This window comes from Myotis myotis, unplaced genomic scaffold, assembly GCF_014108235.1.
Source record: "Myotis myotis isolate mMyoMyo1 unplaced genomic scaffold, mMyoMyo1.p scaffold_m19_p_8, whole genome shotgun sequence".
Lineage (NCBI taxonomy): Eukaryota > Metazoa > Chordata > Mammalia > Chiroptera > Vespertilionidae > Myotis > Myotis myotis.
In genome coordinates, this window is record NW_023416390.1 from 29,469,149 (window position 1) to 30,026,679 (window position 557,531).

At 41.3% G+C, this 557,531-nt stretch overlaps 5 protein-coding genes, 1 non-coding gene and 1 pseudogene across 39 annotated transcripts; 3 read left to right on the forward strand and 4 right to left on the reverse strand.

Moving 5' to 3' along the window:
* Positions 1–37,140: 37,140 nt before the first annotated feature.
* On the reverse strand, positions 37,141–280,117 carry DNER (delta/notch like EGF repeat containing). The gene is made up of 13 exons (XM_036320749.1): positions 279,659–280,117; positions 180,737–181,036; positions 178,336–178,430; positions 175,767–175,933; positions 151,043–151,188; positions 113,529–113,682; positions 100,305–100,418; positions 89,967–90,191; positions 70,556–70,678; positions 59,230–59,343; positions 52,607–52,738; positions 44,850–45,096; positions 37,141–38,156 (listed from the first exon to the last, which is right to left on the reverse strand). The coding sequence occupies exons 1-13, from the start codon at positions 279,941–279,943 to the stop codon at positions 38,045–38,047; spliced, it is 2,214 nt and encodes a 737-aa protein (XP_036176642.1). The 5' UTR covers positions 279,944–280,117; the 3' UTR covers positions 37,141–38,044.
* A 9,953-nt stretch (positions 280,118–290,070) lies between these two features.
* LOC118661505 (pre-mRNA-splicing factor ATP-dependent RNA helicase DHX16-like) lies at positions 290,071–296,281 on the forward strand. Its single transcript, XM_036319603.1, is given in 8 exon segments — positions 290,071–290,169; positions 293,281–293,701; positions 293,704–294,416; positions 294,418–294,983; positions 294,985–295,154; positions 295,157–295,609; positions 295,612–296,211; positions 296,214–296,281. Coding segments are annotated over 8 exon segments (3,090 nt in total).
* An 11,800-nt stretch (positions 296,282–308,081) lies between these two features.
* Positions 308,082–310,819, reverse strand: LOC118661160 (annotated as a pseudogene).
* A 3,217-nt stretch (positions 310,820–314,036) lies between these two features.
* On the reverse strand, positions 314,037–442,885 carry TRIP12 (thyroid hormone receptor interactor 12). 31 transcript variants are annotated; one of them, XM_036318831.1, is made up of 43 exons: positions 441,761–441,888; positions 409,525–409,671; positions 397,209–397,331; positions 396,180–396,406; positions 395,607–395,666; positions 381,031–381,136; positions 373,649–373,785; positions 370,812–370,895; positions 369,200–369,295; positions 361,029–361,177; positions 358,359–358,394; positions 358,162–358,257; positions 357,300–357,392; positions 356,802–356,963; positions 355,175–355,243; positions 354,917–355,082; positions 351,655–351,781; positions 351,381–351,540; positions 349,453–349,606; positions 348,172–348,400; positions 347,737–347,855; positions 345,651–345,858; positions 343,343–343,443; positions 342,474–342,645; positions 340,564–340,705; positions 339,309–339,500; positions 337,505–337,656; positions 335,838–336,010; positions 335,389–335,462; positions 335,108–335,328; positions 334,373–334,500; positions 332,964–333,115; positions 332,179–332,321; positions 330,959–331,115; positions 329,013–329,111; positions 324,312–324,426; positions 323,861–324,015; positions 322,548–322,712; positions 319,732–319,896; positions 318,437–318,550; positions 316,607–316,701; positions 316,129–316,232; positions 314,037–315,419 (listed from the first exon to the last, which is right to left on the reverse strand). In XM_036318831.1, exons 2-43 carry the CDS (start codon positions 409,620–409,622, stop codon positions 315,223–315,225), a joined length of 5,715 nt encoding a protein of 1,904 aa, XP_036174724.1. In that variant the 5' UTR covers positions 409,623–409,671; positions 441,761–441,888; the 3' UTR covers positions 314,037–315,222. The 31 variants fall into 31 exon arrangements, with proteins under 31 accessions (XP_036174724.1, XP_036174714.1, XP_036174699.1 ...); XM_036318821.1 differs by having other exon boundaries at positions 395,754–396,406; XM_036318806.1 differs by lacking the exon at positions 441,761–441,888 and adding an exon at positions 442,768–442,885 and having other exon boundaries at positions 395,607–396,406.
* Positions 442,072–504,695, forward strand: FBXO36 (F-box protein 36). 3 transcript variants are annotated; one of them, XM_036318838.1, is made up of 4 exons: positions 442,173–442,492; positions 489,759–489,867; positions 498,758–498,930; positions 503,259–504,695. In XM_036318838.1, exons 1-4 carry the CDS (start codon positions 442,397–442,399, stop codon positions 503,424–503,426), a joined length of 546 nt encoding a protein of 181 aa, XP_036174731.1. In that variant the 5' UTR covers positions 442,173–442,396; the 3' UTR covers positions 503,427–504,695. The 3 variants fall into 3 exon arrangements, with proteins under 3 accessions (XP_036174733.1, XP_036174731.1, XP_036174732.1); XM_036318839.1 differs by lacking the exon at positions 503,259–504,695 and adding an exon at positions 503,059–503,236; XM_036318840.1 differs by lacking the exons at positions 498,758–498,930; positions 503,259–504,695 and adding an exon at positions 494,260–495,172 and having other exon boundaries at positions 442,072–442,492.
* LOC118662397 lies at positions 449,567–449,673 on the forward strand. Its single transcript, XR_004969751.1, has one exon. It is a non-coding gene; the product is annotated as a U6 spliceosomal RNA (small nuclear RNA).
* A 6,119-nt stretch (positions 504,696–510,814) lies between the features above and the next one.
* Positions 510,815–540,834, reverse strand: SLC16A14 (solute carrier family 16 member 14). Of its 2 annotated transcripts, XM_036318836.1 has the most exons (6): positions 540,455–540,834; positions 533,635–533,713; positions 531,613–531,884; positions 525,904–526,047; positions 520,905–521,882; positions 510,815–513,521 (listed from the first exon to the last, which is right to left on the reverse strand). In XM_036318836.1, exons 2-6 carry the CDS (start codon positions 533,664–533,666, stop codon positions 513,370–513,372), a joined length of 1,578 nt encoding a protein of 525 aa, XP_036174729.1. In that variant the 5' UTR covers positions 533,667–533,713; positions 540,455–540,834; the 3' UTR covers positions 510,815–513,369. The 2 variants fall into 2 exon arrangements, with proteins under 2 accessions (XP_036174729.1, XP_036174730.1); XM_036318837.1 differs by lacking the exon at positions 533,635–533,713.
* Between the last annotated feature and the right edge of the window lie 16,697 nt (positions 540,835–557,531).

The window sequence follows — 557,531 nt, forward strand, 5'->3', positions numbered from 1 at the left end:
TTTAGCAGAGCAAGCATGGGAATGTCCTTATGGTATCATTCACTTTATTTCAAAATCACCAAAACAGCTGTAGATGAGCACTATAGAAAAACTTGTGACTGCAATAAACCATTTACAGCTTTCTATAGTGATAGAGCCACTGGCTCTTGTCCATCCCAAGTGATAGGTGTTTATGAGGGTGCTGACATAACCCTTTTCCTCCCTTAAAAGGAAATCTTCACAGTTCACCTGCAAACTTGGTTAAAGGCAAAGAGCACAAGACTGGTTAACGCCCAGGATGCACGTTGCAGTTCTTCTATTTTAAACTTCCTTATACCTTCACCCACCTTGGAAACGTGGTAGGTTAATTTCCAAGATGGCCACAAACATCCCCCTCCCCCAGAAGTCCTGCCCTTGCCTATTTCTCTCATCATGAGGTGAAATTTATCTGCACCCTTTGAATCTGTGCGGACCTTGGTTTGTAAATGGGCTCCCCATACACAGTGGTCACAGAGAGGAGGAAGAAACAGGCTGACCACTCCAGATTGGTAGGTGGCAGGTGTAACAAACATGGGAACTTAACTGCCAAGACAAGTAGATCTCTGCACCCACCTGCCAGAACCTTCAAAGTTTATATAGAGGCCTTACTGGGGTTCAGTCACACACTCAGACCAGACAGTCTCAACAACACACTGCTCTCTGAAGGCTGCATCCTTGAAAACACTCCCTCCGTGGGGGCAGTGTACATTCCATGGCATGTTAGGTAGTGGTAGATACCTGATCCATTCAACATCACTAAGTATTAGTCTTTCCTGCTAAACTTCATATCCTTTTCAATATTCCCAAACGACTAATGTATCAGAGTCGGCACTAAATGAAGCCTCACAGGTGAGCCTAAAGACATAGTTCTCTTTTTGTTTGTTTTACCCTTGCTTCCCACTTCCCTCCTGCCCACCTCTGTCCTCGTCTCAGATTGTGGACCATGCTTCCCACTCATGCCGGCTACGTTTTCTAGTAAGTCCTTCTGAAAGGAAGATGGGCACTGGATAGTGCTTCAGGTATATAATGATCGAGGTGGCTGTCTCTCTAGCACAATCAGCAGTGAGCGGGAAGGTACTTCCTCTGTCACAGCCCTTCTCATTCTCTCTGGGGCACTGTGTGAACGGCATTCTGCCATCCTTCCGCAGGGATGAATGCAGCTCCATTCCAGCGAGAGCCTGGAGAAGTGAGACCAGATACAGGGTGATGATGGGATCTGCCTTCCCCACATTTAGTAGAGACAGGGGCAACAATGTTCTTGGCAAACTGGTTTCTAAGGGTCCTTATCACCCTCTATCATGGCCCTGACTATATGGTTAGCAACATGAGCCCAAATGCATTTTCACTGGGGCCTTACAGTCTCTTCCCACCCACCTCCTCATTTCTCCATTTGAGCTGATTGCACACAAAACCTTCTCTCTGGGCACTGCCTTGCCCAAGGTTATGCTCCCTCCCTGGATGTGGCCCACTTTCAATGCCTGGTCAATGTGAGCTGCAAAGACTTCAGTGGGGGACAGATGTTGGCCATTCTAGCTCCAGGCCTCCTCCTGAACCAGCTGAAGCCTTGGTGGCAGCCACCTCACAGTTCACCTTTCTGTTCTTGCCCAAACCTGTGTCTCTTACTTCCTTTCAGATGCTCAAGTTGGGATCTGGGAGCCGTACCACCCACTCACTAGATGACAGTAGATAGAGTACTGATCATCTCTGGAACCCCATAGCAGGGTGATTGTTAACACTTTTACTGGCGATGAACTGAAATGGATACACATGGAGGGGGATGCGCTGATGGGTGCAGTGTCTAAGGCATTAGCCAGGTTTAGGGGAAATAGTAATTATAAGGATTACGGAATCGATGGCTACTGCTGAGTGCTGGGAGTGCACTGGAGGAAGACAAAGAAATTCAGTTGCAACTACAGCACAGAAAGAGACACATCTCCTGCAGTAAAATGGTGGAGAAAGCCGAGGGTCAGGACTCAGAATTAGTTCTATGGGGAGTGGAGCCAGAGAAGATTGAAATCTCTACTCCAGAAAGTGCTGCGCCAAGTTCAGGACCCTGAGGGGAAGGAGTGGGACCCCAAGGACTAGGCTGGGAACACAGATCGATGTACTTGGAAACTTTGAATTCCCAGACTCTGTGACCCTTCTGTACCAGGAGAATTGCCGCTCTCTTTGCTCAGGAAAGATGTATTGAACTCTGCTTGGCAAAATAACTAATGCAATTGATTTCTACAGAGCACTGCATGCAATACAAGCAGATTCACATTCTCTTTTAAGTGCACATGACTATTCACCCATATAAACCATACGTTGTTCCACACCACAGGTCTTTATATCTTTAAAAGAATTGAAATCATATAGAATATAGTCTCCGACCACAACAGAATTAACTCACACATCAACCACAGAGAAATGCCTAGAAAATTTGGAAATTAAATAACAAATTGTTAAATAATCTGTGGTCAAAGAAGAAATCATCAAGGAAATTTTTTCATATCTTAGCTAAATAATAATAAACATCAGCATATCAAAATTGTTGCAGATAGCTAAAGCAATCTTTAGAGAGGAATTTACCATTTTAAATGCTTATATTTAGAAAAGGAGTCTGGAGTCAAATATCTAAGCCTTAAGGATGTAGGGGAAAAAGTGTGGGATAACTGGTTCTCTCCAACATTGCTGCTTGGGATATACAATGGCACAACCATTTCAGAAAACACTTTGGCAGTTTATTTTCTTGTAAAGTTTCTGATTTGAAAAACTAATACATGCAGAATCCTTAAAAGTTAGAAAATGCAGAATATTATCAGGAAGAACATAACTACTTTACTAATCCAGTCAAGCAAAGAAACCCATTTTAAAAATATTTTGGTGTATTTTTTCAGGCATTTGGATAGTTAGATAGAAACATGATTCCTATCAATATTTACATAGTTTAGCTTATACTATGTATGCAATTTTGAACCCTGCCCTTTTCCCTTTATGCTATAGGCTAGGCTTGTGTAAATACTTTCAGCTGAAGCACCCCAGAGGGTGAGTGGGCACAGGTCAAATGAACAGCCCCTCTGCTTACACAACTCACCCTGGAGGGCCGAGTTTACCCCTGGACCTCCTGGACCATGGACAAGCCCAGTGCCAGAATTTTAACTTAGGATAATATTTTCCCAATATTATTCTTCCTGTCTTTTCTAAAATGTTTCTGTGTTTATTTCTCATAGCTGAAACAAAAGCCACACTCAATGTGGAAAAGAGTGAAAAACAACACTGAGCCCCCCATAAGGTCTCCATTGGTCTGAAATGGAGCCTGGTGCTGGCTGCTGGGTTAGGGGGGTGGGGGTATAATCAGGGCTTGTTTCCCGCCCGATTGTTCAGAAAAGACACATGAAATGAGGGAGTCACTTCCACAAAGCCTCCTTCCATCTGACCACTTCAGTTTCTCTACTTCTCTTAACTCAGAGGTTTCAACTCATTTTTCATTGGTTGTGAAATCAGTTTAATGAGTCATGGTCAGCATTGTGTGTGTGTGTGTGTGTGTGTGTGTGTGTGTGTGTGTGTGTGTGTGCACGTGTTAGCATGCTTGTGGGTGTGTAAATAACACATGATGAAAACTGTATTCTCACTGTGTGACAGGAAATATCTCCAACACCTTTCCCTCATTCTCTGCACAACTGCTGAAAGGCATCACTTTCAAAAATGTGTCCTGTCTGTCAAAGATTCCATGTTGTTCACCAGGTCCCATACTTCTGACCCCCTGACAACACACACACACACACACACACACACACACACACACACACACACTTATCTCTATTCCCCAGCTTCATTCCTACCTATGATTTTTTAAAATTACATAGAAATAGGGATAACCAAAAAACAAACAAAGATAACCAAAAAACAAACAAAAAAAAAAAACAAGCAAATCTTTAAGGCAAGAGAAAAAAATAACATAAGAAGGAAATCTACCAAATGGTTGATCCATGGTTATCTCTAGATGATGGTTCTGCAGGGAATTTTTTTTTATCCTCACCCAAGAATATTTTTTCATTGATTCTTTCAGAGAGTGGAAGGAAGGGAGAGGGAAGAGGGAAGAGGGGAGAGGAGAAAGGGGAGAAGGAGTGGGAGGGAGGGAGGGAGGGAGGGAGAGAGAGACAGACAGACAGACAGACAGACATTGGTGTCAGACAAATGGTTGCCTCCCACACCAAGGCTGGGGATTGAACCTGCAACCAAGGTATGTGCTTTTGAACCTGACACCATTTGGTCTACAGGCTGACACTCTAAGCACTGAGAAAAACAACCAGGGCCAAGCAATTTTCAATCACATTTTTCACTTGTTCTATACTTTTCTCAACTTTCTCTTGCAAGTAAGAACTCGGGCGCCAAAATCAGAGTCCTGGGTTCAACTATGATTCCAAGAACGCATCAGAAACTAAAATCATAACATGATTCCCACTGCATCTATAGCTAAATACTAATCAATGCTAATAAACACAATGTTCCATAACTTTTATAAATTTGAATATGTTTATTTAAGGTCATATTCTCTCCCACGGCTAATACATAAACTTTGAGCACTCCATGTATGTTCCCACTGGGAGTGTGGCAGGCAACAGAGAGCCACTCTCACTTCCCTCAGGCAACCTACAGTGAGTCAACTTCTTCATCTTCCCTTCTCTGATGTCTAATTTCCAATTCAGCTGAAAGTCAGATTTTAGAACACTGTGTTGAATTAAGGGATATAGTGGCAGTGTTTCTATGGTTTGAGTCTCTGGTGAGTTATTGAGTTTTTCAATATTAAGTTTCAGGGCTGATATATTTTGCCACAATTTTGATATGTTTTTCCCAGAAAAAAAAACTCATCAATAATGGCAAAAGTATATAACAAGAAAGCCCTTGCTTTTTTTCTACAATATATTTCACATGAATTCATAAGTTCATAAACATCTCTTGTTCCCCAGATCATCAGAACACAGTGATGTCATCATGAAACATAGTAAAGCTTAATCAAGGTCTTCAGACATCCATGAGGTCACCAATGTGTGTAGAGCCCAGTACTGGACACTAACCCCAGCCCTGCCACTGTGTGACTTTGAGAAAGTTACTTCACTTCTCCTAGTCTCATTTCTCTCATCTGTAAAATAAATGATGTGGGTTAGTTTACCAAAGCTTTGTTCCAGATTTAAAATTTTATTATTCTGTTATTTGGCTAATGATCCCATTAAATGTGTATAATGTAGGACATCAATAACACTAATGGAATTCTTTAAGACCCATTGGTGCCTGTTTCAAATTTTGTCACCATCATTCAAATCTTTTTTAAGAGCAGGAATAGCTTTGTGATTTGTCCTTTGGGATCCCTAACACCAAATAAGATGGTTAAGGTTGAAACGGGGTGGGGAAGAGTAAGAGGAGTGAGGTTAGAAGTTATTTTATATTCTAATATGTTGGTCCAAGGCAGATGAGACATTACTAGAAAAACAGGAAACTTCATCCCATGAACAATGACTCCTCCATGTTTGCTAAGAGCATGGTGGTGGTGGTATTCATTCCAACAGGTTCCCCAGAACTAGCTAATTCCAAACACATGAGCCCATGTATTTCCCACTGGAATATATATGGAGAGAGCAAGAAAGAGAAATATTACATATGTATATTTCAAGCCATCCTCATATTGAAAAATTAACTGTTGGGTAAGCACAACAGAATTATTATCTATGCTTTAGTTCTAGCCCAGTGGGTTTCAAGGTGAAATATAAAGAAATGTGAAAATAATTCCCATAGTGATAGGGGAAGACTATTATGGAGAAATTCTTTCCTGATGAGGAGAGAAGGAAAATGAGAATTAATATACTAAGGAAAAAATGTTAAAGTAATGCTTACATTGGATTTACTAAAAATAGTGTGTGGAAGTTTCCAAATCTCCCACTTCTAACCTTCTTATATTAACTTTTCTTTCCTCACTCTGAGACTTCTAAATCAGACCTTGCAAAAAGAATTTGTGGAGACAGAAAACAGGTGAGAAGGCAGAGGTAGAAAGAAACCTCCAGAACATTTGTGCATAGCTCCTCACTGAATCTTCCCAACTACACTTGGAGGTAGATATTACTAGCTCTGTGTTCAAAGAAATTCGTGTTACTCAGACCAGATGTGTAAATGGCTAAAGTAGACCTAGGTACTTGAGTTCTGGCTAGGAAAAGAATTCAGAGCCATGACTCAAACTTGAGGGAGAAGATTTATTAAGCAAGCCAAGAAAAAGTACACTCGAAAAGAAATTTCAAGCAGGTGGCTCCAGGAGCTACCCTCTGGTGTGGGCTAGAGCTCCTTTAACCCTTGGAGGGGAATTAACTGCTTTCTTCTTAGAGCTGACCTATTGGGGCCTGTCCAGTCATCTTCTGTCCTTGTATGGAAGTGAGTATCTTTCCTTCAGCCCCCTTGTTCTCCTCTAAGGGTGGGGGTCCACCACATGACTGGATACATGCCAGGGGAGAGAAGGTCAGGGGGAAAATCTGACCTGTATGACCAGAGACAATCTTAGGGTGAGGTCCTCATGAACAATGTTTATCCCTAAAACTTGCTCGACCAGTTTTTCACATTGCTAGGTGTATGGGACCTTCTGTCCTGGTGACCTTCTGTAGCTGGCCCATTGTTCTTGCTCTGCTCATGTCTGTCTAACTGACTACCAGAGATGGACTGGAAAGACTGGATTGTAGCTTTTTAAGGAGCATGTGCAGAAATGCGTGTGGATGCAAAGGAAGGAAGGAAGGACGCATTCCTTCAATCACAGCTGAGTGGGGTAGCTTTACAGCACCTCTGGGAAGAATTCCTCTGCTTACTTTCCATGAGCCGATGAAGCTGGCTGACCTCAACTTTCCTAAATTGCACTCAACAATTATTTTGAAAAATGAACTTCCCATCCCAAGTGAAAAAGCCAAGTAAGAAGAGAAGATGTAAGGCCTCCTCGAGCCAAATCTCCCATCCATGTCACAAGACTTGGCTGACTTGTGACTGCGCCACAGAACCTGGGGTATCACAAAGATGAACTGAGAAGAGCATCTCTTTATTTCACAGGCTGGGTTCGGCATGTGACATTGTTATGCATGTTCTCTCTTTTCAAAAAAAAAGCTACATTCAAATTGAGTTAATTAAAATAAATGAATAAATAATAAATGGATGGATGTCACATTTTTATCTTATTTCACTTACTTCAGCTTTATCTAAATCTTGGTTTCACTCCTCAGGCCTTGAATTTCTTTCAATGAAGATGGAAACAAATAACTTAAAAAGACTTAAGATTTTTCACATTCTCTACTTCATTGTCCGAAAGGTCAGTATTTTAAAAGTGTTGTTCTTTCCCTTCAAACACCATAGCATGTCCACGGCATCCCATTATCTAGAATTAGCAGCCATTTACCTGCGATCTGTCTTATTGAAATGCAGGCTGGCTGTGCCTTTTCCTTTGATGCAAATAACAGCAATTTGTTTCCTTTAAGAAGCATAATATTTTCTTTCATTACCTTGGAGAAAATACGGGTGAAAAGAATGTTTAAAAGTGGTTTGCGGCTGCTCTGCCCAGGCTGATGTCTCAGCAAATAGGCTCTGTGGTTTCAGAAGGAAGAAGTGGGGATCACAGAGAGCCAGAGCGGCAAGGAGATGACAATGACTTGTGAGAAAGTGAGATGGGAACAAGCACACCAACGTGTTCAAACAAAGCCTTGGTGATGATTCTTTAAAGGACATCCAGCCAGGTTTCCGGCAAACACTTCATGGGCTTCCTTTTGTTGTCACCTCCACTACATCACCTCAGTTCCGTGTAATTAGGTATCCTTTAATCCATGTCCTATTGTGCCAGAAACAAAGGGTTTGCATTTCCTTAGATTCACTGAAAAAGGCAGAATGCAGGGATAGAATTTGGAGAACATATATTCTCATCCCGAGCAAAACAGCTGAGGAGCTACATTTTCAGCCAGCTCAGTAAAGGATTTGCGGCATCCAGGGGTATGAAACATGTGGTGGGTGAGAGAGATGCTGGAATAGGGCCTTGGGGCCAACTGAACACTCTGACCCCAATTTCCCCATCAATAAAAGTGAGGGGAGTGGATGAATGGCTTTCCAGTCATTATTTCCAAAGGTCATTTTTATCTGCACGTCTCTTGAGGAATATTTAATTAAAAATATTTCTACACCCCCCAAAAAATGGCTTACAAAATAACAGCTCATTTGTCTTTTCATTTATTTATTCAAAGACATATACAACTATTAATCAGAGCTTCTAATCAGCAAGAGATGAACAGGGTTAGCACGTCAGACTGCTAAAATATTTGCCAAAAGCAAATAAGCTTAGCTCAGTTATCCTGTATGATCTGATCATGAGAAAATGTATGGTTTCTGCTAACTTCTCAGAAAAACTGGAATAAGCTTATGGACTCCCTTTATCATCAAGGCAGACTGCGAAGTCGCGTGACTTTGGGACAGCTGATTATCCTGTTTCTGCTCCAGCAGGAACTTCTGCAGTTCTGTGATTCTCCCCTTCTTGCCAAATTGGGCAAGACAAAAACATGTAAAAAAATATATTACATTATTGTTATGGTCACAATAATGATCTTTATTATCAATTGGCAACCAATCATTTTTTTGCATAAAGTTCAATGTTAAAAAGAATAACTTCCCTCAGTTTTGATAAGCCTTGTTGCAACCATTTCTTTTACAAAGCAAAGGGCAGCTCAGAGAGAAGCTTGAGCTTCTAAATATTCCTTGGGCTCACCCTTGACTGATCTTTGACATTATAACCAATCATCAAAAATAATGTGTCAAGAAAAAAATGTATTCATGCAAGATACAGTACTGAGTAACATTGAGCTTTACCATGTAAGTCTTACCTGCTGGAGGTTTATGAACCAAGACAAATGGAATGAACTTTTTTGATCAAAAAACTTTCATGCTGTTGATTCACCCCATCACATACATATTCACCCCAACAATTAAGACGAAATCCAAACTTGATCTGTCAATGAATCTAACTTCAATCTACATCTTCAATCATATCTCCTTCTCTACACAATTCAACTGAACAAATAATCATTGGTACCTTCTTTGTGCCAGACCACGTAATGGACAATAGAGATATCAAGATAAATAAAGCACAGTCCTGCCTGCGAGATGCTCACAGCCCCTTATCTGAAGAGGGAGGCTATTGACACAGATTTAACAGAAAGAACACTAGTGTCTTGTTGGATTGTTATTAGGATTAAATGAGATAATACATATAAAGCGCTTAGCACGGTACTGGGCACAGAGTGACAGCTAGCTAAATGGTGTGATTAGTTGTGGTAAGTCTCTCTTGAGTGGCTTTGTTTTCCCCTATTATCCCCAACCCATACTCTCTCACACTTGTACACATACAACCACCACCACTACTACCACCACCACCGCCACCACCACCACCACCACCACCACCACCACCATGAGACCAATAGCCCATTGCCCCATCTTCCAAACAGTACATTGGCAAGTCATTTGGATTCTACTGAATATTTCACAAAGAGATGGGGAAGAGAATTAGCAACAAAATATGACAATTCTGTGCTTCTTCTAAACATGTCCTCTCCAAGACCTGCCACTCCATCTCTCTACCCACCCCGCTCACCACTACCCCCAGACAGAACCCAGTCTATTGATCTGAGCTCCAGCCCTCCCCACTCATGGAGGGAAAACAGCCTTATAGTTTAGAGGCTCAGCACCTTAGAAATCACTAGAACTTCTTTGTGTTACAGAAACATGTTCCTATGCTGTTGTTTTTAGGGGAAGTAGTGCTGGGTTGGGTTTCTCTCCCTTATTAAAATTTTCACCCAACAAGAAGCAGATCTGTTGCAGGCAAGGGGGACTGATATTGCTCTTCTAAGAAAATAAGATTTCCTCTTCACTTTTGGGCTCAAAAACAAGAAGTACCAAATTTGCTTAAAACTGAAAATCTCACCAGACATTCTCTGTAATTGACTGTCAATTGAGTCTGGGAGAGCAGAGAAAGGGTCGGGCAATAGGCAATTTTCTCTGCTGAATTTCCACCCCTGAACATTATCTTCCAGAAACAAAAGCCCAGTCTTTCCAGCTTGCCCAGGACTCTCTGAGCAGTCCTGACCCCTCAGACACACCCTGGATGCAACTCCACTATGCCAGGACTTCACTCCCCTTCCACAGTCTGCTGATGCAGCCAAGCAGAGCCATATTGCTCAGAGAAGAAAAGAGCATACATAGTCTTCTCAGAGGCACTCTGTGATTTCTCCTGCAGCTGCATGCTCTCTATCCTCTCTCATTCCATCTCATGGAACCAGGAAGTTACAGCAGTGCTACTCAAATCAAATGTCGCATACAACATAGTTTTATGACAAACCTCCAAATTTCTACAAGCAAAAGCACAAAAGAAAACTTACAGATTGACAAATAATTATAATTGTGGTGATATGTGCATCATTTGGGCTTTGTTACTTCTTTTGATAAATCAGAAACAGTCTCCTAGAAGGTGGGCCAGGGGCAGGGTTTGGGGGGGTTATTAGTAACTGGGCCCCCTGACCTTCAACCAAACTCAGACATTTCCCACTACCATTTGCCTCTGTGCCCTGTATATATGACCCATAACTTAATGCTAGAAAAGGCTGAATCAAATATGCCCAAGACATCTTTTTTAAATTTTTTTCTTTATTGATCCAAGACATCTTTTGATTAGTGTTTACTCCTTATCTAGAATCATCAAGTACACAGTAATTTGTTTTTCTATGTTTTTAATTTGATTTGGCTGCTGTGAGACTTACATGTCTTTTCTTAGGTACAGAAAGTTCATGGATTGCATTTTAATGCTGAAATTGCTGTTGCACTAACAGATCCTCCTAGGGGTGTTGGAGAATGCTGGTGAAGAGAGACAGATATCAAGTCATTTCTTTTTCTTGTGTCATCTTAAACTTTTGGAAGAGCAAAGTGAGAATTATTGCTATGGATGTAGTTTCTTCATCTTCATTACAGTAGCATCATACATCTGGTGCCTCTATGTGGTTATTCTATTAAATGTGTTTTTACTAAAACTAATAAATTGATACTTTGAGAACTTCTGATCAATGACTATTGGAGTATACAACAATGAAGTCAGAAAATTAAACATGATGATTATTGATCAATTTGGTGAGGGCAAGAGGAAGCATAGGAAATAAGCAAAATAATATGTACCTGGAAAAGACACTAGGTGAGTCATCTATCCATTAAAATGATTCCCAATTTTTATTACTTTTCCCACATTAATACATGTTGGTTGCACCCAGCAAAGTAAAGATGGGTTTTGTCAGAGTCTTTGTTGCTGAAAAAAATTAGAAAGCAATTTCTTTAACCACAAAAATTTGCAAAACTTGAAAATATTTTTGTGACCTTTACCCCTACGGATCATGACAGCAGCAGAGTTGTGAATGCCAATTAGGGAAGTGAACTGGAGAGCTGGCTTTTTCACCCCACCAAAAAGAGAAATGACCAGATTACTCATATGTGCAGGTTCTCCGTTTCTTTTCCAAATGTCTTGGTCATTCCAGAAGCCAGCCTGTTCATTGATCACAATGAGTGGCTCACAGCAGTTCTCGGCAAAGGATATAGTAGAATTCTGAACTAATATTGGGACTGCAAATAAGGTAGGCCAAGCACTTTATAGGCTAAGCAAAGTACAGAGACAAGTTCACATATTTCTGTTACTAGCATGTGTTTTGAGCAGTCCCTATCAATGCTAGCTCATATCTCCATTCGGTCATGACATATCACTGAGCCCACTCAAGGTAACAGACTGGGATGATAGTGGTGTAAATATAGAAAAATAAAAAGCATAGTCCCTGACCTCAAAAAAAAAGGGGGATGTAGGAAGGAACAGAAGGTCTGAGAGAGGAAGGAAATCTAAGTGGGATACAAAAAGGAAAGGGAGAAGGGGGAAGAAACACAGATATACAGATGGATCTATAAGGAGTTTCCTCCATCAAAAACGGAATTTATGAACCTTCCATTTCTTCCTCTAATGACATTTCCTTGCCACATATATAAATGGCAGTGAGCACACAATTGTGCACCCTTCTCTCATCTAACCCTTTACCCCTTTCTAACTACTGCCCTGTTATTCACTCTCCCTTATTCAAGTGTGAAGGTGAACCTCGCCATCTCCAGTTCTCCAAACCTCTTCCCTCACACCCTTTGACAATTAGTCTTTTCCTCCAGCCTTCCCCAGAAGGAGCATTTGCCAATGTTATTGCTAGCTTTTGCTGAATCCAAATGAAATCTTTTAAGTCTTTAATCCTGTTAGCATTATTGATTAACTCCTCTTGGAACTATCCACATCTTGGCCTTCTGTATTACTAACTTTCTTGGATTAACCCCCCATCATTCTGGCTGTTCTCTGCTTCATTACTTTTGTAGGCTCTCTTTAACCACAACTTCCTTGGTTTCTCTCAGACTTCTGTTCTTAGCTCTCTTCTTCCTTACATAATAGTCACATTTTTGGCTTCAACTTCAACCTAGCTGATTGCTTTCATGCCTTGTACCAACGTCTATATTTCCAGCCAGTCTATGTGAGGAAAGAGCTTGAGGTACATTCAAACCTTGTATCAAACTTAGAAATTATGTACTGCAAGCAAAAGCCCTTACAAAACTCAAGATAAAGAATAATTTTGAAGCAAGGCCAGTGCAGGGGATTCGCTGAGTTCCATCTTGTCAATAATCATGAAGATCCAAATGGGCAAGTGTTGAGAAGATGATTCAAGGACACAGCCAAAGGGGCACTGGAGATCAGGGCCATAGACTATGGAATAACAGGGAGGAACTCTGTTATTGTGAACATTGTGTATAGGAAAGGATTGCAGTCATAACTCCAGAGCTAGTCCAACAGCATGAGTGAAAATACTGATAAAATACTTCCTATATTTCCACCTAAGACCAGGGAAACTCAAGGGCATGCCAGTGGAGCAAAAGATCAGAGACATATGATTTATTAGTCAGAGTTAGAGCCTGAGGGGTTAGAAGTTTAGGCAGATCATTAATAGTCTATATCCATGAATTTTTAAGTATATAATTTCGCATGTATCCTTGTTAAATTTTATCTTACTGGTTTCTTCCTAGAGTTCTAGATGTCAAAATAATCTTGAATTTCAATTCCTGCATCTGTCAAATTAGCTCTTTTGGTTGTGTGCCTTTGTATCATCTACAAATTTTATGTGGCCTTTTATGTCCTTTCCAAGCAATTGATGAAATGTTGAAATCTGCCCAGCCATGTGACATTTCTCTCAGCATTTCCTCCAGTTGACATCAACACCTTTTGGGAAGTCATTGTTCACCTAGCTATAATTCACCTGACTATCCCAACATCCAGCTAATAGTTCATTGTTGTGTTTACTAAACTATCATGAGAGTCTTTGGCAAATGCCCTTTTGAAACGAAAGCAGACTTTTCTGAAGGTTTCCCCAATGTTTCCTGTTTCACCAATCTAGGAGTATAATTAAAAAAGAGGGTGATTATTAGTTTGGCACGACTTTGCCTAATGAGTCACTGCTTCCTCTTCTCTGTGCTCACAAGCCATCTGTTTAATATTCTATTTTAGAAGCTTTCTCTGGAATAAAAATCATATTTGCCAATGTGTAGTTTGCAGAATTCCTCATATTCAAAATTGGAAGAGCATTTGTTCATTACTAGTCTTCTGGCCTTGTTTTCATTCTTGATCAGATGGTTCAAAGATGCCTGATAGTGACTCTGAGCTCATAGAATCCTTATAAAATAAAATCTTCCAAAATTCCTAAATTCTCTTAATACTTTCCCACTTATCTTCAATTTTCTTTTCCAGCTTTTAATGAGATTTTAGATAAAACCAGTTTTGTTTCCAGTCTTATTGGAGAAGCTAGCAACAAAAGTGGCCTTCCCTTTTCTTTGTTATTAGTTGGAATCTCACCATCTGTCCCAAGCAATTGGGTTTCATCCATCCTATTTGTTCTGAACATACCTTGTATCTTTATTCATTTACTCTGGCCTCCGCTAATTCTGAGCTTTAGTCTCCTGACAGTATTCTCACCATGTTCTGGTTGCTCCATCTACTTCTGAAACAAGACCTTTTTAAGTATGATTGCATTCCAAGGCTTTCTGTGTAGCCACACCAATCCATACTCCTCAACTATTCTGAATGCCACAAATCCTTCCTTAGAGATCTCTTGCTCCCTAAAATAACATAACAGCAGGTGTCTAATAGCCATGATCTGTTGAAATATAGATAGATAGATGATAGATAGATAGATAGATAGATAGATAGATAGATAGATAGATAGATAGATTTCAGAGAGGAAGGGCGGGAGAGGGAGAGAAAAAAACATTATTGCTGAGAGAGAATCATGGATTGGCTGCCTCCTGCACGCCCCACATTGAGGATCGGGCCCACAACCCGGACATGTTCCCCGACCGGGAATCAAACCTGGGGCCTCCTGGTTCATAGGTGGACACTCAACCACTGAGCCACGCCAGGGGTCTGTTGAATCCTCTTGGGTCTTCTTCCATCGAACGAGAGTGCCAGACAAACCAGGAATGCACTGGACCCATGGTGCTCGTGAGTGACAAGGTAAATAGCAGTCAGGTGCCATGCCTAACATGCTCTCCATACTCTCTTCTCAGACCCTTCCCATTTCACCTCAATCTTGTCTCCAAAATGAAAACATACAGATTGTTGCATCCTTCCTTCCAACTTTGTAATTCATCTGCAGGTGGCTCTGCTCATAATAAATCATTAGCCTGAGGAAGGACCTCCATTCGTGTTTTCCAATTGGGAGCTCTGACCACTTGTTCTGACTCAAACTAAATTCCTGGCTCACTTGTATGCTGTGCTCTTAAGAACATGGAATCTTAACTGTACTAACATTCTGTTTCTACTAACTCAATCTACAGAATAGTCTCACGTTTATATAAACATTTTTTTAAATATATTTTATTGATTTTTTACAGAGAGGAAGGGAGAGAGATAGAGAGTTAGAAACATCAATGAGAGAGAAACATCGATCAGCTGCCTCCTGCACATCTCCCACTGGGGATGTGCCCGCAACCCAGGTACATGTCCTTGACCGGAATCAAACCTGGGACCTTTCAGTCCTCAGGCCGACGCTCTATCCACTGAGCCAAACCGGTTTCGGCAAAGTTTATATAAACATTTTAATTTAGCTTTACAGAGCTCCAACCAAATACATTTTATATAAATAATTTAATGCATTATTCTCTGCCTGTTTGGTAGACTTTTCTTCTGTCCATACTATCCCTCGTATCAACTTTGAGCCAGATTGGGACATCTAAGAGAATATATTTTGTAGAATGTTCTTTTTTGAAAACAGATCATTTATTGTGAAAAAGACTTATATCTATTTGATTATAAGTAATTGCTTTTGCATTTATTTCCTACAAGCCACCATATTGAATGTGGGAAAATGAGAGCATTTTATCTGACTTATCAACTGGGTTTCAGCCATATCCTCCTGGCCTGCCCTACAGATCTACAGATTATGGACTTGCCAGACCCTTCATTATATTTACACACACACACACACACACACACACACACACACACGCACAATGTCCTATTGGTTCTGGTTCTCGGGAGAACCCTGACTGATACCAATTTTGGTATACAGCCATAACTCTAGATCTGCGGTGAAAAGATTTTTCTGTCAGTGAAATGATCAATTCCTGAAGAAGATGGCCCAATGCTACACACAAGCACTGATGCAAGGCTGCTTGGAAATCCAGAGCTGAGAAAGGGAGAGAAGAGTAGTCACCAGCAGAGAAAGGTCAGGAGTCCATGAAAAACCCACTTTGAGCTGGATTGGCATCTATCTGGGGAGATAGCCGTGGGAGTGGTGAGACTTCTTTGACGTGTCCTAGTAAAGTCTGGGAAATCCATGTAAGTCAGACTCAAAACCATCAGAGTTGGGGCCACTCATGAGCAAGCCTCACAGGGATGATTTGAAGAGGGCAGTTCATGGCTGTGTTCAGAGCTGAAGCAGAATACTCAGAGGCATGGAGAAGTGACTTCAAACCTGGCCGGTGTGGCTCAGTGGATAAAGTGTCAGCTCACACACTGAAGGGTTGCCAGTTTGATTCCCAGTCAAGGGCATGTACCTGGATTGCAGGTTTGATCCCCAGCCCCAGATTCCCTTTTAATCTTTCTTAAATATAGTCATGTCTAATGTACAGCTTAAAGTTCAGGAGGCAACTAATTAATGTGACTTTCTCACATGGATATTTCTCTCTCTTTCTTTCTCTCTCTCTCTCTCTCTCTCTCTCTCTCTCTCTCTCTCTCTCCCTCTCCCTTCCACTCTCTCTAAAAATCAATGGAAAAGATATCCTTAGGTGAGGATTAACAAAAACAAAAAAAGATGCAACTTCAGGGTGGACTGGCCTCCACTCAGGGGACAGGTAGGAAACTGAGAGCACAGAGCCAGTGTGGGCATCATAACCCAGTACAGAAGACTATATCTAAATTACAGACACTATCCCTAACTCCTACTCTACTACCTCAGCCTTAATAAAGGAGACACTAATACAGACCAAGCCAGATTCTCCGTGGGTCAAACTGTGCAGGCTGTGCCTGCTGAAAGCAGGTCATAACTCTAACCAGGGGAGCTGAAGCAGGAACTGAGAAAGCTAGTGGATGTTTGATGCTGCACATTTAGCCCAAATTTCCAATTTGTACAGGAACAAAACTAGCTGAGATTGCACAATTTTAGAAATGTCTTCACATTCAAAATTATAATAAAATTTAAAATCGTGATTTCTTTTTTTGACTTGGTATAAACTCATGTCAATGTTTTTCTTCACTGAATTATCATGTTGATAATTCTATTTACTCAACATTTTCCATTTTTATTTGAGAACTATACAAACATACTTAACATTTTTTATTCTATTTTCTTCTGCAGATTTTTAAGCAAAAATAACAAATATTCTTGTCTCTCCCTGGATTAACAGTTGAGCTATTTCTCACTCAAGTATTTATTTACTTGTACAGACATTTGTGAACTCTCCACTGGTCCATGACACTGCATCTGGTGTTGAGACTGACTCTTACAAAATTGCAAACATTGTCCCTCCCTAACAGATCAAATGTCCCCTATTTATCATTCCCTAATTGTCTTATTAAAATGTATTTTTAAAGCCATTGCTCTTTAATCCTTAGGAAATGTGGATAACAGATGTCTTTGAATCAGATTATCCCTGATGTTATAAAAATAAACTTTTAAAAATCTTCAACAAGATGCCACATGTCCAGTTGGCATTATACAGGTTTAGCTCTATTAAAACTGACCACCTTCAGAGACTTTCCATTCTCCCCTTTCTTTCATCTCTTTTATCATTTGAGTTTGTACTCAACTTTTTATGGGTCTTTCTAATGCCTTGATGTCTTCCAACATTTTTTACCATTTTCTTCTGCAAATTATTCTGTGTTGAATTATATTGAATATGACACTCCATCACTCTTGAATATGAAGCTGTACAGTGGAACCGTGGTTCTCAAACTTAATTCGTTCCTAGAAGGCTGATCGAGAAGTGATTTGTTTAAAAATCATTTTTCCCATTAGAAATAATGTAAGTTGAATTAATTCATTCCAGACCCCAAAATGATTCCCTGTTTTAATCTGTCTTATATACAGTCATGCCTTAACCTATAAACACTGCTTTTCTTAAATTTATCAAACCACGCCCTCCTAGCCTTAAACGAATCACTTTTTAGGGGTGTCTTTCAGGAGGTCAGGATGCAACCTCTATGCTTTTTCACTTATCACTACCTCTGAAATGCTGTCCCTGGCTAACTGCTTTTTGTTTATTCAAATCAACAACAATTGGGTTTTTTACCTCTTGGATTGCCATTGTTTCTTTCACATCTTTCTCAACACTAGCACTCTTGATGGCCTCTTTATGTTTTGAAATTGTGCGAATAGTTGATTTCACCAGCAACAAAAGCATTCAATCTTTTGTTGTTGCCTGAGAGATGCCTTTTGTCATGCTGAGGTACCTGCATGAAAGAAGTGGCGGGATGAAAAACAAAGTTTGGTTCAACAACCTCCTAAACTTGGTTAAGAATTGAAATGTTCAAGATGGGAGATGTTGGAGAAACAAGGTTTGACTGGAATTCACTTTGGTCAGTGTTCAGTATACCTCATGCCTCCTGCTCGTGATTATACTGGAATTTATGGGAGACGTGGCCTTTCCATGATATGACCCCCATTGCCTTTCTTAAACCCCTAAGTCAGACTCACCAACACAGATGTAAGCTCATTCACCTTACCTGTGGCCCCCTAGGTGCCTGCCACTGGGAAGGGCCTTCACCTTCCAGCTGGATGAGGACACAGGACAACCCAACCCCTGAGTGGAACTACCCCCGGCCCCGCCCCCGCCGCCCCCCTCCACCCCCACTGTCTTAAGAAGGTTCCCCACCAGCCCGGCTTGCCTGCTCATTTGTTGCCTCACTGGGCCTTGTGTTTCATTCCACAAGCTACCCTTCCTGGTTTGATGGTAATAAATGCCTGCAAATATTTTTATAGTACAAATCCCCAGTAGTTAAGGAGCCTGTAGTATTTTCCTAAATTAAATGGGCACTGCTTATTTTATTATAGACTTTGTCATTTCCCCCTTTTCCTAAATTTCATCAAAACCCTCTTCCTTTCAACAAAGGAAGCCGTCCCAGCGCCTGGCAGTAAGCCCGCCTGGTCCAGAAACAAGCAGTCTTCAGTAGCTTTCAACCACCCAGGGGCTGACTTCCCACTAAACCCACCATTTCTTCTTAGGGACCCAGCAACTCCCCATGCCTTTCTGGGTCCCATTTTCTGAGGAATTTCACCAGTTTTGTTTCTCATTTTAATTTTGAGGTGATCATGATGTCCAAATTTTGTTCTCACTTGTTTTAACCAAGTTTTTTTGCTTTCTTGGCACATTCTGTGTATGGACAGGTAAAAATTCAGGGAGTGACCACAGGGAAAATATATGCCAGAGTGCTCCTGGGACATAGATTGGCTCACGCTTTGGTTATTGATATCATCAGATGGTGGAATTCCGGGAAGGAACCTTAAAGATCATCTACATTGTGAGCCTTTTAGTTTTAATGTAAGATATACATTGTTTAATTTATCTTCAATTACAACCTGAGATTTCAATACTGCTCCCTCAATAACTGAAAGAATAAGCAATCAGAAAACCAGTATGCACAATCTTATCAGGCGACTTGACCTGACATCTATAGAACATTCCTTCCTGTGACAGTGAATACACATTCTTTTCCACAGCCTAAGGAAAATTTACCAATATAGACCATGTGCTGACCCATTAAGTAATTCCAAAGAAATTTAAAAGGAATGAAATCATATTATGTGACCACAAAGGACTTAAGTTAGAAATCAATACCAAAGGTTTTCTAAAATGTATCTCAAATTTTTATGAAAATTAAACAGTATCAGGGCCAAAGAAGAAATAAATTAATTTAGAAAAAATTTTGAGTTAAGTAAAAGTGGAAACAAATCATATCAAATATTATGCAATATAGTTAAAGCAGTGCTTAGAATGAAATTTACAGCTTTGAGTGTTTATAGTTAATGGGACAGAGGCCTAAAATCAATGAGCTTAGCTTATATCTTAAGAAAATACAAAAAGATGAGCAAATTAAGCACAAAGAGAAAGAAAAAATAATCAAGATTAAAGAAGCCAATGAACTAGAAAATGGATAAAAGATAGGGAAATTCAATTAAACAAAGAAAAATTTTAAGATGAGTGCAACTGATGAGCTTCTACCTAAAGCAGTGGCTCTGTAAACCTTAGTGTATGAGAATGGCCAGGAATGCCTGTCAAAGCACAGATTGCTGGACTCCAACCCTAGAGTTCCTAACTCAGTATGTCTGGAGTGGGAGCCAAGAATATTCGTTTCTAATACGTTTATAGGTGATCTAATGTTTCTGAGGATTGCATTTCAAGAAGCAGAGTGTATAAAAATGTAATTCCAGTTTGGTCCTGGGAGGAGGTGAGTGTAGCTGCCACCTAATCTTGGATGTCCACATGGGGTTTTTATTGCCACTCTCAATTCTGACCAGTGGTTTGGTTCTTCATTTTCAGTGTCCATCTCCATACCATTGTTTTAAACATGATCGCAGCTTTTGTGAAGTATTTGGAGTAAAAGAATGAGTTCCATATCTGGGGCAGAGTGGAGCAGAGGAAAAGAAAAGCTGTAGAAATTGAGACACATCATCTTGTGAGTCTGACATTTGTCAGATTCTCAGAGTCAGAGGGAACTTTGAGCCCGTAAAACTGGAAATCGACAGACATTTGGGAGAGGGCATTAGCTGCCCCCTAGTCATGAACTGTCGGCTGGAGTCCATTTTATTTTCATTTCAAAGGACCGCTATATTTTACTGACCATTTGAGCTATGAAATCACTTTGTTTCTAAAGCTCTTGTACCCTGTACAGAGGCCTGTGGTTACATCTACTGCACTGAGTATGCTGGGCATGTTAGAGACAGTCCCTGGACCAGACAGTGAACTTGGGGCTTAATTAATCTTTATTTCTCCAGCACTTTGCATGGGACTTGGCATCAATGAGTCATTCAATAAATGGATGTTGAAATAACCTTTTGCTTCTTATTACAACTAAGACTTCCCCTCATTGATCATATCATAACCCTATTTAACTGTCATCAGTACCCAGATCAGGGTTTGTTTTGATGCTTCCTCCTCCTGGCTTCCTTATTTCTTTGCACTTACAGATGGTTCTGTGGTTTCACTTCCTGTGTGATTTCTGAACTCTGAGCATGAGACTTGAAGACATGGAGTCCTATCACTTCAGCTTTTGTAATCTTTTTTGGAATGATGAGGTCAATGCTGGCACTGACAATTGCTGTGTGGGCACTTAGCAAGTTCTCCCCCTGGAGCCTTGCTGAGAGCCACTAACCCGCTGAATGGCTCTGGCACATGAGAGAGGAGAGAGGACAATGATCTGGGTTGGCAGTGCATTGTGCTTGCTATGGCCCTGTCTCTTATCTGCTGTGAGACTTTGGGCAAATCATCTGGTCTCCCCCTTCCTCCATCTGCTGGTGGACTTTTTGCTGTATCTCTTGAGTAGCTCAGAGGCCACCAGAGATCCCAGGCTCTTCTTCAGGGTCTCAGTATTGTGCATTATTGAAGGCTGAGACCTAAGTCTGGCTAAATTTGATTCAGAATTTTTTTTAATGTGGCATTATTGTACCTGAGTACTAAGAAGAATGCCACACCTTTTACACCTGAGGCCATGAGAATTGTGGCCTCACTCCTCAACTAGATGGTCCCTGTGCAGGTGGTATCCCCTTCCTGTCCTCTTCATGGGCATGATCTAGGCTTCTGGGCTTCCTTAGTGGGAGTCTTCTCCCAGCACCTAAAGCACGTCTGTCATCTGGACATTGACGTGGAATGCACAGGCAATGCTCACCTGCCCCACTGGTCATCACCACCTTTTCCAGCACCTCCATTGTGCCTGCCTTTCTGTCATTGCCTTCACCAACACAAGATTTGCAGGAGAACTCAAGTGTGGCTTCAACATAGGATTGTATCCAGTTGTATTTTTATTAAAAGCTTAGTTCTCTAACAGCTGGGATTCCAAAGAGGCCTCATTTGCCCTCTCTGTTCAGTCTTTTTAAAAGGCAAATTCAATCAGAGAGGAATGTTTTTGCCTATATTTAGGATGGGAAATCTCAATACGCATAACCTGAGAGGTGGTCATAGAGGAGACTAAATGTTTGTCGGGCTTATGGTTTTTGTTGGTGGTGATTGGTTTGTTATTATTTTTAAATGAGTCAGATTCATTTCAAGAAATAAATGGAGAATGGCTTCCATGTTGTTGCAGGCACTGTGCCAAATATATCAGACATTTATGAATGTCATTAGATAGTGTTCATATTTACTGTCACTACTACTCATTAATTTCTCGTGCCGGGAAAGGAGCCCTTCAGAGCAACATTGCTGCAGGCTGCAGCATCTCTATTCCCAGTGTGAACCAACCCCATGTAATTTGCATCTCTGCATTGGGAGTGGGACAACCCATAACCTTCTTCAACAGCATCCTCTGTAGCCCCCCAAAGTTCATCACATTTCTGCCTTCCCACTAAGCAATGGAGGGTCTCATTCAATTCATTAATAAAGTTCAACCAACTTTATTAAGATCCTTCTGTGTACCAAATACTGTGCTCATGAGAGGAAGCCAGATAAGACATATTCCCTCTCCTCGAAGGAGTTCACAGTTCGGTGGCGCAGATAGAAAGATAAGCAAACACTGTAGATTCTGGGTGGTGTGTGTAGTAGTAGAAAGATATACAGATGTCGTTCAGGAAGAGGAAGAAGGGGCTTTCTCTGCAGGACTAATAAAGGTCACAGAGAAGGCAATGGCTGGGCTTACAGGATGAACAGAAGTTTCAGATGCAGGCGTATCAGAGAAAAAGCACTGCTACCTGAAGATCCATCACCTCTCTTCTTCCTCATCCCCACCTTTGCTTTAGTAGGAGACCAGGGGATTGAGGAGGCGGGAAATGTGAAGACAGAATGGCTGAGGGATTTTATTTGAAAAGGGAGGACACTGCTAGCTGTTAGAAAGAACAGATTGAGAAATAGAAAGACTAGAAAGAATAATAATAAACCCATACCTAGCACTTACCTTGTGCCAGGCATAGCTCTAAGTACTTTTCATATATTAATTCATTGAAATTTTGTCCCCATTTTATAGATGTAGAAAAAAGACTAAGTAACTAAGGAATACATAGTTTCAAATTAAAAAGTAGAGACTGGAACCCAGGCAGGCTGGCTCCCAATCTGAGAACTGTGAAACTACAAAGTCAGGGGTTATCAGGCCAAGTTTGGGGAATGTTTACACTGGGAGCTGAGATTGAGAGAAAAGAGATGAAATTCAAGTGAAAGATACTGAGAGACTGTCAAACTGCAGCGGGAAAGCCGGGGGGGGGGGGGAGGTAGGGGGGCAGAAGTGGGGGTAAGAGATCGACGGAAGGACTTATATGCATGCATATAAGCATAACCAATGGACATAAGACACTGGGGGTTAGGGGAGGCCGGGGGATTGTCAAGGGTGGGAGAAAAAAGGAGACATATGTAATACCCTTTGTAATACTTTAAGCAATAAAAAAAAGAAAGAAAGATACTGAGAGAGATAAATGTACCAAGAGGGGATTTTAAAGAAACATTATATTTTTTGCTCCCACCCACACCCCCATCAAACTCAGCTTTAGGTTTTTGTTTGTTTGTTTGTTGTTTTGTTTTATTAATCCTCACCCAAGGATATTTTTCCATTGATTTTTAGAGAGAGTGGAAGGGAGAGGGAAGAGGAGAGAGAGAGAAACATCGATGTGAGAGAGACACATCTATTGGTTGCCTCCCGCACACAACCTGCACATGCCTTTGACTGGGATGCCAACTTGTTACCCTTTGGTGCTCAAGCCAATGCTCTAACCACTGACTCATGCTGGCCAGGGCTAGGTATTTTCTTAATAGTCTCTAACAAAGATTAAAATTGCCTCTCATGATTTTGTTTTCTGCGGGGATACTTTTCCTTTAAATGTGACTCTGTATTGAGATCAGGACTTGAGGATAACACAAACTTGTCAGACAGAGGTGGCCAGATTGGGGAGAAAGTGACAAAGAAGGAGGAGCAGGGTATTCCAGGGATGAGGGGACGGCTTGTGTGTGGACATGGAAACAGCCTCTAAGAGGGAACGCATCTGTAACAGACTATGACAGAATTCCTTTCATTTTCAGTCTCTTCCAGATATCCCAACAAAACCCTATCAGGTACTCATGTGGATCTTGAAGATGTCCCCAGTGACACCTTCTTCATTTTGGTGTCTCTTTTCTCTGCACAAACCCTTGATTCACACAATGGTTGAGCTGAACTGCATTAATTTTCTTAGGAAAACATGGCTCATTCCCAGGCAATACACCAGACGACAACAGACATTTACTTTGTTAGGGATTGGGGAAAGGAAACACGACTTTTTGATATTAAAAGAGCATTTGGGACTTAAATGAGAACATTTAGATCAGAAACCATGGAGAGAAAACAAAAACTGCAGAGTCAGGGACAGTGGTGGCTGTCGATGTGGGAGTCCATTCAGTTTTCCCAGTGTCAACAGACTGGCCATTCTGAGGATCTGTGTTTCCTCTGTGGTCCTGTTTACACATTGGTTTCTGGCAAGGGTGAAGTTGTTGCATACAACCTTCAGGAAAATGCAGACATCACCTCATTCGGTCTCATCAAAAGCAGAACTTGTCCTCCCATTCATCTTTGTCAGACCAGCAGGAGCAGCCAGGCTAGGTCATCCAGACTACCATTTCTCTCCCAGTGGAGCCAAAGATTTTATCCTTCATTCTTCCAATTAGACTTGGGCACATTTTAACCCCTGAGATAGTAACGTTCCATTAAACCCCAGCTTCTCTCTTTGGATCCTTTCTCACTAGGACCAGGAAATCACACGTGCCATTAGGGTAAGTCTGGGGTTGGCTTTTGGGGAAGAAGGGAGGCTTAAAGGATACAGCCCCAGCACACTTTTGTAACCATCCCTTATTCCATTTGGAGACCCTCTTCTCTTTTTAAAAGTGAGGTCCCTGCCAAAGATTCAGGCTTACAGATTTGCTGCTCCCATTGTGGCCCCATCTCCAGCATTCTTGACTCTCTACTATCTTTCAGAGGAAGATGATGAAATGCTTTGGGAGAGAGTTCAGTGGGGCTGCTACCAGTCTGCAAGGCAGAGGAGAACTGTTTATCCTATTAGCAAAACCAGCAGAACCTTGCTTCGTTCTCCACTGAAAATTTCCCCAAGGCGCTGAGCAGGCTGTGGCAGACTGTTTTGGAAACTACTACAAGAAGGGATCTGTTCAATGTTATTTACAGTTCAAGAAACCATAGCATGTCCCTGCCAGTTTCCAGACCAGACCAAACTCTACAAAACAGTCTACCACTCAGCAAATGCGGTCAGCTCACGGAAGAGCTGTCTCCAGCCCAGCAGCTCAGCCATAGTACATGGCCACCACGGCCCCAAGTGACATGTTCACATCTGCAGTCACACTCAGTCCCGATTCTGTGGGGACAGGTAGAAGGGACATGCAGACATAGGATGGTGTGAGAACTGGGATCAACAGGGGTCAGAGAAACTGCTGGACCCAGAGTGTGAGAGGCTGACTCAGTCAGGTACAACCTACTCTCCGGCTCTCTGCAGAGTAATAGCACAGGTGATAGAAACTTGCTTGGACTAAAATAACAGTTATGGACGTTACATAGATAATTAACCTTACAAACACAGTTTCAAAAGTTTTTAAAAATTTCATTCATATATTGCAAAAGGAACAGGTGGTATTTTTACATGTTGATCAACCCAGAGGGTCTAAAGCAGTGCTTCTCAGAATTGACTGTGTATGTGAATTATCCAAGGATCTTGTTAAATAACAGATTCCAACTGGGAGGTCTGGGGTGAAGCCTGAGATTCTGCATTTCAAACCAGCACCCAGGTCATGCGGACAGTGCCACAACGAGTCTAGTAAATTTTGATCTAAGAAATGTAACCGTCTCTCTCCCCCAATGCAGGCAAGCCCATCTCATTATATTTCAGGCTATATTATTCTACAATCTGCTTTCCTCACTAACTATAGAGAATAAGCATACTTCCAGGTCAACGCCAAAAAAATATAACACCTTCTTTTTACTACTTACACAGAATTCCATCGCTGAAATGACACGATTTATTTGCCTTGCCTCTTATAGATGAAGAGTCGGCGTGTTTCTAAGTGCAGCCATTTAAAGCCCGCTGCTACTCACCCAATCTGTTACTGAGACAGAAGGAGGAGCCTTAGCTGATCAGCAAGCTCACCTGGGCCTAACGCTAAGCTCTTATTTCTCCAGGTGAGGAAAGGCAATGAGCTGTGCCTGCGAATGAAATCATTGAGCCAAGCTCCACAGCACATGGGAGCGTGGCTTCTGTGGTTCCTCAGCCATCACATGCTTCCTGTAAGACAGCAGTTCTCAACCTGTGGGTGGAGACCCCTTTGGGGATCGAATGACCCTTTCACAGGGGTTGCCTAAGACCATCGGAAAACACATAGATAATTACATATTGTTTTTGTGATTAATCACTATGCTTTAATGATGTTCAATTTGTAACAATGAAAATACATCCTGCATATCAGATATTTACATTGCGATTCATAACAGTAGCAAAATTAGTTATGAAGTAGCAATGAAAATAATTTTATGGTTGGGGGTCACCACAACATGAGGAACTGTATTAAAGGGTTGCGGCATTAGGAAGGTTGAGAACCACGGCAAGAGATCTCACAGGTGAACCAGGGGCCCATGACTTGGTGGGTAAAGAGTTTGTCTTTTTTTGTTGTCAACTTTATGTGAACATTGTACAGAAAGAAACAATTCCTCGTTTTTCTATTAAGACACATACGTGTGTTATAAGAGGAGAACACAATATTCACAGGGATATTTAAGATTCAATCATGAGAGCTCAAAAAGGTTTCCTTGCTTGTGACTGGCTGCTTTGGACCCTTTTGGATAGAGCATGCACTTAAGGGCAATTTCATGGATAATGTTGAAGATCAGCCATTAACCTGGTTCCATACCCTCATCTACAGTTGAGAAAACAGGCTCAAGTGGCTGACTAGCCTATGGTGTCAGATTAACAAAAGCAAGTCATTAAAGGACTCTAGATCACTAAGATGAAAAAGCACGTAGTGGTGAAGCTTTGCAAAGCTGAGGACAATTTAGAAGTCACTGTTTTAGCCCAGTGGCTGTGAAACTTTCATGCATATTCAAATCAGAAGAGAAGCTGTTAAAATCTCCAGTGTTCAGGCCCAATCAAAACCAACGAGCAGATTTTCTTGGGCTGGAACCCAGATATCAGTACTTTCTGAAACTCCCAGGTGATTTCTATATTGAGCCTTCAGTGGCAAATCTAGCAAATAAAATGACTGCAGACCCAGTCAGATTTGAATTTCAGGTAACTAATCATTTTTAGTATGCTTCCAAACATTGCATACGACATACTTATACTAAAGATATATTCATTCTTTGTCAAAACTCAAATTTGACTAGGAATCCTATATTTCACCTGGCCACCTCAAGCCAAGTTTGAGAGCCAAGCTTTAGGGAAAGTCTTTGACTGCAAGGGCTGCCTTCAAGATCAAGGAGTCAGCTCTCTTTACTGATTGGTAGTCCTCAACCCCAGAAAGGGTCAGTCTCAGACAGGATTCAGGGGTCAGGTGGGTGGCATCTCATGGAACATCAGGGCCCTGGCCTGACACTTGTGACTTTTCTCCAAAGAGAGAAACAAGATGTTATTTAATGCCAACTGAGTGCAGCAGGTGGTAGATATTAATGGTTTGTGATTCTCTGCTGTGTGTAGCTTACAATTTTCCAGGCAACCTTTCATGTGGTTCCGCACACAGACACAGAGTAAAAAGCTGAGCCCGGACCAGACCCTGACAAAGGCTTAAATGCTCCCAGCAGGAACGAGTTCCTTCCCATAAACATCGATTTCCTTCACTCGGGGCTAAGAGCAGCTCGGCAGCTTCTGAAAGTGGTATACAGGCTCTTGCTGCAACCCGCCTTCTTCCTACCAGCTTCTTTTCTCCCAAACCTGGTGAACAGTGAACTGAGATACGCTGTCTACTTTTGCAAAAGTCCCTCAGGATTTAAAATGTATCCAAAATAGCAAAAAACAAAATACCTGTACCTCAGTTAGAATAGTTAACACTGAACTGATGAAGAGAGAAAGGCCAGCCGCGAGGCCCAGCTACTTTCTTCCTGGGGCAGGGAGGTCTGTGTGCCAGGTGAAATACTGACCCATGGTGTGGGGAGCTAAATGGGCCAGAGCCTCCAGCTGATGGCTTGATTTCAGCCACGGCCTTGCAGGAGTGGTCCAAGGAAGTGATCCCATAGGCCTGACCTCCCAGACCTCCCAGAGCTCAAGAACTTTCAGAATCACCCGGGATTTGCAAACTATAAACTTACTACAAAGAATGAATCCTGTGAGCTACCAGTTTGTAGAAGTGCTAAGGTCCTTATGTACTGATCCCACAGTTTCGCAGCAAATGGTTCTTCCCAACACACATTCTTCTATTTTGCTACCAGTTTCTAACCCATAAATGCTACCCATGGAAAATAAAGGGCTTGGTTCTGCATCGTTCAAACCAAGACCAAGTTTCATTCAAACACATCCCAAATCCAAGACAAGCAATGTGTGGGCGAGGGGAGAGAAAAGTGATGACTGGGACTTTCAAAAGAGCACATGGGAAGGAAGTGGGAAGGAACTCTGGCTTTCTTCTTCATGGTGTCCCAGGCTCCCAGCCCAGGGGATGGACCACTGCCTTGCCAGCCCGGGTCTCCAGCCAATGTTCAGAGATTTCAGCCTCCCACCACATACACACACAACCTATTAGCCCTTGTCTTGCCTCCCTCCACGAGCCCCAGATGGTCTCTGCCAGGATGTTCCTGCGGTCTTGCTCCAAACATGATCAATTACAGCCCAAAACACTCTTGAAGACATTTGTCGCCCCTGAGGTTAAGGGTATGAAATCTCTTTTCTTCACTAAGGTCCCCTCTGATCCTTGAAATCCACAAAATGCTTCCTGGGGCAAAAAGCCCATTTCATTAGGCTGCCTGAGCTCCCTGGAGGTTCTCTGCAGCCACAATGACTCATTTGGCAGCCATCCACCCACAGGCCTCCATGGGCGAGGAGACCATCTGGACATCAGGTATCACATGCATGGTGCCAGGCCTCCTTGGCCCTGGTGCTCCTAGAGGGCCTATGAGACAGGCACCAAATCCTATGGGTTACAAAGTCTCCTCTGGTTCCACTTGCTACTTAGCTGGTTCATTCACCAAACATTTTCTCAAGCTCCTGAGATATTCTGGACCCTATGCTAAATGAATACAACAGAGTCTCTAAGAGAGAACTCCACTGCAGGAAACTCCATACACTGACCCACAGGCCACATCTGGTGACCTGGCTGAAGGAAATCCTTAAGGAAACAGAGGAAGGTGTTTTTTTTTTTGAGGTGGTCATTGGAGTTTTACTGACAAAGTGAAAATCTCAAAATCTCTTGTCCAATGAAAAATATATGATTAGAATTCTCAAAAGTAACTATTTGATCATTTATTATGTAGCATTTTTTCATTCATTTATTCATTCAATAAATAATCACTGAGCACCCACACTCTGCCTGTCTGAAGTCCAGGCCCTGAGGAGACAGGTGTGAGCAAAGGAGAGGAGGCCCTGGCCATCCCACAGCTTATAGTTTAGGGGATGTTCATGTTTGTGTGTGTATTTGTAAATTTGGTGATAGTTAGTGTTAGTATAAAACAAAGTAGAGAAAGTGGACAGAGAGTAACAGGGGCTTCTCTTTAGTATGGATGATGGCTGGTCTCCCTGGGAAATAAATATTTGAACACAGAATTTACTGATTATGTTTAATGAAGGGAAAATGCTTCTGAAATAATGTTAAATTTAAAAATTGGTTAAAAAGCAGTAATCAATAGGATTCCAGTTTTGTGTTTTATAAAATACTAGAGGCCCTGTGCATGAAATTTGTGCATGGGTAGGGTCCCTAGGCCTGGCCAGAGATCAGGGCCAATTGGGGTCTTCTGGCTGCTGGCCAGTGCCTTCCTATATTCTGCACTGCCCCCTGGAGGTCAGTGCACATCATAGTGAGAAAACAAACTCCCAGTCTCCTAGCTGAACTCCAGAGAGGACAATTGCATATCATATATATATATATATATATATATATATATATATATATATATATATATATATAGAGAGAGAGAGAGAGAGAGAGAGAGAGAGAGAGAGAGAGAGAGAGACTAGAGGCCCGGTGCACAAATTTCGTGAACCGGGGCGGGGGGGGGGGGGTGGCAGGGGGTTTTGTCCCTCAGCCCAGCCTGCATCCTCTCCAATCTGGGACCCCTCGACTGGACATCCCTCTCACAATCCAGGACTGCTGGCTCCCAACCACTCACCTGCCCACCTGCCTGATTGCCCCTAACTGCTTCTGCCTGCCAGCCTAATCACCCCCTAACCACTCTCCTGTCAGCCTGATCGACACCTAACTGCTCCCCTTCTGGCCCAATTGCCCCTAACTGCCCTCCCCTGCTGGCCTGGTCATCCCTAACTGCCCTCCCTTGCCAGCCTGGTCTCCCCTAGCTGCCCTCCTCTATAGGCCTGGTCGCTCCTAACTGTCTTCCCTCGCAGGCCTAGTCGCCCCCAACTGCCCTCACTTCCCTAACTTCCCTCCCTTGCCAGCGTGGTTGCCTCTAACTGCCGTCCCCTGCAGGCCTAGTCCCCCCCCCAACTGCCCTCCCCTGCAGGCCTGGTTCCCCCCAACTGCCCTCCCCTGCAGGCCTGATTGCCCCCAACTGCCCTCCCTTTCAAGCCTGATCACCACAACTGCCCTCCCCTGCCTGCCATCTTGTGGCAGCCATCTTGTGTCCACATGGGGGCGGCCATCTTTGACCACATGGCAGCAGCCATCAGGTGTGTTGGAGTGATGGTCAATTTGCATATTACATCTTTATTATATAGGATATATATATACACTACACATGTACACACACTGAATCGAAACCTGGGAGAGCAATGGAATTACCTTGGCACACCCACCCTTTTCATCCCCCTGACCCTATACACCTTCCCAGCCACCAAGTCCACCCTTTGGTCTCCCGGCAGGCATCAGACCCTCCAGGAGGCTTGTTTCCCCCCTCCCCTCGCAATTCTCTTCACACCTGGTTCAAGTTTGACTCTTGCCCTCAGTGAACTGTGAGTCCTTGCAGGGCAGTCCACACCCCTCATGGCAGAGTGCTTCCTAGAATGACTATCTTCTTTTGGGGCCCACAGGGGAGCCTAAGGCCCTCTTCTTACCATCATTCTTTAATTTAGTTAATCAATGCTTTCTGCTCAATCTTTGGACACATGCCAACTAAATCTAAATTTACAGGAAGTTTCCCAAAGCTTCTCTTCCCCTCTCTTGCTCCTCCACCCTCCATCTCACTGAGGCATTTCTGGGGTAGATTTCAAGGAAGCAACTGCTGTCCCCCAGGCACAGCTCCTGCAATGTCACCTTGGAACTTTGTACTTTGCTATTTTTATAAGAGAAAGTTGGCATTTCATTATTTTACTTTTACTTAGTATTTCCTTACAGGTGAATTGATATCTTCAAGGGTGAATCCACTATTTGTGGATGACATATTGAATATAGAAATTTTTTTGCATTTGTATTTCTTGTGTAAATTGTCAATGTTTTTTCCCCACTATTCTATTGAATGTTAGGACTTTACATACTGACTTTTCTAAACTTTTATATAATAAAACTATGATCACTGCTCTAACAACATTCTGATAGGTTAGGCAATGGAAGAAGTCACAAAAGGAAAAATAAAGTATTTGTGTAAAATTTAACATCTGCAACTTAGAGAAAAACCACCTAACAGTTAAAATGCAAATAAATTTAGGAAATATATTTGTTGGAAGTAATGTTTTAAGTACTTATGTATCAGCTGATGATGGGAAGGGAATTTCTAGACATTTGGACAATAAACAGAAAACACATCCCAAAACTCAAGGTCCCAAAGTGCTACCCCTTTTTACAAAGGAGGAATCTGAGAACCAAGGAGCTGATGAGCCCTACATTCAACCACACAGCTGGGGAGTGACTCCAGGAAGTGACAGTACAGGACAATCACCATGATGAATCACCTCTCCTTGATGAATAAAATGAAATGTCCAAAAGAAGGGGAAGTGGCCCAGTAGTAGCTTCTGCATTCCACACGGTCTATGAAACCACAAAACAGGATGCTATGAAAATGCAAAATTGTCCAGTGACTTAAAATGCCTGCATTGTTGCTGGAGTGGAAATCCACATGGAGAAAAGCCTTGCAATTTTAGAGAAGCCAAGCAGAGTGGACTTTTATTGATGAATAGCTGGTAAAGACCCTTATTGGAAACAGATGAACTGTCTAGCAGGCAGATAGTGGGTAGACACAAAGGATAAGTGCAGGACAGATCCCTCATCAAGGTCCCTTTGACAAATTTCAAGCTCTGGTCAAGGGTCTGTATGTATGACTTTGGAAAAGGAGGTCCTTTGTAAGTATACTAGTGTATCTTAAAAATATGACGCTAAAAACAGAAGGTCAGTTTCCTGAAGAACAAGGTCATTTGAACAAATGTCATGGGAATAAAATAGAACTTTCTGGCTAATAAGAAGAAAATGGGCCCCTCTTTGGAGGGATTCTCGGGGGACTTGCTGGATGCTTGGGAATCTACCTGCATGCACACACCATGCCCACTTTTTATTCCCATCCAGGAAGGAGGAAACTTTCTCCTAGAAGTAAGAGCAAAGAGATGCTTTACTTTGTGGAGCAAAGGCAAGATGGAAGAGCAATAGTTTCTAGAACTTTTATTTAGTGAGTAACTGAAAAACAAACCCACTTCCAGGGCAAGGCTCAGAGAAGACAAGTGGAGTCAAGTCCAAAGGCACATCTGGTTCCAGATTCCCCCACTCTATCTCATGTCCCCAGTTTAATCAGCCAGCCCCCAATCACCTTAAAGGAACCCCCAAACTCTGAGGCAAACCCAAAATAAGGACCCTAGCTTCTGCCAATTTCACTTGGTCTACTTCCTTGCATTTGTCAAAAATTAATTATTTCTGTCTGAGAGCAACATAAACAGAAAATATATATATATTTTTAATACAAATAAATTCAATATAGAATTTATAGATTAAAATTCTGGGATTTTTGAAAAAAAGAGATCAGGGTTATTTTCTGTCACAATTAGATTTACATGTGCAACTGAGTTGAAAAAATTCTCCACTTTGTTGAGCCTAGTCTTTGGCACTTGCAAACTCACTGCAAGTGAGATGAGACCTTTAAAATGCCCTGAGGGCCCCAGTCCCTGAAGGTGAATTGCTCAGTATTAATTTCTGTGTCAATAATTGGGCAATATCCAACTTGATGAGTAGGGTTTAAAAAGGACAGACAAGGCTGGAACAGAAATAATCGGCAATCATTTGTTTTATTACCTTCTCCCTCAAGATAGAAGCCTACCTACTTGGAGCTGACCTGAAGGCCCTGCTTATGGAGCAGGCCCAGCCTTGAGCCCACAAAAAGTGGTTTCTGGATTTTCTACTTTCTATACCCTCTGCCCACTTCCTACTCAAAGCTTTCTACACATCCCCTCCCCAACTGCAGTTTCTTGAAGACATATTATCAATATGCTCACCATAAGCTATTAGGACATGGCCCAAAGTTTAGCCCAAAGCAGGCCCAGAATAGATTTTTGTTGAATCCCTCTCCACTGAAGAAGGTCACAGAGCCTATTATTTTTACAAGCATGCCAGGGATTCCCATAGTGAAGCAAGCTTGGGAAGATCTGATTTTATGCAAACACATTATTTTGGAATAATGAAAATACAGGAATTGGGTAAGGGAGTGTTGGGCTGGGAAGAGCTCACTGACACTTTTCAACCACCCAGATTATATGGGGTAGGAGAGGCATAGAAGAGAGTCTCCTAGGATAACAAATAATGGATACTTTCCATAAGTGGGACAAGCATAAACGGTGGAGTTTCCGCCCAGAAGGACCATACCATCTAATCAAGTAAGCATCTCCAGTGGTTCTCAACCTTCCGGCCCTTTAAATACAGTTCCTCATGTTGTGACCCAACCATAAAATTATTTTCGTTGCTACTTCATAACTGTAATGTTGCTACTGTTATGAATCGTAATGTAAATATCTGATGTGCAGGATGGTCTTAGGCGACCCCTGTGAGAGGGTCGTTCGACCGCCAAAGGGTTCGCGACCCACAGATTGAGAACTGCTGATAAACAAATCAGCAGGGGCTAAAGGAAAAGCTGTTTGGTGCCTTGCAAGCAATGGATCTAGGAGTGAGTCATTCTTGGAAGAAAATATCTGGGAATCAGTCCTGTCTGTGTTAAGTGGTGATTGTCTTCAAGGAAAGTACAATGAGGAATGGTGTAGAGATCACCGCTTCCTTATGGAGATGATCCATATAGTTGCAGCTTTTCAAGAAAGGTTGATTCTGCTGAACCCTGAAAATAAGGACTGGGAAAGCACTCAACCCACTTGTACAGCAACAATGAACTTAACCTTAGTGCTTTAGATTTACCCACTACTTCTAAAAAAGACAATTAGACATTTAAAACTATTTGAACTGTAATTCTTATTCTATTATGTAATTCTTTCTCATCACTAGCACCTGAGATTATCTGAGAATTAAGGTAAATTCATTTGTGACACACCCTAAAATTCATGTGAAGAACATGAGTCATGTCCCTAGCTGCCTGATATTTTCCACTTGAATATTAGCCTGTGCTGAAAGTGGTTTGCACTTAATCCCCTGAGTTCAGAGCTGAAGCACTTACAAGTCTTCTGGAAGATGAGTTGTGCTAACATGTTCATGTGGCAAACCAGTGAAGTTCCGTAAAGTGATCTCTCCTCATCTCTGTGCAAAACACCTGTCTTCTGGGCACTCAGCTGGCCTCAGGATGGTCCATGGAGACAAGGACCCATTAGGTATAAGGAGTTACTGTTTATTGAGTACAATGTGCCAGGAGATGTGCTGCCCTTCCTTCCAGCTACATGAAGCCATCTTCTGCTTCTCAATAGTACTGGTGTCCCTCTGACTTTGGGAAAATCATCTTCTAGTCTTCCTGTGCTCTATTTGGCTCATCTGTAGAGTGAGGGTGAAGCAGAATATTTTCCAAACACCCTTCACTTCTCAACCACAGGAAACCTACATCAGTATGAAAAGCTTGACTGTCTCTCTGAAAGTACCCTCTTCATATCCACTGCCCAGGGGCAGGGGGGCAGGGGTGAGGAGCCAGGAGCAATCCAGTAGGGAAATTGAGAAGACAACAGCAAAGGCCCAACATCCCCCTTTCCCTGGGGTAGCCTCACTGCCAAGCACAAAGCTCAGAGCCAACTCTTGTTCTTTGTCTTCTGAATTGACACTCAGAAGGGAGCTCCCCTATAGCCACAACTGTTAGGAGATGTAGACACAACATCCTTGATGAAGCTTATGATATCCAGGAGTGTGAGCAATTCCTGCTGTCATGGCCCTCCTCCCCAATAAGGGAAGGGTTTACTGGTCCATTATAGGCATTTAATAAATACTTGCTGAATGAATTAATTAATGAAGATCTAATGAATTAATGATGGTTAGGTAGATGGATGGATGGGTGAATGGGTGGATGGGATGAATGGATGGGTAGATGGGTAGATGGGTGGATGGATAAATAAGGACTATGAGCAGAAGCTCTGATTCCATGTTTTAAAACTGTCTCTATGTCTAAAAAACGGTGGGACCTTGAAAAGCTATTTAAAATATCTGGGACTTAGTTTCTTCCTAAGAATGTCAGTCATTAAAGTCTCTACTCTCATTGGGTTACTGTGAGGATTAAAGCAGATAATCTTCATAAATTGATCAGCAGTTTGGCCAGCACACAATCAGCATTAATAAACATAAGCTATTTTTATTAAAATATTGAGTGCAAGTCATCTTATTACAAAGAAAACCTTTAATCAGTCTAAATCATGAAAAAGCAAGTCTAGACAAAATTGAAACATATAGAATTAGCAGCACATTTTTGGCTCTCCACCCCTAGACTCATCATGAAGCACCCATGGGTCACGAGGAGGCTTTTGAGAACACTACTTGTACAATACACAACACAGCTCCTGTGGATTTGTAATATGAACAGATGGAATAAACTGCATGAGTGAGAGAATAGGTGAACAGATGGGAAAAAATAAAAAGGAATGAGAGATTTTCTAGTTCAGTGGTTCTCAACCAGGGATGATTTTGCACCCCAGGGGATATTTGATAATATCTTGGGATATTTCCGGTTGCCACATACTGGGAAGTACTATTGGCCTCTAGTGGGTAGAGGCCAGGGATGCCCCAACAACACACAGGACAGTCCACTACAAAGAATAATCCAGACCAAAATACCAGTAGTACAGAGCTTGAGAAGCCCTGGTCTAGTGAATTGAATTTAAACTCAGCTCCTCTATAGTATGTCTGTGTCTCTCTGTGTGTATATGTGTGCGTGTGTGTGTGTGTGTGTGTGTGTGTGTGTGTGTGTGTGTGTGTGTGTGTTTGGGTAGATCTGCCTAAAATTCAGCTGATCTAAGGACCGCTTTGTATGTCCTTATGGATTTATATCCATCTCACTGTAAGAAGGATCCTGCTCTCATGAGTCAAATTGAAATTCCCCATGGGAGTCACATTTCTGAAAGACTGTAAAAGTTGCTTGTTTTCCAATATAAGGAAACCACAGTATCAGAATTTCAAATTGTTAAGGGGCCTTTTGACTTGGGAAAGCATGAAATCACCTTATTAAAATGTAATTTGGACATGGAGTATTTTCCACATGGACTAGTTTAATAATAAAAATATTTCAATTTTGTGGACATTTTCTTTAGCAATTTGGAGATTTTCAAATAAGCCAGCAGAAAGATGACAATGCTTGGCTATCTATTGGTCTCTACTGCCACACAGCAGTCTGGGAATGTGTCTGTGGGTTAAATTTTAATCTGCGAATTAGAAAATTTTAAGAGCTAGCATGAAATTCATTCTTGCAAAACCTCCATTATAAAATTATGGGGTTGCTGATTCAATCCAGAAACTGAGGTCTATAATGCACTAACTGAATTTCATTTCTGCTTGAATTTCTGCAGCATGGTCATCCTGCCCCACTAACACGAAACGTTGCCTTTCTTCCTGTCCTTGCCACAAGAACCCATTAGGTACAAGGAGTTACTGTTTATTGAGTACAATGTGCCAGAAGATGTGCTGCCCTCCCCCCCCACACACACACACACCACTATTATAACTATTGACATGGATAGTTTACATTGACATTATTTTGGAGAACTGCCATTGTTGTGTTTTTATTTGTACTGAATACTATCTGGCTCACAATTATGACATTGTTTTTTCTGAGAGTTTGAGCCCCAGAAATAATGTTTTATGTCATTTTAAAAGAACAAGAGACAAGTGTTTCCTTGACTCGGTAATATTTATTCAATATTCCTTGAAATTAGCAAGAATCAGAAGAAGCACATATCAATCAAATACAGCCACAAAAAAAGTCCTCATATAAATAAAGATGCACTATGAGAGATACTCGCTACGGAAGGGGCTGGTACCCTCTTACATTTACTATCTCTTAGCAACAGACAGCTCCAACGTAAATGTAACTTGCTCACAATTAAAAAGACCTTGACTTTTGAAAGAAAATATAGATTCAATTCGATTGTAATTGCCTCACTAGGCCCTTCCTTTAAGTACGTTTTCAAGGCCTAGCTTGACGACTGTTACAAAAACGACCAAAAACAAACTCAAAAGAATGTTCCACAAGGTTCAACAAAACAGTGCAGAAATAAGTTACTTACCCATGCACAGAATAAGGCAAAGGCTAATTTCATTCGGGTTAGGAATAGTAAAGGTAACTACTTTCTTTTTCACAAAACAGACATTTCAGACTTCTTTTTAAGTCACAGGGATACTGTACTACGCGTCATTCTCTATGTGTTTCCTAACTCTACTCAGAAAGCCACACTCACACATTAACTAGAAACTTCTCCTTGATTAGACTATTTCTGTCACAGCCACGGAAATTAATCTGGGTGTCATGATAGGGTCTATCGTGAAAAGACCACACACTAGTCGAAGCTTAGGGTTTAGAGGGATGAAAGTACATTAAGACGTAGTCTATGGACTTCTCAAATTCCATGTTTAAAATATGTGTTTCAAACTAAAAGCTGCAGAAAATTAGTTCTTAGATATTCTACCGAAAACTCTTGAGCAGCTAACATTTTAAATTTCTTAAGCTTTTTATTTTCTTAAAAATATTTCAATGAGTGTAGTATCCCATCTTTTTGAAAAATAATCCAAAAAATGACTACAAATCTTTTGTTTTAATCAGTGTGACCAAAGGTTTGTCATCGGGGCTGTAGTCCTCATAGGCGATGGGGGTCACGTCGTACATCGCAGGCCGGGATTTCTTTCCAAACCTAAAATCACAGGAGAGAGGACTTTAGTTAGGTACATGTTGGATCTCAAGTCCAATGAAAGGCAAATGGTAAAAATAACATATTCAAGAATCAACTGGAAGTATAAAAATACCCTAACAAATATATTCTCTAGCAAGTACAGAAATTTAAGACTTCCTCCTAGTAACACTGAATGAGTAAAAATATTAATCTTTGGTGCAAGAGGCAAGAAATGGATTCCACAAAACACAGAGTCCAAATTAATGTTGAAGCTTGTAGGTTAAATCTTGGCAAAGCAGTCAGGCGTGACGGCTCTACAATAGGATTTAAAAGAACATATACTGATTTATCTTTTTCTTCTGAGACCTGTAAGGACATGGAGAGGCAAGTTTATTTTACATTCATTCTGGAGCCTGGAATGCACAGTGACAGGGTGGTCTACCCCAGACCATGGACAGACAGCCCCTCCTGTGAGACTTACCGGAGGGCTGTGAAGGCTCAGTGGTCTTCTGAGGCCCCAAGACAAGGAGAAGGGACCAGGGAGGAAATGACTTCAAATAGGTATTTGGCCACAAAATGTGCCATCCAGTCCCACCTACCTATTACTTCCTGACACCCATGTACACACATGCCATTGTTTCTTCCCTGAGCACAAAGCCATTGTCCCAACAGATTGGTATATTTCAAAATCTCCTTGACAGCAGGACTGACAAACAGAAGCCCTGGGCGCCAAAATCCAATTTCAGGACTTCCTGAAAAGTCAGTATCAAGATGGTGATGATTACAATACAGCCAATTCAGCTCCTGGGTGGTCTCTTCCCATTCAAGACCTCACCTTCCACTGCAGCCCCTGCAGTGCAGTGGGATTTAAAGGATCTTCCACACGAACCCACCCCCCACCTGCCTTTTATAGAAAACAGGTTTTAACTATTTCAAGTCCACTAGGGCCCATTAGAAATGAAATTTTAAAAGAAGCTAAAATTTTTAAAAGGTGGCGAGGATGAGCACCCTAAGACATCAAGGGGGTACTTTATGGTGGCTTACATGTCATCTCCCCCCTTTCCTATTTCTTCCTTTGAAAAGTCTGTCTTACGTACAGAGATGGAAAGGAGAATCGAATGGGAAAGGAGAAACATAGCATTTTCATGTGATATTTTCTTTGTAAATGTTTTTCTATCGTGTATTCCCATTCATTCAAGATTTACTGGCCTCCAGGAGCACCCGGTGGGTGCCAGGCACATGCAGAGACAAAGAGGTAAAGCATGCTGCCACTGAGAAATCACAGCTATTACTGCAACACTGAAGTCATCAATAAACTCGTGTCTACAATGCGAAGCCTCACTAAAGGTCCGGGATTCTGTGTGCATAAATGTGTACAGCCGACTGCGGTCTGTGTATCTCAGTCGAGTGAGGCCTGCATAATCTGAGACTCAGAAAAGGGGCACCAGTGTAAAAGCCAGCAGGGTCTTAACACTTTCTCCTAAGTCTGAAAATGTCAGAGAGTACCTAAGGTACAAATATTTGGACAATGTATTTCTCATAAAATAGCCAGCTACACTGGTAATAAGATACCACCAATAATATGATTTTAATTAATTTTAATTGCATATTTTGAAGCTACAGGAAAGTATTATGTGAACCAGGGGTTAGCACACTACAGCCTGCAAGCCGGTTGCAGCCTGTTGCCTGTTTTTCAAATAAAGTTTTATTGGAGCACAGTTGTGTCCATCTGTAGTGCCTTTGCGGCTACAAAGGCAGAATTGAGGAGGCACAGAGACCTAAGGATTGTATGGCCCACAAAGTGTAGCATTTTACAGCCCTAGATGAAGGCCACAGTCCCTCTCTCCAAAGGATTTAGTGTAGTACTGGCCATGTTAACCATCGTGGAAGCACTAACAGAGTCATGGCAACAGTAGTATCTGTGTGACAGGCATCTAACCATCATATTTGGTGACAAGTCTTATGTACCTTATTTCACTAAAAAAAATACCACAACTAGTTAAAAGGCAGATCACAGAGTTCATATTCTTCTAGTTCATATTCCTCTGAAAGTCAACAGCTAAAACAATGCCACAAAGAATGTCAAATGGGTCTGACTTTGAAAAAGGCCCACATCAGGAGATGCTATTTGAGAGAAAGTGACTGTTTCCTCTCATAGCTCGCCTTTCTTTTTGTTTTCTGGGATCAGGCACTTACAGCTGGTGGAGCAGCAAGCAATCAGATATGACCAGAACTTGGAGAGTCATGTCCTCGCTCCTGCCAGCCAGTCAGTCAGTTATAAACTCTCTCAACCTGAAGGTAAGCAAAGCAGCTACAGAGCTGATGACTCATGGGATAAGAGAGAGGGGCTCCTTCTCCACCCAGCACCAGCACCAATCGATTGCTGACATCACAGTCACCACACACTTCCTCAGTCACTCCTGAATGTCACAGGTGACCCACTCAGTTTCGTCCTGTGTGGTTGCTGAACTATAGTCATTCTTATCCAATGTCACCTCCAGACTAGCGACAGGAAGACAGGCCATGTAACGAACATTAGGCACAGGCTAATGCTGAAGACTAGGAGGAGGGTAATATCACAAGCATTGTGTTTTGTCAGTGCTTTCTAGGGTTTCCAAGAAAAGGGAGCAAAAAGGGCCTACCAGCCAGAGACCCAGCCTGGGCCTCCAGAGGGCCATGCTGTAGAAACCACAGGTTGTAACTACAAACACCTTTCGATGGGAAAGTTCCCAGATATGTGGAAGGTACTGTTTTGACTTTGCAGTTTTATTTGCAGTCACTGGTGCATGTAGGAGCTTGTTGGTTAGGAATTCTGCAGTAAATATTTTTGATAAAAATCGGCACCAAATAAGAACCAGGTTTGTAAATGCTTTCAAGTTTATCCTTTCCTTCCAAGAATATTTGGTAAATATCTTCCCAATGGGCTCTATAATCAGGAAGCCCAGAAGGATCTATTTTAAACTATTCTGAGGCCAAAATAAAATATTCTTCCTCTTGATTGCAAAAGCATCTTACTTAGCTAGGGATCCTCTCGCAGTGGAAGAATCCAGTTTCTTGGGTCTCCCAGTACACCCCAGTATAAAGTGGTGACATCTGCTCCTTCCTGGTGAACTGAACCCCGCTGGGAACTCTTGAACAACTGAACTTATCTATTCTCTCCTTTTCATATCTTCTGTGTGTCATTCAATGATTGCGGGACACTGCAAAGACTCCTGCAGGCTGGTTCCACTCACCAAGCTAGTGTCTGAAATGAATCTCTCTCTTAGGCAGATGAAGGCATCTTCCATTAACCACTAACCAAGATCATCCATCCATTTCAGACCAAAGTTTAGTAAGACCTCAAATTTTAGTAAGGTCTACTATGTACCAGGACCCACTGGAGATGAAGTAATTAAAAAAATAAATAAATAAACCTCTTGATGCACAAGCTAGTGGAAAAATTAGTCAAATAAACAATTGAAATGAGATTTGCAGGGATCGATCTAAGGCAGTGGTTCTCAACCTTCCTAATGCCGCGACCCTTTAATACAGTTCCTCATGTTGTAGTGACCCCCAATTTCATTGTTACAAATTGAACATAATTAAAGAATAGTGATTAATCACAAAAACAATATGTAATTATATATGTGTTTTCTGATGGTCTTAGGCGACCCCTGTGAAAGGGTCGTTCGACCCCCAAAGGTGTCTCCACCCACAGGTTGAGAACTGCTGATCTAAGGGCTTCCTGGAAGCTGTGTTGTCCAGTTGACTCTTAATGGAAGGAGCAAATGACAGGCATCTGTGTAGGGCTTGATATGGGGAGGGATAAACCCTTTTTCCTCATAGTTGTAGAAGTCAGGCTCAGGCTCGTGCAAGTCCCACTAAGAAGCTGTCCTTACCCCAAGGCAAGGGGGCAGACACTGTCTCCTAACTCCTCTCTTCCACTGGCTCCTCTGCCTGGAAGCTGGGGACTGGCTTCTGCTTCCATTGATGTGGCAAAATTTCTGTAAGATCTAAGTGTTGGGTTTGGGGGTTTCCTTTTGAAGAAAGCAAACTTTCCGAACTTCTGAGCTTCTTTGCCATTCAGACAGAATTTGGATCTGTTTGTATCAAAACCACTATCAATATACAATGACCCAATCAATGCAGCTAAGAGTAACCTTGAGCCCCAATCTTAAGACACCAAGCTCAGCCCACTTGTTACTCTAGCACTCTGACTTTCTGAATTGTATGCTTTAGCTTGTTTTACCAATTAAAAGAACAGGCGATATTCTTTAACACACAATATCATTATTTTTGTAATAAATATTTTTTGCAAAAGTCAACATGTTAGATTAGCGATTTTTTAGAGACGTTATAATTTATTTAGAGACGTTAATATGGTGTTATCTGTTTACACAATCCTTTATTATTTGTAAGTTAATTTGATTGCCATAACTGTCTTGGAAGGAAGGGTTATTCCTTTCTACAGTTGAGGGAACTGTATTATGGAAGGTAAAATCATCTAAAATCCAGAGTCAGGTAATAGAATAATTGGGCTCAATGAAGTATCTCAGACACCTGGACTCACATTCTTTCTGTGATAGCACACCAAGTCCTTGTCCCTTTCTGAGTCTTCCCTCCAGTAAAGGACACTGTTTTATATAATACAAATTCCATTTTTAAAAATAATTTCTTATTTTTCAATTACATTTGACACACGGTATTATATTAGTTCCAGGTGTACAACCCAGTGACTAAATCCTATATAATAAAAGGGTAATATGCAAATTGACCCTAATGGCAGAATGACTGGGAATGACTGGTTGCAATGACACACACTGACCACCAGGGAGCAGATGCTCAATGCAGGAGCTCATCCCTAGTGATCAGTGCACTTCCACAGGGCGAGCGACGTTCAGCCAGAAGCCAGCTCATGGCTGGCCAGTGCAGCGGTGGTGGTGGGAGCCTCTCCTGCCTCCCCAACAGCACTAAGGATGTCCAACTAACGGCGTGGGGAGCGGGCCTAAGCCGTTAGTCAGATGTGACATCCCCTGAGGGCTCCTGGGCTGCCAGAGGGATGTCTGACTGCCAGCTTAGGCCCAATTCACCGGGAGCAGGGCCTAAGCCAGCAGGTGGACATCCCCAAAGGGTCCCAGACTCGAGAGGGCACAGGCCGGACTGAGGGACCCCGCCCCCGCCAAGTGCACAAATTTTTGTGCACTGGGCCTCTAGTATTATATAATTTTTTTTTTTTTTATTGCTTAAAGTATTACAAAGGGTATTACATATGTGTCCATTTTATCCCCCCGCCCTAGACAGTCCCCTAGCCTCCCCTATCCCCCAATGTCTTATGTCCACTGGTTATGCTTCTATGCATGCATACAAGTCCATTAGTTGATCTCTTACCCCCCTACCTCCTGCCCCGCAACCCTCCCCGGCCTTCCTGCTGCAGTTTGACAATCTGTTTGAGGCAGCTCTGCCTCTGTATCTATTATTGTTCAAAAGTTTATAATGGTCTCTATTGTCCATGAATGAGTGAGATCATGTGGTATTTTTCCTTCATTGACTGGCTTAAATTTATTAAGTGATCATTCTGGTAAGTCTAGTACCCATCAGACACCATATATAATTATTATAATATTATTGACTATATTCCTTGTGCTGTACTTTATATCCCTGTGACTATTCTGTAACTACCAATTTGTACTTCTTTTTCCCTTCACTTTTTTTCACCCATCCCCCATCTCCTTCCCCATCTTGCAATTGTCAAAATGTTCTCTGTATCTATGAGTCTGTTTCTGTTATGCTTGTTTATTTATTTTGTTTTTTAGATTCAATTGTTGATAGATATGTTTTTATTGCCATTTTGTTATTCATATTTTTTATCTTTTTTTCCTTCTTCTTTTTAAAAGAAACCCTTTAACATTTTATGTATATGTGTTTGGTGGTGAACTTTTTTAGCTTTATGTTGTCTGAGAAGCTCTTTATCTGCCTTCAATTCTAAATGATAGATTTGCTGGGTACAGTTATCTTGGTAGTAGGTCCTTACTTTTCATCACTTTGAATAGTTCTTGCCAATCCCATATGGCCTGCAACTCTCTGTTGAGAAATCAGCTGACAGTCTCATGGGAGTTCCCTTTTAGGTAACTAACTGCTTTTCTCTTGCTGCTTTTAATATTCTCTTTTTTTCTTTAACCTTTAGCATTTAAATTTGATGTATTTTGGATTTGGCCTCTTTGGGTTCATCTTGTTTGTGACCCTCTGTGCTTCCTGGCCTTGTATGCCTAGTTCCTTCAGCAGGTAAGGGAAGTTTTCCATCATTATTTTTTCACATAGGTTTCTGTGTGATAGCTGTTAGCCATTTTTAGAGTTATAAAATGGAATAATTTATATCTACACTGACTGTTTGGAGAGTAATACAGCTAAAGACATTCCAAAAATAAATCATCTAAAATTTTTCATACTCAGTGATTAAGAATCAGATATTTATTGCACAGATAAACACAAATTGAAGGAATGTACCAAATAAAATCAGGAAGCCAGCAACCACTGAAAAGGGGTTTGTTATAAAGCAGTCTCATTATCAACCCCAACAACATTCAATAGGTTCAACAGCACCTTAAACCTAGGTTTATTCTGTGAAACCCTCTTTGTGGGTGTAAATTCCTATTTACAACATAACCCTGGTCTCAAGAGTGCACATGTGAAAGCAGCCTGTCCCTTTCCCCTCCTGCTGCCCCTGCAACAGCCCACCTGGCGTGCCGTATGGAGGCGATGGCGTTGCTGAACTCGCTGTCAATGCTGCGGCAGTTATAGAACTCCTCATAGGCCGGCCTGGAAGAGCCCTGGTACTCGATGCGGCTGATGCGGCAAATCCCCACAATCAGGATGATCAGCATCAGGATGAAGGCGACACACAGGGCCCCGATGATGATGTAGAGGGAGTGCCGGGGCATGTTGGTGAGACTCTCCGCCATGTGCCCGGACTTCCACTGGAGGTCTGAAGGCAAAAACAAGCAAATGGCTGGAAATAAGTGTAGCCTTTAGCATGGGAAGGTCTTTCCTATCCTTGCATGGGTAACTTAAAATGTAAGGCTCATCCTCACTGGGAAGGTTTATTTTCTAAGGATTTTCCAGATCCAGGGCTAATAATATAAAGACCTCTTAACAATCATTAAGAAAAACCATGAACATGTCATAGAAAAATGGGCAAAGGATGTAAAAGGAATTCACCAAAGAAATGCAGATAGAAAATTATTTAGCTTCACAATTATTTTTTAATTCTATTTTTATTGATTTCGGAGAGGGAGGGAGAGGGAGAGAGAGAGAGAGAAATATCAATGATGATAGAGAACCATTGATCAGCTGCCTCCTGCATGCCCCTGCTGGGGATCAAGCCCACAACCTGGGCATGTGCCCTGACCATGAATCGAACCTTAACCTCCTGGTTCATAGGTCATTCCTCAACCACTGAGTCACATCAGCCAGGCCATAATTATTTTTTAAATGCAATTCCTCTCAGTTCCCAAACATAATTTAAATTTTTGATAACCACAATTGATAACAGTACAGAAATGGGGGCTGTGTAAATTGATATACAACACTTGTATGGTCTTAGGGTTGTGAGTGCAACAGAGAGAAGAGTCCAGAGAATTTATGCTGGGGAATTGGTCCCATAGGATACAAAGCCCTGTGTACAAGGATGTTCATCTCAGCATCATAATGTTTAAATGTTAAATTATCAACTATTACACAGTTAGAAAAACATTCAGAAAATAGGCCCAGAAAACCAAAGTTAATAAATGTTCATATTTTTCATTTTTACTTTAGTGTTTTTTTCCAAGGTTTTTTTTAAATAAAATGTTACAGATATAGTTAGAATCCCCACTTCCATTCTCTCTCTTCATCCCACAGTAGACAACACAATTTATTAAAGCAAAAACATGGGATGCCCTAGCTGATGTGGCTCAGTTGGTTGGAACATCGTTCCATACACCAAAAGCCAGCAGGTTCAATTCCAGATCAGGGCAAATTCCCAGATTGTAGATCAATCCCTAGTCTGGGCTCATGCAGGATGCAACTGATCGATGTTGCTTTCTCACATTGATGTTTCTCTCTCTCTCTCTCTCTCTCTCTCTCTCTCTCTCTCTCTCTCTCTCTCTCTCTCTCATCTGTCTCTTTCTTCCTTTCTCTAAAAAATCAATTAAAAATGTAAAACGGTGGGAAACAACCTAAATATTCAACTCTTAGTGAAATGAAGAGATGTTCATCAAATAGCTAAAGAATTAAAGAAGGTTATCAAGCAGGACTGGTTGTATAGTACAAGCATATGTAAGCTTAAAATGTCTGTCTACATACTAAAAAGCTTAGAAGAATAGAGTGATAATGGGGATGAACACTTGTTGTTTTCTTACTATGGACTAAGCTCTTTGAAAACATCTCATTTAATCATTATAACCACCAGAAGATGTATTACTTTCTCTCCCCATTTTATAGATGTGGCCTAAGAAACTGATGTCACTTCCTGGGTGTGTTGTTACAAGTCTTGATATAAGTTCTTGGCCTCTGCCTCGATGTGCTAACAACAGTGATCTCTAGAAGGCAGTGATTTTTATTTCCTTCTTTATACATCTCAGGCATTTATTTCCCAGCTTTTTAAAAATAATGTATTCCTTTTATAATAATTTTAAAGGAAGCGATACATTATTTAAAGAAATTACCCATGTATTATCTTCCAATGTAACTAGTGGAAAGAATGTGGGCGCTGGGATCATACCAACCTTGCTTTCAATCATGGCTTCAACATTTACTTGACTTCCCTGAGCCTTGGTTTCCTAATTTATGAGAGGAAAATAGCAACATATACCCCATGGGCTTGCTGTGAGCATAAGTTAGAAAACATGTTTCTAAAAAGTAAGAATGTTCACTGCCAGGCATGTGGTGGTTGGTCCCTATAGAGGAGCACCTGGGTGGTGGAAGAAGAAAGGATAAAGTGGCTGGTGCCTCTGAGGCACATGCACTGAGCTCAGGATTACTGAGCATTGTCCTATGCCCTTCCAAAAAGCACCAACCTGTATGCACAGGGAAAAAGTGAAGGATGGAATGTAATCTCAGTGTCTGGCAGAAGTCCTGTTTACAGACCTGCACACAAATGGAATGCTCTGGATAACAGGAGCAGGGTTTGAAAGAAAGCTGTAAAAATTTAAAAGGATGATGCAAGACCAAAGAGAAGTTAACTCATGTGAAAAGAAGATGCCTTCTCTGCTCACACCATCACCACTGCCTCTCGGCCATCACTTCCAGATTAGGATCTGGGTACCTGAAAATAGGATTCAGAGATGGGTGGGAATGGGCCTGTCTTCCCAGGAAATCCTCAGGACTCTTCTCACTGTTGCCCTCATAGCCTCATCTTAATGACATGGAATCCAAGCGTCAGCTATTCTTTACCTGGAAAAGTTAGTTTGCAGAAGAGCACAAGGACCCCTTTCCCAGAAGCCTAATGGAAAAATGACCCATGCCCCAAGCCTGGAGGGTTCCTGAAAGTTTGAGAAGAACTGGACAACAGAAGAGACAGCTCTTTGCATCCAGATCTTCTGACTCTTGAGCTTTTCACCAACACTCATGCTTGAAGTCTCGCGTTGCCATTGGAGCCTGCCTGCCTGAGCTCACAAAGCCCAGGGAGCCATAGGACTAACCATTAGTGCATTCACAGCACCTTCTGTGCCAAATCACACACAGGCGGATGGACCAGCAGAAATCACTGCAAACAAATGCTCATAATGGAAGAGAGAAGGTGTTTTGTGAAATTTGAACCAAGACTCAATCCTGAAATCGGCAGTCATTGCATTTGGCATTACCTGGTGCACACTGAGAGAGACAACTCATTTTTTTGGCTGAAAGAGAAGTGTGACTCACTTGATTTCCAAGTATTTTGACATTCTCTGAAAAAATTCAGTTGTAGGATGGAGTCCAACACTCACAGAGTCTGCTCTAACACCCATTTAGCATCAACACAAAGGCAGCCAGTACTGCTTTCTGCTCCAACTTGGTGGAGGGCTCAGATCTGATTGCTGCAGCAGGGCCACACGGGTTGTGAAGTCTTATGGTTGATGCATAACCACATAAATAGTTTACACATCATATTAACTGTGTACACATAGGGAGTGCACAACCAGAAGGCCAGGACAGTGGAAAGACAACTGTACCGCATTATGTGCTCGGCACGTTGTCCCAGGCCTGATGAGCTGCCTAAACTGCTTGTATTTCTGACCATCGGCTCTGTTTCCCAAAACTCTGAATTCCAAGTTGATTGGACTTTTAGGAAAACTCAAAATTTCTCCTAAAACCTCTGCTTCCCTCTGCCTCGCCCTTTGCTTTTCCCAACTTTACCTTCATCTAAAGCTTCTCTGATAAGTGAATATGGCTGCTTTGCACACTAATCAAGTTTGGAGCCAAGGTGGATCTGAATAAATCCAACGCTTGGTCTGAGAGGCAGCAAATCTATCTGCACCAGGTGGCTGCAGCTGCTGACTCCTGGTCCGGGAGTGCTCCTCATAAGTCATGGCTCTGCTGCATCCTGGGAGTCCCACTGCATGAATCACTTACTATAATGGCTACAGCGTGGCTGGGGAAGAATTGCACACCAGCACATGCTGAATGGGATGGTCTCAGCAGCCCCAGCAGGTGCATGACCAGGAATGTATGCACACGAACTGTTCAGGAAAAATGTCACACGTATGGGTCTGAGGGATAATTTGTGTTTTGGTTTAAATTCAATTTGTTTGACATTTTGTATTTTCCAAAGTGCTTTCACATTTAACATTTTCACTGATTAAATGCATAAACCCAAGATAGCCTCGTCTCCTATTTCTCACCTGCAGAATATCAGTAATCCAATAGTTTGACCACAGATTCAACTGTTCAGTGTCTATCGTTCAACTGTCGGTCAGCAAGGTTGACTGTAATTCTAACTGTATGAACCTTATAGCTTCTATACAGATGATACAAAACACCACTAAGTAAAAATTTATAGGAATTTTGATTTTTTAGACCTTGATTCTAGAAATGCAAACATTTTATAAAAATACACATACACACCCCAAAAATTATGATCGGTTCCAAGGTTGTAAGAATAAGTTGCAATAACATTTTACCAGGGTTGTTTGTTAATTTCAAGAATTTAGGGTTTGCATTTGCCTCAGAATATATACAGAACACCAGAGTTATTTGAATGATCCTTTTTGGGTAATTCTGGATCAACTTTGTTGATCATTTTGATAAATCTGTATGGTCTGCTTGATTATTACTTCTTATTACTGATCGGGGGCCAGAGAGTATATCTACTGGGGCAAATTTCTAAGAAACATTATTAGGGTGAACACTGGCACAGAAGGTTGACATGAAAATGGAACCACTAAAATGGTATTAATTTGCATGTAAATCCTATTGAGGTATCAGGATCTCTAGTGATGGCTGCTGGAAGGGCTGATTCCATTTCATGTGTAGTGCCCTTCACTGTGAGGTCTCAGATTTCAGGATGTGATGAACTCAAGCTGAGATCTGTCTGCTGAGAAGAAGATACTTGTGCTAACATCTAAGGAAAGAGAGGTCCAGGCATAAGGAACAGCACAGGCCAAGACCCTGAAGACAGGAATAAACCTGATCTGTTCAAGGAAGAGAAAGCAGGACCATGTGGCTGAAGCAGAGTGAGTAAGAAAGGGAAGTGGGTGATGTGACCTCCAGAGGCAGATGTCAGGCCAATGGAGGCTCATTTACTGCCTTCAACAACTCAGTAGCTTTCCAGACCACATAGCTGTGTGGGTTTCAGATCTCTCTGTTCTGTGTGTATCTGCGCTTTCCTGTTGAGATCTACTGACCTGAACTTGTACCATCCAGACACCCTCTTCGTGGTTTCTGGTCACTTCAGAAGCTCACAGATGCTCAGGGTTAGAAAGAGACCTCTGTGGGTCCATAGTTCACACAGGACTGGAGGCCTCTTAGACTTTCCCTGTCCACTGACAAGCCAGATTCTGCTTGCACACCTGGTCCTTGGATTCCTTCCATTTGATTCAGATCCAATTCTCTAGACCAGGAGTGGGCAATGTCCGGCCGTTGGCCTTATTAGGTCCACAGAATCATTTTGTCTGGCCCTGGCAAGGCATTAGGGGTGAGTTAATTAAATGTTTAACCAAATATAACAGGCTAATTTTTAAGTTGATAATTTTGTATGCCCCGTGAATGATATAACTATCCAAATGGCCCTTGGCAGGAAAAAAGTTCTCCACCCCTGCTCTAAACACTGTACACCAGTTTCAGCTATATGTGATCACAACCCTTCCATGCATGTTCTCCACTGTTACACTCAGGCCAAGGGTGAAGTACCTAACACTGGAACCCACAGAGTCTAATCTATGATAACATTTATTTTAACATGTTGGCTTAATGGGGAGATGCAAATGAGATCAAGTGGAAAGTGCTCTCCTAGGCAAACAAAGAACCCAAGTGTGGACCCATATGTGTGATGTGCCCCAACACCTTCGGCTGTTCATGGTGGCCCATGCCCTGCAGGTGCATTGGCTAAAAAGACAATTGCAAAGGTTCATCTTCCCAGGAATAGCTCATAGCATAAAGCTAAATAGTGTAGAATTAAAGAGAAACTAGCATTTATTTACTGCCTACTGCATAGCAGAAATATGCACATATTTGCCTCCTTTAGTCTTCACAGCAACCTTACTATAACCATCTTACAAGTGAGAGAAACGAGGCTCCATGAGATAAATGTGTTTGTATGGGTCACATAGCTAGAATATGAAGCCAACTTTTGTCCAACTTTTGTTATTATTTGTGCATGTTTTACTAATATCATCATCACTGGGAGGAAGTAAAATTTAGATTTTTTGTAATTATAGGATTGTACTTCAAAACTTCTTGAGGGTATCCTATGTGTTCCTGACTTCTTATTCATACTGTGCTATGTATTAATCTTTACAATTAAAATTTTAAAGTTATAAATAGATGTAATTCTGAGAAATGTGTCATTTCAAACAACTATCAAATTTCAGAACAAAAAGTGGTCCCATTTTATGGATGAGTACACTGAGGCTCAGCACAACTAAGTAAAGCCGCACAATGAGTACCATGGTCAGGGTGAGAAGCAAGGTCCTACTGACCCAGGTCTGCAATCCCTTCCACCAAAGATCCCAGCAGAGTGGACTTAACATCCTACACCAATAATAGTTTTAACATCCTACCCAAAACATAGTGCTCAGCATTTTTACTATTGGAATCTCTTTCTGTCTCTTTCTTCAATAAGAGAGTATTTCTCATCTTCAACAAGGACAGTTGGTCTTAAAACCATCCTGTTTTGGAGCATTTGAGAAAGTTGAAGGAGAGGCCTAAAAATAACTACCTTCTTTCCCTCTCAAGCTCTGAGCCAAGAGCAAAGACAAAGAGTGAGCAGATAAGAGCCCAAAGGGTACCTTCACTATTGGTCAAGTTGATGGAGAATGTTGTCCACACTTGTGAATAACAAGGCTTCCTAACACTGACCACCCCTCACCTTAGACACATTCTAAGAATTAGTCATCCAGTCACAGGCCATGTGGACCACCAGTGAGGGGGCTATTCTTAAAGCAGTTACAGCATGGATGACTACAGGCAGCAGAAAGGCCTGCTCAGGAGGGAGACAGACAGACAAGGACAGACAGACAGACAGGGCTCCGTGTAAGTATTTGCCTCCTTCCAAACTCACACAGCAGGTAAGCTGTCTTTACCTGATGATGATTAGGCCAGGGGGTGAGAGGCCCCAGGAGGGAGCTTTTATGAAAGGTTCAATTGCCTTGACCCATTTAAATAAGAAGAAAGGCAGCTTTCAAAGTTGAATTTTTAGCAGTTTACAAACCAATGGAAACCCCAATGACTTGTCAGTTCTCATTTTCACCTCAATCCTAGTAGACATGGTATTTGAATGTATAAAATCTTGATTGTGACATTTTCAAACTTCTGTTAGTTCGTCTTTAGAGAACACTTAGCTCTAAGCAGCTCAAAATGTTTTTCAGATTTTCTTTTCCACTCATCCTCACTGGATTTTTTTTTTCTCCAGGCAATTGATGGAACTTAATATGTTTGAAGACACTTGAAGACATAAATGCAAAGTGAATTTACATTTGGTGTGTGTTTTTACATTTTCAACACAGAGCCTCTGTTTTGTGCTGTGATTCTAACGCGTCTCTGTTGAGCGCATTTTTGGCTGTAGCAGCAGCAGTGAACTCTGGATGACATCTGCACATTCTCATCCCATGGAAGGGCTGCCTTCAGACTCAGGAAGAAGTGGGAGCAGCAGAATGCGGGGGTGGGGGTGGGGGCAAAAGTGTGACACTGAGATGCGGAAGGCATGGCGACTCAGGCAGCACTGCCTCTGAGAGTGACCAGGCTGGGCACGGTCAGCATCCCTTTCTTGGTGAAAGAAAACTGGAGGTTAAATATAATAGCTGAGAGGAAGAAAAACTTACGGATTTCACAGTTTGCTCCCACCCAGCCATGTGGGCAGTGGCAGGTATAACCATTGGGCTGGTCCAGGCAGGTGCCGGCATGATGGCAGGGGTTACTGTCACATTCATTTATGTCGATGTCACACTCTTCGCCTAAGGAGATAAAGAGAAGTAGCTGTGAGACGATCAGCTGCATCACCCATCGCTTCTCTAGCAAGGTAAAGCTCCAGATCTGAGTCCGGATTTCATGATCTCCAGCAATGGAGTCCAATTGCTGTTTGTATAAAATGCATAACTTTCCCAAATTCTAGACAGGGGATCTTTTACTCAAATAAAACTTCTTAAAAAAGAAAAAAATAGCCTTGGTAAAAAGACTTTTCTTTAATCTAATGAACTAGTTAACTAAAGCTGATTCCGTGTCTGAACAAATTTTCCAAAGTTTATTGGGAAAGCAAATTTGGGTTCCTGATTTCATTAAAGAACTCTATTTTGTATTTAGTCAGCCGAATCTTATTTTTCTGAAACTCCAGATAGTTGAGAACTCAAAGTTTATGATTGTTTTGTAGCCAAGTGTTTGAGCGTGAGTCAGGACATCTAGTTTCTGGATACTTGTAGAGCACAGCTGTGTGCCTCGATTGAGTCAATTATGAAAATTTACTCCAATTTCCAAATTCCTGGATATGTTCCTGGGGTGGACCGAAATGCTCAGGGAGGGCATTAGCCACAAGGGGCGACAGTTGGGAAGTCTGGGTTGACCTAAGTTGGACATAATCTTCCCTGAGCAACGATGGCCCAAAGGAAATTCACATCCGCTCCAGTCTGTCCTTTCTCCATAATGAAAACTGTGCCCTGGAGTCCCAACCCCACCTGTACCCAACATTCGCCCCCCTCAGGGAGTGCCTGGTTTAAACTTATAAACCAGAACATGGGAAGATGGCACTGTGATTCAAACACCAATTTACAGGAAATAGCTTGTTATTAGCAGTTACAGGAACAAAGCCATCTTCCTGTGAATTAAAGGCATAGGATGTCAGTACCAATTGGGTGTGCTTATAAAATTTAAAGGTATCTCATCAAAGCTGAATAAAAGAGGGTAACTTAAATTGAGGCACTCTCTCTTAAAAGTTTGAAAATGAGAAAAAAAATTGTTTTGATATACTCCTCCATTTGTTTAGATAAATGTAAAAAAGCTCTTCCTAGCATTGTGATAGTCATAGACTAAAGAAAATGAGCAAAATCAATATTTTGTCCATTTTCAAAAGGCAATATTTCAGTGTACACTTGGGTAATTACTTCCAGGCTGACTTAATTAGCAACGAAGTGCTTTTCTGTCTGCTATTGGTTTACCTCTCATTTACAAAACCACCATATGTCACCCACAGCCACTTTAGAGGAGGAATCTCACACTAAAATATTTCACATCTGTTTCATTTCACACTCTTTTCATACCTAGCATCTGACTCTTTCATTTTTAAGTGGAATCTGTCCAACAAAACATTTACTACTTCTAGATCCTACTAAGTTGACTATAATTCAGTAGTGTCTAAGTTGAGTTTGTTTCCTGCAGTAAATATAGTCATTTACATCAATAGAAAAGACATAAAATTGATTTCCTCTTACTAACCTATTTCAAGGGTTTTCTTTTTATTAATGGGGCAATTGCTCTAAGTGAGAAGGGTACAGACTAAACAGTTAAAACAGCATTACAAAGTAGACTAGTAAAAGAAGCATAAATAAGGATGTACTAGGAAATATTAAAAGGATGAAATCAAAGGCCTTGACAAATATATGCATCCGTATTACTTTCCAACCATTTAGGAAGACAAGATTAATTGAAGTATCTACTCAACAACAGCTTTCTTTAGCTGGCAATGGGAATACTACATATTCTGAAATAAGATGTCCCATGGTCTTTGCAACAATAGCAGCAGAAACTACCTAACTTCTCCCTACTAATTCCTTAAACTACGGGTAGTCCCAGGGCTGTATGTCCAATCCATCCAGTCCTGCTCTGGTCCCGAGCTTCTCCAGGGAGGTAAATGCCAAATTCAGGATCCAGAGCCACCTTAATGTGTGTATTGGTTCTGAGATCTCTACTGGTCTCTAACAAAGTCAGGGGGAATCCAAAACCCCTAGATTTGTCTATTCTTGGCACTCAGTAGATTGGATTTGGGAGGTATAGAGAGCAGCAGGAGAAAATAGGATGAACTCTTTCTACAGACACTTAACAAATATCTAAAACCGAGACAGAGATCCAAACCTATTCCAGTCTGACTTTTATCACCACAGTGTTCTTAGAGCTCTACTGGGGATTAGATGACATTAGTTAATGATTTAAACTCCATGCCAGGCAGGGGCCCAAAGAGCTAGTAGCTATTTCCACAGCCCGTGTGCTCTGGGAGAACCCTGGAGCGATGCACAGTGCTCAGAAACCTGCAGATTTACTCCGCAGGCCTATTTCACAGTCTAACACTCCTAAGCTTCTGGTTGAGTCAGTTATCCCCCAGCTGGCCCTCCGACGCCTTCACTGTGTCACATGCTGGTGGTAGGGATATGGAATGATTCTGATGATGGAGCCAGTCAAGAAAAATGTCAACCAGAAGACTCCCAAAGAGGACTGCTCTTCTCTGCCTTACCGAGCTCATGTTTACTGCCCATCAGTCTTATGCGAGGTATTTGAAGAATTATTGTGAATGATGACGAGCAAGTTTGAGTTCATTTGCATTTTCCCATATTGAGACTATTATATGTTTTTATGCATTTCAACACCCCACCATTCTAACTCCAAGCAATGTGTATACTAGTTTATTTTACTAGAAAAGTTCTTAGTATATTATATCATCTTTTTTTTACTCATATTTGACTTAATAAATCTTTATGCTTTTACAGGCTTGAGCCAATGACTTTTTCATTGACTTGCTTACTTTTTTAAAAAAAAAAAATCTGAGTTGGAGAAAAATCAATTACTTTTAAATTGCTGTTGTGCACGAATAACGTTTGTAAAGAGAATACAAAATGAAGTTTCTACTTCACTAAGGCTGGAAATCAGAGTCTGAACTTTAAATCTTTTCCATTGATTTTCAATATACTACTTTCTAAGAGGCAATATGTAGAGTAGGTATCAAATTTGGTAGTATTTATGCAAGTTTACAAGTGTACTGTTTAATTTTCTATGCTTTCCTCAGATAAATTAAAATTTTAAAAAGATTTAAAAAATCAAAACTCACTGCTATTAGTAAATCCTTGGGCTAACAAAGCCCACATTGAATAATATCAATGAAAATGATTATAATTGTAATACATATTATTAAATATATAACTACTATATGCCATTCACTGGACTGGGGGCTTTAACTATGCCTTCATACTTGACAAACATTTTATTCCAGATGAAATGGATCTAAAAAAAAAGTATTTGGAACTTCTACCATGATGGAAAAACTGGAACCTGTCTTGACCTCCCACCATAAAAAATTAGACAAGTGGATGAAATATGTATTTTTAAAAAACACTTTTAAGACATTGGACAACAGGCAGAGCATGACCGGGACTGCTGAGAGAAGGGAAACGTAACAGCTGAGTGCCGCCAGCATCCTGGCTTTCTGCCTGGACCCAGTTTAGAACACAATGGCTTCACTGAGCTGCGGAGAACTGGATTTGGTGGAGGCCAAGATAGCTGTAATTTGCAGAACAGACTAACACAGAAGATAAAGCCACTCAGAAAATGAGCATCAGAAATATGCCATGTCCCTTGAGTTTGTTACTGGATGTTGCATATGAGCAAATGGAACTCCACTGGCCTACAAACAAGAGGAAGGATGAACAAATCCCAGAGCTCACAGAGGACTAGGAGGGATTCAAACTTTCACAAGTCAGAGTGCAGGTATTTTATTGACCAGCCAGTGCATTTGCCTTAGCTGTAGGGTAGGACTATCCCCTGAGTAAAAGCTCATTCTCCTAAATATAAAAATCATCCTTGAAAGGATCGGTCAGATTGCCAAGTAACTTACCTACCTGCCACCAAAAAAGGCAGCTCTCTGAAAAGAAAGACAATAAATCCAATCACTCAACAACTTAACTAACAATAGCCAGCATTCAACAAAAATTATTAGACATGCAAAGAAGCAGACATATGGAACCCATAACCAGAAGAAAAATCAGTTCGAAATGTGGAGATCCAGAAGTAACAGATGATGTTGAGCAAACAAGGAATTTGCTCAAAATTTAAAGGAAAACATGAAAGAAATAAGGGTAAAAATGGAAGATATAAAAAAACTGAATGGAATTTATAAAAAATATTTTTTTATATTATATTTATAAAAAATATTTTTATATTTTATTTTTTATATTATATTTATAAAAAAATTTATATTATATTTATTAAAAATATAATATCAAATTAAAAACAAAATAATATAGAGTGAGAGTAATAGATTAGATGCTGCAGAGTAGAAGATTTGTAAACTTGAAAACAGAGCAATAGAAGCTAGAGAAGCTAAATCTCAGGGATAGAAACTCAGTGACTGGTGTGCAAATTTTAGTAGTCTAACACAGATGTAATAAGAGTTCAAGGACAGAAGGAAGAGGCATAAAATAATATTTGGTGGAATAGTGGCTACATATTTTCCAAATTTGAAGAAAACTATAAAACCAGATCCAAGAAGTGCAACAAATCCTAAGCAGGATAAATATGAACAAAATCACATCAAGGCACATCATAATCAATTTGCTAAAAGCCAGCAGCAAAGGAAAAATTCTAAAAACAGCTAGAGTGATGGAAAAAAGATGGAATGTTGCTCCCCAAAAGATGGAATATTTTCCCTATTCCTCCCACTAAGTACAAGCAAAAGCCCTGGGCATTATATATAAAATAAATATGAGAAGAATCTGAGAGGTCAAGAGGAGACAGACTGGCTAGGATTCTCGGGACCCAAGAATGGTGATGGTGAGCATCCTGCATTTTCTCTTTGCCTCAGATATTCCAGACTAGGTGCTAGAGAAGCCAGCAACCTAGAAATGCCAAAAGGTGCAAGGTGGGGTCGGGGGCCAACTATATAACACACTTAGAGATAATCTATGGAACAAAGAGAAAAATCTAAAGGAACTTAAGAACAAACTAACAAAAACATTGAACTGAATTAAATGAAAATACAACATAAAATTTGTGGGACACAGCCATAGAGGTATTGAGGGGATAACTTAGAGCACAAAAAATATATACATTAGAAATAAGGAAAATTGGTCACGTAAGGTCCCATCTAAAGATCCTGGAATGTAGAGGGCAGGGCAAGTCTCCTAGCAGCACAGTTTTAATAGTGGGGGTTTTTTTCTCTAACACAGTATTTTCTAATTTGTCTTCCTTGCTTTTTACTATTTGTGGGATAAAAATACCTGGAAAAAATAGGATGCTTCCCCAATATTATTTTTGCACCCATTGATGAGTATAACCATCTGTGTGTGTTTGTAAGCCAGTCTGCAAAACAAAAACATCTATGAGTGATTTTCTGAAGTGGCCCTACTCCTCAGTTCCAGGAAAACACAGCGTGTGACACAGACAAATATGAAGATATCAGAAGTTGCTTCTCCCACATCTTGACTGTTGACATCTTCCCTAGAAGCACACATGAGACTCCCCAGGGATGGACCCGGGACCCGGATGCTGAGAAATTCTCCAGGGGAGAGGTGAGCATTCAGGGTGCTCTCCAGCCAATGACAACATGGTTTCCTGCATCTTAAAAACCCATTCCCTTCTACAGGCTCCTTCCAGGTCACCCTTTTCCAATTTGCAAACCAGAGTGATTCCTATTGAGCAAAGCTCTGAAAACATAGACTTGCCCTGCCCTCTACATTCCAGGACTCCTGGGCTCTGCTGGCAAAGCAAAGGATGGAATCTTTTCTACCCCAGAAGTTCATGGTTCCTTTTGAGAATATGATGAAGATTTGAGAGCCTCCCTTCAGCAGTTGCATACATTCAACATTTCATAACTGTTTCAGGTTCACAAACTCCCAGAAGCCCATAAGGAGTTATTTAGAAGGAGCCCAGGTTAGGGTGGATCCCCTAGTCTAGAAACAACTCTCTCTACTCATAGCTCAGTGGCCACTGTGGCTCCTTTGGAACCTGCCCTTGTCCTCCCCACCTGCTTTTCCCTGGGGCCACCTTCTCTCCTCACTCTCCCCACACCCATAGCACCCCTATCTTCACTAACAGTCAATCTGGAACCTGGAGTGTCCCAGTACTTCCCACCATCACCACCATCTCTTTTCATTTTTCAAAACCCACTCCTCTATCTTTCAATAAAAATACAAGTTGTGGCTGAATGCAACTGCTACAGAGAACATATGTGATCCTTCCTTCCCTTCTTCCACTAACACAAACCTTTCAGATGTTGGCATAATGGCTCATGTCTTGTGTTTCACAGCAACAGCTCTGAATTGTATAGCACTGTTAGTCTCAGCAAGACTACATGCAAATACTGATTTCAGAAGAGCCTCGTTTAATGACAAACAGTGGATTATTTTTAAACAGACCTTCATCTAAATGCAATGCCCACTTACATTTTGTAGCAAGGCTCCTGGGTTTTATAACAATGGTAATCTCAGGAATTTTGTGGTAAATTTGAAAACCCAGTTCCTGGGTCACTTGCCTGTAAATCCTGGTGTGCAGACACAAGTGCCATTTAGGCCTTCACTGTCACAGGTGCCTCCATTCAGACAGCTGACGTTAGCGCAGGGGTCCTTGTAGGATTCACAGTGAACTCCTGTGGAGACAGAGACAAAAAAGGGGTGACTGATTAAGGAATCTTCAGCTCCCATGGCCTTTGAAAGCAAAGTGTTCGAACATCCTGGAATGGTATGTAGGCAGGTTCCTAGTGGGGTGTGTGTGTGTGTGTGTGTGTGTGTGTGTGTGTGTGTGTGAGAGAGAGAGAGAGAGAGAGAGAGAGAGAGAGAGCGAGAGAGAGAGAGAGAGCACACATGCCCAGTCTTGACTTTAGGTTATTGTAAAGACATATTTTATGAGAAAATAACAAATGCAATCCCTTCTCAAAGGTCCTACCATAAGTCTTTCATCTGGATTTTCTCTGAGCACATGTCCCCAAGCCTGGGGACCAGAAAGTTAAAGGCCTGAAAGATCAAATTTATCAGGGACCAGTGCCTTCTGCGTCTTCAAAAGAAACAGAAAATAGCCAGGCAGCCTTCATGAGATATCAAGGTAATTGATGACCAGCATCCTGAAGGGAAGAGTTGGATTCAGATATGTAAGTGAGCCTCAGCTCTACTTTGGGAAACTGTGGAAGAGAGAGGGAGCCCCCTGGTACTCAGTCGACAAAGACCTCATTAATTCCCCATGTACTAAAGTTAACATCGATGCACATACTACATTCCAGGCCTTGCACTGTGCTTTCCACCAAATTTGATCCTCACAACAACACTATGAGACAAATGCCCTCATTCCGTCCTTCTAGGTGAGGGAACAGAGGAAAGAATTCAGTTCCTGAGGCTGCAGGGGAAGGAGCTGGAACCTGAAACCACAGGCAGTCTGCATCTGAGTCTGTGCTTGCAAAGTAGTTCTCTTAGAGTGAACACAGACTGGCATGCAAACACAGAATTCTATGTAACTCAGCGCCCATTTAACAAGAGAGAAGTATTTAAAAAATCATAGTGAAAACAGTAAGTTTCCCATTGATATTTTAAAAGGTCTATGTGTGTGTGTGCATACAAATACCCGAGGTGGGACTGAGAGGGAAATGAATTACTTTGATTTTCAAGTTATGTGTTTCTTTAGTGTTGGAATAACTTTACAATGAGTACCTATCCTATATAATACAGAGCTAATATGCTAATTAGACTGGATGGTGGAACGACCTTCCAGAACGACCTTCCAGAACAACCAGTGGGCAGGGCTGAAGGGCCATGGGACCGTGGGACAGCCAGGCTGTGAGGGCTGGGGCAGCTGGGGCTGCAAGGGCCGAGCCTCTTGCACAAAATTTTATGCATCGAACCTCTAGTTGTTTTATAATTTTATAAAAAACTAAACATGTGGCTTTTCCTAAGGCAGGATTTCTGCAGTTGTTTCAGTGGAGTGCCAACATGCAGGCCTGGATTAAGCTCCCTCTCTCCCACTCCTCACTCTCTGGAGAGGAAGATAAATTACATTATACTCTGTATAAGAGTCTATATAATGATATGCTCTTCCTTCCCGGCAGCATCACGAAGAACAAACATAAAGCAAATAGTGACTGAATGGTATTTACTTAATTTGCTATCTACTCATTACTTAGCTCACATTATAAAAAGGCTGCCACACCCCATGACTCATCATTTAGTCACTGAAATTACTCTTGTTGGGATTTTTCTCTCATTTCTTTTTCAATGCCCTAAGAAGTAGGGCTCAAGAAAGAGAAAAATACATAAGAGAAAACAGAATGAGAACTGCCTCTCTGTATTCACATTAATGACTTACTTGAGTATGGAAAAGCATTTTAAAATGGATGGCTTTTCATTTCTTTTTATCCGTTGCCCCTCATATCCAACCCATGAACAATAGTCTGCCAGATGTTTTCCTAAAGTGCCTTTCAGATCTTTGCTTTATTTTGCTCCCTGCAACCACCACCCTGATCCCATGGCCCTGTGCTCAGTGGGATATGGACCCTCTGAGCCCTGTCCTAGTTCCCTGCCCAACTCCAGTGACTTGTGGGAGCCTCAGACTACTAGCATCCTTAACAAACCCAGGAGATGCATGTTAATATACAAGCTCAGAGTAATTTAAAGATGAAATTACTTCTTAGCATAAAGCTAGTGATTCTTTGAGAGAGAGGGGTGAGGGGAGAGAGAGAGAGAGAGAGAGAGAGAGAGAGAGAGAGAGAGAGAGAGAGAGAGAGAGAGAGACACTACTTCGCCCATCTGAAACTCTCTATTTCTATTTCTCACTGATTCCCAAGTAACGCAAAATCAACTGAAAGATCAAAATACAAAAGGGCCCATTCTGTTTCCAAGTGTTTATCAAAAAACAATGATTCACATATTTACAGCCTCAGTGTTCCCCTGAGGCTGGTCAATGGGGAACTGGCTGAAAAATAAGACTTTCAATAATAATGGGAAATGCAGCCAGGACTAAGGTTCAGAGATATCTGAAGCCTAGAAAAATTTCCATGAGCAATCAAGGATGATCTTCACTGGGTTTCTAATGATAGTCAGCTAATCTCACCTGCATGATATTAACATAAATAATACATTAACATACAAATTACCACATTTTCCAAATAAGGCTGAAGAGCAAAATCTAAGCTAAATATTTAAACATCTTAGCCTTAAAAGCCTTCAATATTACAGATCTGATTAAAACATGCAAGATAATAAGCACTTTCAATGTTTTGTGTGTTTCTGGCAATAATTCTATCCCTTGTCATGTCTCTTTTTCAAGAGATAAAATATTTGGTCACTTGTGACCCAGTGAGAGTTTCCTGGCAGCAAGATGGAACAAAAGCCAATCTTCAAAGAAACACGATGACTACGAAGCAAGATGGTCTTCAAGTCCCCAGTGAGCACTCTGGTTACTCACATTTCTATACTCTGAGCCTTGCTAATCCCTATATAAAAATATTTGTCATATTGCTCAGCTTGGCGATTAAAGCTATGAGCTCGAAATCTTAAGAAGAGAGATAAACAGTCATGAGCACTGCTGAGCTGAGGTGGCCCCCACTCCTGCCCTCCTCCTGGGGGCCCAGGTCTTGCTTTCCTGAGCTCATCATTCCCCAGGGGTCCCAGGTGCTTGTGCAACACGGAGTGTTGGGCATCCTACGTCCTCTGACAAGAACGCCCTCCTTCATCTTTTTTTCCCACGCTTGTCATCACCTGCCACATCCTCACTGTCTAAGGCCAGCTCAAACCCCCTTTGTCCGGAAAGCTGAGCCTGACTCTCCCAAGACAGAGCTCCATTCTTCCACCATCATGCATTGAGAGTGTGCTAAGTTCACGCCGTTACAGAGTTTATTGTGTTAAACCATGGCTTATCTGTTCTTCTGTCTTATCCCGCCCTTTCCCGCCCCCGCCCCCCAAATCTCTGAGGTCCTTTAAAGCAGGGGCCATATCTTAATGCATGGAAGAAATTAAGGGTATACCACCAGAACCCTGTCCTTTCAGGAGGGGCGACGGGCCATGTACTTTGGCTGACACACAGGTAGGATTGCCAGAGGAGTGAGAAGCGATTCCAAATCCGCCTCAAAAACACCCTATTTTGTCAGGAAAAACCAGGTCCACACTTCAAACCGAGTCTGTGGAATGACACATGCATCAGCCATTGGCAAGGGATGCAGCACGCACTATTACAAAACTTATGTTTAGTCTCAAGTAAAAATAAACTGTAATCCAGTCAAAACTAATAAAAATTCATACTTTTCATATTAAGGAATAGAGAGGCAATGTTTCTGAAAAGATCTCTACTCCAACAGGGTTCTTCATAGAAGTTAATTTTAGAATTAAAATGAACAAAAATTCAGAGAGTCGTGCACCAATTATAAATCTTTGTTGTCATCATTAGTCATGATTAAGATTTTGAAAACAAAAATCGTTATTTTTATCTCCAGGAACAAAAGCAGGCCAGGTAAAGAGAATTAGATTGAAGTGTTCTTGGAACTTATTATTCTCTTTAAACCATTATTTTATGTTAAAACTTATTTCCTCCATGAAAACTTTTCTATTATTTCTACCCTCACAGAACTCAACTTTTTCCAAATTATTTCAGAAATTACAATTGACTTCTCAGCCTTAACCTCATTATTCCATGTGTGTTTCAGCCTCAGTTTGCTCTTCTGATTAAATAAGAGCCTGAAACAGGAAAAAATCTTGACATCTATTTCTGCATCTATCTCACTACATGAGAGGAGTTAGGTAGACAAAACATCCAGAAATTCTGGTTCCTGGTTACACAGAGGAAGTACTTTTAGCCAACAACAAAAATTCTCATCTTTTCAATTATAAATTCTGTGGACTTTAAAAATACACAACAATATGGTAATCACCAGAGGGAAGGGGAGTCAGGGAAGTAGGAGAGGATAAAAGGGGATAAATAGTGATGGAAAGAGACTTGACTTGTGGTGGTAAACACACAAAACAATATACAGATGATGTATTGTAGAATTGTATACCTGAAACCTGTATAATTTTATTTACCAATGTCACCCCAATCAATTCAATAATCCCATATAATAAAAGCCTAATATGCAAATCAACCAAATGGCGGAAAGACTGGTGGAACGACCGGTCACTATGACACGCACTGACCACCAAGGGGCAGATGCTCAATGCAGGGGCTGCCCCTAGCCCACAGGCCCCAAGCCAGCCAAGGTGGGTGCAGGGGTGGGGGATGAAGGGGGTTCTCCACCCTCCTGATTGCTCTGCCCATCATCCTGCAGAGGGAGGCAACCGGCAGTGGTGGTGGGGTGATGGGGGGGCAGGGCAGACCAGTGAGCCGGCGGCATCGCCCCCTGTTGCCTCCCACAGAGGGAGGTGACCAGCAGCAGTGGCAGGGGGCAGGGGGTGGGGCTGGCGAGCAGGGGACAGGGCTGGCGAGCAGATGGCGCCAGGCTAGCCAAGGCAGGTGCCAGCGGGAGCACCGCCCCCAATCACCCGCTGGTAGCCCCACAAGTATGAACAGAAAATTGTAGGTGTACTCAATTATAACTATAAAATGTGGATATTAGAAAAGGATGAAACAATACAGATGACTATTCCTCTTGTATTCTGTTATAAAGTAATGAGGTATTTTGAAATTTCTTTTTTTCTAAATTTTTTATTGTTGTTATATTATTTTCACAATTAAAAAACACAGGGTTTTTTTTCTTTCTAACTTTTGTCACCAAAAATTCCAAATGAGTATATTGTTGATCATTTAGTTTGTTTTGCTAGAAATAAAAATAAACAAATGGAGCGGTCACTTGACTTTTTGAGAATATGAAATTAGGAGTCCCTCATGAACTAGTTGTGAAATGGTTTTCCAGGAAGTGTCAGCATTCTGGTATCTCCGAAAGGAGGTTACTCTGAGTCCCTCTGTGCAGTTTGTTTCTAAAAATTTCATGATCCACAGTGGAAATTTACTGGGAAAATGTTCGAGATGGTTTCCCCTAATTAGTATGTCAAGCAGCAATTTCAATTCAAGTCAAGATAGCTACTTAGCATTTGCTTTGTGCAAGCCACCATATCGAACGCTGCCGAGAATTAAAAAACAACAACAAACAAACGAAACAAAAAAACCTATGTAGGCACTGCCTTTCACTAAATTCTGATTTGGTGTAAAGGAGAAGAAAGTCTGCAGCCAGAAAGAATCGCCTACAAAGCTGGCCGTAACTGTCATAACAGATACAGAGAAAATGAAGGGAGAGTCCACGCAGGGAATCTGCTCGGGGATCAACATTTCAGACAGTGGATACAGTCAAAGAATTGAATGAGAGCAAAGAGAAGGAACGAGAAAGGGGTCCAGCAGAGAACCCTGGGGACCAACTGCATTTGTGGTGTCTCGAGGACGAGGACGAGGACTCAGTGGGGGCTGGGAGTGCAAAGTCCAGGGGGCAGGACTGCAGCTGTGGAAGCTGAAGCAGGGACCCAAGCGACCAATGGAGCAAAGGGGCAGGAACACAGTCGGAGTTAGAGGCAGAAAAGGCTTCATGGATTCACTGAAAAGACTCCGGTTAAGTCACCACTAAACCCATGTTAGAAGGATGGTATGGACAAGCTCCAACTGGGGAGGGTTAAAAAAAAAAGATAAAACTTAAGGAAATATCGAGGTGCTTCTATACCGACTCTAAGGAAATTTCATTGAAAAGAGAGACAAAGGGGGGATTACTATATTTAGAGTCAAGTTGTGATTTTTAAATCCATATGAAATTTATTTAGAAGTGTGAGAACATTTATTTTTTTCTGTTTAGCAGCCCAATTTTTCTAGCACCATTTTTTTTAAAATGTCCATTCATAGCAAGTCCTCTTCAAGAGTCACACATTTTTATATGTCTATTATTATCGACAAGGGTTTCTGGACCATTCCTCAATTTGGGTCAGCTGTCCAATCTTTCACCTGTAACATGGGAATCTATAATAATAAAAGGGTAATATACTAATTAGACCAGATGTCCTTCTGGACAAGGCCAGAGGGAAGCCCAGGTCCCGGGTGCCGACTGGCGGCCTGAGGGAAGCAGTCCAGGTCCCGGGTGCCAGGGGGAAGCCAGTGCCAGCAGTCAGGGGAAGGAAGACCTACTCTTGCACAAATTTAGTGCATCGGGCCTCTAGTGTAATAATAATTGGAGCATTTAAATGGGTTTTAACATCTGGCAGAAGTTCCACTCATTGATTTCCTTTTGCAAAATGTTCTTAGCTATAGTTGCCTTACTTCCTATTAATGCCATTCTTTTTAGACAGTTATCATATTCATTTAATTTTTAAGAGTAAAACTCATCACTTAAAAATGCATATGGAAAATAAGAAGTTAAAGTCCCAACCCACCCCACCAACACACCACCTATGCAAGTTCTAACTAGTTAGGAACTGAAGCCCACCCATCTGATAGTTTCCTAAGTTTATACATACATCTTACATGTAAGTATATATCAGGTGAAATGCTTCCAAAAAGGGAGAGAATGTACATTCTTCAAGGCGAGAAAGGCACAGGATCTTGTGACCTCTGTCCTACCCTCACTCATTCTTCCTCTGAATTGGAGAGCCTGATTTAGCCCTTTCTGCTTCTCATTTAAACCCTTGTACACCACCCCCACCACCTCCCTATCACTCTTACTTTAGATGTCCTATTTATTGCTATTTTTCTAGGGTTTACCTTCCTGTTTCCAGCAGTCTTATTTAAACCTGAACCTAAATGTCTCTATAAATGCACCAAAGTTAAATAATCAATTTACCTGCCCACTGGGATGACATCTTTAACACACGTGTATGTCTTCCAATATTTCCTACCCCCATTCCCTTTAACACATAGATTTGGTTAAAATTACATGAAACTTTAGTGTGGTCACTTCAATTTTTCCTTAATAAGAGGTATGGTAGACACACTTTAGAGTAATCCCTAATGAGTCATGCCTTTGTGTACTCCCTTCCTCTTGAGCATGAGCTTCTAGCCAAAAGCATATTGCAAAAGTTAAGAAATTTTGAAGATGCAGTTAAGGTCCTAATCAATTGACTTTAAGTTAATCATAGGTGGGCCTGGCCTAATCAGGTGAGACATTAAGAGGGTGTGGGCCTCTCCTAAAGTTAGATACATGAAGCAGCAGAGACTCTCTCTCATAACTGCTGACTTTCAGGAAGCAAGCAGTCATCAATTTGACAGCCACAAGGATATGAATTTGGCCAACAATGCAAGGGGACATGAAAGTTGATCCTTCTTTATTCAAGCCTCAGATGCCAACGCAGCCCAGTCAACCTGTGAGACCCTGAGCAGGGAGTCCATTAAGCCAGGCTTAGATGAACAAAACTGCTAAATAATAAAAGGGTGCTGTTTCAAACCATGACCTTGTACTAACTCATTATGCAGCAATACTAATCAGTATAAAGGTAAACCTATTTTTTCAAAAGACTTTTCTTCACCATTGAATTATCATTCACAATCACATCAATATCATCTCTTTAAGTTTTTCTCTGCATTTAAAGCAGTCTTCTCAACTCTATTCCTCTTGTTCTCTACCTTCCTCCATCTGGCTATCTTTGTTCTGATTTAGTTATTGAGAATACTTTTAAAATAATTTTCTTAGAGAGGGTGTTATATTTTCTGTATCCTGAAGTGTACAAAATGTCTTTCTTTTGCCCTCAAATATCAATGACCTTTTAACTACCAGTCCTTTCCATTGAAAAGTCTGAAACACTTTTTCACTATTATTTAGTTTCACTACAGAGAAGATCAAAGATGGTTTGATTCTCTTTCTTTTGTATGTAACCTGTATTCTCTGTGAATACTCTTATAAAAACAATCCTCTTTATCCTTGGATTTAAAAATTCCATCAGGAAATCTCAAATTGTGCATCTTCTCCTCCATTAGTCCTCTGGCACTGAGGAAGCCCATACTATGTGAAAACATCAACGTTCTTCTGCTCATAGACTTCTCCTTCTAGTAATGGGTCCAATCTGGTTTCATATCCTTGTTTCCTTCCTCCTTCTTCTGGAGCGTCCATCACTCAGACAGAAGCAGAGCTCTTGAATCTTTTCTCCACATTTCCTATCTTTCAACTCATGGTTTCTATTTCCTCTTGCTTTTACTTCTATCATGAATTAGTTCCTCCTTTTGCTTTCCCAGATCTAAATTTAATGTTGAGTAGCATACATCAGTCTTTTCACTTCCTCTCTTGAGTGTTTAGTGTTGTTTTATTCCAATTTTGTTTATTTTGTTTATTATTTCCTAGATTTTTCCCCTCTTTGGGTTGCTGGTCCAGGCTCCCTGTACTGGCCAGACTGGAAGTTGGCAATGCCAGACAGAGACAGATGACACGGGGGATTCTCCTCCAGTCCTGGACAGGCCAGCCAACAGGGTCCTAAGGGTTGGGGTGGAGGCTTCCCTGTTTGGGTTCTCCAGGTGTGAACAGGAGACCATTCCCTCCTAGCCACACAAAAAAGAAAGGGCCAGTTCAGCCCCACTGTGCAATCCTCCTTGAGAACAGCCAGTATCTACTCAGCCAGAGCCTTCTGCCTCATAGAGTAACGTGTGGCACATTCACAGCATGTATGGCCTCTTCACAGGCTGAGGGGTCCTTTGGGCTCAGCTGGTCATTGAATCCTCCATTCTCCTCAGAACCCTGTCCCCTAACCCTGCTGTATGCAAAGGCGCCCGGCACCTGCATCCTTTTCTTAAGAACCCAAACCTTCAGATGTGTTTGATATCCCCTTCAGGGTCATCCACCTCCTTGAAGCATCCCTAGCAGAGTCGGTAATTGAGAGAAGAGGTCACAGAAAGGTAGAAGAGAAAGGATTTAGAACATACATGGAAGGCTAATCTTGAGCAGGATGAGGAGCCATGATCATCTAACGTGGAAGAGAATAAGGTTTTAGTGGCTGTGACTGCAGAGAAGTTTGCAGGGCAGGGGCTCTCAGTGGGTGGTGCATGGGCCAGCACAGCAACATCACCTGAGAACTTACCAGAAACTCAAATTCTTGGGCCCCACCCTGGGTACACCACATCAGAAACTCTAGGGGTGAGGCACAGCAATCTATTTTAACAAGCCCACCAGCAGACTCAGATGTAAACCTAAGTTTGAGAACCACTACCATAGAATGTGGAAAATTAGATACATTTAAAAATGTTTACAAATGATAACCTTTCTTTTATGCCATGAAGATGGAAGTAGGTGATTTACTGTGGGTGAGTGATTTACTACAGAGCTTGGTGTAAATGGAAGAAGTTGGGAATACCCATTGAGAACAATGAAAGGAGGAGGTGAACAAGTCACAGTCTATAAATCTATAGAGACACTGGTCAGACACTGTGCAATTGTATTTTTTGCTTCTTAGTCACAATGACATGACCAATACCTCAAAGATGGGAATGTTAGGGGCATATTCAGAATATACCCTAGTAATGACTTTGTCATCTATAATGATTAAATTTGCTTCACAAAATTTTATCATACACTCTATCATAAACTAAAGAATTTTGGAATTTTAAATTTTTGAAGTACATCCACCACTACCTATTTGGTCATTAAAGAATCTCAGGATATCTGTAAACATCCCTGTCCTTACTTTATCGGCAGTAATTTTAAGGGATTTATCCAGGTTCATACGGAAGTCAGTGGCACGATTGGGATGAGCCCCTTAGGTCTCCGGATTCATTGCTCATTTATTCCTCTTCCCAGCACTCATATTTCCCAATGCTCTGACAAACCTAGAACTCAGAAGCCATGTGGATAACCCAGCACATCAGCCCTGTGGAAGTCCGTGGAGTCTAGCTCTAAATGGGCATCTCAGGCCAAGAAGCATCAGATCTGCCAAACACAGTGCATAGACTTGGCCCAGCTTCAGCCCTTCTATCCAGGGGTTGGATCAAGTTCATCGCTGTGGCCCATCCACAGAGAAGCAACAGGGGCTGCCACGCAAGGTTGCCAGGCAGATGGATGGTATCAATCAAGTGGAGGGAGCAAGAGGTTACGTGAAATGGTTATAAATAGAGCCCACAAAAGCATTACAAAAATCTAAACCCACCCCTGAAGTTGTGGCTTAGAGAAATGTGGGCAGCCGCTGATAAACAGACTTTCCTGGCACAGTGCCGTCTGAGGGTGTCTGGGCTCCAATGAAACCACACCATCCACCAACTGTGACCCGGGGCCCCTGGGGAAGGCAGATGCAAGGGCTTCAGGGACCATGCTGGCCAGGCTCATGAGGGATACCATTATCTACCACCTCACAGGGTGAGTGAGGATTTATGAGTTAATGCACAGAAGGACTTAGAATAGAGTCTACACATTAAAAACACTCGGATGGTGTCAAATGCTTTTCCAGAGTGACTTTGACAGGCATACACTCAAATGAACTAACATTTCCCTCCCAACTGAATCATTTCATAAGAATTCACTTATATGCCAATACGTGAGATCCCACCTGTCTCCTCCACCCAAAAGCACAGTACCCTAACTCTGCCCAGCAAGCACTGAGCTAGCTGCTCCCCTCTCCCACCGTTTCCACAGCTGGGTCCTCAGATCTATGCCTGATGGCCCACTTACTAGCATTCTTTATCCTTGGCTTTTCGCATATTCAACAAAGAGGTGAGGATGTAGAAGCAAAGAACAGGAGAGAGATTTTTCAGTTTATTAACAGAAAACCTGAGACTTGCCAATTGGTCTCCTTGGCCCCATAAATCATCCTACCACCACCACTACTTGATTTTTATTTGAAACAATTTGTGCTCCCATGAGAGGTTTATCCATTTAAGTTGAGAAATCTGTGAGGTCATGTACAGCTATTCTGGCACAAGAAGGCCCAAGGGCCACTCACCTTTGTATTCGGCCAGGCACACGCACTCATAGCCATTTACGAGGTCCCTGCAGGTGGCCGCGTTCAGGCACGGGGCAGAGAGGCACTCATTGTACTCTTCCTCACAGTAGAGACCATGGTAACCTGAGGGACAGAGAGAAAGGACTGCTGTCAAATGTGTCCCATTTCCACCCACTCCGGACCAGCCTGCCAGGGAGGCACCTGAGGATTCACGGGAAAGTGAGGCACAGACAGAGGGGATGTAGGAGCGGGTCTCTTGGGGTATAACTGAAATGAAGATTTCTGGGAAGGCTATGAAGAATCTGTTCTCAGCAACCTCCTTCATGATCCCCAGATTAAAAGAGGTTATCGCTGACGCTCCAGATACATACATCAGAACTCACAAGCAGTGGGAAGCGTGTTTTTCTTTTGAAAGTGTATCCTGCTGAGCTCTGATTGTTGCATGTTTGATCATGAGGAATTGCTTTGTTTGATGAATGAGTGAATTCAAACCAGAGGACAAAATTCCCCTAATAGTCTTTTCACAGAGACATAGTCTTGACTCTGCTCGTTTCTCTTGAGAGGAGAATATTCGTCTGTAAGTGAAATTATTATTTTCAGCCCAGCCGGCGTGGCTCAGTGGTTGAGCATCGACCCATGAACCAGGAGGGCATGGTTGGATTCCTGGTCAGGGCACATGACCTGGGTTGTGAACTCGATCCCAGTAGGGGGGCATGCAGGAGGCAGTTGACTGATGATTCTCTCTTATCATTGATGTTTCTCTCTCTTTCTCTCCCTCTCCCTTACTCTCTAAAATAAAAATAAAAAAGAACCTGATCTCTTGACTGCAACTCTATATTCTTTAAAAAAAATAAAAGAAAAGAAGTTATCCATTTATCCGCCAGATGGTCTCCTTATTACATCGTGTTCAGGGGCACTGATGGTTGCTGAATATATGTGTTGTGGCCACAGGGCACTGATAGCAGCAGGACTTCCATCTCCTCTCAAGGATGTAGACCACATTTTTCCTCCAATCAATTCAAAAAATATATCTATCTAAAGAGAATTATATTAAAATAGAAAAGGATCAATGTATTTGCTTTGCATTTCAAGTCAGGAAACAAACTCAGCTAAGCAGGCTTAACTGAAATTCCAGAGGAAATGTGGGCTATCTTTTTTGTTGTTGTTTATTTAAAGTTATGATTATCCACATTCTAATATTTTTAATTGTGCTCAAATTTTTAATTCTTAAAAATATAATCTTCACAATGAAAAAAAAGAGACCTGACAATTTCTTAATCAAAGATGGTTCCTACTCTCCTAGTTTCAAAACAGGTGTTTATTCCAAAGGACAAGAAGACAACATTCTTTGAGATTCACTCATGAGTGTTATCCTGTTTTTTACTTTCAAAAACATGTGTTACTGCCAATTTGCAATGAAACTGGATCATTTTTGTCTGGCCCTGTCCAAACAATGAGAAACATGTGAGTGCTCTCAAAAATCACCCTGCCTGTGTCGGTTCTGAGTCCAGATAAGCAGAAAAAATAAACCCTTGCTCAAGTGGGAACTAGAACCTCTAGCTTATTTTCAGCTTTCCAACTCCTAGCCAACCTTCAAACTCAGAAAGTCCCCTTAGGCCCTGCTGAAGTGTTGAACTGTTTTGCTTCTTGTGCCCATCGCAGTAGATTAAGCTCATATTGGCATTGTTAACTGAGCATTTTTCAAGCACTGACCATTTCAGTTGCTTTTTGAACTGCTTTCCAAACTTAGGTGGTGATAAAGACTCCTTTGAGGAGACCTTGACCTACTTAAGACAAATAGACCATGGTTCTCAATTCTTCTACCTCACCCTTTTTGTAGTTTTAGGGAAATATTTTGCATGCCTCTTTTTTTTTCAAAGGTTGGATTTGTTGTTGTTGTTGTTAACCCTCACCTGAGGATATTTTCCCATTAATTTTTAGACAGTGGAAGGGAGGGGGAAGAGACCAAGAGCGAGAAACACCTATGTGAGGGAGACAGACACATTTATTGGTTGCCTCCGGCATGCACCCCAATCATGCCTGGGGATTGAGCCTTCAACCGAGGTACATGCGCTTGGCCAGAATTGAACCTGGAACCCTTCAGTCCATGGGCTGACACTCTATCCACTGAGCAAAACTGGCTGGGGGCCATTACTCTTCATCAGACTGTTTTCTTCATCTAGATCAGAGTTACTCAATTAATAGCAATTTTGTCCCCCAGAATACTTTGGCAGTTTTTGGATATATTTTTGATTGCCACAAGTAGGAGGGCCATTATAAGTGTGTGTGTGTGTGTGTGTGTGTGTGTGTGTGTGTGTGTGTGTAATCATGTGTTGGTGAGGATGTGGAGAAACTGGAACCCTGTGCACTGTTGGTGAGAATGTAAAATAGTGCAGCTGCTTTGGAAAACAGTATGTAGAGTCCTCAAAATATTAAAAATAGAACTACCATATAATCTACAATCCCACTTCTGGGTACTTATCCAAAAGACTTGAAAACAGTCTCAAAGATATATTTGCATTCCCGTGTTCACTGCATTGTCATTCACAATAGCCAAGAGGCAGAAACAACCTAAATATCCATCAACAGGCATGTAAATAGAGAGAAAGGGTATGTTCATACAATGGACTATCATTCAGTCTTTGAAAAGAAGGAAATCCTGCCATGCTATAACATGGATGAACCTTGAGGCCATATGCTAAGTGAAATAAGCCAGTCACAGAAGGACAAATACTTCATGATTCTAAAGTAACTGAACTCATAAAAGCAGAGAAAAATGGTGATTGCCAAGGGCTGGGGAAAGGGAAATTGGGAGTGGATGCTCAATGGGTATAGAGTTTAATTTATGCAAAATGAAAATGTCCTAGAGCTATGTTGTACAACAACGTGCATACAGTTAACAATACTGTACTGTAAATTTAAAATATGTCCACATGAACTCACGCACAGGGTAGAGTTCATGTTATAGGATTTTATTATGTGTGTTTTCTGGCTTCTCCGTGTGAAGAAATAATCACAAGCAGCATCTTTTCCATTGTATATGCTCCCCTAGAAGATGTTTTAAAAATCAACTGGGAAGGAGCACATATAACCCTATATGCATTTTGGCCTCTGAATTGAGGTGCTATTTACAGAGACAAAAATCAAAAGAAAATTTCATGAAATCATCTATAAGCATTTTTTGTTTTCATAAAACAGTATCACTATCTTTTCCTACTAGCAACATGCTAAGCAAATGAGGAAGTTATTTTACAGAGATAATTAAGCTGGTGATGTTTTTATTCCTTGGAGGGGGGAAAAAGATAAAGATTTCATATGCTAAAACTGTTTCTTCAGAGACAGTAACATTTAAATGTCTTTATGGAAATGTCAAGGCACCCTTTAAACTTTGTGCCAAAGGACCTAAATTGGACTGTTTGAATGAAAAAGGCCATCCTTCCAAAAGAGAAGGATTCTGAAAAAAAAGGAGGCTGCCGCCCCTGCTGGTAATTAATTTGGAAACACAAATTAGCTCAGGGTAATAGGCCCAGGGTCTAGAAAAATTAATCTAGCCCAAAGAACTTTTTAAAAATAAAATAAAAGATCAGAACATGGAATCAGAGTGGCTCTTCCCAGGGCACTGACTTTCATCACCACCACTCTGCTTTGTGCATGACTTCTCCTGAATATTCAGCTCCAATCACTTCCTTTCAATTGACAAAACATAGCAAGTGACAGGAGGTGGGAGTGAGACAGAGCGGTCCAGATGGCTGCCATGCTTAGGTTGAGTGAGTGAATGATGCTACCATTAACCACAAATAGATATGTCCAAAGAAATAACAGGTGTTCGAGTAAGTTGACCAGTTGGACATGCTTAACTTGGGGCCCACTTATGGAGGTCTAGGTGCAGTTGGAAACAAATGGACTCCAATAGCATGGAAGCAGCACTTTGAGAGTTTAGTTGCCTAGAAGTGGTGAAGTTTTCCTAAAAAAAAACAAAAAAAAAAAAACAAAAAAACAAAAAAAAACAAACAAAAAAAAAAAAACCATGGAGAGGAAAGAAGAAGGTCAGAGCTACATGGATGGGCAGGTAAAGAACAAGAAGCCAGATCAGGAGAACTGGGCAGGGATGGAGCCAAGGAGAGGAGGAAGACCAAGGAGGGCAATGCCATGGAAGCCAGCAGAGGAAAGGAAACCAAGGAGGCCTAGTTAACAGTGTCAAAGGTTCCAGAGAGTGAAAATAACAACTAGATGACAAGGCTGAGAGGCCACTGGGACCTTTAAAACTATGGCTCTCAATGGGGGCTGTGCTGCCCTTTTGAAGGTACTTTAGAGATTGGGGGGCTGGTTATTATAGTAATTGAAGGGTTCTACTGGAATTTAGTTGGTTTGGGCCAGAGATATTAAACATTACGTATTGTCAAGATTCCCCTCCACAATAGAAAACGCTCTGGCATCCTCACAACTGTGGACAGTCCCATTGGACATCCACATAGGTGAAAACCTTGTGGACCACATTTCAGGTCAAAAACCCAACTGCTTCACATATACACCACGGTTTGTAAGATATACTGAGTTTTCCTAGAATAGAACCACTGGGTATATCAAGAGGAGATTGTACCAAAACGTGTTCACCATTAGGAAAAATCTCTTCATAAGAGCAACAGAGGAATTTAAGTCACCAAAAAAGCACACCTGTGTCAATCAGTAAACAAAATAAAACTCAGATCTTCAGATAATTTTCTGACAATAACATCCAAAGTAGCTTCTCCCACCAGTTACTCATCACCACACTCAATTAACTTCCTTCATAGCACTTATAACTGCCTGAAATCATATTTCTAGCTTAGTACTTTAATTGCTTATTATTTCTTTTCTTCAGCTAGAAAATAAGCTTAAAGGCAGAGGCCATAATTGTGGTGTTCACAGCTGTACCCACAGTATCCGGTACAGAAAAGACACTCAAATAATAGTCGCTCAGCACCCAAAACGTCATTGATTAAATCAACACACATTTAAGATGTGCCTGTGATGTGCCTGGAACGTCCAGGTACCATGGGTACAAAACTAAATGGCAGAGTCTTTACCTTCAAGGACTTCGAGCAAGTTAGCAGCATCTGCTTCTATCAGGCCTTTTGTGTGTGTTAACTTATTTAATCCCCATGACAAAATGATAGCCATGACTAACCCAATTTATACAAGAGGAATTAAGAGTCACAGTGGTAAAGAAATGTGCTCAAGGCCACACAGTTGATCCTGTGTGTTCTTCCTATTGTCCTAGGTCAGTGATGGCGAACCTATGACACGCGTGTCAGAGGTGACACGCGAACTCATTTTTTTGGTTGATTTTTCTTTGTTAAATGGCATTTAAATATATAAAATAAATATCAAAAATATAAGTCTTTGTTTTACTATGGTTGCAAATATCAAAACATTTCTATATGTGACACGGCACCAGAGTTAAGTTAGGGTTTTTCAAAATGCTGACACGCCGAGCTCAAAAGGTTCGCCATCACTGTCCTAGGTTGTCCCCCAGATGCATTACCTAGAGTATTAGTCTGGTAGGACCACCATGACCAAATAGTACAGACTGCTGCCTCCAGCTTTCAAGAGGCCCTTGATTTCTATTCTCTCAACACTGTCCCAAGACAACATCATTGAAACATTCATACCAATATAAGACAGGCTCTGCCCCACACTGGGTTGACTCCAGAGCTCTTCCTCCCCTCGTCCATCACATCCCACTCTGAAAAATCCAAACCCCATGACTCTGGCTCTAACCAGATGGCTTGCACACTCTGTGTAACAAATTGGGACAAGTCATCTTTGTATCACCCTAGGGGCCTCCCTGCACTTCCCACTGCCTCAGGAAAAGCAAGCTAGAAGGACCTTCCAAAAACACTGGTGTGTGTCCAGATCACGCTGCTCACTCCCCCAGCACAGACCTAATTCAAGGTGAGAGTGAATATGAAGCATATTCACTTGGGGAGTTTTGTTTGGTGGGAATTTTTTTGCTGTTTCACTTTAAGATCTGATGAGTGGAGAAAGGGGGAGCATTTTCTTAAAGGCTGTGTTGCAAATCCACAGATGGTTCCCTCATTTCAGGTTGAATGCATAAATGTGAGAACCCAAGACTCCCTACTTCAAGTCTAGGCCAGTTCCCAGGAACTCAAGTCTTCCAAACACCTCACCGATAGTAGTTAAAGTGGACAAAGAGAAAATAGTGCTATTATAATACTATGATTGTCTGTGAGCTTCCAAATTCTGGCTAAACTCACTGATCGCCACGGAGCCCTTCAGCACTGCAGTGTCCCAGGCAGCACATTTATTTTACTGAACAGAAAGTTTTGCTGCAGAGGAAACTGTGTGTGTGTGTGTGTGTGTGTGTGTGTGTGTGTGTGTGTGTGTCCATCGCATTCTCTCTCTTTGCTGGTGTGTTCACAATAGGAATCTTTTTAAGAACAGAGAAAAAATGTATCAGGAATGCCTGCTCAATTTAATCCTATGAAGCATACAGATGCTCTGCTCTAAATTGACCTGTGTACTGAGTGAGATCTTACAGACTTCTGTGGGATAACTACACTCTCCTGTTACACACACACACACACACACACATACACACAGACCACCTATGGACATGAGGGAGCTGTGCAAGTGAACACAGAGCATTAGTTGGTATGTGGGGGATGGTGACTGCTGATATTCCTTTTTTTTTGCTTCCTAATTTCTTATCCTTTCATTGTGAGGGACATTGTGGCCAGAAAGGAAATATATGTGAAATGACCCAAATCAGTCAATATTTCCATTGTTGTGGGTCTCATAAACATTAAGTTGAAAGGAGAGTAAAATAGAGGCAAAAATAAAGTTTTAGGCTCTCCAACTGAGCCATCTACAAATTTCATCTACCTCCCTGAACTGCTGAAAGGTTGGATAATGGAGAACTGACTCTAAGTCCTATCCCAAGTGTTCAGGCGATGGTTCTCTATCGCTGCAAAAACTGCTGCCTTCACTAGTCACAAGGGAAGGCTGGCAAACCCCTGGGTCTGCTGTTTTCCTGATCCATTGATTCTTTCTTTAATTCAGCAAATAGTTGTTAAACACCCACAATGTGCCAGGCACTGTACTTATCACTGGGGCTTTAAGGCTGTGCAAAAACAGACATAATGCCTCTACTGGGACCATTTAAAGGAGAAAGATGCCAAACAATCATCCAATTAATGTAAAATCCCGACTGGATTTGCCTCCAGAACAAGGTTGAGCCACAGGAAAAAAATCAATCTCCTCATACGATTTTTTAGCCGTGTCTTATAAATGTCCTTTTTTTCATGATTCTTTTGGCCACTAGAGGGTGGATTCTACCTATGATCTATACCGGCTAAAAGAAAGGGAAAGAAAAGGTTACTCAAGAGTTTGACACAAGATAGATGTATTTAAATATAAAGATTTGTTTTACAAAAGGGAACTATAGGGCATCGGGATGCAAATACGTAAAGAAGAAATGTCATTTGCTTTAATAATAAAACTTAACATTCATATATTTGTTTATGGCTTACAAACAAATTCACTTCTAAGCATATCACAGCTGCAGTTAAAATTTTCCATTATAACGAGGTCTATTTTTCTTACTAACTCTATAAAAATTACTTTTAAAAATGCAAATGCTTGCAACACCATAACAAAAGCACCCCGATTCAAGATTAAGTATAATGACAAGATAATATTTTACAAGTTGATTTTAAAGATTATAGTGGTATGTGTGTTTACTTATAAACAACAAGTAAGATGCTTTAATGAAATAATCCCATATACTCAATTGATTAACATGTTTATATATACATGGGAAACTGCCTTGGTTTATAGTCAAGGTAAGAAGGATGATGAGCATATTTGGAAAAGAAAACATAAGTTAAAGCCCTCACATTCTGGGTATTTTCAGTATAAAATGCATCAACATGGACACAGAGCCCACCACAGGCAACAGAAGAGTATTGGGGCAAAATCAAAGTTTAAGATTCTATTACAGCACTTTGGAGAGAGAGAAAAAAAGAGTTCTAAAATATTTCATTCCTTTAATTTATTTTACAAACTGTTGGTTAAACTTGATTTTAATTACCCCTTATCCAGTTATCACAATATGTTCTTTTGAGGTGTTTGCCCTCCAAAGGGCTTGTGTCTGTGTCCATCCCACTAGACCAATGGGTCTCACAGTGTGACCTGTGGACAGGTAGCAACAGCATCACCAGGGAACTTGTTAGAAATGCAAGTTCCCAGGCCCTACCCAAGACCTACTGAATCAAAAACTGTGGGCGGGGCCTAAAATTCTGAGATTTAATAACCCTCTACTTGATTATGATGCACACTTAAGTTTGAGTTATATATTAGCAAAGAATGCAACATCTCCCACAACTTCTGATGCAGGGAAATGGTAGCAGTTACCTATGGCAAGTGCTAGATATGGAACAGTAATGTTTGGGTTTTTGTTTTTATAAGAGAGAGAGGAAGAGGGCAGAGAGAGAGAGAGAGAGATTTGTTATTCCACTTATTTATGCATTCATTGGCTGATTCTTCTATGTGCCTTGACCAGGGATTGAAACTACATCCTTGGTGTATGGGGATGACACTCTAACCATCTGAGCTACCCAGGGCTGGCATGGGAATGTTTTTAATAGCCATGGCTTCCCCCAGCATATCAATAAACCAACAGTAAAGCAAGCAGTCAGAACATGTACCCATCACAGGCATAGAAACAAACCAACGGTGAAGCCCACAAAGGGCCTGCCAGCCAAAGACACATGGACTAAACGAAACTACACTCCTCTTGGGTGGGGTTTGATTAAGGGGAAAAAGAAATGCAAAGAAATCTCAAGATGACAGCAAATGCCAAATAGGAAAAGAAAGGCCAAAATGAGGAACTGTAAGTGTATGGAAGTGACATTTATAATCCTCCCTGTATGACTGCAAGTCATATATTCCTACTCAGAATGAGGAGAAATAAGCTTAAATTCAGATTGGTGAGCACAGTTTTCTTCACTTCCATGACCCAGCTTCCTTGACCCACAGGAAGAGCATTCAGTTGAAAGGAACACAATCAGAAAGTGGCAGACAGAACTCATAGAAACAGAATAGAATGGTGGTGACGCGAGGCTGCCAGTGGGGGGAATGCGGAAAGGTTGGTCAAAGAGTACAAACTTCCAGTTTTAATAGAGTAAGTTCTGGGGGTCTAATGTACAGAATGGTGATTATAACTAATAATATTGTATTACATACTAGAAGACTGCTAAGATTGTAATCTTAAGTGTTCTCACCACAGAAAACAAATGGTAACTAAGAAAATGTTAATTAATACTTTGGTGGTAATCATTTTGCAATATATAAAAGTATATCAAATCAACATATTATACACCTTAACAATGTTACATGTCAATTATAACTCAATAAAGCTGGAAAATTTTTAATTTTTGAAATAATAGACAATCTACAATAATAATTTTACAAACCAACAACTGAGAAATGTGATCTAACAAAGTTGTGCTGTTTTCTAGTGACAAAAGGCATCCTCATGGATACATAGTTTGGTACCAAAGGACTTGTGTGATGGAAGACAAAACATTGTGATTGGGTTTTTTCCAGAAAATTTTGGTGCATGGAATATGCAATGCAGACCATAGATCCCTCCCTCCCCTAGGGGAGGGAGGGTGGGTATTTTCACCCTCATATCACTGCAACATTCAAAGGCACAATGCAAAAGTGCAATCCTCTAACTCCCTATTAGTCACTGCCATTCTCAAGGAAATATGCTGAATCCTAAAGATTGTTAAACACCAAGCAAAGTTCTCATAGTCACTCAGGAACATTTTTAGAAGCACCTATCTCCCACTTGGCAACCATCCCTAAGGGCTGCAAACTCATAAGGGCTGAAGCTGACTCTTAGGACTTCAGCTAAAGCTAAAATTAACTACCGGAATTGCACCTTGAGGCAACTGCACAGCAAAGAAAATTTCAAAGTGCAAATAAATTGGAGTCAGAACTCAAGTATTCAAGTAAATCCCGGATTCTCATCCTATTGCTTCTACTGAATAAATATTAAAGATGTCTAAAAATAAGACATATATTCATTTAAGAGGTCATAATGCAGTAGAAGATCAAAAGTGTGTGTTTTGTTTGTTGATTTAAGATCCTAGTATAGCATTGCATTAATAATCTAAAGTGGAAAATAAAACTTCCTTGAAATAAGCAGGGATGAGGTTCAATCTACACAGAATTTTATGAAGTGAGAAAAGCTGTTGACTCACAGACATTCCTTATCACTTGAGTAGCAAGTACAGTGGGGCCTCACTTCTTTTCTCTCAAGCAATTGATGCCTACACACTTTTTGTATTTCAACTTTGCTTCTTCTCGATCTCTCATATTTGTATGTATGTATATGTGTGTGCGTTGTATATGCATATGCACGTGTGTGTATATATAAACTTATTTACATTCTTTACGTATTTAAGTTTTAAATTGTGGTAAACTGAAAAAAAATGGCCACAAATTCTTTGTAGCTCTTCCCTTCAAGAAATGGAGCCTATAGGCTTGCCCTGTGACTTGCTTATGACAATGAGATAGTAGCAAACATAAAAGAAGAAACATCTTTAAAAAGAGTATGTACTGGGCCCCAACCGGCGTGGCTCAGTGGTTGAGTGTCGAGCTATGAACCAGGAGGTCATGGTTCTATTCCGGTCAGGGCATATGCTTAGGTTGTAGGCTTGATCCCCAGTGTGGGGCCTGCAGGAGGCAGCAGATCAATGATTCTCTCTCATCATTGATGTTTCTATCTTTCTCCCTCTTCCTTCCTCTCTGAAATCAATAAAAAAATATTTTTTAAAAGTGTGTGTATTGGGTCTTGTCCTTTCTTGCTGCTTTTGGAACCCAGCTTCCATGTGAAGAAGTCCAGACTGGTCTGCTGGATGATGAGAGATGTGTGGCCCAGTTTCCCCATCACTCCAGCCAACTACCAGGCACACGAGTAAGACCATCCAGGATCAGCCAGTATCTAGCTGACTACAAAAGTGTAAGTGAATATGCCCAACACCACATGGAGGAGAGAAGAGATAGTCCAGTTAAGCCCTGACTAATTATCAACCATAGAATTATAAGCAATAAATGGTCATATCAAGCCACTAAGTTTTGAAGTGGTTTGTTATAGCAAGAACTAACTGATATATGAAGGTTTAATTACAAGAGACAATGCCTAACCTAAAGGAATAAAGCCAAAGACATAAACTTGCAGGCATCAGAGAACTAGAAGGAAAGGTATTCTTAGGGGGATGGTGAATAAAGGAGAGTCATCCCAAAATCATACAGCCAGGCACTATACATTCCTTGCTTTCAGTTGGCTTACCCAACCTAAAATAAACACTTTTACCAATGACTTGGGACCTTCACTCTGATCTATATCATTAGAAACCATCTGATAGAGTAAAAAAATGAAACATGACCCTGGTAATTATCAACATATAACTAAGACTTCAGTCTAAACAGCTAAGGATCTGCCTAGGCAAACCCTATAAAATAAAATGGCGTTTTAAGTGGAACAGTGTGACATTGTATAAGGAGGCCCTTCATTACACATAAAAGGACATGCTGTTCTACAAAATCAATAAGTGCTTTGAAGTGACAATGTCCTGGAACTAAAAAAGAGGTTGCCTATCAATCCACTCAGGCAAACCTAAGAGCTCTGAATCTTCATTAAAACTGAGGCAATTTTGTAAAACCACTCAGTATATGAAGCAACTTTCATCATGTACTTTCAAATTGAAAATTAATGGCTGTGATTTTAGAAATGGAAGTAATGCAGGGCACTGTCCCCAGGTTTTTATACAAATCTGAATCAAAGAGGACTCAAAGCACATTGAAGGCTAGGAGGTCAGAAAAAAGTAGAACATGCAAACAAATCTCATTATTGGTTGTCTAACTGGGACTCAGGGTGCATGTCACCCCCCCCCACCCCACCCCCTACCCCCCGCCTAGTCACAATACAGCTCAAATATCACCTGGAACAGCACATTGTCATAGGGTTTCCATCCCCAGGGTTCTAAGGCCCATTGACACTGAGCCAGTCCTATGCGAAGGTGTCATGTTGAAAGGGGAGGACATCAGAGTTATCTCAAGGAAGTGAACTAAAAAAAATTACAAAAGTTAAATATGAAGAGGAAAGAATATTTCAGGGATGTCACCAGTGCCAGGTAAAAAGAAACAGTACCAAAGGAGTCCATCAATACAATACAATAATCAACATGGGAGGCTTTCAGAGACGCAGGTGGTAATAAAATAATTTTTAAAAAAGGTCAAATTGCTACTAGGCATTAGGGACTCCAGAGTGGAAAGCATCCATCAAAAAAGACTGCCAACCTGGCCAATGTTTCTCAGTGGTTAGAGTATCTGCCCACACACTGAATGGTCACAGGTTCGATTCCCAGTCAAGATTCAAAGTCCATCGTCAGCCTGCGGACTGAAGGGTCCCAGGTTCGATTCCAGCCAAGGGCACATGCCTGGGTTGCGGGCTCGATCCCCAGTGGGGGGCGTGCAGAAGGCAGCCGATCAATGATTCTTTCTCATCATTGATGTTTCTATCTCTCTCTCCTTCTCCCTTCCTCTCTGAAACCAATAAAGAAATATATTTTTTCAAAGTCCACCTGGGTCCAGGGTGTGTGCAGCAGGCAACCAATCAATATGTCTCTCTCAGGTCAATGTCTCTCTCTCTCTTCCCTTCACCCCATTCCCTCCCTCTCTTCTATTCTCTCTAAAAATCAATGGGAAAAATATCAGGTGAGGATTAACAAAAAAAGACGGGAGAGGGAGAGGGAGGGGGAGGGGGAGGGGGAGGGGGAGAGGGGGAGGGGGAGGGGGAGAGAGGCTGCCTAAGCTGATTTGTCATGTGGCTGTGTCTGTATTTGAGTCATAGGAACAGAAGTTTCTTTAATTGGGTGCATACAGCAGACACCAAGTCAAATGAAATCATAAGTCTCAGTCACAGGTTGCCCTCAGCATCTATTTTGAAGCAGTTGAATCTGCAATGAAACAAAAGCAAAAGAGGGCCCCCTACTGCCAGGCAGTTCAATTTCCTTGGAAGTCAGCATTGCTTCTCTGTGCTGGGAAGTAAGAAACTATTGGTTAAGAGCCACTCTTCGGATCACAACCAAGGCCACTTTTCAAACCTGCCTTTGAGGTGTCCACTTAGACACCCATCTCAGGAGCTGTGCTAAGATAAAAGGAGTCTAGAAGCTTCTTCCTGTGATTGGCTCAAGCATAAATAAGCGGCCAGGATCACACATAGCTTGGGGGCCACAACTAGGCTCCTGCTAAGTCTAGCCTATTGGTCAAGAGCTTTATTATCACGCAGACCCAGGTTACATTGGGGTTTCTATCACCTCCACCTCCTGCAATAGAAATACTATAATCTGGGTTAGGTAAAAGAAAATGTTTGTCAAGGACTTAGCACAGTCTCCATGTAGGAAGTTCTCATAGTTGGAAGCTGCTCAGGGCGAAGCCAGCATGGATAAAGTGCACTACCTGGGTCAACAGAGCTAAATCAAAGTTTTGATGAGTCTCAATTTAATGTAGTCATTTGAGGTGGCTATTCAGACAACTACCACTTAGAAATCTGGTGAAATGGTTCATTTTTCAGTCAGCTATTCACTACTGGTGAGTCAGGGTCAGAGTTTGACCCCATTTCCTGTTCACTCTAAGATGACAGAAGCTCCAGATCCCAGCCCAGCTTCATCCTTAACTAGCTCTGGAGTCATGGGTGGAGAAATCCAAATACCTTTTATCCCACTTCACAAGAATTCTAGGGATTTGAGAGCCATCCAGTTAAAGAGCTCTGCCCGGCCTCTGGCACTGAAATATTTATCAGTCACAGGGCCAAGGCAGAGAACAATCCTTTAATCCCATAAGTAGGACCTGGACCCATTATTCAAGAATGCCCACTATGGCCAATTTTCATGGCCATGGAAATTGATCCCACCTTTAGTTCAACTCCAACCTTGAACCTCACAAGAGAAGAATCAGAGCACATATTTAATAATTTCTCAATAGTCTTCCCCAGGAAAAGGGGAGTATCTGACATTGGCATCATCCTCTTAGAGATTCTGCAGGGCATCATCTCATTTAGCTTCATTACATTTATCCCCATTAAAAAAAACAAAACAAAACAAAACAAAACAACACACACACACAAGAAAAACCAAGGCTAACAGAGGCCAATTGCATGGCTGTTCAGTGATAAAGCTGGGACTTAAGTTCAGCTCTTCTTAACTCTAAGCCCAGGCCCCTTTCCATCACACCTGGGGAGAAGGCAAGGCATGCCAAATTTCAGGTCTCAATTCCAGATGTGTGAAAAATGTTAGCCACGGGATCATAATTTTCAACCACAAAACAAAATAAGAGGCAATGGCTTAGTCACAAAATAGTTCTAAATAAATCCCCACATGACCTCCATGGCCATGGCTTAATGAGACTTTCCCAAAGTTAGGCACTGCCTAGTGCTTCAAACAGAGCCATCCTCAGAAATGTTCTGGTTAGTGACAACAGCTGTCATTTCTGACCTTCCTTCCAGGTAAGATGATGTGAAACGATTTGCTCACAGACTATGCTATATCCTGCCGCCAGCAGGTAAGTCTCATACCTTTACAACAACTGTTCAGTCAAGAATGTGTTTCAAACTATTTGAATTTTAAGGGGAAGCCGGGAGCAGTGGGAGCAGAGGGAACAGAAATCCCTTCTAATTAAAGGCAAGTTCATTAACACTTTCATACATATGGATTAGCCATTTAAAGCAAGGTTAAATGAGTGGCCTTGTGAAAAGATTTTTAATGTCAGGAATCTCATAAAAATTCTGTATGCTACACCAGCCAATGCCCTTGACTCATTACCAGTGTCCTTTGTCTCCTCGGATTAATCCCTCAGGTCACTAGCCTAAACAAGGTGAATATCAGGTCCCCCGTGAGTGCCCCCCCATAATTAGATTCTAAACATAATGGAGAGGAAGAATGGTCATGGAAGAGGTCTGAACACCATCAGGATGTAGCATTTCTATGCTTAGGTATCTCAAGTCTTATCTATAGAGAGGGCAGGCAGAGCAATGCTGAAGCTGTAATTGGTGAAGATGCAGCTGGCCTTCAATTTATTTATCGGAGAAGGAGATGTTTAGTATTTTATTTTTATCTGTACTTAGACAAAATTATGAAATGGTCTTGTTTGTCTCACTTGATCATGGCCTATGAGTGACCATGCCTGATGTCAATGTTCTATGTGATTGCTTATACCCTTATGTCCAACAGGAGACACAATGCCAGGCTCTGAGCACATAACCAACAACCCCAAGGCCTACCTGTGAGTGTCCAACAAGCTCCCAGATATCAGGGGCTACACTTTAACAATGTGAAGATTTAAACTTTTTCTTAGGGAAAGTACAGATTATGAAGGGTTATGACAGCTGTGGTAGGTAGACAGGCTTCTACTTGGGATCCCGATGGTGGGCAGATATATTTTGGAATATAACAAAGGAAAGGCCTGGTAACAAGATTAGGATGTGGGGAAAGGAGACAATATATTCCGTAAGAGCTATAACTCTCAAGAAGAATGTGATATGCAGATCAGGCCCCTCCTAGAGCATGTTAAGTGCAAGAATTGTCTCCATTCTAATAAACCTGGTAAAGTTTTCTGGTTAATAAAAGATGACAGTTGCCCACTGTACTTACCCAAGAATCTAAATGCAATTGGCATTCATTAGGTTGCTAGATGTCTTCATATCTTTGCAGTTGTACTTTTTTCTTTATAGCTGTTGAATGGCTATTAAAATCCTGACCATTGAAGTCTTACCTTAGATTCTGTTCTCAGCAGACATTATCAAAGTGCTGATAGTATCAAGTCTACATTAAACAGAAGGCAGCAATGCCAGCTGTGTCTTTAGCCCACACATCCCAGTAATGCAGCCCACATGTAGAGCATAGGCAAAAAAATTAGTAAAAAAAAACAAAACAGTACTTGAAATCGTGCAGTTTCCTTTTTAAAAAATTTCATTTGGAAAAAGTCTAACCTTTCTTTCTTGTATAGTCTGGAAGACCTATTGAGTCCCCAGCCTGTGGTGGAGAAGAATCCGCATGGATTCACAATGGGCAACTTGTCCAAAGTCTAGTCTGTAACAATTTGTAAGTATCTAAGGTTATTCATAAAAATAAAAACTGCTATTTATATTTCCATGTAAAAATCCTCTAATGCCTATACTTCAAATTCCTTCAATAGTAACTTAAGGCACATTCCATACTGGCAGGATTAATTCAACTCAATTAATAAGGTTAGAATAATTCAAGTGTATTAGGCAGGGACGAGGACCAGTGAACTCAGGCAAACCATCTCCCTCTTCACCCGGGATTCCTTCTGGTATTGGTCATCATCCAAATGGCATCTCCAAATGCCACCATTGTACTGAGAACCCATGAAACACATGGCTGTCACCTATACAGGTGATGTCATGCCGGCGGGTGACTCCCTACACTGTGGCACTGCCTCCTATGTTTGCAGGGCTCCATATTCTCAGTATTTCCAGCCTTTGAGAGATTTCAATTTGCTATATTTTTAGAGTACAGGTGGCCTGTCACTTAGCAGTGTCACTGAAAGATAACATCTCAGTGATTACACAGTGCTGACGTTTTATTATTTGATATTAAAATCCCACCCGAAGTCTCAAGCCTGATAAGCTAAAAATGAGGTTTGAAAATAAAGCACCTGGCAGATCTGATTGCAGTCACTCAAATGGCATTTTGTTAGCTGGCAACTCATTATCAAGCTGGCACGGTTTCAACCCGCTGCCTTTCTAGGAATGGGATCCGTGTGCTCTCTATGAAGGTGATCAGGCTGGCCACGCTTCAGCTAGACACCCCATTTCACCTGTCCTTACGAGGGTCTTCTGTTATGCAAACTAGTGGGAAAGCAATTACATGCTCCAAAAGATTAAGACTAGAAATTTCACATTCAGAGAACTGTCATTTTCACCTCCTAAAATGTAAATTCTTACCAGATATTAAGATATATTTTTTCACATAATGTCACCTAATGATTGGAGAAAGCAACACCTCAGAAAGGAATGCTATCTCCCAAGTTCAATGAGAGTTCAGATTCCAAAGCTACGGGAGACTGCCTAATAGATGAAGGTATCATGGGATGGAATATATGCTTCTTCAGCTTTTCAAGGCCAGTTGGAGGCTGGACACTGGCTAGTACCAAGCTAAATGCTCTGAATGGACATGAATGAAGTTTGAGCAAAGAGCAGCAGGACAGAAAAATGGAACTTAAACAAGAAATACACACACACACACACACACACACACACACACACACACACCATGGCTTGAGGAGAAATCTCCATGAATGGAAATAAAGGGGAACAACTCGTACTACTCCATGCCAGAAAATGTGCTCCATGCTCTCACACAACAGAAGAACATGGTCACAACTTGTCCCAGATCTAATCTGGGACCCCAACTGTAATTGAATGGACCAGCAACTAAGATGTTATTCATGAAAATGAAAAATGAAGCACCAAGATGTCCTGGTAATTTCCTATGGTGACAGTCAATAAGTAGGGATCTCAGAGGGAGGTCCCTCTACCTCTTCGGCCTCTTCTCCTAGTGTAGAGAGAAAAACCCTAGCAGAATAGTCTCCATTTAGGACCATGTCAGCCTACTCACACAAGCTGAAACCCCTCTTTATGTATTATTGTTAGGCAAGATCTTAATAATATTGAAGCATATTAAGTAGCATTTTATATTTAAACTAGAGGCCCAGTGCATGAAATTTGTGCACTGGTAGGGTCCCTAGCAGCTGCCGGCTGCCAGCTGCCAGCCAGGAAATCCCTCCCTTCCCCTGGCCAGGCCCACCCCCTGGTTGAACTCTCAGAAGACCTCCCGGTCGAGGGGACAATTTGATTACTATGCTCTTATTATATGGGATAACTACATTGAAAGGATTAAAAATAAACCAACTAAAATATAAGGGAAATTTTCCCATGGTTAAGAAAGGAAGTCAGAGAAGAAGGAAAGGAGAAAATGAAACAGCCTTTTGGTCTTGTCAAGAGGGCGCAGGCCAGGCTGAGGGACCCCCACCCCCACTGCACAAATGTCATGCACCGGGTCTCTAGTTGTTATATAAAAGTTACTAATAAAACACACTTCCTGTAGACTGGCATGGCTCAGTGGTTGAGCATCAACCTATGAACCAGCAGGTCATGGTTTGATTCCCAGTCAGGGCACATGCCCAGGTTGCCGGCTTGATCCTCAGTGGGGGATCGTGCAGGAGGCAGCTGATCAATGATTCTCTCTCATCATTGATGTTTCTATCTCTCTCCCTCTCTGAAATCAATAAAAATATATTTAAATAAATAAGTTAATTAATTAATTTTTTTTAAAACCACGTCTTCTTACCCCCAGGGGGAGAAAGACACATACAAAGATAAGAAATATGATGTTTTAAAGATAAGACAAGTGATACTGGGTGATAGCTGGAACATGAGGGAAGGAAAGCTGATTCAGCCCCAGCAGAAGTTTGCAGGTGACATGGGAGAGAAAGGACAGGCATTCATGGGAGAATACTGCATGAGCAGAACCAGGAATCAAGCAAAACCGGGGAATTGGCCACCCGTGCTGGTGGGTCAGGGACGTTTGTGGGGAATCATGCTGGGAGTATTCTAAAGAGCAAGCTAGTGCAAGGATTGAGACCCAGGCAGAAAGGAAGTGGAGGAAAGAAAGTGGGCGGGCACTGTTTTCAGACCACACCAGGAGGGGGAGCAAAGACTGACTAGTAACCACTATGACTCTGAGTATCAAAACTCACACAACAACAACAACAACAAAAACAGGACAATGCAGAACACATTTGGAAAATAAGTGATAGAACTTTTGAACATTCACGCAGGGAGCTGCAGTTCCTATAACATACTGTGCATGGAGTAAGAATTTTACTAGAGGATAAAATTCTGAACAGAGAGTATTCTGTTTTATGTGCATTAAAACAGAAAAACATATCCCATTAACCTAAGGACCCAGTATTAAAAGATGTGCAATACAGCCAAAGCTGTAGAATGACCTTTAATAAAGTGTTTAAAAAATAATTAAGCTGCTATAAGATTAAGCCTGTTTTTAATTTTCTTTATTTTGCTTACTTGTATTTTTTTTATTTTTCTATGATGGTGAACTGCTCATAAAAAGGGGAAAGGGTATTTTTTAAACCCTGCCAAGAGTAAGTCTACAAAAAAAGTGTGTCATACATGAGTGGAGGTCAATTACATTGACAAGTCAACACATTCAGCAGGCCAGCATTTGCTCGGATGCGAGAGAGAGTCGGAAGCCTGAGACTGGGGAGTGAAGGGCCCGCAGTGATGGCCGGTACCCACCTGGGTCACACAGGCACTTGTAGCTGGTGCCCACGCTGCGGCAGGTGCCGTGAGCACAGGGGCTGAGCGCACAGAAGTCCACCAGCTGCGCACAGGTGGGGCCCGTGAAGCCAGCGCTGCAGCTGCAGCCGAAGCGCACCCCGTCGGCGTAGCAGGTCCCGTTGTTCTGGCACGGCGATGAGGCGCACGGGTCCACCTTCTCTTCGCAGGCAGAGCCGAAGTACCCTGCCAGGAAACGCAGACCCAGAGGATGGGTTAAAATTTTTTAAACTGCATTTACACATAACAACTTGTAAACTGAGTACAGAAATCTCTTCCTCGTTGTGAATTGATTAGCCAATTAATACATTAATAGTCTGCAGGTATAAACAAAGGCAGGTATGGCAGGTTTTCTTAGTGTGGGTAATTGGGGGTTAAATTATTACTAAGTCCTGTGCTTTCAGTTTTCTTGCAATACAAAATATGACTGCTCAGATGTATAGACATGCAGGGACATGAATACATTTATATACGCATACATATGTGTGTCTATATATACTATGCAGGGGTGGGGAACCTTTTTCCTATCAATGACCTTTTGGATATTTATAACATCACTCGCTTAATATAATTTACTTACTATAAAAGTATGTTGCTATGAAAACAAGCTCCTAGATTTATTGAATTTCAAGTCCTGCCTGTGGTTGCCTTGGCAGGGCCAGACCAAATGATTTTACAAGCCTTATGTGGCCTGTGGGCCAGACTTTACCCACCCCTGACTAGAGAGATGTCAAAAATATATTAACAGTGATTACCTTCAGGAAAGTGGGATTGGGGTCAGTGCAGGGCTTTCACCTCTTATTTTATACACATTGCTGGGGAAAGATATTCCTCACTTTGCTTTAACAGGTAAAGATATAATCCTGAATTTTAAAAATTAAACCCATGTAAAATAACACACAATAAAAAAACCTTTCTCCCATCTTTACTCCTTTGTCCCACATTCCCTTCTCTAGAAGCAATCACTTTTGGCAGTACCTGGATATATATAAGTTGATTATTGTACTAGATACACTGTGGTATATCCATACAGTAGGAAATTATTCAGCAATGGAAAGGAACTAAGTTATGACTCATGACATGACATAAATCAACTTCAAAAAATTATGGCTGGTGAAAGAAGCCAGCTACACAACACATAATGCATAACTTCATTTATAAGAAATGCCCAGAAAAAGCAAGTCTAAAGATATAGAAAGTAAATCAGTGGTTGCCTGGGGCTGGGGTGGGAAGAAGAGTTGACTTCAAATGGCCATGATGAGTCTTTCAGGGTTGATATAAATCCTATCTAATAAAGACAGAATATGCAAATTGACTGTCATTTCACAACAAAGATGGCAGCACCCACAGCCAATTAGGAGGGAATATGCAAATTAATGTGACAAAGATAGCGGTGGCCTGCCCGGAGCAAAGGCGGGAGGCGGCGGCCAGAGCAAAGGCCCAGGCCCTGGGTGGTGGAGAGAAACCGGGGCTGGCAGCCAGGGGAAGGAAGGCCTATTCTTGCACAAATCTTTGTGCATCAGGCCTCTGGTGTTTTAATATTAGATTGTGGTGATGGTTGCACAACTCCATATATTTATTAAAATGCATTGAACTGTACTCTTAAAATGAATGAAACCTATGATATGTAAATTATACTTCAATAAAGGTTCTAAATTGCATTCATTTTAAATGTGTTTAATTGTATAGATGATTTTTTATTTTGTGTGTGTGTGTTTCAGTATTTCTCATTTTTAAAATGTTACATATTTATGTGTATGGGTCTGTAGGCTTGTGTGTCCATGTAGGTGTTTAACAATGCTTTGGGTAAAATCTATTTTTCTTTTAATATTTTAAGAGAAGTTTGAAAATTAAATGAAGATTATTCAAATTTTAGAAACAAGAGTTTAAAAATTTTACTCATATACAATTTTTATTCCAATATTCTATTTCATGGTTTTTATCTCCTTTAAATTTATATTTACCCATCTGTACTCAGAACTAGAAATGCTGGTAGTTTCTGTTGCTATTGTTAAGGACATAAGGAATATACAAAACAAAAGTTGTTCCCAGACTTAACCATCTGAAGCATCATCCAAAAATTGGCATAATCAACATGGTATTCTTCTGTCCGAAACAGAAAATTCAAAAATTATCTAATGCTATCCAACATTTTATAATGTTTTGGGTAGTTTTTAATTTTAGAAATAATCCTAGGAATGTATCACACAATCAGTTTTAATAACACTTGAATTCTCCCAAGAGTCCCCTTGCAGCCTAGAGTGGAATACAGTTCTATCCTTCATGAAATGTTTTCCATTTCATTCTGATTGCAAAGGAGACACTTAAACACGCCGTTATTACCATAGGACAAATTGAGAAACCAGGGCAAGTCCTGACCCTTCTAATCTACTACTGGCCTGTCCCAGCAACAAGGCGAAATTACTTTCTCCATAAAGTTATTGTGGATTCTAAAAAGATATACATCAAAATTCTTAGAACAGCTCCCAGGCCAATGCTGAATGACTGAATAAAAATGGTAATAAGAATAGAAACAGCTGACATCCTCTGGGGGCTCCACATTCATAAACACATTTGAACTCCAAAACACAAAGAGCTCAATATAGGAGAACAAATGGAATACTGCTTTGTGGAATTTATAATAATAAATGCGTAATATGTAAATCAACCAAATGGCCAAACAGCAGAACGACTGTCCAGACGACCACACTATGACACCCACTGGCAACAGGCCAGCCAAGGCGGGTGCGATGTGATTGGTCGGGCGGCCCCACCATTGCCCCATGATCGCCCTGCAGAGGGAGGCCCAGGCGGGGCGAACGATGAGGGGGCTCAGTGATCGATTGTCCTAAAGAAAGAGGCCCAGGCTAACCAGCTGGCAGCGCTGCGGTGGGTGGGTGGGGCCTCCTTCTGAGGGGTGATCGATCGTGGGGCTCCCAGTCTGAGAGAGGGTGCAGGCAGGGCTGAGGGATCCCCCCCTCACCACCCCCCAACTGGATGATTTTTGTGCACCAAGCCTCTAGTATTGTAATATAAGTAAAAAAAATAACAATAGCAGTGTTTCTAAAATGACTAAAAGATAGATAAATTAGCCATATTGGAGGAATAATGTGTAGTCCTAATTGGAAGCTAACATATTTGAATTAATAATCCCACTTGAAGGTAGAAAATGAAAAACTATTTGATATGTTAACCAAAAGATGCATTGAGAATAACGAAGATAGTGATATTTCTTGTTTGGAATAGTTTATTTCAAGTCATACAAAACTCATATGATGGACATCAGGAAGTATTAAAATGAAAATACCAGAGCTCCAGAGAGAAACTCAAACACATGGGAGAAATACCAGCAGTGGAGAGCTTTAAAAACAACTCACTGTAATAAGGGGAAGTTTAGAAAAGGATGAAAGATTAAAGGATTAAAATGGAGAATAAACAAAACAGAACTACAAAGGAAATCTCTAAGGAATGCAGGGATAATGCAAAAAAAAAAAAAAACCCACACTATAATTTACTTAGTTGACTGTTACTTCAAGTTTTGTATTTGAACCAGTATTTATATATGCCAGATGACCATTTATTCTGTAAATAAAAAAGAAATCAGCACCCCTGAGATATACACATTACGGAATTCACATATTTAAGACCCAAAGAAAGCACTTCTGGGAGACTTTAAATTACAAAACAATGGAGTCACTCTATGGAGAAAGCTATCTAGATGTCAGAAGTTTCTGCAAGATTGATAAAGGGGAGTATGGAATAAAGTAGCACTGGCATTTTTGCTGACCCTGTAAAGATCATTTATATAGAAGAAACGATATGTGTGGGCACTTAAAACCGAACACGTGATTTCACTGTCTTGGCAAATGGGTCCAGTCAGAAATTTAGAAAGTATACCTGATTGCTTCTTGTCCCTTAACCCCCACAGCTAACCAATCAGTGGATAGTAACAGGCTCTATTTCCAAAATAGTTTGTGAATCCGAATGTTTTATATCATCTCACCGCCACTGTTCTAGTCAATTATCTTTCCCCTCGTCTATTTTAAGTTTCCTCCTGTGAGCATCCCTGTTCTATTTTACCCCTATAACCAATTTCCCAAACAGCAATGAAAATGATTTTCTTCGAACGGAAATACCATCATCACTTCTCCCTTCCATGGGCAACAAGTCCTACAGGCCTTGACTCAGCTGACCACTCTGAGCCCTCTCTTTCCAGGACCTGGCCATGCTGCCTTCCATGCAGTTCCCAGAAATGACAAGCCATCCCCCACCTGGAGCCTTGAAACATTCCAGTGCCTGGAAGTTCCTGCTCCAACCTGCTCACACAGAGGGCTCCTTTTAATTCTCAGCCTCAGTGCTGGACAGACAGGCTTTCCCTGATCACCCCATTCCAGGTACATATATTTCTTGCTTGTTCTGTATCACAGCACTTTCCTGACTTTGTGAGATGTAGTTGTATGTTGGTTTACCAGAAAATAACCAGCTCTCATCCCCAAGATCTAAGGCCTCCTAGAGGAGTCACGTGGGTTCCTCTCACCCTAGAAGCTCAGCACCCAACAGAGTGGCCACGCAGTCAAAATTTGTGGAATAACTGAGCAGATGAAAAAATGGACGAGTGACAGAGGACATTTTCTAATAGATTTATTCCACAATTTAAAAAATAAAAAGTAGATTGAGAAGTATGGATTAGGTTTGGGGAGTTACAATAAAGGAATATGAAAAGGGTGAATATTAGTCACTATCTACTCTGATTACAGATAATATAAACAATCAGTGAATCAAGACAGCAGTAGAAAATTTGGTGCCTTGATGAGTTGCAAAGGGAAACAAAAAGAAGGTCTGTAGAATCTTGACTCTCAAAGAATTTAGTCTTCAACAGTGAAGACCAGAAGGACATATTTGCGATGACGGGAGAACAATGTGAGGCCATTTTTTCTTTCTGCAAACACGGGATGATTCCAGCATGAAGTGATGTTGGAGGGACAGGGCCGGCTGTCAGCAGGGGATCGGTGTGTGGCACAGGCTCTGAGAGCAGCAGTGATTGAAAAGAAGGAAGGATTGTTAGGGGTGTGCAAGCCAGGAAAACCTCACGGAGAGCTGGAGTTTGCACTGGGCCTAAAAGAAAGCCCTGGATTTGGTTGGGGAGACAAGGACGAGAAATGATATTGGGATCAGAGAAGAGGTTTTGGCTGATGTTTATGGAAAACGTAATTGGGACCACATTTGTTCCAGTTCTAAGAAAGTAGACAGCTATGCATGATAAAGAGGAGAAGGGGGAATATCCAGGAAAAGCAATTACAAAACCATCAGATGTAAAAGACCCAAGACAATCACATTTAAAATGTGACTTTTAATTTTTAAGAAAATCCATGTGAGAGAGTCAAAACCACTTTAAGGACTTCTTAGCAGAACAAAAGGATGAATTTAGATTTAAGACAGGAAAATGAAAAATAACTAGGAAATAGAGGAATATTAAGTTAACTTCTCCCCAGTTTAGACTAAATATATAAAAGTCAGAAGAAATGAAACTTTAAGTAGATGAATTATATGAACAAAAATAATTGGTTATTAACAGTGGAAATTTAGAGGTTTAGTGAGAAAGTTCTGCTATTTCCTTTGGGCATTCATTTATCTAACAAATTTATATATAACATATAATTGTTGAGGCCAGGCACTGCTTCAAGACCTTGCATGTTATTGAGAAACTAACTTGTAAAATCACTGACCAATCTGTTCCAAAGTCTTTACCCATATTGCTACAAATCGTCCCTCTTCCCTTCTCACCTCAATTACACTAGTAAACACCTGATTTCCTACTTCCAGTCTCTAATTCACTTTCTATACTGCTTGCAATTAGGGATAGCAAAACAACCAAATAGATGATATCCAGTAGCCTCAGAATGAAATGCAGACTTAGTGTGGCTTATAAGACCGTTCATGATGGGGCCTCTGAGTAGTCCCCTCATTTATGTTCACTTTCCATACTCGTCTTGGCCTTACCGAAATATTGGCTCTCCCCCAAATCATGAACTCTCCGCATCTCCTTGCATTTTTAACCCATCTTTCTTTCTACTTAGAATATTCTATGTGGATTATGAATCTTTGTAACTGAGTATATCAACATGAATCTAGAGTGATTGCCTCTCTAACTTTCGACTATCACGTGCCAGCCCTAAACTGAGCATCAGAATGGTTCCCAAAGCGAAGAGCTCAAGGTGAGGGGTAGGACCCAGGCATTCACTAGAAGTGAGTGCTGCTGGCCCCCACTGCTAATGGGAGAAGCAGGCAAACAAAATTCCTTCCAGTGTTTTTATTTAAACAATCTCAGAGAAACTGTGCTGTGGGAAAAGAAAAGGGGGAAGAAACAAAAAAGAAATAAGGGCTCAGTTGTATATCATAAATTAATGAGCATGTACCAAACATAGAAATAAAATTTTACACACAGTAAGTCTTCATATCCTATTTTGTTTCCAAAAGGTGAAACCACATAGCACTGGGAACTCCAAGGATCTCAGCTGCTAAAATTCCTAAATGAAGTGGTGATTTAGGGATAAAGCCAAATTTTAAAAGAATAAGAACAGTATTTCATTCAGGCATGGTAATTTTATGAGGACATGTTGCATGTTTCTTACGTAAATACATGCAGTTTTATATGGTCCTAAGAGGGGGCTTTCACCAAACTCATACATGTCAGGATTCTGGGGGAAAACAAACAAATCCTAGAACTGGATAACTCATAAATCCTTATTGGAGAGCATGCCCACTTCCTAAGCAATACACATTAATCTCAGAGATAATTTCTATGACAAGTGTGACTATTGCCTGTAAATCCCTTTAAGATGGGAAGCATCACCACTGACATGAGCTGAACAAAAGGATTTACGTAGCTAAATTACTCAAGGCTATAAAATGTAGAAAAACAAAAAATAGTTTTGGATAAAACTTTGGAGCATGTTGCAATGGGATTCAACCTTCAGGGCCTTTGGCTCAACATTGAGTTTCAGACCCAGACCTTCCTTAGAGTCGCTTAGAGGTTTTAAAACTTTTCTCTATAAACATTACTTGAATAAACAAATGGATTTAATATCTCAGTAAGGGGCTCTCAAGCAGATATATATAAATTGAAGACTTTTAGGAATGGGGCTCCTTAAAGGTAATAGTCAACTCTCATCATTTTATAAGGAAACAATGTCTGGAAAAGATAAAAATTGTATGATTCACCCAAGTGATATGATTAATTCTCCATAATCATCAGTATCATCATCAACATCATCATCAGCATCATCATCATCATCATCATCACTAATATTTATTCAGCACTTACTATTTGCCAAGCACAGGACTAAGTCCTGTTCTTCACAGCTACTTACAAAGAGTATACTAGTATCACCCCCATTTTCTAAAATGAGGAAAAGGAGCCTCAGAGAAGCAAAGAGCTGTAAGAGGTACATCCGGATATCAAACCCATAGTGTGACCCTAAAGACACATTTGTAACCACTCCACGCTCCTGCTGCATCATCAGAACCAGAATCAGGTCTACTGGCGCCCAGGCCAGAGAAAGACACCAGCTCTCACTTCGGCAATGGAGTTTCCAAGTTATAAGATCTGTAATGTCTGACAGTAAAATCCAATGTGGCATTCTAACAGTTACAGGTCTGAAAGAAAGGAGTCCCTAACGGCATGCAATACATGTCTTCATGGCTGCCGTATAAGAGCAGTTACTATAAATGGTATGTGTCTATAATCCTCTCAGGAGGTTAGCACTAGAAAATGTCTTTACATTCATGCTTTCAAACAGCGGTTGGCAACCTTCCAGACCTCACGGACCACCAGTGGTCCGCGGACCACCAGTTGGCGACCGCTGCTTTAAAACACATTGGAGAAATGTCACAGGAAGCTTCCTATTCTCACTTTGGTCTTTGATTACCACATGCCTTCTATGGCAGGTAGATTTCAGGAGGATTATTAGATATGAGAGGTGCCCTGTGTGATGAGAATGATCACAGGTGCAGAACTGACAATGTTTTCATTTCTATTGCTTTATTTTTATTCCTCATTAATTTATGTGATATTCTACTTCTTCAAATCACCAGGTCTGGGGAGGGAGGATAAAAATTGAGATGCTGAAGCAAAGATGATGGCTAGACAGTAATATTCAGATTTTACTTATATACAGATTTAAATATATTCATGTATGTAAATACAATGGACAGTAATGATAAGTATAAACAATTAGATATCTGCAGAATTAAAACTCACTTAGTTCTCTAACATATATGAGCTTTTCTCCTTCTCAAACCCTATCCTTCCACATCTCTTTCCTGCACTTCTACAACAGCTCCCAAACTTTTCTCCTTATTCCCATTCTTGTTTCCCTCCAATCTATAATGTTCCAGGATGAAATTTTCAAATTCCCATTAAAATTCATTAATGACTTGGCAGTTAATATTGATAAAGCAGCTAATGTTTATTGAGCTACTTTCTGGTAGCAAGCAAAGCAATAACAACAAAGCATTCTGGGGTTTTAAAGTTCTTGCACAAAAACCCCTTGTGATTCCAGAATGGCCCTGGGAAGGAAGCGGCATCATCACCTCCCACATCTACTACTAAAAGAAAAGAACTGGGTCGGAGAGGGGGATTAATGATTTTTCAGCAGTCAGTTAGCCAGTGACCCTGAATCCCACCCCCGGCTATGGGATAGCCTGCAACCAGAGTGGATGGCAACTGTGGAGCGCAGGGTGAGGCACACTGTGAAGAACTCGGAAGTGTTCTACGGGAAAGTGATGATGGGTGCTGCTGCACGGCCATCAGCCCTCCCAGTGTTTCTAAGTTTTCCCATTTGTTTCAGAGACTCAGTAGAGGGTGAGGAGTGGGGCTCGTCCAGCACATTTAACTCCATCATCATGGTGACCACAGTCATCACAAGCACATCCAGCTACAAAGGAACACACCAAGGCCCGCTGCGACCACCCAGCTCCTGCACCCACTCAGGTGAGCAGGAGCCAGGAGACAGGATTCATCTTTAGCTGATGCTCAGGGCTTCATATCAATGAATATGAGACACTGCTGATATGAAACGCTGCCAATCGCAGGTGCAGCTACCGGCAGCCCCGAGCCCTCGGGTTACTGGGTGGTCAGTGGCCTTTTATCAACACTCACGCAGTACCACTGCCTTCCTGCTGCCTCACAGTCAGAGGCAGCTTAGGGTCATTTTGTGCACAGATATGTTTCCTTCCACACTCACACTCTACATGCACCCTCCACAGAGGATGGCATGCTACTCTGTGTGGTTGTCAATGTCACTTCAGTGGATCAGGAGTTTACAAGCTGGTTTTAAGAAGTAAAACCTCTAAAACATGCTATTTTTGCAACATCCAAGATGTAAAGTAATTCCTCCCATAACATTCCTCCAAGCAGAAACAGAAACAAAACTTCCTCTAAGTACAAAATCATTCCTTGAACACCCGCTTGATAGCTGTGATTACCCGCCTGCTTCTTCACAATGTAAAACTATTTTTACCAATAAAAGTAGGACTGAAGAAGCATTTGAGATCTTACTTCTCAGTAGCTGTCATCAGTTTGGTTAAAATAAACTCTTACAAAACAATTTTTTTAAAACTATCTCTAAAGCCTTGGCTAGTATGGCTCAGTTGGATGGAACATTGTCCAGTGCACCAAAAGGTTGCCGGTTTGATTCCTAGTTGGGGCACATACCCAGGTTGCGGGTTTGATTCCCGGTTGGAGTGCATATGGGAGGCAACTGATTGACGTTTCTCTCTTACATTGATATTTTTTTCTCTCTCTCCCTCTCCCTTCCTCTCTCTCTAAAATCAATAAAAAGAGATTTTTAAAACAATAGCTCTAAAGATGTGGCTTTCCAGGTGACTCGAAATTTCTGAGATGTTATAAAGTTGATTTAAAATCAAAAGCAGGTGAACTTTACCCTGAATATTTTTCATGTGAACTGGTATCAAAAACCAATAATTTAACAAACTATGAATCTTAAGTGAAATTCACCATTAGAAAGAAATTTCATTTTATTATAGTTATTCATTTTCAATGTATACATAAAAATCACAGGAATTCCTAGATTGTCTCTAATAGTCAAACATAATGTTCAAGCCATTCTAGCATAGAACTAAAAAAATATACGAGTATATAATTCTTTTAAAATAAACAGAACAAAATAGGAAGTTCCCTTGTATAGTGTTTTTCAAAAATTCAAAGTACAAAGCTCATCATATAAGTTCATGATTTAAAATGGAAAACAAAGGTGCTGCTGGGGCAATAACATTTACCTTCTGGACACTGGCAGGTGAATCCACTGAGATTAGAAATGCACGTTGCTCCGTTTCTGCATGGGTCTAGGATACAATAATCAATCTTGGATTGGCAAAGCTCTCCAGTATAACCTGAACAGAATAAGAAAGGTATTTTACATAATATGTTATGCCAAAGCCACCATGAACCATCCCATGAACTGATGGAGTCCGCTGGTACCCACCCAACGAAGGCAGCACCCTGAGCGCACATCTCCCACCAACAGCCCTGTCCAGGTTTCATTCCTCAGGTGAGTGGTTCTCCACGGGTGACTCTTTCCCCGCAGAACATCTGGCAATGTCTAGAGACATTTATTGTAACAGCAATGGGGGTGCTATTAACATCTAGTGGGCAGAGGCCAGGAATGCTGCTAAACATCCTACAATTCACAGGACAGTCGCCAGCAACAGAGCTATCCAGCCCAAAATGTCCCTAATGTGGAGTTAAACATGCTGGTTTAGGTCAATGAAACATTGATCTTTCTGAACAAAAACACTCATTTTGTCCCAGTGCCTCTCATCTTTCATTAAACAGAAGCTGGTGCTTTACAAAGCAGGGAAATAGCTCCTTCAGAACATTTTTCAGAATCCTTAGGAATATTTACAACCTCTAGAAAGTTAAAGATCATTTTACAATAAATTATTTGACGACAAAACTTTAATTACTGAGGAACTTATAACTGTGATATTCAATGAATAAGTAAAATAATTAGGTCAAAAACAGGTGACCATTGGAAGCACTGATGTCTCCTTGTAGGGAATTAATCACAAAGGTCTATAGCAGGGGTGGGCAAACTTTTTGACTCGAGGGCCACAATGGGTTCTTAAACTGGACCGGAGGGCCGGAACAAAAGCATGGATGGAGTGTTTGTGTGAACTAATATAAATTCAAAGTAAACATCATTACATAAAAGGGTACGGTCTTTTTTTTCAATAGTTTTATTCATTTCAAACGGGCCGGATCTGGCCCGCGGGCCATAGTTTGCCCACAGCTGGTGAAGAACATTCTAGCAAATAGAAAGGATATAAGAAAAGTTGTGATATACAGTAAGAATGTCTTTCAAGGACATATGGGATGAATGGAGAAGCTCTAAACTGAGGCTTGGTGCTTTTAGCAACTGACCCTGAGAAATGACATTAGATAAAATCAAGTTTGTATGCTAGTACACCATCAAGGAAATGCATTGAGCTATAAACTTATTCAGTAAGCTCACTACCAGATTACATCTGGTGTGAGGTAGACTTAGAGTATTTAATTCTATACTAGTTTGTATTTAAGTATAAAAATATAAATTTTAAATTTATCAGTGTTTGGAGAAAGGAAAATAGCTAAGTTCCCTGTGAATATCAGAATGACTTCGAAGAAAACTACATCCTGGTGATCAGTCTTTTGACTGTTTTCAACATAACAAAAAACCCACCCCACTCCCACCAGCACCCCCATGTCAGTATCTATATTGCCTGTACTCTTCCAATGAAGGAAAACCTGGAGTTTAATGGCAAATTGCAGGGGCATCCTCGAAGTTGGCCAAGTGGTCAGATTATTAAAAAACAAGGCAATCGAACAGTGGTTTTCCTAAACTTCTTCCCTGCACAACTGTTGTTGTGTATTATGTTTTCTTCACGATCTGCTACTGAAATAAAAATAGGCCTCTGCCGTTGCCTTCACTCTGGAGGCAGAATGTAGCAGTTTCTTCAGAAGCTTCCAGGGTGAGAATTGTGGTGAGAGCTATTTTTAATATTTCTATCTTTTAATAGCCTGGCCTGGGCAGTGAGGCAGGCTGCTGGGTTTGTCCTGAGAGCCTGAAGCCCCTGGAGAGCCCACCAGCCCCAGGCCTTGCCCTGGGGCGATCTGAGCAGCCAGGGCTGGGGCTCAGCCACTGCTGCTGAGACGGATGCCTAATATTAGCAACTGAAGTAAGAAATAAATAGCAGGGCTCCGCGTGCCATCAACACGGTCCATCTCAGAGGCATCCAATATCAAAGTCAGAAGGCAGGAATTATTTAACAGGAAAAAAATGAGTAAGATGCTGGCAGGGGAAAAAACAAAGACATCTGAACAAATGGAAGCATGATTTAAAAACCAAAGGCAAAGAAAAAAAAGAGCTAAGAGGCCCACCTGTGAGAGGAAATTAATAAAGTATAAAATGGGACGATGGAATAGGAAAGCATGAGAGAAAGCTGACAGCACAATTAGGAAAGTTAATCTCAAGTTTAGAAAAAAAGTAACACATCCAACAAGTACATAGGCAAAAGGCACAGTGGGAAGGACAGAGGTTGGGAAACGAAATGTCCGGGATGATGATGCACCAATCAGCTGAGTGAGCAGGGCAAAACCTTGGCCTTTGCCCTTCATTTCCCTCTGGGTGAAACAGGGGTAATAATACCTGCTCCCTCCAGGGTGGTTGTAACGATTAAATGAGAGCAACTCCAAGGAGCAGGAGCCGTTCCTATCAAGGGCAGCCTTGAGTCCACAGTAGCTTGCACCACGCCTGGCTCAATATTTTTGAATGAATGAATAATTTATGGATTTTAACACTGCCACCAATGTGCCAATATTGTTTGATCTCTGCTTTGAACAGGCAGCTTAGAGCAACGGTTCTCACAGTGTGGTCCCCAACCAGCAGGAGCAGCCTCCCTGGGAACTGGCTACCAACGCAGAGTCCCCAGCAGCACCCAGACCTGGAGAATCAGAAACTCTAGGGGTGGGGCCCAACAATTTGAGTGTAAGACACCCTCCGGGTGATTATGACACAAAGTACATGCTAAAGTTTGAGTATATGTACATGCTAAAGTTTCTGATCTGGAAAACTAGCAGAAAACAGTTTTTAATAGCAAATATGAATATTAGTCATTAAAGAATTACACATACAATGCAGATAACAAAGGAAAAAGATCAGAGAGTGAAGGTCAAATAAAATGTATCATGTCAGAAAGCCCTTACGGACTGCGCTGTCCACACATGCTGTTTCTTTTCATGAGTAGGAACCTCTAAGGCTCAGTTAGTTGCTGTGCCTGCCATCGCACTGTTGGCGGGTATGCTTCCCTATTCTTTAAGAGCAGGTGTTAGCGATTTTTGTCCCCAGCTCCCAGCACAGAGCCAGGGACACCACAGGTACCCATTATACAGTCATTAACAACTGCCTAAGCACCGTGCTTTGCTATTTTTTAGATAATCCCTTTCATTCTACTTTCCTTAAACCTAAGTAAGAAACTGTGATATTGATATAGGCCAGATATCTTATGACACCTGAGTCTTCTAATCTGGTGGTTACAAAGGGGAAGAGGTTTCAATAAAGTTCTTTTCATTGAGTAGGTCCTGATGATTCCCCTGAGAAACTTAAATCAAAGAGGAAGGAAACCTGAAGTTAATTAAGAAATATGCTGTGGGACAAACAAGCTAAGGGATTGACTTAAAAATATTCATCAGTTGAATTCTAAGTCTGTATTATAAACCAAACTACAGAGGGGGCAGTCAGTCATTCTTTCAGAAAGAAGGTTTGTGAGTGAAAATTCGGGGGGTCTAAAGGAAGTCTGGAAAAAGTTCCTGCCTGCAGAGAGCTTGCCCTCCGGTGAGGAGAGAACCACGTTCACATGAAAGAACACATGGTGTGAGCAAAGCAGGGGAATGGCACCGAGTCAGGCACATTCAGGGACAAGGCTGGGCTGGGTGCAGGCCCTGACAGGCCTCAAGGGCACGTGCTGAGGCGCTGGGGTTACCACACGTGGCAGTGTCTGTGAAGGTTTCTGAACAGCGTGTGGATGTGAGAAGGCATGCTGCAGATTGGTCATCCCTTGTCTCATTCACTTCAATTTTAGGGGGGGGAGCTTCAGTCTCCCCTCCCTTCTCCGTGGGAACAGGAGCTCTGGTATAGACCAAATGAGGGAACTCCCGAGGGGCCATCATAAAAACGGGATGTGGGATACTGGGCAGAGCCTCAAGGAGAGAAGGAAGAGAAGAAAATTCTAATCTTTCTCCTCCGTCAAGAGGCTACGAATAGGTGCCCTTCACAGATCACCTATTCAATGCCAGTTGGGCATGTGTGTGTGTATGTACAGATGTGCATTTGTGAGTTCATATGTGTGTGTGCATGTGTTTGTGTACATGCTTGTGTATGCATGTGCATGTGTACATGCTTGTGTATATATGTTATATTACACGTTTGTGTGTGGGTGTGTATGTGCATGTGTTGTGTGCATGCTTGTGTGTGCAGGTGTGTATATTTGTGGGTTCTCTCGAACTCTTACAAGGTCAATACCATTATTCTATTTCACAGAGAAGTAAACGGTGGCTCAAAGGAGCAAGGTACAGCTGGTGAGCGACTCCACCTGGACTGAAACCCAGCACTGCAGACTCCAAACCCCACACTCTTTACTCCTCCCTGTGTCTTTTCTTTCCTCTCAAGCTTGTTTGAAAAGACTGTGAGAGCCAGCAAGGCCAGCCCTGAGGCAGGGAGAGGAGGCAGGGAGTGGTCTGGTAGGCCTGGATCTCCAGGACCAGCAGAGGAGAGAAGGACGTGCTGAGGTCCGATGTGGTCCAGTGTGGCTCACCAGTCAGGGAGACCACAGAGCTGAGGGCAGATCTCTGGCCAGAGGAAGTAGCATGGAGCTCAGTGCAGGCAGCCAGCTATGGCCTGACAGTGACAATGACAGCAGCTGACACCTGCTGAGCGCTCGCTGTGAGCCAGGTACCTCTGTGGGCACTCCACACCCATCAGTTTATTTAACCTTCACAACAGCCACCAGATTGTGATGCTTGGAATTCTGTCACCTATTGCAATTTGCCCAGTGAGAGTAAGTAATTTCCCCGAAGTCATGCAAAAAACGGGCAGTGAGTGCAGGCTTGGCACTGGCAGCCCACTGGGCTCTCCCAGTTCCGGGCTCCGGGTAAGCAAGGCAGCATGGATGGCAGAAAGGGTGGGCAGGCTTCGCACAATCATTCCAGCAGCAGATGACAATGACTCAAATCAGGGCATTGGCCAAAGAAGAGAAAACAAATGGGGATCATCATAAATAAAGCAAACCTGGTGGCTATCCAAAGACAGATGAGCTGAGGGCCTCCATCTGTGAAGACTGAGCTTCCAAACTGGGTGACGAGGGTGGTGATGGCACTGATAGAAACTGGAGCCCATCAGAAAAGCCAGGCTGGCAGCGTGTGTGGGAGGCGGAGGGGGGAACACAGTGGTCAGGAGATGAGTCTAACCAGGGTTGAGGTGGTAGCAGACGCCCCGTCCAGTAGGAGTGCTGGAGTGGAGGTGACTCGGGCTGGAGGGAGGGTCTGGAAGACACCCACTTAGAGGTGACAGCTCAAAGTGAGTGACTGCTGCTATGGAGAGCAGTTGGAGAGGAATGGTAAGGCCTAAGCTCTGACAATAGAGGGGAAAGGAAGGAGGGGAGGAGCTGGGGAGATCTCAGGAGACAGGACACAGGGCAGTGTCTGTAAGCCAGGTGAGAAATGCTTCCACAGAGATGACAGTCATGGGCAAGATGAGGACACTGCCCATGACCTTGGAGAAGCAGTTTCATGATATAAAGAGAAAGGAAGTGCAAGGTGTGGGTGGAAAACTGCACATTGGGTGTAGACCACTTTGTGGTGGAGATGAAGAGGATGAGAGAGGAGGAGGAAGAGGTGGACACAGGGGAACAGCAGCAAGGACTCACTACATTCTTGCTTGTTTGAGGGGCTGGTATCCAGATGAAAGCTGTGAATCCTGTGGACAAGAGGCCAGGGAAGGGATGGGGAGGGAGATGGAAGACAGCAGGGAGAGGAAGACAGAAAAGGTTGGAAGCGTAAGATCCTGGAGGAGGAGAGAAGGGAGAGCATGTGGAGGGTGGGGCTCATAGCAGCACTATTCACAACCGCCAGCAGGTGGAAACAACCCAAATGCCCATCACTGGATGGATGGGTTAATGAACCTGGTGTATCCATACAATGGAATATTATTCAGGCATAAAAAGGAGCAAATTTCTGACACACGCCGCATCATGTGGTTACACATTTTCTTTTGTTCCCTGCCCCAAACATTGGTGAAGGCATTGTAAGCAACACATTCACAGCCAAAGAATTCCATGCCTCCTGCTCCCTTCATCCCTCACAGGAAATTCACTAACCTTGAATACGTTTGTAAAACATACTCTGACCCAAAGATGGGCAGAGAAGGAAGTGACCAGAATTCCCGTTTCTCTGTGAGCTTTGTGACCTTGGGCAAGTCCTTCAGCCTCAGAGTCACCATTGATTCCCACACTCCACATAGAGAGGCAAGTCCAGAGATTCCTTCCATTCTGAAACTCTGACCTAACCTGCTTTTTAAAAACCACACTCATGACCAGCTAAGGTGCTCCCTTCCTGAGCCAAGTGAGCCTGGGTGTGAGCACGCCCCACAAATCTGCTCAGGATTTACCTCTAGGAGGAGGCGACCCCTTTCTAACTCACAACGCCAAGGCACCGCGAGGCCATCTGAGCAACACTCGGTGTTTAAACAAGTAAAGCTGGGCAGGAACAATCACTCGTTCCCCTTGCGTCCAAAATAAGGAGGTTTTAAAAATAGGCTGAAATCACCAATTAGCTGAACGATGAGGTGCTCTGAAGTTGAAAAATGCTTTGCATGGTGCTGAAAATATTTTGGCAGTGGTAACTCTGAACCTGTATCATAGCTATCCTTTTCAGAAAAAGAAATAGTTCCTTTGAGGAAAAATCATATTCTTCAAATTAGAAGACTTTTATGAAAATAAATCCTGATTTAAAAATCTAACTTTCAAGTTAATCATTCATTGTGTGTCTGTAACATGCAAGGCACAGGGCTTGGCACTGGCAGGGAGTGGAGAAATAAAGAGTAATGCCATATGACGTTGCTGCCCTCAGGATAGCCATGACCTGATGTGGGTGGGAGGCAAAAAACATGTGTGCCATAGGGAGGAGCCCGGGGAGAGTGGGCAGAGGGAGGAGAGGCAAGGGAATCAAGCCTCTACAGCATGACTTGCATTGAATTTCATCTCATTCTAGTCATTCATTCATTCAGGAAATCTTTATTGAGCAACTCTATGTGCCAGGCTAGGTACTGGAGGTACATGTCCACAGAACAGACCACAAGCTTACGTTCTCATTTAATACTCATAACCAGCCATGGCAAGGGTTGTTGTAATCTCCTTGCAGAGTGGAAGAAGCAGGCCCAGAGAGGTTAGGTAACTTGCCTGAGGAGCCCAGCTAGAAATGGTAGGGATGGAAGCAGGATTTAGTATGCTGGCTCCAGAGGCTGTGGTCAGTGGGACATGCAAGGGTCAGGGCTCCAGGGCAGGTGGTATCGGGTCTCCTGCCTCTGGTGCTTAGTGCTCTTGTAACTTCAGGCAACAAGCAGGGAGGGTCTCCAGGACGCTCATCCTTGTAGTGATGGGAAATAAACCACATTTAAGGTCCAATTGTGTGGGATTTATGATTGTCATCTGGGCATCTGGCTCTAGAGCCTGTCCTCTTAAACAATATGCCATAATTTTAAAAAAATTAAAGAAAGCCCTGACTGGTTTGGCTCAGAGGATAGAGAGTTGGCCTGCGGACTCAAGGGTCCCGGGTTCGATTCCAGTCAAGGGCATGTACCTTGGTTGCAGGCACATCCCCAGTGGGGGGTATGCAGGAGGCAGCTGATCGATGTTTCTAACTCTCTATCCCTCTCCCTTCCTGTCTGTAAAAAATCAATAAAATATATTTTTTTAAAAAATCAAAGAGACCTTTCTGATTCTGCTCCTCACATTAATGTTGCCACTAATCTTGCCTTTACAACAGTCTGCAGCTGCTGCTCATTCATTCTCGCATCCTGCCCATGTCCTCTGTACCTCATCCCTGCCAACCACTGTCACTTGAGAAAACTCTTAGGTCAATGGAAACTGAGCGGCAGTGACTATCGCCAAATATGCTGCTGCCCTTCAGAGTGTTTGATAAATTCTAGCTACCCTCCCTTGCTTTGTTCCTGTATGTAGTCTTAGAGAGACCTCAGAGCTCAGGTAGCCTTTATCACATCCCTGCAAACAGGAGGCTGCCAAGGCTTGGACAAAACCAGTAACCTCCTGTTGGCAAAGCCAATAACCTCCTCTTAGATTTTCCTACAGTATTAATGCTGTTGACAATCCCCCTCTTTTTGAAAGTATTGCAAGAAAGTTTTAAAAAAATCAATTACACCTGCTAAAAACTTCCTCCTCAAAATAGAAATTTTACCGACCATATTGTATTATTAATTTTATATTGCATGTACATGTATATGGCATTAATTAACGTTTTACTATCGATCAATGTTTTACTATTTTCTGCTTTCCAATAAATTGTATTGAAAATGAAAACTATAACAGTTTGTTACTTAACCAACTCAACATTCAATGCACCATATTCATTCACAGATTACCCATGACTCAAAAACTTCTATCTGTACTGGCATTTGATGTAGAAATTAAATACCAAAATATTAGCAAATTTGAAGCTGAAGCTTCTTGGCTGAAAATAATATTTTCACTTGCCAAGAAATGTTCTCCTCTCAAGAGAAATGAGCACTTAGTCAAGGCTACGTCTCTGTGAAAATACTTTATTGGGGACTTTTGTTCTCTGATTTGAAATCATTCATTCATCAAACAAGGTAATTTCCATGATCAAATGTGCAACAATCAGAGCACAGCAAGATACATTTTTAAAAAAGAAAACATGCTTGTAGATCTGATGTATATCTGGAGCATCAGAGATCAATGAGTTGATATTAATTAACCTGTACATAGTTCTTCCACAAAGGAAATGTACTTTTCCTATGGAAAATAAGTTTTTCAATACACTCAGAACTAAATCCTATCTAATAAAAGAGAAACATGGTAATTAGCCATATCTCTGCTACCCTTCCCATTGGCTAATCAGGGTGATATGCAAATTAACTGCCAGCCAAGATGGCGGCCGGCAGCCAGACAGCTTGAAGCGAACATGAGGCTTGCTTGCTCCAGTGACGGAGGACTCCAATGTTCCCCGCCTGCCGCTGCCGGCCTCTGAGCTTGCAGTTTGAAACACTGTTACAAATATAGAAGCTAAACAAAACCCCAGAAACCTGCTTTCAGCCAGCCGGGATCTCAGAGCTGGAGTTGAAAGTGTTTCGATTATAGAACACAAACAAACCAGATACCTGCTTTCAGCAGCCTCAGAGCTAAAGCTGGCCCAGAATTAAAAAAAGAAAAAAAGAAAGAAAGGAGCGGTTGGGAGCTTCAGTAACCCGCCAGCCTGAAAAAAAGCCCTCAGCCCCTCACCCAGACTGGCCAGGCACCCCAGTGGGGACCCCCACCCTGAAGGGTGTGTGACCAGCTGCAAACAGCCATCATCCCCTCATCCAGGCTGGCCAGGCACCCAAGTGGGACCCCCACCCTGATCCAGGACACCCTTCAGGGCAAACCAGCCGGCCCCCACCCGTGCACCAGGCCTCTATCCTATATAGTAAAAGGGTAATACGCCTCCCAGCACCGGGATCAGCAGAGCCACGAGGCCTCCTGGCACCGAGATCAGCATGACAGGGGCAGCGCCCAAACCCCCTGATCGCCCTGCAGCTCTGTGTGTGACAGGGGGCAGGGCAACAACCTTCCTATCCACCCTGCTCTGTTCATGACAGGGGAAGGAGCCCCAACCCCCTGATCAGCCCTGCTCTGTGCCTGATAGGGGGGAGCTCCCCAACCCTCTGATTGCCCTGCGGCTCTGTGTGTGACAGGTACGGCGCCCCAACCCCCTGATCGGCCCTGCTCTGTTCGTGACAGGGGGCAGCGCCCCAACCCCCTGATTAGCCCTGCTCTGTGCCTGATAGTGGGGAGCTCCCCAACCCCCTGATTGCCCTGCGGCTCTGTGTGTGACAGGGTGCAGCACCCCAACCTCCCCCCCACCATGGGGCCTGCTCTGTGTGTGATGGGGTAGAGCCATAACCTCCCCATCGGCCCTGCCCTGAGTGTGACAGTAGCAGAGCCCCAACCCCCTGATGGGCCCTGCTCTGTGGGTGATAGAGGGCGGCACCCCAACCGCCCCCCACGGGCCCTGCTCTGTGTGTGACGGGGTAGAGCCATAACCTCCCATTCAGCCCTGCTCTGAGTGTTACAGGGTGCGGCGCCCCAACCCCCTGATCCGCCCTGCTCTGTGTGTGACAGAGGGCGGTGCCCCAACTCCCCTATCGGCCCTACTCTGTGAGTGACAGGGGGGATCTCCTCAACCCCCTGATGGGCCCTGCTCTGTGTGTGACAGGGGGGAGCTCCCCAACCCCCTGATCAACCCTGCTCTGTGCGTGACAGGGTATGGAGCCCCAACCCCCCTGATGGGCCCTGCTCTGCGACAGGGGGGCAGCGCCCCAACCCCCTGATTGGCCCTGATTTGTGCGGGACAGGGGGTGGCGCCGCAACCTCCCCATGGACCCTGCCTTGAGTGTGACAGGGGGCGGTGCCCCAACCCCCCAATCGGCCCTACCCTGAGCGTGATTGAGGGTGGCATCGCAACCTCCTGATCCGCCCTGCTCTGTGCATGACAGGTGGCGGCGCCCCAACTCCCCAATCAGCCCTGCTCTGAGCCCGACCAGGGGCTGCACCTAGGGATTGGGCCTGCCCTCTGCCACCCAGGAGCAGGCCTAAGCCAGCAGGTCGTTATCTCCCGAAGGGTCCTAGACTGCGAGAGGGCACAGGCTGGGCTGAGGGACCCCCCCTTAGCCCCCCCGAGTGCAGAAATTTTTGTGCACCGGGCCTCTAGTTTAGTATAAAACTCCTCATTTTGAGCTACCAGTTCCTTTTTGGATAAAATTGCCTAATATTTCTTCTTTTAAGAAGAGACCTGTTTGAGATAAGGAAGTTGAAAGGCATGGGCTTGAATCACATAGTTGTACCATGAAAGGACTTAGCACACAGTGTGGCTGCGTACTCAGAGTATAATAAGATGGTTGAGAATATGGGTTTTGGAGACGGGCAGGAAGATCTGGGTTCAAATCCCAGCCCCAGCAGTTATTGGTGAGGCCATGAGAATGTTTACCTCTTCCTAGGCAAAGCTCTAGGGACTCAGAGACCAAATTCTGGCTAATGACATGTGGCAGAAGTAATAAAAGACACCTCTAGGCACTGCTCTCAGAACATCACAGGAGACCCTCCAGATCCCTGAGTGACCACCTGGAGGCAAGTGCCTTCATCAGACTACGACACAGCAGAACTTAACCTTTTCTTAGAAGCCACTGAGATATGGGGATTGGCGTGTTAATGCAGCATAGTCCAGCATTGTCCTGACTAATATTCTTGGCCAAGTTACAAAATTCCCTTGCCTCAGTTTTCTCAATTGTGAAATTGGTTTAATTAAGGCTTTTAACTCAGAGATTGCTCTACAAACACCCTAAGAAAGTACTTAGCACAGCCCTGCCATGTGTTAAACACTCAGTGAACATTACGGGTGTGTGTGTGTGTGTGTGTGTGTGTGTGTGTGTGTGTGTGTGTGTTACAATGAAAAGCTTATTGGGAGGTACAGTTAGGAAGGAGAGAAGAGGTTTTTTCTACAGGATATAGAAACTAATGAAGTAGAAACGTGCTTAAGAGACTCGCAGGAATAAGTCAGTCGATGATGAGCAGAGAGAGTTTGGGTCCCAGGGTAACATTTCCTAAAAATCTTCTACCTCTGATTAGGATTAGTTCTGGAGCATGAGGAAGAATAGGAGCTATGTGGGAGAGGTCAATAATCTGTTAAATAAATGGTTTAAAGGGCCTCCACCCTGGAGATACAGTACAAAGTTAGGAGACACACCACAAAATTGTTAAAATGAATGAGATGGCTCCATATGTACTAATATGGAAGGATAGCAGTGATCTACCAGAAAAAAAAACGCAACTTATAGAACAATGTGTATGCTATAATCACTTGCTAAATACATATAGAAAAATACTCATCCAATCTGCAAGGGAAATACACACACACACACACACACACAGGTCTGGAAAGAATATACCAAATTATTATCCTACCCCTATGAGATGATAAAGTTTGTGTTAATAGATAAGTAAAGGGCTTTCACTTTTTCATTCATAAACTTCTCCATTGGTAGATCTTGTTGCTTACAATGAGCATTGACTCTCCCAAGGCTTATTTCACTTGACCCCTCTCTTTACCCCCAACCCCTAGCTCAGCCTGAATCCCCACCCAGTAGCAGAAGTTGGCAAAAGAATGAGATAGAAGAGGAAAGATGATGTCAGTTTTGAAGGATAATGTCATGTTATTTGATAATAAAAAAGGAGTAATTTGGTGCTTGCTTTTAAGCTGCATCAAAACAGTTGTATCAACATATTCACTGGTAAATGCCATTCCTGATCCTTGAAGGTCTAGAATAGCCGTGGGCAAACTACGGCCCGCATTTGAAATGAATAAAACTATTGAAAAAAAAGACCGTACCCTTTTATGTAATGATGTTTACTTTGAATTTATATTAGTTCACACAAACACTCCATCCATGCTTTTGTTCCGGCCCTCCGGCCGGTCCAGTTTAGGAACCCATTGTGGCCCTCGAGTCAAAAAGTTTGCCCACCCCTGGTCTAGAATCAGTCGACTAAGCTGAAAGTCAGTTAAGATGATTGACAGAGCACAGAAGTCTGTGGGCACGTTGTCTACCGCGATCTCCTAAGAATCACTCATTGTGCTCCAAGGATTTGAAAGTCTCATGTAGTATCCATGAATCCCTTGTACTAATTAAGGAATCCCTTGCCTCATTGTGGAGAAGAGTGTACCAAGAATTTGGTCTAATGAATGTACATGAACAAAAGGGTATTAACATAAGCAGAAAGATTAGGTGGCTTTACGTAACAACCTGGGTAGTTGATACTGGATTTTTCTTATTATTTAGCATAATCAACCAGCACAACGCCAGCCCACACTCAGTGCCTATTTTGCAGAATTGTTTTTGAAACATCCAGGCCTCTATTTGATCAATATCCTCAGCCCAAAACAAAAATGGTGGAATGCTACCATGGAAATGTCAGAAATCCAGCCGAGAGGCAGAATGTGTATCCTTATGGGAACTTCCTTCTCCTGTTCCCCGATTATATAAAGCACAGACTGATAGAATCAAATGGGACCTTGAAGTCCCCTTGTCCAACAGCCGGACCAAGTATTGTTTAACAACCACTAACTAATAAGGGCGTATGTTCTACAGAGTGATATATAATAATGGTGAGCTCCGGAAACCATACCAGCAAGGCAGACGCAGGTGAAATTGCTGCCGTCTTGCTTTTCCTTTGCGTCAACACAGCTCGCGTTGTTCTGGCAGGGTGTCCTCTGGCAGGCATCAAATTCTTCACAGAAAGTCCCCACGTATTGCTCATCACAGTCACAGGAAAAAGTCGCCTAAAACACAAATGTACAGTGTATGTTACTGGAGTCCTCTAAAGCGTAGGCTTTGGCTGTGAAACTCAAAGTTGAAAAGCACCACTTCTTTTTATAATTATACCAACACTGAGTATTTTCACTCATATCACTTATATCATGATCTGATTAAAACTATAGCTTTAAAAGGGATGATATATGGCCCAGCTGGTGTTGCTCAATGGTTGAGTGCCGCCCTATGAACCAGGAGGCAGCCCATCAATGATTCTCTCTCATCATTGATGTTTCTCTCTCTCCCTCTCCCTTCCTCTGAAAGCAATAAAAACATATTTTTTAAAAAGAAATGATATGTATCTCTATAGTTTAATTTCAAACATTTTTAATGATTCTTTTTTTAAAAAAATATATTTTATTGATTTTTTACAGAGAGGAAGGGAGAGAGATAGAGAGTTATAAACATCGATGAGAGAGAAACATCGATCAGCTGCCTCCTGCGCATCCCTATTGGGGATGTGCCCGCAGCCCAGGTACATGCCCTTGACCGGAATCGAACCTGGGACCTTTCAGTCCGCAAGCCGACGCTTTATCCACTGAGCCAAACCGGTTTCGGCTTTAATGATTCTTTACTCATATTTATTTCAACCATTTTCAATCTTCCTAAAATAGAAGTGGAAAGGATAACTTTATTTTAAGGAGAAAAAAATTCAGTTTTGTTGACTTCACATGAAAATAGCAATTTTGCTAGAGCAGATATATTGTATTACAGTCCTTAAATTAGATGTTACTCCAAGCAAATAAAATCCTGCAGCATAGGCAGCTCTTGTGACAAAACATCATCAAATGTCCTCCTCAGACCACCTTCCAGAGCAAGGAATTTACTGAATCAGCCTGTAGATTAGCTTCGATCTATAGCCATGCGGATGAGCTGAGTGCAGGGGAAAATACAAAGACTGCAATTCAAGTCACCTGTTGCCTTTGGGGTTTATGATATTCACTTTCTCTTAGCAAAAGACTGTAACTCAGACCCAGAGGACTGAATCTAATGAGAAGGTTCATTTCTGAGACAGGTGTAAAATCCAAATAAAACAGAGCTTTCCTTCTCTCTCCTTCTTACCACCCTCAGGCGGGTGCAAGTCTACAGGAAATGTAACTCTGGTTCCAAAGCCTGTGTGAGCAGTGCAGGTGGTTACTGCAGCTTTGCATGAAGAGGGGAGGAAAGAAGCACAGGAGAGTTGCATAAGCAAATCTTGCTGCTGAAAAAATCAAAATAAAACAGACAAAAGCACCTGTCCAGCTCTTCCAAGCCCCACACAGCAGGCAGGTGTTCAAATCTCTGTTCCACAGCCCTGCCCGCAGCCCCTCCTGGGCCCGTCCTCTGTCTCCAGGTCCCCAGCCTGCTGCCCTTAAACTTGGAGACTCTGCCCTCTTGTGTAGGTATGTTCACCCAGATCCCCACCCGGTACTTCCCAGCCAAGCACAACAGAATGCCTTCCTTCCTCCTGAAAGAGAAAACAGCCTTGTTCATTCTTTCATATTTTTTGTCTCTCAGTCAAGTTTTAGAGTTCTTGTCCAGTTCTTGATAAATCTATTGCTGTATGTTTAGACTTCTTTGTGGCTCTTGTTAACGAGATATTTTCTCACCCCTTCCTTGTAATATCCATCACACTAGGTAGTGATTATTAATGACATGGAAAATACTAGAGTTCTGTTACCAGACATCACCCTGCACTCTAACTACAGGTCAGAGAGTTTTTAGTGGACTTACTTATGTTTTCTAGATAAAACAACTCCACTCCCACCCCAAAGTGCATACCAATTACAAACAACGATCACATCGCTTTCCCTTCTCCAGTCATCATGGTTACATTGGTGGCTCTTCCAGAATGATTCTGATTTCAAAGAAATGTTTGTAGAATTTACCACTAAGTAGAATGCTAGAATGATTATTAAGTTTTATCAAATGCTATTTTAACTTATATAAAAAATAAGATGATTTTTAGATAGCTTCCTAATTTAAAAATTATCTTTTTTTCTTTTTAACCTACATATATGTGCATATTTGCATTTCTATGTAGTGACTCAAACCTGCACTCCTGGAAGGAACACCCACAGAGGTCATTATGCAAAATCACTTTATGTCTTCATCATTCTATTGTAGCCGTACTGCTAAAGACTCCCACCTAACTTGTCCTGTCCCCAAAGGTTCCTTTTCTAAGAAAAACTGTCCCCTGCACAGTGAGGTCACATTTTACCCCATAAGAGGATGGTCCTTGTCACCGTGACTAAACCAGGAGTGGATGCACCACTGACCTCAGCAACCAACCAAGAGGCCAGTCAAACATGACATTCAGCTCGCCCCAAGCTGCCGGATTTTATATGTGTGTTTCCTTTGTTAACTGAATATGTTTTAGTTAAAGGAGTATGCCAAATACTTGCAATCTGCATAGTCAAGTCTCCGTTAGTTTAAGACTATATTCTTCAATTATATTTTAGAAATCTGAGCAATTGGAATAAAAGCAATGGCTGTTTCTTCTTACGTTAGAGCCAAATGTTCTGCCTCCTATTTCTGTCATCTCTCACACCTCTCTGTGGCCAGTGGAGGTTCCCTCTGCATTCCAGCAATAGTTGGCTTCCTCTCTGGTTTTTTCATGAAATCCTGAGTGTTTTCCTTTTATATGCATTTGCATGGACTTTGTGGTTGAAAGCTGGGAGAAGCTACATCAAGGACTATTAGAAAGGCCACCTTTTAAATAGGAAACTGCTTTTCTAGGACTTTCAAGGAACATCTTGTCCTTGTGCACATGTACAACAGAGTACACCATTGCTATTTACAGGGGATGTGTCTGGAACCCTTTGTGTATCTGGAGATTTGTGACCACCTTTGATATGTAAACACGGGCATGCCCAATGCATACAATTCCAAAGTGGGTCTCAGTATCTTAATCAATTACTAGGGGTCATTATTTTCAGCAGATGTCCTATAAAATTTACTTGGTTGGTAGTCAGATGTTCCATACTGCAGATAAATTTATTTGGTTATTTGTGGATTACATTTTACATATAATTTATCTGGTGAATTCCATGTAAACTATGTTGCTTATGAAAGTAAATTATTAAAAGCCACAAATCAAATATCTTTGATTTCATTTTGATTGATTTAAAGATAAAACAAAAGCCATACATTTTGTTTTATTTTGTTTTAAGCAGGAACCTCGAAAAACAATTTTTAATATATTTTTATTGATTTCAGAGAGAAAGGGAGAGGGAGAGAGAGATAGAAACATCAATGATGATAGAGAATCACTGATCGGCTGCCCCCTGCACGCCCCCTACTGGGGATCGAGCCTGCAACCCAGGCATATGCCCTTGACCAGAATCGAACCCACAACCCTTCAGTCTACAGGCCGATGCCCTATCCACTGAGCCAAGCCAGCCAGAGCATTAAGAAATTTTTAAGAGACTGTTGAAACAATTGCTATCACCGAATTGATTCTTAAACTTTTAACTGGATGAGAAAGATGAAGAAAAATGTTTACAGACCCTTGAACATAAAATTTTAGTTAAAATTTTGTGTATTCTGTATCATGTCATTCATAAAGTTAAACTTCTTCCTAGTCTATTTTCTAACAATAAGGAGCTTTCCCATAAATATTAAAAGGTTTCTTTTTATAGTTCCTAGGCTGTTGACTTATAAGAAGCCATGAATATACATTAAGAAAGTATGTTTTTAGCATATTTGTTGTGGAAAACTGTTTGTCACTGAAAGTTATAAACTGTTATACCAAGCTGGAGATATTTAACCCACTGATGGTAATGGCATCGCTGACCTAGTTCAGATTAACTTAACCAGCACAAGAGACAAAACAAACTAACTTCAAATTAGTAGCTTAGCAAAATTACAGAACAGTACTTCCCTGAAAAATTATTGTATATTCATATATAAAAGTCTATCTCAAGTAAAATGTAAAGTGACTCTCAGAGATTAATTTAAAAACCCAATGCAGAATCTCAATTTTCCTCAAGAGCTTGGGGTCAAACATTCCATTTGTATATTAATTAAATGTTTTCAGATCATGGTTAAAAAGATTACTTTGAAAAGTTCTAGGTGAAAAAAGTGTTAGTCCTCCCTGCATTCATTTATTCACTCACTCAACAAAGTGAGCACTTAACTGTACACCAGGCACTGCTCTAGGAGCTAGAGACACAAATGTGGACAAGACTCTTCCATGCGGCGTGTACTCCACTGGGAGTGACTGACCACACACAAAATGAACAAGTACTAGGGCAGTAAATTAGGTGATAGTGCTATGGGGAAAAGTAAAGTCGGGGCAGGGAAGAGAAACGGCGAAGGTTGTGGAGGGCATGCTGAGAAGGTGGTAATGGGGCAAAGACCTGACAGAGGTGAAGGGATGCACCATGGAGGAGTCCCAGGAAAGATATTCTAGGTAAAGGGGATGGTCACTGAAAAGACACCAAGGGGGAGCCTAGCCCAGCCAAAAAGAGCCAGGAAGCCAGTGTGGCTGGAATAAAGCAAAGGGCGGGGACAGTTGTGGGACATGAGAGAAGAGGGTAATTGGGGTGAGGCTCAGATTGGCTCAGGGCAGTGCTTCTCAATGGGGGACCACCTCACCCTCCAGACATTTGGTGATGGATGTCTGGAGACATTTTTTGTTGTCACACTGGGGGCTTGCTACAGGCGTCTAGTAACTAGAGATAAGGATGCTGCTAAATATCCCACAATGCACAGAACAGACCTCAGAACAAGGAATTTTCTGGCACAAATGTAATAGTGCTCAGGTTGAAGACCCTGATAGAGAGCTTTGTAAGCCACAGTAAGGATTCCAGCCTGGTGTAAAATGTTGGAAACCATGGTTCATGTGCCCCCAAAGACCCAATATTATATTGTACACATTAATGTTGCTTTATATTACATGACCTTGTTTCATTACTATAGTTGATTTTATTCTTCTAACACCCTAATCCTGACTGAAAGTAATCCCACAGCAGTGAGATAAATGGCAGAAGTTGATAGCCATTTATTCAGGCAAACTTTACTTCTTCAATTATCATATTATGTTAGCGCTACCATCTGAGATGATCTTCCAAGTATTTATTCAGCATTATAGCATAACTGGCTCTTACCAGATAATTTAACAGAAGCTGGAGGTCCAATTTTTATTCTTTAATCCTACTCACAAACAGTTTTTGCACCCTACCATATGCCAAGCAGTACTGTGAGTATTAGGGGTGTGGGGAAGGACTGAAGGAGACAGTCTCTGTTCTCATAGAGCTCATGTTCTAGCTTATATCCTAAGAAATGCATAATACCCTGTCACATAGGGGTAAGTGCTATGAAGAAATGTAAACTGATATAATGAATAGAGATGGTGGAATATAAGTTGACTTTTATCTCAATCTAAGTCTAGTGGGAAGGACCGATGTTTTTGAAGAATTGTACCTACATAGAACTCAACTCTTCCTCCACATTTTCCAGGTTTTGCTAGTAAACCCAACCATCAGAAAACTGAATCCTGTGCCACAGTCTCTGCTCCCTCTTGCTCCTTCACTGAGTTGAAAGTGAGTTGTTTCCACTGGGTTGCTATTTCACCTTATGCTCTCAACTAAATAGCAAAGGGTCCTGTCCAAAACATCCCTACTAAACCTACCATTGCACTTACTCTGAGGCCATTGATGAGAAAATTATATACCTACATTTTTTGTGCCCCATTTATTATAAAGCTCTATCCAAGAAAATGCACTCATTTCAGAGCCAGTAACAATTTTGCTAGTCATGAGAACCGATGCTTGGTTCTCATGAACAGTGCAGGTCATGTGACTGTCCTTTTTTTTCCTATTTGATTTGGCTGAAGTGAGCTTTCAGTCTGCTCAAGATTCAACTTTAGCAGCTGCCTAGGGCTCTGTGACCTATCAATTTCCCTTTTCCAACTCAGAAACTGCTTTCTAACTTATATCTTCTGACACAGACTTTTGTTCTATATTTTTATATTTCAATACTCTATAAAAAACACAGCCAAATGTATAAATAAATAATCAAAACTCTTTCTCAAAGCACACAGGGCCCTTGATAATCTGGCCCCAACTTACTTTTCTGTCTCATTCTCTATAATTTTCACCTCTCAGTAAAGCCTAATTATTTTGAACAAATAATCCCAGAGAGATAAGTTTTCTGAGGAGCTTTATTTCTATCTTTAAGAATAAGAATTTATTTTGCTTTGTCCCTTAAACAAACTACAGAAAATACAGTTATATTTTTCTGCTATCCCAGTGACATCAGTATCAACATAAAATCCCAGCTGACCAGACACTGAATCTCATTGTTCACAGGGCTTACTTACATTCAATTACCTCATTAATCTTCACCACATCTGTCAGGTGGGTATTGTCAGATCCTTTTTAAGAGTTGAGAACAGACTTGACAGAAGTCAGATAAATTATTGAAGGTGTCCCAGTAGGCAAGTATAAGGTCAAGCCTTAAAGCCATTACCATCTGATTGTAAGTCCTTTCCCACTCTCAGCTGCATGCCGTCCCATCATCCCTGTGATGGTCTCTGCATACCATAAAGGCACGTGGGGGTGCTCTTCACCCTAACTCTAAAATTACCCCCCCACAACTGTAGTATTTTAGATCCTGCTCCAAATATAAGTCATTTTTCTACCTCCACTCTGCTGTCTGGCTGCCTTCCTTGCCAGCATGATTGCCTGTCCTTAGAGTTCACTGATTCAAATTTCCTGTAGCTTTAAGAACAATACCAAATTTATTCAAATAAGGTGTCAAAATGGAATAAAAATATCCTTCCTGAGGATTGAAAGCTTAATCACTCATGCACAGATTTGGAAACTTCACCAGAATTGGAGATCCTTCACATCTAGGACTTTAGTTACTCATGCATAATAGACGTCATGTTTGTTGAATGAGGCTGTCTCTTTAATAGGATGCCTACAGGTAGACTTTCAGGGGTGTCCTGTGCAGGTACAGCATCCTCTTCTCCGACTCCCTTGCTATCTCTAAAGATCTTGTGTTTTGTTAAGATAGCATCATAACCCTTATACATTCTTCAACTACATGTTAATTTTAAAGGCGATACTAGAACAAGGATTAGGAGGACAATCCCAAGCAAAAAGGTGACTAATGAGGCCCAAATACCTCTGAAAATGGGGGAAATTTTTCTTTAAACCACTCCTGGCTAACAGACTTTGTAGGCCAATTTCAATTTCCATTATGGGCCAGTATGGTCCAAACAACATCTGGGCTATTCATAATTAAATGTCTGAACATCTGCAAGGTCAAAACTCTGGCTAATGAGTTGATAATTGTTGAAGCTAAGTGATGCAGGCATGGTGGTTTGCCAAATTAATTTTATATATGTTTAAAGTTTTCTATAATAAAACAATTTGTTGCTTTTATTTTAAGAATCTGGCTAAGTCCCATGAAAGGAAAGATAAAACTTGGAAGCATTAGAATTCCATTTCAGTGTCCTGTGTCCAGCTCCTCCCTACGGAATCTGCTAGTGCATTCACCGCAGAGATGCTGCAGAGAGCATTGTGTGCACATCGCCCAGTTCCCCTATGTGAAGTCCCACTCCAGAAACTTATTTCATATCGAAGTGCCAGGAAAAGTGCTGCTCATCCTAAGGGACCCAGGAGTTTGCTCCTGTGGGCAACACAAATCACATAACTGAGCACATTTCCCTCGGAACAACCGAATCTTCTTAAAGATTCCTACGCAAGGGGAGGCTTAGCTGCCTCTCAGCTTCCCCAGCATTCCGGGGTCACAAGTAAGGCACAGCCAGTGCAGACCTCGATGGGGACAGCAATTCCTGCTTATGCTCTAGAGCAGCCGTGGGCAAACTACAGCCCGCGGGCCGGATCTGGCCCGTTTGAAATGAATAAAACTATTGAATAAAAAGACTGTACCCTTTTATGTAATGATGTTTACTTTGAATTTATATTAGTTCACACAAACACTCCATCCATGCTTTTGTTCCGGCCCTCCGGTCCAGTTTAAGAACCCATTGTGGCCCTCGAGTCAAAAAGTTTGCCCACCCCTGCTCTAGAGCCTATGGGTAAAAGTGCAGAAGACATCTCGAAACTAGCTCACCATACACTGGCAAGGTCAAGAAGTAGAGTCTGTAAAGCTGAGAAGTAGAACTTTTCCTAACTTAGGAAAGCTCTGGAATGTTTTTGCTCCTGGTTAATGGATGAGCTCCAGGTGCAATTGTCCAGGAAGAAAGTGTCCCAAGTAGGGGCTTTCTGTGGCCCCCTTCACCTAGAGCTTATATTGTTCTATGCAGACTTTGGGAAAGGAAGGCAGTGAGGCCCGACCAACTCATATAACAATGCAGCATCAGTCACATTGTAGCTCCAGTTGTCCCATCACCCCAAATGCATTAACCCTGAACCAGTGGAGACAGAGGCCACAAATGCATCATTCCAGTATCCTTAGCCAGAGACCTATTACCACAACTCCTAGACCGGACATGGGAACCAGACTGGGTAGTCATTCAGGTCTGAAATTACCAAGTTGAAGAACACTAAAATCTAGATAAAAAGCAGTAAGCATAGCATACTCTTTCATTTGATTCCGCATAGGTGAGCTATAACTAAAGGATCAAATCAATCTAGCATGCTCTTTTATGCCTTTTGCTAAACCCAGATTACGTATTTCAAGAAACAAAAAGAATTAGATGCAAAATTTAAGACATTATATGAAAATTCTATTTATGATGTGAAAGTTATGAAAACCTTTCCCTGAGGCCGGGCCACACTGCCACACCTAGACTCCAGCCACAAAGAAAAATCGTTACCTCCTGTTGGGACCCGGTGAGCCATCTCAAAGGAAACTGGGTATAAATTACATTTTTCAAATTCTTGCCTATTAACTGGGTCTTTTTCTATTCATTACACATGTAATTTAAACAACATACTTTCATTGCTTATAACCTTATTTTCCCATTAGACAGTAGACATACCATTGCTCTTCTACTTGGGTTCATTAATTGCAAATGTAGCAGCTTATTTTTTTTAAAAAAAAAAAAAGGCTTAGAAACACGCAGATCATCTAAACATTAAATTCAAGACTTGACATTCATGAATTCGTAGAATTCATTTCTCTGGCTTAAATGTTAAATTCTCAATAATAGAAACAATAATGAGATAGGATCTGAAAGATGGCGGCGGTATAGGCAGACGTGTCCCAGGTCGTGTCCCTGAGCAAATGGAGTGAGCAGCTGAAACTAGTAACATCCACCCCGAATTGGCGAAATTCCTCAGCTGGCAAGACGGTTTGCAGCCGGGAAGAGCAGAACTCCCCTGGAAAGGTAAAAAAACCAGGGATTTGGACAGGAAAGTTTGCCAGACCTCTGAGCCCAGAGAGTCGGAGGGAGACCACGTGGCAGACAGCCGCGTCCCTTGGGACAGGCACAGCCCCTGACGGGGGAAAGGAGAACCGCGGGATTCCTGGCGCTGCCGGGGGAATTGAGAGCTCGGTCTGTGATCACAGAGGACTGAGCCTAAAGGGGGCAGCCTGAAGAGCTGACCAGACCATGCAGTCCCGGTAAGAGAAGAAGCTTACAGAAACCAAGCCTTCCCCGTTTCCGCGGCCGGCGTTGGTTTGTTTGTTTTCACTGAACCCTGTTCATGGGACATTTCGGATACAGACACTCACCTGTGCTGAAGAGAGGGAGAGTGTGCGGAGGAGTGGAATCTGGGGAGAGACTGAGGAGAGAGGGGGCGCCGGGAGAGGTGGCAGCGAGTTGAGTGCTGAGACACCCCTGAGCCCAGGGCTGAGGCAGCCATTCTCTCCGGAGAGTGAGACTCCTCCCCCCAGCCCCCAGGCAAGGAGCACAGCCACACCCAGATTCCACCCTGTAGGAGATCAAGGATTAAAATAACCTGATCAGTCCCTGGGAGTTAACAGGGTCTGGCCTATAGAGGGATTTTCAATCCCAGCAACAACACAGCACTGGTAACTCTTACGCAGCCAGCTCTGGGCAGTGAACTTCCACTGGACAGAGAGGCCCTATAGCCTCAGAGGCCAACCCCAGAACACTGCCACCCAGAGGCTGACCCACAAACTGACTCTTTGCTAAACACAAAATAAGGCAGTCTGGGAAACAAATGCGGCTTGCTTTAAAATAAGGACTGTGGTTTACAACACAGAGGAACAGTGTATCGCAGGGAAACTCAACACTCTCCTGAATACCTGGCAGGTCTAAGGCGAGCCACACTGAAGAATAGAAGAACCGAAGGACCTTCACTACTGCAATATTTTTTTTTTTCTTTTTTCACCTTTTAACTAAGAAACCAATTTTTTTTTCTTTTTTTTTCTTTTTTTTTCTTTTCCTCTTCTTCTTTTTTTTTCTTTTTTTCTTCTTTTTTCTATCACCTGATTTTACCCTTTTAATTACTACCTTCTTATTTTTAACCAGTATTATTACTGCTACCATTTTACCATTTTTTTTTAAAGTGCCATTTTATTTTCTCTTTATTTTATTTTGGGATTAGTGTTCTCCATTCTATTTTCATCGTTATATTATTGGTTGTTTCTAGTTTGCATTCATCTCCAGGGAGCTGTTGCTGGAATTTGTTGGGATTAATGGCTGTTCTATAGGAGTATTCTCCTCATATAAAAAAGTCTCTTCCCCTCTTCCACTTCATTCTCTCTTTTCGCTCTTTTTTTTTCTTTTCCTTTCTTTTCTCGCTTTTACTTTCCCCCCTCCTTTTTCCCAATTTCATTTTTGCACTCCTTTTTTTGGTCCCTAATTTTCTTTTCTTTTTTCTCTTTTCTCTTTTTCTCTTCCTTCTTCCTTATCCCCTAATTCTCTTAATTCAGGTGGTCACCTTTATTTGGGGTTATTAATATCGTGAATATATTTGTGTATAGTGCCTGGTACGTGGTGCCTTGTTGTGTTGTATTTTGTGCCTTTAAATCAACACAGCAGATCCAAGCAACAGCAACCTCCTGAGCACCACACCCTCTGCTGAGGAACAGCAGCTGTACGTGAAACCTCGCCCCACCAGCCAGAAGAGCCACCACAGCTGTGAACAGCACCCACCAGAGGAGTTGCTGCCAACTGAAGAGCAGCTGCTACCGCAACTGCCCGAAGAGCAACCGCAGACCAAGGAGTCACTGCCACCAAGGGAGCAGCCACTGAACGACTCAACGTCTAGGTATGTCAGTGAGATCAAACATGGGTAGACAAAGAAACCCCCAAAGGAAAGAGAAGGAGGACTCTCCAGAAAAGCAGCTAAGTAATACAGAGGCATGCAACATGACAGAAAAAGAATTCAGAATAAGGGTCCTAGAGTGCATAAACCGGATGGAGGAAAAAATCGACAACCTCAGCAAGAAGCTAGAAGAAACAGATGAAAAAATCAACAACTTAAGTAAGACCCAAGTAGAAATGAAGAGTGATATAGCTGCAATGAAAAACTCCATTGAAAGTATCAACAGTAGACTAGGAGAAGCGGAGGACCGAATTAGTGATTTAGAAGACAAGGAAGCAAAACACACCCAAAACGTACTGCAATTGGAGAAAAAAATGAAAAGACAGGAGGAGAGCCTAAGGGAGCTTTGGGACAACATGAAACGAAACAACATACGAATAATAGGGGTACCAGAACAACAGAAGGATGAACAAGGATTAGAAAACCTATTAGAAGAAATAATATCAGAAAACTTCCCTGAGGTGGGGAAGAAAAAAGTCACACAAGCCCAGAGAGTCCCAAACAAGGTGAACCCAAAAAGACCCACACCAAGACACATCATAATTACCATGGCAAATGTTCAGGACAAAGAGAGAATCTTACAGGCTGCAAGAGAGAGACGGAAAGTTACATACAAGGGATCTCCCATTAGATTGTCAAATGATTTCTCAACAGAAACACATCAGGCCAGAAAAGAATGGACGGAAATTTAAAAAGTGATGTCAAGCAAAGGACTGAATCCAAGAATACTCTATCCAGCAAGGCTATCATTCAAACTTGAAGGGGAAATAAGAAGCTTCACAGACAAAAAAAGGCTAAGGGAGTTTATCTCCACCAAGCCAGCAATGCAAGGAATGCTAAAGGGACTGGTATAAAAATAAGAAATAAAAAGCTCAGAAAGAAAACAGCCACACAAAAACAGAAATGCCTACAAACAAGTACCTTTCAATAATAACTTTAAACGTAAACGGACTAAATGCTCCAAACAAAAGACATTGAGTGGCTGAATGGATAAAAAAACATGACCCATACATCTGCTGTCTACAAGAAACCCACCTCATTAGAAGGGACTCACACAGACTGAAAGTGAAAGGATGGAAAAATATCTTTCAGGCAAATGGAAAGGAAAAGAAAGCTGGGGTAGCAATACTTATATCGGACAAAATAGACCTCAAAGTGAAGGCCATAACAAGAGATAAGGAAGGCCACTTCATAATACTAAAGGGATCAATACAACAAGAAGATATAATCCTGGTAAACATATATGCACCCAATGCAGGAGCACCCAAATTCATAAAAAAACTCCTGGAAGATATCAAAGGAGACATCGACAACAATACAATCATAGTAGGGGACTTTAATACACCACTGACAGCACTGGATAAGTCCTCTAGACAAATAATCAGCAAAGATACAGCAATCCTAAATGACTCACTAGATCAGATGGACTTAATAGACATCTTCAGAACACTTCACCCGAAAGCCAGGGAATATACATTCTACTCAAATGCTCATAGGACATATTCAAAAATAGACCATATATTGGGTCACAAGCAAAGTATCCCCAAATTCAAGAAAATTGAAATCATAAAAAGCGTCTTCGCAGACCACGATGGCATAATATTAGAAATAAACTACAATAAAAACAACCCAAAATACTCAAACACCTGGAAGCTGAATAGCATGCTATTAAATATTGATTGGGTTACCAATGAAATCAAAGAAGAAATTCGAAACATCCTGGAAACTAATGACAATGAAAACACAACAATCCAAAACCTATGGGACACAATGAAAGCAGTCCTGAGAGGGAAGTTTATAGCTCTACAGGCCTATCTCAACAAACAAGAAAAAATGGTAGTAAATCATCTAACTCTACAACTCAAAGAATTAGAAAGAGAGCAACAAGAAAACCCCAGAGTGAGCAGAAGGAAGGAGATAATAAAGATTAGAGCAGAAATAAATGACATAGAGACCAAAAAAACAATACAGAAAATCAATGAAACCAAGAGCTGGTTCTTTGAAAGGATAAACAAGATTGACAAACCTCTAGCCAGACTCACCAAGAAGCAAAGAGAGAGGACCCAAATAAACAAAATCAGAAACGATAGAGGCGAAATAACAACAGACCCCACAGAAATACAAATGATTGTTAAAAAATACTATGGACAGCTCTACTCCAACAAACTAGACAACCTGGAGGAAATGGACAAATTCCTAGAAAAATACAACATTCCAAAACTCAATCAGGAAGAATCTAAAAATCTCAACAGGCCAATAACTATGGAAGAAATTGAAGCAGTCATCAAAAAGCTTCCAGCAAACAAAAGCCCAGGACCAGACGGCTTCACAGGGGAGTTTTACCAAACATTCAAGGAAGAACTGAAACCTATCCTCCTCAGACTACTACAAAAAATTCAAGAGGAAGGAACACTTCCAAGCTCATTCTATGAAGCCAGCATCACCCTAATACCAAAACCAGGTAAAGACAACACAATGAAAGAGAATTACAGGCCAAGATCCCTCATGAACATAGATGCCAAAATCCTCAACAAAATCTTAGCAAATCGGATCCAGCAGTACATCAGAAAGATCATACACCATGACCAAGTAGGATTTATCCCAGGGATGCAAGGATGGTACAATATCCGCAAATCAATAAACGTGATACATCACATAAACAAATTGAAAGAAAAAAACCACATGGTCATATCAATTGATGCAGAAAAAGCATTTGACAAAATTCAACACCCATTTTTGATAAAAGCTCTCAGCAAGGTGGGAGTAGAAGGATCATACCTCAACATAATAAAAGCCATATATGACAGGCCCACAGCCAACATCATACTCAATGGACAAAAACTAACACCATTTCCCCTAAGAACAGGAACAAGACAGGGATGCCCCCTCTCACCACTCCTGTTCAACATAGTACTGGAAGTGTTAGCCATTGCAATTCGGCAAGAAGAAGAAATAAAAGGCATCCAAATTGGAAAAGAGGAAGTAAAACTGTCCTTATTTGCAGACGACATGATATTATACATACAAAACCCTAGAGACTCCATCAAAAAGCTACTGGACTTAATACATGAATTTGGCAATGTAGCAGGATACAAAATTAACCCCAAGAAATCCGAGGCATTTCTATACACCAATAGTGAACTTTCAGAAAGAGAGATTATAAAAACAATCCCGTTTACCATCGCACCAAAAAAATTAAGCTACCTAGGAATAAACTTAACTAAAGAGGTAAAAGACCTCTACTCAGAAAACTACAGGACGTTGAAAAAAGATATAGAGGAAGACATAAACAGATGGAAGAACATACCGTGTTCATGGATTGGTAGAATCAACATCATTAAAATGTCCATACTACCCAAAGCAATCTATAAATTCAATGCACTTCCCATTAAAATACCAACGGCATACTTCAGAGATCTAGAACGAACTCTCCAAAAATTCATCTGGAATAAAAAAAGACCTCGAATAGCTGCAGCAATCCTGAAAAAGACCAAAGTAGGTGGGATCTCAATACCAGATATCAAGATGTATTACAAAGCCACTGTTCTCAAAACTGCCTGGTACTGGCACAAGAATAGGCATATAGATCAATGGAATAGAATAGAGAGCCCAGAAATCGGCCCGAACCAATATGCTCAATTAATATTTGACAAAGGAGGCAAGAACATACAATGGAGCCAAGATAGTCTCTTCAATAAATGGTGCTGGGAAAATTGGACAGATATATGCAAGAAAATGAAACTAGACCACCAACTTACACCATACACAAAAATAAACTCAAAATGGATAAAGGACTTAAATGTATGACAGGAAACCATAAAAATTCTAGAAGAATCCAAAGGCAACAAAATCTCAGACATATGCCGAAGCAATTTCTTCACTGATACAGCTCCTAGGGCACTTGAAACTAAAGAGAAAATGAACAAATGGGACTACATCAAAATAAAAAGCTTCTGCACAGCAAAAGAAACCATCAACAAAACAACTAGAAAACCCACTGTGTGGGAAAACATATTTGCCAATGTCATATCCGATAAGGGCCTAATCTCCAAAATTTATAGGGAACTCATACAACTTAACAAAAGGAAGATAAACAATCCAATCAAAAAATGGGCAAAGGACCTAAATAGACACCTTTCAAAAGAGGACATTCAGAAAGCCAAGAGACATATGAAAACATGCTCAAAGTCACTAATCATCCGAGAGATGCAAATCAAAACAACAATGAGGTACCATCTCACACCTGTCAGACTGGCTATCATCAACAAATCAACAAACGACAAGTGCTGGAGAGGATGTGGAGAAAAAGGAACACTTGTGCACTGCTGGTGGGAATGCAGACTGGTGCAGCCACTATGGAAGACAGTATGGAGTTTCCTTAAAAAACTGAAAATGGAACTCCCATTTGACCCTGTGATCCCACTTCTAGGAATATATCCCAAGAAACCAGAAACACCAATCAGAAAGGATATATGCACCCCTATGTTCATAGCAGCACAATTCACCATAGCTAAGATCTGGAAACAGCCTAAGTGCCCATCAGTAGATGAATGGATTAGAAAACTGTGGTACATCTACACGATGGAATACTATGCTCCTCTAAAAAGGAAAGAACTCTTACCATTTGCAACGTCATGGATGGAACTGGAGAGCATTATGCTAAGTGAAATAAGCCAGTCAATGAAGGAAAAATACCACATGATCTCACTCATTCATGGATAATAGAGACCATTATAAACTTTTGAACAATAATAGATACAGAGGCAGAGCTGCCTCGAACAGATTGTCAAACTGCAGCAGGAAGGCCGGGGAGGGTTGCGGGGCAGGAGGTAGGGGGGTAAGAGATAAAAAAAAAAAAAAAAAAAAAAGAAACAATAATGAATGACAGTCCCACTCTCTACTTTCAAAGGACATTGAAGTTCACTTTGTTACTCGGGGGAGAAAAAAGTAAATGTCTTTCAGGAAATGTTGTAAAGGCCTTTCTTCCTAAAAATTGGATGTATGCATGGGAAAAATGGAGATGTTCAAACGCCATTTCCAACCACATTCTGCCAACTTATGTGTTCTCAGCACTCTGAGCATGGCCATAATTAGGCATAAGATTTCCATGCAGTCAGCCTCCCTCTTCAAGTCACGGCCATCTGTGTTTGTTGCAACATTCCAATCCATTCACAAAAGTCTAGTTTCAACTTTGAAAAAATGAATGTCACTGCAAACTCATCTTTTATTGAATTTCCCTGAAAATAGCCTGATCCCACAAGTAGATGACATATCATTCTACTTTCTCACTTTAAAATTCCATTATTATACCAAAAGAAAATGGTAAGAAAAAGGCTTTAATAAAATGGGCATTTTGATGCATAAGTTATTGATGAGAAGGACTCATTGAAGAATAGAGATCCTTCCCAGCATCTTCCTCAGGTGAACTCAGGTGGAAAACTCATTCTGAATTACATTTTTAAATGTAAAGCCGAGATGAACAACCAGTGGTAACTTTCTCTACAAGTAGAAATCCAATGGGGATACGGCAGGGTACAAAACCATCATTTATTGAAGAAAACCCCGCCATATGCCAAGCACCACACAAGGATTCACTTAATCCTCCCAACAGTCTTGCAAAATCAATATTATTTTTCTCTTTCTCTACTGATAGACCAGAGAATTTTGATAGCTTGATCAAGGTCATACAGAGGCAGAGGGAAGCAGATTTGGTCTCATTGTAAAGACATTCTTACAATTTAAGATATTCAGAAATTCAAAGAATTTAGTTACAAAGTATGAGAAGCAGAGCTCAAAGGACATTCTGAGAAAGGGGATGTGGGGAGCATTCATACACTGAACAGGGATTTGAAGGGATTGATCTCCAAAGGTCTCTTCAACACCTAGGTTTAATGGACCTAAGTTTCAGTCCCATGTGAACCACAAATCCCCAGTGTCATGATCCTGCTTCAAGTGATTCCATGCCATTCTGAAATGCTAATCAACACTGGTGGGCTTCTTTCCTACTCTACCTGTATTCATCTGCTGAAGCTACCACACAAAGCACCACAGACTGAGTGGCTTAAATGACAGAAAGTTATTTTTTTCACAATTCTGAAGGCTAATAACTCCAAAATTAAGGTGCTGGCAGGGTTGGTTTCTTTGACGGCCTCTCACCCTGACTTATAGATGGCTGTCTGCTCACTCCGTGCATGTCTATGTCCTAATCTCTTCTTTTTGAAAGGAACCAGTCATATTGGATGAGAGCCCACCCATAGGACCTCATTTTACCCTTAATCTCCTCTTTAAAGCCCAGTCTCCATATACAATCACATTCTGAGGTACTGTAGGTTAGGACTTCAGCATATGAATTTTATAGGAATACAATTTAGCCCATAACATCCATCCAGTCCTTCTCTAGGTGTTCCTCCAACTATTTTCAGAGCAGTCTTCCTTAAACGTTGTTTTCAGAACTCCACAAATATTTATTTGATGCTTACTATATTCAACTGATTATCCTGGAGGACAAACAATATTCACTGAATAATGGCTGTGTGAACAGGTTGGCATTGCACATACAGAGGCATATAGCTATAGTTCATGTGCTCTAGGAAACGACAAACTAGTTAGAGAACTAAGTCTGTTACTGTCATCATCACTATCGTCTTCATCATGAACAATTTATTGAGCATTCAATAAATGCCAGGCCCCATTCTAAGGGCTCTGCAAAATGCAGTTATCCTCATTGCTATTGTTATTCCTACTTTATATTTGAGGAAAATTAGATACAGAGAGGGTGATTACATTGACCAAGTTGGGCCAGCTAATTAACTAAAGAGTTGAAAATTGAGCACAGATCATTTGATTTCAGGACTCGACCTGTACACACATACATACATACATACATACACACACACACACACACACAAACACACACACAAAATATCAAAAGTGAACCACAGACAACCGTGTAGACCAACCACGTCAAACTCGTGGACCACAACTACATGTGGTCCACTACAACTATTATTGTGGCCCAGCCAATATAACAGTATGTACGAAATGTCTTAATAAAAATTTTGTAACTTAACTTTTACAATATGCTGTTATATATAATTATGAATAACAAACTACAACGTTCACTAATGACTGATTATTATAATTTTGTCGTATTCATTTCCCTTACGCGCCTTATGTGCAGGCACACCATTTCTCTCCACTAATACTAGCAGCCAATATTTTAGCAGCCAATTGCCATGTCATTAGTCTTGGACTGACTTGTTTGGTGTGCACAACAGGAAATATTTCGCTTTCAGAGAACAAGAAAAATAAGTTTATTTGTGCTAAGCTTATTAATTTGTGTAGTTATTCAGTGTCTGGTAAGTTAATGTTCAAGAAAAAAATATTAATTTCTATTAAAATGTTCTATTATTTTATGTTAACAATTACTCATTTATTTCAGCCTTTTGTATTCAGCATGTCTATCGAAATAAACCTACATTTCTATGAAAATTGGAGCTTTTATTTTTTTGCTCCCACATAAACTTAAACCTTATTTGGCCCATGTTAGCCTTTGAGTTTGACATGCTTGGTGTAGACAGCAAGAGGAAACCCTGTATTGCTGGCTCAGATGCTATTCCTGGTTCGTCTACCTCCCTGACTTTGGGCAAGTAGTTTATAATTTTTATAACTTTGTTTCCTGTTCAACCTCCCTTCAATAATAGGCAAAAAATAAAAGGAGATGTGCTATGACTGAAAGATTCTATTATTTATGTTGTGAATTTTAAAATTTAACTGTTGAAAGATCTAAAATGATACAACAGATATGCGACAACACTTATCCCATAGGATTCCTGTCTTCAGCTGGTATTCAGGTCTTCCTCTGGTCATTCATAACTTGAACCTAGATTTACTTTCCTATTGGATCAATACTTCTCCTTTGCCTTAGTCTTCACATCTATTTTCCTCTAAGTAGATCATTTTATAGTTTACATACCTTTCTGAATAGTCTGAAGTCCAATCCAAAGAGAGAGATTGTAAATAAACAACAAAGTAAAACAGAGAGCTGATATAAGGGATCAATTCAACCTTCTTTATGGAGAGTCAATGCAATTATTCAACCCCTTGTTTTCCTACTGAAATGAGACTATACATATAAACCTAGAATACTGGTATCATAGCCTAAATTCCAAGAGGTTTGTTTTGCTTGACTATACAATCCCTGATACTATGGACTTTGATTAAAGACATTTCTTCAGCATTTGGAAGAGGGAAAAAAATGATATCTTTATTTTACCATGAAAGATTTTTATTTATATTATAGAGTCCCTGCTCTGGTCAATGCATTTCTTACTTTATTGAATTTATACTCACACAAATGGAAATAACACCAGCAAAGGAGGGAAGGTCCTATCATTCATTTTAATTAAATCTTATCTCAATAAAGGTTTGTTGCTTTCATCATTTTAATATTGAACAATTGGCAGGTTATATCTAATAAATGTGTTTCTACAGGAGATTTAGAATCATTATAATTTCCAGACTAAATTCATCCAAATATCTAACTCAGGGGTGGCAAAAGGTAAGTTCACAGGCAAGGCAAATCTTGCTTGCTTTCAAACTTTTTATTAATCTATAATATTCACATGAAACAATTTCATTTGGGTGATAATTCAGTCCTCCAACTCTGAATAATAGAGGAAATCTGCATACAAATTTTGAATGTAAGAATAATAACACTGCTTATATACCCCTTTCAAAATTCCCTTAATGTATCGCATTTTAACCATTTTGATGCTTGTAGTGTCTTTTCTAACTCATGTATGACTCTTGGAATAGGATACTTATATACAGGTTCTGTGACATAATTGAAAAAAAAAATATTGGGTCTGTGCCACAGATCCCTGGCACAGAGTTGTTAAGACGCTTGTAATTTCCTAAATGATAAAAGCACTAAGAACACCTTTTGCTCTACTATTTGGTCTTTGAGCCCAGTTCCTAAAAACAAGCTCCTTAGTCCCTTACAATTTCCTGGGTGACAGGAGTGACTTATGTTCTAATGAAATGACTCTGGGTGGGCTCCTGGATGGCTGCTGGGTGGGGGCTGGTCACCAGAAAGACCAAGCCATGATCAGAAGCTTGGAATTTTCGGCTCCACCCCAATCCTCCAGAGTGGGGAGATAGACTGGAAATGGAGTTAATAACTGATCATGCCTACATGATGAAACCTGCACAAAAACCTCAACTGTACAGTGGTCAGTGAGCTTCCAGTCTGACACACACAAGGAGGGTGATGTACCCCAACTTCACAGGGACAAAAATTCCTTGACTCGGGACCCTTCCAGACTTCACCCCATGAATTTCCTCATTTGGTTTTTCATCTCTATCCTTTATCATATTCTTTAATAAACAGGTAAATGTAAGAAGTTTGTCACTGAGTTCTGTGAGCTCCTCTAATAAATTAATCAAACCCAAGAAGAGGTCATGGGAACCTCCAATCTATAACCAATCAGAAGCTCGAATGAGATAGCCTGGGCTTGCGACTGTCATCTGAAGGGGTAGGGGCAGTCTTGTGGGACAGAGCCCTTAACCTGTGGGATTTGATGCTTTGTCTAGGTAGATACAGTTAGAATTTTGTAAATTGTTGGATACCCAGCAGGTGTCTGAGAATTGCTGGTTGGTGTGGGGAAAACCTCTATAGATTTGATGATCACAAGTGTCAGAAGTGAAGTGCTCCCTACAAAGGCAAAGAAACCCACAGGAGAAAGAAACACACAGTAAGGAAGAACTGGGTTTTCTCTGCACAGAAAGGTGGAAAGCTAAGTTTTTCTTTTAGAAGTTCTTTATTCGGAAAGAAAGGAAAGGCATGTTGAATTCCCTAGAGCTCGGTATCCTCATCAATAGATGGGATAATGAAAATGTCCATGTCACGGGGCTGTGGGGTGTGGACGTCCTTGAGCCAGCACAGATCTATCTAAGTGCTAGGGAAAAAACAGTGAGCTCACTTCCTCTTTCATGTGCTCAGGTGCGAACAAAGGCTGATACACCTAGCAGCGTGGCTGCCATGCACAGCAGTCCTTGGTGCAAAGCCAATCTTGAATACATAAATTTTTGCAATTATAATTTTTAGATGCACATGTTGGAAGGAAATAAAGCTCCTATGAGCTGGCCCAAATTCCTGTTTTCTCTGGGGGCTGCATAAATGGGCTTCTGCTATGGAATGGGCTCAAGGTCATTTTGTTGCCAGATAAACACTTCTCCTAGAGCTTCTCAGGCTCCGCTAAAATAAAAGTAGTTTTGTTTATTTGGTACAACAGCTGTCTGAGAATGGCTCAAATGCCACCTGCCTCCCCTGTCGCTAAACGAGGGAGACATGAAAACCAAACCAAGGCTCAGATTTGCTGCCAAATTTGATAAATCTCACCTCTCCCAACCCTGGTCCCTGTTCTCATACCCAACACCTCCAGGAGGCACCTGCCTTCTAGAATTATCTACTATTCTCTTTCCTACTGAAATCAACCCCTGACTGAACTAAGTTATTCTAGTCTTAATGACAGATAACACCTTAATGGGACACCATTTTAGGTCCATTTGCATTTAAATAGGAAATCATGCTGTAATTACATAGGAATGAAGCTCAAATAGCAGGACTGCAGGCATCCTGCCATGCGGATGTGTCAAGGAAATTTGGGATGAAGGAACCTCCCTAAATATCCTTGAATCTTACACCAAGTAGGCACCCCCCAACCCACTGCCTTCTGTCCAAAAGGATGGGCAACTTAATTGTACCAATGTCAAGTCACTTTTATTTTTTCGAAGTATTTTTAAAAGATTTTTTAGTTCTGAAATAAAGACTTTCAAAATAAAACATTTTTAAAAAATTATCTCCTAGTACTACTGCTGGTTGGTAACTATGGTTTTGTCATTTTTTAGAAGACCCTTTTATTAGTATCCTTCTTAGAGAACAATTATACATTCATGAGTATTACTGGCTACAATTTATATTTGTCAACAATTTTATTTAACTACAAAATTAAAAATACATTTAGCTGAGGAATGCTTCAAAACAATGGGTAAGAAGACAAGGCAGTTGATTGCCCATTTCTTTTGTGGTTTTTTAAATATATTTTATTGCTTTCAGAGAGGAAGGGAGAGGGAAAGAAATATAAAAATATCAATGATGAGAGAGAATCCCTGATCCACTAATTGCCTCCTGCATGAGCTCCACTGGGGATTGAGCCCACAACCTGGGCAAGTGCCCTGACTGGGAATTGAACCATGACCTCCTGAGCCAAACCAGCTGGTCCTAATTGCCCATTTCTGTGGCCAACAGCCCCAACACTTGTCACAGGACAGATTTTAAAAGCAAAACAACAACAAACAAAATGTTAGCATATAGAGTATATGCTATTGAGTTTGATTCAGAAATTCAAGTATCAACTTTCTCCCAACAACTGTCTTTCAAAATTAGAACTCTGAGAAGGAAATTAAACATGAGTCTAACCCCCAAATGATTTCCACTGAAATCAGTTAAGTTCAGTCATGTAGGCCAGAAGCATTCTTGGGTAGCTCAAAAGAAGATGAGTGGAAGCACTTCCAAGGACAACAGAGCTGGAATGCCAAGGGCAACAGGGCCATTGGAAGGTGGCTCTTGATGGAGGCAACAGAAGCCATTTCCATTGGTTTGTACATCTCAAGTGCCACCTATAATTTGTAAAGTTCTTTACAAAATGCTTCTGTGGTAGGCAGTTAGACAGACATGAGCAGAACAAGGAGATGGGCCAGGTACAGAAGGTCACCAGGGTGGAAAGCCTGGGTGCCTAGCAACAGGTAAAACTGGGAAAACAAGGACCTTGCCCCAGGGTCACCTTTCCCCTAGCATATCGCTGGTCATGCGGTTCAGATCCTCCCCTGACATGTCATTTACTATGCAGTAGACCCTCTTGGAGGAGGAACAAGGGGTCAAAGAGTGGCCTCATTCAACTCCCTTGCATGCCCTTGCACCAATCACTTCCTTAACCATTAACTCTTAAGTGTAACATCTAGGCCTCAGTTGAGTTTTAGCTTCAGGCCCAAAAAAAGCAGCAAAACCAGACAAGTGATGCCATGGCTGACCTCAGAACTGTACTGACTAGTGACCCCCTGTCCAGGTCTGACCTATCAGTAGAGACCACAACATTTAGAAAGGACACATTTGGAAAACTGATGAATATTCTATTGAGATCCTCCCCTGAAACCTCCAGATAAATACCCTCAAGACAGAGGACACAGTATGAGTTCCCATAGGGAGCACACCTTTTCGCACCCTTTTCCCCAATAGAGATTTCCTTGCCTATCTTTTCCTGCTAAGTTCCAAGGGCCCTTCATTTGTCTCTGTGACTTGTTTCCTGAGCCCACACCAAATTGGCTCACTTTTCCTACCTCTGTGACTTTCTAAATAAACTTTTATAGTTTGAGTCTTGGCTCTGAATTCTTTCTTAGCCAGAACTCAAGAACTGAGGTTGCTGAACCAAGGTCCAATCACCAGTGACATTCTGGTGCCGTCTCGCTGCCAACACTTCCATATATATAAGCTCATTTCAAATTCCATTATGACTTTCCAGCACCTATGTGGGTCTGTGCTATACTGCCGGGGTCCTGCCCCAGCAGGTCCAGGGGTCCCCAAAGGCGTAGACGGAGTCGGCGAAGAAGGAAGGACACGGAGACAGCGTTCAGTTGATCAGCAGCCTAGCCAGGATCTCTAGCCAGGATCTCCAGCCAAGTTCTGGTCTGGATCTCCAGCAAAGTTCTGCTTAGGATCTCCTGCCGGGGTCTGTAGCCATGTTCCCTCACTAGGTTCTCCAGCCAGGTTCAGTCACCAGGTTCTAGTCAGGTTCTCTTGCCAATTTCTGTAGTCAGGTTCAGTCCAGGATCTTTTGCCATGTTCTCTCCAGCGAAGTTCTTCTGTCTCTAGGTTCTGTGTAGGTTCTGTCTTCTTAGTTCTGTGTTCTAAGTTCTGTGCCTCTTGGTTCTGTTTTCTAAGTTCTGTGTGTAGGTTCTGTCTTCTGAGTTCTGTGTTCTGCTGTCTTGTTACATCTGTATTTATACCAGTTGATTCAATCCTATCAATCTCTATTACAAAGGTTAGGGCGTTTCTTATCTCCATTCCAGGGAGTAAAGATTATGTAGCTTAAGCATGATTGTTCATAGTTAAAGTGATTAATTACCTGCCTGGCACTTAGTTAAGAGGTTTTATTCCCTCCCTAACTTCAGGGGAAAATCCCTACCTGGGGAAACAACCTTTCTCAGAGACCTTGGTTAAAACACATAGTGCCAAGAAGGTGAGCAAACATATTAAGAACAGTATGCCATATATGCCAGGTCCCTTGAAACAGCAAGCATGGACCGGCTCCCGGCACTATACCTCCACCTTGCACAAGTCACAGCTCTGTGACATGGACATGCTCATCATTCCCATCATCAGACGGAGACACTGATGGAATTACATGATGCAATTTCAGTAGTAGGAGAGTCATATCTTGACCCGTACTCTACCCTATGTCTACTGGCCTCCACTGGGCCACAAAGCCTCAGACTTCATCAGAATGATCTGTACAAATGTGGAAGCCACGTTGACATTGTCTGGACCAAGTACCAGAACAGCTATCTTTAAACACAGAGATATTTGTTATAGACTTGACTTCTCTCTCCAACAAGATGACAAAAATAATAAGGGCTTCATATGCTTCCTAACTGATCTACACAAAACTAAAAGTTAGTACCTTTGGAAGTACTATCAAATTTCAAAATTTCAACGCTTATTAAAATCATGACACTTAATGCCTGAGAGCCTCAATATCCCCATCCAATAACAGGAGTGAAGAAAATGTCCCTGTCACAGGACCCTACTGAGGAGAATATTCTTTCTACCAGGATGCATCAATGAAACTGTTGTCTCATATCATCCTGGAAATTTAAACCAAGCAGAATTTTATGGGGTATATTCTATTAGATTGCACAATGAATTATTCTTATGGTAGAAGATGGAAGTATAATATGATAATAACCTAAATATGGAAGCCCATACTTCTTCCATTTTTATTTATTTTAGCAACCTAAAGAAGCCCTAAGACAAAAGTCAACTTTAGCTGCTGCTTCTGATTTTAGATAGCACAACATATTATCTTTTTTATCCCCAAAATCTTCCATGTGTTCAGAGAAACTAAAAATAGAGGAGCAGGCTGTGATTGAAAAAATCAATGAAAGTAATTCAAGCTTAAAGAAAAGTGACCAGATTCCAGTACAAGTTCCCACAGTCTGTGACCAGGGGCTATGGGACAGTCACACCCTTAATCTAATCAAACTTCCAACTAGCCATGGCCTTTGCCATTTGTCTTGCTGAAGGTTCTTTTTCCATTCCAGACCCTACAAAACTTCCTGAGCAGATTGCTTCATCATCAGTTCAACTGATGCTTTCCTGATATGTAGCTCATTCTTTTAATATTTTAATGTGCACTGACCATTAATGCCTCTTGCATCAATGTTTAATTTGCCTGATTTATATAATTTTATTCAACTGTCTGTTACTGACACCATCTGATGGCAACTACCTATTATACTTTGCTTATCAGCACTTAAATATATACTAAATCAAACCGAGACCAGAGAATACAAAGAAAAAGGCTAAAGCTAAAATGCAATGAAGAAAGCATGTAGAGAAATAGAAATGGTTAGGAGAAAAGAAAAATAAAAACATGGTAGTGAAGTTAGGAAAGCACTTACTTATTAAATTATAATGTGGAAAGAGAATAAAAAGCGAAAAAATGAATTTTCTAAGTTTTTTCTAGATGTAGACACTAATACCCATGCATAATTATTTGTGGAATGTATAAATGCTACTGTATAAGCTGCCACCAGTATTTCTTCTATTCATGTGCTTCATTTTCCCCTAGTCTCCTGCCAAAATATTGTGACTGTGCTAAAAACAGATGTGTGACAGTTCTGATGTCCTCCATAATTAATGACCTTTGATTCTGGACAGCTCTGAAACATTCCACATTTGCTGGCCTCTGCTGACTCCTAGAAGGAGTCAGCCCTTGTCCTTTGTGCCCTTCTTTCCACACTCAAGCGTTACATGATATCCCACTGCACATGTCACACAGTCACCTCTGTCTGAGGTTGAGACACAGCTCGAATTTCCTGCCCGGAATCTGGGTGGAAACCAAGTACAGTCATAGAGAGAGGGTGGATTGTGTTCAGGGCAGCAGTCCAAGGGCCTGTGGTAACCTTGCTCCATTTATCCATCACTGCACAGCTGTTGTATTCCAGGGAGAGCTTGCTCGTTCCTTTCTGGAGCCAGATTCTTTTTCCCTTATTGGTTTGGAAATATCCTGCTCAACTGAAGAATTATCATTAAATTACAAAATATCCTCCAGTGTGAAGTTGGAAAGGATTAATGCTCGTGGCTCATAAATGCTTATCTTAGCCTCAAAATGCCCCTTATGTCAAAGGAAGTGGAGTACAGAATGAGGTCCTTCTTGCTGATGATTAACAGACATGGAGGTTGGGCCAAGTTTCTTGGGATTATTCTTGGAATACAAGAAGAAGGCAATCTGAAGGAAGAAACTCTTACAAGGACTCAGGTCAGTCTGACGGGTGTGGGGTGATGATGGTCCTACCCTTTCCTCACAGAGGTGGTGGGTTCCTGGCCAGTTTCCAGTTGAGGCAATATTTGAGTAGCATCTTCTCTGAATCTGCCTTATCTCACATTCCATAGAAATAAACCAAACTTTTAAATGGATGTCAGGCCAAGAATAACCTGGGATTGAGCAGATATCCCAGTGCTCACTTAGCCTGGACCAGTATCAGGTGGCTCAGGTGAACAGAATCACCTGCCTCCATTCAGAGGCAGAGCCATCTCCAATCCCCAGGAGCTGGACTATGTTATGTCTGCAATGATTTCTTTCCCTATAACCAAGATTGCACAAAGGTGATATGACTTCAGTTTTGATGGGAAAATTAAAAGTGTTTTTTTCCTAAGACAAAAGCACAGAGTATGAGTTTTTAGAAAACAAAATAAAAAATAACAAAAATCTTTCTCTGATCAACATTATTAGTCATTAGGAAAATGTAACTCAAAACTACAACCAGATAACACTGCACTCACACTAGGGTGGTAAAAGTCGGAAGGGAAGGGAAGGGAAGGGAAGGGGAGGGAAGGGGAGGGGAGGGGAGGGAAGGGGAGGGAAGGGAAGGAAAGGAGAAAGGAAAGGAGAAAGGAAAGGAGAAAGGAAAGGAGAAAGGAAAGGAGAAAAGGAAACAAAAGAAAATAAAAGAAAAATAGCAAGTGGTGAATATATGGAGAAGTTTGAATTCCCATGTATCACTGGTAGGAATGTAAAATGGTTCTTTGACAACTGTGAGAAACAATTAACATTTCCTCAAAAAGCTAACATAGAATTGCCATATGATCCAGCAATTCCACTCCTTAGGTATACACCCAAAAGGACTGAAAACAGATATTCCAACTAATACTTGTACTCACATGTTCACAGCAGCACTAGTCACAACAGCAAGAGCTAGAAACAATTCAAATGTCCATCAATCATAAATGGATAGACAAATTATTGTCCATCCACACAATGGAATATTACTCAACCATAAAGAGGAATGAAGTACTGACACACGCTACAACATGAATGAGCTTCGAAACACTGTGTTAAGGAAAGGAAGCCAGATGCAAACTGTCACATATATCATTTATGTGAAACATCAAGAATAGTAAATCCTGCCGAAACCGGTTTGGCTCAGTGGATAGAGCGTCAGCCTGCGGACTGAAAGGTCCCAGGTTCGATTCCGGTCAAGGGCATGTACCTGGGTTGCGGGCACATCCCCAGTAGGAGGTGTGCAGGAGGCGGCTGATCGATGTTTCTCTCTCATCGATGTTTCTGACTCTCTATCTCTCTCCCTTCCTCTCTGTAAAAAAATCAATAAAATATATTTAAAAAAAAAAAAAGAATAGTAAATCCATAGGGACAGAATGCCAAAGGATGTTGCCAGGGGCTGGGGAGGGGATGGGGAGTGACTGCTGAATGGGTACAGCACTTCTTTTGGGGAGATGAGAACTAGATAGATGTGGTGGTCACTTCTGATTGTACTGAATGCCATTGAATTGTTCACCTTAAAATGGGTTAAATTTGTATTAGATGAATTTCACCTCAATTCTTTAAATTGTTTTAATACTCTGTTAAGACTGGTGCCTGACATCCCTTGCCTCAAAGAAGGGAGTTTTGTTTCCTTTTCTGCAGATCTCTGCACCTTCTCTCCCACAACTCCTTTTGATTCCATCTTCTCTGGAATCTTCCTCCATTGACTACATCCCTCCCCCCACCTGTCACATCTGCCAGTTTCTTTCCTTCTGTTTATTTCAATGTGGCACATCTTCTGCTCTAGAAATAAAAACCCTCCTTTTGACCAAGTTGCCCACTCTCTCCCTCCACTCCGTGCCAAACTTATCAAAAGGGCAAGGCATGTTGGTGACCCAAGTCCCTCCTTGCCCCTATGATCTGGCTTCTTGCCCACTACCATCGCTGCCCTCCCAACAGCAAGATCCTGGTTGGATTCTCCCACCTCCTGCCCAGGGAAGCAGCCAATTTTCTGAAAGGCAATCCCTTCATTTCCTTGCTCCTCTTTACTATCTAAAGAGCTTGCAACAATAACCACCAAAAAGGTTGCAGAAGGAAAAATGCCAATTTCACTTGGAATGTCCTTGAAGCAGTAAAATTAAAATTTGATGAAATCTCAAGCCTTACACATCTTTTTAACATTCTGGTAACAAAACGGCGGGGCGGGGGTGGGGAGGAGAACATAAAGCATTCCTGCTGCTCCCCAAAGCCCAGGGGTTGTCTCAGTAAACACATGCAGTTCTTTGAGTAAGGACCTAACGATCCCATTTTTCATGGAACACCTTTTCTCCTTGAAACAAGGACTCACAGGCAAACTAGGCTTCTTCGGAATTGGCCATTCAGCAGATACTTTCTCTCAAATGAACCGAGGAAGATTGCCACTTCAAGGAAAACAACCAGTAGTTATTGTTGTCAGAGATAACATTTGAGCTTTAAAAGCCTTAAAGGAGAAATTAGCATTTTGGAAAACTTTTATCTTTCATTATGAGCTTGACAAACCCCCAATACCTAAAGACAATTTTGATGAGATTGGTGGTGATATTAATCACGATGTGATTTTTAGGATTATTATATAATGAAAGGTATCAACATTTGGAAGCCCTGTATAAGTCCATTACTTTCCAAATGACCAATCTGTGTTGTTATAAAAACCACTCATCAGTAGGAAATCCAAAATGCAGAACAGACCAATGGATTTTAATGTACCAGAGTACAAGAGATCATTGATATGGTTTCAGATTCTACATTCAATTAAACTTTATGAATCTGCCACTTGTCCAGTTCTCAAGTATTTTCAAGATACTCCATTATCTACAAAGGCTATTAAAACACTTCTCCTCTTTCCAACTGAGAATCTGTACGAGGCTCAATTTTCTTCCTATACTTCAATCAAAATAACGCTTCACAATAGATCACATATAAAAGCAAAGGTAAAAACCCAGCTCTCTTCCTTGGAGCCAGATATTAAAGAGATTTGTAAAAATGAAAACGGTGTCTTGCTTCTCACTAAATTCTTTTTTGCTTTGGAAAATATAGTTACTTTTGATAAAGGTGTCATTTTTGATAATATGTGATGGGTTTATTAATTAAAAGCAATAATAAATATTTAATACCTTAGTTTTAATTTAATGTAATAAATATCAGTAGATGGAGCCCAATAACCAAGAGTTCTTTGGGGACCTCAATGATTTTGTAAAATGCAAGGGAGTTCTGAGACCAAAAAATCAGAAAAGCACTGGGCTAAGTGAAGTCAAACATATTTGTAAATAAAAGTGCAAACACCACATCCACTGGAGGAGTCTTCACATGAGTCTGTAGCTATCAGCAGAGAATGGGGGCCAAGGTCTAGAGACTGAGGCACAAGGATGGCCAGCAGGGAGCAATTCTGAAAGGGAGGGGAGATCTCTCTAATACCAGGAAGGAACCTGGACTCTGTCTGTCATTAAGACACATTCTGTCCAGTTGGGGGGAAGTTATGCTGGACAATCCCCTAACACACCACAGGTCATTCTGAATTACCTAACACTCCCTCACTGGAAGGATAAGCTGCAAAGGCAGGCTGATTCTTAGAAGCTCAGAGGATGTCACGAAGGAAAAGACAAATAAAAGCTCCAAACTGTCAGACTTCAGGAAGACAGATGAGTCCATTTGTACTTTTTGTTATTACTATTTGCACTTTAAAGTCATATTTGAGGTAACTGTCAAAAACAGCAGTCCATGATAGGGAACATTTAAATGATTTCTTTCCCCCTACTAATATGAAAGAAATACCTCAAATGGGCACTGACTAGATATTTAATTAGAGGAAGGCTGCAGAAGTTGATGTTTCAGAGGAGATTTGGGCATCAGGTGAAGGTCAAGTTCAATGATTCCCGATGCCAGTGTTTTGACCTTCAACGTCTGGAGAGCAGGGAGTCAGGTGATTTTCCTCCCTTGTGTTTTGTTGGGTGAAGCTCCATGCCTAACACATAGAGGTGCTCACAGAATGCTGGGTGAGAGAGTGGAAATGTGCAGAAATAAATGACTATCCTAGATGAGGAGTGGCATAAATTCCTTTGGTGTGTGTGAGCAAAGCACTGTGATGCTTTCCAGATCCCTAAAGGGGATGCCCTCCTCAGGCAAAGCCCTTCAGCTTCATTATTCCCAGCAGCTCATGCTAAGTTCACTGAATTATGGACTGAAAAATAGGGCAAAAGGGTAAGTATTTTATGGAAAGACAAGGAAAACAGGCCTGCCAAGTTCCACGTGATGGTTTATCTTCTCTCAGACATCATTTAATCAGTGCCTTATTTCCATGTTCTAAAAATTATTCATTGCAATCTCAGAATGATAGTTATCTGTCTTTGATGCAGCCTCATGAGTATGTCTCCTCTTTGTAAAGTCTGATGGATATAATGAACTGGACAGAACTGTGAGAAAAGGGCTCCACACCTGAGTGCCTAGGATACAGTGAGGCCCTTCTTTGATTTTTCGAGGGGCTTCCTCTGCTACCCTCCCACCCCATTTCTTTCTCACAGTGTTACCAGGTCACAGTCTTTTTTCAAGGTCTCTTGAGGGCCCTTATGTTTGCGCTAATGACAATCAAAAGATGAGCTCTGAGAGAAGTGATGGGTGAGAGAATGCGACATCCATTCCTGCCCTCCGGCGCGCTGCTACTGCCTGAGAGAGGTTCGCAGAGGATTCAAACCAACAGAAGGATGGTATCAACGATTCCATTGGTTCCGATTATTCTGACCTATTTCCTCTGGAAACAACAGGGAAGGGATTGGCAGCGTTGCTTAAGAAGGTCCTCAGTGGTGACTACAGGTCACACTGTCTGTGAGAACCTCAGAACAGAGACTATTTTCCATCCGTGACTTTATCAAATGAAATTCACCATGCCCTTCCCGTATTTAACTACCAGATAACTCAAATTACATATCAAATTATATATCTAACTCAACACTTGGAGAACTGGTTTCCCATCATATTTTTGTTCTTTTGTTTGTTTTGTTCATTCGGTTCATAGGCACTTTTTCAGCATCATCCATGCGGACAGCACATGCTATTTGTTACAATGGATGCCGAAAAAAGCAGGCACAGATCACAGGATCAAGGAACTCACCTGCTGAGACTCCCCTGGGAAGCCCAGTGATCCCACATCTGAGTCAGGCCTGTCTCAGGGCTCACAGAACACACCTGCAACCCCTTCCCACAGCCCAGCCTGCATCACCAGCACCCTGCCCCCACAAACTTCCAACTCTGTCTCAAAGGCCATGTCATCTCTGACCAAATGTGTATCTCCTGAGCCTTGGCCAGTACCAGGCACATGACAGACAATAACTCTGCAGTGCGTTGAGTACAAATAATAATGGATGTAAAGAAATACAAGCATGCATCAATACTCATGTGTCTCATAAGAAAAATAAAATGCAACAGGGTTTTAGAGGAGGGAGTCTGCACTGGGGATTAGGGACAGCTTCCAGAAGCAAAAAGAGTTTGAGCTGAGACTGAAGTATAGTTAGGAAGGTGGGAGGGCAGGGGCAGAGAGTGGGGGTATGGTGGTGTGGCAACTAAGGATTCCAGATGGAGGGAACAGCATATGGAAAACTATGGAAATCTGAGGGAGGAATGAGATGGGGGTGGGGAGGAGGGAGGGAACGCCCCTACAGGGATTGTGAGAGGAGCTCAGGTTGGAAGCTGGAAAGGGTGCTCTTGCACACAGCTGAGGCATGCTCCTCTCTCTGCTCTGGGAATGAAATAGAAAATAAACAAACCTCAGAAATGAGAATTTACTTCGAGCCCTAACAAAGAAGCACATGCTTTTGAAACAGGAAAAAGGATTAAGTAGAGGGGAAGGATAGTATCGCCTGCCCAGGCCACATGGGCTGGAGAACAAGGACAGCAGATGTTAACAAGTGATGAATAAAAAACAACTTCAGGGCAGTGATTTATTTCCTATAAACCAAACCCAAGCAGAAGAACTCAGCCATAGGAAGTCTAGGACTTTCTAGAACTTGAGCCTTTGACTTCTAAGAGCAAGGAAGGAGGTAATAGAAGGTCAGGAATCTTCAAGAGCCCAACATGCTAGTGCTTTTCTCATGTGCAGGCCAACCCCTGGAGACAAAATTAAGATACAGGCTCTAAGGGGAATTATCAATGGCTCCCAGCCATGATGTCAGTTCAATTCTCTCTCAAAACACAATCTGAATAGTTAGCTCTAATATCTGATCCAAATAGCCTAACAATGATGGATTCCTAAGCTAGAGCTAGAGAGATTTCTAAGGAACCTTTTAAGAATGAGGGCCTGACCCCACTTATCTATCAATATAAATCAGAGCCAACAAATAAGACAGTTTGGGGATATGTATTAAACCATTATATCATTTGTCAGCAGTTATCTTTTTTTATCAATTCCACGTGACCTTGAATTTATTAACAGTGAAATCCCTGAATAAAACGATGTTGCATATTTGTGTTATGAAATCAGCAAGAATGGGAAGAGTATAAGCACTATTTCTGAGACCTCTATTTCCAGAATTATGGTCCACAACCTACTTTTGCATCAGAATCACCATCTGTCTAACAAAAGGCATCATAATCTGAGTGAGTGGCCTGGAATATGACTTTTTGCCAAGGGTCTCAGGCAAATCTTAGGCAAAGTAAATTTTAAAACTACTCCTTTAATTCTGTGGGCAAGGAATGCAATTGAGTAGAAAGGGTACAACAATGAATTGGAGAGAAAGTTTTGTGATTGTTAATTTTATATGTCAACTTGGCTGGGCCATGGTGCCTAGATATTTGGTCAAACATTATTCTGGATATTTCTATCAGTGTGTTTTTGAATGGTATTTACATTTAAAGCAGTGAACTTTGAGTAAAGTAGATTGAACTACATAATGAGGGTGGGCCTCTTCCAATCAGTTGAAGGCCTGAATAGAACAAAAGGCTGATCTCCCCCAAAGCAAGAGGGGATTCTCCCAGCAGTCTTTGGACTTCATCTGTAACATCAGCTCTTCCTTGTCCACCAGTAGACTGACTTTGGGCTTGAATTGAAACTCTTTCCTGAGTCTTCAGCCCACTAGCCTCTCCCCAATCAAATTTTGAACTCACTGAGATTCCACAATGAGTGGATCCAGAACGAGCCAATTCCTTAAAATAAATCATAAGTATGTCTCCTATTGCTTCTGTTTCTCTGCAAAACCTTGACTAATACACATCTCTTGCTCTTAGGAGACAGGGTCCATGGAACCTAACTGAATCTAAAGAAGACTTAAGGCCCACACCAGCAAAGAGGTCTTTGTGACTCTCTGACACACCTTTCAGATAATTAAGGAATCATCAAATAGGCAACAGCCAACCTTGGTGACAAGATACAAAGAGAACCAGTGGCCAACAGTCCAAATATTTCATAAAGAAAAGAAAACATCAGTCAACTGTTATAACAAAAGGAGTTTTTTAAAAGGTAGCTCCCTACCGTGCTATAGTAAAAATTTAAAAAGACCTTCCCAGGATGGGGCCATATCTAAGAACAGCAAGCTTAAACTTTTATCACAAGTCACCCATCAACTCAGAACTGTGAAGTATCCTCTAGACAAAGTATACCTGACAGAAAAGAAATGATCCCCATTACCAAATGAGAGTACTGTGGAAATAATAGAATTGCTTTTATTTTTATGGATGACCCAATAAAAAGTTACAAAAATGATTAGCAACAGTAAAGAGTTAAACTGCCATAGAGTTCTTTCTATTTTGCATTGAGTTTGAGGTTAGACCGTATAACTTCTAATTTTTGGAAAGAGTAAAAAGAAACAAACTTGATGATAACAGTCTTGTTAGTCAATGACTAGTAAATTATGACAACAATCACAAGAAGTCACTGAATTCAAGTAGACACAAAAAAGGTGAGCCTCCTTTGCATCCCCACTCCTGCCAATGGTAGTTCAAATCCCCCCATCTTTTTATGAACTATATAGGACTGGCTTCCAGATTGTTCTCTCCAAGAGAACAAAGTGGGTCTACGAATGGACATGGTAATTTCAGCCTAATCATTTGCTTACAGTCACCAGGGATGATTATAGTGGCTTAGATTAGATGACTGCCACAATTTCCTTAAATCCACTGAAGGTACATGTGGGCTTTGACTGAATCAACAACAGCAGAGGATCCATACTCTAGAAGCCACGTGGTGGACGTGGGAGGTGGCAGCAGAGGGAAGAGGTGTCATCTCAGGGAGAGGTAAACAGCTATTCAAAGGAGCTGGTGCCCGTAATGAACGTGTTTCCTCTACAGTGATCTGCTAAAATTAGCATGGATTCCTCACTCAGGCTTTTGAGTCATTTTTTTCAGTTTTCCAAGTTACCTGCCAGGTGCTAACCACTTCCACAACCTTTTCAATGAGTCAGTTCTAAAGCACCAGGCACAGCCTCTGAGCTAGAGCTTTCATGCCAATGAGACCCAGGTGGGGCCACGTGCAGCCAACATGATGCCTCAGGATAACACGGTGAGTACTTTATAAATGAAAAGTTTCCCCAGAAGTATCATCCATTGTAAGAGAAAGCTCACAAGGAATCTGAACCACATTGTCAGTCCTAAATTCTGAGAACAGCCCCTCTGTTCCTGTTTAAGACATTTCTCTTTTGCCAATATGATCGTTTGAGGGCTAATCAGGCCCCAGAATCATTCACTGGGAATGATAAGAATGAATCTGGGGAAGACGCGTGTGTACCCCCTTTTCAGCCTCACTGGGGAGCTCTGACATTCTGCCATGGTTTCCATATCTTTTCTCAAGTTATTGTACTCTAGCCTTGACTGTCGCAGAACATTAGTGTCCTTCCCTTTTCCCCATAAAATAAGTTGATAAATGAAGCTTCCTCTCAAGAAAGAGAAGCATTGGGTCCAAGTTGGCTGAGACAGACAGAAATGGACCCACAGGGAAGGTTCGGTTCAGTAAAGGAAACCTCATGCTCCACCTCCTGGCTTTACCCCAAGCTCTCTACCCTTCCCCAGGGATTTCATTTGTGACTTTGGTTTACATCTGTGTTCCTCTTCTAAGATTAAGCAGAAATTATTATTCCACTGCTTTCTTGGGTTCTGACAGCATTCTGTCCCCTCCAGGGGATATCTTACAGGAAAAAAAAAATGGTATATTTGAGCCATTGCATTACACCTAAAATACATCAAAATCACGGGTTTTTTAAGACGGCATGAGCATTATCTTCCAACATCTCTTTTTTCAGTTACCCCATTCCTTCCACTTATCCAAGTTCCCACCACTGTTACTGAGGGTGCTGGCATTACCACAAGGAGGTGTCACCACATAAAATTGACCAGTGCTACCCTTAAAATTGGACTAAAACAGCGGTTCTCAACCTGTAGGTCAAAATCCCTTTGGGGGTTGAACGACCCTTTCACAGGGGGTCGCCTAAGACCACCGGAAAACACATATATAATTACATATTGTTTTTGTGATTAATCACTATGCTTTAATTATGTTCAATTTGTAACAATGAAAATACATCCTGCATATCAGATATTTACATTGCGATTCATAACAGTAGCAAAATTATAGTTATGAAGTAGCAACAAAAATAATTTTATGGTTGGGGGTCACCACAACATGAGGAACTGTATTAAAGGGTCCCGGCATTAGGAAGATTGAGAACCACTGGTCTAAAACAACTCACACTCTTTTTCTATTGAGGGGCCCACTTTACTTAACATGAACTCCAGTGTAAATAGGTGTAGAACTGGGGAGCGGGAAATGGAGGCAAGCATGCCGGACACAGAAACAGTGAGTGCTAAGAGTAGTGGATGTGTCCTTGTGGAACAGACTCCCTTGTAAGGGTTAGGATTAGGGTCTCTCGCTCCTGGCATTCAGATGGCACCTGGGGTCCATCTGCCATTGCCTTAAGGGATCCCTAGACCGATGGCAATTGGCTTCAGTGGCTGCTCTGGTCCTTTTCTGGTCTGACTCCTTTACCCCATCACTAACCAGAAAATGAGGAGAAACTGTCTTCAGCCCCTGACGCCTGCCCCGTGACCCCTGCCCCTGGGACCTGAACTACGGGGAACAAGACTCAGGTCCCCGACAATATTGACAATGCTGGTCCACGAAGGTCAAAAGTAATGTCAGCCTTCTGGTCCCTGCCTCTTCTCCATTCCTTCTCTTATTTTCACTTCTGTAACTGTTATTAGCACGAGGAAATGCAAAGTCTAAGGAGGGAATTCGGTAGTAACTGGGAAATAAATGACTCGGTGCTTACCTTTCCTTCCTTCCACTTCTCTTGATTCTGCTACCAGATATGTTGACGACTTCTCACAAAAACCCTGGTTCTACCAAAGCAAGAAGGGCTAGCACTGCACAAACTCATTGTGATTACTTTAGAAATCATATGGAGATTTATATATCTGTGTGTTGCATACTGGCATATAATTGAAACCAGAAATGTGGGAGGCTTCTTAAAATACATTTATATCAATATATGTTTTCCAGGCTACCGGCATCCCCTTACCTCTGCTGGCTTCGTGGTGCAGGCCCCTTTTCCTGAGCACTCCAAGTCACGCGCATGGCTCTCCGCTGGAGCACAGGTGCTGGTCTTCACCACCAGGGTCAAGCGCAAAGCCGCGATGGATTTAGTAACAGAATCATTCACAAAACCTAAAAGGAAATGGGACAAGAGGCAATGTGAATTTTACCAACATTCTTTTTACAAGACTCTGAATTTTGCGCTAACCGGTTTTGCTCAGTGGATAGAGCGTCAGCCTTCGGACTCAAGGGTCCCAGGTTCTATTCCAGTCAAGGGCATGTACCTTGGTTGCAGACACATCCCCAGTAGGGAGTGTGCAGGAGGCAGCTGATCGATGTTTCTCTCTCATCGATGTTTCTAACTCTCTATCCCTCTCCCTTCCTCTCTGTATGAAATCAATAAAACATATTTAAAAAAAAAAAAAAAAGACTCTGAATTTAGTTTAGGCCAGCAGTCTGGCCAAGAAGATGCAATGCGTTAAGTTAGGCAAAAGAATAAAGCACACACAGTAGCCTCAAGCCTTTCAGACAGCCACTCCTCCGTGAGAAATACCCAAGGCCAACGAAAAGGAGCGGCTGCCACTTTGGTCATCCCTTAGACCCGTTGCTCTGCTCCTGCCCTCGCCCTTGGGGGCCGCTCTTTCTCTCAAGTCCATCCTGCTCTAGCATGTTAGAATTCAACTTCCCTGATTTAAACCCATTTCTCCCAGGAAGCCACCTGCCTACATTTCCCAACTCTCCTGCCTCCTGGTTACCTGGGGTAGTCATAGCACTAAATATACCTCCATTACCAGCCTTCCTGGGCAGACTCTGTGCCTTCACAGGCAGACATGCAATACAGGTTGGTATTCTATGTTGGGTTTATCAGTGAATAGCTTACTTGATCACCAATCTGGCTACACAATATCAATTTAACTTATATGGCTTTAATCAACTAATACAGGACCAATGGTAGTTGAATATTGATTGCAGTATCATTAATGCATCATATTTATCATTCCATGATCTTTGTCTAGTATGGCTATTTATAGATAGTAAGTAGAAATAAATAGGAAGTAAATATAGTCTCCAATTGGAATAAAGAAATAAATCCTGTAAGTATTTTGTATCAATGATATAATTATTTTACTAGGAGAGTGTCTTTTTTTCTAATAAGAATATTCACTTATTTATATATAATTTTAAATTTCAAAATAAATCACTTATAATTAACACCTCCATCATCCAGGAGAAGACTCCTGTGTTACCCGTAAATAGTGCTCAAGACCAGGTGGTGAAAATGATTCTAGACCAGTGGTTCTCAACCTTCTGGCCCTTTAAATACAGTTCCTCATGTTGTGACCCAACCATAAAATTATTTTCGTTGCTACTTCATAATTGTAATGTTGCTACTGTTATGAATCATAATGTAAATATCTGATATGCAGGATGATCTTAGGCGACCCCAGTGAAAGGGTCGTTCGACCGCCAAAGGGGTCGCGACCCACAGGTTGAGAACCACTCTTCTAGGCAGTCATGCCTCTCTGAGCCCCAAAGTTCTCATGTGTTAAGTAAGGATAATAGCCCAAAGTAGGGTGACTACAGAATTTATGATCAAAACTGGGGCTCTTCTCGGATCAAAACAGGGTGCTTTTGTGACTACAACTGGACACAGGCATGAAGTGAGAGGACAGTCTCCTGTCCTGAGGAACATCCAGAGACCAGGAACCTGCAAAGTGCAGTCTTACATTAATGCAAGAGATCATTTTAACAGGCAGAAGATGGGTGCAAAACAGAGCAGAAGACTGAATCCAACTCACAAGTGTCAAGGTTATGATGGAAAACGAATGCAAGTCAGAGTGGAGTGGAGACACGCCTCAACTCCTAGTTTGGAATTAGGAGGCCAGTGTCTCTTGGTGTGTCGGTAAAGACTGGTGCTGCAGGCCTGACTCAGGGTGGCATTTTACATCCACAGAGACTAGTTGCTTTCTTCCTAAGATTTCCTATTGAGGACTTTATGGTAAACTGGCTTTAGGACAGAAGAAACAGGATGGTTTAGGCAAAGGCACCTCCTCTGTAGTTTTCTACTTCCTCGATCAGGGCCCCGCACTAGATAGATACCTCACACCTCCTCCCAGCCACCTTCACACTGCCTGCTTGCCTCTATTCTTTAAACACTTCCATGAAGCCCCCTTTGTCTGGCCTACTTGTCTTTCTTCCATCTCCTAGCTCAGATCTCACCTTATTCATGAGCTTCTCCTCAATATCCCAGCCCCCTCTGAGCCCAACCCATCCATCTCAAGTACAAACTATCACGTACATGTCCCTGATTAGTTTATGTTTTGGGTGGTTTCTTGTTATACCACCTTTACCAAATCTTCCTGATGGCTAGGGACAAGTAAGAGAGGTGGCAAGCAGGAAGTCAGGATACGGGTGTATACAGGGTGTCCCAAACATGTATGCACACTTTAAAAGTTCAACTGATATTTCTTTTCAGCCAGAGTAAGCTCTGAACAAAAGAAATTCATCCTAAAATGCTATTGGATTTTAGGGAGGACACAGGGTATCCCCAAAATTTTATATACACTTTAACAGCTGATAACATTTAATTTTCGCTCCTTTTCAGGTTTAACTTCTTTGAAATAATAGGTGAAGCCATACTAAGTTTGAACTAAGGAAATTTATTCATTAGACTTTTTATGGGGATACATGAAAGATAAAATTTATGGTACAAAACCGGCAACAGTTGACTAACTGAGGGCGCACAAATACCGAACAAAGTGATTCTTGACGTTTGCAATTTCATTGCTTCAGTCCAGTGCCTGACCATAACAGTCATCAGTTTGAAAACAGGCATTGATAAAAATAAAAAAAATATATTCATTTCTATAGATTCTTTTAAATTTTGAAAATGAACTGTATGTTAATAAACACTGACTATATAATCATTCCAAGTGTGTATACATTATTGGGGGACACCCTATATATGAGTGAGTGGCAAAGGCAATTCCTGAAGAGGAGTTTCCAGAATGTCTTGTCATCTAACATGAAGAACAACAATTATTTGAATGCATAGATCTCGGTTTCCTAAGGAAATACTTGCTTATTAATTTGTGATTAGCCTTGATAGGGACACAGAGCCTGGAACAATGTTGGGATGCTACCAGAGTTCTTACTCGAAAAGATATTTTACATATAAAATAATAGAGGTCAATCAGATATCGGTAATTATAAAGGTTTTTTTCATACCTTTGCTATTATGATTGAAATCTACATCATCTGTCTACTTTCTAAGCATTTAGACCACATAATGCTTTGTAATTCTGTTGAAGAGACCTCCCTCCAAAGGTTATTTTTTAAATTCTATTCAGCTATTAAATGTACTTAGCTGGTAGAAATTCAAATGCAAACACAGTTAAAAATATACATGGTGTAGTTTTCTACATAATTTGCTTCCATTATCTCAATGACCATTTACTGAACTCCCATCTACAAACCAGGGGCCATATTAAATGCTAAGGTTACAAAGATGAGTCACCCCTAGTTTCTGCCACACCAAGGTTCAGTGCAGAGTAGTGGGCCTTTGATTGTTTTGAAAGCAGAAGCTACATAATTTTGCAGGGGCTTTTTCCAAGTACATATTTCTGGGCTCCAACACAAATGATTCAGAATCAATAGTCTAGGATGGGCCCCTGGCAGGCATGTTTTCTGAAAAAGACTTCCTAAATAGTTCTGACACATGCTTCCAGTTAAGAACCACTGGTCTGGCAGAAAAGCTAATCTAAATCATGCAAGTAATATTATTATTAAGGTAACAACCACCCTGAATCAGAGGCATGTAGGTGAGCCTATGAAAGCACATTTTATTCATCTATTTTTGAAAGTTCTGCCAACTCTGATTATTTAGACAGAATTGATATTCCCTCTTCTTCACAGGTCTCAGAAGTTCTTGGACACAACTCTGATAAAGGTTCCTATATAAGCTTTATTTGCTTAATAAAACTGTGAGTATTTTGGCCCTAAAGTCTCTTAGGGCCAAAATTGATTAAAGAAATCAATCTTTGCAATAGTGTGTCACACACTCCTATGTAATTCCTAATTATGTCACCTCATCTCCCAAAGGGAGTCAACAGAATAAGCATGCTATTTTTGGCAATATAGTGCTCACACGATGAGATCAGCGCCTGGTGGCTCCTTCCAGGTCAGAGTATAATTTCAGTAAGTTGTTCGCACCTCTCTTTGACCATGTCTAAGGGAAAAGGCTTGGACTTCCTCATCATGAAAAGTAATACTGTCCAATTTAACTTTCATCAACCTGCAGCTAGGGTAGGGAGTCAAGTAGCCCCTGGGAAATGCCTCATGCCAAAATCAGGAGCTGTGTCCTTTACAAAGGGACAGTGGAAAAAATCAGAGTGAAAAAGAATTCATCTTTTACAAAAGAAGTTCTTTGAGGCTGGATTCATGGTCATTTGAGAGTTGTTGAAAGTCAGTGTGGTTTTTTTGTTTGTTTTTTTGGACACAGTACTCATACCGATGGACACTTCTAACACACTTATAAGAAATGCAAAGCAAATGGTCATGATTTCTTTCTTCTTTAATGGTGTGATATCAATATGCACAACATAATTCCTGATCCAGGACTGGATAGAAACGCTTCCTCACCCTCCACTGGAGTCTCTGAGATGACACTCTGGTTCTGTCTGCAGAGACATTTTAGAGTGGGCTTTGCCAACACCTACATTCTCTATAGTCTTTTCAAAATCCGAGGCACTGACATTAAACAGGCTATGAATTTGCTCCAACTAAGACTTGATTTAAGTTAAAAGCAAGAAGGGGAAATAAAAGAAGGAGATTTATAAAAGAAAGGAGAGAAAAGAGGAAAGAGAGAAGGGGGGAAGGAAGACTAGGCCGAGAAAAGGAAAAAGAAAACCAAATCACAGGTTAGAAACAGCATGATACGAAGGAAAGGAAAACAAGTGAAGCAGAAATGGAGAAAAAAAATGAAGGCTTTCCATCAAATGCTTCAGGGACTCTTACACCTTTTATCAAAAGGACGTTTTATCTTCTTCTCATTTTCTGGGCCTTATATTCCTCATTGCAACCACAACAAATGTAAAATTAGAGTTCTTTGAAAGTCGTTATGAATAAACATTTGTTTAAATCATAATTGTGCACAGTTAAAGTCTATGATTCTGATTATGAGAAGGATATACGTACTGAGTCACCCTAAACGGAGAGACCATGCATCCCATGGGGTGAGGTGGGGAAAAGTATAGGGATGGAGGGAGAGTGACCTCATTCATTCAACATTCAGCTGTTGTTTATTGAGCTCCAAGCAGGAGGCAGATTTTAGGTTGAACACTGAAAGCTGAGAAAGTGCCAAGGAAAGAGCTGAGGAGGTCAGCGTGTCGGATGGATGAGGACATCAGTGTGTCAATGGCCAGCATCTTGATGAGGAGAGAGAGGCAGGAGAGACCTGATCACAGGGGGGTCTCATGACCTTAGTAAAGATTTGGATTCCATGCCAAGTGCAATGGAAATCCACTGAAGGGTTTTAAACAGGGGAATAACACATGACTTATGCTTTTTCAAAGATCACATTTTGGAGGAAGAACCAAGAAGACTTTTGCATGTGGGATAGGAGAGAAAGGAAGAAATCACACATAGATAGTATAAACAACTTTGTGGGGGGGGAGGGTAGGCATGTGAATCAAAACTTCCATTGTGAACATATCAGATTTGAGACACTGATGAGACCGCTCCTGAAGTGGAGCAGTCAAGTTGGTGGACGGATGTAGGACAGGTGTAGTTATAAATGTGAGGGCAGACGCTCTAAATTTGGGTCTCATCTAAAGATAGAGGTATTAAATCAATGGGACATGGAGAGTGAACTTAGGGAGAGGAGAGAGAGAGAAAACAGGGCCCAGAAACAAGCTTTACCAGCCAACATACACTTAGGTTTGCATAGCTATCAGCCCTTACAGAATCATACTAGTAAAAAAATAGCTACAACAGAAGTGCCTACATGATTTTTCCATTGTGGGATTGATAAGGAAAGATAAGACTTCTACATCATGAAGAGCATAAAGAACTACAAGTGGGAGGCTGCGGGCCATGCAAAGAAAAAGTCTCCAAGACTCTACACAGTTCAACTCAAACTTCAGAAGGAACGAAAGAGAAGAGGGAGGGATGGAGGAGGGAAGATATGGCTTGGGAGACCCCTTTTACTTGCTACGCAACTGGGTGATTTCCCTAATGAGTTTTAAAACTGTAATGATGGCAAAGTTTCTCCAAAGGTTATCCAGGAATCCGTTAACACTCTGGAGTAACTGGTTATGAGGACAAATAAAAATTGGGTTTCCTTCTCCCACCTCTCAATCCTTGTCTCCTCTGCCGCCCCCCCCCCCCTTCCCTAACTCACACACAAAGACTCTGCCTGGTCCGCACCCCACACTGTGCTCATTAACACAGTAATAAAATGTTCTGCCATCATTACAGTCCTTTTAAAACAGTGACTTGGCCAAACTCACCTCCCTTGGGGCCAATGAGAAGCTGAGAGCCCTGAGAGGGGTCCAGTCATTATCTCTGGAATGCAGTGGTGTGGTCATACATCAGTTAGAGCAGAGATGGCTGGCTCCAGGCCATTAACTGTTGATTTTACCACTTGTCTTCTTTAATATTAACACTAAAGAGTCTTAAATGGACTCTGTCGTTACTACCTCATTGGGATTAATAGCAAATGAGATTTGCATTTCTCACCTCAGTGGTTTGGCTAAAGACCATTTTCCTTCCTGTTAAAGGGAAAGCATACATGCAAAATAAAAATTCTGGCTGTAAATACTTGAGCAGTAGGTATTGGAAACAGACTGCCTAGTCTTACTATTAGGACTGGCGAGTCATCTGGCACAAACCTATAACCTATAAAAACTGTCCATAGTTGGGGTAGTCCCATGGCTGGCATGAGATAGGCATGAGAAGTGTGAAATATCACAGATTCCAGATCCCATTGGAAGGCACAACCCCTCCCCCATGCCCACTGTTTAGAAGGTAGGATGGAGGTTAGTGGAAAGCTTAATAAGTTGGTCAGATCCCTGTGGATTTGTGACTCAATACTTGTGGTTTGGGGAACAAACTTGAGAAATAAATCATCTTTTGACAATGCCAAGCCAGAGACAAAAACAAAACAAAACACAACACAGAAACAACCTTGAGGCAGGGAGCAAGCCTGAATGTAGACCAAGTTCAGGGCAACATGATATAAAATGAGGCTTATTAATGTACCCCACTTTGTAAAGAACACAGCTATCCCCACAGTGCACATATGCAGAATGCTGGCAGATCAGGAGTTAAGGAGAAAAATTAAATGAGCACTAAAAAAGTTGTCACTACACCAGGTACTAACGAACAATGCCTCATTAGATGAAGAACTGAAGAACGTGCCTGGCCACACCAACCTTCCAGGATCTCATTCACAGTCTTTTTACTTTTTCTAACGAATCTTTCTTTAAATTTCCATATAAAAGCTGGATTTTGTTGTTGTTGCTTGCTTGCTTGCTTTTAAGTTGTGATGCTTAAGATAGTAAATTGCTTTTTACAAAATTTTCTCATACAGAATATCTCATTTCCTGGGACATTTGGCTAAGGTATGGCCAATGATGCTTTTGAATTGAAAGACACAATGGCACATAACAGCAGCAGTGCAGATACCCCTGCCAGTGTCACTCAGCAAAGTCATCAGGTAGGTTACGCCTAGCCAAGTGACTGAAAACTGCACGTTCAGTACAGTTCAGCCTTGAACAACATGGATTTGGCCTGCATGGGTCCACTTACATACAGATATTTTTCAATAAATAGATAGCTGGCCCTCTGTATCCCTGGGTTTCACATCCACAGTTGGGACTCTCTGGATGTGGAAGGCCAACTATATGCATTGTTCTATGCCATTTTATATAAGGGACTTGAACTTCCTTGGATTTTTATCTCTATGGGGTTTCCTAGAATTAATCCCCCATGAATACCAAGAAACAACCAAAGTTTTAGGGGAGTCAAAAGTTATACACAGATTTTTGACTACATGGAATCAGCATCCATACCCCTCACATTGTTCATGGGTCAATATCATTTTCTCTAAATAAAAAGAAATTGTAAAGACAGTGGTAAGATATTATAAAAGAAATATAATCCACTTGCTATCACCTGACTATAGATTGATTTTTTTTCTCAACAAATCTTGCTGTCAGACATAGCAACACCTAAAAACTACTTTCCGCTTTTAGCATCTCAGCATCATCCTCTGTTATTCACCCTGCAGAGAAACTGCAAATTCTATATCAAAACAGAGGCTTAAAATGAATTTAAAAGTTTAGATTGAGAGTTCTTATGCTGACATTCTATACATTTCCAAAAGAAGTATCTATTCCCACAGTAAATAGTTGCTAGCACAGAGTGCAGTGGTTTTGTTTAATTATTTTATTATTTTATTGTTTTAATTTATTTTTCAATTAGTTTACATTCACTATTATTTTGTATTAGGGAATATAGTCAATAATATTGTAATAACTATGTATGGCATCAGGTGGGTACGGGATATATCAGAAGGAACCTTTTATAAAGTATATGATTGTCTAGTCACTATGTTGTACACCTGAAGCTAATATTTTAGTTTAATTTTTTTCAAGGTGTTCACTCTACCACACTCCTTCTCCATTAATATTAGACTACATTACTGATCCTAAGTAAGATTTGAGTATTTGAATGTGGGAGTAACTGCTAGTTGGTATCTATTCTTCCCATATCCCTTAATAATAATAGAATTGGGAGTTTTTGCTGGGGATGGAGCCACCAGTGAAAGAGCATGCCTCTTTTCAGGGCCTTGGTGCCAGGATGAGTGGCACTGTGAACATTTAAGAAGATGAAGCATGAGCCCCCCACACTCACACTGGCTCACGTGCCACAGTGAATGGTGACAGCCAAGGCAGCCTGCCTGAATCTAGAGACTAAATCTGTGTGTGGAGGACGTGGAGCTGCCCACTTCATCCTGGACCAGCTCCCTTGAGACTGTAACATGAGACATAAATTAACCTGGAACTTGTTTGAGGTCTCTCTATGACGCAGCTTACACTGCACACTAACCAACACAGGCCTGCAGAAGATTCATATAAAACTCCTCCTCCTATGCCACATCTCCCTCTGCCACCTGACTCGAAGGAATCATCATCTAGTTGCTGCTTAGTGTCCCAACGTCACAAAATACTAACTCCATCATTTCCCCCTCTCCTTTCTCTTCCTTAGGGACACAAACACTCCTTTAATAGCAGCCATCATCACCATAATCATTATCATCACCACCATCACCCCATTATCATAACCCCTATCATCACCACCATCATCATGATTAACACCATCATTGCCCCACCACCATTATCACTCCCATCCTCATCACCACTATATCATCATCATCATCATCAGCAGCAGCAGCAGCACCTCCATCTTCAACATCACTGTTATCATCGCCACCACCACCATCACCCCATTATCATAACCCCTGTCATCACCACCATCATATGATTAACACCATCATCACCCCAGCACCACTCTCATCACTCCCATCCTCATCACCACTATCATCATCACCACCACTACTATATCATCCTCATCAGCACCCCCATCATCACCATCACCCTCATCATCACCACCACCACAGCCATCAACATCATCATGATCACCACCATCATTATCATCACTAACATCAACATAAAAAACCAACACCTGTTTAAAGTGGAACATAACTGGATCTTACACTGGTGTAGGTCCAAGGAAAAGGCTCTGGAAATACGTCCGTCCCCTGAGAAAAATGCAGTGCTGGTATGCAAGCAAGGAGGTCATTTAAAGAGTCCTCTAACTCAGCCCCTCTCCTGTCAAGCCTCTGAAATGGAATTTTTTAAAAAATTATTGCTACTTTTAAAAATTATTGCTAGAATTTAAAAATAATGTTCAAACAGCGTGATGATTCTCAGAAAGGGGTGGGGAGAGGTGAAGGAGAACATAGGGGGATAAATGGTGAGAAAAGGAGACGACAGGGTGGTGAGCGCGCAATACAGTGTACAGATGATGTGGAATTGTGCACCTGAAACCTGTATAATTTTGTTAACCAGTGTCACCCTAATAAATTCAATAAAAGGTTAAAAATAATGTCCAAATAAAATTACACCATGCATTCATAATAGTATAACTCTTATTATCTGCCACTTTGAACAATTCATGACTAGTTTCTACTTTAAAAAATGAGGCTCTAGGCTTCACTTAAAGTTATAAAATGTGTGTGTGTGTGTGTAAATAAATGAGGTATAATGACAATTCATACAATTAAAAGAAATTTTTAAAACATATAACAAGCAGTTAACTCAAGAGGCACTGGCCAATATAATGCAATATGAATGGGCTTAGTGGTATAAAAATATTCAAATTATAAAATCCCTTCTTTAGATAAAACTTACAACTAGGTCTGTCAAATCTCTCTATATGCCCATTTCTGACCTTAGGTAATCTCCATTTAGAAAAAAAGAAGACTTTTCTCATTGCTTATGAAAACTACATCCTAATTGGACATATATTTTAATGCCAGTTCCCATCAGTAGAACATGAAAATTAATTTGCACTTTCCTTTGAAATTTTGTTGGCTCACTATTAGTGGAAATTCTTCATTTATTTAATCTCATTTTCGATGTCTACTTGTCACCTTTTCGTAATCAGTTGGAATTGTATCACTTGATCTTCCATTAGTACATTTTCAGCTCATCAAGTACTAGTCAATCAATTGCTAAATTCCTGTAGAATTCAAATACAATTGCCCACCACTTCCAGTCCTTAATACCCAATGAATGCATCCTGATTAATGGCATTACTATGAATGCAAAATAATTCATCATTTCTCTGTGTTGATGTGAGGGTAATGGGAGATTATAAAAGCACAGCTAATTGGGCAATGGATGACTTCATAAACATTAGGCAGTCAGAGAATTGGGCCTTCTGAGGAGCTAACATGAAAAGCTGTTGATTAACATGTTTACCTTCCTGACTGTTGCAAGCATTGTGAAAATGATTTGTCAATTGCCTTTGTTCTGTGACATCTCTTTGTTTCAAAATCTCACATTTAAGTGGCCACCGACAAGACTGTCTGGTAACTTCAAGGTCATATGAAAGACATTGCCTGAATTTACAAGTGTTTGCTGAGGTTTCTAATTTGAGATGCATGTGCTTCTTCAATTATGCATAACACCTTTCTTTTTCAGAGCAGGTATTTATGGCACTAAAAATAGAAGCAGCCAATGCACTGCAATGAATCCCCAGGGGTGTGCCATGATTGGAGAGAGAACAATTGGGAGGTGTGGGGAGGTGGACTGGGATTCAGCCTGATTGGTCAGGCTATTTCTAGCTCATATTAGCATTCTCATCACTAGCACAGTCATACCCTGGGCCTCAGTCCTCAAGATGCTCAGGGGCAGCCTTACCTATCTGCTCCACTTTCTGGAGCTTCAAAAAAGACCCCACCATTCAGCCCCTCTCCGATCTGGCTCACAAATGCCTAGAAATTGGCAGTGAGTCAGAACTACCTACAGTTTACATCATAAACTGCTATATAGGCTCTAACCTGACCCAGTGAATCTGAATCTCTGGGGGTGTGACCACCAACACCGGTGGGTTCACCAATGCCCTAGGTGTGTGACAGCCAGGCAGAGAAGCAGCTGTAAGGATGACTTCTTTTCTGCCAAGTTAAAATGCATATGTTTCTGAAGACCTGACATAGGAGGAATACGTTTGTCAGCTCCTTCCCCTCAATAGCTCCCCATTGCCACCAGAATCTTAATGTGGCCTCCACAGCCAGGCAGGACTGGCCCAGGCTACTTCCCCACCACCACCACCTCTCCACCTCTCTCACCCTTGTTTTAGTTCCTCCAATATTATGACATTGTGTACTCTGTCTAGCCACAGGGCCTTTGCACATGCAGTTCTAGCCTTCTGCCTGTAAGGATTTCATTATTCCCTAGTTAAACTCAGCCTAATCATCTTTCTTTAAGATAGTGATCTCCCCTGCCCCAAGGATATGTCAGGTTTTTATTATCAACTACATCATAGCACAGTGTGCTTATCACAGTTGTAGTTTTCTATTTATTTGCAGAATTATTTATTACTTATCAACCCACTAAAACATAAGATTCAGGAGGGCAAAGATTTTGTTTAATTTTGTTATTGCTCTATGGACAGCACCAAGCAGGTGCCTGGCTCACAGTAGGTGCTCAATAAATTTTGGGGGGGAAGGAAAACAAGTGACCTGCATGTGGTACCAGCAGATATGAGGGAACAGGGAGGACAAGGTAGCATAAAAGAAAGCTGGTGGTGACAGGAACAAACTTCCCTGGCCTTCTGCTCAAGCTAACAGCCTCGGTGGAGCACAGAGCAGCTTCAACCTCAGCCAGGAGCTTCCCTGAGCACAGAGACCCAAAGCAACTTCGGTGGCAAGCCTCATTATAAACCAGGCCCTTCCCCAGGCCACGAACAACACCACCAGTGCTGCTTCCGGGGCTTATCAAGAAAGAATGAATTACAGATTGTCCCTGTTCCCAATCCATTCCCTCCCCAAATTAAATTCTTTAATTCAGTTGGCTGTCAGCTCAGTGGGGTGAGAGGGTTTCCTTTATCTGACCAAGACAGATTTCATTTATGCTCCAGTCTTTACGAAAGTCCTGGGACCGCTATCTGATCATCGATTCTTTCTGTAATAGTCAATGTAGCAAATTAAAAATTCTATCTGACTCCCTTGCAACCTTTATGGTACTAAATCCCGATGTGACATTGCTTGAACAGGCTGCCTTACTATGGAAAATCTAATGGGAATCTCTGTGTGTAAGGCAGAGGTCCAAAACCAAAACTAAAGGAACTTTTGTTCACATTGAAACAAAGAAAAAAATTATCAACCACTTCAAGTGCTCTTGGTCTTCCAGCTTCCATCTCTAGTGCTCATTGCAGGCCACTGCCTTGGTTCAAGGGCTGCTTGCCCTCCACCCCCAGAGAGGGTCCTGGCTCTCCAGGATGAAATGCAAACTTTGGAATTAGGCTTGTTTGTAAAAGCCAATCACACTTTAATATTTGAAATTAACTGCTTCTTAAAATACAACTGTCACATTATTACAAAATTAATTTATGAATTTGCTGATTGTTTTTTATTTATGAACTAATGGCCCAGTGCACAGATTCGTGCACATTGAAAGGAAATTAATTAGAAGAAATCACTGTCTGCCCTTTCTCTATAATAGAAGTGTCAGAGATGAAAGAAAATTAGTAAAATGTATATGGAAATAATATATAAATTGATTAACAAACAATAACAACATGATATAACAACAACAAAGACATGACATAAAAAAAAAAAACATGATATAAAAACAACATTGATAAAAACAATGACTGATAAATTGATTAAACTTATTCTAACACTGAGGCCAGTGTCAGATGGGGGCAAATCAATTCTTGGAATCAGAACAACCTCTCCTTCACAGATTCTGTTAATACTTCAGCTTTGATTATGTTAGGTCACAATCTTTTGATAATAAATCTAGTACCATTACAAAGACCCCATTTACTATTAAGATTTCTCAGTAGCATGATGATTGCGCCCACTTTCAATTCTAATTTATGACATGGCATTCCCGAAGGAGTAATACTTTTATGAAATTCGATGGAAAAATTTTCCTTTTTGGCTTCATCCGTTGAATCTAGTATTATTGTCGATTATACTGTCATCTCTGAGTCTTAATGCAATATCTGTTTTCCAGCCTTTTTCACCATGTGGGAAAAGAATAGGATACGTTATTGCATCTAATGTAGGAAACAGATACTGATTTGTTTCATTTTAGTGGCGTTTGGATTATTGGGATCTGGTTTACAATGAATGAGCAAGTCCCTTTCAAAAGGAGGTCCTCCATCTTTGTTTCTGAATATGGCGGCAACTTTGGTTACATGGGGATAATTATATCTACCAGGATCACTATTATGATCATATTTCATTGCCATTGTTACTTCCGTGGGACGCCGCCTTCTTCTTTCAGCTTCAGAATGTCAACAAAAACAACCAAATTCATGATCAACAATGACAGGTAGAAACACATGCATGCGATTGGTGCCAGGGAGGGAGGGAGGGAGAGAGAGAGAGAGAGAGAGAGAGAGAGAGAGAGAGAGAGAGAGAGAGAGAGAGAGAGAGAGAGAATGAGAGAGATCGCGCATGGATGAGTAAACTTAGCCTTTTATATATATAGAACAAACTTGCTTAATTAGACCCGCTTTCTGATGTAGCTAAACGTTTTCCAGCCCAGTGAAGCACCCCAACTTCTCTTTCAGGCAATTTCCAGCAACACAGCAGTAAATATCAACACAAAGCACATTATTATTGTAGATCACGCAGGGAGAACAAAGGGTATTTAACTGCAACAGTGTTTGACTATATTCTGTGCAGTGAGAAAACCTGAAGTCATTTTCAAGGTCCACCATTTCTTACTTTTCAGGCGGGTCAAGTTTCTAAGCTTTCTAAATCTGTTTTCCAGCTAATGAAAACAGGATTCCACCGAGTATCCTATCTACCTACTCCAGGACTTCTGTGAGGATCAAATGAGATGAGGCACGGGAAAACCCTTCACAGACATTTGGTTAACAGTGTAAAGTGTTCCCACCTGAGGCTAGCCGTCGCTAGTGAGAGGAAGCCAGGTGTTGATTTCCCCAACCCCTTCTCTACCTGCTCCTTCTCTCCTGACAGGTTCCTTCTTCCCAGCAGCTTCAATTCTAACCTTCACGTAGAAGACTTCAACTCTCAATCTCCAGCTATCGCCTCCCTCCCAAATGAGGTTCAGCTCTTCATGGATGTCTGAGTGCCCCCACCCTTGTCACATACAGCTGTTCTTTCCAACTCAGTATATTCCTGTTAATAATACTTCCCAACTTGAATCCCTGATATCAGTCACTTTTGACTCTGCCTTCTAGTTCCCCTATTTCCCTGACATTCAATCATGTCTGGAAAAGCTACCTTCACAGTTGGACCCATTGTCCTGCTTTCTGCAGCCACTCCCAGTTGATTTTTTTATAATATATTTTTATTGATTTCAGAGAGGAAGGGAGAAAAAGAGAGATGAAACATCAATGATGAGAGAGGATCATTGATCAGCTGCCTCCTGCACGCCCCCTACTGGGGATCAAGCCCACGACCCCGGCATGTGCCCTAACCAGGAATCGAACTGTGACCTCCTGGTTCATAGGTTGATGCTCAACCACTGAGCCATGCCAACTGGGCTCTCCCAGTTGATTTTGACCCTTGGTTTTCACCACCAAAGGCTACTCGACAGTTTTCACCACATTATAAACTACTGTCATGACCACCTTCTAGCTAAACCCCTTCATACAGTACATAACCCCCTTTACAGCCTAGCTCCTACCTCCTGTCTTTTTCTAATTTTCCATGGCTTATTTACTGTAATCTACTGCTCCAGCCAAATTGCTCTATTATTTGGAAACACGTGCACTCTCCCTCCTACATCATTGCTCTTACCACTGCTCTCACCCTGTATGCCTTCCCTCTCATACCTAGTCTTCAATTCAAGGCCAAGTTCAGGATATACCTCAAGTCTAAAGCCTCAACTTTCCCCTTGGTGATTATTCTTCTCTTCTGAATTCATAGAGCCCTTAAATTAACTGTATAGATCATCTGATACTTAATATACGCTCCTTTATCTTCTCATTTACCATCTCATGTGCAACATCATCTCCAAACTATATCTAACAAGAGAAACAATTATTTATTATAGGAATGTGTACAATCTTCCTCTTATTTCAGCTTCTAATGGGAGTTCCCAGGCAAGTGCCTTGTAGTGGAGAACCCAGGTAATGGACAAGACAGAGAGAAAAACTGAAAACAAACAACAGAGGGGCTACACTGATATACCGACAAATGAGCTGAAAGAGTAGTAAGAGAAAGGAAGAAAATGCCTTAAAGGCCGTTGGGCTGAGATCTGGGGGAGGAGATGATGACAGTGGAAGAGAGAATTTCCCAAAGTGCCAAGCACATAGTTTCTTAATACTAGTGAGGAGGAGGTAAGATTGACAAGATTTTAAGGCATAATAGGAATGCCTTTAAGGCATAATAGGAATGCCTTATCCCACTCTTATTCATGTTCCCTCAAAAAGATGAATAAAGATTTCAAGAGTGTTAATTCATTATTTGGCTACTAGACTGTATTTATTTAAATGTGACTTCATGAACAAGACAGTCGTGGGACATGATTTATCTCGGTTACATAATGAGTATGTCCTGTCTGCCTGAAGGTGGAGATCTCTCAAAGCCAGGACTTTTGACCTTTTATTCCTTTGTGTCCCTAGTACTTAGCCTAGTGTCCTACACAGAGTCATTAATCAATAAATGTTTATTGATAATAAACAGGGATGTAGAGAGATGACCAAGAGCTTATTTTATTAACATGGTAGCATTCCAGAGGCTGTCATTTGTTATTAGGGATGTAGCCAAACAGTCTTTGTCAGTATATTTATTTAAGGATATTTCCATTTGTCTACCAAGCAAATATCACTTTTGTAGGTCAAACTCACAATTACAGCATTAAAACAGGACAGCCAGGAGAGTGTCACTGGTTAAGGGAGCATGTGAACACCAAAAATATCCTGGCATTCAAACCCAAAATGTCAGAAAAAGCATCAGAGAGGAGAAGGCAAGAGAGTCTTTTTGAAATGCAATCCTAATTATTTATATTCTTCACCCAAAACCACAATTTCTTCCTGATGACATGCCCTACTTTGGTCCAGTTACTTGCTGCTTTGAGTTTTTTACCCAAAATCTTTAAGAAAAGCAATCACAACTACCAAGACTTTGCATCAAAATCAAATGATCATCTCGAAAGTCTCCCTGATAGGTTACCAAAAAACTCATCCATTCTGGAAAACCCTTTGCCCCATCCTCCTGGAATATATCTGGCCCCATAAAAAGTCTCTGATAAATGCAACTTAAGTATCTACCTTCAGGATATTGAAGTGGGGAAACAAAAGGATCTATGAGAAGGAGGGGTCATCTCTAGAACACAAATGTTCTTTGCAGAACATTAAGTGGGAGAAATGTCACTAAAGCATGACCAATCTTGGGGACCTTGAGAGCAACAGACACTTGCCCATATGCCACCCTCTCTCACCATTTTACAATTGTGCTGATGTGCAAAATGCAATGATATAATAAACCATTCTATTCACCATGACTCTAAATGCCATAGTGTGATGCAACCACTTTAAATATCTTTTGTTTAAAGAGCTTGAACTGTCCTTTTTCTGGAGACTGTTAATCGCAGTCTTGAGGGGCTCCCTACAAGTTTCAGGTTCTTAAGTTGCTAAGAGATGTATGCAAATTTCCAATTGAATTTGGTTAACAGCACCTCGCTTAAAGTCCATGGAAGGGGAGCAATGTGCATTGTCAAAGATAAACTGGTTGTCATGGGTGAAAACTGAAAAAAAAGTTAAGAACAATTTGGAAATTTGTATCAAATTTGTCATTAAAATATATGAACCTTTTGATTCAGTAAATTCCACATCTAGGAATTTAACCCAAATAAATCATCATTATAGATACAAAGATAAGGTTATAATAATGTTTGAAATTCTATCTAAAGAGGCAAAAAAAAGGAAGGACCTAATTGTTTAACAACAGCATATTGAATATAGTACATTGATTCAATGGAACACTACACAATTGTTGAGAAGAGTACCATGGGCTCATATTTATTAATGCAAAAGAATGTCAGTGATACATTAAATGAAAAAAGAAAATAACCAGGCAGTGCACAAATGTGTTCTTCTTTCAAAAAAGTGTATCATTTATATTATCTACATTAAAGAGCATTTTTTATTTTTAAAAAGAGAGTAAATTTTAAAATTACCTTCTAGTAAAAGAAAACCATAGTTCTGGGGTTTATATATTTAGCCCTGAGGATCAATCAACTTCTCTCTCTCCTCTATTTCATTCTCCTTCCTTACCTCCCCTCTCTCTCCTTTCCTCTGCCCCACCCTTAGAAAGAAGAAAGAGAAGAGATGCTATTGAGAGCAGAAATTTGACTGTTAAAAAAAAACAATTAAAGAAATTATTTTCTTAGTTGAAATGTTGTACTGGAAAGCTTTCAGCAAACTGGCAAAGCCCTGGGAAGGTTTGTTCTAAGTTAAAAGAAGCAGGAAAAGTTTTAAAGAAATATTCCAATCAAATTCTGTAGATAAGATGGGTTGAAATTCACTAGTATTGGTTAAGTAATAAGGTATTTCTTTCTAGAGCTAACAATATGCCCAGCCAGTGTAGCTAAGTGGTTGAGCATTGACCCATGAACCAGGAAGTCACAGTTTGATTCCCAGTCAGGGCATAGGCCCAGATTGCAGGCTCGATCCCCAGTAGGGGTGTGCAGGAGGCAGCCAATTGATGATTCTCTCTCATCATTAATGTTTCTATCTCTCTCTCTCCCTCTCCCTTCTTCTCTCTGAAATCAATAAAAACATATTTTTTAAAAAACAGTTAACAATAAATTCTTTTAAATGTCAAAATAATTTTTCTTATCATTTCATTTTTCCATATCAATCTATAAGCAAAATGTGCCATCTTTATCATATATAATAAAGTGGTAATATGCAAATTGACTGTCACACCCTCGCACAAGATGGCCACCCCCATGTGGTCAAAGATGGCCACCGCAATATGGCCGGCAGGGGAGGGCAGTTGTGGGTGATCAGGCCAGCAGGGGAGGGCAGTTAGGGGTGACCAGGCCAGCAGGGGAGGGCAGCTGGGGGCAACTGGGCCTGCAGGGGAGGGAGGGCAATTGGGGCCAGGCCAGGCCTGCAGGGGAGGGCAGTTAGGGGCGACCAGGCTGGGAGGGTGGGGAGGGCAGTTGTGGGTGATCAGGCCTGCAGGGGAGGGCAGTTGGGGGCGACCAGGCCTGCAAGGGAGGGCAGTTAGGGGCAACCGGACTGGCAGAGGAGGGCACTTGGGGGCAACCAGGGCTGGCAAGGGAGGGCAGTTGGGGGTGACTGGGTTGGCAAAGGAGGGCAGTTGGGGCAACCAGGTCAGCAGGGGAGGGCAGTTGGGGGCAATTGGGATGGCAGGGGAGCAGTTAGGCGTCGATCAGGCTGGCAGGGGAATGGTTAGGAGTGATCAGGCAGGCAGGCTGGCAGAAGCGGTTAGGGGCAATCAGACAAGCAGGCGAGCAGTTGGGAGTTAGCAGTCCCAGATTGTGAGAGGGATGTCTGAGGGGTCCCAGATTGGAGAGGGTGCAGGCTGGACTGAGGGACACCCCCCTTCCAGTGCATGAATTTCATGCACTGGGCCTCTAGTTTTTTAAATAAAGGGCAGAGAGGGAGAAAACAAGAAAATGAGGCAGAATGGGGAGGGAGAGAGGAGAATTTATAATTATAAAGATATACCTTGAGTTTGCTTCTCAAAACCAAGCAAACCCCTCTAACCAATGAATCAGGCACAATTTCCAGGAGAACTGCCTGCCACCTTTTCATTCTCTTAAATTATGAAACTGGTGCTCAAATCTACAGAAGCACCTTAGTAACTTACACACATGGACGCCGACTAATTTTACTCTATATGTTTGTCCTTTACTTCTAAAGAACTAATCGACAAATACTATTGATTAGTTCCTAGGATTCGCACAAATTATGGTGTGTGAAAGAATGACCGGAGTAGCTTGTAAAAGATTCTGCTGGGTTTGATAGACCAGCAACCCACCTTTCTATGAAGCCTAATTCCAAGGACTATCTTGAAGGGTAGGGAAAACATTTCATTCATCTTGGCTCACCCGCCCCAACTCAATCGCAGCCTGAGCAACCAACACTCAGTGGGACCCAGCTCAGTTTAGACTGTCAACTTTAGGGCCCAGGTATGTCTGTAATGGAATCCATCTTTCTTGTCAATGCTTAATTTATCACCACAATTAATAGGAACCAATAAATGATGCTGGCAATGACAATATTTAGAAAGACAGGAGCAAAATCATGAAGGTCAAGGCAAACTAATTTTAAAACCCTAATATACATTACCAATAATAAAAGATCCCAAGAAGAATGATTCTGATTGCTACTAATATAGAAATGTGGTTTCAATCTAATTTAATAGAAATCTTCCTACTAGGCAAATGTGAGCTATAAGAATGTTATCTACATTATGCTGTTCAGGGCAGCCTTGTCCTTCCTCTGCTTTTGTTCTCTCCCAACTATTACTTTTTGTTTGAACATTTCCAACTCTTGTTTCCTCTACTGCAGGGAGTTCAATACACCATATTCAACTGTGGTTTTAAGATGATCAGCAAAGGGGAAATATTTGCATTTTTTGTTCAAGCTTAAGCTTTTGGCAAAGATGTTAATGTTTCTATAGCTGGTAGCAATTTCAAACTTTCTTTGACTATTTTACCCCTGACCCCTGAGTAAGATATCTTAAAGGACAAAATGCAAAATGTGGCATTCCCAAATGAATGATGAAAAGTTTCTTTCTTTCCTTTTCTTTTCTTTTTAATTTGACCCTCTAAAATACTTTTAATGTAATAAAAGGGAAGAAAGTTTAAATGTCACAGAGGTGGGTTGTGAAACTCTACAAAGAATTCTAAAGATTGACATTTGCAGCTGGAAATTTTCTTCACCTGGCATTTACTGAGCAGGTAACCGTTACTTATGAACAGAATTTAATCACTCAGGTAGCTACCATGTGGCCACCATGGTACAAGGACCTGTGATATGGTCGCTTCTCTCAAATCTTACAGTCTAATTAAAGATGTAAAATCAGCACACACACAAAACAAAAACAAAAAAAACACACAAAAAGAGAATAGGGAACATTCAGAAGCTAAGTTGTGTGATGCTAGCTTTAAATGGGTTATCAGGGAGAAGAAGCTTACACAGCTGGTAAAGCAAAGGTTTATAGAAGACTTGTAAGAAGGGGAAGGAGTCAGAGATGGAGGAAATGATTCCAGCTGTGCAGAGAAGAACAAACAGGAAACCTGCAGGGCTGAGGTTGGGTGAGCATCGAGGAAGGGTGACCAGCAATCCCGACCACCAAGTTCAGAGGCAGGGACAATGTAGGTCCGCTCCGGGCTGGCGTCAGTCTGTAAAAGCTGGCCATGTTCCAAAGCAGAAGTCCTAGGGGTGTCATGAAGACAGACCCAAACCAGCTCAGCCTTATTACCTCAAGGAAAGGAAGCTCTTCCCTTCATTGCACCTGCTAAAGTGCCGTTTTGTTCTTCTCTGCTTCTCAAGAGAAGAAAATAAAGAGAATGCACTGCTTTATAAATTATTTTGCATGACAAGAATCTGTTTAAACTAATAACTTAGAACCAAGGAAATTTCAAGCACTCAGCAGCTCCCCGGAGGCACCCAAGAGGCATGCACATGTCTCTAATCCAGGTAAGACATCAGATACAAAGACCAGGAAGTCACTGATTTCTGGAGGTGAGTGGCTAATTTAGCAGCTATAAACCTGAAGAAGTGATCCCAGGTCCTAAAGGACGTTCCTATGGGCTGTGGGTTGCACCACTCACTCTTTCGATCTAAGGTATTAAGAGCCGTTTTAGTGGGTCATAAATGAAGCAACTGGTCTGGACTACACATAAAAATGCACTTACTTTTACGATATAAATGAGACTTAAAAGTGTACTAAAAACTATAAGAAAAAAGTGGTACAAGTGTCATGAAAGTAAGATAAAACAGTGGGTTGTGAGCAAGAGAGCAGGATAAGGGAAGAGAAACAGACAGATACAAGCAGCTAGACTAGTGGTCGGCAAACCGAGGCTCGCGAGCCACATGCGGCTCTTTGGCCCCTTGAGTGTGGCTCTTCCACAAAATACCATGTGTGGGCATGCATGTACAGTGCAATTGAAACTTCTTGGCCCATGTGCAGAAGTCGGTTTTCGGCCTGGGCGAGTGTATTTTGAAGAAGTGGCGTTGTAAGAAGTGGGGGTACATTCGCTGAGGTCAACCTCTCAGATTGAGGACATTTATAGCAAAGGCCAGCTTAGGAGTACCCTAATTAAGTTAATAACAGTGTACCTACCTATATAGTTTAAGTTTAAAAAATTTGGCTCTTAAAAGAAATTTCAATCGTTGTACTGTTGATATTTGGCTCTGTTGACTAATGGGTTTGCCGACCACTGAGCTAGACCATGAAAAATGAAGAGAGGAACAGGCTGGATCATGGTGAAAATCATTTCAAAGAAGAAAAAAGAGATAAAATATCAGACTGAGGTAGCAACCAATACGGACCATAAAAGAGAAAAGTGTGAAAGGAAAAATGGAGCATTTCTGAGCAAGTAGGCAGGTGAGCAGTGTGGGTAAAGCAGACATCCCCACTTGGGTTTGCTGATCAAATGGAGAACCAGCCATGAGAACGGCCCAGGGTCATCTGTGTGTTTTTGTAAAAACTTTTAAGAGTTTAAGGATAGCTGAGAATCCATGCAAGGCAGCATCTTTGGCTGGCAGTTTTCCTCCTAAACCACTCCAAATGCGGAGAGTTTGTTGAGGTGTTGAAGAGGAATCGATTTGGGGGTCAGAGGCATGGGAAGGATGGGGTGAGGCAGGGTGAGGGTCCAGGTTGGGATGGGACAGGCAGCAGGTGACAGAGCAGAGGTCCACCATGTAGATGTGAGGGGGAAATATGCCTAAGGGCTGGTGACAAGAGGAAATAAGACCTAGAGGACTCCAATGGGGCTTTCACCCCAAGGAAATGGGGACCTCCAACAGCTTCTAACACAGAGGCCACACACCAGAGGGCTGGTTTTTCCTTCACCCCTGAGATCATCCATCGCAGCAGTGTTTCCAAGCAACCACAGGTTTTAAAAAAAAATTTCTTTACGAAGACAAGCAGGCTGCAACTGTGTTTTATGGGAAGGCAACAGGAACGAAGACAAGCAGGCTGCAACTGTGTTTTATGGGAAGGCAACAGGACAATGAATCTTATTTGAAAATACAAACTATTGAGCCACTGAGTCACCCGGGGAGCTAACAAGCACCTAGAACGCCTCCCGTGGAGCAGACAATGCTAAACAAAGGCTAATTTTGTTATTTACCTCCAAAACACTGCATAAAGCAAATGACACATCTGGAAGAGACAGTTTTAGGAAAAAGAAGGACTAATTAAGGAGAGGGCAGAAGAGTTGAAATGGATGACGGAGGCACAGAAAAAAAAAGAGCCAGATGCTTGGTAAAATGTTTTATCACCTCTTTCTTTCTATGAAACGGTAAGTATTCATAAGGCAGTGGTCATGAAGGAAAGCTAAGAACATTAAGTGTCGTGGCACTGAAAGAGGTCAAATGTAAGTATACTGTCATTGTCTGGACTGAGTACAAGTTTAACATTAGGCTCTCAGCAACAAACTTTAAAAAGGAATATTTGTGTAAATCTGGTGGCAGCAGCCAAAGACACAGAAGGGACTCCTCTGCTCTGCTGCACAGAAACATTCAAATACTTTGGTCTTCAGGTATGTACATGGAATCTATTGGCAGTAAGGGGCTGGGGGAGAGAGGAGACAGTTGTTCCTGAAAGTGAATTCACAGTTATTTCAAAAGAGGAGCAGGAGTGACTGAACACAGCAGCACAACGCTGGGGCATCCCCTGTGGAGTGGAAGCTTTCTCCCACCAGCCCTAGCATCGATTTGTTCATCTGTCAGATGAATGCCTTTGTCCTCTTCAAAGTAGTCTTTTTTTTTGGTTCTTCACTAAAATGTATTCATGTTACAGAGCCCCGTGTTGTAAAAATGAATTATTTTTAAGAAGCTGCTTTATAAAAAAAAAAAAGATAAACAGAAAGAGCATTAAACACATGTCAATGGAGTAAGCACAGGGCTTCCGCAATGATTACAAAAGAGAAATCTTGCTTCTTTAAGATGAAAAGATTCTGTAAGAAGCAGCAGCTGGCCGTGTGTGGGTGTGAGGCAATTTGCCACTGTGAGAAACCTGGCCGCTCTGCCTCGGAAGGAGCCGTGCACACTGTCTGCTACCTACAGAGAATCACACTGCAGACTGTGAGCTCCGTCCAAGCCACATCAAACACTCAGAAAGCTCTAGTTAAGGAAACGTAAAAGATACCAGATCACAAATTTGCAAAATGGAAAATAATGGGTTAGAGAAAGAAAGGTTGTTACTCAGAATCACTGTCTTCTCATCCTAAAGTGTAATTTTTGAGAATGTAGTGTAATTTAGTGATTAACACATCACATATATTATCACTATATCAAAGTACATTTTTTTAAATTACTCCTCAAAGAACACCACATTTCAAAGATACATTTTTCCCCATGAAATCTGTTGTTAGCAAATGAACTCAATGCCTCCAGTTACCCACGATCCTTGGAGAAAGCCGCCGGAAGAGCTGGGGATCAGAAGCTGATATTCAGAGCACTGAGCACCGAAGGTCACACCCCTGAGACCCTTTGGCCAGGGCTGGGATATAGTCTCAGGAATCCAGGGCCCACGCGCCTCCCACATTGAGCCACCTTGGAAATATTACCTTCAACAGCAATTTTGATTATAAGCGGAACCTCACCTAAAATGAAGGGAACAGTGTTGGTGGCTAGAATACAGATTATCCTGGAAAACTCCTTGTACACAGTCTCTACACACCAAACTGAGACATGGTGCTGGGTGGGAGGTTTCCATAACTCACCGATGAAGTGGTTGGGCCCCAAGGCGAGCATCTCCTCCAAGAGGACCAGGCCCCCGGGAGCCTGGAGGAGGGTCACGCTCCGGCCGTCGATGAGGGAGCACTGCTGAAATCCCGTGGCCGTGACCTTCCAAAGCAAAATCAGCGAGGCAGTAGCATCTTGCCGAATTCTGAAAACAGGAGCGGTGTCAATGGGAGCCCCATCCAGAAAAACTCACCATAGAGCCAGTTCATCAAATTAAAAATAAGCACAGAGGCGACATGTCCGTCCACGGAAGTATGGGGACATGGATGAAATGATCTTATAAACAAGCACCCACTTTGTGCCCATCCATGGCTGTCATTTCCCACGTTTGTTAGAAATGTCTGCCTCCTACTTGATCAAAAACAGACCCCAAAATCACTAACAGGTAACTCACCTTTGGGTCAGAGTTTTCATCAATAATAAAGAGGTAAATTGAGTTCTTTTTAGAGACAACGCCTTCCATTTCCACACAATAGAAAGGGTCCTGCTGGAATGCATCCCAAACAGCCACCTGAGGTGTGCTGTCAAAATGAGCACCTCCCAGGCTTCAGGTCTCCCCTGGCTTTTTCTTGTTTTCAGGATAAAACCCAAAGAATGATATGCCATGGATGCTAATCAACCTCAGCCTCAGTTTCCCTCTCAAATCTGTCACCTCCTTCCTTGCAACCCAGAGATGGGACAACAGGACTGCTGTCTCTCCCCCAAGTAGGTCCCGGCCCAGCTCCCAGCCTTCACCTTGTCCACCACCTGGGAGGTGAGTCATCTTCAAGGCTTAGCCCCCACATCCCCTCTTCTCTGAGACCTCTGACCACCTTCCCGCCACCTCTCCTTCCCTGGGCTTCTACCTGCGGGAGAAGAGCTGCCCCTCCCCAGCACAGAGCCCGGCTCGCAGCAGGGTGCTCGGGAAAGGGCTGATGAATGACTGAAGTCATGAATAATGCCAAGTGCAAGCGGTCAGTAACCCTCACAAGAGAATTCAGGGCGCCCAGAGATCAGTCAGCCCTCGGCCTGGGTCAGACTCTGCTATTCCGCCCAGCTTTGCAGCCTAAGAGAGTCTTGGTTTGTTGTGGGGCGGGGGAAGCATTTAAAGGGAGAGAAAATTAGAACTATTTGAAAAGGTTTATGAAAGTAAGATAACATGACCTAGACCAGCGGGTTTCAGCCAGCATGCCGCAAGAATTTTTAAAACATGCGATATCTGACTATGTAGTAAGGGGCCCTGACTTCTTTTCCCTTAGATTGTCAAGTAAAAGAGTGACAACAGTCAACACAACAATAGCCACCCAGTGTGAGTGAATCAAAATTATACCTTTTTATTTTTTTGTCCAATTGACAAAAAAATATATATTTTGTTGATGTGCTGAAGATTGTTAGTGATTAGTTTATAAGTGCCATAAGATGAAAAAGGTTGAAAATCGCTGTTAGAGAAGAAAGGGCTGGGAGACAGTTTCATAACTTAATGAACCTTATTTCCCTAAAACCAGCTCAGGCCCATGAGGGTTTCCTCTGTATTAAAAGCAATGAAACACTTAGGACCGGGGTCCCCCTGCTGGTAGAACTCAAAGCTGCCTCAGACGCCACACCTTTCCCGCTCAGGGGACTTCTTCCTTGTGCCCAGAGTTCACTGCCCTTCCTGGCTCTTTCCCCCTCCTTCCCGACCAGACTGGGTCAAGACTCAGGGGAGGGGGTTCAGGGGCAATGTAACAAAGCCCCTCTTCCAAACAGTTCTCAGGGACTATTGTAGAGAAGATAGGTGGGCAGAACAGCCCTGGATAAATGGGAGAGGTCTGCATGCCCGCTGCTCCCTTAAAAGGAGGTTAAGCAGGGCCACGGGTCGCTCACTCTTCTAAAGTCCCTGGAGACTGGACAGCGAAGGACCATTGGTTGCATGGGGTGGTGGGGTAGAGAGGGGTGGTAGTTAATAGCAACAGAGAAGGTCAGGGAGCAGGAATTGTCAGACAGGACTGGGACCCTCTAACCTGGCTCCACCCTCAGCCCCCAGCAAGGCACAGCACCTGACACCCTACTCAGCCAACCTGCTTCCCTGTGCCTGGCCCCCACCCCCACCGGTGACAGTGGGCAGCACGTAATCTGAAAGAGCTCAAGTTTAAAACAAAACAAAAATGCTCTCTTCTGGGCTGTCTGTTTTTAAAGAGAATATTATAATGTTTAGATTTTAAATTTGGGGTAAATTATGCATAAGAGTTTAACCAATGGTCCATTAAAATCTTAAGAGGCCAAAGAATTTTGGAAGCGAAAATCATCTGGGAAGTGAAGAGTCTGGCCATGGACTTTATCTAAGGCCTCGGGGTTTCTCATCTCACACCTGACTCATCCAGACCAGTCCCACAAGTCTGTGTCTCCATCCCTGCAGGTAACTCACTCTACAGTCTTCCCTGAAACAAACAGCACCCACGTCTACACATGAATCTCCATGCACGATTCTCACTGGACGGACCATTTACAGAACGGTAACATGGAGAGACACAGCCTCACAGCCAGTCACAGTACCAGCCTTAACCGTTTTTTCACTGAGAATTTCCTTACTTGACTGAGGTGTTCTGTGGCACTTCAAAGGACACCAGCCGGCCACCCGCAGAGCTGTTGGAACTGGCATTCCCACAGGCAATATCAGGGATCACCTGGGAAAAAGAACAAAGAGGTTGGGGTTCACAGCACAAGGTAATACTATAAAGCAAAATTCCATGAGGTACATCCCTCAAAGGACAAGTGAAACCTTAGCAACTCAAGAGAAAATGAAAGCTTTGCCATTTGAGTTTCTGAAATGCGAAAGTTTTCCTGGGAAGAATCTACCCATTGCGGGGATTGGGGAAATAATATAGGATATCCCAGGGAGGGGCTCAGGGTTCGCTGGCTGCTCTTTCATTTAACAAGCGTCACTGGCCTCTGCTCTATGTTCAGTCTGGGGGTTCCCGAGGGATTAAAACCTTAGAGAACAAGGAGGTGGCCTTTAAGGACCAGCTTACACACAGCGGTATAAGCCTTCACCACTAGGAGAGTGAGCCCTTAAGCAAACAATAGGCAAGAAGAATCTGGTCTGGATGACCCTGCTCTGTGCAGAGATGGGTCTCAGGAGCCCACACGAAGGCCAGGTAACCGAGGAACGGCCCTTTTCCCCTGTGGACTATATCTTCATTTTTTAAGTAATATATTCCCAAAGTGTTATGCTGATGTATATGAAAAAGGAGCTGGTGGAGGGAGGGGAAGGGAGAATGTGCTCATCAGAAAGCATATTGTGAACACCTGAGCTGTGTCCACTGAGGTGCTTCTGACCAATTCATTCATTTGTTATTCCTCATACCATGATCACTGTCTTCCTCCACGAAAGTCAAAATAAAAGGGTATTAAAAGTACCCATCATCACTGAATTAACTGAGAACAATACAGAAATTCTCAGTACTTTCACCCCACCCAACACTTAGAACTTACTGCCCAGAAGGCTGGATACTAAAATGCTACCAATAAAATCCACCATGCGTATTCAAAGACGGGAGTCCAACTTGTTAAATTTGTGTGACAGACAACTGTTCCATACATTTTAGCCCCCTAGGGCTCCAAATAGCCTCGGGTTCCCAAAGCACCATCACTTCATGAAAAAGGGAAGGTCTTCCTCTAGCCTCACTTTTCACCTGCTTCTTGAACAGCCTCAGAAATAACAGCAGTACAGGAAGACGAGACGTTTCTTTTGCACATTGACCAGCTGTCGGACAGTATGTCTTTAAATAAATAGATTGAAATGGCTGGTTGGGAAGAAATGTTCACTAAAGGACACTTCCTTGTAAATGTGAATCCAAATCTTCACATTTAAGCAGTGAGTCATTCAGCAAAGAAGTATTGAAATAACTTCAAAGCACTTATTAAAAGTCTGAAACCAGAACAAGTCCGCCAGTTTTTAGGTAGGCGAAGAACGCTGCCCTGCAGTCTGAATGTGGCCTTCATAAATCGTGTGGCAGTGAAAAAAAAGTGGGTCAGCCGGTTATAATTACCCGCGAAAATGAAAGAAGAAATGGTGCCTTACCACTTTTTATAAAAAGGAAAATTTCTAGACACACTCCTTCACTCTAAAAGTGCTATGCAAAGATCTGTGTGTTGCTGTTTTTTTCATTTAAGCTACAAAACCTGTAATAAAATACAACCCCACACAAACCCATATGGATGTCATATAAAGTATAAAATATGGAATGAAATTACACTATCGTTGTCACCTCAAATTCATGATTTTGACTTGTTCCCAAATTCTTCCAGCTAGCAAATTTATATTTTATGTCAACTTTTAGAGGTGTGCTGAGCATTTTTATTTTATATAATGAGCCTTTTGATGAACTTGAAAATACAATAAGCCAAACCTAGACTGGCCAATGTTCAGTAAATAGAATTTTCTATTGCCAAACTAAATACAATTTGCAAATTTTATTTTCAAATGCGTTCTCAAAATATTTTAAATCTATGATAGCTTTATCTTCTCTAAATCCCATTGAAGGGCTGCAAGTCACCAAAAATAGAACCCAAAAAATAACAAGCAAACCAAGAAAAAACTGAACATAACATCCCATGAGTAAAATTGGGTCAGCAATGGCGGGTCTTGGCTGCATTCATGTTTATGACTCTTCATTAGCCATTTGCCCCAAAATAAGATTATCTCACAGAAAAGTATATGGATTTTGTTCCCCAGAATAATTACATTCCTTTTCTTTTCTTGATTCCTCTTTTTAAGCGCACAAAACAATCACAATCCAAATGTCTCATCTGTGCAACCAAGAGAGATTTCCCAAACAAGCACAGACGGGGAATAAGATTGGACACATTGTTTTGTTCACTGGGCAACTTAAAAGTTTTCCATTTTTTGTTGCTATAATTAGAACTACTGGAATTATTTTAACCTTACTAATGTCTTGAGTAAAAACCCTATGTAGTAAAACATTCTCACCTCCACTTGATCCCATTTCATTTCTACAACTTTCTGCCCTGTTTTCGGCTGCCATGTGGGCAGGGTCACGGTTCCCTGAGAGCGGGGCAGGATGGCATCGGGCTCCTGGGTAGCAGCGACTGGCTCAAGCTGTCTAGGTGCCATGGACTCAGTCCAGCCGGAGGCCTGGAGGCTGGGAGGCGCCTGTTCACAGTGTGGACCTTCATAGCCTTCCGTGCAAATGCAGAGGTAGCCCCCACTACTGCTGCTGCTGCAGTTGCCATGGTGACAAGGGTTGCTGGCACAGGGGTCCGCAGCAATCTGAAACGAGACCATAAATGGGTCAATTATTCCCTCATAAGAAAAGTGGTGCCATCGCTGGGAAATTAGCTCGGTGTGTCAGCGCTGCTGCTCCCGTGGAAATGCTGTTCCTGGGGAATGCATTGTCCTTAACTACTTGTGATGTTGCGGGCAGCCTCCCAAGGTCATCCCAACATTAACCCTTCCACAGGTAACAGGCCTCCCCCAAGGATATATGCATGGTGAGGAAGAGCCTTCAAACCAAGGCCCTACGTAACGCTGAATTCAGGAACGCGTTATTTAGAGAATTTTTCTAAGGCAAAAATAGTTAAAATTGAGGCTTATTAAGAAAATGTCAGCTGCGTGTCATGACAAAAGTAGGCCTCTAAAGTGAAATCTCCTTTTGCACATCCTGGACCATTGCAAGACTGCCTCATGCCCAGTTTCTCTCTCCTAAAGATGCGCTTACCTCGGTCTCCCAGTTTCCTACCTGATGAACAGCGCTTTTTAAGATGCTGTTTTTTAATTACAGGTTCCAAAATGATGAGTGTGCACCACCACTGCAAGCTACTAGAGAGCATGGTGGTGAAGCACATTAAGCAGAATGTTATAGAAGTTCCTAGCTCATCACTTTGGACGGTGATTACGGAAGATAAAATCCACGTGCATGTCTTTAAGTTGTGTTCTTGCTCTACATGTCTATCCAGAGGCCTTTGCTGACCTCTGAATGGCCACTTGTTATTACCTGGTGATGCTACGAAACAATGAGAAATGAAACAACGTTTCTCTGGAGAGCCTCCAGGGTTCAGAAGTGTTCTCCACACTTATTCCATTAGCATTTGCTTGGAAAGTTAGATTCTATCTGATGCTCTCCTGGCTTCTCAGGGCTGATCACAAAATAGAACTCAGCAAAGTACAGACCACAGAGAAATGGAACCCCAATTTCTCCTATAGAAATGGTTCAAACATAATTCTGCACGGAAAAACAGCTACTCATTATGCTAATTACCCTCATTACAATGTCCAACAAACTCCTTAAAGAATATTAAGGGATTTTGAATTGAATAAAATGAAGCTCAAAAATACTGCATTGTCGATTCTCTGCTATCAATTAGCAATCCCTTCACAGAATATCAGAAAAGAGTAGGTGGAGTGGTATCTGAAGATAATATTTAAACTATAAATGATTTTAAATATCTAAAATCTTTATCAACTCCTTCCAGGTAGGCAAAGCCCTCCCTGATCTGACACCTTCATACCCTGGTGTCCACTCTTCCCACGTGTGTTCCTTCTCCCTGGAACTGTCCCCACCCTGTTTTCTTTCTGTCCCTGGACTATGCCAAGGTCCTTCCGGCCTCAGGGCCTTTGCACCTGCTATGCTCTCTTCCTGGAATGCTTTCCTCCCAGACTCTGCATGGCTCTCCACCTCATTTCACAAAGTGAAAGTCCAGTTGTGGAGGTCACTACTGCCACTGGATCCCACTAATTTTGAACTATAAGCAGTAAATAACCAAACTATCAAAATGCATGGGGCAAAAATATCATAATTAATAGATTTGACTTTGGGGATACCCAATATTTAACAGGCAATCTTTTCTCGGCTATAATTTCTAGCTTCTAATGACGGTGGAGAGGGGGAATGATTAAGACTTTGTCATTTCAGCTATAAAAAAAAAAAAAGAGAGTAAGGAGAAAGCCCTGGGGTTAATGGTTTTCTGCTTACAGCTACCCAACAAGCTCATTTATTAAATGTTGTACATTTGTTGCATCAGATTAATTCATCTATTTAAGGTAAATATTTTCACACCATAGAAGTGACCTGACTGACATGCATTCCCCACATATTAAGTGAAGGGTTGGGGTAGGACATCCCAGGGACCCCTCCCTCCTAGGATTTCACATTCTATTGATAGCCACTCAGGTTTCACTGACACTGTTTTCAGAAAGTCCAGGGAAGCACAGCGCTAACCTGAGACCAGCCCCACCCCCTCACTTATACCCGCGCTCAGTGGGCAGTCAGCCAGGGAAACAGGGGCATGTCCGCGGAGTCCAAACCCAGGGACGCCCAGGAGGACCTGCAATCACAGATGGAGCATGTCACGTGACCCAGGCCGCACAGGTCACCGAGGGAGACAGGGATGCGTGGGTTTATAGAGCAGTAGGCAGTAAGATGTAAACACGGAAGAGAAATAACTGAGGGGCATTTGTGTGGGGTCTGAAGAAATAAGTAGGATGGGCCACTGTTTTAGCAATTTTTCTGAGCAGCAAATCAATTCAGGAACTTTTCACTACAGATTTTGATACAGGTATTGGTATCGTAGGAAGAAGTTACCTTGTTAAGCAAGGAACAAAAGAGCAGTAAAGCAGGATTTCTCAGGCTAGGCACTCCTGACTCTTCGGGCTGGATAGTTCTTTGCTGGGAGGGTTGCCCTGTGCATTGTGGGTATTTAGCAGCATCCCTCATCTCTACTTGCCAGATGCCAGCAGAAGTCCTCCCTTCAGCAATGACAGTTGTGACAACCAAAAAGGTCTGCAGACATTGCCTGCGCCCCTGAGGCAAAATCACCCCTTAAAGGAACAGACTGATAATATCCCTCCATCAAAATGTTTTAAAAATCCATCTGACTCCAGAAATGAAATAAAAAGGCAGCAACATGATGAAAGAAAAAAAATGGTACTGTATATTACAATGGATGAAATCCTTTATGATATCCATTCCTGGATGTCACTAACAGAGAGACACCTTGGTAAAAATGGCAAAGAAATAAACAAGCAACATGCAGAATGGTTTGCACACAATCATGCCATTTTTAATATTATGGTTAAATACACACATAAAAAACCATGTGTCTATTTGTGTGTATGTAAGCACACATATAAATTTTAAAAGCAGAATGGACCATGGTTTTAATCATTTGGGCGGTAGAATCAATTAAGGAACCTTTAAAACTACATATTCCCCAGCTCCAAGCTATTCATTGAAACTCTGAAGGCGAGGCCTAGAAACCCATCTCTTTCAGCATCCCTGGACTCTGATGCTCTGGTCCAGACACCAAAATTGAGAACTTCTCAGTATAAACCAGGGATGGCACACTCCAACTCCAGCCTATTTCTGTAGATAAAGTTTCACTGGGATCTGGCCATGGCCCTCTGTGTAGGTTTCCACTCACCACCTCAGCAGATGAGTAACAGCCACAGAGGCTATCTGGCCCACAAGGCCGTTAGAGTATGTATTATCCGGCCCTTGAGTTTTCTCTGGGCCTGATCCAGATCATACTGACTTTGGGTTCATAAAAGGAAGGAACAGGTAGGTGGGCTCATCTGGGTAAACTTCAAAGACGACAAGTTAAAACAGGGCTTGATCATGTTGATAGCAATTACTACTATTTCTTCTCTCCACCCAAGTCCCTTACTGGGATGGCATATACTAAGTGATTAAATCACAGAAAGGACTTTTCACAGTACAACTTAATGCAGAGAAGGGACCAGCCGCACTTTGGATCGTAATTATGTGCAGAAATGTGACATTAAATCTTGGCACTCTGAAAGGAATGCTTAGGTAGATAACACACTATAAAGTGAGATCTCTATAAAGGGTCACACTCCTTCACTGGAGGAAATGTGGAAATTCTGTCCCCATCCTCCCACCCATGGACAGCTCACTGCAGAGGCCAATATTATTTTTAAATACACACTCCAACCTCGGATGTCAGCTGCCCAGCCAATGCCTGAGGTGCAGGCAAGCCTCGGATACCGGCTGCCCAGCCACCCAGGGCGGCCTGAGGCACAGGTAATCAGGGCCAGCCGAGGCTTGTGCTGCCAGCAGTGGCAGCAGCAGAGGTGTGATGGGGGCGTCACCTTCCACTGATGGCTGGGTCACCTCCCACCCCTGAGGGCTCCCGGACTGTGAGAGGGGGCAGGCCAGGCTGAGGGACCGCCCCCCTCCAGTGCATGAATTTTCATGCACAGGGCCTCTAGTGTATTATAAAATTACTAGTGGCCCAGTGCACAAAATTCATGCACGGCGGGGGGTGTCTCTCAGCCCAGCCTGCATCCTCTCCAATCTGGGACCCCTCAAAGGATGTCCTACTGTAGGTTTACAGGGATCGGGCCTAAACCAGCAGTTGGACATCCCTCTCACAATCCAGGACTGCTGGCTCCTAACCACTCACCTGCCTGCCTGCCTGCCTGATTGCCCCTAACCACTCTGCCTGCCAGCCTGCTCACCCCCAACTGCCCCCTGCCACCAGCCTGCTCACCCCCAAAGACCCCCCTGCCAGCCTGATCACCCCCAACTGCCCCCGCCCCCCCGCTGGCCTGCTTGCCCCCACCCTCCCTCCCCACTGGTCTGCTCGCCCCCAACTGCTCCCTGCTGGCCTGTTCACTCCAAATTGCCCCCTGCCCCGCTGTCCTGATCACCTCCAACTGACCCCCACTGATGGCATGATCGCCCCAAATGGCCCGATCAACCCCAAATGGCCCCCCTGCTGGTCTGCTTACCCTCAAGGGCCCCGCCCCCCCATCAGCCTGATCACCCACAACTGCCCTCCCCTCTTGGCCTCTAACTACCACTACCTCGGCTCCGCCACTATGGCTTTGTCCAGAAAAACGTCTGGAAGGTCTCCTGGAAGGTCTCCCAGTCTAATTAGCATATTACCCTTTTATTAGTATAGATATCCCTAAAACCTATGTAATTTTATTAACCAATGTTATCCCAATGAATTCAATTTTAAAAAATGTTACATGACTCAGCCATGTTTTTATGGTGCAAGCTTAGGACCAGCTAGATGCACAGCAAAAGACTGTCCTCTTATGTAGTGCTGGATCCACTGATAAGACTTGAAGGGATTCAGTTCTTGTCCAATATAACTTTTCTATTATCTGACATTTCACCATTATCATTTCAGTTCTTGGAAAAAGTACTGAAGAGGCACTAAAAAGATCTTGGAGTCTCACGTTAGGTATTACTATCTACAAAACATTCTCTCGCTGTCTAAACTCCAGCTTCTTTATCTATCTGTCAAAATGCACAACTTTTCTTTCTAAGAGTGGTTATCAGGGTGAAAACCAAAGAAAAGAAATAGCAGGACTGTCTACATCTGCCAACTGGGAGGGGGACCACAGCACAGATAACTCCCAAATTTATGGAGTTCAGGATTTTGAGAAAAATAGTAATGAGCAATTGTTACCCTGAAGTGCTATTACACAGTAGAGAAAACTGGGGTCCCACTCCCATTTGTGGGTGATCCTGGCCAAGCAAGGATGTTTCCTGGCACTCAGTCTCAACTGTAAAAGGCAAGAATGGGACTAGGGAGCTCCAATGTCCTTTCAATTCCTAATATTCTCAGTCCAAATAGAAATTGCACTGGTTAGAAATTGTTCCTGCTAAAAAGCAAATGAACAATGTTGGGGTCCAACTATCACAGTGCTTTAATCTGAAAAAGGATATATTTCCTACTTTGTTCAATAATGATACTAACTATATTCCAACTCCAACTGCTTACCACTAGGAGTAAAGATATGAGGGAGGAGTAAAGATATGAGCGACTATAGTCGCTATAGTGTTTATGCCAGTAGTAGACTGGGCCAAGAAATGCATCCTATGAAATGTTTTTTCCAAATCCAAATAATAATAAAAATGCTCATTCACTTCACTGGATCAGGGACGCAATGTCATAGTGAAATACGCATTCTCATGTTTTAATATTTCTTCCCTTCTGTATTAGGGACTCTGGTCAACTTGAAAATTATTCCAAGACTAATTTGGACAGTCATTTTTCCCCTCAATTCTCAGTCAATTTTCTTAAAACCAGCCTGTCCTAATTTTTGCATGTGGGTTGAGTCACATTTGTAAGTGGGTTAAAAGGAAATTACAAGCAGAGTTCAAACTCTTGGCGATGAAATGAATCCATTAAAAATAAACATGTCCCATTATTTTTCTACTTTTTCATGGCATCTCTTTACATTTGGAAATTACCCTGAAATTGCACTGCCTTTGCTTCAGTCTGGCTAACACACATGTCACTAGTCATACTGATGAATCTTTAAGTCCTGTTCAGTTGTGGATGTATCAAGAATTGAATAACTTTTCTTCAAAAACCTGGCAAACCCTTTGTGTTCTGGTTTCTATATTCACTAAATTCCCAGAGGGAACACTCAACTGCATTTACTGGCATAGGCACACCAGCCTCAGATGAAATGCTTTTCTTTCTTTTTTTTCTTTTAGTCATTCAAAGACAAGTTTCTTGAATCAGAAACTTATAGAACAATCTCAATGCCGACATTCGTGTCTTGCCTCTCATCAGAGACACTCATACATCCTAGCAAACGCTCTTTACAAACCAACAATGCCATGAATACAGGAGATATACCAACACTTACTTCCCTGCCCACTCAGGAAAAGAAGCCTACAGCAAACTGGGAATTAAACTTTCTAGATTAAGGTTATACAGGCATCTCAACCAATGCAGGAAAAGTGTCTTATTAAATTCAACATCCATTTAGAGTGAAGACTTTTGGCAAATAGGAAGAGAAGTGACCTTCTTTAATCTGATAAAGAGTATCTACAAAAAAAAAATTTTTTTTAACCTACAGGAAATGGAATACTTATTAGTGAAATGTTGAAAAGTTTCTCCATGAAACTGAGAACAAAGCAAGGATGTTTGCATCACCACTTCCATTGAACATTGCACTACAGGTCCTAGCCCATGCAGGAAGACAGGAATGAAAGGAAGATATAAGGACTGAGTAGGGACAAAAACTGTCATGATTCACAGGCTATATGGTTATGCAAGCAGATAAATTATAAGAATATGGAATTTCAGCAATTTTGACACCGGTCAAAATTTATTGAAAAGGACAAACAATTGCATCTCCGTGTTTCAGAAACAAACAAATAAAAATTTAAAAAGCTGCTGTTTGCAATATATCAAAGAAATCAAATATCTAGGAATAAATCAATTGAAAGAAGTGTATGAACTCAACAAAAAGTTCAGTAAAATAGTAAAATAATATTGAGAGAAATTAAAGAAGATATATATAAATGGAGGAATTATAAAACTCAAAGATTCCAATTTCCCCAGAACTATTTACAGATTTCATGCAATTGCAACAAAAATCACAAGAATTATTTTTGTTGTTGTTGTTGTTCTTGAATAAAATGTCTCCAAATAGCCCAGATGCTCCTGAATAAGAACAATGTGGGAGGGCTTGCTCCATAAAGAATCAGGAATTTTAAAGCTACAGTAACTAGGACAATGGAACAGAGAGTCAAGAACTAGAAAACTAGAATGATCATATATAGACACTTCATTTCTGAAATAGAGCAGTGCAGTAAATATAGTCTTTTCAATAAATTGATATCCATGTGTGTGTGAGGATATTAAGCTTGACTCCTCCCTCACCCCATATATAAAAATAGAATTTTCTTTCTTAAAATAAATTTATTTTTAAAAATGGTTAATCTCTACATCTAGCAATGATACGGTGAAGGAAGTACTCACAGGATCAGTATAACCTTTATGCAAAAGGCCTGGCAATGTATCTGGAAATACACGGATGAATGGCACAAGGCCAAAGATTAGTGATTAACAGGGGTAACAGGTGAATAAACCCACTTGATCACAGTGAGATCAGAGCCATGAAATATGTATACAGATGCTATGAAAACAGAGAGTCGGGGCCCTGAACTTGCCAAGGTAATTCAGGAAGTTTTCCTATGTAAAGTAATCCTCAAAGATCAAGGAGGAGCTACCAATGGAAAGAAGAGCAGGAGAGAGAGCTCCTGCCAGAGAGAACAGCAAGTACGAAGACCCCGAGGTATTAAAGAGGGTGGCATATTGAGAGAATTATAAATAGTTCTACTTAACTGGCAAATGGGCCACGAGTCAGGGAGTTTTCAAAGTAGATTTGATGAAACAGTTGGAGATTGGTTCATAGCATGTGATGCTAAAGAGTTTGACTTTGGCTCTGAAAGCAAGTCAATAATGAAATGTAAGCAGGAATATGACAGATGAAAAATTTTAGAGACAGACCCCTAGCAATGAGATATATTAGGAAACCACTGGGATTACCCAGGTGAGGAATGATTGGGCCATATCTAAAGTTGGATCAACAAAGACAGAAATGTGAAGGCAGGCTGGAGAGTCATAGGATTGGGAGACTATATGGGTAAGGTGAAAAAGTTGCTATGACGGCATGGATGGAACTGGAGAGCATTATGCTAAGTGAAATAAGCCAGTCAATGAAGGAAAAATACCACATGATCTCACTCATTCATGGATAATAGAGACCATTATAAACTTTTGAACAATAATAGATACAGAGGCAGAGCTGCCTCAAACAGATTGTCAAACTGCAACAGGAAGGCCGGGGAGGGTTGGGGGACAGGAGGGAGGGGGGCAAGAGATCAACCGAAGGACTTGTATGCATGCATATAAGCATAACCAATGGACATAAGACACTGGGGGGTAGGGGAGGCCAGGGGATTGTCAAGGGCGAGGGGGAAAAAAAAGGACACATATGTAATATCCTTTGTAATACTTTAAGCAATAAAAAAAAAAAAATTCGATGGGAAAATTTTTCAAAAAGAAAAAGTTGCTATGCATGGTAACTCCTGGGTTTTTTACTTGGACAAGCAGGTAAATAAATGGTAGGGTCACTCATTGAAATATGGGATTCAGAAAGAAAAACAAGTTGAGAAGAGGCAGGACGCCATGGTTTTTTATTTGGGGCAGGAAGACTTTAGGTATCTAAGAAACACTGAATAGGCAATGACCTTAAGTCATTGTAAACACAGATCTGGCGCTCAGGGGAAATGAGAATAGAATTTTCTTTCTTAAAATAAATTTATTTTTTAAAATGGTTAATCTCTACATCTAGCAATGATACGGTGAAGGAAGACTCCTGCTTTGAAAATCACCAGTGTATTGGGGGACGGGGGCCAGAAGGGTGACTGTGCATATACAGAAGATCATTGGGGCCGAGGCATCAGAGAGGTTGGGAGGGGTCAGCTGGAGGGATTTGGAAACATGAGCACGGAGGAGAAAAAGAAGGAGGATTTAGGAAAGAAATAAAACGTGTTGAGGACCATAAGCACCAGGGCCCTTATATGCCCTGACTCATTTGCTCTTACCAGCTCAGTCCCATAAATATGACCCTAACTTTATCCAGAAGGTACTAAGGCTCAGGAAGGGTAAGTAGCTGATCCAGTCTCATGTGGCATAAATATGCACCCAAGACTGAGTGACTCCTTTACTATTTTCCACAAAACCTCTTCTTTTAGGTCATGAAGTCAAGGAGTGGTTTCTGGGAGGAGAGTAGCTCACTGCCATCAGCTACCAGAGGAAAGAAACCCAATTACTGGAGAGTGGGCCCAGATTTGGCACTGGTCACCCAGACCTGGGCAATTTGAGCAGCTTGAGGGTCCATCCACCTTCCAGCAGATCAGGAAGCATTAGAGATGACACTCAGGACACAGTGGGAGAAGAGAACCCTGGGTTCAATCAGCTGTGGGGGGCCTCAGGTTAATAGACTCTAAACCAGTGATGGCAAACCTTTCGAGTTCGGCGTGTCAGCATTTTGAAAAACCCTAACTTAACTCTGGTACCATGTCACATATAGAAATTTTTTGATATTTGCAACCATAGTAAAACAAAGCTTTATATTTTTGATATTTATTTTATATATTTAAATGCCAATTAACAAAGAAAAATCAACCAAAAAAATGACATAGGTTTGCCATCACTGCCCTAAACCCTGGGTGGCTCATCAGGCCTTTGAAAGAATCTGGACCGAGCTCACTCGGCTTAGTAAGAGAAGGTGTCTGGCCAGAGAGCCCCAGTTTCTGGTTTTGTGCAAGGTTCCAGTGTTGCACACGTGGAATCCGAGAGGCCTGAAGGTAGGTCTAGGATAATGGAGCCCACAGGAATATGGAACCTTAGAAGGCTCTGCTAGGTAAAGAGCTGGAAAAGCCAGATTTTCTGCCCTCACCCAGACACCCCCACCCTGGGTAACCATGGCTTTTAGAGCAAGTATCTACTCTATGAACCACATGCTAACCAAGTTTCAGAGCAAAGTCTGAGCAAATGGAGCTACTCCATCCAGACAACAGGAGAGAGCAGCAAACACAGGCTGTGTGAGGTGCCCAGACCAGGAGAGCAGAGGCGAAGGGGCGTGGGGGCTCAGTGCAGGCTGCCACACAGCAGGGGGAGGAGGTGGAGAGGTGGCATCCGTCCTGAGAAGAGCTAGTTCATTAATGTCTTCAAAGCTGGGGCTGAAACTGTCCACACATGTGAAAGGTGGGGCTACACCTTTCTGGGTAACATTTCCCACCAGTCAAATGAAAAGGGGCATTTTTTGTTTATGTCCTTCAAAAATAAACAACTACTTTTCTAGGAAATGTCTGCCATCTGCCAATTCTGGAACTAGTGACACAATCTGAATGAGTAGGCAGGTAACTGCTCTGGTGAAGACTGCCAAGAATAGCACCCACTGCACCCCTATTTTGAGAGTTTTCTGCACCTAGAGGCCCTCCTCCTGGAAGCAATGATGAAACTAACTTGCCTTTGCTCAAAAGTCACCTCAAAGCTCCTTCCTGACTTTTCTCCCAGACGGTGGAGCAGTAGGCAGATTCCACAGACTTTTCAGAGCTCAGTGGCCACAGAGGCCCACAGGAGGCCAAGGAAGCCAACAGGAGGCCAGGGAAGCCAGTGGGGACCCAAATACAGCGGCCCCTACATATTTTAATGGATTTGGCCTCCATCCTAGAAGCTTTGGGACACCAACCAAACATGTTAAATCAAGGCAGAGACTCCTACTTTCTTTTCTTTTTTTTTTTAAATATATTTTATTGATTTTTTTCTTTTTTTACAGAGAGGAAGGGAGAGGGATAGAGAGTTAGAAACATCGATGAGAGAGAAACATCGATCAGCTGCCTCCTGCACACCCCCTACTGGGGATGAGCCTGCAACCAAGGTACATGCCCCTGACCGGAATCAAACCCTGGACCTTTCAGTCCTCAGACCAATGCTCTATCCACTGAGCCAAACCGGCTAGGGCAAGACTCCTACTTTCAAAAGAGCTTTCCACTCTTGTATAATCTCCAAATATAAAAATGTGTTGATTTCTTTATTATTTAAAATAGGTGAAAGTAACACCGGTGTGAGGCAGCGAGGAGCTGCAAAACTAGGCACAGAGTTGGCACTCGATTATATTTACTGTCTGAAACAGGGAAAGGACATCGCTTCCTGTCAGCCTGTTCTTCACTCTCTGCTCCGAGCATTTCCCAGGCAGGGTGCTCTGTATCAGCCAGGCTTGGTAGCCCAGGATCCTTAAGAAAAGTTGGCCAAGAGCTCTATGGGTGCCATGAAATGAGGTGAACGCGGAGAAACCAGGGCCACTGTCCTGAGGAAAGACTGCTGCTCTAAGCTGGACAGTGCTTCATGTGCTGGTGTACCTGCCTGGCCTCCTAACTTCTTTGCTGTGTTTTTTCTCTGCAGGCACAAAATTTCCCCTGCTCTCTTTTCAGCTTTTCTAACCTTAAGTTGAAACAGCTGCTCTAATTTTAATACCCATCTGCTCCCGGAAATGAGGACAAGAATCAGTGACTCGGTGGAGAAATCTAAAATCTTCATGTTGTCCAACCTCATTTACCTAGAGATGAGCCTTCTAGAGCCAGCCAGCTTCATGTAGACCACTTCACCAAGAAAAAGAAAAAGTAAAAGCTAAAAAGTACAATTCAAGCCACCAAAAGAGCAGGCTCTGGACATTCAGCAGCAATTGCTGTTTCTTAATCAACAAAAGCCAAAGACCGCCAATTGCACGCATGCTGAGATTAGTCATCTCCATGCATGGCAGGAAAGAGGCTCTGATTGGCTAACAATATTTAGGAAAAGACCAGCAATCTCCACGAGGAAGCTAACTGGACTTTTAAAAAATTATAAAAGACAGAAGGAACAAAGGGAAAAATAAACAATAAAGGAATAGAAAAACAGGACTGAACGTGGAGGTCATCATAAGACCCTGCCAACTATAAAGAACCACAGGGTATGAAGCACAGAAACAAGAATGGTCAGCAACAGAGACTATAGTCTCTGCCGTCTGGGAGTTAAGACAGAGGGTGGACGGACGAGGGATGGAAAACCACCCCACCTTAATTTTGCAGCCCTGTGGACACAAGATAGCTCTATAGGGAAGCGAAGCAAGAACATTCTGGCTGCACTTCAGTGCACTAAGACACAGAGGGGTTTCCTGCCCCATGATGAGCTTAACCGTAAATCAGTAGAGAGCCACTGCCTGGATAATTGTGTCTACAAAGCAGTACAACAAAGGTACTGTAGCTTGAAGATACTCTACAATACTGATCATCCACATTTTCTCTTTAAAACCACAAATATTTAGCATTTCCAATTAAGACATGAAATTAGAAGGGTGGAAAAATTATCAGTAATTAAGAATTAAGGGTTTTTAGGACACTAATTTTTGAGCACAGAGCATCCTCTGATCTGTTTTAGAAGGTTGATGAAACCAATCGCATTTAAATTGCTTGCCAAGTTGGACTCTGAGAGTTAACTTAGTGTATAAAGATTATAGACACCATAACTTTTCTTACATGTGTAAATGCTGTAGGCAGGCAGAAAATAAAAGCTTTATTGAAGGAAAATTTCATTATTCAGAACTTTAATTATAACACATTGAACTGATGAGCAGGACCTTCTCCAGCTAAAACCATGTAACAATTTTAGATAAAATAGAAAATGCTTTGATTCAAAAGTGAGCTTTAAAATGGGGTGGGGGAGCCCTAACTGGTTTGGTTCAGTGGATGGAGCAAAGGCCTGCAGACTGGGGGGTCCCGGGTTCGATTCCAGTCAGGGGCATGTACCTTGGTTGCGGGCACATCCCCAGTGGGGGGTGTGCAAGAGGCAGCTGAACAATGTTTCTCTCTCATCGATGTTCCTAACTCTCTGTCCCTCTCTCTTCCTCTCTGTAAAAAATCAATAAAATATATTAAAAAATAAAATAAAATAAAATAAAATGGGGTGGGGGAGCCCAGCCAGTGTGTTGAGTGTCCACCCAGGAACCAAGAGGTCGCTGGTTGATTCCCAGTCAGGGCATGTGCCTGGGTTGTGGGGCTTGATCCCCAGTGGGGGGCGTGCAGGAGGCAGCTGATCAATGATTCTCCCTCATCAGTGATATTTCTCTCTCTCTCTCTCTCTCTTTTCCCATTCCCCTCTCTCTAAAAAACAATTTTTAAAAAAATATTTAAAAAAAGAAATGTTTAAAATGTGGAGGGAGAGGGGAATCCTTGAGTTTCAGAAATGATAAGAGATCTCACAACCAAAGCCATTAGCAGATGCCACTGTATTAACCACAGGGGTTATGGACCTGGAAATAAAACCTAAGAGCTGGAGGTCTGAGTTCTAGAAACCATGTGCAGATGGGAAATGTGGCCTTGAGCACAGGAGAAGAGAGGGGCCTATAACTGAGACCAAACATAACGCCTCCTAGAGCCACCTGTCTGTTTAAAAAGAGATAAATCTAGCAGCAGGCCTGGAGAAACAGCAGAAAGAATGGCATCCCTCTAGGACAGTGGTTCTCAACCTTCCTAATGCCTCAACCCTTTAATATAGTTCCTCATGTTGTGGTGACTCCCAACCATAAAATTATTTTCGTTGCTACTTCATAACTGTAATTTTGCTACTGTTATGAATCGCAATGTAAATATCTGATATGCAGGATGTATTTTCATTGTTACAAATTGAACATAATTAAAGCATAGTGATTAATCACAAAAACAATATGCAACTATATATGTGTTTTCCAATGGTCTTAGGCGACCCCTGTGAAAGGGTCGTTCGACCCCCAAAGGGGTCTCGACCCACAGGTTGAGAACCGCTGCTCTAGGATCTCCAGATGAAGAAGGAGTTGCTTATGAGTAATGAGAACCTTCCATATGAATGCCCCATGTGAGCAGCAACATCCCCTTGAGGTAGAAATCCTGGGATGAGAAATGAACATTAAAAACTTGTGCAGGACTAGGCGAGTGACGGAGTGATGCTTCCACAATACAGAGCACATGAGACACTTGGACACTTACCATAATGAGCTCGCAATAGAAAATTACAAACTGCACAAGTGTACACACATGGACACTTACCGCAATGAGCTCGCAATAGAAAATTACAAACTGCACAAGGAAACAAACCACCATCAACATGTAGAACTACGGGGAAAGAGTCATTTCCCTGGCTGTGTGAATATACATTTATATATTTTAAGGTAAAATAAGATGTTTAAAATATGTTTGAAATTTTTTTATGATTCTGCAACTTAAATTAAGTTCTTTGATTAACTGCCTGATTAACTATCCTAATACCTTTGATAAGAGGGATTCTAATTAAACATAGAACTACCGCCCGGTGGCATGGCTCAGTGGTTGCATGTTGACCTGTGAACCAGGAGGTCACGGTTAGATTCCTGGTCAGTACATATGCCTGGGTTGCGGGCTCAATACCTAGTGTGGGGCGTGCAGGAGGCAGCCGATCAACGGTTCTCTCTTATTGATATCTCTCTCTCTCTCTCTCTCTCTCTCTCTCTCTCTCTCTCTCTCTCTCTCTCTCTCTCTCTCCCTCCCTCCCTCCCTCCCTCCCTCCCTCCCTCTCCCTTCCTCTCTGAAATCAATAAAAATACATTTTTTAAAAAATAGAGCCACCATATGATCCAACAATTCCACTTCTGGGGGAGTATGGGACAAAATGGATGAAGGGGGTCCAAAAGTACAAACTTCTAGTGATAAAATAGGTACATCATGGGAAGGTAATGTACAGCATGGTGACTACAGTTAATAACACTGTATTGCATATTTGGCAGTTGCTAAGAGAGTAGATCTTAAAAGTTCTCAGGACAAGAAAAAAATTTTTGTAACTATGGATGGTGATGAATGTTAACTAGACATTGTGGTGATCACCTTACAATGTATACAAAAATCAAATCATTATGCTGTACGCCTGAAACTAATATGTTACATGTCAATTATAATTCAGTAAAAAAAAATTAATGTTAAAAAATGTCCCAGAGAGAGATTTACTCTAAAGGAAAAGGTGTCTGGTAGGGCAGCCACTGCCAGCAAGGGTGGCTCAGGTCAGGGACAGCAGGTTCTGGATGTAGGATACCCGAGGTGTCCACAAGGGGGCCACTGAGCGAGCTGCCCTCTGAAGGTTCCAGCCAGGGAGCTGTGGGCCTGACCCTGAATGGAACATTCTGGGCTCACTCTCCTTTGCATATTCGCAAGAATGGCCTGGACATGGGGTCTGCCAGCACTGACATGCTCAGCCTAGATTCTGTTTTGTCCAATATTGGGCACAATGAGCTCCAAACCAGTTATGTTTGGTCTTTTGTGCTAACCTCTAGATCCTATGAATAATTCTATGGATTTGTTTTATCACATCTATGCACATGTAGAGGAAACACTGGGTGAATTGACAAAAAAAAAAACCTTAGTGGTAATTCAAATTCTATTACATTGTGTTATAAAGCAAGAATCTAGTCCAACATACAAACATATTTTAGACCAAAATGTGTTTGCATATTTAAGACAAAAGTACTACCGACTTGCTGAAATAAAACACTGGCTTAGCTCCATTTAGAATTCAGTCACATTTGTGTCCTTGCTACAACATTTGCATTGCAAACTGCCTGACATGTGATCCGGTTATCAGTACCTCTATTGTCTCCAACTCTACAGGGAAGGATTTTGGCAACAAAGCCATTAAAAAATCTAATTTTGCTGAGCACAATATAGATTAATAGCCAGCTCATTCTATAAATATTGCTTCCAAAAACAGAAGTTTTGCTGGCAAAGGGAAGACACAAAATCCAACAACATTATCAGTTATGGCCACAGCATGTTTAGTCTCTGACAATCGGGAATACTGCTGTAAAAAGTGAAATCAAGCATTCAAGTATAAGACCGCAAAAGAGGCCGATCACCTGTGTTACAGTCACAGCACTCAGTTTGTGAGCCACAACACACTCTGCGTACTGTGTAGAAAATAACACTGGTGGTAGACATTCTCAAGTACTGAACGAGTATTCTGTAGCAGGGCTTTAAGCATTTTAAACAGTGTTTCTAAACCTAAACATAATCCTGTTAGGCAAGTATGGTCGATTCCACTTCACAGGTGAGAAATCTGAGACTCAGAGAAGGTAACACACCCCACAGACATAATATATGGTACAGTGAAGAGTTAAGCCCAGGTTGTTCCTACTACAGTTTGCCTTTCCACAACAATAGAGAGCTACTAAGTTTTCTGGGAGTTTTTTTCTTTCAATCACTCACCTTTCAGGAAGGACAGTCTGAGCAGCAGGTGAACCAGAGCACGCATTTGGAAACAAATGACAACGCCTACTATTAAGTCTGAAAATCATTAGTCTTCATTTCGGCCACTCTTTGCAATCGCTGAGCCTTAAATCCCTAATTATACATGCTAATTGAAGGGCTTCATGGCATAGACAAAGCTAGACAGGCGTAAAGGACTTGGAGATTTGTATTTGAAGATGAGTATCTGGGAATTTGAGACACATCAGGAAACAAACAAACAAAAACAACAACAACATGAAACCCAACTAGATAGAAGGTCAGAGTTTTCCCGACCTGCCCGGCCTCTCCAAGTCCACTTCCCTGGGAAAGAGAGGCCAGCTCCTCCTCAGACTACTTCTGGCATATTCTCTGTCCTTTTCCTAACCTCTTTCTAGACTCTCCCACGGGACATTTCATTGACAGAGCACAGTTTCCTGGGGTGGAGAGGTAGCTCTGTAGACCCAAAAGACGTTTTTGCTGTTTTCTTGGGCTTGACCAGGGTTATCTCTCAGCTAGAGGAGGAGGCAAAGGACAGAGCTAAGAGCCTGCACTGGGGCCTGGGGGCCTGGGGGCCCAGCCCCGCCACCTCTGCTGACTGGACAGCACCGTTATGTAGATGGGAGGATGTGGCGTAGGTTTCTCTAGCCATGATGTGTCAACCTGCCCTGGAAAGTCCTGAATATGACTGATACGTACTAACACCCCAGCACAACCATCATGGAGATATCAAGAAATGAAGAGCATGCATTTCAACCTCATGTTAATTTCAAAATATGCTAATTCAAGAAATAAGAAATCCTTTATCCCATTAGATCTTATTCATTGAGCTCAATATAAGCTTTATGGCAAATAAAAATCAGAATAGAGCCCTGACCAGTTGGTTCAGTGGGCAGAGCATCAGCCTGCAGACTGAAGGGTCCCAGGTTTGATTTTAGTCAAGGGCATGTACCTTGGTTGCGGGCACATCCCCAGTAGGCAGTGTGCAGGAGGCAGCTAATCAGTGTTTCTCTCTCATCGATATTTCTAACTCTCTATCCCTCTCCCTTCCTCTCAATAAAAAAATCAATTATATATATTTTAAATCAGAACAGGGGGAATGATAAATTTAAAAAGAAAACAAAAAGCTCTTTTTCTTGATCCTGTAACAATAAATTTGCATTCTAGAAGAGTGATTATGGCATAGTTACAGTTTCAGGATCTAGATCCAATTTATTCAAATAATTGCAACCTATTTATATAAAACTATTTTAAAAACTGACTTGCTTACCATTTGAATTAAAACTTTGTCACCTGTGGCAATTATTTGAAATAAGTTCCTCATAATTTAGATAATGAAAAACTAACTGCAATTTTTTAAATTGCTTTGCTTAGCTTCAACCACTCTCAACAATGTGCAGCCCCCTGAAAAGGGCTGCTGAAGACAGATCCCCTCGGACACATTAGCAGTATGCCTCTGTACTTCCATTTTTAACCAAAAAACAGTTTGAATTTTTTTTTTCTACTGATACCATTATAATAACCTGGTTGTTAGCAGGAAAGGAGTAAAGAGATACTAGATAATATAGGCATGACATGTATATAGCTTGGAAACGTAACACTTTCCAAGTCTGTTTCCCACTGATCTACGGGGGAAGGGATGGACAAAGGCAGCTGGGACACATGCTCAGTGAGGTCTGAGTGACAAGGTCTGAGTTTCAGTCACCTGGAAACAAGTCAGTGGCCAGAATAGGCATGGCCACTGCAAGGCAAGAAACCTGAATATTTAAACTCCCAGACAAAGAAGCCCTCTCTCTTGGCTCTTGGCTCTCTCACACACACACCAAGCTCCAGCTCTCTCTGCAGGGGGCACGGAGCCACATGGGACCCACATAATGAGCTAATGGACTTTAATTAGCCTGATGCTCTGCCAGCCCCAATTCCACTATGGAGTGGAAGCTCTGGACACTGGCCCTGCTTTAGCGGCACCTCTTTCAGGACTGGAGTCAGGGACATGGGACTTTACAACGAGGAATGAAACTCCACACAAATAAAGACTTTCACCACATCTCATTCTCCCAGGTCTAAGGATACTGTAAGGACCCCGTTCCCACGAGTGACAGAGAAGTTCGATTCTCCCGGTCACACTGCCACTGTAAGTAATTTATTTCTACGCTTCAGAGAGAAGCCAGAGAAAAAGAATGTGTTGTAAACATGAAAGGGGGCCCAGATCCGAAATCCAGTTCCCACTCCTCTGGTCTTGGACAAGTCACGGGGCTCCTAGGTGTGGTTTCTGCATCTCTCCAGTGGAGATAGCCCCACCTTTCCTGCACGAGGCAGGGCTGCACCCAATGACCTCCAGAGGCCACTAACCTTATACTTCAATAAACATAGAACACATGCAAAAAGATCATGACATTTTTTAAAATCATATGTCCTACTGGCCAGAAAATAGTGGATCCAAAATTCTTCACAATTTTTGGAGGCGGTTGGAAATATTTAATGCTGTTATATAAAAAGCTTCATACTGTGAAAGCCCAAAGGAGAAAACATTTTCAGTCTATAAAGGAGACAGCACACAGCAAAAACAATTTATTTAGGCAAGAGTTTCTACCAGTTCCTCCCTGTGGAAAATATAATCATGCAAAATGGAACCATAGTAAATATTCTTTAAATGTGCTTTACATGTGATTTCAAACTGTCAGCTCAGTAATTCTCAATGCAACCTCTGCTGTCTTCATGAAGACCCATTTCCATGGGTGCTCCCATCACATGAAAAAGTAGTCCACCACCTATCAGCTGGTGCCCAAAACAGGACACGCAGCCCAGCTCGTTGAATTCAGACTTAATTCTTCTGCCCAGCACCAGGTTCCAGTTGCCTTTCAAATTTTTATGCCGCATGTTTTATAAGCTCTTGGTGAACAGACTAAGGTTAACACAATTAATAAATATGCTTAATTTAGTAATTTGGAAGTATGGCAATTCAGTAACTGTCATACAAACTACATGATTTGACATTCCCCTTTTTAAATTCTTTTGTGTGTTTGTTTTAACATCTCTTAAAGGTCTCCCAGTCCAATCCAAATTAAATATAATAAGTCACCTACCTAGCATATGCCATGGACAAAGCCAAAAATCCTAACATAATTTAGAATTCATTAAACAACCATGCATTGTACTCATAGATAAAGCTTTTGATTATAATATTTTTATAATATTTAATATATTATATTTAATATTTATAATATAATAAATTATAATATTTATAATTATTTTGAAGACAAACCTAACAAAATTAGTTCTCAATGACCTTTGGAGGCCACTAACCTTATACTGCAATAGACATATAACACACGCAAAAAGATCATGACATCTTTTTAAATTATATGTCCTACTGGCCAGAAAATAATGGATCCAAAATTCTTCACAATTTTTGGAGGCGGTTGGAAATATTTAATGTTGCTATATAAATTAGAAGCAAAATAAATTAGAAGCAACATATTAGAAAGAGAAATTCCTATTGCAGGCTGGTCAGTGACATTGGCACAAAGTGATACCTGGTGTGGGAAGAAGCAAAAATCTATAAAAGGAAAAAACATGGACTCCACAGATTGAACATCCAAGGCCACAGGGAGGAGAGGCAATATCCCATGCCTTCCCATCACTTGGGGATCATTGTGGTTACTGAACAATCCATAATTAATGCTTAAAGAATGCCCTTGAGTCAATAAAAAGGCTAAATTATGTTCTGTATTCTCCACTGACATATACAGCTCACTGAGGTCCATTCCTTAAAAATGACTACAAAGAATAGCAGAATCCAAAGAGTCATGCTCAGACATCGGGAAACTCATTCCAAGTGTCTTATCGTGTGCTAGGTAAATGAGCTGAAACTGTATTTTAAATAATTAAATAATAGTGGATTTAATATTACTATAATGATTTCTTGTCTGATTATTTTTCAATCTAGTATTTCATTATATTATTTCATGAAATACCGGAAATGCATGAATGCATGTCTAACAGCCATTTGCCTGTAAATAAAATATCTAGCTGCCTCAGCTTGGAACCAGAAAACGTAAAGGAAAAAAGTTAAAAATATAAATGTATATATTTATAAACTTTTTTCTGTAGGAAAAACATGAGAATACCTTCAGGATCCTCCCCAAGCATAAATAATAATTAAGGGTAATAATAACAGCAGCTACTATTGCTCCATGCCAACCACCATGTCAAGGATTTTACCTACTTTTCCTTTTTTTTTTTTAATATATTCTATTGATTTTTTACAGAGAGGAAGGGAGAGGGATAGAGAGTTAGAAACATCAATGAGAGAGAAACACCGATCAGCTGCCTCCTGCACACTCCCCACTGGGGATGTGCCTGCAACCAAGGTACATGCCCTTGACCGGAATCGAACCTGGGACCCTTGAGTCCGCAGGCCAAAGCTCTATCCACTGAGCCAAACTGGTTAGGGCCCTACTTTTCCTTTGAGAATGGCACAATTAGCCCAGTTTATCTATATATATATAAAAGCCTAAGCAACCGGTCAACCGGTCACTATGACACACACTGACCACCAGGGGGCAGATGCTCAACACAGGAGCTGCCCCCTGGTGGTCAGTGCACTCCCACAGCTGAAGCACCGCTGAGCTGACCAACGGGCGCCAGACACCAGGCTCATGACTGGCGAGCACAGATGCAGCAGTGCGAGCCTCTCCTGCAGACACTCCCCCTGTGTGCCCCTCCCCCGTCCGGGCCAGGACCGGGATTGGGACCAGCATTGGGACTGACTTGGCGCAAGCCTGCAACCACTTCTCAGTCATGGGCATGTGGGTATCGCCCTAAAACAGGAGCACAGAGACCCCAGCGGAGCGACAGCAAGCCTACTGAGTGGCGGCAGCAGGTGCAGCGGGGCCTGGATGAGCAGGAGCAGCTCAGCACCCGGCCCAGGCTTGGGCTGCTCCCCGGCCACCTGCTGCTTCGTGCACTTCTACATCCCTCGGGGGGTGTTGGATGGTGGTTTCAGTTTGATCCCCACAAGCCACGCCCAGGGACACGACTGGTGCACAAATCTGTACACCGGGCCTCTAGTCCACATATAAGGAAACTGAGACTTAGAAAGGTTCAGTAACTTGCCCAAGGTTTCAGAATTGATAAGTGATAAAGCCACAAATAGAACCCAGGTCTCATTCTTAAAAACCATCCTCTTAACAAGCGTGGAATGAATCAATGACAGAGGGGAAACAGGTGGCAGGTGACAGTGGGAGAAGAAAATGATCTAAAGTAGTCAAAAGGAAGAAAAATAGGAGTCCTGTCAGCATCACAGAGACCACAGGTGTATAAGATCAGAGTACAGTATCTAAGTCATGATCATAATGTGAAACAAGAAAAACATAGTAACAGCTAACATATGTTGTGGGCTTAGTGTGCACTAGGCACTTGACATATATTAACTCATTTAATCCTCCAAATGTACCTACAAAAAAGATACTATCATCATCCCCCTTTTACAGATTAAGGGACCGAGACCAAATGGGTTGACCAGTTGCCAAAGGAACACAGTTACAAGTGGCACAACAAAATCTGAATCCAGAAAGTCTTGCCCCAGAGCCTGAGACCTTAACTACGCAATTCCAACATATCCGTTACACTGTCCATGACTTATGCAATGGCAAGGAAGTGTGGGACACAATTTGGGAGCTGATACTAACAAAGAATGCTTTGACTGGTTAAGAAGGCAAGCTTCGTTTATCTGGAAATTTCACTTTCATAAATATAATTATTTCTCAACAATGTTAAGTCACTTGGTTTTTACAGTTGAAGCCCCCAACTCTTTTCTACTGTTCTGGAAGTTCCAAATGTTCTTATCTTCATGAAGATACAAAACATACTTTCTAAGAAAATTAAATACACCCAAAGCTTCCTAAAATACATTGAAAAATGAAAAAAATTAAATGTCCATTAACCACTTAACGAATGTCTCTGCACCTCAAGCTGATGGCATGATATATGATTTCTATAATGTCATGAGGGAAAGAAGGGCACCTTTCATCAACTTCATAAAATATCGCACAGCTGTGAGTTTTCATAACTAAGGCATTAGTGATAATGATAATCTCTAGTCATGATACTCCCATATTGCAACTGAAACAAACTCAGAGGATATATGTAATAGGTAGTTCACATACATACCCAAACATATTTAAATCCTTTCCTCAAAAGTTTTAGTCAAAATAAACATCGAAGTGACTTTGAGATTAGCTAAAACTTTAATTAGGTAAAAAAAATAAACCTTCTCTACCTCGATTTGCAATAATGTTACTCAGAAATGAGCAATTTGATCACTTCTGATTGGTCCATTCAGCCTTTGGAGGTCCCCATAGTTTTCAATGACTTGATTTTCAGCAGGAAATCACTCACAAAGGACAAGCTGAATTTGTGCTCACTCAAAGGAAAATTCCACCAGGATACCATCAAAGCCCCAGGAGAGCCCAGTGGAAGCAAAACCACCCCAGGTCTTCAAAGGCATGAAGGCCACAGTTGGTGTGGATGGGGTAGTAAGAGCTATGACTGAAACAATTACAGGTCGTATACCGAGCTTCCGCATGCAGTTCCCTGAATGAGCGAAGATGAGTGGAGACTAGATGCCAATCATGGTTTCGAATGCACTGCACAGCCTACCCTGTCCTTCAGCATCTTTGAAGAAAATGTAATATAAAAAGAGGAATTATTGATAATAATTTTATATTGGTCATTGGCAATGAACAAAGCTACTTCTCAGCGGCCTAATCACTAGGTGGTCTGCCATGCAGGTTTCTTAGAAATGACAGCAAGAGTGCCAAACAGACTGTGTTTGCTTCTTCATTTGACAGGTTAATCTCATTCAAAAGAGCAGAATCAAGTTGTGCAGGAGAGAATTGGCCCAGCTTTTGAAATCTGTCAACCTTGGGCTCAAGTCCTGCCCTGGATCCTTCCTAGCTATGTAATGCCAGGCAAGTATCCTATCTCTCTAAGCCTTAAATTGTAGCTAACCCTAGAACTGAGCTCACAAAGTTGCTTGGGATTGCATAAGAGAATGCACAAAAGGCACTGAGCAGGATGCCAGGCACAGTAAACACTTAAGCATGCCAGCCAACTTTCACATTATTTTGAATTTAAGAATGCCTGGATTCAATGGCAATGAGTGTGTGAATAAGTAAATTGACTTTGTTTTCTATTCTCTCCTCCCATGGGTAATCCTCAGCCTGCATTGTTGTTCTATCCTCTCCATTGTCTGTGAACAAGGAAAAGCCTTGTGAGTAAGGCCAAGTAATTAAGGGTTCTTTTATCATTATGAAATTGAGAGGAAGGGGGAAATCACCAAGGTGAAGTTTCTTCAGACCTGAGGAAGCAGATTGACAAAGCCAAGATGGAATTTACTGAGACTGTTTCTGCACTGCAGTGACTCGGATGGACACCTCTCAGCATGTGGTTGTGGGACAGGACCACCTGCACCTCCTGGGCCTGCTGGGGGTATGAGAAGGGCATTGCTCCCAAGAGATGTCCCCAACAGAAATAACAATGGAAAAGGAATAAAATCAGGAAGCAGTTAAGGAACTGTAAACAGAAGGGTTGAGTAAAACCAGACAACATTATCACTTATTTTTTTCACATATCTTTCGGCTCAAATTATTTTCATATCAGAATTATGATTATGGATAGCGCTACAATCCACGCATTGGCCACACAGTGGCCTCTCTCCTTACCCCAACCAGTTACATGTCATCCACTGAGCTTCAGCCATCAGCACCCCTTTCAATAAGGGCTTATGTCAATCACTTCACTGTGTGTGATGAAATGAGGTACATGCACTTCTATACATTGCTGGGTGCGTGATGGGTGTCTTCTGTAGACACGTGCTGTTTTCTTTAGCTTTCCTGGCAGAGATCCCTACCTAATCCTGGGAGAAGCACCAACCTCATACTATGATGGGCATCAGTCCCTTGAGAAGTGTCATGGGTTCTACTGTGTTCCCCCAAAATTCCCATGTTGAAGCCCCAACACCCAGGACCTCAGAATGTAACCATATTTGGAGAATAAGGTCTCTAAAAAGGAGATGAAGTTAAAATGAGATTGTTAGGGCTGGGCCCTAATCCAGTAGGACTGATGTCCTCAAAAGGAGAGGAAGACGTCAGAGATGTGCACACACAGGGGCAACACCAGGTGGGGACACAGACAGGGGTCTCAGCAGAAACCAAACCTGCCAACCCCCTTAATCTTAGACTTAGACTCTGGAACTGCAAGGAATAAGTTTCTGATTTTTTTATTTTTATTGAATTGATTGGGGTGACGTTGGTTAATAAAATGACACAGGTTTCAGGTATACAATTCTACAATACATCACCTGTATAGTACATTGTGTGTTCACCACCCCAAGTCAAGTCTCCTTCCATCACCATTTATCCCCCCCTTTACCATTTTCTACCTGGATAAAAAAGCTCTGGTACATTTACACAACAGAATTCTAAGTTTCTGAATTTTAAGCTCTCCAGTCGGGTATTTTGTTGTGGCCTAGCAGACAAGAAGTTTCTATGAGTTTCCAAGGATAAAACAAAGTCCTCAATGACCACATAACTAAGTGCTTTTACTGTTTTAATATTACAGATATTGAAACAAAAGTGGTAACTGTAAATATGCGTGACATCAGAATTTATTGCAATGACTTTCTTTTTTTTCTTTTCTTTTTTCTCAAAGCAGACACCGACCTATGGGTTTCTTGGTGGAATAACTTCCTAATGTGTCTTCAGTGTTTTAAGTGTCAGTGAGGCTGAAGGGGTTTGTTGCAGGAGGCTGGTTGTCGGACAGTTGTTCTCCCTGAGCACCTGGTCAAGAGGTGGGTGATCAGGAAAATGAAGCAGCAGAGAAGGAAGTAAGAATGTGACACAAAGGAAAACACAAGTAAGTTAAAGTGAAGTTAGGAAAGAGAAAAAGGCAGGAAAAGGAAGTAAAACATGAGAGACCTCAGAGGTTCCTAAATTCTGTGATAACAGCTCTGATCTCTCGCCGATGGAAGGGAGACATTGTGCAGCAAAGAAATGTCTCGTCTAGGACACCCCCTCCCAGAAAATGGAACAGGCATCTAAGTCATTGCTCTCTTCAGTGACAATTTACAAGGTTTTCCTCTTTGCACTAAAAAAAAAAAAGTGTCTCTGGAATGATGTAATTATTTTCAAGTTAAATATGGCTTTAAGAGACTTTCTAAACTTTTCCCTATAGCAAAAAATATAATCATGTCTTTCCATACCTCTAGCAAATTAATAGAGCACAAACTGATCCCTGTCTTAAATAAGTAGCTTGCCCTGATTTCCACAAGATCGGGTATGTTTGCCTGCATGCAATCAGCAGTTTCTGCAGGTACTAAAATAACCTTAAATCCCTTTTCTCTCTGCATTTCTTAGGCTGTGACATCCAGCCCTCACTTCCAGGAGCTTTGAGAAAGCCACAGCAGAACTACCTAACATCTTTGCATTCCTGCACATTTCCGGAGGCTATACAAAATTATCATTTCAGACCATGCCCCTTCATTTTATTCCTGCTGAGGTTGGCTCCATATACTCTGAGACTCCAATTTCTATTTCTTCTTTTTTAGTTGTTTCATCAGATTTCCAATATATAAGCAAGTACTTCTATGTGAGGCTAAGAATCCACTATAATTTTATTTTCTTATATTGGGGATAAACAAGACCATATGAGAAGTTTTCTAGGATAATGGCATTTCTTTAGAATAGACCCCTAAGCCCAAGGCAAAATAGAAATTGCAACCCAACCATCAAAAATCATATAAAGCAAATTCAGAAAATTCTGCTTCCCCAAAGTGGTTCTCCTTTATTTTATTGTCATGAAAAATTAATGAGAGCTGGGAGGGGGTGAGGGAGTGAGGGAGAGTGGACAGAATATGAACAATTGAATTCAGACTGAAATCAGCTCTTATTCCTCCAAATTTCCCTCTCTCCTCCTTCTAATCCCAAACTTTCTCTTCTCATTTCCTGCTTTTCTCTTATTACCACCTTCCTCCAAGGTCACTGTCTTCCCCTTCCCAATCCAGCCTCCGGCACAGCTCAAACAGTCACGGCAAGATGGAGTACAAGGGCCAAGGTCATTGGGTTATGTCCAAGGCTAGAAGACAAAGGAGACTGGGGGGGAGGGGGAGGGGAGCTCAAGAGCCAGAGGAAACCGCCTCTGTAGGATTCAACACAGAATCCACTCAGAGCCTCTTCTCCAAAAGCTGGCAGGTTGTAAGTCCATTTGTTATTAGTAGGAAACACAAATTATTGAAACAATGAATCTGAATTTGAATCAAGAGGAGAGCCCTGTGGAGTACGGCAGGAAAGCTGCCCCAAGTACATCAATAAGTTCAGTACGGTTTGGAAGCAGGAATGCAAAAAAGCAAAACTGAAGACAAGCAAAAGAACTCCAGATTGCTTAGACTGGCAAAAGAGAGCTGAGACATTGCAGGAGGCAGAAGGCTCGCAGGCACGGGCAGACCGGAGGGCTGTCTGCTCTGTAACTCTGATGACACTGGTTGGACCAGAAGTTTCTGTTTAATCCAAAGGCTGAGAGGAAATGTCGATAGAGGAATACATCAGGCTATTCAAACCGTTACATTCAACTCCATAAAACTGATCAGAAGTTCATATATATTTTGTGAACTAAGCAAAATGCTATCAATAGATGGGCTTTTTCAATTACATGAACAGGAGAGTTAGACAAAGCACAAATTTAATAGTTTTTCCTATTTGCTTGTACAACCATGATTTAATGCTTTTTCTTCAGACCTTTCAGAAATTCAAACACATCACCAAAAGCAGTTACACAGAATCAAGCAATTACAGAGCATCAATGTGACTTTTATGGTAAAAGCCTAATGATAAGGAAGGATCATGTTGAAACTATAAAAACAAGTAGCATTTCCCTGCCTAGGAAATACCAGCTCTCCACACATAGAGGTAGATCAGTACATCTATACAGTCAACAGATAGCAGGCACTGTTATTAGATAATTTAATTGATTAAGCATGATGTTGGTACTTGCTCCAAGTTGTTTTTTCACTTTAAGTAAATATTGAGAAATTTGAGTATTGAAAATGTCTTTGAATGTTGCACATACAATATTTTCTCCATGTTAATAAAAAAAAAAAGAACATGTACAAATGTCCATCTGAGAAGAAAGGAATACTTACCCAACTCAAGTCCCCTTTTAAAAATATGAGAGTTCTGCCCGCCGGCATGGCTCAATGATTGAGCATCAACCCATGAACTAGGAGGTCAGGATTTGATTCCCCATCAGGGCACATGCCTGTGTTTCGGACTCAGTCCCCAGTGTGGGGTGTGCAGGAGGCAATGATTATTGATTTTTCTGTCTCTTTCTCCCTCTCTCTTCCTCCTAAAAATCAATAAAAATGTTTTAAAAAATTACAGCAGGTCACCTAAATTGAATGGGTCCATTTATTTCACGACTTTAGACATAATAAATTTGTTTTTTTTAAATAGGAGAATAGCATACAAATACATTTACTATATATTTTCTGTGACATGGTAGCATTCATAAGGAATGAAGAACTGGAGAAATAGTTGGACCAGGGTATTTCTGTGCTGAGCAAACACTCATGCGGGAATAGGACACAGGAAGAAGTAGAAGTATAGTCCACTGGGGGAAACTTAGCAAATCCTGTTTGTTGGGATTCTTCATGGCATCCCTTTGCCTTTGGAGAAAAAGACGCTCCTCTCCTCTGGGTACAGAGAGAAAACCTCTTTCCTGAGGATTTCATAACCTGTTTCAGGACAGAAGGGCAAAAGGTCAGAATGACCTCTGTCCTGCCATTACCTTGAACTCCTTCCGCTAAAAATATTCAGTATGTCCATGTCCCATATTTCAGGGCAGTGTGTCCTGAGCCCCATCAGAGGGAAATCCTGAAGCATGGATCCTGCGGTTCCTGTACGGAAAATGTTTCAACGGCCTCAGTGGATGAGGGAGAGTCCTCTACAGAAAATGGAAGGAACAATAGGATGAGAAAATTCAGTTTGTAATCTTCATGAAAGAATCCGTTCAGTGCATCCATCACTTGATAGTAAAGAACAGTAGTGAAAAGGAATGAGAACTTTTCATGGTGGACGATGCTAACACTGTCCTGCCGGGTGTACACCCTTTTCTTCCCGCACATTCTTCTTAGAAAAGAGCTTCAAATGAGCCTGGGACTGCCTTCGACTCGTTCTCATCTCGACTGTATCTTCATGACTTGATCAGTTTCTCCGTAGTTCCCTGCGTCGGTGAAGGATTTCCTATTTTCCTACGCTTTGGGCCATTTCAGTTGGTAGGAACATGAGTGAATATAAAAGCTTAATGCACGTTTGAGTCAAAATCCTCTGCGGAAGTAAATTTAATCTTTAAAAAAAAATTTTTTTCTCACTTTCCACTAACTGTTAGCAATACTCATTTAGAAGCTAGAAGTCGTCTCAAATATACTGTCATTTTGAACTTTTATTTTTTCAATTGAGTTACAATTGGCCTAGAACATTATATTAGTTTCAGATGAACAACACGATGGGATACTTGTATAGGTTGGAAAATGATCACCACAGTAAGTCTAATTAACATCTGTCCCCATGCATAACAAGTTTTGGTTAATAAAGCCCTTTCCTCATTTTAATAAAAGCTGGACCATTTGTCACCTAGCCTTCTAGCCTTCTGGTATGATACCAGCTCTAGAGGACAGCAGTTCTTAACTATTTGAAGCAAATTAACAATGAACAATACCCATGAGGAAACAAGGACACACAGGCTGCACAAATAAAGCCAGGGTGGATCAGAATGCCCTGTGGAGGAAGAAAGGTCTGACTAACAGGTGATGCTTTAGAAGTGGCACTTGTTCACTGAAAAAGCAAGACACTTGGGAAAGCAAGCTGGGACCAGACAGAAGACAGGAGAAAATGAGAGCCATTCTGGAAGCCACTCGGGGTGGGGAGGCAGTCTCTTACCAGCCGGGAAACGGGAGAAGAACTGAGGGAAGTGGAGGGAAGCCGGCGGCAGGGGGGTACGCAGCAGCGACTTGGAGGGGTCAGATGTTGCGGCCACAGAGGCACCTTGGAGGTGGTGAGATGTGGCAGACTGTGAGATGGCACAACAATGGCTGGCATCCTGCATCCACTTCTGCCTCTTTCCCACCAGCAGGTGGAATGTGCACAGTGAATGTGGCTGGGCTCCTGGCTGCTGTGACACACAGAGGGGAGCACAAGCGACCTAACTGCAGTTCTGGGAAGGCTTTCACCGGGCAGGTAGCTACTGCTTCCTGCCTCTGGGAGGCAGCCACCATGTTTGAAGTGAAACTACCCGGAACCCACTGAGGGAAGCCTAAGCCGCACTGTGCTGCCCCGGAGCGGGAGGCATCAAGGTGAGAGGTGCACGGGCAGGGGACATAGCCGAGGCTCACCGGGCAGCACACTGAAGAGGAAAGGAGCCATCTAAGCTGTGAATCCTCAGCCCAGACGCTCCACTGACACCTCGGAGCAGAGACAGACAAACTCCTCAGCAGAGCCCACTGAAGTCACAGCCCGAAAAACCCTGAGCAAAACAATGGCAGTTTTAAGCAGCTAAATTTTGGAGCAAGTTGTTACACAGAAGTAGATCCCCAAAACACGGAGATCTAGTAACAAATTCAGTCTCATAGAAAAGCAATTTTCAACTGATTTTGAACTGCTGGGTCTTTTTTTTCCCCTCTCATTTTTAAAATTGAGTTTATTGGGTCAGAAGAACCCAAAAATTTGAAACACAAAAAACCAGAGCTGCTCTGATTTGGGGGGACAGGGTGCAGGAGGCCCAGGAGCTCTGGGCGGTAAAGCCGTGTGAAGACAGAGCTGATGAGTTCTGAACGTTAACTCCACAGAAGGACATGAAACGCTCACACAAGTCCTGACCATGACCCACCTTCCCAAGGCAGCATCTGGATGCAGGTGCAAAGCTCTGAATCTTTGCCTCTGCGTCCAGGGGCAACCTGGTTCCCATGAGCTGGAACCAGAACATAAAAAAGGTACCTTTTTGCCCTGTCCCAGGGTCTGACCACGGACGTTTCCATCTCCCATTGTGCATGCTTCCTCTAACATATTTTCAAATAATCTTAACGGGTGTTTAAAACATGCCAACAACCTCTCACCCTGCTCTTTCCACTTCCTCTTCCTTCCCCTTACTTTTTTTTTTTTAATCTCAGAAAAGGAACAGAGTAAAAAAAATAAAATTGTTCTGCATGGTTTTGTATAGTACTTAGTTGGCTGATTAGACTCTAAATCCAAACTCTTGAGATTTCTGTCTTAATTTTGCCAGTCACTCACTGGGCCACCATCACTCTGTGTTCTAAGCTGTAAAATGAATGTCATTATCATAGAGCCCTGCTCATAGAATTGGTTTCACACTTAAATGATTAATATGTGATAGTCAGGGTTCAATAAATGTTAAGTCATGATTATTATCCCAACTAAAGCTCGTAGCTTTCTTAATAATATTCTAGTAAGGAGGGATTTATGGCTAATACCTGACATGTACCATCGATAATGATGCTTAAGCTCATTTCAAGTACAAGGCTCATTACATATTAATATTGGCCTTATAAAGGCTCTCTTTAGCTCTCTTTAACTTTTACTAAAGTGGCTCAACAGCACTGCGATCACCTAACGGAGGCCTCACTAGAAAGAAATGCTAAGGAGAGCTTTCTGAATCACAGCCCGCATTGGGTCAGTCTGCTGGGGTCCAGCCCCAGCAGGTCCAGGGGTCCCCAAATGTGTGGACGGAGTCGGTGAAGACTATCCACCCTCTTCCTACGGTGGAGTCCTATCCGTCCCGAGTGCGGGGGGGGGGGGGGGGGGGGGGGCTTACCTAAGGGGTCCCTGTTCGGGCGCCATATGCCGGGGTCCAGCCCCAGCGGGTCCAGGGGTCCCCAAAGGTGTGGATGGAGTCGGCGAAGAAGGAATGACACAGAGACAGCGTTCAGTTGATCAGCAGCCTAGCCAGGATCTCTAGCCAGGATCTCCAGCCAAGTTCTGGTCTGGATCTCCAGAGAGGTTCTGCTCTGGATCTCCAGCGAAGTTCTGGTTAGGATCTCCAGCCAGGTTCTGTGTCCATGTTCTCTTGCTAGGTTCTCCAGGTTCTCCAGCCAGGTTCTGTAGCCATGTTCCCTTGCTAGGTTCTCCAGCCAGGTTCTGTCCAGGTTCTCCAGCCAGGTTCAGTCACCAGGTTCTAGTCAGGTTCTCTTGCCAATTTCTGTAGTCAGGTTCAGTCCAGGATCTTTTGCCATGTTCTCTCCAGCGAAGTTCTTCTGTCTCTAGAGAACGTTCTGTGTAGGTTCTATGCCTCTTAGTTCTGTGTTCTAAGTTCTGTATTCTAAGTTCTGACTCTTGCTGTCTTGTTACATCTGTATTTATACCAGTTGATTCAATCCTATCAATCTCTATTACAAAGGTTAGGGCGTTTCTTATTTCCATTCCAGGGAGTAAAGATTATGTAGCTTAAGCATGATTGTTCGTAGTTAAAGTGATTAATTACCCACCTGGCACTAGTTAAGAGGTTTTATTCCCTCCCTAACTTCAGGGGAAAATCCCTACCTGGGGAAACAACCTTTCTCGGAGAGGTGACCTTGGTTAAAACACATAGTGCCAAGAAGGTGAGCAAACATTTTAAGAACAGTATGCCATATATGCCAGGTCCTTTGAAACAGCAAGGATGGACTGGCTCCCGACAAATTCCCCCTTTTTTATTTTTTAAAAGCCAGGCATTAAAAAGAAAAACCCTAAATGCTCTCTTGTATCCATTTTAAGAGTAGGATTGGCGCTTTCCACTATTACCTGAGTCCTGATCTATCACCCCAGGGAGAGCTTGCCAATCCTGCACTTTCCCGGGGTGGAAAGGCTGCAGTGGGGTTAAGGATAAGGCTCCTTGGGCCTCCTCCCATGCCTTTACATTTACCTTTCCTTCCTCAGAAAAGCATGGACATACTTCTTGTATAAAACGTTCTGTCTGACTGGGAGCAACCTTAATTCCTCTGCTAGCAAGCATATGTTAAAAGATTAATACAGAGTCTTATTTCTTTAGACTCAGTATGGCACATCTTCTTAATCTAAAGATCAATACAGAGTCTTCTTTCTTTGGACTCAGTATGGCACATCTTCTCAATCTAAGAATCAATACAGAGTCTTCTTTCTTTGGACTCAGTATGGCACATCTTCTCAATCTAAGTTCTGTACTATCCACCTTCTTACCCTACTTATCCTCTATAGGGGGGTCTGTAGCACTCTGGTGGAGTCCTATCCGTCCCGAGTGTGGGGGTTCTCAATGGGGGGGGGGGAGCTTACCTAGGGGAATCCTGTTCCAGGGGTTCCCAAAGGTGTGGATGGAGTCGGCGAAGACTATCCACCCTCTTCCTGCAGTGGAGTCCTATCCGTCCCGAGTGCGGGGGGGCTTACCTAAGGGGTCCCTGTTCGGGCGCCAGATGCCGGGGTCCAACCCCAGCAGGTCCAGGGGTCCCCAAAGGTGTGGACGGAGTCGGCAAAGAAGGAATGACATGGAGGCAGCGTTCAGTTGATCAGCAGCCTAGCCAGGATCTCCAGCCAGGATCTCCAGCCAAGTTCTGGTCTCGATCTCCAGAGAGGTTCTGCTTCAGATCTCCAGCCAGGTTCTGTGTTCATGTTCTCTTGCTAGGTTCTCCAGCCAGGTTCAGTCCAGGTTCTCCAGCCAGGTTCAGTCACCAGGTTCTAGTCAGGTTCTCTTGCCCATTTCTGTAGTCAGGTTCAGTCCAGGATCTTTTGCCATGTTCTCTCCAGCAAAGTTCTTCTGTCTCTATTTCTGTGTAGGTTCTGTGCCTAGGTTCTGTCTCTCTTGGTTCCGTATTCTAAGTTCTGTGTTCTAAGTTCTGTATTCTAAGTTCTGACTCTTGCTGTCTTGTTACATCTGTATTTATACCAGTTGATTCAATCCTATCAATCTCTATTACAAAGGTTAGGGCGTTTCTTATTTCCATTCCAGGGAGTAAAGATTATGTAGCTTAAGCATGATTGTTCGTAGTTAAAGTGATTAATTACCCACCTGGCACTAGTTAAGAGGTTTTATTCCCTCCCTAACTTCAGGGGAAAATCCCTACCTGGGGAAACAACCTTTCTCAGAGACCTTGGTTAAAACACATAGTGCCAAGAAGGTGAGCAAACATTTTAAGAACAGTATGCCATATATGCCAGGTCCTTTGAAACAGCAAGGATGGACTGGCTCCCGGCATCAGTCGAGCTAACAACTCCAAGGTGCCGGCTTGAATGAGGCGGCCTTTAAAAGGCCCTTGAGCAACACATGGAACCTAGCTTTTCAAAGAGGCAGAGAGCCACAGCGCTCCGATCCTCCCAAAATGAGTCTTCTCAAATCGGAAGGCTTGTAAGTGGCAAAGCACATGTCTGCTGAACATCACAGTGTTGATTCATTTGCCCTGTATCATGGCAAAGCTGAGAAGAAGAAGTTCAGGTTTAAAAAGTCTGAGTGGGTCACACGGGGACTGCACCCAGAAATGCAGCAGAGTGGCATTCTGAAAGCCTAGCTCTCCATGACCACACCTATAGGGTCCTTCTCTCTGACATGTCCATCTTTAAAGCAATGTTTGTTGCCGTTTCTTCTTGATCACATGTAGAATGTGTGTGCATTTTTGGAAAGGGTGATCAAAAAGTATTGAACATGACATTACAAAGTTATGATAGCCCAGAAAACATGTCTCAAGGTCAGAGATTTAGAATGTGTGTCTCTTTTAGCAATCTCATTTATGAGCAAAATCTATCATTCCTAGTCAATTTCCAATGTTTATTTTGGCAAAGTCTGTTCATCTTCTATTTTAACAGGTCACCACATAAAACGCAAATTGATCTTAAACAGAATTTATTCATTCATTCAATAACAACTACACCAGGGAACACTACACAACTCATAGGAAATAGGTTCTCTGACCAGATGGTTAAAATATGTCTCCCTTACTTGTTACACATAAATCACAAGCTAATACATAATTGAACAAAGAGTTTTTATTGCTAGCACCTTATTTTCATACCTGCAGGGAAAAATCACTTGAAGCCATTGGCTTGCCTGGAAAAGATCAGCTAATTTGTGAACCAGGCTTATCCCAGGGACCGCATCTGGTGGCCATGGGAGCATCCCAACCACCTCCTTGTCCCCAGCACTTCCTTGGGGCAGGAGCTTCTTTGGGAGCCAAGGCGGGCACTTAGAAGAACATATCCCTCAACTCATAAACTCTGCCTTCTACTCTCCATTCTGACCCCCAACTCCCTTGGAAATTAAGACCTGCTACTTTAAATATGGAAAAGAAGGTCACTTCAAACCACTGATAGGCCTTTCTTGGGGAGCAAATGGATAGGAAGGGAGGAAATGCAGGGATTCTTTACGCACTTCTATGTAGGGAGCATTATTGTTTTCATAACAACAACATTTAAAGAACTTCCTGGGATCTGATTTTCTCACCTTAAAGATGACAAGACCAGACCATAAACTGAAAGATATGAAGACATCACTTCAAGCTCTTAAATTCTTTGGCACCAGAAATGAATCCTACACAGCTACTTACCAACACTTCCATATCCACATCTTAGTAAAGGACAAAGGGGAAAAAAGGGAAGTAAGTTGCTTAATCTCCCAATGACCCAGTTTCCCCATCTTCAAAAGGGGAAGAGCAACAGAATCAACTTCAAAGGGTGATTTTAAGAATTAAATTAACTAAGAAAAGTGACAACTGTAAAACATCAAATGCCCGCTAAAATTATTTTTATTATTGTTATTATTATTGATTTTATATCAACCAACATAATATTTCTGCCAGTATTGTTCCTAACCCTACTAGAATAAGTGCTATAGAACATTTCAAGCTAATATATGCTGTCAAAATATATAGCTGTGATTAAATATATCTCTTTGACTAAAATGTTAGCACCAAAGGCAATGTCACTAAACACAAGACAATGCTTTTTAGCTGATAAGGATAAAAATTCAAACAGTGTATTATTTCAGTAACAATGTAGTATTAAGGAAAGACTGCCAACATCCAGGGGGTCTGGAAAGAGCGTTCCAAATGAAGGCTGTGCAAATTCAAAGTTACTCATGCTTTCTATTACCATCTTACAAATCAGTGAGTAGGAGACTCTGGCACATGCGATCTAAAGCTAAATACACACTAACTCACACTAACTATACTACATCGCTTGCATACTAAAGATCCAGCAGCTAACAGAGAAGATCGGTCATTGAGATAAAATAAGCAAATCACTTCAAGAACGCAATTCCACAAACAATTACCAAGGCTCATCTCCCTGATAAAGGACTAATAAATGTCTGTACCGCCAAAACTAATGTGTAGGTTTCACTTATTCACAATCAAAACTCAAACAGGACTTTTTGGGGTATGCAGTAGGGACAACTCACTGGACAATTATAATTTTCATGTAAAAATGGGGAGGATAAGAACATAAAAAAAAGTTCTGCAAGAATTACAAAGCAGCACTATTTAAGTAGTGTATTAATACAAGTCCAGAGAATTGAAAAAGAAATATCAATCCAAAAAGGTGTAAATTAGGAAACAAACCAGTATTTGCCACAAAGTGTTAACATTTTTCTTATCTAAAACAATAAGAAAAATAGTAGGCCTAAGTACAAATGACCTAAAAAGAGAATTCACGGTGATGGAAGATTATTTAACTTTGGATAGTGGGAACATAGTGCAATATACAGATCTTATAACATAGAAATCCACACCTGAAATCTATGTGATTCTATTAGCCAATGTCACCCCAATAAATTTAATTATATATATATATATATGTGTGTGTGTGTGTGTGTGTGTGTATATATATATACATACATATATATATATACACACACATACACACACACACACATACATAGGGAGGGAATTCACAAAATAAAAACTCTAAAAAGTGACCTACCATAGGGAAATATTTAAGCCTACCAGTAGTTAAAAATGCAAATTGAAACAACATATCCTCTTTCCCTATTAAATTAGCAAAAATAAATTAATTAATAATCATTGCTGTTCAGAATGTCAGCAAGAGTTCAGTGAAACGGCTCTTCTCAACACTGCTCACCTATCACACTGTAAATTGAAAAAAGCTCTCAGGAAACCTATGAGAGAGTAAGTGAACATATGGCATAATATAGCTTCAATTTAATATGGGAAAAGCTATTAGTTACAAGTTGAATATCAAAAATAGTAAATTTGAAGAAAACAATTGTGACATAAGAGAACTGGTTAGGCCAGGTATGGTATGCAGAATGTTGCAACCATTAAAACCATAAACTCTCTAAAACAATATAGAAAAATATAAATAATGGCAGGATATAAAATTTAATGTAGACCATGATTACGACTTTAATTAATTTTTTTTAATAAATATGAATAGAGGATGTTTGCAAAAATTATAATAATTCAAGTTATGGATTTTTTGGTTTTTTGGCCAAATTTTGTATGAAGTGATGATATTATTTCACTTTGCAAGGAGGAAATTGAGAGGCAGTAAGTAAAATGTCCCTAGCTACACACAGAAAGAGGCAGACCAAGAATGGAACTCAAGTCTTCTCCCTCCAGTCAAATTCATTCCACTCTCACCAAACCACTATAGTATAGCTTACTTGATAAATTTGGAGAAATAATTTTTCTCAAGCAGTTTGGTTGTATTCAGGCTCATTTGGAAGTGTTACAATTTTACTAGAAACATGTACCCAAAAAAGAGGAAAACAGTAAAGCAGTACATTTTATAATGATATAAATACATTTATTTTTGGTGAATTACTTTCTCTTTTGAACTTATAAAGAGAGCCCACTTTTTCTGCAAGAAAACAAACTAGCATTTACTGCCATTTCACAGTCTGGATAGAAAGGGGAACCAGGGAATTGACCGCCTTTTCTGTTCTGGTGGCTCCACAAGGCTGCCTGCCCAAAGGAGTCTGTCATCACCATGGCAACCTGGCACAGCATCCTTCAGGGAAGCTGGGAGGAGGGGCCTGCCTCCCTCATCAGGCTCACACTGGCCCTTCTGTTCATCCAGTTCCCTCACTTGAAATGCCTTTTTGCCTTCTAACAGTGGAAGGCAAAAAGCCCCCCACCCTCCTTTGTCCTCCACCAGGTCTTCCCCATAACTTTCACAAACAGCAGCGACCCTCTTCTTTGAACCACGTTTTATAACAATGGATTGTCAGCTGAGTTTCATCTCAAGTCCAATGTGGCAGTGGCAGTGGCAGTGTTGAAAAGGATTCTGTGCCAGGTTAATCATCCTTTTTGAAAAGGGCAGCTATACCAGTCATTAAAACTGTAAAACACTTCTGTTCTTCCATACTGCCTGAACACCCAGGGCTTCCCCTTTAACCTCCCACCCCCACGCTCACTGCCCCGGACACCTTGGCTTTTTCCCTGTTACCCCTTTTATCTCACACAAACTGAGCAACTAAGGGGTTGATGCCTGGAGCAGCAGGGGACCTCCAGCCTTCTGGCCAGTGTGGGCTCTGATTGGTCCAAGAATACCAAATGTGAAATGTTTGGACCATAACCCCTTTCTTTGGAGGCACTGTGGTTCAGCAGGAAAAAAACTCCCACGTTGGTTAACAATGTCTGCCAAGAGTCTAGAATGGGGAGAGGGCAGACCTGCTGAAAGATGCACAATCCATTGAACCAACTGTCCATTTTAACTAATCAGATCTTGACCCTTTTATTTCCTACTTATAATGCCCCTAAAAGCACCATCTCCTTGAATGCTCTGTGAAATAACTATATTAATAATAACAATAGCAGAAACAATACTTTTTATGGTCTTTACCATGCAGTGGGCACTGTTCTGTGCACTTTACATGTATTAGCTTACTTAACTGTCCAAAAACACCTTAAGCTTTGTTCTATGGAAAAATATTTTTAAATTATATATTTATTTTATATTTGTATTTTATTTAAATAACATTTTCCAAAGGGGGGAAACTGAGGTTCAGAGAGGTTAAGTAATTTGGCTTTGGTTACACAAGTCAAAAAGGCAGAGTCGGGATTTGAACCCGGGCAGCTGACTCCAGAGGTCGCATTCCTCCATGACACTATAATTCCTCCCGGGCATTGTTTGCTGAAACAAATTGGTTGCACCTGCATATCAAACTTGGCATTTTCCTGAGTGAAGCAAAATGAAAACAGCTTCCTGACTAATCGCAGAGCTACACCTCGCACGGCTCTCCCCAGACAGAACAGCTGTGCTCAGCCCCTCAGAACCCCTGAGTCAGCAGTGCCCTGTGCTCCCAAACCTGGTCCCAAGCCAGGCAGGTGAACAGAGCTGCCCAGTCATAGGAAAGACCATTCCCACTGGACCAGGAGATAAACAAAAGCCACCCCCAGAAGAGGAGGAAAGAAAGAAACAAAAACAGGGAATGCTGAGTCGGGAAGACAGAATGAATCAGTGGAGAGTCACAGAACGAGGAAGGACCTATTCAAGTCCTGGCTTTTACAGACAATGACAACAGTATTGTGACTACCAGAGGCAAACAGGGGTAGAAGGGGTAGAAGAGGGTGAAGAGTGGATAAATGGTGATGGAAAGAGACTTGACTTGGGGTGGTGAATATATAATACAATATACAGATGATATATTATAGAATTGTATGCCTGAAACCTATATAATTTTTATTAACCAATGTTATCCCAATAAATTCAATGAAAAAAAAGAAACTTTTGAGAGATACCATTACATGTTTTTACATGTTTGACTTAATTTGTTACTGCACCCATCTCACCCTAATTAAGGAAAAGTTCCAGTTGATCTTCTCTGACCTAGCCCTGAAAACACACACACACACTTGCCAATCATCCTATCTAATAAAAGAGAAACATGGTAATTAGCGTATGTCTGCTACCCTTCCCATTGGCTAATCAGCAAGATATGCAAATTAACTGCCAGCCAAGATGGCGGCCGGCAGCCAGGCAGCTTGAAACTAACATGAGGCTTGCTTGCTTCAGTGACGGATGAAACCAACGTTCCCTGCCTGCCTTGCCTGCCTCTGAGCTTGCAGTTTAAAACATAGTTACAAATATAGAAGCTAAACAAAAACCCCAGAAACCTGCTTTCAGCCAGCCAGGATCTCAGAGCTGGACTTGAAACAGTGTTTCGATTATAGAACACAAACAAACCAGTTACCTGCTTTCAGCAGCAGAGGCCTCAGAGCTGGAGCCAGAGCTAAAGCTGGCCCAGAATAAAAAAAAAAGAAAAAAAGGAGCAGTTGGGAGCTTCAGTCACCCGCCAGCCTGAAAACAGCCCTCAGCGCCTCACCCAGACTGGCCAGGCACCCCAGTGGGGACCCCCACCCTGAAGGGTGTGTGACCAGCTACAAACAGCCACCATCCCCTCCCCAGGCTGGCCAGGCACCCCAGTGGGGACCCCCACCCTGAAGGATGTGTGACCAGCTGCAAACAGCCATCATCCCCTTACCCAGGCTGGCCAGGCACCCCAGTGGGGACCCCCACCTTGATCCAGGACATCCTTCAGGGCAAACCAGCCGGCACCCACCCGTGCACCAGGCCTCTACTCTATATAGTAAAAGGGTAATATGCCTCCTGGCACCGGGATCAGCATGACAGGGGGCAGCGCCCAAACCCCCTGATCACCCTGCGGCTCTGTGTGTGATAGGGGGCGGGGCCACAACCTCCCTATCCACCCTGCTCTGCTCTGTGCCTGATAGGGGGGAGCTCCCCAACCCCGATCACCCTGCAGCTCTGTGTGTGACAGGGTGCGGCGCCCCAACCCCCTGATCGGCCCTGCTCTGTGTGTGACAGGGTAGAGCCATAACCTCCCATCAGCCCTGCCCTCAGTGTGAGAGTGGCGGCGCCCCAACCCCCTGATGGGCCCTGTTCTGTGTGTGACAGGGGGCAGCGCCCCAACCCCCTGATGGGCCCTGCTCTGTGCGGGACAGGGTACAGAGCCCCAACCCCCCTGATGGGCCCTACTCTGTGCGTGACAGGGGGTGGCGCCGCAACCTCCCCATCGACCCTGCCTTGAGTGTGACAGGGGACGGTGCCCCAACCCCCCAATCGGCCCTACCCTGAGCATGACTGAGGGTGGCATCACAACCTCCCGATCGCCCTGCTCTGTGCATGACAGGGGGCGGCGCCCCAACTCCCCAATTGGCCCTGCTCTGAGCCCGACCAGGGGCTGCACCTAGGGATTGGTCCTGCCCTCTGCCACCCGGGAGCAGGCCTAAGCCAGCAGGTCATTATCTCCAGAGGGGTCCCAGACTGCGAGAGGGCACAGGACGGGCTGAGGGACCCCCCTCCCCACCGAGTGCACAAATTTTTGTGCACTGGGCCTCTAGTCTATATATAAAAGGCTAATATGCAAAGTGTCCCCACAGGAGTTCGACCAGGAGCCAGGAGTTCTATCACTCACTCTGACATGTGCTGACCACCAGGAAGTGGCTCGGAGGCCCCGACCAGCAGCCAGAAGAAAAGCCCCAGCTGGCAGCCAGAAGGCTCCAATTGGCCCTGATTGCTGGCCAGGCCTAGAGACCCTACCCATGCACAACTTTCATGCACTGGGCTTCTAGTCTAATTTATAAAATGGTAATATAATGTTTACCAACCCCATCAGTTTAAAATTATTGAATCAAGAATTTAAAGTTACAAAACATAACAAGCCTCCCTTTGTTTTGTTTTATTTGACAATTAACTCATTAACTATTAGTTTGTTTGATATTAAACATGCTTTACTCTTTACTCTTGGCCCATAGTGATATGCTGGGGCCAGCTCATATCTGCATGCTGATTGTGAAATTTTCAGGAATTTTTTGACCCAGCTGTTAAATACAGCCATTACTAAAAGTTAAACAAACTTACAATTAAATAAACTACATTAAAAACAAAGGTAATACATACTCAAGCCCCACCTCTTCCTAATTATTTTACCACATTTTATTATCATCTATGCTCTTGAAGTTCTTTACAACTATGGAATTTGTATAATGGAAATTCTATGTACAGGCACACTAGTGTTCAAGGACATCACCTTGGTAGCTTAAACTCAACAATAGTGGGAGTATTTACACCACAGAAATTGGTAAATGATACAAATCAGGGCTTTCTTCCCCTTTAAACTCAGTTGTTAAATATTTATCCTGCTCTTAAGAAATAAAATCATGCTTGAGCATCATTCTTTCAATTGTTTTAAACAAGCATGGAGGCATTTGGCCTTAGGTTAACACAGAAATATGTCCATTGTTAATTTGTACATTTAATTTCAAAAATGACTAAATTGCTTTAAGGAAATTATTTAATGTTCTTATTACCACAAAAATAATTAGGATTAATGCCACATAAGATATATTAGTGGAAATTTATCCTCATTATCTATTTTCTATTCAGAGGCTACCTTTGCTAATCAGGATTTCTCTTCCTTAAATTATGAGCAATCCTTTAAAACCCAAAAATTGACATAATGGGGTGGGGATGATTGCAGTGGTTTACAGGTAAATTCTTTCCAACTGATCTATAGATTCCAAACAATCCTAGTCACAATCCTAGCAGCCGTTTTTTAATAGATATTGAAAAAACAAATTCTAAAATGTATATGAAAATCTACAAAAGACTAAAAACACCAATTGATTTGGGGGGGGGGGGGGGAAACAAAGTTAGAGAATTTACATTATTTGATTTCAAAACTAATGTATAGTACAGATTACCTATAATAATCAAGGCAGTATAGTTTTGACCTAAAGGGAGATAAATAGATCAATAAAACACACAATGCAGAAATAGACACAAACATCTGGTCAATTGATTTTTAGCAAAGGTGTCAAGGTACTTTAATAGAAAAATAATACTCTTCTCAACAAATGGTGCAGGGCAATTAGATGTCCATACGGAAGACATCTCCTTGGTGATGCCTCAGCTCTTTTCAGTCTGCACATTTTGATATGCAATGTGCATGAGCGGAAGGGCAGAAAGAGAGGCTTTTAAAGATGTCCCTCTTCCCACGTGATATGAATTTAATTTCAATCAGAATATGTAGGGATATTTTCTGTTCTAATTATTTCAATACACTGATCAAATGCAGGGTTTATTTATCTACTGGAACCTACTAAACCAGTGGCCAAAAGGCTAAAATAAAATAAAAATACTAATATGACAACTGATCCCCCACAGTGTACTGTGTTGCCAGCATTTGGGGAATACTGTGTTCTGAGCATGTTGAAGGTAGGCTAGGCGAAGCTTTGATGTTCGGGAGGTGAAGCTACAATGTTCAGCAGGCAGAGCTGGTGAAGTGTATTGAATGCATTTCCCATGTATGATATTTTCAGTTTATGATGAGTTCATCAGGATGTAGCCCCACAGTAAGTCAAGGAGCACAGTCATTTCTTTGAAACAAACTACCCGAGACTATCTGATAGTGCAGGTGAAGTAATCTAATTTAATCCACTTCACAGATTAAGAAAATAAACACGAAAGCAATTAAGTCACTAATCCAAAGAAACGCAAACCACAAGGCCACGTCTCCAGGCTTCAGCCCAGGGGTTTCTCAGAGTATGTCTGTGACCACCTGGATCCACCCGCAGCACAGCCACCTGGGGAATCCCTGTGACACGTGGTTACCTGGGCCCATCCCTGCCTTCTGAAGGGCAATAACAAAGAATGCCAAATCCAAGAGAGAAAAAACATGAATATGTTCCCCTGAAACATTTAAATTTTTCTTTTACTAAAAACTGGAAAATAACATCAAATTCTGCATTTCCGTGAAGAAAGCAAGTTGGTCTCCTCTTTGCTACTCAGCTCCCCTGGTGGAATATTGGTTTTTAATGGCACACCCAGTGCAATCTGACACCAGAGGCTTGGCCAACTTTCCACGCACCAAGATAAAAGAGGTCAGAGCTTCGGGACAGAAAAGAGAAAGAGACTAATCAGAAAAGTGAGAAAAAAAGAAGAAATATGCTTTCTTTAAAATCTCACTTCTATCACATGTTAGGTTTTTATTGTATTAAACATAGTGCATACATTATATTAAAATGCTAACTCTATTAAATTACTAACTTGTCTTTAAAGGAATGTTCTTAGTATTGGAAATAAGTTTGATCAAAGCTGAAAAGTGCCCAAGACATTTTGTGTAACTTTCATAGAATCACTAACATTTCCTTAAAGTCTGTTCCTCCAAACCCAAAATTATTTGCATATTTGCCTCAAGAACAATTCACCTAAGAGGATGTCCTTCTTCTCTAACAAGGAGAAAGCTATTTCCACAGTTTTTGCAAGATTTTACAAAGTGCATCCATCCCTGTGCACATGCCCAGGTTACGGGCTCAATTCCCAGTGTAGGGCATGCAGGAGGCAGCTGATCAATGAGTCTTCTCTCATCATTGATGTTTCTATGTCTCTCCCTCTCCCTTCCTCTCTGAAATCAATAAAAAATATATTTTTTAAAAAACTAATATCAAAGGCTGACTATAAACATACTTTGGAAAGTTTATACATGTAGATGCTTATCAGTATTACGTATTAAAATATGGTATCTTCCATAGGAGAGAAAGCATTAGGTATGTGACAACATTACTTCCAAATGAATTATATTCAGAGATATGTGGTATTTAGCGGCCAACTCTGAAAAACAACTTCCCACTTTATAGCATTTCTAGTTTCTGTAGTGTAAATACACCCACCATATCTGATATTTAGCCACCAATGTGATGGCACTGAACACCAAGTTGGGAAGAGGTGCACAGGGTCAACTCTCACAGTCCCAGCCAGCTCTGCCACACCTTGATCTTAGCTAAGAACATCAATAGAATTATACCAGGACCACAGAAATTGAGATCATCACAGGAGGGTTATATTTGTATCCTACAATGTGACGACTGGAAATTTCCAATACCTGGGGTCATTATACTTTATACATACTGAAGGAGAGTTGCCCTTAACTCTTCCCTTTCTGCTTTCTTCTCAGGTCTTCTCTCTTTAAAAAAAAAAAAAAAATTTTTTATTGATTTCAGAGAGGAAGGGAGAGGGAGAGAGAGATAGAAACATCAATGATGAGAGAGAGTCATTGATCGCTGCCTCCTGCACACCTCACACTTGGGATCAAACTCCCAACCCAGGCCTGTACCCTGACCAGAATCAAACTGTGCTCAATCACTGACCTACGCCGGCTGGGCTCTTTTTTTTTAGGTCTTCTCTTAAGAAAGGGCACCAAAATCAATAGTTTAGCTCCCAGGTGAACCCTACTACACCCCACACAGCAAATTTAACTGCTATCTACCCTCCCACACATCCTGGGAAGGAAATTCCATCAGCTGGAGATGCAACTCTTTACCTGGCCTCCTACTCCTATTGGGGAAAAATGCAAGTAGCCCCCACTAAGCTATCTGCTGTTACTCACACCAGAGTGTGAATGAAGCATCTGCGCCCAGGTTTTGAAGACAGCTCCCAGGAGACAGCAGGAAGAGTACCAGCTCTGCAGCATCAGCCAATTCCTTTTGTGTACAAATTACCCAAAGTCATTTCTGTTGCTTGAAGCTGAAGGACTCTTTGGCACAAACCCATTGTAGATGACTCGGGACAGATAGGATAGACAGGAGTAAAACATCTTCATCGTCTGTTTTCCTGAGGTACTCAGAGGACACCTGAGTGTCTTCTCCCAAGCTCTGGCTAAGAGCACTCTCTTTTATGCCCCCTGCAGGGTCTCAAGATATTACCTGGGTCTCAGAGAAAGTAGAGGGAGAAACCAAAATGGTGGCATAGGTAAACACCAGAGATTGCTGCCTCGCACAACCACTTCAAAAATACAACTAAAAGACGGAACGGACATCACCCAGAACCACAGGAAGGCTGGCTGAGTGGAAATTATACAACTAGAAGGAAAGAGAAAAGCATACCGAGACTCAGAGGAGGCGTGGTGCTGAAGTAAAATACTAAGGTGCGGAGGTGCATGCGGAGTGGGCTGGCGGCTGAGGGCACGGTTGTCTTTTTCAATTGGAAGGGAGTCTCAGGCTCTGGGCTCCAGTTCCGGGCGACTCTCTGGGGACCCAGACTCAAACGGGAGAAGCGGGACTGTCTGGCATCAGTCGGAACTCGAGGGCAGCTTTCTCTCTGAGGTACTTGCAGCAATTGCTGGGACACTGAGAAGCAGAGCCTCTGAAGGCAGGACTGAGAGCAGCCATAACTGCTCACTCCGCCCACCCTGTTGATCCCCTGGGACCCGCCCCGCCCAAGCCTTTCACGCAGGCATTTGCTGGATAGCCTCAGGCAGAGGCTAGATTAGCACCTCCCTAGAGATCAGGACAGAAGTTCTCCCACTGCAGACACAGCTGATTCTCATAGCCAAATGGCCAGGAGGTCAAATCCTTCCCCCCCCCCCCCAGTGTTACCTACAACAATCAAGGCTTAACTACAACAAGACTGTGCACAAAGACCACAAGGGGGTGCACCAAGAACGCATAAAAAATGCGGAGACAAAGAAACAGGACACAAATGACAGAAATGGAGGAAAGCAAACTGCTGGATATAGAGTTCAAAACCACACTTTTAAGGTGTTTCAAGAACTGTCTAGAAGCTGCCGATAAATTTAGTAAGGCCCTCGAAAAGACTGGTGAGACCGCCGATAAATGTAGTGAGATCCTCAAGAAATCTAGTGAGAACCTCGATGTTGTGATAAAGGACCAACTAGAAATAAAGCATACAATATTATACAGACTCCCAACAGCAGACCAGAGGAGTGCAAGAATCAAGTCAAAGATCTGAAATATGAAGAAGCAAAAAACACCCAACCGGAAAAGCAAAATGAAAAAAGAATCCAAAAATACGAAGATAGTGTAAGGAGCCTCTGGGACAGCTTCAAGCATACCAACATCCGAATTATAGGGGTGCCAGAAGATGAGAGACAGCAAGATATTGAAAACCTATTTGAAGAAATCATGACAGAAAACTTCCCCTACCTGGTGAAAGAAATAGACTTCCAAGTCCAGGAAGCACAGAGAATCCCAAACAAAAGGAATCCAAAGAGGACCACACCAAGACACATCATAATTAAAATGCCAAGAGCAAAAGACAAAGAGAGGCTCTTAAAAGCAGCAAGAGAAAGAAAGTCAGTTACATACAAGGGAGTACCCATACTACTGTCAGCTGATTTCTCAACAGAAACTATGCAGGCCAGAAGGGAGTGGCAAGAAATATTCCAAGTGATGAATGCCAAGAACCTACAACCAAGATTACTTTATCCAGCAAAGCTATCATTCAGAATTGAAGGTCAGATAAAGAGCTTCACAGATAAGGAAAAGCTAAAGGAGTTCATCACCACCAAACCAGTATTATATGAAATGCTGAAAGGTATCCTTTAAGAAGAGGAAGAAGAAGAAAATGGTAAAGATACAAACTATGAACAACAAATACACATCTATCAACAAGTAAATCTACAAATCAAGTGAATAAATAATCTGATGAACAGAATGAACTGGTGATTATAATAGAATCAGGGGCATAGAAAGGGAATGGACTGACTATTCTTGGGGGGAAAGGGGTGTGGGGGATGAGGGAAGAGACTGGACAAAAACCCCCGCGCCTATGAATGAGGACAGTGGGTGGGGAGTAAGGGCGGAGGGTGGGGTGGGAACTGGGTGGAGGGGAGTTGTGGAGGGGGGGAACAAATGTAATAATCTGAACAATAAAGATTTAATTTAAAAAAAAAAAAAGAAAGTAGAATTGCAGGAGGGAAAGTAGCCTTTGGGAGCTGGGGGCAGAGACAGACCTGAGCAGTTCTCAGTCCAATCTCAAGTGGAGAGCCCCTTCCTAGGCTGCTCTCTGGGGACTGTTTTAGGTAACTCAGCAAGAGGCAAATAAGAATGAAGACAGAACATTTTAACAGGATACATCCAGACAGAGGATTAGTACAACTTTAGCCATGCGGTCCTCAAGGACCTTCTGTAGGTGACATCTCAGAGTAAGTCCCTGAGTTTCACACAGGATCGATCACAAGGAAGCAAGGAGCAATCGAAGAAAGCCTAGACAAAGAACAGCATGCAAGTTAGCACAATCCATCAAAACAATCCAAGTGTCCAAGTGCCAACAACCACAGTGCTTTTAGATTCAGCCATAAAGGAGTGATGGGGGCAATTAAATCAGACACCCTGGTGGGAAAGAGAGAATCAGTGGGGAACGGAGTGGATTTGTCTCAATTAGAAGAAGAAAATGACAGGCATTTGACATCCTAGCTATTACTGGTCATTACTGTAGCATTTCCAAAAAGAAAAACTGTACTCAGAAGAGATTCACTTAATGGTACAATCAAAGAGCTAGAAGGAACATCAAAAGAAAAATGGAGCCCCACCCCCTGCAGTCAAGAACAGTTTGAAATTAAATCAGTGAGAGAGGCAGCAGGAAAACTGAGTGAAGCATGAGGTTTTGAACCAGGAAAACCTGGGTTCAGACTCCAGTCAGCCATGACTGGCTAGGTCAGCAGATCAGGCTTCTTAACCTCTCCAAGCCCTCCTCCTCTTGTTTTTTTGTGTGTTTTTTTAAATATATATATCTCATTGATTTTTTTACAGAGAGGAAGGGAGAGGTATAGAGAGTTAGAAACATCGATGAGAGAGAAGCATCGATCAGCTGCCTCCTGCAACACCTCCTACTGGGGATGTGCCTGCAACCAAGGTACATACGCTTGACCAGATGGAACCTGGGACCTTTCAGTCCCCAGGCCGACGCTCTATCCAGTGAGCCACACCGGCTAGGGCATCCTCTTGTTTTTCATCTGTGAAATGGGTAAAACCACCACCGTGCAGATTTATTCTGCAGAATAAGTGAGATGACATGCGAAACCAACCAACATGAAGTTCTCAATGTGAAACAGCGAGTACACCAGATGCGGCATGTACCAGGACTTCACAGAGGGACATGAACCATGGACCACACGCACATCAATCTACAGTAATAAATCTCTTCACTATTAGGTTCAAGAGGGATGTGGAAGAAAAGAAGAGCAGTAGTTGGTATAAAATGCCATCAGGTAAGCGTGGACGAGGTGCCACGGAGAGGGGACCTGCCTGCTGACCCTCCAGCATCCCAGTGACAGGAGGCAGTGTCAGGCAGAAAGCAGCATGTGAGAGACAGTAGCTGTCCTGAGCTCAGAAGTGAGTGCAAAAAAAAAACCACAATTTTTTTCATCCTCGCATCTTGTGTGTTTCTGGTGTGAAAATACAGTAATCAGCGTTGAGCTTTCAGCATGTCTAAAAATAGCTCTTCACCTGCTGCTGCGCTTTCTCCATTGGCTACAAAGGCTGTCGTTGTCTCAGCGTTTGGAAAGGAACCTGTGAAGGCCTCTCGGGTTGTGCAGAAGGGTGCGAGGAGGATGTTAATGAGCGGGGTAGCCCTGATTAGCGCAATTGCTCACACAGATCTTGCTTCTCCCGGAATCCATTAGAGCTCTGATCTGCCAGCTCAGGCAACCGCATGTTAATGTGGACCTGCCTCTGAGTGGGCACAGCAGTGAGCATTTCCAGTAAGCTGGGTTTCCGTTAGCTCCCCCAGTCTTTCCCACTGCGCTCTGAAAACCCGGCGTTTCTCTTTGCGTGTAACATAGGACCTGAGAAGCACTCAGATCCCGGGTCAGAGGTTTCAGAAAAAAAGTCATCTGCCATTTTCGGCTTTGGGAGGCGATGCCCCTGCTGCTGACAGGTGCCTCCCAGTCTTGCTGGAGCACCTTCCAGGGAGAGCGGTGGGAAAGGGTCAGCTCCCTTGGGCTAACCCCATGGGAGCAAATTCAGGTTTTTGTTCTAGTGGAGTCACGAGTCATTGGCCCCACGCCACCCAGGAGCTCACTGCTTCTCCTGAGCCATTTGCCATGAAACTAAGAAGTAAACACATGCTTTACTCTCCAGTTATTCTTCTCTGTGGTTGGCTCCCGTCTTCAGCACCGTGTGTTCTTTTCATAGATACTATATACACCAGGCCACGATCGATTTGAGACCATTGTGACTATTGCCAACAGCTCCCTGCCCAACCCCAATTTCTTGCTCCTTTCCCACTGTACCTGAGCGGTTCAAATTGATGAGAAAAATATTAATTGAGGCTCATTTTGCATTAAATTAGCTAGCAAACTGCCCGTCACTGAGGAGGAGACAATGGAGCTCCTGTTGAGCTTCCATAAATCCATCTGCTGAGGCTGTGACTTCCTTCCCTTTTTATGCTGAGTCTTCACAGTTACAATCACACCTGTGCTTCATAACCTACACCCTCTAGTTATTCTAAGGAGAAAGGTACAACATGGGAAAAACCATGGGGGTTAAAACTGGCTAATGGTCAAAAACCCTTGGTGTGCATAGCCATGATGCAAAATTCAAAAAAAACAAAAAACAAAAATCATACAGAAGCTTCACAAGCTTGTCTTTAAGCCATACTTAGAGGGCGATTAGGCAAAGGGTGTGGGAGGGGGTTGGTCTTATTTCAATATGTGTTTATGACAAAGGTGAAATAACGCCTATGGAGAAAAGCAGTAATTTTGGAAATCCCACCCAGAAGGCACATTCGTGTCTGGTTTGTTGCTGGTGGTTGTGGCAGTTGAATCCTTTCCCGAGATGGTCCTAACTTCCGACTCTCTGGCCCCTGAGTACTGCTGAGCTCCCGTGTCAGACAAGACCCAGATTTCAGATTAGAACAGAAGGTTCCAGTGCCTGCAACAAGACCAAGTAGTTCTTAGTTACAGAAACTACCATCAAGATTTCACATCTTTAAGGTCAAATCAAATGTCCTAGGGAGCCACCTGAAGCTCTTCCCGAACACATCACTGAGGTCGCATTAACCAAAACACTAACATGTTACTTTTCACAAGTGAACAGTTGAATTTTGATCCAACTAGAAGGGTTGACTCTATGGTCTTATACTCTCCTTGGGGGAAGCGGGGGCAACCTACATAAAAAAGTACCAAACGCATCATTAAAATCGCAGCAGGGAATTTGTAGAAAATCTTTATGATACTGGTACTGAGATAAATCTAAAAAAATGAACAATTTACTGACATAGCTTTTAAAACATTGCCAAATCCACCAGCACTGGTTTGGCTCAGTGGATAGAGCATCGGCCTGCAGACTGAAGGGTCCCGGGTTCGATTCCGGTCAGGGGCATGTACCTTGGTTGCGGGCACATCCCCAGTAGGAGATGTGCAGGAGGCAGCTGATCGATGTTTCTCTCTCATCGATGTTTCTAACTCTCTATCCCTCTCCCTTCCTCTCTGTAAAAAATCAATAAAATGTATTTTTTTAAAAATAAAAAAGCATTGCCAAATCCAAGAAATTTCCCCAAACTGCTGTGGTACTCACTGAAATATACAGTGGAGCGACTGTCACCATTAACAACAACCCTCCAAGCTGTACAGTATCTTTCTTTATTCAAACGTAATAAGGCCATGCCCAATCAAAAATAATAAAGAGAATCGAATCAAACACATCAATAAATAACAAAAAGAATTTTAACGTAAAAAATTAATAAATAAAAAAAGCAAAAGAAATGAAATCAAAAGAGTCTAGTAAAAATAGGAAATGAAAGGTCAATAACTAGAACCAGAAAAGCATCTTAAAAGACTTTCCTGGGAGGAAGGAGAAAATGGCCACGGAAACACCACTGGATTCAGGAAAAGAAGAGAAATTTCACAAAGTCTTCACAAGCCTGCAATCCAGGAGTGTGGAGGCAAATGGGCAGTTCAGAAGGTCCAAATAAATAAGATAAAGGACATATGATTCACAGCAAACAGCACATTTAGTGAGTGTTTTTGTTCCTTAAAAAAAAAATTACTTGGTTTTCTTTGGGGTGTGTAAAAAGAACTAAAAGGTGTACTGTAGTGGATTGCATGGTGGTTCCTCAAAAATGATATACCCATGTCCCACATCCTAGAACCTATAAATTGTGACCTTATCTGGAAAAGGGCGTGTTTGCAAATGTAATTAAATTAAAGAACTGGAGATTAGATCATCTGGATTAAGGTGAGTCCTAAATCTAATGATGAGTCCTGAGAAGAGAAGGGAAGGGGAGCAGAGGGGAGGGGAGTTGACACACAGATACAGGAAAGACCAGCAGAAGACTCATGTGATGATGAAGGCAGGGATTAAGTGATGTAGCCACAAGCCAAGGAACCCCAAGAACCACCACTTTCTGGAAAAGGCGAAGAAGGATCCTTTCCCAGAGGGTTTGGAGGGAGCTGGCTCTGCCCACACCTGGATTCCAACTTCTGGCCTCCAGATCTGTAAGAGAATAAATTTCTATTGTTTTAAACCACCAAGTCTGTGGTGATTTGTTACTACAGCCCTAGGAAATTAATACAGACACCTTGGCCAGTAACAAAGTTACTGTGAAAAGCCATCCTGTGCCTGGGAAGCAGACACTTTCAGATTAAAGAGACCTAGGCTGATTATTATAAAAAATAAACCAGGTTCTGTCAATTGTTCACTGTGTGACCTTGGATATGTTTCTTAACCTCTCTGTGCCTCAGTGTCATCTCCATAAAGGTGGGCAATAGAAACAAACCCTACCTCACAGTGTTGTTGGGAATAAATGAGATCATCCCCATGAAAATGCATGCTACAGGGACAGGCAAATGGTGAGATACATTCCCTACAACCAAGCATGGGCTGAGCTCCAACTCACTGCCAACCTCAATGCAAGTGTTGGGGATTCACGAATGAATAAGAGGAAAGCTCACTGCTAATGGCATCTAGCTCTTTGAACCTGTTCTTCTCAGTAAACTTCTTGCCAATAATTAAAATAATTTCAGTGCCTATATCCACACTTCTATTTATAATACTTGAAATTATCTGCTTCATTCTCTCTATCACACCTAAACACTTATCCATTAATTCCCGCAGGTGGAGTATAATTTCAGCAAATGTGTTTCTGAGATATCTTGATGTCCTGGAGGTACAAAATTATAATGCAATTCATTTACTTTCAGAAACACATGAAGGCAATGATTTTCAATTTCAACATTACATTAAATAGGTAACAAAATAAGTCATTATGATACAAAATATATTTATCCCCATGATGTTCTGTGGCAGTTAACTAGTAACAGCTAACTAACAGCCATTCAAATGTTTGCTTAATACCTACTATGTGACAATATAACAGTATATAAGACCTAGATGACTCATTTTTTTTTTTTTTAAACATAACCTCCTTCAACATAGCTCTGTCCAAACTCTCAAAGTGATTTCTCCATGCCCGAGAGCTAAAATACCTGCCTGGGTTAGAAAAGCAGCCATACACAGGTCACCAGCATCTCTCCTAAACTCAGAGTAGGGGAGAAATGCAATGCAATGATGGCATCAGGATTGCTACTCCCTCATTTTGAGGGCTGCCTGCTGTATTAGTCTGAGTTCTCCAGAGAATCAGAACCAATAGGATATATAGAGATACGTGCAAGAGGAAGTTTATTATAGGCATTGGCTCATGTGATTATGGTGGTGGAGGGGGTCCCACATCTGCCGTCAGCAAGCTGGAGACCGAGGAAAGCCAGTGGAGTAATTCAGCCTGTGGATAAAAGCCTGAGAATCAGGGAGCCCATTGTGTAAGCCTGAGTCCAAAGTGGGGGGGACAATAGCGTAAGTTCTGGTCCAAGACTGAAGGCCCAAGAACCAGGAGCACGGACAGATGTCTGAGGGTGGGAGAAGGTGGATGTCCCAGCTCAAGCAGAGAGCAAGCTCACCCTTCCATCTATCTGTTTGCTCTGCTCAGGCCCTCGGTGGGTGGGATGGTGCCCACCGACACTGGTGAGGTCATCTTATTTACTTGGTTACTGATTCAAGTGTCAATCTCTCACAGTCACCCAGAAATACTGCTTTGCCAGATACATAGGCATCCCTTAGCCCAGTCAAGTCGACACATGAAATTAATGATCACACTTACATTACAAGGGAACTTCATGGATGATGAAAACCTGTTCTTCCTGATAGGCCTCAGAAACATTTAAAAATTTCCCAAGCCAATCATTTGGGAAAAAGGGGAAACAGTGAATTAAACTTGAATTAAACAGGATGCTTCTAAAATCAGACACAGGCAGCCCATTGGCTGAAGTTCTAGAAAGATCTGTATGGTTGGGAGGAACATCGGGTTGTCTCAATGGTCTGGTAAACCTAGCCTCCACAAGCACACACTGTCGATGTGGAGGTGTCTGAATTTACTCAGTTTCCCATACTCTGGTTCTCTCACTTGACTGTACGACCTTGACATACATGAATGTTACCCAGGTGTCTGCTCAAACAGTTTTTATTTTGCCTGAAGACAGCAGAAGCCAGGACATCCAACTGGTACGACTGGTCCCATCTGCCCTGGTTGAGAAAGCAAGCAGCCCGAGTGTCTTGGATTTGGGCATCAATGAACATGCCCTTCCCCGTGAAGAGTCTCGGGGACACCATTACAATAGCAGCATCTTTATATGGCTCTGCCCAACCCAGGTAGGACCTCCCCCTAGTCACCTCCTGCCTGAATGGTCTTCCAATGTCTCACTTAAAAATGAAGAGTTCACCCCTCTGCTGTGGGCGCCATCGAGGAGCTACAGCCGTGGATCTGTGTTACCCTGTGGCCATGGACCTCATCAAGGGCCATAGGTGACTGAGTGTGAGCATGCCGAGGTGCAGCTGCCGCCAGGGTGCCTCACCAAGCACTCCAAGTTTGTGGAGGGTGTGATCCAAGAGGTGTGTGGCTTTGCCCCCTGTGAGTGGTGTACCATGGAGCTATGCAAAGTCTTAGACCAGAGGACCCTGATGTTAATAAAGGATTCATGGAACAGTCTGACAGCTGTCAGAGGAGTTGGGGGAGGGGAGAACAGATGAAAGAAGGTGAAGGAATTAACCAAAGAACATACACGTATCACCCACAGACTCAGACAACAGTGTGGAGATGGCCAGAGGGAAGAGAGGCTAGGGGGCCGGGGCCGGGGCTGGGTGGAAGTGGGCATAAGGGGACAAAGGGGGACATTTGCAATAGTGTTAACAATTAAAAAAAGAAAAGAAAAGAATAAATATTTGTACAAAAGAAAGAAAGAGGTGAAGACACACATCCGTAGCCAAAAGGGAGGGGAGCTAAGCAATGTCTTTGAGCCATGAGGAAGGCAGCAGGCAAGAAGGACGGAGCCATCCCCTCTGTGTGTAATAAAACCTGTTCAGAAAAAATAATGCACTGCCATTCTTCCAGCATGAATTCATTCATTCATACAATGGGCCTGTTATTTAGGGGTATTTTGCAGGGGGGAGGGTGTTTTTAATTTCCAACTCCCCATCCCAAAGACCATGGGTAAATAGGTGTATTTTACTCCCTAATCTGAATGATAACCAGTTCAAAGAATCAGTGCCCAGACTCCAAAACTCTATTCAGAAAATATCTTGCCTCGGTCCCCTCTTTTTCCAGATTTAGGAACCATAAGAAACATTCTGGATGATTTCTGAGGCTACCAAGGTCAGAAAAAAATGGGCATAACTTTTCTAGTTCAAATTATAAGACATAACATTAAATTTTAAATTATAATGAAAGGTTTAAAAAATAGACCTAAAAAAATAGAGGTTACAAAATTAGCCAGCTTTCTATTGAAAGAAATGTGACACTTTTTTTTTAACATCCCACTTTTCTGCATCTGCATTTTGTCCTGAAGGATGCAATGACCTACATAGATGTGACACTGTCATTCTCAGAATTCTGAAGCAGCCAGACCTGGCAGTCATTGATGAAGAGGGCCACAGCTGCACACGCACCTGCAGCTTCCAAGCTAAACAAGAGGCTGTCTTTGTCCTAAGACAAGGATGGGGTGTCCTTGCAAGGTCACTGAAATGAGACTTGAGGAAACACGGGTAATGCACAGAGGAATTGATTTTTGAAGTCATTAATCTCTTTGTAAAATAAGTAAATTTTTTCCTTCCAATACTTACCAAAGACCCACCTACAAATTACTAATAATTTCAAAAAGATTCTGAAAGCTCTAACAACTTGCAAAAAGGATAGCTTCCCACTCCATTCGGTTGCAAGTCCCCAATGCCTCACATCCACAAGCATTTGATATTTATATAAGACAGAAACATTTGAGCTAATCTAACCTCACCACAATATAAATATTTCGAATTAGTAGTTTGGACCTGGGCTGCCAAAGATTGTATGACCTTGAGTAAGTCAGTGCTTCTCTGAGTCTCAATTTTTCTCCCACTAAGCTCTGGTCTCAATAAGCATTTTTTAAACAACCACTTTGTGAGTCTAATGTAAGTTATGGATTGTCTCCACGTAAACACTGAAGTGGGTGATCAATCTGATAATATTCAAAAGCAGGCACAGCTCTCAGGTTAAAAAACAACTGGTCCAAAGGATCTATGGCTGAAATGTTACTATTGTTAAGTACTATATGTGACTGTATGTTACATATTATATATGTTACTGTATTATATTATACTAGAGGCCTAGTGCACGAAATTCGTGCATGGGTGGTGTCCCTAGGCCTGGCCAGAGATCAGGGCTGATCAGGTTCCCTGCCACCATGCGGTTCCCCGCCTCCCCGCTTACCACCGCCTTCCCTCATCACCCTCATCCACCGCCACCCCCTCCCCCACCCCTGGGCAATAGGGACCTGCTGGCGGGGGGAGGGGGGGGGCCGGGGGGGGGTACTGGGAGGTTGGCCAGCAGGCTCCATGGGGGATCTGGGCCTGCGGGCTGGGGAAAGCTGCTGCGTTGACCATCTGCCCCCTGGTGGTCAGTGCACATCATAGCGACCAGTCGTTCCGGTAGTTCCGTCCTAACGGTCACTTAGGCTTTTATATATATAGATACTATTATTCTACTAATAGAATTACTATATTATGATTACTATATTATGCCTGCATCTGACTGTTTATTAAACCTGTGCTTGTTTATTAGGAACAGACACAGCCAGGGCTCAAATAAAGTAGCGGGGCTGTGCTCTGACCCATCTTTTGGTATAGCTGACATTGTTTAATTATTTATTTAGTGGGCAATAAACGTGCTCTTTAAGTGACTGAGAATTTGGCCTCACATTTTCACGACCCTTTCTCTAGCCTGGTGGGAAAGTGATCCCATTACAGACATGGGTGGACAAACGTCAACTGAACCTGTGATGCAACTGGTACATGTGATGCTGATAAATTTATGTACATACTAGAGGCCTGGTGCATGAAATTCGTGCACTCTGGAGGGGACCCTCAGCCCGGCCTGAACCCTCTTGCAGTCCAGGAGCCCTCGGGGGATGTCCAACTGATGGCTTAGGCCCGCTCCCCAGGCCTAAGCCATCAGTTGGACATCTTTAGCACTGCTGCAGAGACAGGAGAGGCTCCCACCACCGCTGCTGTGCTTGCCAGCCATGAGCCTGGCTTCTGGCTGAGCAGCACTCCCCCTGTGGGAGCTCACTGACCACCAGGGGGCAGTTCCTGTGTTAAGCATCTGCCTCCTGGTGGTGAGTGCACATCATAGCAACCAGTCGTTCTTCCATCAGGCCGAAACCAGCTCTCTGACATTCCCTAAGGGGTCCCAGATTGCTAGAGGGCGCAGGCCAGGCCAAGGGACCCCAATGATGCATGATTGGGGCCAGGGAGGGACATGAGTTGTTGGCCAGCTGGGGAAGGACTGCAGGAGGGCTCCAGGGCATGTCTGGCCCATCTCACTCAGTCCCAATCGGCCAGACCCCAGCAGCAAGCTAACCTACCAGTTGGAGCATCTTCCCCCTGGTGGTCTGTGCACATCATAGCAACTTGCCAACCAGTTGGCTGCTGCCCCTGGTGGTCAGTGCATGTCATAGCAAGTGGTTGAGTGGCCTTAGCATATCATTAGCATATTATTCTTTGATTGGTTGAATGGCCAACTGGACGACCAGACACTTAGCATATTAGGCTTTTATTATATAGGATAGTGGTTTGTAAACTGGCCCCTCTATACAGAGGGCAAAGAGAAACCCAAGACAGAGACAGACCACTCCAGACAGGTAGATGGCAGGTGAAATAAATATGGGAACTTATATACAAGGCTTGTCTTGGACAGATGCAAGATGAATAGATCTCCACATCATTCCACCAGAATCTGAAAAGTTTATATAGAGGCCTAAATGGAGTTCAGTCATGCATTCAGCCCAGATGGTCTCAACAACACTTTATCTCTCGAAGCTGTATCCTTGAAATGGCTCTGGCTATGGGGACAGTGGGCGTGATGTACACTCCAGACAACACACAAGGACAGAGGAGGGATAAGGAGCCTCCAGCTCTTGGGTCAACCAACGGTCATATCCTCCCATTGACCTCCACCAAAAATATCTCTGAAGCTATGCCTAGGATAATTAGCAAACAGTTAAAATGTTCTGTTCTCTAATTAGTTGGGGATGGAGAGAAGGTGGTACATCTATAACCTTGACCTTGGGAAACTCTAAACCTATGTTAAGCAATTTCCAGAAACTCAGTCCCAAAGAGGAGAATGTGTCTTAAAGCTGTGTGTGAAGTTTGTTGAAGACTGCAGCCTATCAGAAGAAATTCCACTATATTAAGTAAAAATAATTTAAGTTAAGAGGAAATAAATAACAAGCTAGCATGGGGATACTGCTGGAAACCCCTAATTATTTTATTTATTGCTTTTCTCCAACCCAGAACCTCTTCATCACCCCATCTTCACCCAGCTCAAATGGAAGTTCCATAAGGGAAGGGACTTTTATGTGCTGTGTTTATTGACGAACCCTAAGCATGGAGAATATTGCCATGCACAGTAAATACTTCTTGAAAGAATGAGGCAAAGTTCTTAATTCACGCTAAAGACACAGTGGTGATGACGGTGGTTATGAGTAGCAGGTCATAATTATATATATCCATAGTTACCTAGGTTTTATAACCAGGTACAAAATGGAAATTATCTTGCCAAATATCCTATATATCAGCCTAGAAAAAAAAAAAAAAAACTTGTCACTCAGTACAGGGTTCATTGCAGTAGAACAGGACATGCTGAGCCTTTATGGAGAACCCAAGAACCATTACAAAATGAACCCTAAAGTTCTAAGATCATAAACTGTGACAAGCAGAAAATGAGATCCAATTTTAGCTAGCCACTCAGAATTAAACTCTTTATGGACTGCCCAAAGAAAGATGACCAGGACCGTGGTCCGCAGTCAAACATGAAATATCAAAGAGACTGAAGAGACTGAAGACAACTGTGAAAAGGAACCACATGTTAAGAAAACAAATATTTGATTTACAATGCTGGATAAAGTCAAACCAAAAGTAACCTTCAAATCACAGCAACTAACCTAAGATAACAGGAGTGTAAACATGCTTTTTAATTCAATGTTTACATGGAACCTTCAGATGCCATCATTCCACAGTGGCCCCTTTGAGAAAGTGGACATGCCTCCCCCCACCACACACACACACACACACGACTTATTAGAATTAGGAATTGCGTGATAATTAATAGAGAAATGACACCCCGTGGCTGTGTCCTCATGATGCCAATACCAAAAGCTAGAAATGGAAAAACTCTGGCTTTTCTTGTCCATGACATCAACTTAATTTGTTTGACTGATGTTTAAATTCAATTAATACTTGATTTAGTATCATAGAGGTATAGCCGAAGACTTGTAGTAATCTATAGCACTAAATGTGGTCATATTTATGTCAATTTTACAAGAGGGTACTGGGCTGGGCTGGAGAACAACACAATGTCATTCGAGGACCTGGGACAGAACCTTCAGAGTCAGCAAAGCAAAGATGGCCCAGCCACATTGCCCAGTGGAGATGCAGGCTATCCTTGGTTCACTGACTCTGCAGCCAGGAGGGAACACTTTATCACAGACAAAGGTAGGCCCAAGGAGATGAATAAGTTACCCTGTGGAGTACTCTATCTGTCCAATATTGTCCTAAGGGTTTCATAGGTCATCCTATATAATAAAAGGCTAATATGCAAATCAACTGAAGAGCAGAATGACTGGTCGCTATGATACACACTGACCACCAGGGGGCAGGCGCTCAACACAGATGCTTCCCCCTGGTGGTCAGTGTGCTCCCACAGGGGGAGCTCCACTCAGCCAGAGGCTGGACTCACAGCTGCGGAGTGCAGTGGCGGTGGCGGGAGCTTCTCCCACCTCTGCAGCAGTTGGACATCCCCCAAGGGCTCCTGGACTGCAAGAGGGCGCAGGCCAGGCTGAGGGACACCACCCCCCTCCAGTGCACGAATTTCATGCACCGGGCCTCTAGTTACTAATAATGCTGCTCCCATTTTACAGATGAGGAAACAGATAAAGAAGCAAAATAACCTGCTCAAGGTGACCCAGCTAGGAAGTGGCAGAGCCAAGACATGGATGCAGGGGCCTGGGCCCAAAGGCCATGTTCTCACACTACACACGTGGACCCTAAGGAAGGGAGCAAACACCCATTTTGTCTTCTCTCCCACCTCAGAATCTAGAACCAGCCCAGCCTCTTGAAAAACCAAGGATAATACAGAACTCTCTGGCCTCTGCCATTCTGATAGGTGTGAGGTGGTACCTCATTGTTTTAATTTGCATCTCTGATAATTAGTGAGGTTGAGCATTTTTTCATATGTCTCTTAGCCATTTGTATGTCCTCTTTGGAGAAGTGTCTATTCAGGTCATCTGCCCTTTTTTTAATTGTCTTCCTTTTGTTGAGTGTTATGAGTACTTTATATATTTTGGAAATTAACCCCTTATCAGATGTATCATTGGCAAATATGTTCTTCCATACAGTGGGTTCCCTTCTCATTTTCATGCTGTTTTATTTTGCTGTGCAGAAGATTTCTAGCTTCATGTAGTCCCATTTGTTTATTTTTTCCTTTCTCTTGCCCTAGGTGATGTTTCTGTGAAAACTCTGCCTACATGAGACGTCTGAGATTTTGCTGCCTAGGGTTTTTTTTCTAGGATTTTTATGGTTTACGACTTACATTTAAGGTTTTTGTCCATTTTGAGTTCATTCTTATGTATGGTGTAAGTTGGTGGTCTAGTTTCATTTTTTTGCATGTACCTGTCCAATTTTCCTAACACCATTTATTTGTTGAAAAGACTGTCTTGACTCCATTTTATGCTCTTGCCTCCTTTGTAAAATATTGAGTGTAATGGCTTGGGTTGATTTCTGGGTTCTCTATTCCATCCCATTGATCTATATGCCTGTTCTTATGCCAGCCCCAGGCTATTTTGATTACAGTGGCTTATAGTATGGCTTGATATCCAGTGTTGTGATCCCTCCAACTTTGTTATTTTTTCTCAAGATTGCTCAGGCTACTTGGGATCTTTTTTGGTTCCATATGAATTTTTGGAATTTTTTTCTAGATCTGTGAAATATACTGTTGGTATTTTAATGGGGATTGCATTGAATCTATAAATTGCTTTGGGCAGTATGGACATTTTAATGATGTTAATTCTACCCGTCCTTAAACACAGTATATTCTTCCTGTTGTTCATATCTTTTTCTATCTCTTTTTTCAATGTCCTGTAGTTTTCTGAGAACAGGTCTTTTACCTCCTTGGTTAAGTTTATTTTAAGTATCTTAATATTTTTGTTTCAATGGTAAATGGGATTGTTTTTTCAGTTTCTCTTTCTGAGAGTTCTGCCAGGGTCCAACCCCAGCGGGTCCAGGGGTTCCCAAAGGTGTGGACGGAGTCGGCGAAGAAGGAATGACATGGAGGCAGCATTCAGTTGATCAGCATAGCGAGGATCTCCAGCCAGGATCTCCAGCCAAGTTCTGGTCTGGATCTCCAGAGAGGTTCTGCTTCAGATCTCCAGCCAGGTTCTGTGTCCATGTTCTCTTGCTAGGTTCTCCAGCCAGGTTCAGTCCAGGTTCTCCAGCCAGGTTCAGTCACCAGGTTCTAGTCAGGTTCTCTTGCCCATTTCTGTAGTCAGGTTCAGTCCAGGATCTTTTGCCATGTTCTCTCCAGCGAAGTTCTTCTATCTCTAGTTCTGTGTGTTCTGTCTTCTTACATCTGTATTTATACCAGTTGATTCCAATCCTATCAATCTCTATTTCAAAGGTTAGGGCGTTTCTTATCTCCATTCCAGGGAGTAAAGATTATGTAGCTTAAGCATGATTGTTCGTAGTTAAAGTGATTAATTACCCACCTGGCACTTAGTTAAGAGGTTTTATTCCCTCCCTAACTTCAGGGGAAAATCCCTACCTGGGGAAACAACCTTTCTCAGAGACCTTGGTTAAAACACATAGTGCCAAGAAGGTGAGCAAACATATTAAGAACAGTATGCCATATATGCCAGGTACCTTGAAACAGCAAGCATGGACCGGCTCCCGGCAGAGTTCATTATTGGTGTATAAAGGAATCAATCATTTTAGAGAGGCGTTAAGCTTTAAGAAGAGTGTTGGCACACCAACAAATACAATTGGGTTTTAAATTTTTTTTTCCTGGGATTATAGGAAACAAAAGGATAGGTGTCCAACATTTCTTTGGCAACACACAATGGTAAGCTTCCACCCACTGCTACCTGAACTCCACAGTAGATCTGTCTTGTAGTCTATATGCAGCACAGGCTGGCCACTGGTGCCTATTTGAAATACAACTTCACCCATAACATGGTCTCAAACAATAAATTACCAAGAGATTCCACCAGAGTTGGAGACATAAAAATATCTCCATTTTGCCTTCTATATTCAAGGGGAATCTGACATGCAAGAAAAGTCCTTGAAATTAACTGGCATTGTACCAGTAATTGCTTCATTACCCCTGCTCACATTTCAGCTCCTTACTTGCATTGATTTTGAGGACACTCATAAAATCTTGGACATTTGTCCCTTTTTCACTGCAAAGATTTCTATTTGATACTGATTTGTTCCAAACTGGATAGGAATTTCCTTACAGTCTATACTTAAAGTATACTATGAATAAGTAATTTTCCTAACTTCAACAAAGAAAAATTGCTAAAATAAATAGTTATCACTGAGGGTCATTTTGCATACATTGGTAAGATGCAAGCACCATCCAGGACCTCAAGAATAGTGAGGCCAAGAACTGAGCCCAAGCAGGTGAGTCCCTTGAGAAGGGCCCCACTCTAGAAGCAATATAAAAAAAACTGACCAAAAACACCAGTTAGTTATGCTCATCACTGACCTCTAGGTGAGTAAATAGAAGAACAGAAAAGTTCAGTAACTTGGCTTTAAACTGTAGATAAAGGAGCTAGGTTTTGATCCTAAAGTCCTTGATAAATCTATGTCAAAATGCCTTCCTTCCAAAGACTCAACCTCCAAAGTGAAAACAAGGCATTCTGCAAAAACTTCTGTATTCCTTAATCTGGGCAGAAGAAAAGGCATTCTTGAAGCGTGCAAGGCTGAGGTCATAGTGGATGCAACAACAAGGCACTGGTCCTGGGTCAGGTGCCTGCTTTCTCTCTCTCACCAGCTGCTTGATATCAAGTCATTCTTCCTCAGTATAATAATATGTTAAATTCTTTAGCTTTAATTTCTCTTTAGCTCTAGTAAGATATAATTCTAAATTTCTAAAGAAGTGAAAAGGAAAATTAAATTGGATCCTGTGCAAAAATATATATGTATCGATTCCACTGAGCCAACTGTAGTGTTCTTTATCATGAGAAGTAGTAGAACAACCCCCTTTAGTCACAAGCATCTTCAGGCCAGGCCCTTTAACTTAAGGAGAAACCCTAAGAACTACTTGACCCAACCACATGTTCTCGTGCAATGTGAACCTCATGAAGGCTAATTGCCTCTTGCAATAAACATAACAGCTGAGGCTCATACCCAGCAGATCTGATTGAAAGCCTGTGAAAACTAAAAATGAAACCATCACAAGTTGACCAATGTGGAGATGCTAAGAAAAGTCATCAAAGTAAGAGAATAAATTCAAGACAGCAAATCTTGCCAAATGTAAGGCACCAATTAAAGAAGGATCCAAAAAAAATCATGGCATCAGGGGATTATAAGAAGGTCAGTCATTGTTCCAAAGGTGGATCACCAATTCCACTAATGTTCAATCCAAATGGAAGACAGAGCTGGCCATCCTCATAGGTCTACAAAGGGCTGAGGAAATGAGCAAGCAACCAAAAACAGAGATTTATAATGCCCAGTAACACTAACATTTTTAAATGATGAATTTATTCTATTGGAAAATATAATGTTGGGAGGATACATAATCAGCAGTGTAATTAAAAATATATTTAAGTATAAATTAAATGTTAGCTCGAATAGTTAGAATGCAATATTAAAGCAATAATAAAGAATGCCAAAATGTCAATGTTTAATATTTTCACCATCCTCGGTATTAAATATAGTCTACCAAAGCAATGCTAGCTGGATTCAAGGTGAAACCAAAATAGAGCTCATATAAATTTCTAACACTGTTAGTTCTGGGATCATCCTTGACATAGAGTTGACTGAGAGTCAAAAAATGCTCTAGGTCTTTCCTCTCTTTAACTTCATAGCTCAGAGTTCTTTCCTTCTCAGTCTCAGTAAATCTAGCCTTCAGCAGGAGTACCTGAATTTCTGCAACCTCCTATCAGCTCATCTTTCCATTCTAATCTTGACTCAGTTCCAATCATTATGCATGTCAGGTAAGTATTCCCCCATCACACTTTCATCTTATCCCACCTCTATTCAAAACCTAAATTTCTCAGAAGTCACTTAACCTAGCTCTAAATGGACTTGGTCTCCAAACCCAGACTCCCAGACCCACCCTGTCTTCCCTTAGCAAATGTTTCCTATCTTCTTTCCCATTACTCCTCATGAGAACCAAACTGTTCACTTTATGACTCCTAAAGTCCCACCTTTCACCTTGGTTCCTAATGCCCTTTAATTATGTTATGTTCTCTTCCCTTCCTCATTCAAAACCCCTCCTCCTTTACCTGATCTTCTCTCCCTAACCATGACTGGTGATCCCAGTCATGAAAACTGGGGAAGTTCTAGAACAAATCATTGGTCTCCCTCCCACCCCCATTTCCAAATGCAATCTGATATGGGCCATCATAAAAAGTGCAGTTGCCATAGAACAAGCCCTCCCCCAATTATTGTATCAGTAACTCAAAGACAGGAAACAAAGAATATATGTGAAGAAGTGGGAATCATATTTTTAAAAACTTGGAAAAGTTTCTATAACTGAGCACAAAAATTATCTCTGAGCTTCATAACAACCAAGGCAAAGGATGAAACATGATATCTAAATTGTCTTCATCTGACTTTAATCATATGAATTCATCAGTAGAGATACAATTTCCCCAGCTCTTAACAAAAAAGGAAATTTCCATGTGTGTCATTATTTTAAAGGCATTTAACATAATAGATAATATCCTCAACAGATGTTTTACAGAAAGTACAAACCCATCTAGCGATTTCTTACCATGACCCTCAATAAAAACTGAGTGTAATATTAACCTATCAATCAATACAATCCTGTTGGGAGCTAGAAGAATATAGCCCAGGTGTAGAGCTTGTAGCCTGCGAGCTAGTGCAGAAATAACTCCCTCTGATATTGGTGGTTCTGAATGAGGTTAGATATCAGCTGATTCCAAATTGAAGCCACCTGAAAGGAACTGACTGCCTGCTATTCCTCCAAGGCTGAAGCCAGAAAAGGTCTTGTTTGCGCAGGAAAATATGAGTTGTCCTGACAGAGGGCCACTAGATACAGACACACCATAAGAGATGTCTAATGGTTAAACTGAGAGTGTCTCTAAAATAGCTCTGTATTGTGTCAAATACAGTAACAAGTAGCTAGCTGCTCATGACTTCTCTTCTGCATCAAAGACGAGGAAGAGATACAGTGGGCAGGATGATCCACACATCCACTCTGTCATAAACAGCCTGGATAATGACTCCTGTTCAATATTTCTTTTCCTCAGGACTAAGCATCCAGAGGGGCCCACCAGGATTCACTGGCAACAAAATGCCCAACTGGGTGACTAATGAGTTGAAAGCATTGTACAGAACTACACATCAAGATGCAGAAATGCATCTGCCCAAAATAGCATTTTGGTTTGACCACTCTGTGAAGTAACACAAAGAAAAGGAAGGAAAGGAGGGAGGGAGGAGGAGGGGAAAGAGAAGGAGAAGGAGAAGAAGCAGCAGCAATGTACAAGGCTACAGAGAGTTTCTGACAAGCCAATGCCTTTGGGAATGCTGAGCAGAATATTTTCATCAAAAAGTTAAGGGGAGCAGACAGCTGTAATGACTATTATATAAATTGCCGAAGGTCACGTGTGCCTAGTGATGCTGATGTTCACTGGTACGTCTACTCTTTACGTTTCTTAGGTTTTATGCTTGCAGAATTTGGGGCACAGTTATACCATAGTATGTGCCCCAATAAATGACATTATTTAAGAGCTGTGTGTCCCTTATACTTATTACTAACCTCAGTACATTTTCTGACAGGGATGTTGCATTTTAAAGTGAAAACTGAGATATGTCCATATAACTTAACTTGACAACAAGACTATATTAAATTTGTAATAAAACAGAGAACATAAAATTTTAATATAATAATGAAGGAGGAGGAAGAGAAGGAGAAATAAAGAAGAAAAGAAGAAAGGAAGGAAGGAAGGAAGGAAGGAAGGAAGGAAGGAAGGAAGGAAGGAAGGAAGGAAGGAAGGAAGGGAGGGAGGGAGGGAGGGAGGGAGGGAGGGAGGGAGGGAGGGAGGGAGGGAGGAAGGAAGGAAGGAAGAAAGGAAGGAAGGAAGGAAGGAAAGGGAAGGAGGAAGAAAGGAAGGAAGGTGTGGACAACAGTAGAGTGTGATGTCTCAAATAGTTATGGTAACAACAAGCTCTACCCTCTACTTGGAGTGTGAACAGACCCATTTGTTAATTTGACCATGGAGGGGCCCATTGGATAGTATATGTCAGCAACCATGCTTTCTGGGGTTGATGCACTCAGATTGTATGTCATATTGTAACTGACAAAATAGATATGCAGTAACATTGAGAGTTTTTGAAGCCCAAGACTGCCAAATGGTGCCCCTTACTTCATCCAGACTTAGCACAAATTAAAGAATTGAGAGAACTTTGAGGTCACATTCTCATAACTTAGTCCACCAGCCTTTGGACACAAAGCTCTCATGACCAGAAGGAGCCACTGAAGGTCTCCGCTCCTGTCCTCCAACATAACCTTGGTCTCCAAGTTCCAAGAACAGCTCCCTGTCCTCCTGCCCCTGTTTCAGGCCCACAGCAATAAAGGCACTGTTGTTAGCTAGGGACTGCAGCATCTCTTCTGGGTTTTTCTATGCCCCGCCCAGTCCTGAGTCAATAGTTCCTTTGTCAAACTCTTCTTCTCAAATTATATAACAAAGTTGACCACATCATCTGTTTTCTGAATGCAAGCCTGACTGGTCCAGAACCCTTGCTCTTATGAACTAAAAAGTGGCACAGCACAGATTCCTCTACCACCTTTGAGCTCTGCTCTCCAGGGAACTGTTCACTAGGGCTGTGACTTCATTTGGTCTTTATTCATTCACTAATCTCCAAATAACTATGAGCTCTAATAGTGACAGCACTAGCTCTATTTGGTGGTGAGAGTAACCCCTGGGGTCCTACTTTCATGGACCTTACAATTCACCTACAACACTGGATTTTATTTGGCCAACGTTTATCAAGAAGCCAGAAGGAGTGTCTATTTCCAAACCACTGCGACCTAATGCGGAATGCAAAGGTGACTTCTGTCTTCACTCATCACCTGATGAAAACAGGGTGCTGGAAGGTGCCTCCTGAAAGGAAGCCAGCTAGGAAATGGAGGGCATTCATTTCAGCATTAGTCATCTACCCACAAAGGTCATCTTTTATCTAAAAGTCACCTTGTTCCAGCAGGTGTGAATCCTGTTACTTTGTTCAAAACACAGGCAGCAAGTGCATCTGGGAATTGTTGACACAGAGGCTGACATGTGCATGCTCATGTTGAGGGAGAAGGAGCCAGGGATACCTGCTAATAAGTCTAACTTTGAAAGTAGTCCACTGAAGAGTAAGGCGTATGCCACATTCGACAACATAAGCCACCAAAACCAACTCCTCCCATGAGGACAAGTCAAAAAGTCTGTAAAGGAGCCATATTGGTTTCACAGGACCAGTCTGAAGTGCTGTAGCTGAGGTCAGCATGAGCTGACATGGACCCAACTCCATTCCTTGACTCCTTTTCAGGAATTCCCACTCTCTGCCACCCTCCATGCCCACCGCTGCCAGGCACTGTCAGCTCTGACCCTGGGCCCACATCCTTTGGTTCAATTCAGAGAGTCTGTGAACAGGGAACTTCTCTAAGCTGTCAAGTTTACAGCTCACTACTGTCCAGAAGATGGCCAGACTTAAAGGCAGCACAACGCACAAAGGATGGGCAAAAGTGGATCACTGGGGGCATAGGCTTTCCTAATTTCTCATCACTCAGCTGTCCTTCTAAGCCAGCGGCTCTCAACCTGTGGGTCGTGACCCCTTTGGGGGTCGAACGACCCTTTCACAGGGGTCGCCTAAGACCATTGGAAAGCACATATATAATTACAAATAGTTTTTGTGATTAATCACTATGTTTTAATTATGTTCAATTTGTAACAATGAAATTGGGGGTCACCACAACATGAGGAACTATATTAAAGGGTCGCGGCATTAGGAAGGTTGAGAACCACTGTTCTAAGCTAATTGCTGGGAAACAACCTTGTTATCTTACCAAAGGGATGGCACTCAAGTACTACCTCCTTTGTCTCAGCTCCCACTTCAAAAAGGAAATGACCAACAGGCTACTGTTCTGGCCACCACGTGGCTATATCTCCTCTTTACTCTTTTATAGCCTCGGTTGGGATGGGAGTAACATGGCCAGACACGGTTCCCAGGGTCTTTGACCAGCCTGCTCATGGCCAGGGAGGTCTAGGTGTGTCGGAGAGCTGTGAACTCCATCTCCCAGGAGGGGCCAGCAAGACTTTCCAGGAAGCACAGCTGGGATTGCAGGGATGTCTCGGGAGACACCAAATGAAGGAAGCCGAAGTCCTCTGCTGGTAGTGCTGCTGCTGCTGTGAAATCCCCATGTCCCATGCTCACTGAGACCATCACAGAGATGGTCTCAGACCCAGGGCCCTTGGCTCTTTGAAAGAGTTGGCTGGGCTAGTAATATGGAAGATCTCTGGACCTGCACTCAGAAGGTCCAGCTGCAGCCCCATCACCTACTGTGAGACCCCAGGCCAGTTACTCACCTTTCTGAGCCACAATCCTTTCGATGGGTATATTTCCCTGCTTCAAAAGTTTGTTATGAAGATTAAATGCTTCTGACAATATGGCTGACATTTTTTCAGATTAATGATCATTTGATAAGGTATATAAGCATGAAAAAAAGTCACGTAGTAATATATGCTGAATGGTTTGACACCAATTCTTTAGATCCTACATGAATGTGCTGCTGTGATTTTTGAGTGGCATTTTTGAGTGGCTCATGTTTGCTCCAACAAAGGACAGTTCTCTTAGGTCACCGTCCCTTCCCTGTTTGCAGCGACTTCAACAAAGTCCTCCTCCCTAAGCAGTGAAATTGCATGAGATAATTTTGCACAGGACCTACAGCTATTTATCCCCAAAGGGCACTCCTGAGGTGCTTCTGATTTCCAAGTCACTTGTGTGCATGATTATGAAGAACTGGGGGGAGTCTGCTGATGGTGCCCCTGGGGCTGGGGTAGGAGGTGGCACTGGGTCTATTTCTTTTGCAGATGTCACTGCCAGGATGGACTTGAAATTCTCCTGCAGAAATGTTGCTGCTCCATTTCATGAATGATCAGAGCTGTGTAAAATGGAAAGGACACGTTGAACATTCCCCTCCCCCAAATGTAGTGTGGGCTGTCCTGTTTACAATAACTTACAGCCTGCAAATACACCTGCTCTGATCCAGGTGGGTATATAGGGATGAGTCTCACTTCTGGCTCTTGAGTATGATTTCCTGTGAAACCTCAATGTTGCCCACTTAGTATGTAGTGGTACCTACAGAATTCTTGTTCTGCCCTAGTCCAGTTCCTCAATGCAGCCTCTGGTGGTTACTGAAAATTCTTTGCTCCCTTGTGCCTCAGTCCTGCCTGGCGCTCGCACCTGCTGCCAGCACTGGCCCTGCTTGCACCCACTGCCGGAGCCGCCACTCACACCTGCTGCCAGAGCAGGCTCCAATCGCTTCACGCCATCAGCAGGTGCCAGCAGATGGCTGGCACCATCAGCACATGGGAGCGGGAGTGGGGCTGCCAGCAGACAGGGGAGGGGCAAGGCAGGGATGCAGAGGATGGGCCAAGACCCACCCCTGTGCCCACCACAGCTTTGTGGCCCATAGTTCCTTTCAAGGTGCACAAATTTGTGCACTGGGCCCCTAGTATTATTATAAAAGAACTGCAGAGATTTGCAGCTTCACTTGTGCAAACTTTCTCTTTGGAACATCTCTCTCTCTACTATCCTATCCTACTCCTTTTTTTAGATAGAAAACAGAATTACAATCATTTTCCATAGCTTTAAGCATTGTCTGACAGCTCAAAACAGTCATCTTAAGAGACATAACAGCACTTCATCAACAGCACCTTGTCGTCTACTTGTTCATCTAAGCAGAAATGTCAAGCTCTGCGAAACCCACTAATGCCTAGTTGCACATGTCTAACAGTCCACCTGGTATTTAATAACATTTTGCAACTCCTGTCTTCACATTTACTTTAGACTTTTCTGTGTTTGCTTTCTGTCATTCACTCTAAACTGAGTTTTATTACATGGCAAGTAAATATGTTGACCGTGTGTCCATCCCAACATCTTTCACATCAAACTTGAGGCCAACTCCATCTTTCTTTGGGAGCACAGTCCCAAGACCTCTCACATGAAAAATGGAGTGATTCACATCCACTCCAGAGGGTCAGGATGTACTGCTGCATATAATTATATGCAGTGAAAGCTATCTGACTCATTTGAAAAAAAGGCTATAAAAGTTAGGTCTCTCTCAATTGCAAAGAATCAGAAGGCATCTGATTCAAACTGACATAAACAGAAAGTAATTATTCTGGATTCATTCACGAAACCCTAAAATGCTAGAATAAGGAGACACCCTCAACAACTCAAAATGTACAACAAATTAAAGGAAGTCAAATGTTCACAAAGAGTAATAATGGTATAAAACTCATTTGTCTCAAGATATGGCTCCAAGTCTGAAGGGGAAAGGATATAGAAAGAGTCTGGACACATTACTATGCCACTGAGTCATGGATGGCTTCTCAGAAAGACCTAACCTGTAAATCTGCATCAAGGAAGAAAGCTTCCTTCCCAAGGTACATTTCTGGGGCCCCCACTGGCCCACTCCTATGTTAAATGGACCCTGGGCCGAAACCGGTTTGGCTCGGTGGATAGAGCGTCGGCCTGCGGACTGAAAGGTCCCGGGTTCGATTCCGGTCAAGGGCATGTACCTGGGTTGCGGGCACATCCCCAGTAGGAGGTGTGCAGGAGGCAGCTGATTGATGATTCTCTCTCATCGATGTTTCTAACTCTCTATCTCTCTCTCCCTTCCTCTCTGTAAAAAGTCAATAAAATATATTTAAAAAAAAAAAAAAATGGACCCTGGGTCTCACTCTTGTTGGTGATTCCTACAAAGCAGACTGGATGCACCTGGTAATTAGTAATTAGGAACCAGAGAAGAACCAGTGACCACCAAATGTCCATGTAGTTACTAATTCTGTCCTTCCTCAGAAATACAGGTATCACTCAGTGAAGAATTTGATGGGCTGGCAACTTGGTCCCTGTAGGGAGCAGTTCTAGGGTCAAGCCTAGGGCTGACCTGTGGCAGGGCCACAAACAAGTCCCAGCCTGAAGGCAGAGCTCTCCTAGCATAATTAAGCTTGACCTTGTAGCCCTCCCTAATTCCTTCCTAAATAGCTAATGGGCTGTGGGAGGTGCAGCAAGTGTTGCCAAAACAAGAACATTTGTATACCTGTTAATTTAATCTACCCTTGTTTTAATCAGACTATAAAATAAAGTATTGGCTTGCAGGCTGGATCTTTCTGTGCTCTCATCCAGGCATGGGAGATCCGCTGAGCCCCAGCTATGTTCTCTTTGTCTGTCTTCTTTAATCCTTCACCGCCCCTCTTCAGGTTCACTCTTGGCCATGCTGGCATGGCACACGTAGTGCCCAACATGGGGCCTGAGTACAGGGGAACTACAATTGCAAGGTGAAAGGATGCTCCAGTGAAACACATGCAGAAAGCAAAAGGTAAGGTAAGGAGCGCAGTTTAGTAATAGCAGGTCCCCTCATTAAAATGCCCAACGTCAGGCAGAGCCTGAATTGCCCCACCAAAGGCAAACAAGCAAGCTCAACATGCCCTTTTGAGCAATACCATGTATTAGTGGCTGCAAAATTAAAGAATCAGAGGACCCACTTACTTTTTTTTTATTTTTTTTAATTGATTTTTTACAGAGAGGAAGGGAGAGGGATAGAGAGAGTCAGAAACATCAATGAGAGAAACATCGATCAGCTGCCTCCTGCACGCCCCCCACTGGGGATGTGCCTGCAACCAAGGTACATGCCCTTGACCAGAATCGAACCTGGGACCCTTGAGTCCGCAGGCCGACTCTCTATCCACTGAGCCAACCCGGTCAGGGCGACCCACTTACTTTTTAAGCTGTTTGACAAAACTAACATTTGACTTTTCATATAGTTTATCTTTCTCAACAATATCATTTCTCTTGAAAGTAATGGTCACATAACTTACACTTTCAACAAGTATCTCATTTGAAGAATGTGCACAGAACAGGTGACAGGGCAAAAGGTGTGTATATCCACTTAACTCCTACTATACACTAGGGCACTGTGTTAGTAGCTAAAGATACATTGATAAAGATTACCTTCACGGTCCCTCTCTTATGAGGAGGCTAGCTTTAGTGGAGGGTGGAAGTGAGGAGATCAAACAATTACCAAAGAATTGGATAAAATACTAAGCCACAATATGATAAGGTCTCAAAAGGAAAGGTATATGTAGTGGTGTGCTGATAAAAGTTTAACAACCAGCTCAATGGGGAAGAGGGAATTTTGATTTATAGCTTCTGCTAATTCCCATGGTGCAAACACCCCCACCATGGTGGATTTCACATTACCAACATAACATCAAGTGACTTGCAAATTCCTGAAAATTAACAATAAACTCTCAGAGATTGGTACAAGCCAGCTGCAGAAAATCACTGATAAAACTCTAAAAGGAAAATGACCTAGACAAGGATATAGACTGATTGAGAGACAATAGACCCTCCCCAAAGTTCTAACACTAAGTTATGGATCCCAAACGTCCCATCTTTGGCACCATAAAAGCATAATAGTAGACTGGATGCACCTGGTAATTAATAATAACTAGAGAAGAACCATTGACTCCCAGATTGTCACTGTCAGGGGTAAAGTGATAGGACAAGGTCATTCTTTATCAACCCTGGTGTTACTCCCTTAAATCAGTTATGTCAGAAGAAGGAGTTTGGCCCCTCCTAGAAGAAAGCACCCACACTGACAAAATCAGGTATTCTGTAGAAAGTGTGATTTATAGCTTCCCTGACATAGTAAATCCCTGCCTAATAAGAGCAAAAACCACCATCAACATTTTCGGTTATTTTTTAAGGAAATTCTACACCCTTTACTAAGTTACCCGGCCCATTCCTGAGTTCTGCAGAAGCCATGCAGCTCCACTCAAGCAGAATGAGAAAGGCTTAGCAAGGGTCCTCTAGGAAATACTATTCTTTCCAGTTTTTGAATCCTTACCCCAAATCCTCATTCAAATTCAGGGGAGCTCATTAACTAGGTTATGGAGTATTACACCTCCACTAAAAATCATGCATCATGTAATCCTATATAATAAAAGGCTAATCCGCAAATAGACCGAACAGCTGAACAACTGATCACTATGTCGCTCACTGACCACCAGGGGGCAGAAGCTCAATGCAGGAGCTGCTCCCTAGTGGTCAGTGTGCTCCCACAGGGGGAGCACCACTCAACCAGAAGCCAGGCTCACAACTGGCGAGCACAGCAGCAGTGGCAGGAGCCTCTCCCACCTCCACAGCAGTGCTAAGGATGTCTGACTGACACATTAGGCCCACTCCCTACAGGGAGCTGGACATCCCCCAAGGGCTCCTGGCCTGCAAGAGGGTGCAGGCCGGGCTGAGGGACCTTCCCTTCCAAATTTTGTGCACTGGGCCTCTAGTACATTTATAATTACCTATTCCTTAATTTAGTAAATGTCATCTCAAGAAACTGGAAATCTCCCTGGCTTGTTTGGCTAAGTGGATAGAGCATTAGACTGATGACTGGAGGGTTCCAGGTTTGATTCCGGTCAAGGGCACATGCTCAGGTTGCAGGCTCGATCCCCAGTAGGGAGAGTGCAGGAGGCAGCCAATCAATGATACTACTCTCTCATCATTGATGTTTCTATTTTTCTCTCCCTCTCCCTTTCTCTCTAAAATCAATAAAAATAAAAAAATAAATAAAAAAGAAACTGGAAACTGGCACAACAGATTGCCAGATGCAATGCTCATATTCTAGAGAAAACTATATTAAAGGGGAATAGAAATCATTCAAAATGTGAGGGAGACAAGGGGTGGGGAGATGGCACATGAGAAGGGAAGAGATAGTTCCAACGATTTCTAACCAAAAGGCCACAGATGAAGACTACACTGCATTGAGGATCATAATGACATCTGAACAAGTGAGAATATATTTCAAGACTAGTTTACAAATTTATCCCACACCCTTCCCCACAAACCCAGTATAAAATTCAGCAGACTATAGACTGATATTTGCTAAGAAACCTTATACAGTGGGGCCTTGACTTACGAGTTTAACTCGTTCCGTGATGGAGCTCGTAACTCAAATTACTCGTATGTCAAATCAAGAAGTGAACGAGTGAGACATGTGATGCTGGGCTGATATTGTGGCGTTCACTGTGACGTTCGCTGCGCCAACTAGCGGTGGGGTATCTGAAGCTCGCTCATAACCCGAATTTTAGCTCGCAACTCAAAGCAAAAAAATCGGCCAAGAGATGGCTCATATCTTGAAAAACTCGTTAGTCAGGACACTCATAAGTCAAGACCCCACTGTACATAAGATTTTTAAATTAAAACTTGGTTAGAATTTATTCAGCTAAGAACTTTGGCATAATATATTCTAACTAGAGGCCCGGTGTGCGACATCTGTGCACTGCGGGGGGCGGGGGGGGGGGGGGCAGGGTCCCCTCAGCCCAGCCTGCGCCCTTTAGCAGTCCTGGCACTCTCGGGGGATGTCAAACTGATGGCTGATGGCCACCACAGCTGCACTCGCCAGCCATCAGCCCCGGCTTGTGGCTGAGCAGCGCTCCCCCATGGGAGCGCACTGATCACCAGGGGGCAGTTCCTGTGTTGAGTGTCTGCCCCCTGGTGGTCAGTGCACATCATAGTGACCGGTTGTTCCGCAGTTTGGTCAATTTGCATATTACCCTTTTATTATATTGGATTACTGTAACTAAAGACAATTTTCATTGGTCTGATAAATTTTCTTATCTAACTGTAGTGAAAAATTTCACTGAGATTTAATATACCCATGAAGTTTCTACTAATATTATTTCTTAATTCTTCTTACTGATATAATCAGCTAAGCAAAGTGATGTAAAAGTTACACCTGTCACTTTATCTCAAAGCCACAAAGCAAGACAGAGAAGAGAGTGAAAGAACTAGAGCAGTGGTTCTCAACCTGTGGGTCACGACCCCTTTGGAGGTCGAACGACCCTTTCACAGGGGTTGCCTAAGACTATCCTGCATATCAGATATTTACATTACGATTCATAACAGTAGCAACATTACAGTTATGAAGGAGCAATGAAAATAATTTTATGGTTGGGTCACAACATGAAGAACTGTATTTAAAGGGCCAGAAGGTTGAGAACCATTGAACTAGAGGGTAATGAAGACAAAGGTCAACCTCAATGAAAGGTCAAGACCAGGGTTAGCAAGCAGGATGGAAGAGTGGCTGTAAATGTTATTGCCTTCCATAACAATGAACTACAAAACTGAAAAGATGGACTACAATTTCCAGGCAGACTGGGGAAATACATTTATTTGGTGAGATAGGTAATTATCTAACATCTTAACTGTATAGCATGAAGTTTGACTCTTATCGTAGGTAAACAAATACAAAAATAAATCCTATCTAATAAAAGAGAAACATGGTAATTAGCGTACGACCGCTACCCTTCCCATTGGCTAATCAGGGCGATATGCAAATTAACTGCCAGCCAAGATGGCGGCCGGCAGCCAGGCAGCTTAAAACTAACATGAGGCTTGCTTGCTTCAGTGATGGAGGAAACCAAGCTTCCCCGCCTGCCTTGCCAGCCTCTGAGCCTGCAGTTTGAAACATAGTTACAAATATAAAAGCTAAACAAAACCCCAGAAACCTGCTTTCAGCAAGCCGGGATCTCAGAGCTAGAGTTATACATTGTTTCGATTACAGAACACAAACAAACCAGATACCTGCTTTCAGCAGCAGAGGCCTCAGAGCTGGAGCCAGAGCTAAAGCTGGCCCAGAATAAAAAAAAAAAAAAGAAAAAAAGGAGCAGTTGGGAGCTTCAGCCCTCAGCCCCTCACCCAGACTGGCCAGGCACCCCAGTGGAGACCCGCACCCTGAAGGGTGTGTGACCAGCTGCAAACAGCCATCATCCCCTCACCCAGGCTGGCTAGGCACCCCAGTGGGGACCCCCACCCTGATCCAGGACACCCTTCAGGGCAAACCAGCCAGCCCCACCCATGCACCAGGCCTCTATCCTATATAGTAAAAGGGTAATATGCCTCCCAGCACCGGGATCAGCATGACAGGGGCAGCGCCCAAACCCTCTGATCACCCTGCGGTTCTGTGTGTGACAGGGGGTGGGGCCACAACCTCCCTATCCGCCCTGCTCTGTTCATGACAGGGGAAGGCGCCCCAACCTCCTGATCAGCCCTGCTCTGTGCCTGATACGGGGGAGCTCCCCAAGCCCCTGATCACCCTGCAGCTCTGTGTGTGACAGGGTGCGGCGCCCCAACCACCTGATCGGCCCTGCTCTGTGACAGGGTGCGGCGCCCCAACCCCTCCTCCCCCACGGGCCCTGCTCTGTGTGTGACAGGGTAGGGCCATAACCTCCCCATCGGCCCTGCCCTGAGTGTGAGAGTGGCGGCGCCCCAACCCCCTGATCGGCCCTGCTCTGTGGGTGATAGAGGGCGGTGCCCCAACCCCCTGATCAGCCCTGCTCTGTGTGTGACAGGGGGCATTGCCCCAACTCCCCTATCGGCCCTACTCTGTGAGTGACAGGGGGGAGCTCCCCAACCCCCTGATCGACCCTGCTCTGTGCGTGACAGGGGTGAGCTCCCCAACCCCCCTGATGGGCCCTGCTCTGTGCGTGACAGGGGGCAGCGCCCCAACCCCCTGATTGGCCCTGCTCTGTGCATGACAGGGGGTGGCGCCGCAACCTCCCCATCAACCCTGCCTTGAGTGTAACAGGGGGCGGTGCCCCAACCCCCCAGTCGGCCCTACCCTGAGCGTGACTGAGGGTGGCATTGCAACCTCCCTATCCGCCCTGCTCCGTGCATGACAGGGGGCGGTGCCCCAACTCCCCAATCGGCCTGCTCTGAGCCCAACCAGGGGCTGCACCTAGGGATTGGGCCTGCCCTCTGCCACCCAGGAGCAGGCCTAAGCCAGCAGGGTGTTATCTCCCAAGGGGTCCCAGACTGCGAGAGGGCACAGGCCAGGCTGAGGGACCCCCCTCCTTCCCCCCCGAGTGCACAAATTTTTGTGTACCAGGCCTCTAGTATATAAATAAGCCAGACTGACAACAATGAAATTACAGATTCATGAGCAAATAAATAAAGTGGTTACTGGCTTAACTTACTACACTTGGGGATAGTTTGTGTCTCAACAATAGATAACCAAAACAATGGCCAATGAATCCCAGGACCCAAATCATCCTCCATTCATCAGTGGAGTGGGGAGGAGGGGAGAAAAACTCCCTGGTGTCCTTAGAATAAAATAAAAATTTGACCACAATATATAAAACTTACATTATCTGGCCACACCCTATCTCTTCCCTAATTTTATCTATTACAGGAGCTTCCCCTACAAAGAGAGATGCTGTTCTTGCTCTATTTTACAGAGGAGGAAACTGAGGCTGCGTGAGTTTAAGTTGCCCAGAGAGTTACAAAGTTGCACGGGGTCCTAACTCCAAGCGTACTGCCCCCGACCCGATTCCTCTGGGCCACAATCTGCAGTATAATAAAAAACAAGCCTCCTATCAAACCTGATCTTCACGATCACGACCTACTTACAGCCCACAGTTCGCCACAAATCAAAGCCGTGTGGGCTATTTTTCAACGGAAACTAATTTAAAATAATTTATTTTTTGAAGAATTCTAATGAGAATTCACAGTTAAGGATAATTTAGATGAAAGCTGTTCTCCTGACCTAGTAAAGATAAAGAGACTGACTGAGCATATGGTTTGGGATAAATGTGATTTTCTAGAATGCAATCTGGATAATCACTGAATTATTATAATCATTCTGGGGCTTGTTTTTATCTTTGTTGATTTGTTCCTATCCACCAGGACCACGGTTGTATAATAATAACATAACAAGTTTCGAGCACTCTGGTCTTCAGTTGCTTAGCAACCCACAGTTCTGAAGAGAATGAAGGATAAAGGGTCCATTGGCAAAAGAATGCCAACCGCAATTCAACAGTTATTTAAAAGTTTTAAATTATTAAAACTATTCTGTCTAAATAAAGTATGCAAATGAATACTTCACAGGATCAGTCATTATTTTTATTTCTATCATACCCTGAATTTGAAGTTGGAGCCTATCACTGAGTGAATGACACAAATGTACTAACTTGAACAAAATATGATGAGAGCAGTATTTAACTTGGCTATTTCAGAGTGTCATTGTTCCATAGCAAAACTCTTAATGTTGTTAGAAAAAAATAAGTGAAAAAAAATGCATGCCTATTACAAAGACAGTGCCCCTCGGGCCATGCCTGTCCAATAAATGTCAGCTGTCACTGTCATCATCATCATCTCCATCACCAAAGAGGAATGGACAAACTGGCTGTGCAGAGAATTTAACGAGTAACATACATTCCACAAAGAGCACTTCCCATTCATTTCAGTGATTGTAAATGTAAAAGTCAGGTTACGTGCTCTTCATTTACTCAACAAATGGTCACTGAACAACTCCGGATGCCAGGCACTATACCAGGCTCAGAGCAAACACTCCTAGTAGACATGGCGACCAAGTAAACAAATGCGCAATTACAAGTCATAACAAGAACTGAGGAGGAAGCAAGCAGAAGTCTAAGATCAGTATAAGGTGGTCAGTGGGCTCTTTCGGGAGCTGATAGTTAATGGATGTATGAAGGATGCAGTGGTGGTGGCCATGGCCGAGCCAAGGAAAGAGAATCTTCAGGGGAACTTCATGTGCAAAGGGCCTGTGGCATAAAAGAGCCTATATGTGTGTGTTGTGAGTCTCTCCCCAGATGGGAGGGAGATACATGGTAAGCTGGGGTAAGAGGGAGGTTGGAGAGGGAGATGGACCTGTGTCCTCACAAAATTACTAAGTATGCCAAAAGTGCTGGAGCCTCCAGAAGTCATATTTTATCAGGAAAATACACCCACATTTTCCCTCCCCACAAAGTGGAGGACCTCTTGTGGAGAAGTTACTGCCTTGCCCATCATTCCCACCCCACCATCACCTTTCCCCCCAGGTGCTGAGCCAGCTGTCATCAGTGGCACCATACCCCCACCTGGGTGCAGAGAAGGGAGGTCCTGGGACGCGGCCTCGGGAGTGGTCCATGGGAGACTTCCCTCTGGGCCAGGGGCAGGTAGAAATTCAAATAAACCAACACAGTCAAACCCCAGAGACATTCCTCTCTGGCGCCTCATCCTGACCCTCATTTGGCCCAACCTGTGTTTGTTCAGGGACCAGCAGACCCTTCTAGCCACCTACCAAGAAACCTTGCTCAGGCCTGCCTCCTGCTGGCCCCCTCCTCCCCTGAGCTTCAGGCCCCACTCAGTCTGCATCTCAGCACCCACTCAGCCAGAGAACAAATCCCTCTATGGAGAGTGATGATTGCTGATGGCTTAATGCCATGTTCTCACCTGACAGTCCAGGTATGGACCTTCTGAACATCTTACTACCAAAAGTGCTGAATCCCAGCAAGCAGCTTTTACTGCGGAAAACCCAGTCACACCAACATGTTAGGGAGGAGCATCCTTCATGGACTTTATCATCAACTCCCTTTGAATCACATTGAAATGTGTACAAACTACAAATTAAACCAATTTTTTAAAATAATTTAAAGGCACCGGGTCCAACTGTTTTCAATGCCACTCTGTCATGGGATAAAGTGTTTTTCCTTCCAGCTTTATTCTGTGCATCTTGCCCTAATTGTGATTATAACACTGGTTCACGTTAGCCTTTTTTTCTTTTCATTTAACATCATAAGCACTAAGTTGTCTTTTAAAATGGCTTACAATGGTCAGGTAAAATTCTATCAGAACTAGACTTATTGTGGGGATCACTGCACAGTGTGTACAAATATTAAATCATTGTGTTGTGCATCTGAAACTAATATAATATTGTATTCTGATTATATCTCAATTTAAAAATCTATCATTGAACAATGCAATTATTTAGACAGTCTCCTACTAATGTGATATTTAGATGCTTCCCAATTTTGGACTATTATAAATAATGTTATGATGACCATCTTTGTTTATAAAATTTTGTTCAAACTTCCACTACTTTCTATGGACAAACTCCTAAAAAGAGTATTAGAGTAAAAAATGTTAATGTTCTTCCTCCCAATTATCTAATTGCTTTCCAGAAAAATACACCAGTTTTCACACCCAGCATCGCTTTAAGTGTCCATATTTCACTTCACGGGGTATGTTTTTAATGGGATTTAAATTTATTTTACTGTCACAATATTTTAATATCAGTCACTGCCAAATTCAGTCATAAGGCTGATAGAATGATTTCACATAATACTTATGAATCTGGCACAGCTTTGGGCCATAATGATCTCCAGATGGATTCTCAGTCAACTTTATCTTAACCGTCATCATTTCTTATGACAGTTTTCCAGTCCTGTTAATATTGCTGGTATATAAAATTGACCAGCAAGAGTTTGGTTAATTTTAGTTGTGATGTAAAATCCATGCCAACCCTCTACCCTGGTAAATTCACATCAGCAAACACATGGGCTGGGAACCTTTCATCTCTCATTAACACACATAAACAGTGGTTGTCCTTAACAATTTCACCAGAATAGTACAATCTGGGGGTTGAGAGGACCTCCAATGTCAGGGTACACAGATGGGCCTTCCTGGAGAAGCCTGGTCCTGTCCATACAAGCACAGCCGTGGAAAGTCGCCTTGAAACCCAAACTTCTCTCCAATGATTATGGATGTCCACACTGGCACTTAATCCCACCCACCCTGAAGCAACCATCAGATGGGCCCATGGCATTCATGCAAAATTGAATTTTTGCAGCCTTGGCAGCATTGAACAGGCCACTGTCCTCCTGTTTAATTACGGAAATGTGTGGAGAGGAAGTTTCTCCGGCATCGACTTGAAAATGGAGATGCAGCAAAGTGTGGGTTGTTGCCTCGGCCGGACACATCATCCTGCAGGGACCAGCCTGGGGCTTTTGGGATCCTATGTCTGTAGTTTGTGGCAGGTGCCACTAGATGGTAGACTCGGTTCTCCTTAAGATCTTGACCTTCCAGGCAGCAAGGGGAATCCTTAATGAAATATCATATTTCTAGGACTATGACCTTTAATAACACATGAGAGAATTTAATCTAAAAGGCTGGCTCCTAGGAGATATTAGATAGTGTGTGTCACCTGAGCACATATTTAAAATAGATTCAAGAATCTAGGTTCAGCAAATATACTTGTAGCCTGTGATGCCTCTAGTCCCACAAATCCTCCCTGTCTTGCCCCTTCCCTCCTGAGCCCTGGATTAAAGATACCCTTCCCCACCACCTACCTTGCTTCTACCAAAGCCACAGAACAGGTGACATTAGCAGAGCCATGACTTTCCAACAGTAAAAAGATTAGAGCTATTTCTCCTGTTAAAAGCCCTTTAAATATGTGCAATGTTTAAAATATTTTAAAGTGTGCTTCGTCCCACAAGTTATCTTAGCCTTACAGTGTACTGATGGAAAAGAAGCAAGATGACAGTATTCATATCAACATACTAGAAGCACTGGAGATGCAACCTGGCAGAGTTCAGAACCAAAAAAAAAAAGGCTGGACCCACTGAACTCAAATTGGATGAAGAGGAAACGTCACCAGCTACTAGTAGGAAAATCCCTTAGCACCTCCTGCATCCTAAAAGCATATACACATACATGCATACTCTCTTTTTAAAAAAAACACACATGTTTTTATTGATAGCAGAGAGGAAGAGAGAGGGAGAGAGAGATAGAAATATCAATGATGAGAGGGAATCATTGATTGGCTGCCTCCTGCACGCCCCACACTGGGGATCAAGCCCGCAACCTGGGCATGTGCCCTGACCAGGAATCAAACTGTAATCTCTTGGTTCATAGGTCAATGCTCAACCATTGAGCTACATCAGCTGGGCCATGCATACCCCCTTTTAATTGGGGGAGTGGAGAGGGACACACCAAAGGCCCTCTTGCTCCAGGGAACAAATTTAAGAGCTCCTCACATTGAAATGATCACAGTTCCAAAGGGACCTCGGAGAACCTGAAAGCAAATCTTCTATCACTAAGATGATGTTAAATAAGTCCCAGAAAGGTTAGATGGCATGCCCAAGGTTCTATGGTGAGCTAATGACATAGTCTGTCCTCCTAATTCCCCATCTAGAACTTTTTCCAGCATACCATCCTGGCACCAAGACTTAAGTTTGTTCTTCCATTCAGAGGCAGGATTCCTGAAGGCAACAGACTTTGGCAAGTGTAATTGGAGTAATTATATGTGAAGGCTGTGTTTATTTCTCTTCTGTGGGTCATTGTAGTCTCAGAATGTTTGCAAGTAATTCTTCGAAATGATCAACCCCTATGTTAAAGTTTCTATCCACACTCAGATATCAACCAAGTAGTCAACCATCCAGCCAACTCACTCCAGTAATTTCCCCAAGGAAACATACGCAAGACAAGAATGTGTCGTGTTTATTAATCATTTGTCAAGTTCTATAGGAAACAATGCAAAGAGGGAATTACCAGTGAAAACCCAACTGATCTGACTCAGGCAACATAAGAAATACCTTGCCTTCTCTCTAGCAACAAAAACTAAAATTTGGAACAATAAAGCAATGGATCCAATCTCCAGTCTTGAGGGAGATCATTACAAGTCATATAGGCCCTAGAAAATGCTTCATTTATACTCTAATATTGGTCTTATGAAACATCTTAATTCACCAATTAGTGGCCAGAACTGCATTCATCAATGAGAATAGTGAACCACAAATCACATATTCAGGATTTAGTCTGAAGACAACTGACCTTTCACTATAATGATTCTCGTTTAAATTCAACACAAGGGGGACAGAGACAAAAACAAAAGTCATCTTCACTAATTTATTCCTCTGCAGAGAAAAATGAGGAAAAATAAACTGCTTGTCCAGTTGCTTTTAGAGGGCCCAGATTAAAAGAACCAGGAAAGGTACATCCTTAGATGCCTTGTGGGAAATACGTCAGCTGATTGTACAAATATTTGAGTCCATTTCCTACAGACTTTAAAGCAAAATGCACAGGGAAATTCATTTTCCTGTAAATCGGGAAAGTTCCTTCCTACAGAGACAAAAAGGTACTGGTGAACAGAAAGGAGATGGCAGACAACTGGTCAGACTGTGCCTGCTCAACCACAAGAGATACACTCTATTAGGTCTAATTCAGAGATGAGTGAAATGAGGCTCAGAGATGTTAAGTAACTTACTCAAGGCCACAGAACCAAGATCCAAATCCCTGGGTCCAGTGAGTAAGGGGACTGGATAAATGATGTAGAATTCCACAGACCATAGAAATATGAGGACAGGACAGTAATCAAACCAGCAGTTTAGCTTTGATCATTACCGACCATCACAATCCACCCTGCACAGGTAAGTCTTACGTTTTCTTGAGCAGGCCAACATTAGTGGAAGAAACCAAATCAAGCTCTTCAACCAAGAAAGAAGAGGGGTCCTAGTTGGTTTGGCTCAGTGGATAGAGCGTTGACCTGTGGACTAAAGGGTCCCAGGGTCGATTCTGATCAAGGGCACATGCCGGGTTGCAGGCTCAATCCCCAGTAAGGGGCATTCAGGAGGCAGCCAATCAATGATTCTCTCTCATCACTGATATTTCTCTCTCTCTCTCCCTCTCTCCCTCTCTCCCTCTCTCTCCCTCTCCCTTCCTCTCTGAAATCAATAAAGATAGGAAGGAAGGAAGGAAGGAAGGAAGGAAGGAAGGAAGGAAGGAAGGAAGGAAGGAAGGAAGGAAGGAAGGAAGGAAGGAAGGAAGTTAATATTCCAGAAGTGGGAAGGGGGTCTGATTTCTCATGGAAAGGAAAAAATAACACACCAATGGCTTGTGTGACCTACACAAGTAACCTGGGCCAGTGGCCTAGGTCATAGCTGCCCATCAGATCACCTGGTGGGGCGGGAGGGGGTGCTTTGTTAACATCCTGTTCAGACATCACTCCCAGAGAGTCTGCTGTAATGGGTCTGGAGTAGGGTCCAGACATCTGCATTTTTTAAGCTCACAAGGAGCTCACCTAATATGTTGCCAGGGTGAGACCACTAATGGAGGTGGATGGGATGTTTTCTGCCCTTTTCCTACAAAGCAAAGCATGTCTTGCAGGGGTCTACTTCACAGTCCTGGAGAATGGCAGGACCATTGCTCTTCTACAATCTGAGTAGCTTTGGACAAGACATTCATCCTTCTGGAGCCTGCTCTCCCATCTACCTAATAACAACAGGGCTAGAACACACCTAATTCATCTGGGTTTGCTTAGTGTCAGGGCCTGGATGGAACCAGCATTGGGTAAAACCTTTATGGCTGAATGGAGCACTACATATTCATCCATTCAACAAACACTGATACTATCAACTATGGGCATGCCCTGTTCCAAGCACTTGGGTTATACCGTGAAAACACAAAGATTCCTGCCCTTGGGGAGCTTAAGTTCCAGCAAGAGGGGGACAGACTATAAACAAGCAACCCAATGAAAATCTCAATCACGCAGTAGGTAGAAGGTGACAAGCGTTAATGGAAAAATAAGTAAAATAACAGGGTTCTTCCACAGATGCATGTATATGTGTGTGCTTATTTGTACAGCTTGAAATTACTATTTTATTTCTGACTGCAAGTTTTACCACATTTGTTAAGCCTCATAATATGGCAAAGTTTCCTTTTATCAATGTCCATTTATTAAGAATAAATGCATGACACTTGATTTTGCATCAGTCAAGTTTCATGTCTTGTTTTTTAACATCAATTTTAGACTTTTTCCCCTCTAATTAGAATTCAGGGCCTGCTAAAGATGGGAGCCTGATAGCCACCCATATTTGGAGTTAGGACCCTCTTAATGGTAAGGTGTTACCCTTCAGAACCCTATGTTGTAATGTGCATTATTCTACGTTTTTCAGGTAAAATAATACTCCATTGGGTGTATGTATATGCCACATTTTGTTTATTCATTCATCCATGAATGGGCACTTCAGTTGTTTCTACCTTCTGGCTATTGTAAATACTGCTGCTGTAAGTATGGGTATGCCAATATCTTGCCTTCATGTCTTTTGGGCTTATACTGAGAAGTAGAATTGCTGGGTCATATGATAATTCTGTTTAATTTTTTGAGAAATTGCCGTATTTTCCACAGCAGATACCCCATTTTGCATTTCCCACCAGCAATGCACAAAGGTCCCAGGTTCTCTACATCCTCACAAATATTTGCTATTTTGTTGTTTGTTTTAATGATATTCATCCTAATGGAAATTCATTGGTTTTGATTTGCAGTTCCCTAATGACTTCTGATTTTGAGTATCTTTTAATATGCTTATTGTCCATTCATACCTTCTTTAGAGAAATGTCTATTCGAATCCTTAGCCCATTTTTGAATTGGGTTGTTTTTGTGTCATTGAGTTTTAGGAGTTCTTTATATATTCTGGATATCAATCTCTTATCTGATATATAATTTGCAGATATTTCTCCCATTCTAAGGTTACCTTTTCATTTTGTTGATACTTTCCTTTTATACAAAAGGTTTTAATTTTGATGAAGTCCAATTATTTTTTCTTTGGTTGCCTATGCTTTTGATACCCAAAATCATAGCTAAATCAAATATCATGAAGTTTTCCCCCTATGTTTTCTTCTAGGAGTTTTATAGTTTTAGCTCTTACATTTATGTCTTTGGTTCATTTTGAGTTAATTTTCCTGTATGGTGTGAGATCAGGATCCAACTTCATATTTTTGCCTGTGGATGTCCAGTTTTTCTAGCACCATTTTGTTGAACCACTTTCCTTATAAAACAGTTCCTAATATCCATCTGTCCTGGGCTCAAAACATGGGGCATATTAAAGATTAGTGCTATAGTGGGAGTCCCAGGGGCAGGTCTTCGAAGAATTCAAGCATGCCTGGTCAGTCTGAAAGGATTTCCCCCTCTGCTAAAGTTCACAAGATGACTAGGATCTGGGTAGTGGTGATCCTGCAAGTCTCCTGGCTAGCACCAAAGCAAATCAGAGAAGGACTACAGCATGGTGGTGAGCAGCACAAATTGTTTTGGTTTACTGCTCAGCTCCCATTTACTGTGTGACTTTGGTCAAATTACTTAACCTTTCTGTTCTCCATTTTCACTTTCTATAAATTATGCAAGGCTATCCAGTTCATAACTGGTGGCACAGAGCTTGAGAAAGGTCTTTGGCATCTGGTAGGGTGGCCTTCAGATACCCTATGCAGTCCCCTTCTCTTAGGCTCTGGCATCCAACAAGCACATTCAATCCATCATAAGGAAAAATGAAGGCTCCCCAGTAATCCCTACGGGTTGCAATACCATCTGACTCCTTTGTTAAGGAACCAGCTCATGTGGGTTTATGTAGGGTGCTTATATTGCTAGTTTTTAATGAGCTCAGTACAAATGATAAATTCTAGTTGGCTGGGGAGTGGGACCCCTGCGCGAAAGGATAGCCAAAGCAGGTCTGAGGCCTAGAGATCATTTGTTGCTTTGCAACCATCATAGGCTACAGTACTTGGCAACTACAGATGAGCCTTGTTAATGTCCTCAGGGATTGGGATTTGGGCAGTGTTGTCTAGAAAGCAGGGGAAACTGGGTGTTTTGTAGGCTTAGTATGGTCCCTAATGCACAGACCCTCCCCCCAAATGAACAAACAAACAAAAACAAGCCACCTTCAGGGAGCTGGCAGTTCTGGAAACTGGATAGTTTACGGCCCAGAGAAGCTCAAAAAATGAAATCTTCAGGTCAAGGGCTCATCAACATGAACCTCTGCTTACCACCCACCCCTCAACTTCCATTCTGTGGAGCCTCCCAGGCCTGACTGAAAGCAAAGCTCTTCTAGGCATTCAAAACATGTACAGTGTTCACTGAAGGTGAGGGAAGCAAGGGGAACCTCACGTAAAATCCAACTGGAATTTTTAACAAGGTGTCAGCATCATTTTGAATATCATTTTTTAACACTATTAAAGTTGAACATAATCATCACAATTTCTCTCCTTAAAAAGGAAAAAGGAAAGTGACTTCCCTTTCAATCAATATAGCCCCCACCCTAACCGCCATGAGACCCTGCCTTTGTAAAAGAAAAATCTACTAATATTAAATTTACTTATCTCCAGCTGAGAGTTTATTTTAAGCCTCATAGAAATGTTAGTATCAGTTCTCATTTCTCTCTCTCATTATTTCTCTCACTATGAGACTTTTATTTTATTTTTTAAAATACGTTTTTATTGATTTCAGAGAGAGGAAAGGAAGGGGAGAAAGAAATAGAAACATCAATGATGAGAGAGAATCATTGATCAGCTGCTTCCTGCATGCCCCACACCGGGGATCGACCCGGGCATGTACCATGACCTCTTGGTTCATAAGTCGATGCTCAACCACTGAATCATGCTGGCTGGGCAACACTGGCCAATTTTAAAGATGAAAATGGAGATAGAGGACCATAAAATCTCTGGTCAGAAGAAATGAGGTTGCTCCCAAGGGGAAAACACCTAAAAATACAATATGGAGACTAAAGCATAAGGGAAATTTGCATTTTGCTGACTATTAAGATGAGCCTTTTTCTGCCCAAGCCTGGATGAAGAATGCTTTTTGAAATCATACCATTAACCACCAAAAACTTTCAAGAAATACTTCATAAGACCAATGGCCTGGAGAAACTAAGATGGCGGCATAGATAAACACCGGGAAATTGCCGCCTCCCACAACAATTGAAAAATACCGCAAAGGACAGAGCAGACATCATCCAGAACAACAGGAAGGCTGGCTGAGTGTAAATTCTACAACTAGAAGGAAAGAAAAGCACGCTGAGAGCCAGAGGAGCTGCGGAGGTGAAGTGCAGAGGTACGGCGGCTCGCGCGTGCGCGGAAAGGGGGTGGCACCTGAGGACGCGGCTGTCTTTTTGAATCACAAGCTCCCGACTGCTCTGAACTCCGGTTCTGGGAAGTCTCTGGGAACCCAGGACTCATACGGGGAGAAGCTGGTCTGTCGGGCAGCGGGCGAACTTGAGGGCGGCTTTCCCTCAGAGGTGCTTGCAGCAATTATCGGGTCACTGAGACGCGCGACTCCAGGCGGAGAATCAGCCATAGCTGCTTGCTCCGCCCTTTGATTCCCTGAGACCCTGCCCCACCCAGGCTGCGGCAGAGGCTTTTGCATGTGAATGTACCTAACTGCAGCTGAGCCAGGCAGACCCGGAACTTCCAAGAGAAGGCCCAAGGCCCGGCAGCGGCTTGCATTGCTTCACAGCTGAGCCTCTTCGTGGCTCCTGCTGTGTTGGCCTCAGGCAGAGGCTGAATTAGCACCTCCTTAGAGCCAGGAGCCACGGTACCCAGTGGTCAGATGTGGACCATCCAGATTGCAACTCCTCAGATCCATAAGGGACACACTCAGGGAACAGACTCAGTGAGCACCAAAGCCCCACTGAAGCAAGTCTTGCCCCAGAAGGGTGTCTTCAGCACAGAAGTTCTCCCACTTCAGACACAGCTGATTCTCACAGCCAATTGGCCTGGAGGTCAATTCCTCCCAGTGATCCTACAACAACCAAGGCACCAAGAGTGCACCAAGAGTGTCCACCCCAGGTAACTGGGGAGGCTGAGCCACTGGGCCCTACAGGACACCTGGCGCGCAGGGCCACTCTATCAACACAGGGAAGCAGCCAAAATGCGGAGACAAAGAAACAGGTCACAAATGGCAGAAATGGAGGAAAGCAAATGACTGGATATAGAGTTCAAGGCCACGTTTATAAGGTTTTTCAAGAATTTTATGGAAACCGCCGATAAATTTAATGAATCCCTCAATAAGTATAGTGAGACCATGGAGGACATGAAAAAGGACCAACTAGAAATTAAGCATACACTGACTGAAATAAAGAATAATTTACAGAGATCCAACAGCAGACAAGAGGATCCCAAGAATCAAGTCAAAGATTTGAAATACAAAGAAACAAAAAATACCCAACTGAAAAAGAAAAAAGAAAAGAGATTCCAAAAATATGAAGATAGTGTAAGGAACCTCTGGGACAACTTCAAGTGTACCAACATCAGAATTATAGGGGTACCAGAAGGAGAGAGAGGGCAAGATATTGAAAACCTTTTTGAAGAAATAATGACAGAAAACTTCCCCTACCTGGTGAAAGAAATGGACTTACAAGTCCAGGAAGCGCAGAGAACCCCAAACAAAAGGAATCCAAAGAGGACCACACCAAGACACATCATCATTAAAATGCCAAGAGCAAAAGATAAAGAGAGAATCTTAAAAGCAGCAAGAGAAAAACAGTCAGTTACCTACAAGGGAGTACCCATAGGACTGTCAGCTGATTTCTCAACAGAAACCATGCAGGCCAGAAGAGAGTGGCAAGAAATATTCAAACTGATGAATAGCAAGAACCTGCAACCAAGATTACTTTATCCAGCAAAGCTATCATTCAGAATAGAAGGTCAGATAAAGAGCTTCACGGATAAGAAAAAGCTAAAGGAGTTCATCACCACCAACCCAGCATTATATGAAATGCTGAAAGGTATTCTTTAAGAAGAGGAAGAAGAAAAAGGAACTCTTACCATTTGCCACAGCATGGATGGAACTGGAGAGCGGGTAAATACCACAGGATCTCACTCATTTGTGGAATATTATCCAATAACATTATTAAAATTAACTTGGTGATTCTAAAAAAAAAAAATACTAAAGAACCCATGCCAATTATTAAAAAAATAAAAGGTGCTGAGTAGGTCTTTTACAAAAATAAATGAAGAACCTTATTAAATGGTTATAGTGTTCCAAACTCAGAAAAAGTCAAGATAAATTACAAGCATTTAAATATGATTTAGAAAATCTATGCCAACCCTTCTTAAAATAGTCATAAAGTGGGGCTATATTTAATTGTACATTCTAAAGAGCAAATAGAATCAGTGCTATCAATACAAATCTTGGCCAAAACAGAATTCTTCAAAAGCAAACTCCTGGCTCAAATCAGGTAATTCTCAAAACACTGTAAAGCATAGTATTGGCATCCAACATTAGAGCTTGAATTAAAATGTATCAACCATCTCATTGATGAGTTTGACTAAATAAGAATAAAAAATTATAAGCTTCTAACGGGCAAAACAATGAGTATAAGCAGAGTCAAAAGAAAAAAGATAAATCAAGAAAAACCATTTACAATACAAAGGACAAAGGGCATGCAGGAGGCAGCCAATCAATGATTTTCTCATCATTGATGTTTCTCTCTCTCTCTATCTCTCTCCCTTCCTCTCTGAAATCAATAAGTATATATGTACATATTTTTTTTAAAAAAAGAAAACATAAGTGGAAAAAAGTTGCAGAACAGTACACATAAAATGATCTAATTTGAACATAAAATACTTGCATGGATATATGAGTATTTAGATATGCTTCATATATGCTTATATGTACAGAGAGAAAACTGTAAAGCTACACACCAAAATGTGAACAATAAATAGTGCACAGGCAAGAGATGAGCAGACAAGGTGGAGAGAGGATAACGTAAGTTTATGAATGAACTGCTTCCACTATATTTTCACAGGTTTTTAATGCCTTATAACAGTTTGACTGTTGCCCTTAAAAAGGCCCATAAAGCCTTAGCCAATTTGGCTTAGTGAATAGAGTGTTAGCCCATGGACTAAAAGGTCCAGGTTCGATTCCAATCAAGGTCACGTACCTACCTCAATTGCAGGCTCAATCCCCAACCCTGGTTGGGGTGTGTGTGGGAGGCAACAAATCCATGTGTCTCTCTCTCATCGATGTTTCTCACTCGCTGTCTCTCCCCCTCCCTTCTACTCTCTCTAAAAATCAATGGAAAATATCCTCAGGTGAGGATTTTTTTAAAAAAAAGAAATGTAAAAAAGTTTTTTAAAGACCCATGCAGGAATGTTTATGACACCTTTTTCATAATCACTAAAATCTGGAAACCCAAATGGCATTATTTGGAGAAAGGATAAGCAAATTATGGTATATCCATGCAATGGAATACTACTCAGCAATGAAAAGAAATTTTGACCACATGGATCAATCTTAAAGGTGTTACACTAAGTAGACGAAGCTATGATGTTGTATGATTTTATTTATATGATATTCCTGGAAAAGCCAAAATCAGAGGCCAGCAGCAGCCAGGGGCTGGGGCTGGGGCAAGGGTTTACTATAAAAGGGGCACAAGGAAATTTGTGAAAGTGATGAGCTGTTCTGTATCTTAATTGTGATTGTTACACAACGGTATGACAAACTCATAGAACAGAATGCTTATAAGAGTAAATTTTACTGTATATAAATTAAACTTTATTTTTTAAGAACCTAAAAGTCCTTTGTCTAAGGAACTGTAGGGGAGGCCATTTTGAAGTTAGAGAGTTTGGTTTTCTTTTCACGGTTCCTATATAATGTCATTCCCCTCTAACATAATATACTGAAGAGATACTGAACAGTTTTCCTATTCTAATGCATTCTATTTCGTTTAAAAATTAAAGATGGGCTTTTGCTCCACATAATATACTTCAGAACTCTGCCCTGGATGCTTTGGGAAAGCGGCCAGCTTCCTTATGGGGTGGATGTCCTACAGTCACGGGGCTGAGTTCCCTGGATTCCAGGGGCTACATCCTTTTCCTGCTGGGATCACTACCCCATGAATGCCTTTCAGAGAGGAGTTTCAACCTGCCTCTGAAACCCAGAAGTAGTTACAAAAGCTCCTTTAAATGAACCAAGAGCACAAGTAAGTGTGAGCTTTGAAATTCTAAGGCTGCACTGTTGGCAGAAGATAGCAGACAAGTTCGCTTTTCAGGCTCCTTTCTTTGAAGTATGCTTATTTCATTGCTCCAATCCTCACTCTTTTTCAAAAGCCCCATGCCTTTTCTCTCTGTTTAAGGAAGAAAACCTTAATTACACACACCTGAAACACCCCTACACACACTAAAACCGCCAGAACTGGGGCTGCCACCCCTCCTTCCTCTGCTGGTTCCCTGGGTTCAACCTGGAGTCAGAACCAGGGAGCATTCAGGGGTGACTGCTGCGCAGTGACAGCAAACACTCCGTACTCAAAGCCAACCCCGGGGCCCAGACCCCAACCCTGTCACCGAGCTTCGGGACCCCAGGTGAGGTTCCTTAGCCATAAAGTGGAGAACTGCATCCACCTTTATAAAAACGGCAGTCAGTGCGTGCAGAGGGCCAACTCTGCGCCAGGGCCTCTACTAGCCCCTCATTTTAATCCTTCCCACGACTAGATTTATGGGTGAGAAATTGGGCTTAAGATCGCTGACAAGCTTGCAACACCTGGGCGGGAATTTTAAATCTCTAAACTCACACCCAAACCTTCACCTTGGCTGAAGCTCCCAGATGATTCTAATCAGCCTCCAGGTGGGATACCAGTGCAGGGGGAGGGGGCAGGGTGGAAATATAAAGAAATTCTATTCACAAAACTTGGCTGTGCTGCTGCGTTTTCTGTTTGGCAGGCAAGACCCTGTAGTCCCTGCCTTGGGGTTAAGCACTGTGGCCACAGCTGCCACTCAACGGGTAAGAGGCTCTAAAAATACAACTCGGACATTCTGCTTCCTGAGTCCAATACCCTTCACTTCAGACTGGTTCTCCTTCCTGCTTGATGCTTGTGACGTGAGGGCGTAATCAAAACCATTTTAGATGGCACCGTGTCCCATGAGAAGCTTAAGCAAAGAAGCTAAAGGCAGAAATGCACTTCTGTCAGGTGGCCAAGCTGAGAAATGTGAACTCTCCTCAGAATGCACCACATCAACAAAAAAGGAAAAGCACTTCTTTTGAATAACGCCACGAAAAGCAATGGTTTCCTTCTTTTAGTAAAATTGTTCCAAGGATTTTGACCAGGCTTTCTTCATTCATTTCAAAGGAAAACTTGAAGTCACTGAGAATTTTCAGAGAAATTATTTGTTTATGTCACAATTGAGAGAACTACACATTTATCAAAATTTTAATACAATGAAATTTTCATTTTTAAAACTTAGATTGCAGCATACTCATCCTAGTAGGGAGAAAAAGCTGAGTCTGTTCACTGAAGAAAAACAATCAGACACTGAGTAACTGCTGTCATCGTATTTCGTACAGGAAGTATACCCTTTTCTTAGAATGCCTTGTATTTATGCAGCATCTTACTTTTTTCCCCCCCAAAAAATGCTTTAAGCCCTAACCGGTTTAGCTCAGTAGATAGAGCATCGGCTTGGGGAACTCAAGGGTCCCAGGTTCGATTCCAGTCAAGGGCATGTACCTTGGTTGCAGGCACAGCTGATCGATGTTTCTCTCTCATTGATGTTCCTAACTCTCTCTCCCTCTCCCTTCCTCTCTGTAAAAAATCAATAAAATATATTTTTTTTAAAATGCTTTAAAATTCATTCTCCCATACTTCATTATGCTTACTGAAAAAAAATTTTCTATGTCCCTATTTATGAACTGCATCTTTTCTATAAAAAAATAAGACAAGCAGTATTAGTTCATCTTAGAGATATGAACAGCGAGCTTCAAGGATGTTCAGTGACTTTCCCAAGGTCACAAAGAGTTGATAGAAAGGCCAGAGAAAGAAGCAATGTCTCTTGCTATCTCAGCTCATATTGGACATTTTGCATAATTACAATGCAAATTTGTGTGGTGTGTGTGTGTGTGTGTGTGTGTGTGTGTGTGTGTGTTTTCAAAAAGCCCAGTAAGACTGATGCTGTGCAAAGAATTAGAATTCTTTGTTGTTGTTTGTTAGCAAACTTCAATCTAAGATGGTTTCATCTGAGGAGTGGTGGGGGTTGGGTGGATGTGGGCAAAGGGGGGAGGAAATATGGGACATCTATAATAGTGTTAGCAATAAAAAACCTGAGAAAACTAAAAAAATATATTAATAAAATATAAAATGGATGCATCTGAAGTAGAACCATTGTTTTAAGTTAGCACGTTAAATCAGAAGAAAGGATTATAGAACCAGTTTAGTGAGTAAAATTAACTTGCATAAAAAGCAGCTACACATGCCCCTTTTTTTTCCAAGTGCAGAAGTTGACACATTTTCATTATAATCCCAAAGGATAAGACTCATAGGGAACATGAAATGAAAAAACAAACAGGTGTCTGCTGGCTTCGAGTAGCTGGCAAAGAATTATTTCATTAAAATAAAAAAAGCTTTACAAACAAAATAATACCAATTAAATTATCCCTACTTTGGATGGATGGCCCAATAGAAGTGAAGCATTCCTGTGCCACTCCCTAGAAAAGAAAAATTGACCTAGCAGCTGCCACCTCTGGTATCTGTTTCCCCAAATGAGCCGGAAAGGCAAGAAGAGCAGCCTCAATTTTTAAAAAGTTGACGTTTTCTCAAATCCATCGTATATATTCACAATTCTTTTCTTTATTGTCCATCTACATATTATCATGCAACCAGGACCTGCTTGGTAAGTGGCATAAGGGGGGATTTGCTGTGTCTTTGTCACTCCTGTGGCATTTTACTGTAACTGAGCGCAGCCATAAAAGCGCAGTGTTTTCTAGCAAAATCAGACTCAGGAATCACTCCATGCCCTTTTTACTGATAAAACACAAAGAGGTGCTGGCTCTCAGTTAAGGTCACAAAGGTACAAATGACAGGGCCAGGGTGGGACTTCACCTCAGCCCACTTTATCCCACAGCTCTCCAGCCAGCCAGCTGCCTGGTTCAAATCCCAGCTCTCCCACTTACTAGCAGTGTGACCTTGGACCAGTCATTCCACTTTTCTGCATTTCATCTATAAAATGGGGTGTTACAGCACCCAGCTCACAGGGCACTGCGAGAATTGGTGAGTTACATCTGTAAAGCCCATGGCAAGTGCTTGAGAAAAGTTAGCCACCACCACCACCACCACCACCATCATCATCTCTACAGCTTAGCTTTCCATATGGAATCCATTGAACCCTCGGGATTGACTATGTTTAAATGTGTTAGAGCAGCAATTTTCAACCAGTGTGCGGCAGAATTTTTAAAACATACAATGCCTGACTATTTAGCCAGGGACGCTGACCTCTTTTCCCTTAGATTGTCAAATAAAAAAGTGACAACAGCCAACACAATATCCATCCAGTGTGAATGAATCAAAATTATAGCTATTTTTGTCCGAATGGCAAAAATATATATATTTTTGGTGTGCTGCAGAAGTTTAGTAAAGTATATGTGCTATGAGACGAAAATGGTTAAAAAATCACTGTGTTAGAGAACTCAGAATAGATATGTTTTTAATGTTGTGTGATTTTAGGGTAGCATCAAGCCATGAGATCTTGAATTAGCCACTCAGTCAAAATGAGCTTCAGTTTCTCCATGTGACACCGGAGCAGGATGATACTTGCTCCACCTACCTCACGCAGTTAGGTGATGAGCAAAGTCAAAAAGAAAGAAACGAGGCGGCAGCGATGGAGGCACCACACAGGTGTTCAGTGATTTAGAACAATGAATGCAATCCTCCCCCAAACCCTGTTGTGGGCACCCCACCAAGACAGGACAGGCACCCACTTAAATTTCGGTTTGGATGTCAAGAATGAAAGTGCCACGCAAACACCAGCAGGGTGTGGAGAGGTTCCTTGCTCTCATATGAGGTTTTCTGGGGAGAGCAGGCAGCTCCCAGACAGGAGAGAGCAGAGCACGAGACTGTGTGTGTGGAGGGGGGAGGTTCGGGGAGGGGACCGTACAGCCTGGCCTGGGGCTTACATAGCATGAACCTTTCACCTGCACCAAAGGAAAGCGTTCCTAGGCTTTTTGTATCAGCTTGCCTAGACGCAGGGCAGAAGGGAAAGAGGGAGGGGCTAGGCTTAAATGCTGTCACAGTCAAGCATCAAAAGAAACAGAATCAGACTCCCTCCTTATTACAAACTCTGGGAGATAGGTCCCATCTTGGAGATGAGGAAACAGGACTCAGTTTGTGTAGATCACCTGTCACAGCAGGTTTAACTTTAGCCCTTCAACTTCAAACCTAAGCATCCTCCTTTCACCGCCTGGCCCCACCTGCTTGCCCGGCATCAGTCAGCCAACCATAGAAAAGCTGAAGACAGCTGTGATCCATTTTAAGCCCAATTAGTGGTTTATGATCACCTTTACTTTCTCCAAAGAAGAAACAAAGAAAGGGGAGGAGGGCAAGGAAGGATAGAAGAAAGGATGGAAGGATGGAAGGAAGGAAGGAAGGAAGGAAGGAAGGAAGGAAGGAAGGAAGGAAGGAAGGAAGGAAGGAAGGAAGGAAGGAAGGGAGGGAGGAAGATTTCAGAGTTTGGTTCTAATGTTTCCATTGCTAACACTATTGTCCTTGAAGCTGGGGGAAAGGTGACACTGCTTAAAGGATTCTCTTCACATACAGGTAAAATTCCATTTCCAGTTTATCCAGTGAACGTTAGGTTCTATTGCAGCAGGCACACTCTTAGCAATGGCTAGCATCCATTTCTCTTATCTGTAATTGAGTTCATGTAGGATTTTTTTCTCTGCTTAATGTCTTTATTGAGATTGCCCCTTATTCCTCCCATAAAAAACCTAAGTCTCGAGCATCACTGCAAAATCATGAAAGTTTAAATTAAAATGAGCAGGAATCAATTTTTCATGGCTTATAAGGCTCTGAATCACCTCAGTTGAAGTTCTTCTGGGTAACCAAGCCAGATCAGGTTCCAAATTTGCTAAGCTTTCCTGTTAGAATTACAGTTACTTCAGCTCTCTCTTCAACTCAGAACACCCCGTTCTGCTTCTCCTCAGGTGGGCAGCCTTCACCAGCTAAGATGGCCTCAAATGGGAGCTATACAGGCAACCGGATCTGTTTTGAACCAGCTGGTTCTGCAATATTTATGTATTAGTTCATGACTCTTTTCTGAATGAATTGCATTACATATCAAACCACTACTTAGCACAGAAAATATTTATGCTTCTCTGTTGGCCATATTTAGGAAGCACTGAAGAGGTCTTTGCCTTTCTTGAAGATTTCTTAGATCTATTTTTAAAGTCACAGAAACAAATCTCAGAGTTGAGTGAAATTCCCAATGGCCAGTCTTTCTTCCCACTTACTGGAGCTGCTGTGTACTCTAACCTTCCTCCTGTCTATCCTACTACACTCTGAATCCTCTTTCAAGGATAGAATTCAGACATGAAAATATAACATTTGAGAGAAGCATTCAAGGCAACTTATTTCTTAGGAAATATAATGTAAGTCATCGATCAATATGGGAAATTGGTAAGAAAGATTTTGTTCTAATGATTAAAATGGCTCCAACAGGCATTTCCCCAAAGAGTCATCTTGCTCCCCCCTCCCAGCTACTGCAGATGGTCATAGCACACCCTTTCATCATCATCATCATCATCCCTTTTGAGGGAATTATAGCTTATTGGAACCAGTTAACAAAGAAGCAGCGCACAATACTGGCTGGGGGGCTCGGGGGGGGGAGTAGGGGAGATAAATTCAGGTGGATAATTTGCTATTAACAAAAAGAAAGAGCAAAAATTCTGGCTGTTAAGGTCAAGTTTTTCAATCCCATTTACCCCTCTATTTTAAAAAGTAAAGCCTATTATCACATCTTATCATAGCATATGTGGACTTTCTTCCCCGCAGAAATAAGAGTGCATTTGAGCATTCTCAAAGTAACTCCTGGAGCACTGTATCAAATGTATGTGAAACAAACTCCTCCATTCCAAATGTAAGAAAGAAAGCATTTGATTCCAAATACATTCCATATTCACTTGGCTATATCTAATCATTTTAGATAGATTCGTTATTAGCCCTGACCTAGAAGAGACTTGGGGATATTCTACACACAGTACTACCAGCATTGAAAAATGTTGATGTTAATAGGTTAATTGGTTCCACCGAGCTTTCGCGTGCTTGTAATCCAGCCTCATCTATTATTTTCTGCCAAATTCTCCTGAAAGTCCAAATCCCCAGGCAGCAGCTGGCCATCCCTCTCACAGCCCCCGATTCCTCGAAGCTTTCCAGTGCCCTGATCACGCCCTGGCTGTCGGCCCCTCCAGGAGCGTCCAGCCCGGAGGGCGGCACGCCACGCGCCAAGTCCCCTCGAATGCCCCAGACGGTTCAGGAAGGGCGGGCCGCAGGCCGCGGGGAGGCGGCTGCCCTCTGTGAGCGCTGGCTGCACGTCAGGGCCTTCAAGGGTGGAGGAGAAAGTGCCGACCACCGGGCACGGAGCCCGCCATCACCTGCCTCTTCCCATACCCCTCACCCTCGGCACACGCGGGGTCCAGCGGGATAGAGAGCAGGGGTCACCTGGACCTTGGACTCTCCGCCGGCACCCAGACACACTCTAATGGAGAGTGGCTCAGCCCGGGCCCGAGGGGCGCGCCACTTGGTGACCAATGGCGGTAGCAGGAGTACCGGGGCGAGGGTGGCGGCCCGGCCCTGGAGCGGAGCGCCCCGAGCGCCCCAGGATGGCCCGGCCAGAGAACCCGGTGGGCAGGGAAGTGGCACTTGCAAGGTCAGCCAGGGGTCCGCGTCTGTGCAGACCGAGAGGCCGATCCATCCCCTTCCCCAAGCGGGAAAAACTAGTGTCCGGCAAGCTGAAGCCCGGCGCGGGGCCCCGCTCGCGGCCGGCGAGGAGAGGCTGCGGGTCCCGGGCCGGCGCCCCGCCCCGCCCCGCGGCCGCCACGTTCACTCACCTGGCAGTTGGTGCCGGAGACCCCGGCGGGACAGGTGCAGATATAGCTGGTCTCGCCGGCGGGAGCCGGGGATTGAGGGCCGGGCGCGGGGCGCGGAGTGCAGACGCCCCCGTTCCGGCAGGGCTGCGCGGCGCACGGCCCCGGGACGGGCAGGGGCACGGCGGGCACCGGGCTGGCCAGGCAGTCGCCGCGGGGCCCCGCGCCGAGCAGCAGGAGCAGCAGGAGCAGCGGGGCCGGCGCGGGCAGCAGCTGCGCACGGGGCGCCGGGGCGCGGCGGGGCGGCATGGCTGACCGAGTGGGCGCGGAGCGGAGCCGGAGCCGGAGCCGGAGCCGGAGCTGGGGCGCGGTGGCGGCGGCGGTTGCGGGAGCGGTGGCGGCGGCGAGGGCTGCTCCGCGGGGCCTGGCGCCTCCTGCAGCTGCGGGAACCGTGGTTCCCGGGCAACGACGGGCGGGGCTTGTGGGGCGGGGCAAACGGAGGCGGGGCGCCGGGCAGCGAGGGAGGAAAGGGGCGTGGGGACCCTTCCTAAGCTAGGGGTTGGGGCGGGAGGAGCTTAAGGCCTCCCTGAGTCCCTAGGTGTGAGGGTGCGGTCAGAGGCGGGGGTGTGTCCACCGGTGGTGGCGCCGGCCTGGCCAGAGCCGGGCGGTGCTCGGGCAGGAAAGGGGCTGAAGGGGTCAAAGCCGGCCGAGGGAAGGACTTTGCCAGCCTCCAGCTGCTGAGCGCCCCCAATGGGCTGGGCAGGGGCAGGAATGTCGCGCCGCGAAGGGCAGGACGGCCCGGGCTGGCAACCGCCACCCGCTGCCTCTTGGCGCAGAATCTAGGAGACCGCGGCAGGGACCGGCCTCACCTCATTCCCGGGGCTACTCCCCCTTCCACAATTCTCCCCCGCTGACACCCCCTGGCCGCACACCGCCCAAGTCCAGAGCCCCCACACCCGCTCATCAGCCGGGCTCGCTGGGAAGTGACCTTGTGTCCGCTCAGCCGCCCTGGGGCCCTTGTCCTTGGTGCTGACCGCGGAGTCTCCCTTCTCGCGAGCCCGGCCTTGCTCGCCACTCAGCAATGTCTGACTGTGGCTTGTGGACGCTGAAAAAGACCTCGGAATCGGTGTCAAATCCTGTCGTTGCACAGAGGAGGAAACTGAGGCCCGGACGGGCTGGACTGGAACCCAGTGGGTCACTTGGCTCCCAGCCCAGAACTCTGCGAGTCTCCCAAAAAAGAGTTGCTCAGAAGTGCAGGTTTGCAAAGGCCCTGCCAGGATTCCCTAGTACTACAGGGCTCTGCAGAAAAGGAACATTCACCGTGGCCCACTTGGGGCGGGGCGGGGCGGGGCGGCGGGTGAGGGACTCTTCTAAACGCCCAGGTTAGCCTCATTCTTGCTTTGACAACCACGGAGGTCAAGCTCTGCTGAGAAAACGCAGCTCGATTTGTCTCTGCCACCCGACCTTTCCCAGCCTCTACTAGGCATAGGCTCTCAGGTACTTGCTTTTTGAAGATGGCCACGTGAGAAAGCAAAATGTCTCTTGGCTTGATAGTTTGCGCAAATTTTTTAGGGCACACAAAAATTGTTTTGTAAAACCTGGGCAAATGAGCAAGCAGAGATGCCGCATGACCCCATGCATGCAAAACCTCCAGTGGAAACAGGAGACACACTGTCCACCCTCTCCCAGCCCTGCTCGATATAGGAGCCAATGTCAGGGGTTTGTGCTTTAGTTTAGGAGACACCTGAAATTCCTGTGGCCATTGCAAGAGGTCGCTGAAACCCAGAAGGGTCTGCATGCAGCAGGGGGAACTCATCTCTCCAGGTGGATCCAAACGGGTTTTTACGTTTTCCCTCACACCTGCTGCCTTTTATCTCCGGACCTCCTCTTTTTTAAAAAATCCTAATTTTGTGCCACGCCAGCACCCTCTGCTGGTACTAGCCTCATCATTCAGGTGTTCTTCCACTTTCTGTGCCCCTGGAGTATGCATTCTTTCTTGGCACTAATTTCTCTTACCTTAAGTCCTGGAATAATGGACCAGTGCTCATTCCCACACATCAACACACACCTCTGAAGCAAAGTGAAGTATAAGAAAAGTTGTGAACTCATTAAAATCACAAGTTTTTATGTTTGCCTAGCAATCCCCTTATGAATGGATTTCATATCATTTCAAAATGTGGAAGAACAGAGGTTTTGTTTTCTGAAAGCCAATTTCTGAATTTTGAAGATAACATTCAGCTTTTTTTAAGTATCCTGTCTTTAATCTTAAAAAGGCATATTATGGAAGAGGCAATACAAGACCATTTCATTGTTCTCCAAGCTGGAGAGCTTGGCTACATTTCTTGCCCCTTGCTTCTAGGTGGAGCCATGCAATTAGTTCTAGACAACAGAACATGGCATTGTGTGCCCTGGCCCCAAACACCCCACACTAAATACCAGGTGACCACTGTGGTGGTTGCTGTGATCACTCTCGGAGAAGTGGGTCCTTCTGTGGTTCTGAAGGCTGATTTGGTACTTGGCTGACAGACTCCCAAATACTCATCTAAAGACTCCAACTAATATATGACCTTGACATTTTAACAGAAGTTATTAAAATAATGTTGGCTCTATGTTTAAATAAAACCTAAAAATTCAGTTGTCCAGGCCTTTGGTTCATGCTGTTACAAATTTACAGAACATCAAATCTGCACCCTAAACCATCTCATTTCTTTTTTTTTTTTATAGAGACTCTACATTAATAAGGGAAAGATATCCAAATAATGAGCCTTGATTTCAGCAAAGAATGTGATAGAGTTTCTCACAGTCACCTTCTGGGGAAAATGGGCTTGAAGCCCTTTAACAAGTGTAGTCTGAACATGCTAGTCAGGGGACCACTTCTAGGTCAGATGAAAATTTTAGGAAAATTCCAGAGTCTCAAAATTTGACAGCTAATACAATTCATAACAGCATCAAAATGTAACATTTTCTCAATCAGTAAAAATGCTGAGCTAAAGTAAGTAAAGCAGAATATGAAGTGAATGATAGTGCCTTTGGTCTTACTGCTGTTTACCAATATTGCTACCTCTCCTTCTTCCAGGAACTTCTCTATAGGACTCCCTTTTGAAGTGAGGTGAGGTCATATGACTTGCCTTGGCCAATGAAAATGAGGAAAATAGCACACATCACTTCCAGGTGGACTCCTTTAAAATACAGTGCATGACTCATGTGACCATGGTAACCAGTAAGATTCCAAGAGGTGGAGGCTCCTTCAGCCTGGCTCTGAGGGAGGACAACCTGGTGAAGCAATGGGAACCTACAATGGACATATGGCATGAGTGAGACATAAACTGTTGTAGTTTTAAGCCACAGAGTCCCAGCAACATGAAACAACTGTAGGTCACACACTCGTGAGTGGCAGGGCAGATGTGATTGTTCCCTATGAGCAATGCAGCGTGACCCGCTAGCTTAGGTGTGGTAGTCCCGGGGGGTAGACAGCCTGATCCAATTCAGGATCCCAAGGCCTTTAGATTGAATGGAACAGAACATTTTCAAGAAACAGTTTGGCTTGCCTCTCTTCATGGATCTACTCCACAGTTATAACTCAACTGAGTTATACTATAGGATGTTATAGAAATGTTACAAACCAAGGCAATATAATTGTCTTTATTTTTTGTGTTTTGTCACAACAGAAGACATCTTCCCAGTACAGCACAGGTTCATAGACACTAGGCATATGGGAACCACTGGTCTCAATGAGCAATGCTCCTCTTACCAGTGAGGTTCTCACACTCTGTGACACTCAGAGCATCCAGTGGAAGTGCTGGCCTGGATGCATCATGGGTGATCCATAGACTTAGAATATCATATTTAGAACAGAATGCAAAGGATACCTGATATGATCTCCTGGGCTTTGAAATAAATCCAAACTGGAACATTTACATGGGGGCATAAGTCACCTTCAGCTTACCTGTAGTTCCACAGCCATAATACATGCCTCTAGCAATGATTTAGCACTCATCTCCCCCAAAGCACCTAAGTTGTCTGTGGCCATTGACAAATCGGTCCCTATGTCTCTCTCTGCACCCAACGTTGCCTGTAGACAGTGACCAGTATTACTGTTGCCTCTTTCTACATTCAGTTACCCTTTAAGGATATAAGGGAACATTCCTTCCCCCTGAAGAAGGTGGGCCTGAATGCTGGGTTGCAGCAGGAGTCAACTTAAAAGAAAAAGTTGGTCACACAATCCAGAGGGAAGAAACGCAATGCTGGGTGATAATTTTCTCCCATGGAGAACAGCACCAAACAGCCTACACTGATCAGAATAGTCATATCAGAACCCATGATGGTGTTAAAGAAATTACTCAGTGTCCTTAACCTTGAGATGCCACATATTATGGAGGTAGAAATCTCTGTGTTGAATGAGATCATCTAGAAGGTTGACCCATGAGCTGGATCTAGGCAATCGGAAGCGCCTAACCTCCTGTCCTTTAATTGGACAGGAATGTGTTCATCCAGAACACTGTTCCCACAGCCAGAGCTATTCCAAGGACATAGCCTGGAGAAAGTAAGATATTATTGAGACCATCTAGACTGAATATTGAAGGAACCCCATTCAGGCCTCTATGTAAACTTTTAACATTCTGGCGGGATGATGCAGCAATCTACTCCTCTTGTGGTCGTCCAAGATGAGCCTTGTATGTAGGTTTCAGTGTTTATTACACCTCTTACCCACTCACCTGGAGCGGTCTGCCTCTTCCTTTGGTCTCTCCTTGCCCTCCAGGTATGGGGGCCAGTTTCAGATTTCACCAGGGAGCTCCAGAATGCTCACTGTGAACCAGAACCTTGCTTTATAGAGCTCTTGGGAGAAGTAAGTGGGATGATAGTGGTGATACATAGAGTATATACAATGTACCTGGCACTAATATGAGTATATTTTACATATTATATCATTTAATCCTAATGCCAGAGATAGCAACTATGACTTCTGCCCAATTAAAAAAGACAAAATTAAGGTACAGTGAGGTTAAATTAAAAAAAAAACCTAGTCACTCAGCTTCCAAGTACTAGATAGATAGATAGATAGATAGATAGATAGATAGATAGATAGATAGATGATAGATAGATAAGAGACTGACCCAAACCCTCAGACCCAGGAGCGGTCAGGTGACCTAGGCCTGAGCATTCCGCTGGTGATGGAGATCAGTTCAGAGATGGTCATATGACCCCAGTCACATTCTTGTTTTTATAAAGTGTGTAAACCACTGACAGCTCAACAAAGCTAGCACACACACACACACACACACACACACACACACAGAGTCACATAAAGATCTTTAAGTATTCACAAAATTATCCAGCAAATGATTAAACATTAATATATAATAACCATGTGAGGTTTATTCCCAAAATAAAAGTATGATTAAATGTCAGAAAAGCTATTCACCTATATTAATAGATTTAAGAAAAAAATCCTATGATCTTCTTTATAAATGCTGAAAAGGCATTTGATAAAATTCAATATGCATTCTTGATAACATTCTTAATAAAATGAGAAAAGATAGTATTTCCTTATTATAATACTAGAGACCCGTTGCAGGAAGATTCCTGCAAGAATAGGGCTTCCTGCAGCCAGAGCGAAGCAGAGAAGGGAGCAAAACCCGCCTCCGCCGCCCCACTTGCTTCACCACAGCTTCGCTCCCTTCTGCAGTGCTTGGCTTCCTTCTACGTTGTCTTTAGTCTTTACTCCATGCCCGCGTATGCAAATTAACCGCCACATTTGTTGGGTTAATTTGTATGTTCATCTGATTGGTTGGTGGGCATAGCAGAGTGACACCAATTTGCATGTTTCTCTTTTATTAGTGTAGATAATATAGCCTGAGCGGCCAGATTATTATGACCACCTGACGTTTGTAGGCTAATTAGCTATAATTTCTCACTGAAGTTGCTAGAGGGCCAGACCATTATAAATAGGGAAGCAGGTAATGTGATTCCATACCTAGAGAACCCAATTAGAATTATATTGCAAACAATAAGAGAATTCCATATATCTGGGTATGAAATAAATACACAGAATCAGAAAACTTCATATCTATAAATAGCAAGCAGGTAATAGATATGGACATGAAGAATTCTCATTTATATTAGGAACAAAAAGAGAAAGCCTAGTAATAAATAATATGAAATAGCTACTAAAGAAAACATTAAAATATTACTGACAAACACAAAATAAACATGAAGAAATAGAAAGGCATCACCTGACCTTGGAGAGGAAGACTTAACATCATAAAATAGAAATGTCCGTATGCTAATCCATTAATTTAACACAATAAATACATTTACCAATAAGATTTCAGACAATGAGGTTAGACAAGTTGATCCTAAACTTCACATAGGAAAATAAACAACCTCGGAGAACCAGGGAACTTTGGAACAAGAAGGCAATGAGGTGGGACTAACTCTATGAGGTATTAAAACCTAAGACAAAACTACAGTAATTGCAACATTAAATGGACAGACAAGTCTATGGAACAGACTAGGGAGTCTAGAGAAAGAACTAAATATCTGTGAAAATTTAGTATATGCTGAGAGCTGGATGAATTGCTCAATACATTGAAGCAACTGAGTTACCACCACATGAAAAAAAAAATAGTGTGGAATCCATCCCTCACAACTTACACCTAAATAAACTCCAAATGGATCAAATGCAACCCAAAAAAAGAAGCCACAAAAGCACAGCAAGAAACCAATGCAGAATATTTTTACAATCTTGGAGTGTGACACATGTTCATAGCCACTGAAAAAAAGATCAAAACATTTGTCAGCATAACATTCCAAAATTTCACATGGCAAAAATCACCATATGCAAAGTGAAAACACTGAGATAAACATTTGCAACTTTCATCAAAATCAAAGGACTAATTTCTATGTTTAAAGCAGCACTTCCCTGGAAAGCATTCTACAGGACACTGGTTCCTTTGGATATTAGCAGGCTGGCTGGATAAATACTCACAAGTGATCATTTTTATTCTTCACAGCAGGTATGTGCATTTATATATTTTTAAAATATATAGCATTATTGATTTCAGAGAGGAAGAGAGAGGGAGAGAGAGATAGAAACATCAATGATGAGAGAGATTCATTGATTGGCTGCTTGTTGCATGTCCCACACTGGGGATGGAGCCCGCAGCCTAGGCATGTGCCTTGACCAGAAATTGAACCATGACCTCCTGGTTCATAGGTCAATGCTCAACCACTGAAAAACACCAGCCTGGCTGTGCATTTATAATTTAATAGCTAATGTCAGGTTGACCTTTTTGGAGATTCTACCAATTCACATTCCCACCAGGAATGTGTAGGCCTCCCTGTTTTCCTTCCCATCATAAGGTTTTATTAAACTTTTTATCTTTGAAAATCTAATAAGTGGGAAAGATAGCTCAGTGTAGTTTCCTTTTTCTTTTCTTTCTTTTTTTTTTTTTTTTTTTTATTGGGCACAGTGATGTTCTACCCAATCCTCAGTGTAGTTTTCAAGTATATTTCTCATCCAGAGTTAAAGTGAGCAACTTTTCATGTACTTTGGAGACATTGGTATTTTCTTTTATTTGTTTTGTTAATCCTCCCCTGAGGGTATTTTCCCCATTGCTTTTGAGAGAGAGAGTAGAAGGGTGGGAAAGAGGGAGAGAAACATGATTGGTTGCCTACCTCACTCGCCCTGACTGGGGACAGGGAGCTAACTGGAAACCAAGGTATGTGCCCTTGACCAGAAATCGAACTGGTGCCAGAGGGCGGCTTTGGGCTGTTGGAAACCGAACCTAGGCTCTCCACCAGAACTTCGCTGGAGATCCTAACCAGAACTTGGCTGGAGAACTTGGCTAGAGATCCTGGCTAGGCTGCTGATCAACTGAACGCTGTCTCCGTGTCATTCCTTCTTCGCCGACTCCATCCACACCTTTGGGAACCCATAAGAAAATGAGTTTAAATATTCCTCTCCTCATCATGTTCTACAACATACTCTATTCGTAATTAATACACTAAATGTAGATTCTGAGGGAAATTCCCCAATGTACAGACATTGGAACCCTGATCTAACTAAACCTAAAGCCCTCATCAAATGGAGAGACTTGCTTACAGGAGCCTGGAAGGGACCTGATGTAGTTTTAACCTGGGGGAGAGGATATGCTTGTATATTTCCACAGGACGCATACTCACCTGTGTGGATTCCACTCTAGTCCGACCTTATGTCTCACCGCATTCTGTCTCTGCCTCATCCTAGCACACCTGACCAGTGCCCATCTGCAGCAGATGTGCAGCCCTGAGCTGGAACCATCTGTCCATTGGGAGGATCACATGTGCCTCCTTTTTGTCTGTCCATATGTCCCAGCTTGGCCCCACATCTCCTTTCCTTTTTCTTTCTTTTTTTTAATCTGACTACTTGTTTGCTGGTTCTTTGGCCTTTCTCCTTTTCTCCTGAACACAGCCTTTTCTAGAATCTCCCTACTCTACTGTTCCAGGAAGGGCACCTCCCTTTTCTGCCATGACTAGGGGGTGTCTGGTATATGCCCCATATGTGGAGTTATCTTGTGCCAAAAGCCTGACATCCTGGGCTGAGAAAGCCCTGTCCTGGGACTCTCCTTTGTCCAGTATTGGCCCCTCTTGCCCTTGTGTCAAGAGGGACCCCATTCTTACAATCCATTTGCCCACAGCTATTGCCTGGGCTTTCTGTTCACACTGAAGTTGAGGTCTCATGGTGGCCGGTGCCATGGATCTGTCTCTTGCCCAATGGCGTGAGCTGGGCCCTCCCTGGAGAAGAAACCTGGGTTCCCCAAGAGATGTGACCAGAGCCGGGGGCCCCGCCAGCAGGCGAGGGGAGCCCAAGGCAGGTGCTGGGCGTGGAGGCCACAGGGGCATAGGCTACCTAGGAGACAGAACTGAACCTCTTGCAGGGGGGGGCACTGCCCCTCCCTCATTCGCACACCTCACATCACCCTGCTTGGCCCCAGAGGATGGCTGGTTAGCCAGAGACGGGTAAGATTCCTCGGGGAAGGAACAACCTAAGACAGGCACAGTTGCAGAGGGGCCATCAGGAGACAACTTGGGGGTCAACAGAGGTGGGGCACAGACCCTCACCCCCCCAACTTTGCAGGGGCCTGAACCCTCACCCCTTCTGAGGGAGGTCTCCTGCCCCCATGGCTGCTCCACTTCCCACGCCCAGCTCAGATTGGGACCCAGGTAAAGACAGAGACTGGCTGACAGCAGCTGCCCTCTCACTGCAACAGGACTTGTTTCCCATTTCTACCTTGGACCACAGGGAAAGGGGCAGCTGAAGGAAAGGGCTGTGTCAGGATGCTGCCTTCTTCTCTTTCTTCTCCCTCTTTTTTCTAAACACTTCCATGCCTTGTAGTTCTTTTGCTTTCTCTTCTTTTTCTCTCTACTACCCTCCATCTTCCATATCAGCCAACCCAGAGGGCACAGCTTACTCCTCCCCGGACACCGACACCACTATCAAGCACAGCCCTGATGGACTCTTTAATGCAGCCCTTCAACTACATCTTTGAAGCCCTCCAACTTCACACCTTTGGGAAGCCCGTCGCCAATGACGCCGTCTACTAGCCAGATCAACAAGGACAACCAAACCCCCAACTTGAGGACAGCTGAAATCCCTTGACTGAAGAGGCCAGCAACCTTCTACAGGAACAAGGCTCCTTGTGCACTCCATCCACTATGTTTATAGCTATGCTCGCTATTATTGCTTGTCAGTTTTCTTTCGAGTCTTAAACAACCCAATCAGAGGTGGCCACTAATTTACATGTGCTATCATTTAAAAAATAAAAAAGGGGGAATTTGCTGGAAGCCGGTCCATCCTTGCTGCTTAACAGGCGCTGCAGGGAAGAAACATCTGCACAGCATATGTTTCAAGGGACCTGGCATATATGGCATACTGTTCTTAATATGTTTGCTCACCTTCTTGGTGCTATGTGTTTTAACCAAGGTCACCTCTCCAAGAAAGGTTGTTTCCCCAGGTAGGGATTTTCCCCTGAAGTTAGGGAGGGAATAAAACCCCTTAACTAAATGCCAGGCAGGTAGTTAATCACTTCAACTACGAACAATCCCTGGAATGGAGATAAGAAACGCCCTAACCTTTGGAATAGAAATTGATAGGATTAAAATCAACTGGTATAAATACAGATGTAACAAGACAATACAAGACAGAACTTGGCTAGAGATCCTGGCTAGGCTGCTGATCAACTGAACGCTGTGTCATTCCTTCACACCTTTGGGAACCCCTGGACCTGCTGGGGCTGGACCCCAACACGGAACGTCGGGCCCCAGGCAGTTCCTGCGCAGGGGCTGGGCCTCTCTGGGCTCCAGGACTTCGGCCTGTCCGGTGCGTGGCCGCTGGGCCCATCTGGACTCCAGGCCTCCCCCAGCAGGGCGCCCTCGTGCTCAGGGAGCGGGTCGCCATGGCGACGCCAGTGTCACTGGAGAGCTGGGTGCAGGATGAGCTGCACGCAGTGCTGGGGCTGAGCGAGAAGCCCGTGGCGCAGTTCCTGATCAGTACGGCCCAGCGCTGCAGCTCGGCGGAGGATTTCTTTTTTTTTTTTTTTTTTTTTTTTTTTTTATTATTAGTTAAGGTATTACAAATGTGTCCTCATCCCCCCCATTAACCCCCAACCTCCCCCCCACACACACTCATGCTCCCATCCCCCTGTTGTCCATGTCCATTGGTATGGCTTATATACATGTATACAAGTCCTTTGGTTGATCTCTTCCCCTTACCCCCGCCCTCCCCTATTTTCCTTCTGGGGATTGATAGCCTGATTGCTGTTTCTCAGTCTTTGAGTCTGTCCCTTTTCATCAGTCTATGTTGTTCTCTATAATCCACAAATGAGTGAGATCATGTGGTATTTATCTTTCTCTGACTGGCTTATTTCACTTAGCATAATGCTCTCCAGTTCCATCCATGCTGTTGCAAAAGGCAAGAGTTCCTTTTTTTTTACCGCAGCATAGTATTCCATTGTGTATATGTACCACAGTTTTCTAATCCACTCATCTGCTGATGGGCACTTAGGCTGTTTCCAAATCTTAGCTATGGTGAATTGTGCTGCTATGAACATAGGGGTGCATATATCCTTTCTGATTGGCGTTTCTGGTTTCTTGGGATATATTCCTAGTAGTGGGATCACTGGGTCAAATGGGAGTTCCATTTTTAGTCTTCTGAGGTAGCTCCATATTGTTCTCCACAGTGGCTGCACCAGTCTGCATTCCCACCAGCAGTGCAGAAGGGTTCCTTTTTCTCCACATCCTCTCCAACACTTGTTGTTTGTTGATTTGTTGATGATAGCCATTCTGACAGGTGTGAGATGATAACGCATTGTCGTTTTGATTTGCATCTCTCGTATAATTAGTGACTTTGAGCAGGTTTTCATATGTCTTTCGGCCTTCTGTATGTCCTCTTTCGAAAAGTGTCTATCTAGGTCCGTTGCCCATTTTTTTATTGGATTGTTTATCTTCCTTTTGTTAAGTTTCATGAGATCCCTGTAAATGTTGGAAATTAAACCCTTATCGGTGGTATCATTGGCAAATATGTTCTCCCATGTAGTGGGTCTTCTTGTTGTTTTGTTGATGGTTTCCTTTGCTGTGCAAAAGCTTTTTATTTTGATGTAGTCCCATTTGTTTATTTTCTCTTTAGTTTCCATTGCCCTAGGAGCATTATCAGAGAAGAAATTTCTTCGGCATATGTTTGCGATTTCGCTGCCTGTGGATTCCTCTAGTATTTTTATGGTTTCCCGTCTTATGTTTAAGTCTTTTATCCATTTTGAGTTTATTTTTGTGTATGGTGTGAGTTGGTGATCTAGTTTCATCCTTTTGCATGTATCTGTCCAATTTTCCCAACACCATTTATTGAAAAGACTGTCTTGACTCCATTGTATGTTCTTGCCTCCTTTGTCGAATATTAATTGGGCATAGTGGTTTGGGTTGATTTCTGGGGTCTCTATTCTATTCCATTGATCTATATGTCTGTTCTTGTGCCAGTACCAAGCTGTTTTAAGAACAGTGGCTTTGTAATACAGTTTGACATCTGGTATTGAGATCCCACCTACTTTGTTCTTTCTGAGGATTGTTGCAGCTATTCGGGGTCTTTTTTTATTCCAGATGAATTTTTGGAACGTTCGTTCTAGATCTGTGAAATATGCTGTTGGTAATTTAATGGGGATTGCATTGAATCTATAAATTGCTTTGGGTAGTATGGACATTTTGATGATGTTGATTCTACCAATCCATGAACACGGTATATTCTTCCATCTGTTTATGTCTTCCTCTATCTCTTTTTTCAGTGTCCTGTAGTTTTCAGCATATAAGTCTTTTACCTCCTTAGTTAAGTTTATTCCTAGGTATTTTAATTTTTTTGGTGCAACGGTAAATGGGATTGCTTCTGTAGTTTCACTTTCTGTAAGTTCACTATTGGTGTAAAGAAATGCCATGGATTTCTTAGCATTAATTTTGTATCCTGCTACATTGCCGAATTCATTTATTAAGTCTAATAATTTTTTGATGGAGTCTTTAGGGTTCTGTATGTACAGTATCATGTCATCTGCAAATAAGGACAGTTTTACTTCTTCTTTTCCAATCTGGATGCCTTTTATTTCTTCTTCGTGTCTGATCGCAATGGCTAGTACTTCCAGTACTATGTTGAACAGGAGTGGTGAGAGGGGGCATCCCTGTCTTGTTCCTGTTTTTAGGGGGAATGGTTTTAGTTTTTGCCCATTGATTATGATGTTGGCTGTGGGTTTGTCATATATGGCTTTTATTATGTTGAGGTATGATCCCTCAATTCCTATCTTGCTGAGAGTTTTTATCAAGAAAGGGTGTTGGATTTTGTCAAATGCTTTTTCCGCATCAATTGATATGACTATGTGGTTTTTCTCTCTCAATTTGTTTATGTGATGTATCACATTTATTGATTTGCGGATATTGTACCATCCTTGCATCCCTGGGATAAATCCTACTTGGTCATGGTGTATGATCTTTTTGATGTACTGCTGGATCCGATTTGCTAGGATTTTGTTGAGGATTTTGGCATCTATGTTCATGAGGGATATTGGCCTATAATTCTCTTTCATTGTATTGTCTTTATCTGGTTTTGGGATTAGGGTGATGTTGGCTTCATAGAATGAGCTGGGAAGTGCTCCTTCCTCTTGGATCTTTTGACATAGTCTGAGGAGGATAGGTTTTAGGTCTTCCTTGAATGTTTGGTAAAACTCCCCTGTGAAGCCATCTGGCCCCGGGCTTTTGTTTGCTGGAAGCTTTTTGATTACTGCTTCGATTTCCTCCATAGTTATTGGCCTATTGAGATTTTTAGATTCTTCCTGGTTAAGTTTTGGAAGGTTGTATTTATCTAGGAATATGTCCATTTCCTCCAGGTTGTCTAGTGTGTTGGAGTAGAGTTGTTCATAGTATTTTCTAACAATCCTTTGTATTTCTATGGGGTCTGTTGTTATTTCTCCTCTTTCATTTCTGATTTTGTTTATTTGGGTCCTCTCTCTTTGTTTCTTGGTGAGCCTGGCTAGAGGTGTATCAATTTTATTTATCCTTTCAAAGAACCAGCTCTTGGTTTTGTTGATCTTTTGTATTGTTTTTTTGGTCTCTATGTCGTTTATCTCTCGGCGGAGGATTTCTTACAGCGCCTGCGCGACACTGACACCCTGGACCTTGGCGGGCCTGCTCGGGACTTCGCCCCGCGGCTCTGGAGCGAGGTGCCTCGGGAGGCGGTGGTGGAGAAGCCAGCCCGGGCCGCCGAGCGAGAGGCCCGAGCCCTGCTGGAGAAGAACCGATCATATAAGTTGCTGGAAGACAGCGAGGAGAGCAGTGAGGAGAGTGTGGGTAGGGCTGGGAGCCATCTCCAGAAGAAGTGTAAAAGGCAGAAACACCTCAGGAAGAAACGGCAGGAGCAGGAAGAAGAGGAAGAAGAGGATTCTGCGAGAGGGAAGAAGACAGGGTGGAGCCGACAGCAAACAGAAAAGCCAGAGTCGGAGGATGAATGGGAGCGGACAGAGCGAGAGCGCCTCCAGGACCTGGAGGAGCGCGACGCCTTAGGGAGCGGGATCGGCAGCGGGACAAGGATCGGACTCGCAATGTCCTGGAGCGGTCAGACAAGAAGGCTCATGAAGAGGCGCAGAAGCGCCTCAAGATGGCTGAGGACGACCGGAAGGCCATGGTCCCTGAGCTGCGGAAGAAGTCCCGCCGTGAGTACCTGGCCAAGCGGGAGCGAGAGAAGCTGGAGGACCTGGAGGCCGAGCTGGCGGATGAGGAGTTCCTTTTTGGGGACGTGAAACTGAGCCAGCATGAGCCGCGAGAGCTCAAATACAAGCGGCGAGTGCGGGATCTGGCCCGGGTGTACCGGGCAGCCGGTGAGCAGGAGAAGCTGGAGGCCACCAATTGCTACCACATGCCCGAGGAGACCCGAGGACAGCCAGCCCGAGCTGTGGATCTGGTGGAGGAGGAGTCCGGCACCCCCGGGGAGGAGCAGCGGCGCTGGGAGGAGGTCCGGCTGGGGGCCGCCGCCCTGAAATTTGGGGCCCGAGATGCTGCCTCCCAGGAGCCCAAGTACCAGCTGGTACTCGAGGAAGAGGAGACCATCGAGTTTGTTCGGGCCACTCAGCTGCAGGGCGATGAGGAGCCGGCAGCTCCGCCCTCTCCCATCCAGGCCCAGCAGCAGGAGGGCATCCAGGCCGTGTGCCGCAGCCTCCCTATGTTCCCCTTCCTCGAGGAGCTCCTGGCTGCCATTGCGAGTCACCAGGTCCTCATCATCCATCGAGGGCGAGACAGGCTCGGGGAAGACCACCCAGATCCCGCAGTATCTCTTTGAGGGTTATACAAAGAAGGGTCTGAAGATCGCCTGCACCCAGCCCAGGAGAGTGGCCGCCATGAGTGTGGCTGCCCGAGTCGCTCGGGAGATGGGCGTGAAGCTGGGGAGTGAGGTGGGCTACAGCATCCGCTTCGAGGGCTGCATGTCAGAGCGGACGGTCCTCCGCTACATGACCGACGGCATGCTGCTCCGCGAGTTCCTCTCGGAGCCCGACCTGGCGAGCTACAGCGTGGTGATGGTGGATGAGGCTCACGAGCGGACCTTGCACACCGACATTCTCTTTGGACTGATCAAAGATGTGGCTCGCTTCCGATCCGAGCTCAAGGTCCTGGTGGCTTCGGCCACACTGGACACTGCCCGCTTTTCCACCTTCTTTGATGACGCCCCCGTCTTCCGGATCCCTGGACGCAGGTTTCCAGTTGACATCTTCTATACCAAGGCTCCGGAGGCCGACTACCTGGAAGCCTGTGTCGTGTCTGTGCTGCAGATCCACGTGACGCAGCCCCCGGGACGTCCTGGTGTTCCTGACGGGACAGGAGGAGATCGAGGCTGCCTGCGAGATGCTCCAGGACCGCTGCCGCCGCCTGGGCTCCAAGATCCGGGAGCTGCTGGTGCTGCCCATCTACGCCAACCTGCCCTCCGACATGCAGGCCCGAATTTTCCACCCCACGCACACCGGGCACGCAAGGTGGTTGTGGCAACCAACATCACCAAGACTTCACTCACCATCAACGGCATCATTTACGTGCTGGATCCAGGGTTCTGTAAGCAGAAGAGCTACAACCCTCGCAGTGGCATGGAGTCACTCCCGGTCACACCCTGCAGCAAGGCCTCAGCCAATCAGCGAGCAGGCCGGGCTGGCCGGGTGGCGGCCGGGAAGTGCTTCCGCCTGTACACCGCCTGGGCCTATCAGCACGAGCTGGAGGAAACCACGGTGCCCGAGATCCAGAGGACCAGCCCGGGCAACGTGGTGTTGCTGCTCAAGAGCCTAGGGATCCATGACCTCCTGCACTTTGACTTCCCGGACCGTCCGCCCTGTGAGAGCCTGCTGCTGGCGCTGGAGCAGCTGCATGCTCTGGGAGCCCTCAGCCACCTCGGGGAGCTCACCACGTCTGGTAGAAAGATGGCAGAGCTGCAGTGGACCCCATGCTATCTAAAATGATCCTGGCTTCTGAGAAGTACAGCTGCTCAGAGGAGATCCTGACAGTTGCCGCCATGCTGTCGGTCAACAACTCCATCTTCTACCGCCCCAAGGACAAAGTCGTCCACGCGGACAATGCCCGCGTCAACTTCTTCCTCCCTGGGGGGGACCACCTGGTTCTGCTAAACGTGTACACACAGTGGGCTGAGAGTGGTTCCTCTTCCCAGTGGTGCTATGAGAACTCTGTCCAGTTCAGATCGATGTGCCGAGCCCGGGATGTGCGAGAGCAGCTGGAGGGGCTCTTGGAGCGGGCGGAAGTTGGCCTCAGTTCCTGCCAGGGGGACTATATCCGTGTCCGCAAGGCCGTCACTGCCGGTTACTTTTACCACACAGCACGGTTGACTCGCAGCGGCTACCGCACAGTGAAACAGCTGCAGACAGTGTTCATTCACCCCAACTCCTCCCTCTTTGAGGAACAGCCTCGCTGGCTGCTCTACCATGAACTTGTTTTGACCACCAAGGAGTTCATGCGACAGGTATTGGAGATTGAGAGCAGCTGGCTTCTGGAGGTGGCACCTCACTATTATAAAGCCAAGGGCTAGAAGATCCCCATGCCAAAAAAATGCCCCCCAAAACAGGCAAGACACGTGAAGAGCTAGGGTAAAGAAAAGAAACGTAAGCAGAACACGACATCAGCTCCATCTTCTCCACGTTATTTATATCCATTAGTAAAGTAGTTTTGGAATAAAGCTTGTGGGAACTTTTGTAAGCTAAAAAAATAAATAAAAAATAAATCGAACTGGTGACCCTCCAATGCGCAGGCAGGTGCTTGAACCACTTAGCAACACTGGTCAGGGCTGTATTTTCTCTGTGTGTACTCACTGTTCCAAGAACCAAAACCATCCACTTTCCTACATGGCTTGGAGATGAGATGGAAACTACCCCCACCGATGCACACATACACAGCCTACTGTGTACAGCCTAGACTCCACGTTAACATGACTCACCATTCCTCTGTCTTCCCTCGCATCACAGGCCGCTTTTACCCAGGCGAAAATTCATTATTATTCATTATTCATTACAGAAACTTCTCAAAAGACCCATCAACTCTTTAATAAAAATCACCAAGAGTTTACGCCCTACAACCCTTTGCCTCAAAATACTCACCTTTCTGCTTCCACCAATCTGAATCCTGGCAGAACCTGATTCTTACCCAAAACTCATTAAACCCCTGCATTCGAAGGTCTACCTTCAACTAAATGGATTCCCAGCAGACTCCAGCTTCGCCTTCCCCCTTCTGAGACCTTCTAGGCTCTGTGAGCAATAAACTCAGTCTCAGAGGAGCCACTGTCTGGGTTTCTATTGTTAATAGTTTCTTTCTTATTGGTTTGTAGGAGCTGGTTTATGCAACTGAGATAAAACTAACCAGCTGCAGGAACCTGAGAAGAAGGAACTAGAAAGAAGCAGGGTGGTGGGCCATGAAAGGGAGCTTAGATATTTTTTTCCCAGTGGGGAAGCAAGGGGGTGATTCAGTTGAATCACATTATGAGATGATCACTGTGACTCACTGTGGATGCATGGGCTTCAGAGGGTAGAGGATGAAAGTGATGACAGGCAGTTTGATCCAGGGTGGTGGGGTCTGACATGGAGAGAAGTGGTCAAATTTGGGATGTATCTGGGGGGAGGGGGGGTAGAAGCAACAACAGATACACTGGGTATGATGGAGAGAGAGGAGTCAAAGAGGACCCCTTAGATTTGGGTCCTGAACAAATGGATAAATGGAGTTGCCATCCCCTGCCATGCTGAGGAAAGGGAGGGAGGGCGAAGTGGGGTAGGGGGAAGGGCATGGGTGTGGTGGAGGGAGAGAACTGGTCACTTCAGTCAGGGGAGAGGGGTTGGTTTACAGGCAGGGGTAAGTGACAGGTGAATAGGGCTGAGCAAAATAAGGGACCAGAGTGATTCAATAGAGATGGGAGTGCTGCTGGAGAGTAACTTATATTTTAAACTCTGTATATGAAGCAGTTTGTTAGCTACTTCCAATTATTTTATCAGTATAAATAAACTTGACACCCAAATTGTTATTTTCAACCCACAAAAGCCTTTTATTTTATTTGGTACATGTCGCACATTCCTATCCGACATTTCCCAAAATAGTGCCACTGAAGAAATCCAGAAAATAGGCTTAACTGCTCTCCAAATAAAATCAGCAACTCAGAAAACAGTTTGTGCATGTTCCATTTTTGCTGACCAGCCACAGAAGAAAGCAGCTTTGTTTTATGAAATCTAATTAAATCTCTAGGAAAAGCGAAAGACTTGGTAACGGGCAGAAGTTTTCCCCTGTAGATACTGGGCTGCTGTGTCACTCTGTCTTGTGGTTAACTGAGGCATTGGGTCCGCGTCACCAGCAAATGTCATCACAGTACCGTGTGACCTTCTCTGCGTCAGAGGGCAACGTGCAGTTGGAGCATCCTTCAAAGAACAGGCTACGACAATTAAAGGACATTTGTGTCCCTGAGTCATACCAACTGCAATCGTTTATCTCACCATTAAGCCAATTTATTTAGATGCAGATGGCACAGACTGATTAAAAACTACTCAGTAGCCAATATTCCATTGGCTGCTGAGATGAGAATAGATACAAGTCAGAAACATTCATATACTCCTGACAGCTCCTCAGGGGAACTGTGCTAAGTCATTTTCCTGATTGTAACAATTAGACCAGGTGAGCCAGCCCTCCGCCCTCCCCCCCCCCCCCGCCCCCGCCCCCCCTTCCACTGCAAACTGCTTAAATTGTGGATTTCATGTCTTTGACAACACTGCATTATAAAGCCGTCAGGATTTTAGATCATTGTCTTGGTTATCAACTATGGTGAATTTTAGAAATCAAAGATTTAGGGATGCTCACCACAGAATCCTGGGATCACAGGATTATTTTTCCATTTCAGGAAGAATAGATTTTTTGATGCTGACTCATACTTACATTCTGGGAATAAGTCCCAAAGGACCATCGATGAAGCCAAATGCTTCAGAACTGTGTGGTCAGAGCGGGGCTTGGGGTAGTAGCAGTGTGGTAAGAGGGGACGTGAGTGGCCCACCAGCTGCAGAGCCTGGAGCTGCAGGTGAGCCAACAGGCAGCATCCGAGGACAAACAATCCGACTAAAGAGTCAGCACAAAGGAGCTGGGCAAGGGGCAGAGTCCAGGTGCAGGGAATGGAAGGGAACCAGGGACACCAGTGGAAACAAGACAAACAGCCAAACAAACAGGCAGGTCTATCACACTTCTGAACATTCTACTAAGGCACAGCGTTTGCATTCTCTCTAGCAGGGCCACGCATGGATAAGGCAAGGTGGCTCTGACCCAGACTGGGGCCTTTGCTGGGCAGGAAATTTCCCTTTTTTATTTAAATGTACTTTTTTTCATATATTTTTATTGATTTCAGAGAGGAAGAGAGAGATAGAAACATCAATGATGAGAGAGAATCCTGGATCGGCTGCCTCGGGCCCACAACCCAGGCATATGCCCTTGACCGGAATCGAACCAGGGATCCTTCAGTCTGCAGGCCGACACTCTAGCCACTGAGCCAAACTGGCTAGGGCTAAATGTAATTTTTAAGGACACAGTATAATGTGTGTGATGGCCATTCCAAAAGAACGAGTTCTCCTTGAGGGCTGAGTACAGAGAAAATTCACTTCTAAATGTTGAGCTTTCTCACAAAGAGATTAGCAACAAGTTCACCACAGGAGTCCTGAATTGATGGAAACCAGAATTTGATAACTTTTAGCAAGTACAACCAATAACATTTATTCATTAAAAATGAAAATTCCAATGGTAAGGCACAGTGTTGCAAAACTAGAGGAAGATTTAATAAAGAAGATATTCAAAGGGCCAATGAATACATGAAAAGATGCTCATCTGCATTAGTCATCAGGGAAATTAAAATGAAAACCAAAATAATATTACACATCTACATGATCTCACTCATTCATGGATAATAGAGACCATTATAAACCTTTGAACAATAATAGATACAGAGGCAGAGCTGCCTCAAACAGATTGTCAAACTGCAGCGGGAAGGCCGGGGAGGGTTGGGGGGCAGGAGGTAGGGGGGTAAGAGATCAACTAAAGGACTTGTATGCATGCATATAAGCATAACCAATGGACATAAGACACTGGGGGATAGGGGAGGCTAGGGAACTGTCTAGGGCGGGGGGATAAAATGGACACATATGTAATACCCTTTGTAGTACTTTAAGCAATAAATAAAAAATAAAAAATAAAAAAAAGAGAGAGAACCGAAAAATAAAATAAAATAAAATAAAATTGAAAAGACTGACAATGAAAAGGTAGCAAGGACTCAGAGCAGTGGGGACTTGCAGACACTGCTGTTGGAGTGTAAATTAGTACAACCACTTTGGACAACTCTTTGGTGCTATCTCCCAATGTCAAACATAACAGACCCTAGGAGTTGGCAATTTCACTCCAAGGTTTTACTCTCATCCAATAAAAATTGGGTCAAAAGCACCAACAGAGATGAACTAAGATATTCTTAGCAGATCTATTGGTAACAGCCCCAAACTGAAAACAGCCCAGATGTTTGCCAAGAGGTGAACAGATGAACCAATTATGGTAATGGCATACACTGAAGTATGATACCGCAATAAAAACGAACAAATTATAATTCTGTGCAACAACATGGTCGAATGTCACCAAATACTGAAAAAAAAAATTAATGGCTAATGTTACATGGCAGGACAAGGGGTATCTCTGAGGAAAGAGAGGAGGAGGAGGGGGCAATACCAGCACTCTGGGATGCTTGGTGATGCTCCATTTTTAAAAAATATTTTTATTGATTTCAGTGAGAGGAATGGAGATGGAGAGAAACATCAATGATGAGAGTGAATCATCGATAGGCTGCCTCCTGCACATCCCACACTGGGGATTAAGACCACATATGCCTGGGCATATGCCCTGACTGTGAATCAAACCCATGACATCCTGGTTCAAAGGTCGATGTTCAACCACTGAGCCACGCTGGCCATGTTGGGCTTTGTTTTTTTTTTTAATTTAATTTTTACATGGGTCATGATTACATAGGTGTATGAGAACTCATAGAGCTACTCCCCCTTATGATTTCTAAACTTCACTATGTGTTTCTTTTACTCCAATAATAACTTTTAAGTTTAAAAAAATAGGAGGTAATCCATATTCAGAAGCTTGTAGGGAAGCCCCAGTGACCAGTGACCCTTCCCCCGCCACATACACACCTACACCCAATGCTTCCCACTTGGTTGAGCTGAGTCTTCAAAACCAATCACTAGATCCATTTCTCTGACCTGTTTCTATAGGCAGCATTCACTAATTCACAAATGATGGAGGGCCTGTTGTGGGCCAGGCACTGTGGGGAACACAAAGATGAATGAGACAGGCTTGTGAATTCCCTGGGAGTTCAGAGTCTATGGAAGCAGAACTGCTTGTGAAAGGACGAGGACTACGCCCTCCATCTTACCCTGGGTCCTCCATTTTTGGGCAGAGCCATGTGCTTGGCAAGGCTTCTTCCCGGAAACCCAAGCCTCTGCTAGCCACACCCAGGATTTCTCTGGACTAACCAATGATAATAAAGGGAAGTGCACGCCATCAATGTGACCACATCCTGTGTAACAAGACACCGACTTGCGCCTGGCCAATCAGCAGGACCCACAGTCACCTCTCCACCCCTTACTCCACCCCCCTATAAAACTCCTCTTCCCATCGGGCTAGCCCTCTCTCTGCCACTGGGCTTACCATTGCATCGGTGAGTGTGGTCAGGGAGCCGAACTAGTTTGAAATAAAGGACTCTTTGCTTTTGCATTGGACTCGCTGGCTCCCTGGTGGGCTCTTGGGAATCTTGAAATCTGGGCATAACACTTGCTAATTCCATACCTGACTGAACACTCTACACACATCTTCTCATCTAACTCACATCTTCTTATTTCCTTCTCTCAGAAACTCAGTCCATAGGTTGTGGCAGGGCTCATCAAGCCCAATTCCTATGAGCTGCAGAGCAGTGGTCTGCCTGTGCACCAGGCCTGGCAAGGTGTCATGTTATCATGGTAACTCCTGCTAATACACAACAGGCATCACTAATCAATCACAATCCTCCTCCTCATAGCACCTTTGACAATTCTAATAAGACCAGGACCAGCCCATGAGGTGCCATTTATCTGCTATTCTTATTTTTAAAGTTTTTAAAAATGTATTTTTATTGATTTCAGAGAGGAAGGGTGAGGGATAGAGAGTTAGAAACATCAATGATGAGAGAGAACCATTAACTAGCTGCCTCCTGCACGCCCCCTACTGGGGATCGAGCCTGCAACCCAGGCATGTGCCCTTGGCCGGAATCAAACCAGGACCCTTCAGTCCACAGGTCACTGCTCAATCCACTGAGCCAAACCAGCTAGGGCTATCTACTATTTTTGAGTCTATAGCAGATCCATTTACAACCGTTGTCCCTCTTCATTTGAAAACATCACTGGGGAGAGTTGAAGGCTATTCCCAGTCATTTACCTCTGGCTGTGAATGAAGTTGAGGCTTATCTTGGAGGCATGCACAGAGCCAAAAGCACTCATTCAATGCAGATCTAGGGGGTTAAAGAAAAATGGTTAAGCCCTGCAGGAAACTTGCTTATAGTACTATTTTGCTTCAAGTAGAACTAGCCTTGGTGATAAAAGGTAAGCTGATAAATTAAGCCTCCTGGAAAGTAGGGGCACTGGAAGAGACCCTGAGATCCCCAGTGGGATTTCAGTTCACAAAATGTGCTTCCAACTCAACTCCTGGTCTCAGCAGAACTCCTCAAATGAGAGGATTTATCAACACACTTTATTGGTGCCCCACACAACCATCCATCCTCCATTATTAATCTTGGTGGCAGTGACCCGACCCCATCTGCGTGTAATCTGTCCTTGGTTGGGCAAGTGGCTGCTTCCTTCCTCCAATGACTCGCACAATTGCTCTGCTCCCAGAAAGAAAGGCCTCACTGGGGGCAGTTGCTAAATCAGAGCACTTGGTCCATCATTATCAGTAAAGAGTAAACAAGTCTCCGGTCAGTGTGGGACTCGGTAGTTCTTTTGTTTCATTGTCATATAAAAGGGGAAAATACTTTTGAAAAATAATAAATTTTAAACGCTTCAAGCTCTTACTACTTCACTTTAAGTGTGGTTTGCTATATTTTGCAGGCTTCTAATTCACTCAGAGAATTACAAAATTTCTAGCCAGAAGTACCTTTGGGTAGCAATTCAACATTGTTTTCACTGACACTAAAGCGGAAAGAGGGACCCACTCAGAGAGACACACGACCTGGAAGACCAGCTTCCTGCCTTCCAACCTCCAGTCCAGGAGCAGCCCTGTCTATCCCCTGGCCTCTCCTGTGATTTTCTAAGCAAGAATAAACACACATGTGCACGTACACACACACACACACACACACACACACACACACACACACACACATCACCCATCATCCCTGACCCATACGGATGGACTTTTCAGGAAATTAGGGAAACAGAAGAGCTCTCTCTTTAGTGCCTCCATCGTCCTTGGCCCTCTGCTCTCTCACTAACCCCCATCACCACTATGATGAAGTTCTCATTCAGGGTTAAGAAAAGAAGTAATTTGATGAATTCCAACTATCTCTCCGGTGGTTATGTGTATTTTTAGAAAGAAGTCAGGTAGGGTTACTTATACACACACACACACACACACACACACACACACACACACACACACACACACACAAGTCTATTACCAAATTTCTGTAGAAACATTTCTGAAATGGTGGAGGAAGGACCTCTGAAAATCCACACCTCCACAAAACAAGTGAGAACACTGACGGCAGCCTGTGGCACCTGAGGAACACCCGTTCAAGAAAACCTGCTGAATCTCGGTGAGAACACTGACGGCAGCCTGTGGCACCTGAGGAACACCCGTTCAAGAAAACCTGCTGAATCTCAGTGAGAACACTGACGGCAGCCTGTGGCACCTGAGGAACACCCGTTCAAGAAAACCTGCTGAATCTCGGTGAGAACACTGACGGCAGCCTGTGGCACCTGAGGAACACCCGTTCAAGAAAACCTGCTGAATCTCGGTGAGAACACTGACGGCAGCCTGTGGCACCTGAGGAACACCCGTTCAAGAAAACCTGCTGAATCTCAGTGAGAACACTGACGGCAGCCTGTGGCACCTGAGGAACACCCGTTCAAGAAAACCTGCTGAATCTCAGTGAGAACACTGACGGCAGCCTGTGGCACCTGAGGAACACCCGTTCAAGAAAACCTGCTGAATCTCAGTGAGAACACTGACGGCAGCCTGTGGCACCTGAGGAACACCCGTTCAAGAAAACCTGCTGAATCTCAGTGAGAACACTGACGGCAGCCTGTGGCACCTGAGGAACACCCGTTCAAGAAAACCTGCTGAATCTCAGTGAGAACACTGACTGCAGCCTGTGGCACCTGAGGAACACCCGTTCAAGAAAACCTGCTGAATCTCGGTGAGAACACTGAGCTCTGTGCTGGAGCTTGCCTTAGTCCCCCCGCCTTTCCCCAGCTCCACAGGAGCCTTGAAAACAATAGCCCCACAAATATGGGAGTTGTGAAAGTCAGTCAGCCTAGCAGCCCCTCAAGGGAGAAAAATGGGTCTGGAGCTCCCCTAAAGCCTATCCCCAGAGCACTGTCATTATGTGACCTGTTGGGCAGAATCCCCAAAACTCTCTTCTTAAGTTTATTATTATATAACCTTACTCAGAGCTCACTCCATTTAAACAACCCTCTTCCTAGAGCATTTGTAAACAAACAAACAATACGTGCCAATTGTTTGAAATTGCAGCTACCTGAGGTAGTAAAACAACTTGGGGCTGATCAAAAAACTGAAAAGAAAAAGCTGGGGAATGAGATATCTACAGGAGGCTTGGAAAAGCTCTGACATATTCCTGGGAAACAAGAAGACAGCATACATTCGCAGGGCTGTGTACATGCCCAGGGAAGACTTGAAAAGTCCCTATCTTTCATCTCTGGCTGACTTTGAAGCTCTGCACAAGCCAACAGTGAAGGCTAAGGCAGAGTTGTAAACCACCTGCACACACATACTCACACACACACACACACACACACACACACACTCATGGTCCCCCAGCAAAGAATCGGGCATTTACTGCTTCATGCATTTAAAGAAATCAATGTCCAATCATTAGTTGTCCATCAAACTAGTGAAGCAGAGACCAATGGACACATGATAAAAAATACAGAATGTACAAAATTAGTCCCCAAAAGTCACTAAATGAACAACAATAAACTCTGGGAGGGGAAATATGATTCCCAGAATTGCTGTATTCTATTATAAAAGATACCCAATTTCCACCAGAAACATTACAAAACAGGCAAAGAAACAAAAGTGTGTTTTAAACACAGTGGGGGAAGTAGCCAAGAGAAACCTAGACAAAGATTTCTTTTGGACTTACTCAACAAAGATTTTTAAAGACCTCTAATAAACAGGTTCAAAGAATTAAAAGAAACTATCAAAAATTAAAGGCATGATAAGAATGTTTCAACAACTAGAGGTTATCAGTAATGTGATATTAAGAATAAAGATCTCCTTTGAATAACTTAGCCTTCCACCTTAGGAAACTGGGAAAAGAAGAGCAGTCTAAATGCAAAGCAAGCAGAAAGAAGGAGATAGTAAAGCTTAGAATGGAAACAATAGTCGCTGTGTGTTATCTCTGGGAAAGTGAGCCCCTTAGAGGAGACAGCCATCTTCACAGGCGATGTGAAAGGGCGTTGATAGCAAGTTTCTGAGCCAAGAGTTTGAGGTGTTTGGTTTCTACAGAGTATCATTGTTGCAAAGGGCCTTGGGCAAGTGATGGGACAGACAAGTAATATGAGATAAACACCTACTGTCATTTCCTGTTCCCAGAGGCAAGGTCCAGACTCCAAGTTTTGACAGTTCTAAGAGGGTCAAACCTCAGATTGTCCTGCCTGTGTCCTGCCCCCCAACTCCCAGTCACTTTCACCTCTGGTAATTATAAGAGACACTTTCCCATCCTTTGCAAAACCATCCACAAGTGGCTGGATCAGCAGCGACAAGGAGAGAAAAGACCCTTGACAGAGAGAGCTCTGGACCTGCAGTGACCGTAGCAAAGGTTGAGAAGGATCCCAGGAACACATGGCAAGAAGGGAGAGGCATGTGGCTGGCAGCCTCCAGTCCTGCATACTAAGTGAGGAGTCCCAGGCTGGAACAGCCCATTCTCCACACGTGGTCCCTGAGAGCGTGACCCCAAAACCTCTGAACCAAGAGTACACAAGTATTTGTATGATTCACTGCCCAAGGGAATGTACAGATGGAAACATCAGGCTGAAACAGACTGAGAGGTAACATCTATCACATGTTCAATATTAATTAATACGATGACACGGCAGCCAAGAAAGTGAATACAATCTCAGGCTCCATGGATGTAAGTAAACTGTCTGCAATGAGAGAGCATCTCCCTGTGGTCTGACAGCCGGAGGGCACAGAACTCCTTGCCCCAGTCTAAGCACCACCATATGAAGAGGGCACACAAACAAATGACAAGATGGCAGGTACTTGAGGGAGACTGAGTAACACTGGCATTGTCAAAGGAATAGGGTGGGAAGGTCACTGGGAATTTAAGAAAAATGTAGGAAGTGTAGCTAGAGAAGAAAAATATTAGCATGGGGAAGTCAGAAGTAGAAATGAGATTGTATCCCAAATATTTTAAGAGCTACCACGTGGAAAGAGGATTAGATGCTATTTAGGATGATTGATTACAAAAGGCTATGCTAGAATGAGGGTCACCAGGGGAGTGGAGGCAGATTTCAACTCCACACCAAGATGAGCTTTTCTGCCTAGAAATGTCCTCTTGCTTTTGGCATAATTTAGCCTCAACATTAATTAAAAGCCATTTAGATAAGAAACCAATATTTGCTATTCCCTTGGATAGTAGCTTCAAAAAGATTTCTGTGAAATTACTGATAATAATCTCAGGGAGAAATGGGAGAATAGAGAAAAAAATTCCCTAGGAAGAATCATATTCTACAAACCACCCATTTTTCCAATGATTAAAAAAAAAAGAGCAAAGACTTCTAGTAAGTGTTTTGGTGACTAGATTCAAAATCAAATGTGGAAATTAAACATAAATTCTATTCCAGCAAAAGTTCCTATGAAAATGGGGAGAAACTTTTAGTAATTTGAGCTTCCAAAGGATGGACTGAGAAACAGGAGGGTTCATGGGTGAAGAGCAGGATCCTAGCAGAGGACCCTGGAAAAGAGATTTTTGTGTTGAATGGGAGGGTGGAGGGATAGCTCTAATGCCCCCTAACCTGAGCTTTCCAGGTGTCCAGGGAGGAAAGCAAGCCCAGGCTGGGCTCAGAGTCTTGGCTCAGCCACTTACCAGCCACACGATCAGGTCCCTGAACTTTCTTGACTTCTTTCTCCATCTGAAACATGAGGAAGCTGGACCAGGTGATTGCTGAGAACTTGGCTAGCTCTGGACAGTAGACTTCAGACAGAGTTCGAGAACAGAGGCCTACTCCATCCATACACTTTCTGCATTCGTTTATCAATTAAACTTGATTCCCGAGACAACTGTTGTACTAGCAATCTTAGGAATATTTTCTAAGCGAGCAAATAAACCAGGATAAAATAAAATTTTATATGAAAATTCTAACACACAAATTCAAAATCTATGTCACCCAAAAAGGGAGTGAGACCCAGTCATTCAGTTAATGGCACCAACCTGAAACTACAAAGGTAACCAAACCCTTCAATTGAGTAACTTTTTAAAAAAGCTATATGTGCTTCACAGCAATTTTTATCACCTGTACAAGGAGAAAAGAAATGCCTCTGAATAATTAAATACACTGTTAAAATATTAAATACCTCCTACAGGCAGTGAAGTGATCTATTTATCTGGTGTCATTCTCTCTCCTGGTACTACCTGCATCTATTCATGCTCCACAAACACAAGGTCAATGAACTTTTAACAGAGGAGGATCACAGGTCGAAGCTTCCTCTTACCTGCCTGGCTGCTGCCTGGATCCAGGTGGAAGCAGGCAGTGGATGGTTAGGAGACAAATTGACAAGGCTGGAGAACTCTTGATTCCAATTCTGCGAGGACCTGAATAAAGGGACCGGAGAAGTGGCTCTGCCCTCTATTTTTTTCTATTAAGTTCAAAATATTTATTTTCCTCTTCTAACTTTTCCCCCTTTCTCCTTCTTCCTTCTCTCTCTCTCCCTCTCTCTTCTTTCTCTCTCTTCCTTAGAAAACAGAGGAAACACTGATCAGTTGCCTCCCACAAGTGCCCACAAGTGTATGTGCCCTGACTGGTAATTGAACCCACCACCTTTTAGTGCCCAGGACGAAGCTCCAATCAACTGAGCCACCTGGCCAGGGCTTTCAAGTTTCAATGAACCCTTAAGTGAGGCTATTTCCCTTTTTACTGGTAGAAAAAAAAAATAATGTATTCATTTTAAAACTCAAGAAATACCAAAAATATTAAGGTCAATGGCTCTGATGAATTTGGCAACACTTCAGGACCATTCAGGTAGTAGGGCCTGCCACTCTGTGCTTCTGTGGCTGTGAATTTATTTTTCTCCTTATTGTTTTATATACACACATGCACATGCATACACACACACACAGAAAGTACCCGATACATATGGTTGCCTTTTCACCTCAGGATGCCTGATGCCACTTACTAGCTTGGGGACATGGCAAATCACCTTAAATCTCCTAACCTCAGAATTATAGATAAAGCAGGATAAAAATAGTCTAAGTAATGTTTACTTTCTCTTCTTATTTTGTGCCTGTTCATAAGTTCTGCAAAGTTGTGCCTGCTCATAAGTTCTGCAAAGTTGTAATTTGTTATTAACTACGACTGGCTGAGTATAACATCTGAATGCTTTCCAAAGCTGCACACATGAACACTCAGCCAGGGGACAGCACAGTGATATTTCAAAGTATGAGAGGGCATTCTGCATTGTCACCACCACTAGAGGAAGCTATTGCCATCAGAGCCGGGAGCCAGGAAAGCCCTGTGCTCTACAACAGCCAGGAACAATGTGCCAACCAAAATGCCCATATGCCTTTGTCAAGAAATACTGGAAGACATTTCAAAGAATCACACCCAAGACTGTAAAAACATTAATATTAAAACATACCCCTATGATGACAAATGCAGAGAATAAGAGTCATGACTAGCTAGGAATAGGCCAGGCTCTTCCTGCTCCACAACTTTTTTTTTTTTATTTTTTTTTATGTCAAATATTCTTTAATGGAAACATTTTCCATTGTAGTTCCTAACTAGCCGGACATTCCACTGCACCACTGATATCATCTATGATGTCACGAGGGTGGCAGCCATCAACATTGCAGCCCACAGACTGGGCAGTCCCCAGGATCTCTTTAATAGTTCCAAACAGTTCTCTAGCTAACAATCGGTGCTGCATCTGTCAGGCAATGCTGACAATCTTACCAAAAGTGATATTTCCACTTAATGTTTAGTGCTTATTTTTTTTTTTCTTCTTCTGTCTCTTGGAAGGCTCTTGATGATCAGGGCAGAGGCAAGAAGGCACTACCTCAGTCTGGGTTTGTCTGTTCTGAATGGTCAGTTTCACTGTAATCCTCAGACCCTTCCAATTATTGGTTGCTTTGGTGATGTCATCACCAACCTTTTTCAGAGACAGGCCCAGGGAGCCAATCTGGGGCTCAGGGCAGATGTGGCACCCACTTCCACACCAGTGCACCTCAGGTATACAACTTTGATTTCTTTGGGGTTGAACTTTGGCACCATGGTGGAGGCAGCTGGTGTCAGATGAACCCGGATTGGGGACAACTGAAGAAAGTTGCACCTGACCCTCCTGCAGGTCGAAAGCTGAAAACTCCACATGTACTGACGGAGCCTTTACACAGCTCTGCATAAGTTCTCACCACGATGGATTCTCAGAGCTGGATACTCTATTTTACTAAAGTGACTAATCAGGACACACCTTGGGAATAGAACAGAACTGGCTGGATAAACAGGTCTAACAGAGGCTTCAACCCCCTCACTGAGAAGGGAACACCAAACGGAGCACATGAGGCTTTCCTCCCATCACTTTTAGACAATCATTTCAAACAACCCGCTTCTTTATGGCAACCACCCATGTAACAACCAGTCAATGCAAATAGCAATCTCAAAAATGTATTTTTATTGATTTTAGAAAGGGAGGGGGGATAGAAACGTCAATGATGAGACTCATTGATTGGGTGCCTCCTGCACACCCCTGCTGGGGATCCAGCCAACCTGGGCATGTGCCCTGATTGGGAATTGAACTGTGACCTCCTGGTTTTTAGGTCAATGTTCAACCACTGTACCACACCGGCAGGGCAATAACACAAATTCTTAATGTCCCTAGTGAATGCATCTTAGTCACATAGAGGACACTAAAATCTCTCCCTGAAACCTGAATTGCCAGAGTGCCATCACCCACAAGTGTCTGGGCCATGAAGCCACAAGAGTATTTGAGATATAATACCTTAGCTGTCTATCAAGGTTGCCCAAGTCCCAAGGCCAATTCTTGGAGACCAAATATGGATTTGGGGTTTCTGGGGCCTGCCTGCTCACTTGGGAGTTCCTTGCATAGGTAGGATGGCATTAGTTTAGGGCAACACAGGCCAGATAACCTTGAGGTTACTAATCTGGCCAAGGACAAGAGGAAGGAATTTGTAGGTTCCACAGTAAGCATGTAAGTTATAATAGCTATAATTAAATGGCCACATATCGTCCTACCAAATGCACAGTCTCAAGGGACACAGTGCTTTCTACTGGAATACTGGCCAGCAACTGCCACTAACATATAAACTTCTGTGTACCCCATTCACATGCCAATATCGATTCATATCATTGCCTCAACTAAAAACGAGCTTTTCAGCTCCCACACGAATTGGCAGCATTGCAAGGATGACAAACTTTATGTACATGCCTATCTTGTATGGGCTTGGCTTCAGCAGTCCCTTTCATCTGTGAAAGTCACTTTTACAGACCAAGAGAAAAGTATGCCTTTATCCTTAGGCAGTTATACCACGACAATACATAAGAATGTATGTGTGGCCCCAGCTGGTGTGGCTTGGTTGGGTATCTTCCTGTGCAACAGGAGGTTGCCAGTTTGATTTCCCTCAGGGCACATACCGGGACTGTGGGCTTGATCCCCAAAAGGGGGTGTGCAGGAGGCAACTGATCGATCAATGTTATGCTCTCACATTGATGTTTCTCTCTACCCCTTCTTCTCTCTAAAAACCAACAAACTCTTCTTTTAGAACATGTGTGTATGCATGCATATACATGTATGGTGGGTATCTGTATACATATATGTATATATTTCATTGGTTCTCTTAAAAAGAGTAACTCCACCCCCCCCAAATAAACACCCCTACATTTAATAATCACTCAAAAAAAGAAAATCTACCTCCTTGCTTTCCTAAGTCAATTCCACTCTGTTCCAGTGATACAGACTGCTCTGGAGCAGCCAGTCATGAATGCTAGGGCTCTGCTACTATCACTGCACACTGACAGGCACCTCCCAACCCCAAAGGCACCACTTCACGGGACTATCTTATACACAAGTATAAACCTCTCCACTAACAAGTAAGTGTTAGGGTCATCTCTCTGAATATATTTGTCTTCTACAACTTTTTCCATAATCTGATTAGGTTATAGGCACTTAGCAAAACAGGAAGCTTTCCAAAAGCCACCCATACAAGCATACCACTGCTCAGAACCCTCTAGTTGTGCATGATTTAATAAAACTGACCATATAGGATAACGCTGTTTATTAAAAATATATCCAGGGAGAAGGAAGTCAGTGCATTTATGCAATTTTACATACACATCTGTAGTTTGAGGTTCCATTATTCCAACAGTTCATATAAATCACTGTTTCAGATCAGAGAGAAAAAAATGCTTTACACAGGAGATCAGCAATTGGTTATAGGTTTGGTCTTAAGTAGGCTTGTTGTAAAAATAAAACCACCTCTTCCAGTATTAAAGAATGTTTCCTTTATGCAGGCAAGTCTTTAGAGTTAAGAACTTTTCCTTGCACAAGAATTTACTTCAAGTTCTTGGAAAACAGCCAACCCTCCATTTTCTAGAAATATAAATGCTATATTCTGTCTGGGATCTTTTTCTTTTGAGGTAACAAAGGAAGCATTTTCAGTGATCTGACACTAGTTACCCTTGAGCTGGTATGCCAGCTCCTGCCATGGCAGACCTATGACCCATACAAGAGCATTTCTCAGAGTTAGAAATACAGAGTATGACATTTCCAAACAACATTCTTATTACAGTAGGGAAAAACGGGTCATAAAATCCAGACTAAGATAAATGGATGAAAAGTTTGATCATTTTTGCTAAAGGAGGATGGACACTAGCATCCAGAATACCCTCAAAGGACGTGGTTTCTGAATGCACTAACATGTCTTTCCCCTGCAAGTCTCCTTAACTTTTTTCTCCCCCCCTTGGAGTATCAGTGACATCGCCATTTCCTGAGTTTGTACTCACTGACAAAAATCGGGAGCACAGAGCACAGCCTCAAAACCTGATGAAGCAGAGGGAAGACAAACCTCCAATTCGCTGGCGAGAATCCTTTCTGTGGAAAACCAAGACTTGAACCTAATTTCTTATATGCAGAAGTTGGGGCTTCATTACTCAGCCTTAGGGACTTTATGCACACACAGGTGGCCCTATTGAAGTTCTGGAGTGACTGGTCACAGCCTTCTGGAGTTCAGTACTGAAGTGTTGTTCAATGCAGAAAAGAGGGACTTGGGGTACTACCTTCTTTATAAACTGTGAAGGTGAGAGGAAGTTTATCAATATAAACACAGGAAACCAGAGCTGAGGAACAGGAAGAGAGAAATCTGTACCCTCATGTGTGGCTGTGTTTAAGGTTTCTGCTAAATTAGGCTAAGGTATCTATAACTTTCTCCATGTCTGTCCCCAATTAGACTAACCTTACAATTCCCTTTGGGGAGGGAGGGGGGATGGGGATGCAATTACATGTAACTCCCTCTCCCTTCCTTCTTAAAAAGAAAGTTAAAATATACAAAGCAGATTAAACCAGTCACTGTCCAACACACCATGACATATTTGGTGTTAGCTGCCCAACATCTGACTGACTCCATCTCAGCAAAATTAAAGGACAACAGAATATTAGGACACTATCCAACTGTTTACGCATACAAAGGATATCTAAAAATTAGTGCTTGTTGATAGGATTACTAAGCAAATAAATTTAAGGCATAACTGGAGTAACAGCAAATGAAATAGAATACATTTTCCCTACAATGCAATATTAAGGCCTCTGCCAAGGGAGACTGCTTTACAATGGGGAAGTCTTCCTGCTCATAACTAACCAAGGGTTGCTGAGGAAACTGTAGGCTAAAGACTGAGTGTTTAAACAGATAATTACTGACTCTTAAACACTCAAGCTCCACAACTGGATTAAAAACCATCATAGGTACTGGTTAGACGGTCAATCAATGAGGGCAAATCTGCCAGGGCCACAACATGAAAATGTCAAATACAGATATTTTAGTAGGAGACATTACTTTGTTTATACACAGGTCTAAATGTTAACAGAACCCTGATTTAAAAAAAACAAAATGCTATGTTTACGCAAAAATCTTTGTGCTTAGTTTGTAAAAAGGTATCAGAACAGTTGAAAACAAATCGGTTCATTTGTTAACCTAGCGCTGCTTGATTAAACGGCTTAGTTCCTATGCTCTATCAGAACTGCAGAAATGCCACCCCTTCCCCCATGTCAAGGTACAGCTGCTCTCACCTGTCAGAGCCTCTGCAGGGACCAGGGAGACAGGCCCCTGAGCAGCTCTTACAGCTCCTCACACTTCACAGAGGTCACTCCCGAGCTCAGTGAAGAATGCGGCTCGTGGGGATGAGCGCCCACTAGGGGATGCTCCATGTAAGGCCATTTAAGTGGAAAACGACAGTCATCAAAATAAAACAAGCCACTCAGTTTCTTCTCAGTGGTAGAATAGGAACAAAGGGGTTTCTACATCAATTAAATAAAACTTTGGAACAGTAAGTAAAACAAAAAAAAATTTGATTTCTCAAAGTTCAATTAAAAAAAAAAGACCTCATCTCTTTTTCAAAAAATTTGAATTATGGAAATTCTCTCAAATTTATGTAATAGGCTTAATTTTGACCTTAGGAAGGAGTCTCCTCCCATTTTCTCTCCACATTTTTATGTTCTTCAAGTTGCTATTATAAAATCTTTGAGAAGCAAAATCAGCCATGACGCGGAATCATGGAGATGTAACAATTTACTTCAGAAATACATCTACACAAATTATGCATACAGCACAGAACTATAAACAAAAAGGTGAAGCAAACATTATTTATTTTTAGGTAGAAACATTAGCCTGATGAATTATTGCAGATTTGAGAAATCAGCACATAGAACTACTGGACAGAGCATTGCTTACAGGTGCTTTTATCTGTGTGGAGACAAAGGCTGAACTGTTTGTCCCAAGTTATCGCTGGGAAGGGGGGAGGGGGGAGTGGAAGAAAGACAGACTATGAACAAAAACTTAAAACAAGAACATGGGAGAAAAAAATTATTTTACTCCAAAAGGGAATTAAAACTGCTTGTTTTCTTTAAAACTTTACATCAATTCAAAATGCTCTGGCCATAGAATAATACATACTGGACGGCCCAAGCTGTACATTTTGTAACCTACACAAGAGAAATGAATGAATGAGCTTTCCTTGCCTCTGCTCCATGGGCTGTGGCTGCTGGAATCCCCATGTAAACATTCCTAGTGTGTCACTGGTAGGAAGCCAGCAAGTAATACCCTACAACTATATTAAAACTAAGCTCTAAGAAAAGTCCACCCAATTACAAAGGCTGAATTATATTGACAGTATAAGTCAAGTTTTGACTTTTAAATTATATCTTAATTCAGAGAACATGGAACAACAAAAGCCCATGGCTAATGAAAATGTAACAATTGAGTGTCATATACAAAAAAAACTGTGTGAACTGCACAGACAATGCATGAACGGGGAGAAAAAAATTAGAAGGAAGTGAAAAGCACACAGAGCTAACCTACTGAACTATTTGTCAAATAAGCGTGAGCTTTAATTTCTGTACTTATGTACAAGAGTTATCTTTGGAGGAAACAATACTGCAGACTTAGCTAGATGGATACACACAGCCCAGAATTAAACTGCACAGCGACATTTATTGTTTCAGCCTGGAAAAACATCCCCTTTTTCAAATTTCACACAGCAAAGCAAGTTAAAAACTTCACTCATCAAATAAACGATAATTTAAACAAGAACTTGCTAAAGAAACCTCATCACAACAATGGTTTAGGGCCTGATCACTTTAAGTCCATGGGGCCATTAATGAATATCAACCAAGTGTCTCTTTTATCATCTGCAAGCCGTTTTTCCTACAACAAGAAGGAGTAACATGTTTCCTTGACTCAGGTGATACATTTAGAAAAGAAATCATGATTTGTTTTCTTTTGCTGTAACAGGCAGACACTGCATTCCTCGGTGTAATCAGGAAAGATGGAACGATTGCTGCCCTTCTCTTGCGGCTATTAACAGTTTTTCCCGCATTATCTCAAGGCTTGAATAGTCCGGCAACTTAAGATAGTTCACACAAGTCATTACGGAGGGCAAGAAGTCATCTGGGTTTTCTGTCGATTCGAATGTCTTCCGAACAATTGTCAAGGGTGGGTTCAAACTCCGGAAGCCTAATTTAGAGGGAAGGAAGAGAGACCAAGGACTCAGTAAGTGTACAGGATGCAAACAGCCAGCTTAGAGAACACTTTCTTAGCCATGAGAGGAGTCAGACTGGAATGATAGACATGCCTTTTTTATGCTACGCCTATCAAAAAACACTACACTGCTTTGCTGTATAATATTACCACACACACGAGGTACTATTTCTTCCTTGGAGATTAAACCTACATATTCAATATACCTTTAGTGCATGGAACCTGGCATTTGCTTTATTTACTATAAAAAGTCATTGCATAACATGAAGGCAAACTGTTTCTTATGTCTTCTAACTTTTAAAAGAGTACCAACTCATACCTATAGAAGTATGTTAGGACTCAACTTTGAACATTCACACTTCAGAATACCTTCACATCTAAGATCATAATGTACATATGTCAAAAGCAGCATTACAGTGTATAGTAATCCTATTTCAATGTGTTTAAGATAAACCTCTACGAGTTTTCCTGCCAGTTATATCTGTTAATGAATTACCTCACAAACCAAAAATTGAGAAACATTACCATACCGGAATAACTATGAGGCACTGTAAATCAAATAAAAAATATCCTGCTATTGGTACTGAAGTGTACACACACACACACACACACACACACACACACACACACACACACACACACAGTTATAGCTACATTCAATGTCAGGCATCAACAGTGTACCCACCTCCAACAGGCAATCTCGGGCTACCTGTCACAAACTGGAGAAATAACCTCTGCTGCTCATTATCAAAACTACTGAGAATCTCAAACAAAAACTTCACAGCCCGACTGCAACAGAAATAATTATTATTATTTCATATTAAAATACAGATTTGAATCACAACACATTGCCAACTCTCACAATTAACTAGAGACTGTCAAATTTAAGTATGACTACATATGAATTCACATTACAATGAACCCTGAAATCAAATTTGCTTCTGCTGTTATAGCTAGAATTTAAGTGGAATGTTACTGTTATAATAACTAAGATTTGTATGGGATTGTTCAGATATCCCTGTTTTACTATAAATATCAGAAAACCTCCTTTAATATGTAGACAAATTAGAAAATACCCCCCTTTTATTGTTTACAATATATACATACACAGACTACCAAATTCTAAGCTATAAATTGAACCCCTGGCAGACCCCAGCGTTCACCTGTCATGAGTGTAACCGTGATCTGGCCTGCAGCATTCCATCAGTATCTTTGTATCCCAAGTGTCTGCTTTACTGCCACATAGGAGTTGATCCAGCTGTGCATTTAAATAAGGGTAAAGAATTACTCAAGATAATAGCTGTATAACAGATTGAAGTGCATACAATATGTTTCATAGTATGCCAAAAAGGTCTGAATGTATTAAGGAAGAGTATCATTTTTATATCAAAGACTTCTGCTAGGACCTCTTTAGATACTGTGCTCTTCTAATGCATTTACACATTCCATTTCCCCTTCTGTTGTACATTAATAGGAATTCTGCCCATTTGTTGGGATTTAGAGTTCTAGAGAAGTCTTTAATTTCAAACAAAACATATGAAACAAACACTTGATTTAAGTTTTCCTAACTCTTCTCAGTTCTTTAGAAGCTTTAACCTGATAACCTACTTCTAACCAAGTAGATTTTTATAAGTCCTGGCTTTTGGAATCACAAGGGTACTCAATAAGGGAAGCCAAGAGATAGACTACTGAGCTGGAGAGCAGTGGGAGAAGTAAGTTAAAATGAGACATAGCAAATCGGTAGTTTTCCACATTTTGTAAAGAGATGCATGTCTATGCCATATAGTTGTTTAGGGCTATATGGGGACCCACCTATCCATTACAGAATGATTGTTAGAAAGCAAAAAATGCCTTTGTGTCCTTGGAGAATCTTAACATCAGTTTCAAATCAAACCATCTTTTCTTTAATTTAACTGCCCATTTGCAGAATGAGTATATACTTTTGAGAAAATCCAATTTGGGACATACGAAATTTAATACTGACTACCTGTCACTGTCAGGTACTTCATGTATCCTGTTCAGTGAGACAGAGGTTATAATTTTATAGACAAGGCAGTCAGATTAGGTACAATTACTTGGATACGGTCACACAGCTAGGCAGTGAGGAACAGGACTCAAATATGGGAGCAACACTTGCTATTTTCAAGTCCAGGTGACACTTGGTGCTTTAAAGTGCTAGGGATGCCACATGCTTCAATAGTTACCAAACCCAAGTGGACATAAAAATAATGAGATTAAAAAGCTGTTATTCAAAGATTTCCAGATTCAGCCAGCAACGAATGTGTGTATTCTAAAGCTAGTATTGAAAAAAAAGGTTTGCAAACTGGGGAAACCTAACACCTTCTAGACTGGTTCTATGACATTTCATGTAGTCTGAGATTCATGTTGCATTTTAAGATGGCTAGAAAAACTATGCATAAAGTCATATTTTCCATTCTCAAAAGTATTCTCTGAATTTGGCAATTAATAAATTTATAACACTTCCTTAAAATTTCAAGGACTAACTTGAATCTTGAAACCAAGTCTCATCAAATCCAGGAAATGTGGTTAATAAAAAATAACAACAAATAAAGACAGTGTGACCCCCTCAGTACCAGTTTCATTATTCTGGACCCATGGCTCTCCCTGCTCACCACAGCAGCACAGACACCTAAGTCCCACGCCCCATCAAGCATCCAGGTCTCAGCTGACAATGATACTATGCTTCCTCAATCACACATGGACCCCACTCCCTTATATTTAATATTTATATTACACTGAATATTTATATAGTTCATATATATTATTTATACAGTATAAAATGTTATATTTGATGTTTTAATATTTTTCCTTGCTCAGGAAATGGCTTTATCTTTCTCAAAAATCCATCTCTTGCTCCCAACCCTCTTTTTGTTTGCAACAGTGGAGTCTTCGACTAGCACAGAAATACCCCACTAAGATAATTAAGGCACAGAACTAGAAATGAACATTTATTTTAGATATAAGATACTCACCTCTTCTGGGTAGAAGTACTGAAGATGACTGAGTGGGAAGACTGATTCAAATCCATCTCTGAATGAATCAAACTGCCTGGAAACGCCTTCATTTAGAGCCCAGAATATAACCAGCTGCAAAAGAGAAAAATCTTTTACAAACTGTGACAACATTTCAAATCTTTTTCCGCAACAAAGTACAGTGAAACATTACTTAAAAAAAAAATGGACAAGTAACAATTACTGTTGTTTTAAATGTGAAATTTTTAGTTTTATATCCTGTTAAGTTCTTAGAACCCAACCCTTTGCTAAGTATGTGCACGTAGCAAAAGGCACACTATAGAAATGCAGTCACATAACAAAAAGCATCTGTAACTGGCCCAACATTATCTAGCCATCAATCACATTGACTAACCTATTTGTTCAGAAATAGAGGACACATTCAGATAAAAATAAAAACATTATTATAAATTATTTTCAGAGAGCCTTAATCTGGATGTTAATGCTTCATTTAATAGTAAACTGAAAGAAAAGCAGCAGGTAAATAGTATTTAAGGTTCTCTACTATCGTTTCTCCTCCCCCCCCCCGCCCCCCCCCTCAAACTGGTGAAGAAATCAGAGCTAAAAATTTTCAGAGGTTCTATCTAAAATCCCACACTTAAGTTAGTGGAAGAGTTAGGTCTAGGTTGAGGGTAATATTTCATCTTGAACACAATGCTCTTTCCACTCAATGTCTAGAAAAAAAAAAACACTTTTCAAAAAGTAGCAATAAAGACCTCATGGGTTGTAATTTAAAACATAATTTGTATTCAATATAAAATTATTTTTCCTTAATTCAGCTTATAAAGGTAAAGAACCATGAATTGGTAATTTGAAAGGCCTCATCAATCCCACAAATGTGCGAATGTGTGTGCGTGTGTGTGTGTGTTAGAGGCAATTTTTATCTGGCTTGATAGCGATTTAGTCACAAGGGATAGCTCCTTTTCAGTAATTTCTACTCAAACTGTGACAAAATGTGAAATGTGATCATCTAAGATAGTATTTAAGCTTAAGAATAGCAAACTCAAGATTGTATAAGGCATTGTGAAATATCCAATATATCCTCTCATAGAACAAACAAAGCTAAGGCTGAAAAAGTCAACTTCATGCAGTGATCCTACAGGTCAAAGGTCTCAAACTAGACCGTGCAGGCAGCTAGCTGGCACCTTGTGCTTTAGTGGACTGGCCCCTTCCCTCTCCTTCAGAGCAGTAGCCACAGGCAAAGCTCTGCATCACCACAGATGGTCTTCTCCCCAAAGGACGCCACGATTACATACCCTTAGATACTCTTCTAGATTATAGATAGTGACAGGTATATCCTTTCCTCCTTTCTTCAGTTCGATGTTGGGAAACCCTGGCAGAGTGAAATCCAATCCCAGATCTTCAACTGAGCAGCCATTCATAGTCAAAGTTTCTAATGCATATCGTAGACTCTCTTTGGTCTACACAAAAGGGAAGGGGGTTGTCAAGTACCGTCATTCACTTAATTATGTTTTTGTGTTTATAAAATAAAAGACATGCTAGCACATTTTATGGTTTCTTTTAGCTCTTAGCCTATTTTTTTTTCTTTTGTCATAATCTACACATGACCAAGTCACTGAGATAACAAAAGAAATAATCTTAAACACTTTCGATTCCAACTGTTTTTATATGAGAAACAAGATCTTAAGTGTTCCTTCATAATGAGATGTTTGCTACTCAATTTGATCATATTCAAATCAAATTTCTCAAAAAGGCCAAGATACTATGCATAATGGTCTACTTAAAGAGTGTGGGCTCTGGAGTCAAACTTTTCATAAATTCTTGGCAAATCTTAATGAATTCAATATATGTATATAGCTAATACTGAGTAATACAATATAGTTAGGAAATTATAAATTCAAGTAAGTACAAACAATGCACTATCTAGTAATAAAAATATTTTTTCTCTGGAAAGTCCAAGTCTAGAGAATACCTTGTAAATTCTTAATCGGGACTAGAATAACAAATATATATTCATATAATAGCACTACAGTGAAAAAAGATTCCAACAAAGAAAAATCAAGTCACACTCTTAGAAAGAAGGCAAATGGGTTTCTGGATTAGAGATGCCTCTATGTGCAGAAAATTAGTCATTTTAAACAGACTGATTATTAAATCATTTTTTTAAGACATTTGACACTATGGGTTCCAGATCAAGCATCCTGGGCTTAAATTCCAGCTCTCACATTCTGGGTATGTGACCTTGGGCAGCACGTTACCCCAACCTATCTGCCTTGGGTTTCTCACGTGTAAAACTGAGATAATAGAAATACCTAAGTCTCACAGTGTTGTTGTGGATTATATAAATTAACATATGTAAGGCACCTGGAACATGCCATGATTTTACTTTCTTTCCTTGCTTCTATCCCTGGGCCATTATTTACCTAAAAGATAATCGATCCTAAATAAGACTACAATAGTTTAAAACTTACAAAGTTGCTAAGTGTAAACCTAAGTGGTTCTAAAAATCTGAAAACAGATATTGTATTGAAAATATGGACTTGGCAAAGATCTGGCTATTTCCCTTAATAAGCTTATTTCTCCAAAATCACCAACAACTACCAATTAATATGGGAGCTAAGATGAATTCCCTTACAAATCATCCTCCCTGACACAAAGGCATTCTAAAACCCCCAACTTGTCTACTGTAAGCTCCTCTCAATTTTATGGAGAGGCCTGATGCACAAAATTCGTGCACTGGGTGTGTGTGTGTATGTGTGTGTGTGTGTGGTCCCTCAGTCCAGCCTGTACTCTCTCTAATCTGGGACCCCTCGGGGGATGTCGGACTGCCGGTTTAGGCCCGATCCCACAGGGCCTAAACCGGCAGTCAGACATCCCTCTCACAATCCGGGACTGCTGGCTCCCAACCACTCGCCTGCCTGCCAGCCTGATCACCCCCTAACCCAGTGGTTCTCAACCTTCTGGCCCTTTAAATAGAATTCCTCATGTTGTGACCCCAACCATAAAATTATTTTTGTTGCTACTTCATAACTGTAATGTTGCTATTGTTATGAATCGTAATGTAAATATCTGATACGCAGGATGGTCTTAGGCGACCCCAGTGAAAGGGTCGTTTGACCGCCAAAGGGGTCGCGACCCACAGGTTGAGAACCACTGCCCTAACCATTCCTCTGCCACAGCCTGATCAATGCCTAATTGCTCCCCTGCCGGCCCGTTTGCCCCCAACTGCCTTCCCCTGACAGCCTGATCTCACCCCCAACTGCCCTCCCCTGCTGGCTTGATCACCCCTAACGGCCTCTGCCTCGGTCCCCCACCACCATGGTTTTGTCTGGAAAGAAGTCGGTGCTGGAAAATGGCCGATCGACCCAGTCTTATTAGCATATTACCCTTTTATTAATATAGATAGGACACTTTGACTCTATAGAATCTCTTCTCTATTCTTAATGGGAGTTGATTTAACTTTGGTCCATGTTACCTGCCCAATATAAGCTATCTGAGTCTGTGCCATTTTTTAAAAATACAACTTCGCCTTCTTGTAATGTCAGATACCACTACTAATCTCAGACTGAGTGAAATGACTTCTTAGTAAAAAATATCAATTAATGATATAAAACTCAAGAGTACCCATGAAATCTAAAGGAAACTTCAATATGTGTTACCAAAATATAGTACACAGCCACTATGATTTTTAAAGATATCATCCTGAAATCTCTCTAGAAACAAATGGACTGTTCCTAAATTCAGCCACATTTCAGGACAAAAAAAAAAAAATCTGTCCTAAGAACAGTTTTATTGATTCAAATGCTTACTAAAAGAATTCAGCCTGACATAGTATCTGCCCAGATACATAACACCCATATAAAATTTAACAAGCAGGAGCCTTTGATTTCAGTTAGGAGTGTATTTTATTTGCTAATCAAGCCTTTTACTCACCAACTGCTGTTATTATAGGCCATCTTACACATTATAAAATCACGTTTCAGTTGTGATAAAAAATTAAAATTTTCTAAAATAACATAACTGTGTCAAATACAAACCACTTAACAAAGACCTCATCTTTCTACAATAAGAAACTGATCCATTTGGAGGTTTCCTCATCTTGTAAGCCTACCTGGGATTTATCTTGTTCAAGTCTTTTCTTCTGTCTGACAACGTCTTCTAGGTGATACACTGATCTGGCTACCACTGGGTCAATGTCAAACAAATCGTGTGACGTCAGTGAAGTTTCTTGCCGTAGCATCCACTTATAAAAGGGTAAGCCAAGGGGAAGGTCCACCTGAAAGGGAATATGCAAAATATTATTTTTAAATATATTTTATTGATTTCTTACAGAGAGGAGGGAAAGGGATAGAGAATTAGAAACATCAATGAGAGAGAAACATCGATCAGCTGCCTCCTGCACACTCCCCACTGGGGATGTGCCCGCAACCAAGGTACATGCCCTTGACCGGAATCGAAACCTGGGACCTTTGAGTCCGAAGGCTGATGCTCTATTCACTGAGCCAAACCAGTTAGGGCGAATATGCAAAATATTTTAAGTCACAGCTTCTAGAATTGTCTCAGTTTTATAACTGACATGTCAAGAGGTCATTTAAATAGGTCAAATAATCCTTAGAGGAAAACAGTCCGTATTAAGGACTATTTCCCTCATTATATGAAAAGAATCCCCATTTAAATTCAATCTGGGGCCCTGATATAATGAAATTTTAAAAATACTTAAGTATTCTATTTAAACAATGACCCTATAAAATAATTTTTCAATGATGGACTTAAAGTCTCCATAAGAACTCAATATCAAGCGATGTTTAGAGGGAAAAGTTAAAAAAACCAACTGATTATCATTAAAAGAAAATAAAATGGAAATTCTAAAATAACTGGTGAACAGCCCATTCTTGTTACAGTGAAATTGTAAGCTTGTGAATTTGACATCAAATGAAAATGTCTTCCACATACAAAGTAGCTTATAAAATGTGAGAAGAGGAAATGGAGGAAAGTCTAGAAATATTCAAACCTCTGTGAGTACTGATTTCCTTGGATTATTTTCATTCTAGCTCTCTACTGGAAAATTACTATAAGTTTAATTACATACTCATGCTTTCCTACTGAATTGAAACTATGATATCAAATACTTCAGAAATATATCATTAAAACCATGCCTGATTCTGAGCCTCTGCTTCTAGCAGAACATGGGCCACAGATTGGCATTTGGACATCACCTGGGAGCTGGTATGAGAATGTAGAATCTTGGGCCTCACCCTTGAACTACTGAATCAGAATTGGCTTTTGTAACAAAATCCCCAAGTAATTCATATGCACATTAAAGTTTGTATAGCACTGTTTTAAAAATACAGCATTAAGCACATGGGATTAGGCACTTTCATAAAACAGGCACACAAAAATTTATAGAAAAGCAAATAAACTTACCAATCTGAAATCCATAATAGCCTTGGCCATTAATTTTCCTAAGAAGCGAAACTTCATCTTAACCTTTGCAATATGAGCTGGCTTTGCTGTCCTACCAAAGGGAAGCGCAAACAGGCCCTGGAGGTTTTGAATATACTTGGTCCCTTCTTGGCTTCCTGTAAATGAACAAGTAACCAAACTTTACATGCTCTCTCCCAAAACAAGACAAAACAAAAACTGGTAACTCAGAACATTTAAGAAATGCAATATTCTCAAAATCAGAAAGATCATGTAATTAAGTCCCCTAGAGCTGGAAGGGCCTCCCTTAATTGATAATAAGAAAAAGGCTAAAATAAATTAAGGTCAGAGAGAATGGTCCTCTGCTACAAATTAAATATATTTAATGAATTGCAAGGGCCCTTTACCTGATCTGAATAACACAAATTGACTGACTAACTCAGATTAATATTACCTTTTGGATTGCTTAGAGTAACTTCTTCACCTCTCCAAAGACCCAAGTCAGCTCTCTGTAGTTCCTGAGATACAAGTGCATAAAACTCCAGTGTAGGCCCAAGACCTGTACCAACCTACAGAAGAATAAAAGTAGAACAATTTCAAATTTTAAAATTTGCACCCCTTTTTTTAACCTGAAAACCTCTTGGCAATGTGGATACTAACAGGAACTCTTTATCAGGACGCAGTAGGGATTATTTCTCCAACTGACCTGACTGTATTTCTTCAGTCTGGATCATCTAGAACAGTGGTTCTCAACCTTGGCTGCACATTAGAATCACCTGGGAATCTTTTTTAAAATCCTGATTTCTGGGCCTCATCCTCCGGAAATTCTGTTTCTTTGTTACTAACGTTGTGGCCCCACCCCATAACAAAGAAACAGAATTTCTGGAGGATGAGGCCCAGAAATCAGGATTTTAAAAAAGATTCCCAGGTGATTCTAATGTGCAGCCAAGGTTGAGAACCACTGTTCTAGAATAAGAACTAGCATCCCTTTCTAATTTCCTACTCCCTATGGCCCAAAGTTAGCCTCAGAGAGTACATCAGTGCTTCTCAAGCCCATGGTGCACTGGGATCTTCTGAAAGCTGTTTAACATGCACACATGGGGGGTAGGCAGGCCCGGATGACTCTAATTTAGTAGGTGGGTCATTTCAAGCCTGGGCATTGGTATCCTGAAACAAGCTCCAAGAAACTATATGGTCTGAGCTTGTATCCTGAGAAAAGAAGCTATATACCTTACCCTCAGGGACTAAGGCAGTTCTCAATCTGTGGGTCGCAACCCCTTTGGCGGTCGAACGACCCTTTCACAGGGGTCGCCTAAGACCACCCTGCATATCAGATATTTACATTACAATTCATAACAGTAGCAACATTACAGTTATGAAGTAGCAACGAAAATAATTTTATGGTTGGGTCACAACATGAGGAACTGTATTTAAAGGGCCAGAAGGTTGAGAGCCACTGGACTAAGGCATGGTCTGCATATGGCTCTCTCTCATTCTATCTTTGGTGAATGGCAACTCTGAAACCAGCTCAAATGTCATCTCCTTAGGAAAAGCCTCCTTATATGCCCAGTTACTTTGCTTCTTTTCTTAGGATTTACATTTCAGCTACTAAGTACTTACCATATTTCACTGTCAGCATTTCATTATATGCCTGTATATCGCACCCGAGGGAAACTTTAACCAGTTAACTGCCATGATATTTTGAGTTTAATTAACATGTTAAGTATCCTTGTCAGTCACCGGTGACTGACACTATACTTTCCATCCGGAAGACAAAACAGGCTAGGCGCTTAATGTGTTAAAAAAGGTCTGCTGCTTGCATCTATAGACGCTTATGGCGTACAAATGGTTAATTCACCTCTGTATCCTCTACAGTGCTGGAGCACACACTAGCCTTTAACAGCGGTTTGTTAAACAAACACAAATAAGGGGAGGTCTGAATTCATACCAGCACACACTGGGCTAACTTAGCCTCAGAAAGTACACAAGTGCTTCTCAAGCCCATGGTGCACTGGTGCCGGGAGCCGGTCCATGCTTGCTGTTTCAAGGGACCTGGCATATATGGCATACTGTTCTTAAAATGTTTGCTCACCTTCTTGGCACTATGTGTTTTAACCAAGGTCTCTGAGAAAGGTTGTTTCCCCAGGTAGGGATTTTCCCCTGAAGTTAGGGAGGGAATAAAACCTCTTAACTAAGTGCCAGGCGGGTAATTAATCACTTTAACTACGAACAATCATGCTTAAGCTACATAATCTTTACTCCCTGGAATGGAGATAAGAAATGCCCTAACCTTTGTAATAGAGATTGATAGGATTGAATCAACTGATATAAATACAGATGTAACAAGACAGAAAGGGAGACAGAACCTAGGCACAGAACCTACACAGAACGTTCTCTAGAGACAGAAGAACTTCGCTGGAGAGAACATGGCAAAAGTTCCTGGACAGAAACTGGCCTCAGAACCTAGAGACAGAACCTAGCGAGAGAACATGGCAAAAGATCCTGGACTGAACCTGACTACAGAAATTGGCAAGAGAACCTGACTAGAACCTGGTAACTGAACCTGGCTGGAGAACCTGGACAGAACCTGGCTGGAGAACCTAGCGAGGGAACTTGGCTACAGAACCTGGCTGGAGAACCTAGTAAGACAACATGGACACAGAACCTGGCTGGAGATCCTAAGCAGAACTTCGCTGGAGATCTAGACCAGAACTTGGCTGGAGATCCTGGCTGGAGATCCTGGCTAGGCTGCTGATCAACTGAACACTGTCTCCGTGTCCTTCCTTCTTCGCCGACTCCATCCACACCTTTGGGGACCCCTGGACCTGCTGGGGTTGGACTCCGGCACACTGGGATCTCCTGAGTGCTGTTTAACATGCACATGGGGGGTAGGTGCATCCTGAAGACTCTGATTTAGTAGGTGGGTCTCGTTTTGATCCTGGACACTGGTATCTTGAAACAAACCCCGGAGATAACTGTACAGCCAGCTGAGAATGAACATGCCTCCTCCATGAGATACATGAGCCTGGGGCAATGTTCAGCCTAGATATTCCTTCATGTTCTATCAAGGTCCTACCAGCTCAGACAATAAGCTAAATATGCAGCTAAGGACAAGTTAATACCAAAGTCTATAGGCTAAATCTAACCACTGTCCTGTCAAGAAGGCTGTATTTCACGTGCATGGTATTTGCAACTAATGGGCACTACTTTACCACTAGAGGCCTGGTGCATGAAATTCATGGATGGGTATAAGCATAACCAATGGACAATAAGACACTGGGGGGTAAGGGAGGTTGGGGGAATGTCAAGGGGGGGGGGAGAGAAAGGAGACATATGTAATACTCCTTGTAATACTTGAAGCAATAAAACAAAATTAAAAAAAGAAAGAAAGAAAGAAATTCGTGCATGGGTAGGGTCCCTAGGCATGGCCTGTGATCAGGGCTGATCTGTGGGGTGACTGGTGGGGCAATCGGGGGCCCCCACTGGCATCCGCCTTGGCTGGCCTGGCGCTGCAGGCTCGCCACCCATCACTGCTGGTTGGGGCCTGCGGGCTGGGGGCAATTCCTGTGTTGAGCATTTGTTTCTGGTGGTCAGTGCACATCATAGCGACTAGTTGTTCAAATGTTCGGTCAATTTGCATATTAGGCTTTTATTATACAGGATTATCACAGTTACTTTTAAAAAGTATCCAAACTAGTTTAAAAGATTAGGTGCAGTCCACCAAAGGTATAACTCAACTTTCCAAACAGTGATCTGTTGGGACCTGGTGACATGTTCCTAATCCCCCCCATCCCTTTGTTAGTTTTCCACAGCAGTGAAAGGTATCAGCATTCAGCCCACACACCAACCCAAACCTGGGAGCCATCTGTGGCTCTTCTCAGTCTTACTCTCCACATTGCAACCAATCATTAAACACTAAGCCTGCCCCACCTTCAAAACATATAAACTTTTACCACCAATTTCTCATTTGGTCTCTGCACCAGCATTTTTGGCATCTCACAGCCTATAATCAAAGTGCTAAGAGAGAGCCTTAGAAAACATAGTTTTGTATCATTCTTCCACACCCTCTGAGGCTCCCCATCTCACTCACAGCAAAAGCTCAGGTTAAAAAAACTGCCCACGTGTCCTATGATCCCTCCTCCCACCCTCCAGCCACAAGTCATCTGCCACCAGGAAGGAATGTTGCCTCAGGGCTTTTGCATGTCTATTCTTTTGCTAGAGATATTCTTCTCCTCAAATGTCACCTTAGAACACCCTGTCCCCTCCCCATCATGCTCCATCTTCCTATTTTCCTTTCTTTTTCTTCATCTCATAGCCATGTGTATGAGTGTGTGTGTGTATTGACCTCCCCAAACTAAAAGAAAAGTCCCATGATGGTAGGGACTTTGTACATTTTGTTCTCCACTGGGTCTTGGAGGAAAGAAAGGAGGGGAAAGAGGAGAGAGAAGCAGAGAGAGAAATGAATAAAACTGCAGTAATACCTGATACCCACAAGATGGTGCTTTAAAGTCAGTTCTTTCTCCCTTTAGCATACTACCCCTATGCTAAGTAGAAATCACAGATCAAATCAGTCTATTTCCTTTATCCAAATACTGTTATTTCCATAGGTAAAACAGACAACTTAAAATATTAACTGACATGAAACATTCAAATGTACATCAACTGGTGATGAAACATACTATGAATAGTCTATTACTATTACTCAGCAATAAAAGGAAACAACAGCACGATGATCTCAAAAGCATTATACTAAGTGAGAGAAGAGTAACAAAAATGGTTACATGCTGTATAATTCCATTTATTATGACTGTAAAAAAGGACAAAACTACAGGGGCAGGGATAGGGGATAAAGAGCAGGTACTGACTGTAAAGTGGTCCAAGAAAATATTTTGTGATGGTGGTTGGATTTTTTTCTTGATCATGATGTGGTAGTGATTACAGACTGTATACTTGTCAACTCTTACAATTGTACATCCTAAAAATGTACATTTATTACACACAAATAATATCTTAGTAAACCTGTTTTTTTAAAAAATTTCCAGATGTCAGGTAATTCCCAATTATCTTTTAGAATTTCACAGGACCAAGAAACTCTAATGACAATCTTATCAAGGACACAAACCATGCTCAAAACTGTCCCGACTCAAAAACTCACCTCATTTTCATACTGAATTTCTAACATGGCCCGTGAGCTGCCAAGATCCTGCATCACAGACTCGGCTTGTTTCAGCAGCTCTTCTCTGTTCACAGTACGCTACAAAATAAAGTACAAAAGTGAGGAAAATAAGTACACTTTACACTTTAATAAACAGGTGCTATTTCTTGAAGTGCAAAAAAATTAACTAAACTGCTAAAAAACTATTTTTTTTTACAAAGCACACCTCAGAAAAGGTTAAGAAGTAGCTGCACTGCTATAAACATCGGCAGCATTCCTGGCATACATACATGAAGAAAAGTTAGATGTAAGTGCAATTTTTATCTTGAGCCCATGGCAAGTTCAGAAAATTCAAGTTGGAGAAGGATCTCTGAAACACTGCCAAACATCAAAGCAATTCAGGGCTGCAGTAACTTAACATATCCCTGGGTGCACTTATAGATAGGCAGATGAAGAAGAAATAGGAATGGAGGTGATAGGTGAGCTGGAAACCTACTACTGGCCCTGACCTGCAGAGATCCAACAAACTCTACTGCAAACATCTACTAATGAGATTCATGAGGACGAGGAAGGTTTTGGCAGATCTCCAAAGTCTACCAGAACAATTTTTATGGAATCCTAATGACACCTATCAAGATAGGAGTAGCGAGTGTTGTTTTTTTCTTTTAAAGTAGAATGTTTTTGGTTTTGCTTTGCTTCTCATTCCTTCCACTCCTCTTCTTCTGTCATTACTAATGGCTCTTATGAGACTTTTGGAGATAAAGGTTTTGAGAAGACAGACTTGCATAAGAATCCTCAGCAAGAAAGAGGCAGGAGAGAAGTCTTAAGTAAAAGGCAGTGTAGTGGCATAAGTGGAGGACTGGGTCTCAGATGCAAATGGCTTAGAGCTGTGTGTTTTAGGGCTATGAATGTGGAGCCAGATTAGAAGCACAGGAAGATGAAGTCAACAACACAGGGGGCTAACTGGTCTATGCACATAAAATGTATCAAGGATTTTGTTTCAGTTTCTTCTAATTGGAGTAATTTGCTAAGGGAATGAAGTAGAGCTGATTAATTCTACCTACTGCATAGGGATCAATTATAAAAATAAAAGCCTAATATGCTAAGTGTCTGACCATTTGACTAGTCGCTTAGCTTGCTGCACAGTGGTTCTCAACCTTCTGGCCGTTTAAATATAGTTCCTCATGTTGTAACCCAACCATAAAATTATTTTTGTTGCTACTTTGTAACTGTAATGTTGCTACTGTTATGAATCGTAATGTAAATATCTGATATGCAGGATGGTCTTAGGCGACCCTTGTGAAAGGGTCGTTCGACCACCAAAGGGGTCGCGAGCCACAGGTTGAGAACCGTTGTGCTAGAGTCTGGCCGATCGGGACTGGGCGAGACGGGATGGACATGCCCTGGAGCCCTCACACGGTCCCTCCCCGACCCAGATTGATCGTGCACCTGGCCTGTGCCCTCTCGCAATCCAGGACCCTTCAGGGGGATGGAGAAGCAGTTTTGGCTCAATCCCCATAGGCCAGGCCAAGGGACCCCATGGGTGCACGAATCCATGCACCGGGCCTCTAGTCAATTATAAAAGGGGGACTAATTTGAGTTCCTAATTTAGAAAGGAAGAAAGCCTCAGTAAGAAAGGACAAGATTTTTTCTTGGCACAGGAGTTATGAAGACTAAAAGATAAAAGAACTATAAAAATTATTTCAGAAACTGAGAAAAAGAACTCTAACTGGAGATTGAAAAAGAATCATAGATAGCACAGTTCCAAGAGACTAACAGGAAAACATGGCTAAAAGATGATTACAAAAGATAAGCAAAGAGAAGACTGTGACTAAGGCAGCCCTCTAAACCAAAAGGCAAAATTAGATGTACCATATTTCTAGTTTTCCAATTATTTTGAAAAGCTCAGTTTGATTTATCTTTAAAAATTTGGTGAAGAAACTTACTTTTTTTCTATCCAATCTAGGTGCAACTCTGCTATCTTGAGAATCAGACTGGTTGATTTCTGGGTTGGTATCAAGTAATCTTTGCATTGCTCGGTCCCGATCAAATGCAGTTACATAAAAAAGCATTTGCCGGGTATCAAAAGGGAAGAAAAATGGGCTGTAAAAAGATGTGATATAACTTTATTATCTGAATTAGAATCAGAAACCATAAAAAACCCTGTATTAGAAACAAGTTTTAATATGATACAGAATAATTGTAAATATGACCAATAAAAATGGTCTAAGTAAACTAATTTTGAAGAATTTCCTTAATTCTTATATGAAATTTGTTAAGTGATCACATAATAATACATTAAGTAGCCTTTCATTATGAAATCTGAAATTCAATCATTAAAATTCTTATGTTTGAAATTGAAATCAAGTCTATTCAAGAGTGTCTATAATATACCCAAAGACCTTTAGGAAGTATAACATGACTAGTGAAAGCTAAATTTTAAAATCTGATCAACACTTCACCAGGTTAGTGACCTACCCCATTCCATATATACACAAATACTGGTGGCTTTACCAGTTCATGATTTTCCTCTTAGCTTTAGCATTTCTAAGTCACTAAAAGATGCAAAAGGCAGCTGCAGCTGCAGCAACAGAGGTTCTACATGCCTCCTGATGTATGATTTTGAAAGAGCTACCAGAGCACTTCCTGTGTTGACATGAATGTTCAGTATTTGTATCTGCCTAATACAGGTAGATATGTGAGCACGTGGCTACTGTAACTAAAAACATAAATTTCTAATTTTATTTAACTTTAATCTAGATGTAAATACCCACATGTGGTTAGTGGCTATTATACTGACAATGCAGGTCTATAGTTTCTAAGAATATAGATGTGGACCCAAGTAGGATCAGAGAATCACTCAATTCCGCTTGTGGAATCTGATTTTATTGTGGCAGAGGATTTGAATCTCCTCAGTCAAATATCCTTGTGTACTTTTCTATTTCATATAGGCAGACATATACAATCAAGTAGATCTAGTACTAGTTCCAGCTTGCCTAGTCTGTTTGGATGCTAAAGCTACACTAGTAAGCAAGCTGTGATCAAATATGACAATGTTATTAAACACATTAAACAGGTTCACTAAACACTGTTTCTGTTACAAAATATAAAGACCAATACAATGATAACACTCCCAAGGCCACCATTATAGAAGTGGTAGTCTTACCAGGTTTTTCCTAGTTCAGTAAGCCATGTTGGGATGTTTCCTGTCATGATTACTAAAGGATCTTGAAGCTGCCTGTTTGCTTTTGCTGTCAACTTACTGTTATTAAATTCACTAGTTGGAATAATCTCCTTGCACAACGCATTCTGAAAAATGTTTAAGAAAAAAGTCAATATGTAGCAAAACAGGACTATATTCACTATCTCTTCCTTTATCTCCAAATATGTATACAAAGTGCCCAGATTTCACTTGTTTCCAAAATACAAAATACAGCTTCTCATTGTTGTGTCTTAACACAAATGAGAATTTCTATAATGCGTAGCTGAAACACCTCAACCCCCACATGCCATGAGTACTGGCTCAATCACTGATGTGGGAGCTAATACTTTATGCAAGGCCAACTCCTTCATTCTTCCCTACATTATATAAATATCAAAGGCCGCATTCAACTTTCACCCAACTCTTAACATACATCTTAACTTAGATAAATGAACTTTGGGTTAAAAGTATTTTAACTATAATAAAAGTATGTTCAATTTCATGCTGTAGTTTAATTTAATAAATTTACAAGTCTGCCAAGAGAACAAATCTAAAAACAAGGCCAGGAAACAAAAGGGGAGAAGTTCCCACTGAAGAATACATTGTACTTCACTGGGCCAGGATCTCTGCATTTAGCTAAATCACTGTTTCTGTTTCTAGTACAACAGGAAATTCATAAATCACTAGACAGAAACTATGAGATAACATGTAATGAATAACACATCACAGAAAACTTCAATAATACTCACATCATACAAGTAATACCAGTATCGACTAATGGCATGTAAAACTCTTAAAAGAAGAATCACATCTAATGATGGATCTTCAAAAGTTATATTTTCAGGTGGTGTAGGTATGAGGTAAACTTCTAAAGGATTTGATACTGATGGGCACACTCCATCTAGAGGGCAAAAGATCAAAGTAAACTATTATAGTTAGAAAGGCCAAGCTAATGGAGCCAGTGTCATCTTATCAGGCCTAAAACAGTACTTGTAAATTGTTAAGATTTAATGCTTGGATCTTATTGGTAGAGAATTGATAGCTTGAACTTTTTTTTTTAAACCTTATACATAATTCATCCAGGTTTATGAAATTTATACTTTCCTTCCCATACCCAAATAAACATCATAAATGAGAAAAACTTGTTTGCATTTCTTGACACCAGAAATAATAACAATAAAACAGCCAGAGAGGAGTAAAGACAACATGTTTGAATTTAAATTCAGTTATAGAAACTGCCTGTATATTTCAGATTTGGTTATTTAATCCAAGGCTTATGACAGGGTAGACTGTGACGGATTCCAAGTAGGAGTTGTGATTCCTCTGTTCTTATATCTCACCAAGTAGCATGAAAATAAAAATAAATGAGGATTGACACTGTCGCCATTTGCTTTAACTGAGCAAAAGAATTAAAAATCACAACACTATCATTGCATTAAAAAGGCGAATTTTAGCACCAAAAACAAAGAAACAAACATTTCAAAACAAAGATCCCTTTAAAAAGAATAAACTTGGCTTTATGGAAAAAAAAATTCCTACAATGCCCTTATTTATGTAAACCAGGAAAATTTCATCAACTGACACCAGTGTTTGGAAATCCCTGATAAAGGCAGTCCCCATGGAATGAGAATGTGGACAAATGCTAAAGCTTTACTATCATATAAAAGAGAGGGGAAGGAAACCAGCAAAATTAAATGGGAAGAAAATGCTGTAAAGAAAAAGAAGTCCTTTAGGAGATGCCATTACACTCTACTGGCAACATTTTTTATTCCTTCTACATTACTGGATTATATTATCATAATGAATGCCAATAAAAATTAAGGGCCAATCTGCCAATGATCAGTCTCTTCTTTAGAGAATGTGTTCTGTTACTGAATTTGTCTAGCCTTCATGCAAACATGAGTTCTTCATGGAAAGAATTTGAGTTTTTCCCAATTTTCTTTCCAAATTTAATTTTGCAGATATTTACGTTTTCATGCTCTAGACTTTAAAGTCAAGGGTTCAATTAAAAACCGTCAAATGTTGGTAGTAACTTCATTTTTTTCTAAGTTATACTCAAGATTTTACTACTACTAGATACAAATAAATCACTCCTTTAAAACCATGAAGACAGGAAGATACTGACCCGCGGCAGTTTTCCTTTCATATTACAACTTACCATGCCATAACTCATCGTGCTTTTTTGCATTTCTAGGGGAAGTTTTTGTTGGAGCTGTTTGGGCTCTTCCTCTTTTACCACCAACACAATCTTTATTACTTTCTTCATCCTCTCTCACAGGTTTGTACCTAAAGTGACAGGGGTACAGTTAAACCAAAAGCAGATTTTAAAACTGCAAATTATTTTACAAGGCCAAAAGTGCAAGCCACAGATACTAGAGTTACCAGAGAACTCTGTGAGATCTATCCTCTCTCCCTACTTACAGATTCAGATAATTACCAGTGGGACTGCTTCCTAGAAGAGAACACCAGCTTAGGAGTTCTGAGAAGAACAGCTCTCTTTAAATGTAAGTAGTAGACATTCACAAACAAGACAAAGTTGCATCCAAATGTTTCTCAAGATTCAGAGATGCCCCGATTTCTAACAGCTAAAGGAACATCTTACAAAAACGTTTGTCTATTTAAAGACTGGAAATAAATCTAGAAAAGTAGATATATAAACTATAATTATATCCAAGAATATATTTTCTATCTAGTTGACTTAAAGAGGAAGATAAATATACACACTCATGCACCCACAGGTGCTCACACACAAGATATTTGAAGTGGCTTTTAATGATGAAATGTAGGATTTAGGGCCCCCTCTCCTTATGCAAGTCAGCCATCAGAACCAATTCCAAAATACACGAATAGTGTCAAAGTTGGCGAAAACAAACAAAATCAGTTTGAGATTTACCATATTGTATGAGTCTTCGTCCAAATACCAGCTCTTCCTAGAGGATTGCTCTCATCATCAGTAGATTCCCTTTCATCTTCAGCCTGTATACTGAACTGCCGTACTGCCTGATACACAGTCATGTTATACGGTAGCAAATGTTCTCCAATGTAAAATTGTAGCCTGTGTCTTACATTTCCTGAATTTAAGAACTGAGCAGCCTGAATGAAGCAAAACAGAATCTATTTAACCTATAGGCCCTGAACATTATGCATGACAACATGGTGGGAATAGTACCTTACCAGAGATTCATCTATTTCCTCATCAGAGCCGTCATCATCACTGTCTTCATCGTCTTCTCTTACTCTTCCATAACCTAAAAACACAAGAAGGTTGTTCAACTCCTAGCAAATTTTACACGACAAAGAAAAGCCTGTCTTTACGTTTAAGCTAATATAGTCTTAGAAAAACACTTTGATCTACAAAGCAGAAAGATCTAAGAAAAATGTCAAATACAAAATGTCATTTCTACTATATTCCAACAAGAAAAATTAACTCATCACTCAAGTAAGCAGTCAACCTCTACTATGTTGAACACATTTCTATATACTACACATAAAATAAATGATGGGAACACAAGTTCTTGATGCTAGGTTTTAATAGAAACAGCAATAAGAAGGGAAATAATTTTAACTCCTTAATTTTATCCCAAAAGTACATACAAACACACAATATACATTATGAAGAGTACCTCTAACTACAAGGTATCTCTCAATCGCTTGTACCAAAGCCAGGGGGTCAATCTTGACAGGTCCACCCTTCCACTGCTTCACATTTGCACAGTCTGGATGTCTCTGTAACTGGCATTTTAACTGGTGTGTGTTGAAAAATTTTAAAGCCTGTGATCCTCTGTTAAGAGAAAAGCTCAAGATAATTTGTGAAAAAAAGTTATTCTATTATTTTCAAAATCAACAAAATTAATTCAAATAAAAGCAAGATAATACAAACTGCATTTTCTTAAGGCACAAAAGTAAACACAAGCAATTCAAGACATTTATTATAAAATGACAAATAAAATGATGTCTGCTATAAAATCACTTTTAAAACTTTACTGTTGGCACACAAACTTATATTAGTTTCAGGTGTACAAACTTTGCTATAGTCTTTTGAAAGAAGTAATTCAATAGCTACACCAGTCTAAATCTGGTAAGGCTATTTAACTGCTCATTTCAGAAAAGGGCTGGCAGGAGTAAGATAACAGATAAGCTTAAAATATGGTCATCTACGAGGTTCCATAAAGCATGTAAATAGGAGTTATGGGAAAGAATATTCTAGTATATTGATAAATATGTACATACTTATTTAATAGTATATAAATTTGGATAAAAATGAAAAGCTTCATGGTTTTCTCAGCATAGTGGAAAACATCCCCTCATTTTACAAAATACTCCAGTATGGCATAATGATCAAAACTGAGTATCAGCCCTAGCTGGTCTGGCTTGGTGGATGGAGCATCGGCCTGCGGACTGAAGGGTCCCAGGTTTGATTCTGGTCATGGGCAAGTGCCTGGGTTGTGGGCTCGATCCCCAGTGGGGGTCATACAAGAGGCAGCCAATCAATGATTCTCTCTCATTATTGTTGTTTCTATTCCTGTACCTCTCCCTTCCTCTCTGAAATCAATAAAAAATAAATAAAATAAAAACCTAAATATCACACTCTACATTAAATTTCAAAGTAAAAAACAACAACCTAGTCCACATTGATCACTTTATCTACTCAAGATGCACAGTTTTAATTCAATCAAAAATTTGAATGTTTTATAAACACAGCAGATTGTGTATTTTAAGAATTAAAAAAACTAACTTCGTATTTACCAGGCTTCTAGTTATAATATTCTAGGAAGCTTATAACTTCATATAAAACAAAACAATTAACTCCTACATAATTCTTTCTACAGTATCTCATGAATCCTATAAAACTACTGTATTATTGAAAAAACAGGTTTTATTTAAAACAGCAAAACTTCAAAATAAACACTTGTTAAAACCCATCACAATACAAAATTATAAGCACTCACATTACATATAAAATCACATTACTGCACAGAAACGTAAATGTTTTATTTTCCAGATCCACAAAATTCTTGAAGCATTATAAAGTATGTCAATTTATGGAGAACAGATTGCAAGTTGCCAATAGTGACTGGGTTATATATTTCTAAACCATTATGTTCAAGAAACAGTGTGATTTTAAAGATAAACAGTATTTTATTTACTTTTTAGACTATTCAATTTCTTCAGTAATAATAGCTAAATGCTATTTAGGCAGATGAAGATGTTACCAGACCTCTTGCCACTTTACCTCAACAAGATTAATTAAGCGCAAAGGAAAAGGGCACACTCAGGCAATGATCCTTACCTGCCTCCTGTCCCATTCCCACTGGGGAAGTCATGCACTTTGACTGGAAACTGTTCCATCTGGCTGAGGCAGTTGTTCATCTTGTGAACTAATGCCAACAAAGGTGCATTACCGACTGGTTCTACTCTTCCAATGGGCTCTTCTCCAGGAAGCTAAAGATAAAAATAAACCAATAGGTTAAACAAGGCCTCTTGAACAGGGAACACTCCTCAACAAGAAACTTTAACAGGCAGTTTTACAAAAGGAAACCATTCATCTATTCTCTTTTATTGTTTCATTTGGTGGCAAAATCTGACTCAGACAGACATGAGACTGTATTTTTTAGTAGAAATATTCATGCTTTGCCACAGAAATATTTACTGTATCTGGAGTGATATTTAGAATCTACTGGGGACATCAGGTAATATATGGTTCATGTATTATATTGTAGAACTCTTAAAACCCAGAAAGCACCAAGGAATTTCAGTGAAGAGATGACATCTGTATAAAATCTTAAGTGTGGGAGAAAAGTACATCCAATATTGCTACAGATCTAATAACTCTCTAATAAATAACAAGTTAAAGTAACATAAGTAATGCTCAAATCCCCACAAACTAGAAAGGCATGGTAAGGAGTTTCACTCACACACAGGAGAGCTATCCTTGGCCCTACTACACAGATGAGCCAGAGAACTTCCCTAGAAATGCCTTGTCTTAAGCAGTTGTAAACCAGTAGTGTAAAATCAAGTTTCCAAGAATAGTTATTCTCTAGTTCTCAGCTACTGAGGGTAAAGAAAGGGGAGCTACTCTGAATTCTGGCCTTATAATCCACATTGTAAATATGACTAAGCACTTTTGAATGGAATTTTTTTACATTGTTTGCGGGTAGTTTTTATCACGCGCTAACAGGTGGCGCGGGCCATTTTTGCTAATTTTTTGCGCAAATGGCAACGTTCAGTAAAATTACGATAACTTTAGTTTATGTATTTATACTTACCCGCATTCTACCGCTAGTCTATAAAAAACGTATTAATACGTGTCCCGTGCTCTACTACCAGTCAACGTAAAACGTGTAAGTAAAACGTATAAATACGTTTCCCGCATACGATGTGTTAATACAGATGGTCCCCAACCTAAGACGGTTTGACTCACAATTTTTCAATTTTACAATGGTGCGAGAGTGACAAGAATTCAGTAGAAACCGTACTTCGTTCTAAGCATGGTTAAGGTAGGCTATGCTGAAGTATGATGTTCGGCAGGGGTGAAACTATGATGTATTAAATAAATTTTTGACTTAAAATATTTGCAACTTACAATGGGTTAATTGGAATGTGACCCCATCCTAAGTCAAGAAGCATTTGCTATGTTTTACATACAAAGTGGAAATATATATATGTCTACCTTATGGTTATAGGTACACTATGTCTACTGTATCTATCTATCTATCTATCTATCTATCTATCTATCTATCTATCTATCACCTATCTCAAACTCCAATAAGTTTGGAAACAAATATTGAGAATAAAATGCATTCACAGAGGAGAGACTACAATTAATGGGTTGGCCTGCAGAAAAAAAACACCAAAGACTCAAGATACACTGACCATGGAAACTTTGGCACTGGCTTCATTAAATCCCCATTGTCGTTTTACTGCTGACTTCATATATAAAAATCCAAGGATTCCAACTGTGTACAAGCAAACTAGAAACTTTACCTGAATATCTTGACCAAAACTTACTGGAAATTACTACTGGGATGAAAAGATACATAAGTGAACAGTGATTCTTATAATAAGATTCATGCAAACATTATTAAATAACTTACTGGGGAAGAAAAAAACACATGAAGAAATCTCTTTAATCTGATCTCTCTGGTCACAGCATCCTTTTCACTTTTAGATGTCAAATATAGCAACAGCTGCTTCACAAATCCACTATGTTGGATTTCAAACGATGAAACATCTGACTCTGAGACTATGCTACGGATTTCTACAAGGCACTCAGCTCCACCATCCACCTGAAAGAGTTAGAAACAGTATTTCTATATTAATTTCAATAGCCCTTACCGAATGCATAATTTACATTCCCCAAATGAAACTGAATGCATCCTCAATACCATTAAAAAAAGGGAGGGGCCTGGTGCACTCTTTGTAGATCCTTGGAAAACATTCACAAAAGGTTAAATATTTCGAAACAAAAAACTAGTATTCATACTACCATAAAAAGAAAAACCTTCACAATTCAACAACAACAGAGGATAAGAATTCAAATTAAGGAATAAAGAGCTATAAATAAAATGGAAAAATAAAAGAATACAAGGTAGGGCTTTAATTTTTTTTTTTTTTTTAATATATTTCACTGATTTTTTACAGAAAGGAAGGGAGAGGGCTAGAGAGCCAGAAACATTGATGAGAGAGAAACATCGATCAGCTGCCTCCTGCACACCTCCCACTGGGGATGTGCCTGCAACCAAGGTACATGCCCTTGACCGGAATCGAACCTGGGACCTTCCAGTCCGCAGGCCGATGCTCTATCCACTGAGCCAAACCGGTTAGGGCAGGGCTTTAAACTAATACATTCAAAATCTGAATAAAATGGTAAATTTCTTGAAAAACATGTACTACTCAAATTGTTCAAAGTACATAAAAAAAGTGAAAAGATGAAGAATCAGATGAAATATAAAAGGTTTAATAAACATGAACCCTTTCTAACTACTATTAGAACCCAGGTGAAGGGGTTAAGGAGTGTCCTATTAACTCAAGTGTCTGTAAACTAAAGAGGTCTTAGAGAGACATTTCTAAAGTCTCTTCATTTGTCAATAAATATGGAATGTCACAAAAAAAGGTCAAAAATGAGATTTCTATAGTACATTTAATGATGAAATAATGAAGCATAAAAGCAAGCGATAAGTTAAAGAATGTCAACGCTAATATAGCACGTATCTAGCTAAAAAGTCTATCTATAAGGATTAAATTGGCAGAAAGCTGGAGTTATAAACAAGAAAAAAAAAACAAAACAGCAAGACAGAGAGTGCTGGAAGATACTGAAAAGGGGCCAGCAGGATGCACTGGATACAATACCTGGAGGTTGAGTTGTTCAGTTGCAGCACAAAGTCTCTGAAGGACATTCAATGCAGGGTTGCTACCATCCATGTTTTCAGAACTGAAATAACGCTCAACAAATTTGTGTGCCTGATCCTTAATCCAACCTTTAATCTTTTCTCTGCAAGAAGGAAAAGGAGATATAGCTCAGTGTACACAGAAAGAATTTCAATTATAACTTCTGATGAAAGGCAAATAACTGCTACATATAAAACCTTCTTTTGCCCAAGGTTCTAGAGACTAATAAATTCAGACTTCACATTAACGAAATTAAGTTTCATTTTGAAATGTACCTAGAGAAATGCACATATGCATGAAGAGTAAACCAAAGTTCTAACTTCTTGGGACTCTACAAAGTAGCAGTTTCCTAGGCATTCAGCTGAGAGTGATTTTACATGACTACTTTCTAAGGTACAGACATATCTGCATTTTCTTTACTTGTGTTCTCTGGAGAGCTGAAGTAGAGCCCTATAGACCAGAAACAAGTCCTGGCTAGTTACATGATTAACTACAACAACTGACACCTTGCTGTCTAAATTACAAATTCAAATAGCTTCAGAAATATATTTGCTCTATTATATTTACTAACTGAAATTCTGAAAAACAACTACTACCAACCAAACAAACCAATCAACCAAACAAAAAGAGATTGTTTTCCAATGACATTTCACATTTTTAAATTTCTTACTTGCAGAGGAAGTAATCCTTTGTTGGTATGCTATATCCAGAGCCAACAAAATAAAACAATTCTCAAGGACTTTAAAGACGTAATTCTTAAAAGCCATAAACTGGTATAAACAGGTTAGCTGGTAGTTTTCTAAGTTCCTAAAAAACCCTCTACTCTAAGATCCTTAAGTTCCATTGTAAAGGGGAGAGGTGGGGTGTCATAAAAATATGTGTATGCACACTTCCTCAAAAAAGTCATTTTTCCAGTACCTGGATCAAAACTGAGAAACAGATTCCTTGGGGAACATAATTTGTTTGGTTTTGAAAATACATGAGTCCCAGCAGCTAGATCAAAGACAAGTATCACACGATCTCACTTATATGTGAAATCTAATGAACAAAAGAAAATAAAAAAATAGGTCCAGAAACATGGAAGCATGCAACAGACTGAGGATCCTCAGAGGTAAAGGGTGTGGCGGGGTGGAGGAGATATCAACCAAACACAAATTACATGCATACTAGAGGCCTGGTACGTGAATTTGTGCACTGCTGGGGTCCCTCAGCCTGGCCTGTGGGGATCGGGCTGAAACCAGCTCTCTGACATCCCTCTGAGGGATCCCAGATTGCAAGAGGGTGCAGGCCAGGCCGAGGGACCCCACCGCTGCACGATCAGGGCCGGGGAAGGACCAATCGGCCTGAACCCAGCAACAGGCTAATCTACTGATCGGAGAGTCTGCCCCCTGGTGGTCAGTGTGTGTCACAGCGACTGGTCAAACAGACACTTAGCATATTAAGCTTTTATTATATAGAACAGGCATAACCCATGGACACAGACAATAGTTAGGGTGAAGGCCTGGGGAGGGGATGGGAGTGGGAGAGGGGGTCAATGGGGGAAAAAAGGGGAATATCTATAACACTTTATACAATAAAGATAAAATTTTAAAAATAGAAAAAAATACAAAGTATTAAAAATCCATTTGATCTAGTGTGTTGTCTAGGATCGCTGTTTCCCTGTTGATTTTTTGTCTAGAAGATCTTTAAAATGTAACACTGGAACTCAAGACAAAGCCAGGCACAGGACTTAAAAACTGAGAAAACACTACATTCTTGAACTATGCCACTGCTGAGCACACATTAAAGGTCTGTGTCCAAGTTTCATCTCCATACAATAAATGTGCTGTTTTTCTAATCAAAGAATAGAATATAGATCTTCCCCACTTCACCTATTATTGGATATTGTGTCCTTTGAAGCGGCCCTGGCAAGACCACTGACTCCTGCAGTTCGTGCTGGTTCAATGTTGCTGTTAGACTGTGCACTTAACCTTCCCCATGTTTTTGGATTCAAGCTTGCCAGGAAAGAAGATTTAGGTGACTGAGTAGTGGTGGGGCTTTTAGCTATGAAAAGAAGAGAGAATGATAGTTAAATCATTTTACAATAACTGACAAAAAACAAGTGAATTTTAAGGTTCTCATTCTTTTATTTTTCAATATTTTCTATTTTAGAGGGAGGGAGGGAGAGAGGAATGGAGGGAGAGGGAGAGATGGAGAGAGAGCAACTGAATTTATTGTTCCACTTATTTATGTATTCATTGGTTGATTCTTTTTTTTCTCATTGGTTGATTCTTAAATGTGCCCTGATGGCTATCAAATCCACAATCTTGGTGTTTCGGGACTACATTCGAACCAACTCACCTACCCAGCCAGGGCAAGATTCTCATTCTTAATAGATTATCCAAAAGAACTAAGAACACTGGGTATTCAGGAGACTTCAAAACTATCAGCAGTTTTGTTTTGTTTTGAAATATATGTTTACTGATTTCAGAGAGAAAAGGAAAGGAAGAGAGATAGAAACATCAATGATGAGAATCATTGATCGGCTGCTTCCTGAACACCTCCAACTGGGGATTGAGCCCACAACCTGGGCAGGTGCAGTGACTGGGAATCGAACCGTAACCTCCTGGTTCATAGGTCAACACTCAATCACCGAACCACACTGTCTGGGCTATCAGCAGTTTTAATAGGATATTTAAACTATATCTTTAACTACTACCATTTCCCTTTTACCTACTCGTAGTTTCATCAAAGGAATTACCTTGATTGTCTACTTTGTCATCATCTCTTGGAGGTGAATACTTTGGCCTTCTTGGCCCTCGTTTTGGCAGTCGTTTTCTCTTTAGAACATCACTTAATCGACTATCACATGGGAAAATATGAGATAAGTTTAGCAATTACCATGATTTCTTATCATCACTCATTGAAAAGCAAGCTAAAATGGCAGAAATAGGGAGTTAATAAATATTGCCACAACAGGGTATCTTCCATTTATGATTATTTAATGCTGACTCTGTGTCTGTTATGTTCTAGACGTACACAACACAGAAAATTAATTCAAAAAATAGCTAGCTGTTTATATAAACTATTCAAAATAAAACAAAATAGGATACCTAATTCTGTGTTAAAATGTAGTACATATAGAAAAGTACATAAAACAAGTATACAATGTGAAGAACCAGTATTAAAAAGAACTATGCAATCATAAACAAAAAGAGTGTGTTAAATCTGAGTACAATAATTCTTCCCTAACCTAAATGACAAGTACACAACTCTAAGTAATAATATTATAAAAATACCTTCCAATATTACCTAAAAAATTTCATGGTGTGCAATGGCAATAACATTCTAAATCAATGTATTTACAAATACTTTAGTAATTTAAAAAATAACCACACAAAATTACCTAAATAAATCTAGCAAGTGATAGTACAAATAAACCTGTTTTGAATTAGAATATATTAAACAGAATATACATAGCATTTGTGTGTTGCTTTCACTATTCTTAACAACACTAGAAATAGTTTGAAATATCTCTTGGAATAACAAGTTACATGCAACAGAAAAGATGAAAAGATATTCTGGTTCAGTTGGTCTGTGACTCAAATAAAATTGGAAAAATTGAAAAATTCTTCCAACATCTGCCATGTCCATCGAAAACAAAACAGGACAAGTGAACTTTCAAAGAATAAACTTAATATGATTGAACAATTCCCCCTTTACAAATTTACATGAACTTTCATTTGAAACTGTATTAGAAGGGAATGGGAACACTTAAAACTCTGAAAGAATTTTAAGAGAAATAGTATTTCCTCTTTCTTCAGAATTATCAACTGTTAGAATCTATAATAATCAAGTCTAATTCCTTAATTTAAATGGCTCAGAAATACTGCATGTGTCTGAAATGTATCATATTTCACCATGTAGCTATGATATCTCAGGCGCTATGCCTGTGCTATATAGTAAACCCTGCATAATTTAAGATTTACTGCAGCAGCTAGGGAGAGAAAGTGGAGCTGGGGAGGAAGTAGGGAGGCAGGCAAGGCTGTGAGGGAAAATGGAAGACAATTCCAACTTGAGAACAGGGAAGTGAGAGGGCTCTGAGTATTCTCCAGATCCAATGTGCTTAAATTGGGCCCATAATATGGGTACCACCCAAGCTCAGGGGCTTCCTAAGTGACAGCAATTGTGCCAGAGGTCCCAATCTGTGCCCCCAAGTCCCAGATTTGCCAAAACTCATATTTAAACTAAAGTAGACAACTGCCACCAGGTGGCGCCAAAGCAGCTGGAATCCTGAATGGGCTAGTTTCACTGGACAATGTCATCTTGCATTTTACAAGATTAAATATTTAGACCCCACTTATTATATATTTTAGCAAGATCTACTTTTCACCGAAAAAGGAGTAAAAAGGAGCATTACACCCTGAACACATCCTGAATTTCAGAACTGAGTTTGGTTCATCATGCACCACTCATACAGCAATAATAAATTTCTAACATCAAAGAAACAAAAACATTTTTAGAATGTGATTCATTTCAACACAAAAAAATTAAAACCAATACGAGGGTCTGGTAATGTTCTTAATAGCACAGTAGAAAAAAAAGGGACTAAAAACAGATAAAAAGGTAGAAGCAGATAATTTTCTTTATGTATGCTGCATGTAACACAGTAATTCAAGATTATCGAATCAAAAATGAGGACTCAATCCTACAACTATAAAATAAGTATGTGACACTGTTATTTAATTTCCCTGAGCCTTATATTATTCTATTATTATATTATATTAGAATAATATAAGGCTCTAATACTAGCCTTCTAATATTTAGTTCCCTTCTATATCAATAGAAATGGACCACATATCTCTTGTGGTTCCCAAACATGGCTCAATATAACAGGGTTTGCAACAAATGTTCATTTTTCTTCTCATTCCCATTAAACATCTAACAAGATACAGATGAAAAAATATAGTGTGCACTCTCTCTAACAAATTATTCCCTGTGTGAGTCTCAGCCACCAGAGCAGAGTTAAAGGCAAAGAGCACAGACGTCACCACACGACTCCCACTTACCCTTGAGGGCTGAGATCTAAAGAATCATCTCTGCTGTGTTGCAAGCTGGGGGATCCCAAGTCAGCTGCAGCGTTAGTGGCAGCCGTGGCTGTTCCACTGTTGACTGACGTTGTGGACCCCAAGGATCCTGACCCATTTGTACATGCCTTTGGTGGACTTGTCAGCAAAGACTCCGATTCTGCTAAGTGTTTTACTTGATGCATTACACCTATGTAGTAATAGGAATTAAAACAAGTCAGTTTTAATCATGATCCACTCCCTGCCATTACTAAACCCATTAATGCTAACACTGATTTATAGGGAAAGAATAAAAAGTACCTGGCAAATGGGGGGGGGGGGGGGTGTCTAGATGCCAGGATTTACAACTTGACTCCATTTAGAAAAGTAGTAGGCAAATTCAAAATTAAAGAAAAATATTTATATTGAATGTCTTCTAATATTCAAAAAGCGAACACAGGAAATTTAATAGGGTCACAAGTAAAGTCCCACTAGAAATTTAAAATAAGTAATAATCAATTAGAGAAACAAAGTGCACCTGTGGGGCTTGATCAGAAAGGGAGTAAAGAACTACAATCATTAGTTAAATTCAAATGCTACAATGAGACAAGCTCTCAGTAACACTGCTGCCAAAAGTAGACCACCAGCTATGGGAAGGTGAAGAAGATTTTCACACCCTTGGAAGTGGATAGGAAAGCTAAACAGTAACTCATATGGCAGGCTAGGATCATGGGAAGATGTACATGGGGGATGGTCCAAGAACAATAAAATTGTATGCAATGATGTTTGTCTGAATGCATGTGAGTGCATGTTCACATATTCACATTTTTTTTGCGGAAAGAGTCCAGAGCTTTCCATCACATTCTTAAAAAAAAAAAAAAGGATGTCCAAATTAATTCAAACTTCAGGCATTCATTTCACAAATACTTATGGCAATCATATGCTAGACTCTGGGTACTAAAGAAATAGTATGGCCATGGATATAAAAAATGAACTCAGGGCACTTACTGACTAGTGGGAAAGACATAATTTGCAAGATATTACAAATAAAGAATAAATTGCTTATGAGAGGAAAAATATGGTGCTGTTGCAACATAAAATAGGGGGATCTTACAAATGTAAAGAAAGATCTTCATAAATAAGTGATATATAAGTGAAACCTCAAAGAACGGTGGATGCAAAGCACTAGAAACAACCAAGATTCCCCAATAAACATGATATATATGCTACTGGGGGAAGAAGACTCAATATAATGGCATAATTGATCATATCAAAGTAAAACAAAAATTACCCTGGAAAAAAATAGTCTAATTCTGATATACTTCCGAATCAGAAAAGTGGAACTGAAAAGCAAACAACAACAAAAATATAGAACACCAAAAACACAATACAGATTGCAAAATACAGGATAACCTAAGGCTAAAAACAAAAACACATGCCAAATGTTTATATGAGCATGGAAAACATCAATTTGTACATACTCCTGATTTGTTAACTGTAGATATTATCTCTGGGAAGTGGAGCGAGTCTACCTTCTATTTCATGTTAATATGTGGCGTTGGACTTTTTGTCTATTGCATTCTTAAAATGTGAATATTAATCCAGCAAAGGTGCTCAAAAAATGGAAAATAGATCATATGCAGAAAGAACCAGGATTGTTGGTAAGATAGAAAACAAAGCTAAAGATTACTTGAGGGGGAAATACCATTATTTTCTGTACCCTCACATAAGACTAAAGTATCCTACAAGACCAAAAGAGCCATCAAGAGATTTCTGCTGATGAGAAAGAACTTCTTTGAATATCTTGGGCAGGTTTTAAAAGGATAAAACCTGAGTGAGTGACACAGCTTCATCTATGAGGTCTTCAAAAAGAAAATGGAAAAGTATCATGTCTCCTGGGCTGATTTTAACATTTAAATTCCTCCAATTAGAGGACTGGACTAATTGCATTCTGAAGATTCCAACTGGAGTATTGCCTTAAAATATTCCAATAACTATACAATGAAGTACAAAATAATCCCTTTACAACTGTTCTGATCTACTGTTAAAATACTATTCAGACTAAAAAAATAATCATAAATGACATTACCTTCTCTTCTGAAGTAAACACTAAAAATATCAGGTAACTTCTGCATTAAGATTTCTGCCATCTGAAGGGCTCCAACTACTATCTTCAGATCTTGACTTGATAGCATGGAAGCAATGTGGCTAAAAAAACCCCCAAAAAACACATTTGTACATAAAACATATCTGAATTTGGCAAGTATTTTTGGTCATACTACTTTAAATTGGGGAGAAAAATATTTTAATTATGAAACCAGTCTACTAAAACAAAAACTTTTCTTAAAAGCTCAACTTTTGTTTTTATTATAGTGTGTAATAATATTAAAGTGTAATTAAAACAAAGGGCTCAAGATACTCCAAATACACATTTTTTTCTATATTACATATACTTTAAAGATTTCAGAAATTACTTGTAGAAACTTGAATTTCTAAAATGTTTTCACTATTTTCATGAACACACCTTGAGACAGCATGATTTTTTAGGACGTCCTTCAGAAGTTCGGCATCAGCAAAATAAATTATCCTAAGAATTGCTCTAAGGCACTTATGTCTGACCGCAGGTCCTGCTGAGGAACTATACACTTCATAAAGAACACCAAATAAAGTCTTAATAAAAGACTTAGCCAGTTCCGGATCCTCTTTCATAAGCTGTGCTCGAGCATCATCTTTCTTTAACTCTGAATATCCACCTGTTATAAAAAATGTTCAATCCTATAGTTACAGATTTCAGAAACAAACAATATTTAAAACATTCAAGCCTATGTAACTACTTGAAATGCTAAAACATTTTTAATTATAAAACAAATCAACCCATCTAATGTGATGAACTGGGGTCTAGAAAGGTAACAACGGAATCATGAAGACAAAATTTAGCCAGCTAGAAAAATTACTCACCCTTCTGGCCAGCTGAAGAGAACAAGGCACCAATCTACTATGCCTGTTATTTCACTAAGTATGTTTAACAAAAGACTGGGATTATTTCAGCATAAAACAACTAAACCACCGGTAAGAAATAAATAGTGAATATTTAGTTAGAAGATACAGAAAAACAAGGTAATCTGTCAGTTTGCTTAGAGGGAATAAGGTGTAACTAAAAGGTAACTGATGAAAAGTAAGCTCAAGACCAAGGGTTGGCAAAGAATGGTCCAGAGACCCAATCTTGCCCATTACCTATTTTTGTAAATAAGATTTTATTGGAACACAAGCATGTAGATTTGCTAATATAACTGTATATGCTGTTTTGGAGCTACAATAGCAGTGTTAAGTACAGGGACTATATGGCCTGCAAAGTTTAAAATATTTACTATCTGGCCCTTTTTAGATAAAGTTTGCTGACTCTATGTACTCTAAGCTAGTGCTTTAAAAGCAATGGATTAAATCCCTGAGAGGAATAAATGTCAAAAATGTGTGTGTGTGTGTGTCACAGTTGTCTATTCTTCATTAGTTAAAAAGAGAATTTTGGTGGAAATATATAGAATCAAAGATTGGAAAGAATTAACCTGACAGGTGTGGGTGCATCTAAAGGTAGAATAGGGAAACAGAATCAGATAAAATCAAAACAACATCAAACAAAAAAACCCTAAACAGGACAATTCCGATCAGATGCCAGGATACTGCAAATCACATAAGTAAAAAGATCATAGGGAAGATACCAGTTAAGAAATACTGGCTTATCTGTCAAGTAAAGCACATGATAAAAACAACAACAAATTAATTACTTAAGTTTAATAAAGGCACTTACTAGTGTTAGTATTGGCTAAGGGGTTAGGTTTTCTCTGAATGGCACGTGCTGTTCCCGTGTCCTCATTGATTTGCTGCATAGAATTAAAATCAATAGTATAAACTCGTCCCAGAGTGGACAAGCTTATCTCATCCTCACCGACCTGATGGGCTGCCTGAGAGCAAAGAGAGAGAAACCTTGAATATAACCATGGAGAACTTTATTAACTTAAGACACAGTGGGGACCCTCCATAAATACTAACTTAAATTTAATAGTGTGGATATGACAAAACTCAATTAAAATCATTCTCAATTAAACATAAATATATACCACAGCCCTATCAGGTTCCCCAAGACATAAAAACAGATAAAAATCTTAAGGATCCAGTCATGTAGAATCACTGACATGAAGACACCATTTGTATTAAGAAAGCTCCTAAAACATTGCTGATAGAAAAAAAATGTGTTATCCATAAATCTTAGTATCTAGTTCTTAGGTTATAAAGTTATTTACATCATAAATTCTTAACCCAATGAAATCCTACTTTAAACAAAATGATTCTATAAAATTATCCTGAGGTAAACAAGAATTTCCATTTAAATGATGCTCTAAGACACAACTCGAATTAACAGAGTAATCCTGATCCCTAGGAGTTGCAAGCATTATACAGTACATTTGTAGACTAAGACAGTCTGATTCACACTGTCTGTTGGATTTTAGACAGCCTAATAAGTGACAAAATATTCATTCTTATAACAGGTCAAACTATGGAATTTCTATGTTGAATGGAAGGCAAGACACTTAGGAAATACAAGATAGAAAGTTAACAGTGAAGATGCAATTACTGGAAAAATGCTAAAAAGAAGAATGCTTAGAATTAGAGAACATGACCTCCTTATACACTAAGGCTAACAATGCATAAAAGAGCAGTCAGTCATACTTAACTTCCTCATAAAAGCTAGCTCTGAATTTAGGTATTTTTATAAGAACTTTTGATTTTGTAACATGTCATTAGTTTCAAAGTTTTAAAAAAATCCTTTTTTAGAAACTAACTGGAAGACATCTTTAAAGAATGTTTAAGGGTGATGTTCTAAAAATTCAAATGTCAGTTTGAAATTAGAAATTATATTGACACTTAAAGGAATCACACATTAACAATCACATATTTGAGATTCATTGCATCTCAAATAATGCAGTTACCAACACTTCCTAAATGAGGGCAAATTTTTCCTGACCTGAGAAATTTTTGAAATATTTCAGTGCAAACATAATATGGAAGTATGAAAATAAGAATAAAATCCCACATAAAACCTCACACACACAAAAAAATCTCTAAATAGTTTGGTTTATTTCTTTCCTATGTATTTATTATTCCTCTTTCTCTTATTTTGCTTACTTCCCAAAAGAGTCACATAATTCTGAATATTGTTTTCATTTATATCCTATATTATGCCATAAAATTTATCCCATTAATGTCTGGATTATATATGAACCTATGCATGTGTCAGAGGTTATTAATCAATCGCCTAGAGATAGATATTTAAATTTGTTTCCACATTTTTGCTCTTAAAAATATTGAGAAACATCTATTTTTATGTAAATCTCCACTTTTGAGAGACTTCTTTTGGATAGAAGATAAAATGGACTTTTAGAAATATATAGCCTAACTCTTCAAATGTTTCCTTTCAGAAATGAGGAAACTATGGAACAAAGAACTTAAATTACTTGCTCCAAGTCAATCAGGTAGTTAGCAGCAGAAGCAGGACTACAACATCATGTTTTCTGACCTGAACAGAAATGAGGACCTTCTTCTCAGGAGACAAAATGAGAAAATCTTGAGTTAATTCAAAATTGAGCACGTTTAAGCACACATATTCACCCTCCCCACTCCATCCCTACACCCTCTCTCCACCAAAATAGACACATTTAAACAGTACAATGAAACTACTACCTCAATGATTCGGCTGTCAATCCTGTTATAGGGATGCCAAAGGCCCCGGTCATCACGCCACTGCCATATCGCACCATCTGTGTTCTGAGCATTTCCCTTCTTCAGCATGGTATCAACTGCAAAAATGCCTTCTTTTGGTAAACATGGCATAAGTTCACTGGGGGGAAAAAGTGCAATTATTTTAATAGCTTCTCAAAATATTAGTAAAGGTTAGGCCTCTAAAGTAAAACACCCTCTTATAAAGCACAGTGATCATTAGCTCAATCTTTACCAAATCAGAGATGTCAGTTCATAGAGTTCTTGAGGACTGCGTGGGACAAGATCAATCTGCTCCTGACAACTTCCGTTGGAGGCACCACACAGGAGGAAGTGAAGTGTTTCTGCGATGTCTGTAAAACCAACAACAAAAAACAAAAGCCTGTGAAACTAGTTATATTACCTACTTTATTTTTTATTGACTTTATTGAGTTACTTACACAGGTTAATAAAATTATATAGGTTTCAAGTGTACAATTCTATAATGCATCATCTGTATATTGCTTTGTGTGTTCACCATCCCAAGTCAAATTATCTTTCCATCACCATTTATCAGCCTTTTAAACCACTTTTACCTCCCCCACCCCCTTTTCCCTCTAGTAATCACCATTATGTTGTCTGTGCCTATGATTTCCCCTCCTTGTTTCCTTTACCTATTTCGCCTAGTCCACTAAGCCCCCTCCCCTCTGACAGCTGTCAGTCTGTTTTCTGTATCTATGAATATGTCTCTATTTTGTTTATTTTGTTCATTAGATAATATTACCTACTTTAAAAGGCAATCATTCCCTAGGAGGGAAAAATTATTTTCTTCTTGAGCAGTACACTACTGAAGTTAAAGTAAAAGATCCAAATGAGGTATAACAAATACTTAAGAAAATTTTCTAAAAACTGTAACAATTTCTTTTTGAGGACTTCAGTTTGAGTCCTAATCTTCTAGCTGGACACCTAATCACAAATCCACCCAGAAACTTTAGGAATCTTTTATTACTTTCTTTGAGGAACACAGTGCTTTGTACAAAAGTACACTCAATGTGTTTTAACCCTCAATTTAAGTATTTTGTATACTTGTCTTCAGTTCAAATAAACTGAAAATGTGTGGCCAAAAGGATAAAACAAACCAATTAAAAACATCTGAATCTTACCATATTTTGTGATCAGGAAAGACATTTTCTTATATTACATTAAGCATGCCATCAAAGGGCAAAATCATTAAAATTATCGTCTACCACAGATTTCCATTCCCAGGAGACACCATTTTATGGAAGAATTTGCATGAGCCAGTTTAATATACAGTGTGAGTGGAGAGTTCTCAGCCTCCACAGGGTTTAGTCACTCTAACAGCAACAACCTGAAAACAGGCTGGCTTTTTGTTGGTTGTGGTGTGTGCATTTGTACACATACTACATACAGGACAAAATATATATAAACATTTCAGTGAAATGTTTTGCCAGTAATCAGTAGATCTGTTGTCAAGGAAAGTATTCACCATTGATTTGGGCAGAGAGGTAATCTCTGCCTCACAGAAATTTTACAAATAGTAAAGAAAATGTTTAAACTTTTCTTGAAAAAGTCATTTTGCCAACTTCCCAAAGAAATGTGAATACATGGCAATGTCACACAAGGATTCTTTACTTTTTAAAAAAAAGATCAGATTCATGTTTTCATTGTTTTATTGTTACAGAAAGAAAATATATCTAGCAGCCCCTATAGTATGAAGGTGTGGTAAACTTCCTGAAGTATGCAAAAGACGTGAAAATGTTCATCATATTAAAAGAAAAATATCCATATTTAAACAAACAAAAGTCAGGCAGCAATTTTCCAAATTAGTATTTAGGGAAATGCTGTGCCCCATACTTCAGAAAATGGTAGGCTAGGTAAAATTCAAAGAACTACTAGGGATTTTAATAAGCGAAGTATACTGTGACTACATCAAAAAAAAGGAGCTATTTAAACTTTTCCCAGACTTATCTAGGCAGAGAGCACTTTGCTCATAGCAAAAGAAAAACAGTGCTCCTGGAATGCCAAGTTTGGGGATATATCAATGATTTAAGAGGAATATTATCAATAAATCACCCAGCAACACTACTTTTCTGAAAAATTATGTGCCAATGCACTAATTCACAAGTAATGAAACTAAAAATAAAACTGAGTTTCCCTTCAAAAAGCAGTTTAAATTATACTACTTAGTAAATTACACAACTGCCGGGGTCCAACCCCAGCAGGTCCAGGGGTTCCCAAAGGCGTTGATGGAGTCGGCGAAGAAGGAATGACACGGAGACGGAGTTCAGTTGATCAGCAGCCTAGCCAGGATCTCTAGCCAGGATCTCCAGCCAAGTTCTGGTCTGGATCTCCAGAGAGGTTCTGCTGTTTATTGTCTTGTTACATCCGCATTTATACCAGTTGATTTTAATCCTGTCAAGTTCTATTACAAAGGTTAGGGCGTTTCTTATCTCCATTCCAGGGAGTAAAGATTATGTAGCTTAAACATGATTGTTTGTAGTTAAAGTGATTAACTACCCGCCTGGCACTTAGTTAAGGAGTTTCATCCCCTCCCTAACTTCAGGGAAAAATTCCTACCTGGGGAAACAACCTTTCTAGGAGAGGCATCCCCTCCCTGACTTCAGGGAAAAATTCCTACCTGGGGAAACAACCTTTCTCGGAGAGGTGACCTTGGTTAAAACACACAGCGCTAAGGGGAGCAAACATATTAAGAACAGTATGCTATATACGCCAGGTCCCTTGAAACATATGCTGTGCAGATGTTTCTATCCTGCAGCGACTGTGTCAAGCAGCAAGGATGGACCGGCTTCCGGCACACAACTCAACAGTCTATCTGAGGCAGTGGGATCAAGGGCTCTTTTTTTAGTGCATATCACCCCTACCTCCCAACGTAACACCTTCAGAGATTAGAACTACGAATATGAAGTTACCCACAACTATAGGTGTTTCATACAAATGTGACCAATACTCTACAAGCAATAATCAAATATATTTTTTAAATTCTGTTATCTTCACACATTAACTTGTAAAATCTAAGGGTTAAGAAAGTGAGAGCAAATTGCAATAGCAGTGCAATAAAACTTTATTTCCTACATACTGAGTGGGGATGGGAAAGGCTCAGAAATACTAAAGTAACAAAGATCAGTGACATTCATCTGTATAACTTGAAACTTTTTCAGGGAGAATAAAAGCATTCTGTAATCAGATGAACTGCTAGAAAATCTAATAAATATTACATAACTGATACTGTACAGATCTTAAGCCCTGGAACCACAAGGAAAATTTTTTTATGATATTATATACTTTAAAAATCATATGTAGGAAGCATTGATACACTGACTTAACACAATTAGACAATATTTTTCTTCCTTTATTATACAGTCCCTATGACATTAGCAATCTTTTACTTGCTCGACTTATGTTGACTTTACTTATTAGTTTTGTTTTTTTTAAAGCCACTTCTCCTACTTAAAGTAGAATAATAAAATACCACTTACTTTGCTTCATAAGTTGAACGGCTAAAGTTGGACAGTTGGAACACATCAGAGAAAACATGCGAACCACCATTATGAACATCCCAGAACTTAAAATTGGTGGAGTTACAACCAATAGTTGTTGAACATTTGTAAGCAGATCTTTGGAGGCAACCTGCTGGAGTAAATTCTTCAAACATAAGGAAAAAAAAAGAAATTGTTATATTGTGATTTAGCAATGCAATGACTTTATGAAAATAACACCAAGAACTAAATGCTCACCTCTTCGTGTTGAAAATTGTCCACTAGACGTGCAAAACAAAGGCAAGTACTTTCTACTGACTTTTTGTCCTAATTTTTAATAAAGAAAAATAAAGTTTATTAATATACAACATTCTCACTGTCATGCATTCACTACTACCTTATCTTCTTCCTAACCCAAAACTCTTGAAGCTGGCTGTAAATGCAATGAGCCTAAGCAAAGTACAACCAATAATATGATTTTAAAGTAAAGAGAATCATACTGATAGAAACTCTCTCCTCCATTAAGGCCCCAATAGATAAAAGCAAATATACAGAAAAGGAGGGACAACTTTTTTGTTTTTATTTGTGGGAGGTTGAGGAAGAGGACAAGGGTCAGATCATCTGTGCATCACATATGGATAAACCTTTATTATACGACTCCATAGTGTACTTCTGTAATTTTAATATCTAAAAACTTTATAATAAAAAATCCTATCACCCTAAAAAGCATTCCCAGTAGAAATATTTAAAACATGCATACACTAAAAAGTTAAAAATGTGTGTGAACCAGAGGTTTATTGATAATGTGAAAAACTAGTTATAGATTTTATATTCATGTTAAAAACAATCAGAAAGTACTATTAGAGTGGCTTAATTGAGAAAACATCTTAAATAAGTGACATAAGAACAAAAGAAACTATTTAATGACAAGTATGAAAGAACTTGTTCTTCCTATTAATGGGCTTACAATGTGATAATTAAGCTTACTTGTGTGAAAATGAGAGAATTCTGGTACTACAAAAGCTCTACACCTACTTCACTGTCACTACTTAAATCTAAAATAAGTGCTACAATAGTGGCCAACTTTTTAACTTCTCTGACTATCATGCCTACTTCCAAAATAAGACCTGAAATCACAGCTACCTAAAGAACATATTTCTATGTTCTAACCACATAAGTTATCTCAGCCTAGTAAGTTTTTAAAAATAAAGAAATGAATGGTACTACTTGTGTCTTGATCACCTTAGAAGAGAAGCACTCCAGAGTGATCCAATAATCAAAATTATAGCAATCATACTTTAAAACATTTATATTAAAAGGAAATACAATTTCTCTACAACCTTGAGTTGAAAGTTAACTCATGATCTGTCCTCCACCGCAGTCTCTGTAAGCCTCAATTCTCATACTGCATCATCAGGTCTATTGATTCTATCTGCTAAATAACTGCTCCTCCTCTTCTCCCCAGAGAGCCTCAGTCTACATTTTCCATTTCATTTCCTTTCAGGACATGTCTAGTCTCTATCCTAATCTTGTCCCCCCAGTCTTGTCTCAAATGCCTTCCAGGAAAGAGTAATCTTTCCAAAAGGAAATTCTGATCATATCACATAGTAAACACTCAATTTTTGCTAAAATAACAAATTTATCCCTTAAAGTAAAATAGTTGAAGATATCAAGCATATCAAATACTGTTCATTTGCGTAAATCTACTAACATTTATAAAATACTTAACATGGTAAGTGAAACTGGGTTAACATAGGAAAAAATCACAGATCAGACAACATTTCTGATTTATACATCCAGTTGATAGATTTAAAACCCGGCTAAAATTGACATTTAAAAAACGTAATAAAAATGTGTCTGACACATAAAGTAGGTTCTATTTTACCTGGTGGGTTAGCCTTTGGGTAAGCAATGGGAGGGAATCTGCCACAAAATGAAATTCATCCGGCGTGATGCTCTGGCAGCAATTGGCCGCAATTGCTAGTGCATTTCTTTGGGCATTTATACTGAAGAACTCTAGATATAGCAAGCAGTCTGCCAAACCACCCTAAAATACAGAAAACTGTTAATGTGAAGAAATACTCTTTTTTTTAAATTTTTATTGCTTAAAGTATTACAAAGGGTATTACATATCTGTCCTTTTTTTTTTTCCCCCGCCCTTGACAATCCCCTGGCCTCCCCTACCCCCCAGTGTCTTATGTCCATTGGTTATGCTTATATGCATGCATACAAGTCCTTTGGTTGATCTTTTACCCAAGAAATACTCTTTATGAGCAATTAAAAAGCCTAATATCTTACAGAGATTACAATCTAGGAGCTGCTATAAATGTGAGTGTAAAATCCAACATTAAATGAAATATAGTGCTTTGGTAACAACACTTACCGCTTGTAGAATGGCTTTACTGTGTCTACGTGATAACATCTCCAAGGCGGTCAAGGCCTGCTCTGCCACATCAATACATTGAATTACTTGCAGCTGGGAACATAAAAAAATAGGTAACCTAAGGTTATCATTCAAATTATTTCTAGTCACTTAACCACAGTATTTTCTTTAATTTCCATCAATCTATACGGCTACTAATATGAAACCCATCATAGGAAACCAGCTTAAGCTATAACATACAGCCAAAACAGCTTCCAATAACTTTGCTGTCTTAAGACTGAAAAATGTTTTATATTGACAATAAACTATATCCAATTACGTAACTTTAATTTTAAGCTTTATTCATATTCCAAAGTTATCAGATAATGTAATTTTATCATTCATTGAAAAGGAAAGACCCTTAACATGGACCAAAACCACAACCTACCACATGAAAAAACATTCCCTTTCTCCACTGACTCATTTTATGACCTTGAGCAAGGCAGTTTGTCTATTTCAGCTTTCTCAGCTATACAATGAGGGTATAAATAGCTATAACCTCACTGAGATGTTTTCTAGAAATAATAAAATTAGTTTTTATCAAGTGCTTTAAGTTCTTCTCTGACAGATTTTAATGTGGTAATTATCATTATTAAAAATTATAAACCTTAGTTGATTTTATAGTATTTTATTAATATCAACTTTAAAATACTGCTCTGAAATGCTTTTTTGGAATCTTAGCTAAAAATATATTTTAGCTAGATAATGAATACAAACTGTGGCTTCACAACGTGAGGTACTACTTTAGAATTCAGAAGTCATGAGTCCTCAACTTGATTCCTCTACCCCTGCTTTTGAACAAATTGGGCAAAAGTAGGATTACCTTTTCTAAAAAGACAGGAATTGCATCTACGACAACAGCAGATGATCGAGGAAGGGCTTCCATCATATATGTTAAGGCTCGACAAGCATGGTTCATCTTGAAAACAAGAAGGCAATTTTTATTAAACAAAACAAACAAAAACAACCACCTCAAAATACAAAATTTGAAGTATTTTTAAAAATTAAGGACATACTTACAATATCAAAATTATGCTCCATCTGCAATAATGTTATCTGTTAAAAGATTTTATGACAAAGTATTAGAAGCTATCTATATTCTTAGAGAAAAGTCCTAGAGGAAGTATTGCTTCCTCTACACTTCAACTGAAATAGAAAAGTATTACTCAAGACTTTTACCATATAAAAATAATATCAAGTTAAAAACCTAGCATGCAGACCAGCTGGTGTTGCTCAATGGTTGAGCATCAACCTATGAACCAGGAGGTCACAGTTTAATTCCCTGTCAGGGCACATGCTCCGGGTTGCTGGCTTGATCCCCAGTGTGGGGCATGCAAGAGGCAGCATGACATTTGTTAAATAAAAATTGCCAGTACAGATTCAGGACCATAGCTTAAACTCTAGGGTTTAAATACAATATTGATCATTATCAGAAACTATGCACTAATTAAAACATAAATTAATATATTTATTCTACAAATGCATGAAGGAGTCTAAATGTATTATTTTTATTTTAGTTTCTCTTGTGGAAAAGACCTTAAGGAGATTTCAACCACATTTTTCAAAGGAGAGAATACGAAACTGCTAGGTGCATGTACTCTAATTCTCCTGAAGTAGCCAAGCTGCCAAAAAATTTCCCACTTGGGGAAACAGATCATTCATTGTTGTCTAGTTCAACAGAAAGTCTTAAATGTACTGAATTTAAACTATAAAGTACCCTTCAAATACATGTATAACTATAATAACAGACATCACATATTCTAATACAATAATCATTTAATAAGAGTGACTTTTCAGATCTCAATTACACTGGGCACAGAATACACACACACACACACACACACACATACACACCCCCCCAGAGGTTCTGATAACTTTTTTTATAAAGCACCCACTCCATTTCAGGGGTTATCAGCACACTCTATGTCTCAAATAACCTATAATCAATCAGTCACTTAAAATACTCTAAATGAAAGAGGCTGTCACATTAACAGAAAAAGTAATAAATTCTCCAATACTTAAGTTGCGTTGACCATGTTTGGGGAGAATTACTATAGATTTATTCTATTCCACCAAAAAATGAAATACAGCTTCACAAGTGCATGATAGTGTGTGTGTGTGTGTATATACATTATTATATACTATATAAAAATATATATTTTTAACTTCCAATATGTTATATATACACACACACACAGTATTCACAATATATAAATATATATTCACAATATTCAACTGTGATAAAAGATAAATCTGGACAACTCATTAACAACAGTCATTCTTAATAGCATGAGCTGACTCATGTAGGTCTAGTAAGCATTTAAATCTAATCAAGAGTTAACAAATTAAGTAAAGTTGACTGTGTCAACATTTCTGCCTAGATTTTATAGCTTCTTTATTTAACTAATAAAAACTGCATTTTTAACAGTAGACAGTAAAAGGTAAACCTGGTTCTTTGTTGCTATGTATTTTTTAATGAACACCAACAAAACAAGAAAGTTTAATTTGGGAAACAGAAGCCAGCTACTGAAGAAATCTGTAATTTGAGAATGAAAATTAGCATAGGCCAAATGTAAAAAGAAGTACAAAGGCTAATAATACCGTTTGTTTTTTTTTTGAAATATTCAGGAATCAACATGCAAAGCTTTATTAGAGGGGAACTGGTAAGATTTAAATGTTAGCTTTTTATTTATCCTGATATGACTGGCTACAGGCAAAAAAATTAATTTAATCTTTATAAGCTCTGGCCAGAGCCCAGTTACCCAACAACTAAAAATAGGCAAAACAAAAAACAACAACAACAAAAAACACCATGTCACCGTAGAGCTGACTGGTCTTCATTTAGCTCTCTCCTTAGCACTCAGTTTTACCCATAATTTGATAATGTAACCAAATGGAACAATCTGATATGTCAACGAAAATTTCATGTTTGTCAACGTTATTAGATATGTAAAAAAAACTTACATATTTTTAACTTCCAATATGCTATGAATGTATTCATGATGTTCATTTTAGTCTTTGTTAGTTCTTTATTCAGATTTAAATTATAGGCAACTTCCTTAATCTTGGACTAAGAAAATTTACCAAGCTACCATTTAAAAGACATTATGCTCAAGAGATTATCCCTTCCTTTTTCACACTAAAAGATTAAGCAATTAAGTTTAATATATCTAAATATCAACTCAATATAACTGTGTTGAAATATTATTACAAGATTTTTAAAAATTGTTTTTCTATAGTGGGTATTGTTTTGTTTTTTTCTTTTGATTTTGCTTAACAAAAAACTTTTTAAACTAGAAGGATCCATGTAGTGTTCTGGCTTGAGGGTTCTGCCATGCACACAATCATCAAACGTGAAACCTGTATGGTCCACAAAGACAATCCACAAGTGAACTGCTTGTTATTGCCTCATGTATCACAGGGATATAAAAGAAAGCATGTAAATTTTGGTATAGTAAGTCAAGAGGCCAACAATTTAAAGGTAGTCATTTAATTATCAAGAAAATTTACCAAACATCATTAGCTCTCACTCACAATATCTGTAAGCATGAAATAAAGGCACTAAGCCACACTCTACTGACTCTTAATTCTGTCGTGTTTTAAAATTCATAATGATAATAATTATACTTTCAGTAAAATACTGGAAGCATAGAGGACAACTGAGGTAAAACAAGGGGAAAACTATCTTACCAAAGCTGGAACGACACTCTTGACAGGAAACCCTCCCAGTGTCTCCTCATTTCCCATGACCAGTAATTGACACATTTCAATAACTGCCTGGAGTTGCTGGCTTTCATCACTTGCTTGCAGTCCTTGCAGAAGCTGCTGGGCCTTAGAACCTTCACAGAGGGAAAAAAAAAAAAAAGATTTTTAAACATTTAAGAAAATTATTACTAGGTAAAAGATGTGACTCTACATGGTAGCTGGCTGCTTATCTTCTTTGCCTCCCAAATGAAGAATAAGTCTATATCAGGGTTAAGACAAGCTGCTGGTAATTCAAGGTAATTAAAATGGTTGAATTTACTATGCCTTAAAGTGATTTCACAGTTATGTATATATTTCTGTCTTAAGAGTCCATCTAAAAATATATTGCAAGAAAGCCAACTTCAAAGAAATACCATCTTTAAATTTCAAAATAATATCAGTGCTAGTTAGAGCAGGCTAATTTTTGTGTTGATATAATGTGGAAAGAAAAACAAAATGAGGGGAATGTAACTAGTGAAAACAAAAAATCCTCAGTTGTGCCTACATTCATTTTTAAAGAATGAAATAGTTCATTTTATGCCCTAATAGCACAACTATCTGAAAAAACCCAAACTGACACATATGCCATTGGATATCTTATAAACATTGAGGTTAGCAATTTTAAGGACATAGATCATTTTGGCATGATCAAAATCATCATCAAGCCCTGACCGGTTTGGCTCAGTGGATAGAGTGTTGGCCTGTGGACTGAAGGGTCCCAGGTTCAATTCCGGTCAAGGGCATGTATCTTGGCTGCGGGAACATCCCCGGTAGGAGGTGTGCAGGAGGCAGCTGATCGATGTTTCTCTCTCATTGATGTTTCTGGCTCTCTATCCCTCTCCCTTCATCTCTGTAAAAAAATCAATAAAATATATTAAAAAAAAATCATCATCAATATCCCCCAGAGGATATTATGCTAAGTGAAATAAGTTAGAGAAAGATAAATACCATATGATTTGACTTTTATGTGGAATCCAAAAAACAAAATGAAGAAAGCAGAAATAAACTCTTAAATACAGAGAACAAACTGATAGTTGCCAGGTAGTAGGGAGGTTGAGAGGCTGGATAAAAAAGGTGAAGAGATTAAGAAATACAAATTGGCAGTTACAAAATAGTTCTAGGTATGTAAAGTACAGAGCTTAGGGAATATAGTCGATAATATCATAATAACTATATATGGTGTCAGGTGGATGCCAAGACTAATCAGGAGAATCACTTTGCAAGTTACATAAATGTATATAACCACCATGCTGTACACCTGAAACTAAAATAATACTGAATATCAAATAAAATTAAAAATAAATGTTGAGAGTCTCAGGAACCACTCAGGAGTCTAGGGACCACACTTTGGATCAAGGGTTGGTTGGCAAATTATTTTCCATAAAGAGCCATATTCTGCTTCCTGCTCGTTTTTCTAAAGCTTATGAACTAAAAATGATTTATGCATTTTTAAATAGCTGAAAAGTTTAAGAGTAATATTTTGTGACATGTGAAATTAAATGAATATGAATTTCAGCATCCAGAAATAAAGTTGTATAGGAATAGAGCCATGCAAATCTGTTTACGTATTGTCTGTGTCTGCTTTCATGACACAGTGAAGAGTTGCAAGAGACTCTATGGTCTACAAAGGCCAATATATTTACTATCTGGCCTTTTACAGAAAATATAAGAAAAGATAGGTAAAATGAGTAACATAACTAGAATCTATAATAAAAATCATTTAACTTTTTAAAACTAAAAAACATAATATAAAAAACTTAAAACTCACTGATAAGTTTCCAAGAAGATTAAAGACAGCAGAAAAAAGAATTGGTAAATTTGAAAGCTGGCCAATAGAAAGTTTTCAAACTGGGTAAAAGAAAAAAATTCTTATAAAAACAACAATAAAATGGAGTGAAGAGACATGCTGAGTGAGTCCAAGTTTGAATATATGTAAGATTTTGATACTCCCAGAAGGAATGAAGGAGAATATTTGAAGAGATAAGTGAGATAGGAGAAATATTTGACAAGATGATGGCAAAGAGTTTTCCAAAACTGATGAAAGATCAACTCACAGACTCAAAGGTTAAGTGAAACTCAAGCAAATGAAAAGGAAAACAATATCACATAGACCTAATATAGTCAAACTACTAAAAATTAATTACGTTTTGAAAAAGCAAATCTTAAAAGCCAGAGGAAAAGGATATTGCCTTGGAAGGACAGCAGTAAGACTTTGAAACAGAAACCAGAGAAACCAGATGACAGTACAAGTGCTGAAGATTTTACAACTGCGGGAAATATCTCTGAGAAATACAAACAAATGCAAAGAGAAATTATTATTAGCAATCATTCACTACAAGGAAAAAAAATTATTCAAGCTAAAGGGAAACAAATTCTAGAAGAAAAAAAATGCAGGAAGGAATTAAAATGGCACATATACTGGCAAACATAAAATAATATGGATGTTCTAAAATAACAATTATATCTTATTGTGTTTATGACACATGTATATGTAAAACAAATGGAAACAATAGCATTAAGGATTGCAGGAAGTAAAGTGTTAAATTTTCGTAAGCTTCTTAAACTGTCTGTATATGATAGGCTATATATGGTAGGCTATATAAACCAAGGATATGAATTATCATCTCTAGGGTAATTACTAAAAGAAGTATATAAGGATATATAATTAACAAGTTAGCAAAAGAAAAAAAAAAATGACACCACACTTTTTATACATGACAGGTAGGAAGGCAAAAATAGTAAAACTCCAAAAGAGGGTGATTTACAACATCTGCCGAATGTTATATGCATTTACCTTTTTACACAGCAATCTCCCTTTCAGAAATCTATCCTACAGATAACACAGAGAAAAATAGGAAATAACCCAAATTATTTAGCCAGTTCAAAAGGAAACTGGCTAAGTAAACTGTAGCACCATGGTGCTTTACAAAAGGAAAAAAAATTATTTCTCTTGCAATCTACATATGCAACTATGAAGAGTGGCACCAAAATATGTTGTTAAAAGCAAGGTAAGGTGTGCAAAGTTTACTACCTTTATCTAAGAAACGCAGTATGGAGGAGAGAAACCAAGATGGGGGCATAGGTAAACACCGGAAATTGCTGCCTCGCACAACCACTTCAAAAATACAACTGAAAGACAAAACGGACATCATCCAGAACCACAGGAAGGCTGGCTGAGTAGAAATTCTACAACTAGAAGGAAAGAGAAAAGCACACTGAGACTCAGAGGAGGTGCGGAAGTAAAGTTCAGAGGTACAGAGGCGCACACGGAAAGGGTTGGCAACCAAGGACCAGGTTGTCTTTTTTAATCAGGAGGGAGTCACAAGCTCCCGATGGCTCTGAACTCCAGTTTCGGGCGAGTCTCTGGGGACCCAGACTCATAAGGGGAAAAACTGGACTGTCTGGCATCAGGTGAAACTCCAGGGCGGCTTTCTCTCAGAAGTGCTTGCAGATTACTGACCTGGGGCCTCTTAGGGCAGGGCTCAGGATCAGCCATAGCTGTTTGCTCCACCCTATTGATTCCCCGAGACCCTGCCCCACCCAAGCTGTGCACAGAGGCTTTTGCACATGAATGGTCTGGCCCTTTGCAATCTAAAATTACCTAACAAACTGCAGCTGGGTAAGAGAGACCCAGAACATCCAAAAGAAGGCCCAAGGCCCCACAGCAGCTTGCATTGCTTCACAGCTGGGCCTCATCTGGGCACCTCCAAACCCCAAACAAAGAAGAGGAATCTGCAGATCTCTCAGTAGCTCCTGCTGAGTAGCCTCAGGCAGAGGCTAAATTAGCACCTCCTTAGAGATCCCAGAGCCAGTGTACCCAGTGGTCAGAGTGGGACAATCCAGATTACAACTCCTCAAATCCATAAGGGACACACTCAGGGGGCAGACTCAGTGAGCACCAAAGCCCTCACTGAAGCAAGTCTTGCCCTGTATGGGTGTCTCCAGCACAGAAGTTCTCCCACCGTAGACATAGCTGATTCTCACAGCCAATTGGCCTGGAGGTCAATTCCTCCCAGTGATACCTATAAGAATCAAGGCTTAACTACAACAAAAGTGCACACACAGCCCACAAAGGGGTGCACCAAGAGTGTCCAACTCAGGTAATTGGGGAGGCTGAGCCACTGGGCCCTATAGGACAACTAACACACAAAGCCACTCTATCAACACAGGGAAGCAGCCAAAATGCGGAGACAAAGAAACAGGTCACAAATGACAGAAATAGAGGAAAGCAAACTATTGGATATAGAGTTCAAAACCACAGTTATAAGATTTTTCAAGAATTTTCTAGAAACCGCAGATAAATTTAGTGAGATCCTCGATAAATCTAGTGAGACACTTGAGGATATGAAAAAGGACCAACTAGAAATTATGCATACACTGACTGAAATAAAGAATATTATACAGAGATCCAACAGCAGACTAGAGTATTGCAAGAATCAAGTCAAAGATTTGAAATATGAAGAAGCAAAAAACACCCAACCGGAAAAGCAAAATGAAATAAGAATCCAAAAATACAAAGATAGTGTAAGGAGCCTCTGGGACAACTTCAAGCATACCAACATCCGAATTATGGGGGTGCCAGAAGAAGAGAGAGAGCAAGATATTGAAAACCTATTTGAAGAAATAATGACAGAAAACTTCCCCTACCTGGTGAAAGAAATAGACTTCCAACTCCAGGAAGCACAGAGAATCCCAAACAAAAGGAATCCAAAGAGGACCACACCAAGACACATCATAATTAAAATGCCAAGAGCAAAAGACGAAGAGAGAATCTTAAAAGCAGCAAGAGAAAAACAGTTACCGACAAAGGAGTACCCATATGACTGTCAGCTGATTTCTCAACAGAAACTTTGCAGGCCAGAAGGAAGTGGCAAGAAATATTCAAAGTAATGAATGCCAAGAACCTACAACCAAGATTACTTTATCCAGCAAAGCTATCATTCAGAATTGAAGGTCAGATAAAGAGCTTCACAGATAAAGAAAAGCTAAAGGAGTTCATCACCACCAAACCAGGATTATATGAAATGCTGAAAGGTATCCTTTAAGAAGAGGAAGAAGGTAAAGATACAAATTATGAACAATAAATACACACCTATCAATAAGTGAATCTAAAAATCAAGTGAATAAATAATCTGAACAGAATAAACTGGTGATTATAATAGAATCTGGGGCATAGAAAGGGAGTGGACTGACTATTCTTGGGGGGGAAAGGGGTGTGGGGGATGTGGGAAGAGACTGGACAAAAATCGTGCACCTATGGATGAGGACAGTGCGGGGGGGGTGGGGTGGGGGGGGAGTGGAGGGAGGGAGAAGGCAGGGGGGTGGGGGGGGGGAACTGGATGGAGGGGAGCTATGGGGGGAAAAAAGAGGAACAACTGTAATAATCTGAACAATAAAGATTTAATTAAAAAAATTAAAAAATAAAAATAAAAAGCCAAAAAAGAAAAAGAAAAGCTAAAGGAGTTTATCACCAACAAACCAGTATTATATGAAATGCTGAAAGGTATCCTTTAAGAAGAGGAAGAAGGTAAAGATACAAATTATGAACAATAAATACACACCTATCAATAAGTGAATCTAAAAATCAAGTGAATAAATAATCTGATGAACAGAATAAACTGGTGATTATAATAGAATCTGGGGCATAGAAAGGGAGTGGACTGACTATTCTTGGGGGGGAAAGGGGTGTGGGGGATGTGGGAAGAGACTGGACAAAAATCGTGCACCTATGGATGAGGACAGTGCGGGGGGGGGGGGAGGGGGGGGGGAGGTGGAGGGAGGGAGAAGGCAGGGGGGTGGGGGTGGGAACTGGATGGAGGGGAGCTATGGGGGGAAAAAAGAGGAACAACTGTAAGAATCTGAACAATAAAGATTTAATTAAAAAAATAAAAATAAAAAAATAAAAAGCCAAAAAAGAAAAAGAAAAGCTAAAGGAGTTCATCACCAACAAACCAGTATTATATGAAATGCTGAAAGGTATCCTTTAAGAAGAGGAAGAAGAAAAAGGTAAAAGATAAAAATTATGAACAACAAATACATATCTATCAACAAGTGAATCTAAAAATCAAGTGAATAAATAATCTGATGAACAGAATAAACTGGTGAATATAATAGAATCAGGGGCATAGAAAGTGAGTGGACTGACAATTCTCGGGGGGAAAGGGGTTTGGGGGTGTGGGAAGAGACTGGAAAAAAATCGTACACCTATGGATGAGGACAGTGGGGGTGGGGGGTAAGGGCAGAGGGTAGGGTGGGAACTGGGTGGAGGGGAGTTTTGGGGGTAAAAAAGAGGAACAACTGTAATAATATGAACAATAAAGATTTAATTAAAAAATATAAAAATAAATAAAAAAGGCAGCATGTATGAAATATCTAACAAGAATTTGTTTATTTCTCAAGTAAATATCAGAAGAATAAGCCATTAAATTAACAATGGTTATTTGTGTGGGAGGAGGAAACAGAGCAAAGGGACATCAAGCAAAGAAGTGACTATGTCATTATCATTAGGAACTGGAACTTTTGGCATGGGAGAAAAAAGATACAAGATAAAGTTAATTAAAACCCGGTAGGTCTAAATTTGCATCGGCAGCATTAGTATGAACTCAATTTTTATTTACTATTTTTTAAAGTTTTTATTGACTTTTTAGAGAGAGAGGAAGGAAGAGGGAGAAAGAGACAGAAACATCGATGAGACAGAAACATCAATCACTGCCTCCTGCACATCTCCTACTAGGGACTGAGTCCAAAACCCGGGCATGTACCCTGACCGAGAATCAAACCAACGACCTCTTGGTGCATGGGATGATGCTCAACAAACTGAGCCACACTGGCTGATCATAATTTTTATTTTAAAAGATAAAATGCAACTACTTATTAGGTTTGTCCATTAAAAGTGTCTAATAACAATGATCAAAACAGTAGCAATAAATGAATATGCCTTTCCAGACTGTGGGCTCCAAATACCATTTCATATAAAAAAAATCAGGGTTCTCTGAAGAAATGTTTGTTTTCATGTATGGGGGTGTGTGGTGGAGGTGGTGAAGGAAAAAGCTAAACTTCTCACATCAGAAAGCAAGGTAGTTATGAAAAATAGCCTTAGCCTGGCCAGCATGGCTCAGTGGCTGAGCAATAATCTATGAACTATGAGGTCATGATTAGATTTTCGGCCAGGGAATATGCCCAGGATGTGGGCTCGATCCCTAGTGTGGGGTGTGCAGGAAGCGCCGAACAATGATTCTCTCTCATCACTGATGTTTCTATCTATCTCTCCCTCTCCCTTCCTCTCTGAAATCAATTAAAAACATATATTTAAAGAAAGCTAAAGATAGTATTCTATACCATAAAAAACTTAACTGGATTTATAATTATGCATAAGTTATTCTGAGTTACAAATTGAGACTTTAAAAATCGCCACTGTCATACCATACATGACAAGATTTCTGGATTATAATACATTAATTTGATGAAATGAGACCAGTGACTGTGACTGGTAATTGTACTGAGAAATCTTTCCTCCAAGGCTCATACTACAACTGTCTTTATTATATTGTGAAAAAACCCAAGATTTAAATATATGCAAATCATGCCATCAAATGCTGTAATAATCAATGTAATCATCTGAGATTCTTTACTCTTCTATAACTCAAACAAATAAGAGTCAGTCTGGCTGGCATAGCTCAGTGGTTGAGCATCGACCTATGAACCAGGAGGTCAGAGTTCGATTCCCAGATAGGGCATATGCCCAGGTTGTGAGCTGGGTCCCCATTGTGGGGGCATGCAGGAGGCAGCCAATCAATGACTCTCATCATTGATGTTTCTCTCTCTTTCCCTTCCTCTCTGAAATCAATAAAAATATATTAAAACAAAACAAAGAGTCAATCTTGCTATAAATTTTGGTTTTCTAATGATTCCAATTCAGTAATCCAAAGTATAGAAGAAAAACCTTAGAGTTCCTATATTTAAAAGAAAAATGTACAAAAGCTCTATTTTTAAAATAGGCTAAAGTTCATGAGAACTTCCTTACATTAATAGGTAAGCAATAAAAACAGCACTCAACTAATTATTAAAGGATTGGTGGGGGTTGGGGGAGGAGAACGAGTTTAAAAGTATTTACTTACTAGCTCCACTTCCAATTGTTCTGTGGAAAAGTTGTGACATCCGAGGACCAAGAGGGCCAAACAGGTGTGGAGGAAGACCCCTGGCCTCTAACAGAGCTAAAGAGAAAGAGGCAGGAGTAGGTGAGTTAATTGATGCAACTAATCCTATCTAAAAATTTGAACCAACTGATTCACCTCACATAACTGATTTGGACAATGTTACCTTCCATGTTGAACTTGAAGAGAAGCTACATTAAACGTTCAAGACCACTCTCATACTAATTATACTAATATCTGTTACTTTAAGGTATCTTAAGGTTTTATGGTGATATTAAATATCAGTATACCAGCAGGAATGATGAGAGTGGTCCAAGAAAAACTCAAAGTAAATATTTATTTTGAAGAAATTGTATGGTAAACACCCTTGTGCTGTTCTTCCTCTGATATGGGTCATGACAACCAATAATCTAAAAACATGAAAAATTAGCCCTAGCTGGTTTGGCTCAGTGGATAGAGTGTCAGCCTGTGGACTAAAGGATCCCAGGTTCGATTCTGGTCAAGGGCACATGCCTGGGTTGCAGGCACAATCCCCAGTAGGGGATGTGCAGGAAGCAGCCCATCAATGATTTTCTCACATCACTGATGTTTCCACCTCTCTCTCCCTCTCCTTTCCTCTTTGCAATCAATAAAAATATATTTAAAACAATAATAAATAAATAAAATAAAAACATGAAAAATTATTTTTACCAGTTCCAAAAAAAATAAGAAACCTGTGTTCATGAGGGTTCTAGTCAAAGAGAGATTATTGTAAGTTCCTTCAGAAATTTAAAAGCAATCTGAAACTGATTTATAAATATGTTTCTTATAAGCCTCACACTGGAAATCAGCCATCTCAAGATGATAAAAACATATACTAATCCACTTGTAAAGAGCATATATATAAAGCTGCTTTTAAAAAAGCACTAACACCATTAAAATAGCTGGAGTTTATGTACACATTTTATATCTGTTTGGAAATAGGTGATCAAGATTACAAAAGATCATGGCAAAAAAGTAGCATACTGGATGCGTTGTGTTATTAGGTACCAGAGAACAATATATTAAGCTACCCTGCCCTAGACAGTTTGGCTCAGTGGATAGAGCATCTGCCTGCAGAATGAAGGATCCTGGGTTCAATTCTAGTCAAGGGCACATGCCTGGGATGCGGACTGAATCCCCAGTAGAGGGTATGCAGGAGGCAGCCGATCAATGAGTCTCTCTCATCACTGATTTTTCTCTCTCTCTCTCCCTCTCTGATATCAATAAAAATATATTTAAAAAAAAAAACCAGCTACCCCCTTTCATAATCTTCCTTAATTTATCATCAGCTACACATGCAAACATAATGAAGAAAAATTTAAAATATTCTAAATATAAGATTTTGTCTAGTTAAACAGATAAAATGAGGAGCCAGGAAATCATTTTCTAATTCCAAACTATCAAATCACCACTAAATAAGGAGCTTTTTTTTTTTTTTTAGTACATGCATTGCTAGATTATGTTTAAAGAAACTTATCTCAATTAATTTCAACAAAGAATAGCAATATAGACAGCCCATAATAATGGTTTCTTATAAGCTCAAAACTGTCTTTACCTTGTAATCGTCCCATCTCAGAGTCATCTGATTCACTCTCCCCAGAAGTGGTCATGCCCACAGCCCCTGCAACAGAACTAGAGGCTTCAAAGGGGGAAAAAAGGGGCAAGGGTTAAAAGAGAAATATTTAAACTCATTATATTTGGTTTATCTTTAAAAAGAAAAAGGAATGAGACCATGAGTGTGTGTGTGGGGGGGTTGTTTATGGGGATGTGACCTCATCAATACCTTAATCAATAAGTACCTTTGTTCATGTAATACCTTAATCAACAAAAAAATTAAAGATAAAAAAAAATTCAAAACAAATAATAAAAAGAAAAAGGAGTGCCCTGCAGGTGTGGCTCAGTGGTTGAACCAGGAGTTCGAGGTTCAATTCCTGGTCAGGGCACATGCCCAGGTTGTGTGCTCGATTCCCAGTCTGGGCGATACAGAAAGCAGCTGATGGGTATCTCTCTTTCCCTTACTCTCTCTCAGCATGTCCTTAGGTGAGGATTCAAAAATAAATGCTTCAAAAGAAGGGAGTCTTGTACCAACTGTGTAAGAGCTGTCTGAGAATGGATACTTGCCGAAAGATGCTGAGTTAACATCATCGATTTACACTCTACACCAACTTAGAGGGTTTCAAATACTAAGAAAGTAAAGCACATTACATGGTAGTACACTTGAAATTCAAAACTAAAAATTTATAAAAAGCACATTACTCAGAAAAACTCAATATTAAGCTAATAAGTAATTCACCTTTTTCTCCAAAACTACTGTAGTGTGCTGGCAGAATTCCTGTAGAATCCACCAGGGATCCAGCCTCCAAAGTGTACTGAAGCTAGTACTGTTCTAATACCAGTGAACATGCCACATGCATTTTTAAACTTGGAAAATACCTAAATCACACTGTGGTTTCAAATATGAGTGACAAATGAAAACACAGGTGAATGTTTACGAGGGCAGGCTTAAGAACCTAATACCGTGGTCGGCAAACTGCGGCTCGCGAGCCACATGAAGCTCTTTGGCCCCTTGAGTGTGGCTCTTCCTAAGCCTAAGGAGTACCCTAATTAAGTTAATAACAATGTACCTACCTATATAGTTTAAGTTTAAAAAATTTGGCTCTCCAAAGAAATTTCAACTGTTGTACTGTTAATATTTGGCTCTATTGACTAGTGAGTTTACTGACCACTGACCTAATCCCTTGAAGCTTTTATCCTCGTAGGTAAATATACCATGGAAGAACATTTTACACTCCACTCCGCTATTACAGCCTCCAATTATATCCATGTGAAATGAACAACCTCTTATACCCTAAGGAGCAGAATGCCAAAGCCATTATATATATGCACTTCTTTTCTGAGATCTGGATTTGAGAATCACACATCCTAGTTTGTAAACTCAGGGCAAGCTTAAACATTATATGCTTCAAGTTTGCCTCATTTGTAAAATGAGGGTAACAGCACTCACACCTCAGCAGGTTGTTTAGAATTTTCAATGAAAATATATGTAAAGTGCTTAATTCTCTGTCTGCAATAGAGTGTACATACCATAACTTTAGCTATTATAATTACTGTAATGAGTCTACTTTAATAACACACTCAGCAGCTCCATTTCTGTCATCCATATGGGAATTGCCCCACTTCCATGTTCAGATTTGAAATAAACATTAAAACATTGGGAAGGATAGGCTGTGTATCATAAAAAGCTTAAATGAGTTGCATATGAAATGGATTATTTTCCCTAAATCTACCATTTAATTCCTCAGGAAAACTATTTGAAAATAAGGTACAGGAAAAAAGTCCCCTCCTATCAAAAGCGAGGCTGTCAGTTCACCAAGTAATTTATCATACATAACTAGGAAAGACCAGTGGAAAAATATTAAGCTGGACAGAAAGCTGGGAACAAAAGGCATAAAACATGGATAAGTAGTGGGCAAGCCAGAACCTTCCTGGCAAATGAGGACATGTGATCAACCACAGACATTAAACAAACAACAACCAACTAGCACATATTCTAATATTAAACAACAGTATATGAAAGGGCTTTGTTCAAAAGTATATGCTTAAACCAATGTGTTATCTTCCTGATTTAATGGCCTCATATCCATACATTTATAATGACGAACTGTAACATTTTAAATCATATCTTAATACTAGTGAGAAATATTGATGACAAGCAACATTTTAAAACATGTTAACACAACTAGCTAGGAAGTATTATCCTTCTTTTGGTATTGGTAAAGAATACATATTTAAAGCTGAAGGATGGAGGTGGCTTAACTTTTGCTATGCTAAGATATCAAGAATAAAAATAAGAAGCCCATAAAAAACAGGAGATATATGTAATATTATCAACAATAAAAAATACATTTAAAAATGAAAAAAGCCCATAAAAGTATAAATAGTATTCTTGAAGTTGCTTAGATTCAATACTTACTGATTAATAATAATACTTATTATTTTTTTAGGAATTTCAACATTCTAAATTAAAATTGAAGCAAATTAAGGCATGTCCTTACAGTTTTATAATGAATTTAAATTTTTTCAGACAATCAATGGGCTTCTACTATATGTGGTCATTAATATAAGAAGCTAAAGCAGAAAGAGACTTACTCCCTTCTGAATATAATTAGTACAAATTTGGATTTTGGAAAGAATTAACAACCACCACCAAATCCAACTTATCAAGAAACCTATAAAGTGAAATAAAACAGAACAAAAAGGTCATTTGATAATAAACATCTAGTATACTTCTGTCCCCTTTTTCATTATATTTGATATACCTAATAAGTAATTTATCTCCAAATAAACCTGTAAGATACATAAAAGCATTTTAGGGCTAAGAAGTGCCACTACCTGCAGCTCCTTGAGGGGTTTCATCTGTCCGTGCAGCTGAAGAATTTACTGTCTCCTGGTTGCTCTCAGGATCTGCCATTTTCTCCTGTCGACGAGCTTCAGCTGCTCCTCTTTTGCCCAGGCCAGAGCCTCGCCGACTACAACAGAAAAATGCCATCAGAGGCAGCACTTCCAGTGACCAAGAGCAATGAACACACAGCACAAAACTCCAATGCGTGGAGCACGAAGCCAGTTTCTTCTTTTTACATAAAAATTGTTGCAGAAAAACACTATGGGTAACAAGCAAGACGTTACATATTTAAAAGCCTTCCAAAATAATATTACTTTCATAATACAAACTTTTGTGTTGTCATCCTTACAGAAAGAAATGCCTTTTAAACACTTCCAAATAAATGAAAACGTGACTCCTTCTGTGGAAAGAATTCAATTCATTTATAATAGCTCCCTACTTCCAAGGTAAATAGTAGATCAATATACAGACTGTCAGATTGATACCTGACAAAGGGGGGAGGGAAGGAGGAAAGAAGATGGGGGAAATTCCCATCACCTAAGTTTCAGATTTCATAAATCAAAAAGTAATTATCTTAAAAATGGACAATAGCTCCACCCTTTAAAATAAAGATTTAAATATGTAATATTTATAACTAAGACAAAATTTGGGAAGACATTGTTTAGGATTAAAGCACAGTATAAGATAGTGAAAAAAGAATGACAGTCTGGCCTGTGTGGCTCAATGGTTGAGAATTAACCAATGTACTAAGAAGTCACCAGTTTGATTCCAGGTCAGAGCACACGGCCGGTTTTCGGTCTGAATCCCCAGTATAGGGCATGCAGAAGGCAGTCTATGGATCTTAATGTTTCTCTCTCTGCCTCTCCCTTCCTCTCTTTCTGAAAATCAGTAAAAACATTTATTTTTTTAAAGAATCATCAGTCATTTCTCATGAAGCAAAGTACACTTTATTAATGACTTTTTTTCTATTTTAAGAGAAAATGAGGTAGAAGCCAAAGACTTTCCCAGCTTACTACACCTTGATATGGTTCAAACAGCAGTCAAGCTACAGAGACATTAGATCAGTGGTTCTCAACCTTGGCTCCACATGAGAATTACCTGGGAATCTTTTTAAAATCCTGATTTCTGGGCCTCATCCTCCGGAAATTCTGTTTCTTTGCTACTAATGTTGTGGCCTCACCCCATAACAAAGAAACAGAATTTCCGGAGGATGAGGCCCAGAAATCAGGATTTTAAAAGATTCCCAGCTGATTCTCATGTGCAGCCAAAGTTGAGAACTACTGCATTAGATGCTGCCTAGTAAGGAACCAGAACGAAGCACACATGTAAAGGAGGCTCTGAATTACCAAAAAATAGAAGTTTTTTTTCCTCCCAATTAGTAAAGAAATGCATCCTAAACAGGAATTTATTTGGTTAATCTTTCCTACATGGTAAAACAGCTCATTCCAAACTCAATTTGCCAAGCTACAAAGTGGGACTCAAATTAATTCATTTATTTGACATTTAATTTGCACCAACCATGTGATGCACATTGTGTTGAACACTATGATTGCTGCCCTCCAGAAGTATGAGTCTAAACAGAGACAAAGACACCACTGTAAAAAAGCAATTAGTTGCAGAATCTCAACTAATTCTGAAAAAGTTTGAGATGAAGAGCATTCCAGGCAGGTGGATAAAATGTGCAATAGCATGTCTAAAAAACAATGTACATAACCTTAATGTAAAAATACTTCATTGATATTTAAAAAAGCTAACCATTATCTGAACCTTCAGCGAGTTGTAATTTTTTTGCAACTGGGGGAGGGTCTTACCTTCAACTTGAAAAAAACACAGTATAATACTACAGTGAAGCACTAATAAAACAAGGGCTGCCTGTACTGCCTAGAAACCTCAAAAGCAAATAGGTGTACTGATTCCAGATATTTCAAACAATCCAGACAGAACTAGAAAATGGAAAAGCAGAGATTAAAGTGGTCAGGGTTCTTTTCCTATGACTTACAGGAAACAAATCATACTGTTTCCTTATGTCACTATTGTACTCACTGCCAACAGCAAAGTCCATTGCTTTAGAGAAGAACTAAAGAAGTGCTAAAACCTTTCTACCAACCCGAGTTAGAAAGGAAAAGACAAACTAAAATCAGTTGCTCCATCACTGGCTTTTGGCACATTTAGTAAAGAGAACAAAGTGAATGTAAATGAAAGAAAAAGCCTAAATGGCTGTGAATAGCGAGCAGTACAAGAGCACTTGACCAACTCACGACCAAGCCTGAAAATGTGGGAATAGAGAGTCCTCCAGCTCTGCAGTCAGTGCCGTGGTTCTTTATCCACCAGGTCTGAGATCTGAGCCCCAATCAACCCAGTCACAGCAGATGTTTCTGCAGGATTTTTTTCTGAGCACCTTGAAGATGAGCATCCGGACCCCACCCACACTCCTGAGGCTGACAGGAAGGAGCCTGCTGAGAAACCAGGCTGTGGCCATCGCAGCTCTGGAGTACCTGCCTGCTGAATTCTTCAAACTACTGTTCATTCAGGCCTGCCGTGGGAGAATGCGGAAGCCCCTGAAGGTTTTGGTGCAAGCCTGGCTGGCCCTTCCCTGTCCTCCCTCTGGGGAGCTTGATGAGGCTGCCTCCAGTCATGGTCTTAAAAGCGGTGTTGGAGGGGCTTTACGGTCTGCTTGCCCAAGAGGTTCGCCCCAGGAGGTGGAAACTGCGGGTGCTGGATTTAAGGAACAAGGATGTCAACCTCTGGAGAATGTGGTGTGGACACAGCACACAGGAGTGCTCTCAGACAGGACCAGTGACTGTGCACTGCTCCAGCCCCAACATGGAGCACCCCTTGGCTCCCTTGGAGGTGTTCCTAGACCTTTACTTCAGTGAAATGGACGGGGTTAAGTTTTTCATGTACATCATCCAATGGGCCCACCAGAGAAAAGGGTTGGTAACATCTGTACTGCAAGACGCTGAGGTTTTTCGAATTGCCCTTCCAGAGGGTCAGGAAGGTCCTGGATAGGGTGCAGCTGGACTGCATCCAGGAGGTGCAAGTGGACTGCACCTGGGACCTGCCCACCCTGGGGACATTTGCTCTCTACCTGGGTCAGATGAGTAACCTGCAGAGTCTCGCTCTCTGCCACATCAAGGTGTTAGCTGAGGGGGAGGACAAACAGGAGGAGGAGGAGGAAGTGCAAGAGGAAGAGGAGCAAGAGGAACAGAAGGAAAAGAAGCAGGCCTTGGAGGAGGAATATTTGTGGGAGAGGGAGGAGCAGGAGTGGGGAAGGGAGGAACAGGAGGAGCAGGGATACTTTTCCCAATTCCTCTCTCAGATGCTCAGGCTGCAGCACCTCAAGAAGCTCTACTTGGACTCTCCCTCCTTCCCCCCAGGCCGTCTGGACCAGATGCTCAGGTGCCTGCAGACCCCCTTGGACAAACTCTCCATATGGCATTGCTGGCAGCTGACGCAATCAAACCTGACACACCTGTTCCAGTGCCCGACCTCAGGCAGCTGAAGTCCCTGCGTCTGTATGGCGCCAACCTCACTGATTTTAGTCGCAAGCCCCTCCGAGCTCTGCTGAGGCAGTGGCACCCACCCTCCAGGACCTGCGCCTAGATAACTGTGTGATGATGGACTCCCAAGTTGAGGCCATCCTGCCTGTCCTGAGCTGCTGTCACCAGCTCAGGGACTTCACCATCACTGAGAACCCCCTCTCCGTGGCCACCATAAAGAAGCTGCTGTGCCACAGAGCCGGGCTGCACAGTTTAGAGAGCAAGCTGTACCCCGTCCCCCTGGAGTGTTACAGGACCCACGAGACTGTGGACCAGGAAAGAGTTGCCCTGATCTGGGCTGAGGTCACGGAGACACTGAGGGAGTTAGGACAACCCAGGACCATCGGTCTTGACACCAAGTACTTTAGCTCTGGGGACTTTTGTGACGTGGCATTTTCATGACATGGAGCCCGGGATGTGCCCCCGTAGTGACCCTGCTCACCAGGTGCACCTAACAAGGGCTTCCTTCTGGGCCCCTGGAACCTGAAACCTTGGACTGGGGTGCAGTATGCGGGGCCACTCACGTTTCATGTTCATGCTCAGTGTGAATGGGGAAAGGGAGGGACCCAGCCTGGGTACAGGATTGCAGGGACAAAGGCTGGGGAGTTCATGGGACCTCAAAGGCAAAGTGTCCTACTATCAGAAACATGCATCTGGTTTGCTTGGGGAGGGGTTGGGGAATTGGGCTCGAGGTGCATCTGTGGGAGTTAATCCTCGGGTGGATGGTTGGAAAGGAATGGTCAGAAATAAAGACAATTTCAAAGGCCAAAAAAAAGAAAATGTGGGAATAAAATTGTCAGAAAAAGATTTTTAACTTTAACCTAAGATTCCCCATCAGTTAATAAAAGTATGTAAAAATAAATAAATAAAAATAAATATGTGAAAAAAGTAATACACTTATCACAACAAAGGTAGTTGATCTGAAAATGAGCTCCAAAACAGTAACTGGGAGATGGGAATTAAAGACGTGAAAAAATACAAACAATACATTTTTCCTTGCCAGGTAGGTGTTGTATACAAAATGAAGTACATCTCTCCCACTCACTCATTAAACTCAATAACCTGTGGCAACACTTTTAGAAACTAATTAGGCAATATTACATCCATTAAAACAGGCATCCCTGCACTAACCAGTTTGGCTCAATGGATAGAGCGTTGGCCTGCGGACTCAAGGGTCCCAGGTTTGATTCCAGTCAAAGGCATGTACCTTGGTTACAGGCACATCCCCAGTGGGGAGTGTGCAGGAGGTAGCTGATCGGTGTTTCTCTCTCATCGATGTTTCTAGCTCTCTATCCCTCTCCCTTCCTCTCTGTAAAAAAATCAATAAAATATATTTAAAAAACAAACAAACAAACAAAAAACAGGCATCCCTTTGATCCATTAATCACACTACTGGAAAATTCAGCTACCTTTAAGAAAATAACCCAAATCTGCATTAAGATGCTCACTAGAGATTTATTTGGTTGACTAGAACTTTGAAGACAATCAAATGTCCAACTACTTGGCAATAACTATGAAAACAATGTAGCAATGAAGGAAAATGTAAAGGATAAAAGTGTTATAAAAAAACTACTATAATGACAACAGACCCCATGCGTGCCCAATGCAGATACCACCCAGACCATCATGAAGTGAAGCGAAAGCCAGTGGGACCCCCAACGCCTGCAGCTGACACCTGCAGGGCCAACTCCATGGGGGAAGGGAGTACAGCTCAGAACAGGGACAATCAAGGCATGAGACTCAAAGAAGACCCAACCTCTGGGCTAAGGAGTCCCAACCACTGGACTAGTAGGGTCTTCTACCTCTCAGACCTCAATCAGATTGCACAGGGCCAGAAAAGGATAGCTGACACACATTCGCCTGCACTATAGAAGCTCCCAGGAGGCCCAGGATAGACACACGAAGTGAGCAGATCCAACAATATCAGAGCAAAATCAAGCGAGCTCCACAAATAGCAGACCCAAAGGTTTTTGAGTATGTGGTTTTGTTTTTTGGTGTGTGTGTGAATAAACTTTTTGTTTTTGTTGTTTGGGTTTTTTCTTCCATATCTCTAATTTCTCTTTCCTTTGATTCTAGTCTACGCCAGTCTATTCTTATTGTTATTAATTTTTCTTATTTTGTTTTTTCTTTTTTTCTGTTTTATTTTTCCTATCTATATCTTAATATACCCATTATTACTACATTTTAAGTTCATCATTTCACTTATTTTCTGTTTCCTCTTCTTTTCCTCTTATACCAGTGATGGTGAACCTATGACACGTGTGTCAGAGGTGACACGCGAACTCATTTTTTTGGTTGATTTTTCTTTGTTAAATGGTATTTAAATATATAAAATAAATATAAAAAATATAAATCTTTGCTTTACTATGGTTGCAAATATTAAAAAAATTCTATATGTGACACAGCACCAGAGTTAAGTTAGGGTTTTTCAAAAGGCTGACACACCGAGCTCAAAAGGTTCGCCATTACTGTCCTACACTAACTAGTTCTTTTAGCTTCCTCCTTGATTCAATAAAGCCAATTTTTCATCTTCTCTTTTCCTCCCTTTTTCTTTATATCCCCTCTAAGTCTTTGGCTGTGTGTCTTTTAGTATTCTTTTTTTTATCTCCCTTATTTGCTGAATCTAACGAATTGACCAACAAAATAAGACCCGAAGCATGGAGGCATGGAACAGATTGACATACCTTGATGTGGGAAGGGGAGACAAGAAGAGATAAACCAAAGAACTTATATGCATAGCCCATGGACATGGGCAATAGGATAGTGAAGACCAGGGGGCCAGGTGGGGGGGGGGGGGGGGGCTGGGAAGAAAGGAGTAAAGGGGTGTGGGGGGGAATGGGAGATATCTGTAATACCATCAACAATAAAACATATCGTATATAATAAAAGGCTAATACGCAAATGATTGTGATGCCCTCATGCCATAACGACTGATCAGCAGGAGGCTGCGTGTGCAGCAGGCGCGGGTGAGTGGCGCTGCATGCACAGCAAGGCCAGGGGATGTGAGGCCCTCATGCCATAACGACCGATCAGCAGGAGGCTGCATGTGCAGCAGGCGCGGGTGAGTGGCGCTGCGTGCACAGCAAGGCCAGGGGACGTGAGGCAGCATCCCCCGCTGTTACTGTTTATTTCTTAATAAATGTATATATTATTTTCATATACATTTTATTAATTTTCTTTCATCTCTGACACTTCTATTATAGAGAAAGGGCAAATAGCAATATTAAATATTTCCTCTAATTAATTCCCTTTTAATGTGCACGAATTTCGTGCACAGGGTCACTAGTATATATATAAAAATGAATATATGCATTTTATTATATACAATAAAATAAAATAAACAGCACCTTTAAAAAAAAAGCTAGTATAATTAAAGCTTAGCAAAAACATGTAAACAAATATTGGGGTAGAATGCATGAAAACAGCCCGGTTGGTGTGTTCAGTGGTTGAGCATCGACCTATGAACCAGGAAGTCATGGTTCAATTCCCAGTCAGGGCACATGCCCTGGTTGTGGGCTGGATCCCCAGTATTGGGCATGCAGGAGGCAGCTGGTCAATGATTCTCTCTCATCATTGATGTTTCTATCTCTCGCTCTCTCCCGCTCCCTCCCTCTCTAAAACTGATAAAAATATATTTTTAAAAAATTCATAAAAATAGTGATAAATTTCTTTATTCAATATTCAAGTGAAACTTTTAATAATTTTATAAATCTTACAAAGTTAATGATTTTGAGGAAAAAATCATAGACCCATCTACCCTCCTTTATAGAGGTAACAAATTCTAAAACACAGATAATGAACTAATCATAAACTGGAAAAACCCAAGTTATTACCTGGCACTAGCACAGGAGCCCGTGGTCTTTTGGCGTGTGCTCCGCCTCAAACTGGGGAGCTCAGCAGGTGGGGATTCACTGCGCTTCTTGGTAGATTTTCTTAAACCTATATATATGAAATGCAAAAGTAAAATTTTAAAGGGAGAAGTTCTCTTAAAATAAAAATTCTTCATCGTCCTGGTTCAAAGACCATAGAATCTTCTCATGGCCTCTCTAGCAGTCTGCCAGGTTTATTTAGAGAGTTTGCCTTTACTTAGCCTTTTCAAACTAGGAGAGTTCCTACCACATCTCTATTCGTCCACTACTTTTCTCCACTAACTAAAGCCAAGAGGTTTTGTTGTTGTTTTTTTTTGTATATACTACATATTCCAGAACTTTTCACTTGTTTTTTATCCTCACCCGAGAATATTTTTCCATTGATTTTTTTTTTTTTTTTTTAGAGAGAGAGTGGAGGCAAGGAGAAGAGGGGAAAGAGAAACATCCATGTAAGGGAGACACATATGCATCAGTTACATCCTCCTGATGCCTCCTCCATGTGCCCTGACCAGGGTGAGAGATGGAGCCTACAACTGAGGTATATGTCCCTGACCTGAAATCGAACCCCTGACTCTTCCATCCTTGGGCTGATGTTCTAACCACTTAGAAACCAGCCAGGGTCCATTATCACTTTATTACATTGTCTTTACACTGTCCCATTTCACCTAGTTTACATACAGTTCATAAATAAGGCTATGAGAGAATAAAATGTTTTCTTTCCTTTACACCAGCGGTTGCCAACCAGAGGTCCGAAAGGTTGCTGACCACTACTATACACCATCCTATCAGCAAGGAATATCAACTTAAACTAAAGTTATGGAATGTACAATTTACAGAATATTGTACAATTGGAGGGGTAGGGGGAAAATGAATCAAGTACACATGTTATTTTGGATGCTAATACCTTTATAGATATTAAGTTCTAAAAAGGTATAACATGTAAGTATATTACTATTTTATGAACTGGCCTGCGGGATCAGGCTAAAACCAGCTCTCCGACATCCCCGGAGGAGTCCCGGATTGCGAGAGGGTGCAGGACAGGCCAAGGAACCCCTGGTGCACGATCGGGGCCAGGGAGGGACACAGGATGTTGGCCAGCTGGGGAGGGACGATGGGAGGGCCCCAGGGGGTGTCCAGCCTGTCTCACTCATTCCCGATCGGTCAGACCCCAGCAGCAAGCTAACCTACCGGTCAGAGCGTCTGCCCCCTGGTGGTCAGTGCATGTCATAGTGACTGGTCGACCAGTCCACTGTCTGCCCCCTGGTGGTCAGTGCACATCATAGCGAGCAGTTGAGTGGCCTTAGCATATCATTAGCATATTATTGATATGCTTTGATTGGTTGAACAGATGACCAGACACTTAGCATATTAGGCTTTTATTATACAGGATGGGGAAGCCATCAGAGCATCCATCTACCCTTCCCCAACGATGTTATCATATAACATACTGTGCAGTGTGCTCTATTCAAACAAAGATCTCCAACACTGAATGGCCTACAAAGTCAACAAGCATATCTCCATTAGAACTGTGGCAGCATTTTAAATCAGTGATTCTCAACCTTCCTAATGCCGCGACCCTTTAATACAGTTCCTCATGTTGTGGTGACCCCCAATTTCATTGTTACAAATTGAACATAATTAAAGCATAGTGATTAATCACAAAAACAGTATGTAATTATTTATGTGTTTTCCAATGGTCTTACGCGACCCCTGTGAAAGGGTGGTTCGACCCTCAAAGGGGTCGCGACCCACAGGTTGAGAACCGCTATCTTAAATAGATGTTAACTTTTCAAAAACAATTGTACGACAATAATTCTCCAGATCCCAGGAAGGTTTTTTGTTTTACTTTTTATTTATTTTTTACCATTTCACTGCTTTAAAGTGAAAGATAAGAAATTCTTTACTCTTGATTTAGACTTAATTTATAACTTCAGTTTACTCACTTGGGATGGTACTTGTAGTAGAGGCCTGGTGCATGAAAATTTGTGCACTCTGGGGGGGTCCCTCAGCCTGGCCTGCACCCTCTCGCAGTCCGGGACCCCTTGGGGGATGTCCGACTGACAGCTTAGGCCTGCTCCCCCCAGGGGATCGGGTCTAAGTTGGCAGTCAGAAATCCCTCTGGCAGCCCAGGAGCCCGCTGGGAGCAGGCCTAACCTGTTAGTCGGACACCTTAGCACCACCACGGAGGTGGGAGAGGTTCCCACCACCGCCACTGTGCTGGTCAGTTATGAGCCAGCTTCTGGCTGAGTAGCACTCCCCCTGTGGAAGCACACTGACCACCAGGGGGCAACTCCTGTGTTGAGCATCTGTCCCCTAGTGGTCAGTGTGTGTCATAGCGACTGGTAGTTCCCCCATTAGGGTCAATTTGCATATTACCCTTTTATTATATAGGAGGATAATGGAAGTTGCCAAGTGAAAAGCAAGCTACTCAAGAATCTTTAATGACAGGCCAGTGTGGCTCAGTGGTTGAGCCATGCACCAAGAGATCACTGGTTTGATTCGTGGTCAAGACACCTGCCCTGGTTGCAGGCTCCATCCACAGTAGGGGGTGTAGGGAGGCAGCCCATCATGTTTCTCTCTCATCCATGATTCTATCTTCCTCCCTTCCCCTCTCTCTAAAAAATCCATGAAAATATGAATATTTTATTTTTTTAATATATTTTATTGATTTTTTACAGAGAGGAAGGAAGAGGGATAGACAGAAACATCGATGAGAGAGAAACATCGATCAGCTGCCTCCTGCACACTCCCCATTGGGTATGTGCCCGCAACCAAGGTACATGCCCTTGACCGGAATCGAACCTGGGACCCTTGAGTCCACAGGCTGACGCTCTATCCACTGAGCCAAACAGGTTAGGGCATAAATAGTTTTTTAAATACATTTTTATTGATTTCAGAAGGAAGGGAGAAGAATAGCTGAATATATTCAGGTATTCAGAATCACTATTTTTTAATGTTAAAAAAATTCAGAAATTATTTTTAATATTTCAGGAAATATTAAATTATACCTATCTGAATTGTGACTAAGCAGTAATACAGTACAAAAACATACAATTCAGAGAGAGAAAAAACATGAGTGCACTTTACATTAAAACACTGAAAAACAAAGTGCTATAAAGCAAGTTAAAAACCCTGTATTACTGTCATTAACTTAATTCATATAATACTAAAGCGTTTTTACACATGGCATAAGACAGTAATGGACAAGCACAAAATTTGACATCTATTCAGTGGCATTCAAAATAAAATACTCAACTTAATACTCAACCGTGGGCTACTACTGCTCTAATGCTAATTTGAGGTTGATAGTATACTTTTTGACCAAACTTATTTTACACGTCACTACTCATGAACTATTTTATTTCATACTTAGGTGTTTAACTTTATTTTAAACAACTTCAAATATAATTTCCAATATGACAAAAGATACTTGGTTTGACTATATGGGGTTCAATGAGTCTGACAAATGTATTCACCCATATAACACCACAATTAAGACAATTATAACCAACATTTCCATGTTTGTTCATGCCCCTTGCAGTTAATCTCCCTAGCACATCAGGCTCTGGCACCCACTGATTTGCTATTTTGTTGCTATTGCCTATTACAGAATTTTATATAAATGGAATCAGTGTTTTGTAGATAAATTCATGTTGTACCTTTTAGTCTATTCCTTCCATTCCTTTTTTACTGTGGAGTGGTATGGTACGGTATTTCTTCACATATGTGCACGAACTCTTTATCCATCCTTGGAGTTAAATATTTATAACTGACGTTATAATCATACCACAATGTAAAATGACTGTTAGGCTAATTGACATAACTCGATGTAGTCCCAAAAACTAGGAGAAATAGCCTCAAACATTTTGTCTGGAAAGTAATTCCATGGTAAAGGAACTGCTACATATAGTCCTCTCTAGTGGAAAAGAGGTATCACTATTTATAACATTACCCAAGTCTATTATGGGAAACAAAACTAGCTTTTATATACTCTGCTCTCCAAAAACTACTACAGGGAAACATCTCAGATGTTGTGAAGACTGGTAATTAGAAACTTATCAGGATTTCTAAACAAATTAAGTCAATTCTTGGAAGAACTATATAAATTCTTGGAAAAAGGAAAGTTAAAGATAAAACAGTCAAGTTAAAGATAAAATAGTTGGGTAAATCAAGTACTTCCTAGAAATGTGAATGTGAAATGTGGGTTTTTTTAACCATTCAGCAAATTGATGCTGCCAGAATATACTTTCTTATATCTTCACAGTTTTAGATCGGCTATGGAATTTTTCATAAAAGCAATTTCAGGTATAAAGTTATGATAATTCTTATTTTTCACACACAAAAATATTAACTGACTTGCCTAGAAATGCATAACTACACAATTCCCAAGTTTGTTCTGAAGCAGAACAGTATACTATTTGTTCAATATACTTCTGGAAAAGTGTTAAAACTTTGATTTTTGGTTCCTTTAGAAACCTTCAGGTAATATGTTTGTATAGCAAAAGAAAAGAGAAAACTATAAAACTCTCTCTATAAAAATAAAGTATTTTTATATAATTAAAATATGTTTTCTTCATTCTATGTCTCAAGTAAGGAGTATTTTAATAGAAGAGAAAACATGGTAAGTATAAACCTACAACTTACTGAAAACCAATTTAGATGCAGGTGCATGGGAACACACACAATTTCAATCAATCTATCTCTATTTCTCTCTCTCTCTCTCCCAGGCTCTGTAATGCAGAAAAACTGTATCGATCACTTATTGTTATGATGCCACACTGAGAAGCAACCAGAATATCACTGCTCATAATAATATATTCTTATCCACAATGCCTTGTGTAATGAAGTTAGGTATACATGTAGACTTATTACTTTTATCAAAGCTCCTTCATCTTATTATATTGGTATATGAATATATGAATTTGTTCCTACAAATATATTCCTATAATCTTCTTTTTAATTCTCACCCAAGAATGTGTTTTCTAATTGATTTTTAGGGAGTGAGGAAGAGGAGAGAGAGAAACATTATCAGTTGCCTCCCACACTTGCCCCGACCAGGGATGGAATCCACATTCTAGGTATGTGCCTATACCGGGAATCGAACCCTCAACCTTTTGGTATACAAGACAATTTTCCAATCAACTGAACCACTCGGCCAGGGCTATTCCTATGGTCATTTTTCTTTCAGATAAAGGTGAAACTGGCAGTATTATTCTCTTAAAAGTCCTAATTGATATTTTCTTCTACAATGTAGGTATGTCTTACTGTTTTTTCTTTTGAACAAGTATTCCTAGCCTCAAACTGATTTACTCAAAATCCAGGGCTTCATCTTTTTAAAAAATTAGTCCTTTATAAAGTGTGATATTTGAAATATAAAATAAGTAAACCTGCCAAACCGGTTTGGCTCAGTGGATAGAGCGTCGGCCTGCGGACTGAAGGGTCCCAGGTTCGATTCCGGTCGGGGGCATGTGCCTTGGTTGCGGGCACATCCCCAGTGGGGGGTGTGCAGGAGGCAGCTGGTCGATGTTTCTCTCTCATCGATGTTTCTAGCTCTCTATCCCTCTTCCTTCCTCTCTGTAAAAAATCAATAAAAAATATTTTTAAAAAATAAAAATAAAATAAGTAAACCTCTCATGTATCCAACTAAAAACTTGGATTTTTAAATATAAGAATTAAAAAATAAACAGATGGAGGGCCTTAGAAATTTTATCTTCTGGACCCCCATTAGTGTAAAAGGAATTAAGATGTTCTTGGGTACCTTCTATTTGCAATTAATTTTTCTTTTCTACTTCAAAATTTTAAAAGTATTTCTCATTACAAAACTGAAATGATCCCAATTTTGTCATTTTTGCAGAAGAAATGAGCAACAGTAATATGATTATTACTTCACTACCAGAGTCACCAAAGGTAGAATTATTCCAATCCTTGGAAAGGTAAGGTTTTCACTGTTAATTGTGTTACTTTAAAAGTAGCAAAATACAACTGGGTGATGCATAGTCACTGTCATACTTTTTTTTCCTATTTATTCTTACATGATCTGTTTACGTATATACACATAACAGAATACAAAATCCTACAATAAAAATATAGCCTCCCCAATAATAAAATATTTTAGCAATGTAATAATTAAGAAAACTTTCCAATTGCCTAAAGATTCCTTTTGTTCTGTTTAAGGAGTCAAAGTAAACATAAATATCAATCTACAGACAGTCCTCGACGTATATCATTTTGTGGTTATGTTGCCTTCTCCCATTTATTGATATATAAAAAAGTTCCGTTATTTCAACATATGTGCTTTATTTTTTTATTATTTATTTACCACAAGTAAAGGTCAGGCACCGTTATCTTTCTTTTAAATGTTTTTTAATGTTTCACTTCACTACTGCTGTGTATGTGCTCCATGTGAGTGACGTAGGTGCTTATGCAGGTGGGTTCCAACTTACGGAGAAAACTGCATTACAACACACTGTAGGAACGGATCTCTGACGTAATCCGAGGACCTACTGGGTATACGTGCGCACGCTGAGTGTGTGTGTGTGTGTGTGTGTGTGTGTGTGTATGCCTAAGCGACCAAATGACCAGAATGACTGGTCGCTATGATGTGCACTGACCACCAGGGGGAAGACACTCAACGCAGGGGCTACCCCCTGGTGGTCAGTACGCGCCCACAGCAGGAGCACTGCTTAGCTGACCAACCCATCCCGGTGGCCCACCAGCCTGGCGGCAGCCACTCATGCCCTCAGTAGTCTTGCACGTCCAATCTCTGGAGAACTGGCCAGGCACCAACGGACCAGTACCACCGGCCTCCTGGAAGTCAGCCTCGGGGACCGCAGCTGCTTCACCTCCCTAGACGGTCAGTGAGGAAGAAACAATATGAAAACGGCTCCCAGGTGGCTCCAGACAACAGGTGCAAATGTCAGCAGGACGGATCCGGATCCCAGGCCAGCAAGGGCGTCCCACCGTCCACCCAGAGGGCCGATCACGTCCTGGCCTCCCCTACCCCCTTCGTGACCTCACCTGTGCACAAATTTGTGCACCAGGACTCTAGTGTATTTAATAAAGTTGTTTGGAGGGAAAAACTGACCTTACACCTTTATTCAGTGTATAACTACTTCCAAATACACGAATGTTTTTATTCTCCAACTTATACATTAACTTTAAAGTGACATTAAAAGATGACCAAGTAGACATCTGTTATATTATGCCCAGCAACCCGATTCTGAGCACCCTGCCTTGTTTTTTGTTTTGTTTTTAATTCTATGGGGAGCTATCTCCTTCCCCTTCTCCACGTGGTACTGATGAACTGTCATTCACAGTATACTCCTACTATATGAGTGGGACTCAAATTGGCCAGACTATTTCAATCATTTCCAATTACAACTTTACAACCACCATTCCCTCTCCCCTCCACCAGTGTTTCATTCAGGATAGGCATGTGACCCAAAGAGAAATAAGAAACTTTCTTACAGGCTGATATATAAATGACTGGATTCTTTGTGGGAAGGCTTGGGATGAATAGGACTGTCTTCATTTGAGCACCTGGACCCAAACAAGCCTGAAGCTAGTCAATCTCTTGGATTTACCAGTCACGTAAGCCGATTTCCATTTAATGGTATGAATATCTATCACATAAGCCCAAATCTTCTGACTAAAAGTCATTACTGCATTAAAATTTCTACTCTAGAGTAAGTGTCAACAAACTTGAGACTATGAGTCAAATCCAGCTGGCAGCCTGTTTTTGTATCGCCCACAAACTAAAAGTGATTTTTACTTTTTTAAGAGTTAAAATGAAAGATATGACAAAGACGTATGTGGTCAGCAAAGCCTAAAATATTTACTACACGGACCTTTACAAAAAATGCTTACTGACATGGACTGTGAGTAGAAAAAGAACAGTATAAGCACTCACCTAAATTTTTAAAATCTGTCAAAAATTAAAAAAAAACTTCTCCAAAATAAAAACTAATCCCTTTTGTTTTAAATAGAAAAAAAACAAACAAAAAAACAAAACCTTAGCTAATTAATATCTTAGTAATAAAAGTTTTAGCACTAACTTTTCTAGAATATTAAATATCTTGATTTTTCTTTACTGCTTTTGTAATATTCCTGCAGATAGTAAATATATCTCTATTTAAAAATGGAGTAGAAAAACCAATATAAGGTCCATAAACCAGTATCTTAAACAAGATACAATAAGGCGATCAGCCATCCTGGTTTGCCTAAGATTTAGTAACTTTAAGGCTAAAACTCCTGAGGAAATCCAGACCCAAGGAAAAACAAGACTTCTGGTCACTCTAACAGGAATAAAAATAAACCCACAGCTATGACAATATCATGACATTTCTAAATAATGGAGAAAAAGATCTGCAAGCTTCCAGAAAAATGGGACACAGGAATCAGAATATCTATGTTATTGAAAGCTAAAAGGTAATTTAATTCTTCAAAGTTTTGAAGGAAAATTCTTTCCAACCCAGAACTCTATATTCAATGGTCAAACAAGTATCAAGGTTATTTATTTATTTTCAGGCATTCAAAATCTTCAAAAATTAAAAAGCTTTTTAAATTTTCATAAGCACTTCTTCATAGAAAGCAAGTCAAAGGTATATCACACCAAAACGAAACAGTAAACCAAGAAAGATGATGTGGAAGCTGGAGAAAGGAGAGAGTGAAGAAAATCCTGAGGCTAAAAGCAATGTAACTAGGTATAGAAGAGCAGTCATCCAGAGGCCATTTTTCTTCAGGAACTGAAACAGATACATGTAGACAGCTTGAGAAAAGATTTAGACAATGGCATAGTTTGGAGTTCAGTTCACAAAAAACAAAAAAGAAAAAAAAAGAAAAGAAAAACGAACTAACTATTAAATTCAAGAAAAACAAAAATGTGTAAGAAAGGAAAAGTTCCTACATGGCTCTGTAAATAGCATTTATGTATCCATACAAACACTGAGCATCATTCATGACTGGGAAAATGAGATGTACAAGTACGAGTTTAGTGAAGAGGTGGTGTAAATTTTCCATGAAGGACATGAAATAGTGCTCACACTTAAAAAAAAAAAAAATCAACAAGTAGACCTCTTGAGCACATAATTTAGAGACTAAAATAAGAACCAAAATAATCAGCTACAGGGAAGGGCAATGTGGCAGAAAGACTGCTTTTTTAAAATAATAAATCTTATATAATGACTTTAAAACACATTTAAGCATTGAAAAAAATTAAGCAGGATACACACATACAAGGAAAGAGGTAGTCCTCAGTGATCAAATTAAGTGATTTTGTATTTTTCTTAGTTGTACATTTTGGTATTGTCTGAATTAGTCTTTAACATTTTATGAATAGAAGTGTCAAAAATATTACAGAATACAGAAGCTGGAATATAAAATAACAGTTTTCACTAACTTACATGTAAGTTTAGTAAAGTGTACTTTGGTTAAACTAATTCTTATTCTAATCTGACATACAAAAATACATAGCAGTTTTTTTTTATTTTGGCAACCCATTTTCTAAAATTTAATATATTCTTAAGAAATCATTGGTAATTTTTCAAAGCAGTTGCATATTAGAACTATTAAACTTTTAAGTTAAAATTATTTTAACAGCTGCCTTCTAATATAGAAAATTTTAATATTCAACCCTTTCCTTTTAAGGTTATTACCCAACACCTCGGGAGACTAAAAGATAATTCAACTTTGTAAAATCAGTAGGGATGACCCTACAAGATCCAATTAGGTAAAACCAAGGGTTTGACTTTTAAGTTCTTCTGTCTTGCTCAACTCATTCTTATTTACTCCCCTGATGCTTGTGGTGCAATGCACCATATGTCTCAGAGTGTCGGTAAGAGTCCTAAACCAAGAAGAATTACCTTGCCAGAATCGGCATCTGCCTGGGTTTTGGCTAGTTCTAATAATGGCCACAGACTGCACACAAGTCACCAAGAAAGTTTGAAACTCAAGATGCAAATAAGCTGGTAACTACTGCTGACTATGTTATTAATAATGTGCACATGATGTCCACTTTAAATAATAGAAGGGAAACTAGTTCTATAAATAGGCACACCAGAGCGGAAATATAATACCTTTAAATTTTTCTGTAAAAAAAACCTCCATAATTACCCGAATTTTGATCACAAATTTCCTCTGGCATATTTCTATGCCATCCATCACTTTCTACTATTCAGACATACACATTTTGAAAGTCAAATTACTTCAAAATTAGCTTAATTTAAAAAGGTAAATTAGAAAAATATATTTTGAAGCCAAATGAACATATTTTTAAATATTATATTTAAAATATAAAAAAGAAACATCATTTGTATCATTTTACTGCCCCATTGGTTTTACATTTATGCTAAGTAAGTTTTTAAGAATGTCTGTTTGCTTAAAGACATAGCAAGAATAATTTCCTAATGCACATTAAAAATTATCACATAAACAGTATCTCTTCTAGAGTATTACCTCAAGATTTCTATCAATTGATACAGGATGACCTTTGTCCCAGAGTTATTTTGATCAGCTATAGCTGGAAAGCCACAGGCTTCAGAAAGTCCATCACAAAAGTAGCTGTTTCACTAGTTCTCCCACCACCCCTAGGCCAGCCCTAGTTCCTCCCCAGGAAAGCATTTATCAGCCAATAAATGTTGCCGAAACAGGAAAAGTCTCCCCACTCAAGTGTTCTGACTAAAAGTATGTTCCACGGAACACTGCTATCTCCCAAGGTAATATAGGTGAACAGATAAATGTATAAAATTTTGAGTTAAGAAGTTACTGTAAGATTTCTAACTTGAATCTCCTTGAGTGATATTTGATCATGGGGAAATGGGTTTCACAAAACATCAAATAAATATTGTTATTCCTGCAATTTGGAAAAAAATCTGCTTTACCATGAAGCTTTACTGACCAATCTTATCTTAGAATTAACCTTTACCTGGGGGAAATATCACATTCTAATTTAACAGGTTCACAGATTCTTAAAAGAGGAAGAAAACAAATAATCTACCCAATTTGAAATGCTCTATATATTGTACAAAGTGTAGGTCCAATCCACTTTTTAGGTAATTCACAAATTCTGTTTCCCTGAAAGACACTAATCAGAAATCTCAACTGCTATCCATTGTATCTAATTCTGTCCCCTAGGTTAATGTTTTAAGTGAAAAAAAAAATCCTGATTCATACAAAAGCACTTCAAATATATTGCAATAACTCTCATGCACCATTATCTGTTTATATGGTGCTTTAATTTTATAAAACTCTTTCAAATACATTACTTTATTTATGCTTCACAAAAATGAGTACTACCATTTTTCAAGTAAGATTAGAGATTAGGTTGCCAATTATTTGTCCAGCCTCACAAAACTAGGAGATAACAACTTCAAATCAGGGTCTTCCAAATCTAAGGAGAGAGACATTTAAAACTGATAAATGACAAGTATTTATCAATCCTTTATTCTCAAAATGCTACTCTGAATATCTTTTCTCTCTTAAGACACTCAACTTCAGCTGTGCACCCTAAATTTAGTGATGCAACTTATGTACTAAGCACTATGCTAAGTCTGCTCACATTATTTATTCCTCAAATAGCTATTGTGCCTATTTTACAATGAAAAGGTTACAAACTTTGCATAGTCACCAGGTGATAAAATGGCAGAACTAGGGTTTAAACTCAGGATTTTTAGCCCTATATTAAGAGCTCTCTGTCCCCAAAATACCATTACTTGAAACCCAGAGATTCCCCTAAGATACCACACTTTGCCCCTATGGTCTTACATAAAATTACCAAGTACTGCCAATTCTCTTGCAGTACTGCTTCTTACATTAACTCTTTCCTGAAGTGACACATTCAATCGTGTCTAAAATTCACCCTGCCCATCTGACTTCAGGAAACCTTCCTAGATTTAGCTCACCCAATCTACTCAATCCTTTGAGTCCTATTCATATGGCCTGGATTTAACTCTTGCTTCTACACTTCTTAGTTCTGTGTCCTTCGATAGGTAATTCGACAAATGACACTGAGTTTCCTTACCTGTAAGATGGGAATAATAGTACCTGCCACACAGGGAAGATGAGGAGTAAATGAAATGATTCATGTAAAGTCTTTAAAAGTTGTCAGACACTTGTAAATATTTCCTATTATTTTAAGAAATGTTTTTCACTTATTTGAAAAGAAGCAAGTAAGTAGTGAATGGGATGATATGAATCCCTGGTTCACATGGTGTTCATTCCTAAAGATTAATCAATACCAGTAAAGAAGAATCAGATAAAATCTTATGTCCTCTAACATCTTAACATCTCTTAATGAGCCAAAGATGCTGCAAACATGGAGAACTAACATGGGTGAAAAATAAATGGCACAGCAAGGAAAGCAACAGTTTCAAAGTCACACATTCTGCCTTCGAATCCTAGCTCTGCCACTTAAAATACGTAACGCAGACAAGTTATTTCACCTTCTTGGAATAAATGTTCATTAATAAGTATCACAAAGCTTAACTTTTTAAAATTAGTCATGACTGCATATGTAAAATACCTGGCACTTATTAGATGCTAAACACATACTGGTTCCCTTCTCTTGTTTCAACAGCTTAGACTATAATTAGAGCTTAGAACTAGGACAGTGGCAGTGAAAATGTACAAGCTTTATTAGTGACCACAGAACACACAGATCTTTAATCCACCAAGTCAGTTTGTGACCATGTGTAGAGTTAGACTATCTAGACTGGTTTTATTATGGCACAGGGGCAGTGTCAAAACTCTGAGTGCTTCCTGACTGAGAGCAACTTCACAATCAAGGAAATACCACTGAGTAGCCAGCCACGGGCAGGGTTGAGCTTCCTGTTAAAAACCATGTTAAGAAGCTTCTCTCTAAAACAAGAAAGCTGGTCACTGAGAAGAATCAACATGATACTCAACAACAATCTGCTCTCACCCAGGCCTGAACCTTCCTAGAAACAAATGTTGAAAAAGATGAGCTCTTTAAGTGAAGCAGACTGGATGACAGGAAAGTGAGGAGTGAATCCCATGAAACTCATTGTAAACTCAACCTGGTCCATTGTCTATTAAGATCACAGAGATACTACAATGAGGACATGAACATACACAGACACACACGCAAACACAGATGCACACATGCTTCTACTTAAAAGCAGAGAGGGAAGAGGTATAAAAGCCGAGACGGATAATGGCACTTGTCAAGAAAACCTTGGCAGGCCCAATGGGCAGTTGCCCGTCCTTTTTTAACCCAGCCCTTTATTTCCTTTTGACTTCAAGATACTAATCTTGATCTTAATCCAACGCTTGTACCTTCAAATTCAAAAGATTTTATACAGATGTAAAACAAAATTCTACAATCTAAGAGAAAAAGATGTTACTTACCTTTACAATAGCCCTATGATACAGGTTAAACATAAGATTTTATTTTGTACCAACTACGATTCTTGTCAAAGTTTATGAATCAACTGAATCAACTGAAAGTAGTCATAGGTTGTAGGGTTAAATAAAGCTAACATTTAGTTCTAATTCAATATTAGGTTAGGCTGATTCAATGCTAGCTAAATTTTGAGAAGAGTTTAGCTAGTAGGCGCTATATAAAATCTTCTAATAACCAAAAGAAAAATTACAGCCCTATGAAAATGTGGATCTGAAATTTCCTGAGGACTCAAAAGGAGAAAAGACGGTCAAAACCAAGCTTCTGGTTAAATATTACAAAAATTAAATGCTTAAAAATTGTAGATTAGCACAGTATTATTCTGTTTTTTAGACTTTTCAAAATAGAAAAACAAACACTTTAGCATTACAGCAAATGCATAATTGAAAAGGTTCATCAACAGTTCTAATGAAATGAACATCTGGCTTCCTGAAGACTTTTAGAAAAAAAGAGAGGAAGAATGTACCTCAAGATACATTTCTCCCATTTAGTTTGATCTTTACTTGAATATATTATTCTCAAACATTAGTTCTTTCTACTCCAATTTAAGTTTCAAAAGGGCAATATTCTTTTCCATTTACTTAGGACCCAGAGCCTCAGTGCATGAAAATAAGAAGTATTCACCTTTAGACTAAACTCCTTCAAAGCCATAAAATATTACATGTGCATGAATTTAAATTATATGGTGCATTTATTCTAATAAGTTAACTCAGTATTTCCATACATCAAGAACGTACAATACCAAAAACAAAACAACACACATGCAAAAACACATCTGATGCTTGATCCTGGTCAATAGCAACTCATAACTAGAATAATTTTGTGTTTGGTTATAGAAGAAAATGCAACTTGATGTCTCACCCTGATATTGTTAAGTAGCAGATGCTATAAAGATAAAGATATAAACACTAAAACATGGTTAATAAGTCAGCATTTGTATTTGTCTGGATAAAATTAAAAGTGGTATCAATTATTATGTACTGTTGTGTAGACACAGGTACAGTAATAAATCTAAGACTGCCTCAGACTAGAAACAAAACACCTGGCTATCTTGAAAGCATGGTCACTTTGACAAATCAAGAGAAATTTTCTTACTTAAAAAAAGCAGCTCTTTCCGTAAACTTACTTGCTAATTTGGCCTGTAATCCAGAAGGTCCAGGTTTTGATGTCTCTGACTTAGAAGACCCTGGAAGAGACAGTTTTGTTTTAGGAAGGCTAACTTTAGGGCTGAAACGCGCAGCCCAATCAAATTTTGAAGAGCCACCAGTTTTACTCTGTTCCTTTTCCCTGCTACTTCTTCTGGGACTGGGACTGGATGCTGAACGGGAACGCCTGGCCTTGTTCTGGTCTTTTCCTTGTTTCACCCTGGCACCTGGTGGTACAGTGGAGGAGGCCGAGGCTACAGCAGATGAGGAGGAAGTAGAGGCAGCAGAAGAAGAATCAGTGATGGTGCTACACCCAGCTTTGGCTGAGGCGGCTGATTTTGAAGCCAGCTTGGTAGGTTTTGCAGATCTCTCTTCGGTACCAGTTGACTCAGACACAGAACCACTCTTTATACAAGAACTCTCTGTCCTCTTTCTTTTCTGACTCCGTGAACTACCAGTGGCCCCACTCTTTCTGGTATGAGCCTTGCTTGTTGATGGCAATTGTGCAGATTTCAGTTGTTGCTCCTGGTCTAAATGTCTCTTTTTTGACTTACTATGTGACTTATTTGTTTCTGAGAGAGATTCAGAATGCTGAAGTGCTTTTGGTTTTTTTGCAGAGCTAGGAGAATTGGTCCTGTTGTAGTCTGGACTAGCACTGCGTTTCACTCCTCGAGAATTGTCTTTCTTAGGCACCTGCCCCGTTTTTTGCCTTTCTGAAGTATTGGCTCTGTCTGGATCCTCTGGTTGTGGAACTATGACAGCAGATGATGAACTGCAGCTTCTAAGAGGTTAGATAAGAAGAGAGTTAATATCAGCCTGCCATATAATATTTATTAAATTCTCAAATCTATGGAAACAAGTGCTAAAATAAGTACAAAAATTTTTCTAAGCAATAATAAACATAGCTTTTCCAATGGCTCAAAATTGGGGGGAAAAATCGAGCTTGACTTTGGATTGTAAAAGTATTAAAAGATCAGGTTAATTCTCTAGCCCAAAGATCAGGTTTATTCTTTAGCCCAAAGATTACTGACACTAACACTCCTAATCACAAAACAAGAACTCAGATTATGGGAAAAAGAATGCTTTTTCAGAACCAGTTGAAACTAGAATATTGATGCTCTATTTACAAAGAAAACTACTTTATTCAAGCTTAAAATAAGCAAGCATTAAATTACACACTTTCAAAATGAAGGTTAGAAGTTGTTGTATTGTAGCATCATCAAATCTTTACAGATATATTTCATCCCAAAGGCTCCTACCAATTAGATCTTAAGAAATCATTGATCTATGGCTCTAACAATTAAAATCTAAGGAAAATGGCACAATGCATTTCAGAAGCCTATAATGATTTGTTAAGAAAAAGGGGAACCTCCTATCTCTCTCTAAGCAAGAAAAAGTGCATTGTCCAGCATCGACATCACTGCAAAGTTGATGAAAAAACCATTAATGCAAAAGTTATACTTAGAGAATAATGAAATATATATCATAACATTTTGGCATAATCTAGTAAGTTTTAATATTATGCAATGATTCATATGCAAATAATTCTGCTTTGAGAATGTATAAGCCATGTGAAGATTTACCTTTTAGAAAGGTGTCCCCTTGACAGTTCAGTAGTATTAGACTGCACTTTGGGTGCCTTAGAATTAGATTTTCTACTCTCAGGAGGGCTATATCCCTTATGTTTTGCCTGCCCTAAATGTGACCTGTCAGCAGAAAATCAAAACAGAAATCTATCAGGAAAATGAGATGCAAATACAATAGTGAAAGTCAAATCATTTTTTCAAAAAAAATCCTCCCAATTTTTCATTATCGACCCTACACCTGTCCCAAATATTTATATTAAATTATTATTCTATCAAATAATTTGGCAAAAAAACTGCCTTTTAGTACCAACTCCCTGAATACCCAAGACTTAAGATTTTTTATTATGAGCTGTCATAATTGCATAGCAGTATTATAGTTGCTCAAGCCATAATAAATTTTTCAGCAATTTTACTGTAGACATTCAAATATGCTCAATTTTTAAAAAGCAAACCCAGATTTTAGATCTAAACACTACTTTTAATAGCCAATGTAACTATAATAGCATAAAATGTTTATAGAAATAGCAATCTGTGATCCCTACAATGTTAACGATATCCAATTTGTACATTATAATTCAGGTTAGCATGTAACTGCATAAGATTAAATCAATTCTCAAGCTGATTTTACACAGGAAATCATTAGAAGCAACTAAAGAGTAAATAAACTTACATGAAATCAATAGTGGTATCTGCTAAGAATTTATAGCACTTATAAACAGAAAGTACACCCAAAACCAAATCTGAGAAAGAGATAAAGAATTTACAACAGCCCAGCCGGTGTGGCTCAGTGGTGGAATGTCAACCCATGAACCAGGAGGTCAGGGTTTGATTCCCGGTCAGGGCACATGCTCAGGTTGCAGGCTTGATCCCCAGTAAGGGGTGTGCAGGAAGCAGATCAATGATTCTCATCATTGATGTTTCTATCACTCTCTCCCCCGCTCTGAAATAAAATAAATATTTTTAATAAAAAAGAGGGGGGGAAAAGTATTTATAACAAAATAATCCAAACACATTCTAAAGATTCCATCACTGATAAATGATTTGAGTTGTACAGGGTAGGACAAAGGAGGTTTACAGTTACACATACAGGAAACAGAGTTTATTGGCGTATTATTGTTTCTTAATTATTGTATTATTTTCCACACAAAAAAACTGTAATTATCCTTTTGCCCTACCCTGTATTTATAATAAACCAAATCCTTATGTCAGCATTATTCTAAGAGCAAGTTTGAGGGACATAAAGAGTTTTCAGTAGTTAGTTTTTTGTTTTTAAATATATTTTATTGATTTTTTACAGAGAGGAAGGGAGGAGGAGAGGGATAGAAAGTTAGAAACATCGATGAGAGAGAAACATCGATTCAGCTGCTTCCTGCACACTCCCTACTGGGGATGTGCCCGCAACCAAGGTATATGCCCTTGACCGGAATCAAACTTGGGACCCTTCAGTCCCCAGGTCCATGCTCTAACCACTGAGCCAAACCGGTCAGGGCAGTAGTTAGTTTTTTTAATTCCTGCCAATAGTTATATCAAACTTACTAAGCAAAGGAAGCATGCATTAATATATACCCAGAAAAGCTGGTGCTATAAAGGTAAGATATTAACATAGCAGATGCAATTTATGTAATTCACAACCAACATCCATGTAAATAATATATAACATAAAGAGCATACTCTAATGAGAATAACAAAGTTTCATTAATATCAAAGCTGTTTACCATGTTTAAAAAATTTTTTTAAAGGCTTTCATTCTGAGCACAATCTCAAAGGAGCTTAGACATAAGTCACTGAAAACCTCACACAAAAATTCTAATTTAACCTGTAAGTGTGCCATACAGTTCTTAATATATCATACAAGTTCCACCATCTCTTCAAGAAGATTTAGATCTAAGGTTTCTCATCTCAGTATTTTTATTTTTTCTTCAATTTTTCCAGAATCCAATACGGGATTCTTGAAAGAATATATGAAATTTAGCTTGTCAATGAAAGGAAGTATTTCTTGGATCCATAATATCATTTTCATTTTTAAGGTTCTAATCTATGACAGAATATAGATCAACTTCTTAAAAACTCTAGATTAGTTTTTCAAGTGTCTTAGTCTTCACTTTAGGAATGATTTTTTTTTCAAGGTATATATTTTCTTTGGGTATAGCTAACTGAACCTTGTAAGATTTTGATAGACTGTAATTTACTCTTTATTTTTCCTAGATATTATTCTACTGCAAATCAAAATGTTGCTTTATTCCATGAGTTTCTTATTAGAGATTTAATTTCTAGGAATTGCTTTTGTTTTTATTATATTTCTAGTAATATACCTAAGAATTTTGTTTTGTTTTTAATGGGATTGAGAAAATTTTCAAAATAATTTGTTATTTTTTTAAAAGGAAGGTATAATGTTCCATTTTCAGGGTATACAATTTAATATCCATGGGACAACATGTCATTCAGGTTCTCCACACATCCTAATTTTCATAGTTTGCTAACAGAGCAACTTAATTGAATCACAATTTCTACTTCAGTTATAAAATTTAAAATATTCCTTGACATATTTTTATTATAATTTATAAGTCATATAAAAAAACACACAGTACATTATCACCCTCACTGGGTAGAGCGTCTTCCCAACATACCAAGGTTGTGAGCTTGATCCCCAGTCAGGACACATATAAGACTAAGCCAATGAACGCATAAATAAGTAGAATAACAAATTGATATTTCTCTCTCTCTCAAATCATTAAATACAAAATTAAAAAACAAAACAAAAATGCTACCTATTCAAAGCTAGGCAATTTTGTAATAATGTATAGACAGTTAAATATTCAAATGTCAATGCTAAAAAACAGTCACAGTATATCCCTAGTATATCTCAAAAATAATATTCATTTTCTTTGTCAACAGAAATTGACCAGCATCAACCTAACGCTGATTCTAGTAGAGGTAGCAGTTCCCCGTCTTTAACCCAAATAAATTGTTCTCTGGTCTTAAAACACATCTAACTATATATTCATCCAAATCTCTTTCTTCATTTTTCATGTTCTTACTAACACGCTACTTCAATGAACTAAATAATTTAGCAGGTGAACCCTCAATATCAGAATACCAAAAAAAAGGTTAACAATACCCAATCATCTTAGAAATTGAGGATCTTAAAATAAGCTAAAATCCAATTAAGCTCATACTGATCTGATTCTTCCTTTCCTGAAACTATTTTAAGTGTGACATTCTGCCCTAGCTGGTTTGGTTCAGTAGAGGAGCCTTTGGACCAAAGGGTCCCGGGTTCAATTCTGGTCAGTCATGTACCTTGGTTGCAGACTCCTCCCCTGCCTGGGCCCTGGTCTGGGCTAGTGCAGGAGGTAACCAACCAATGTGTTTCTCTCACATCAGTGTTTCTCTTTGTCTTTCCCTCTCTCTTCCACTCTCCCTAAAAACCAATGGAAAAATAACCTCGGGTGAAGATTAACCAAAAAAAAAAAGGGGGGGGGGTGACATTCTGAGGAGTGGTTAAAAATATATCTTAAAATATTATAAAGTACTGATCATTATTACTGTCCTGCCTATTGTTTAGTACAGTCTTAATACATTTTCTTTAAAAAATAGTAAATACTTTCAGCTTTGTGGGAGATACTATATACCAAAAAACCCACAAACAAACAAACAAAAACAGATATAAACAATACACAAATAAATGGGCATGGCACATTCCATGCAAATTTATTTATAAACAGACAATAGGCTGGATTTGGCCCAGGGGTCACAGTTTCCCAACCCTTGGCTTACCACAAGAAGAGGCAACCAGATGGAACCTTAAAGTAACAATACGGAGCCTTCCAAAGTGAGGCTCTATTTTATTATACTCATTTGTAAATTATTAATGCTCAAAATACTGTAAGTAAATCTCCATTAAATAATACCAGATCTAGAATAGCCAATTAAAACATCACAGTATTCAGCACTACATGAACTTCAATGCCTCCTTTTAGCTCATTTTACCAACTCTCATTTATTAAACCTTAATGCCAAACATTGTTATTTAAATGTATAATCTGTTTAAGATCTAGTAAAATTTACATCCACTATGAATCAAATTTGCAAGAGCAGCACAGTACAATTCATGACAAATTGTTTAATAGCACAAGAATGAGTCCATTTAGTAAATTATAGCCCAAGGTCAGGTGGGTGGATGGGTGTGGGTGTGTGTGGTTCAGGAAATTCTATATGGTCATTGAATGGGGGTTCCTCAAAAAACTCATGTTCTGAGAAGTCACCACTAAAAATAACTAGGCTAATGGTAAAAATAAGATTGGACACAGACTACTCAAACCTATGTTATTTTCATAGGTCCCAACAAAAACATCATAAACTTTAATAAAATGTTAAATCTCTACTAACATTTGGACCAATAATCACAGTTGGTCTACTCTTTGGAGTCTTATTTTTGTACTTTCTCCTATAAGTGTAAACTTCCAAAGATGTTTTCTTTTAAAACCAGCTTCAACAAAATTAAAAATACATTTCTGGGGAGGCTTTCCTTTTTGACAATTTCTTTCTTTTATAAATACAGGGGTAAATGTTTTTGAGCTTTCTGAAAGTGTTTAAAATAGTGCAAAGTACAGCGGTTCTGCAAATCACTAGCTTTTTCTTGCACTAAATCATTTATTCAAAGCATTTCTGCAATATTTTCAGATTTTCCACAAGATCTTATAAATTATTACCAAATATTTTTCTTTAATTCAAAAGCCTACATGCCTTTCAGTTCATATATTAGCACTGTAGGGAAAACTGTCTGTGAACCAACAGTACTTCCATGTTAGTGACAATATTTTCCTACAATATTTTCCTATTCATCAAGTGTATGTGGGCTCACTCACATTAAAAAATCCCACATTACAACAGAACAGACTACAATCAATTCTGGGTTATTTGCTTTCAAGATTAACTTCAATTAAAAACAAGTTTCAAATGTCACTGGTGCACTTTTAGGCAAATCATAGTGAATGACCCTTTTCATATTTTAATTTACTTTTAAAGGTATTTAGTAAAATCCTAGACAGTTCTAACCATTTAAAAACATTTCTCATTCAGAGGACATCTAAAAGAGGCTAGTTAGTTGGTTATAGCATCATCCTATGGACCAAAAGGCTGAGGGTTCAATTCCTGATCCAGGCACATACAAGAGGCAACCAATCAATGTTTGTTTTTCTCTCTTTCTATTTCTCAAAATATCAATATGCTCAGGTGAGGATTAAAAAAAAGCACATAGGGAAAATGAGAAAAGTGGCTAGTAACAAGTAGTTAATTCCTTACATTACAAGTCTTAAATTGTGTTTGAAATTAATTTCTATTCCAGATACATTCACAACTCAAATACAACTATATATTACCAAATATAAATTATTTGGAGCTTAATTATACCTTCAAATTTGTTTTATAATCTAACTAGAAGCCTGGTGCACGAAATTCATGTACAGGGTGGCAGCGGGAACCCCTCAACCCAGCCTGCACCCTCTCCAATCAGGAACCCCTTGGGGGATGTCCAACTGCCTAAATCAGCAGTCACACATCCCTCTCACAATCCTGGACCGCTGGCTCCTAATTGCTCACCTTCCTGCCTGCCTGGTTGCAGCCAACTGCCTCCCCTGCTGGCCTGGTCACCCCACGCAGCCTGCTTGTTTAGTCATTTGGTTGTCCCTCACTAACCCCCCTGCCAGCCTGGTCGCCCCACGCAGCCTGCTTGTTTAGCTGTTTGGCCGTTCCTCACTAACCCCTCTGCTGGCCTGGTCATAGGCAGCCATCTTGTGAGGGAGTAACATCAATTTGCATATTACCTCTTTATTATATAGGATATTATATAGGATGTGCTCAACTTTCAACTAGAGAAAAGCAATCACTGTTCCTTCTTAGACCACCATGCCACAACCACGCACAATTTAACACTACACTATAAATCTTGCCTTGCAGACCCGAGACCTAATGGGTCAGAATAACCTTCTCAGCATTACCAAGGCAGTGTTGAACAACTACAACTTATGATCAAAGCAACAAGTGACACAGAAGAATGAGTAATAAATCCAAACTCTGGTAGTAACTAATGATTCCACACATTACGATTTTAAGTAGAGAAGAATACAATTGATGTACAATCTGCTTCACAACTGCTTCTTCAGCCTTCAGAGCCCAGATCAATGAGATCATCGTCTAGAAATGTTTCTCACCCAAGTCTAACAATCACCTACATGCCCATTTTCCCTACTGAGTTGAAACTGCTTGTAACAAAGGCTATTCTACTCTCATTTCTATAACTACCATCTAGCACAGTGCTTACTAGCATAGCATTCAACAAATAAATAAATATAATCTTATACTGGGTCTGTATTACATTATGGTTAAGACTCAACTCGAAAGCCAAAAGAGGCTTTATTAAAATAATGCAAAAAATAAAATAAAATAAAATAAAATAAAATAAAATAATGCATGGATATATCTAGAACCAAAACAGCTAAATAAGCCTAAAGAAGGCAAAAGTCAACATAGCTCTAAAGGAACTAAGGAACTGAAACTTGTCAGAACTTTAATACAAACATACTCTCTTAGATTTGCTTTTCTCTGCCTGTCCACCTTCTTCCATAAGGCAGAAGATATGCAGTTGGCAATTTCAGATTCACATCTTCCCTTTGCGACCAGAATGGAAAAAAGTTTCCAGTTTTTCCAAGCTTGGATCATGTGATCACCCTAGTCCCATCACTGAGCTCAGAAAGATGGAAGACAAGAGATTCTTCCAGCTCTAGCCAAAGAGTAGGCAATGGGTAGCCAGGAAACGAGTAAGGTCATGTTGAAAAAGAGTAACTGCCATTTGAAATGCATTCCGTGAAGAATTGAGGGGGATCATTCCACAAATAGGGTTACTATTCTAAGAAGAGGGGCTACTATCTGCTAAACAAATTAAAAAGTCAGTTCACCTATCTACTGGTACAAAGGGAGATTAACATTTGAAAACTCACTAGTACAAAGGCATCAAAAAGTATTCTCACTCAGATCTCACTCCTTAAATCTATTTTCCCTATGTTTAACACCTCATTACTATAGAAGTAACAATAAGTTTAATGCAATTTTTCCTTATAAATATAATTAAATTAGTAGGAATATGCAAAATGGAGATAACGCAAACAGAATGGTGAGAAAAAGCATTCTTTTTCCTGATGGGAGATTGAAGAAAAAAAGAATGTATGTAAAACAAATTAACCATAAAAACTCCCTTTGACCAAAGAAATTGCATGTCAGGGAATCTACCTCCTTAAGAGATACCTGAAATACAAACATTTAAGCATAAGCAAAAACTCTGCCCACTGTAACCACCTACCTATCCAAAAACTGTAATCATGGAAAATATTTATACTGTGACCATTTGTAAACAATTAACTAAAAAATTCACAACGTGAGAAAAATGTTTATTAGAATACGGATTTTTTTTTTAAAGCAGGATCCAAAATTACGTTTAAAGTAATCACCTACATGCTAACTTTCCAGAGATAAAAATCAAAATGTTAATATAGATTTATCTCTGGATAATATATATTTTCTGTTTCCATTTTTCTGTATCCCATACAACCTTTGAAGCAAAATATACATCTGTTTCTTTCTGTCTAATTAATGCTGGCTAAAAGTTTCACTCCTCTGACATTAACAAAAAGCTATAACTTACAGATCTCATAATTGAGTTTTTACTCAGTAATAATTATTTAAAATTACAAAATTTTTAATGGGGGTAAGAATGTAGGTAGATTGGATTCAATCATTGCATCACATCATTAAAAAATTTGACAGATTACAATAAAGCATAAAAACGGAACCATAACAGAACTAAGAAGAAATTTTACTTTTGGGATGGAGAAGGCAAAGGAAGATAAGAAACAAAGAGTTGACAGACTTGATTATCTACTTTTTAAAACTTCTATAAATTAAATCATAATAAGTAATAAAACTAGAAAAAGTATTTGCCCATGTCAATAGGTTGATAGCCTTTCTATAAAGGGCTCTAATAAAAGAACAAGCAGAATTAAAACAGACAAAGTACAGTAACAGGCAACTCGTAATATAAGTAAAAATGGCCAACATGTGGGAAGATCTTCAACTCTATAGTAACCAAGGAAATAGGAGTTTTAACCGAAAGAATCCTCTTTTCCACAAATCTATTAAAAATGGTATGCTGTTTTGACTAGGATATGGAGAGAAATATGCACTCTAAAAAAGTAGAAGTATAAATTGGTTCACAATAAAAATAAATGACAAATAAAGCAGTCTGATCTTTGTGAAAGACGAGTTAGCAATTTGTTAAGCTTCAGAATCTTCATACCCTTAGGTTCTGTAAACCCATTCATGGAATTTCACTTGATGAAATCAGAGCCATAGTCAAATGGGATAGGCACAGCAATGTATTTCACAGGAAAAAATTGGGGTGCAGGGAGGGTAGGGGGGGAGGGAGAAAAAAACCAGAGGCCCAAATTTAAATCATGGGCTTTCATATCACAGAAAATCATGGAGTAAAAATAGAGTAGACAACTGAAACCTGCATAATTGTGTTAACCAGTGTCACCCCAATAAATTCAGTAAAAAGGAAAAAACAAATAAGAGTAGAAATATTGAACACCATGATCTCTGGGTAGTCAAATTAAATTTATTTTTTAAATTTTCCTGAAGCTTCTCAATTTTCTGTTCTTAATATGCTATGTTTTTATATTTAAAAAAAGTATCAAAGAAGAAACTTAACACTATAGCAATCTTAGCCAAAGTTGCTATAGAACTGAATTCAATCCCACCACTGCCATTTGCGAAAAACAAGAAAAAGTACAATGATATAATGAAAATGCTACTGAATGGCCAAGAGGGAGGAGGAGCCTACAAATACCTGTACTAGAAGTGGAAAAGGCTAGAAGTATCCCTGAGAGCAAGCCAACAGAGAAGCAGTGGAAGGGAGTGATTTCCTAAAGAAAAAGAGAACAGAAAAGAGAGGAACAGATCAGCTATAGCCCAAAAAATTATGGAAAAAGGGAAAAGAAAAAATGATAAAAGAGGAGTAAGATGTCTAATTCAATTATGGAAAGAAATGAAGGATGGGTGAAAAAGAGCAGAGGGAATAATCAGGAGATTAATATATCCCAAAGACCCAACTTTCTTTTATCTTAATGATGAAAAACTCTTCTACTAAAAAAAAAAAAAAAAAGGTAAGTGACCTTGATTTGCGGAAGGGCAGGTGAGGTCACAGTAAGAAAGCTACAAAAAGAAGACAGCTTAATGCAAGTTTGGAAGAAAACAGAGTGGATCAAAAATAAATGGATCAAAAAATTCTACCAGGGGAAAACTGCTACTTTACTTTTAAACTGGGTAAGTTAATACTCTTCAATTATAATTTCTTCACACCTTCCTCTAAGCCAGGGGTGGGCAAACTTTTTGACTCGAGGGCCACAATGGGTTCTTAAACTGGACCCGAGGGCCGGAACAAAAGCATGGATGGAGTGTTTGTGTGAACTAATATAAATTCAAAGTAAACATCATTACATAAAAGGGTACGGTCTTTTTTTTCAATAGTTTTATTCATTTCAAACGGGTGGCCATAGTTTGCCCACGGCTGCTCTAAGCCCTTCATCATATGAATCAGGTGGTTTGTGCAGTAAAGACAGTTTGACATAATGAAAAGAATCACTGACTTTAGAGTCAAGAGGTCAGTAATCATCAGGTCCTGGACTCTACATACTGGGTGAAATTGAGCAAGCTACCATATTTATTGCACAGGGATTACATATTTAGCACAGAGTTCCTGTGAGTCTCCAATGAAAGATATGTTTAAAATATATTTTAACTTAAAACACTCCACACCAGTGCTGTTGTAGTAGATGCTGTTATTTATTACCATTTTAAAATCACTATCACGGTAAATATATTTACAAGACCAAGTCTACTGTTTTTAGGAAACAAAAGCCACAATAACAGCATTTTACTTAGGAGAGCTAAGCTACAGGAGTCAGAGAAAGAGAATGAAGCTATAGTTACAGTTGCTCTCTCCCAATTAATCCCAATTCGCTCACTCCCCAAAATCATGAGAGATTTCTTAAAGGTTAGAAAATTTCCAGTAGAGCAACACTCTAATGGGACTTCAAAAGTCAGTCTAGGGTTTGATGAAAGGGTCCCTTCTAGTTCTGAGATTCTATTTTGAGCAAAAGAATCAAGCTGTCCAATGAATTCTAATTTTGCACACTTAATTGATAAAATTTTTGGCTAAATATCTAAATTTCTATACCCTGATCATTATTTTACTAATAGAAAAATATGTATATTCAGTTATTACTAAATTATGGTATAGCCACACAATTGAACATAAAGACTTCAAAAGTCACATTTTAAAAAATGTTTAAAGATATAGGAAATGATACATGTAACAGGTTTTAAAAAGTGAATAGGCCCTCTTTTGTGTAGCATTTTTGTGGGGAAGTGTTTTTTGAAGACATGTAAAGGTTGAAATTGTGAAAACTGAAATGGTCTACATTATTGAACGAGGGAACCCTAATTATAATTTTACTTTGCTTTATATTCTTTGGCATGTTTTCTGACATTCCAAACATTTCTCATGAAATGCCCAGGAATTCACAATTCAAAGAAAATGCATTTTAAAATTTATTCTTTTCCTTCACAATTGAGCTTATTGACTTAAAGCACATGAACTACAGTGAAAAATGTCATTCTATAAATTTAATTGAGTTCCATTTTGATGACAACTTTATGTAAACCAACGCATCTTTAAATACTAGTATTAACCACTTCCATTTGTTTCAGACTCATATTTTCAAGATATAAAATACAATATTGAAATATTTTATATAACAATGATGTGTGGAAAAGATAATGTGCCAAGACATCACTGTGAATTTTAGAAGCAATGTGATGTGTGATAGCCTAAAATGTTTATCAGTCATGTGCAAGAGTCTAAATTAACCTGAGGATGTGTATAAAAACTAAAGTTGTTCAGAAGATACAAGTTACTTATGAGCACATAGATGCAAAAATAAGGAGATATATGCCAGTAAAACGGTGGTTACAAGTGGGTTTTGGAGCCATATTTTTCTTTACACTTTTTTATATTTTCCAAATTCTCTAAAATAAATATACAACATTTTTATAATGGGGCAGTGATATTATTTAATCAACAGGACAAATAACGTGTGGCTGCTCCTGAATCTAAAAAAAACCCACACACACACACACAAAAATTTCAGAACAGAACTCTGTAGTAAACATTCTGCTAAGAGCTTAACAAACTACAATAATGAAGTTAACCAATAACCCTGTGAAATAGGTGTTCCCATTGTGTGGACCAAAAATACTGAGGTTTCCTGAAAGATTTAACAACGAACACACAGCTATTTAATGGCAGAGGCAGAAATTACATGTAAAGCTATATAGTCCAAAGTCCACATGCTCAATCACTGAAATAACCTCATGTCAGAAGTGTCTCGGTTTATTCTTTGCATTTTAACATTTAAAAACATTTTTTATAACTTAATAGACAATACATACATGGTAATGCCTAAAAAAATGTTGCATCAGGTAATCATATTAGAACTTAGCCATTATTTATTGCAAGTTAAACATGATTATTCCATAGACTGGAAAAGGCGGCCTTGCAAGTAAAGTTCTGAATCTTATACATAAAATGACAGTCCTTGGCTAGATCGAACAGGGAATTTTACATTCAAGAGAACACATCTGATTCTTCACGCTACCTGCTATACAACCACTATTCCAACTAGAAAGACCAGCTGAACACCAGACCACTAAGAAAATAATGAGCACCGATGTGCTAACAAAGTCAGACTGCTTCACCAGCCTGTCAGCAACCATGTTGTCAAGACAATGAGAAAAGATATCAAGCTAGGTAACAAAACTCTACATATTAAAACAAATGAAAGTTCCATTCAATGAAGTAAATCAAGCCAACACATACATAAAGGAACCACAAAGGGTTGAAAGATGTGTTGTAGCATGTGTTTAGGAAAGTGAAGAGCAAGCAAACATGATATTCCATATATTAACCACCCTTAAATTAGATTTTTGATAATGTCAATGACAAAGAACTCTTATTTCCAGTCTGGCATATTTGGAAAATGATTAAAGAACTGCTTTGAATTCCAGTTTTGTGTTTCTTGGCTCCAAAATTAGAGAGAAATTACCCATTTGTAGTGAACCATTCAAGTTTTGGTCCTCATAATGAGGTTTAAAAGGATTTTCTTTTATTCCCAATTCCCTTTAAATACCATTTAATACATACCTTCCTCCTATCGAATCGTCTTGTGGTTGGGCCCCGGCAGTGTTCCTCTGTGAACGTCGCAGTGACCCCCCTGGATTGTTATTAGGCCGGTTGGACATTGGCACCTCTCTCTTGAAGGGACATACCCTTTCTAGACACTACCATTCACTAAAAGAAAAAAAAAATGAGAAAAAATATCAGTTATACATGGTATAACACTGAAGAAAAAAGGGACACCAAAGATGAAGGGGAAATTTTATGTAAACAATTTGGTTGTATAGCCTTCACAAATGTTGCACTGTCTTATTAAACTAAGACTGATTGACTAGTGTGTTATAAAATGTCAGAAATATACCAAATTTGAGGTATGAGGTCCAAAACACAGCAAATAAGATTAACTTAAGATTTCTCATGAAATGCCCAGGAATTCACAATTCAAAGAAAACAGTACAAGTAGAAATCTGTTTCCACATTTTTAACACTGTGTAGAAAATGGCATTGCACCTAAAGTCAGGACACCTTGGCTCAAATCCTGTGATAGAACAGGCATAAAAGGAGTCTACCTTTGTACAAGCCCCAACTTCTGGCCTCAAGAGTCCTCAGCCACGAAAGAAAAAACATGTCATGCCTACCTCACAGTATTACGGTGAATAACAAATCATAAATACAAAGGAAACCATAAAACTATCGTATTTTAATGGAGAAATAAAGAGAAAACAGCTCAAGTATAGTAAATTGAGAAATAGGAGAGAACCAAGATGGCGGCATAGGTTAACACCGGAGTTTGCTGCTTTGAGCAACTACTTCAAAAGTGAAACCAAAAAACGGAAGGGACATCACCCAGAACCACAGGAACGCTGGCTGAGTGGAAGTCCTACAACTAGGAGGAAAGAGAAACGCATAGGGACACTCAGAGGAGGCGCAGTGCTGAAGTCAAATTCTGAGGTGCGGAGTGGCGGAGCGGGCTGGCGGCGGAGGGCGCGGTTGGCGTTTTCAATCGGGAGGGAGTCGCAGACTCTGAGCTCCAGATCCGGGCGAGTCTCTAGGGACCCAGACTCAAACGGGAGAAGCGGGACTGTCTGGCTTCGGTCAGAGTGAGTGCAGCTTTCTCTCCGAGCTTTGCAGCGGGTGCTGGGACTCAGAGAGGCAGAGCCCCTGGGGACAGGACTGAGAGCCGCCATAACTGCTCTCTCCGGCCCACCCTGTTGATCCTGTGCGACCCGCCCCGCCCAAGCCCTGCACACAGGCATTTGCCAGATAGCCTCAGGCAAACGCCAGATTAGCACCTCCCTAGAGGACAGAAGTTCTCTCACTGCTGACACAGCTGATTCTCATAGCCACTTGGCCTGGAGGTCAAACCCTCCCTGGAATTAGCTATAACAATCAAGATTTAACTATAAGACTGCGAACAAAGACCACTAGGGGGTGCACCAAGGAAGCATAACAAAATGCGGAGACAAAGAAACAGGACAAAATTGTCAATGGAAGATATAGAGTTCAGAACCACACTTTTAAGGTCTCTCAAGAACTGTTTAGAAGCCGCCGATAAACTTAATGAGATCTACAAGAAAACTAATAAGACCCTCGATCTTATATTGGGGAACCAACTAGAAATTAAGCATACACGGACTGAAATAACGAATATTATACAGACTCCCGACAGCAGACCAGAGGAGCGCAAGAATCAAGTCAATGATTTGAAATGCGAGGAAGCAAAAAACACCCAACCAGAAAAGCAAAATGAAAAAAGAATCCAAAAATGCGAGGATAGTGTAAGGAGCCTCTGGGACAGCTTCAAGCGTACCAACATCAGAATTATAGGGGTGCCAGAAGATGAGAGAGAGCAAGATATTGAAAACCTATTTGAAGAAATAATGACAGAAAACTTCCCCCACCTGGCGAAAGAAATGGACTTACAGGTCCAAGAAGCGCGGAGAACCCCAAACAAAAGGAATCCAAAGAGGACCACACCAAGACACATCATAATTAAAATGCCAAGAGCAAAAGATAAAGAGAGAATTTTAAAAACAGCAAGAGAAAGAAACTCAGTTACCTACAAGGGAATACCCATACGACTGTCAGCTGATTTCTCAACAGAAACTTTCCAGGCCAGAAGGGAGTGGCAAGAAATATTCGAAGTGATGAATACCAAGAACCACAACCAAGATTACTTTATCCAGCAAAGCTATCATTCAGAATTGAAGGTCCGATAAAGAGCTTCACAGAGAAGGAAAAGCTAAAGGAGTTCATCACCACCAAACCAGGATTATATGAAATGCTGAAAGGTATCCTTTAAGAAGAGGAAGAGGAAGAAAAAGGTAAAGATACAAATTATGAACAACAAATATGCATCTATCAACAAGTGAATCTAAGAATCAAGTGAATAAATAATCTGATGAACAGAATGAACTGTTGATTATAATAGAATCAGGGACATAGAAAGGGAATGGACTGACTATTCCTGGGGGGGAAAGGGGTGTGGGAGATTCGGGAAGAGACTGGACAAAAATCGTGCACCTATGGATGAGGACAGTGGGTGGGGAGTGAGGGCGGAGGGTGGGGCGGGAACTGGGAGGAGGGGAGTTATGGGGGGGAAAAAAAGAGGAACAAATGTAATAATCTGAACAATAAAGATTTTAAAAAAAATAAATATATATATATATTAAAAAAAAAAAAAAAAAAAGAAATAGTCCCTAATTTCAACATCAGCTGTGCTAGCTATGCACTTGGACTACAAACTTAATCTCTAGATTTCATTTGCTTATTCTGTACTATCAGTATATTACCTACCTCACAGTTTTTGGCATCAAAGAAATTATAAACATAGTTCATAAGTTTAACAAGTTAGCTCAAAGCACAGCTGTTAATCAATTTGAATTTTCTTTCTGTAAGAAATTTAATTATTATATAGAAAAAATGCTGATACTCAAAGAAAATCAATTTAACTGAATAAAACAACAACAGGCTAATATTACCATCACAAAAAGAATTATGATTGTGTAAGTCAAATGTCACAATTTTTCTTAAGCCTCAAGTTCTTAATTACTTCCATGTACAGGGGAGGGAAGAGAAAGACCATATGACATTAGAGAAACTGGTGCAAACAGAATGCAATGAAGAGAATGCAAACTATTCATAACTAAATCTATCATTAGATTTTTGTTTTTAGAGATTCCATGCCCTGTAATGGGAAAGTAGGTTTTCTTTTAAGTTACATGTTGACCCAATTTAGTAGAAAGATTATTTTTCTGTCATACATGCCCACATCATTGATTAATATATTACATAAGCTTTGGGTCATAAAGTTCAAATTACTAGTGTAATTACTATCAATTTTAGAAAGGAAAAAAAAAAAGAGGAAATACTATGTAAACATTAAGAGGGAGAAAAAGATGATTAAATTTTCATGTACTGATATAGGAAGATCTTCCCAAGATATGTTAGGAGGAAACAGTATACCCTCCCCCCGCCAATCTGTGTATATGTATATTAAAAAGGCTTATATACTTATCTTTATACGTTGTCTACTGATGGAAGGATTCATAAAACAGACTTTGTTAATACTAACTGCCTTCAAGAAAGAAAACTGGGGGGTCCAAAGTTTGAGGTAAAAGGAGTCATTTTGCTATTTACCCTTTGGGTGCTATAAGGTAGATGACTCTAGCACAGTAGTTACAATGGTAGAGCTTTGGAGTCAAACTATCTCTGGCTGAGTTCAAATCCTGATTCCAACACCAATAACTTGTATGTCCTTGTGTACATGGATGGGCAAACGTAGGTTTATGTAAAAGCTTATTCTTGTATTTTATAGTTATAACCTGCATGTCTTTTTCCATAAACCTATTTTTGTCCACCCCTGTATATACTTTTTTGTGCTTCAGTCTATCAAATGGGGATAAAGAACTTAACCTCATAGAGCAAATGTGAGCATTAAATGAGAAAACGCATGCAAACCACTAACACAGTACCTAACATATAGCACGAGCTCAGTACGCATTAACTATTATTGTTATTATAAACATTTATTCAGAAGAATAAAAATACTTGTGTTAAAATAAAATTGGGGGCGGGGAGAAATTCACCATAAAAAACACTGTCAACCTGAGTTTTATATTCTGGAAATATAGTTTAAAAAGCGAATTTTGCTCTAAATACATAGTGTTTCATCAAATTATAAATGCCTGGCCTCTGCCCTAAGATTCTGATTCTGTGGGTACAGAAACTGGAGACATATTTTAAAAGAGCTCACTAGAGAACAATTGCACCCAATTAAAGAATTAAATAAAATGCCAGTCTATTTCAGAACTTATCCAAGAAGTTTTACTACTTCAAACACCATCTCAGTGCTATTTCACTTGGACCCTAAAAAGAATGGATACAAGAGAAGAGCATTTTACAGCTGTTTTCATTTTGAAAAGCAAAGAATACTATTATTAAACAGGGTTGGTATATCTCACCAGCCTACTTCCTGCCATTAAATGTCTACTGTATGTCCTGGGGTGTTAAGTTGTCATTCAAATGAATATAAGTCACGCTGGTTAATTTCACCTCAATTACCAAAATAACCTTAATAATGCTCCCAATATCTTCAGAGCTTTTCAATCAGCACCATTACCAACCAACAGTCCATCCTATATAATAAAAGGGTAATATGCAAATCGACTGAATGGTGGAATGACTGGTTGCTATGGCATGTGTTGACCACCAGGGGGCAGACGCTCAAAACAGGAGCTGCCCCCTGGTGGTCAGTGCACTCCCACAGGGGGATCACCGCTCAGTCACAAGGCGGCAGTGCTAAGGATGTCTGACTGCAGCTTAGCCCTGTTCCCCACAGGGAGTGGGATCTAAGCCATCAGTTGGACAGCCCCCGAGGGCTCCTATACTGCTAAAAAGCACAGGCCAGGATGAGGAACAACCCTCTCCTCCCCAAGTGCACAAATGTCGTGCAATGGGCCTCTAGTTAGGGAATAATTCTGGAGATTTAAGAAAGTGTGGCAAGACAGTTATTCATCAAAGTGCTACCTGATTTTAAAGCATAAGCTGATCTTTAAAGAAGGATGCCAGACTTGGTTAAACTTTGAAATTTGAATTCCCAAAATGTAGATATAAGATTAACGTATGATACATAAAAGGGTCTCCCCCTCTGCCAGGTATCAACAAATCCAGAGCTGCAAGGGACCCTTGAGGATGATCAAGTTCAACCCCTTACATAACAGACAAATCCAAATGAAGCAAGTCATGTGTTGAAGAACCAATCCTGTGAATCCTGACCTATCCTCTCCAAAGATCACAACGACCTCAACTTCAACCAAAATTCAACTTCCCTTTGGCTCCATATAAGAACCAAAAGTTTGCAACATACAATGATTTCATTCTTATTCTATGAATACAAGTGGCCCAATGCATCAATTTGTGCACGTTGAAAGGAAATTAATTAGAAGAAATATTTTAATATCGCTATTCACCCTTTCTCTGTAATAGAAGTGTCAACCAAATTCACGATTGACAATGACAGATCAAAACACACGCTTGCGATTGGTGCCAGTGAGAGCTTTATATGTATTCACACGTATGAGTCAACTTAGCCTTGTATATATGTTGAATAAACTTGCTTAATTAGACTTGCTTTCTGATTTAGTTAAACTTTTTCCAGCCCAGTGAAGCACCCCAAAATTCTCTCTCAGGTAATTGTCAGCAACACAGCAACAAATATCAACACGAAGCAGATTATAATTGTAGATCACCCAAGAACAAAGGGTAAAATATTTAACTGCAGCAGTGTTTGACTATACTCTGTGCAGTGAGAAAACCTGAAGTCATTTTCAAGGTCCACCATTTCTTACTTCTTTTCAGTCAGGTCAAGTTTCTAAGCTTTCTAAATCTTTGTTTTCTGGCTAATGAAAAGAAAATAGGATTCCACCGAGTCTCCTATCAACCTACTCCAGGACTTCTGTGAGGATCAAATGAGATGAGGCACAGGAAAACGCTTCACAGACATTTGGTTAAATTGTGAAATGTTTCCACCTGGCTATAAAGGAATTCATGTTCCTAGGCTGAAGAAACTGCAAGGAGGCTAGTCGCTAGGGAGAGGAAGCCAGGAGTTGCTACATGATGTCATTACCCGGCGCCCACTGCCACCATTTCTGGGTTGGGCTGGCCTGTAGGCTGCATTTTGCGCCATGGGGTCTTGGCAGTGTCGGCTGCAATTTGGTGGGGTATTGCTCTGGGGTGGTGGCAGGGCCTGTGTCCCACTTGGGGGAAGCTGAGTGTTGCTTTGTGGGCACCAAGTCTGCGGTGCCTTTTCTCTGTAAATGGCCAATGCACGTCACAGCAGCTCCTGTGTTGAGCATCTGCCCGCTGGTGGTCAATGCGCATCATAGTGACCAGTTGGACGGACACTTAGCATATTAGCCTTTTATACTGTACTGTACTGACAAATTACTTATGCCTACCATATTTTATTAATTTTTAAAACACATGCACAGTAATATAAAAACCATACTGCTACAATCCGTGCTTTAATAACCTGAAACGAATAGGAACTTAAGACTCCATCCTAATAGACTATCTCGTAATGCTGATACTAGAAGTTTTAAGTCCAGCTTTTAATAATCCTATATAATAAAGAGCTAATGTGCAAATAGTCATCATGCCATCATGCCGTAACGGCTCAGACACTCAACACTGGGGAGAGAAATGGGGACCAGCCAGGTACAAATGAACTCGCAAGCGAGGAATGGGAACCAGCCAGGCTGCATCCTGGGAGAGGGACAAGCCGCCGCTCTGTGGTCCTGGGCACAAGTGGTTGCACCTGCGGCCCAGGAGAGGAACAAGCCAACCTCCTCGTGATCCTGGGCGCCTGCAGCCGGCCAGAGGGAGGGAAGCCCAGGTGCAGAGTGAGGCAGAGGTGGTTACGGGCGATCAGGCCAGCAGGAAAGCAGTTAAGGGCAATCAGGCCGGTAGTGGAGCCGTTAGGGGCTATCAGGCAGGCAGAGGTGGTTAGGGGCAATCAGGCAGGCGAGTGGTTAGGAGCCAGCGGTCCCAGATTGTGAGAGGCAGTCAGACATCCCCCAAGGGGTCCCAGATTGGAGAGGGTGCAGGCTGGGCTGAGGCCCCCCGACCCCCCTGGCACAAATTTCACACACCAGGCCTCTAGTACTGACTATAAAGTCCTGAAATATATTACTCTTCTAATTATGAATACACCTTCATTTCTGTGAAAATAATCACCAAGGTTTTTCACATAAAAGCTTGATATTAAGTCCTAAGTCACTGAAAAAAAAAAAAAAAAAAAAAAAAAAGGCAAGAATGACTGCCCAGGGGCACAAAGAACTTACATGAGAGAAGAATCCATAACTAAAGTGCCAAATCCACACCTGATGTGATTACCTTATTTCTGTAAGAGGAAATTCTCATCCAGAGTGAATTGCTCCACAGCACACATCTATTTAGGGACATGCCTTACAGCTAAACCCAGCTCTCCAGAATGCCAGTGCATAGTATACAGTGGGGCCTTGACTTACGAGTGTCCCGACTGAGTTTTTTGAGATACCAGCTGTCACTCCGTGGATTTTTTGCATTGAGTTGACAGAGTAATTTGAGTTAACGAGCTCCTTAACGAGCTCGGTCTCGGAACGAATTAAACTCGTAAGTCAAGGCCCCACTGTACTTGCCATTATGCCATTCTTCTCCGAAACATGAATTTAATCACTTTCTCTTTACTCATCTGTTTACATGTAACCATTTAACAGTGGAAAAAGAATAGAACTGACCCACCAGAGTCTAAACCAGCCGTGGGCAAACTACGGCCCGCGGGCCGGATCCGGCCCATTTAAAATGAATAAAACTATTGAAAAAAAAAGACTGTACCCTTTTATGTAATGATGTTTACTTTGAATTTATATTAGTTCACACAAACACTCCATCCATGCTTTTATTCTGGCCCTCCGGTCCAGTTTAAGAACCCATTGTGGCCCTCGAGTCAAAAAGTTTGCCCACTCCTGGTCTAAACCCTGAGTAACTTTTACACTATACATTCATTTACACAGTGCATATTAAAAACTAGAGTACCTACAGCAAGCACTTGATCTTTCAAGTGTCACCTGACACTTAACTAAATTCAACACTGGACACACAAATTGATACCAACACCCACATTTTATAATTGTAATTATGCCTTGAGAATCTACCTTAGATGCCATCTGGCAAGGGTCAGTGAGATTTATTTTGGCATTATTTTCACAAAGTGTATTATTCTTTTGAGTAGTAAGCCAAGCAATTAACTCTATACAATTTGTGCTGTTAAACTCTCTTAGAAACGTCCTTTTTCAATAGAACTTGAGGTTCACAGTTGTTTAACACGTTAACTAGCACATAATAGGTACTCCAATATCTCTTGAATATAAGCACCTGATTCAAGATTTTTTTATTTAACCCAAATACTTATTGCAAGCCTAAAATAAGGAGACAACAGGGTAAAGGCTCTCTCCCTCCCCCATCCCTGAAATCAAGGAAAATAAATAAACACTTAAAAATTCAAAATAGCCTGGCCCAGGTGGCTCAGTGGTTGAGTGTCCATCCATGAACCAAGAGGCCATGAGACCGATTTCCAGGCAGGATACATTTCTAGTCAGGGCACATGTTCAGGTTTCAGGCTTCATCCCCAACAGAGGGCCCTATAGGAGGCAGCAGATCAATGTTTCTCTGTCATCTATGTTTCTATCTCTCTATCCCTCTCTCTTCCTCTTTAAAAATCAATAAAAACATTTAAACGTTTTAAAAATAAAACTTCACTTATCATGAAACTAGAGAAGAGCTGGCAATACCCTAAATCATAAAAGAAAATTTGCCAGATACAATAAAATCTGCACCAAAAACAGGAAAGAGGCAAAGACCAAGGAATTTTTTAAAAAGAAAACAGTAAGAAGATAATCTTGAAGGTTCCTATCAATGACTTGTTCCTTGTAAAAAAGTCAGAACTATGGAGTGAAGGCAACAAAAGATCAAAATACCTACAGAATGAGAGGAAGAGAAGCAGTAAGAGAAACAGCAACACCAAAATTAAACCAGCTAGGCAAACAACTCCCAAAGCACCAAGCAAAAGTTATCACAATGGCTTTCTGAAAAGATGATCTTTTCTGCTCAAAGGGAAAAAAATAACCAAAAGCAAAATTAAAAATTTAACTACAGGGCAGAGGAAGTAATTAAAATTGAATAGATGTCTTAAACAACTAAGTGAAGAAAACAGAGAACATCTACACTAATAAAAGACAAAGATACTAATTGACCATAACTTTGCTATGCCCATCAGCCAATCAGAAGAGCATGCAAATTAACCCAACAAAGATGGCCGTTAAATTTGCATACTGCAGGCAGAGCGGTACAGCGCGAGCCGCCGCCCGCCCCATTGCCATCCAGCCTGCCATCTGTGACCCAGCGTGGGATCCGGGCCTGCCATCTGCCACCCAGGGAGCAGGCCTAAGCCAGCAGGTGGTTATCTCCCAAGGAGTCCCAGACTGTGAGAGGGCACAGGTCAGGCTGAGGGATCCCCCACGCCAGCCAGTGCACAAATTTTTATGCACCGGGTCTCTAGTGTTTAATAAAATATAAGAAAAAAATACTATTGCACAATTTTAAAAACAAGTTATAAAACTGGAAGAAGACAACCTTAAGAGTTTTATTTAACTCTACAATGAGAAGAAAAATGCTATCTGCACTAAAAATGAAACTATTTGTCAATATTTTTGTGAAGCAAAATGCTGAGCAAAGAATATGATGTAGCTACATATTCTGTATGTGTAAATAATCACTGGTTTAAATATTGTCAATAGAGAATACATTATAAAATATTTAAATAAGAACAGGATCCTTTGAGGCCTTTTACATTTTTTATCATGTACACATTTCCATATTCAAAAATATCTTTACACAATTATGTATACTGTAATTTTAAAACTAGAAGTGGATAAAAATAACCAGAAAAAAAAAATCAATCAGCAGCAGATTGTTTTCTCATTTTCATTTTTTAAATTGTATGGTCTAATTACTAAAAATGGAGAAAAACTTAAAAACTGATTACTTTGCCTAAAACATAAGACTACAGAGAATGATATATTGAATTAGCCAGAGATCTTGTGTCCATGACTGGCACCTAATGTCTATTTTTGTAGAACACTGTAATTAATGATCAATCAATTAATCACATATGACCCTGCCCAGACCAATCACTTCTAAAACACAGATCAACTCATTCCCAAATATAAATTGTCTTATAGCTCGTATAATACTTTAGGATACTAATTATACTTCCTATTTTTTTTTCTCTTCTTTTTAAGATCTTAAGGACTAGAGTGAGCAACTTTTTAGCCCAGGTGCCAAAGATGGCTCATAGACCCAGTCTTAACAGGTCTCAATCTTGTTGGCTACCATAATTAGCCAATCAGTGAGGATAGAGGTCAGCTTATCACTAGCATTTTTAGTACATCCTCTTAAAGATGTTCTTTTCTAACTACCCAGGAATGAAAAGACAAGAGGGAACAGTTATTAAACTAGATAAGGGATTTTCAACCTTTTTCATCTCATAGCACACAATTACTAAAATTCTGCGGCACACCAAAAAATATACTGTTGGCTGGTCTAATTCATTCACACTGGACGGCTACTGTTGTGTTGATTATTGTTATTTTTTTTATCTGACAATCTAAGGGTAAAAAGTCAGTGCTCCTGACTAAATGTCAGGTATTACAGGTTTTATAAATTCTTACAGCACACCGGTTGAAAACCACTGGACTAAATGGTCTCTAAAACATAATTCAGCTCTAAAGTCTATAATACTGTAACCTAATGGTTATGCCTCCTGCACTCCCCCTACCAGGGATCAAGCTCACAACTCAGGCATGTGCCCTGACTGGAAATCGAACCAGCAACCCTTTGGTGCTTGGGAGGATGCCCAACCAACTGAGCCACACCAGCCAGGGCTTACATGGAATGCTTTTTAAATTCTTCTTTATGAAGATCTCATAACACCACTATTAGACATAGGGCTTATCAAAAGGGAAGAGATATTGAGAGAGAGGAAAGATTGATTTGTAAATGCCTCTCCTGTACCAAGGGACAGAGAGATGCCTGCTGGGTAAGAAATCACTTATTCAAAGTAAAATTACAAAATATCCTGTAGAAGACAGAAAGGTGCTACCTACAAAAAAAGGGAAAGTTTCTACCTGTAGACAAAAACAATTTTATGTTTGGTAAATGACCTTTAGAGCACAGGAATACACATAGGCATCATTTTCAGAATATTTTCTTCAATGCATTTTTCTTGTCACTGCTGTGAACTCCATGATAAAATCAAAGGGGTGCAAGATCGGGGCTAAGGAACGACACGGGAGGTTGACCAGCCTGGGAGGGAACACGGGAGGGCTCCAGGGCATGTCTGCCCCATCTCGCTCAGTCCCAATTGGCTGGACCCCAGCAGCAAGCTAACCTACCTGTCAGAGCGTCTCCCCACTGGTGGTCAGTGCACGTCATAGCAAGTGGTTCAGCGGCCTAAGCATATCATTAGCATATTATACTTTGATTGGTTGAATGAATGACCAGACACTTAGCATATTAGGCTTTTATTATATAGGATAGAATATCACTGAAAAGGTTTCCTTGTGCTCTTCCCAATTCTAAAACCACTGTTCTGTTTCTCACGAAACATTAGTTTTACTTATTCCACCAATTCATATGAATGGAGCCACAGAGTATACACTCCTTTGTATAAAGCTTCTTTGACTCAGTACTATACCATGAGATTCATTCATATGGATGAGACTTATGAAAGTAATGGAAGAAAGCAAACTATTGGATATACAATTCAAAACCACTGTTATAAGGTTACTCTAGAATCTTCTAGAAACCTCCGAGGAACTCAGTGAGACTTTCAAGGATCTTAATGTGAATGCCAAAAAATGGAAAAGGACTAGTTGGAAATTAAGCATACACTGAAATAAAGACTAATATGCAGGGATTCAACACTAGATTAGAGGATCCCAGAATGAAATCAATGATTTGAAATACGAGGAAGCAAAAAATACCCAACCGAAAAAGAAAAAAGAAAAGAGATTCCAAAAATATGAAGATAGTGTAAGGAGCCTCTGGGACAACTTCAAGCGTACCAACATCAGAATTATAGGGGTACCAGAAGGAGAGAGAGGGCAAGATATTGAAAACCTTTTTGAAGAAATAATGACAGAAAACTTACCCTACCAGGTGAAAGAAATGGACTTACAAGTCCAGGAAGCACAGAGAACCCCAAACAAGAGGAATCCAAAGAGGACCACACAAAGACATATCATAATTAAAATGCCTAGGGAAAAAGACAAAGAAGAGAATCTTAAAAACAGCAAGAGAAAGACAGTCAGTTACCTACAAGGGAGTACCCATACGACTGTCAGCTGATTTCTCAACAGAAACCATGCAGGCCAGAAGAGAGTGGCAAGAAATATTCAAAGTGATGAATACCAAGAACCTGCAACCAAGATTACTTTATCCAGCAAAGCTATCATTCAGAATAGAAGGTCAGATAAAGAGCTTCACGGATAAGAAAAAGCTAAAGGAGTTCATCACCACCAAACCAGCATTATATGAAATGCTGAAAGGTATTCTTTAAGAAGAGGAAGAAGAAAAAGGAACTCCTACCATTTGCCACAGCATGGATGGAACTGGAGAGCGGATAAATACCACATGATCTCACTCATTTGTGGAATATAATGAACAACATAAGCTGATGAACAAGGACTGATCCAGAGACGGAGAGGCATTGATTGGACTGTCGGGACTTGGAGGGAAGGTAGGGGAGGGTGGGGGTAAGGGGGAAAGATCAACCAAAGGACTTATATGCAAGCATATAGGCCTAATCAATGGACATGGACAACGGGGGGGGTGAGGGCATGAGCGGGGGGGGTGGGGGGGCAGAGGGTAACGTGGGGACAAGGACACATATGTAATATCTTAATCAATAAAAAATATATTTTTTTTTAAAAAAAAAAGAGGAACAACTGTAATAATCTGAACAATAAAGATTTATTTAAAAAAAAAGGAGGATCTATTTATTGAAGCTACCTTTGGAAATCGCATATCTATAGATAATATTAAAAATATATCTAAATGTGCAATTCTTTGTCCAAAAAATGAGCACATTCATAAATTAAATGAAGAAATTTTGGATATACTCAATGGGAGATTTTCACACCTACTAGTATTTGAGTGATGATTCCATGGATTTAATGAATGATGCTGAAAAGGAAAATTTTCCCATCGAATTTCTTAATAATATTACTCCTTCGGGAATGCCGCGTCATAAATTAAAATTGAAAGTAGTTGCAATCATTATACTACTGAGAAATCTTCATAGTAAATGGGGTCTTTGTAATGGTACTAACTTATCATACGAGTGCGACCTAACATAATTGAAGCTGAAGTATTACCAGGATCTGCGGAGATGTTATTCTGATTCCAAGAATTGATTTATCCCCGTCTGACACTGGTCTCCCATTTAAATTAATTCGAAGAGTTTCCTATGGTGCCAGCATTTACATGACTATTAATAAATCACAAGGACAAACTCTAGACAGAGTAGGAATATTCCTACCTGAACCCATTTTCCAACATGGTCAGTTATATGTTGCTTTCTCTCATGTTTGAAGAGCATGTGACGTTAAAGTTGTAAATACTTTATCACAAGGGAAATTAGTCAAGCACTCTGAAAGTGTTTTTACTCAATGTGGTATACAGGGAGATATTACAATAAGTTTCATCAATTTATCAGTAATTGTTGTTTTTATATCATGTTTTTATGTTTTTATATGTCTTTGTTGTTGTTATACCATGTTATTGTTTATTTATTAATCAATTTATATATTTTTTCATATACATTTTACTAATTTCCTTCATCTCTGACACTTATTACAGAGAAAAGGTGAATAGCGATAATTTCCTTTCAATGTGCACGAATCCGTGCACCAGACTACTAGTGTCATAATAAAACTACAAATACCAAAGCTAGAGACAATTTTATAGTGCAAAGAGAGGGAGCTCATTATTGTTTGCCAGGCTATAAGCAGCAACAATGGAAGCCAGAAGACAGTGGAATTATAGGTGCCAATCAAAATTTTACATCAAATAAAAGTTATCTCCTAAGAATATAGTTTTTGTCAGATAAAATCTGATAGTTTTTCCAGATACAGTTTTAAGATGCTAGAATAAAGATAAGATAAAAAATAAAGATGTGTAAATAAACAATAACTATAAATTATACTATCTAGTAAAATTTTAAAAACTGATTAAAGTAAAATGACATCAATATCTTGAAGTCAAGGAGCTTGGTAAACCAAGTTACAATTCTAAGGTCTTTGTATTTTCCACAAGTAAAGGTAGCAATGAATGATAGACCTTGTTAGATATACTGATCTAGTTTCTAAGATAACCATTCAAAGACTAGAATCATACCTCTATTAAAAATAATTCAAATGAAAGCAACAAACTAGAAAATGGTAAATTTCAATCTCTAAGATTATCAAATCAGATTTTTAAAACACTTCAACTACAAGAGACAGATCTAAAACACAGGAACACAGAAAGAAAAATATGAAAAAATAGCATGTAAACACTAGACAAAAGAAAGAGAAGGGGTTCTGCCACACCTCCAAAACAGGACAGTTAAGTTTCTCCTGGGGGGGGGGGGGGGGGAATCACAAAACCAGCAAGAATAAATTAGAAGTGACAAGTGGGTTAAGGAAGATTCCAACTTGTGCTGCCCAGACCCTCTTTTAAAGACAACTCCGAAGTGAGCAGATAGTGGTGATGTTAGACTGGTTAAGATGCATGTAAGGTTTAAAGGAACTCTGGGAGGCTCAGACCAAAGAGCAAACTATAAACAGAGTGAAAGGTGACAGATTACTACTTTAAGTATTATTATAGAAGAGCAACTCAAGCCCTGAGCAAGGCAACATACCTCCCAGAAGTGGAAAAATGACTTTGCCCAGGAGAAAAGGGAGCCCTTAGGAATGGGAGGCAAAGGAGGCATTTCACAGAAAACAGCTTCCGAAAGGCCTAGGGATATGAAGGAACAAATGAACAGGAAATAACTGAATATATCTGAGAAGAAAGCCTGAAAACACCTTAATCGAAATGACAAAAGACACCCCCAATACATAATTCACACCTAACTCTTTCAGCCAAATTGCAAACCAAACATAATAATGAAGAAAGTGCTAATAGGTCTTTTAAAATAAATATTCATATAAACTTTTAATAAGAAAATGGATAGAAGTTTATAAGAGCCAATCACAAATTTAATTTTTACCTATTAGGTGGACTTCTTTTTGATATTTATATGGAATATCAAAAAGAACTGGTAATGTGCTCCCTGACAAGTAGAACCACCACTCTGAACTTGGTTCTGAAGTGAATTTGGCATCTTCCAAAAATTTCCTATCTAGCCTTCTTCAAGCGACACTGTCAAAGCCAACAAATAAGTATATTCTGTAGTTAACAGGATGTTTAAATTCAAGTAATTTTAAGGAGAAACAGTAAGTCAAACTGACAAGGTATGAACCCTCCTAGGAGAAATACAAATAGTTTCCTTTTGTAGTCCCATTAGAAAAAACAGGCAAGATTTTTATTTTAATTTTTTTTTATTGGTAAGATTTTAACTAATGGGAAACAGCACATCAGAGTGTAATTGTCAATTCTAAAACTTAACCTAAAGGTTTATAGAATCCACCTAGTACTAGGTTTCTTTCTGGAGTGCTGAAAATGTTCTAAAATGCAAAACTCTGAATATACTAAACACTATACAGTTTAAATGCCAACAAACAATGTGTGATATGCCAGATTCTTTCTCCCAATACCTATTGGGAGATATTACAAGTGACATTTTAAAGACAAATAATCTTCTGTTAAGAATGATAACTCCTAAATATAATAAGAGTGCATTTTTTTAATGCAGTTACTAAAGCTCAGTGATAATCTAATTTCTTTAGTACTAACACCACATCTTACTCTTCTCTATTCTAAAGTAATGACAGCTTCACCCTAGCTGGTTTGGCTCAGTGGATAGAGCGTCCGCCTGGGGACTGAAGGGTCCTGGGTTTGATTCCCGCCAAGGGCACATGCCTGGGTTGCGGGCTCAATCCCCACTAGAGTGTGTGCAGGAGGCAGCCAATCAATGATTCGCATCGTTGATGTTTCTATCTCTCCCTCTCCCATCCTCTCTGAAATCAATAAAAATATATTTAAAAAAATAAAAAATGACAGCTTCTCCACAATCCTTACACTGGTTAGAATGTCAATAGCTTTCTGTTTATCAACACTGCCATTAAATATAAAAATAAAATAAAATAACCACAAGTATTTACATAGGAACTAACAGACATTTACTGTTATATTCCACATACCTAATGTTGGATGAAGCTAAACACTACGGCTTTTTCTAAAGCACACAAAATAGCACTAATTAAGTCCAACATGGATACTGTCACTCATCTGTTCCAAAACACCTTCTTCTAGGACTCACAAAATACTGCAATCCAAAAGTACCAGTTTACCTTTTAACAAAACTTTTCTTTTCAATTACGGTTTACTTTCAATATTATTTTGTATTGGTTTCAGGTGTATAGCCGAGTGGTTAAACAATCATATACCTTTCAGCATTCCTCCCGTATTTCCAATACCCACCTGGCACCATACATAGTTATTACAGTATTATTGACTATATTTCCTATGCTGCCCTTTACATCCCTATTGGTAGTTTTGTAACTGCCAATTTGTAGTTCTTTTTTTTTAAAAATATATTTTATTGATTTTTTACAGAGAAGAAGGGAGAGAGATAGAGAGGTAGAAACATCGATGAGAGAGAAACATCGATCAGCTGCCTCCTGCACATCTCCTACTGGGGATATGCCCGCAACCCAGGTACATGCCCTTGACCGGAATCGAACCTGGGACCTTTCAGTCCGCAGGCCGACGCTCTATCCACTGAGCCAAACCGGTTTCGGCCAATTTGTAGTTCTTAATCCCTCACCTCTTTCTCCTAGTCTTCCAACCCCCCGCCCCTCTCTGGCAACCACCAGTCTGTTCTCTGTTTCTATGAATCTGTTTTAATTCTGGTTGTTCATCTATTTTCTTCTTTAGATTCCACATATAAGTAAAATCATGTAACATTTGTCTTTCTCTAATTTATTTCACTGAGCATAATACCCTCTAGGTCCATCCATGCTATTGCAAATGGTAAGATTTCATTCTTTGTTATGGTCAAGTAATATTTCATTGGGTATACTATGTACCACTGCTTTTTATATTTACTTATCTATTGATGGGCACTTGGTTTGCTTCCATATCTTGGCTATTGTAAATAATGCTGCAGTGAACACAGGAGTGCATATACTCTTTTGAATTAGTGTTTGGGGTTTCTTCAGGTAAATACCCAGAAGTGAAATGGCTGGCTCATAAGGCAGATCCATTTTTAATTTTTTGTGAAACCTCCATATTGTTTTCCATAGTGGGTGCACCAATCTGCATTCCCACCAAAATGCACAAGGATTCCCTTTTCTCCATGTCCTAGCTCAGCCGTGGGCAAACTACGGCCCGCAGGGCCAGATCCGGCCCATTTGAAATGAATAAAACTAAAAAAAAACCAAACAAACAAAAAAAAAACCGTACCCTTTTATGTAATGATGTTTACTTTGAATTTATATTAGTTCACACAAACACTCCATCCATGCTTTCGTTACAGCCCTCCGGTCCAGTTTAAGAACCCATTGTGGCCCTTGAGTCAAAAAGTTTGCCCACCCCTGTCCTAGCCAATACTTGTCATTTGTGGGTTCATTGATAGCTGTTCTGACAGGTGTGATGGACCTTTTTAAAAGAACCTAAAGACTGAGGAATAGATATCGAGATAGTTATGTAGACCAGAAAAAAATGTATTCAGTCAACATATGTTTGCATTCCAACTGTGCAAAAGGAACTGATGCATCTTATAAATCAAAACTACTGCTTTAAGAAAACTTTGAAATGTGTTTAACTAGCTAGTTTAAAAAATCAAGTTAATGATAGCAAACAATTCACATTTTCAGTCTCTTCCCTGCAGAATTTATATTTTACTAGGGAGACAGACAAACAGCAAATACTATTAGTACAATGAGGAAAATTAAGCAATATGGAAGGAGTGTAAAGAAGGGGGAGAAAATAGAAGATACTGTTCCCTACCCAAATTCCATGTACCCCACACCTCTCTTCCCTGTTAAAAGAATCCTGCCCTAAAGGAGATACAAATCCCATCACTGCTGAGGAAGAAGGCTACTCCCCTGGCCCTAGGAGATGAATCATGATGGGGCTAAAGTCAGTATTTTTCTCAAAACTACAAACTTAGAGTCTTGAAATCAATTTGGATCAGGGGTGCATAATGAGTTCATGAACTTGGATTAAAAAAATAATAGTTTCACTAACCTCTAGTTAAATTTAGCATTCCCTTCTATTATGAATAAACAACAAACCACAACATTACTGCCAGCACCTTTGACAATGCACCAAGAAAAATCACAGATATTATCATATCACAATGCAATTGTTGAGGATACCTCAAAATATAATTTACACCATCACTACTTTGAACAGCTGCGAGACCATGTTATTAAGTACTAACAAAGAAATGTATTGCTATATTACAACAAACCAGTTTAACAGTTTGAAAGCTAGACTTCAACATTCTGATATACTTGGGATTTTGACTTATGCATTTATTTTATGAATTTAAAAATACTATTTTGAGGATCCATAGCTTCACACTACTAAAGGGTCCACACTACAAAAAAGGTTAATGAGGTCATAACCAGAAGTTTCAAATGAAACAGAGAACAGAAAATAGCAAACATTATGATTAAACATTGTTTGTGAAATGAGTTACATACATATATCTACTAATACACTGGTGATACAAAATAGGGCATCTCTTATGGATTGCAGATCAAAAGAATTTAAAAGGCAGTGGTCTAAACCTATATTTGTACAAACATACCATTATACTTTATTTTTGCCAGAAGTATGACCTACTTCTCCCTAGTAAGAGGTATGGTAAGGTATTCTAGGCATCCTGTAGAAATACTTTTGCATTTAGCATTTAAAAAGACATCATTTTCTCCTCCTTCCTGCCTCAAATGATGGGCATACTGACTTCAAGCCAGTTAGATGGTTTCCAAGAGAAGCACTTGCTAAAAATGGCAGAGGTAAGTCCTCACAGGGATCATCCTGCAGCTGAACCACACTATATGAGGAAAAATAACCCTCAATTTGTTGAAGGCCCTGTTATCAAGTTTTCTATTACTTACAGGTGAAATGTTACTATCAGATGAAGGAACTATTATGGAGAGAGTGATCAATTAAGAACTCTTTGAGAGGTAATACCTGAGCCTCATGCAAGAGGAGGTAGCCATGTAAGATCTAGAAGAGCATTCCAGGCAGCAAGAGCCAGTAAAAGGATAAAGGAGGAGATGACATTAGAGAGGTGCTCAAGAGCCAGACCACATAGGACCTATAAGTCATAAGGAGCCTTCCAACTCTTCCCATGGACTGCCACAAGCACGTGAATATTCCTCTCATAATACAACACTCCCCAAATTAGTACAAAAGATAAAGGAGGGAGACATCTCATTAAAAACTTTGCTTTAACAAGAGTCAGGAACAAAGCATTACAGTGCATTCACCTCACTCTGACAAGTTAACAAGTGTACAATGATTGGTAAAGAGCTACATGGGGAAAAAATGTGTTTACTGTATTAACCTTTTTCCAGATTTTTACCACATATATTTCTTTTTTAAAAAATAAAGCTTTCATTGACTTAAAACAGAAAACAAATTTATCATCTAACAATTTAAAAAATGACCTTGAAAGTGGGCAAAGAGAGTATGGGATATTCCTTACAATACTTTCATAACATTTTTATAAGTCTGAAATTCTATCAAAAAGATAGCTAAAATACTAGTACACCCTACACTGACCTTACTTATTTGAAACTATAAGTAGTAGGCTGACCCACTTCTCATTTGGAGTATATCTTCAATAAACCCCATTTTGCTTTACTTAAAAAATAAGATAAATACAGCAAGCAGTTACTGAAACCAAGATAATTTCTTCCCTTGCAACATAATTATACTAGCCCTTAAAACAGAAATAATTGCAGAATTTTTAGAACTACTGCTTTAGTAAATTCTTGACTTTACATTCCATGGAACTACAGATTAAGCCATTCCTAACGTTAAAACTCTCCTAATATAGAAGCTTCCCAAATTCCTTACTATCGAATTAAACATATAAATAAACTCAGCAGGCATCCTGAAAAAGTTTTGTTTCTCTAAATGTGGTAAACTCTCAAAAGTTAATTGTGCAATTATGAATTAAATGTTTAGTAACAAGAAACAAAGCATTAAGCTAAATGTAAATAAACACAGGAATGAAGTAGAAGCCCACCCCACAAGAGAGAAATGCTGCTATTATGGCAAACATTAAGTTTACCGATTCCTTAGCAGATCTAAGCAATATAAATTATTATTTAGAACATCTGCTACAACAAAGATCCCAAGTGATGGTCTATTATCTCTTCAGTAATTCCTCTCAGTAGAACTTAAGTTTGTGTAATGAGAAGATACTGGGGAGTGTGTATGCGTGTGTGTGTTGGGGGGGTGGGGGGGGGGTCAGGGGGGTGAGGAGTGGCACGGCCTTATATACAGGCAGCTGAAAAGTAATACTAGATGGTTAGAAGAGGCAGAAGCAGATTATCTTACAGTGTACTACACCAAAGGCTGAAATTCCCCAAGTCTTACTTCATAGCGGCAACTGGAATAGCAAAACTTTTCAAAAGACAGGGTGAAGAATAGAGTAAAAAAGATGAATTCGGCAATTAACAGAATATTTTGAGCCCCAAATGTGGAAACCAACACGAAGTTCCTAATGACAGTTGAGAAATATTCAGCAAACAGGTCTGATCACAAAGTTAAGAACTACTGAGTCTTCCCAAAATTCAGACTACTTGTTGCCATCTACTGGGAGAAGGGCACAAATGCTTTTGGATCTGGGAAGGAGGGGCAGAGATAGGTCAAATTTTCTCTAGAGACTAAGCAGTTTTCTCTAGGTGGGTAGAAGAAATGAAAATATCTGCTTCATAAAGACAAAAAAAGGAAGCTGCCTGTCTTGTAGAAAAACAGGCACTCTTACCTACTATAGCAGTAAAATACACACTTCACAAATATTTTTATTCTAAAATCCACAAAACCCCCCAAATTTTGGCCAATACAAATAGCCTTCACAGGTATTAAACCATTATCTTGCACTAATAGTTAGCATCTTTGCTATCTCCACATAAGGAAAAATCAAATTAATTCAGACTGTAGTCAGCAAATCTACAAGAACACACTAGAAAACAAAAGCTACCGAAGAAAGGTAAATATGGTTACCAGACCCCTGAATATTATTCTTTATTTTCTCTTCAACCACCATCTAGCCTCACTTCCTATTTTTAAAGTCCTGTTGTGCATACTTTCAAAAAAGTGGAAGGGATAACTAATAGTCTACTATGACATCAACCAGAATTAAAATATTTAACTTGATTAAACTGGGTAATATTGATTTGCATTTTTAAAGTGCCTAAGTACTTATTACAATTCAATTTTGCTTTAAACATTTTTCACTGCATTAGATGCCAAGCAAAAAGTTTGTCCTATAAATAAGAATGACAAATTACTGTGTGACTCACAAAAAATCATGTATTATCAAACAATACTCAAAATTTAAAACATAAACTTCTGAATACAGTTGAATGTGTCAAGATGAAATGATTGCCAGCTTCTTCTAAAGCAAGCATGTCAAACTCAAAGGCTAACATGGGCCAAATAAACAAGGTTTAAGTTTATATGGGCCAAAAGAAACCAAAAGCTTCAATTTTCATAGAAAGGTAGATATATTTAGATAGAGACATGCTAAATACAAAGGGCTGAAATAAATAAGTAATCGTAAACATAAAATAGAACATTTTAATAAAAATTAATTTTCTTGAACAATTTACCAGACACTGAATAACTGCACAAATAAGCATAATGCAAGTAAACCTATTTTTGTTCTCCGAAAGTGAAATATTTCCTGTTGTGCACACCAAACAAGTCAGTACAAGACTAATGACATGGCAATCGGCTGCTAAAATATTCGCTGCAAGTATTAGTGGAGAAAAATGGTGAGCCTGCATGTAAGGCGTGTAAGGGAAATGAATGCAACACGATTATAGTAATCAGTCATTAGCAAACGTTATAGTTCGTTATTAATAATTATGTATTGTAAAAATTGTAAAAATTAAGTTATGAAATTTTTATTAAAACATTTCTTACATACCGTTTTGTTGGCTGGGCTACATAAATATACCTTGTGGGCCACATGCAGCCAGCGAGTTTGACATGCTTGCTCTAAAGCAGTGGTTCTCAACCTTCCTAATGCCGCGATCCTTTAATACAGTTCCTCATATCGTGGTGTCCCCCAATTTCATTGTTACAAATTGAACATAATTAAAGCATAGTGATTAATCACAAAAACAATATGTCATTATATATGTGTTTTCCGATGGTCTTAGGCGACCCCTGAGAAAGGGTCATTCGACCCCAAAGGGTCGCGACCCACAGGTTGAGAACCGCTGCTCTAAAGGAAAAATTCTATGGCTCTAACTGGTCCCAGGTTCAATTCCAGTGCACATATAAGGTTTTGGCTTGATCCCAGCCCTGGTCAGGGAACATACGGGAGGCAACCAATCCATGTGTCTCTCTCACATTGATGTTTCTCTGTCTCTCCCCCTCCTTTCTGCTCTCTCTAAAAAAAATCAATGGAAAATATCCTCGGGTGAGGATTAACAACAAAAACGAAAAAAAAAAAAAAAATTTGTGACTAACCTGAGGAGCAACAGGATTCATTAGACACTTAACCAACTCCTCCTTACTGAGCAAAACTACTTTAACTATTACACAGGAAAACTGAACAAGTTTAACCTCCACTGCTCGTATGGCCCCAAAACTTACAAAAAACCTTATCTGCAATCCAAAAAGGGAAGCAGTGCATGAAAAGATAAATAAGATCTAAAAGCACTTTTGTTTTTCTTTTCAGTTCATTTATAAATTAAATATATTTACACCTTTTTCATGTCTTTGTTTATTCAGGAATCAACAAATTTAACCATCTGTTAAATCTAATTTCTTAATCTCTCATTTAAGGACCTCAATAATCTCAGCCCACATATTCTATTGCTTCATCAATATGGACCCTATACTCCAGAGAGCCAGTGTATCTTACCATTAGACCCTCACCACAATTACATCTTTAAGCTCCCATTCTTCTATAGCTACCCAATCAGGACCAGTTCAAGTCCCTCCTGTCCCCATGAAGCATTCCTCAGAAACTTCAACCCAGTATTGAATATCTCTCTAAATTTCTGAGTACCCACTGTATAAAACTCAACTTTGTATTTCTTTTACATGTTGTGTTCTATTGTCATTAATTTGAATTCATCTTCAATAAAGTATATTTCAACATAATAGATCTCATTTTATGTCTCTTATTTCTCCTCAGGATAGATCTTTTATAGAACCAGAAATAAACACACGTTGCTGATGAAATCTCTGTATAGTGAAGCTGCTTCCAACAATACAGTAAAGCCAAACAAAACTCATACCCTAATTCATGTTTTTTAATTTAGATTCTCATTATCAGGTTTTCTAAATGCAGGAAGCCTGCATTTAGAATACCTACAGAATACTTCTCTATATATAGTTACCAAGTAAGTACATGATTATCAAGTAAATGAAACATTAACAGAACCCAGAGGACAAGAACTAGGTCTTAAGTCCCCTTCGTATTCCTCCCAACAGTCACGGTACACAGTAAGCACTTAATATGTATTTCATCTACTAATAAACGTCCCAAAAGCTAAATCTGGGGAAACTAAGTTACTAAAATAGTCTAGTGCCTTAACAATCCCGAAGTAGCTGATTTTAATGAGCCTAATTCTGACAAATTTATACTCTAGGATCCAACCTCAGCTACCAAACCCTGAAAACGTAAAATAAGCAAGCTGACAATAAACTAAGGCAAATGATGCTAATATTATTTCCCAATATAGTTTCTCAATGTGTCACCAAAACAAAGTCTAACACTTACCACATACAATGAATTTATGTTAGGAGCCTTGTGCCAGCCACTGTGGGGATAGAAGAATGAGACCTTTACCCCAAGAAGCCAAAGATCTAGTAGAGAAGATGTAAACAATTAACAATAAGACAAACTGTGGATGACGTAAGTGGGACAAATAAAATGTCATAGAAAGGAGTAGAAGGGAGAAGAGTGAAGAATAAAAATTTTACAAAAGCTACTGGAAGAAAATGTGTAGCAATAAGAGATATAAGATGGTGGAGGGGTTTTAATCCAGACAATCAAAACCAGGTGTGCTGCAGTTCCTGGGTATGTTCAGAGAGAGGAACAAGCAGCTCAATCTGACTGCATGCAGCCAAGGTACAAAACAAATACTGGGGCCGTAACATAAGTTGCAGCATTTTCATATATTTACTATTTATGAGGCAACTAACTATAAGCACTTGATTTTCAATAATTTTTTTTTTAAAGGAGGTGGGGGGAGGCCCTCCATATGATCTCCATGAACCTGCTCTCTAAGGACAAAGCATCTTAAATTACAACTCAACAGTGAATTTTAGATCGGCTATCTGTAAAAACTAACTTTGGGTTTCCAAGGCATCACACATGTTTACCAGTAGAAGGACTTCAAAATGAGTTAATTTGACCTTAAGAAGATGACACAAGGTAGATCTATTTATTCAGAATGCCACCCACAGGTGGCATGAGTAATAATTTTGAAGTCAGGGTAGAAAATTCAGTGGTTATGACAGCCAACGAGTTGATTAACATACAAATTGAAATGCTGTTAATTTCAAGTCTTGAATACTTGTTGACAGACCATTCAGCTTATAAAGAGCCTTCAAGCCAAAACCGGTTTGGCTCAGTGGATAGAGCGTCAGCCTGCGGACTGAGGGGTCCCGGGTTCGATTCCGGTCAAGGGCATGTACCTGGGTTGCGGGCACATCCCCGGTGGGGATCGATGTTTCTCTCTCATCGATGTTTCTAACTCTCTCTATCTCTCTCCCTTCCTCTCTGTGAAAAATCAATAAAATATATATAAAAAAAAAAAAAAAAAAAAGAGCCTTCAAAATCCTGTATGGGTAATGACATCACATTTATAAAAACAAATAAGGAACAAAGAGAATAAACTGAAATGATATATAAAACTCAATTTTATAATTAATAAATATGCACATTGCATAAAAATATATTTAGGTCCCCAATGTCGCATTTAAATGATCAGGTAATATATGTTAAAAAAAAAGATAATATAAAATGGCCTGCCCAATTTTTTTTAATATGTATGATTTAAAGCAACTTGCAGTCTCTAAAATATATACCAACAGATTAAAAATAAAACTCCTGGAGACTTTTTAGCATTAACAATAATCCAAAATAATTATCAAAACAAATAGGACATTAAATCATTACAATATATTTTCACTTATAGTATTTTATTCTCACAATGCTTACTCATTCAATAAACATTTAAAAAGTTTGTATTATGAGTCAGGCACTGAAAGGAATTCATAATCAGCTATGGAATATTATTGTATACTCAAATATTTTTGATGTATGATGTATGTTTGATAAGATGATGGTCAATACTGCAACTGAACCAATGGAGGAAGGGTCATGTATTCCAATCCATCTTTGTAACCTAATTTCCTAAATACAGTGTTGAGCACATAAATGACAATTAATTCTAGGTTAGGTGGCAATAAACCACATTTTTCAGATGAGGCACTTGAAACTCAATTATTTGCCCAAGGACACAAAGATAAAAAAGACACAATCAGGACTGGAACCCAAGTCTTTTACCTTCTTCACATCAGATACTCCCTTGAACAGTGCTGTTCAGTAAAGAACAGAGTAGCAGCTTGTTTACTCTAGGCTACTAAAATGGCTTTTTAAATGAAGCATAACCATAAAACTGTCTATGTCCAACAGCGTCTGCACACTCAAGACAAAACAGGTGAGTCTGAATAACAGACAAGTACCTTTTTCTTCTGTCCAATCCAATTTAATGAAACTATAAAACCCACAACTGAAATCTAAAAGGCCTGAGATAGCCCTAACTGGTTTGGCTCAGTGGATAGAGCATCGGCCTGAGGACTGAAGGGTCCCAAGTTCGATTCCAGTCAAGGGCATGTACCTTGGTTTCGGGCACATCCCCAGTACATGGTGTGCAGGAGGCAGCTGATCGATGTTTCTAACTCTCTATCCCTCTCCCTTCCTCTCTGTAAAAAAATCAATGAAACATATTAAAAGGCCTGAGATAAACTATTAAGCGCCTGAGACATATTAGTTTAATTTGACCTTACTCCTAAGCTGGCCTTTGCTAAAAATGTCATCAATCTGAGGGGTCGACTTCAGAAAACATACCCCCACTTCTAATGCGCCACTTCTTCAAAATAGACTCGCCCAGGCCGAAAATTGACTTCTGCGCATGGGCCACGAAGTTTCAATCGCACTGTACGTGCACGCCCGCACGTGGTATTTTGTGGAAGAGCCACACTCAAGGGGCCAAAGAGCCCCGGTTTGCCAACCACTGGTCTAGGTTGTCAACCTTCCGGACCTCATGGACCACCAGTGGCCTGCCAAACACTGGTTGGTGACCGGTGAGAAACAAACTTCTTTTCCCAATAACCTGAAACTATCAATAAATTAGGATATTAGATTTAAAGAACTGCATTTTAAAAAATTAAATTTACTGGGATAACATTGGTTAATAGCATTATATAAGTTTCAGGTGTACTAGGGAACTGCATTTTTAAAAATCCAGGACATTAGCCAAATTAAATTTTACTTAAATCAAAATCAAGAGACTGGTTCAGCAGCAAGCCCCCAGTATGTACAAAGTAAACTAGCAGACAAGGTAGAAATTATAAAGAATAATGGCTAAGGTTTTGTTTTTGAAAAATCTGTAACAGCTATTTGAACTATACACAAGCACTATAAAAAAAATACACAAACATGAAGCTATTACATGTTAAGAACTACAAACACCAAGATTATGTAACAATCTACAAGTTATATTTATTGTGTATTACCCACCAAATTCTTATTCTGGCACTCTATCTAGGCCAGGGGTCCTCAAACTACGGCCCGCGGGCCACATGAAAATACAAATATTGTTTTTGTTCCCGTTTTGTTTTTTTACTTCAAAATAAGATATGTGCAGTGTGCATAGGAATTTGTTCATAGTTTTTTTTTAAACTATAGTCCGGCCCTCCAACGGTCTGAGGGACAGTGAACTGGCCCCACTGTTTAAAAAGTTTGAGGACCCCTGATCTAGGCACTCTGATGTCACAGTAGTCAGGACGATTTGAAGAGGCTGTGATCACTAAACCAAACAGCACCCTGAGGAATCTGTTAGGACCAAGGTCCTTTCTAAGCAGGAAGACTGACTACATAGTAGGCAAGCCCAGGCTAACTTTATTGGTTTGGAGTGGAAAGGAAAATAGGTATTATTTTCAGTTGTGTTTATGAGTGCCCCTTCATGAAGAACATGGTGACATTTTTACCCTCAGGAAGCCTATAATCCAGGCATGGAAACAAAAGCAAAGTGCTTAGAAACCCACACCTGAAACCTATTATGTTCATGTTGACCAATGTCACCCCAATAAATTTAATTAAAAAAAAAAAAACTAGAAAAAGCAACATACCAACAAATTTAGCACTATAATCCCAAAATGTAGCATACCTAGACAATCAAGAAATAAAATAAAAAGTCTTGAGAAAGTGATTTGAAGGGTGAGTTGAAATGAACCTGAAAACAATTTAAATGAGGGAAAAGTGCAGGGTCAGGCTGGCAGTAGCAAGAGCTTGAGTGAAGGAGAGAAGCAACAAGCTGGTCACATTTTATACTTGAGTCCATCTAATTACCTCAATAAAAATAAGAAAAAATAAAAGGGCAATTGTTACCACATTTGCTCAAAAAGATTCCCACCCATCCATTTAAAATTAAAACAAAAATAAAAAAACCTCCCTAGACTCTCTATAAAAAAAAAAGATTGAGATTCAGAAATGTTCCTTAATTGTAGTCTCCATTAGAAAGTTTCAGAAGAGCCACAAACCAAGATTAGGTACATATTTTGTCAATAATTAAAATGTAAAAAATGACAAGTGTTGGCGAGGATGTGGAGAAAATGAACTCTAGTGCAGTTGGTGGGAATGCAGACTGGTGCAGCCACTGTGGAAAGCAACATGGAGTTACCTCAAAAACTTAAAAACAGCCCTAGCCGGTTTGGCTCATTGGATAGAGCATCGGCCTGGTCAAGGGCATATACCTTGGTTGCAGGCACATCCCCAGTAGGGGGTGTGCAGGAGGCAGCTGATCAATGCTTCTCTCTCATCGATGTTTCTAACTCTCTATCCCTTTCCCTTCCTCTCTGTAAAAAATCAATAAACTATATTTAAAAACAAAAACAAAAACAAAAAAAACCTTAAAAACAACTGCCTTATGACCCAGCAATTCCACTTCTGGGAGTATACCCAGAGAAACCCAAAACACTAATTCAAAATACATAGACACTCCCATGTTCACTGCAGCATTATTTACAATAACCAAGATTTGGAAGCAGCCCAAGTGCCCCTCAGTAGAAAGATGAGTGAATAAAAAAAGCTGTGGTACATTTACACAATGGATTACTACTCTGCCGGAAAAAAAGGAAATCTTACCTTTTCTGATACCATGGATTGCCTTGGAGAGTACTATGCTAAGTGAAATATACCAGTCAGAGAAAGACAAGTACCATATGATTTCACTTATATGTGAATCTAATTAACAAAATAACAAACAAAAGAGAAACTGACAGCTGTCAGAGGGGGGATTGGGGAAGCTGGGTGAAAAAGATGAAGGGATTAAGAAAGAAAGAAAATTCCGACAAAAAATAACAATAATAAAAATGTAAAGAAATTTTTGTTTGAAATTTTTCTAAAGAGGGTTAACAAATTTATTCAGTAGGCTGTATGGTGAAAAATTACCTAGCATGTTGATGCAAAACAAAAATTACTTCAACAGATAGAAATCGGGCACAAGTTCCACTACTTTAGCAGCAATTTAAAATTATAAAGTGCTGTAACTTCTTATCTTCAAACTACCATCAACCTCCCCCAATCACCACCACTGATAAGAAACTTTTCTTCTTTTCATTTTCTATTGATTTTTCAGACAGGGAGAGGGAGGGGAAAGGTGGGGAGAGAAACACCCATGCCTCCTCTCCTGAATAGGGTTGAACCTGCCACCTTTTGGTATAAAGGATATGCCAAACAACTGAACACACTGGCCAGAGCAGAAACTGTTGTTATTCTTAATGACCTCAAAATAACTAATGTTATTTTCTTAAAATAATATCTTACACTTATTTAGCTGTTTGTTGTTTTTCACAACCATTATATTCACTGAGTCTCACAACCACCCAGCGAGGTACCCGGTTTTACAGATAAAGAAGTACTGTAGACCAGATAAGGTAAGTGAATAGCTCAAGGTCACACAGGTACCTACTGTTAAGGTATGAATTCCTAAACCAGTATGTGTCTGTTAGGATGGAGTCTTTAAAATAGGATAATAAAACCTTATGGAGATAACATAAATCCAGTAACCTTAAAGTTAGAATGGAATGTTAAACATTACTCCAAATTTACTTGGGAAAAAACATTGACTTTACCCTGGCCCAGCATCCCCTTCATTTAAAAAATATAATTATTTTAGTTTAGCACCTTCTAGAACTCTAACTGCCAAAAATATTTTAAAACTTTTAGAAAGTAAATGAAAAACTAAAATAAAATGTCTGTTTATAGACACAAACTAAATAGTAAATGTCAGCTGAGCAGATTTGCCACTCAAACTCCTGAAAAACTGGGGAGCAAATGGAAAAAATGATAATCTTAATTACAGTTATTCAATTCTTACGGATACTGGCACATTCATAGAAAGGCAGTTATGGAAAAAGCCCACAAACCCCAATCATGTTAATATGCTCTTTTAAGCATAAAATAAAAAATAAAAAAACTCCCTAAACAATCTCACAAAGATGTTATAAAAGCCACATTAATTCAATATTCCTGGGGCTGAATATGGATAGGGGAGTTTCAAAAAAAATTAGAAACTGCTTATTCCAAAATTCACACTTAAAATTAACCTCCTTGCATGATGTAAATATTAAAATAAGCCTCACTAACACCCTTTGTAATTTATTGTCTCTAAACCTCTGATAATTCCACTCCTCAACCCTGTGTCCCTTCTCCAAGCCCCTATCCCCTGTGTACATGCGACACACAGGCCTCATATATAGGCCTCTTGCCTTTTTCTCTAACAACTAGGACCTTTGTTCCAAGACTCGGTTTTTCACCCCAGTCAATAGATAGCTCTTTCAACTTTCTAACCCGTATATATTTTTGTTTTGTTTTTAGAGAGGAGATTCTGAGCCTCAACTTCACGGGTCTTTAAAACATGAAATGTGAAAAATATCTAGAGAGACTGGAAGGGACTTGAAAGTTACAGGCACCACTAAAGGGCCTACAAAACAGAGTAAAGCCCGGGGATCCGGGGATCTGGCAGCCCAGGCAGAGTCAGGAACGCCAACTAGGGGGGGAGACAGCAGGGGCGCAGGGGGAAGTCCACTCAGGACGATTCACTGCTTTTAAACGCCCCCCAACCCCCAAGCACACACGGATGTTTACACACTGGTACAGTCCCTCCTCCCCAACTAACGAGGCAATTAAACTGTACCCACCGCCGGGCACGCTGCTGAAGCTGAAGCTAACCCTCCGCCAGACAAAACGGCCTTATCGCCGACCAATCTGCAAGGGTGCCGGAGCAGCCCCTTCCGTCCCCCTCAGCACACGGGGGACCGACTCCCTCCCGCCCCTCCGCAGGAGTTTCAACGTCTAACTTATTTCCCCCCGTTAGCGTGTGTTTTTAAATCGTCATTAGTTTCTCCGAGAAATTTAGGCTTTCCCTTACTCTGAGGAAGGGAGCGACCCGGAGGCCAGGGTTTGGGGTTTTACAACCTTCGTTATTTGAACTCCCCTCTCACTTGTTTCTGAGGTAGAAACCCACTCACTGTGGAGAAGGGCGGAGGAGGAAGAGGGGGAACTGAATGGACAAACGGTATAATACGTTTTATGTAACCCATATATAAATAAATTAATCGCCTGAGTCGCTTTGAATGCTAATACGAACGGAGTGACAATTGGACCCCCTCCCCCCAATTCCCGTTCTGGCCTTTTTACAAGGATGCTCCGCTCCTCTCAGCCAAGTTTCTGGGGCTCTTTTCATGCCCCCCCCCCCCCCCCATGCCCAGGCCCGTCTCGTCGTCAACCTCCCTCAGCGTCAACTTCCCACGACTAACACTGCCCAGCGCGGACCCCGTCCACGGCCCCGCCCGCCCGCCCTCAACCGTCCCCCCGGGCAGCAAACCCCTTACTGCGGTCGAAAGTCCCTCCGGCCTCTCCCTCTGACCCTCGCGGGCTACAACTGTTGTCACTCGAGCTGCTCCCTAGTTTCCATTTCCGGGACGTCCCTGGCCCTGGAGCCTCCCCTCACCCGGTTTCCGGGCCCCCATCCCATTTCCGGGGAACCCTCACGGTCTTCACACCTCCCACCTGCACTTCCGGCCCCCCACTTTCTCTCTTCCTAGACGCCCCCCAAGCTCCCAAGCCCACTTCCGGCTCCCCGGCCCCCTCCGGGCTCCAAAAAAAAAAACAACACACGCACGCCTCACCCCGGTTCCGTCAAGGGCCCTCCTCATTGCGGGGTACCGGAGGGGGGAACCCAGCGACCCCCCCGCCCCCACAGCTCCCCCCCAGTCCAGGTTCCTCCGGCCGCGGTGTCCCTCGAGCGTCTTGCCAGTCAACCCCCGAGCCCGGTCCTTCTGCGGCCCTGCCGCCGCCGGGAGCAGGCCGAGCGGGGGCCGATTCGCGGCGATGACACAACCGGGCTTCCTGGGACTTTCTGTTCCAGCTCCTCCCCACCGTCACCTCCCCCCAACCCCTCAGCATATCCCCCTCCCCCAGGCCGGACCCCACCGCTCGCAACTGCGCCCCAGTTACCTAGTTGGGCCCCAAAGTCTCCGGTCCGGACTCGGTGGCGCGGCAGTAACTTCCACTCGCTCCCCCACCCCCCCAGACAGCGGCAGCGGCGGCGGCGGCTCCTCGGGTCCCTTCAATTATCAGCTGAGCCGCAGCACCGTGGCGGCGTGCGCCTCCGCCTGCGCCGCCTCCCTCCCCGCCCGTTCCAACACCCTCAGGAACTACTTTGCCCTCCGCTTGCGCTGACGAACTGGTCCGCGGGCCCGGCCCCGCTCCCTACTCGCGGCCCATCACATCGCCCCTCCCTACCCTAACGCCTGGATCAACTTCCCGGCGGCCTGCGACCTCCTCCCGATCCCTTCGAGGGACCAGGAAGGGAAATGTGAAGCTTCACTCGATATCCCTCCGCCGGGGTCACCCCCGCCCCTCCGTGGTAGCAGGAACTAATTCCCTTTCGGGTCACCGGAGGCCTGAGGTGGAAAGTTTACCGGTCAGAGTGCCTTGAGACCCTGGGAAAAGGGAACATCACCTCAAGTTACAAACCCCCTGCCAGCTCAAAAAAAGAAGAGTTCGATTGAAAGTAGGGCTTTGGCCTCATGACCCCAACCAAGCCCCGCCTCTTCCTGGTTGTCTTAGCGACGACGGTGGCGTCCCAAGATGGCGTCGTGGCTGCCGGAGATTCTGTTCGAAATTGTAGGACAAGGCAAAGCGCCGAGCAAAGACTACTACCAGATGTTGATCACCCGCTCCCAGGCAAGTGCGAACCGCGGTTTACCCTCTCGACTAACTACCTGTCCGCCCCGGGGGAGCCCGGAACGCCAGCCGCGCTGGGCCGAGAGTGGCTGGGGCCTGCCGGAAGCGCCCGGTCCCGGCTCCCAGCCGGCAGATTTCCCTCGTCACCTCGGCCTCCTCAGTCGGCCCGGCGGCCCGCCGGTCCCTTCCCAATCCCCGCCCGGCTCGGCCCAGGCGAGCTTTCTCTGCCTCCGCACCACGCCGCGCTCTCCCTCCCTGCGACCGAGGGTTCCTACCCGTCGAGTTCTCTCCGCGCGAAGAGAAAAACAGGCGCCCCGGGCTTGCGTGCCGCCTCACCTCAGCGTGGGAAGGAGGGAAAGAAAGACTCATCCAAGTGTCCCAAGGAGGAGTCGGCAGGGGAGGGGGAAAGGGGCCGGTCTCTTTCCCTGGGTAGAACTTAATCCTGGGGGATTTTTTAAAAATCTCCTTGTGGCCTTCACGTGTACCGCGGTCCCATCGTAACTTCCTTATTTCTAGTAGGAACTGATCCTCACGAGCGTCGCCCTTACCTTTTGGGAGCCTTACTCTTCCATGGAAAGTGCAGGGGGTGGTACCAAAATGTTTCAGCTGCTCTGCGCGTCAGCCCCACCCATCGTGACATCTGCTCCACAACAATAAGGCCGGGCTGGGGTTCTCGCTGTGGCCCAGCGGCCGCGGCCTGTTTCTGTGTTACCTGAGCTGCTGAGGGGGCTTTGGGGGGACTCACTGTGCCCAGGAAATGCAGGACTTGAACGGGGCCTCCACTCAACACGCTTCTGATTCCTGGCGGAGCTCACGCCTGTCACGGAGAGCGAGGTTCATGCACCTTGCACTAGACTAGATGGTGTTCCTATAAAATGACATTTAGAACTTTGTATGCATTTGCTTTGGTGTAGATAATGAATATTTCATCAGGTTTTTTTTTTTTTCCATGAGCCCTTAAATAAACTAGGCAGAGAATGGGGGTTTTTAAATAGCTTCAAAAGCACCTTTTAAAATAGAAGTAATACATATTTTGATTTTTTAAATCTAAAATGTATAGATATTGCAGGCATAATATTAATATTCCCATGTGATAGCCTGCCAAAGCTAAATTTTAAGTTAAACCTTTTTTTAAGGAATATTTACACTGAATTGGAATTTCTTAATTTTTGAAAATTTTTTTTTTTTGTACAGTTTTTAGGAATGACTCTTTTCCATTCGCTTTAAGATGTATGATCCTAATGATTCTTATCTTCCTGACATGAGTGATTGGGACCAGTAATATCTTCTTACCCTATACCTACTTCATTTTTTATTTTAATCTACCTTAAGTAAGAATGCTCTAATTTTTATTTTATAGTCTTTCCCATAATATGTCTTCTTAAAATTTTTTTGAGTAATTCTTTTGCTCACTGGTCTGGTATAACAAGTGCACTATACTCCAGCATTGTAAGCCTCAGCAAGTTGAATACTTGTCTACCGTTTTGTTTTAGGAAATGAACCATAGGAGTGGGCCTGACATTAGTTTTCCCCAAGAATGCGTCTGTTGTTGACATTCTTCAAACTTTGCTCTCTACTGTAACTTGGGCACTTTAACTACTCTGTTTTATGAAATCTTGCCCTCCCCAACCCAATATTCTTAAATTTTTTTCTTTTTTTTTTGTTTACAGATCAAAAACTCTCCTTTATTTTAGGCCCTATTTCTGTGAGTTGCTTATATATAAAATTCTTTACAGGGATGATTCATTTTCTTTTTTAAGCAAATTGAATATATTCACTACAGTTCTACCAGTGAGAGTTAATCTCAATCTGATTAATTTACTCTCTTTAAAAGTAAAATTTATTGTAAAAAATAGTAAGCTAAAAAAGGTTTTTTCAGTCAACTGTCTTGAGAATATGCTATTTTCTAACCGCAAAGTAATTTTTCTCAATCTCGACACAGGAAACCAAACATTCACTAAGAGGTGGTCTGACATTAATAAGTACTAAAAGACTAGAATTAAAATGTGCTTTATAAGATGGACTATTTTCTGGAGTAAGTTTCTAAAACTTACTCTTGTACATTTTTTATCTCACTTTCTGCCTTTATTCCCCCAAATGTTGTATTTTATCCAAAATATGCACTAGGTTTAGATGGATACTTCTTTCACTCAGATTCCCTTTTTTATACATTTTTTACTGCTTTTATTTTTATTGGCTTTAAATCCAAATAATTGCACATATGACATGGATTTGAAGGCATATCACCATTGGCAAAGTGTAGAATATAAAATGTACACAAATATTTCCTTTGCCTTCTTGCTTACACGGTAACATTAAAAGCTTTTTTAAGGCTTACAAAGGCATTCCCAGTTAACTACTTGATGCCATGTTTTTGTTTGGGTTCTGTTTTGTTTTGTTTTTAACAAGGAACTTTATAGAATGCAGCTTGAGGTCAAGTCTGATCTTTATAATGATGATTGAAGGTTTAAAAAAAATCAGTGCACTGCTTTCTAAATCAAAGATCCAATTCTTACTTTAGTTTTATGTACATATGTATATATATTTGGATTCTTTTTTTAAAAAACTAGTACTTCATAAAAGTTAAGGCCGGGAAGAATCTTGAATTTTATTTAGGCCAGGGATATTACATACTTAGCTTCTTAAAAAATTCTTAAGTTGTGTTCCTGGATGAAGAGTCTTTCCTTAATTTTTATCAGCAATTTGGCATTTACTATGGGGATGCAAAATATAAGAAGATTTCTGCCTTTCAAGAATTTATTATTCATTCAACAAATATGTATTGGACACCTTTTATAGGCTAGGTACTATTCTAGATACTGAGAAACATCAGTGAACTAAACCAAGTACCTCCTCTAATGAAGGTTATAATACAGTGGGGATAATATAGTCAGTCATTTGATTTATATAAACACTTAAACAGTTTAACTTTTATATCTTTTTTTGATGTCCAAAAGAAAATTGACAAGTTAATGAATAGCACAGACATTTTTAAATCTGTGAGTCCAGAGGAAGCAAAAATCATTTTAGAGTGGGTGGTCCAGGAGGTTCCTATTATAAGTATTTTTGCTCTTGAAAGTCTGTCTTCTTAAAATGGAAGTGTAGTCAGAGTTAGTGGCTTAGGTTCAATGTGACAAATACTGAAAACTGCTAGAAATAGTACCCATACCCTAAATAGATGAGAATTGTCAGACGTGGCCTCCTGCAGCTAGTAACCCAGGTGGTTGTCCCAGGAGCAACATCATGTTCTCTGCAGCAGCTAAAAGAAGGGAGAATTGGGTAGTAGATTAGTCTGATTTTATCTGTCTTTCTAAAGCCTACTCAAAACTTCAAAAACATACCTGAAGCTAATGTCATCTGAAAAAAAATCCAAAAGATCACTCCCCAAAAATATTTTTGGCATGCTTTAGAATTGTAACACTGACAAACTGAGATTGAATATGAGCCTGTGACAATAAACTGTTATCTCAGTGACTCCTGAAAAGGGAATTAAAGAAAACTAGACTTGGTGACTGTTGTTTGAGAGACTTTGCAACAAAGTCATTTGCCATTTCAAGCCACTGACCAATTTTAAAGATTTAAAATTTAAGAACAGTCTAATGAAAATGTTAATACTTGGACATGTTGTCCCAGCAAATCCATATCTAGGATTTTCTATTCAAAAATGCTTTCGCATGTGTACAAGGATATGTGAGCAAGAATGTTCACCAAAGTAAAATAATTGTAAAAACATCTTTTCTACAGAAAAATATGCAGCCTTTTAAAGTAATGTGATGGATCTCTGATTATTCAGTAGAACAAGTAAAATTGTAATCAAGAAAAGCAAGTTGCTGGATTAAACATCGTATAATCCTGTTTAAAAAGCAACTACAGTTTTATTTTGTTTAAAATAAATGTTGGAGGGAAAAGCTGGAGTGATTCACTCTTAGGGATTGCTTTCACTTTCTTCATTGCATATTTCTGAAAGATCTGAATTTTCCTACAATGAGCATTTGTGTTTATAATCAGAGAAAAGCAATAAAAAATTAAAATGGTTAACTCTTACTCAGACAAGTTGCCCTACTCTGTGCAACAGATTCACCAGCACCACCTCCCACATTAAATGATGGGCAGCATTAATAATTTGTCACCAAAGATCCTGCTGTGGTTTTTTTTTGGGGGGGGGGGGCGGGGGGGGTGTAAATCTAATTTTACGAATTTAGAGGGGGTGCAAATGAGTTAATGATTACTTGGGAAATTTTAAGGAGATGTTAGTGTCTAAAAACTTCTGACCTTTGATTTTTGTTTTCGTTTTTAATGTAGGTAATAATTATTTTTGAGAAACTAAAGGATTGCCCTCTCTTGCCATGCTGGTTGTAAGATAATACTAATGAGCTACAAAAACATGTGGAGGGTAAAACAAGGCAAAGGTGGTATAGTGAATAGATTTACTTGCCTTCCAATAAAGCTTAGAGAACAGAATGTCTCAAGTAAATTGAAATCATATTAAGAAGACACCAGATTGCAGATTTTGAGAGCTGCATGGGATGCAGTCAACTTGTTATTGTGATGGTGTTTTCCCAGGAACCCCTAAATTATGCTCTGTTTTGGGCCTGTCCCCCACATAAGGTCCTCAGAGTCAAATACATGGAGAAAATAAAGCTTACTCTTTCCTTATCCCTAATGGAACCCTCCCTCTGATGGAACTGAATGATTCTGCAGACTTAAGAGCTACCTCAGACTTCAAACCTACCTCGCCCATTCTGCCCAATGGCCACCAGCCATAGCACGCCTGCTTCTTTTAAAGCCCAAAGTCATGTATTTTACCCTTCCACTTTTTATGGCTTGACTTACCCTCCTCTTTTTCAGCTGTCTTTCTCCCCCAACCCCTTGTTTTTCCCTCTATCGTTAAAAGATAGGCTTTTCCCTTCTTCACTGCATTTTAGAACTTTCAGCCCCACCCTGCTCAAGGAAGGTTTTGGTTTTCCCTGCTGCTCTTTCTGACAGCAGCACCTGCTGTAAACACCCTTCCCTGCCCTACAGGTTTGGCCAGGTGTTTATCCTTCTTCATTACTCTTCTATTCCTCATACCTGACACACTTCAGAAAAATAATTCCCAGTCTGTGACACTCCAGGATGTGCCCCATTAGAGTTGTGAAAACATTTTTAATCCACAGTTTCAATTCCTTTTAATTTTTTCAAGTGGCATGTGGCACTTTTTGGAGGAGAGGGGTAAAATAATACAAATAATGTGATTAAACTCTTAAAAGTAACAATATTCAGTACTTTATCATATTATCAACGAGTCATCGAGTGGCTCTTAAGTCCTCATTTCAAAATTACATGACGACTCCACATAGCTCTAGCATCATCTATTTCCAAGTAAATCATTCATTCAGCACCTATTCAATCTGGGCAGTTAATTTGGGTTCACCCTGCATTGACACAGATTTACCTCCTAATTATATGGGGCAGTAGAGCACTTAATTGGGAGTCACTGAGTCATGGATCCTTTTAGTCCTGCTAATCTGCAAGCTCTTGACCTGGGGGTAAGGCGCTTAATTTGTCTGGGCCCAGTTGCCTCATCAACATAATAAGGTTACTAGTCTAAGGGATCACTAAGGTTTATTCCATCTCTAAAATGCTATTTCACATGAAAATAGTGTTTTACCTGGGAGAAAGCCCTGGAATTTTTTTTTTTTTTTTTTCAGGAAAATTGCATTTGCATCAAAGATTCTGTATTACTAGCTAAATGTATGGTCTGGTGTAAATCTTCACCTGCCAGAGGTTCTATTTCTTCATCTCTAAAATGAACAGTTCAACCCTTGGCCACTTCCCAGATTTGGTGAAAATCAAATGTATATGAAAAAGCACTCTAGCCCTGGCCAGGTGGCTCAGTTGGTTGAAGTATCGTCCCTTACACCAAAAGGGTTGCAGGTTCCATCCCCAGTCTGGGTGCATGCACACTCACGCTCCCTCCTCCCCCCCTCCTTCTCTCTTTCATCAATAAACATACTTTTAAAAATTTTTTAAGCCGAAACCGGTTTGGCTCTGTGGATAGTGTCGGCCTGCGGACTGAAGGGTCCCAGGTTAGATTCCGGTCAAGGGCATGTACCTGGGTTGCGGGCACATCCCCAATAGGAGATGTTCAGGAGGCAGCTGATCGATGTTTCTCTCTCATCGATGTTTCTAACTCTCTATCTCTCTCCCTTCCTCTCTGTAAAAAAATCAATAAAATATATTTTTAAAAAAATTTTTTTAAAGCACTCTAAACCAGTGTTTCCCTAAGAGATGTTTCATAATCGAATAAGTTTAGAAAATCCAGGATTAAACACCATTCTATTTGCTTCTCCAAATTTTTCAGAGCCTTTAAAATCCTATTGCGCAATATGAAATCTCCAAGAGGAGATTGTAGCATGGAATTTTTCCTACAGGCATGTGACTACGGAACCCGTTTTTCTCTGAGCATCTCAGAAACTGAGATTCTGTGCAGTGTTCTTTGCAAAATACCCAGTAGTGTGCCTGGTATATGGCAGCAAATATTAAAAAATGTTTAAGGATTTATATTGCATTGTCTTCTTCCAATGACAAATTAGTTAAACTTAACATTCCAATGAAAATGTTTGTAGTAGCTGTTAGTCATCTCACAACTATGTTATTTTATTTATTTTTACAATCAGCTTATATTTCCACAAAAATACCTATTGATGTTTTGATTGGGATTATAATGCAATGTGTAGATCCATTTGTGGTCAAATAACATCTTTATTATCAAGTTTCAAATCCACAAAAATATACTTACTTTTAGAGTTTTTTAGCTATTCTTTAATTTTGCTCAATAATTTCTCATAGAGTAGAAATCTTACATATATTTGTTAGATTGCTAGGTGTTTGACCTCTTTGTTCTATTTTAAATTAAATTCCTTTTTAAAGTTTTATTTTCTGTTTGTAACTAGTAACAAAAACAATTGATTTTTGTTTCTGGTAAATTTCCTTTTATCTAGAACTTTTATCAAGATCTAGTGATCTTAAATTCTTTTTCTATTAAAATTTGCCAATTTAAAAAAAAAAAAAAAAAAAAGATCTAGTGATCTTGTGCTCGCTTCGGCTGCACATATACTAAAATTGGAACGATACAGAGAAGATTAGCATGGCCCCTGTGCAAGGATGACACGCAAATTCGTGAAGCATTCCATATTTAAAAAAAAAAAAAAAGATCTAGTGATCTTGCCAAAAGTCAGTTGCTAATTCTAATAATTTATAATTCTTTTAGATTTTTGGATATGTTCTTGTCACCTCTGAATAATGATACGTATTTCTTCCTTCGTAATTCTCATGTCTTCTTTATCCTTGCCTTATTCCATTGGCTAAGATTTTCACTAAAATATTGAAAAGAAATGATGTAAGACATTCTTTTCTTATTCCTGGACTTAAGAGGAAGGCTTTTCATATTTTGCCATAAAGTATAATATTTGCTGTATGTTTATAAAAATCACATTAACAACATTTCCTTTTATTTCAAGTTTGCTAAAAGTTTCTATTTTGGATGGATAGTGAATTTGATTTAAAAAAACAAAAACAAAAAAATGATCATTTAGTTATATATTAAAATTTAAATTGTAGTTTTTCTCTGAATAATTCTTCAGATCAAATATCTTGACTCCAGGACCACCACCATGCTCATCATACCTTAAATAATACCCACCACTTTCCCATTCTGTCACTGTACACTTGGGCCCAATCATCTGGGTTACTTCTTGTTAGTCTCCCTATATCCAAGTCATTTCCCTCCTTTGAGTCTTATCTAAAACTAGAGGCCTGGTGCACGAAATTCATGCACGGGTGGGGTTCGTAGGCCTGGCCGGCGATTAGGGCTTTTGGGGGCCGTCTCGCCCAGTCCTGATTGGGGCCAGGCCAGCCGGGTCCTGCCGGCTGCCAGCTGGAGCCCGCCGGCACCTGATGGCCGGGGCCTGCCGGCTCTGCTGGACAGGGCCTGCCAGACGGGGGAAGGGGTGGGAGAGGTTGGCCTGCCATGGGAGATTGGCTGTGGGAGTGCACTGACCACCAGGGGGCAGCTCCTGCATTAAACGTATGGCCCCTGGTGGTCAGTGCACATCATAATGAATGGTCAACTGGTTGTTCCAATCATTCTGGTCGTTTGGTCCTAATGGTTGCTTAGGCTTTTATATATATACTAGAGGCCTGGTGCACAAAAATTTGTGTACTCGGGGGGCATCCCTAGGCCAGCCTGCTCCCTCTAACAGTCTGGAAGCCCTCACAGGATGTCCTACTGATGTTCCTGTGGGGAGCGGGCCTAAGCCGCAGTCTGGCCTCCCTCTGTGGAAGGCAACTGGCCGATCAGGTATATAGATACTTTCTGAAGGCAGCACAGACCCCTTCCTTATTTCTTTCCTCTGTGGTTGGAGAATAGGGACTAAAAGATGGAGACAGAACTGTGGCCAGGCCTGGGGCTCTTGTAGGCAGCAGAAAGAAGGAGCGGGCTGGGGAAAAATCTAGACACGGTTTTCTTCAATTGTCCTCCCTTCCTCCGGGCCCCTCGCTCTGTTCTTTCCTTGTTGTGGTGGACGCTTGGGCCTCGGACTGACAGGAGCCCAGCGATGGTGGAGTTCAGCCCCCTCACTTCTCAGCTGAACATACAACCGCCTCACATTCCAAGTGGAGCTGTTTTCAAGTGGCTAAAGTGCTGGCAATTCATGCCTTCCGGCCTTTCCCCTCTTGGGTTTCCTCCTTGGGTCAGTTGCAAACTTCACTGAGACACCAAAGCAACTCTGCCCTGGTAGTTCTGCACCGGCCCCTGCCCGGGTCTGGCCAGGCACTCTTCCTTGAGGTCTCTGGGTCCACAGTTTGAGCTCAGGGAGGTCACCCAGAGCCCGTTTCCCTGGACTGGTGGGGCAGGGGGGCTAGCTTGAAGAGCTAGAGGAAGATTGCAGAGTAAGAGTTGGTATGAACCAGCGCCTGCTTAGCCAGACTTCCTAAGTTCCCCACCGGGCCCAGGCTGGGCCCCTTCCCCACACCAGGAGGATCCCAGCTGAGGTCCCCTCCCTGCACCCAGCGCTCTCCTCCCTGTTCTACCACTAGGGAAAGGGAGCAGCTCACCTGCTCTGGACCCTGCCAACCTGGCAGGCCTAGGCACAGGCGGTGCAGCCTAGGGTGCTGGTGGCTGCGAGCCTTCTCCCCCTCCCTGAAGTGTGGGGTGGGGTTGCAGCAGCTCACAGCCACCCCTGGGCACCACGCATGGAGACACCGCTCTCCACTGAGCCACCATCTGCCCAGGCCGTGTGGGGGTTGGGTTGGCCTCGGGCTCCCACTGGCCCCACTGAAGCCAGACTCAGCTTGGCCAGCCACCCCCCGCCGCCCGAGGGCTGCGCATGCCCCACGGGCCTCATCGCCCTTGTGAATCACCATGGTCCGGCTGTTCCATCCCAGGAATTGGCCATCCCGATCCCATGGCTCACTCCCTGGTGCACTTGGGCCTGCTCAGCAAGCATGTAGGCAGGAGCTGGGCCTCTGAGGGGAAGGAGGAGGGATGCACAGGCCAGGGCAGAAGTGGGGAACTTGGCGGTGTAAACACAGCCCCCCCTCCCCCATGTCGTGCCGGCCCCTTGCGCTGCATTCCCGAATCCCTGGGTGCCCCTGCCCAGCACTGTGCTCTCGGGCCTGGGGTGGGGGTGAGGGACCTGGAGCTGCAGCCTGAAGGCAGCCCTCGCTGGCTTGGAATCACAGTGGCCAATCAGGGAGGGATGCGGGTGCCAAATTCCACCTCTCTCTCTCTCTCTTTCTCTCTCTCTCTCTCTCTCTCTCTCTCTCTCTCTCTCTTTCTCTCTTTCTCTTTCTCTATGAGAGGGCCCCCTGTCCCCGGCAGGCGGGCGGGAGCTCAGGCGAAGGCAAGCAATGCCAATCACCTTGCCTGAGCCCCCGCCCGCCCCCGGATCACACACAGATGTGGGCCCCGTGTCCCCAGCGGTCGGGCGGGGGCTCAGGCGAGGCAATCAGGGATCTCTTCGCCTGAACCCCCTCCCCCAGGTTGCACACGGGGGCCTGGATGGGGGCTCGCGCTGTCCCACCCTGCCTGAAGTATGCAAATTAACCGCCATCTTTATTGGCGGTTGAGTTGCATATCGCTCAGATCAGCCAATGGCAGGCATAGCAAAGGTATGGTCAATTACCATGTTTGTCTATTACTAGTGTAGATATATAGATGCCCATTTGACATTTCAAGTCAACGAGGAAATATAGAACCACTCAATAATTATAGTGGTTCACAATCAAATTCACAATCAAAATTGTCACAAAATTTAAAAAATTACCTAAATCTCTCTCTCTCTCTCGTGCTATATATTGAAAAGTTTCATATGGATTGAAGAACTAAGTACTGTACACACAGACATACACTGTGAAAGTGCCATAAGAAATAAAAGAATATTGTTTTAATCTGGAGGTAGATTTTATGCAAGACTCTGAATCTGGAACCCACATACATTTAAATAAAATTTTGTTTCATAAAGGATACTTAAAACACATTTAATAAATTACCTGAGAGAAAATGTTAACCTCATATTTACTAGGCAAAGCATTAATATACTCCGTATTAAAAAGTTATCTATATAAAACCCTAATATGCAAATAGACCAAATGGCAGGACAAACGAACAACCGGTCACTATGATGTGCACTGACCACCACGGCACACACGTGGAACATGGCAGGCATCGGCCGTGGCAGGATGGTGGAGCAGGTGAGTGGGGGCCTCTGGTGGTTACTGAAAAGTCTTTGCTCTTGCTTGCTGCAGTCTGGCCTGGCGCTTGCACCCACTACCAGCGCCATCAGCGTGTGGGAGCAGCAGCATGAGTGGGGCTGCCAGCAGACAGAGGATTGGGGGCTGTGGCAGGAGGGGCCAGGTGGAGGCACGGAGGATGGGCTGAGACCCGCCCCTGTGTCCACCGCAGTCTTGTGGCCCACAGTTCCTTTCAAGGTGCACAAATTCGTGCACTGGGCCCCTAGTTAATATATAAAGTAATAAGGTAAATAATCTCATAGAAAAATAAGCAAAGACTGTGGACAGTTACTGAAGAAATATATATGACAGCCCTGGCAGGTGTGGCTCAGTGATAGAGCATTAGCTGGCACACCAAAGGGTCACAGATTTGATTGCTGGTCAAGGGCATGTACCTAGGTTGCAGGTTTGTTCCCCAGCCTTGGTCGAGGCACGTGCGGTATGCGACCAATCAGTGTGTCTCTCTCACCTCTCTCTCTCTCTTTTTCCACCCCTCATCCCTCCCTTCCACTCTCTCTTTAAAAAAAAAAAAATGGGAAAAATATCCTCAGGTGAGGATTAACCAAAAAAAAAAAAAGACAGAAATACACATGACTAATAAACATATGAAAAGATGATTCACCTGGAGAGAACCAAGATGGTAGCATAAGGTATAGACCTGTGCGTGCTGCCTCCCACAACAACATTGAAACTACCAACTATAAGACAAAACAGCTATCATTCAGAACCATGGGAAAGCTGGCCCAGTGGAAGTTCTACAACTGGAAGGAAAGAAGGAAGCGCATTGAGACTGAGTAGGAGATGCAGAGGCACCAAGAACAGAGGTACAGAGTCGCGCGCCAGGCAGGCTGCAACTGGATGCGCGGTTTTTTCAATCGGAAGGGGATACAAGCTCTCAAATCCACTGAGCTTGTTTGGGGCGGGATTCTGAGGTCCCAGACCCCTACGGGGAGAGGCGGGACTGCCTTGCAGCGGGTCGGAGAGCGAGGGTGGCTTTCTCACGGAGCTGCTCGCAGGCACTCAGGGACTCGGAGACGCGGAGTCGCAGAGAGGCAAGGAGTCGTGGAGACGCCATTGCTGTTTGCTCCGCCCTGGTGATTCCCTGAGACCTCACCCTACTCAATTTACATCCCCACCGAAGCTGTGCCAGTGGCACAAAAGGAACCACCTGCGCTTTTGCAGCCTAACCCAACAAACTGCAGATTTCAACTCCTCACATCCATAAGGGACACACTCAAGAAGCAGAATCAGGTTCAGAGGAAGCCAGAGCTGGACCCGGCTGGGCCAGTGACATGGAACCGCTGTACCAGCAAACACACAAGCAGGTCCACCAGATCCAGTCTCACATGGGATGCCAGGAAATGGCAGACAAGCAGTCTGTGCATTTAGTAGAAAACGAAATCCAAGCAAGCATACCAGATATTCAGCCAGCAAGAACGCCTGGAGATTTTGTCCAGCAAGGAGCCTCCCAACAAAAGACAGAATGCCAAACTTCATGTTGACCAGTTAAAGTATGATGTCCAGCACCTGCAGATTGCTCTCAGAAACTTACAGCATCGGCGATACGCAAGGGAGCAGCAGGACAGACAGCAAGAGGAGCTTCTGTCTCACACCTTCACCCCCAACGTGGGATGCGGCGGCCCCTGTGAGGCTGCGTGAGGCTGTGACGCCCCCTGCAAGGCTGCGACAGCCCCTGCAAGACTCCAACGGCCACTGCGAGGCTGTGATGGCCCTTGTGAGGCTGCGACGGCCCCTGGGAAGCCGGTGGAACCGCGCGAGCCACCCAGATGGCTTCATCGACAGCCCATGAACCAGCTCGCAGCCCCATGCACAACTATCACCCGAAGGGCGAGAGGGGCAAGAGCAGCTGTAGTGTTGCCTTCTCCTCACTTTTGGTAGTGAAATCCTCATTTTAAACATAAGAGGACACATTATTTTAAAAAGCCGTTACGTGGCTCTGTACCCTTTCTGAGTAGAGCGTGAACAAGTCGTGAGAGACCTTTCCGAACACGGGGACATGTTGCGGATGGAAATAGCTACATTTTCCATGTGTATGACCTTTGACCCGGTGACAAAAAGCATACACCTATGGATGAGGACAGTGGGGCGGGGGGGGGGAGTAATGGGCAGAGGGTGGGGTGGGAACTGGGTGGAGGAGAGCTATGGGGGGGAAAAAAGGGGAACAACTAATCTGAACAATAAAGATTTATTTTAAAAAAAAAAAAGATGATTCACCTTACTAGTGATCAAGGAAATATAATTTAAAGCCACAAGATGCACATTTTTTTCCACTGGCAAAAATTGAAACCATCCAGGTTGACAAGGCTGAGAGAGAAAGGGCTTCATGAAGTGTTTGCTCACCAAGTCCTGGACCATGCCGACAACAAAGACTACAGCAAGTGGAGATCTGAGCCATCTGGTGAGAGTATTGGAAGGCATCCTACCTAGGTCCAAGAAGACTTCATGAGGCCTAGATGTGAGCTGAGATGAAGACGAACAGCTAGGGACAGTCATGTGAGCCAAGGATATGTGAGCCCAGCACTTGTTTCAGGGGTGAGTAAAAAATCATGTACTAGTGCAGGAAGTATTAGTAAAGCTTGGTGTCCATACCACTGAGGAGCAGCCAGGGAGCAGATCAGGAAGTGTAAATCAAGAATTAAGACTTGATCCAGCCAGTCAGTGGTTTTCAAATTACCCTTTGGTTTTACAAATAAATGGACCAGTGAGGTTCCACAAGCATTTTATTCAAATCTCCTCTTTGGGAATATTTTCCACTAATTTGGAAGTTGTAACACAAAGGAAATACCTACACCTTCACATGTTTTATGTATCAAATTTTAATACTTTGTGCTTCCAAAATCTAGATGAACATGTTTTGGTGCAGGCCACAGAGGAAAGCATCTGTCATCACTGTGAAGACAGTAGAATTTCTCACAAATGTGTCATTGCTTGGGAAGGCTGAGCTATGATCAACCCTGTTTGGATTCGTGCCTGTACAAGGCAGGTACAGTCAGATAGAGAAAGCCTGAAGATCAGGAGAAGCTCAGATGCACCATCTCAGCACAGATCATGGAACCTGAGAGTTCCCCCCAAAACACATTGACCACCTTGTGATAATGACATCAAGCTAGAGAGTTAACACACAGTAAGCAATTTTCAATGTTTTTTGTCTGAACTTGGTATTTGTGATAAGAACACTGAATTTGGTAGATATTGGTAATTCAACTCTAAAATGAAAGTCTTAAGTAACTACTCTCACATGTTTGGATCTCCTGGATCCTCTGAATTGAAGAGTATCCTAAAAGCAGTAATTAAAACAAAATGATTTTAATTTACTCAATACATGTTTGAGTGCTTTCTACTAATTGGTGCTACTGGGTGCTGTGCAAACACTAAGGATACAGAAGGGAGCAAAAGCACATGTTCTCTGCTCTCATGGAGCTGGATGCTGAGCAAATAAGCACGTAAGCTGAACTAAAATGTGAACCAAATGAGATGTCAACCATGGTAAGTGCTGTCAAGGAGAAACACACAAGTGCTCAAGGATGTGGCCTGGTTAGGGAGGTCGAGGAAGGCTCTCCAGAGGAACTGAGGCTTGATCTGCCATCTGGAAGACTGGGCGACGGGAAAGAAGGCCCGTGCAGCTGGAGTGCAGAGACCAGGGTAGCAAGGCCAAGCAGGCTTCTTAGAACATAATCGGGAGCTTTGTCCTGATACTGAGAGACCCAGAGCCATTGATTTTTAAGAGGATGAAGTGACTGGAATACTAAATTCCAATGATTGTGAGGTACACTTTTTTTACCTCTTATCCCCAGAACCAAATTTAATTAGCATTTTTTTTCTGTGCTATTCATAAAATAACGTACAGTTGATGGCATTTTAGAGTTAGTGAAATGTGGTAATCAGGTTTGCATTTTTAAAGGATAGGTCTGGATAAAATGTCAACAGATTTATGACTATCTGCATGGATCAGGGTTTTCTTTTTATTATAATAAAAGGCAGATATTGACTACTAATGTTGAATAACACTAATATTCATTTTCATCTATATTTCACTGCCTAATTTCAAAGGTCTCTGTATCAGAATAGCTTCTTTGCTCTGGTCAACTTATAATAACTAAATATTATTATTCTGAACTTACAAAAAGTCTGTCTTCAAAAAAATAGATAAATATAAATTGATATATAGACATAAATAGATACAGATAAAATCTATACAGATTTCCCTTCATAAAAGGACTCTGCAATGAAAAACTAAAAGTTTGAAAACTACTGTTCAAAGTAATAGGGATCCACAGCAGACTTTTGGGGAGAATGACATGATTGGAGCTGTGCGACAGAACAGGCTCTGGGTACAGCAATGTGGAAGACATGAGGGAGTGGAAGAAGTTTCTGTGGAGAGGAGATGCACAAGTGAAGTGATCTTGTTTCTTATTTTAAAAAATGTCCATAATACTTTTTACCTCCTAATAATGTTTTAAGGATTTTATGAAGTAAATATACAAGTTATTGACAATTCTTTCCGACCTTACATTTTTGTTCTGGTAGTTCTTTTAGTTCCGAAATGAGTCTCCTCTCTAAAACTATTAAAAGGTCTTTTTGGCATTTCTTTTAAGGGAGAGTTTGGCATTCAACAGGACAAAACTTGTTTATGCATTCCATACCCTTTTGTGCCAGACGGTCTCGGTGACTGCCTCCAGCTCCTCCACTGCTCTCTTCCACATACATGGTCATTACTTCCTGCAGTTACTCAAGATTCTCTCTTCCTTAAAGACCTGGCTATCAGAGCCTTCCCAAAGCTCCACAAAAGACACTCTTAAAGGAGCTAAGTGTCAAATATATGGTGACAGAAGAAGGTTTGACTTTGGGTGATGGACACACAATGCAATAAACAGATGATGTATCATATAATTGTATACTTGAAACCTGTATAATTTTATTAACCATTGTCACCCCAATAAATTCAATAAAAATAAATAAATAAAATTAAAAATACCGAGTCTTACCTCTGCCTAAAATGCTGTTTTCGTTTTCAAAAAAGGGGCTAAGAGGCCATCATAGTGCTGGATGTATTTTTAGTGCTTTTGTATTTTGCTTACTGTATCGATTTTATTTTTCCCAAGTAGTAGACCTTATTAAAGTAGCGACTAAAAAAGATTTTAAAATAAATGAAATAAAAATTATTCCTCAATATTACCTTTAAATACTTATTTTTTTACCTTTTTTTTTTTTTTTTTTACTTTTTGCTGTTAGTAACCCAAAGACTGCTTTATGAATAACATAACTAAGAATATTTCGTAAACACAGGGAACACGTCTTCATCATAGGTACTTACTGCAGTGTCACATGCCTTATGTGTAAGGTTTGTGCATTTGGAGTAATTCTGCCATAATGGTTAGTTGTGTATCTGATTTGTGGAGAAATTGTCTATCCAACCCATGTAGGTATGTGTTATGAGTTGAACTATGTCTTCCCCCAAAAATGTTGTTTAAGTTCTAACCCCCAGTATCTCAGATTGTGGCCTTATGTAGAAACAGGGTTATTGCAGATATTATTAAGATGATAGCATACTGGAAAAAGTGGGCCCCCTAATCCAGTGACTGGTATCTTTATAAGAAGATGGAAATGTGAATACATACACAGGCCATGTGGTGACCAATGGCCACTGTGATTTGGAGAACCCAATCCAAACCAATTAGATGCTGAAACTGTTGAGAATGGAGCATTCCCTTTACTCTGAACAGTGATGTGAGCTACCAGCAGCCATCTTGTCTCTACCAGGGAGCTGTAAGCTTGTCATCACCAGGGACAACCTGCCAACACTGAGGTACAGAGAGATCGGATCTTTGTGGCGTTGTTTGCTGCTTCTGGGGCCAACTGGGCCTACGGCTATGCATGCCAATAAGGTTCTTTTCTTTCACTCCAACCAGGTTGACAGGGTTTTCCATCACCTAAAACTGGAAACGCCCTAACTGGTGCAAGTCAGAGGGCCACCCTGATAGAATCAGCAGTGGCTGGGATGGCAGGCCAGATGTCAAATGCAGAACAAAATGGGTTCAAGGAAGGTCAGGCCCAGTGATAGGAGCTGTGGGTGATACAGGCAGTTTGAAGTTCAGCCTCTCCAATATAAATAAAGATGTGAAAGACAAGGTTAAAAGTGTTTGAGTTCATAAATCATGGTGGCTATTGTTATAAGACAAAACCAAACACAAACAGTAGCCTGGGAGTAGATATGTGATACATTCAAGAGCCATGGCCCATTGGCAACTTTGCTGGCTACCATGGCTGTATGTATGGACCTGGACAAACTGCTGATGTGACCATCTCCCCAGATCTGCTTGTAAAAACTGCATGAGGTTCTGTGTGTTGAAAGAAGGCACCTAGCCTGGCCAGCATGGCTCAGTGGTTTAGCATAGATCTATGAACCAGAAGGTCACAGTTCGATTCCTGGTCAGGGCATATGCCTGGGTTGCAGCTCGATCCGTTCAAGAGGCAGCTGATCAGTGATTCTCTGTCATCATTAATGTTTCTATCTCTCCCTCTCCCTTACTCTTTAAAATCAATAAAAATAAGTTAGAAAAAGAAAAAAGGCACCTAACACAAAAAATGTGTTCACTAAATTAAAATGTTCCCACCTTTCTTAAAAACTGCCTGCCTCTCCCATGTTCTCCACACTAGAAACCAGCCATGTTTGAGGAATCAAAGATAAACAAAAATATAGCTCGCGAACAAAGCAGAATTCATGTAAATGTTCTAGGCGAGTTTACATGTCACATTAAAATGCATTTATTTAACAGTTTCACTTATGACTTTCCAGTTGTTTTATAGATATTAATTATTACAGTATCCAAACTAGAAAGATAGTATCACTTCTTTAAACATGAGGATATCAAATGAGTTGTTTAAGGCAAAAAGAATTATTTTATTAGTACCTAAAATTATAGACCATGTTAATTATTTTAAATATAAGAGAAAAAACTAAACTTCTGATAGAAGCAGTAAAACTGGTGTGTGTGTTTTTTAAGCATAAGAAAAGTAAGAGTTTTATTGGTTTATTCTGAAAAAAAAAACCTAAAGATTTAGGGATTTGTGAACTATAGCTTATCACAAAGTTTAGCTAAAGATCATTGATTATTTTTTAGGAGAAATGTAATTGCAAGAAATGAGGATGAATATGGTTTATTACTGTTCTAATTTAGATGAGAAAAAGTCAGCAATATTGGCAAAGCCACAAATTGTATGGAGGGTGCAGAGAAGGGGCAGGAAGATAGTAGTGTGGTAAAAAGAGTTTGTAGCCCTAGCCGGTTTGGCTCAGTGGATAGAGCATTGGCCTGTGGACTGAAGGGTCCCGGGTTTGATTCCAGTCAAGAGCATGTACCTTGGTTGCGGGCACATCCCCGGTGGGAGGTGTGCAGGAGGCAGCTGCTGGATGTTTCTCTCTCATCGATGTTTCTAACTTTCTATCCCTCTCCCTTCCTCTCTGTAAAAAATCAATAAAATATATTTTAAAAAAAAGAGTTTGTAAATAGGTCATAGCCAATACTACCAGTAACATGGTAGTTAATTAAATGCATGGATTCTATTAGCAGATCCCACTATTTACTGGTTGTTGGACCACATAGGCAAGTTACTTTCCTCTACCTTAGTTTTTCCATCTTAAAAAATGGGTCTAATAATGATACCTCAAAAGGTTGTGAGAAATAAATGAGTTAATACTAGTAAATATAAGCAACCTAGAACAATGCTTGGTTTATAGTAAGTGCTATGTGTGTTTATTGTTATTTTTTTATTTTTATTTTTTAATATATTTTATTGATTTTTTACAGAGAGGAAGGGAGAGAGATAGAGAGTTAGAAACATCGATGAGAGAGAAACATCGATCAGCTGCCTCCTGCACATCTCCTACTGGGGATGTGCCCGCAACCCAGGTACATGCCCTTGACCGGAATCGAACCTGGGACCTTTCAGTCCGTAGGCCAACGCTCTATCCACTGAGCCAAACCTGTTTCGGCGTGTGTTTATTGTTATTAATGAGGTTGGTTGATTGCTTGGAAGTGGACAGATTTAGTACTAGAATAGTACTTATTTTTAAGTCGGTTAAAATGTATTCCTTTAAAAAAAAAAAAAAATCTCATAGTGAAGAACAAACAGCATCTGACAGGACCAAAGGCTTACTTCAGAATCCATCATCTTGTCCCTTAAAGTCAGATTCCCTTCCAGACTTGGTTCTTCACCTTTCTGCGCTCAAGCTGCTGATTCCTCCCTCTCCTTGACTTTGCCCTTTCCTCTCTCATGTCCAGTTGGAAATCAAGTCTTGTCCCCCCTTCCTTTAAACTCAGGTTCATCCTTCTCTCCTTCCCCTTTGCTCCCTCATTGCCTCTTACCCGTCTTGCTGTGTCTCCCAGTTGGTCTCCACATCTCGAGTCCTCCTCCTTCCTGCCCACCACTGCCCACAGGTGAATCTTCCAAAATTCTGAGGGGGACAATACAGTCGATCCTAATTACCCACGGATTCCGTGCCTGTGAATTTGCTCACTAAAATTTACTTGGAACCCCAAGATCAATATACTCCTAGTCCTTTCCCAGTCATTCATGGACATCTGCAGAGCAGAAAAACGATTGAGTCCACCCACTGGCATGTCCCCAGCTGATGTGGAACAAGGCCACCATCTGCCTTCTTAGTTTAGCTCTCATCTGAAAACAAGTGTCCTTTTTGTGGTCTATTTAGTGCCATATTTTCCTCATTTTTGTGTTTTTTGTTGGTGGTGGTTTCGCTGTTTAAAATGGCCTCCATGCATAGTGCTAAAGTGCTGTCTAGTGTCCTAAGTACAAGAAGGCTGCCATGTGCCTTATGGAGAAAATACATGTGTTAGCTTCATTCAGGCTTGAGTTATACTGCTGTTGGCTATGAGTTCAATGTTAATGAACCAATATATGCTGAACGAAGTATCTTTAAAATGAAACACATAAAGCAAGGTTATGTATTGGTCAGTTGGTGAAAATGTGACCAGAGGCTGGCTACCTCTGTGTTTCCCGAGGGCAGTGATTCGGTATTGGATAATTCAGCCTTGGTGGAGACTTTTTTTAGAACCTAATCACATGAATAATGAGAATCAGCTGTACACATATACATTCATAGACTCAGGATATGTGGTGCTCCATTTCACTATGGGATATTTTTATTTTTTATTTTTTTTAATTAAATCTTTATTGTTCAGATTATTACATTTGTTCCTCCTTGTTCCCCCCATAGCTCCCCTCCACCCGTTCCCCCCCTACCCTCTGCCCTCACCCCTCCCCACTGTCCTCATCCATAGGTACACAATTTTTGTTCAGTCTCTTCCTGCATCCCCCACACCCCTTTCCGCCCCAAGCATAGTCAGTCCACTCCCTTTCTATGCCCCTGATTCTATTATAATCACCAGTTTATTCTGTTCATCAGATTATTTATTCACTTGATTTGTAGATTTACTTGTTGATAGATGTGTATTTGTTGTTCATAGTTTGTATCTTTACCGTTTTCTTCTTCTTCCTCTTCTTAAAGGATACCTTTCAGCATTTCATATAATACTAGTTTAGTGGTGATGAACTCCTTTAGCTTTTTCTTATCTGTAAAGCTCTTTATCTGACTTTCAATTCTGAATGATAGCTTTGCTGGATAAAGTAATCTTGGTTGTAGGTTCTTGGTATTCATCACTTTGAATATTTCTTGCCACTCCCTTCTGGCCTGCAAAGTTTCTGTTGAGAAATCAGCTGACAGTCCTATGGGTACTCCCTTGTAGGTAACTGACTGTCTTTCTCTTGCTGCTTTTAAGATTCTCTCTTTGTCTTTTGCTCTTGGCATTTTAATTATGATGTGTCTTGATGTGGTCCTCTTTGGATTCCTTTTGTTTGGGGTTCTCTGTGCTTCCTGGACTTGTGAGTCTATTTCTTTCACCAGGTGGGGGAAGTTTTCTGTCATTATTTCTTCAAATAGGTTTTCAATATCTTGCTCTCTCTCTTCTTCTGGCACCCCTATAATTCGGATGTTGGTACGCTTGAAGCTGTCCCAGAGGCTCCTTACACTATCTTCATATTTTTGGATTCTTTTGCTTTTCCGGTTGGGTATTTTTTGTTTCTTCGTATTTCAAATCTTTGACTTGATTCTTGCGATCCTCTAGTCTGCTGTTGGGAGTCTGTATAATATTCTTTATTTCAGTCAGTGTATGCTTAATTTCTAGTTGGTCCTTTATCACAACCTTGAGGGTCTCATTAGATTTCTTGAGGATCTCATTAAGTTTATCGGCGGTTTCTAGAAAATTCTTGAACAAACCTTGTAAGTGTGGTTTTGAACTCTATATCCAGTAGTTTGCTTTCCTCCATTTCTGTCATTTGTGTCCTGTTTCTTTGTCTCCGCATTTTTTTATGCTTTGCTGTGTCGATAGAGTGGCTTTCTGTACTAGGTGTCCTATAGGGCCCAGTGGCTCAGTCTCCCCAATTGCCTGAGGTAGACGCTTTTGGTGCACCCCCTTGTGGGCTTTGTGCACAGTCTTGTTGTAGTTAAGCCTTGATTGTTATAGGTAACACTGGGAGGGATTGACCTCCAGGCCAGTTGGCTGTGAGAATCAGCTGTGTCTGCAGTGGGAGAACTTCTGTGCTGGAGACACTCCTCCAGGGCAAGACTTGCTTCAATGGGGCATTGATGCTCACTGAGTCTGCCCCCTGAGTGTGTCCTTTATGAATCTGAGGGGCTGCAATCTGGATGGTCCCACTCTGACCACCAGGCACACTGGCTCCTGGATCTCTAAAGAGGTGCTAATCTAGCCTCTGCCTGAGGCTATCCAGCAGGAGCCAGCTGTGATGCAATGTAAATTGCCCTGGGGCCTTGGGCCAGCTGCAGTTTGTTAGGTAATTATCAGATTGCAAAGGGCCAGGCCTTTCATATGCAAAAGCCTTGGTGGCTTGGGCAGGGCGGGGTCCCAGGGAATCAACAGGGTGGAGCGAGCAGCTATGGCTGCTTTCAGTCCTGCCCTCAGAGGCCCTGCTTCTCAGTGTCCCGGCAATTGCTGCAAGCACCCCCGAGAGAAAGCTGCCCTCGAGTTCCGACTGATGCCAGACAGTCCAGTTTCTCCCGTATGAGTCTGGGTCCCCAGAGACTCGCCCGGAGCTGGAGCTCAGAGCTTGAGACTCCCTCCCAAATGAAAAAGACAACCATGTCCTCAGCCGCCAACCCTCTCTGCATGCGCCTCTGTACCTCTGTATTTTACTTCCACACCGCACCTCCTCTGAGTCTCGGTATGCTTTTCTCTTTCCTTCTAGTTGTAGAATTTCCACTCAGCCAGCCTTCCTGTGGTTCTGGATAATGTCCGTTCCGTCTTTTAGTTGTATTTTTGAAGTGGTTGTGCGAGGCAGCAATCTCCGGTGTTTACCTATGCCGCCATCTTGGTTTCTCTCTCTCACTATGGGATATTGATCGACACAATCTGACCCCTTTTCCCTCTCCTAATACTCTGACACAAGTCTCTGTTACAACCAAATTGACAATTTTTTTTCTGCCCATAATTCATTTCAACCTTTGCCCCTCCCCACTCCTTTCACCCTCACTCCACTGGGGAGCAGTCACAAGGATGAGCATGTGAGCCAGGTCTGTCCAATCATGAATCCCCCTGCCTCTAGGCCAGGACATGTGTGGGTAGTTGACACAGCCTAGACTCTACAGTCTATTAGACCAATACAATCATTCCCTGGGATTTGTTTACCCTCAAAGAGAGTTTCTCATTTTCTGGTGGGTCCTCAAGCTGGGTGATTAGGCCTAGAATTTCCAGCTGCCAGTTCCCCACTGCAAAAGGGACATGCATCTGCCATAGAAGATAATGAGGCCAACGGCAGAGGAGTGGAAACAAGAAAAAGAGCTGATAATCTGGTGCTGTCGCTTTGCACCCCTGTTATGCCTGAGGCCACCCACAACACTGTCTTTCCAAATTATACAACCCAACACTACTGCTTTCTTAATAAAATACTCGGTATGAGTCTGTCTCTTGAGACCAGGAGCTCTGAATAATACACTCAGACATTTTGATCTCTCTTGAATTCACTCTTGCTCTAAATCACAACTTTCTCCCTAATATGGATTTCTTTTGGTCCAAAATGTAGTGGACCTGGATTTTCTTCTATCTTTTATTTCCTTAAGACTATTCCTGGGACAGAGTGTGAAACAGCAAACTGGGAATTGGGAATATGAACAGGAAGTAAAACAAGAGTAGAACTTTTGCAGTGTAGCCCCAGGAGGGAGAAAGGAAGTATAGGCAGGTAACAGAGGCCTTAAAATTGCACTTCCATGGACCATGTATGATCCAAAGGGTTCAGTCAGGTCTCAGTGCTCTGCTGCATGTAAGGTATGCTGTGAGCTAAGCCTCTGCAATCTTGATTATGTGGGGCCTATCCTCACACAGGCATCCTCTCTTGAACTTGAATAATGTCACCTCTGTCCTTCAGTCTCCTTATTCTACCCCTCCACCTGGAACACTCTGTCCCCAATCTTGGCAATTTCTAGGAAGTGAAGTGGATAGTAGGAAGAATTCTAGGCAGTGGGCATCCATTTTAGTACAGTCACTGAATTATTATACTACAGTTGTGAAACCAGAAATGATATGTTGAAATGTGAGGGATAGTCATGGGCCTGTCATGAGTATGCTGAAGAAGACGTGGATGAGGGCCACTGTCTGGAGGTCTTCGTATGTCACTCCAGGGATTTTGGCTATGGATAACTTTAATGGATTTTAAGTCAGGGGGCAAAAATTACATTCATAGTAGCATTTTGTTAAGAGGCCTTTGACTGCCCTTTTAAAGATAGAGTGGAGGTAGAGAGCCTCTTATAAGATTTTATCATGATCTTCAAGAGCACAGTGGCGAGGAAGACAATAGTTGTTGAGAAAGTGAATTTAATTAGAATTTGGTCACAAAGCCAATGTTTTGTGATGAAAAAGTGGTAAGAGTCTAGAATGACTCAACTAGTGCCACCAAGATAAGGAATTTAGGAAGAGGAAGAGGTAAGTTTGTGAGAGATGATGATGAAATCAACTTTTTATAGTAAAGGTCCTGGTAAATTACCCAGTTGGGTATACATAGTCTGCTAGATACTTTACTAGGACTCTGGAGATCAAAAGTGAAAAATAAAGATTTGACTCACTTGGCAGCATTTAAAGCTATGGATAAGATTACCTAGGGCTGTGGTCAGCAAACTGCAGCTCGCGAGGCACATGCGGCTCTTTGGCCCCTTGAGTGTGGCTCTTCCTAAGCCTTAGGAGTACCCTAATTAAGTAAATAACAATATACCTACCTATATAGTTTAAGTTTAAAAAATTTGGCTCTCTAAAGAAATTTCACTGTTGATATTTGGCTCTGTTGACTAATGAGTTTGCCGACCACTGACCTAGAGAGACAAGAGACATCAGCAAAGAACAGAGTTTTAACACTGAAGCACAAGTCAAGGCAGAGGAACACTTGTGTCTCCATGTTTGCATCATCTTTTTACTTTTGGGGGATAAAAGTGTATATCACTGATATTAGTGGCATAAAAGACCCAGATTATTTGAGGATGAATTAAATATTTTTCCTTGTCAGTAATGAAAAGCATGTGCAGTGGGAATAATCTGATGGAACAAAGTTGGTAAAGGTATGGAAAATGGCTCCTCTTGTGTGATGTTGACAAGAGTGTAAATTAGTGCATCCTTCATAGAAACATGAATCGTCCCCAATATTGATTTTCCTTTGTCCTTAGTGAAAGGTTACCTGACTTTTAGCTGAACATATATATGGGCATCCCAGAAAAAAAAAAAAACAAACAAACAAAAAGACCTACATTTCTCAGTCTCCCCTGTAGCTAGGTGTAGCCACATGACCAAATTCTGTCCAGTCCTGACCAATATGCTTCCCCAAAACAGTTCAGCAACACAGTCAAGTAATATGGTCATCCTTTACCCTGGCATCCCAAGTCAGGAATTTTACCCCAGGAGATAATTACACAAATTTGAAAAGACACATAAATAATATTCATCACAGCTTTGTTTATATAACCAAAAAGGAGGGTGGAGAAACTAAAAGTCCTTCAATAGAACTTGGTTAGGTAAATTATGTATACCTCTGTATAAAGGAGCACTGTGAAGCCACCAAAATGATGATGCTATATTTAGACATCACAGGAATAGATGTCTATGACATAGAATGAAAGAAGAGATTACAAATAAGCATGTTTATTATCCCATTCATGTAAAACTAGAAAGCATGCACACGTATGTACAGACATACAAATCTATAAATATATAGAGAGCCTGAGAAATGTTTGGAGAATATCTGTAAAAATACTCTTTAATGACTAAAAATGAAATTTTAGATTTGCGGTGTTTTTGTTTTTTACTCCCCCCCCCCCTTCCCCCACTCCCAGGCTCTTTTATCATTACTTGAACTGTTTACTATCAGCTTTATCATTGTTATTAAAAACTGTAAAGCCTTTCTAACATTTTAAATATTCTCTTTAAAAAATTAACATGATTAAGAAAGTAATGTGAGGAATTTTGCCTGCTTACTGTTCAGGAAAAGGTGTGGCCATTGTTGAAAGTCAAATACATGAAACACACTCCAGGAAAACTGACTCACCTTTCAGTGGTAGTCCACAGTAGGTGGAGACATCCTACTTGGCAGATTTTTTAATGTTTTGTTTTGTTAATCCTAACCCGAGGATATTTTTCCCATTGATTTTTAGAGAGAATGGAAAGGAGGGGTAGAGAGAAAGAGAGTGAAACGGTTATGTGACAGTCACATGGATTGGTTGCCTCCCGCATGCACCTGGACCAAGTCAGGTATCGAACCTACAACCCAGGTTCATACCCTTTACCAGGAATCGAATAAAGACCCTTCAGTCCATTGACTGATGCGCTAACCACTGGGCACCAGCCACAGCTAAACTTTTTTGAATGGAAAAATAATTGGAACTTAAATGATCACCTTAGTGGGTGATATATTTCAATTTTTTCATTTTATTTTTTATTGATCTGAGGAGTTGAGGTGGGAAAAGGAAATACATGGTTTCAGAGTAAACCAGTAATTTAGGACTCCTGGTTTTTAGTTTTTATTTAGAAATACATTCACAGTAATTATGAAGAGATCTAGCAAGATATTTATTTATGTACGTAGTATACGAACTGGTTAATGTCACTGATATTTTGAGTTTTTAAAGATGGGCTACTACCCCAAGGTAACTCTTTGCAGTCTATGTCCCCACCCCAATCTCAGGTCATGTATTATTATTTTGTTTTGTTTTAATATTTGTGTTGCAAAAAGCTCAATTTATTTACAAAGAAATTGCATTTATACAATTCATAGCAGTAAAATGGAAATAAAATTGTGGGGTACTTTGAAGAGGTAAGGTTAATTATAATCTACTAGAAGCCCAGTGCACAAAAATTTGTGCACTCGGGCGGGGGGGGGGGTCCCTCAGTCCTGCCTGTGCCCTCTCGCAGTCTGGGACCCCTCGGGGGATGTCCACCTGCTGGCTTAGGCCCGCTTCCTGGGGGACTGGGCCTAAGCAGGCAGTCAGACATCCCTCTGGCAGCCCGGGAGCCCTCGGGGGTTGTCTACTTGCCAGTGGGGAACAGGCCTAAGCTACAGTCGGACATCCTTGGCGCTGCTGAGGAGGCGGGAGAGGCTCCTGCCACCACCACTGTGCTGGCAGCCGTCAGCCTGGCTTGTGGCTGAGCAGAGCTCCCCCTGTGGGAGCACACTGACCACCAGGGGTCATCTCCTGCATTGAGAGTCTGCCCCTTGGTGGTCAGTGTGTGTCATAGTGACCAGTCATTCCCAGTTCTGCTGTTAGGGTCAATTTGCATATTACCCTTTTATTATATACGATAGAGGCCTGGTGCATGGGTGGGGGCCGGCTGGTTTGCCCTGATGGGTGTTCCGGATCAGGGTGGGGGTCCCACTGGGGTGCCTGGCCAGCCTGGGTGAGGGGCTGAAGGCCATTTGTGGGCTGGCCAGGCCCCCCAGCGGGGACCCTTACCCCATGGCTGTGTGGCCAGCCTGGGTGAGGGGCCGAGGGCCGTTTTTAGGCTGCCCACAGCCTCTTCAGGGTGGGGGAGTCCCGCTGGGGTGCCTGGCCAGCCTGGGTGAGGGGCTGATGGCCGTTTTCAGGCTGGCCATGCCCCCTGGCGACCCAAGCTCCCAGCCTCTCCTTTTTATCTTTTTTTTTCCCTGGGATTTATTTATCTTCTATAAATAAATTTGTAACCTTGAGCGGAGCCAAGGGCCGGCCAGGGCAGGCGGGAAGCTTGGCTTCCTCCATCACCAGGGGCTACCCAAGCCTCCTGCTCGCTCCAGCTTCATGGCCGCCACCATCTTAGTTGGGTTAATTTGCATACTTGCTCCTAATAGGCTTGTGGGTGTGGCTTGAGCGTAGCAGGGGGTGGTTAATTTGAATGTTTCTCTTTTATTATTTAGGATTTATTTATAGACCTGTGTATGATAGTATTTCCCAATTTTAACATTCCAAAACATTTAATTTATTCCCACCCCTTTTGTTCTCATTTGAAGGATTGCCTGCCAGTTTGACTGGAAATAGCCTGAAGCCTAACCTGCAATGTTTTCAGCCTTTTGAGGAGTTTAGTATATTTTCTCTTTTATGGCCATCTTTGCAATACTGCATGAAAATCCCTTCATTTTTATCGTATTGATTTGCCCAGCATCTGCACCTACTTATCATTTCAAAAAAGAAACGCAGCAGGCAGCTATTATTTAGCCCCCTTTTTAGCCCCTTGTCTGCTGTAGAGTCAGAAGATATGGCTGAATTGCAGTTTTAATTTTTAAATGTATTTAATATGATTATTAAAATACTAAATTTCACTTAATAGAAAATAGTCTGTTCATTCACAGAAAAGTGCTTTTGTGGTCACCTATATAATAAAAGGCTAATATGCAAATAGACCAAACGGCGGAACAACCGAACAACCAGTCGCTATGACGTGCTTTGACCAACAGGGAGCGTGCGCGGAACATGGCAGGTGTTGGCCGCAGTGGGATGGTGGAGCCGGTGAGTGGAGGTGCCAGACCAAGGTGGGGCACCAGTCACTCATCAGGGTGAGCCACTGGTGTTTACTGAAAATTCTTTGCTTCTGCATGCCATGGTCCCACCTGGCACTCACACCTGCTGCCAGCACTGCCCCGCTCGCACCCACTGCTGGTGCCAGAGCCACTCGCACCTGCTGCTCACACCTGCTGCTGGCACCTGGTGCTGCTCCCGATCGCTTTGCGCCATCAACGGGTGTGAGCAGAGGCTGCTGGCCCCAATCGCCCTGAGGGCTTCTCCACCTCCCCCCTGCTCCTGTGGGGCGATTGGGGCAGCAGCCTCCACTCGCACCCCCTGACAGTACCGAGCAATTGGGACCGGCACCAGGTGCTGGCAGTGGGTGTGAGCGATGGCTCCAGCACCAGCTGTGGGTGCAAGTGGAACCAGCGCCAGCAGTGGGTGTGAGCAGTTATGGTATGGTCAGTGGGTGCGAGCAGGGCTGGCGCTGTCAGTGCGTGGGAGCAGCGAGAGCAGGCTGCCAGCAAAGAGGGGACCGGGGGCTGCAGCAGGAGGGGATGGGCGGGAGCGCAGAGGATGGCCGAGACCTACCCCTGTGCCCACCACAGCCTCGTGGCCCACAGTTCCTTTCAAGGTGCATGAATTTGTGCTCTGGGTCCCTAGTCTTCTATACCAGTGGTCGGCAAACTGCAGCTCACTAGCCACATGCGGCTCTTTGGCCCCTTGAGTGTGGCTCTTCCACAAAATACCATGTGCAGGCGCGCGTACAGTGCAATTGAAACTTCGTGGCCCATGCACAGAAGTTGGTTTTCGGCCTGGGCGACTCTGTTTTGAAGAAGTACTGTTGGTATTTGGCTCTGTTGACTAATGAGTTTGCCGACCGCTGTTCTATACTAATAAAAGCATAATATGCTACTTAACCAGATAGCCAAACGACATTCTGGATGTCCTTCCAGACAAAGCTGTGGAGGCTAAGGCAGAGGCAATTAGGGGCAATCAGGCCGGTAGGGGAGCAGTTAGGGGTGATCAGGCAGGCAGGCAGAGGCAGTTAGGGGCAATCAGGCAGGCAGGCAGAGGGGTTAAGGACGATCAGACAGGCAGGCAGAGTGGTTAGGGGTGATCAGGCAGGTAGGCAGGCGAGCAGTTAGGAGCCAACGGTCCCGAATTGTGAGAGGGATGTCTGATTGCTGATTTAGGCCCAATCTCACCCCAGGATCAGGCCTAAATCAGCAGTCAGACATCCCCCCAAGTGTTCCTGGATTGCAAGAGGGTGCAGGTCGTGCTGAGGGACCCCCCTTCCATGCACGAATTTCGTGCACCGAGCCTCTAGTCCTATCTAATAAAGAGGTAATATGCTAATTGACCCTCACACCATCACAAAGATGGTGGTGCCCACAGCCAATAAGGAGGGAATATGCTAATTGACTGACACACCCTCAAAGATGGCAGCGCCCAGTCCCCTCAGACCCGCCGGGGTGGCAGGCATGCAGCAAGTCCGGGCCCACCTGGGGGCAGGCCTGGCCTTGCCATGCGCCTGCCTCCAGAATTCCCCTGTCCTCTCAGCCCCCCAGCCACCCAGTGCCAGCCCGAGGCGCAGGCAAGTCTTGGATGGTGGCTGCCCAGCCGACGCACGAGGTGCAGGCAAGCCTCAGATGTCAGCTGCCCAGCCGCCCAGGGCCAGCCTGAAGCACAGGCAAGCCTTGGATGGCAGCTTCCCAGCCACTCAGGGCCGCCCCAGGCTCAGGTAACCAGGGCCGGCCGAGGCTTGCGCTGTCAGCAGTGGCAGCAGCAGAGGTGTGATGGGATGTCACCTTCCCCTGATTGCCGGGTCACCTCCTGCCCCTGAGGGCTCCTGGACTGTGAGAGGGGTTAGACCAGGGTGAGGGACTCCCCTCCAGTGAATGAATTTTCATGCACTGGCCCTCTAGTCTATAATAATAAAAGGGTAATATGCTAATTAGACCAGACGTCTTCCAGACATCATTCCAGATGTCCTTCCTGACGAAGCTGGGGCCCTAGGTAAGCCAGTCCGGGTCCCGGGTGCCCGCGGTAGCCTGAGGGAAGCAGCTGGGTCCCAGGTGGCGGGGGGAAGCCAGTGCCGGCAGCTGGGGAAAGGAAGGCCTACTCTTGCATGAATTTTCATGCATTGGGCCTCTAGTTTTCATAATAATAAGGATTTCTCAGCTGTTTAGATTGCTTGCTATCTTTAGTTTACTCTTTTTAAAATTAAAATAAATACATAAGTGCATAATGACTGTACATACAAATATATGTTTAAATAGAAATAAGTTAATGTAAATCTAATATTTATATAAATCTATAAATATAAATTAAAATATAAGTATTATTTACATAAATAAATTTTTCTCTCTTCCAAAGTATAGATTTCTATAGTTTTTATCCCACATATTGATGAGTTCTAATATCTGTAAAACTTACTATCATTTTCAACAGTATAGTCTACTGGAAAAGAATCTCTGACCTTTTTTTTTTATTATTTTCTTTATTGATTAAGGTATTACATATGTGTCCTTATCTCACCATTGCCTCCCCTCCCCCCGCTTATGCCCTCACCCCCTTGGTGTCTGTGTCCACTGGTTAGGCTTATATGCATGCATACAAGTCCTTTGGTTGATCTCTCCTCCTTACCCTCACCCTCCCCTACCTTTCCTCTGAGGTTTGATGGTCTGATCGATGCTTCTCTGTCTCTGGATCTGTTTTTATTCATCAGTTTATGTTGTTCGTTATATTCCACAAATGAGTGAGATCATGTGATATTTATCTTTTTCTGACTGGCTTATTTTGCTTAGCATAATGCTCTCCAGGTCCATCCATGCTGTTCCAAATGGTAGGAGTTCCTTTTTGCAGCAGCGTAGTATTCCATCATGTAGATGTACCACAGTTTTTAAATCCACTCATCTGCTGATGGACGCTTAGGCTGTTTCCAAATCTTAGGTATTGTAAGTTGTGCTGCTATGAACAGAGGGGTGCATATATCCTTTTTGATTGGTGTTTCTAGTTTCTTGGGGTATATTCCTAGAAGTGGGATCACTGGGTCAAATGGGAGTTCCATTTTTAGTTTTTTGAGGAAACTCCATACTGTTCTCCACAGTGGCTGCACCAGTCTGCATTCCCACCAGCAGTGCATGAGGGTTTCTTTTTCTCCACATCCTCGCCAGCACTTGTCATTTGTTGATGTATTAATGATAGCCATGCTGACAGGTATGAGATGGCACCTCATTGTTGTTTTGATTTGCATCTCTCAGATGATTAGTGACTTTGACCATGTTTTCATATGTCTCTTGGCCTTCCTTATGTCCTCTTTCAAAAAGTATCTATTTAGGTCTGTTGCCCATTTTTTGATTGGGTTGTTTATTTTCCTTTTATTAAGTTGTATGAGTTCCCTATAAATGTTGGAGATTAAACCCTTCTTGGAGATAACATTGGCAAATATATTCTCCCGTGCAGTGGGCTTTCTTATTGTTTTGTTGATGGTTTCTTTTGCTGTGCAATAGCTTTTTATTTTGATGTAGTCCCATTTGTTTGTTTTCTCCTTAGTCTCCATTGCCATAGATCACGTGGTCTGCAAACTGTGGCTCGCGAGCCACATGCGGCTCTTTGGCCCCTTGAGTTGGCTCTTCCACAAAATACCGACTTTTGCGCATGGGCCACGATGCTTCAATCGCACTGTACGTGCTCGCCCGCATGTGGTATTTTGTGGAAGAGCCACACTCAAGGGGCCAAAGAGCCGCATGTGGCTTGCGAGCAGCAGTTTGCCGACCACTGCCTGGGAGCTGTATCAGTAAAGATATTGCTATGACATATGTCTGAGATTTTGCTGCCTGTGGATTCCTCTAAGATTTTTATGGTTTCCCGTCTTACGTTTAAGTCCTTTATCCATTTTGAGTTTATTTTTGTGTATGGTGTAAGTTGGTGGTCTAGTTTAATTTTTTTGCATATATCTGACCAATTTTCCCAATACCATTTATTGAAGAGACTGTCTTTACTCCATTGTATGCTCTTGCCTCTTTTGTCAAATATTAATTGAGCATAGTGGTTTGGGTCGATTTCTGGGTTCTGTACTCTATTCCATTGGTCTATATGTCTGTTCTGTGCCAGTACCAGGCAGTTTTGAGAACTGTGGCTTTGTAATACAGCTTGATATCTAGTATTGAGATCCCTCTTACTTTGTTCTTCTTTCTCAGGATTGCTGCAGCTATTCGGGGTCTTTTTTTTATTCCAGTTGAATTTTTGGAGAGTTCGTTCTTCTCTGACCTTTCTTGATTTCATTTCAGCCATTTACTGGATGTGTGCCCTTGGATAAGTCAATGTATTAATTTATTCAGCAAGCACTTATTGTGTGCCCTTGGATAAGTCAATATATTTTATTCAGCAAGCACTCTGTGCCTTTCACTATGGGCATTCTGCGGGGTTTTTTTTTACAAAAGCCTCTAAGTCTTGGAGATTGCTTTGCTAGTGGTGGTTACTAAATGTTAACAAGTACTTATAGTTCAGTGGGCTACCTCCCCCCCTGAATAAAACTCTCCAGATACCCTGAAGTTCAGTGGGATGTGGGCCATAGAAGGCTCTACTGGATGTGAAGAAGGGCTTCCGGGCCATCCTGTGCAAACGCAGGGAGATGTTACAAGGCAAGGAATCTTTGGAGGGCTTCAGTCTTGGGAATCTGGGAATATTCTGGAAAGAAGATGAAGCCAGGGAAGGTATCAAATGCTACAGAGAAGTATAGTGAAACAAAGATGGGTGTGCCCTTAGGTATGGAAGTTGGGAGGATCCTGGTAACATCTGCAAGATGGATTCAATAACATGATGAGTGTGAATGAAATGAGGAAATAAAAGAAAGGAAAATTGACGATTTTTCCAAGAGACTTGTTTATAAAGGGAAAGATCAGAACAGGCTCAAGTTGTGGGGAAAGTATGGTCAAAGAATTGTTATTGTTAGAAAGGAGAGGTTTAAGCATGTTTAAAGCTAAGAGGAGGAGCTAATGGAAAAGGAGAAGATGACATAGAATCTTGCTTGGAAGGACTACATGGGGCATACTGACTGAGCAGCAAAGCAGTTTACCAGCTCCTGTATCTCACCATCTGATTCTGAAGGGCTCAAATGACACCTGCCAGGACCACCCTACTTAAAATGGAACCCCACCCCCAAGGCAGCACTCCCTATCTTCTCTTCCTAATTTATTTTTCTTCACATTTATGAGGTTCTAACACTCTGAAATATATTTATTTGTTTTGTTTATTGTTCTTCTTCCTCCCCATAGAATGTAATTTCCATGGGGGCAGGGATTTGTCTGTTTATCTAAATTAGAACAATGCAATGCTCTGTGTGCTTCTGGAATGTGGAATGAATGAAATGCTATCACTTCTCAGTACATCAATCACACCCCCATCAAATGGAAGTAAACAACCCATCCAATGCCAAATATTATGATTTGTGGATTAGCAGCCTTAGGATTATAAACACCACTGCTCCCCTACATTATGGACATTGAAAAGTTAAAGCTTTTTGTCATTCCAGAAAGGCAATCTGTTGAACATGCGTAACAGATTTAGAGGTTTTGGGGTCAGACAGACGTGGATCAAACCCCACTGAGTAATGAATGAGTTAAGACAAGTTTTTGTAAACTTCATTGAGTCTTAGTTTATTCCTCTGTAAAATAAATAATGTCAGGGTTGCTGTAAGAATAAAGTCTAAAGCAGAGTGACTGGTAGGCACTTGATAAGATCTGTTATTATTTTACCATTATTTTTTGGGAGCTGTATCAGTGTGCTATGGCTGCCATAACAAAATACCACAGCCGGGGGCGGGGGCTTAAACAATAGAAATTTATGTTCTCACAGTTTTGAAAATTGAAAGTCCAACATCAAGGTGGTGGCAGATTTGATTTTTTCTCCTGAGGTCTCTCTCCTTGACTTGCAGATGGCCACTCTTTCACTGTGTCCTCCCAAGGTCTTTCCTCTGTGCATGTGCATCTTATAAGGATACCATTCATATTGGATTAGGGCTCCACCTTTATGACTTCATTGAACCTTAATTATCTATTTAAAGGCCCTATATCCAAATACAGTCACATCGTGGGTTAAGCTTCAGTGTAGAATTTGGGCATGGGGGGAACACAATTCAGTCCATAACAGAACCTAAAGAAGGTTTTGAAAAAGTATATCCAATTTTGATATATTTAATAATTAAGAAATATTTAATTCCCAGCAACAAAAGTGCTTTACTGGCTGTTCTTTTGACTAGCAGATAAGCCCTGGAAAGGGCATAGATGTAACTATTTGGTAGCAGGTGTTCATTTTACAAACAAGAAGAAAAGAAACCTGAAGGAAGAGGGAAACATTCCTGAGAGAAGGCACAGAAATAAAACTATGACATGGCCCCTTACTGACTGGTAAGTCTCTTCCTAAAGCTGCATTTGAAGAGAGCAGTGATAGAGAATGGGTAAGTAACAAGGTGATATATAACCAGCTCCCACCAAGAAACTTGAGGGAAATTTTTAAAATAAATTTTGTACCAGAGTGAAAGCACATACACCTTTGAGTTGTAAATAGTAATTTTATGAAGAAGCAGTTTACAGGATTAGAGGCAAATGTGCTCTGTGAAGTAAAAGCACAGATACTTGGGCCTTGCTACCTGCTTAGTCACTTTCTTGCCCATATCCAGAAAGGTTTTGGAGAGAGGGTTCTGGGTTGTTTGATTAATTTTTTGTTTATGTTTTTTTCTGGGAATTGTTCCAGAAGATATACTAATGCAAAAAAAAAAAAAAAAGCTCCACTTGTATCTGTGTTCAGAGCTGCTTGTTTTTCTTCCTTTCTTTTCCTTTTTTCTTTCTTTCTTTCTTTCTTTTTTTTTATCTTAATGTTTGTAGAATACTTGAATTTCTTTGAGATATTTTAGTATTCTGATCTGGCAGAGACACTTAGTGTTTTGGGGTCAGGCCTCTGCAGAGCATGTGTTAGAACTGACTGGCATGGCCCTGTCTCCACTGACCTTCTGCACTTGAGAATGGTCTCACTATCTGCAAACTTTGAACATTGTGGGTGTCATCAGGTTCTTCAACTGGAGTTGCAAGAGTGGGTCTGTGTGCTTCTTCCAAATTGATGGAACTACATCTGTGTTCTTGACCTGTTATGTTATCAAATTCCAGTAACGATTTTATAGGAAAGGAAAATAAAGACGTATCTAGTACTTGGAGCACATTTTATTCCATTGTAATCATCCCAGAAGCTATGAGCATATGAGCAGGCAAACAGAGATTATGAGACCTGTCCAAGGTCACCCTGCTAGGTCCATGCGGGCCCAAAACACCTATTTGGTTCTCTGAAGCCACATTTGTGTCTTCACACTGTAGGACCACAGTCAGTGACATCCCATCCACTTAGACGTGATATACTAGTATGTTTTTTCCTCTTAACTGTTTATGTGACTTCCTCCCACCCCCTTACTCAGTATTTATATAGGATTTTGTCCTCATTTTCTTTTGGAAACATTTTTTAAAATTTCACATTTGTTTATTCATGAACCTTTACTTCATCAGCAAATCTTGAACATACCCTTAGTCCATAATATATTGTATTCATTATTTGCTCAAAATCTAACATTTAATTTTACAAAACATACTTTTGTTTTTGAAATTTCCACTTAATATAAAATTTCTTGTATTGATCAGGTCTCTCAAAATATATTATTCTTACTTAATTTTATTATTTTTTAAAAATTAAGTATAGTTGGCATGTAGTGTGCTTTTAGAAAGATTTTTATCACCAGAATATATAGTTTTCTTACTTATTCTCCTTCCTTGGTGTAAAATCTTATGCTAATTTTGCTTTCAGGAAACCTGCCTAATGTGAGATTGTTTCTGAGGTGTAGTAGCCAAGACTTTATCCTATATAAGAAAAGCCTAATATGCTAAGTGTCCAGTCGTCTAGTCGGCCATTCAACCAATCAAAGTGTAATGTGCTAATGATATTCTAAGGCCACTCAACTGCTTGCTATGATGTGCACTGACCACCAGGGGGCAGATGCTCCAACCAGTAGGTTAGCATGCTGCCGGGGTCCAACCGATCGGGACTGAGTGAGATGGGCTGGACACGCCCTGGAGCCCTCCACTGGTCCCTCCTCGGCTGGCCAACCTCCTGCGTCTCTCCCCCCGGCCCCGGCCCCAATCGTGCACTGGTTGGATCCCTTGGCCTGGCCTGCGCCCTCTCGCAATCAGGACTGAGGGACCCCCTCTCCCCCAAGTGCATGAATTCATGTACCAAGCCTCTGCTGTATGATAAAGAGAAAATGACAGTGATCATGAATTCTGTAGGACCTCCAATTTTATTTTTTGTAACAATATTATTTGATAAAGAAGATTGCTTAAAGTTATATTTCTGGATGTCAAGACCTAAGAGGGGAAGCAAACTAGTAGCTACCATTTCTGTAATTAATTAAGTTAAAATAACAGCATCTAATCTAATTCTGATTCCAAGATCTCAGCCAGAGAATAAGGATGGTGTTAAAAGCATGCATAGTCATTCTTAGTGAGGTGCTATCCCTGGTTCCTGTACCATTTTCTAAAATGAAAATGCTAGTATTTATTATTTTTAAAGTACTACATTTTTTCTAAAATCTTATAGTATTGCTTTTTGCATTTATCATATTGGTCCATCTAAATTTTAATTTTGAATGTAGCTGGAAATAGGAGTTTAAGTTCACTTCTTTCAGATGGATGGCTTATCATGGTAACACTATATTAAATAAATCATCCTTTTCTTCCCATCTGTAATTTATTAGATCATGCTAAATTTCTTCCATAGCTTTTGTACCACAATGATGTGAGTTCCAGTTTCCCCAAATTCTTGCTAACAGAGTTATATTTTCTTATATGGCTGGATATTTTGGTTGTTTCTAGTTTGGAACTATTATGACTAAACTGCTTTAAACATTTTCATACAGATCTTTGGGAGACTTTGCCAGGCAAAAGTTTTTTATATTTATATAGTCAAATTTATCAATCTTCTCTTTTACGAGTTTTAGATTTTTGAATCATAATTAGAAAGATAAAATAATTCACCATTTTTTCCCCTTCTAGTACTTGTATGGATTTATTTTTTTTTTTACATCAGATCTTTGAGCTATTTGGACTTTATCCTTATGTAAGGATATCAATTTTCCTTTTCCAAATGGTTATCCAGTGGTCTTCAAATTCCTAAACCAATCTTTTGAAAATTTTTGTATTTATTGTTGAAAGTATTTCCCCCCCTTTGACACCCTCCCTTCTTCCTGCCCCCTCCCCACCTTCACCACACTGTTGTCTTTGTTCATGGTTTACTTAATCGGTCTTTTAAATATGATGCTAAATAAATAAATAAATAAATAAATAAATAAAATATGATGTAAGAAACTCTATTGTACAATTCTATGTAATTATTTATAATTTATTACAAATATTTTTTAATTTATTACAATTCTTTCTGTTTATTACTAATATTTAACTCAAGTTAGAAATTAGCCCTAGCCAGTTTAGCTCAGTGGATAGAGCATTGGCCTTTAGACTGAAGGGTCTGGGGTTCAATTCCGGTCAAGGGCACATACCTAGGTTGCAGGCTTCTCCCCAGCCCTGGACCTGGTCTGGAGGCAACCAATCGTTGTGTTTCTCTCACATTGATATTTCTCTCTGTCTTTCCCTTTCTCTTACACGCTCCCTAAAAATCAATGGAAAAATATCCTCAGGTAAGGATTAAAAATAAATAAATAAAAATAAAGTTAGAAATTAAAAACATTATATATATATATATATATATATATATATAATATATATAATCTTTACTGATTTCAGAGAGGAAGGGAGAGAGATAGAAACATCAATGATGAGGGAGAATCATTGATCGGCTGCCTCCTGCACTCCCCCTAATGGGGATGGAGCCCACAACACAGCATGTGCCCTTGGCCAGAATTGAACCCGGGACCCTTCAGTCTGCAGGCCAACACTCTATTCACTGAGCCAAACCAGCTAGGATTAAAAGCCTATTTTTTAAACCTTCAAATATAATTTACCAACCTAGTAAATTTAATTATAAATCAAGTAACTTTGCACTAAAATTAAAAACAATCATTTCATTATTTGTAATGTTTTAGATTTTTTATATTTAACAAATTTTAAACCCTTAAACATTTAAACACTGTTTACAAAGTTAATCAAATTATCTAAATATTGTACATTAAAGTCACAAAACTTACAAATCTAATTAAATTATCTTAAATTTTAATACAATTTATAGCTTGAGTAAATCCTCAAGCATTTCAACCTGTATCACAAATTTAATATATTTGGTTTTCTCAAGTATTTTTATTTTATTTTATTTTTTGTTATTTGTTTTGTGTGTTTTTTTTGTTTTTTTCTTAAGCATTTCTAAAATCTAAAGAAACATAATTACAAATCTAACAAAATCAGTTAAGTGTTTAAAAAACTGTAATGAATATGTAGATCTTTAAACTTTCTAACATCTTAAAATCGTAAATGTAATATATTTCTACATTTAAATATTGACTACCAATTTAATCGTTTTCATTATCCTATGTACTTAAAGTAAAATGACAAATATAGTATGTCAAATTATCTGTAGCATTTTAAACATCTTAAGAATACAGCTGAAAAGTGCAACTTCTAGTTAAAGAACTATTACATACCTTCCCTCCCTCTGGCAACACTACTCAAATGACAATTACAGGGTTTTTCTAAAGCATTAACCAACAAAAACAAAGAGAATGGGAAAGGCAACAATTTTGTATGTTAGAAAGCAGATGACCTACTGGTAGCTGATTTAACAGCCCTGAGAAAGCTGAAACCTAAACTAGGGAATCAAGAAGCAATCAGATTTGCACCCCAGAACCTCAGAGCAGGGTGGCTCAGGAATGGGTGGAAATAGATTCTTTGGAAAGGGAGAGTGAAGAAGGACCTGAAAACTGTAGGAAAGGTTGAAATTGTGTTGATGTGGTTAAAATCACCTTCTTCAGCCCCTCCTCTCATCTGCACAACCAGCAGCAGGTTTGCCTCACCCTCAGGAGAAGATTGGAAGCTTGATCTGTGGAGGGATAAGATAGGTATCTATGGATGCAGGACCCCAAGCCACTGGGGACAGAGGGACTTGATGCTGAATATGACCAGGGATAAAGTGAAAATTTACATACTGAACTGGGAGACTCACTGTGACTTCTGCACAGAACACTGCAGGCACCGGGATTATACCCTCCAGGCAGAAAGGTCCTGCTCTGGGGAATCAGAGTAGGCCAAAAAAAGAGATCACAAGATAGTAATAGCCAGAATCCTCCAACCAAAGAGCGCCAGCAGACAGGTATATAGTGAGACCCTCCTCTGGACAAGCCCTGCTCAAGTTCCCAGAGCTTCCAATCAGCTTCCTAGCACCCCATTCCTGAATACACATGGACAGCTAAGAAGTAAATAAAGACAATGCACAAAGACAAAGCAAACTATTTATTAGTAACTAGAAGCCTGGTGCATGGATTCGTGCACTGATGGGGTCCGTCAGCCTGGCCTGCACCCTCTCACAATCCGGGACCCCTGGGGGAGATTAGTAGTGTGTGAAGTGGCAGGCGGCCAGGGAGGAACCCCAGGCTGGGTGCCATGCCACTCCCGCTCACCCCAGCCCTGCTGTGCCTGCCTCCGCTGCTGCTTGGTAGTGCACTGCCACAGAGATAAGGAGAGGCTCGTGCTGCCACAGCTGTACTCACCAGCTGTGAGCCCGGCATCTGGCATCTGGCAGTCAGCTGAGCAGTGCTCCTGCTGTGAGAATGCACTGACCACCAGGGGGCAGCTCCTACATTGAGCGTCTGCTCCCTTGTGGTCAGTGCACATCATAGCGACCGGTCTTTCGGCCATTCAGTTGCTTAGGCATATATATACCCTCAGAAGGATAAAAAGAGATATTGTATCCATAAAACAACAGCACACAAGAAAAAAATAACATCCAGAAAATTTAAAAGAGCTTCTAGTAAAAAATATGATAAGAAAAATTAAAAACTCAGTAGAAGGGTTGGAAGAGGAAATTGAGAAAATCACCTAGAGAAAAAGAGTCAAAAGTAAGAGATGGACAATTCGAGAAAAAGAATAACATTTAAAAATTAGACCAGAGGTGCCTCATTAGCACAGTAGGTAGTGCATCAGTCTCATAAAAATTAGACCAGGAGGTCCAAAATCTGAAAAAGAGAAGTTCCAGAACAAAAATTATATAAAAAACTGTCCTTAATATTAAGTGTATGTCCCCAGATTAAAAGCTCTCACAAGTGCACTGCATTATAAATGATAAAAGAATCATACCAGGTATCTCGAGAAAACTCCATTCGGGAGCAGAAACCACACTGTTATTTTACCAGGGTCAATGTATGATAAAGAATTGTTAACTTATAGAAGATGGTTAACAACCTACTAGGGGTATAAGGGAACTGTAAAGGGTGCAGAAGTAGCAGTGGCAAAAAGCAGCTTATTCCCTGTATGCTGTGGGTGATGGACAGTAATAACTAGCAAATCCATTCTCTTTCTCCCCAATGAGACTGAGATTCATATTTCTTTGGAGAGGGTGTGACTACTGCAGGAACAAGAGAGAGGGCCAGAGCTGGTCTGTAGCAGCAACTGCCAGTAGAGAATGCATGTTTGAGGGCACATCTGGAGGTCATCTGCACTGCCCACTGGCTCCCACACTGAATAATAGTAACAGAGGACCAGACCCTGAAAGAGAATATGCACATTTTCAGACCTGGGATCCTCCCTCCAGAGACCATTACTTCCTAGAAATCTGTTGAAAGATATACTCACCCAAACTGAAGAATGCACTTGATTAAAACTATTCCTAAATTTAAGCACTAATTATTTACATTATCCTATGTATTTAAATTAAAATGACAAATATAGTATGGCAGATCTCTATGCAGAGGAGAGAGGCTTCTGAACAAAAGGGGCTCATCTAGGAAGGGCAAGTGGGAAAATGAATGTTGGGTGGCAACCAACAAGATCTGACACCAATTCCTAATCAAATCCACTGTTTGAAGTTTATTAATTTGACTCTCCAAGGGCAACTTCATTTTTGAATTACTGAAGGAAATAAACATTTCAATGTCATCAGTTCTTCATTATTAAAATTTTCAGTTTATTCCATTCTCATTTTAGCCTCAGTCTTATCTTTACCATCATTAATAAAGTTGCTTTTATTCTTAATGTGTAAAAATTAGTATATTCTATAGTAAAACTTTTTATAGCTGAAAATCCAAGTTTTGCTATGTTTAGACAAATTGAACCAAACATGGATGCATAGAGGAACACATATTTGATGTTATAAATTTACACCAAAAACATATCTTAAGTGTTTATAGTTTAAATGGGTGGCAAAATAAAAGAAATTGTCTTCATAATTCCTTTAAAAAATACCATCTTTCTACCTTTTGGAATGCCGGTACTGTGTGATCATCTGAGTAATATTCAAAGGTGAAATTACATGCTGTTTGTCCTTGAGGTTCTTGCTTTTCCATTTCTCAGTAAGATGTTCAGATCACAAAATACTTCCTCACCTAAGGATACAGGATCGCTCTCAATCACACACAGTGAAATCCCCTAATTATATATGATTTCCAAAATAGGGAGAAATTGGATCTGATAGAATAACAATACCCTCTCTGCAGGAGAAAGCAGAGGCAGTTGTGGGCTAAGTTATAAACCTCTTTCTTATACAAGTGCTCAGAAAGATTCAGGATTCCCCATTTAGTGTGTGGAATCTGGCAGGTTACCCTAAGCCTGTAGAAGCAACTTTGTTTATAAACTGGATAGAAGGATGCATCTTCTTAATTATACCATTGAGGAAATACTTAGAGCATAAAAATGCAATTCTTAATGGTGACTGATGATTAGAAAAATCAAATTCCAAGTCTGAGTGAAAAGCTGAAACAAATATCCTTGGAGAATATGATTCAGACCTTGATGAAGTATCATTGAATATTGTTAGATAATTTATGAGAAAAACCCCACATGATTCTGATCTCTTGGCATTTGGGGCTGAGTTTGTTGTTTTGAATATGAAGTGAGTGAGCAAGGGGAAAAGGAGAAAAAGAGAGGCAAGGACCTATCTCTATGGAGCATACTCCATTTATCTGCCATCACACTGGGCACTTTGGATTTATCTCACATCATCTCTGCAAACTTAGGTGAGGTGGGCATCATCCTTTGCATTTTGGACATGGGGAAACTGAGGCCAAAGAGATTAAAGAAATTTGCCTAAAGTAAATGACAGAGACCATGGTTTAAACCAGAACTAACACTTTTTATGTATCAGTAGCAGGGTTTTTCAGCCGGGGCTAGGGGCAGGAAGATCACAGTCTCAGACCAGGGGTAAGGGTGTGCATTGTCCAAAATACTCACTGCCCAACTGGGCCCGCTTTTTCCCAGTGCCCCCTTTAGGGTTGCCTAGTGATTCACTGCTGTCCTGATGGGGAAAAGGGCCTAACCTTTAGGGACCTTCACTAGGTGAACAATAAATGCCTTGTAATCTTGCCCTAATAATTTGTGCAGGAGAGATGTTGAGGGATTAATCAGAAAACTTGAACCTCTCCTTTATAACAAGCTCAATTTTCAAGTTTATTAAAAAGATTTACTGGAAGTATATAAGAAATCTAAAAATATTATAAGTATAAATAAATTGTTTAAAGAATTCTACCACTGGTCACATGATTTCTATCAAGACACCAAATGATGGTGTGCATCCTACAATGAGGCTGATTGCCCACCCTTCGTGGAGAGGGTATGAGGCAGAGAACTCGACTTGCAAAGTCAGATGCTGCCTGGATGAGAACAGCTCTTCCAGTTAGTTACCTAACCCATCCATGGTGGGTTCTTCATCCATAAAAAGGCAGTTGTGCTTTGCTCACAGGTGGTTAGGAGATTCGTGAAACCTGGGGAGAGCACAGTGAAGCCCACGATCCAGCCAATCTAACCAGTCTTGTAAAAACCATGGGAAGATCCTCTGTAGCTTTTCTTTCAGGCATGTTCATTCACAGACATTCATAGTAAATCAGAACAAGATGTTTAAAACGGTATTTATAGACTTCAAGGTTTTCAAAATAGTGATAAATGTATAACAACTTTGTATATACATATATATGAATTAAAATGAGCTAATACCATAATAGCACTCAATTGACAAATATTTGGGGGATACATCTGAACTCAGCTTCCTTCAAGGTGCATATCCTGTGGGACAGTAGCATTGATTGCCAAGCTGATGCCCCTCCTCCCTGCATATGTAAACATTTCCCTTCCTATCTTTGGTTGGTGTGTGTATTCTTGAATTTTTAAGCAAATGATTATTTTGTTGGGTGCAGAGTATTCCAGCATCTAAATGTGCTATAATTACTTAACTAGTCCCAACTATTGGACCCTTAGTTTGGTTCTGATTTGTCATTACCATAATTAACCTATGACAAACATTCTTACGTAAAAAACATTGTACACATCTCTGATAAATTCCTTAGGATAAACTCTTACAAGTAGAATGTCTGGGTCAAAGGGCATGGATAACCTTAAAATTTTTGACTTGCCAAACTAACTCACATTCCTCTCAATGATTATTAAGGGCCCCCATTTTCCTTCTGACCAACATTGAGTTTTACCACTTCAAAAAAAAAAAAAATCTTTATCAATCTTAAACAGTAAGTGGTAGAAAACACCTGTCTCCTACTTTGTTCTGGTAAGTAAATACAGTATGGGGAAGGTAATCAAGTCTTGACAAGGCTAAGTTGTGATTCTGAAGATGAGGTTTCTGTGGACTGCTCTAGAGTTAGAATATGAAGGTTATATACAAAGAAAGCTTTTTGCCTCAGAACAGACTCTACGTGTCTGAATCATGAGTGAGGAGGCTTGGATTCTGGTACTAGCCAGTCAGGTTTCTTCAGGCTAGTTCTGTATTCTCGCAATTTACCTTAAATACCTCAGAGGAGCCAGCAGGATGCTTATCTATGTGGGTAAGTCAGCTTGAATCTGTGCTTTGGAATCCACCCTCCAGGGGCCATAATGCGGGCACTTCAGAAATGGCCTTCTAAATAAAACAGTACCAGAGGGTTAATTCATTAGTATAAGGAATGTCAGAAATAATTTTTCATTGATGAGATGAATGATGTGCAAGATATGAAGCTGACAAGATTGTACAAGTGTCTCTCTGTCTCTCTCCCTTTTTTTTGAGCAACATAAATGAGTTTGGTACCTTAATGTTTCTGGAGTAGTGCCCTGTCTAGAACTCCATTTGTTCCCGACTCCTCCACTTAATCAGGCATTTAGTTGCTTGATCTGGCTAGAACAGTGGTTCTCAACCTTGGCTGCACATTAGAATCACCTGGGAATCTTTTTAAAATCCTGATTTCCAGGCCTCATCCTCCGGAAATTCTGTTTCTTTGTTATGGGGTGGGGCCACAACATTGGTAACAAAGAAACAGAATTTCTGGAGGATGAGGCCCGGAAATCAGGATTTAAAAAGATTTCCAGGTGATTCTAATGTGCAGCCAAGGTTGAGAACCACTGGGCTAGAAGGGTAGCTGATTATGTCATTATAATACAGGTGCCCTTGCACCTGTATTATAACCAGATAGAAACTTTCCTGGTAAGGTTCCCACAGAGTGCAAAATAAGACAGTGAGGGGGGATTCCACTGAGCTTCTGGAAACATGTTTTAGACTCTAATGGTGCCTGCCTGGTGATAAATACCTTTCCTGTGGCAGAATTCAACCCCGGACTTGCTTTCATTATAACATAACACTAGGGAGTAAGGTTGTGGGAAGGAGACCTATCATTTCTAACCTCACTTCTGAAACTTTTTGCTCATCTGTGTGTGTTGCAGAAGGAATAAATTATTTGCCTTCCCAATTAGTTCTAAAAGTTCTAGATGATGTGGTAAAAGAACTTAGCATTTGGTTCAGGTTGCCTGGCATTATCATTCAATAGAAAGGAAATGTTATTTATAATATTTAATATTAATTTTAATGATGCTTAATAGAAAGTGAATGAAAAGGAAATTGAAGTGCAGAGAGAATAAATTTGAGAGGCCTTTCTTACTCCAAAATTCACGTTCTTTCTATTGTAATACTTGATACCCCTCTGATATGAACTGAATTGTGTCCCCCCCAAAATTTCTAAGTTGAAGCCCTAACCTCCAATGCAACTGTATTTGGGGATAGGACCTTTGAATAGATAATTAAGGTTCAATGAAGCCATAAAGGTGGAGCCCTGATCCAATCTGAATGGTGTCCTTATAAGAAGAGACACCAGGGATGCACATGAACAGAGGAAAGGCCTTGGGAGGACACAGCAAGAGGGCATTTGGCCTCAGGAGAAGAAACCAAACCTGCCACCACTTTGACGTTGGACTTCTAACCTCCAGGACTATGAGATCATGAGTTTCTGTTGTTTAAGTCCCCCATTCTGTGGTATTTTCTAATGGCAGCCTTATCGACTGATACACCCTCACCTTTGTGAGATGGGGCAGAAAGATGCTTAAGAGGATGATTGTGGTGAGGTTCCTGCTCAGGAAAATCAAAAGTGACAGGCTAAGGGATTTTCTGAAAAGAATCAGCCACCACAATTTTGTGAGATTATGGAGTTTTGTAACTTAACACATGGTTGTTATTGTTTTTTTATCTCCTTTAGTAAATAGAACCAAATCTAAATGGTTAATTGATTCAAAAAGTATTTATTGAGGACCTACTTTCTATCAGGCAAGGTACTAGGTAAGATGGTATCAAAGGTCTCTACCCTCTGGAGCAGTGGTTCTCAACCTTCCTAATGCCGCGGCCTTTTAATACAGTTCCTCATGTTGTGGTGACCCCCAATTTCATTGTTACAAATTGAACATAATTAAAACATAGTGATTAATCAAAAAAACAATATGTAATTATATATGTGTTTTCAGATGGTCTTAGGCGACCCCTGTGAAAGGGTCATTCGACCCCCAAAGGGGTCGCGACCCACAGGTTGAGAACCGCTGCTCTGGAGAGTTCAGTTACCTTTCAGACATCAGGGAAGGGCGCGGAAGTGGGGAGGCAGAGGGGGGGCGGCCTAGGAGGGGAAAAGGGCACAGGCTAATAGGGCAGAGGGAGACAGCCCCAGGAGAGGAAAGCTGGAGAGCCTGGGCCCACAGGCAAGGGGAAAGGAGAGGGGAGAAAGTAAGAGGCTTGGCAGTTCAAAGCCTGGGGAACAGTGGTTGAAAACTAGTAGAGACCAAGGCAGTGGCTCAAGAGGGTTCACCCAGGACCAGGGAGGACCCCTGGGAGTGCTGCATGGGTTGGGATGGAGGAGAGGAAACTGTAAATAAAAAGAGGTCCATGCCAGGGCTGGTGTGACTCTGATTGAGCATTGACCTATGAACCAGGAGCTCACAGTTTTGATTCCTGGTCAGGGCACATGCCTGTGTTGCAGGCTGATCCCCAGTAGGGGGCGTGCAGGAGGCAACCAATCAGTGATTCTCATCATTGATGTCTCTATCTCTCTCTCCCCCTCCCTTCCTCTCTGAAATCAATTTAAAAAAATACTGTTTTGTTTTTTTAAAAAAAGGCCCCGCAGCAAGTTTTCACCTGCTTATCAATTTTGCCTGAAGCCAAGCAATTTATATGTATTGTCTCCTGAATCTTCTTCTCTGGTAGCCCTAGTGCAGAAATAGTTTGACTTGTTGCTCAAGTTGATGGGAGTTTTGTCATCTTAATTAACTACCCAGCTCCATTACAGGTTGGAAAATGTGAGGTTAAGTTGAAAAAGTTCAAGGGGCTTCTCATTAGGCCTGGTAGTTGACACTGCCATGAAGTCAACATAGAGCTTCAGTGCAGTCCATAACCATGAAAATGAAGTTTGCTTCAGATAAATCAAAATGCTTATAGAAGTCAAATGGACTATCAGCAGATCCATTACCAAGAAGTGTCTTGTGCAGCGACCCTTTCATGCATCAAACAATGCTTCGTGGTGCTTTCCTGGCCCTGTTCCTGTAACTGTCCCTCTCTAGGGGAATAGTATTCCCTCACCTTGTCTGTCCTGTAGACAGGAAGGGAGGCAGAGGGAGGAGCATTGATTATGGAATTGGCTCCCCAGGTTAGAGAATCTGTGTTCTCAGAGATCTTCAAGAAACAGTCATTTGGCGCTGAGTGATTTTAACATTGATTGACTTGATAGATTTTTAAGATTCCCTCTAGCACTTTGACTTTGTGACCCTGATGACTAGGAAAATGTTCACTGATGTACAGACCTCACTTCTCAATTCATGTGATGCCATATTGCCAAGTTATAGCTGATGTTGGACACAGGCTTTGTGCCCACCAGAGTGATTGTTACCAGATCATAGCTGTTGGTATTTACATCAGTTTTAATTCAGATCACCTTCTATTCAATCACAGGTCATCTTTAGATGGTGGAAGATTTCTCTAAGGAGTGGGTATCAATCAACAAAACCTGGAGAAGTAAAAGAATCTCATGAAGACTTCCGAGAGAATTCACATCTTCAGAGTAAGGAAGCATGCTATGCACTTATTGCTGTTAAGTTCCCTTTAGGGATTAATTTGGCAGAGACGGATCAAAGACATCATCATTTGAGATATTGATGTCATTCTGTACTTAATTCAGTACAGTAGATATAGTAGAATATTGGATTCTTACAGCAAGTATTTATAAAATGCATTATTGGCTTAAAAAGAACCGTGTTGGAGAAAGACTGTCCACATTTCATGAATAAAAATCAGTCCAGGCCTTCCTTCCTTATTTAATAAGAGGCATGTGCTTATAAAATAAAGTAGGAAACACTTTCCATTTTCAAGTTTAGATCCATTTTATTTTCTAAGCCCTGTGGTACCTAACCCAGAACTAGATGTTTAGTAGTGCTGAATATTCATCAGCAGACCATGTGATTTTCAGACTGACTTCCACAAAACCCAGAGATGGGGGTTGGGCAGGACAGATTGGAGGTGATTGTTTTCTAAATAGAGGCTTAAGGGCCAAGTCCTCACCTGCCTCTTGCTTGCCCCAGGCACCTCCAACACCCCTACCCACCCGCACCTCCCCTCCCCCTCCCCCCCCAGGTAAGATAATAAGGGGAGAGTGACTGGGTGACATCAGGTTCAGGATAACCACTTGTGTATTTCCTGATCCTGGAGGAATGGGCAATAAAGTGGGAATTTAAGGGTCAGACTGAAGCCTGCCCCACTCCTTCCAACCCTCCTTTCTGGAGAGAAGAGTGGAGGGATTCAGTCAAGGAGTGCACCCACACTGGCTTTTAAAACTGCAGTTTGGAGAGCGGCTAATTTCAGGGCTACCTGGGGGCCTTTCTCCAAGAGTGGGGCTGAGATACCAAATTAAACTGTCCTGGTGAGTTCAAAAGCTCCCGTTTCTCACTTTTTAGACCTACAGCATCCCAGCAGAGGGGAGACCTCCAAACCACACTGCTATTCGTCCCCCTCCTCTCTTGGTTCTCAGGGAACCCCTCAGAAAGGCCTCTCTGCAGCGGAAGGAAGGGGGTGCTGTGGCACAGAGCAGGATCAGGGGCTCTGCCTCCACCCAGCATGGTGTGTAATCAGCTCTTAATCATTGGTTGCTGCTGTTGTTAAGAAAATGATGTTTGCCTAGGTTTCCATCCCATCTTTTGTCATAGTTCCAAGATCTCCTCCCCACCAAAATTTTCTCATCCAAAATAATTCTGTTTAAATCCTACACATTGGTGACATGTCTAGAAATCTGGGTTAGTCTTGGTGGCATCCTTGGCAAAGGACCTGACCTGTGTCACTCTTGCTTCCTTGGCTTCTCAGTAGCACTTAGCTTGAGCTGATATTTTCTTCCCTGACTTCCAGGGCATCTCGAGAGGTTGGATCAAGGCTCTGGCTTTAAATGCCACCCGTAAATAAACAAGCCCCTCATCTCCAGCCTGTACCTCTCCCAGAACTCCACACTCAGAAATGTATCTAGCGGCCCTCTCAACATCTCCACTTAAATATGTAGTAGCCTCTCAAATGTAACATGTCCAAAAATAGCTCCTGATGGTCCCCTAAAACCCTCCCAGGAAATCTCAGCCAAAGATTCTATAGTTACCCTTGGTTCCATTCTCTTACATGCTAGATTGAATCCATCGATATAACTAGAATCCAAACTGTGGTGACCCCAATGATGCCCACCAACCAATATTCACACTTTTGTGTAATCCCCTCCCACACTGTATCTAGATCAGTTGTGCAACCAATAGAACTTGGCAGAAGTGATGGTATGTCACTTTCGAGGTTAAGTTATAAATGACACTGCAAAATTGGCCTTTTCTCTCTTTTCTCCCTTTCTCTCTCCCTTTCATCACTTGATCTGGGGGAAGCCAGCTACCATGTCTGAGGCAGCTCTGTGGATAGGTCCATGTGGTGAAGAACCGAGGCCTTCATTGAACAGCTATGTGCATGAGTTTTTTTTTATAAGAGGGTCTTCCAGCCTTAGGCCTCAGATGATGCAACCCGTGATGTCTTGACTGTAACCTCATGAGAGGCAAAACCCAAACCAGGACCATCCAATTAAGCCACTTGTAGATTCCTGAACCTCAGAAACTGTGAGATAATAAATGTCTGTTGTATTAAGCCAGTAAACTTTGGGATAATTTGTGAACAACAATAAATAACTAATACACAAATGAATGCTTCTAACCATCTCCACTTCTGGTCCAACCAAGGACAAACTCTCTCCCAGATCATTGAACCAGCCTTCCATCTGGTCTCACTCTTTCCACCCTTGCCCCACAGTACTTTGTTCTCAGCACAGCAACCATTATTTCAACGTTTATTTATAAAACTAGAGACCTGGTGCACAAAAATTTGTGCAACCATTATTTCGTTTATTTATAAAACTAGAGGCCCGGTGCACAAAAATTTGTGCACTCGGGTGGGTCCCTCAGCCCGGCCTGTGCCCTCTTACAGTCTGGGGCTCCTCGGGGGCCCCTTACCCTGGCTGCTGGCACCAGTTTTTCTCTGGCGCCTGGAACCCAGGCCTTCGCTCTTCGCCGGGAGGGGCTGGCGCAGCGGGTGAGGGGCTTAGCTCCTCACTCGCTGCATGCGGGCCCCGGGGGCATGGCGGAGGCTGGCGTGCGGCAAGCCCCGGGGACGTGGCGGAGGCCAGCGCGGCAGGCTTCCCTCTTTGCTCTTCACTCACCACGCCAGCCTTTGCTCGCTGCTCCTGCCCGGGGCCAGCCGGCTTTGCTCTGTTGCTTGGCGCCTACGTATGCAAATTGACTGCCATCTTTATTGGCAGTTAATTTGCATATCACCCTGATTAGCCAATGGGAAGCATAACGAAGGTACGGTCAATTACCCTTTTTGTCTTTTATTAGATAGGATGAGACTTTGTTAATATATTGGTGTCACAATATTTCAGTTTTGAGTAATTTAAAACCTTTGCAGGACGTTTGATCCTGTCCAAAATGTCCATACCTAGAAACTGTCCCTGGGTTCACATAGCCCATAATGCTTTATTCTACCTTTGGTTTATGGGATTAATACCTTAAAAATACTATCATATTTCACTGGCCCAATAATTGGGTTGTGGCTGTATTGCCAATAACCGTTCTTGCCTGGGTAGCCTTGGCTGGTAATGGCCCGTGGGATTAGGCAGTTGGGTTGGGATTTGAATCTTTCAGGAGAACTGGATTTATATAAACTATGAACCAAATGTCTCCTGACATTTTGGACAGGACTGAATGTCCACTAATCGTTCAAAACTTATATAAAATGCCTGTTACTTCACAATATTCACAAATTCTCCCCTCCCCCCCTCAAAGCTGCTGTATTAATTATACTCTATCCACTGGGATACAGGAGTTTTCTTATACCTTTGCCATCACTAATTAGATATTACTATCTTTCTTCATCCTTTCCAGTCAAATAGTGAAATCAATATCTTGTCTAATTAGCATTATCCTGATATTGAGTAAGTTGAGCCTCCTGTCATGTTTAATTGCCATTTATATTCTTTCTGTAATTTGCCTGTTTGTATTCTTTGTCCATTTGTCTGTGAATTTTAAATTTTTTTTTTCTTTCTGAGACCTTTAACAATCGGAGGAAATGTCTATAGATTTTCCTCCCAAGTTAAATAAATAGGAACAATCAGGAAATTAGCTGTTGGAAACTTTAAAAATTTTTAGTTTAAGGTAAAAATGTGCCAATATAAACTCAATTGAAAGTGCTGAGCCCTAACCGGTTTGGCTCAATGGATAGAGTGCCGGCCTGCGGACTCAAGGGTCCCAGGTTCGATTCCGGTCAAGGGCATGTGCCTTAGTTGCGGGCACATCCCTGGTGCGGGGTGTGCAGGAGGCATCTGATCGATGTTTCTGACTCTCTCTCCCTCTCCCTTCCTCTCTGTAAAAAATCAATTAAAAAAATATTAAAAAAAGAAAGTGCTGATTCATGGGTTGAGATTGAATCCATCTTAAAAATAAGTTGTTTTCCAACTTATGTTCATTTTAAAGTTGGTTTCTTAGACCTTTTAATGAGTTCTAAGTGGTGGTTAAGTATTTAGGGTAATCCACAAAAATCCCTGTGATAAAACCAAATGACAACAACTCTACTTTCTGAACCAAATGACGAAGGTTTCTTATTTTGGATATTGCATGTGAAAGGAAATGTGGGAGATAATCATTTTGATGTCAAAGTTTTTTAATTCCCTTGGGCATTTAGATGATTGTGGGGAGAATTTGACTGAATGTTTGAAGTGAGAACTATAATGAAAAATTGATAATACTAATAAACATGAATGTCCTGAAATACTGAGTTCTAGATCCTAGGAATATGGGTATAGCAGGAATAGAAATTGGGAAAGACAGTCCTTACCTTCTTTCCAGCCTGGGCCAACCCCATGTATGGATCCATAATCCATTTTCTCTAGGTCCTTTCTCCAGCCTTCTATCTCAGCCTTGGACCTGCAGTTTCTCCTGCCTAGCCACCACCTCTGACTCTGCTCCTCTGATCAGTCACTCCCTGTCTTCAGCCTGGATTCTTGGAATTTCTGCAGACCTGGGGACATCTGTGAGTGGAGGGTGGAATGGGAGAGAGTTAGGGGCAGAAGAACTACAGGACAACATGGAGCCAGTTTCCTGTATATCCTCCCAGAAATGGTCTGTACACATATACAACACATGTTAACACGAAAAGAAGAATCTTATGCCTTGTGTTCTATACTTTGACCTTTCAAAGTTTTTAAGTTTAGAAATATCTTACACCTACAAAACAGAACAGAAAGTAATACCCAACACCACTAACTGAAAATATTAACATTAGTCACATTAACTTCATTTTATCCAGATTATCAAATGTGTTGGTGAAGTTATTCAGAATATCCTCTCCTTTCTATGTCTGTAGTATCTGTAGTGATGTTTTCTTTTTAATTCCTTGATTATGGTAATTTGTGCAACCCCCACACCCCTTTTTGTCTTGATGAATCTTGTTGAGAAGTTATTCATTTTATTAATTTTTTCAAAGAACTACTGATTTTCTCCATTTTAGTTATTGATTTCTGCTCTTACCTTTATTATTATTTCCTTCCTACCACTTTCTTTAGGTCTGATTTTGAGATGGAAGCTTAATCATTGTTTATGATTAAGTTTCCTGAGATAGAAGCTTAATCATTGTTTTTAGCTATCTCTGCCCACTAAATGTTCTTTAATTGCTTCTGTATCTGTATTAGGTAAGTTTTGATAAATTGTATCTATAGTCCCATTCACATTAAAATATTTTCTAAATTTCATTTTGATTTCTTCTTTGACTCATAAATTATTTTAAAACATTCTGTTTAATTTCCAGGTAGTTGGGATTTTTTTATTACTTTCCTTTACCCCAACTTCTGGCTTAATTGCATGTGATCAGAGAATCTACTCTGAAGGGTTTTAATTTTGTGTCATCCTTTCTCGGGGTCATATTAATCTTCTCTTTATCATTATACATGCTGCTGAAGCGAGCACTGTATTAATATCTTTTAAAAATTGTTAAAAAGTTACATATACAGCCGAAACCGGTTTGGCTCAGTGGATAGAGCGTCGGCCTGCGGACTGAAGGGTCCCAGGTTCGATTCCGGTCAAGGGCATGTACCTGGGTTGCGGGCACATCCCCGGTGGGAAATGTGCAGGAGGCGGCTGATCAATGTTTCTAACTCTCTATCTCTCTCCCTTCCTCTCTGTAAAAATCAATAAAATATATTTAAAAAAAAAAAAGTTACATATACAGTCAGATTTCTACCTCTTACCTATTTCCCCTTTATTTTCTCCTAGTAACTGTTCTAAAAAGTTGGTATCATTTCTAAACATATTTATTATACATAGTTACAACTATATGTAAATAATACATACTATTTTTATGCTTAAAATTTAACATAAATGGTATCATACTATATAGTTTTTTTTATTTTATCAATCTACACTGTTTTTGAGTTTTATCCATGTTGATATATGTGAATCTAATTCATTTATTTCAATGGTCAATGATACTCTATTCCATTATAAACCATAGTTTATTCAATCATTCCCCCTACTGAGGGTAGTTGGGTATACTAGTTTAGAAGTATTAAATCTGCCTGGTGAATTATTTTTTTTATCAATAAGTAATGGTCTTTTTTATCACCAATACTGAATTTTACTTTAAAGTTTATCTTGTCTGCTAGTAATATGTTTTCTTTTGGTTTGAATTGTTTTTTTTCTATTTACTTGTACTTTTCCATATCATTGTCTTAGCATGTCTCTAGTAAATACCATATGAGCAGAAATACTTGTGTGTATGCATGTGTTATTTGAGAGCCTTTTACCTTGCCTGATTAGTTCATTTACATTTGTTATGATTACCACTATGCCAGTAATTTCTATCGTATTATTTTGTATTTTTATCTTTTTTTTAATATATATTTTTATTGATTTCAGAGAGGAAGGGAGAAGGATAGAAAGATAGGAATATCAATAATGAGAGAGAATCATCAATGGACTGCCTCCTGCATGCCCCCCATTGGGGATTGAGCCCGCAATCTGGGCATGTGCCCTTGACTGGAATTGAACCCGGTACCCTTCAGTCCACAGGCTGATGCTCTATCCACTGAGCTAAACGGGCTAGGGCTATGCTTTTATCTTATACTTTATCTTTGCTTTTTTTGTTTGGCTCCCATTTTCTCCTTTCTTTTTGTTTTCTTTATTCTATTTTTTCCCCTTAAGACAGAGTTGGCATTTGCCCCTACCTTGCACTTGTGGCTGTGTGACCTACTTTTGCTCAGTAAGATGTGAGCTAAGTTCTTTCATAGAGCTCCCCAGAAGGGCCCTGGAGACAGGGACAGACCCAGCCTCCATGGACATTTTTGTTCATTGCCCTGCCACTTTTACCTGCTGCACCCTGGTTGATGTCTTGGTACGGGAACCATGTTAGCATGCCCCCCAAGGATGAGAGCCACATCCTAGAATGTGAAACAGAGATAAAAGGACCCTGGGACATTAATAACTTAATAGAGCTCTGGCAGCAGTCTGTGCGGCCTACCTTCAGAATCTAACTGTGGGAGGGAGAAAGAAAAATCCTAGTTGTTAAGCCACCTTAAACTGAGTTTTCAGTGAACCAATTTCCAACTGACTATAGAGCAACTATTTTGGAAGTTATATTTTTTTCTCCCTTCCCTTCTCCCTTTCTCCTTTTATCCCTCTTTCTTCCCCATCTCCCTCCCTTCTTTTCTAGATTTTAAAAAATTACACTGGTAATATGGGGTTATTATAGTGGTAAACAAAAGCCTTCACAGCCGAAAGCTTTTCTAAAAGAAAGGGTTTGTTGAGCCTTATGCCAGCCAGAAAAAGGACCAGGTCCTGGGGTGTGCAGCCTAACCCACAGCCAGATGGAGAAGACTATAAGTCTGCCATCTTGGCACTGACTGGCTCTTTTCTGCATTAAGTTTGGGGAAGAAAGATGAAAGTTGTTTTGAAAGAATTTACATTGGCTATAGATAAAGGGGTGGGAGGTGAAGCAAATGAGTTCTGGGACAGGTGCAGAGCCTGGAAGGAAGAAATGTTGGTTCTTTTGTATTGATTTCGGGCGACAGTCTGGAAAGTTAATGCATAAGCAAGATGCTGTGGCACTAATGGTCAGCTATTCTCTCTGGATAATCTCTGAAATAGCCACCTGGAAGTTAGCTCAAAGTTTCAGCATACACTCGGGAATGTAAGCAGTCTTTTGTTGGTTTTGCCCTGTAGCTGTTAACTCATTAACCTCTCTTGTCTCTTCCTACCATCCTCTGGTCTGCTGTAATTTAATTTAGGACATCGCAGAATTTTTTTCTTGTCAGTAGAAACATTAGAAAATACAGACAAACAAAATAGTAAAAGTCTCTCCAGATTTAACCACTGTTAAAATTTGAATATGTATCCTTCCAAACATGTTTTCCTATTTATTAGCTATTTTTTGGTTATTCAGGCAGCTTGGGTTAAAAAAACACCCCATTTCCCCTTATATTGAACATGTGAGGTAGATGATTATATTGGTTGATTCTTTGTGAATTGTTTCCTAATTTGGAAATCACAAAAACGGTGTGAAAAATATTGGGCAAAAGTTAACACAATTTTCATGAAATATTCATCTATTTTTCTCTTTGCCTCTATTTTTGTCCTACTGTGTAAAGATAAGGGTAAAAAGAAGGTAAAGAGGGCCCTGGTTGGTGTGGCTCAATTGGGTGAGCGTCATCCCAGGCACCAAAAGGGTTACTGGTTCGATTTCTGGTCAGGGCACATTCCGGGTTGCAGGCTTGACCCCAGGTAGGGGACCTATAGGAAGCAGCCTATCGATGCTGTGCTCTCACATGTCGATAGATGTTTCTTTCTTCTCCCTTCCTCTCTCTCTAAAAATCAATAAACTATTTTTTTTTTAAATGAAGGTAAAGTGGAAGGAAGAAACTTTGGTGGAGAAGCTACAAATAACAAGAGAATAATAATTAAACAAAATTAAGAGTTATATATTTCGGATCCATCTGAGGAGAGAAGAGGTGGCAGAAAAACTACATGAACCAGCATCTGTGCCCAGGCAGGAGGTTGTGAGGGTGGGGATGATGATGTTGCTGAGACTGGTTAAGTCAGATGTCTGGACTGGAATTTATGCTGATGAGATCAAGGGGATGCAGTCCATCACTATGTTACACACTGAGTGTCCTTAAAAGGTTCTGACCCTCGGGCAGGGGTAGCAATGGGAAACAATCGCCTCCAAATGCAGGCCACTGGGCCCACAGGCAGCTTGGTGAAAGTAGGAATGACTCAGCATAATATCATGGCACTCTCAGGGAAAAAGTGCCCCCAAGCCTGCATCTTACTGATAATGATCAAGTTTTATGTGACTGCACATGATAATCATCTTGGTTTGTTGTTTTCTTTGAATTACAGTTCAAATTGCCTTGGTGTTTGGTGCAAGAATATTGGACTATGTCTTCAATTTGTGTGAAGGTAGAATTGACTTCCTTGAGCGGCTCTCAGACGATTTGCTCATGAGAATCATTTCTTATCTGGGCATTGAAGATATCGCCAGCCTTTCTCTCACATCACACAGATTTTCAAAGGTAATGGTCATATATTTTGTGTCCATAGAGAATGTTTCTTGTGCTTTGTCAAAGTTGTTTTTCTGTATTTTTAAAAATATGGCAGTGATTTATTACTTGCATTTATTTCAGCAAGCATGTGTTGAATATTTACTTTAAAATTTTTGTAGAAATATGTTTTCATTGATTTCAGAGAGAGGAAGGGAGAGATAGAGAGAGATAGAAACATCAATGATGAGAGAAAATCATCGATTGGCTATCTCCTGAATGCCCCCTATCGGGCCTGAAACCCAGGCATGTGCCCTGACCTAGAATCTAACCCAGGGGTCCTCAAACTACGGCCCGTGGGCCACATGCAAATACAAATATTGTATTTGTTCCCGTTTTGTTTTTTTATTTCAAAATAAGATATGTGCAGTGTGCATAGGAATTTGTTCATAGTTTTTTTTTTAAACTATAGTCCGGCCCTCCAACGGTCTGAGGGACAGTGAACTGGCCCCCTGTTTAAAAAGTTTGAGGACCCCTGATCTAACCAATGCATGTGATAATGCTCAACCAACTGAGCCACACTGGCCAGATCTCTTAAGTTCTTTATTTTATTTCAGTCTCAAAAAACTGTATGGTATAGATCCTATTTTTCATTCTTACTTTAGGGATAAGGAAGCTACGAATCAGCAAGATTAACTTGTCTAGGGCCCTACAGCCAGTAAAGGGCAGAATTGAGATCCCCAGGCATTCTGTCAGCCAGTCGGTGGGCCAGTGTCACAAACTTTCCACTAAGGGACATACGCAGTTAGCAAGTGGTCACCGAGTTCCTGCTGTGGGCCAGGCACTGTGCTGGGTGCTAGGGACTTGAAGGTGGTAAGATTGACATGGTCCCTGCATTCAAGGAGCTTACACCTGAATGAGGGTCAGAGGCAGTACACAATGAACTGTCTGGACAGTGATGGCTGTGATGAGTACTCAGGGGACTGGCGTGGGGTCCTATGAGACATAATTGACTTGGAGCTTCCTTGAAGAAGGGACATTTACCTGACTAGTAGGGGTTAGCCAGGCTGAGTGGGAAGCAGCCTGATTAGGCAGAGGGAGCTGTGTGCCAGAGACCCTGAAGAGTGAAGGACAGAATAAGGCCAGTGCTGCTAGAGCAGGGACGAAGCTGGAGAGGCTTTTGGAGGGTAGAGCTGAGGGGAGATGGGGCAGATGACAGGGATGTGGACAGGTGCTGTTTTAATCCTACCAGACCTGAGGCCCTGAACCTAACTGTCCCCTATACCTGGGCTCCTGAGTATTAAAGAGAAAAAACCAACGTGATATAGAAAAATGTTAGTTACATGCAAACAAGTGGTTAGAATAAGATGGAACTTGGAGACATTGTAGAAAATAGGTCTACCTTTCATCTACCTTTCGTCTAGCGCCAATATTCTACCTTCGTCTAGCGAAAAATCGGTACAGCAGTCTAGTAGGGTTAATGGATCCTGTTGAAAATGAGAGCTGCAAGGTCACCTTTATGAGACAGAAAGGTTTCTAGGCCAGACCTGACTCTGCAGCAATGGGCCTGTCTTGGAAGCATAACGATAAACGTGGAGACACAGTGTGTGGATTCAGAGGTGGAAGGGGGCCCTAGCCCAGGAGAGCCTGTGGTGCCATCCCATGGTCAAGATAGGAAGTTTCCACTTATCAAACTTCATGCCACCAGCAATCAGGACCTTCCAGCTGCCAGTCCTTGATCTGACTCTGTCGACCAAGTCACAGAGCCTCCATGGACAAGTTCCCGTAGGTCTGGTGGGCTGGCTGTCTATATTTCTCAGGGCAAACCACTCCTCTGGGAGCCTGGCTAATAGAAGCAAACCCCTGAAAGGCGAACCCTGGGGTTGTGTTAAGCTCACTAAGGTAATGCTGCCGTGGGAACCTGCTTGGGGGCCTGCTGGCTGGCTCCAGTGGTGGCACCTGGCATTGATACTCTGCTGTTTCTGCAAACTGCAGCAGAGTAGACCTGAGGAAACCCTCTACAGCTAGATGAGAAGGCCGAGGCACAGATGGGAGGGACAGTCATGACTAGTATATAAATGTGTTCATCTTGATCATGACTCAGGAACACTGAGGAAGAAAACCTCTCCTCCGTCACGTTTTGGCTATGGAGAAACAGACTTTCCTCGTGCCCTTTGACCTTGATTCCCAAGTCTGGCCACCTGGAAGAAGCACCCAGGGAGCAGTGGAACTGGTGATGCCCAGCCCCGAGGGCCTGATTCCGCAGGGCTGAGGTGGGCCCAGCATCTGTGTTCTTCACATCTTTTCTTGTGTTTACAGTAACCGGAATCTAAGAGTCTGGTCCAAGAATTTGACCCATGGATATTAAAGTTGTACAGATAAAATATCTCAGATTCTAAAAGGCTGGAAGCTCGGGGTGGGAGAGGGATTTTCCTGTCTTTACTGTGTACAGGCCAACATGTGTGTTTTAAGTCCACAGGAGGCCAGAGTGCTAGGTTCTGTTCTTAGCTCAACCACTTCCCATCATGAGCCTTTGGCAGCTGTACCCTTATCCTCTCTGAGCTTTAATTTCCCCATTTGTAAAAGGAGAGGTTTTAAGGAGATAAGCCCTAGGATTCCTTTCAAACTTATGTATAGTAAGTTTATAGCTTATGTATGTTAAATTCACGTGTCACCACGAGGGGGCGCTAAGCCCACAGTTTGCTTTGCTTGGAATCAAAGTAACTGGAACCTTAGTCAGGATAGATACCTCGTGTTTTGCAACCTGGCATCTACCAAATAAAAAAGCCCCAGGGTTTGGTAGTCTTAGATGGGAGTATTTTATGATGAACTTATAATACAAAACAAAACCGTAAATGTTTTCAGTATAAAATGAGTCAAATGAAATTATGCTGGTGGAAATTTCAGCTCTCTTGAGAATTCTTTCTCTTCTCCCAAAACCTCATAGTTTTCTCCCATGAAATGTGTCTACTGGAAACAGGATAGTCATCTATACTAGTATTAAAGTTTAAAAGGAACAGATCTGTTTTGTTTTTAATATTTTGACACTTTCTAACTTTTTCCTTTGCTGTTTATATTTAGAATATATTGTAATCTGAATAGAGAAACTAGACCTTGAATGACTGTTGAAGATGGATTAAGATAATGCATAACCTGCCTAACATCAAAATGTTTGTGGGCCGTCACTATCCTATATTCAGTGTTGCTGTTTAACATTATGTGAATATAATAGTTTTTACTCTAATAGTGTGTTAATAGCAGGGGACTGATGAGAGGTGTTACCATAACTAATGGTGCCATCTGAAAAAGTCCTGCTATTAGGAAATCTTGGGTAAATGGAAGCTGAATTGTGGCAACTTTGACGTTGGAAGGAGGGAAAATGGATGTGTGCAGCTATTGGGCCAGAGGGGTCTTGTCTGTCTTTAACCTCATGGCCCCTGGTTAAAGCCCAAGGCTGTAGAAGAGTGTCTCAGAGGAAGTTGTTCCCAGAGAATGGCTCACTTTGCCAGGTGCATGGGGCAATGACATGTGTGCAGAGGACTTGGAGCAAAACTTGTGGTACCAGGAAGGAATAGGTTTTCCATGTGCCTGCTGGCAATCTCTGAGGGCTGCTTGGTCATTTTGATGAAGTTCAACACTGAGTAGCCTGCAGGGGAATGAGCTGTCAGCTGTGCAAACCCAGGGCAGAGATGGCTTGAGCAAGGGCTTAAAATAGATGCAGGTTGGCCAGCATGGCTTAGAGGTTAAGCGTTGACCTATGAACCAGGAGGTCACGGTTTGATTCCCGGTCAGGGAACATGCCCTGGTTGTGGGCTCAATCCCCAGTAGGGGGCGTGCAGGAGGCAGCCGATCAATGATTCTTTCTCATCATTGATGTTTCTATCTCTCGCTCCCTCTTTCTTCCTCTCTGATATCAATAAAGAAAATTTTTTAAGAAAAGGGATGCAAATTTAGCAGGAATTAGCTGCTCCCTATTAATTCATTCTAATGCAGTGCTGGGTGGCAGATCAGTTGATTATACCATTATCAGCCTCTGCTATGTGGCTAATTAGAAATTAGCTAAGTAATGTTGTTTTCGAACTACATAGAACTATCTTTCATTCTGCATCTTAAATGACATCAGGATTTATTCAGTTAATCAAATATTGCTTTGTCCTTTAGATCTTTGTGCACTTGCCTCTTTCCTCAAGTAGGAAGTTTCTGGATGCAGGAGCTATGCCTGGCACCTCTTCATGCACATGCAGTGTTTCTTCCCATGTCTCACAGGCAACAGGACGTGGGTAGTGACCTCATGAGTGAGTGTATGACTTGCACTAAACCCACACGAGTTGTGACACACTTCTGACTTTTTCCTCCCACAGCTGTGCATGTCTGACAAACTGTGGGAGCCAATAATTGAGGCCTCTGGTGAAATCACCCCTGCCATGAAGGCTCTGGCCCAGGACCCGGGTTGGAGACAAAAGTTCTTCATTCGAAAGTTGCATCTCTGCAAGAAGCAAAATCAAAAAAGCCAGGCAGACAGTCAATGATAGGGATGTTGAGGCATGGCTGCGTTTTTCTGCTGTGTCCATATCTCTTCTGTTTCCTTTCATTGAAAACTAGGAAGCATTGCTGGTTCAAGGAGTCATCTGAAAAGCACAACGTACTTACTCACAGATGCAGCAAACCCCACTCTGCAGGGCCTTGCCTGAACCACAGTCCTTCCGGTGAAGGTGAAGGTCAAATCATGGTCCACACAAGGGCTGAAAGACAGGAAGCCCACCAGCGATGTCTTCCCCATCCTCCAACACCCAAAGGAAAAAAGGCTGCTTCTGCAATAAATGGCTACCAGTGGATTTTTTATTGCATATCTGTTTCATCTAGGCATTGGAAAAGGGAACCAAGCTTTTAAATTCTTTGCTGATGGTCTATCATATGAATCCATTCATGGAGCAGGGGCCACGTGTTGCCAGAGGGGCAGTGGCCTGGGTGGCACTCCCATGAGTGTCACTGTCTTCCCAATTCTGTTCCTTGTAGTTTACATTCAGGACCTGGTCCTGTGGGCCCGGGATGCTGGGCATCATCTCGCCATGCAGACAACCCCTGCCCTGGCCCTGGGGTATGGCCATGCAGACAACCCACGACCAGGCCAGGCATGCTCCTTGCAGATCTTGTTTAGAGCTCAGCCTCCCAGGACTTCACATTGCCAAATAAACCTATAAATATTTCCTAGAGGGATGTGTTTCCCAAAGGATGTGGACAGTTACCACTCTTATAACTGTGATTTTTAAGAACACAAGCTGTGGGTAACTGTGTAAAAACCTGTGGTTTGTATTCTTTTAACTTGGCAGAGGAGTAAAAACACTATAGTTTTAGGGGAGGGAATGCCACCTTGCTGAGATGGGTTATTTAAAAATAGTTTTCTTCCTGCGCTTTCGTGAGGTTTAAGTCCCCCAATGAACTCATAGCAGTGGATAATCTCATGACTCCTTTCAGGTTACAGAACAAAGTTGCTTTCAACCTCCCATCACCTTTCTAACCTCATTTCTTCATTCCTGCAGCCTCTACCTTGCTTCCTAGAAAACAATGACATATGTAGCTCTCCACCCCACGTCCTCCATGTCAGAGGGACTCCCCTGATGCAGTGGGACCTCCCTAAAAGTGCAGAAGAGGTAAACTGCTGGCTGTCCTCCTCCTAGATTCTTCTAGAATGGTTTCATAGCTATGGCTTAGTGACAGATATTTTTTCGTTTTTTTTTTTTAATCTTCACTCAAGGATATTTTTCCACTGATTTTTAGGGAGAGTGGAAGAGAGAGGGAAAGACAAAAAGAAACATTGATGTGAAAGAAACACTTCGGTTGGTTGCCTCCTGCATGCACCCCGATCTGGGCCGGGCCAGGGAGGAGCCTGCAACCAAGTTGACTGGAATCGAACTCAGGACTCTTTGGTCCGAAGGCCGATGCTCTATCCACTGAGCAAACTAGCGAGGGCTTTTTTTTTTTTTTTTTCTTTTTAACTAAACCTGTGTTAATAGCAAATCAGATTTTAACCCCCATTCACATATACCCTTAACACTTGGTCATAGATTCCCGGGGACATCTGTGAAATTAAATGTCAGCTGCTGCCTTGCAGGTGAGGAGCCTGTCAAAGTCATGTCTGGATTTAGTCCAAGCATAGAGCAAAAACCTTAATTGGCGAGAGACCCAGGCCTTGTTCTCTGCTCAGGAGTGGTCCTGTGAGGTGTAGGGTGACTGGCAGGCAGGCAGAGGACACCTGCTTCTGCACGGCTCCTGCTGCCTACTGGTATTTCTCCCTGAAGTTCCTTCACTTTTGGCCAGGTTTTCAGTGACAGAACACAGGTCAGTACCATGTGTGTGCAGCATTTATGTGGATGTACAATTTGGTATGTCAACATAACTGTATGAATATAAAATTACAACTCATTTGTTGCATTGATGCAAAATGTCAACAGCTCAAAAATGTCATGGATTGTGTTTTATCAACTAACAGATTCTAAAAGCTTATGGGTGTGCATAATGTAGATTCAACAGGAATCAGTGAGAACACACATTTGGCCACTGGAAAACTTTTAGTATCTGTATATAATACTGTAATATAAAAATAGATGCTAAAGGTAAATAATTAAAATGTTATTAATGTGTTGATCATTGTTAAAGAACAGGTTTAAAACATAGATTACTAAATTATTAAGGTATAATTATTTGCCTTAATAATTTGGGTGCCTTATTACCTGGCAATCATTATTTTTGCCAAAACATGAACAATATCATCAACCTAAAATCCTGCATCCTCTGGGGTGGAAACATTTGCCCTCCCCCCTCCTCCTTTCCTTGTTAGATCCTCATGACAAGCCATCAAGTGAAAATATGGCAATGCTTTGCCTCTCTATTGACAGCTTTCATGGGGATGGATAAATCTGCTTTGTTTATGACACACCACTTCAGAGTGAAATGCCACAGCATTTTATAATCTTGCTCTTTCTCATCTTTCCAGTGAAAAGTGTTTCTACTGTTATCATTTACCATTGTAACTACCAAAGTAAAATATTGATTTTTTTATGTTTTATATGCTTTAAAGTTAGAACAATTTATTAATGACAAATGTGAATATTTAATTTATAAACTAAAAAAATAAATATATTTTACCTAATATCAATTTCTATTACTGCTTTTTTGGCATATTAGGTGCATTAAACCTTGGTAATATGGGATGCAAAATATTTTATTTTACCGAGTAGGCCCATGAATTTGGGTGAGATTGTGATTTGGGACGGGGGTAGGGACAAATCACGAGTCACCATTTGTCATTGTTTTCCAAGCTCCTTTTACATGGTGGTCATCAGCCCTCATTTATTCCCCCAGATAAACTGACAAGATGCTGAAGAATAATGGAAACATAAAACACTTGTGCAGCATAGTTTTTTGATCTGAGTTTTAAGGTAATGACCTTTATCTCCAGTTTGTGTTAAGAAATATTATGAGAGAGGGTCCAGGTTTTTCAACTTTGAACAGTTGGTTTCGACTTGAAATGTGTATCTTTAACTGGATGCAAAACATTATCTAGACAAGGTACCACCATACTAAAGAAAAATGTGCATCCGCAGTTAAAAACAAATGTCTATATTGTCATTTTACAAAATACAATTATTGTCTTAGCTTTCCTGTTATTGTTTTCAAGTGAGATCATCTACACAATGGGATATCATGAGTTTGCCCTTGAGACATGGGACCTCTAGGTCTGGGAGCTACAGAGCAAGACTCCCAGAATATTCCAAGCTTCGATGAACTAAATTAGTGTCCGTTTTTCTATAAAGTATCTTAAATTCATTTAAATAATAAGGAGCATCTTCAAGATGCTCATATGCTCTTAGAAAAATCTAAGTAAAGGATTGAGTAAAGGAATTGAATATGATTCGCTGGTTCTTGCCCAGACTCAGTCCTCTCTTCTTCCTGCCACTGTCCTCCACTACCTTGTCTGACTATGGAAGAGGCTCTCAGTGCCACTCAGACCCTCTCTGCTTCTGATTGTTGGTCCACACAGTTCATTTGTAATACCCTTAGTGCACTGCCAGTGGTCTCTGCTCTCCCGCCATGGCTCAGCTCCCCACTCTTTGGCAACAAATGCTGCTGCTTCTCAATCTTTGCAGTTCAGCATCAGCATTCTTCTCCCACCTCGCTGCTCTCTGAACATTTTGATGTTGGAGACCTCCAGGTCACATAAGCCACACCATTATTATTTTTAAGGGTGGATCATGAGCTTTTAAAAGGGAGTTTAGCTTTCTTAGCCATAACTGCACTATCTGAGCCTAAAGATGCTGAAAAAGTTGTCATTGAAATCTTAAAACAAAACATGACTCAAAGGTATCTTTTCCTTGACTTTCTGAAGTCAAAATTGTACCTTTTCAGTACCTCTTAAAGTGTGGCATTTTGAGAGCAATCATTCAGAGTTTACAGAAAAGAGGAATTGAATATTTTAAATGTGGATGTGATGAGCTCATTAAATGCCAAAAATTGGTCATTAAAGCTTTTCAGACCAGCAATGCAAAAGCACTGAAGTACTCAGTAGGGTAAGAGACTGCACTGGATTGCCTGCAGAAAGGCAGACAGGCCCGCAGCTGACACTGCTGAATGCGTGTGTGCTGGGTGGAGTGTCAGCAGAAGACATCACAGAGGTATCACTTTCTAATGACTCAGTGTCTTATCAAAGTAAAGATTTAGCTGAAGACATGAGGCTGAGTTAATATCTGCAGATCTTTACTTTTGTCTTCCAAACAGACAAGTCAGTAGATGTGTGTGGATTCATCGTTTTCTTGCATTCATTATCACACCAACTAATCAAAACTCCTCTCACGTGAATGCTTGGAACAGTCAACATACTGAATACCATTATTCATTCTCATGGTTGCAAAAGCAACCGTGGGTCAAACCCTGGTGCCTTAGTGTGAGCCAAAGCAGTGACAACATGTTCTGGAGGTCATGTTTTTCACTGCCATGTGCTTGCAGTCAAATAATGGCAAGATTTACTTAAGGATGTCCTGGTGAAACAGTAAAAATCACTGCATTCTATTCAGTCTTTACCTGAATCCACATCTTCTTTTTAATATTCCTTGTGGCAAATGGGGAGTACATATGCACATAGCTCATCTGCTTCTAATCCAAGCCCAATGGTCTTGATGATAAGCACTCGTGTACCTGAGGTGCAGCCTGAACTGCTTTTTTCATGAAGTGCCATGTTTGTTTGTTTGGCAGACACGTTACTGAAAAGGAGGCTGTCACTTCAAGGAAAATAACTGCAGTACTTGTTGCCAATGGTAATATTTAAGCTTTCAAAAGGAAATTAGAATTTTGGAAAATGTATATCACCCTCCATGAGAAATAATTGAGAAATAATTCACATACCATACAATTTACCCCTTTAAAGTGGTTTAGATATATTCACAAATTGGTGCAATCATCACCATTATCTAGTTCCAGAACATTTTCATCACCCCCAAAAGATACCCCATGCCCATTAGCAATCACTCCCCATTCCTGTCTCCTCTTGGCCTCTGACAACCACTAATATACTTTCTCTATGAATTTGTCTATTCTGAACATCTATAATAATAAAAGTGTAATATGCTAATTAGACCAGACGTCCTTCCGGATGAAGCCGCGGTGGTGGGGGCCGAGGCAGAGGTGGTTGGGGTGATCAGGCAGGCAGGTGAGCAGTTAGGGGTGATCAGGCAGGCAGGCAGAGTGGATAGGGGTAATCAAGCAAGCAGGCGAGTGATTAGGGATGATCAGGCAGGCAGGCAGAGTGGTTAGGGGCGATCAGGCAGGCAGGCAGGCAAGAGGGATTGAAAGAGGATGTCTGACTGCTAGTTTAGGCCCGATCCCTCCCAGGATCAGGCCTAAATTGGCAGTTGGACATCCCCCAAGAGGTCCTGGATTGTGAGAGGGTGCAGGCCGGGCTGAGGGAAACCCCCCGCCCCCGCCCCGTGCATGAATTTCGTACACCGAGCCTCTAGTTTCATATAAATGGAATTACACAAAAATCAAGTGATGTTTTAAAATATTGTATGAAATACGAAAACATTTGGAAGATCTAAGAACTCAGTGAACCAATATTTTCCAATGACTTAAGCATTATGTTACAAAATCACAAATAGGTAAAGATCTATTCAAAGTGTGTGACAGATCAATAGATTTTAATGTAACATTTTACAAAAAGTTCACTGATATTATATTGGATTCTACACTGCAAGTAACCTTTAAGAAATACTTGTTGAAAACACACACACAATTATTTGGAAGGACTTAAATATCCCACCCCTTTCCAACTACATACAAGTATGAGGCTGAATTTTCTTCATATATGTCAATCAAAACTACACATTACAACAGAATGAATGCAGAAGAAATAAGAATCTAGTTGTCTTTTATTATGCCAGAGATTAAAGAAATTTGTAAAAATTTAAAACAATACCACTATTCTTACTAAATATCTTTGGGGAAAACATGGTTACTTTTCATAAACATGGGTTTATATTAACACAGCAGGCTCATTATTATTATTTTAAAGTTAATACATACATATTGAAACATTTTCTGTTCCACTTTCTAATATGGTAAATACCAATAAAATACAGTCTACAAAAACAACGTATCTTTGGGTCTTCATTGTGCTTTAGGAATACAAAAGGGATCTGAGACTCAAGAGTTTGAGACCCCTAGTCTAGCCTTGGTAGTCTGTTTTTCAGTTGAAAAGTAGACACACTGATGATAGTTCTTCAGTCATCTTACTGAACCCCTATGTATTCTGTTATATTATTAATTACAGTTGCATCTGAACAGGTTACCAACTTTCCCTTAGCTTAGTTATCACTTTGTCACTTGTAGTTCTGTGCAACAGCAGCTTACTTCTGCATGCTCGCTAGACACAGGCACAGGCATCAGCCTGCCTTGTTCTTATGGAAGCCCGATTTACATTTGCTGATTGAAAAACTACCATGGAAGCAGAAAGATGTAGTAGAATAAAAATATTATACACTATGAGTGCTCTAAATATAGTAATTGGCCAGGATGTTGTATAAAAGCAAACAATTGATGAGAGAGAGTCAGGACAAGTATTTGAAGTTGATTGGAATGTTTTACTTGTAAATATGTTGATGATGTATCTCCAATCTTAGTGCACATAAGAATTGACTGATAAGCTTATTTAAAAGGCAGATTTATTGGCCCCATCCCCTAAGATTCCAATTTACTAGGTTTTAAGTAGCCTCAAGAATCTGCATTTAAAATAATATTGGCTACAAGTTTTAAATCGAAAGAGCATTATGTGCATAAGGAAAAAAGTCAGACCTGCCCAAGTCCCTAAACTTTGCTCACCAGAGCCGACCACTATTCATGTTTTCTTGTGTCTCCTTCCAGAAATGTTCCACACATATAGAGGCCCTGTGAGTAACTTTCTTTTGTTGTTGACAAAGTACAATTGCGAGTACATTATCTTGCTTATTTCTTTTGGCAATCTATCTTGGATATTATTTTTCTATTTTATATATGGATATATCTTTAAAACAATATTTGCTTAAGTATCATATTTTATTTAACAGTTCCCTAATGATGGACAATAAAAATGTTTACGGTCTTTCATATAACAAACAATAAATAATAAAAAAAATTTTGTTCATCTGTCTTTGTCCATGTGTAGGAAAATATTTTAGAACTGCATTCTTTAGATTAAGAGGTGTGTGCATTTTAAATTTAATAGCTGGACTTGGCCCTTTGGACACCCTGGGTGATTCTCTCCAGGTGGTTTTATGACCACACCTAATAAAAACTTCCAAGGGGGAAAAACCAAACAGATAGTCATCAGTTACACTTTAGGAGTTTTCCTTTTAAGGTAAAAAAATTAGAGATTTTATACAAAAACTCACCATCTTTAAACAGGACAACATTTATTTAGTTGTACATAAATTAAAATTACTTGGATACATGAGGGGAAAACTACGAAGCACAAATACACAATTAACCTTTTATAATATCTTCAAAGAACTGTAAATAACATTTTAAACATGAAATAATACATGTGCTATAATTCTTTATAGCATTCTCTATTATTCTGTTCTCAACGTGAATATTGCAGGCAGATTTTACCCTATTTTTGTAAAATGAGAATTTCTGTGTGGTAGAAACCACCACTTCCATAAAAACACTCAGTCAACAAACAACGGTACAAACTGAAGGTGAGCAGGTTTAACTTAGACATGATACTGAAGCCGGGTCATGGGATAAAAGTTGATATTTATGATTGCATAACCAGCAGTGTGAGCATCAAAATGCATTGGCTAGAGCACCATTCAAAATCTTGAACACTGCCTCCTGTTAATTTTGTGTTGTCAGAACATGAAAGTAATGAAGTTCTGTGGTCAGTTTTAAAACACGTTTTTCCATCTAACCATCCTAATTTTGTCATATATAGATAGAGAGAGAGAGAGAGAGAGAGAGAGAGCGAGCGCGCGCGCGCATTGCCTCAGCATTTCATATTACATTTATCAAAATAGAGAGCTGAGTTCGTTAACAGCAGCCAAAGCTGTAATGGTACTAAATAGGTCATTGTGTTGAACAAAATGGAATGTGCCATGCCATTTATTAACTAAACTAATTTACAGGCAATTCTCGAATCATTGGAGGTAACATTGAGTGTGTATACTAGCCATGCTCTTGTTTCTCCTTTTCATTAGCTGCCTTTTATTATTATTGTTATTTTCGGGGCCCCTCTCACTGTGCAACCCCTCCCACTAGTCATCAGGGCAGAAAATACTGAAGATGAAACAAAGAGGAAACTTATCTCTATGCAATTACATGTCAACAGCTCTGAAGTGTTTCATAGAGTAAGACGCTGAAACCGCTAGCCAAATTAGGCAGGGGGTAGCATTCTGTGTTTCTAATTACTAGTATCATTCCTGCCTCTAATTACCAAGGATAACTGAGAATGGTCTGTACTTACTCTAGATAAATTTGACCCAAGACACTGGGCAATGATGTTAGAGGATTTTTGTGTGTGATGAGCAAATTGTGAGTAGAAATTTAAACAGTTCTAAAATATGTGTAAACAAGTAAGGCAGCCAGAAATTTCAAAATGATTCTGGGAAGAACATTCTGCAATCTGAAAAATCTTTGGCTTAGAAAAATAGAGCTCTCAGATAAAAGAAGAGAATTTGATGTCATGGATCACAGTTATCTTCTGTAGGAAATAGTTCAGGAGACTGTTTTTAAACTGTGTATAGCTCAGCCACTGGAGAGGGGCTGTTTGCTACCACTACTCCAAGGTCAGGTGCACAGACACCCACACCAAGGCGGTTCCGTTTATTACCCTTACAACCTCAGTCTTGTATTCTGGATTTGTAACACATTTTACAAATGATTTAACCACCAACTTCATATCAACCCGCAATTAGTTCTCTATTTTATTTACCGAGCATGGGAACTCAGAAAAAATTTTTTATAGGCCCCAGATAGTGCTCATAAACAAAGAGGAGGATGATATGAACTAAAGTGCTTGAATCATAGCCCTTGATTCAGAAGTTGTGAGTACAAATACAACTTTCATTAAGGAAATGGTTACTTAGGTTTTGTCTTAAGATTCCGTGTATAACTGGATCTTACTGGATTAGGACTGATGGCAAATGCTTTTCTTGGAGGAAGATTGAGAAATTGTACTCGCGAGCTGCAGAATTCTTTCACAAAAATAGACATTTTTTCTTTAATTGTACTATATGTATTACCTTTGAAATTACAGCCTGTATTTATTTTACAGTGAGAGAGCCATGGCTTCCTGTAACAATGAATTTCTGAAACCTAGTCATAGTCTTGTGCTTAGAACCCCATTTACCTGTGAGCTTCCCAGAAGCATTTAGATATTTTATTGTCACTTTACACAGTACAGGCAGACCTCAGAGATATTGCGGGTTTGGTTCCAGACCACTGCAGCAAAGTGAGAGTCACAATAAAGCAAGTTGCAACCCTTTTGCTGGTGGAGGGTCTTGCCTTCGATTTGTAAAAAACACGATATCTGTGAAAAGCAATAAAGTGAAGCGCAATATAATGAGGTCTGCCAGTAGCTGGGCTGAAAAGCTTTTATTCCTTGTCTCAGTGTTTTAAAAAGCTGTATCTAAAACCCTAGTCCCAGTGGATGGCGAGAGAAAACGGTTTTTATGAGGACATTTCTACCAATTACTAATAGGCTGTCTTTGAAGGACATTGTCACCCCTACAATGCGTGAAGTCCTTAATACCATTCATCGCTTCTCCCCAAGTGGAGGAAGGCAGTGCTGCTCTTACATGAAGCCATGACGATGGCATTTACAAATGACAGTGCCAGTGACCGTACAAAAGCATTTTCCCACGATATGTCATTGGCTCCTCACAGCGACCAGGCGAGGTAGGCGTGAGAACCACAAGGAAATCTCACATGAAACATCACGTGACACTACACCTGTGTGCCACCCATGCATTTCTTTCTGGATTGTTCTATAATCTGAATACATGGTTGAATGAGTAAAAAGAGGATTCCTACCAGGTAAAGTAAACCACATATATAGAAGGAGAAATCATATTTTTGTGTGATGTCGTAGATCCACCCTACAAAACAAAAAAGAATATATTCAGTGTAAATTAAAGTCAACAACACAAAGCAAGCACTTATTGTGACTATAAATATGTCTATAATATATGTGTATGTCATTTAATGCCTAAAACTTTTCCTCTAGCCCTTTTTAAGTCTGGGCTGTATGAACCAAAGTCCTCAGTACCTAGGGATGAGTGCATTTATCTTCTAAGCCCTGGGGACACTTTTTAAGGCACTATAACAGTAGCCTGCGGAACCCATGCTGGAGAATTCTTCTGCTCATAACCCTCGGGGTAGTTCTCAGGCAGGCACAAAGCCAGCAATGAAAAAATGAATCTAATGATTTTGGTTTTTTACAAATATAAATACAAATCTTTCCCAAAATCTTCAAAAACAGTTTTGAAGAAATTTCTAGTGTATATCAAGAGGCTTACAAGAAGTCAGTTGGGCTTTCTGTCATTCTGAAGTGTATGAGGGTAAACATCCATTTCAGAAAGAATTACATTTCCCAGGTTCTACAAAATTCATATTTACAGCTATAAAACTTTATACTTACGAAAATTTAAGTTGCCAAATAGATAGCCTTAAACGCCAATTTTATCAGTTCCTTTTAAATAATACTCTAATATTGTAATCTAATACTTTGGGATAATAATTTTACTGGTCACTCTATAAAATACTACAGTATTTCATTGATTCTAAGATACCACGAATTACATTATTTATTTCTACCTTATGTATCAATAAGAAAGACATATCCTTGTCAATTAAAATATGACTCAATGATTTGTAGGACTTTGTAAAATGCATTCTGATTTTAGAGATGTTAAACATGAAAAAGAGTCTCAGAAACTATAATACGTTTCTTTCTCTTCAGTGATTAATTCTAAGAGTCAGTCACATGCCATGGTCCCCACATAGCCAACAATGCAAACAGAGGAGTAAGCCACACACAAAAATTTTATTTATGGTAAAAATGTAAGCACAAGCATTTGCCTTTTCCATTTCAAGTGCATTAATTAGCAAAGGCATCAGAAAAATATAAGTGATTTAATGACCAAACACAGCATTTCATGGCCACATTTCAAAATATGTTTTAAAAAAATATATTACTGTCAAATGAATGCACATATGCAACTTAACCTTCTCCCACCAACAAATAACTACACGAAAGTAACTGTTAAAGGAGGAGCCAGCACCTCCGACTTCCTGGTAGTTCTCCACATCATGTTGTTTACTGTATCTAGTGCACAGTGGATGTGCCTGGATCAGTCATGGTAGTCATAAAGAAAAACAAACACTAACAGCATTAAAAATTATAATTTTTAACCACCCCAAAGCTATGAATTCTGGATATACTTTAAAAGTTAACCAAGTTTTGCCGAAGCCGGTTTGGCTCAGTGGATGGAGGGGTCCCGGGTTCGATTCCGGTCACGGGCATGTGCCTGGGTTGCGGGCACATCCCCAGTGGGAGATGTGCAGGAGGCAGCTGATCGATGTTTCTCTCTCATCGATGTTTCTAGCTCTCTATCTCTCTCCCTTCCTCTCTGTAAAAAAATCAATAAAATATATTTTTTAAAAAATAAAAGTTAACCAAGTTTTGAGTTTGTCATTTGATTAAAAAAAAAGAAAATATCAGACTCTTTCCACGTGGCTTTGTAAAATGCTCTATCGTCTTAATCTCCAATTTGAGACAAGAGGAACAGAAAAGATTAGATATATAATCCGAAAATAATGACTCTGCCTCAGAACTAAATCAGAAAGGCGCACTGACATATGAACAAAACAAAACAAAACAAATGAACAAACAAAAACTTCTGCTCAGTGTCACCACTTGGCCACCATGGACCACTGTGAATCATGACCAATGAATGAGTCCTTTGCAGATAACGCAGAGAAGTCTGTACATGTAAGTGGAGTATACACACAACGGAACTATCCATAAGCGGCCATTTAAAAACATCAGTAACTGTAAATGAGGTCCTCATACTCCACTCATCCCAGAGGAAAGATGACCTTGTAATTTTAATAGTTAAATCTTCACTTTTCATATGATCAACTGACAGAACAGAAAATGATGGCTCTAAACAACAAACACTGATAGCTGCAAGGAGTTGCTGAAATACCATTGCTGCTTAGCACAGACCTCAAAATAGGACAAAATCCTAACTGGCTGGAAAATTAATTTGTTTTTAGTTCAGATGATTTACTTTTTGGGTGAGTGGTTAATCTAAGTTCCGAGGCTCTTTGATGTGTTCTTCCCACCGCTCTCCCTTACTGCCCTGAGCTGACCACGAGCACAAGCCATACTAAATATTTTGAAGTTTCAAACACATTTATCTTGGCTCCTCCTCTGTACATGTACTATTTATTCCCCCTTCTGGAGGGTATAATAATAAACACCATCACCCTTGGAATATCCTCACACCTCCTTCCCACCACACCAGGCCCCCTCTTGTCTCTGCAGACTACAGAAAACATCTGCTAAGTATCTTATATAATAAAAGCCTAATATGCTAAGTGTCTGGTCGACCAGTCAGCCGTTCAACCAATCAAAGCGTAATATGCTAATGATATATACTAAGGCCACTCAACCGCTCACTATGATATGCACTGACCACCAGGGGGCAGACGTTCCAACTGGTAGGTTAGCTTGCTGCTGGGGTCTGGCCCAATTGGGACTGAGTGAGATGGGCCAGCCACGCCCTGGAGCCCTCCCGTGGTCCCTCTCTGGCTGACCAACTTCCTGCGTCCCTCCCCAGCCCTGATTATGCACCGCTGGGGTCCCTTGGCCTGGCCTGTGCCCTCTTACAATCCGGGACCCCAGTATTTAAAAGTTACTTTTTTTAAAAGTACACCCAACTTCACCAAACAACAATACAAATTGGAGGAATAGTCCCCAATTTTATGTTGGATTAATCCCATAGGTTTCTCCAATCACCTTTAAGATTTCTTTTTAAATGACTCTGGATCCTTTAATCTTTCTTTGGCACCTCTAGTTTGCACTCAACTCAGTTCTGAGTCAAATGTAAAGCAAGTCACAAGATGCTGTACTTGACCACGTGCTTTGACCCAGCAAATGTGGACAAAACTCTTCAGAAACCAGAGGTTTCAGACAAGCTGTCCTTAACCATCTCTACCTACAGGTCTAATCCTGGTTCCTTGGTTTGCAGCCTGGGATCCTTGGCAACTTTGGATCCAACCATCAATTCAAATCAACAGCTTCAAAGTAAAATCTGGTTAGCTATAAAATTATATTTCCTTTTCATCTGAGTTTGTCAAATGATGAATGACAGCTGTTTTTCTTACTTATTAAATGTTTTCCCAGCTTTTGGTGGAAAACATTGCAAATTGTTATTAGGTGTTATATTTCAAGCAATTGGAGGAAATATGTGTAGCTTCTTGGTCAGTCAAATCTGTTGGCCGAGTTTTGCTCCATTTTACACTGGAAAAATTTAGAAAAGTATCTATTACTATTACATCTTTAAAGGAGAAGAACTGAATGCCCAGCAATATTATAAATGAATTAGACCAAGAAATTCATGCGGCTAAGTGACATGGTGAAAATATCTGTTCAATGTCTTTGATTATACATTCTTCTCCTTAATGGAAATGTGTGATTGCTACTAAATTGTACCAGAATTTTTGATGCCAGCTGAAACTGCTTTGCAAAACGAAAAACACATTCATTTCCAAACCCATTTTTAAAAGGTGATGTGAACAGTAATTTACCTTGTAGCAAATCCAGCTAAGTAATTTCTAGCCCACCTGAAACTTCTAGCAAGATTTTAATGTTATTGAGTCGCTCATATTGCCAGTCACTTCTGAACTACAATGCATAAAGGCTGGGCTTGCATCTCACCGCAGGGTTGGCTTCTTGGCCAGGAAAGCCAATGACTTAGACACAATGCGGTTAGCCAGTGATGTGTTCAGTGTTCCTTAGTGCATTGGTTCGGTGGGAGGAGAAGAAACAAACAAAAAGAAGCAAAGTCCTCTTTAGGCTGCTGGCCTAGAGATGCACATCATAGCATTGATTTTAGAGTCTCCATAGCAGCATTTGACACACCTCCATAGAAGGTTCTGAACCATAAATACATGGTTTCTACCATCGTGGTGAGTCATATTCATCTAGAGCCCACTTCTAGGGAGGAACCTTGAAGCAGGTAGAGATAATGCCTGATGACTAAAGACTGGGTATAACTAACTCTCTGGCTTCTTCTTCATTTTTTTAATAATATATGAAGCCTTTTTAAAGATTTTAATTTAATATTTATTGATTAGAGAGAAAGAGAAATATCGATCGGTTGCCTCCTGTACCTACCCCAACTGGGGATTGAACCCCTAACCTGGGTATGTGCTCTGACCAGGAATCAAACACACCACCTCTGGTGTATGGGACGACACTCCAACCAACTTAGCTACCCCGACCAGGGGACTCTGCCTGTCTTCTAGTTGCAATTCCTTTTTATTTCACTCAAGAAAGTGCACTAGAATTCAAATGTGTGAGGACATGATCAGAGGAATAGGACAAGGAAACCAATCTGGCAAATTTTGGTGCTTTAATTAACGTTGATCATGAATTACTTATGCAGCACCTCACAGCTGTGTTGTGATGCTGCTCTTGAAATCTGGTGGTCAGTATAAAAATAATCCCAGACTGACCATTGGAAGCAGAAAGTACCTGTGGATCATGCAAAGGACCATCAATGACAGATTCCATTTCCACATACACTATATATGAAGGACCTCCAACAAGAGGGTAGGCGAGCCACAATAACCCTGTCCCCTTAATGGATATTTCAGTTTAACATCTCTGGAAAGTACCACTGGTTGATCCAACACCCAATCCCAATTCTTTTCTCTTTTCCTTCTTCTTGTACAAAGGCTGAAAAGAAACTACTCCAATTCTCAGTCCCCCTAGAAGCTTAGACTAGCTGTGCGACACAGTTCTTATATCAATTAGATATAAGTAGAAGTCTGCTGGAATTGAGTCTTTCCCTCCTCCCTCCTTCATATTTAAATGAGAATGTTGTGGTGGAGCCCTATCATTTAGTCCCACTATCATCGAGTCTCAGGACTCTAGATTTCTGGTTATATGACACAATTAAATCTCTGTTTAAGCTACCATCGGCAGGGTGTTCTCTTATGGCCAAAGGCTTCCCTAACTGATAGAGAATTCTGTACAATGGGATCAATGAGCAAGTTCAGACTATTCAGCTGACAATAGTTTGTCACCTAGAAATACTGTATCTGCGTCTGTGCATAGGCAGAGAAGAGGAGCAGCCTGACCCAGGAGACCCTGTAGATAGCCTTCAAATTTCCTAACGTGATTCTTGGGCCTTAACCTTAGTCACCCAGTTGCCAGTGCTATTAGCCATGCAGCCAAAATTCATGACTTCTTAAACTTCAAATTCTGATGGGGACTTAAATATGGGTGTGTCACCATAAGCCAGGGGTGGGCAAACTTTTTGACTCGAGGGCCACAATGGGTTCTTAAACTGGACCGGAAGGCTGGAACAAAAGCATGGATGGAGTGTTTGTGTGAACTAATATAAATTCAAAGTAAACATCATTACATAAAAGAGTACGGTCTTTTATTTCAATAGTTTTATTCATTTCAAACGGGCCGGATTCGGCCCGCAGGCCGTAGTTTGCCCACGGCTGCCATAAGCCTTCCACCCGTGGGTTCCTAGGACAGGCAATAACTGTAGGATATATACAAAGAGGGGGAAGGAAGGGAGGGGGAAGGAAGGCATGAGGAAGGTTTTGTCCGGTACCCATGGGTTCCCTATCCACTGGGAAGAGATATTCCTGCAGAGGATGTGAGCAGGGACATGTGAACAGTTGAGGCTTTACCGGGTTAGTTTATAACACTGCTCACAACTTCTGGCAGCTATAATAATTGCCGCCAGCCCTGGCCTGGTCACCGTGATGGCCATCTCCAGACATTTGGCCTCAGTCCCTGACTTCAATCCTTAGACACAGAGTAGACCCTGTCATCTTTCTCCAGTGCCTGGCCTCTTGGGGATTGAGTCTACCTTCCCAACCCTTATGTGCCTTTCCACAAAGTGTAAACCCTCCCCATAAGAGGCTGCAGAGAGGTACTTGGCCTGGCATAGGACTTCTGGTATGCCTATTGCAAAAAGCAAACTTTCTGTTGAACTGAGGTGAATACATGTGAGAGAACTTATGTTAGATGTCTGGCAACTAAACCTGAGGTAAGCAGAATGCTCCAACTCTCCCCAAATACCCAAGTCTCAATCCCTGGAACCTGTGAATGTTACCTTACGTGACAAAGGGGATTTTGCTGATGCAATTATGCTAAAGGCTTTGAGGTGGGGGATTATCCTGGATGATCTGGTGGACCCAGTGTAACCATAGGTGTCTTCATAAGTAAAAGAAGGAGGCAGGAGAGTCAGAATCAGAGAGAGATGAGAAGATTTTGTGCTGCTGGCTTAGAGGTTGGAAGAAGGAACCAGGGGCCAAAAAAGCAGGCAGCCTCCAGAAGCTGTATAAGGCAACAGATTCCTCCTTAGTTCTGCTGACACCTTGATTTTAACCCATTGTGATCCAACTTAGCCTGACCTCTACAACTGTAAGATCATAAATCTGTACTGTTTGAAGCCACTACGTTCAAGGCAATTTATTCCAGCAGCAATAGAAAACTACTACAGGGCTAGATCCAGCCCATAGATGTGTTCTGTTGGATTTACACTCTTTTGAAAATCTGGAAATGTCACCTAAGTGTCCCAGTCTTAGTTTCTCTTGGGAGACCTCCCCCCACCTCCCCCCAACAATAGAAGATCAGACAATAGTTCTCCATATCGCTTGGTGACAGAAATCAGCTGGAGCTGGGGAGAGGCTGCCCCCTTCAGTCCTGGTGGGGCTCTGCACTATCCTGTTGTCTATCCACTTGACCGCTGGCAGCTTACTTTGTAGATAAGGATCAAAAGTTCATGTGCATTCTACATGAAAGAATGACCTTTACCTTGTTGAAATGTATAAGTGAGAAATTTGGGGGCAGGAATGAAAAGGAGTAAGAGGCATGTACACAAATGGAAACTTCCTTCTTATTTACCTTGGACTTCATAACATCGATGAGAACACAACCTAACAATCTACATGCACTCTAAGCTTTAAAACCTTGTATGGTTGCCTGACCAGAGTGGCTCAGTGGTTGAGTCGACCTATGAACCAGGAGGTCTGGGTTCGATTCCCCATCAGGGCACATGCCTGGGTTGTGGGCTCGATCACCAGTAGGGGGCATGCAGGAGGCAGCTAATCAATGATTCTCTCTCATCATTGATGTTTCTATCTCTCTCTCCCTCTACCTTCCTCTCCGAAATCAATAAAAAAATAAAAGTAAAATGAAATAAAATAAAACCTTGTTCAATTACCTGCAAACGGTGGTCCCAGCAATGCAGAGATGCCGTTAGCACAGATGATGATGCCATAGGCATTGGCCAGGTGCTCAATCCCCACCAAGTCTTCAGTCACTACGGGCATCAGGGAGAAGTAACCGCTGGAAAAGCCTATCAGAGCGCAGATGACCGCCAGGCTGGCATATGTGTGCATCAGTGGCAGAAGGAAAATACTGAGCACAAGGGTGAAGTTGGCCATCAGAAAGACATTCCAGACGCTGATGCAGGGCAAGTCCGCCACGATGCCCAGGATCACTTTTCCAAAGATATGAACTATTGCTATAATTGACGTCAGAGGGAAAACGTCGTTTTGCTCTGATAAATTATACAAATTGACTATTTCTGGGAGGTGAATGAAAGGGATGACAAAGCTGCTGTATGCAAACAGAGCCCAGAAAATAAAGGCTACAAACACCCTATTAGTAAAGAGTGAGGCTGCTCCAAAATAGCCGGAGTACCATTCCTGGAAGCCCTTCCTGACCCTGAGGGTCAACTGGCTCACCATCTTCAGTATCTGAAAGGCGCACATGTTCTTCCTGTGCCCGGCCTCCTCGGGGCACGCCTGGTCTGCAAGGTCACCCAGGGTCTCCTCGCACCCGGGACTGCCCTCCTTTTCGTCTGCCTTGCCCAGCTGTCCACTGGACTTAACCGATTCCGTGGAGTGGGCAGGGGGGACTTGCGGATCTCTCCCTGCTGGGTCCTTTCCCTCCTTCCCAGGAGAGAGGGGCCTCATGAGCGCCCCGCAAACACACAGGTTTAAGGAGACGGCGCCTTGGATGAACATCGCGTTCCGCCACCCATACTCCGCGCACAGGTACTTCAGCAAGACCGTCATGAGGAAGGTGCCAAAGCCGGTCCCCGTGGTGCTGAGGCCCTGGGCAAGGGCGCGCCTTTTCTGAAAGTATCTGCCTACCATGACCACAGCCGGCAGGTAGGCCATCCCGCTCCCAAAGCCTGCGCAGTTGAAAGGGGAAGAAAAAGCACACAGCTCAACATAAATGGCCATCTCCAGAACTGGCAGCATTTGAAAATCATCTGCATTGCATTATCCTTGTCTCTATGCTATTTAAAGACATCAACTAATACTTGTTAAAAAATAGCTCAGTGGGTAAGTACCAAGAGGGTCATCCCCAAAGTTTCTAGCCCATCAGTTCCCCCAACGAAAGGTGGAATGACCAGTTGCTATGATGCACACTGACCACCAGGGGGCAGATACTCAATGCAGGAGCTGCCCCATAGTAGTCAGTGTGCTCCCACAGGGGGAGAACTGCTCAGCCACAAGCCAGTCTGATGGCTGGCGAGAGCAGCAGCGGTGGTGGGAGCCTCTCCAATCTCTGTGGCAAAACTAAGGATGTCCCACTGACGGTGCAGGCCCACTCCCCAGTCGGACATCCCCCAAGGGCTCCTGGACTGTGAGGGGCACAGGCCGGGCTAAGGGACCCCCACCTGAATGCACGAATTTTGTGCACTGGGCCTCTAGTATAGTATGAAAGAGACTCTAACCAATATCACATGTCAAGGTTGAAGACTCCCCAGTTCAGCATCATTTAAGAGTTTCAGAATTACTTGAATTTGGAAGGAGACCAGAGCAATCATACATGAAAATACAATCGAAATTACTAGTAATTGAGTGCCCATGATAGGCCAGTTGCTTTACAGGCTTTATCTGATTTAATTTTCAAAATAACTCTGAAAGCTAGCTGTGGTTATAAAAGGGGGCGTTGAACCTCATAGAGCAGTGATGGCAAACCTATGACACGCATGTCAGAGGTGACACGCGAACTCATTTTTTTGGTTGATTTCTCTTTGTTAAATGGCATTTAAATATATAAAATAAATATCAAAAATATAAGTCTTTGTTTTACTATGGTTGCAAATATCAAAAAATTTCTATATGTGACATGGCACCAGGGTTAAATTAGGGTTTTTCAAAATGCTGACACACCTAGCTTAAAAGGTTCACCATCACTGTCATAGAGATTAAGTTACTTTCCCAAGACCCCTTAGCTGGTAATTGAAGAATCCAGACCCAACGTCAGAGCCTTTCTCCTGCCCACGCTGCCTCTCACCCTACACTGCTCATCCCCTAGCGGCCAGTAGGTAGCTGCAGAAGGATTTTGATTATTTGTGTGCATTGCTTATAACCTGACCTCTTCTCCCCTTTTGCTAGACTACAAGCTCCATGAGGGCAGGGATGTGTTTGGTTCACTGATGGGCCTAGAGCCCTCTCTCTAGAGTGCTCTGTGTGTCTAGATTCAATGCCTGGCATTGTTATAACAAAAAAAAAAAAAAATGAAATAAAGTTCTATGGGAAGATAAATAGTCACATTTAAAAATAATAGCTACCTTTTTCATTGGAGATTAATTTTATACTCCCACAGTTAAGGTACAAAAATCTCAGCTGCAAAATAAGTGTATCAGTGGTCACTATGGAAAAAAATTGTTAAAGAACCAAGAAATTATTTGATATTAAATATTGTGGCACAGGATTATTGTCCTCCTCCACAATGTTTTGAAAGCAAATCCTGAATATGTCATTTTCATGTGCAAAGATTTTTAGTATAAGTCTCTAAATATTTATTATGATTCAACAATGTAATCTTATCATTATCTATCTGAAAAACGAGCAATTCTTTAATATCATGAAATATCCAGAAGGTTTCCATACTTACATTTGTCTCATAAATGAGTATATTCTTTAAAAACTTAATTGGTTAAGTCAGGACCTAGTAAGACCTACACATTGCTATTTGTTGATTTGTATTTTAAGCTTCTTCCATAATTAGCACAATTATTACATGAACTTATAGGACAGGACTTGGGATGGTTATTCTGGCTCAAGCCATGCATCAGTCAAAGCTCTGCAAATGTCCTGCCCTGTGAAGGACCCTGGAACAATTACTCACCGCACTTAGGTTTAGAGGCTGGACTTATAGCCCAAGACGTGGGTGGAGGAAGGAGGCTTAGAAGGGAGAGAACGTCCTGTGGTTCAGGTCTGTGTGGTGGTAGAAAAGGTGTCTTCAGAGCCAGGTGTAAGATAAGGGAGCTCTAGCAAAATTGAAGAAATTTGTCCAGACTCCCTTGGCTAAGTAAAATTGCTCAAACAGACATTAATTTTCTGCTTAGTAAGAGAATACTCCTACACAATTTTAATTGCCTAGGTGTTAAAAATAAAAATGCAGCCAGACTCAGTGGTTATTGGCTCAATCCCAAGTAGGGGGCATGCAAGAGGCAGTCCATTGATGTTCCTCCCTCATCCATGTTTCTCTCTCTCTCTCCCTCTCCCTTCCTCTCTCTCTAAAAACAATAAAAACATTTTTTTTAAAAAAAGATACAAAACAATCTGTCTGAAATGCTTTTAGGAATGAAGGATACCAACAAAGTTTCTTTCAAACACAAACTGTACAGCGATATAAATATATATACCTGCCTTTTGCAGTATATTTTTACATCTAACTTTTTTCTTATAAAGGGGCTAGATTGCCAAGCAGCTTCAACATGCCCCACTAATGACAGCCCAACAGCATTTGGCTCATTTTAATCTAACTGAGTTAGTTAATTTTTTTCACTTAACTACAGATATATATATATATATATATATATATATATATATATATATTATATATGGGGGAGGGGGAGAGGTGGGTGAATGTATTTTCAGAGACTCTTTCTTTGGGTTTTTCCTGTATAAAAAATGGGAGCAATAAAGTGTCTCAAGAAATACTTTTCTTTCAAAGCCTTCTAATTTTCTTCCTACTTCTTTGGATCTATAAACATTCATTGAATAAATAAATGGATGAATGAATGAATGAATGAATAAATAAATAGATATTTGAGGATCAATAAGCAATTAACTGCAAGAAATAAAATTCCATTTAAACAAAGAATGTAACAGAAATCTCTAAATGATGAGAATATGTCTCGAGTCCTGGCTATTAGAATCAAGTCATAGTCCATATAACCAAACACCACCAGATCAATTTCACAGGGGGGCCCACATGTCTGCTCAGAGACCCCAGTGTGTCTCAGTCTCAGCAGAAAGAGTGTTTATCTCCTTACCTATAATACAAAAATCCCGTTCGAGCTCTATTCATTGGACTGTTATGAGGAAAAGTTTCTAAAAAAAGTCTGTAGTCAAAAAGAAAGTCAGCTGGATCTGGTTCATTTAAGAACAACTGTACCAGAAAGAAACTACTTCTTATCCGTGTGAATCCTGCTACCTGTTGATAAAGGAAATTATGGCTGGGAAGATATTTGTCTGAATGAATATGCAAACCGTGCTGCTTGGCAGCCAATTTTTACCTCTCCACTGGGGACTACCACTCTAACTGTGCTCTAGATTTGCTTCTTAGGTCTCTACATGTAGATGGGTTTTGCTGCTACGTCATTAATTTGAACAGGGCTGAAAGCCAAAATGATTATTCTGTGATTCATGCTTAATTCTGCAGTTTTTAAATGAGAATGTTATTAATTTCCTGAATATTTCACCTACATCTGTATTTTTACCCCCCCCCCCCCTTCCTGTACTTATCAGAGAAAGCATAGCGCTTAGAACCAGGTATGGAAAATTTAATTCAATTCTATTAGTGAGTGCCCTGACTGGTGTTGCTCAATGGGTAGAGTGTCTGCCTGTGACACCAAAGGGTTGTGGGCTCATCTCCTGGGCCCTGTTGGGGTGTTTCTTCCTCCCTTCCTCCTTTCCTCCCTCCCTCTCTCAATCCCTCCCTCCTTTCCTCTCTCTATAAAAAAAATTCTATTAGACCAAGTACAGTTGTTAGGTTGTTCTGGCATACTTAAGGCATACTTAATATATTAAAAAGTATTTCCTGGAGGATAAAATGGGGGAGGGGGGGCAAGGGAGGAGACAGAAAGACAAAATACTTTAATGGGTCTCTTTACTGCACAATAAAATTCATTGCCAGAATGCCCAATCAAAACATTTAATGTCAAATTAAAATAAAATCGATGTGCTTACCAGCTGTCACTCCAAAGGTAATAAAGAGATAATGAACGTTGGCAGCATAGGCACTCAGTACCCAGCCCAGTGAGTTCACGAGTCCTCCGATGATCGCGGTCCCACGGCAGCCACAGGTGTTAATGAACAAGCCGATGAAAGGCCCTGCCGCAGAACATGGACAAGGGAATTGTCTAAAAGCATTTTATTTCCCTGCTTGCTTAGTAAACCCTCATATAAAGGCAAAGAATAAAACTTTTCTAGGTCTGTTAAATAAAACACCCCCACTGCTTTATGTATGTATTTATTCTTTGTTTTTTTTTTTAGCAAAAGAAAATAACCAAATTTAATGCATACATATGTATGGAAATCCCGCATACACGAGAGAGTCAGAGACCCCACCTGACATGAGAGGTTCAGACAGAAAGGGGAATCTAGGTATATGACATTCTGAGTAGGGGTGAGGTAATGCACCTCGGGGACTTCAAAGGGTCAAACCCCATGGCTTTATACGAAAAAAGGCTTCTCGCATGCAAAGATGGGCTTTAATAATTTCGCTGTGAGCACAAGGTTCTAGGAGTTCAAGGAATGTAGACCTGAGATAGATACATTGGCTCATTCTCTTCGCACAGCAGAAGTCCGAAACTGATGTGGGGGCTCTATCCAGCCTGTCACTGCATTTTGTTTATCCCAAACAACAAGAAACTCTTAGCTGACTGTGTACCCAAATATGTTTTAAAAATGTGTTGAATAATTGGTCACATTTAAAATGAAGAGAATTTAAAAAAAAGTTCAGTGGCTGCACATTATCTTCCCACACAGCTCAAATCAGCTGGAGCTGTGCAGTAGCTGGTCCCTTTAGCTGCATCACACCCTCTCTACTTTGCCGCAGTCTCCACCTTCCCCTTAGTTTTATATCTGGCCTCCTGTTCTCATTTACATGAACTGTTTGGCTTCTGTGCACATTTCAGTTTTTGACTCCAGACCTAAAGGGAGTACAGGAAGGGGGTTCTCAGGACTCCCAGGCTTCAGGCAAAGAACCTATAGCCTGTTGTCACGAGGACACCAGATGCAAGCCAAGCTGAAAAGGACTCCTCAGACTGGACTCATCAGGCTAGGCATTTATCACACCATGTGGAGATTCAGGAAAACACTCGTTATGCAAGATGTCCCAATGCTCACATTCTGATTGCTTACTTTACTATAATGCTCTAGTTTTTGTCAGCCCTCTTTGTTTTCTTCCTGATTTTGTGGTAATTTCGGATGTCACTGAAGCCTAATGCTTGTCTTGTAATCAATGATTCTTTGTCCATATAGCAATCCAGATTTTAGCAATACAGTACAGTATGAAGCCATACTCAACATTCAGTAAGATGGCACGTTTTAAACATCATCTTATTTTTTATCATTATTATCTTACATAGTTTCATAACTGTACTCAGGTGGGACTATGCAGGTTAAAAACTTGTTGAACTCTAAGGAGCTTCCCCTTTTAGCCCAAACTGAAAAACACCCTGTGGAGTTCTAACTATATTCATGTGCATATTTGGGTACACAGTCAGCTAAGAGTTTTTGTTGTTGTTATTTTGATCTAACGGTTTTGAGAGGGCCTAATTCTAAAAATTATGAAGGTAAAGACTTATTCACTTAAGCCTATCATATTACAGAAAATAATTCAGTAGATAAATCTCTCAGAATAGATTTAATATAGTAAATATATTCTAAATAAATATACTTTTATAGGTATTATACAATAAGCACATTATACAAATATGTAAACTAAGCATATCGATAAACATCTGGGGGAATTATTGGGAACAACTGAAATTCAAAGTTTAAGATATTTCTTTGATTTCTTTACAAATATTTTTATTTTTCTAAACCCGTGGTCATTTCACTACTTGAATCCAAATGAACGACTAAAAAGATAAAAATGCATGACTCATGGCTTTGCTGTTAATAGGCCTTTTAGGAAATGAAAGGCCAATAGATCACAGTGCAGTAGCATGAACATGTTTTCTACATTACAGGAAGGCCCAGAAGCAAGTATTTCTGCCTGCTTATGAAACTTGCGTGAAGAAAGCATTTGAAGAAAAAGGGGGAGAAATTCCCAAGTGCAGATATTCCTGTCTACAGGAATATTACATATCAAAAAGCAATATGAATTGCTTTACTGATAGGAACGTTAGTTAATAACGATGTCTGGCTTTTGGTTCATCAACTCTCGCCCCATTCATTTATGATTTGCAGACGGGCAAAGTCAGACCCAGAAATGCCATGAGTGACTCCTCCACAGTTACAAACTATAGATACGCCAGGCCCAAGCGTTCTGACTGTTCTGTTTTCTAACCATTGCTTATTGATGGCCAGCGGCATCTCCAAGCTTTAACTGCTATTTCAACAAGATGAGAAGAACTCCCCACATGGTTTAAGGAGAGGGGGAGAAGATTGAGACACAGTCCTTTGGCTATGATCCCCACTTTTGTAGAGGAATTCAGTGTTTTGGAATGAGATTATTCATCATCAGACTCTCTCTTCTCCAGAAGGAAATCGGAATCTCAGCCCATTTCCCACACAATAAAGTGTTTTGTTGCTGCAAGGAACACCCTGAGGAAGTCATGATTTCTTGCCCATCCCAGCATCTTGTAGGTTAAAAACAGTTCAGGTGAAGGCAGAAACAATCTGAAGTGAGCTTTGGCATACAATCATGGATGAGGTTAGATATGAACTCCTGGTCTCTTGGACTAACCACCCCTCACGACAATAGGCGTTAGGAGCCTCTAAATCAGTGGCTCTCTGCCTTAGCTGAACATTGGAGTCACTTAGGAGCTTTAAAAAAAGAAAACACTTCCCTCCCCCCAAACCCTGATGCTCCGGTCTCATCCCATGATCCTGATGTAATGGTCCAGGTGCAGCCCTAGCATTATGGTTATTAAAAGTGCTCAGGGGGCTCTGATGTGCAGCCAGGACTGACACCCACTGCTCTACATCTGCTTAGCAAGTCAGTGACCTTGTGCAGCCCACAGAGTCCCCTAATGACATGGCTTCCACCAGGAATTATTCTGAGAGCCATCACTAAGTCTGCTGGAAATCTAAATAATGTGTTAAAAATTGTTAAAAAATGGAATCTTCTGCAGAAACTGGCAAAATCCATGCTAGCAAAGAATGAAAAACAAGAATGAAATTATTGAATTTCCCACGTGCAACTCACTGCCCAACAGAGAGATGGCTTTCAAGTTTGTAACATAATTCACATTTTTTAAATTTAAAAGAGATAACCCAATTGTGCTTATAGTGATTAGAAAAGAAAAACAATTTGTATTTATCTACTTCAGATATATTTTCAGTTCTCATTCAACATCGTGGCAGGCAGTGTGGTATAGTGGACACCATTTTGGAATCCAGTGGACCAGGTTTAAAGCTGGTCCCACACTTACTGGCTGATCAACCTAAGGTAAGTTACTTAATGTCTCTGAGCATTGTATGTTCTTCCTGTCAGGTGGGGATGATGGGCTGGCCTCCAGTATTGCTGCTGGATCAAATGAGATCATGTACATCATATTGGTGTGGCATGTAGTAAGTGCTAAATAAAGGGGGCTGTTCTTGATGGCTTCTGGCTTGAAAAAATACTCAATGCACCTGCAGCTCCCCTGTACCAGGCAGCTCTAGACAATGAACAGCCATTTAGGGTTATGATAGAATAAAAGACCTTTCGTTGATATGACTATGAGCCTTGCTGTGTTATGATTTCTGAGCCCCACAGCAAAAGATGTTTTTTAGGTACCTTTTCTGTAGAAAGGTTAGTCTACAATCTAAAGTTCCATTGTCTGGACTTCAGGGATTCTGGGCTCTCAAACAGAATTCTGAATATAGTTCTCTCCCAATTAAACTGAAGATAACAATCACATTTCACCATCATTACAAGTTAAGTGTTGTTATTTTGAGGATCAACTTCAAAACTATATTCAGTCATTTCAGGACTAGTTTCCATTGCTTAAGACAGCCTTATCGGGTATTTTGGAAAATGCTGTGATATTATATGCTCTGGCTTTTTGCTGAGTCTTCTTTTTTTGTTGTAAACACACACTTCCTAGATGGAATCTATAAGTACTTTGTTCAATCTCTTAAAATTTTATTTTTAAAAAGGTAAAAAACAAACAAACAAAACCACCCAGGATTTTAAGTATTCTAGAAGAATAATTTTCTTTTACTGACTTATTGAGAAGGTATATTTACTACATCCAACACAAAACCAGCACATTCCCTACATCACAGTAAAACTTAGATTTTTTGTATGACAAATAGTCCTAGTTTTAGCCCAACGCAGGATTGAAGAAGTCAGGTCATCAATGTTATAGGCAAACATGATTTCTTAACATTCCTCTCATATACATAATGATGCCCTTATTTAATTTTAAAACTAGGTCAGTATCAATTCTCTTTGATAAACACACACACATCCCACCCATATCTTGGGAAATAACAGTTTGTCCTTGTATTCTCTCATTAGTATTATTACTGTATTAATATCATGTGTATTGCCCAAAATAGCATAAACTGAGAGCCAGCCAAGATCAACAAATCTCTGAGTTGAATTCAAATGATTACTTGCTAATGTAGAAACCACTGAAAAGTCACAGACTCCCATCAAACACACATATACTTGTCATACACATATTCTCACAAAACCAGAAAAAGATTTGAGGCCATTTATGTTTCTGGTATAAAATATATCACAAATATTTTAAATTAAAAAAACTGACATAAAATGATGGTTGCTTCTTTCAAGTGGAGCAAGTGAACATTAGGGTATAGGGTAGATTGTTAGAATTAAATGAGATAAGGTAAAGGAAAGCAGCTGGTATATAATAAGTACTTCTTGAATATTAGTTGACAGTGAAAGTTGTTTAGTTCCAAAAATGAAACACATTAGCTATAATAACAGATTACATTTATAATAACTTTCTGGTTTAGTATTTCCAATTGATAAGAATTGGTTTCATAGATTGCTGTATGGGTAGGCTTAACTAGAAAATGCAAGAATATATTACTATTGCTCCCTATTTGCTATATCAGTAACTTTCCTAAAAATAGTTTAATAGATTTTCCAATAGCATATGATCAATTTCAAATTAATTAGAACTCTGAAATAATATTGTTAGTTGACTTTTATAGTGTTTTCTCTAAAATTTTTATCTTTTATAAATATTAATAAGTGTTAAATGAACAGATATTTGTAATGATATATAATTGTGTTACAACAGTTAAGAAAACAGAGCTTGGGGCAAAAGAGAGCTTTAAAAATAATCACTTTAAAAAATACTCCAAGTGTTTATAATATTCAAATAACAATATCATACAAAAGAACAAATCTGGTATGACTCCACTTATATAAGGTACTTAGAGTAATCAAATTCATAAAGACTGAAAATAGAATGGGGGTGGCCAGGGGCTGGGGGAGGAGGAATAGGGAGTTCAATGGATACAGAGTTTCAGTTTGGGAAGATGAAAAAGGTTCTGGAGATGGAGGGTGGTGATGAATGTAGTCAACAGCATTAAACTGTTTACCTAAAAATGGTTAAAATGGTAAAGTTTATATTATGTACATTTTGCTACAATAAATAGTAACATCACTAACATTACTGTTTCAACAATATAAAACATTACTTATGGTGGGGAATTGTCATTTTATAACTATTCAGTTTTACAACAGGTGACAGGCGAACATACCCACAATCAAGGTGATGCCCATGCTGAGGGAGCTGACCCATGCGGTCAGGCCACGGCTCTGATGGAATTCTTCAAGCCATTCCACATTGAGGACCCCCAGGGCCATCTGGGAACCCATGATGAGGATGTGCACGAAGAAAGAGGAAAGGACCATCATCCAAGCCCATCCGCCATCAATATTTGGGTGGGATTTAAGTGTCTTCTTGTCTTTGGGGACATCTTCAAAATCATACCCAATGTCTTCATGACTTGTATACATTTTCCAAGATTTTCTGAAATACAATGACAAATCATTTTATTGAATGTCAAAACAAAAAAAAAATCTTCATCTTCTTTGGACAGCTCTACCTCCTCATCATAACCGAAGTGGCCCCATCATCCTATCAGACCTTCAGATGAATCTTTGTCATCATGCAGATTTGGGAACACTTTTTACTTTTTCTCAGGACCAAGTGCTTTTATGAAAGTTGTTTAACCTTTAAAGTCACTCTATATGTAAGTATTATAATCCCTATTTTAAATATATGAAAATAGAGAAAGGAGGCAACTTTCCCAAAGTCTCATAGGTAATAAGCAGTGTGGTCAGACAGGAAATGAAGGTTTGAATCCAGCTATTTCTGATTCTAAAGCTCATTCCTAAGTCCCTTATTGAGATGGATGAAAAAGGTATCAGAGAAAGAAGACGCCTGGCCTTAGGCAGCGTTGCAGAGTAGCTTCACCTTGGTGGGGCCCTGGCATACGTTCTGGTTCTCATTTTGTGGATCTAAGTGCTCAATAGAGCCGGTATGGATTAACCTCAGGAGGACTGACTTGTGGGTACCCAACTCAGGAGAGATTTACAAAGTAGAAGCCAATTAACTATCTTACAATGGGAGATACAGCTTTCTAATGTTGGTGATTTGTGCTTTGCCTAGATACATCTCTCAAGATGTTCGAACAAGAGGAAGGAGGCTGGATGGAGCTGGGAGGGGGTGGTGCTAAGTCAGGGAGGACTCTGGTTTTGTTTTATTTTTTTAGGATGAGAATTAAGGGGGTGCATAAGAACGGAGGATAAGGAGCAAAAGAAGGAGAGGATGACTAATCGTGGAGGTGGTGGCATCAGAGGGTTGATCTTGATCGGGGGAGAAACCTATCCTCCTCTGAGACTATAGCAAGTAGAGGTGGACGGAGATAAGATTGTGAGTAGAGGGGAGAGAGTTACACCTACTGGTCTACATTTTTTGGTGAAGTAGGATGTTTGGTCATTGGCTGAGATTGAGGAGGATGGTGGTTATGAAAAGGCCTCGATGTTCAGGATAATGGAAGAGACTGTTGCCTACTGCATATGGAAATGATTGTTGGGCAGTTCCAAATGGAGCTGAGTCTTGCAGGGCACCATTGCAAGACCACAGGTAGTGGAGCACCCAGCACAGAACAGCAGGAGCACTCTGCCCCAAAAGCAAGGAGGCAGAGTATCATCCATAGAGAACTTTAAAACAACAATTGGCTCAAAGTTGCTCTGCTTTTTTATGATCAATATGTGCCAGCAGTGCCCTAGCTGGTTTGGCTCAGTGGATAGAGCGTCGGACTGAAGGGTCCCAGGTTGGATTCCGGTTAAGGGCACATGCCCAGGTGGTGGGCTCAATCCCCAGTAGGGGGCGTGTGGGAGGCAGCCGATCAATGATTCCCTGTCATCATTGATGTTTCTATCTCTCTCTCCCTCTCCCTTCCTCTCTGAAATAAATAAAAATATATTAAAAAAAATATGTGCCAGCAATTCTAGACAATGTCACTAATAAAATACTCCTCTCCAAAAAATCTTTTGCTGGTCAAAGTTTCAAACAGTTATGTTTCAATATTATACATCTATAAGCTTCAAATTAGGATGCTTTATTACTCATCCTTTCTTAAACATTGTATTCTACATGGAAATTATTTCATGGAACTGCTGGTTACGCAGTTGAGCCCTGGCACAGGTGTGGCCAGTAACACACACTTGTTTTGAGAGTAAATTCCTAAGAGTGCAGAGTTGTTGGAGCTCACCTCGGCTCAATCCGGGTCTGCGGTCCCTGCATTGCCACATGTCACTGCAGGACATTTGAGTGAACTGTAACAGCAGTTACTGTGGAGATGAAGACCAGAACTCGAGTTACTTCACCATTCTGCCGCTCTACTAGTATATGCCCACCTGGAGATTTTATTTTTGTTGAAAATTTAAAATAGCAAAACAGAGTTCAAGAGTAAGAGGTGAAAAACTTTGGTTTGGAAATTAAAATTTGGAGTCAATACATGAAATGGTTTGCTCAATTTGAATTATGTCTTGAAAGTGAAATCTATTCTTTTTTCACAATCTATACTAATAAAAGCCTATGGTGATCGTAACGCCCTCATGCTGTGATGCCCTCACGCCGCAACTAGCAATCACCAAGAGGCTGCATGTGCAGCAGGTGCATGTGGATGGGCGGGGCTGCATGAGCTGTGAGGTGCATGGGTGGGCAGGTACTTGACGCTGCGCTGGCAGCTGCCACTGCCCAGGGCCGGCTCCAGACTCAGGCAAGCCGTTGATGGTGACTGCAGCTGCGAGGGCCCCAGGCTCAGGCAACAAGGGCCTGGCCAAGGCTCAGGCAGCCTCGCAGCCAGCAGTGGCAGCAGCAGAGGTGATATGGGGGTATCGCCTTCCCCTGATCACCGGGTCGCCTCCCTCGGAGGGAGGCCAGAGGCAGCAGCAGCGAGGGCGTGATGGTGCCTTCCCCTGATAAGTCGATCGCCTCTGGCAGAGGGAAGCCAGACTGCGGCTTAGGCCCTCTCCCCGGGCTGAGGGACACCCCCCCGCCCACCAGTGCACAAACTTTCATGCACCGAGCCTCTAGTTAATTTATAACAGAAGAACAAATAAAATCATAATTATTACAGACCATTACAAATGATTATTGCTGAAAAATCATTTTGTGGCAATGAAGGATGATGGTATAAAAAATGATCCCAAATGCACTGGGAACAACTCCAACTGTGGGAATGTCCCAGGTGTGTAATGATGTGAATGGGGAGGACAGAGAAGCAGACTCTGAATTGCAGAGCCTCTTTCTGTATGCTCCTAATCACTCCTAAGAATTGTTTTCACCTTTTTAAAGGCCACATGACCTTCAAAATCAAAAATACTTACTTTCCGACTCTTTATAGCAGGGGTGGGGAACGTCCAGCCCTCGGATGGTATAAGGCCTGCAAAATCATTTGGTCTGGCCTTGCCAAGGCAACCGCAGGACTCAAAATTCAATAGATCTAGGAGCTTTTTTTTATAGCAACATAAACTTGTATGAAGTGAATTATATTAAGTGAGTGATGTTATAAATATCCAAATGGCCCTTGATAGATAAAGGTCCCCCACCCATGCTTTGCAGGGAAAGTTTGCTGATCCATGCACGATAGCATTGGTTCTGGTTAGCAGTTTGTCAGGGAGACATGGGCTCCAGGAAACCAGGATGCCTGTGGAAGAGCAATGTCATGGATCTGTCTTGGGGCTCATCTTGATTTTTTCCTGTCTCTAATACCTCATTCTTATTATTATTGTTTTTATCTTTTAAATGATTCTATCTCTTAGATAGTTGTCCAGTTCTCAATTGCCACACTTCCTGCTCTCAGCCACGGTCCTTTCCACTTCCCCATTATCCAGACTGCAGGGAGTAATAAAATGCTGTCTTGCCATATAATTTTCTCACCTCATCAAATTATCTTTAGGATTAACTCCCCCGCCCCCCCCCCACCCAACACACACACACACACACACACACACACACACACACACACACACACCTTGGTGTGGCTGCCCAAGGCTGCCAGGTTCCCTTCCTGCACATCTGCCCACCCCCACCCCAGCCTGGTCCCTCCTCCTATCCCCCAACCTTAGCATTTTGCTGTCTAGCCCTGTGAAACACCTGCAGCTCCCCACACTTGGCACAGTCCCTCTTTTTTAAAAAAATAATATTTTTATTGAGTTCAGACAGGAATGGAGAGGGAGGGAGAAATAGAAACATCAATGAGAGAATCATTGATTGGATACCTCCTGCCCAACCCTTACTGGGGATCAAGCCCACAACCCAGGCATGTGCCCTGACCTGGAATCAAACCTGGGACCCTTCAGTCCCCAGGCCGATGCTCTACCCACTAAGGCAAACTGGCTAAGTGGCACAGTCTCTTTTAAGCTTTTGTGTATGCCTTTCTCTTCTTTCCTGTTTTGGGAACATACTTCTCTTTTTCTAACCTCCTGGTCCTCTTCTGCTCATGTTTCAAAATTCAACTAAATTATAACAGTGAACCCAGAAATAGTAAGAAAAAATCCTCCGCAAACATGTCAAATATCCAATATTAGACAGAGTAGGTGTTAAGTAAATCAGTCATGGTATAGCCGTGCAAAGCAAGTCCACCATCAAAAATCAAATCACAAAAAAAAAAAAAAAAAAAAAATCAAATCACACTGAACTCTGAAGACATAGAAAGTGTGAATTATACGTGGGGGCCACAAAATGGGACACATGTCATGATCCCTTTGTTGTTAAAAATATGTATTTATAGGAAAGAAGACTGGAGTGAAACAAAGAAAAATGATGGTCATTATTTTTTGGATGACAGTCTTACAAATAATTTTTGCTCTTTTTAAAAAAATCTCATTGGTAAAAAAACAACAACTAAGTAAACATATATTAACTTTATAAGAAACTAAAGGCCCCTTTATCTTTTAAACACCATCTGGATCAGCTTCTTACCTCCATAGATTAGTGACTAAATTGTAAAAGAGGGGGGAAACAAAAGAAAGACAATTAATCCAAGAGCCACTTTCCTTGGGAAGTCCAGCCTGTGTTGGACTCCAGGCTTGTGTGTGTGTGTGTCTGCTACCACCCTCCTCTCCCCCAAGGAGAAAATAGCCTGCCTAAGGATAGAAAGGGACAGAGCAGCCTTTCAATCCAGAACTCATAGCCCAGGAAATTGCTGCACTGTCAGAAAGCCAAGAGGATGAACCTAGAAAGGGTCCTGAGGGTGTTTGGTGGTTGTCCACCCTCAGTCCCTGCTAGCTGTATGTAGAATCCCAAGGGGCCAGAAAGAGCAGCTGGACAGTGGGTATGACTGGCCAATCTATATATATAAAAGGCTAATATGCTGAGTGGCTGTCCGATTGGTAGCTATGATGTGCACTGACCACCAGGGGGCAGACGCTCAATGCAGGAGCTACTGAGCTGCAGTGACTTGGCAGCAGTGGTTCTCGGGTGACACACCCTGAAACCAGAGAGCGGGGAGTCCAATTCCTCTCAGGGCTGCACGATTCCATCTTTGGCCGGCCGTGCGTTATGTTGTTGCTGGGGCACTGTTGGCCCCGAATCTGGTTTACTGCACACTTGCATTTGTGTTCCACACCCTGTACAACAGCAACTTTGCAGAGTGCCCTCTCACACTCCAGGACTCCTTGGGGGATGTCGGAGAGCCAGTTTCAGCCCAGTCCCTGCAGGCCAGGCTGGGGGACCCCACTTGCTGGAGGGACCCTCCCCCCCCACTCCACAGCCACCCTTCAAGCCACGATGCCACCCTAGATGCAGCCGGCTGGGGAGGAACCGAAGCAGGTTGGCTCCAGGACATGTCTAGTCTGTCTTGCCCAGTCCTGGCCCACTGGCCACTTTCTAATTAATTTCCTTTCAATGTGCACGAATCCGTGCACCGGGTCACTAGTATAAGTAATAACATCCTTTACAATCAGTGGGACAATGTTCAGCTGTTTCATAAGATAAAACAGTACTACTTGGCATTTTCCTAAAGTCCATCTACATAAGAAACACTTTTGAAATAGTAATACAAAAGTTACAGTTTTTCAACCCATGAGTTGAAATAATCATTTCTTTTTTCTTTTTAAACATATTTTTTATTGATCTAAAAGAGGAAGGGAGAGGGAGAAAGAGGCAAAAACATCAATGATAAGAGAGAATCATTGCTTGGCTGCCTCCTGCATGCCCTCTGCTGGGAATCAAGCCTGCAACCTGGGCATGTGCCCTTGACTGGAATTGAACCTAGGACCCTTCAGTCCATAGGCTGATGCTCTATCCACTGAGCCAAATCAGCTAAGGCAATAATCATTTTCTTAAGCAATGTTAAGAACTTCACAGTCTTACTGAGTTATTTATTTTATGGGTAAAGAGATGCAGTTGTCATTGAACTGTTCTTGATATTTCCAGTTTGTCATAAGTAAAGATACTGAATAGCATTTAATAGACCGGTTTTATTCAAGAGGCACAGCTGTGCATGTAGACTTTAGTGTCAGATGTAGAGAGCTCCTGGAGGTGGGGGTGGGTAAACGAAGTTCTGTCAGGTCCTCAGGAGGTTCCTGAAGATCTACCAGAGCCGTCTGCATTTCACACCTAAGTCTCTCTAAAAGTAATTCCTGTTTTGACAAATCACAGTCAACTTATTGTCCAACCAGGTTCACTAAAAAACAAAAGTCAAGCCCTGGCTGGTGGCTCAGTTGGTTGGAGTGTTGTCCCATACACCGAAAGGTTGTGGATTCACACCTGGTCAGGGCACATGCCCAGGTTGCAGGTTCCTTCCCCGGTGGGGTGCATGCAGGAGGCAGTGGATAGGTGTTTTGTCACATGGATGTTCTCTCTCCCTCTCCCTTCCTCTCTCTCTAAAATTAATTTAAAAAGTTCCTTTTAAAAAACAAACAAATAAAAAAAGCCCAAAAGTCAACAGAAGAAAAATGTCTGTCTATTCTACCAAGTTTTCTTAAGCATGTTAGCATTTCTATAATGATGAGTTAGAAAGAGTTGTTTGCATATTATGATCCTCCTGTGCACCTGGAGAAAAAGGGAGAATTAAGAGAGGGCTCTGGACCACTCTGCCCCAGGCTCCAAGTCTTTCTTCACCTTAAGGCCTTCAAGGCTCCCTTCAGCCCTTTCCATGTTCTGACACACATGTAAAATGACAACATGCATGTGGCACACAGGGGTAAATGGAGGCACGGAAATGTGGGTCTTCCACTAAGGGTCAATCTATAAAAAATATAGTACCCATTCAAAGCTCCCCTGTTGGAAGATCAGCATATAACATTAGGACTTCACACTGAAGAAGGTGAAGGAAGCAAATGGAAAGATACTATTGGGACAAATAGTCAACCTTCCATTCTTCCCAAGCATGAGTTCATGAACGATGCAAAAGAAATCATAAATGGGGGAAATGAAGTAACACATCAGAGATTAAAAAGGAATTAAATTTCCACAGCTCTGGTACCAGAGCACCTCCCATAAGCAAGTGGTTCATTTTTAATTTGGCTATTGTGATGATGTGAGCATGCGGTGAGCTCATTATAAATAAGAGGCAAAGAGGAAAGTGCCAAGTTAAAATTAAAATGACAATGTTCTGCAAAGGTGGACGGAGCATGTTGGCAGCAGGTTCTTTATCAGATCCCAGCTGAGGTGGAGGGTCCACATGTAACTTGCTCTGTAGAAACTTTGCCTCTAGACCTGCCCAGGAACTGTTGGGCCTTCAAACGGGGCACTTGAAGCCAATAGGCTGAAGAGACTGGAGCAACCAAAGCTGGTGCTGAGCTTGTGTGGAGAAGACAGCGCAGGAGGAACCAGAGGGACCCCCGGCTGGGGAAAATAGGCAGATAAATGCCTTCTATGGGCCAGGGACTGCGCTGGGTGGCTTCTCCACCATGATCTTGTCCAGTTGGTATTAATGTCCCATTTCACAGATGAGGAGACTGAGGCTATTTGTCAAATGGAGGCGATGAAGTTTAGAGAGGTCAAACTAAACTAGCAGGTACTGGAACCCAGGCCTGCCGGATTCCAAAGCTTATTTTACACCCAGCCCCCGTTCTTGTCTCCCTCCGCCCCTTCATTCTCACACTCACACTCACACTAATCCACAAAGAAGCCAGACAAGGGGAAAATAAATCTTTCTAATCGCCACTAATAACCCACACTCATCCTTGCTAAGAGGCTGAATCAACTTTTCCACGGAAAGAAAACGGCTTAATGGGTAAGCAGAGTTGAGCTCCTAAAACAAGTCTATGGCCTGGGCGGCATTTGGCTCTGAAATGGCCCTCTCCGGTCTCTCTTCTCATTTTAATCCCCCCTTTCTTCCCTGGGAGCCTTGATCGGCACCGCTATGGGGGTGGGGGGAACAGCATCTGCACGCCTTGAGCGGCACCCAGCCTCGGGGCCCCCTCCGAGCGCCCTCCCGCCGCCCCTGGCCCCCTCCCGGGCACTCTGTTATCCCACGACCCCCCCCCCCCCCCACAGGTGCCCAGAGACCCCTCATCCCCTGGCGCGCTCGGAACCCGCCAGCTCCACCGGAAAGCGGCGCGGATCGCAGTCCCGGCGGGCTGAGCACCCCCGAATGTCCCCTAGCCTCAGTCCCCGGTCTCCCCTCTTCGCTTCGCGACTGGCGGTTCGAGTCCCAAACTGGAGGCTGTGAGAGAAGACGGGGGACGGGACCGGGCGCGGGGCAGAGCCGAGTGTAGGTTCCGAGGGGCGCCGAGCCCCTGGACGGTGCGCGCGGGCCCGTGGCCACGGGGAGAGCGGGGCGCGCATCCTCTTGCTCCGCCCTGGACCGCAGGTTACCCCGCCGCCCAGGTGGCCTCGCCAGCAGCTCGGGAGCCTCCCTCCCCCCCACCCCCACCAAAGGCTGCCTGGGCGCGACCACCGCACTTGGAGCAGCCCTGCCCTCGACCGCTAGGCAGCCGTTCCCGACGCTTCCCAGGGTCTGCACCGCCTCTTCCCGAGGGTCTCCGGGGTGCCACCCACAGCCCCCAATTCCAAGATGCCCCCAGGGCCTCTCCATCTCCCGGGCCCGCGGCGCCGCGCGGCCTCGGAATACTCACCGCCCAGGGCGCGCAGGGCTGCGGCCTCACTGGGCTCCCGGCCCGGATCCTTGGACTTGCGGTTTCCCTCGGAGCCCCCTGAACTGCTGGGCGAAGAGATTTGTTGCAGTGTCGCCTATCATCCTGGATTTGTGGGTGCCTGCGGCGCGGCGCTCCACCCGGCTCCGTGCGCTCGGCGTGGGGCTCCGGGCTCCTCTGTCGCTTGATGTCGAGCCAGGTGAGCGTCTGGTGAAGCTTTGAGCTCGGGGCCTCCGTCTTTAAAAAGGGTCCTTTGGAGGGAGCCCGAACCTAACCTGAGCTCTCCCTTCCAATCAGTGCAATCTCAAATCTCCAGGCTCGTTCATTCCTGTACCGGCTAATTCTGGTTTGGCAGAAAAAAATTGCGGTCTCCTCACGTGCACACTCTTGTGGCCGGTCGTAGATTATAGCTTTGGCTGAGGCTCGCTAATGGCTCTGCACAGTTTTATTACTGAAGGCAAGGACCTGAAACCGAACCCAAGATGCAGGTGAGAACAGGAGTATCTTCCATGTCTCTGAGATAGGAGACCCGTGATGAAAAAGACCCCCACCCAACTCTGGGCCACAAAATATGGCAGTTTGTAGGTGCAAGAGGAGGGCAGGTCTGGCAGTATTCTTGGCCAAAGAGGACTGAAATACCCTTCTCCTTTGTCCCATGATGGGTCCCACAGCTCCATGCTTTTCCTCCAGTATCTGATGGTTCGTCGTTGCTTACCTTCCGTTCATGGGCACCAGACACAAGTTTCATTTCCATGTATGGCTACCCTTTTCCCAACACAATGATTTGCCCATGGAAAAAATTTTAATACCTGTGAGGTGAATGTTGGAATAAAGGAAGCCAGGGCTATTTTACTGTAGTAGTTTCCTATTGCTTGTGTAATAAATTATCACAAACTCAGTAGCTGAAAACAGCACAGATTTATTATCTTACAGTTCTGGAGGTTAGAAGTCTGAAATAGGTTCTAGCTGGCTAACCTCACGGTGTTGGCAGGGTTGTGCTCCTCCTGGCAGCTCAGGCAAGAGCCACCAGCTCCTTGGCTCACGGCCACTTCCTCTGTCTTCAAAGCAGTGTTACATCATTGTGTGCCTTTCCCCTATAGTCACACCACCTTCTGTCTCTCCTGTTCTCCCTCTTCCACTTTGAAAGGCTCTTGGGATTACACTGGGCCTACCCTCTGGTTATTGGGTTATTGGATAATCCAAATAATCTCCCTGTTTTAAGGTCAGCTGATTAGCAATCTTAATTCCACCTGTGACCTTAATTTCCCTTTGCCATGTAAGGTAGCATACAGGATGCAGGGATTAGGCTGTGGCCATCTTGGAGAGACTGTTATTCTATCTACCCACAATTTCTTTCTTTCTTCCTTTCTTGTTTCTTCTTCTTCTTCTTCTTCTTTTTTTTTTTTTGCAAGAAAGAATAGTCACATGCATTTCACATCGCCACTTCTTATTTCAAATCTTGATTAAAAAATAATTGAGAACACTGAGAAATTGTGGCTAAGTGAGGACATTTTGATGAGGCACTGGGCTTATGGGTCCAAATGTTTTACATTTGCTCATCAGAACATGAGCAATTAGGTGCTTAGTGTTCTCTTGGGCTGTCCTCCAATACCACTCATTTCAGCAAGGCTTTTGACGGCAAGTCAAGATTGGGGTTCCTGGCAAACATCTCAAATTCAGATGATTCATTTTGTTTTAAAAGGGGTGTGTAAGGCTTTTAAGTCTGTTCCCCCCTCCCCTCTGAAATCTAATAGATTTATTGAGGGATAATTGATATAGTATGAACTGCACATATTTAAATCTACAATTTGATGAGTTTTAGCATACGTCTGTGGAACCATCACTTCAAATAACTCCGGAATTTTCCTTGTACCCTTTGTAATTCAGCCCTCGCTCCTCCACACCCCCAGGCAACCTCTCATCTGCTATCTGCAAAGCTTCTACCCTGAAAGGTACTTCACATCTAAAATGCCTCTAGGAGGCTTTTCTCCTCCCCAGCTTTACTGAGATGTAATTCACAAATGAAATTGCATACATTTGAAGTATACAATGTGATGACTTGATACACATATACATTGTGAAATGACTACCGCAATCAGGTTGATTAACACATTCATCACTTCACATAGTTACCTTTTAAAAAATACATTTTTATTGATTTCAGAGAGGAAGGGAGAGGGAGAGAGAGATAGAAACATCAATGATGAGAGAGAATCATTGATCGGCTGTCTCTTGCACATGTCCCACAGGGGATCAAGCCCAAAACCCAGGTATGTGCCCTGACTGGGAATTGAACCCGGGGGAACTCTTGATTCCTGGGCTGACACTCAATTGCCAAGCCACACCGGCCAGGCTAGTTACCTTTTTTAGTGGTGAGAACGCTTAAGGCCTACTCTCAGCAAATTTCAAGAATACAATACAATATTGTTAACTGTAGTTACCATGCTATACATTCTATCCCCAGAACTTATAACTGGAAGTTTGTACCCTTTGGCCTACATCCCTTCCATTTCCCCCATCCCTCAGCCCCTGGCAACCACCATTGTATTCTGTTTTTATGAGTTTGACTTTTGTTTTTAGATTCTACATATGACTGAGATCATGCAGTCTTTTCTGTCTAACTCATTTCACTTAACATAATGTCTTACAATTTCATCCATGTTGTCACAAAAGGCAGGATATTCTTTTTTTTTTTTGGAGCTAAATAATATTCCATTGCATACAGATACCACATGTTCATTAGCCACAGATCCATTGACAGGCATTTAGTTGCTTCCATATCTTGTCTTTGTAAATAATGCTGCAATAAACATGGTGTGCAAGTGTATCTTCAAGATCCTGATTTTTCTTTCCTGTTAAAGGCTGTTCTGATAAATAAATTGTTTCATCTGTGCTACAACGCAAACAAGTCTTGAAATTATAATGATGAGTAAAAGAGGTCAGTGTTATGACCACACAGTGCATGATTCCATTTATATGAGATGTCCAGAATAGGGACATCTATAGAGACAGAAGTAGATTGGTGGTTGCCTAGGGCTGCGGATGTTAGACAGAAAATAGAGACTGCTAATGGGCATAGCGCTTGTTTCAGAGATGGAAATGCTCTGAAAGTGATTTTGGCGATGGGTTGTGCAAGTCTATATCCTAAAAATTATTATGTGAATATCCTAAAATTATTAAATTGTAAAAATACAGACCAAAACGAAACCAAAATCCAAATTTAAAATCTCCCCAAACTGACAAGTAGACCATAAATGAACCAGTCCTGAGTCTGGGTTATCATCTAAGTGTATTGCTGAGTCTACTTCTATGTGCCTGAAGTCCAAGCTACAGTGAATCTTCCTTAAGCAATAATTTTTATGTAGTCATACTAGTAAACATTTGTCTAATGCATACACATAGAAGAGCCTACTATTTTAAAGTTTATCAACCTATCTGCTGCTTCGTGGTACCTGCAACCTCCTCATTTGTCAGATAGGCAGGCTGCAACAGAGCCCTCAAGTTTTCTTGACTATCTGGGGCATGAGATCCTATGGGAAGGCCATTGCGTTTCAATAGGGGTATTCTAAGCAAGATCATGAGAGAAATCCCAGCACTTCAGATTTGAATTTTCTTCCTGGTTTAGGACCTCCCCAGACTTTATCTCAAAGCACACAGAACTACTGCCCCTAGTAGTTTCAGACCCACATTTACCAGGAATTCAAATTCAAAGAACAGATCAAGGTGATTAGATACAAAGTAAACTCAGAGACATGTTTCTGTCTTTAAGTTAGTCTTCAAGTATTTTTATATTTTCCTTTCTGATAACCAGTATCCTCATGTAGTAGCATATGATTTCATAAGAGTAGAAGGTCTAAAAATGCCAGTTCTGTTACTAACTTGGAAATGAAACACTTTTTCACACATGGGTCTTAAAGAAATAAGGCTTGATTCATGGGGGTTGTATTACAGTTCTGTTTATTAATATTATATATTATTTGTTTAACTTTTATGAAATCAGTGATGGTATTAGCAAATCATTAAAACTTTTTTCTGCAGCTATAGATTTTTCTTCTTTAAAAAATATTTTTTATTGATTTTAGAGAGGAAGAGAGAGTGAGAGAGAAATAGAAATATTAATGATGAGAGAGAATCATTGATCAGCTGCCTCCTGCATGCCTTCCAGTGAAGACTGAGCCCATGACCCGGGCATGTGCCCTGACCAGGCTAATAGGTCGATGCTCAACCACTGAGTGACACCGGCCAGACTAGATTTTTCTTCTTTTATTTAATATTCATTTTCTTGCCCTAACCGGTTTGGCTCAGTGGATAGAGCGTCGGCCTGTGGACTGAAAGGTCCCAGGTTCGATTCTGGTCAAGGGCATGTACCTTGGTTGTGGGCACATCCCCAGTGGGGGGTGTGCAGGAGGCAGCTGATCAATGTTTCTCTCTCATTGATGTTTCTGACTATCTCTCTCCCTTCCTCTCTGTAAAAAAAATCAATAAAATATATTTAAAAATATTCATTTTCTTGAAAAGTTTCATGTAGATCAAATATTATTTTAAATGCTCTCAGGTTATTCAGTAATGGAAATGCCTGGTGAATCTTTCTGAGACTAGAAAAATCCTCATGTACTGATATATTTATATACCAAATATATGTTTTATAGCAGGGGTCCTCAAACTACGGCCCGTGGGCCACATGCAAATACAAATATTGTATTTGTTCCTGTTTTGTTTTTTTACTTCAAAATAAGATATGTGCAGTGTGCATAGGAATTTGTTCATAGTTTTTTTTTAAACTATAGTCCGGCCCTCCAATGGTCTGAGGGACAGTGAACTGGCCCCCTGTTTAAAAAATTTGAGGACCCCTGTTTTATAGGTTAGGATTTAAATTTTATTATTTATCTTAAACTATACTATTTTTAACATATTTTGAGTGTCCAAAAATGGATCATTGGCATTAAACATCCATGCTCAATACTCAAAAAAGTCAATTGCACATCATATGCTTTGAGAATGTCAATAATAAATAGGATAAATTTGGGACTCCATGAATATGGGTGAGAAATATCTAGCACTTCCTCTTGTTAGGTGTGACCACAGTGTGGCCTTCTTTGCAATAACAAATGTTTCTAATGCAACCAGTTGGAGATACGAGATGTGGGTGCTGCAAATCTAAGGAAAAAAGAAGACTTTGGTTGGAGTACTTGAACCATTCTCTTCTTGTGGGACAGGTTATATTTGGTAAAATTAATACAGGGTATTGTGAAATGATGTATAGTTTAAGGGAGACTTAGTAGACAGTTTCTTTTACTTTACACAGGAGGAAGGTAGTTCTCTTTTCTATGATCATTTTTGATGGATTTTGTATACTTCTACCCTGTACCTTTAAGACAAACTTAGGGAACCTATTAGCCAGAGCTCAATCAGAATGAGCTGCAGCTCTTCAGCCCTGTTATAACAGTGTTCTTGAACCTCTGCTCTGTCTTGCCCTTGACTTTGGACCTCCTCCATTCTGTTTGCTACCTCACTCCTGTTGACTTGGCCTTGTGACTCAGGTCCCTAGTTTTTCTCTTCACCTTGATAGTAAATCTTCCAGCGCCAGGCTGTTTTTATAACATTGTTCACCAGGCCATTTCCCCATCTGGGTCTACCCTGGCTCCTCTGCAAGAGAAGATCAGATTATTATTTCAATGTATTGTGAAGCCTGAGGCCAGCATTAGGAAACTATTAGGATTGTGTAAACAGTGATTATGAAAATCAAGGAGCTGGCCTCTTCCTGGTTGTGAAGCGGCAGAGCCTCTGTGACAGAGGCCGGGAACACACAGTGCTTAGGTGTTCAGGTTATATATGAGGGCAGTCATATTTGAGCTGGAAGCCCAGCTTCTCCCCTCTGTATCTATGTGACCTGGGCATGAGCCCTAGCATGGGTCTGATGACAGTACTCATCAAAGGTTTATTGTGAGAATTAACTAAGATAATGCATAAGAAGCACCATGCTTGGCATGTAGTGAGGGAACTTGTTTCTAAAGTAGCAGTAATGGTGTCATCCAAATCCATTCCACTTGGGAGCAAAAAACTGCCTTACAGCACAGCCTGTTTGAGGGGCAGCATACATTAGTGGTTGAAAACATGCACCCTGGAGCTTCGTGGCCTGGATTCAAATCTGAAGGTTCACCACTTATTTCACCTCTTAATGAGGTCACTAAGTATTTCTACATTTTAAGGTCATCTTCTGCAAAATGGGAAGTAGAAGAAAAAGGAGGAGAAGGAGGAGGAAAAAGAGGAGGCAAGTGTTATAAAGTAGAATGCAGTAGGCGGAGAGGAGTGGGGGGAGGGTTGCTCTGTTCTTTTGTACATTTAGGTTGGTCTTGACAAGTGTAGAGCTTTTCATTTCCACTTATTATAGGACATTTACTTTTAAAATAACACTTAAATGAAATGCTGAGTTCATGTAAGAAAATTATCAGTAAATAATTGTTCAGGCAGATGCTATGCAAATAACTGACATTTGTCTGGCACTTGTTACTTTCAGGCCATGTTAATGCTCAGCCTTGGCTGAACGTTAGAATCACCTAGGGAGTTTTCAAAATTCCAGATGGTCAAACCATACTCCAGGCCAACTGCATCAGAACAACGTGCGAAGCAACTGCCCACCCCCACCCCACAGGGGATTTGTTTTCTGGAGAAATTGAACTACAAAGTGTTCACACTCAGCTATCAGGCAGGACAGAAGGTGTGGCTATGGATCAGACCTTGAGCTGGGAGACTGAGTGAAGTCTGCTCATTGGACAGACACCCTCCCCCCTCCCCCCAGCACCTTTCACCTGTCCAGGCACCATCAATCTGGCTTATAGTTCTCAAACAGGAGACTGGAAGATCCTTTCTTGAAGAAATCGACTGGATCTAAAAAGAGTAATTTGCCAATAATGATGTTTTGAGGATGCCCAATGAAAAAGTTGCCTCTCTACCAAATCATAACCAGCAAAACTCGCCCTTTGGCACATTCTTCCCTGCCCATGAGTTTCTAGTCAGCTTCCCAACAAAGGACTATAGGAAGAAAGTCCAAATATATGCACACTAAGTTAATTGCATTCTACGAAGTTGGTTACAGCAGTGGAATTGAGGGATGGTCCAATTATGAATTAAGTAGGTCATACAACAGTAGTAGCTGGCAGGTGGTACCACTCACCTGGCCCATCACTGGTGTCTGCTGGCTAAGCATTATCAGTGTGCTGACAGTGAGCCTGGCACTGAGCTATCTCTGATGAGAAATGAGCTGCTTTTACAGGATTCATGCCCATGCTATACAGGCATTCTTGCTCTCTGTAGAAACTGGTGTAGGAATGAACTCATGACCTAAACCATGCTAGTCACCCCCCTCCCAGCTCTTTGGCTGTAACTGTTGGGAAAGAGGCATTCTCTGCTGGACTTGCAAAGCTGGTAGGACCCAAGCCTGAGACTGTCACGGGGGTGGAGGGGGTGGAGGGGAAGGGTTCTTGCTATCTAATGGAGCACAGGGGGTGCACTATCTAAGGTTACAGTTAGCACAAAGAGAAGAGAGCCAAGAGTTGGAAAAACAAGGAAATTATGCCTTCATTTAAGCCATTGAGCCCAGCCGTTCTTCCCAGAATCTTCCCATGCTTTTCTATTACATGAACCAAAATGTGCTCTTGAGCCAGTTTGAATTGAGATTCATCCCTTGCAAGTGTGAGGATCCTGAGTCACATATGGCCCATGTGCCTTGTATTATGATGGTGTCCATGGCTCTCATGTGTGATTGATTTTCAGTGGCCCCAGGCCCAGAATGGCCTTCAGTAACGAACAGGGCATGCTTGAAAGAGTCGTACTCCTTGCTGTTGGGTATGTGAGAAGGTCCCTCTCTGATCCCAGGGACCTTGGAGAACATCTTCTGGTTTGCCGCTCTTGTCCTCTCTACTCTGTCTCTGGAAATCAGACCTTCTCTAGCTGCCAACAACAAAACAATTGCTGTGGGAAAACATCTTTTCACGTGTTCAGTCCAGAACCAAGGCTCATCCGCTTCTTTTTCCAGAAAAGCTCCACGTTGGGGATTAAAAGGGTGTGCCTATCTTGAAGTTTGCCTCTGGGCATTTTTATCAGCAGCAGTGAGAAGCAAGAGAGGATGAGATTTGCAGGGAGACCTTTCTTGAACAGGGTAAGCAAAAGAAAGTCTCAGTATGACCGCCTGAGGTTCAGAATTTCAATGACATGTATGAGCAGGGGCAGTGTAGAGCAAAGTTGTCAAGGAAATTAAGAGTCGTTGGAGGGCAACTCACTCTGAATTCTGTGGCCCACCTTTCCCTCCCTGTTGTTCCTCTCTAGGTAGTGTCTTGATCATTTAGTCACTGAAGTCAATTTGTCCTCTAATCGTGTCCAACTGGCTCTCTTACATCATTTACCTTAGACTATTGGAAATTATATTCCTCATTCTCTGGCCAAACTGCCACCTCCTGAGTCCTCAGTGTCTTCATTGCCATAATTCATTTCAGAAGTAAGTCTCAGATCATGTTAACCCCTGTGGAATCAGGTCTTCCACTTGAAGCACCCACCTCCCATCTCCTCCTCTCCCAACCTCAACCCCCACCATATAGTCCTTGGGACTCTGCATGTCCTGGGCTCCAGCCAGACCGAATCCTCCTTCCCTTAATCACCCCAGTCTCTGCATAGGGCCTTACAATTTTCTACCTGTGTGCCTTTTGTTATATAATTCCCTTTGCCTGAGATGCCCTTCTCTACTTTCTATACTTCAAGGACACCTTGACTCTATTCTGTCACTCAGCAGAGATGTTCTTGATAACCCTTGAACAAATCTGTTGACATAAGACATTAGAACATCCAAACCTATAGAGAATTTTAATAAGAATTTATTTGAACCAAACTGAAGACAATTGCCAGGGAGCAATATCTCAAATACATCAGAAAATAATAGTTTTGCAGCTTCTTTTATGCCCTTGTTGGGGGAGGGGAGACAGGGGACAAGTAGACCAGTAAACAGATGACCTAACTTTAGATAGTGATGAAAGCAGAGAAGTGATAAGTGAAAACACAACAAGCTGGGACTTGGAGGCTTTGAGATATATTTTGATCACTCTTAAATGATACAAGTTACAGACGTCTTGCCTATTTTCAAGGGTCAAAAACATTTTGCAAAGATGAATAGATGAATGAACAATGAGTTATGACATTTTCCCAAGGGCTGTGTTTATTTTAATTGATTCTGTAATCTTAAGAAAATCTGATTCAGTGGATTTTAGGTATCTGACAGAAGGTAGGTGAGAGAAGGATATTTTGAGATAGGACTTTTTCTGTGCTTCCCCTCCTCCTTCATTTCATGTGCTGTGACTTCAGGTCAAGTCTGAGTTTTGATGAGGTGGTCCTCAAATTCAGACATTTAATTCTGACCTAGTCTCACATCCCAGCTCACTGTGAGATGTTTTGCTCTCACATTGATGTTTCTCTCTTCTTCTCCCTCTCCCTTCCTCTCTCCGTAAAAATCAATAAAAACTTTTCTCCCTTAAAAATCACCTTCCAAGGATTTTGTTGTAGGAGAGGCATTTTGTTATTGGATGAAGGTATTAAAAGCATGAGCTGTCTCTTAGTGGAACGGAAGCATGGCAGGGAATGATGCCTGAACAGAGCACCCAGGGGTGAAGGAGACCTAGGCCAGGGTGAGGGTGCAGGGAGCAGGGGTGAGATAAAGGAGTCACAGAGACAAGCTTAGTCCATGTGATTTGTCCAAAACTCTTTCCCAGTCCATTTTGAGGACAGCAAGGCTAAGGTTCATCGGGTATTTACAGAATGATCATGCAGAGTATCAACATGTTGACACATTTCTATCATGGTTGGTAAATAGGAAAACAGCTGCTTCCTGGCTCCTCACTACAAACTCCCAGTCCTTGCCAAGTCTGGGTAACGGGTGGGTAACTGCCTTATCAGATATGGCATATTTTGAATATCACTCCCGGGACACTTAAGAATGCTTCAAGAACTGGCTATTATTCTATATTATGTATTTAGACATTTAAAATTACTGAGTTAAACCATTTGCTTCACTTTCTGAGTGTCTGCTATGTGTAAACATCCTAATGAGGTCTACATGCTGGGCCAGACAGAACACAGGAGAGGCCCATGTGCCCTCTCAAGGACTCACTGCATCCCACAAAAGCCCAGGTGCTTGCATGTGTCATTCTCTTGTTTCCCCACAGTGAAGAGAAACAGGAAGAGGGAACACAAAAAATGATACTATGAAAGCCCAGACAAGGTCTTCCCTCCACTGTCTGGGGACCTGGTGGGGCTCTGGTCCAGCAGAGCCACTTAGCAGGAAGCTGGGAAGCAGGTGCCATGAAGTTTTCCCCCCTTGAGGTCTGGAGGTCCAGAGCCACTGCAGTGGAAGCATAAAACCATCAAAGGACTTAACCCACAAGAGAGGCCAGTGGGACCGATTTCTCAGGGTCTGGTGATGACTGAGGCTCTCTCTCTCTCTCTCTCTCTCTCTCTCTCTCTCTCTCTCTCTCTCTCTCTTTGTGTAAGTGTTTGTGTGTCAGGGGGAGGGAAGGTGGCTGTGTGGCAGAGTCTATAGGATGGTGGCACCTGACATGACAGTAGAAATGGGACAGCATGACTCAGTTATGGCTCCCTCCTGTCCTGAACTCTGTTTTTCCTAAAGTGCCCAGCTCTCCTTGGATGAGCTCTACAAAATGTACTCAGTTCAGAATGTCATAAATGAAGGTAATAGGTGGAAAGAATGAAAAAAGAGGCAAAGGGGGTAAAAATACACCATTGAAGTTCTCTCAATGTTTTCCCTTGCTATTAGCCCTTTGAAAGCTTGTTTTACTCCACCGCCATGCCTCTTAGAGAGCTGGTGCTCCTTGTTGAACAGAGGCCCTTACTCTAGGGACTGGCAGGCATCAGCTTTCAACTTGCCTCATTATGGAGATGAGAAAATTGGCCTTTCCTCTGCTCTTGCTATGAACATGTTTTTTTGTTGTTGTTGTTGTTTTTGTTTTCCTGATGCAAAAGCAAAGAGTCTTTATTCGAGCTGAACATGTTTTAATGTTGTTCATTTTAATACATGGAAGTTGAAACAAGTAGAACTCTCTGGGTTCTTGCTCTCCATCTGCTGGTGGGGGTAGGCCAGTAGGGAGATGGGTTCTAATAGAAGCTGGCCATATAGGGACCCCCTCTGACTTCAGGTCACCTACATGCTGAAGGTCAAGGAGGTCCAGAGTTTGCAGCAGCCCTTGCCCCTCCTCTGTACACTGACCTCTCCATGCCCATCCCTGGGCCCACTGGTACCCATTCTCATGGACCTGAATATAAAACTAATTCCAGACTCAAGTTCAAACTGTTAAAGAACCACTTTTGGAAGTGTAGGCATTTTGAAGGTTAATTTATCAAAGAATCTGAGGGTTGAAAAAAATGCTGGAGATGATCTAAGCCAGAGGTCATCAAATTGGGCCAAATTCAGCTTGACCCCCATTTTTGGGATATCAAGTTTTGTTGAAATACAACACCCACTTATTTATAAGTGTTTTTGTGCTATAAAGTAGCAACAATGGCAGAATTGAGCAGTTGTGACAGAGAGCATGTGGCCATAAAGCCAAAAATATTTACTATTTACTCCTTTTCATACAGTTTGACGAACTTCAACCAACCAAACCCTGTTTACCTCCCCTACATGTGACCAATTTTGATTTATTTTACAATTTTTATTGTTGAAAGTATTACATATGTTCCCTTTTTCCCCCATTGACCCCCTCCAGCCTGTCCCCACCCCCAGCCCCAGGCCTTCACCACCTTGTTGTCTGTGTCCATGGGTTATGCATATAATGCATACAAAGCATGTGACCAATTTTTGAACAGCAGCTGTGATAGAGAGCTACTTTCTAATGCTCACTTTCTAACTCACTAGTTCTTTGTTTTAAGAAGATTCCTTTTTAAAATACATATATATTTTTGTTGATTTTCAGAGAGGAAGGGAGAGGCAGAAAAAGATAGGAACATAAATGATGAGAACCATATATCTACTGCCTCCTGCACACCTCACACTGGGGATCAAGTCAGCAACCCAGGCATGTGCCCTGACCAGGAATTGAACCATGACCTCCTGGCTCATAGGTCGATGCTCAACCACTGAGCCACACTGGCTGGGCAGAAGGTTCCTTTTTAAGCCGCATTAGCTCTCTTGGTTTTCTTTTTGCTGTCACTTTCTTGGAAGACTAACAAGGCAGATAATTCCAAAGAGCTCATCATTTCTAATGGTAGAATTACAAACACTTTTACAGGAAAGAGAGTTGGTGAGAAGGAAAGCAACTTTAGAAGTTTTCAAACCATATGACAGAGCTATTTGCCTTTTTTCTACCCACTTGGAAAGTCCACTCTTGAAAATTTGGGGACTGAATCATACCAGCCTTTGGAAGTGGAAGCAACCACAAACCAACATTCCATTTCCAGCCCTCTGAAGGGGGTCCCATCGTGGCTGTGATCCACATATACAGAGAGTGTGAAATAAAAGATAAATAATTATGCAAGGGGAAAAAAAGTGTCTGAGATTTTGTAATTTCAGGTTTTCACTCACATATTATTCCCTTTACTATTGCTGCATCGCAAATCACCCCCAAACTTAGTGGCTTAAAATAATCATTTAATTTTGCTTGTAATTTAGTGGGCTGGGAACTCGGGAAGGGCTCAGGTGGGCAGTTCTGGTTTGATGCTTCTCATAGAGACAGTCAGATGTTAGCCAGGCTGGACATGCTAGAAGGCACAGTCACATGGCCGACTACTGATATTGCCTGATAGCCAGGCTCTCAGCTGGCACCTCCACTGGCCTCTCCAGTTTGGCAGCCTCAGCTTAATTGGACTACTCACATGGCAGCTTGGAGTTCCAAGTTCTAGTGTTCCAGAACATGGTGGAGGTGTTCTCTGTTGATTGCAGAGGTCATAAGCCCACCAGGATTGAGTGGGCATGTAGTCCATCTTTCTTTCTTCTTTTTTTTTTTTTTTTAAATTTTTAATTGAGTTTTAGAGAGAGAGAGGATGGAAGAGGGAGAGATACCAGTAAAGGAGATCAACCTGTAACCCAGGCATGTGCCCTGATTGAGAATCAAACCAGCAAACCAACTGAGCCACACCAGCCAGGACTGTAGTCCACCTTTCAAGGGCAGGAGTGACAAAATCACGTGTAGAAGAGCAGGTGGGATGGAAGTATTGTTGAAGCCATCTTCAGAAAATGCAACCTACCACAAGTATTTTCCTGGAATGCCATTCCATGCTTCTTCAGGAGCCGTGCCACATCCAGAATATGACCCATGAGGGAGAAGCTTTATTATTTTTTCTTTTTAAAGAATATTTATTTATTAAATTGTTTGCGGTGACATTGGTCAACATGAACATATAGGTTTCAGGTGTGAGTTTCTATGTTGCAAGATCTGTATATTGCACTGTGTGCCCACTACCCAAAGTCAAATCTTCTCTTGTCACCTTATATTAGGACCCCATTCTCCCTGATCCCTTTCCCTCTAGCAACCACTGCTGTTTGTGCTCATGAGTTTCAGTTTTATATCCCACATAAGAGTGAAATCATATGGTTCTTAGCTTTTTCTGACTGACTTATTTCACTTAGCATAATGTTCTCAAGGTCCATTCATGCTGTTGCAACATGGCGCTATTTCATCCTTTCTTATGGCCGAGTAGTATTTCATTGTGTATATGTACCACATCTTCTTTATCCAGTCCTCTATCGCAGGACACTTTGGTTGTTTCCATGTCTTGGCCACCTTGAAGAATGCTGCAATGAATACAGGGGTGCATATATCTTTGTGAATACACGATTTCGAGTTTTTTGGGTATATACCCAAGAGAGAGATTGCTGGGTCATATGGTAGCTCTATTCTTAATTTTTTGAGGATTCATTGTTTTCCATAGTGGTTGTACCAGTCTACATTCCCACCATCGTGAATGAGAGTTGAGGGAGGAGCTTTTAAAAAGAGGTTTTCTCCACTTTCTATCCCTTAGCCCTTTCTTCTCAATTGCTTCCCAGCCCTCCATGAATAACAAGGGTACGAATGAACTGTCTGGGGCACCCTGGATTGATTTGGTTTTGGACATTGATGGCAGTGCCATTTGGTTCCATTGTGCTTTGATTCTAAATTCATGGCTATATGCAATCATTTTCTCCATTGCGTGATGCTTAACAGCTTTGTTTTTCTGATGTTGTATCAGGGTTGGATGACAATAGAGGTTATCTGGAGGATCTTTTGGAAAATGTCCAGGTGAGATGATTTATTCTTCATCTCTTTCTTCACTAGCCCTCTGCAGGAAATTGTGTTATCTGCGCCAAGAAGGCCATCTGACACTGAGAACTCTGGATAGTTTGGCCCATGTAATCTTTGTATAGCTCCCAGTACAGTGCCATGAGCAGCATGCCTACCTTTCCTCCTCTTTCTCCCTTTTCCTTGGCCTAACAACTATCCTATTGGTTCTTAGAGTTTTTAAGTAGTTGTTTTGGGAAAAATATAACCATCATGTGAAATATATAAACATAGGAATCATATTTAAATATTCCTAACCAGTACCAGAAGTTTGAGTGTTTAGCAAGCCGTTCAGAAGAGACAGGCAAGAGCCAGTGCGGTAAAAGTGGATTATTTACTGATAAGTATCTCATTCATCATTTGCATATCACTAAGTTGTTTTGCAACTTAATATAAGTCAAGTTTATATCAAAATTAAAGGTATAACTTACCAAAGAGAAACAAAATTAGCAATATTTTAGGAAGGCATTGGGCAACTCTGTGTATATGTGTACGTATAACGTATGTACACCCACCCCATGAACTGTCACATGGCCTATGCGGAGTTTCCAACCCCCAGACACGCCTGGTCCTCCCTCCCGAGCACCCGCTGGCCCCAAGCTAGAACCTCTGCCCCGGGGGCCTCTAGGCTTTGCCCCAGCCAGGCGGGGCCTGTCTGAGTGAGGCAGTAACCCTGTGTCAACCCTCTCGCTGACTGCACACCCGTGAGGCTAACGAGCAGCGGACAGTCAAGGTGTGTCATCTGTTCCTTGTCCTGAACTCGCCTTTGGTGTAATTAAAAAGGGACCACTGCCCTGGCCAGCTTGGCTTAGTGGAGAGAGCGGCAACCTGCGGACTGAAGGGTCCCAGGTTCCACTCCGGCCAAGGGCACATGCCTGGGTTGCGGGCTCCATCCCCAGTAGGGGGCGTGCAGGAGGCAGCCGATCAATGATTCTCTTCTCCCTTCCTCTCTGAAATCAATAAATAATATTTTAAGAAATAATAATAATAAAAAAAAACCCAACTATTGGGGACTCACTGTGTGTTCACACGTGAATGTGAACTTGCTATGTCAGCTAGTTCACTATTTGGCTTTCCTCCAGTGGCCCACCTTCCCTGGCAGCCCTGTGTTAGTCGTCACCAGTGCTCAGATGATCCAGGCAGCAGGTAGAAGATGTCATCAGGGGCCTGTCAGGTCCACGATCTATCTTTGCCATCCCAAAGTTGGAAAGGCATGTTCTTATGTTACAAATGCAACCAAACGTTATTTGCACTAAAAACACTGCAGGTATTTGTTGTAAGAGCTTTCTGAGCCCCATCCTGAAAGATTCTGGGTTAGTAGGCCTGGCATGGGGATTAGGAATTGTTCAACATCAGCTGCAGACCCACTTTGCCAAGCACTCTGTTCATTCCAGCTGACCCTCACGAGAGGTTCTGCTTTGTGCTCGGCATTTGAGTACAGGAAGCCTAACTTGGGTTCTGGTTACATTTATGAACCAGGAAGCCTTATTAGATACCAAATCTGCCAGAGCCTGGATTTTGAACTTCCCAGCCTCCAGACTGTGAGAAATACAAGCCACTAGTATTTTGCGATAACAGGACTAAGTCATCCTCCCTCACTCTTTACTCTAAAGTAGCTACCTAGTCCCTTGTTATGACTCCATCCTTTTAATTTTCGACATAGCAGTTATTTGATATATTTCTTACATATTTGTTGGTGTATTTATTATTTATCTTTCCCACTTATCCTTGAAATACTGTGAAAACTTTCCTATGTAAATTACCTTTGGATCCCGAGTGCCTAAAATGTTGTCTGGCACATATTGGCAGTCAGTGAATCTTTGGTGAATGACAATGACGGGCAGAAATAAGTGTTCTAGCAGTAGTTTTAGGGTGTGTCATACAATGCCCTAGGCCCTGTTTTGTTCAGTGGATAGAGCATCAGCCTGCAGACTGAAGGGGCCCAGGTTCAATTCTGATCAAGGGCACATGCCTGGGTTGTGGGCTTGATCCCCAGTAGGGGGAATGCAGGAGGCAGCTGATCAATGATTCCCTCTTATCACTGATGTTTCTATCTCTCTCTCCCTCTCCCTCCCTCTCTGAAATCAATAAAAATATATTAAAAGAACACACAAAAAAACCAAGAGTCTCATACATGTTCCAGCAGTAGTTTTAAAGAGTGTCCTGGAAGCACAGAGGAAAGAGCATTTTTGGGTTTGATAATCTTTTTTTTTTAATATATTTTTTATTGATTAAGATATTACATATGTGTCCTTGTCCCCACATTACCCCTACCCCCCCCCCCCCCCCCGCTCATGCCCTCACCCCCCCGTTGTCCATGTCCATTGGTTAGGCCTATATGCTTGCATGTAAGTCCTTTGGTTGATCTTTCCCCCTTACCCCCACCCTCCCCTACCTTCCCTCCAAGGCCCGACAGTCCAATCAATGCCTCTCCGTCTCTGGATCAGTCCTTGTTCATCAGTTTATGTTGTTCATTATATTCCACAAATGAGTGAGATCATGTGGTATTTATCCGCTCTCCAGTTCCATCCATGCTGTGGCAAATGGTAAGAGTTCCTTTTTCTTCTTCCTCTTCTTAAAGAATACCTTTCAGCATTTCATATAATGCTGGTTTGGTGGTGATGAACTCCTTTAGCTTTTTCTTATCCGTGAAGCTCTTTATCTGATCTTCTATTCTGAATGATAGCTTTGCTGGATAAAGTAATCTTGGTGGCAGGTTCTTGCTATTCATCACTTTGAATATTTCT

Excerpts from the sequence above, each read along its gene's own strand:
- DNER (XM_036320749.1), bottom strand. The coding sequence starts at position 279,943 with ATGCCGCCCCGCCGCGCCCCGGCGCCCCGTGCGCAGCTGCTGCCCGCG. Across the intron at positions 178,431-180,736 it reads TGAAATGGGATCAAGTGGAG|GTGATCCCTGATATTGCCTG; the intron begins GTGAGAATGTTT and ends TCTTTTTCCCAG. Across the intron at positions 151,189-175,766 it reads GGGGCCCAACCACTTCATCG|GTTTTGTGAATGATTCTGTT; the intron begins GTGAGTTATGGA and ends ATTTCCTTTTAG.
- FBXO36 (XM_036318838.1), top strand. The coding sequence starts at position 442,397 with ATGGCGTCGTGGCTGCCGGAGATTCTGTTCGAAATTGTAGGACAAGGC. Across the intron at positions 442,493-489,758 it reads TGTTGATCACCCGCTCCCAG|GTCATCTTTAGATGGTGGAA; the intron begins GCAAGTGCGAAC and ends ATTCAATCACAG. Across the intron at positions 498,931-503,258 it reads CATCACACAGATTTTCAAAG|CTGTGCATGTCTGACAAACT; the intron begins GTAATGGTCATA and ends TTCCTCCCACAG.
- TRIP12 (XM_036318806.1), bottom strand. The coding sequence starts at position 409,622 with ATGTCCAACCGGCCTAATAACAATCCAGGGGGGTCACTGCGACGTTCA. Across the intron at positions 355,244-356,801 it reads CCCAAAGGCTAACCCACCAG|GACAAAAAGTCAGTAGAAAG; the intron begins GTAAAATAGAAC and ends ATTAAAAATTAG. Across the intron at positions 318,551-319,731 it reads ATCTAGAAGAGTATCTAAGG|CTGGTTATATTCTGGGCTCT; the intron begins GTATGTAATCGT and ends TCTCTTTTGCAG.
- SLC16A14 (XM_036318836.1), bottom strand. The coding sequence starts at position 533,666 with ATGCAGGGACCGCAGACCCGGATTGAGCCGAG. Across the intron at positions 531,885-533,634 it reads CAGACCCGGATTGAGCCGAG|AAAATCTTGGAAAATGTATA; the intron begins GTGAGCTCCAAC and ends ATTGTATTTCAG. Across the intron at positions 513,522-520,904 it reads GCTGGGACCACCGTTTGCAG|GGTGGATCTACGACATCACA; the intron begins GTAATTGAACAA and ends TTTGTTTTGTAG.